The sequence below is a fragment of the Callithrix jacchus genome, chromosome 6 (assembly GCF_049354715.1).
Source record: "Callithrix jacchus isolate 240 chromosome 6, calJac240_pri, whole genome shotgun sequence".
NCBI lineage: Eukaryota > Metazoa > Chordata > Mammalia > Primates > Cebidae > Callithrix > Callithrix jacchus.
This window is the reverse complement of record NC_133507.1, coordinates 48,499,376-49,076,091: the sequence shown is the minus strand read 5'-3', so window position 1 is coordinate 49,076,091 and position 576,716 is coordinate 48,499,376. Positions and strand designations below refer to the sequence as shown.

The 576,716-nt window shown below is 36.5% G+C and overlaps 1 protein-coding gene, 2 long non-coding RNA genes and 1 pseudogene across 9 annotated transcripts; 1 reads left to right on the top strand and 3 right to left on the bottom strand.

Annotated features, from left to right (window-relative positions):
- Positions 1 to 4,799: 4,799 nt before the first annotated feature.
- Positions 4,800 to 66,241, bottom strand: CWC22 (CWC22 spliceosome associated protein). Of its 2 annotated transcripts, none has more exons than XM_078329091.1 (20): positions 66,031 to 66,241; positions 52,013 to 52,151; positions 47,240 to 47,304; positions 45,093 to 45,203; positions 39,876 to 40,121; positions 36,730 to 36,858; positions 31,876 to 32,044; positions 31,435 to 31,488; positions 29,471 to 29,606; positions 29,171 to 29,377; positions 29,023 to 29,085; positions 24,679 to 24,783; positions 23,319 to 23,400; positions 17,986 to 18,046; positions 15,675 to 15,752; positions 14,990 to 15,142; positions 13,285 to 13,412; positions 11,613 to 11,714; positions 11,299 to 11,519; positions 4,800 to 6,470 (listed from the first exon to the last, which is right to left on the bottom strand). In XM_078329091.1, the coding sequence occupies exons 2-20, from the start codon at positions 52,037 to 52,039 to the stop codon at positions 5,887 to 5,889; spliced, it is 2,721 nt and encodes a 906-aa protein (XP_078185217.1). In that variant the 5' UTR covers positions 52,040 to 52,151; positions 66,031 to 66,241; the 3' UTR covers positions 4,800 to 5,886. The 2 variants fall into 2 exon arrangements, with proteins under 2 accessions (XP_078185217.1, XP_078185218.1); XM_078329092.1 differs by having other exon boundaries at positions 65,224 to 66,067.
- A 121,041-nt stretch (positions 66,242 to 187,282) lies between these two features.
- On the bottom strand, positions 187,283 to 205,872 carry LOC144576751 (uncharacterized). Its single transcript, XR_013519218.1, has 3 exons — positions 205,602 to 205,872; positions 188,613 to 188,795; positions 187,283 to 187,474 (listed from the first exon to the last, which is right to left on the bottom strand). It is a non-coding gene; the product is annotated as an uncharacterized LOC144576751 (long non-coding RNA).
- A 3,053-nt stretch (positions 205,873 to 208,925) lies between these two features.
- Positions 208,926 to 519,787, top strand: LOC118154541 (uncharacterized). Of its 6 annotated transcripts, none has more exons than XR_013519318.1 (9): positions 208,926 to 209,175; positions 222,923 to 223,101; positions 270,444 to 270,544; positions 296,694 to 296,806; positions 299,684 to 299,855; positions 307,161 to 307,240; positions 364,057 to 364,191; positions 514,803 to 514,898; positions 516,794 to 519,787. It is a non-coding gene; the product is annotated as an uncharacterized LOC118154541 (long non-coding RNA). The 6 variants fall into 6 exon arrangements; XR_013519316.1 differs by having other exon boundaries at positions 222,918 to 223,101; XR_013519317.1 differs by lacking the exon at positions 307,161 to 307,240 and having other exon boundaries at positions 222,918 to 223,101.
- A 12,795-nt stretch (positions 519,788 to 532,582) lies between these two features.
- On the bottom strand, positions 532,583 to 533,534 carry LOC100390380 (carbonic anhydrase 5B, mitochondrial pseudogene; annotated as a pseudogene).
- Positions 533,535 to 576,716: the final 43,182 nt, after the last annotated feature.

Here is a 576,716-nt window from a genome sequence, read left to right as displayed (position 1 = left end):
TGATGAAAATGATTTCAATTCACAATGCATTAAGTACTGATTAAAAGGCCTTTTAACACATGGGGTTTGAATTGCAGCTTTATGAGTAGCAAGGTAGATGTGCTGAGTTTCGAAAGATTTGGATAAGCAAACAGAAAATGCTATTTCAAGTGAAGGGTACACTGGAGGCAGACATCCAGAGATAAGAAAGAACAGTGTTTTTCGGGACAGTAAGTAACCAGCCCTGTCCAGCAGGGTTTGTGCAGCAAGGCAATCAGCAAAAAACATTTTCACTTGTCAAGTGGGATCATGTGGCTGAGAGTCCTGTCTCTGCCACATCTGGCTGGGTAACCACCAGTGTGCAAGCTGTAAAACTGGGATATCTCTTACCTTACAGTTGTTCCTGTAAAAATTAGACACTGACATGCCTGTCACATCGTCGTGCTTAAAGGATGGCAGCTCCTACAGCAAACATTAAGGCAAGACAGGTTGAAATTGAACTTCAAAAAAAACAATAAAGTAACAGGGTGGAAATTTACATTTATCCTATAGGCTGGAAGAGTCACTGCTTCAACATATAAGGCAGTGACAGGATGAAAATAATGCTTTCAATTAATCTGATTCTAGGTGGATGATACGTAAGAGGTCACTGCATTGTTCTCTCAGCTTTTCTGAATGGCAAACATTTTTCAAAGTATTAGTTTTTATTGTTTTAGAACTTGATTATTTTCTGCTTCCTCCTGCAATAATTTAGGCTCAACTGAAGTCTCTGTTGCTCATGTCTGTGTCCTCAGCAACTAGCAGGGTACCTGACACACTGCAGAGATGACCAATAAACTACTGTCTAACAGTTCAAACAGAAAAGAGAAAGTAAAAAGGGCCAGAACTATGGTGACAGCAGTTCGAGTGGGAAGATACAGCATGCCAAAGTTTTTCCAAAGAAATTTGGTGATTTGGACATAGAATAGCAATAAAAACCCCGGTGATGGGAGATTGCTGGAATCAATTGCACTACATTAAAAAATATGCAGATTTGAGGAAAAATGAATCGTATTTTCCATCCCTGGATTACAGGGAGGAAGTAGGCCAATTTAGTGCAGAACTAAAACTTGACAAAAGTTTTAGAGCAATTTAGCTAGTGGGGATTGCTGAGGTTAGCAAAGTAAAAGGTTTTTCAAGAAAAATGAAGGACCTCATCCTCCCACTCTATGAGAAGCAGAAACTGAAAAATGACCTTCTTTGTATTACAAATAGTGCCATTCCAAAATTAAGTAATAGTTTTTAAGAGTCTAGAGTGGAGTCACAAATTAGCGACAGTAGTTTACCTGTAGATTACTTTGAACAGCTTAATTCTGGCCTGTTTAATAATTGTCAACATTTAAAAATCAGAAGCTACATAAAAATTCTGATTCTTTAATTCTTTCAAACATCAGGCAGATGGTCAACCTTGTCTTCGTTTTTACAGGTAGAACTGGATGAAGCTGAGTAAATGCTGCTGCTTTAAATGACTCCGATTCACTACCCAATTTGTCTCATTTGTGATATTCACCTGGCCCCTGTAGGTACTGAAGTTTGTGAATCCTGGTCTAGGGCATTATGTCAGCTTTAATGACAATGGTAAGAATAAAATCAGTAACAGCAATAATAGCAGACTGAGCACTTAGTGGCAGGCTCTGCTCTAAGTGTGCCAGAGATCACCCACCATTTGAGGGAGGTGCTATAATTGTACCATCGTACAGGTGAAAAGACTAAGAGGTTCAAAGATCTGCCTAAATGTAAACAGCCAGAAAGTGGTAATGGTGAGATGAGAAATCCAGTCAGACTTAATTTGCACTTGCCAAATAGTATTCAAATTTAATGGTACTAAGTTACTCAATATGAAATCTGGGTCTTTTCCTAAAAGCAAATACCTACCTTCACTTCAGCCACAGGAACTTGCGCTCTTTTCTGCAGTATATACACGAACATGCACACCTGGGTAGTTATCTCATTGCTTCTTCTACCTGTGTCTATGATAATCTGAGATGAACTCAATAGTCTAGTTTCTCACCATAAATCATGAACTTTAGGTGGCCGGATGAGAATGTGGGAGTGGTAAGACTTTTCTTCATTTTTATGTCTAGTAAACATAAAATGCATAGAAACAACTAATCAACTGAAGAAACTTAAGTTCTAATTGGAGATATGCAACAGCCTCAGGTTTTTAATGAGATTTAGCAACATGTGGGTGAGTATAAATGGAAGTTGTAGACCATATTCAAGGCTCAGGGGATACAAGAGATGAGAGTCAGAAACACCATTTGGAGATGTTTCAGTGAGTGTTTCAAAGTGTACAATGTGAAAAATGTCCATGTTAAGGGAACAGGTTTCCAAGATGTCACAGTGGGCACTCTGAGTTCTCTGCTAAAGTATCAGTGGGTGTTAAAGTTTGCTTGGCTGAAGAAACATTGTGAAATATACAGGGAACAGAATGAAGGAACTTGAAAGATCAGACAGAAAGGACATTTGACTACATTGGAAAAAGGGAGAATTGGATTGGAAAACAAAAGCATCAGGGTTCTGAAAAAAAAAATCTATGGGAAGATTTAATCTGCTAATATATGAATATTTTTGTGGGGAGGGATACATAAAAGTTACACCAAAATGAAAATGGTGTAAACAAAGTAACTCAAGAATAAAAACTGCACTCATAACTAGCATGGATAACCAAAACCTTTGTTTCTGGAAACACATTTGAGAAATGTGAAGTAGCAGTGTAAGATGCAGGAAGCAGATTGCTTAAGCTAAAAGGATATGGACATCTGGGAAACAGGTACTATGATAGAAATGATGGATAATTACTGTGTCACACCTTGACTCCAGAAAAATCAATTCATTTTGCTGTGTTGGTATTTTAACACACATTTTTTAAAACTACAAATGGCATTACAGATGGAATGAAGCAATCATAATGAACCAGTTGATGAGCCTGAATTTTCTTTCAAATCTTTGCTGTATGCTGTGAAAAAACTGTTGAATGCACATTCTGTGTTACATGCTACTCTAGGTCCTTTGACTTCATTATTTCATATAATTTTCACTACAACTGTGTAAGGTAGACACAAGTATTTTTAAGATGAATCAGAAGGTCAGAAAAGTGAAATAACTTGCCTAAGTTCACACACCTGCTAGGAGACACAGCTGATTCTCAAATCCTCTCTGAGTTTAATTCATCCTCCAGTTATGCTTTGGAATGAAGATTGGAGTTAAATCCTGTTACTTACCAACTTTGTGGCCTGAGCCTAATTAGTCTCCTTGGACTTCAGTCTCCTCTTCTGTGATGTGGGAAGACAATACCAATTCTCATGGGGTTGTTTTGAAAGAATTAAATTCATTGATTTGTTCATTTATCTATTCAAATGACAGATCATCGAATGAGGGAAGTAAAGAAATGCATGAGCGGGGACTGGTAACTGATTATAACGAAGTCAATGGATCGGAAGGTTTGCTGAGGTGAAAGGACTTCTAGAATAACAGTACTAAAGCAGGTGAAGTCGATGGGCAGTTGCCAAAGTATGATGCTTCATGGAGGGATTTCAGAGATGGTGGTATGATTTGAAAGTCAACCTAAAGGGATGACAATGGGAGCAGGTAGCTAGGGATATAGAATTAGAACTTTGGAAGCAAGGAAATTGAGAGGCTGAAAAGGAATGGGCATGCAAAATATCTAGAACACAGTTGATTCTTAAAAAATGCTAACTCTAAAAATAGTGTAAAAATATAGAAACAGCAAACATAGGCAACATGTTTCTTGTTTACACATTAAATAGATGAAGGTGAAAAGTCTGCCTGAGTAGCAGACAGTACATGTGAATACATCACAGTTGATGCTGTAGAAATGCATTCTGAAGGCAGAACAAGATAGTTCCTCAATCCATCTTCTAGTCTCTACTTCTGATATGACTCACTTAAAATACTTCTGCTAGAGGGAGTTAGGCATTAATTGCTTGTAGAAGAGAATATAAAGTAGTGAGGAGCACACACACACAGAAGACAAAACACAAATTAAGTAGAATAGGAAATGTTAACAAAAATTTCCAGGCTATTTGCTATCAAAAAACATTTGTATCTCAGCTATTCCTTCTGCCTATAAGGTTCTTCCCAAGAAATCCACGTCTCAAGTACTCACTCTGTTCAGGTATCTGGGCAAACATCACCTCATCAGAGAACTGCTCTGACCTTCTATACCCCCTGTCCCCCAATCACTCAGTCTTTCTCTGCTTTACTTCATAGCACTTATCACTTCTAGATATGTCACATATTTATTTATTGTCTTTACCATCTCCTTCCCCTGAACTATAAGCCCCAAAGTGTAGAAACTCTGTTTACAGTTTTATTTCTAGTACCTAAAACAAACCTGAGCAAATAGTAAAAGCTTAATACATATTAATAACATTAAAAAAGAATCTAACTACTCTAAGGTCTTAAGTACTTAATAAAAAGAATGGGTTCCCATATTTACATGTAAAAGTCATGAACTAAGGTTTAAGTGAAAAAAGTAATTTAAAATTCCTAGTCTACTACTTTTTCCTTTTTACCACTCCCGAAGATGAGGGTTCAAGTAAAAAAATAATTTCCCTTAGGGCTTATGGCCCACATGTTTGTTAAATCCAATCTCCTCAGCTTGCAGTTCTGTGGAATGCACTATGTCTATGATAGTCCCCTTCCGATGATAGCAAATTTTAACCACCACAAAGGGAGAAAAATACTAAAAAGAATTATCTAAGTTATCTCATTCAAATGAACGCTTTTTGTGAGTTGGTGGGGAGAAGGCGAGGATATTTAATTACATAAATTTTATTGTTACTTATAGTCAAGTTAAACAACAAAAATAGGAAACATTTTGAATCAGCATATGCCCAAAAACTAAACATTAAAATAGTGGCCTCAGTATTCCTGAAACCAAACATTGGCTAAAACAAACTATATGCACCTTTAAGGTGAGCAAGCACAAGTCTACATTTAGCAAGTAAGGTCAAATGTTTGCCAGCAAGTCTAAGATCTCAGAGGCAATATTTATTTCAAAAGTAATAAATAATATGGTCATATTAATTAATCGGTGACAGTTACAATGATGGAACCCTTAAAGTTCGTATAAAAAAACAAATTACAGTTAGGCTGCTTGCATATCTCACAACCGTTAAGTTTTCCAATGATCTATTAATCAAAATTAAAAATTAAATACATATTAATTCATCAACAGTGACAAAACTTCAAGGCCGAGAAAAATGTACTAATCACAAAGAATTTCATTTAAATGATATCAAGCAGTCCAGAGAGAAGAAATGTTGCCTGTGGGAGTAGTCCTAATTATAAATAACTGTGTATTGGTTTAAAGACTAACATACACCTAGCTTTACCAACACTTGTGAACAAATTACACATTACTTACTTTGTTCAAAGCCTAATATGAAAACTGTAATAAATCCTTTGGTTTAAAAAAGTGACCACTTGAAAAAGATTCATGACATCTCATTAGCAAAGCAAAAATGTTAAACTGAGAAGGTTCACCTGTTTCGGTCTTCAGTTAGAAATAAAAAAGCACTAATAATTCACTATAACAGCTTCTTAAACAATTCAAAAAAAATTTTGTCAATTAAAAAAAATGACTGAATCAATGAGCAATTTGATAATTTTATTCATAAAATATAAGTGAGACTTACATCCATTTCTGGTGAATCTTCTCAAATAATTTTATGTGTAGGGCCTTGAGATGTATCAATTATAAAACATGAAAACATTTTTAAAATTTACAAATACAAACCATTAGTTTATACAAGAATTCTCTATAAAGTTTGTCAATCAAAGTAAAAAATAATATGCTTCAACTGAATATAAGGCATGTCCAGTTTGTGTCGTTTTGTAGAATTATTTTTGTTTAGTTGGAGACTTTTCTCTCCGCCGGTCCTGATTTTTCTTTGATTCTCTGGATTGTTCAGAGTATCTGTTAGATTTTTCCCATCGCCTCTCGGCACCATTCTGATATCTATCTTCATCACTTCTTGAGCCAGAGTGTTTTCTATTCGTTTCCCTTGACTTTGATCTATCTTTTCTTCTAAAATTTTCACCATCCTTATTTCGGTGTCTATGCTTCTCATTTTCAGAAAAAGAACTTCTGTCTCCTCTCTTCTTTTTGGGGTCACCATGCTTACTTTCCAAATCTATATGCATTTCTTGGTCTATGTCATTCACAACTCTATTGTAGTTATTTCGTTCAGAAGGAACACCTTTGTCTGATGTGTACTTTGTCATAGGATCTCTCCAATTTGAATCTCTTGAATTTTGATCTCTGTGTTTTTCTGATCTTCTTTCTCTCTCAGTCCTTATTTCCTGGTGCCTTTGTTCTTGCCTTCTTTCTTTGTGTTTCCTATCATTTGTTTGCTGGTTTCTGATCAATTTATCTACTTCTTTACTTCTGGTCTTCCCATGTCCCTTCTTTCTTACATCATTAGCTGCATATGTAAAATAAAAGACAGTTAGCTTTTATTTCAATCTTAATTTCATAATTACAACAATCACATTTACAGATACACTGTAGGTTTACTAACTCAGATAAACTGGACGCAAAGCCAAATTGATTGAATAGAAGGTCTGATGACACAGGGTCTTAACAAATGCTTAATTTTTAAGAATATAGGACATCTCAGGTCAGGCACAGCAGATCACGACTGTAATCCCAGCACTTTTGGAAGCAGGGACAGTGGGGAGGTGGACTGCTTGAGCCCAGAAGTTCCAGACCAGCCTGGGTAATGAAGTGAAACCCCTTCTCTACAAAATCTCAAAAATTAGCCAGGTGTGGTGGCATGCGCTTATAGTCCCAGCCACTCAGGAGACTGAGGTGAGAGGATCAACTGAGCCCAGGAGGCAAAAGTTGAGTGATCCATGTATGCACTGCACTCCAGCCTGGGTAACAAAGTGGGACTCTGCCAAAAAAAAAAAAGGGAAGGAAGGGGAAGAAGGAGGGAAGGAGGAAAGTCAAGGAAGAAGAAAGGAGAGGGAATATATAATATCTCAACATTAGTTACCAAAGTACTGTTTTGATCTTTAGATTCAAGACAGTAAAAAGAAATTTTATAGCAAATGTAAAAATTTTTAGAAAATGACTCGAATAGTACATTTCCACTTAACAAATTTAATCAAAAAATTGAAATTCCGTCTGATGTGTGTTATTTATAGGAATATTATGTCAGATGTGGTACCTAATCGAAATACAATGATAACACAAATTAGCAATCACTTCCTAAACATAGGAGGAGTAGAACAACTGGGTTTGCTTAACAGTATGAATATATACTTCTCAATGAAAGGCCTCTTCCTGCCAAAACAATAGTTCTCCTCTCTGATACTTGCAGAGAGACACTAAATGCACCAACAAGAGCAGATATGTTAAGATTTACAGTCATAGGCTTTATTAGAGCCACAAATGCTTAGTTTCTGAAGAAACTCTTCTAAAAAGACCTCAAATAATTTAATTTTGCTGATATAATCCCAACTATAAATACGAAATGATTATACTGAAATAACTTACCACTTTAAGCAACAAAACAAATTTAATCAGTTTATCCGTTACTTAATTTGGGTGCATAAATCAAAAATGCTAAGATAATAAAAATGTCTGTCGAATTCTTACATATGCAGGAAAGAGAAAAATATGATAGAAAAGTGCCTCTTGTCACCCTAATTCTACCTAAATCTCTCTGTACCAATCTGTATTTCTTCTGCTACATGCCTACCCTTGGCACATGGTACAGTCAGTTGGTCTGCCACTAAGGACCTATTTCTCTGGTTCCTATCAAACAGCTCAGCTGAGCTGCAGCTACCCAAGCAGAAACCATCTGGCTCTGTGCTAAACCAACGTCCCCCTGACTCTATTGTACACTACTCTCAGGCTTTCCTGGTATAAAAACCCACCCACATAACAATAGGTAGTCTCTTCTCCCTTTGCTATGTCTGTTTTACAATTTCCTAATTTTGGGGCAGTTCATACTGGTCTTATGCTATTTAATATTTCATTAATAAAACAAAGTTATCTACTGAAATAGTATAAGAAGGCAAATTAATTTTAAATCAGCAAGCTTCCTTATTGAAGAAATTCATGCTGTGTTATCATCTGTTCTCAAAATGGATACCATGAAAAAAACAAATTCTGCAGAATATAAAAATTGTGAATGTTAAATGAACAACGTTTGTACACTTAAATACAAGAATTAAAGTTCCTATAAGCAAATAATCTTTCTCTGATAATATAAAAAACAGACAACCCCAGAATTCTGAATGTCACACAATATGTAAAACACTTTGAAATATAACAAGCTATGGAACAAAGGTGCAAAGATTAGCCTTTCAATTTCAGGCGAGGGAAGAAAGTGCTGATGCCACATTGGATGAAATATTGCATCAAAACAGAACAAAATGAGAAATGACATGCATGTAGGGTAAGCAACAATCCCTTACTTGGACCAAGATACTGTAATGAAAGAAAACAGAGCTGACATTGTGTAAAACAACACAGATCTTTTCAGAAACTATGAACCGGAACCAAACTTTGAAAACATCTTTTACTACAGTATTTCCACTTTAATACAGGATAGAGAAGACTGTGGAAAACCTGTGCTCCTGCTGAAAATAACTAGAAATGCCAGATAAAATTTTTAAATGTTTCATTGAAAAACGTTGAAAAGTACACAGAAATCAAATGAAAGGCACTCCTAATTGCCAAAGCTGAGATGATTTGAACAAAATAAATGACAGTACTAAACTTTAACCCACAGGATAAGATAAATAACCATGTGTCTATATTGATATATACAGTTGACTAAATAAATAAATGAGACAAGAGGGATAATGTTTTCTTACGGAAGAAATTCAATTACTTGATGTAGAAGAAAACAAATAAAAAATCACCATTAGGAAAACACCATAGTAAAAATAAGTGTTGCAGACAAGATCCAAAATGGATGTTAAAATTAGTGAGTAAAAAGCTGGAGGAGAAAGAGATTTGCATACTATCAAGTTATCTCCCTATAAGATATTTTCACAGAAAAAAATAGTTTCCCTGAAGACATCCAGTGGACACCACGTTTTTCAAGTGATCAAGTCTGTCACCCAAAATAAAATTATGAACCCCTTGATAAGATGCACTAAGAACAACATATTGTTTCCACTGTACTCTTGCCAAAAATGTCTAACCTCATTCTAATAATGAGAAAACATCAGACGAAACTCCATACTGAGGGACGGGTTACAAAATAAGTGACCAGAGGACTTCAACAGTGTCAAGGCTATTAAGAACAGAAAAAGCTTGAGAGGCACTTTCATACAATGCAGAAAATTGAGAATACAATTAAATGTAAGGAGAATCCTAAAATAAGAAAAAGGACGTAAGTGGAAAAACTGGTTTTCAAATCCTATCTGTAGTCTACTCAATAATGCCTTTCCAATGTTAATTTCCTTGTTTGATAAATGAACCATGATCATGTAAGATGCTACCATTAGGGGAAGTTGGATGAGGAGTACATGGAAATTCTCTGTACTGTTTTTGCTACTTTCCTAAGTCTAAAATTAGTTCAAAATAAAAGGTTACAGTTACAAAGTAAAAAATATAAAGGCATCAGAGAGATAGTGGAAAAATAAGGACTAGAGGGGTCAAGATGTAGGAGAAGGCAGAAGCATTGAGAAGTAAGCTGATGTTCTACAGCCACTTTCTCCCTGGGAGCATCTGCTGATTCAGGGACGCTGGTGAGGGACAGAAGGACACCAAAGCTCTGGTAGCCTTGTAGGGCTAGAGAGACAAGAATAGGACTGGTTATTTGCCATACATATATGTGCAAAAGATATCATTATCTAGAATACGTAAAGAACACTTACAAATATAAAGAGAATGCAACTTAATTAGAAAAAGTCGAAGGCTGAGCGAGGTGGCTCACGCCTGTAATCCCAGCACTTTGAGAAGCTGAGGCCAGTGGATTACGAGGTCAGGAGTTCAAGACCAGCCTGGACAACATGGTGAAACCCCGTCTCTACTAAAAATACAAAAATTAGCCAGGCACGGTGGTGGGCACCTATAACCCTAGCTACTTGGGATTCAAGAAGAATCACTTGAATCCAGGAGGCAGAGGTTGCAGTGAGCTGAGATTGCACTACTGCACTCTAGCCTGGGTGACAGAGCAAGACTCCCTCTCAAAAAAAAAAGTAGTAAAATATTTGATAACTTGACCAAAAAAATCCAAATGGCCAATAATGTATAAAATAGTGTTTAACTTCATTAGCTGCAATGCAAATTAAATCTAAAACCACAATGCAGTACCATTGCACATCCATCCGAATGGCTAAAATGAAAATAGATGGCCAATTTGAAGTATTAATAAGGATGAGAACTACATAAACTCTTATACACAGCTGGTGGTTGTGTAAGTTGGAATAACCAGTTGGAAAACTGACAGTATTTACTAAAGCTAAATATATGCAAATCTTATGACAGAGTGACTCCACCTATAGGTACATACCCAGTAGAAATGTGAATAAATAAAGTCATCAAAAGATACATACAAGAATATACATGGAAATACCACTTATAAATCTAGTCTGTTGAGTAAAAATGATAAATATTGTGGTATTCATATAGTAGAAAACTACACAGCAATATGAATGAACTAACCATACCTAAATGCAGGAATGCAGCTAAATCTCACAAACATAACGGTAAAAATATACGCCAGAAATAAAAAGGAGTCCATAATACATGATACTAAGGTTAAAAACATGCAAAATTAATTTATGAAATTACAAATCAGAATACAGAGAACTTCTGGGGTACCAGGATATCTTGATCTGTGTGCTAGCTATACGTATGTGTTCCCTCTATAAACATTCATATGGCATCTGAGGTCCACACTGAATGTTTGATATGTCAATTACAAACATAAAGCTTTAATATTAAAAGTAAAAATTCAAATCTTCTTTAAAATAAAAACATCAGGATAGCTTCTATAAACTAGATTACAAACATTATGAATGGTATTTCAGTCATAACTCAAATAAGTATTTTCCAATGAAATATTTTCATTTCTATAATGAGGATATCAAAAGGTAATCCCAGCATTATAAATGTTGTACTACACCACAGACTGCAACAATGATAGACAGAACCATTTGTATTAATTGTGGCTTTTAAACAACTGATCTCTAAAATAAGCAATCTAATCATTTTCTTCCTTCATAAATATCAGCAATATATTTATTAAAAAAAGAGCAAGCCAAATTACAAAAGAGCATCAATACCTGAGGCAGAGCTATGACTACCGATAGATGCAGAATCGCTCTCTTCACTGGAAGATTCTGAACTGCTACCACTGCTGTCAGACTCGGAGTCAGAGGAGTCAGACTCTGAAGAGGAGGACGCTGAAGAGGAAGAGGATGGGGAGGATTTATTTTGCTCAACATCTGGTTTCTGTGCCACAACGACCTTTGGTGTATTTTTGAGATGCTCACGTAGTTCATCCCTAATTTAAAATATAATCTGTTAGATTCTATTTCAAAGACAATTCTGAGTTAATTTTACAATCTGAAAATAAAATTCTGAGAATAATCCTTACGTTAAACCTCCAAGACCTATAGAAGTAAAGAAGTTGATGGCAAATCGAGTGTTTCTTGGATTATCTCGGGGTAATAAACCTTCAAAGAATGGCTGTAGGGTTCTAAAAACAAAAATAAATAAAAAAAAGAAAACAGATTGCTTAAAGATAAAAATGCAAAATTCCTTACACAGTCATTTTTCACATTTTTCATATATTAAATTACTAAATGAATTACAACCAAGTAACTAGTTGATGTCATTTATTAGGTTAGGCTATGTGCTATCTAAATGAAATGAGTAGGGTCAAATAATAATTTACCGAACTTGATTTCTGTCATTATACAATGGAGGAGGTTTTTAAAAAACTTTTCTATACACATACAGAAAAGATAAATATATATACACACACACACATATATATATATACATGTGTGTGAATATATGTATAATGTATATATAAACACACATGCACGCATATATAGTGAGTATATGTACAAAAAAATTTTAAAAACCTCCTCTGTTTACGTACATGCACACACACACATACATAGAACTGTACAAAGTACAGGGGGAGAGGTGGAAGTAGTCAACAAAAGGGAGAAATCAAGGATGAAGACCATATAATTACAATATCTATGAAGTGAGACAACCAGAAAGACACTAACAATACAAGGTGGTTTTGGACATTTGGTTTTCAGCACCACACTGAATCACAACTCAAGTGGAGTCAGGAAAAACTTTCTGACAGGAAAAGGTAAAATATAAGAAGAATGATTAAGAGTTTGCCAGACAGATCAAGAAAAGAGGAAAATGCCAGCAGTGGAAATAGAAGTAAGGAAACATGAAAGAGACAGATGTGTTTAACAAGCTTGGCAATGTGGCTGGAGTGCAGCTTGCTGAAGAGAGAGAAGATGAGCCTGGTCAAGTAGATAGGGGCCAAATGAGTAAATACATGAAGCCACGAGAAGTGGATGGAATGGCCCTCAGGCAGTGTGTGCAACTCAGGAACACTGAAGAGGCAGGCTGAAGAAGAGACTGAGAGAGGAACTGACAGAAAGTGAGGAGCCAAGTGAGCAGGTGGTCAAATGTGTAAGTGAGTCACAGAAGTGAAGGGGCATGCAGATTGAGAAAGATAATTGGAAAAAAAAAAAAGAGGGAAAGATGACTGAATATGGCAGGTGGTCACTGAGAAATCTGAAAGGATGATTTCAGTAGTGTCAATGGAAGCCAACCTAAATAGGAAATAAGAAAGGTGAGAGAGGATTATATACTAGTCCTGAAATAAGACTCTATTTCCATGTAATAATTTGAACTATTATTAATAGATGCCATATATACTCAAAACTGTCCACTGATAATATTAGTTACCATTTGAAGGCTTAATATTAGGGTAAAAAGAAAATAAAATTATAAATATCACTGGAGAATTCAAGTGAGCATGTAAAAATAATTCTTTTCTAAGAAAATTTGAAAAATGCACTAATTTGAACTCCACTTAAACTAAAAACCGCCACTAAAAGTTGCATGTTGTCCTGTGCAACATAACATTAGATCCAAAGTAGTGATTAAGGAATGAAGAAAGTCCCAGGGGGCTCAGCTCTTGTTTTACAATCTTGGATAGGCTTATGTCTGCTATAATGAGAGAAGACCTGAGGTCAACAAGAATGAAAAGTGCTTAATGAGAAACTTACTCATCCTTTAATCTTGCATTAAGTTTAGGAAGACCCATGTATTCACATAGTTCCTGAAAAAATATTTTCACAAAAATTCTACTGGATGATGTAGTGGTTTCCTCACTCAGTTTTATACATTCAAGAACCTGAAAATTAAAATTTAAAAAGACAATTATATTTTAATTTGTAAAAGACTGACCAATATCTGTAGGTTTAAGTGTTTCTCAAAATTACTATTTTTTCCCAACTGCAACCCTAGTTCTCTCTGAATATCTCTCCTTAGGCTGACATAAAAATTTAAAACTACTTCTCTATATTAACTTTAAAAATGTTAAGATGCTACAGAAATAGATTTCATTCTCTGTTTCGGGTAATGCGCTTGTTATAGCAAAGAAGATATCCTCTCTTAAGTGGATAATGGTAAAGATTACTAGCTATTAAAACTTACTCATCAAAATGTGGTGTATATGAGGGTGTGGGGTAAAATGCCACTTAGCACATTAGGCTACAATTCTGTATAGCACATATATGATTAAAAAAAAGTATGATGGTTTATTCTGAATATTAAGACTGTGGCTTAAAAAGTGAAATGTCTAAAGAAATATTTTTAGGGCAAATAAAAATAATAGTAACCTCCAGTTTTTATGAGTTATGTGTTCCAGGAGCCCATTAGTTAGTTAATTGTTTAAAATTCTGATTTCATTTTCTTAAAGAGGGAACAAAAAGAAGTAAAAAATTATTACAATTAGCCACCTGGGTTAGATTACAAATGCCTATTAAGGTAGCTGGACATACTTACTACTTAAAATAGTATAAAAATCTATCCAATGTTTGTTAAGTTTGAGATATTGCCTCATTTTACCATTAGTAGGATGGCATTCTACAAGATGATCCTGTTCTTTCCTCCTGGATGTAATTTCTTCTCTTTCTTTCTTTTTAATTCCTTTAGCAACTTTGCTTTTCTTAGGATCTATGACTTTTTGTTTGTATCACTGCTATGGGCATATCTTACCTCTGCTCTTATGTTAACCCCCTTGAAAGGAGGGATCGTATTTAATTCACTCATACCCAGTACCTCTCTCAAATGACTGGATATATAAATGGTGGCTAAATAACAGCGGTTGAATAGCAGCTGTAAAATAAATGCCACCTTACTTAATGCCTTTCAAATTTCAATCCAGTGCACATTTCCCCATCAAGAATATATCTCTCTTTGTTCTATGACCCTAGGATATCTTCTCTATGGCTTACTCAAATTCAGTATCTGCTGAAAAGGACATATCCTTCTAGGACAATCATTTTCCTTGAACCTAACAAGAGGATCCATGAAGAGTTATTCCCTCAGGAATCAAGGGAGAGTAATTCAGAGATACATTTACCACCAAAATAGTGGCATATGTAGATATAAGCGTGCATGCATGTGTATGTAGACAGAGAAGATGAAAATCTGCAGTATTTTTCCTGAAGACACTCCTAGCCATCACTATTGAAACATCAGCATGTTTGGACTGTTAATATAATATAAAGATAGTATTATTTGTTAATTATTTACCTAGCTTTCTGATTCCATATTACATAAAGATAATCTCAAAGACAGGAGTTCTACATATTTAATTTTAAAGCACATTTCATAATAGGATAAATATGGCTAGCTTATACTAAAATCTATTTGAGAATAATAGGGAATTAGGTAAGAAGTATAAATATTGACCCATGTACTTACACTCCATGGAAGTGAATCAGTGTATAAAAGGTGAGCAAACATCTTAGCAACATTTCTCAATTTGTTTGTTTCCAAGCGATGGATGGTATCGTACTGTTCTTTGAATATACTCTCAAAGGATTCCATGTACTCTTTTTTTAGCATGCAAAATCGCTAATAAATAAAAAATCAGTACATTAAAAACTGAATGTTAATACAATTATGAGCATATTAAATCCTAAATTTATTGAATCAAAACTTAAAAAATGTATATGGTTTCTAATTACCTGAGATTTACATGCTAAAACAAAATTATACATGTAGCCGATCATATGTGGGTAGAGCTTAGATTTTAAAAAAACATTTTAGATCATGCTTTAATTGTGTTGTCTGAACGCGTACTTGACTTTCGAAACTGCTTTGAGATTTTGAAAAGATAGTATTTAACTGTCTTCTATTGGGAAATTGTTACAAAGCATGGAGAGTTCCAAAAAGCTCTGGAAAAGTGATATACAAAATTAAAGCACTGCAAAAATGAATCAGAAAAGAAGGAAGGTGAAGAGAGCAGGAAACCTAAGGAAGGAGAGAATAATTTACTTTTAGCAAAAATATTAATATGTTGTTATATGAGACCTGACCATAAAGCAGAAATCATTAATTTACAATATTCATTCTAAGAATTCCCTTAGTAGAGGCCGGAACTCACCCCAGCTAATAAGCCAAAAAATTTTTCATACGTCCTCTGCTGGGCACAGCAATCAAGTATCATGTTGCAGAGTTCTTTCTATTTGTGAAAAAAAATAAATTAATGAGTCAAAACACAAAGAGACTAAATATTGTATGATAATTTACTGATATGATAGTGACTGCCTGCATTTTTAAAAGTTTAAAACTTCAAAAACTTTGTAAGTAAAATAAAAACCTCAATCTATGTTAAGCTCATAATTTTTTAAAGCCTTGGGTCCGGATGACAGCTTCCATGGTCATTTATGCTAATTATATTAATTATAAAATTCTAAATTCATGATAAGTATGAACCACATCAAGAAAACCTAGAATATGAAACAGACATATGAGGGAGAGATTTAATACACTGCATTCTTGAAGGATTCTATGCAGAATTCTTTTAAATAGAAGAGTCACCAAAACATCTAACAATTCAGTTACATTTCTCCCAAGGATATAAACTCAATTGCTAAGGAATATATTTAGTATGGAAAAGGCAGACCATTATGAGTCTTTACAGAGGTTTAAGTGGGTACAACTTCAACGTTAACATAAATGACCCTTTGGTTGATAAAGAAACATTAAAAAAAAAACCTCTGCGGCTGAATCTTCTCACCTCAAAATAAATGTTATTCATATAGACCTATCTATATGGATCTATACAAATAAATGGAATCATTCCATAACTACTAGTAAATTGTTCCAATTACCTATTCAGGTTCCATGTAAACCTCTCTGAAAATTCTCTTAAACTAATGGATAAATTCACAGTCAAGAAATATTATCATCACAGATGATTTTGACATAACAAATTATTTTTAAATATTATATGAATTCCTGACATTATTCTAATGAGATAGGTATTGATGACAGTAATGTCATGGATGAAAAAACTCAAGCAACATAAGGTGAATGGAGACAAAATGAAAAAAGAGTTCATATGGGTCTCTGTCAAAACTACTTCTTCTGTGGCTGTGATGTGAAAAGAGCCATTGACAATGTACCAATAAATAAGTCTTGCTACATTCCAATAAAACTTTATTCATAAAATCAGGCAGCAGGCCTCTGCCACAGGTTGCCAATCTCTATAACACATCATTTTTAAAGACTTAGGACAAAGAATTTATATCTAACAGTAACTTAGATCAGATAATCAAGACCTAGAAGAACCAGAAACTGAACAGCCCATCAGAGCTGATACATTCACTCTAGCGTCTGTGCCAGGTCTACCACAAGTAAAGAAAAGTGAGAAAAACAAAATCACCAAAGCTTTGGCTCAGGTTCTAAGGATGTATTATCTAGATGGGAAGGAAGCAATATATATAGTATACATTAAAAAAAAAAAAAAAGAGGAAAAAGCAACTTTATCTACTTAATCTGATCTTCATTATCCTTGGCATTAGGGTTCTGATACTTTGAGAAGTGAAGTATACCAAGCTGTAAGATAGTGAGTCCCATGGGGCCAAGATGGAGCTATCTTGTGAAATGCCTAACACATAGTATCTGCTGAATAAATTTTCATTTAAGGAATTATTGAATGAAGCATAGGCATGGTGGCTCACACCTGTAATTCCAGTGCTTTGGGAGGCCGAGGTGGGCAGACCACCTGAGGCCAGGAATTGGAGACCAGCCTGGCCAACATGGTGAAATCCTGTCTCTATTAAAAATACAAAAATTAGCCGGGCGTGGTAGTAGGCACCTATAATCCCAGTTACTTGGGAGGCTGAGGCAGGAGAATTGCTTGAACCTGGGAGGCAGAGATTGAGTCTCAAAAATAAAAAAATAAAAGAAAAATGAAAAAATTACATTATGATGCTTTTTATGAATTTTGTTTGTTTGTTTTAGCTCATCAGCTATTGTTAATGTTAGTGCATTTTATGTGTGGCCCAAGACAATTCTTCTTCCAATGTGGCCCAGAGAAGCCAAAAGTTTGGATACCCCTATAGTGCATCAAGAAGATGGACCACATAATCCATTAAAGAACAAATTTCTGATTATATTTAAGTCACAATTTGATTTATAGGCAATAACTCAGAAATTCTATGTAAAGTGCAGTGTTTCAGAGACTATCTTTTTACCATATCCCGTTCGAGCAGAAAATTTAATTCACTGGAGTGAGTAGCACAACTGAAACACTGCAGTTATTCTAAAATGATACAAAACCTACATTTAAAAAATTAGTATTTAGCATTGAGGTATTGCTTCAATTCACAATATTTACTCATTAACAGCCTTAACCATTTTAAAAATCAATATATACATTTCCTAATGGAAAAGAAGTATTAACATACTGTTTGGCTTTCAGGAAACTCCATTTTCAGCAATTTGTGAGCACATTCTTCAAAATCTAAACTGTGGAAATGATCACAATAGGTTAAAAGCTTGCAATATAGACTGTACGAACAAGAAACTTAGTTTAATAACATAAGTAACCTTTTTTAACTGTAATTTCATATTGTTGTACTGTGGTATATGAAGAAAATATAGCTCTTGACAGAGAACGAAGTGCCAATATATGCAACATGGATGAATCCTTGAATTATGCTAAGTGAAAGAATCCAGACACAGACTACATATAGTATGATCCCATTTACATAAAATGTTCAGAAGAGACAAATCTATGGACACAGAAAGTAGATAAAATGAGTAGGAAGTGACTGCTAATAGGCTCAGGATTTAGTTTAGAGTAATAAAAATGTTCCGGCATTGTATAATGATGATCATTGTACAACTCTGTGAATATACTAAAACTACTTCCAGTCATGCATCACTTAGTAACAGGGTTATCTTCTGAGAAATGCATTCTTAAGAAATTTAATATGCGAACATCATAGAGTGCATTTACCCGATCCTAGATGGTACAACCTAATTTACCTAGGCTATATGCTATGGCTGTTGCCCCTAGGCTAGAAACCTATCCAGCATGTTACCGTATTTCTGAATATTGTAGGAAACTGCAACACAATGGTAAGTATTTGCGTATATAAATACACCTAAACATAGAAAAGGTATAGTGAAAGTACAGTATTATAATTTTATGAGACTACCATTGCCTATGTGGTCCATTGTTGACTGAACAGTTGTTATATGGCTGTGAATGTACACTTTAAAAGGGTGAATATCATAGCATGTGAATAAAACATCAATCTTAAAGGCAAAAATAAAAATAAAAGAGTTATATGCACTGAATTATATTATTCCCTCAAACCAACCATCCTCAAGCTATAACTCATCAGATAGAAGGGTTTCTAATCTATATGATTTTCTTCATTTTAAAGTGAAGAAACAAAACACACGATGTGTAAGTTTCTCTCATATCTGCCATCATATACGCTTATCTAAAGTTTTCCCACTACAAACTGGCACTCAAGTATGATGGCAGTAAATTCTTCTTTTTTTTTTTTTTTTGAGACGAAGTTTTGCTCGTTACCCAGGCTGGAGTGCAATGGCACAATCTCACTGCAACCTCCGCCTCCTGGGTTCAGGCAATTCTCCTGGATGGCAGTAAATTCTTAAGTGTTAGCAATATCTTTTCCTTCAAGCACTGAAGGATAATAACCATACATAAAGAATTTATTAACTGTTCTGACTTGATAATTCCATATTACAGAACAAGTCTAAGTACTCTAAATCTGGGTAACTAGGTCCCAGATCTCATGAAGTATTTCCCAATGCTCAAGGTTTTCAAGAGACCTAGCTGTTCTGTTCTACATTTAGTTGTTGTTAAGTAAATCTAAGACAGAAAAAATCAACTCTGTTCAAAAGCTTAGATAAAACAACAGTTAGGATGGTTAACAATGAGGACAAAGAAATAAAGTCTTTAAAATGTTAATACTTCTTTAAAATAAATAATTATAACTAAAATTTTTAAGAAATGCATTCCTATTCACAAATGTACACCTAAATTAGAAAGAACCGGAGGTAAAAACACCTATAGGCTACTATATTGATTTAGGTTTATACATAGGATTTCAGAAGGATTTACAGACGATCTAATTAGATCCTCTTTTTATAGATGAGAAAAATGAGACTCAGGTATTTTGTGTTTGAAACTTGCTCCTGGCCACATAGTCCTGGAAGTAGAACTTGAACACAGGAATATTTATACTTCCTCACTCAATATTTCAGAAGAAAAGGCTATAATTAATATTTAATTTGATAAGTCATATCTTGAAATGTATATTATATGTTTAGAGGAACTAGGAAAAGTCGTAATTAAAACAGGAGTAAACATAGGTCAAGTTTCTCTGCTTACATTAAAATCTCAGTGTGGAAGAGTAAATGATACATTACTCTATCATAACTCTACCTACTTTTACTAAAGATTGCAAATTTCTTTCATTTTTCTATACTGCTTCCAAGAGGTAAAAGATGTTCCAAGAGCTCAGCATGACGTTAGTGCTTACTCACTACTTTTGCAAGTTAGCTTGGTTCATCCTAAACACATCCTACCACATACAAAAACAGTAAATAAAAAAAACTTGCAAGAAAAAAATGCCCAGTATTCATCTGAACAGATTTTAAAATATCATCAGCATAGTTCACCTAAGAGAATTGGCAAACTCAATTTGTTAGTTGCTTTATTGATTGATAAATAATGCTACTACATTGGCATTTCTGTGGAATGCCCACACCTTTATTTTTGATAACACGGCATAAAATCACTAATTGAAATATGGTGATTATGGACTTAGTTTTGCAGTTCATCTGTATTTCTCAGCTTCTATTACTTAAAAGGTTTCCTAAGCACAACAGGGTAATAATCCAGGATGATACAAGGCATTGAAATAAAGAAAAAAACCTACCAGGAAAGGGATTAGATAACAGAGAATATTAAACAGTATCTAACGTTAAGATTAAAATACTAAACGGTAACCGATAAACTTTAATAATACAGCAAAACAAAAAACATTTAAAACAGATGTGACTTCTTTTCTACCTTTTTAAAAAAACAAAATTAGTACTGAGATAAAATCCTGAAATTTCTGAAAAACAGTCAAGTAGTTGATGAAGAAATGTTACTACTTTCCTTTTATCTAGTAAGTGAAGTATCAGGGAGAAAGCTAGCTATAAGACAGTTTGTTGTTCTTGTTCTTGTTTTATTTTGAAAGTACTTAATGACTCCCTACACCAAGATAGTTTTTAGGCTGTACTAATTACGAATATTAAATGAATTAAATTTTGTTGATATTTTACTTCTCATCTTAGATTGCTAAACCAAATGAGTCTCAGGTTTAACACAAATAAATAGCGATTGAGGGGAGGGTAAAGAAAAAAGAAGACATTTACTGAATTACTGTTTTGTTCACATGATGGTTTACAAAGTGGTTTTGTTGATGTGTCCAATTTCAGAAACTTTGAACAGGTGAGGACATGGAAGTCCATCTCCCTCTCATTTAGTTACAACTTCAAAAAGGTAAAATCAGACTGGAATGTCATTTAAATGCAAGAACAAACAGGAATGCTTTATCTTTAACAGCCAAGGCAATTGTGTAGTTTAATGTTTCATGCATATAAAAAATGGGTAATTTAGGGGGCCATACCAGAAGGAAGATAAGACTACTGGTGGTAACAGTCAACAAAAACAAATTAAAAAAATAAAATTTTCACACAGTTCAGTTGCCAGAACTAAGTTTTTGTTCACAAGATTTTCAAGTAGACTGTTTAAGATGCCCTTATCGCCACCTGGCTTGATGATTACATCCTATTCTTGATTTTTAGCCTGGTATATAATAAACAAAAAGCTTTTGAAAAATACAAAAACTGAAGATAAACACTAAAGTATCTGTTAGTCCAGCCTCATGTCAAAATAATCACTACTGATATGTTAACATATTATTTCTAGAATCCATCTATTTTTACAGTTAGGAAAATACTACAAGCACAATTCTATATAGTTATATAGTTTTTATCCCACCTAAGATTACATCAGACTGTTTGCTCATTTAAAACAATTCTCTATTAACCTAATTTTCAGTGGTGGCATAGACTGAACATTTTGATTGTGGTGAAAAATAAGATTGTCTCCATTTTTGCTTTTGCAACAAACAATTCTGTATATAATTATGTGTCCACATTTATATGTTTAGGAAATACAGAAATGAAAAACAAGGGTCAAATAGCATAAACAGTAAGCCCCTGATTCACATTACATAGCAGGGTGACTATAGCAAATAACAACGTAGCTAGATTTGAATGTTGTCATCATAAAATGATGAAGCTTTAAAGAGAGAAATAAGGTAAGTACCCTGATATGATTATACAATGTATATATGTCTTGAAACATCACCCTTAGGCTATAAATATGTACAACTATTATGTGTAAATTATAAATAAAAATTAACTAATTAAAATTAGTAATATTTAGAAAAATAACAAAAAATCCCCACAGAAAATCAACACATAAGACAGGAGTTACTGCTACTAGGGACTGATACCACTATGTAATAGTGGCTATTACTTGTGTTTTAATGCTTTAATTTTTCAAGTCTTTTGTGTGATTCAGAGATTATCAAGGTTACATTTCTTTTAAATAATTATTCAAAGAGCTCCACTGGAACTCTTCAAAGTTAATGTTAACTGCAACACTAACACAGTAAATCTGCTGCTCACAACTGATTACTGTTGGATTTCTGAAAAAGGAAAAACAAATGAAAGGTCAAACTTTACCTCTGACAAAATATTTATCATCTTTCACTTTAAGTTTATATGAAAAAATATTTAATACTTTTTTATGTGAAGAGAAAACCAGTAAGGATGAAGCCAAAAAAATTCCCAACCCATGTTTTGCAGTTTAACATTCCTGTATTTGAAGATAAACCTAAAGCCAAAAATTGTTCAGACTGAAAACAGATGACTCCTACTTATGAATCATTATTGCTATTACATCATACTAAATGGAAATATACTAGTAATGAAACAAAACTGAGGAAACATTTCTCCTCCAGTGTAAAATGTAAACACTGTGCCCATTAAATCAATAGGTTGATTCGCATATAAAGTAACAGATGGACTGAGATTTAACATCCTCATTTATTTCTCTTCAAAACCAAATTCACAGCCTTCAAAGGGAATAGGTTTTGTTTTCAGGACATCATATCACACTACTTCTTACTTAGCATTACTTCAAAGAGTCCTCAAAACCTTCCTACGTTTAATTCCTGTTTCTGTTTATATTCATTTACATCTGCAGAGCAAATCACTGTCTAACAGTCATCACAACAGTGCTTCTCTGCCTAGAACCAGAACTAGAAACCAAATTTTACAAATGTTAAATATTAAATTTTCATTATACAATTCAATACTCTGCTATCTTATAAAACAGAATTATTTTCAGGTTTTTATTAGTGGCACTTAACTATAAGAAATGATATAGCTAAAATACCATTTAATTATGTAACACAATTCGACCTTCCAATTAAGTAAAGACAATTTGTCTGTAAAGTAAAGAACCAACAGAAGGGAACTATGAGCTTGGGCATGGGATGGGAGAGAGAGGTAGGCAGTCTAAGAATTAGAAATGGTGTGCAGTTTTCTGTTATGAGATCCCAAAATGTATCTCTGATATCCTTACCCATCCCTTATCAAAAAAAAATAAAGGAACAACTAAGAGATGATCTCTTACCTTGACTGAATAGCAAGATAAATTGTACGACGAAATGAGACCAGATTAATTTCTGTTTTGTCATGAATAGTCACTTTTTGTCCTGAAAGAAACATAACAAAATTACAACACTGCAAAAATAAATGTGAAGAAGCTAAAATGTATCGCTGTATTTTCTTCATAAATCTATTTAGAATCAATATGAATTTAATAATACCTTTTTTTAACTGTGCAAATTAGTATTTACAGAATTAAAGGTAGCTATTTCAAGTCTTTTGCTGTATCGTAAATGTTAGCTCAAAGAAGTTCAGAACCAAGCCAAGAAAACTATTTTTTTTTCTCTGTCATCTGCTCATTTAGACACTATGAAAGGCTGCACTCATCCTGTTGTTTGGTAAAATATTATTTCTAAAGTTATAAACAATATTGACACTTTAGAAGCACCTATAACTCAGAGGTAAAAATTGAGCTTCAGAGAACACTGGATCATCATAACAGGTTGAATGAGTCCAACATAAATATGTGTATTTGTCAAAATTTTCTCTTATTTAATGCATAAAAACTTTCCTTATAAATATGTAATAGCTTTTATTTGAATAGTATTTTCATATAAAACAAGGTAATTCTAAAGGAAAATGTAGTACATAGATGATTTCAATTAAAAAATTAGAAAAAATTAAATCTATTTTTACAAAATATGTTATAGAAGAACAATTGTACTATAAGACAGAAGTATATATTATACCCTAAAAGGCAAAGATAAACTTTTAATATCTTCATACACGTAATACATGTGAATAATGAACACTTTATGTATGTTCTGATATATTAACTGTGCCTTAACCAAAGTAAAGTTCTGAGCTTATTTCTGTGAAATAATGTAATCAAAGCTGAAGAGGAAAAACATATTACTTCTGTGCAAATACAGCTTTTGGCCTCCCCACTCTATTTTGCCAAAATGAATGGCAAATATCCAGTCACTCTCATTTGTCACATTCCTGCCAGGGCTACATAAATCACATGCACTCAGTATGAATACATGTTTTCATAGTCTATAATATAAGCAAAGGCATAATATACTAAATTAAAATTGTGCTGATGCTAAAAAAAGAATCTGTTAAATACTTTTTGAGCAGTTTCTCAACCTTGGCAACACTGGAATTTTGGGCTAGATCATATCTTGTTGCTGAAATTTTGGGCTGAATCACATCTTGTCCTGTGGTTTGGAGGCTGTTTAACAGCAGCCCTAGTCTTCACCCACTAGATGCCATCAGCATCCCTCCTCGCTCTCCCCAACAAGAACTACTGTTTTAGAAGTAATACTACAATTAATTTAATTTTAGAGTATCTTATATATTATTTGAATATGCTACATGTTTACCTTCTTCATCTTCTTCTCCCTCTTCCTCTTCTTCTTCCTCTTCCTCTTCACTACTCCCAGCATCTTGGTCTGTATTTGAGTCACTGTCTCCCTCATCAAGAATTTCTGTAAAGTACAAAGTTTAGGGAAAAAATAATGTGCAAGTCAGATGTATGTATTTCATTCTAAGAAGATAATTCCCAGTCCCAGTTCATTGAAATCCACGGTGGTATAACAGTTTACCAGCCAACAAAGATAACCACCAAGCCTTGTGTTATTACCTAGGTGGTGAAAAAGGATTACAACTGATATGACTAGAGAGAGCCATATGTAACATTCTTTTGCCACATAAAAAGTGGCCATGAAACAAGGAGATGAGAAAAACAACAACAAAAAAAGTAGATGACGGTTTTTGAAAAGAGCAAGAGCACTGGGAAAATATTAAGAATAGAAGCTAGCATATGGGAGTCAAAATATTGTTTTATCATCAGAAAGAAGTTCGTCCATTATAAAAAAAATTAAGGCTAGATACAGAAAACAAGAATGTACTAAGAAAGACAAAGGGAGAGAAAATAATTGCATAATTTAGTGTTCACGTGAAATAAACAGTAATGAGATTTTTATTAACATGTATAACTACTAATTGAACATTAAAATAAATCCAAAGACTTTTCATACATAAAACAGAGACAGAAGTTTAAAAGCCTTTAAGACAACTGGTAAGACAAGCACTGTACTGGATTATCACTTTTAAAAATACAAATGATATATTCAGAACTGGATGAAAACAGTGATATATATGAGACTACATAAGGCCAGTCTTTACGCTAAAAGCAAACAAATGACAAAAACTAAAATTATATTTTGTCCAGCTGTGCTCTGTTAGCCTGGTAAAAGATTCTGCAAACCTGACCAACTCTTTACTTTTGCATTTCTATTATAATCAGAGAGCTTTTAATACAAAGTTCTGGAATAAATTAATTTTAAGAAAAATTCTAATTTCTTCATATTTAACTAAGCAGTATAAATCCGGAGACACATAATGAAAGTAAGCAGAGAACTTCATATTATGAGAAACAAATCATTTTGTAAAAATGAAGAGGAGCCATTCAGCCCTTATCTGACATACAAATTTCAAGAATATTTCTAACAAAAGTGAATTCAAGAGATAATCTAAAGTATCTAGTTTATTACTATGCAACATGGCTTAGACAGACTTTTAAAAGAAGAAACTATTTAGTATTCAATAGTAGGAAGACAAGCACTCCTGCTGTTTTCCCAAATGCTGTTAAGATCTAAAACACAAGTACACCTGGGTCAGTCTAAAGTGCTAATTATTAAAGCTGTGCCCTCTTCCTGCTGGGGCCATTTTTTTCCAACTCTAGAAAAATGTTTTAGAAAACAATGAAGGTCAAATAAATTGTCTAATCATTTACATCATCCTCTTCTCAGCTCTTCACTTTAGAATCTACTTATTAAAATCACTCAGACAAGGACAATTGGATTTCATTAACTGAATAAAGTAGTGGTTTCAAAGCATGATCTAGGAGTCCAAGGAGGATCTGAGGTGTCTCAGGTGCTCTGTGAGGTCAAAACGATTTTCATAATAATAACAAGACAGTATCTGCCTTTTAACTGTGCTGACATCTGTGATGATGATCCAAAAGCAACGGGGTTTAAAACTGCTGTAATCCAAGCACTAACTGAGGCACCAAACTTCACTAGTAGTCACTGTATTCTTTACTACCACCCTCTTGAAGTAGAAAGCCAGTTTCATCTGAGAATGTCCTTGATGAAGAAGTAAAACATAACTACTTTTATTAAATCTCAGCCCTGAATATAATCTGAGTGATGAAATATAAAATTCATATATATAGCACTTCTGTTAAAGACAGATATACAATGGTGACAGTTATGTCAAGGAAAACCACTTGTGTGACTGTTTGCTTTGCAAGGTGAGTTAGCTATTTTTTTCATTTTCACTTGAAAGAACTGGCCAACTAACTATAGTTGTTAGATACTTGGCCAACAATTTCTCAAATGCAAACAAACTGAGACTGTCACTTCAGGGAAAACAATTCATGATATCTGCGACGATGATAACAGAGTATTCAAGAATTTTGAAAAACTTATATCCATTCCTGTGAGCTTAAGAGCTCCCTAATACTTAGATTTTTTGGACTAAATTATAACAGAAAAAAGGCATCTGGCAGGTTGCAGTGAAAAGCTCCTAGGAAATTAGCAATATTATTAAATGCACAATCTAGATATTGTACCAACATGTTAATCTGATTTTCATAATATTAAGGTTAACATTTTAAAAATGCATAACTCAGTGAATTAGTATTTTCTAAAAAACTAATTCAACATTACAAAATCCTACACGAGTAAAAGATGTATTTAAAGTGACAGGCAAATGCATTCTAATGTAACACTATCAAAGTTCATTGATATTGTTTCAGAATTCACACTGCAATTAATCTTAAAACTACCAGTTGTTAAATGTTGGCATTTATCTGCAAAGGCTATTAAAATACTGCTCCCTTTTTCTACCTACCTACCTACCTCCCTATCTGAGGCTAGATTTTCATCATGTATGTCAATTAAAACAACCTACTGCAGTAGATTGAATGTAGAAACAGATATGAGGGTCCAGCTGCTTTCCATCAGGCCAAACAGTAAACTCCACAAATAAAAGTTTATAAAATATAGATATAATACAAAATATATAAAACATCATTCTCACCAAATTTGTTTTGTAAATAATGATTTTCATAAAAATATGTAATTTATGTTAACATATACTAGGTTTGCCATTATTTTGAAATAATAAATTCTTTTATATTGCTTTAACTTTTAATAAAGTGAGTATCAATAGATATAACCCACATAAGTAGTTCTTTGGAGTTGTCAATAATTTTCAAGAGTATAAAGGGATCCTGAGACCAAAGAATTTGAGAACTGCTGTAATAAAAGAAAGTACTACTTTCCAGGCATTGGTCAATTGCCTAGACACTAAAGAAATGAATAGAGAATTCTCAAGTTTAAGAAAGAAAGAAATCAAATCAGGTGTATTTAAGAATTTCACAAAAAACATGTGGCATCTTTCAGTGAGACTGCAGGAAAAGAGGTTCATAAGAAGGCAAAATGGATCTATGGAGTTCTCTATTTGGAAACGAAAATATAACAGAAAAAAGGAATCTAGCAGATTACAGTGAGAAGCTCCTAGGAAATTAGCATCTAAGAAGAGAAACCCATTTACTATATCAGATTTTAAGGATAATGTATAGGAATGGAAGATTTCTCCCACTTTTCCTTTTCCTTTCAACCTTCCACTTCTAAGCACTACTGAACAATGGAATGCAGACAGTGACAGAGTAGGTCTCTACTTCCTCTGTGTATGAGACTACATAAGGCTGGTCTCTATGTTACAAGCAAACAAATGACAAAAACTAAAGTTATATTTTGTCCAATTGTGCTCTGTTAGCCTGATAAAAGATTCTGCAAAGCTGACCAACATTTACGTTTAGAGAGCTTTTAATACAAACTTTTGGGGTTTAATACAAAGATAAATATTTATTGCTTTCACAGCATTAAATACTTCTCCAGTAAATTACAATTCAAGAGAAATAAGCCCATAAAATTATTATGAAAGTAGGCCAGAGTGTCAGCTTTAGGAGGAAACTAATGCAAATGTGAAAATTATAACATTAATTAATAACAGCTATCATTGTCTGTGATAATACACAACAATGTATTGTATATATCCTTCTATAGAAAGGTAACATTTAGTCTTCCATCAAATAAGTAACTTGCTACAGGTCACTCAGCTAGTAATGTCAAAGACAAATTACAAATCAAAACCTGTCCAAAATTAGCGCTTACCATATATAGCAATGATGTACAAATGCAAGTGATTAATTTATCAGGCACCAATACTATGATTCACCTTACTACAAGGATATCAACCTGACATTAAGAAACAATGTAAGTATAGCACTTTACAGGAAAGTATACCACTTAATTGAATATTAAACTGGGTGGCAAAGACAGTAAGTGGTACAGAAGTTAAATAAAGGTCACTACTAACCTATGAATATTTCTTAAGATGGGTGAGACTTAAGGGTTTAGAGGGGAAGAAGAGAGGAACAATGGGGTAAATAATTCAGAATGAAGTAAAAAACCATGGGCAAGTACCAGGAAAAATAAAATGCCCAAGGAAACAGCTAAGAGAATAACTTTACAAGAGCAGAGATTTCATTAGGTGGGGATCACTGATCTCTAAATATTTCCTATCATTATTATGTAACTACTTAAATTGCTTTTACTTATCCAAAAGAAATTATTTTATAAAATTCTACATACCTTTCTTAATAGCTTTGTACTTCTCTTCATTCTCCATAAAATTAGGATCCATCTTGAAAACATCTTAAAAAAAAATTAAAAGTTAATGTTTATTTTCTGTTTACATTTCTTGGTGCTCCACTTTCTACCTACCATGCCCCAGACTTACTAAGAACATCTTCCGGATTATAGTCATCCTCCAAAGGGAGCATATGGGTGAATTGATCATCTTCTTCCACCAAATCAAGACCTTCTAGGATAATGGGGTGGTCCTTGAATCCATCTTTCCGTACAGCAAACATCACTTCAATCATATATTGAACTCTTTTGTCAATTTCAGACTCATGCAGAATATTTCGAAGGCGTTCAAATATAGCTAAAGGTAAACAAAGAAAAGACAATAAAATAAGCAGTAAATATTATAATACTCAAACAAAAACTTAACATCAAACTAAGAATGTACTCTTACCATTGATTCCTCTTGGTGACACTTGTGTTAATTTGAGGCCACATTCCTTGAGAAAACCAATAGCTACTTCAACACTATCATCTGTTGGTATTTCCAAGAGCAAAGTGAGCATCTCTAAGCACAAAACTTCGTGTGCCTTAAATAGAATACGTATATATGAAAGAAAAAAAATGCTTTTACATACATTAAAATATTGTTTATAATTTCTAAAAATTAGTAAATCTTGTTTAAAATAATTATATTGCACATATGACAGGCAAAGTTGTATACAGCAAATAGAAATACTACAAACATGGATAGAATTTTTCTATTACTTTTATTATCAATCTATTAAAAATTTTCAGACTGTTCCAATAATCTTAATTTTTTTATGCTGAACACAACTATCTGAATTATCTTCAGAAGAAATATTCTGACCCATTCTGTATGGAAAGTGTCATAGATGAAATATGTTAAAATCATATACTACTTTCTAATAAGAATTATTTTCATAATTACTATATAATAGTAATATGATTTATAATACCCTTCTACATGAGTACACTTCTTTGTATACATTTCCCAATTCATTCTATCAGCAACTCTATTAGACACAAAGAGTCCTTCATTTACATGAATACTAATTTTGTCACAAAATATCTTAATAACTTCCAGAACACAACAGTTTGGAATATTCTATCTTTTAAAAAAAAATAATAAATCAAACTATTTCCACCGGCCACATTAAAAAACTGACATTTATAAACAATGGCAGGAAGAGTGGGAATAAAATTCTACTGAGAAACTTTGGTATGAGAAGAAAAAGAACTACAAAGGATGTTTACAACACCATACATATGCCTTTCTAAAGTCAGATGGTGATTTGAAATGGGGAGGAAAGAAGTCTAAATCTCAACTCAGGAGTCTATCTTCTTCCAATTGTGCACATCAAAGACATCCATTGCTTCTTTTTATAAGGGGAGGAGGGGTGTCAAACAGTCTTACATCAGTGACAAGAAAAAAACTGCCCTGTACCAGAGTTGGGAAGATGCAAAAAATTTGTCATATTGAGTGTTTTATGACAAAACCAAAAATCTCTAGTCCAAGCGTAATACACAATTAAAAATGAAAATATATCTCTGTGGTTATAGATGTGAAATTAAGTTTCCATGGTCTTAAGTAGCAAGTTATCATTGTAATAATACAATGACTAATTAGGTTAGAATTGAGAAGATTTTCAAGAGTGAAAGAATTTTCACATAAATAAGAACCACAACATTTAATGTTAGTGAAATAAGATTAAGTGTGACTTAAAAATTCTTCCTGTTATAAGTGTGACTATAAAATTCTTCCTGTTATACATGATATTAAATTGCAAATGATAATATATAACTGAAGGAAACTTCTGAGTGCAAGAACAATTTTACCACTTTAAAGGTTAAACAGAAACTAAATCAAAACCATCAAATAATGTGTGAATATAAAATAAACACAAATAGAATAATAGCATGATAAAATTGTCTGCATTTGAAACAGATTAAAATTGATCAACTATATTCTATAAAGTGATTCTAAAAATATATGACTATTCCTATGTGGTTGCAAAGAATAGAGGCTTTTGTAGAATGTTAGATATTTATTAGGTTCTCATGAATACCAGGTATAGGGAATGAAGTGGAGGAGACACCAACTTTATTATTTTATAAAAATGGAATAGTTTTTCAAAGGAATGGTTTGTAGTCAAGTAACCATGTACAGTATTAAGTCAGATTAATTTGATAAAATAGCTAAAAGTGCTTTGATTAACAACAAAGTGTTATGTTAAAGAACATGAAATACATTATACTTTTAAAATGAAAATATCATCCAACATACTTATCCCAAAAACTATAAAGTAAAACAAAAATAGAGTTATCAGTGGAGTGGCATCAACCCTGTGGTCTAATGCCACTGAATGGGACAAAGTTTTGAGGATAATTACCTACCACATTTTGGTTAATAAGATGTGCCACAAATTTTGAAGCAGTCAGACAAAGTTGCTGAAAAATGAAGGTAAAGAGAAAGTTAATCCATAAATTAAACCTGATATTCATTTGTTTATAGAATCTATGGCCTAAACATAATCTATTTAAAACATGTAATACAAAAGTATAATTTTTATATTATAAGAAAATTATAAGATAAAATAACACATGAAAGACTATCACTTTTGGTTAGTTATAATTCTACAGTTTAGCCATCATTTTTGTGGCTCATGATTAGTGGTCAGGTATATTTAACAGAACAGAAGAAGTTCTCAAGAAAGACAGTTTTTAAAGAGTATGATATATGTAGCTGTGTCAAAACTAACCTTGCTTACTTTTGTTGATACTGGTTTATTAGTCTGTTCTTATGTATAATTCTACTTACAAGCCATTCATATATACCTTATCATTTCTTCGGTAGCCTTTTCGAAAATTAAGAATTAACCTCTTGAGGATCAATTCTCCAATCTGTGGAAATTTTGAGTTGATAATTGCCACTAATGCTGCATAAACATGGGTGAAGATTGGAGACGCACTCTGTGCTTGCAGAACAGATCTGGACAGCAGTCCTCTGTTTAAAAAATAAGAAAGGAGTCAAAAGTAATCACCAAATTAATTACATGAAACAAAAACTATTAAAATACAGTAAGAGTTCTCTATAAATAATCATAAAATCGAAATCAGAACTAAATGGAAAGAGTTCATCTTACTAATAAAAATTGTTTTTCAGAAAACAAAATGTGAATTTGTGATTTTGTAAAATAGAATAAAGATTTTACTGCAATTTATCTTCAAAATTTTTCTCTCTATATATAATTCCTCTTATCCCCATCTGTTTGTTATATGTAATTATGAATTTGAGGTTAAGGTTCATATAAATAATTTGTTTAACACTTTCAAAAAAGTAAACAAAAACAGACCTGCTTCAAAAGTTAGACAATACAAAGCTTCTACTACAGGTCCATCATTTTTTTTAAAATTAATTTTGTTATTAAAGACAAATTTGACATTAAATCTTTAAGTCTAATTTTAGTAGAATAAAATGAAGATCTGGAATACTCCTATGAGAAATAAAGACACAATTAAAAGCAATGCTAGATTAATGCTAAAACAATGACAGGAAATGAAAAGGTATCTACTTGTAACTGATTTTGAAAATGGTCATGTTTTTATAGGCATTTGATGAGAAAGGGGAAAAAGGCAAATCAGGCAAACTGAAGTTATTTTTAGCAATGTAATGACAAGTAATTATTGGACTGCCAAAAGTCAGAAAAAAAAGTCTTAATGGTAGGTTTAGATATGACAACTGAATCACTAGAGTAGAAAATGAGAAAAAGGATGCAGCTTATAAATTATAATATCTTTAGCAATCCATAACTCTTCTAACTCTACTTTTTTTCCTAAGTAAAATGGAGAGCCCTCTGCCTACTTTTAAGGATAATGGCTATCTCTTGATCAACTTTCTGTATCTCTACAACTTGCTACATCTACTTTATACCCCAACCTTTTTTGGTGAGGTTAAGTGGCTGTCTCTTGATCAACTTTCTGTACCTCTACAACTTGCTACATCTACTTTATACCCCAACCTTTTTTGGTAAGGTTAAGGAGAGACAGGGTCTCACTCTGTCACCCAGGCTGGTGTGCAGTGGCATGATCTTGGCTCACAGTAAGCTCCACCTCCCAGGCTCAAGCGATCCTCCCATCTCATCCTCTGGAGTAGCTAAGACTACTGCATGCCACCACACCCAGCTACTGTTTGTATTTTTGGTAGAGATGGGGTTTCACAATGTTGCCTAGGCTGGTCTCAAACTCCTGGACTCAACTGATCCACTTGCCTCAGGCTCCCAAAGTGCTAAGATTACAGATGTTGAACGACCATGCCTGGCTACTATATTCCCTATTTTTTAAAAGAATCATAGTCATGTAAAATGACATGAGAAAACAGCCCATAGATTTTAAAATAATAAATAGAAAATGGGGTACTTATATTTTTTGACCCTTTTAAGTATCACCAATTGCTTAAAGCCACATATTATAGAATATGGTGATTCCCTTCTGCTTTTCTGAAATTTATTGCTCATCTTTCCCATTTCTCTCACATTATCCCTCCACCCTCATTAGAAATTAAATTGGAATAAAGGTCATATATGACGAGCTCATAGCTAATAACACTCAACAGTGACAAGTTGAAAGCTTTTCCTCTAAGATAAGGAATAACAAAAGGGTGCCTACTCTTTCCAATTCCATTCAACATAGTACGGTAAGACCTAGCCAGAGCCATTAGGCAAGAGAAAGAAATAAAAGGAATCCAAATAAAAAATAGAGAAGTCTCTTTGCTGTAAATGGGATCTTAATATAGAAAATCCTGAAGACTTAACCAAAAAAATTGTTAGAACTAATAAACTAATTCAGTAAAGGTGCAGACACAAAATCAACATACAAAAATCAGTAGTGCTTCCATATGCTTACAATGAACTATCTGAAAAAGAAATCAAGAAAATATTCCATTTATAATAGTTATGGAAAAAAGAAAACCTATGAAAGGTCTATACACCAAAAACCACAAATTACTGATGCAAAACTGGAAGAACATGCATGACATCCCATGTCCATGGATTGAAATAATACTATTGAAATGTCCATAAAACTCAAAGCAACATACAGATTCGACTCAATCTCTCAAAATTCCAATTACAGTTTTCACAGAAATAGAAAAAACAATCCTAAAACTCACATGGAACCACAAAAGACTCCAAATAGCCACAGCAATCTTGAACAAAAAGAACAAAGCTGGAGGCATCACACTACCTGACCTAGAATCTGCTACGAAAGTTATAGTAATCCAAACAGCATGATAGTAGTATAAAAAGAGGCACATAGAGCTGCAGAGAACAAATAAACCAGAGACAAATCCAGCCATTTGCAGTCAATTGATTTTCAACAAAGCGGCTAAGAAGACACAATAGGGAAAAGACAGTATCTTCAATAAATGGTGTCAGGCCACATGTTCTCACTCATAAGTAGGTGTTGAACAATGAGAACACATGAACACAGGGAGAGGAACATCACACACTGGGGTCTGTTGGGGGGTGGGGGCCTAGGGGAGGGATAGTAGCGGGATTGGGGAGGGATAACATTAGGAGAAATACCTAATCTCGGTGACAGGGGTATGAAGGCAGCAAACCACATGGCATGTGTATACCTATGTAACAATCCTGCAAGATCTGCACATACACACCAGAACTTAAAGTAAAATAAAAATAAATAAATAAATTGTGTGAATATCCAGATGCAGAAAAATGAAAATAGATCTTAGTCCCACACCATATACAAACATCCACGCAAAATAGATTAAAGACTTAAACCATAAGACCTGAAATTGTGAAACTACTCTAAGTTTCTAACAGGAAAACAAGGAGGAAAAGCTCCCAGACACTGGTATTGTTAATGATTTTTTTGGAGATGACCCCTAAAGCACAGGTGACAAAACAAAAAGAGACACATGCAATTACATAAAACTAGAAAGCTTCTGCACAGTACAGGAAAATATCAACAGAGTGAAGAGACAACCTACAGAATGGGAAAAAACATTTGCAAACCATGTATCTGCTAAGAGGTTAATATCCAAAATAAATTAGGAATTCAACCCAATAGTAAGAAAACAAATAACCCAATCTAAAAAATGAGCAAATGACAAAAACAGACATTTTTCAAACGATGTACAAATAGCCTATATATATATATATTAAAAAAATGCTCAATATTACCAATTATCTTAAAGAAATGTAAACTAAAACCACAATGAAACATCTCACACCTGTTACAATGGCTGTAATAAAAAAGATGAAATATAACAACTTGCCAAGGAAGGACATGGAGAAAAGAGAACCCTTGTACGCTGTTGGTAGAAATGTAAATTATACAGCCATTATGCAAATAGTATAAAGGCTCCTTAAAATACTAAAACAAAACTACCAGCCAGGTGTGGTGGCTCACACCTGTCATACCAGCACTTTGGAAAGCCAAGGGGGGAGGACTGCTTGAGCCCAGGAGTATAAGACTAGCCTGGGCAAGATGCCAAGACCTTATTCTCTACACAATTTTTAAAAATTAGCCTGGCGTGGTGGTGACTGCTTGCAGTCCCAGCTACTCAGGATGCTGAGGTGGGAGAATTCCTTGAGCCCAGAAATTCAAGGGGGCAGTGGGCTTATGTCCATGCACTGTACTCTGGCATTGCAATAAACCAATACCCTCATCTCTAAAGTTAATCAGTACAAAAATTTTTTTTCAATTATAACTACCGTTTGATCCAGCAATCCCACTATTGGGTAGATATTGAAAGGAAATGAAATCATTATGTTGAAGAGGTATGTGCACTTCCACATTTATTGCAGCATTAGTCACAACAGTCAAAATATGTTAACAACAAAAGTGTGAATAAATGGATAAAGAAAATGTATACATACATAATGGAATACTATTCAACCATAAAGGAAATCCCGTCATTTGCGAAAACACAGATGAACCTGGAGAACATTATACTAAGTGACATAAGCCAGGCACGGAAAAGCCAAATAATGCGTGATCTCACTAATATGCGAAATCTAAAAAAAAAACTCAACTCATATAATCAGAGTATAAAATGATGGTTACCAGAGGCTGAGGGTTGGGGGAACTGAGATGCTGGTCAGTGGACACAAAATTTCAGTTAGACAGGAGGAGTAAGTTCCAGAGATCCATTCTACAATATTTTGACCATAGTTAACAACCATATATTACATACTTGAAAGCTGAAAATAGAGTAGATTTTAAGTGTTCTCACCACAAAAAATGACAGGTATGAGAATACATATGTTAAACAGCTTGATTTAGCCATTCTACAGAGTAACATATATCAAAACATCATGATGTATACCACAAACATATACAATTTTAAAAAATAAAAAATTAAATTAGTTTGAGGTAGTATATTTTAATATTCATTATTCCTCTTGAGTTTAAATTACTGGAGGCATTAAGTAAATGTCCACAAAAACAATTATGTGAAATCAAAGCTTCTCAAAAACCAAAAATACCATACAACCTCTAACAGCAAGGTACCAGTTATTTCTTAGCCTATATTTTTAAAAGCACTGCATTTTAAATATTCTCAACAACTTTTGAAATGAAGTAGCACAATAAATCTATTATTATTCATGTAGATAAATTCCTTTGAAAAAGTTACTTAGTACTACAAATAAAATAGCTGATACTTACCTTCCTCTAACTATATTTTCTTGAAGAAGCTCTTGAATTATAATACTTATATTGGAAATGTTGACTTTGTTGATAAGGCCATTAATTGACTTCTTTAGGGCCTCCCAACTCATCCTCTGATATGCTAAGCTAAATAGAAGTGATTTTAATAAAGATTAAAACTTTTTCAACAATACAATAATAAGAAGCTATAAGAACATAAGTTACTTAGTATTCCTTACTTTTTAACATTATTTTCAAGAAATGACTCCCAAGTACAGTAAAATATATGATGCCTATCAGAATAAACAGATTATATCCTAAACCATATTTGATTTTCTGTACATATGCTTAAGTACACACCACTTGCCTTTAGTAACACAATAAGATTATGTAAGTTTATATAAGAATAACATTTTGTTCTTACGCCTATGTACATTTATTAGTCAAATTCATTACATGCTTATTTTACATATAATGCTTGATTTAAACTTGTCTTTAAGGGAAACCTTTAAAATAAATGCAATTTAAAAAATTAAATTATAACATAAAATACCCAAATATAAGCCACACAAAAAATTTGTTATGTCCCTTCTCATAAAAGCATGACAGAGACAAAATTAAATGTTTTAAACCACAAAGAAATGTTAACTACAGGAAAAGGGAGTCCCATGAAATCATGTTCTAAGTCCTTTAAAAACAATCTCTTTGTTGATGTAGTAGTCCTACAGCTATACCAGTTGAATGCTAGACAGCTATACTGTTTTTTACTTGATTTGGGGGAAATTGTTTGGCCTCACTGAGTTTCTTTAGGTTGAATTGGATAACGTCTAAGATGTTTCAATGCTCTACAGTTCTATGGGTTTTGTAACTGCTTTTCTGTGGAATGTGATTTCAGCTTCAGGAAATCTTAACCTTTTTTCTTCCATACACATTTCTCTCCGCAAGTCTGGTGAAGCCAGTAGACTTTTGGGAATAATATATACAATAAGCGGATTAAAAAGGATACTAATCATATGGAAATTCAGTTTTTGAAACACAAAACAAAAGTTTGCCACAATATTCTATATGCTTCATAAAACATTAAATAAAAAAAACCGGGAGAATGCTTAATTACTACTTAAATTTCTAAGTAGCATGGCCATAATCCATATTATGAAATATCTGTAACAGACTGTCAATACTCTGATCTATTGCCTACATTCTCAAGAGAAAAAAATTGCTAAATTTTAGAGAATAGAAAAAATAACAATCCATTTATTTCCCTAAACACATTCATGGACTGATGGTTTGAATTCTATCCATGGACCTCTTGAAGGCTTTTAGGTTAAGAATCCCTGTTCTGGAGTGGTACAATAAGGCAGGCCGGTGAGAGCAGTTCCTGGTGGGAACGAGGATTGTACTGCTAACTCTGTTTAGAATTGCCAGCACAGTGCATATAAAAAGCAGACTGACTTTGCAGTTAATTTTTATTTTGTTTCTAAATTCTCTATAAATTATGTACCCCTTACTGCCTGTACTCAAGGTTGACTATTCCACTGTTTCATAATTCCAACCCTTTGGTATCCCACTATCTCTAGAGAAAGAAGATATATAGCTTAACAACTAGCCTGATTAATATGATGTTGCTCATATATAATCACAACCTATCTTATTAAACTAATCAAAAAGCTACATCAGCTACAGACTTCAACTGTTTATGACATTATCTTAAAGGAATGTGCTTTAAATTGCATGTATTGCTGACTCTCTCCTGTCTGCTTTATTTAAAAGGAAGCAAGACTTGGACTGACAAAGTTGCTAGTCTTTTACAGTTAGGATTGCTTTGGACTGGACGGGAGAAACTGAATAGTTTTCAGTAATACTGCCTTGTGCATAAGCAAAATGCTTACATGATAATGAAGGTCCTACTAACCACAGAGGCCATCTCTAAATTCCTTTTCAACCTAACACTTCAAATATCACTACCAAGTGCTAAAATATGACACATAGAGAAAAACTTATTGGTTTTGAATTTAATGGCATCAAATACCCCTTTCTGGTTCTTAAATTCTGTTTTAATTTATTTTAAATCTTCATAGCTTCTTTTAGATAAATGACATTTCTACTTCAAGCTAATCCTTGAAACAAATTTAGATTTAACTTATATAAGGTTCTCAAGCACTTTTCAAATTGCCATTAAAACACCCATGAAAAGATGTGGAAATATTCCTGTCTGGCTTACCTTGCATCTGTTTCTCTTAAGTTATAACTATTAATATCTTCTATCCAATCTTTTAACTAGTCACCTGACAACCGAATAAACATTTCAATCTGGGACCATACCTTCCCTAGTTATCAACTCATCTTATTAGAGAAAATGTCTCAAAAACTTAGCTGCACTTTAGTAAATAGCTCCTCACCATCCCAATTATTCTGAAAAGGGAAGGAAGAGTGTTTTGAGTGTGACTGTTTATATATAAATTTTGTTTGCCTTAGAGTAGCAAAAAAGTATAGTCTAAGATATCAGGGTCTAAAGAAAATATACAAAAAGAGAAAATTGCCAACTTCAGTTTTATAGATGAGTATAGAGGTTGGCAAACTACATCCATGAGTCAAATGCAGCTGACCACCTGCTTTTGTAAATAATGCCGTATTGGAACACAGACACACTTAAAATTTTTTACACAATACCTACAACTGTTTTCACATTTCAATGGCAGAAATGAGTAGCAACAACAGAGACAAAATGACTCATAGATGTAAAATATTTACTATCTGGGCTTTTACAGAAAAAGTTTATTGACTCCTGGTTTACAATAGGAAAGGTCCATTTTAGAACTAAAATGCCAATACTACTCTTTCCTACAAAAAACAGATGTTATCAGTAGGAATGCATCCGTGAAATTATGAAAGGAACAATAGTTTGAAAATACTATAAAAAGGGTAAGCAATCTTTTGCTCAAACTTTTTAATTCATTCATGCAAAAAAATAAGTTATGAGCTACTATAAGGGCAAGTAAGTAGTGTGTGGCTTTCCAATGGAGCTATGAAGTAGGTCTCTAATTTGAGGTCTCTATCACTGTACACTAATGTAAATTCTCAAGAACCAGAGTTAATTAAACCATAGTTGACTTATTTTTCAACGACAATATCATGGCCTTATATACTTATTGATATTAACATGCCTGTTTTTGTCTGTAATTTGTTCTTGCATCATCCTGAGCTTTGCAGGAGGAATATATGCTCCACCAGTGCGAGTAAGAAGAGGATCCAGCTCATCTTTCTTTTTCTTTGTAGCAGGTTCATCCTGAGCAGAGGAACTCTGAGTTATTGATGCTTCCGGGTTTCTCCTCCCAGGAGATGGCGATTTCCGGGACCTTTTCCGATCCATATCTCTTTCTCTTTCTCTGCGTTTTTCTCGCTCCCTGCTTCTGTAATATTAATTTTTTTAAGAGCACAAAAGACAATATAAAATACACTCAACAATTAAGTACACAAAAATGAGTGAAACTTAAGTGGGCCCCACAAATCCAGACTAGGAAAAGTGGTTTAGAATCACAGTGAGAAAGCACTTCCCAGAGAAAATGCAACAAACTAGGTCCTGAAGGCTTGAAAGGATTTAGACTGGAGGCAAGTCGGGAGGAGGAAGGGGAGAAGAAGTATGGCATTCTGCAACTAGTAGATGAAGGAATAACCACTGACAGTCTGAGCAGGGGTGTTAAGGTAAGAATGAGTAGCACAGTCAGGAAACAAAGAATTATGTGTGATGGTAGTTGGAAAGATGAGTTAAAAATCTTAAAACAGGCCGGGCACAGTGGCTCACGCCTGTATTCCCAGCACTTTGGGAGGCCAAGGCGGGTGGATCACGAGGTCAAGAGATCGAGACCATCCTGGTCAACATGCTGAAACCCTGTCTCTACTAAAAATACAAAAAATTAGCTGGGCATGGTGGCGCGTGCCTGTAATCCCAGCTACTCAGGAGGCTGAGGCAGGAGAATTGGCTGAAGCCAGGAGGAGGAGGAGGTTGCGGTGAGCCAAGATCATGCCATTGCACTCCAGCCTGGGTAACAAGAGCGAAACTCCGTCTCAAAAAAAAAAAAAAATCTTAAAACATATGCAAAAGACTTCAAGGTTTTTCTGCTGGAGCTGATGGGGAATCATTAAAAGTTTCTGAGTAGGAGAGTGGCATGAAAAGAATGTTTTAAGAGGAAAAATTAGCCTGTGGTATACATGACAAATTGTATAAAAAAAGAAGAAACCAAGAGTTAATCTCCAATAGTGGTTACTTTAGTTATAAGACTGCTACAGAAAATATATTTGAAATTGTTTCTTGATAGAACTAATATTTTTTATTAGAAATCTCAGAATATTGGAAGCTTCTGTTTATTTGAGACAATGTAGGGGGAAATTTTTTTTCTAGCCACAATTAAGTCTTCCTTCCCAACTAACATACCTGATTATCCTTTCTTAAGACTTTTAAAACAGTCAAGGTACAGTTCTCTGAAACCATCAAGAACTAACAGGAAAAAGCAAATCCCTGCTTTTTGCGATCTTTCCCAAAAGAAAGCTTTATCCACTGAGCTGCTTTTTAAATATATTGCCGTGGAAACTCAGATTATTCTGTTCATGTTTTGGGTAACCATGAGTTACATATAATACAGTAAATAAAGTAAGTTTCACATTATCACTGCATTACCAGGAAAAACTATGAGACAGATTTTAGCTAAATCTAAGGGGTATGTTTGAGACGGTCTTTTTAAATATATAGTAATAAAACCTACATGGAGATTGAAAAGCAGTCACCCTCCCAGGCAGCTGTGAAGGAACAGTTTTGTTTGTTTACTTTTAAGTTCAGGAGTACAAGTGCAGGTTTATTACACAGGTGAACTTGTGTCATGTGGGTTTGTTGTATAGACTATTTTATCACCCAAGTATTAAGCTTAGTACTCATTAGTTGTTTTTATTGATCTTCTTCCTCCTCTCACTCTCCACTCTCCATAAGGCCCCAGTGTGTGTTGTTCTCCTCCATGTATTCATGGGTTCTCATAATTTAGCTCCCACTTATAAACAAGAACGTGTAGTATTTGGTTTTCACTTCCTGTGTTAGTTTTTTAAGGATTATGGCCTCCAGCTCCAACCACGTCCCTGCAAAGGACATAATCTCATTCTTTTTTATGACTACATATTTTTCCGTGGTGTACAAGTACCATATTTTCTTTATCTAGTCTATCACTGATGGGCATTTATGTAGATTCCACGTCTTTGCTATTGTGAATAGTGCTGCAATGAATATACACATGCATGTGTCTTTATAATAGAATTACTTCTATTCTTTTGGGTATATACCCAGTAATGAGATTGTTGGGTTGAATTACAGTTTTGAAATTGAGATATAAGAGACTTAAATGACTCCTAGAGAGGACAATCAGTATACACCAAGAGTCAGCAACAGAAGGGAGAAAGAGTGATTTCAAATATAAGCCTCTGGTAGTCACAAAGGCAGATACTCTAAATTCTCTGAACTAATTTGCAACTGAGTTACTTCTTATGAATACACATGTTCCAAAAGAGTAGCTACAGAAGGAATTTCCTGACATTGGTTATGATTCTTCTGAGAAACACCAAGTAAGAGAGCTAGCTGGCTGATAAAATCAGATTCTTTTCATTAGTGTGTTTGTTCCTTTATAATGCAGAAATAACAAAATATTCTGAGAGTCAACATTTTTGGACTGTTAGCCTTTATGTTCTACGTAGTAACTAGCCTGTTTACTTCACAGTGTGACTGTGTGGATCACATGAGACTTCATTTTCATACACTAGACCTAACAGAGTTATACTGAATTAGTACAGTCAGGGATTGTGAAAAAGACATGGGCTTTGGAGTCAGAACTGGGTTCAAATTCCAGTTTTAATATCTACCAGATGTTTAAATGAAACCTCAGGTAGGTTACTTAATAAACTCAATGCCATTTCCTTATTTGTAAACTGGAAAAAAATAGTATCTCCTTTCTAAGAGCTTTTACAGTATTTGGGAAAATATGCAAAAAAGCTTAGCTTACCAATTATGGCTATAGCAGTTGTTCTCATTAAGGTGTCATTAAGGTGACAGCAGACAAGCCTGGATTTTGAAGGTTAATGTAATCTGACATTTTAGGATTAAGTATATATTAGAAAATGATGAGAAGGAAATTTTTGGCTGTAAATATCAAAGAATGTGCTTAGCTCCAAACTGCAGAGGAATTTGGTCAAAATTCCTGGGGGTTATAAAACTGGTAGTAAAGGGGTGGATAATACCTGAGAAACATCAAAAAAATTAGTGAACAATAAAACATGAGAGTCAGGTTTTGGAAACTAGATGACTAAAGAACACAAGAAAATCAGGAGAAAGCTGGTTTTATGAAAACAATGATAAAGGCAAAAAAATATGTCTTTTAAGGGACAATGAAATGGTTGTTTCAGAGACAAATCATAGTTCCTTTATCAAATACTAAAATAATGTTAGCTTTTTAAGATTAATTTGAAATACATTCAGTATCAACCGCATTGTTCAACAACAGTTTATCTGAACTCTTACATTGTTTTCTATATAAAGTGACTGCCTCTGGTTCACTGCTTTTCACTACTCAAACTGATATGTTCAAGAAACTAATACTTTAAAAGTTATCATTTTCTTAGTATCTACTATGTTCAGACATGGTAGTAGGACAGACATTATTTTTAAACCTAAACAACCAGACAAGATTCATGTTATCATCCTCATCTTATAGATGTGGAAACTGAGGCTCAGAAGAAATTTGTTAGGAAACTACCAAATTTCAGTAACTAGTAACTAACACTTGAACTCTAATCTGCATGAATATGGAATCTCTTCTCTTTCTATTATGCAACACTGCCTCATTAAAAAGGCTAAAAAACAGACATTCCAAAGTCAATTTCAAATGACCTGGAAATTGTCTACATCACTACTTCTCTCCTAAGCAAAGATACATGCAAGTTAAGGAAATATTACCCATATAGTGACTTCTGTTTTATGTACTTGTGAGTATTCTCATCTGCAGAATTCTAGTTAACATCTCTTCCCTATACTGAGCATCTCAAGTATCTACCCACCTATTTTCTTTGGAACTACCATTACTTCCACCTGGAAATTCTCTCCCCACATGTACTAAGTAACTTTTTATTCCATTACACTTTCTCCTGAGCAAATACAGAGGCCCTGTAGTGAAGTTTTAAAGGGAATTTTTAAAAACACCAACATCTTTCTAACACAGCAGTCATCCCTCATCTGTGGTTTCACTCTCTGAGGCTTCAGCTACCAGTGGTTAACCATAGTCCAAAAATAAGTGACTGCAGTTCAATAAGATATTCTGAGAGGAGACCACGTTCATGTAACTTTTATTAGAGTATATTCTTGTAATTGTTCTATTCTAGTATTACTGTTGTTAATCTTTTACTATGCCTAATTTATAAATTAAACTTTATCATAAGTATATATTTATAGGAAAAAACATTATAGATATATATGGTTTAGGTATTATCCAGTTTCAGGCATCAACTGGGGGTCCTGGAACACATTCCCCACAGATAAGTGGGGACTAATGTATTCTCATTGTAAAAACTATTTTAATTTCTACAAAGGAGAAAAAGAATTGAAATTAAGTACAGATCAATAAAAAGAGGGTTATAATAGTCTAGTTCTAATAGTTCTAATAGTCTAGTGTTCAGTGAAATCTGAATGGCACTTAATGTCTGACTCTTCTTAATATTACCCCTGAGAGTTTCCAAACACTCTCATTCCAATATTTCTTGCTTTGGAGAAGAGTTTATCTGCCTTCCATTTGGTTTCCTTGCCCATTTCTCAACCAAGTAAATCTTTTAAGTCTTGTTAGCCAGAGTAACAGGTGGGTAACCAAGTTCTCTAAGGCTCAAGTAAAGTAGAAAAAAACTACAAATTGGAAACTTTAGTCTCAATGTCCCTCTGTTATTATGTAGGAAAATAAATTTAGCCCACTCTATATCATACAATATAAATTTCTTTCATTTAGTAAAGAATCTCAAAAAAATCACATAAGCTGACTACTTTTGCAGTACAATATAATGAATGAGCTAGGGCTTTAGAGTCAGACAGACTTGGGCTTGGCACTATTGCATTTCAAAACATGAACAAATTACTAAACTTCTCTAGGCCTCAGTTTCTTCAGCTGTAAAGCAGACATGACAGTATCTACTTCACATATTTACTGCCATAAGAAGTTAATTCACATGAAGTCCTTATTAGAAAGCCTGGCACCTAAGAACATCCAATAAATGTTATTACTATTATTTTTGTTTTTATTATAATATAGCATAAAGAAAGTTTAAACAAATATGATTTTCTACAGTTAGAAATTCCCAGCACTAACCGTGGCTCCATGCTACTATCATAAGAATGTCCTCTTCTTGAATGCTCATAGTCTGATCTGCTGTAATCAAAGTGATCTCTATCCTGGGGGGATCGCTCTTGTTCTGCATATCTAACATAAAATAAGAAAACCAAGTTGTAAGTTAAAAATAACTATGTTATAAATAGGAAAGTCATATATTGGTAATGATAAAGCAGCTCTACGACTGAACAACATCTTATCAAACTGTTCTTAACAGCTCATTTTGCTAACACCCCTTGTTTCAATCAGAATTACAAAAGCTTTCAGCTTGTACACAGCAAAACGACTCCTAGAATTCACCTAACAGAACTTACTTGGTTAGTGAATTATGCTGATTCATTTTTTCCTCAGTAGGAGACAAATATCTGGATATCACATACAGTTCGCATGAAAAAGGCTATCCTGCAAATGACTCCTTTTGCTTAGTTGGCTCATTTATCGAAACACTGAATGTATGAGACCACTGTCATTGGTTGGCCTCCATAGGATCTGTTTAGCTTGACACCAAAAGACCATATTCATCAGCTGTTAATCTTGAAAATGCATTATTGGACATCAATGAGAATTGGCTGAAATTATTAGCAAACAAGGATGGATAGCATTGAGTCAGTTATATGAATCTTAAAAGTGAGGGCCAGGCGTGGTGACTCATGCCTGTAATACCAGCACTTTGGGAGGCCAAGGCGGGTTGATCAGGAGGTCAAGAGATCGAGACCATCCTGGCCAAAATGGTGAAACCTCATCTCTACTAAAAATACAAAAATTAGCTGGGCATGGTGGCACTCGCCTGTAGTCCCAGCTACTTGGAAGGCTGAGGCAGGAGAATCACTTGAACCCAGGAGGCAGAGGTTGCAGTGAGCCGAGATGGCACCACTGCACTCCAGCCAGGGGACAGAGTGAGTGAAAGTCCGTCTCAAGGGGAAAAAAAAAAGTGAATAAAATCAAAGAATCTTAAGAGAAGTTAAATATATACATAATAGATATATAGTACCATAATCTGTATTTTATATACACATCTACAATTAAGTTATACACACATATACCCATGTGTGTATGTGTCTGTGTGTAGAAAGATATATACGTATCTTAATATATAGGGAGTGGCGACCGGTGAAAAGTAGTAAGTAATCATGAACCAGGGCAATTAACTTGATGTACGCAAAGCAAAGTTTTTAGAGATATTTAGCAGAGTAGAATAAGAAAGTACATATGGAGTAAGGAAGATTACACAACTGAAAGCAAGTTTGAAGGATGCTTCTTCCTTCATAAATTATTTTTAATTGGCATAAAAAATTATTTTTTACAGTCATTATATTTAATAGACCACATGCTTAATGGTCTTTCAATGATCAAAATGAAATAACTGTAGTCCTAATGTGAATTCATAATATACATTAATGGTAACATTTTTTGGAACACTGATCTTAACATAATTATAATATGATATAATCCAGCAGTCCTCAACCTTTTTGTGGAAGACAATTTTACCACAGATGGTGAGGGGGTGGGGGGATGGTTTCAGGATGAAACTGCTCCACCTCAGGCATTAGTTAGATTCTTATAAGGAGAGCAGAACCTAGATCCCTCACATGCACAGCTCACAATAGGGTTTGTGCTCCTATGAGAATCCAACGATGCAGCTCATTTGACAGGAGGTGGAGCTCAGACCAAAATACTGGCAGGCCTGTTGCTCACCTCTTGCTGTGCGGTCTGGTCCCTGGATCTGGGGTTGGGGATCCCTGATATAATCTATATAAAAATATTTTAAAAACAATACAGAGCTATGTAAATGTAAGGGACAATATTACCAGTAGTAAAGTAGCACTTCTAAATAGTGTCATTTCAACTCAGTTTTCCACTATATACTTTCATTCCATTAGTATTTGAGACATTAAAAATTATTCCTTTCCACATAAAAATTACATAATATCTGGAATTATTTACTAGACACTCCTAAAAGAGTCATTTAAGAATGATTCCTCCATCAAGTCCATCCAAGTAATACTGGTTATAAAACCATTAGAAAGACGTTATCCACCCTAAAATTGGAAATCTAAGAGCGAAATTATTACATAAAACTTACTATAAAAACTTACATTGCATTTAGAGCATATAAAACTATTTACCTGTCTTCTGGGGAGGAGTTCCTCTGATATGAATTAAGGTTTTCCCTTCTGTCATGACCAGAAGGCTTTAAAAGAGGAAAAAGGAAAAAACATTTCAAAAATTATTTATGTTAAAAAAAAAAAAAAACAGGCTGAAATACATGTCTCAGAAAATTGGAAGTACATCAGATTATTACATCAGAACATTTTTTAAATCATTAAGAAGAATTCATGTTACCTAAACAGTCTATAAGATAAAACAAAAATTTCAGACCATCCCAGATGGGCCTGTCTGTGGCAGGCACCTATTTTCATTATGGACCAAATACTTATTTTTTCTGTTATTTTTTTTTAAATTTCTTTTTATTTTTATTTCAACAGTTTTTGGGGGAACAGGTGGTATTTGGTTACATGGATAAGTTCTTTGGTACTGATTTCTGAGATTATGGTGTACCCATAACATGAATAGTGTACACTGTACCCCAATGTATAGTCTTTTATCCCTCACGACCACCCCCCACCCTCCCTGACCCTTTCCCCTGACTCCTTAAAGACAATTATATCATTCTTATGCCTTTGCTGGACCAAATACGTCTTTCTAGCCAAAAAAAATTAAAGTAGAAAAAGATAATTCTCAAATTATCAATGACATCTAGTTTATATTTTATTTCTATGTAAGAGTTACAATTTTTATTTTTTACTCTTATTTTTGAGGCAGGGTCCCGTTATGTTGCCCAGGCTGGAGTGCAGTGGCACAATTATGGCTCACTGCAGACTCAATCACCCAGGCTCAAGTGATCCTCTCGCCTTGATACTGTACTTACCTCATCTCTCCTTTGGCTTATGAAAACCACAACTTTAGTACAGGGTAAAATAAACAGCTGGAAAAAACTGACTCTAACATGTTTATAAAAATTCATTTTTGTATTCAACAAACATCATTTGAGTGTCTGATATATTATACTACGGTAGGCACTACAGAATCAAACAACGTTACTTTTAAGGTATAAGTCCTACTCAAATTCTTTGAAAAACAATCAGGATACATATAAGTAACTTCATGTAACACGAGACTGACATGAGACAGAGATATGAACCATCCAGTTTGGGACTATGTCCTAATTTAAAAATCTAAATACATTAAGGAACCAAAATGTTTACCTCTGCCTATAGGTAAAATTTGTTATATAACTGATTTACATTCAAATATTAACAAGCCTTTTTTTAAGAATTAAAATAATATTAATTAACCATATTGAAAAGAAAATAGCATTTAACATACCTTAATCTTGAAATCTAAGATAAACTAAATCAAACGAGTAAATGTTCTACAAACTTGCATGCTTGCCTCTTTAATTAAAAAAATACATATTTTAAAATAGAAAATTGTTCTGAGTAGAAATGTAAGATCCAACTTCCTCTGATTTTATGACTATCTAATTAACAGCAGTTTGAGTCTAACATGATCACAAGTATACTGCAAAACAGTTTCATTAAATATTGAACCCTTTGAACAGTATTCACTAACTAATCCACATAGATGAATAAGCATGTAATCAAAATTGATAATTTAAAGTAACTGTAGTTTAGCTGTTACTTTGCACTAAATTCAACCACCTTAAAATTCTGTTTCTAGTATAAGAAAGTTTTAAAAATTATTTCACTTAGTAACAGTGAAATAGAGTTGTTCAATGTATAAGATACAGGTTTCTATAAAACTTCACATAAAGATCTTAGATCAGACACAGAGCACAAGATTCACTCAATTCAATGGTAACATAAAATACAATATTTATATGATCATGTATTGTAAGACATAGTCCTTCCAGTGTAGACATTCTGAAGGATACAATAGATAAGAAAGGTCAAGGAGCTTATGATCTTGTAGGAGAGGCTTATAAAGATTTCCACAATTAAACACATTAGACTGTAAGTTCCCAAGAATGAGAGAAAGTAGAGAGAGAGGGAGAGAAAGAGAGAGAGAACAGGAGGAGGAAGAAGGGGAGGAGGGGAGAATACAGGGGAGGAGACAGAGAACAATAAAACTGCAAGACCTCCTTTCTCTTTACAAGGCAAAGAAATTATTTTGATTACATTAAGGAGAAGGCCTCAATTCTGTGCTAATGATTTTTAACATCTGTTGTGAGCAAGAGGAAGAGACCAAAAATATTGAAGTCGTGAATAAGAAAGATTTCGTAAATATGATCAAGTAACAAGTGACTGGCACACATAGTAAGTGCTAACAGGAGATCTTGAGTAGGAAATAATCACTGTGGCACAGGGTGCTAAAGGATGAAAGTGGGAAAATGGGGCTTGAATTTGGCTTTGGTAGATGAATAGAATTTCACCGAGTTAAAAATTACTTTTGGGTATGATTCAAATAATAAGAACCCGAATTTCCCTATTTCTTTTATCACAGACTTTAGATTGTAAGCCAGTACAGTAGCTGAAAATACTATACAGTCAGAATTACCTTTAAAATTTTTCTAAACTGTTCATGAAGTAGAACAAATATGATGATATCATGCAATCAATCATAGTCTACAACAACACAGAGACAGCATTATGAGGAGACAAGGGAAACAAGAAGCGTGAATCCAGAGGCTTTCAGGATCCACTGGACTTGAAGAGAAGGAGGGAGGAAAGGCTGGAAGAGGTGGGGAGCTTGCTAAGGAAGCTATCATAAAGTTCAAGGGACAAACAGGGGATTCTCAGTTGAAGCATTATGAACCTAACATGTGAGTCCTCAGAACATCAAGGAAAGAGCTGAGTGTCACCTAAAGTAAGAATGAGCATCAACCCAGCTAGTGGACCTGTTGTGGCTAACACAAAGGAGAGAAATGGAAGCAGACCAAAGAGTTGGCTGGGAAAGCCAAGCCACTAAGTGTGAAGGGCATGCTAAATGAAGTCACTCACTCCCAGGCTGGGGGGGAAAACGCCACAGGAGACCCATCAGGACCACATGAGGGAAGCATGGAGAAGCAGAGGCTAAAAGGAACTGAAAGAGGATTCTGAGAAAGGCTATACATTTCTCCCTTTGAGTGAAAGGCCTTAATCTAAAGATCTGAGTGCTCTTGTCTAACACGGCTCTGTCAAGAGCCAGTTTTGCACAAGGTCTCCTTTCTTTTATTATGACCCCGGCTCCTAACACAGAATCTGCCCCCTACTGGGTCTTCAACAAATTAACTGTTTAAGTAACAATGGACCAATGAGTACAAGTCACAAAAGGGCTGATTTAAGAACAATATACAAGGGTTACTGACAGATGGAATTACCTTAAGAAACTGTGAGCCCCATGCCAAAAGAGATACACACTAAGCAGAGGCTGGATGTCCACCTACCAGAGAGGTGGGTGAGTGTCTTCTCACACTTGACAGAGGCTGGAAAAGATGGCAGCAGAGGCTGTCTTACTCTACAAGTTTATCAGTTCAGCTTAATAAGCCCCTACCACAGAGCTTACTGTCAAGGAGCTTGCAATCTACTGCTTCTCTTTAAAGAAGGAACTTTAGGGTTACACAGCTGGTAAAGGAGAGGAAGGGAGGACTGCCTACAGTTATAATCAAATAAAAATACAGTTCCCCCTTTATTGACTCCATGGCCCAAAAAGTGATGGCTTGGTTGTAAATCCATGCAGTTGAAAAGAAAAGGAAGTTGAGTAGTTTGCTCACCTGACAAGTTCACTCACAGGCAAAACAATTTTGAAAGCAGAGGGAATTACTGGTCCCTGTTACTGCCCTGACCTCACCTCCTATAATCCTCCCCTTCTGATACCTGCCCCACTCACTCGAGATTCTTTGCCTTGGCATTTGCTGTTCCTGCCAAGCACACTCTTTCCCCAGATATCGGCATAGTTAACTCTCACATCTTCAAGTCTCTACTCAAATGGGTATCTTTTCAATGGGCCCTACTAACCCCTCTATTAAAAACTGCAACCCCTCAATGTTGAAGCCCCCTACCCAAATTCTATTTCTTTAATTCTATTTCTTTTCTCCATAGCACAAGTCTATTACTTAACATTCTAACATAATATATAACTTACTTATGTTGAAGCCCCCTACCCGAATTCTATTTCTTTTCTCCATAGCACAAGTCTATTACTTAACATTCTAACATAATATATAAGTTACTTACATTGAAGCCCCCTACCCGAATTCTATTTCTTTTCTCTATAGCACAAGTCTATTACTTAACATTCTAACATAATATATAACTTACTTATCAAGTTTATAATTTAGTCTCCTCCCGACAACAACTATAATGTAAACTCCAAACAAGGATTTGTTTTATTCACTACTTTGTTCAAAGTTCTCATAACAATCATTAGAACTCAATATGCATTTGTTGAATAAATGAACATACACTATCTAAAGTACAGCACAGAATAAAGAGCCCATCTATTCATAAGAAATATGCAACAAAAGGCTCACATTATAAACAGGCAGAAATTTCCCTGCTCTGTTTGATCACTCACATGATTTATGCAGGCACTGATGCATGCACGTGTACACACACACACACACACACACCCCTGCATGTTCTCTCAACTGCCCTCTTGCACACTATTGCTTCCATATAGCTAAGAATCTACATTTAAAGTTTAAGTTGGATGTATTAGGTTGGTGCAAAAGTAATTGCGGTTTTTAAAACTGCGAAAACTGCAATTACTTCTGCACCAAGCTAAGTGCCACCCTACTGTCTGGCTCTACTGTCCTAATTACGTAAATGCATTTATATTTAAAGAATAGGTAATCGACTATAAGCTTACATCCTCTATTTTAAGTTTTGAACACTTACTTTTATCTGTGCCACACTACTTTTCATTTCTGTTGCTGGTTGGTCCAATAAATCAAAGACTCCTCCAACTGGTTCAAATAGCAAGTCCCCAACGCTCTGAATTCCTTGACAGTTTACTTTTTCTGTCTGCAAATATCACCTATAAAATATACCAAAGAAAGCTCTGTTAACACCAATGAAGTGTGTAAAATGATGACATTTCTTCTACACAATGGGCATTTAACCCTCTTATTTGTCTTAATCTATAAACAAATATAATAACTAAATAAAAATTTTAAAAATCCTTAAGTAGTTACACATAATAATGTATACCTAACATATACTGGCAGAAAAAAAAAAATCCGTGAATGAGAGAACAAGCAGAAGGTTATATTCTAAGGACGAAGAGGAACAAAAGTTAATTTAAAAAGAGATGTCCTATAACTTTTTTATTAAAAATGTTCTCACAGTGAGGGAGATATACACCTACATCATAAGATAGTATTGGGATATTATTTTTAAAAAATTGAGAAATCAATGATAGAAGAGAAACTATATAAACTCAGTATAAAAATCCAATGTTTCTATATAGAGTAAGAATGAAATGCCCTATATCCTTGCAATAATAATCATTAAGAAATAAACATAATCCACATAGAAATTGAAGGTGCTAAACTACAATAATTATGTTTCAATGTGAACCATTAATGGCACAAGGCTTCAGATATATACACATGAGATATGAGAACTAAGTATCTGGCTCAGAATAACCTAGTCATCAGCATTAAACCTAAAATCTTTAGTTATCTTTTAATATTCTCCTAAGTAAATTTTAGTAATTTCTGCAAGGTGTTAAATTGATACTTATGTTCACAAAGAACTTCCATTTGAGTATTTTATTGGAAGTACATATCTCTATGGTTTATAGTTTAAGGCAATAAAATTCCAAAAATAAAATAGAAAAAAAACCATATAAGGATTAAAACACATAGAGATTGCAGAGAAAGCAATGTACTTAGTACCAAAATAACTGAATACAAGTAGAAAAAAATTAATTTCAGTGTTAGAAAGGGTATAACAGATTATCTGGTCCAATTCCTTCCTTTTAAAGAGAACACTGAAAGCCAGATAAGCTATTCCAATTATAAATTATAATACCAGTTAGACTTACAACTAGAAACCTATCATAAGGACACCCTGTTAAGTATTCCTCTCACTAGAACACATACAGAAATAGTCTTTACACTACAAAGTGATACAGAGCTGCTATCATTTGATGCAGACAGGGATGTTTACAAATTACTAAGTCAAGTAAGGTTTCTAGTACAATGGTTGGCATGGTGTCAAGGTTAAAGGCAAACTTACCAATCTATAAAATATAACTACAATCTAAAGCACATCACTGCTTATGTATGAAGCCTACAGTTAAGTAAACAAATGTGTGTAACTTTACATAATATGCTGATTAACAGGCTCTTTCTTCAATTAGTTATTATTGCAGTAGTTTGGAAAGCTCAGCCTTGTTTTTAGCTGGCAAGTTCTCCCCAAATCTTTCCTTTATACAAAGTTTTAAAGATTACTCTGGTCCTAAACCTAATGCCATATAACAGACCAGTCTATCTAGGACCTTACCAGGCCCACAACTATGATATTATTGTTTGAACTCAGTTTCAGAGGTTTTCCTACTGGATGCTATACCTTAGATAAATAATTGAGAAAATCCAGAATAAGTTGTGAAAAACATTTCATAAAATCAGACTCTGACAGTAGCAGAGAGGAGAGGCATGCCCCTCTACCTTAAACAGTCTATTCTGTTATCACGCAAGAGTTATTATCTTAATAACTCTATATTATCCAAAGCAAAATAATAAATGTGTCTCAAAGGGGAAAGAGAGGTTAGAGACTAGAAAGTTTCATACATATAATAATTACACTATTTTCCTGTAAGAACTTAAATAACAAGGGTGTTTTGGTTCCCAGTGCAACTGGGTAGCCTGTGAGGCACCCCTGAACAAAGTTTTTAAAAGGGTAACTGAACTTCCACTTCTGAAATGGCTAGAAAGTTCCTACTGAACCCAATCCTTTCACAGACAACAACCATAAACTCTTGACAAAACACACAACAACCACCTGAAGGCACTGGAGAATCAACAAAAACAGGCTGAGTCTAAGGAGAGTAGATGCCCTGGAGAAAGGAGCAACCTGAGTGAGTTATCCCATTTAATGCAGCCTTAGTCTGAAGGCAAGCTGCAGTCTGTACCATGCAAGGGTGGCTAAAACTGATGAAAAGCTGCTGCCATTCTCATTTGAAGAACAGGAGGACAGAGTCTGAGGCAACCACAGCTGCTGGAAACTGAGGGGGAATCCAGGAGGGGAGAGAGTGAGTGAAGGGAAACCCCATATGCTGGGTATAAATTGTTCCCACATCTCTAACTACCTCTGAACCAACACACATACAAGACAGATTCCTGCCAACTGAACTAAGATTTGAACTGCTGCTCAAGAGACTAGAGTTTGCAATTTAAGTCCAACCAAGTTAACTGCCTAAAAAGTCACCACTCCTTAGAGGAATGTAAGGAAACCAAAGTCTCTGTAACATAAAAATAACAACAACCAGGAGACAATTAAAAATAACATTTAAAAACTGTGGTCCAATCTTAAGGGAAAACACAATCAAAACAGATCAATGCTGAGATGACCCAGATCCTGGAATGAGCATGTAAGATTTTTAAAGCATGGTTTTTAAAACATATGGAAAAATGCAAAGGAAAATATGCCTGGGAAATTTCAGCCAAGAGAAATGATAAAATAGAACCAAACAGAAATTCTAAAACTGAAAAATACATAAAATAAAAAATTCACTGAATATGCTCAACAGTAGAATGATTAATGGTTAATAATAAAACTAATGAAAGCCAAAGATAAAGAGAAAAATCCTGAGAGCAGCAAAAGAAAAAAACAGCATATTATATACAGAAAATAACAATTCAAACTACTGCTGACTTCTCATCAGAAACTAAATAGACCACGTTCTCACACATATGCAGAAGCTAAAAAAGTGGATCTCATGAAGATAAAGTAGACTGGTGGTTATCAGAGGCCAGAAACAGGAGTGGGATGTAGAGGATGAAGGGAAAAAAGGAACACAAATGTACGTATTACCACTGAATTGTACACTTAAACATGGTAAGGCTAGTAAATTATATATATAAATTTTTTAAATTCATATATGTATATATATATAAACTTGAAAAAGAAACTATAGAGACTGGAAAATGGTGAAACAATTTTTAAAAGTGTTAAAAGATAAAAACCAGCAAAAACAATCTTTAAAGAAAGAAGGAAGACATTTACTGATTAAACAAACAAAATAACTAAGAGAAATTAAGATAATTTATCACCAGCAGACCTGCACTAGGAAACAAAACAAACAAAACAAAACAAAACAAAAACGCTAAAATAAGTTCTTCAAGCTAAAGGGAAATGAAACTAGATGGAAACTTTTTCAGAAAGAAATGAAGAATACTGGAAATGACGAAAGACTTTCTCCGGAAATACGAAAGACTCTGTTTTATTTTAATTTATCTAAAATACATAGGACTCTTACAGCAAAAAAATATGTCTTGAGGGATTATAATATATGTAGCTGGAGTGTGTATATATATATATATATATGGTATATAGAATTAGCAGTCAAAATGGAGCTACACTATGCAAGGTTTCTACATCTTTTGTGAGGTGATACAATATTGACTCTAAGTACATGACAAGTTAAGGATATATATACTGTTCCCTACAGTGATGACTAAAAAAAAATGTACAAAGTATAGTGTAAAAGCCTACAAGTTAAAATAGAATTTTTAAAAATATTTAAAACAGAAGCTACCCCTCTCTCACCTCAGGATGAGATCCCTATAGGGATAAAACCGTTAGCTGGATTCAACAAGCTGACTCTGTTGAAACCAAATTGCATGACTCTTTCCAAAGGTCCTGCTTTTATGGCTATAAAGGTATAGAGAGCCATAAAATTCAAAACTTTACTCAACTTACTTTTGCTCAAAGATATTGGTATTTTTTCCCTACCTCTGCTAGCACAACCATTTATCATTTCTAATATATCCTTTATTACCTTTAAACCCAGTATTATGCATACATACATCTGTTCCCCAACAAATAATACAGCACTTCCATTATTTGCCCAGCATCTTTCTAGGCATTGGATAGGCAACAATGAACTACCCTAACAAAATCTCCTATTCACATGAAGTTTACATTCCAGGTATAAAGCAAATCTCTAATAAGGAAAACACTAAGCCACTCAAACAAGGTGACAGGTTGGGCTTTTTTCCTACATGTCAGTTTTAAATCACTACTTAACAGTGTATAACTATAGTTTGATATCACTATATTAAAAACAACCTGAATCATGGACACACGCATAAGAGGAGAATTACTTCTACATATATTGGGGCCCACCTCGGACTTATGAATCAGAAAATGGGCAGAAAGTGTAAGGAAAAGACCTGTGCATACCTGCTTTCTGAAAGTATTCCCAAGGTAATTCTAACATCCAACTTTTCCCTGAGACTCCTCAGCTTTTCAATTCTACATAAGAAACTTTGGTTCTTAATTTGTTCTCAAATCATGAACCACTTAGCCAGAATATGGAGACCCCACAACCTACCTACTTTACAGTGAAGAACTTAGTCATAAATCAATTGGAAAGGGACACAGAAATTCCAAATGTATTAATTCTTAATAATTCACAGGTAAGAAGTGCTTTTTAAACCTGAGAAATTCTGGGCACGATTTATAATCACTTACACAATCTTATTCAATCTTCATAATTACCCTGCTCTGGTGCTTTTTTTTAAAGCCATGTTTTCCAATGGACAACTGAAGTACAGCAAATTCAAGCAATCTGTCCACATGAATTACACCTAGTAAATGGCAGAAGCTAAGATTCAAAGTCAGGTTTATCTGATCTCAAAGCCACACAGTATCGTGTCCCAATGAAAACACCAACACTAATGAATTGAAGTCAAAATGGTACATTATAAAATGTAAACAAGTACACACTCTCCTATCCAGAAAATTATCCTAGCCTAAATTGATCTATTTGCTCAAAGTTCCAGACAGCAAAGACTGTGATTTAATAGAACAAAGGGCTACTTCTTTTCAAACAGTCACAGTAATTTTAAGGATTCCTTTATTTAATTAGCATACCTAGAATTCATTGTGGCCAGACATACTACGAGAAAAAAAAAATCACTTGACTCTATTGCACAGATTTGGCATTTTCCTTTGCTTGTCCCCTGGGGTCTTAAACCCAGTTCCTCTTCCCAACCTACTTACCCATTTTAAAACTAGCAATTTCTGTGCATTTTATTTCAAATTACCTTAATATTTAAATTTAATGAGTTTTCTTTCTGATTGGTATCATCTTTCCCCTTCACCCTTCATCAGCAAATAATTTCTGACAATAAAGTACAATCTGTCACATTTCCATGTCTCAAAATGGAAGTGTGAAAATGACAACACCGTAAAATAGACTATCACAGCTCTAACAAAAAAAGGAACAGTACTGTCATTGTCCAGATTTATAGAGAATATGCCTCTTCTGAAATTCTGAGTTCAACATATGCATGCTAACGCTCAGAGTAATTGGAAATTCCTGAAATGAGAGCGATTTATCTAGAGTTTATAGCTCTCTCTGCTCTTCTAAGCATCGCTATGTGAATTTTATGGCGAATTATTAAATTTCCTTCCCCTTCTCACAAGAAAGCAACTCAACAAAACCACACCTGCTCTCCTGAAGGAGGATATTTTCCAATAGCTGATATAGTACTCATGAGAGCACTATTAAAAAAATGAGAGTTTCTTTCTTTCTGTTTCATCAGGCATTAGAAAGCAAACCATTTAGTAGCATTTATAAGAAGTACTTCAGACTGTTAACTAGAAGCTATAAAATTGTGAATTCTGCAATTATCTCAAAATTTAAGAAAACGAGAAAATATTCAACTAATGGCTGAAATGCACTGCTTTCCACATGACTTCCGTAGCAAAACACTTCTACACTGTCACTTCGGTGTTCTCAGACCAAGTTAGAGGAACTTGCTGCAGCATACTATCAGAACATTGCTAATGGAGGGAATCAACAGTGCATTTCCTTTAGTTGGCTCCTCTGGCTTCTAAATAGTAACAGGTTTGGTAAATCTCAAACATTATAACAGAGTTCAAATTTAAAATATATATATATATTTAAATATATATATACAAATTTAAAATATAATATATATATTATATATATTTTAAATTTAAAATATATATATATTTAAATATATATATACAAATTTAAAATATATTTTAAATATAGATATACAAATTTATATATTTATAAATTATATATATTTTTTATATTTATAATTATATTATAATTATATATATATATATATATATATATATATATATTTGGGTTATATATATATATAACCCAAAACGTAAGTGGCAATATTACACAATAAAAAATAAAAACTGTCTTAAAATTATTCTGAATGCCAAAATATAATAGGAGGGAGATAACCGGATTCTCAGAAAATCCCCCAACAAGAGCCAAGCCCCCAAGGAACGGATTTTCCTTCTCAGGAAACAAATAGAAGTAACAGATTGGCTTCACTCTTGAACAATATAAAACAAGATTGCTATGTACTTTCCGTATCTGTACTGAGGGAAAATTTGTTTAGGAAAATCATTTCTTGCTATTTTTTTCTTTTTTCAAAAATATTTAGATATTAGTGAAAAACGTGCTCCATGATATACCACATAAGGTAAGACAAAAAATACATAATTTGATGTCAACATAGAATCACAATTTCAAGAAAATAAAAGGGTCAAAATACTCCTGTCTCTTCCTAGAAAAGTCACCAGTACAGGTTGACAATCCTTTATCTGCAATTCTAAAATCTGAAAAGCTCTGAAAATACAAAGATTTTTCTTAAGCATGTGGCAACTCACTTGAAAGCAAAATGTACTGACTTGACACTGAATGTGACTTGACACAATGCAGAAATATTAGTGTTTGATTAGAGGATGTTGCTCCAGGCCCCAAATGGGGGATTACTTAATATGCAGTACAGGAGCTGCATTTTTCTAAAATCTACAAGATTCTGAAGTCAAAATACTCTGGCTCCAAGAATTACAAGTAAAGAGTTTCAGAGCTCTACTCCCTGGTTTGCTTCCTAGTCACTGCAGATGCCAGATGTGCTCTCTGACTCATAATCATTTGAATGACTAGTTCCCAGGTTCAAGTACAGGGCTAGAAGTTCCGCAGGTGATTCTGGACATTGTTTTTTTGGAAAAGATAAGTAACATAAAAGCATTTGACTGGTCTGCAACTCTGTGTGGCGAGTAGACAGCCCAAATTTTGAGACACTTCAAGACAGTAAGACGGAGGGGTGAAAAAAAAAGATGTTTTAAAGGATCCAATGATATCCATTTCAATCAGGCAAGAAAAAGAAATAAAGGGTATTCGAATAGGAAAGGAGGAAGCCAAACTGTCTCTATTTGCAGACGACATGATAGTATATCTAGAAGACCCCATCGTCTCAGCCCAAAATCTCCTGAAACTGATAAACAACTTCAGCAAAGTCTCAGGATAAAAAATCAATGTGCAAAAATCACAAGCATTCCTATACACCAATAGCAGACTTAAAGAGAGCCAAATCAAGAATGAACTGCCATTCACAATTGCTACAAAGAGAATAAAATACCTAGGAATACAACTAACAAAGAACGTAAAAGACCTCTTCAAGGAGAACTACAAACCACTGCTCAACGAAATAAGAGGACACAAACAGATGAGAAACATTCCATGTTCATGGTTAGGAAGAATCAATATCGTGAAAATGACCATACTGCCCAAAGTAATTTACAGATTCAACGCTATCCCCATCAAGCTACCAATGACCTTCTTCGCAAAACTGGAAAAAAACACCTTAAACTTCATATGGAACCAAAAGAGAGCCTGCAGAGCCAAGTCAATTCTAAGCAAAAAGAACACAGCGGGAGGCATCACACTACTGAACTTCAAACTATACTACAAGGCTACAGTAATCAAAACAGCATGGTACTGGTACCAAAACAGAGATATAGACCAATGGAACACAACAGAGGCATCGGAGGCAACACAACATATCTACAACCATACAATCTTCGATAAACCTGACAAAAACAAGCAATGGGGCAAGGAGTCCCTGTTTAATAAATGGTGTTGGGAAAACTGGCTAGCCATGTGCAGAAAGCAGAAACTGGACCCCTTCCTGAAACCTTACACTAAAATTAACTCCAGATGGATTAAAGACTTAAACATAACACCTGGCACCATAAAAACCCTAGAACAAAATCTAGGCAAAATCATTCAGGACATAGGAGTAGGCAAGGACTTCATGAACAAAACACCAACAGCATTGGCAACAAAAGCCAAAATAGACAAATGGGACCTAATCAAACTCCACAGCTTCTGCACGGCAAAAGAAACAGTCACTAGAGTGGATCGGCAACCAACAGAATGGAAAAAAATTTTTGCAATCTACCCATCTGACAAAGGGCTGATATCCAGAATTTACAAAGAACTCAAACAGATTTACAAGAAAAAAACAAACAAGCCCATTCAATAATGGGCAAAGGATATGAACAGACACTTTACAAAAGAAGACATACAAGAGGCCAACAAACGTGAAAAAATGCTCATCATCACTGGCCATTAGAGAAATGCAAATCAAAACTACATTGAGATACCATCTCACGCCAGTTAGAATGGCGATCATTAAAAAATCTGGAGTCAGCAGATGCTGGAGAGGATGTGGAGAAATAGGAACACTTTAACACTGCTGGTGGGAGTGTAAACTAGTTCAATCATTGTGGAAGACAGTGTAGCGATTCCTCAAGGACCTAGAAACAGAAATTCCATTTGACCCAGCAATCTCATTACTGGGTATATATCCAAAGGACTATAAATCGTTCTACTGTAAGGACACATGCACACGAATGTTCATTGCAGCACTGTTTACAATAGCAAAGACCTGGAACCAACCCAAATGCCCATCGATGATAGACTGGACTGGGAAAATGTGGCACACATACACCATGGAATATTATGCAGCCATCAAAAACGATGAGTTCATGTCCTTTGTAGGGACATGTATGGATCTGGAGAACATCATTCTCAGCAAACTGACACAAGAACAGAAAATGAAATACCACATATTCTCACTCATAGGCGGGTGATGAACAATGAGAACACATGGACACAGGGAGGGGAACACTACACACTGGGGTCTGTTGGGGGGAACAGGGGAGGGACAATGAGGGGGGAGTTGGGGAGGGATAGCATGGGGAGAAATGCCAGATGTGGGTAAAGGGGAGGAAGGCGGGAAATCACACTGCCACATGTGTACCTATGCAACTATCTTGCATGTTCTGCACATTTACCCCAAAACCTAAAATGGAATAAAAAAAATTATAAAACAAAATCTTAAATTTCAAACTTGTACCGTAACCCTCAACACTCTACTTAATATATGCCTGTGGTAAAAATAGCTCTTGTGCTTTTAATCACTCACTGAATGCTTCCTTCTTCACTTTTTAAGTTTGTATTTGTGCACAAGAGTCTATCTTTGTGAGGTTACAACAATTGAAGAATTTTGTACAGGAAAACAAGACCAAAAAAGTGATGAGGCTAGAGTCATAGCTGATATTTACATTCAGTGACTGAGGAAAGCTGGGTGCAGTGGCATGGGCCTATAGTCCCAACCTCAGCAACACAATGAGATCCCATCCGCCAAAAAATAGTAAAAGAAGAAAAACTAAAAGTGCTTACAGAGAAAATAAGGACGTATGAAACTAAGAGAAACAAAGTATGGTTGTGGTCTTTACTTAAGGCAGTGCCTATGTATAGTCAGGAGATACATAATTACACAGCACACAAAGCACTGAGGACTCTGTCCTAGGGTAAAGAAGAAACCTCTAAAAATGTCTAAGAGCTACAACAATGTTACAAACAAAATACAACTGAAAAAGAGGGTTGGGGACACACAGAAAGAAGTAGGTCTTAAACCTGAGTCTTGAAAGACAAGTAGAAATTATCCATATAGAAAGGGGAAAGAGGTCATTCAGTAAATGACAGATAAGCATGTGTAAAGAGACAGAGAATTAGGGGATTCCAGGGTGTATGTGAATAAGAAGGAAGATGCAAGACTCATTAAGCTCCACTACGAAAGGCTCTGTATGAATACACTGAATCTTCAAGGTTCTTGGTCACTGTTACATATCCAGAACGTAGGACAGTGTCTGCTACTTAGTAAGTTCCAACTCTAAAATTAAATAAAAAATAGGGAGTGTATATTTCTGCTGATTACTCCTATTTTTTTTCCTACAAAGAACTCCCTATAATGCCATTTTGTCAACTTACTCATCAAGGAATACAACAGCAGCCTTGTCTCACCTTTTAACTCCTACTTCTTGGAAATACTAAGATTTCCAAGTTCTAGTGCATCAAGACAGCACTATCAGATGCCTCCTCCTATTAGTCTTCATTCCATGTTAACCTGGGGAGCAGCTTGAAAACACTTACTCATTGAGTGGGATGAAAAAAATACTAGTTCCTTTGCAGGCACTGCAAGAGGAAATCCAACCCTGAAGGTGCAGTTCTTTCAACTTACAAAATCAAGCCTAATTACTGAATATGCCATATGCCTTCATCATACATTCAAACCATTCTCTCCCACCCCAAATCTGCTCCTCAGCTTGCCTAATTAAGTATATGGGCAAATACATTCTGCCAATTTTCATGGCACAGCTTTGAAAGTCACCTTTCTGATTATTTAATTAGAAAGCCACTTAGTAAACCACATTCTGGTTTAAAGAAAACTTGGAGGTGTTGGCCTCCATAGAGAAATTTAGCCCCTAGACATGTAAGCACTGCATTCTACTACAGAGGCTCCTGTAGCCAGGTCTAAAATAAAGCTATCCTGACAACTATTTCAGGAAGGACTCACAAGGTAGCTTTTCAGGTGGAAGTGCTGAACTCTGTCTAGCTCCACCCATTTATAAGTTAGACTGAGAGACAGATTAAACATGAGTCACCAGTGAGTTCCTCCTTCCCACCAGCTAACCCATTCTCCAGAAGTTAATATGTCCCAAGGCCAAGGCAGCCCATACCCTGATTTTGGTATCTGTTCTCTGGGAAAGACTTACTAACTTGACTATATATAGTAAAGCCTTGCTTTAATCCATGCTTAGAGTTTGCACTTTGTTATAGGCATTCAAATGTCTCTTCCAATGTCCACTGGGGAATGTATATACTGAGAAAAAGTATAAGTCTGGGAGTTTGCTAAAACTAGTATGCTCTGTGGCTTAATTGTTCTACCATCTTCCCATGTTCGGATAAACAGAAAAGCAGGGAAATTCAACAAGGAAGCCTTCAAAGTTATCAGTGGGATCAGATGTATTACCAATAGCCACTACTTTCTTGAACTAGCTCCAGGTACCATGAACAAATGATGACCAAGTCAGGGATATGACAGGTAGTACAAAATTCCATCTAAATACAGGTGGACAATAAATTGAAAATATTATTCAAGTTAAGGCATGGGCATATGAAATATAAAATGTGTCACTGTGTTGTCTTTTGGGTGGTCTCAGGTACAAGCCACTGTAGGTCGCTCAACAATGTACGAGCACTGGGAAGGAAAGCTAACTTCTTTTTTTTTTCTTGAGACAAAGTCTCATTTTGTCCTCTAAGCTACAGGGCAGTGGAGTGATGTCAGCTCACTGCAACCTCTGCCTCCAGGGTTCGAGTGATTCTTGTGCCTCAGCCTGCCTAGTAACTGGGGCTACAAGCTAATACTTTTTGTATTTTTAGTGGAGATGGGGTTTCACCATGTTGACCAGGCTGGTCTCTAACTTCTGACCTCAAGTGATCCACCCTCCTCAGCCTCCCAAAGTGCTGGGAATACAGGTGTGAGTCATCGCGCCCCACCAGGAGTGTTAACTTCTAAAAATTCAGCAGCTGGGAAAGCTAACAGAGCTAAGAAAGCTGGCTTACAAAAAACAATTAAGTAGTCTAGGAAGTGTCAGAACTTCAAAAAGTGAGTGAAGATAACCTATCCAAAGCATAATAATAAATACTAGCTGGCCACGGATCAAATACTTTGGAGCAAGGAGGGCATCAAACCTGATTCTGAGGGCAGGGGAAGGACTAACCATAGTATGTCCCTAAAGGATGGGCTAAATCACAAGTTCTCAAACTAACTGGCATGAGAATCACTGAAATGCTTTGGAAAAACAAACAAACAAAAATAAAATCGTTGGGCCTCCATTTCCACGTTTCTGATTCAACAGAACTGGGGTGAAGCCCAGTAATTTGCATTGCTAACAAGCTTCAAGGAGATGATGCTGCTGATTCAGAACACATTTTTGGAAGCACGAGACCAGGATATTAGATCAAAGTTCTTGGCCTTTAACTTATAACCAAGACAGTCTCAGAGCCGCAGTCAACTGAGTTGGGAAAGACTCCATAAAAGTGACATGGACACTTAAAACTGGAAGGACATTTAAGGTGGAAAGGCAACATTCAGAACCAGAGAACAAGAATAGAGGCACAGAGAGAACTCATCAACTATATCATCGTAGTAATTTACAATAATATAAAGCGAACACAGTGTATCCGGCACTGTGCTGAGTGCCTCATCAGCATTAGTTTTCTTTAAACTCCAAAAAAGACAATCCAATGAGGCAGATGAGGTAATAACACAATACCTGCCTCATTGGATTGTTTTCAGATGATGAAGCTGACACTAAAGACCTTAGATAACTTGCTTCATGTGACAGACCTAATAATTGCTGAATAAAATTGAAATATTTGGTCTATCAGGCCCAACACAAGTGAGTTTCCTCCTCCTACTGATACTGCCTGTTACAATGCTTATCCTGGTCAAAACCACACTTTGAATGCAAATTTTCAATCTGCCCTTCCATAGTAGGATAATTTATGTTAACTTGAATTTCCAAGCAATCCTAAATACAGGTAAGAGTTAGGTTAACTGATCTGCTGAGGACAAAGTTTGCTTGTTTATCTATTTGGAGTCTCTGCACACTTAAAAATGCAAAAAAAACGCTTAGCGAATTCTTGCATCTAAAATAGCCTTTCTCCAAATCCTGCCTTCTCCACTTACCTCAAAAGAATTGTGAAGATTAAGTAGAAACAGGTACCGCGGTTTCTGCAGTTAAACTCAGTGAAATTAACTATTATATTTCCATTACATAATGCTGCACTGTAGGACCCAAGGCTCGTTAGAGAGGTGGAGCCTGGAAAGCCAAGTTTGGCAGTTACTACCTCACTAGAGCTGGATAAAGTATGACAGATAGATGAAGAGAACACAGGAGAAATGAAGCGTCTTCGAGACTAAACGCTAGAACTTATCAGTATTTACAGGACAAATAAATGAAGAAGAAACCACTAATGAAATTTCACACAAATAGTCAAAAGGATTTAAGGCCGGAAAAGACATAAGAGTGCAAGCACTTCAACTTTTAATCAACTACAGCTCATTAATCCCACTCCCTTGGCGCGGGGATCTGGGCACTAGTAAAGGGGCTTTCCCAAGCCCAACTGACTCCAGAGGCTCTAAGTACAAAACACACTGTACACGAAACAACAGCACCAGGATTGGTGCAGGACTTCAGATAGCTCCAAGAACCTCACAAGGAAGGTCGGCCGGTCTGCGCAGGCAGTGAGTGAGTTAACACAGCCCATTCCCTCACCACCGGCTCGGACTCCTCGGCCCCAGCCGCTCTCACACCCCCCTCGCGGGCCAGTGCCCGGCGGAAAGAGAGCCACGCGCACTCCAATGATGCTCACAGCTGTACCAGTGAGCCCGCACCCACTCCTGGGCCTCTTTCACTTCCCACCCGATCCAGCGACCCGCCACCCCCTCTCCGGTTCGCTGCCTGCGGGGACTCCACCGACTTCAGATAATTACCTAGAGCTCCACCGCGCCGCCATTACACCGGACGTACGTCACTTCCTTTTCCCGACCACCGACAGTAGGAAGAATGCGGATAGTGAAATACATAAAAACTTGAGGCTCAATCGGCTTGACACGTTATCCTTTTAATTTATTTCAAATAGCATATCATAATACCAGAGTCAAAGTGGTCGACCCAGGCACACTGTCTTCTTATCAAAATGGCGACAAAAAAGAGAAGTTGACATGACCTACAAAGTCCGAAATCCAGCGCCTAAGTTGACGGAAATGACGAAAGCGGAATTGTAGTTTAGCATGGAATGGCGCGGTGTAAGATGGGAATTGTAGTTCATACAGTTGGGCGCCTACGAGTAACATCCAAGGTGCTCACTGGCAGCCTAATAGTGTTTAGAGTCTAGCCGAATTTACTTTAATCTAAAACTATTTCTCTGCATTTAGGGGACATTTTTTTTAAAGCAGTCAGTTGTCACTTTTCCGTGAAAATATTAAGAGATTTTCCTGAGACTTTATAATAGAGTTTGACCAAGAGCCTAATAAGCAAAAATGTTACCAAATATTAAGTGCCTAATAAATTCCAAGACGTCCAGACCAAGAGAATGGGAGAATATTACATCATACATAGAGTAAATAATGAGGAAAAACTAATTCTGTAGAGAAGACGTTGCCTCTCTTTTAGGTTAAGGTACCAACTGGTATGAGCTGAGAGTAAGGAGACTGCCTGGCTGAGTGGGAAGCAGTTTGTACAGAGTGCAGAACTTGGGCATTGAACAAACTGTTTCTTTAAACTTCACTTTTCGCTAGTAACAAAACCTAAAACTTCAACTACTTGCTCTTTTGGAAACTCTCTTCCTCAAACAAGAATATCTTTATATTTTCAAACCTTTCATAAACCAGGCCTGGTTTTTCCACACACTTCTCTATTACAATTTTAGAGTGCTGTGCTTCCGCTCCTTTCTGGAGGCAGAGTGTGATGATTAAGAATAAAAACACTGCAGTTGGACCACATATGTTTGAGTCATGAGTTCTTTGATTATTTATGGATCACTGGGGCAAATAACTTCACATTCTGTGCCCATTACCTGATTTGTTAAATGGAAATACTAATATTACCCACCCATTAAGTAGTTTTTAGAATTGAATTAGTTGATTCACATAATGCATTTAAGATAATTGCTGGTATACAATAGTGTTAACTGTTTTATTTCATATTTAAGATATTTGGCCATTGTTCATGGCGCATTTTGGTGTACCAATACAGAGCACAGGAGACGGATCTGGAGATGAACATTTGTATTCATATATTTAAAAATCCACAATACTACCTGTGATGGTTAATTCTGAATTTCAACTTGATTGGATTGAAGGATGTAAAATATTGATCCTGGGTGTGTCTGTGAGTGTGTTGCCAGAGAAGATTAACATTTGAGTCAGTGGACTGGGAAAGACAGACCCAGCCTTAATCTAGTGGGCACAATCTAATCAGCTGCCAACAAATATAAAGCAGGCAGTAAAACATGAAAAGGTGAGACTAGGCGAGACTGGCCTAGCCTCCCAGTATACATCTTTCTCCCATGCTGGATGCTTCCTACCCTCAAACATTGGACTTCAGTTGTGAGATTCAGACTGGCTCTCCTAGCTTCACAAGCTTGCAGACAGCCTATTGTGGGACCTTGTGACCATGTAAGTTAATACTTAATAAACTCCCCTTTATATATATAATTAGTTCTGTCCCTCTAGGGAACCCTGATGAATACACTACCTCTACAACGATTAACAGAAATAGAAAAGATTGAGCAGAGAACTAGATGGAGCTGGAAAAGAATAGATTTGTCAGTTGGGTCCTTCAGGAAGCAGACACTGAGAAAGAATTATGAATGAAAAAGGTGAAAGGAAAAGGGAGGAAATAGTATTGGGCAGGGTAGCTCCATAATAAAGATGAAGAGGCCTACATTGGGATAAAATTTCTAGGCCCTTGTACCAGTTATTTTCAGTCATTGGCTAGAGCCACCTTAAGAGGAGTGTGGCCTCAACTGAAAACCCCAGGTAGATGTGAAGATGTGAACAGTTAAAGGCTGTCATCTAACCACACTGCTTGCAGCTAGGCTACAAGTAAGTCCTTTCCTGAAGAGGCATCTGAGCAGCATGTCTCTGTGCCTGTCACGGTGCACCCATTACACCATGTGGATTCAGTCTCCATACACATTTTGGGAGCAGCTTTTACAGGGTTCTAGTGCATATTTCTTCCTGAAAAAGAAACTTAGAAGTGGGAAGTTGGTGAGACAAACTACAGTCCCCATCTTTGGGTCCTGAGTCCATTTCCTCTCTTCTCTACTATCCATTCTAAATTTCCCTTGCTGTCCGCTACCATCTCTACTTCTCTCTGTGGTCATACTGGTGATATAAAACTCCAATTCCTGGGAAGTCTGAGCACCTGGTAGTGATCATCTTCTCAGGTAGGTGTTGCTACATTTTTTCATTAATGGTCATTATAGGGTAAAGAATTACCAAGAGATGCCCAAGTGCATCACCTAAGTATCACCCATATTCTTACTTGTTCCCATTGTATAACAGCAAACCTGTCTCCTCCTGCTGTTTGGATTTAGCTACCTCTGATGAAGCATTGATTCCTTTCTTGCCTACTGGTTCCTAAACTCTAGAAGTTCCATGTTCCCAGCCACCTGCTAAGCTTAGTTCCGTGGGACACTGTGTTGCCTAGCAAGAATATACCACCTTTGGGGATTAAGACCTGTAATTTCACAGAGCTCAGAGTTGCAGGAACTCTATGTCCCCCAGCAGGTCATTGGGAAAAATGGTAAGTTGGGTTATATTCCTGTTTTCATCCCTTGTTTCTTGGACCCAAGTATTGTTCCTATTAGGGGCCCTGCATTCTGAGAGACAGTACCTCATTCTTATAGAATATTGTCTTCTAGCTGGTACTTCAACTGAACCTTCAGTAGGCCATTCCAGTGCTCTATTTGGCCACCAGCTTCTGGGCATGCAGCATGTGATACAGCCAATGGAACCCATGGTCACAGGCACCTCTTGCACCACCTTTGCTATGAAGCAAGTCCTGCTTGGATGCTTCGTTGTATTATATCCCATACCTGTGGATCAAGCATTGTGGAAGTCTCCAGATACTGGTGCTGGATGAGTCTTGGTGAGCATAAAATGCTAATGCATACTCCAAATAATTATTCCCATAAAATTGAACTGCTAGAACGGAAAGATCTCAATATAGTATAGCCTACTTACCACCAAGTGTCTACTTGGTGTCAAATCAAGGATCAGTTTCACAGGTCAAGCTTTCAGATGAGGTAGTAAGTAGGTAGATCAGCTGTGGTAAGTGGATTTTGTGCTGATGCACCTGTGCATATATTCCATTTTTGCCACCCTGGCCATTTTGTTCTTGTACCAATTGTGCCAGCACTGAGGTGGCCACTAATAAAGACAAGTTGACATCAACAAACTGAGTAATTTTTCTACATTTTTAAGTGCTTACTTAATAGATCATACCTTCTTGTGAACATTGATGTGTGCAAAAATATCTTCACACTGTTTGCCCACACTAATATGTACATCCACATTCCTCTAAGACCCTCAGAACTCTTTGTCTGCGATCTTCTAACCTCATTCTTTTCAGGCCTCTGACCAGCCAGCCGGGATGCTTGTCATTTCCTGTAAGTATATTTATATTCTAACCTCAGGCCATCTGTTCTTCTACAGAAAGTGGATGACAAGGTGCACCATCCAAGCTTTGTCCATTAGGAAGACTGTTTCTCTCCACTGTCTTCAAGGCTATTCTTTAAGGCGATTGTAATATAAGCTGCTGCCCAATTTCAGCTTTCATCCACATACTTGGGCAACCCATTCATAAACTAAGTTCAGCCATTTTTTTTTTCTTTCTTCAGCTTCTTGTTCAAGACCACACTTCTGCCCCATATGGTTACCAATATGAACTGAGGGACAAGTATTGATGCAACTATAATGATGATATCAGAATGTATGCTATCTGTTCCTATAGATTGATTGTGGTCTTCTTTGGGCTTCATCCCAAATGTAATTCTTTCATCTTATGATGGATTACAGCTGAGCTGCCCAGAACTTATAACATGGTGTATTCAACAAGGCACATTCTTTTTTTTTTTTTTTTTTTTTGAGATGGAGTCTCACTCTGTTTCCTAGGCTGGAGTCAAGGCACACTTTGTTTTGTGTCACTTAGTGTCCCACAGTCAAGCATTTTCTCTTTCCCAATAGCATTACAAGGGCCATTTTTCAAAAGACTTGTAGACCTTCATCTAGAAAACAGGCACCTTAACTGTAATTTTCCCACTGAGATTTCTATAAACTCCATACTGCATCTTTTTCCACCACTGACACTTCTAGCATCATAGGATCTGCCAAATCATATAGTGCAGTGTCAAGGCTATTTTCACTACAGCTCAGTCCTGCTATAAAACTCTTTCCTGTGCCAGGTTGCAAAGTTGGCAGCTTTTTATGTCACCTGCTATATGAATGAGAAAAATATTTCTAGATGTAGAGTATGTTGCTTACAGAACTCAAAGCAGCTTCCTAGGCATTGCCCTTTTTCCTTTTTTGAATTGGATGTAAGATATTGCAGTTCGTCTTTTATTTTGAAGGGGATATTCTAGCACACATCTGAATACTGGGCCCTTAACATCTTTAATAAAGAACCAGGTCCCTTTCTGATTCGTCCAAGGGTTCATTTCTTACTCCCTGGGACCCAAACCTCAAGCATGCTAGTAACCTCTTGCTAAACCTGTTTGATCAGAATGATATCATTGATATAATGAATCAATATAATATTCTACAGGATTTCCAAATGATTCCTATCTTTTTGGACTATGAGTGTGAATAGGAAAGTTAATATAGCCCAGGGGAAAAGTTTCCATGTATATTGACATTTTATTTCATATGGACATGAACTATTTATTTCATACCAACATGAACTATTTCAAATTGTCTTGCTTGATCAGGAGAGAAAAGAATGAATTCTCCAAACCAATAGCACGGACCGTATACCTGGAGCCATATTATCCTGCTTTATTAATGATACTATGCTTGGCAGGACAACTGCAACTGGGGGGGTGTTACTTTGTTAAACTTTTGGTAGTTTACAATCATTCTTCTATTACAATTCATCTAGTTTCTGCAGAGGCCAGACTGTTGAATTAAATGGAGATGTGATGGGAACTATCAACCCTGAATCTTTTTCATTTTTATGGGTATCATTAATTTGCACTATTTCCTAGGCACATTATATTGTTTTAGATGTTGTCTCTTGGATAAGAGAGGCAGTTTTAAAGACTTCTTCTTAGCCTTCCCCACTATGGTTGCTCTTACTCCATAGGCCAAGAACAATACATGGAAGTTGCTCCCACTATGAAATATGTCAATCCCAATTATTCACTTGAAGACTAGGTAAATAAATGTCCACTGGGTTGGTTTGTGAAACCAGTGGATTCATTGTGAGCAGATTCCGGACAGACTCATGGACATGACTCATGACCTCCATATGCTTCTGTTCCAACAGAAGAGCCATGATGTTGCTTCAGATCTTTAGATATCAGTGTTACTTCTGATCCTGTATGCTATAGTTCCCAGAAGTGTGGGTATTCCCTTTCCCAATGAACAGTCATTCAAGTAAGTGGAAATGGATCTCTTTGGGGAAGAACCAGGGGAATCATTGCATGTCATACTTGAAATGATATCACAGGATATTTCTTCCTGAGACCCAGCCAAGTCTCAATACCTTGAAACCTGGCACAGATTCAGTAAGTGGGCAAGATATTGTGATTTTTTTATCAGTGTGACCACCGTCAACCTCCTGTTCATACATTCTTTTCTTTCATTGCATATATCAAGCAGCGTCCTCATTGGAGGCCCATATATTTTGCACCTAGTGACACTATGTTTTATTAACCATCTTCACAATTCCCTCTTCGCTGTTGCTCTGACATCGTTGGTCACAACAATAATTGTGACCTACTCCACCCCCAACATTGGGGATTAAATTTTACCTCAACCTCTCTTGCTCTTGGGCCCCATGATCTCCATTGGTACTAAGGAGCCAAGTTCTATGACAGCCTCTCCTACAGTCAGCCCTGACCTGTAGAGAAAAGCCAGCACTGGATGTCTTGGTGATGTTGGTGCCCCACTTACTAGTAAATTCCTAATGACTTTGCGGAATGATGTGTCCTCATGGTGTCCTGTGAAAAATAATTTTCTGGTAGACTTTCTGATCTCATATCCGCTCCAGCATGTCTGCTTTCCTGGGCTTCTTACTGCCTTCCTCCATTGTCTGCTATGGCAATCTAGGCATTTCAGTTTTTCTCAGCATAGGCCATCACTTTCTCCAGGTGTCTAGAGGTACCCTAGCAGGAAATTTGCTCTACCTCCTTGGATCCTTTCCAGGGAATTTAATTATATCTCAACAGAGTACCTTAATGTGAAAGAGTATTTCTTTGTCTAGTATTATGTTCTAGTGCTATATACCAGTGAAGTATTTTAGCAGTTGGGCTACTATATTGTGCCAGGGATTAATTGTGCCCATATGCTACCTATGGTGGGCTATCTATTTTCACAGGTATTACTTACATTCTCAGAATGTAATCTGAGAGCCCTACAGAAACAACTGTATTAGGTACTCTGAACTATGGGTATTTTTGTCATTCTGGCAATGAGGGGTCCAGTGTCAAAGTCTCAACTTATCCCTTGTTTTTTGAATCATTTCTGGAACTGTATCAGTTGGATCCTCTGAGAAGCAGACACAGAGATAGAAACAGGAGTATAAAAGATGTATTAGAAAGTAATACCTGTGAAAAGAAAAGACAGGAAGCAAGATTGAGCAGAAAAACTCAGCAGATCATGATGCAAATCTGACAGGTCTTTGAAAGTTCAACAGAGAGGTTCAGAGCAAGGATTGCCTATTACAAGAGTCTTGCATTGGGGGAAATTTTAGGTCATTTAATATAGTTTGGATATTTGTCCTTTCCAAATGTCAGGTTGAAATGTGACCCCCACCCTCCAACCCATGTTGAAGGTGGGGCCTGATGGGAAGTGTTTGGGTTACAGCAGCAGATCCCCAATGAATACCTTTTTTCCCTCCCCACAGAAATGAGTGAGTTCTTGCTCTATTAGTTCATGTGACAGCTGATTGTTAAAAATGGAATGTGCCCCCTCCCCCCTCTCTTGCTCTATCTCTTGCCATGTAACCCACCTGCTCCCAATTAGCTTTCTATGAGTGAAAGCTTCCTGAAGCCTCACAAGAAGTCAAATAGATGCTGGTCTCATGCTTACACTGCCTGCAGAACTGTGAGCCAAATAAACTTCTTCCTCTTCTTCCTTTTTTTTCCAGAAATTATCCAGTTTCAGGTTTCTTGTCATAGTAATACAAAACAGACTACTGCACCATTATACCACATTCTTTCTTGGTCCTTGGCTGGGATGACCCCAAGAAGAGTATGACCTGGGCTCAGAGGCAGATCTGAAGGAGTTAACAGCTGGAGGCTACAAGTCTGAATATCGGAAGGGTGCATTTCTATGTCTGCCATAATAGGTATCAGCATAAGGAGATACTGGAAGGAATTAGATTTGTTTGGTATGCTCCATATTTTTAAATTTGCTCAACACTATTATAAGAGTTGCATGGGAAGAACTGTCAAATCTAAAGAGATTCGCAGCCTCCCCTAGGATCAGTTAATCTAAAAGTTTCAGAGATTGTAGATTTTTAAGGGAAGCCTCCAGAGAGTTATCACTGCCCTCACTGTTTATATTAAGTTCTCACTTTATAGGAAGATGATTAAAAATGTATGAAATGGCTAATGGGAAATTTTATTCCCATTCATTCTGATATTATTGATATTATAATCAATTGATCACAGCTATTCAGCCTCATTCTTAAGCAGATTTCTGTTTCCCTCTGAAGTTTGCCTCAAAACCCTAGTTTAGGCAACAGGCTAGTCTTTGTTTCTCCAAAGAATATAATCTGAGAGCCCTACAGAAAAGACTGTATTAGGTACTCTGAACTATGCGTATTTCAAAGAATAGAGTCTTGAGCATAATGTTCCAAGATAAGATTGCTTAGAAAAATTTCAGGCTATACCAATGGACCAAGTCAGGATTTCCAGAATCCCTTTCGTTCAGAAACCATTATACTTCATCAAATCCAACTGCTTGATCCAAGGTCCAGTGGAATGAGTTAATTACAGCACATTTAAGCGAATGAGAGAAATTGTAATGTGGTTTATTCAGAATATATTTTTGGTATTAATTTTATATTCTATTTTTTCAGAGATACATAACAGATTCTTTTTTTTCTGAAGCTATCTTAAATCCTCAGTTTAGTAGACTCTTCCTTTGGGGTTTGATTTTCACTGACATGTAAGAATTGAGAAAGAACTATTTTTACCAAGTCTCTTTACTTTTTCATAGCAATATAATTTTTGCATAGGATAAATAAGAATATGTCTTCATTTTTACCAGGGTATAGCTGGACAAATCGATTGTGCAATGAGAGTATATTTGAAGTGTTACATTTGAAAATAATTTTTATTTAAGTATGTATCAACAAGAATTGACTTTATATGTGGAGACCAGCTCATAAGTGACACCAGCTGTTGTCTTTACAGGGAAAGCCAGTACGCTGAGTAATGACCATTTCCTTGGAGACCAGAGCACCCAGGGTAATTGAACCGATCAAAGAACCCTACTAATTCCTTTTCCTATAACATTCAGATGCTACCTTGGAGAGGAGGTGGGAAAGGATGGATTGGACATGCTAGAAGGTTTACCAAAATACCTCAGAATCAATTAGGGTTTTTTTTGTTGTTGTTGTTATTTAGGGGGGAGGGCAGTACTTACCTTCAAGGTGGTGTTTGGAAATGTATACGGTCAGTTAAGGTTGCCCCCATTGCCAGAAGAGGCAGCTGCTGGCATTTTGTCGGGGAAGGAAGTTGGGTAAGGGAGACAGTAGGGGTGCTAAGTTTCTGTGCAGTTCTAGGAAGAAATGTCCCACCCAGCATGCCCCTTGGGTTATCATAAGGAATATGGAAATGTGCTGTTAAATCTTACAGTCCACTGGATCTATTGAAATGACTTAATTGATTTCTTTTCCTCCCCTTTGTACAACCCAGGGGGTGGAGCTCTTGAGGAAGATAAGATTTGTTTAAACAAAATAAAGAATTACCTTTGCATCCCAGATCCAATTTGTAATGTGACTGGTCCTGTTAATTATAGATATATTTAAAAGCACAATTAATCCAAATGCAAAATAGTTATAGACATATTTTCAATGCTGGAAATATAGATTTCTAGAAGGAACAAAACATACTCATTAATTGATTTTATTAAGATACGTTTTTTTACAGGGTGCCTAAATTTCAGAGGATTATGTTAGTCACACTGAAAAGCTAAAGTGTTGACTCACTGATTTGTCATTTAATTCATATCATATGTTGAATGTTTTAACGAGTCTCCAGTACTTATGCAACCCACATGTAATAACTTAAAAGTGCTCTTGGAACGATTTCTGACAATTTCTACAAAAACACTTTAATTGAGGTAGGCAACAGCTTTTAACTGCCATAGGACGATGTTTTGATATGAGAGGTGGGTGGGAATAAAAACAACAAAGAAACTCACTAAAAAGGTTCTCTTGCTCCACCCCTAGCTCACCCCCCACCTGTGTTTTTCTTTCTGATGCTGTTTCCAAAAAAATGTCCTTCTCAGACCAATGTTAATATTTCCAGAAAGTCAATAGTGCCTTCTTCTGTAAGTGAAAGCAGAAGCAGGAGAAAACAGTTTACAGGAGAGGGAAGGTAGACATGAAGAGGAAGATAGATTTAAGGGTAGATAAGAGCAAAATGGAGTATGAAAGCAGTGACAAAAAAAGAAAGTGGAGTATGGAAACAAACGAAATGTAAGAATTGATATTTCTGTGTCACAATCCAACAGGAATGATCAATAACGATCTTGTGATGCAATCCAACAGGAATGATCAATAATGATCTTTGTTTAGTACCTCAGAGTTGATTGTGGTATATGCTGCATACTAGACTCTTGGTACGACCTGGGCCCCGGGCAGCAGAAGCAGCACACTAGGTCTGGCGGTAAATGTTGGTATCTGTGAGGGAAGCCCAGGGGACCGATCCCCAGTAGAACATGGTGGTTATAACATGGTGTACAAAGCCAGATTATCTAAGTTTAAATTTATCAACTGTATTAGTTATTGGTTGCTACACAACACATCAAAACAACATTTATTATCTCACAGTTCCTGTAGGGCAGGAATCGAGGTAGAGCTTAGCTGGGTCCACTGGCCCGCCCTTGGCCTCTCACAGGCTGCAGTTAAGGTGTGGGCCAGGTCTTCAGTCACCTCAATGTTCAACAGGGAGGAGATTGCCTCTGCTGTGGTCTGTATGTGTCCTCACAAAATTCATATAATGACATCCTAACTAACCCCCAAGGTGATGATATTAGGAGGTAGGGTCTTTTGAGAGGTGATTAGGTCATGAGGGCCAAGCCCTCAAGAATAGAATTAGTGACCCTGTAAAAGAGGCCCGAAGCAGCTTGTTTGCCTCTTCTACCACGTAAAGATGCAGCAAGAAGGTGCCATCTATGAGGAACAGACATTCACCAGCCAACAAATCAGCTGTTGCCTTGATCTTATACTTACCAGTTTCCAGAACTGTGCAAAACACATGTTATTGCTTATAAACTGCCCTGTTGATGAAATTTTTGTTTTATCAGCCCAAACAAACCAAGACAGCTTTCAAGTTCACTCATGTGCTCGTTGGCGGGGTTCAGGTTCTTGCTGGCTGTTGCCCTGGGACATTGGCTCCATGCCACTGATGTGGACCTCACCCTAGGACAGCTCACAACATAGCAGCTGGCTTCCATCAGGGTGAACAAGTGAGAAAGGGCATAGCCTAATTTCAAAGGGACATCCCATTATTTTGCCATATTACATTTGTTAGAATCAAGTCACTAGGGTCAGCCAATGTTCAAGGGTAGGGAATAACCCATGGGCATGAATATAGTCAGCCCACTATATTCACTGGTTCTCTCTCTGTGGATTCAACCAACTGTAAATAAAAAATATTCTTAATAAAACAAAATAACAATGCAACAATAAAAAACAATGTAGGTGGGCATAATGGCTCATGCCTGTAATCCCAGCACTTTTGGAGGCCAAGGTGAATGGATCTCATGAGGCCACCCTCTTTCCCCCTGGATATTACAAACCATATCACAGCGGGGTGTACACCCCACACAATATGGGGAGTAATATCACCCTCTCCCACCCGGGTTTTACAAATTATACCACAGCGGGGTGTACACACAGGGTGTTTACTCTATTAAGAGTAATATTATTTTCCTTCCTGGATATTACAAGCAATATCAAGGGGGTATACACCCATGCGATAGTGGGGGTAATATCATCTCCTCTCCCTCCCTGTATAATAGAAAAACTATCATAGGGGGGCATGTACATCCCTTGCGATATTGGGAGTAATAACATCCTTTCCCCCATGGATATTAGGAACTATATCACATGGGGGGGTGTACACCCCCTTTGATTTTGGGGGTAATATGCTCTTTCCCCCTAGATATTAGGACCGATATCACAAGAGGGGTGTACACCTCCTGCAATATTGTGAATAATATTATCCTATCCCTTCCTGTATATAAGAAACAATATTACAGGTGGGATTTACATCACCTGTGAAATTGGAAGCAAAATCATCCTCTCCCTTCCTGGACATTAGGAACAATATCACAGCAGTGGTGCACATGCCCTGGGATATTGAGAGTACTATTGTCCTTTCGCTTCCTGGAAATTAAGAAGTGAAAGGATAATTAGGAAGTGAATGGAAACAAATAAAATGGTAAGAATTGATATTTCTGAGTCACAATCCAACAGGAATGATCAATAATGATCTTGTGGTGCAAGCAAGAAGACAGGAATCTTTGTTTAGTACCTCAGAGGTGATTGTGGTACATGCTGCGTGCTAGACTCCCGGTCCTACCTGGGCCTCTGAGAAGCAGAGGCAGCACACTAGGCCTGGCTGTAAATGTTGGTCTCTGTGAGGGAAGCCAAGGAGACCGATCCTCAGTAGAACATGGTGGTTATAACCTGGTGTGCAAAGCCAGATTATCTGAGTTTAAATTTATCAACTGCATTAGTTGATATCATCCTCTCCCTCCTGGATATTAGGAATAATACCACAGTGAATTAGTGAATAATACACCTTGTGCAATATTGGGAGTAATATCATCCTTTCCCTCACTAAATATTAGGAATAATATCACGGGGGGGGTATACACCCTGTGTGATATTGGGAGTAATATCATATTCTCAAGCCCTGGATTTAGAATCAATATTACATGGGGGATGTATAGCTGCTGCAACGTTGGGAGTAACGTCATCTTCTCCCTCCCTTGATGTTAGGAATAATATCCCAGTGGGCGTATAAACACTCTGTGATATTGGGGGTAATACCCTCTTCCCCCCGCCCTGGATATTAGGAACAATATCACAGTGGGAGTGTATATCCCCTGCAATATTGGAAGTAATAGCATACGGACAATAAATATGAGGAACAATGTCACGGTGAGTGTGTACACCCCCTGCAATATTGGGAGTAATATCGTCTTGTCAATCCCTGGATTTAGAAACAATATCACAGGGGTTGTACACCTGGTACAATATTGGGAATAATATCATCCTTTTCCCCTCTGGGTATTAGGAACAATATCACTGGGGAGGTGTACACCCTCAGCAATATTGGAAGCAATATTATCCTCTTTTGCTCTGGATATTAGAAAAAATATCACAGTGGGTGTGTACATTTCCTGCAATATTGGGAGTAATATCATCCTCTCCCCCACTGGATGTTAGGAACAACATCACAGGAGGGGTATACAGCCCCTACAATATTGGGAGTAATATCATGTTTTTACCCCTGGATATTAGGAACAATATCATAAGGGAGGTGTACACCCCCTGCAATATTAAAAGTAATATTATCTTCTCCTCACCTAAATATTGAAACCAATATCATGGGGGGTTGTACACCCCCCGAGATATTGGGAGTAATGTCATCCTCTCCCTCCCTGGATATTAGGAACAATATCACAAGGGAGGTGGACAGTTCCTGCAATATTGGGGATAATATCCTCTCCCCTCCTTGGTATTAGGAGCTATATCACAGGGGAGGTGTTCACCCCCTGCAATATTGGATGTGGTGTCATAACTTCCCCCCTGGATATTAAAAACAATATCACAGAAGGTGTGTAGACCCCCGATGATACTGTAAGCAATGTCATCCTCTTCTTCCCTGGATATTAGGAACAACATTACAGGGAAGGTGTACACCCCCTGCGATACTGCGATATTGGGAGTAATATCTTTCTTCCTCACCAACTGGATATTAGGAATAATATCACATGGGAGGTGAACACCCCCTATGATAATGGGAATTATATTATACTCTCCCTCCCTAAATATTGGGAGCAATATCACAGAGGGGTGTGCACTTCCTGCGATATTGAAAGTGATGTCATCCTCTTTCCCATGAATGTAAGGTACAACATCATATGGGTTGTGTACAGTACCTGCGAAATTGGGAGTAATATCATCCTCTTTCCCTCTGGATATTAGAGACAATATTACAGAGGAGGTGTACACCCACTGCAGTATTGAAAGTAATATCCTCCCCCCACGTGGATATTAGGAATAACATATCAGGGGGTTGTACATCCCCTGTGATATTGGGAATAATATTATACCCCCCTTGATATTATAAACAATATCATGGGGGGTGTGCACTTCCTGCAATATTGGGAATTATATCACTGTCTCCTTTCCTGTATATTATGAACAATATCACAAAAGGGTTGTGCACCCCGTGCGGTATTGGGTGTAATATTATCCTCTTCCCCTCACCGCCGGATATTAAGAGCCAGATCACAGGGGAGTGTACACAATGCAATATGGCAATATGGGGAGTAATGTCACTCCCACCCCTCCTGCATATTATGAACCAGATTACAGGGGGTGTACACTTTCCACCATATGGGGAATAATATCACCCTCTCCCCTCCTGGATATTAGGAACAATATCACAGTGGGGTGTACATCCCCTGTGATATTGGGAGTAATGTCATCCTGACATCTCTGGATACTAGATACATGGAGGGTGTCTGCCCCCTGTGATATTGGCTGTAACAAAATCCTTTCCCTCCCTGCATATTAGAAACAATATCTCAGGGGGAGTATACATTGCCTATGATATTGGGAGTAATATCATCCTCTCTCCCTTGGGATATTAGGGACAATATTACACCCCATGCAATATTGAGGGTAATATCATCCTCTCCCTCCTTAGATATTAGGAAAAAATCACAGAGGGTTGTACACCTGCTATGATATTTGGAGTAATATTATCCTTTGACCCCTTGTATATTAAGAAATATATCACTAAGAGGGTGTACACCCCCTGTGATATTGGGAGTAATATCATTCTCTCCACTCTCAGAAATTAAAAAGAAATCACAGCAGGGTGTACACCTCCTGCGATATTGGGAGTAATATCATCCTGCATCCACCTGGATATTAGGAACAATAGGATGGTAGGGGTGTACACCTCTGGCAATATTCTGTGTGATATTATCCTCTTTACCCCTGGATATTAGGAACAGTATCACAGGGTGGGTGTACACACCCTACAATATTGAAAGTAATATCATTCTCTCCCCCCTGGAGATTAGGAACAATAGCACAGGGGAGCTGTACACCCCACGTGATATTGGCAGTATATCATCTTCTCCCTTCCTGGATATTAGGAACAATATATCAGGTTGGGTGTACACCTTCTGTGATATTGGGAGTAATATCAGCCTGACCCCTTTGGATACTAGGACCAATATTACAGGGGAGGTGTACACCCCCTGTGATTTTGGAAGTAATATCATCTTCTCCCCTCCAGACATTAGGAACAATATCACAGGAGGGGTGTCCACCCCCTGCGATATTGGGAGTAATTTCATCCTCTCTCTCATGGATATTCGGAACAATATCACAGGAGGGGTGTACACCCCCTGAGATACTGGAAGTAATATCATTCTCTCTCTTCCTGGATATTAGGAACAATATCATAGGTGGGGTGTACAGTCCCTGCGATATTGGGAGTAGTGTCATCTTGCCCCCTACTGGATATTAGGACCAATATCACAGAGGGGTGTGTTCACTCCTTGCAATATTGGGTGTAACAAAATCCTCTCCCCCGCTTCATATTTGGAGCAATATCTTAAGAAAGTGTACACCCACTGTGCTATAGGTAGTAATATTATCCTATCCACCCCTGAAAATTAGGAACAATATCACAGTGGAGGTGTACACCCGCTGCAATACTGGGAGTAATATCATCCTTTGTGTTCTGGATACTGGGAATAATGTAACAGAGGGGGTTACACCTTTAGCAATATTGAAAGTAACATCCTCTCACTCCTTGGATATTAAAAAAATAACCACAGGTGGTTTTACAACCGCTGCAATATTGGGAGTAATATCATCCTTTGATTCCCTGGATATTAGGAACTACATCACTGGGGAGTATACACCCCCTGCGATATGGAAAGTAATATTAGTCTCTTCTCCTTGGATATTAGGAATAAAATCACAGGGGAGGTGTACAACCTCTGCACTATTGGAAGTGATATCCTCTGTCCCCTGGATATTAGGACCAATATCATGGAATAGGTGTACCTTCACTGAGATATAGAGAGTAATGTCATTCTCTCACCCCATGGATATTAGGAACAATATTCCAGGGGGGTGTACACACCCTGTGATATTAGAAGTAATATCATTTTCTCTCCTCCCCTCTCAAAATTAGGAATGATATCACAGGGTGGGAGTACACACCCTGCAATAGTGGGAGTAATGTCATCCTTTCTCTCTTTGGATATTAGGGGCAATTATTAATCGATGTTATTCATAATATCCAAGGGAGATGCTGCTCCTAATATCACACAGGGTGTACTCCCAGTTATATTATTCATAATATCCTACTGAGATGTTACTCTTAATGTCACAGTAGGTGTATACCCTTTGAAATTATTCGAAATATTCTAGGAAAATGTTACTCCTAATTCCAAGGTAGATATTACAAAGGATTGTACACCTGCCCCCTGATATGAGAAGTAATGTCACTTTCCTCCCACCTGGATATTACGAACCATATCACAGTGGGATGTACACCCTCTGCGATATGAGGAGTCATATCACCCTCTCCCCCACTGGATATTACCAACCACCTCGAATGGGGGTGTGCATGCCTTCCTCCCCCACGATGTGGGGAGTAATACCGACCTCCTTCCTGGATATTGTGAACCACCTCACGGGGTGGCAGATGTACACCTGCCTGTAATCCCAGCTACTGGGAAGACCAAGGTGGTAGGATTACTTGGGCCCAGAAGGTCCAGGCTGCAGTGAGCCATGATTATGCCACTGAACTTCAGCCTAGGCTACAGAGTGAGAACCTACCTCAAAAGAAAAAAGAAAGAAAGAGAGAGAGAGAGAGAAAGAAAGAAAAATTTAAAACCAATATAGTAAATAACTATTTACAAAGCATTAACATTATATTAGGTATGAAAAGTAATCTAGAGACTATTTAAAGAATATGGGAAGACGTGGGTAGGTTGTATGCAAATAGATGCCATTTTGTATTAAGCATGCATGGATTTTGGTATCCGTGGTTATCCTGGAACCAGTCCTCCATGGATAACGAGGAGTGACTGTACTGGGAGGTCATCCCAGAGACTGCTTTATCACAGCAGCTAGGTGATACAATCTACCAAGCTTTAGTTTCCTTAACTCTGAAAAGAGGATAAATAATAACATTTATAACACTAAACAATATAATAGACAACATTAGAGTTAAGGATGAATTAAGGTAATGGATATAAAATGCTGAGCATGGTGCCTTGCACAGAATATTTTGGAAATATTTACCAGTTTTTCTTTCTAGGGATTTCCTTTTCCTTTCCTTTATGCAAACGATTAGTTTCCTTAGTTCATTCCTCAGGAGAAAGATATGGCAGAACAGGAAGCTGACAGCCTACTGATCTTTCTTTTTGGAAGATACTGATCTTCCAAAAAGATACTGATCTTCCAAAAGCTTAGAACCTTATGGAAACAGGAAGTCTTGGGTAGAGACCAAATATTTGGAGAAAGTAGTTGGGAAGGAAGAGGTCTCAGGAAAAAAGAGTGGATGAATGCTGAAATTTCTCCTGCGTCAATCAGGCATACATATGAAAAGGGTTTTGTTTTCTGCTTCTCTTGAAGCAATTAGGTGACACTAACAGACAATTGAGTAAACCATGCAGCAAGGGAAAATGGCCATACCGTAACATGAAGATGGAAAGTATCTATATCCTCATGCAGTCTTGCAGAATGGATTCTAGAAACCTTGGATTAAGTCAGAATGAAAAAGTCCTGAAAAAGCATTAATAGAAATTTTGCTACCTGGTTTAGGTTTGGATTGAATTGAGATTTAATATCACTTGGTAGTATTTTTAAAGTCCTATATCTGTAATCAGTAAATTAGTTAATATTGTGTTGGAACACTACAAGTTTTCAATCAGACAAACAAAGCTGCATTAGTAAAAATGCTGAACTAAAAGCCAGTGTTCAATATAGTTGGGCATTTGAGGATAAAAAGAAGTGAGGCACATTACTTATATTTATGTTTTGATCTTTAAGTAAGAATTATTACCCAGCTCGGGTCATAGTAAGAGGCACCATGAGGAATATGAAATTTAGGAAATTGTTCTCTTTCTTCAAATTTTCTGCCTAGTTGAGAGTTTTTGTGATTTGAAGGGTCTGAGTTGACATAGAGTGCCTTTTGTCTGATTTCCCTCCTGACTTCTGAAAAATCCATATGGAATAGGTATTTATTCCACAAACTTGTTCTAAGAGGCAGGATGTTATGGTGGTTGAGGTTACTGATCCTGAGGCAAGGCTGCCAGAATATGTACCTTGGTTCTGTGACTTACTGCCTTGATCAGGTTATTAGCATCTTTTTTTTTTTTTTTTTTTTTTTGAGACGGAGTTTCGCTCTTGTTACCAAGGCTGGAGTGCAATGGCACGATCTCGGCTCACCGCAACCTCCGCCTCCTGGGTTCAGGCAATTCTCCTGCCTTAGCCTCCTGAGTAGCTGGGATTACAGGCACGCGCCACCATGCCCAGCTAATTTTTTGTATCTTTAGTAGAGACGGGGTTTCACCATGTTGACCAGGATGGTCTCGATCTGTTGACCTCGTGATCCACCCGCCTCGGCCTCCCAAAGTGCTGGGATTACAGGCTTGAGCCACCGCGCCCGGCCTAGCATCTTTTACCTGTTTTTCTACCTACAAGCAGGAATAATAATATTCCCTAGATTACATGAGCTAATCTGTGAAAATATTTAGAACATGTTAGTTGAAAAATGTCTTGCTCAATAAACATGAGCATACTATTTTTAGCTGGTTCTTGCTCACTTTTCTCCACAAAATGTTTCTGACTTTTCTAGTCACCTATTATCATCTTACAAACACTTCATCTGGTTGCGGTTTGCTTTCGGCTTGAGTTATGCCTCAAGGATTGTCATGGCTCCTAGTCCTTAATTGCTTTAGCACAGCTGTAGCATTTTATAAAAACTTTGCTCAAGCTTATTATGAGATGATATATGCATAGATAAGCAAATATGAGACTACAATTCAAAAAATGAAAACCTAAAACAAAGCATTAAGTGTCATTTCTCCTAGAGTTCGGTAGTCATGCCCTTCCAAAGAGATGACCTAGCAGGCCATCCCTGTCCTTTCTTTTGCTTTGCTGCCATGATCCAGGGCTTGGTCTATTTTCTCTCAGGGTCCGGGCCCCCACCCCAACCCCAAACCGCGCAATATCATAGTTTCTACAGATATAACACTTGTTCATAAAGAAAATAGGACAGATTTCTTACTCCTTGTCTCAAGTATTTCCATTCCCAGTTTCTCCTTTTGCTTTGTACAACCTGAAAGCCCAGCAAAATGCATTTTTACTAAATAGCTGACTTTCCTCAGATATAAATATTCTGCCACACATAGAACAAGAAACACAAATTTCAATCTGATTTCACTTATACTGAACTCTATCCAACAAACCCTCATTGTAGTCTGTATCACAATTCCTGGATTTATATTTCAGGGCAGAAAAAGGTGAGGAAGATAATGTGTCAAATCCATATCCCAATAAGTTTTATTCTGTATTGAGTCCAAGTCTCCTGTTATAAGGAGACAACTGATAACTGTTATCTGAAGACAAGTATCAGTTACCACGTCTTTTCATAATAGCCTGCACTCCTAAGTAAACACCTCCACTTTCCCTAACACATTGAATAGACTAGGAAAATCACTATTTAATTCTACCAGCCTATGAGCTCTAGGTAAGTTGGAATTTATTGTTTTGCCAGAAGCAAAGCATTTCTTGAACATTTTCTTAGATTCTCCATTTGTTTTGTTAGGAATGGTACTCCCATTCCAGAATAAGGAGCATGATGCTGGGGTTACATTTGGGAGCTTCCATTCAGTATGATTGATTTGTAGTGCAGAATCAGCTCTGTTAGAGTCATATAATATCAATGTAGTAAACCAAAGGTCTTCTAGCATTGCAGCAAAGACTGCCAGTGGAATGGCACTGGAGAAGTGAAAGTGGCCCCACGGAGATGGAATGGCATTTGAACTAACGTCTTCAGTCTGATGGGATGGAATCCCTGGATCCCATCCTCTCTCAGCTTAAGAAGGAAACAGCCTTCCTTCTATAACTTTTGTCCTGAGCAAGCAGGATTTGAGCCTGTGGAATCCAAGCATCCTAAATAAAGATGAGAAGAATAGTATCACTGAAGAGCAAGAAAGTCAAAGGAGGAAGCTTCTAAAGCTGGGGAAAAAGAACAATTTTTACAGATTAACGTCAAATTTAACAAATAAAAGTATAGGGCACTCAGTTACATTTTAACTTTGGGTAAACAACAAAAATGTTTAGTATGCCTCATACAATATTTGAAACATGTTTATACTAAAAAAATATTTATCTGAAATCTCAATTTAATTGGGCATTCTGTATTTAATCTGGCAATCCTACTATAATGAAAACTGGGCGATCTACCCGCAAACTAGTTTTACTCATAATAATTTAGGGGTTCTTAGCGGGGATGCCTTCCATATGGCTAGAAGCTGAAGGGTTCAAAGGGAACAATTACATCAATTTTGATACCTCAGTTCTTGTTTGCCTATAGCATGGGGATGGTGAGGTTGAGGAAGCAGTTTGAATACAGTGCCTGTGTATGCAAGTGATGAAAGTGGGAGAGTGTGGAAAGACACATTTTACACTTTTTTAAGTGATTAAGGTTACAATGATCTGATTTGTATAATTACTATATTCTTTATGTCCTCCAACAACCATGTTTGATCTGTGTGACACAGTGGTTGGGACCATAGCTTGAGACAGAAGTAGATGCTAGTTCCAAGCTGATACAACTGCATTCTCCTGTTAACTTGGCATTGGGCTGGAGAAAAAACTAAATAGTCTTGGAGGAACCTGCAAACTTGGGGACAGTGAGATGGTCATTCTCTACAGGTTATATAGACAACATAAAAAGCCAATATTTAGAGGAAGCAGAAAAATTAGTCGTGCAAAAAGGAATAGAGACAAAATATTACATACTGCCAGGGGTTATAGGGGATGTGGGGACCAGAGAGAGTCAGACAGAGGCTTAGTTCTTTATGACTTTCTAGATTTAATTTTATTTGTCTTTCCATGTTTCCTTATGGTAAGTTCCCTCTTTGTATTAGATAGGGAACAGGCTAAGAAATTGTAACAAAGAGATGGAAAGAGCACAGTGGTTTACTTCCCTTTCACGTTAAAACTTACTGGTCCAGGCTGGTGGGGTGTCGGTGCTCCAGGAAGTTATTCAGGATTTCAAGTTCTTCTGCCTGTTGTTCTCTTCCACCAGGGCTCATGACCACGCCCCAACTCCAAGTCTGATAATTCTTTAAAAGGACTCATAGAACTTAGCAAAAGGTTTTTTCATTACCAGTTTCTTACAAAGTGTACATATAATTCTGAATTAGCCAAATGAAAAAGTTGCATTAAAATGAGGTATAGGGGTGGGGGTGGCTGTGTGTAAAGCTTCCATCCCCTCTCTTGGCACCCCACCTTCCTAGCATCTTGCCGTGTCTCACCATCTTGGAAGCTCTCTGAACCCTGTTATTTAGGGGTTTTTATAGAGGCTTTGTTACATAGGCATGATTAATAAATCATTCGCCATTGGTGATTAACTCAATCTCCAGTTCATGTCCTCTCCTTACAGGTTTTAGATGGAACTGAAAATTCCATTTCTAATCCAGGATTGGTCTTCCTGGACACCAGCGGAATCCTGAAGCTATCCAGGGCCTTCTCTTTAAGTCATGTCCTTAGCATACAAAAGACACACTCTTCACTCCAGATAGTCCAAGAACTGGGGACAAAGACGAAATGTCTTCCTAGGATACCACAATAGGATAAAGAGAAAAATCTTACAAGTACAGAATAGAAAAATCAGCTTACCCTCAAGGAACAAGAATCAAAGCTGCCACTTTTCTGCAGGACTAAATAACAGAAGGCAAAAGGTAATGAATTCAGGTCATAAGACTTTTATGAAGAAATGTTATGATGCCCAAAATATATATCTATTCAAGTTGTATTATTGAATGAAGATTAGAAAAAGGGATTTACAGACCCAGATTTTATGAAATAAGTGCAAAATTTTCAGTATCCACACTCTAGGATTACACTTATATGTCTGTTTTTCCTGCTTTCTATTAAAAAGAGCATGCACATTCCAAATAGTTGATTTTCTTCATACTTGTGCACATTTATAACATGTATGAAATTATATATTCCAAAAATAAGAATAAGACTTTTGAGAAAATAGCCAAAGTAATAACATGCATTATAAACAAATTGATTGACTATTTTAATTGGAACTTATCCATTATTGCTTTTTTTTATGGATTCTGAAATTATTTTATTCCAATTTTTAAATAAACATTTTCAGGTTTACAGAAAGTTATAAGACTAATACAACAAATTATTACATGCTTTTAAAGAAGATTTTTCAAAATTAACATTTTACCACATTTGCTTTCTCTTCTCTCTTTGTGTCTCCACGTGCACTTGTATAAACGTGTGGACACACATCTGAATCATCTGAGAGGAAGCTCTAAAAATGATTTCTACTTATGCTTAAATACTGTGTTAGTCTATTCTTGCATTGCTATCAAGAACTACCTGAGACTGGGTAATTTACAAAGAAGAGAGATTTAATTGACTCGTGCTTCTGCAGGTTGTACAGGAAGCATGGCTGAGGAAACCTCAGGAAACTTACAGTCATGGTGGAAGGCAAAGGGGAAGCAGGCACATCATAAGTGGTCAGAGAAGGAGGAAGAGTGAATGGGGAGGTGCTACACACTTTTAAACAACCACATCTTGTAGAAACTGACTCGCTATCATAAGAACAGCAAGGGGTAAATCTGCCTCCATAATCCAATCACCTCCTCCCAGGCCCCTTCTCCAACATTGGGGATTACAAATTAGACCTGAGTTTTGAGTAGGGCCACAAATCCAAACCAAATAAAATGCTTTAAAATAAATACCTTCTCTTACAAAACCACAGGACAGTTAACAAAATCAGGAAACTAACACTGACCAAACATTACCATCTAATCTACAGACTTGCAAATTTTTACATTTCTCAGTAACATCCTTTTTTATTTCTTAGTAACATCCTTTGTAGTGAAGGAAATCCTAGATCACAGGTTGCATTCTGTTGTCATATCTCTTTTGCCTCCTTTAAAAAAAATTTTGTGGGTACATAGTAGGTGTATATGTTTCAGGGGTATATGAGATGTTTTGGTATAGGCATGATGTGTGTAATAATCACATAATGAAAAATTGTGTACCTATCCCCTTGAGCATTTATCCTTTGTGTTACAAACTATCCTATTATTCTTAGTTATTTGAAAATGAACAATTAAATTATTATTGACTATAGTTACTCTCCTGTGCTGCCAAATGCTACATCTTATGCCTCCTATTTTTTTGTCCCCATTAACCATCCAGTCACCACCCTGTTCATTATCCTTCTCATCCTCTGGTAACCAGCCTTCTATTCTGTATCTCCATTAATTCAATTGTTTTGATTTGCATATCTAACAAATAAGTGAGTACATGTGGTATTTGTCTTTCTGTGCCTAGCTTATTTCACTTAACATAACGACCTCTAGTTCCATCCATGTTGTTGCAAATGACAGAATCTCATTCTCCTTTTTTATGTATGAATAGTACTTCATTATGTATAAGTACATTTTCTTTAGTCATTCATCTGTTGATGGACACTGAAGTTGCTTCCAAATGTTGACTGTTTTGAACAGTGCTGCAACAAACGTGGGAGTACAGATTGTTCTTCTCTATACTGATTTCCTTTCTTTTGGTTATATACCTAGTAGTGGGATTGTTGAATCAAATGATAGCTCTGTTTTTAGTTTTTTGAGGAATCTCCAAACTGTTCTCCACAGTGGTTGTACTAATTTACATTCCCCCCAACAGTGTATGAGGGTTCCCTTTTCTCCATATCCTTGCAAGCATTTGTTATTGCCTAACTTTTGGATAAAAGCCATTTTAACTGGGATGAAGTTACATATCTTTGTAGCTTTGATTTGCATTTCTCTGATGATCAGTGATGAGGGCTTTTTCATATGCCTGTTTGCCAGTTATATGTCTTTTTAGAAATGTTTATTCAGATCTTTTGTCCATTTTTTAATACAACTTTTAGAGTTTTTCCTTTAGAATGGTTTGAGCTTCTTATATATTCTGGTTATTAATCCCTGTCAAATGTGTAGTCTGCAAATATTTGCTCTCATTTTGTGGGTTGTCTCTTAATATGGCAATTGTTTCCTTTGTGGTGCAGAAGCGTTTTAACTGAATCTGATCCCATTTGTCCATTTTGGCTTTGGTTGCCGAAAATGTCCTGGAGAGGTTCCTCAATGTTTTTGTGTGGTAGTTTCATAGTTTGAGATCTTAGATTTAAGTCTTTCATCCATTTTGATTTGATTTTTATATAAGGTGAGAGATAGGAATCATGTTTTATTCTTCTGCATATGGATATCTAGTTTTCCCAGCATCATTTGTTGATGACACTGTCTTTTTTCTAATGTATGTTCTTGGTACCTTCATTAAAAATAAGTTTACTGTAGATGTGTGGATTTGTTTCTTGGTCTTCTGTGCTATTTCATTGCTCTATGTGTCCATTTGTATGCCTATATCACACTGTTTTGGTTACTATACCTTTGTAGTGTAATTTGAAGTCAGGTAATGTTATTCTTCCAGTTTTGTTCTGTATACTTAGGATAGCTTTGGCTATTCTGGGCCTTTTGTGACTCTGTATAAATTTTAGGATTGGTTTTTCCTTTTATCTGAAGAATGTCACTGATATTTTCATAGGGATTGCATTGTATCTGTAGGTTGCTTTGGGTAGTATGGACATTTTAGCAATATAAATTTTTCCCATCCAGGAACATGAAATATCTTTCCATTATTCAGTATCTTCTTCAAATTCTTTGATCAGTGTTTTATAGGTTTCATTGTAGAGATCTTTCACGTCTTCAATTAAGTTAATTTCTAGGTACTTAATTTTATTTGTGGCTATTATAAACAGGATTGCTTTTTTGATTGTTTTTCAGATTGTCCACTGTTGGCATATAGAAATGCTACTATTCTGTTGTCATTGTTGCTTCTGTAGCCTGCAACTTTACTGAACTTGTTTATCAGTTCTAATAGTTTTTTTTTTGTGGAGTTTTAAACTTTTTCCAAATATAAGATCTTAGCAACTACAAACAAGGATAATTTGGCTTCTTATTTTCCAATTTGAATGCCCCTGTTCTAGCTAAGATTTCCAGTACTACATAGAATGACAGTGGTTGAAGTGGGCATCCTTGTCATGTTCCAGATCTAGGAAGAAGAGCTTTCAGTTTTCCCCCATTTAATATAATACTAGCTTTGGGTCTGTCATATATGGCTTTTATTAAGTTGAAGTATGCTTTTCCTATACCCAGTTTTTTAAGGGTTTTTATTATGGAGGGATGTTGAATGTTATCAAATTTATTTTTTAGCATCAGTTGAAATGATCATATGGTTTTTGTCCTTCATTGTGTTATGATGTATCACATTGATTTATGAGGGAATAATGAACCATCCTTGCATCCCTGAAATAAATTCCACTTGGTCATGATAAATGATCTTTCTAATGTATTGCTAAATTTGGTTTGCTAGTATTTTGTTGAAAAATTTTGCATCAATATTAATCAGAGATACTGGCCTGTAGCTTTTTTCTTCCCTTCTCCTCCCTTCCCTCCCCTCCCCTCCCCTCCCCTTCCATTCCTTTCCCTCCCCTCCTCTCTCCCCCATCTCCTCCCCTCCCTCTCCTCCCTTCCCCTCCCCTCCCTCCTTTCTCTTTCTTTCTTTCTTTCTTTTCCTTCCTTCCTTCCTTTTTCTTTCTTTCTTTCTCTCTTTCTTCTTCTTTTCTTTCTTCTTTCTTTCTCTTTGTCTGATTTTGCTATCAGGGTAATATTGGCCTCACAGAATGAATTTGGAAGTATTTCTTCCTCATCTGTTTTTTTAAAACAGTTTGAGTAGGATTTATGTTAGTTCTTCTTTAAATGTTTGGAAGACTTCAGCAGTGAAGTTATAAGGTCCCAGGTTCTTCTTTATTGGGAGAATTTTTATTATGCCTTTAATTTCGTTACTTGTCTGCTCAGGTGTTCTAGCCTGTGGGTGATGGGATGGTAAACAGTGTAAGTTTCTATTTTGCTATCTTGCCTTGCTCTAGCCTCCTTTAATTTCAAGCAGTTCCTCCATCTCTTTTCCTTTTTGTCTTTCATCGTATTGACATTTCTGAAGAATACACACCAGTTATTCTATAGAATGCCTTTTAACTTAAATTTGTCTGGTGTTTTGTCATGATTAGATTCAGGTTATGTATGCATTTTTGTTAGGAATACCACAAAAGTGATGAGCTGTTTCCACACTGCATTATATCAGGGGGCAATGAGGCCAATTTCATTGGAGGTAGTTTTATTATAAAATAAATATTGACTAAACTGAGCAATCTACTCATTAACATAGTTGATTTGCTCTGGTGCAAGTTTTTTTTTAATTTTATTGTTGGTGGGTAACAAATAATTCATGAACTGGCATTTTGAGTAGCACTTTTACAATAAACATTTTTTTAGTTATATTTTCAATGTCGATTTACCAACTTGTCCTCTTCACAACAGTCTTTAATTTTTATTTGGGAATTGCACCTTTATCTGGGGACACTGACTCCATCTATCACTCTACCAGAGGAGCCTGTGATCAAGACTAGACCAGTAAAAGCATTGCATTCCTCTGGATACTTGTTTTAGTCATGGGATGTGACCAAACAAGTCCAATCACAACAAACCTTGGGATTTGGATGGAAACGCTGACAGAGATGGTATTTTCTTGTGAACAATATGGTAGAAATGTGAAGTCTAGAATTGCTGCAGCCACTGTTACTCTGGGATCAACCTGAGAACAAAGGCCCATGAAGGAAGGAACAGTTGAACACACTGAAGGGAGCAGAAACACTGTTAGCCTTAGGAGTGTGGAGATGAACTTTGACCTGTAGCATGCTGCTAAACTGTCTAGCAGCAGTTCCAAACCAAGCTTTGTACTATTCACTATGGGAAGAAACATTGGTTGTGTGGACGGCTGGGCTGCTGTCACCAGCATTTAGTTCCTAAGGCCAGGGGTGGTAAACATTTTGTGATGTAAAGCATTATTATGAATAATAAAGAATTACTTCAGAAAAAAAAGTCAATAACATTCTTCCTCATTGAGAAACACTTTAAACTTTTTAGATTTAGGTTGAAATTTTGAATTAATTTGGGCTGGACTCAGTGGTTCACATTTGTAATCCTAGCACTTTGGGAGGCTGAGGCAGGAGGTTACTGGAACCCAGGAATTCAAGGCCGTAGTGAGTCATGATCATGCCACTACATTCCAGCCTGGGTGACAGAGACCTTGTCTGTAAGAAACAAATGAACTAACAAGCAAAAAACAGCCAAATGTGGTATTGACCAATAGATCAATGGAAAAGAATAGAGAACCCAGAAATAAACCCTGATTATGTAGTTAATGATCTTCAACTAGGGTGCCTACACTACTTGGTGGGAAAAGGAGTTTTTTCAACAACTGGTGTTGGAAAAACTGGATATCCACATGCAAAAGAATGAAGGTAGACCCCTCTTTTATACTACATACAAAAATTAAAAATGGTTTGCAGACCTAAATGTAAAATCCCAAGCTATAAAACTTTTATAAGAAAATGTAGGGAAAAACCTTCATAATGTAACATTGGATTTGGCAATGATTTGTTGGATATGCCCCACCCACCCCAAAACACAGACAACAAAAGCAAAACTAGGCAGATAGTACCATATCAAACTTAAAAACTTTTGTGCATCAAACCACAGAACAACTGAGTAAAAAGGCAACTGGCAAAATGGGAGAAAATGTTTGCAAGTTCCTATACCTATTAAGAGGTTAATATCCAGAATATATAAAGAACTCACATAAGGCAGTCTGAAAGTTAAATACTACACCAAGAAGCAAGGAATGAACAGAAATATACTTTTTATTATGAGCAAAATTGAGGAACTATTGCTTATTTATTGTCAGATGTACACCAGTGATTGTCCTGCTCTCAAAAGTTTCTTCTCAATTTATACAGGGAGCTATACTGGAATGATTTCATTAGGTATCATACAGGGTTGGAGAGTGGGAGGGAGTAGAGAGGGCATATAGGTAGACTACCAGTAGTCTGCCTCTGGTGTTTAGAACAAACAGAGAATAAATCTGCCTAGTTACTAGGAAGCAAACAACATTACCTGACCGGTTCAATGATGCCGTCACTGCTATTGTCATTTTATATTGAGATTTCAGAATTTCAAAATAGGAAAGTTTTTTGATTACTTACAATTGTTAGGTGTATTCTTGGTCTTCCTTATTAAGAGACAGGTAAATTTATTATTCCATGTTTTTATAGATGAGGGAACTGAGGTTCAAAGAGTTAGGCAACTTGTTCAAGATCACACAACCAAGTAAATGAAAGATAAGGGGTTTAGATCCCTTACCTCTCTTAGCTTTCTATCTTTATGATTGGCCAAATTAAAAATACTAAATCAGCTACCATTTTACCTTGCGGAAGAATAATTTTCTATACCATGCCTAATTTCACTTCAGTAATCCATAGAATGTTCCTTTAATTCATTTTTTCTTGACACAAAGATATTTGCATGAAAAGGAGGTTCTTAGCAGCTTATCTGCTCACATTTTCCTTGTTCCTAATATGCAAGTACAAACGTCAATGTATAAAAGATACCAAATAAAGAATTACTGATTAGAACCTGGTAGAGAAAGCAAGAGCTAAAAGTCCTTGGAAACCAAACCGTGAGTTAAGAGGAACGGCATTGAAATCAGTAAGGCTTTTTTACTGGCAAACAGGATCTGAGCATGTGCCTTTGGGGAACAGAATGGTAAAAGTAGAGACATTTTAAGACTTTGTTAGTTCCTAACACTTACTTTTGGAAATCCTGCCTCACATTATATCAAACTCACTTAAATGTGCCCACATGCCACATTAAATGCAATATCTGTGCAGTGAACAGAATGTAAATGCTTTTTATAGTTTTGTTTTTGAAATTGTTTAATTTATGGTTAGTTCCAATTTCTAAAGAATCGTTATGCTTACTGGGGAATTATTTTGAAATGAGACAATTTAACCTGCAGATTTCTCTCCAGGGTAATGAAATTGTCACTAATATTAAATTTAATGATTAATGAAAGAAACATAACATTCCTTTAGTAGGTATATATATTGCTTTGTATTTGAAACCAGTAACTTTAAAAAATAGAGCACTGTTTTTAAAAAGCAGCTTTATTGAGATAGTGTCATTCACATACCACACCACTTACTCATTTAAAGTGTACAATTCAGTGGTTTTTATTAGATTCACAGATATATAAGATCATCATGACAGTCAATTTTAGGACATTTTCATCATCTTAGAAAGAAACCTCCTGTGCTTTGGCTATTATTGCTTTCTCTACCCTCTCTCCAGCCCTAGGCAACCACTAATCTACTTTCTATCTCTTGGATTTTCCAATTCCAGACATTTCATATGAATGAAATAATTTAATATGTGATATTTTGTGACTGATTTCTTTTACTTAGCATAATGTGTTCAAGATTCATACATGTTATTAGCATGTATTATGTCATTCAACTTATGGTTGAATGATGCTCCATTGTATGGATATATCATATTTTACTTGTCTATTCATAAGTTGATGGACATTTGAGTTGTTTCTGCCTTTTGGCTACTGTGTACACTGCTGCATGAACATCTTTGTTCAGCCATTTGAATACCTGTTTTCAATTCTTTGGAGCATATACAAGGAGTGGACTTGCTATGTGATATAATAACTATGTTTAAATGTTTGAGAAAATGCTAGCTCTTTTCTAAAGTATCTGCACAATTTTACATTCTTACCAGTACTATATGAAGGGTCTGATTTTTCCACATCCTTGTCAATCAATGCTTCTTATATTTGGCACTTGATTCTAACTTCCTAGTGAATACAAAATGGTGTCTCATTGTGGTTTCTACTTGCATTTCCCTGATGAGTAGTTGTTGAGCAGCTTTTCAAGTGCCTTTTGGCCACTTGTACATCTTCCTTGGAGAAATATCTGTTCCAATCTTTTGCCATTTAAATTGAGCTATTTGTCATTTTATTATTGAGTTGTAAAAGTCCACTGCATATTTGGTCTACAAGTCCCTTATCAGGTATATAATTTGCAAATAGTTTTTCACATCCTGTGGTTTGTCTTTTCATTTTCTCAATTAGAAACAAATGTTTCTAATTTTAATGAAGTCTACTTTATTTTTCCTTTTGTTGCTTATGCTTTTGATGTCATATTCCAAGAATCTTTTCCGAGGTCATGAGATTTACTCTTTGGTTTCTTCTAATGGCTTTGTGGTTTTAGCTCCTATATTTAGGTCTTCATTTTGAGTTAGTTTTTGCATATGGTGTGAGGAAAGGGTCCAGCCTCATTGTTTTATGTGTAGCTGTCTAGTAGTAAATCCAGCACTCTCTTTTGAAAACACGTTAAATGGTCCTGGCATCCTTGTTGAAAATCAGTTGACCATAGATGCGTGATTTTATTTCTGAACTCTCAATTCTATTCCATTCATGTGTATGTCTGTCTTTTTGCCAGTGTCACCCCATGTTGATTAACATTGCTTGGTAGTAAGTTTTGAAACTGGGATGTGTGAGAGTTCCTACTTTGTTCTTTTTCAAGATTCTTTTGTCTATTCTGGATTCTATGCAATTCCACCTGAATTTTAAAATTGATCTGTCAATTTCTACAAAAATGTCATCTGGGACTATTATGCAGATTGTGTTAAAAGTTGGTAGATCAATTTGGGGAGTACTTACTTACTTACTACCAAGCAATGTTAATCAACACAGTGTGACACTGGTCAAAGGACAGACATACACATGAATGGAACAGAATTGAGAACTCAGAAATAAAATAAAATCATGCATCTATGGCTGAATCCGTGATTGTAGGCCTTTTTCCATTTAGTTATGTCTTCTTTAGTTTATGGGTTTCAAAGTATAAGTTTTGCACTTATTTTGCTAAATTTATCCCTAAGTATTTAATTATTTTGATGCATTATGAATGGAATTGTATTCTTATTCTCATTTCTGGATGGTTCATTGTCAGTGTGTAGAAATAATATTGATTTTTGTATATTGATCTCATATCCTACAACATTGCTGAACTAACTCTTCAGTTCTAATTTTCTAGCAGATTTCTTAAGGCTTTCTGTATACAGCATCATGTCATCTGTGAATAGAGATAGTTTTACTTTTGCTTTCCAATCTGGATGCATTTTGTTTCTTTTTCTTGACTAAATATCTTTACTAGAACCTCTGCTACAGTGTTCAATAAAAATGGTAAAACAAATACGTATGTCTTATTCTTGATTTTGATATTATGATATAATAAGAAATATATATTGGTCTCTGCCCCTGGTTTCCGACATAGAGCTCCAAAACCCTTGTAAGTAAGGGTGTTAGGAATACCTTTTGTTCTAATATTTGGTCTTTGACTACAGTTCTTGATACAGAGTTCCTAAGACCTTTGCAATTTCCTGAGTGATAGGAGCATGATATGGTTGGAATGATGGTCTCCCCTCCAAAATTCATGTTGACACTGAATCCCCAATGTGACAGTATTAACAGGTGTAACCTTAGGAAGATGATTAAATCATAAGGGATCCACCTTTATAAATGGGATTAGCATCCTTATTAAAGGTTCTCCTATCCTTCTGCCATGAGAGGAGGACCCAGTGTTTGTCCCCATTTTTGCCTTCTTTCTTTTCTTCTCTTTTTTGCTGTTCTACTTTCTTCTATTTGAGGATGCAGCAAGAAGACCCTCATCAGACACCAAATGATGGTGCCTTGATCTTGGACTTACCAACTTTCATAACTGTGGGAAATAAATTTCTGTTTTTTACAAATTATCTGTGATATTCTTATTTTATTTGTGCTGTGATTATTGCAGCACAAATAAACTAAGGGTGTCTAACACAGAGCTCCTACATTTCTTGGAATGACCTGAGGGTAATAACATCTTTTGTTCTAAGAAGGAAACTCTTACTGGTCTCCTTGACAGCCTCATTATGAGGGCTGGTTGCCAGAGAAATCAACCTTATGATTATAGAGTTGGAACTTTCAGTCTCATTCCTCAGCCTCTTGGGAGGGAAGTGGAGCTGAAGTTTGAGTTGACCACCTATGGCCAATAATTTAATCAAGCATACTGTGTCAGATGCCCTGAGTTTATTTGTGCTTCAATAATTGAGTCTCTATAAAAAAAACCCAAAGAACAGTGCATAGAGAGCTTCTGTATTGCTGAACACACAGAGGTTCCAGGAATGAGGTGTGCCTAAAGGGGCCATGAAAGCTCTGCATGCTCTCCTGACCCCCATCCCTTGACATATGCATCTCTTCATCTGGTCATTCATCTGCATTCTTTGTAATATCATTTATAACAAATGTAAACCTAAGTGTATACCTTGTAAACCTAAATAAGTGTTTCCCTGAGTTCTGTGAGCCTTCCTAGCAAAGTAATCAGATCTAAATTGGGAGTTTTTAGGAAGCTTAATTTTTAGCCAGTCAGTCAAAATAGGTGACAGCTTATTACTTGCAATTGACACCTGGTGGTGGGGAGCAGCTAGACAGTGTCAAAATTAAGATAAATTATAGAACACTCAGTTGGAGTTCATTGGAGGATTTGTTATTGGGGAGAAAAGCCTTAACCACTTTGATGACCAGAGTATTGTACTCTGTGGTGAGTTGTGTGAGTCGGATGAAACTTTTTAGTTTTTATCTCTTATACTGATTTTAGGGGGAAGACATCTAGTATTTTGACATTATGTACAATGTTAGCTATATAATTTTTATAGATGCCCTTTATAGAGTTGAGGAAGTTTCCTTCTATTTCTTGTTTGCTGAATGTCTTTTCATGAAAATGTATTGGGTTTTATAAAATGCTTTTCTACATTTATTGAGATGACTGTGATTTTGAAAAGTTTTCTGATACGATGCATTAACTTCATTGATTTTTCAGATGTTAAGCTAACTTATCAATCCCATGTGTATAATTTTTAATATGTTACTGGATTTAGTATACTGGCATTTTGTTGAGGATATTTGTATCCATATTCATAAGATATTTAAGTCTGTGGGATTGTTTTTCCCCTATGATGTCTTTGTCTGATTTTGGTATCAGAGTAATACTGGCCTCATAAAGTGAGTTGGGAGGTATTCCTCTTTTTCTACTTTTTGGAAGTGTTTGTAAGGAATTAGTATTAATTCATTATGTGTTTGGTTCACCAGTGAAGCCATATGGATCTTGGCTTTCCTTTGTGGGTAGTTTTTTGACTAGTAATACACTGTCTTCACTTGTAATAGGTCTATTCAGACTGTATCTTTTTGAGTCAGTTTCAGTAGTTTATGTCTTCCTAGGAATTTGTCCATTTCATTTAAGTAATCTAAATTATTGGCATATAATTGTTCATAGTATTCCTTCAGAACACTTTTTAATTTCTGTAAGGCCAGTAGTAATAGCTCCTCTTTCACTTCTGATTCTAGTAATCTTTGTCTTTTTTTCTGGATTTATCCATCTAAAGATTTTTAATGTCACGAATTTTTCCTTAGTTTTTGTATCCTCATTTTCCTAATTTTTACTCTAGTCTTCATTATTTCCTTTCTCTGCTTGCTTTAAATTTATTTTGCTCTTGTTTTTCCAGATAAAAGTAGCTACTCGTTTTATCTAAGTAAAATAGATAACTTACTATTAAATAGATAACTTAGAGCTAGATAACTTATATAAATAGAAAGCTTATATAACTTATAGCTACCTCTTATAAGTTCAGCTATGTTATGTCTTCATTTTCATTTATCTCAAAATATTTTCTTATTTATCTTTTGATTTTTTTCTTGACCCATTTGCTATTCGGGAGCATGTTGTTTAATTTCTACATATTTGTGATTTTCCCAATTTTTATACTGTTATTGATATCTACTGTCATTCTGTTTTGATTGGAAAATATACTTTTAATTATTTCTAGCTTTGAACTTTTTTTTTTTGAGATTTATCTTATGGCCTGTTCTGGATAACCTTCCATGTACACTTGAGAAAAATGTATATTCTGCTGCTGCTGGGTGAAGTGTTGTATAGTTATCTATCGAGTCTAGCTGGTATGTAGTGTCATTCTAGTCTTCTGTTTTCTTATTAATCTGTATGGTTGTTCAATTCTGAGTATTAAAGTCTTTATCAAATTGTCTATTTTTTTCTTTTATATCCATCAGTTAATAACTCTTTTATATTCTCACTTATCTTAGGTCCTTACATATCACAGGTCATGGGCACTATGACTGTGCTGTCTAATGGAAAAATGGTGCAAGCTAGAAGGTCCCCACTGGCAAGGTCTGAATGTTTCAACAGATATAAAGCTATTTTGAGAAAATTATTGCTGCTGAAACTTCTGGATTTCCAGTGATCTAATTTATAATCCAGTGATCAAAGGGGAGCCCAGAATTCTGGCTGCAAGAAGAAGGGAAAGTAAAAGGTTTTTTTTAGCTTACTAGATGCTAAAAACCAGAAGACATTTTATTTATGAGCCAGGGAAAAGAAGAAAGATTTATTGCTTAGGTATGATGTGTGGAAGCAACAAAATAAAAAACAACAAGAAATAATTACAGAACAATGTAATTTATTGCTAGGGGAAAGAACTGGGTAACCACTCAAAGGTCTTATTTGCTTTTGTCAAACCCATATACCCTCTAGTCACTATTTCTGTACTTAGACTCTCAGGAGACACAATAATGAAAACACTCCTGGTCAATTGCACTCTTTGTTTCTAAACAGGGTTTCTATGCTGAATCTTTTCTTTTCTACTTTTTTTTTGCCAGGTGAGTTAGATATAAATACCCTTTTTACAATAATTCTATAAATTACCTTAACAGTCAGGTCTGGGCATCCCCATACTTGGCTCTCCTCAGCTACCTATAGTCAGGGTTGTCCTGAAACAAAAGGCTGGATTATCAAATGTTTACCAGGAGAGAAACAAAAGTTTGGGATGTAATGTCACAGTTCTATAATCCTTTAATTCAATTGATAAAACATTCCATCTACTTGTATTGGGAAAAGAAGTGAGTTCAAGTGATGATTTCCTGGTGGTCTCGCTGTATAGTCTTTGTGAGCATAAGCTTTGTGTCTTGACCCATGACTGAATCTTTGCTTCTGTCATTTGAAAATGGGGTTCTGCTGAAGACTGCTTGGTCACCAACTTGGCAAAGTTCTTGGAGACTGACTCATGATGGCGCGGTGGGAACAACCCAGGATTGAAGCTCTTGGCGAACGCGCAGAGGGTGAGTCAAGGCCGCATTTCCAGACTAATCTTTGTTGTCCACAGAATGGGGAAATTCCCAGATATAAAAGAGACGTGGGATGCCAGCGCAGTGGTTTAGGCTGGCGCTGCAGCACAGTGGCACTCCACAGCGCTCCACACAAAGTGCACTGGTCCGGGTTTTTGAACCAGCAATCTGAGACTTGAGAGGGCAGATTGGCATATCCATCTGATTGAATGGGACTTGGACAGTGAGCCAGGCCAGGAGATTCCAGGGAAACGGCGTTTGGGCCAGGGCAGTGGGACAAACAAAACAGCAATTTCAAATGCTCTGGATGGAGTTTCACTGCGGGCACAGCTGAACCCAGGATGGTGCAGCTCGGTGGGGGGGGGGTGTTTGCCATTACCGAGGCAACCCACCCCTACTGAGGTACACTCCCATTGCTGATGCAGCTTGCCATTGCCGAGGCAACCTGCCACAACAGAGAGACTCTGCCACAGGGCGTAGTGCGTGGCAGCAGGGTGGAGACCGCAGCAGCAGGGCAGAGCCTGCAGCAACAGGGTGGACCTCACACCAGCAGGGCAGAGCCTCAACAGGCAAATAGTGACTAGACTGCCTCCTAGCTGGGCAGGACAGTGCAACAAACACTCATAAAGAAAACCCCAACCCCCCAAGACAGAGCATCCGAGAAAAAAAGGTTTCTTTTTTAATGAGTTCTGCTGCAGCAGAATTAAATGTAGCAGCCTAACAGCCCTGAATGAACAACAGAGCTCACAGATCAGCCCTTGAGCTCCTATAAAGTACAGACTGTCTCCTCAAGCAGCTCCCTGACCCCTCTATATCCAGAAGACTGAAATTTGGCAGGCATCATTCTGGGACAAAGATAGCAGAAAAACAAACTGGTAGCATCCCTCACTGTTCCACAGCTGCTATAGGTGCACCCCAGACAAGCAGGGCCTGGAGTGGACCTCAGCAGTCTTACAGTGGAGGGGCTAGACTGGTAGAAGGAAAACCAAGTAACAGAAATACTTCATCATCAACAATCTGGGCATCCACTCAGAGACCCAATCAAAAAGTCAGCAACTACACAGACGACAGGTGGATAAATCCACAAAGATGGGAAGAAACCAGCGCAAAAAAAAGGAAAACACCTGAAACCAGAACACCATGACTCCTAGACAGGACCAAAACTCCTCACCAGCAAGGGAACAAAGCTGGACAGAGAATGACTGTGACAAAATGACGGAATTAGACTTCAGAAGGTGGATAATGAGAAACTTTTGTGAGCTAAATGAACATGTTTTAAATCAATGCAAAGAAACTAAGAACCTTGAAAAGAGATTTGAAAAAAGATTCGAGGAAATGATAACAAGAATGGATAACTTAGAGAGGAATATGAATGAATTGAAGGAGCTGAAAAACACAATATGAGAACTTCGCGAAGCATGCACAAGTTTCAACAGCCAAACTGACCAAGCAGAAGAAAGAATATCAGAAGTCGAAGATCAACTCAATGAAATAAAACGAGAAACCAAGATTAGAGAAAAAAGCACAAAAAGGAATGAACAAAGTCTCCAAGAAATGTGGGACTATGTGAAGAGACCTAACCTACATTTGATAGGTGTACCAGAATGTGATGAAGAGAATGAATCCGAGCTGGAAAATACTCTTCAGGATATTATCAAGGAAAATTTCCCCCACCTAGCAAGGCAGGCCAACACTCAAGTGCAGTAAATACAGAGAACACCACAAAGATATTCCGCAAGAAGAGCAACCCCAAGGCACATAACCGTCAGATTCACCAGGGTTGAAATAAAGGAGAAAATACTAAGGGCAGCCAGAGAGAAAGGTCGGGTCACCCACAAAGGGAAGCCCATAAGACTCACAGCAGATCTCTTGGCAGAAACTCTACAAGTCAGAAGAGAGTGGGGGCCAATATTCAACATCCTTAAAGAAAAGAAATTTGAACCCAGAATTTCATATCCAGCCAAACTGAGCTTCAGAAGTGAAGGAAAAATAAAATCCTTTGCGAACAAGCAACGCAAGTACTCAGAGATTTTGTCACCACCAGGCCTGCTTTACAACAGCTCCTGAAAGAGGCACTACACATAGAAAGGAACAACCAGTACCAGCCATTCCAAAATCACACTAAATGCTAAAGAGCATCAACATAATGAAGAATCTACATCAACGAATGGGCAAAACAACCAGCTAGCATCAAAATGGCAGTATCAATTTCACACATAACAATATTAATCCTAAATGTAAATGGACTAAATGCACCAATCAAAAGACACAGACTGGCAAATTGGATCAAAAACCAAAACTAATCAGTGTGCTGTATCCAGGAAACCCATCTCACATGCAAGGATACACAAAGGCTCAAAATAAAGGGATGGAGGAGGATTTACCAAGCAAACGGAGAGCAAAAAAAAAGCAGGAGTTGCAATTCTCATCACTGATAAAATAGACTTTAAAGCAACAAAGATCAAAAGAGACAAAGAAGGCCATTACATAATGGTAAAAGGATCGATACAACAAGAAGAGCTAACAATCCTAAACATATATGGACCCAATACAGGAGCACCCAGATACATAAGGCAAGTTCTTAATGACTTACAAAGAGATTTAGACTCCCACAGAATAATAGTGGGAGACTTTAACACTCCACTGTCAATACTAGACAGATCAACCAGACAGAAAATCAACAAGGATATCCAGGGCTTGAACTCAGACCTGGAACAAGCAAACTTGATAGACATTTACAGAACTCTCCACCCCAAATCCACAGAATATACATTCTTCTCAGCACCACATCACACCAACTCTAAAATTGACCATATAATTGGAAGTAAAGCACTCCTCAGCAAATGCAAATCAACTGAAATCATAACAAACAGTCTCTTAGACCATAGTGCAATCAAGTTAGAACTCAGAATTCAGAAACCAACCCAGAACTGCACAGCTTCATGGAAACTGAACAACTGGCTCTTCAATGTTGACTGGATAAACAATGAAATGAAGGCAGAAATAAAGAAGTTCTTCGAAACCAAGGAGAATGAAGACACAACATGCCAGAATCTCTGGGACACATTTAAAGCAGTCTCTAGAGGAAAATATATAGCAATAAGTGCCCATATGAGGAGAATGGAGAGATCCAAAATTGACACCTTATCGTCAAAATTGAAAGAGCTAGAGGAGCAAGAAAAAAAACTCAAAACCTAGCAGAAGACAAGAAATAACTAAGATCAGAGCTGAACTGAAGGAGATAGAGACACGAAAAACCTTTCAAAAAATCAATAAATCCAAGAGCTGGTTTTTTGAAAAGGTCAACAAAATAGACAAACCACTAGCCAGATTGATAAAAAAGAAAAGAGAACAACCAGATAGATGCTATAAAAAATGATAAAGGGGAAATCACCACAGATTCCACAGAAATTCAAACCATCATCAGAGAATATTACAAACAACTCTATGCACATAAACTAGTAAACCAGGAAGAAATGGATAAATTCCTGGACTCCTGTGTCCTCCCAAGCCTAAACCAGGAGGAAGCTGAAACTATGAATAGACCAATAACAAGGTCAGAAGTTGAGGCAGCAATTAACAGCCTACCACACAAAAAAAGCCCAGGTCCAGATGGGTTCACAGTCGAATTTTACAGAAATTCAAACCATCATCAGAGAATATTACAAACAACTCTATGCACATAAACTAGTAAACCTGGAAGAAATGGATAAATTCCTGGACTCCTGTGTCCTCCCAAGCCTAAACCAGGAGGAAGCTGAAACTATGAATAGACCAATAACAAGGTCAGAAGTTGAGGCAGCAATTAAGAGCCTACCACACAAAAAAAGCCCAGGTAGAGATGGGTTCAAAGCCGAATTCTACCAGACACACAAAAAGGAGCTGGTACTATTCCTTCTGAAACTATTCCAAATAATCCAAAAAGAGGGAATCCTTCCTAAATCATTCTATGAGACCAACATCATCCTGATACCAAAACCCGGCAGAGACCCAACAAGAAAAGAAAACTTCAGGCCAATATCCATGATGAACATAGATGCAAAAATCTTCAATAAAATATTGGCAAGCCAATTGCAACAGCAAATCAAAAAACTTACCCGTCATGATCAAGTAGGATTCATCCCAGGGATGCAAGGCTGGTTCAACATATGCAAGTCTATAAACATAATTCACCACATAAACAGAACCAAAAACAAAAACCACATGATTATCTCAATTGATGCAGAGAAGGCATTCAACGAAATTCAACAGCCCTTTATGCTAAAACCCTCAATAAACTCGGTATCAATGGAACGTATCTCAAAGTAATAAAAGCTATTTACGACAAACCAACAGCCAATATCATACTGAATGGGCAAAAACTGGAAGCATTCCCTTTGAAATCTGGCACTAGACAAGGATGCCCTCTTTCACCACTCCTATTCAATATAGTACTGGAAGTTCTAGCCAGAGCAATCAGGCAAGAAAAAGGAATAAAGGGCATTCAAATAGGAAAGGTGGAAGCCAAATTGTCTCTATTTGCAGACGACATGATAGTATGCCTAGAAGACCCCATCGCCTCAGCCCAAAAACTCCTGAAACTGATAAGCAACTTCAGCAAAGTCTCAGGATATAAAATCAATGTGCAAAAATCACAAGCATTCCTCTACACCAATCACAGACTTAAAGAAAGCCAAATCAAGAACAAACTGCCATTCACAATTGCTATAAACAGAATAAAATACCTAGGAATACAACTCACAAGGAACGTAAGGGACCTCTTCAAGGAGAACTACAAACCACTGCTCAACGAAATCAGAGAGGACACAAACAGATGGAGAAACATTCCATGTTCATGGTTAGGAAGAATTAATATCACGATAATGGCTATACTGCCCAAAGTAATTTACAGAATCAACGCTATCCCCATCAAGCTACCATTGACTTTCTTCACAGAACTGGAAAAAACCACCATGAACTTCATATGGAACCAAAAGAGAGCAGAAACTGGACCCCTTCCTGACACCTTACACTAAAATTAACTCCAGATGGATTAAAGACTTAAACATAAGACCTGGCACCATAAAAACCCTAGAAGGAAATCTAGGCAAAACCATCCAGGACATAGGAGTAGGCAAGGACTTCATGAACAAAACACCAAAAGCATTGGCAACAAAAGCCAAAATAGACAAATGGGACCTAATGAAACTCCACAGCTTCTGCACGGCAAAAGAAACAGTCACTAGAGTGAATCGTCAACCAACAGAATGGGAAAAATTTTTGCAGTTTACCCATCTGACAAAGGGCTGATATCCAGAATTTACAAAGAACTCAAACAGATTTACAGGAAAAAAACAAACAAGCCCATTCAAAAATGGGCAAAGGATATGAACAGACACTTTACAAAGGAAGACATGTATGAGGCCAACAATCATATGAAAAAATGCTCATCATCACTGGTCATCAGAGAGATGCAAATCAAAACCACATTGAGATACCATCTCATGCCAGTTAGAATGGCGATCATTAAAAAATCTGGAGACAACAGATGCTGGAGAGGATGTGGAGAAAAAGGAACACTTTTACACTGTTGGTGGGAGTGTAAATTAGTTCAACCATTGTGGAAGACAGTGTGGCGATTCCTCAAGGCCTTAGAAATAGAAATTCCATTTGACCCAGCAATCCCATTACTGGGTATATATCCAAAGGACCATAAATCGTTCTACTATAAGGACACATGCATATGAATGTTCATTGCAGCACTGTTTACAATAGCAAAGACCTGGAACCAACCCAAATGCCCATTGATGATAGACTGGATTGGGAAAATGTGGCACATATACGCCATGGAATATTATGCAGCAATCAGAAGTGATGAGTTCGTGTCATTTGTAGGGACATGGATGAATCTGGAGAACATCATTCTCAGCAAACTGACACAAAAACAGAAAATGAAATACCGCATGTTCTCACTCATAGGCGGGTGATGAAAAATGAGAACACATGGACACAGGGAGGGGAGTACTAAACAGTGGGGTCTATTGGGGGGAAAAGGGGAGGGCCAGCGGTTGGGGGGAGGTGGGGAGGGATAGCCTAGGGAGAAATGCCAAATGTGGGTGAAGGAAAGAAAGGAAGCAAAACACACTGCCGTGTGTGTACCTATGCAACTGTCTTGCATGTTCTGCACATGTACCCCAAAACCTAAAATACAATAAAAAATTAAAAAAAATTCTTGTGGAAAAATACTGTGGATCTTATGAACTTGTTTTTAATATATTTGTGTTTAATAATAGAATCATGGAGTTTAAGTTAAAGTTAAGACTTTAACTTGCTAGTAATAAAAAATTTTAAACAAAAAAAATCTAAAAACAATAGAATATATGGTAAGTCTTAATTAGAAGTGAATGTGAAGTAAGAACCTCAGTAATGAAGGCCTGTTTGAGGGGGGCTAACTGGATGAGGACATTATACAGGAGAACTCAGCCCACCAGGATACATTAAGAGAGATTTGAGTGCTGAGGAGTCTTCACCAAGAGACAAAGCAGAGAGTAGATGTTATTTGCAGGGGGCCAAAAAACCTGTTGTTTTTTCATAAACTTGCTTACAGACAACTCTGCCCTGTTGATTTCAAACTGAACATCACATTTTCTGGATCTTAGGACATATAAAAGTCAAAATATTATATTAGCTAGTTAATTTTTAAATAACATCATTTTTTACTTTGGGACACTTTCTCAGATTGCATCATGCATGACAGTAAGTAATGGTAGACATTTATTGCTTATAATGATCCAAATGAGTGTTCATGTGCTCCCCGTGCTGTTCCCCAGGGTTATGCAGAGTAAATCTTTGGGAATACAGGGATTCTATGGAACATTCACTTTGAGTTGCTTGTACAGCTAACTGGTTTGAGAAATAAGTCTTTAGAAACCTAGCAATCTTTAGAGACACTTTTAATTATCTGACTATTGCAAGAATTCTAGGAGGGAGTATCCTTTGGGGAACTCTAATTTCCCTTAGAATCATAATAGAGATGGTATTGATTGTAAAAAGTAAAATTAATACCCAAAGATCTGTTTCTCAAGGCCCAAATGCTCCTAGAATATGTTGTTCCACTCCTTGAGAACAAACAAATTAAAGACCAGTCTTCCGGGTTTTGTCCCCAGAGTCTGAGACCACATTAAGCATGATGAAGTTAAAGATCTTGTGATTTATAGATAAGAAAACTGAGTATTAGCCAGGTTAAGAGACTAGCCTGAGGTCTCAAAATGGCACAACTCAGGGTTTTTGACTGGACTACAGTTTTCTTTCCACTATGTTATGACTATTAACACTTTATTATTTTATGTTTTATTTATTTTTTAAAAATAGCTGTGGCCAAGGGAATTTCCCTACCATAACATATGTAGTCTGATTCAAGTCAAATGAATGAAGTCTTAGGAAAATTTCCCAATAGAAAAGGGAGAGAGAGAAGAAAAGAAAAGAAAAAAAAAAGTAGATTCAATATTATATATCAAAGACTTATTTACAATAAAGAACCAATAGATATCACACAGTTGTTTTATTAAATAAATATATTAGGTTGTTTCGTTAAACATATTAGGTTGCCATTAAAAGTAATGGCAAAATCTACAATTGCTTTTGCACCAATCTAAATAGATTTAATTTAAAGATCTACTGGGACTTACTGGAAAAAAGTTGTTGCCTATCATTGGCTTAAAAAGAGCCCTCTCTTTTTAATAAAGGCCATCTAAATCATAAAGAGGAAGTCAAATTGTAGCTCGTTGCTGATTATATGATTGTTTACCTAGAAAACCCTAACGACTCCTCCAGAAAGCTTCTAGAACTGGTAAAAGAATTCAGCAAAATTTCTGCATACAAAATTAATGTACAGAAATGAGTAGCTCTTCTATACACCAGCAGTGACCAAGATGAGAATCAAATCAAGCACTCAACCCCTTTTACAATAGCTGCAATACAATTAAATTAATACTTAGGAATATACCTAACCTAGGAGGTGAAAGACCTCTACAAGGAAAATTTAAAAACACAGCTGAAAGAAATCATAGATGACACAAACAAAACACATCCCATGCTTATAGATGAGTGGAGTAATATTGTGAAAATGACTATACTGCCAAAAGCAATCTACAAATTCTCTGCAATTCCCATCAAAATACCACCATGATTTCTCACAGAATTAGAAAACAATGATTCTAAAATTCATATGGAAGCAAAAAAGAGCTCACATAACCAAAGCAAGACTAAGCAAAAAGAACATATCTGGAAGCATCACAATACTTGATTTCAAACTATACTATAAGGCCATAGTAACCAAAACAGCATGGTATTGATACAAAAATAGGCACATAGACCAATGGAACAGAATAGAAAACCCAGAAATAAATCCAAATGCTTACAGCCAACTGATCTTCCACAAAGCCAAAAATTAAAAAAAACACATAAAGTGGGGAAAGAACATCCCATTAAACAAATGATGCTGGAATAATTGGCAAACCACATGTAGGAGAATGAAACCAGATCTTCATCTCTCAGATTATAGAAAACTTAACTCAAGAATATTAATATAGGTTGAGCATTCCTAATTTGAAAATTCAAAATCTGAAATGCTTCAAAATCCAATACTTTTTGAGTGCCAACTGCCTATCCTCCTGCAGCTACAATATATCTTTTCTGCACATGCCCAGATTTCTCTATATAAGCGGGATGAAAAGACAAAGGGTGATAAAATGTTATGTGCTCAGGCAAGACACACTGATGTCCTACATGGGGCCAAGACCTACATGTATTACTCACTGTGTTTTTTTTCTCTGCTCTGTGGTTTAAAGATACTGTTGAAAACGTCAAAAGGCCTATATACCACCCACAGGGTAGTGCAAATGTTTCAAAATCTAAGAAAAACCAAAATCTGAAACACTTCTGGTCCAAAGCATTTTAGGTAGAGGATATTCAACCTGTAATAGCCAACACTTATTGATTGCATACACCATTAGATGAAGTAGGCTATCTAATCATCTTTATTTCACAGATGAATCTGAGACATAGAAAGATCCATGATTTGTTTAAGGTCATACAGCTATGAGTGATAAAGCTGGATGTGAATGAATCTAGATCATCTGAGTCTAAAGCTCCATATTCTGAGGAACTATGAGTTATGATAACTTTATTCATGTTTATTGTCTATTTGGAGTTCTTTTTCTTAAAGGATCTATTCATATACTTTGCTCTTTGTTTTATTTACATAACAGCTTGATGAAATTTTATTGCTTAAGTCATAGTGATACTTCTTGATTGTGTTTCCAATGCCTTGGACTTGTAGCATGTCGAAAGACCAACTTATAGTGCATCAACATGAAATGGCTTTCATAATATTTAGACATTTTCTAGCTTATGCAATTATTGTGTTGTAAACTATTAGAAATTACTTCATATATTTTGTGTTTTCATAATGGAGAAAATTCTGTGTCTTCAATCTCTATGTTCCTAAATAGTAATTTAGAAAATACTTATGAGATTTTAAAAATGAATATTTAGTGGTTAGGTCTACTTAAGATATTCTTAAATAAAACACTTAAAAACCCACAATTTTATTTTTTCCAAGGATATGTAGTTGCTGTGAATATTTTAATCTTTGAGGATATTGCATAATTTTAACTGGCAGAAAACATAAATGTACCAACCAAGTTAAAAATTATGAAGAGTAGCTTCCAAGAAAAATTGTCAAGCTCAGATGTTGACTTCCTTTATCCTGTTGATATAGTAAAGGTCATTGGTTCCAGTTAATATGACCTGGTTAGTTTTACAGAAATGAATGTTAAAGGCTAACCCCTGCCCTGTCTTTCTCTCCACTTTCTTGGACTGATTTGTTTACTGGTTAGCATAGTTTTTCCCTTTGGCTGTTTTCACTGTTAAATTGGGTTTTCAAAGGAATACGGAAAAATTGTCTGCTACTGCAGTAACATAAACTAGCCAGAATAACACACACACACACACACACACAGACACACACACATGCACACACAGACACACACATGCACACACACACAGACACACACAGACACACACACACACACACACACACACACACACTTGCATAGCCTTCTGTCTGAAGCCAGATGAATATTTCAAATGTTATTCTCAGTTGTTTGAGTCTAGAATTATATGACAACAGAAACTGCTATTAAGACAGGAAATAAGAGAGGAAACCTTTGCTAAAGTAGTGGCTAATTATGTAATTAAGTAGTGGAACATTACTTTGGAAATGCTTAGTTAACATCTCTGCTATGATGTTTGCAGACTGTGTGTCATAAATACAGGTGAGACCATGAAACATTTTCTTGGCTGACATAGGCAACACTAGACTTCAGCCCAAACAGTTGATGTATCTCTCGTTCATAAGAATAGATACAAATATTGTCCCTCAGTTCAGGTCTATACCTTCCTTTTCTCTACATCAGCCCAGGCTATTCTTTGACCTGTGACTTTCCTATCTCTAGTTTTCTCACAATTGTCTCTTCCATTGTTCATTCTCTCCATGTCTTTTCAGGTAGGTTCCATGGAGACAGGAGGGGAACGGTTGAGGAGAGGTGGGGGAGAGTAAGTCTGTAAGCGACTGAGGCACCTGCTTCTTTTCCTGCACTTATCTTCTCTCTACCTCGGGGTAGTTTCAGAGTATTTATTATCACCTCTCTACAAGTCTCCCTTTTTCTTGTTCGGCTTCCTAATTACAGACTATGCCTCATCTGCTCTTATGAAATGCTTAGGGATTCTTCAGAACGTGAGGCAAGTTTTACTACATAAACCTTCCATTATCATTTGCATCATTATTATCTTTGCTGCTAGAGTGGAAGCAGAGGAAAGAAAAAAACAAAACACTGGATAAATACTAAGCATTTTTAAGACACATTGTACCTTTAATTACTCAAACTGTGAGAAAAACCATAAAAATAGTTTCATGCTTGCCTGAAGACCAGGAGAATACGGCAAATGCTGTGAGACTAAATTTCTCATTTGACCTGGGAAAAGCTTTAGATAGAAGCAAAAGATGTGGAACTAAATGTAGAAGTAGACTGACCAATTCTTGAGGCTTTTAGGAGGTGATAGGGTACGGTCCAATATGGTAACTTCATTTATCATCACTCCCAGGAGCCCCTGATTTCAGTTCCCAAGATCTCCATCAAGCCACCACATTCTGCTGGAAGCCCTCCCTAGCCCATGAGACCTGCATCAGGTGCCTGGATCTAAGTGTAGGAGAAGGTCCTAGAGAGAAAATTGATGAGCAACAGCTTATTTTATTCTGTTGATATGTTTCATTTGGCCAATATGATGTCTTTTTCTTTGTTTTATTATTTTGAAGGATTTTAGTTGTGGAATATGCACCCTTCAGTTTACCATTCTCCCTACCACTCTCTAGTACTGAATACATTACAGTGTCAGTTATTTATGTTGGCTGCCCAATATTGAAGACATTTATGATTCTGATTACAATTCCATAGCTGAAAAAGCAGTATAGAGAGGCACATTCTTACTTCCTCCCTGGGTTTATGTAGAATGGGGTCTTTTGTAACCCTATATTGAGGAAGAGGGGAAAGGGCTGTTCTCTGATACCCCATAAGTGTTGTTTTATTGTTTCATTTGCCTTTCTTCTTTTTCTTCTTCTTTATTTTTTAGTTTAAATAGAGATGGGATTTTGCTGTGTTGCCCAAGCTGTTCTCAAACTCCTGGGTACAAGCAATTCTCCCTCCTCAGCCTCCAAGCTTGCTGGGACTATAGGTGCATGCTACTGTGCCCAATTTAGTTTTATTTCTAATTTAGTTTTTCTTAAACTTACCAGCTATAGGTAGGTACATAGACTATATTCTCAACCATGATGTCTGTCTTCTTTCACACTCAAGCCTACATTTTGCTATACTAACAAAGTGTTCATGTTGAAATGATGAATACATTTCCCAATACAAATGTATGTATTTTTATGAACTTTCTTTTGAATAATCAACAACAAAATAGAGCAATATAAATTCTCACACACCCATATATTTCTGACATCATTCTTCTTCTTTAGCAAAAACAGTTCAACTGAGAAGAACTCATTTGTTGAAATTTGTAGTTTTAGATTGTTTACCTTTCAGTAAAAGATAATATTTGTTAATTGGGGTTCAAATACATACTTTTTCCTTAATATATTACCTATACTTTTAAAGTAGTAAACAGAAAATATTACTATAAGGAATTTAAATCTTAACCTCATTTGTATTGTAACTGACAATATAATCTATTTTCTTTTTACTGCTGGCTATTAACTGGTAGATTTTGTGGATAGTGTGACTGTTTGGCTAACAAACAAAAATTGAAAAATAAGAAAAGAACTTATAAAATTCTAAAAAGTGTAAGAGGAAGTCTTTCTTCTTTCCTGATAGTTTCCCTGAAAATCAATAAAGCAGTGTGCTGTCATAACTTCATTTCCAGGGAGAAGTGAGAGAGCATTAGACACAGTTTGTAGAACCATATGATCCGGCAATCCCACTTCTGCATATATGTTCAAAAGAATTGAAATCAGTATCTCAAAGAGATGCCTTCACTCTCATGTTCATTGCAGTATTATTCATAATAGCCAAGAAATGGAAGTAACCTAAGTGTTGACAGATAAATCAATAAGGAAAATGTGCCATGTATACACACACAGACACACACACACACACACACACCCACAATTATTATTCAGCCTGAAAAAGAAGAAAATTCTGCTATTTGCAACAATATAGATAAACCTAGAAGACATACTAACTGAAATAAGCCAGACACAGAAAGATAAATACTGCCTGACCGCACTTATATGTGGAATATTAAAAACTTGAACTTAATAGAAACAGAGAGTAGAGTGGTGGTTTCTGGAACCTTGGAGTTGGGGAAAATGGGGAGATTTTAGTTGAAGGGTATAAACTTTCATTTATAAGATGAATAAGTTCAGAGATCTAATGTACAGCATGGGTCTACAATTAATAATAATGCATTATAGGTAATACAGATGGCCTGGCAAGATGGCCAAATAGGAGCAGCTTCAGTCTCTAGCTCCCAGCAAGATCAATGCAGAAGGTGAATAATTTCTGCATTTCCAACTGAGGTACTGGGCTCATCTCATTGGGACTGATTAAACAGTGGGTGCGGACCATGGAGGGTGAGTCGAAGGAGGATGGGGTGTCTCCTTGCCCAGGAAGTGCAAGGGGTTGGGGAACTTTCTCCCCTAGCCAAGGGAAGCCCTGAGAAACTGTGCTTGGGGGATGGTGCCTTGTGGCCCAGATACTACAATTTTTCCATGGTCTTCACAACCCACAGACCAAGAGACTCCCTTGGGTGCCTACACCACCAGGGCCCTGTGTTTTAAGCACAAAACTGGGTGGTTGTTTGGGCAGACACTGAGCTAGCTGCAGAAGTTTTTTTTTTAATACCCTGGTGGCACCTGGATTGCCAGTGACACAGAACTATTCAGTTCCCTGGAAAGGGGGGCTGAAGCTGGGGAGTAAATTGCTCTAGTTCAGCAGATCCTATCCCCATGAAGTCCAGCAAGCTAAGATCCACTGGCTTGAAATTCTCGCTGCCAGCACCGCAGTATGAAGTCGACCTGGGACACTTGAGGTTGGTGGGGGGAGGGGCATCTTCCATTACTGAGGCTTGAGTAGGTGATTTTCCCTTCACAGTGTAAACAAAGCCACTGGGAAGTTTGAACTGGGTGGAGCCCACCACAGCTCTGCCAAGCCTCTGTAGCCAGACTGCCTCTCTAGATTCCTCTTCTCTGGGCAGGGCATCTCTGAAAGAAATGCAGCCAGCCCAGTCAGGGGTCTATAGATAAAACTCCCACCTCCCTGGGACAGAGCACTGGGGGAAGGGGTGGCTGTGGGTTCAGCTTCAGCAAACTTAAACATTCCTGCTGGCCAGCTCTGAAGAAACCAGCAGATTTCCCAGCACAGTCCTCGAGCTCTGCTAAGAGATAGACTGTCTCCTCAAGTGGGTCTCTGACCCCCTTGCCTCCTGACTGGGAGATACCTCCCAGCAGGGGTAAACACATACCTCATACATGAGAGCTCTGGCTGCCATCTGGTGGGTGCTTCTAGAGGAAGGAACAGGCAGAAATATTTGCTGTTCTGCAGCTTCTGCTGGTGATACCCAGGCAAACAGAGTCTGGAGTGGACCTCGAGCAAACGGCAGATCTGCTACAGAGAGGCATGACTGTTAGAAAAATACTTAACAAATCGAAAGGACTAGCATCATTATCAACAAAAAGAATATCCACACAGAAACCCCATCCAAAGGTCAACAACATCAAAAACCAGAGGTAGATAAATCTACAAAGATGAAGAAAAATCAGGGCAAAAAGACTGAGAATTCCAAAAAACCAGAGTGCCTCTTCTCCTCCAAAGGATAACAACTCCTCACCCACAAGGGAACAAAACTGGACAGAGAATTAGTTTGATGAATTGACAGAAGCTGGCTTTTGAAGGTGAATAATAACAAACTCCTCTGAGTTAAAGGAACATGTTCTAACCCAATGCAAGGAAGCTAAGAACCTAGAAGAAAAGATTAGAGGAATTGCTAACTAGAATAACCATTTAGAGAAGTTCATAAATGACCTGATGGAGCTGAAAAACATAGTGCAAGGACTTTGTGAAACATACAGAAGTATTAATAGCTGAATCAATCAAGTGGAAGAAAGTTTATAGAGATTGAAGAACAACTTAATGAAATAAAGTGTGAAGACAAGAATAGAGAAAAATGAATAAAACGGAATGAACAAAGCCTTCAAAAAGTTTTGTCTTTGAAAAGACAAAACTTGTGTTTGACTGGTTTACCTGAAAGTGATGGGGAGAATGGAAACAAGTTGGAAAGCACTCTTCAGCATATTATCCAGAACTTTCCCAATCTGACAAGACAGGACAACATTCAAATTTCAGAAATACAGAGAACACCACCAAGATACTCTTTGAGAAGAGCAAACCCAAGACACATAATCATCAGATTCACCAAAGTTGAAATAAAGGAAGAATTGTTAAGGGCAGCCAGAGAGAAAGGTCTGGTTACCCACAAAGGGAAGCTCATTGGACTAACAGCAGATCACTCTGCAGAAACCTTACAAACCAGAAGAGTGGGGATAATATTCAATATTCTGAAAGAAAAGAATTTTCAAACCAGAATTTCATATCCTGCCAAACTAAGCTTCATAAGCAAATGAGAAATAAAATCCTTTACAGACAAGCAAATGCTGAGAGATTTTGTCACCACTAGGCCTGCCTTACAAGGCCTCTTGAAGGAAACACTAAATATGAAAAAGAAAAACCAGTACCAGCCACTGAAAAAACATAACAAATTGTAAATGCCTTCAACACTATGAAGAAACTGAGGCCACGAACGGGCAAAATAACCAGGTAGTGTCATAATGACAGGATAAAATTCACACATAATAATATTAACCTTAAATGTAAATGGCTAAATCCCCCAATTAAAAGACACAGACTGGCAAATTGGATAAAGAATCAAGACCCATTGGTGTGCTGTATTCAGGAGACCCATCTCACATGCAAAGACACACAGGATCAAAATAAATGAATGGAGGAATATTTACCAAGCAAATGAAAAGCAAATAAAAAAGAAAAGCAGAAGTTGCAATCCTAGTCTCTGATAAAACAAATTTTAAACCAAAGATCAAAAAAGATAAAGAAGGGCATGACATAAAGGTAAAGGAATTAATATATATTAATTAAATATATATTAAGAATAGTTAGCTCTTCTTGTTGTATTAACTCAGATTCATAAAGAAAGTTCTTAGAGACCTACAAAGACACTTAGACTCCCATACAATAATAGTGGGAGACTTTAACACCCCACTGTCAATATTAGACAGATCAATGAGACAGAAAATTAACAAGCATATTCAGGATTTGAACTCAGCTCTGGACCAAGTGAACCTAATAGAAATCTATAGAACTCTCCACCCCAAATAAGCAGAATATAAATTCTTCTCAGCACCACGTTGCACCTATTCTAAAATCGACCACATAATTGGAAGTAAAACACTCCCCAGCAAATGCAAAAGAATGGAAATCATAAAAAACAGTCCCTCAGACCACAGTGCAATCAAATTACAACTCAGGATTAAGAAACTCACTCAAAACTGCCCAACTACATAGACACTGAACAACCTGCTTCTGAATGACTACAGGTTAAATAATAAAATTAAGACAGAAATAAATAAGTTATTTGAAACCAGTGAAATCAATGACATGACATACCAGAATCTCTGGGACACAGCTAAAGCACTGTGTAGAGGGAAATTTATAGCATTAAATGCTCACAAGAGAAAGCAGGAAAGATCCAAACTGATGCCCAAACATCACAATTAAAATAACTAGAGAAGCAAGAGCAAACAAATTCAAAATCTACCAGAAGACGATAAATAACTAAGATCAGAGCAGAAATGAAGGAGATAGAGATACCAAAAACCCTTCAAAAAATCAAATCCAGGAGGTGGTGTTTTGAAAAGATTGACAAAATAGATAGACCAGTAGCCAGACTAATAAAGAAGAAAAGAGAAGAATCAAATAGACACTGTAAAAAATGATAAAGAGGATATCACCACTGATCCCATAGAAATACAAACTACCATCAGAGGATACTATAAACACCTCTACACAAATAAACTAGAAAATCTAGAAGAAATGGATAAATTCCTGGACACATACACCCTTTCAAGACTAAATCTTCAATAAGTTGAATCCCTGAATAGACCAATAACAACTTTTGAAATTGAGGCAGTAATAGACTACCAACCAAAGAAAGCCCAGGACCAGACAGATTTACAACCGAATTCTACCAGAGGTGAAAAAACAAACAAACAAACAACAACAACAACAACAACAACAAAAGCTGGTCCCATTCCTTCTGGAACCATTCCAAACAATAGAAAAAGAGGGACTCCTCCTTAACTATTTTATGAGGCTAGCATCATCCTTATACCAAATCTGGCAGAGACACAACAAAAAAGAAAATTGCAGGCCAATATTCCTGATATACATTGATGTGAAAATCCTCAATAAAATACTGGCAAACTAAATCCAGCAGCATGTCGAAAAGCTTACCTGCCACTATCAAGTTGGCTTCATCCCTGGGATGCAAGGCTGGTTCAACATATATGAATTAATAAACATAATCCATTGCATAAATGGAACCAAAGACAAAAAACACATGATTATCTCAACAGATGCATAAAAGGCCTTTGACAAAATTCAACACCCCTTCATGCTAAAAACTCTCAATAAACTAGTTTTGATAGAATGTATCTCAAAATAATAAGAGCTATGAGCTACCCATAACCAATATAATACTGAATGGGCAAAAGCTGGAAGCATTCCCTTTGAAAACCAGCACAAGACAAGGATGTCCTCTCTCATCACACTTATTCAACATAGTATTGGAAGTTCTGGTCAGAGCAATCAGGCAAGAGAAAGAAATAAAGGATATTAAAATAGGAAGAGAGCAAGTCAAACTGTTTCTGTTTGTAGATGACATGATTGAATATTTAGAAAACCCCATCTTCTTAACCCCAAATTTTCTTAAGCTGATAAGCAACTTCAGCAAAGTCTCAGGATACAAAATCAATGTTCAACAATCACAAGCATTCCTACACTCCAATAATAGACAGAGAGCCAAATAATCAGTGAACTCCCATTTACAATTGCTGCAAAGAGAATAAAATACCTAGGAATACAACTTACAAGGGAAGTGAAGAATCTCTTCAAGGAGAACTATAAACTACTGCTCAAGGAAATCAAAGAGGTCACAAATGGAAAAACATTCCATGCTCATGGATAGGAAGAATCAATATCATGAAAATGGCCATACTACTGAAAGTAATTTATAGATTCAATGCTCTCCCCATCAAGCTACCTTTGACTTTCTTCACAGAATTAGAAAAAACTACATTAAATATCATATGGAACCCAAAAAAGCCCATAGAGCCAAGACAATCCTTAGCAAAAAGAACAAGCTGGAGGCATCACGCTACTTGACTTCAAACTATACTACAAGTCTGCAACAACAGCACAGTACTGTTACCAACACAGATACATAGACCAATGTAACAGAACAGAGTCCTCAGAAACAATGCCTCATATCCACAACCATCTGTTTTTTGACGAACCTGACAAAAATAAGCAATGGGGAAAGAATTCCATATTTAATAAATGGTGTTGGGAAAACTGGCTAGCCATAAGCAGAAAACTGAAACCGGACCCCTTCCTTATATCTTATAAATAAATTAACTCAAGATGAATTAAATATTTAAACATAAGACTTAAAACCATAAAAACCCTCAAAAAAAAAACCCAGGCAATACCATTCAGACATAGGCATGGGCAAAGACTTCATGACTAAAATACGGAAAGCAATTGCAACAAAAGCCAAAATTGACAAATGAGACCTAATTAAACTAAAGAGCTTCTGCACAGCAAAAAAAAACTATCATCAGAGTAAACAGGCAACCTACAGAATGGGAGAAAATTTTTGCAATCTATCCATCTGACAAAGGGCTAATGTCTAGAATCTATAAATAGCTTAAACAAATTTACGGGAAATAAACGACCACATCAAAAAGTGGGCAAAGAATATGAACAGACACTTCTCAAAAGAAGACATTTATGTAGGGGAGGGATAGCATTAGGAGAAATACCCAATGTAGTTAACGATTATTAAACAGCTCACAATTATTAAACAGGACAGCCCTAACGCTAGACTAGAATTCAAAGGAGGAAATTGAGCCAAATCTTCTAGCCTGGGCTAACCCGGCAGGGATTTGAAGAGTATGTGCTACCTGGAGGGCAAACTGTAGCTAAAGGTTTATGCTGATCACCTACAATACTTTTGGCAGCAAACCAAGTTTATGATAATCAAGGAGATTCTTTTAGCACTTTATGTCCTGGTTATACTTGTCTTGGAAAATCCTGAGCTGAAACCTGTAGATAAAGAAATTCAGAGACTGCAATTCAGTATGGCTGAAGATGAGAAGAGTTGATGGTGCTTGTACATTTTATTTCTGGATATGTACTTGGATTCAGTTGCATAGAAGGTATGGAAGTAGCTCTATCCCTTACATAAAAGGCTGCACATTAAGCCACTTGATGTAGAAATGATATGGTGAGCCCTGCTGTCCTCCTTAGTTGAAGGACAGGTTAGACCTCATTAAATGATGCTGTTTCCCAGCAGATTCTCTGTTAACCCAATTCTTAGGCATGATCTGTTTATTTCTCTTCTAAGTAAGTGGCTGAGATTGTGCTTTAAAGAGAACGTATATATCATTTGGTATTCATTTCTTCCTCTCAATGACTGACATCATCAGACCTATCACCTGAGCATGGTCTGACTCAGTATGTCATCTGGCATATCCACACCTGCCGCACTACAGCCCTGTTCTCTCACGCATGTAAGTCCAAGAAACATGTGGTCTAAATGCAGCCATGCAAACAGTTTCCTGTTCATTCGAATAACATCTGTGAGATTTGCATGGATTAACATTCAGATGACAGAAATTTAGTTTTTATTCAAATAAAGAAATAAGGGCTAGTTCATTTTAACCATAGGTCAGTGGAAGATTCACATCTCATTGGAACTAATCAGTGTCCATTATTTTACCAAAGGTTTTTCATCTAGCCTTACAATACATTTAAGCCAGGGTCCTGGTATCTTTATAAAGAAAATATCACAGGGTGTGTAACTAACACTATGTTTCTTATTATTTAGAGATTGCACTGAACTAGTTAAAAAGGTCCTCAACTGTTCCCTCCACTCACTGCACTGGGAAAATCTACTTTTGGAATATCTAGGTTTGTCTTAACTCATGCCATACCTACTTTATTCTTCAGGAGAATGGGGCATAAGAGTCTGTGGAGGCTAGAAGGACAGTCATCTTTCAAGGATCGATTTTGGCCAGTCAGTAACTATTCCATGCTCTGTAACCTGAGGGAGACTGAGAACACTGTTGGGAGGAGGTGGTGGGAGTCATGATACAGAACATGAGGTGCTTGTAAATCTCATCTTTTCTGAGAGCTGATGGCCTTGTCTCCACATTACAGTGGATGCCCTGCAGGGAGCTGCCTATCCGCAAGTGCAGACCTAGAGACAGTTGACAGAGCACCAGTCACAAAGTGGCTTTGTATAAGTTTCTTATTTATGTAGCATAAGCTGGGTAGTCTTAGAGAGTGAGAAATCACTTTCTTATTACTGTAAATGCTGAGTCATAAATATAAGCTGCGACATAACCCTGAAGTTCTTCAAGTCTTTTCCAGGCTCTGCCTAGAAAAAATATGTGGGATAGAGCAGGTTAGTGTTCAATGTCTTCCTGTTCTTTGTTTCTACTCCCAGTTTCCACTCCCCCTCACATATCCTGAACCACATGTCTTTTTTCTTCCTTATCTCCATCACAGCCTATATCTTGCTTTTTAAAAGTCAGAATCATTTTTGTATCAAGTTAAAAAAATAACTAATTGTTGAATTTTTGCTTCTAGTTAAGGTAAAGTAACAGAGACTTGATTTATCATTACATCTGAAATAAACAAAAATTTGGAAAAATATGAAATAATGTTTTTCAAGACATCAGATGATAAAAGACATTAATTTCTGAGAAACAGGAAACAAACGAGGTGAGCCCTACAGTTGCCCTAATATACTGCCTTGAGAGAGTGTCTAGGTCATGACATGCTGGGAAGTGGAACCCAGGAATAGGCTGGCAGAATGCTGAATTGAGGAATGAGAATGCTTTTGGTTACCTCTGTGACTGAGGATGCTGTAGACATCTAGTGGACAGCAGTTTTCTGGGATAGACTTGAATAAATAAAGAATTTTTCTAGCTGAATTGTGCAGGTGCCACTGGTAAGAAACACTGATAGATGCTCGCTGCTGAGAATGCCAAGGAGGGCTAGCAAATGTCTGAGATTCCACACTTTGATGACACCGTGACACTGAGGACAGAACAAGTCCCAGAAACATGAGCAGCATACATATTTAGAGAAGAAAATATTCCAATATCGTACATAATTTGACCAGTCTAAAGGCTTCAGGGGGATTTTTCTTTGTTGACGATATTGTAAAAACCCATGACCTCAGAGCACCCTTTTGTTATTAATACATTCTGGTTTCTTTTAAATTTTAATTTTATGCTGGCATTGCCTTTTCTGAACAGGCATCTTTAAATAAAGAAACATACGGTTTTAACGTGGCTTCATGAACCAGGAGTCACATTCCTGCAGATGAAATGGCACTCCAGGCAAAGTGCAGGCTGCCCTCCTTGAAACATTTTAATCATTAATAATGAAACATTTTAATCATTAATTATAATGATTAAAATTATAAACACTTTGCTCTCTTGGTGACAAATAGAGAAAAGAAATTCTTCCTATTTTATGACCATATTAATTATGGAAGCAAACAAACCCCTCAGTTGTACTGGAAAAATAAAGCTTTAATTTCAAATAATAAGATAAACTTGTCTTACAACTTAGTAGCATAGATTGAAATCGATACTTGTATATTAACAGATTCAACATGTCAATATTTTGATGTATTCAACAAAATCACTTTTGTAAATAGATTGGCCTTACTGAGTAGAGTTGAAGATAACTCTTGGCAAGTAAGCACATCACCTTCTTCCCTTGATCAATGCTTCTTGAGTGTGTTCTGCAGAGAGGACTGTGCTCTGGAGGACAATGTGAACTACCCTGCCTCTGAGCTTTATGCCCTTTGAGTTGCTTTCAGTTCATGAAAGTAAAGTTGCAGGAACTGGAGAGGCTGATACTCAAGTGGGTTTCATGTAGAAAGAGTATAGGGCCTGAAATTTTCTTTTTTAGTTGTGTCTTTGCCAGGTTTTGGTATCAGGATGTTGTTGGTCTCATAAAATGAGTTAGGGAGGATTCCCTCTTTTTGTGTTGTTTGGAATAGTTTCAGAAGGAATGGTACCAGCTCCTCTTTGTACCTCTGGTAGAATTCAGCTGTGAACCTATCTGGTCCTAGACTTCTTTTGGTTGGTAGGCTATTAATTTCTGCCTCAATTTCAGACCTTGTTATTGGTATATTCAGGAATTCAACTTCTTCCTGGTTTAGTCTTGGGAGTGTGTAAGTGTCCAGGAATGTGTCCATTTCTTCTAGATTTGCTGGTTTATTTGTATAGAGGCATTTTTAGTGATCTCTGTAGTTTGTATTTCTGGGATCAGTGGTGATCTCCTCTTTATCATTTTTTATTGCATCTATTTGAGATTTTTCTTTTTTGTTTCTTTTTTAGTCTGGCTAACAGTCTATTTATTTTGTTGATCTTTTCAAAAAAACCAGCTCCTGAAGGTAGGGCCTTCAGGAGCTAATTAGATGGAGCCGTCATGAATGAGATTAGTGCTTTTACAAAGGTAACTGAGCAAACTTCCTCATTCTTTTTTTTACCATGTGAGGGCCCTCTCCAGAATCTGACCATACTGGCACCCTGATCTCAGACTTGTAGCCTCCATAACTGTAAGAAATAGATTTCTGTTGTTTATAAGTCATCGAGTCTATGGTACTTTGTTACAAAATCCTAAACTGACTAAGACATATGCCTCAAGTCTTCTCCTCAAGCCTTTCTCTCCAGCTAGGTTGCTTGGGCTTCCTTAAAGCATGGCAACATGCTTCTAAGAGTGTAAAAGTGGAAGTCGTAGGTTTCTTAAAGCCTGGGCAAAGCATCATTTCCATTGCATTCTATTGGTCAAATAAAGTCACAAGTTTATCCCAATGCCAAAGGGAGAATAAACAAATTCTACCTGTTGATTAAGGGAGCAAAGTAACACATCCTGGGAGGGAAGAATTGATGGCGGCTGTCTTTGGGGCTACCTTACAGAGTCATGTGGGTCTACATCCAGGTGTCTGATGATGAGCTGGGACCCATAATGGCTAGCAGAATCAGCAAGAAAAACAGCAGCACATGGAACAGAAGAGAGGGCAGGACAAGATGAAACTCACTGTAACCTCTGTATCTGCCCATCATTGCAAATAACCATTGTGAGCTTCAAAGATGAATAGCTGCTTCACTTCCACTTCTAAAATCCCATGCAAATACCTCACTTGGCCAATTCTAATCTGGGAACATGGTTTTAGCTTAACTAAGTTAAAAATAGAAAGGTCCAGCACACTATTGAAGAAAATGACATCTCTCTCCATTCATTCAAATGTCCTTTTATACCATTTAGCAGTGTTTTATAGTTTTGTTCATATAACTTTTTTTATTTTATTCGCATATGTTTAGAAAGGTTTTGTTGTCTTTATTGCTTTTGTGAATGGCATTTTTGTTGATTGATAGGTAGTGCCATTCAAAATGTATATTTATAACTAAGCAGGTTATTGAAATATTTAATTATCATGACCTTTTCATCAATAAAATTGTATTTTCGAGGCAGACAATCATGTGTAGACATTGAGAATTTCAATTTCTTCTTTGAAAAGTGTATCATTTAGGTTTCTCTAAGTCTAGATACACTGGTTAGCATTGCCAAATAAGTCCTCTCCTTAAGATTCATACTTTATATGGCTCTACCTATCTCAAGAACACAAAAGAATAAATTTATTGAAAAGCTTATGAGCGCCACTGCCACTTGAGATTTACACTCAACGCTGATTTAGTATTATCTGTGAACTTAAATGCCTATGTCTTAGCTCATTTTGTGCCAGAGAATACCTGAAACTGGGTATTTTGTAAAAAAACAGAAGCCTGGGTAATTTATGAAGAAAAGAGTTTTATTCGTCTTACAGTTCTACAAGTTGTGAAATGCAAGAAGTAAGGCACTGGCATCTGCTCAGCTTCTGGTGAGGGTCTCATGCTGTTTCCACTCATGGCAGGGAGTAGTCATGTACAGAGAGATCACCTGGAGACAGAAAGCAAGAGAGGGAAACCAAGGCTCATTACACTTAGATGAGAGTACACAAAATGGGCTTGGCACTGAATTCATCTATGTCTAGATGCTTATACCTCTGAAAAATTGACAGGGAGGGAAAATCTTGTAAAGTGGTTGGTTGCAGTTGTGTAGCGATAAAGAATTATGGCAAAGAATCTTGGGCTAAGGATGTCTTCAAAGAGTACTTCAAATGCAAGAAGTGAACAAATAAAAAATTGACTCATATTTTTAAAAAAGAATAAACTGAGGAAGCCAAACTATTTTTTTCTTTTTTACTGTGCTTTAGGTTTCAGGGTACATGTGCAGAACATGCAGGATTGTTGCATAGGTACACACATGGCAATGTGGTTTGCTGCCTCCATCCCCCTGTCACCTACATCTGGCATTTCTCCTCATGTTATCCCTCCCCGACCTCCCCACCACCCTGCTGTCCCTCCCTCCCCCCTCAACAGACCCCAGTGTGTGATGCTCCCCTCCTTGTGTCCATGTGTTCTCATTGTTCAACATCCACCTATGAGTGAGAACATGTGGTGTTTGATTTTCTGTTCATGTGTCACTTTGCTGAGAATGATGGTTTTCAGATTCATCCATGTCCCTATGAAGAACATGAGCTCATCATTTTTTATGGCTGCATAGTATTCCATGGTATATATGAGCCACATTTTCCTTGTCCAGTCTATCATCAATTGGCATTTGGGTTGGTTCCACGTCTTTGCTATCATGAACAGTGCCACTATAACATACGTGTGCATGTGTCTTTATAGTAGAACAATTTATAATCCTTTGGATATATATCCAGTAATGGGATTACTGGGTAAAATGAAATTTCTATTTCTAGGTCCTTGAGGAATCACCACACTGTCTTCCACAATGGTTGAACTAGTTTACACTCCCACCAAATAGAAAAGTGTTCCTATTTCTCCACGTCCTCTCCAGCATCTGTTTCCAGATTTTTTTAATGATTGAAATTCTAATTGCCATGAGATAGTATCTCAATGTGGTTTTGATTTGCATTTCTCTAATAATCAGTGATGATGAGCATTTTTTTCATATGTTTGTTGGCTTCATATATGTCTTCTTTTGGAAAAGTGTTCATATACTTACCCACTTTTGAATGGGCTTCTTTTTTTTCTTGTAAATCTGTTTTAGTTCTTTGTAGATTCTGGATATTAGCCCTTTGTCAGATGGGTAGATTGCAAACATTTTTTCCCATTCTGTTGGTTGCTGATTCACTCTAATGACTGTTTCTTTTGCTGTGCAGAAGCTGTGGAGTTTGATTAGATCCCATTTGTCTATTTTGGCTTTCGTTGCCAATGCAGAAGGCAAAGAGAAGCAAGTCATATCTTACATGGTTGGCAGTGGGCAAAGAGAGAGTTTGTGCAGGGGAACTCCCATTTTTAATACTGTCAGATCTCATGAGACTCATTCACTGTCATGAGAACAGCCAGGAAAGATCTGCTCCCATAATTCAATCACCTTCCACCAGGTTCCTCCCATAACACGTGGGAATTGTGGGAGTTACAATTCAAAATGAAATTTGGGAGGTCGTATCTACTCCACATCAGAAGGGCATAACCTATTCATGAGGGATTCAAACAACTCCCACTAGGCCCCACCTCTCAACACTGCCACACTGGGATTTGAATTTCATCATGAATTTTGGTGAGAACAAACCACATCCAAATCACAGTAGCCCACTTTCTAATTAACACCATTAGCAGAGAAATGCTTATCCCAACTCCTGCCTGATGGCCTTGAAACAAAAGTCAAAAACAAGTTTGAGAATGATGCCACTGCTGACATTGAATGGACACTGCTTTGGAATGAAAGTAGGCTTTGAACAATGTAAGTTCTTGCTCATAGGACGTACACATTCATTAACAAAAAAAATCTTTCCGTCATTATAACACAAATGTAATTGCATTTTGCGTACTGAATTTTTATTTATCAGTACCACTAATAAATCACTGAGCATCTATCTTCTTGCTTCTCCATGTTTTCTCATTCACAGTTCTGGATATACTTAAGAATTATCACAATGTTTGCTACATTTGCTGATGGCAGCTGAGGGACATTTTATAATATTATATAATTCATAATACTCTAAGTTATGTATGTGCATAGATCTAGATATAATGTGAAAACTAATATGATTCTTTACATCTGCTATTGCTTTAAAATAGTGAATATTGCAATTTAAATGCTATGAATGGCAATGATGAAAATAAATATTTTCTAGTATTAAAGATAATTTGTGATATGTGATACATTGGAATGTTTCAACATAATGTAGAGAATTTGTGGACATTTCTGAATCCAAACATTGTTTTAAGATTTTTATTGAGATCCAAATTGCACTGAAATTTCTCCAAATAGAAATTGCTGAAAAAAAAAAACTAAGATCTATGGTGACTCAAGGAAGGTTGTCTAATTTGGTATTGCTGCCAATAGAATACAAATTATATGAAAGTACTAAACCTAATGCAATTAGTAATTCACTAAAATAAAGAAAATAAATTTTTAGAATAAATCTGTAACTTATGAATCGTATATATTTTTATTACTCATTTAAATGTTATATTTTATCAATAGAATACCTAGATAGCTGTATTAATAATTAAGCTCAACTGTCTTTGGTATTTTGATGACTTTTAAGTTATATAAAGTCATTGGTTTACACATAGTTTTTATTTTTTGTCACCCGGGCTGGTAAGTAGATGGGACCCCAACATAGGTTCTAGACTATGGATGCCCCTGTGAGTCACTTTTAATAGATAAACTATAACATTGTGTTAAAAAGCACCCTAAGACGGTGACCTCACTTACTTGGAGTGGTATATTTGTCAAGCTATGGCATAGAATATATTTCAAATAGCATCGTTTTGGATTTATTTGTAACTTCTAATTATTTAGTCATATGGTCTATAGGCCTCATTTTGTTCTCTCATTTTAATACCCACAAAGGTTAAAGGAAAGCCTGGCCAAAACCAAATTAAATAAAGAAGTCATAATCGTTTAATTCCTGTTTTGTTCCTTAATTTGACAGAAATACTGTTATGATTTTACAATTTTATCTTGGTACTGGTCTTCCTACGACTTGAATTTGTTATTTGATTAATTTTTTAGTCATCAGAATTATTTCTTTGAGTAAATCTTTTAAAAATAGTTTGTAATTATTATACTTTCCATTATTACAAAATATCTGGGAATCTTTTTGTTGTCCTCACATATGATCTCTTGAGAATCTATTGAATTCTTGTTTCATTATCTTTTTCCCTAAAACATTTTAATTGCTTTTATATTTGATGAGGAGATATTAATACCAATTTGATTTTTTTCTATTTCATTCAATTCATTCAACAATTACTTATTTTTAGCCTATTATGTATTGTATAGTGTAGTTAACTAATCTCTCCTTCTTAGAGTCTTGTGATTTTGATTGTCAAAATCTATTTTTTAACTTACTCTGTTTATCGCATTATTCTTATGCGTTTAAAAATAATTCCTCCAGATGATCTCATTCATGTTCATGGTATTTCTACAGTGTGCAATCTGCTTTTTACTGTCACCATAATATTTGTAATTCAGCTCTTTCCTTTCATGTAAAAGCAGCATTTCCTAATAGTAGACTGTTCTCCTATAATAGATGAAATATACTCTTAAATGTCTTTGGGAATATTAATTGATGTTTTAATTATCATTGGAGAATAGTTGCTTTATTCCTCATCCATTCATTCAATGAATGTTTACGAATACGTATTTTATGTCAAGTATTGCTCTAGGGACTGGGGATATGTCAGTGAGCTAAAGATATTTTTAAATCCCTGCCCTGAGGAGCTTATATTCCAATAGGGAAAAAAACATGATGAGCCATAAACATAATTTTTTGAGGGTTCCATGATCACTCAATAAATTTGAGGACTTGCTGGAAGACTCACAGGAGACAGAGGCAATTCTACAGCTATGGATTCACATCAGGATCTGCAAGAAGAAAAGACAACAGTCAGAATCTGTAGGAGTCCAGCCACAGCCTCCCAACATTCACTCCCCCAGGGGATGCCTAGTGGGAGGAGTAGAATAGGTGGGAGGTACATGGTGTCACAAAGAACCCACTTCCTGCTGTAGCAATGAAATGCAGCAACACATATTCATTGGCATTGTTTCTTCCCTGAAAATCCCACTTGAGACTCAGAGTTCAGAGTTTTTATTAGGGGCTTGTAATGTAGGCATTCTTTGCCTCTGTAACCAGCCACAGTTATTGAGATTCCAGACTCCCTGAAGGAGAGTAGGTGTTCACCATAAATCACATTGTTTTTATAAATCGCCTAGGCAAACAGAGTTCAGTGCCTCAGGCTCACAAAGCAGCCTTGTCAGTTAGTAAAACAGAGGGCATTCAAAAATTCAAGTTCCTTGTCTCAGCCAAGGGTTAGCCCCCACCAAGCAGGACCTTCTGAAGGACAATATCGGATCTTCCATGTCAACTGTTTCCTGAACAATAACAAATATTTAAATATTACAGTTTAATATAATATGATAAACACCATGAAGCGACAAAGCAGGGTAAGGGGGGGTTGGAGGTACCAGGTGGGGAGGCAGTGGAGATTATAATTTTAAATAGCTTTTCAAGGAATGCTTCTTTGAGAAGTCGTTATTTGAACAAAGGCATGGAGGAGACGAGGCAGTGGACCATGTGGATAGCTGCAGAAAGAGCTTTCTACCAAGGAACTGTGGTAGGAAATATATATACTGTGTTCAAAGGGAAGCAAGGAAAACAATGTCCTGGAACACTGAGAGAGTGTGAAGGAGATATTAGGAGATGTGGTCAAAAAGGCAATGCTTTGATTTTCTTTTTTTTTTTTTTTTGAGACGGAGTTTCACTCTTGTTACCCAGGCTGGAGTGCAATGGCGCGATCTTGGCTCACCGCAACCTCACCTCCTGGGCTCAGGCAATTCTCCTGCCTCAGCCTCCTGAGTAGCTGGGATTACAGGCACGCGCCACCATGCCCAGCTAAGTTTTTGTATTTTTAGTAGAGACGGGGTTTCGCCATGTTGACAAGGATGGTCTCGATCTCTTGACCTTGTGATCCACCCGCCTCGGCCTCCCAAAGTGCTAGATTACAGGCGTGAGCCACCGTGTGCGGCCTGATTTTCATTTAATGAAGCTTTTTATATGCTAGTGTTTGTTTTGCTTATCCTTACACGGAGATGTCTATTAGTGGGAATTACAATTGGTTCTACTGAGATTGTGTGAGTTTCTAATGAAATTCTACATTTTTAAACTTTTTATTTTGATGAATTAAAGATTTTCTTGCCTAGACGGGGGGGGGGTTGTATAAGATTGGGGGCTGTTTAGAGCCAGAGGCAGTAACATAATGCATTTCTTAATTATTATGGCAAATGAGATCTCTTTCATTGCATTCCCCAAGTGAGACTCCCAGAACTCCTTGTGCTGACTCCCATTGCTCTCTCTGGAATTGAAGAAGGGCTGATCTTTGCCCCTCAAAACTGCCCTAGGACCAGTCCTCAAGTCAAGCTCCTGAGCTAAGAGATTGGAGATCCAGTTGCCTGAGTAAAACAGATCTTGTCAGAGAACGAGTGTCAGATTTCTGCTTATTATGTGTGCCAGTCTGGAGTGAACTAGGGCAGTGCCCTCTTTCTCTCATTGGCAACACTGCCCTCATTTGGAGTCTTTTATGGCAATTCCCTTTTGAATTTGAAGATTTGCATTTTAAGATGGCTTTTTCAGTCTAGGGCTAGACCATAGGTGACAATCTCCAGAAAAGGGATATATCTAGGAACCTCCTTCAATAGATGGGTGTAATTCAATATATTGGGAAGTCCTCTAAGGTGGAATCCTCTCTCACCTGGAGGGTGTAGTATAACTACATGCCTACGGTGGTACAGGGGGAAAGAGCATGAATTTGTCCTCTCTGTTCTAGACCTATTAAAAAGCACGACTACAATTGCAGTTGTAGTCACTGTTAAGAGCAAACATAGGAATTCTCTGAGAACCAGAAAAGAACCTATTGTGGTGGTCCTCAAATGATACCACACAACCGTTACATATAATGCCCAAGTTGTGTATAGCACCAGCAGCAGCACCAAGGGGGTTTTTGTAGTTCAAAAAGCCTTGATTTCATATAACAGGACTCCATCACCCAGTAATTGGGAAAGAGATCCAAGAGTCCCTGCAACCACTAAGAAACAGCACAGGGCTCAGAGAGGCAGTTTACAGTGATATGCAAGAGATCTAGAAGGAAATGTTAAAAATTAGTAGTAAGGCCGAGATTTGTTCTAGTTATCTGTAGTTAGAAAGCACTTGGGAAAAATTTGGGTTAGAAAGAGAACATTCCTGGGGACAGATGTTTATGGTAACCTAAATAAGTGTGTATGTCTTATGTAATTATCTGCACATGTCCTAACCTACAAGCCCCTTAAGGGCTGGGACCCTGTGTTACCTTTGGTTTCAGCCAGGGCCTCTGCGTGCACTCAATAGATATTTGTTGAATGGTAAAGCTCTTATCAGCGAATCCCATGGCTTTTAAAGTTTGAATTAATCGCTTGATTCAGGCATTTTTTTCCACATAGAGAGTTCAGAAATATGTTATGGAAAGATTGTTGCTCCCAGGTCAGTCTTTTTAGTCACATCAATAAATAGCATAGCACCATTATTTTAAATGTGAAGTCCCTCATCAGAAATTTCTGGAAAGTAATGTATTCCTTGCTGGAAAGTTATATGTGTTAAATGAGATAATTCACAGTTTTGGCACTTTGCTAAAACATAATAAATGTTAGTTTCCTTTTATCCTTTCAAACATGACAACTTAAGAAAAATACAGCATAATCTACAAGATGAGAATAAGGTAATAAAATTCAAAATGGCTTGAAGTTTATTAAAGTCAATTACTCTTTCCTAGAATATTCTTTCATTTTTTTTGTTTGTTTAAATGTAGTTCAAATGAAGCTAAGAATCAATCTAAGCTTTTTCAATTAATTTTGGCACAAATAGAGCTAGTTTGCTCATAATATCCTTACTCTCTGGGATCCTGTTTTCTAGTTTAGTTTATGGCTCTGGAAAAAAGCTTTATGGTCGAATCTAATGTGTCTTTTAAGAACTAATAGAAAACATGGATTTCAGAGAAGAATTCTGTGGACAGTTTGACTGTTAGTTCTGCATTACTCTTAAAAAGACACCAATACCTATGCAAATCTTTAAGATAATTAAAATGTTGACCATTTCCTAACATTTGTAGGATTAACAGAAAATTATACCGGTAATAAAATAAAGTTCTTTTTGCCTTTATGTCATAGACAACATGCTTACTTCTTCTTTAATTTACAGCTAGGAAAATATAACATAAGCTGAGTGGCAAAATTTCCACGGATATTAGTCAGCCTCTGAAAAAACATCCTTAGCTCTTACAGCTATCACATAGGACTAATTTTTATGGAGGTAGCTCCTGATTTGTATATGTACCAAACAACAGTAAGTGAATTATTGAGAATATAGATAAGAAAGGTTACTCAGCTTTAATGAAGCTGGTTGTCCTATACTTACAGGTTTCTCAATGGTAGTTCTATTATGGGAAAAAAGGCCAAAGTAAATTCATAAATCAGAAACTGTGAAGTCTACTGCGATGATTTGCTACTTCATATACAGAGTAGTAAATATTAAATATCTTGATATTTCATTAAATAATTATTTCCTGGATTTTTCTCTAATCCCTAGAATTTATTTCAACTCTGAAATTTCAGCAGTTTTGAAACTTAGTATGAAAATAATAGTTTTTTGGTTTGCTTGCTTTTGGATAAGCCTCTGGCAACATCTGAAACCAGAACAGAAATATGGCAGAAATAACTGACTTCATGTGTAAAAATCTGAAAAGACTGAAGATGCTGAAAGCTGAAAAATGTATTAAAAGAAGGAAGTATTTCCTTCAGTTTCTAGAAATGTCTAGTTTGAAATCATAGACTTTAAAAATAATTTTAATACTCATGATAAATGTAAAACATATAATTTAATGTGGAATTGATATTCTGTTAGAATAGCTGAAGACCACAGGCAAAAACTGGAAGCATTCTTTCTGAGAACTGGAATGAGACAAGGATGCCCACTTTTATCACTCTTATTCAACATAGTACTGGAAGCCTTAGCCAGGGCAATCAGGCAAGAGAAAGGAATAAAAGATATCCAAATAGGAAAATAAGAAGTCAAGCTATCTTTTCTCTCTGACGATATGATTCTATGCCTGGAAAACCCTAAAGACTCCACCAAGGAACTCCTGGAACAAATAAACAACTTTAATAAAGTTTTGGGATACAAAATCAATGTACAAAAATCAGTAGCATTTCTACACACCAATAATTTTTAATCTGAGAGCCAAATCAAGAAAGCAATCTTATTTACAATAGCCACACCTACACACACACAAAAAAGCAACTCTAGGAATATATTTAACCAAGGGGATGAAAGATCTCTACAAGGAGAACTGCAAAACCTGTTGAAAGAAATCATAGATGATACAAAGAGTGGACAAACATTCCATGCTCATAAATTAGAAGAATCAAAATTATTAAAATGGCCATCCTGCCCAAAGCAATCTGTAGATTCAATGCTATTCCTATCAAACTACCAACATAATTTTTTTACAGAACTAGAAAAAACTATTCCCAACGTTCATATGGAACCAAAAAGGAGCTAGAATATTGAAAGCAATTCTAAGCAAAAAAAAAGCAAAGGTATCACATTACCTGACTTAAAACTATACTATCAGGTTACAGTAACCAAAACAGCATGATATTGGTACAAAAACAGACACATAGACCAATGGAACAGAATGGAAATCTCAGAAATAAAGCTGCATACCTACAACCATCTGATCTTTGACAAAGCTGACAAAAATAAGCAATGGGGAAAGGACTCCCTATTCAATAAATGGTGCTGGGATATCTGGCTAGCCATATGCAGAAGAATTACACTGAACCCCTACCTGTCACTATATTCAATAATTTTGAATTATTGAATTAAATAACATGGATTAAATATTTAAATGTAAGAGTTCAATCTACAAGAATCATAAAAGAAAACCTAGGATACACCATTCAGGACATTGGACTTGGGAAATAATCTATGACTAAATCCTCAAAAGCAATTGCAACCAAAACAAAAATTGACAAGTGAGATCTAATTAGATGAAAGAACTACTGTACAGCAAAAGAAACTATCAACAGCGTTAATAGACAACCTACAGAACAGGAAAGAATATTTGCAAACTATGCATCTGACAGAGGTCTATATGCAGAATCTATAAGAAATGTAAACAACTCAACAAACAAAAATCAAATAAACCCATTAAAAATGGGCAAAAGACTGAACTTCTTAAAACAAGACATACAAGTGGCCAATGCACATGTGAAAAGACTGTTCCATATCACTACATCAGAGAAAGGCAAATCAAAGCCACAATGAGATACCGTATCACACTAGTCAGAATGGCTATTATTAAAAAGTCAAAAAATAACACGTGCTGGTGAGACTGAAGAAAAGGCAATGATTATACACTGTTGGTGGGAATGTAAATTAGTTTAGCCACTGTGGAAAGCAGTGTAGAGATTTTCTCAAAGAGCTTAAAACCAAAATACCATTTGATCCAGCAATCCCATTATTGGGATCTAAAAGAAAATAAATCATTCTACCAAAAAGACACACACACACACACCACACACACACACACACACATGCTCTCTCTCTCTCTCTCTCTCTCACACATACTTATATGTTCATTGTAGCATTATTTACAAGAGCAAAGACATGGAATCTACCTAGATGTCCATCGATGGTGGATTGGATAAAGAAAATGTGGTACACACACACCATCGAATACTATGCTGCCACAAAAAATAAAGAAATCGTGTGCTTAGCAAAAATGTGGATACAGCTGGAGGACGTTATTCTAAGTGAATTAATGCAGGAGCAGAAAACCAAATAATGCATGCTCTCGTAAGTGGGAGCTAAACATTGTATACTCACGGACATAAAGATAAACAATAGACACTTGGAACTACTAGATGGGGAAAGGAGGAGGAGAAGCATCAAAAAGCTAACTATTTGATACTATCAATTCTCAGTACCTGGATAATGGGATCAATCATACCCCAAACATCAGCATCACACAATATGCCCAAATAACAAGCCTGCACATGTACCCCGAATCTAAAATAAAAGTTAAAATCATAAAAAAGAATATTCAAAGGCCTCTTAGATTTCTGTAAATTTTAATGAAAATGTCAGCAATTGCAGTCAGAATATCTTTATAGCACATGCAATTTCTGTTATGTTATGAAGCTTCTCAAAGCCATCACATTACTTAAGTCACAGCGGAGGGATTGGAGCCAGCCAAAGTCAGAGTTGTGAAGTTCTACTGCTTAGAACTTCTATATTTGTTTCTCCGTTTACTTTCCTGATGGCAGTACACCCACACTCTTTATCTAATTATATGCATATAATGCTCATATGTAGCCCTCTATATCAAAACCTATTTGCAGATAAGAGAGAGCCATACATTGATTTAAACAAACTGGTGATTTATTGTGTGCCTTTGACAGAGATATTAAAAAGCAAGTTTTCTTTGCTGCATGTGGTGATCACAGAAGGGAGATATCTAAACTTATAAGACCTTAAACTTTGCATCAATCTGATGGTTGCTTTCATAATATTACCATGAATTGTTGAACCAAAGAAAGACCTTGTACATTAGCTAGTTTAGTTCCTTTGTTTATGGAGGTGAACGTGGTGGGCAGTTGGTCAGTGTGGGTGTAGAGGACCCTAAGACCCCAAAATGATGCACTTCTTCCAGCCTCAGAGGTGTAGTAGCGGTGGAGGATTGGAATTCAGGCTACCTAAACACTAGTTCAGAATTCAGTCTCGTGATAAGTAGTTTAACATGTATTTAAATGCACAGGCTCTGGAAGTAGACCTTCTAGGTTTAATTTTGACTCCATCCATCCCTTGCTATTTATTTAATTTGTGCCTCAGTACCAGCATCTATCTCACAGTCTTGGTGAGAATACATGAGCTAAATGAAGTTAAGATAGCCTAGCATAGGCTCAACACGTTGGCTCACACCTGTAATCCCAGCACTTTGGGAGGCCGGGGCATGCCAATCACAAGGTCAGGAGTTCAAGACCATCCTGGCTAGCACGGTGAAACCCATCTCTACTAAAAAAAATACAAAAATTAGCCTGGTGTGGTGGCATGTGCCTGTAGTACCAGGTACTCGGGAGGCTGAGGCAGGAGAATAGCTTGAACCCAGGAGGTGGAGGTTGCAGTGAGCCGAGATTGCCCCATTGCACTGCAGCCTGGTGACAGAGCAAGACTATGTCTCAAAAAAAAAAAAAAAAAAAAAGCCTAGCATAGTGAGAACTTTATAGATGTTAATGACACCAAATTGCCTTAAGGAGGCTGGTCTGCTTTGCTATTTGACCTATATTTAGAATCCTTTCAGCTATAGTAGTTTCAGCTCATGCTGTAGTGTCATGTATTCGACTTTTTTAGGCCATTAGTGAGGTTATTCTCATTGGCCTATGACTTGACCCATGAATAAAATTCCATTAGGGTTGCCATAAAAAGAAGTATTGAGCTATATATCTTTGGTACTTGTGTATAGTAAACTGAAGTTCCTATAAGTCAGTGCTTTAAGCATGGGGTGAGGAGTTCTTTGCAAAGATTCCTTCTGCCTGTTTCTGGGGAAACAATCTTTTCGTCTACTGATATTTCCCAAATGGACTTTATTAGCATGTTGAAGTAACACTTTATTCTTTTACAGCTATTGATTGCTACTGCTGTTGAAGCAACAACATGCTCCTTAACCTGCTTCTAGCATGAAGACCAGCTTCTAACCTGCTTCTAGCCTGCTTCTAGCACGGCAGGGTGGGGCCAGAACTATGTATTTGTCTTTTCTGTTCTGGGTAACAAAATTTCATCTCTAGAGCTGTGTTAACCCATGAACCTCTGGTTTTAGGAATTGTTTGTGTTTCCAGAAATGTAAGACTGTGACTTTTTTCCATAGCTGTGAGTTACAGTTGAACATGAAGGCTAAATTATTTTAATCTTGACATCATTAAAAGGTATTCCTCACTACCCCAGTAAATTGCATTATTCTGTGAGGGAGAAATTTTTTAGAGAAATACTGTCCTCTTGTGGTATAATGTGGTACACCATTGGATAAGGGTTAATTAAAGAAATGTTTGTAAATTCTCAATTCTTGGCAAGCATAGAAAATACCACTTAGAAAGAACTTTAAATAATGTATATTGTGTGCAGTACTTTTTTCACATGTTAACAAGTAATAACAGAAAAATGACAGGATGCCTACTTCTTTTATCTAGCATTACAGGAAGCAGCATTAAATACTGCCTTTAAAAAGGTTATGCTCTATCTCTGGTGAAACTTCTTTGTGTTTTATTTTGGTCTTTCCACACCAGTTTACCTGGAAGAACTGCTACTACTCATATTAACTGATTTGCTAGAGTGCTTTACATATGACAAGGAATTTTGCACATGTGACCTCATTTGGTCCTCAAATCAACGGTGGGAGGAGAGGTACGATTATTTTTCTCACTTTATAAAGAAAAAAAACAACATAAGGAAATTTGAATAACAATCCAAATTAATATAATTAGAAAGTATTATTAGTAAAAGCACAAAATGGTTAAATAATGTAGCAAAACTCATACAATTATGATCTTCTGACCCTAAATGCTTTCTACTGTGTAGCACTGACTTAAGACACACAAAAGTCAGATAGCAGTCATACTGCTCATACTGGGGCTAACTAGAATTTTGGGGCATGAACTAGAATTTTCAAATTATTGATTATTCAAACTAAGTGAGGTTCTATTTCATTTTCATAGCTCTGTATACTAAATGTATCTCTTTGTTTTAGAAACAGAATCAGATTTTTCTTTATGTCATTTGGTAACTTTAATTTGTGGTTACTTAGTATCATGAAGCAATGCTAAAAAAATAAATGAGCTTGATTATATTTGTAATTGGAAGTATATTTTACAATTCACAGTAATCGTTTGAGCTGAAGAAGTTACCCAGAGGAAAATGTATTTATAAAATATGATGAAATAATATGTAAATGTTATTTAGCTAAAAGTTTTTGTTTTGCTTGAAAAATGAATAAACTTCCAGTTAAAAATTTTAAGCAATAATGAAAAAGAAAATAAAAGGTTAAGAATATTTCTCTGTGCTCAAATTCCATTTTCCTACCCAGAAGTAAACACTGTTAACAATGTCATGAAAATGTCTCCGGTGTATTTTCTATTTACCTACATATATTTGCATAGATATGTATAAAGATATTAGTTTTTGAGGTTATATATAGGATTTGTTTATAAAATTTTGTTTACTGATTTTTTTCACTTAAAAATGTATTGGAGCTATTTCCATATAAATCCATATAGCTCTTTCTTACACATTTTTTAACTACTGCAATGCAACTCATGGTAAGCATGACTGTAATTTAATTATTGCATTCTTTGTAGTCCTTTAGAATGCTTCTTACTTTTCACCGTTGCAAATAATACAGGAATGACTCCTTTCTACATGTCCCTAGAGCACATGCATTACTGTTTTTCTAGAATAGATATCTGAAATTGGAATCACTTTGTCAAAATGTATGTACATTTTAAGGTTTGATAGATACTGTTAACTCTAAAAAGCCGTTAGAAATTTATATTTTGACAAAGCATTCAGAAGAGTATTATTTCCCCAGCATCCTCCTAAAAGCTAAATCTTAATAGTTTATAATATTTAATATCTACAATTTAATATTTAATATTAATTATAATTTTTGCCAGTTAGTTGGGTGAAAATTTTTGTCATTATAATTTTATGTTTTCCTGATTAGTTGTGAAGTTCAGAATCTGAACATCTATTTGCCATTTATATTTTCTTCTCCGAAAATTGCTTGTTCATTTCTTTGTTCTTCTATATATTGAATTTTTTCTTGTCTTTTTTTGTTAGTCTATAAGAATTCTTTCAATATTTAGGATTTTAACTTTTTGTATTTTATATATTGTAAATACGTTCTTAGGCTACTTTTTTTTTAATGTTTGTGAGATCCTTTTTTGAACAAACGTTACATTTTAAAAAAATATTCAAATATGTTAATCTTCCTTTTTACAAAAGCTGTGTTTTTGTCTTTCTTAGGAAGATTTTCCCCATTTCATGATTATAAAATTAATATTTTTATACTTTATGGTTTCATTTGCTTTTTGTCTTCCCAAATGAATGGCTAATGGTCTCATGTTTATTAAGTAGCTTACCTTTTCCACACTGATTTGAAGATGGTACTAGTATTTCAAGATCTAAATTACCACATAATAGTTTTTAGATGTGTTATTTAAATTCGGTATATATCTTTTCATTTCCGTTCTTTGTACAATTAAATATCTATTGTAAAGAAAACATTAGTTGTCTACTTCATATTATGCTAAAAAAACAAGTTTCAGATATAATAGGGAGGTAAATATAAGAGTGGTATGATCTATCTTCACACTTTTTATTAGAATCTTTCTTAGACATCTTACTTTTATTCTACTGCCAGTGGGACCTATTTTCTATATTATTTTATAATTGATCATTGCTAATATGTTAGACATCTATTGATGTTTACAGTTTAATCTTTATGGGTTCCCTACAGAATTTTCTTCTTAGTTTTTATTATTTCTTGCTTGATTATCTAAAATTAATCAATTCTTCCATAAACAATGGTATTTGCCTCTTCTTGGCAATATGTTTTTTTCTCTTGACTCATTACATTGGGGACTTCTAATACATCTTGTAAAGCAGTGTTGCTAGAAATATTACTGATAGTTATCATTAAATTTCAAGAGGCGGCCGGGCGCGGTGTCTCACGCCTGTAATCAATCCCAGCACTTTGGGAGGCCGAGGCGGGTGGATCACGAGGCTCAAGAGATCGAGACCATCCTGGTCAACATGGGGAAACCCTGTCTCCACTGAAAATACAAAAAATCAGCGGGCATGGTGGCGCACGCCTGTAATCCCAGCTACTCGGGAGGCTGAGGCAGGAGAATTGCCTGAACCTAGGAGGTGGAGGTTGCGGTGAGCCGAGATCGCGCCATTGCACTCCAGCCTGGGTAACAAGAGCGAAATTCCGTCTCAAAAACAAAACAAAACAAAACAAAAAATTTCAAGAGGCAGGTGGATCACCTGAGGTCAGGAGTTCGAGACTAGCCTGGCCATCATAGTGAAACCCTGTCTCTACTAAAAATATGAAAAATTAGCTGGATGAGGTGGTGGGCACCTGTAATCTCAGCTACTCAGGAGGTTGAGGCAGAAGAATTGCTTGAACCTGGGGGTCGGAGGTTGCAGTGAGCTGAGACGGCACCACTGCATTCCAGCCTGGGTGATAGCCAAGACTCTGTCTGAAAAAAAAAAAAAGTTTTCTAAAAAAGACTTCATTTTGTTTAGGGCTTTTCATTTATATTTTACCTAATTTTATTTTGTTTTTTTGAATCAGTGTCTTGTTTTGTTGCTCCAGGCTGGTGATGCACAGTAGCACAATCACAGTTCACTGAAGCCTTGATCTTCTGGGCTCAAGTGATCTTCCTGCCTTAGGCTCCTGAGTAGCTGGGACAACAGACACACACCACCATCCTTCCTTCCTTCCTTCCTTCCTTCCTTCCTTCCTTCCTTCCTTCCTTCCTTCCTTCCTTCCTTCCTTCCTTCCTCTTTCTCTCTCTCTCTTTCTTTCTTTCTTTCTTTCTTTCTTTCTTTCTTTCTTTCTTTCTTTCTTTCTTTCTTTCTTTCTTTCTTTGTATGTGTCTAGCTTTTTTTAATTGCATTTTAGGTTTTGGGGTACAAGTGAAGACCATGCAAAATTGTTGCATAGGTACACACATGGCAGTGTGATTTGCTGCCTTCTTATTTTTATTTTTATTGGGGTCTGACTTTGTTCCTCAGGCTGGTTTCAAACACTGGACCTTGAGCAAACCTTCTGCCTCAGCACACCAAAGTGCTGGAATTACAGATGTGAGTATATTTTACTTAGAAAATCTTTAACAATTTTTATTAAGCTTTTTCTAGACATATATGGTTCCATTTTTTGATGCTTTAATTTGATAATATAATTATTTACATTAATAATTTGGCTTGGCTACCTTGAACCACCCTAACATTTCTGGGATGAAACTCAAATGGTCAAGACAGATTTTTTAAACCCTGCACTTTGATTTGATTTGCCAGTAATTTGATTATCAATTTTGCACCTATATACTTAAGTTAGCTTCCTTCTTTTGAGCTATCTTTGAGCATCATCATAGAATTGTGAAATATCTTAAAGAATGCTTTAAAAAATTTTTATTTATTTTATACCCAGGAAAAGTAAGTTTACTTACATAGAAATTGTTTCTTGAAGATTTGATAAAACTATCTGAGCCTTCTTCCTTCTTACGAGGAAGACAATTGAACATCGTTGCAGTTTTTCTAAGATTATTGACATATTCAGAATTTTTTTCATTAGATTGGAATAATTTTGACAATACATGGGTTTATACAGAAATTTTTTCAAGCTAAAATGACCAGATTTAACTGTTGGTACACTGTATTTTATTACTATTACAAATACATTTTTCATGTCTACAGTTTTATTTTCTTTTGTATTAATATTATGTGTTAATGTTTTTATCCTTTTATTTTGATCCCACGGGTAAGGATTATTTTATTTTATTCAGCTTTTTAAAATGTGACTTTTGGCACAGATGTCATTATCATGTCTATTTCTGCTTTTATTTTTATTAATTCATTTCTTTACTTTTTTAGAACTTGTTTTGTTATTTGTTATTATTAGCTTTTAAGATTTTAATTTAATTTTATTTATTTTTCATTTTCTTGATTTGCAACAAGAACAACTGAGGCTAAATATCTTCCTCAGATTATTGGTTTGATTTATATCCCCCAAGTTTTGATATGCAGCTTTCTCATTTTGCATTTATTTTTAATTGATTTATGATTTCTATTTCTTTCCTTCTTCTCTCTCCCTCTCCGCTCCCTCTCCTTTTCCCTCTCTTCTTCCTTTATTTCATTAATCTGTCCATCCTCCCTCCCGTCATTCTCTTGCCTTTCCTCCCTCCCTCCTTTCCTCCCTTTTTCTTCCTTCCATTGTTTTTAGCTTATTAGGGGGTATATTTGGGATCAACACCAGCAGAAGGGAAGGAAAGAAAGCAGAAAGGTAGAGGGAGAAGTGAAGCTACAATGTATGGTCTTGGCTGTCCCCACTGGAGCAAAAATGGTCTACTAGAGTTGTTCCAAGTTTGGCCAAAATGACTGGGCCGTTATATTCGTGCCTTGATCAATCATCACATGTGGGCTGTTCTTTGATCTTGAGCAGAGTTCCTGCTTAACTTGAGGCACTCTCTGAAGGGGCTGATAAATTAAAGCTGTTGGCTGACAGTTGTTTAGTAACCAGCCCTTCCTTGAAAGGGACTCAGGGTGCCTCGCCATGTCTATCACAGTTTAAAACATGCTTAGCACTTGTTTTGCTTACCATTTACTCCTATGAGACTCCTTCTTCTGGAGTAATTTTTCTTCTTGAAATACATCCTTTAAAATTTCCTTTAGTAAAGGTACATTTAATCAAATATATGTTTTATGTCACCTTCATACTTAAAAGATAGATTGGCTGGGTACAAAAGTCTGAATAAGTTTTTTGTGTTTTCTCTTCTCACATATTGAAGATATGATTTCATTATCTTCTTACTTTCATTGCTACTGTTTAGAAATTCTGGGCCGGGGTGGGGGGGGTGGCTCACGCCTGTAATCCCAGCACTTTGGGAGGCCAAGATGGGTGGATCACAAGGTCAGGAGTTCAAGACCAGCCTGACCAACATGGTGAAACCCCATTTATATTAAAAAGACAAAATATTAGCTGGGCATGGTGGTGTGTGCCTATAATACCAGCTACTCAGGAGGCTGAGGGAGGAGAATCGCTTGAACCAGGGAGGCAGATGTTGCAGTGAGCCAAGATTGCACCACTGCACTCCAGCCTGGGCTACAGGATGAGACTCCATCAAATGAAAGAAAGAGAAGGGCGGGGGGGGGGGAGAGAGAGAGAGAGAGAGAGAGAAACAGAGAGAGAAACAGAAACAAACAAATAAAGAAATTCTGGTCACTTTGCCATTTCTTCTTAGCTAACCTATTTTTTCCTGGTTGCTTTTAAGATGTTTTTGTCTTTGGTATTTTACTGTTTCACTCTAATGTGTCAAGAAAATTAACATTTCCTCTTATTTATCCTGATGACATTTATCCCTCCTGTATTTGCATTTTCTCCATGATGACAATTTCCAGACATATGTATAAATGAAACATATCTACATATGTTTTATCCTATCACTTATGTCTTTCTATTTCTTTTCTGTCTCTATGGCTCTCTCTTTTTCTCTGTATATTTCTTTCTTAGTAATTATGTATGTGTTTATGTTTTAAACTTCTATTTTAGGTTCAGGAATACATGTGAAGGTTTGTTACACATGTAGACTTGTGTTACTGGGGTTCATTGTACAGACTATTTCATCATTCAGGTATTAAGCCCAGTATGTACCCAATAGTTATCTTTCTGCTTCCCTCCCTCCCCCAACCCTCCACCCTCCCGTAGACCCCCATATCTGTTGTTTCCTTCTTTGTGTTCATAATTCTCATCATTTAGCTCCCACTTATAAGTGAGAGCATGCAGTATTTGGTTTTTCTGTTCCAGTGTTAGTTTGCTAAAGATAATGGCCTCCAGCTCCATCCATGTTCCCCCAAAAGACATATCTTATTCTTTTTTATGGCCACATAGTATTCCGTGGTTTATATATACCACATTTTCTTTATTAATTCTGTCATTGATGAGCATTAAGGTTGATTCAATGATTTGTTATTGTGAATAGTGCTGTAATCAACAGTCACATGCATATGTCTTTATGGTAGAATGATTTCTATTCCTCTGGGTATAAACCCAGTAATGGGATTGCTGCGTTGAATGGTAGTTCTGCTTTTATCTTTTTGAGGAATTGCCATACTGCTTTCCAAGACAGCTGAACTAGTTTACACTCCTACCAACAGCATATAAGTCTTCTCTTTTTTTCTGCAAACTTGCCAGCAGCTGTGACTATTTTTGCTTTTTAGTAATAGCTATTTTGACTGGTGCGAAGTGGTGTCTCATTGTGGTTTTGTTTGCATTGCATTAATTTGTCTGTTCATGTCTTTTGCCCATTTTTTAATGGGCTTGTTTATTTTTCTCTTGTAAATTTGTTTAAGTTTCTTAAAGATGCTGGGTATTAGACCTTTGTGGGATGCATAATTTAAAAATATTTTCTCCCATTCTATAGGTTGTCTGTTTACTCTGATGATAGTTTCTTTTGCTGTGCAGAACTCATACATTTAATTAGATTTCATTTGTCAATTTTTGCTTTTGTTGTGATTGCTTTTTGTCATAAAATCTTTGCCCATTTCTATGTGCAGGATGATATTGCCTAGGTTGTCTTACAGGATTTGTATAATTTTGGGTTTTACATTTAAGTCTTTAATCTATCTTAAGTTGATTTTGGTATATGTTATAAGGAAGGCATTCAGCTTCAATCTTCTGTATATGGCTAACCAGTTAACCCAGAACCATTTATTGAATAGAGCATCTTTTCTCCATTGCTTATTTTTGTCAGTTTTATCAAAGGTCAGATGGTTGTAGGTGGGTAGCCTTATTTCTGGGCTCTCTATTCTATTCCATTGGTCTATGTGCCTGGTTTTTTGGGTTTTTTTTTCTTTTTTCTGCTGCTTTTTTTGTTTGTTTGTTTTTTTACCACTACCTTGCTGTTTTGCTTACTGTAGCACCTAGCTTATTCTTTTTGCTTAGAATTGCATTGACTTTTTAGACTCTTTTTTGGCTTCTCTATTAATTTTAAAATAGTTTTTTCTAATTCTGTGAAGACTGTCATTGGCAGTTTGATAGGAATAGCATTGAATCTGTAAATTGCTGTGAAGACTGTCATTGGCAGTTTGACAGGAATAGCATTGATCATCTACTGATAATTCAGTATGGCCATTTTCATGATATTGATTCTTCATATCCATGAGCATGGGATATTTTTCCATTTGTTTGTGTCTTCTCTGATTTCTTTGAGCAGTGTTTTGAAATTCTCATTGTAGAGATCTTTCACCTCCCTGGTGAGCTGAATTCCTATGTATTTTATCCTTTTTGTGGCCATTATAGATGGGATTGCTTTTTCAATTTGGCTTTCAGCTTGGCTGTTGGTAAACCTTACATTTGATATAGCTCATATCTCTAAAAAATTGCATATAATAATAAAATTCACTCTTCTATACACTTCACCAGCTTCAGCAATTGCTTATAATTTTTTACTCATTTGCATTATCATGAGTACTTTTCTCTATATGTGTGTACATATGTGTTTGTGTGTATTTCAGTTAGTGTACTACATACTACATTTTTCCAAAGTTTAGTAACATTAATAATTGTTGGTTATACAGGGTCAATGGGACAGAAATATGGGTAGAGCAAGTGGGCATACTTCTGTCTGCCCCATAATGTCTGCAAGACTCAAAATTTCGACTCAAAAGTTCCCCAGTCCCCTGCAGGTTTGCTTACTCACATGTCTGCCAGTTGATGTTGGCTGAAGGCTGGTAACAATTCAGTTTCTGTCCATGTGGAACTTCCCATGTCATTCTCTGTTTATCTAATGAATGAATATATTCACCTTGAATTTATTTGTATCATCTTATTTTATGTTTTTCCATTTCCTGCTTCCTTACTTTCCTTCTTATTTGCTTGCCTTTTGTGGATTGACTGTGTTTTAATTACATCTGTTAGAAAAACTTCCTCTGGCTGTTTGAAAGTTACATGCTCCATTTATCTTCTTTTAGAGGTTACCCTAAAGTTTTTTGAACACACATAAGATGAGTGCATAAGCTCATGGTTCTCTAACGTTGTCTAAAGGTAATCTGAAGAGGAACATAAACACTTTTTCTGTCCTCTTTCCTCTCCTACTTCTATTGCTGTTAAGATCATCTACAATTAGAGGCCGGGCATGGTAGCTCACGCCTGTAATCCCAGCACTTTGGGAGGCCAAGGCAAGCGGATCATGAATCAGGAATTTGAGACCAGCCTGACAAATATGGTGAACTCTTGTCTCTAAAAAAAAAAAAAAAAAATTAGCCAGTTATTGTGGCACATGCCTGTAATCCCAGCTACTCTTAAGGCTGAGGCAGGAGAATTGTTTGAACCCAGGAGGTGGAGATGGCGGTGAGCTGAGATTATGCCATTGCACTCTAGCCTGGGCAACAAGAGTGAAACTCCCTTTCAAAAAAATATTATCTACAATCATAGACCAGATTATTCACAATTCCATTTGCCTTGTTATATTAAAATATTTGTTTTGTCTAGATTAAGTACATATATTCCAAACAATTTTAGAAGGATTGATAAAATAGACAAACAGCCTAAAAACCAAAATGGAGTTCTCAGAAGTCATCTCTGAGCCTGGATGCCCTAATAAATGGGTGTCTGACATGGTAGAAAGCCTGAGAATAAAGCAGGAACTTTGACTTTTCACAGTTGCCAGAGTCAATGTCTCATTGCTGCAGCCTTTTGTTTTCCTGTCAAATATCTCTTTGTCTCTTCAGTAGTGTATACAATCTTAGAATTGCCTTTGTAAAAACCAATAACACTTATATTGCTATATTCTCTGCTAGGCATGGTTTATTTCATAGATTTCATATTTTAGAGAGAGAAGCATTTATAAACCTTTGATTTAAGGCAGAAATTATACCATAGATGGAAAATAAAAGTTATATTAGTAACAAGGTGCTAGAAGCTCATTTCGCTTACTTCTGTATCCTCAATGTTAAGAACATTTCTTAAAATTTATCCATGTTAGTTTTCTTATATGTAATAGAGGAAATAAAACACCCTACCTCTGATAGTTGTTATATACAAATAATGTTAAGCACAGAGTATAGCACAGAGTACATCCTCAATAAATGGTTGTTGTTTTTACTCCATCTCTTATTCTAGTATTGTTTCTTTCTTCTCATGAAGGTTTTAGGGTTATTTACGGTCCACACATTGATAATTGCTTGAGAGTCCAGCTGCTGAGAGAACATTGGCCTGGGATATGTGTGTATATAGATAATTCTCAAACCCTTGATGTAGCGATGAGGTTTTCGTCTATAGTGCAATAATTTAAAAATTATAGAATCATGGAAGAGACCATGAATTTAGGAGAGTGACAGCACAAATATTAGAGATTTAGCTTCTCCTCTTAAATTTCAGTAATTTTAATGTTAATGCTCAGTAATTTAAATGTCAAATTTATGGTTTTTGGCATCTACAACTAATAATTACATTATTGTGTGATAATTCTTTAAATTGACCTTAATTTAACTGATTTATTTTGTTACTTTAACTTAATAATACTTCTAAAATTATATGCATGGCATGCCAGATAAATATAAATACATATGTATATATGTAAACAGACTTATATAAACATGTTCAGAAACATTAATATATAAACATATCTTTATAGTAGCTATAACATTTTTCATTTTACTGGTTAGAAATTAAATGTATAGAATGTATAACCAGTAAAATAAAAACTTTTCATTTGTGTATCATCTAAAATTATATTACAGCATATGTTATGAGTGCTATTCTTGTTTTGGGACGATGCATCCTCATGAGTAGAGCGCTCACTGTCTCCACTTTCTCTGATTTGTTACACGCTTAAGTATCCAATTAAACTAGCTAACTCCTTCCCTCCCTTCTTTCTCACCTGCAGTTCATCCCAACTCCCACATATTTATTTATCTACAATTTAGAGCCCTGTCCTTGCCGGATGGCAGGTACACGACAAGTAATGGGTAAATAATGAACTTATGCTTTTCTAAAACAATTTCAAGCATCTAATTCTATTTAATTTGACATTCCCATTTTTATTTACACTTTAGCCAGTACTTTAAAATATGGCAAATATGTAGAGATTAAAATTATGCCATGTACATAGTATACTCAACTTATCTGAAAATTATATATTTTTAAACACAACAAAATCCAATGACATTATTATTTTTTATAATTGAGGATGTTAATACTCAATGACATGAAGTAATTTATGAGAGACCTAAGATGAATTTGTCCTAGACCTTAATTTTGATTGAACCTAGGCAATTTGACTACTAAATCAATTACAAAATACTTGTAGATATTTCCCAACCACGAGCTTGGATATTAGGAAGGTTATTATCTGTCGTTCATTGTTCGCTCCCCCTTCCTTTCTCTCTCCAACACAATTTCTCCTCCATGTATTCGTACAAATACCATACTCTGTGTTCTCCATTCCTCTTGGGACTTGAGCTAAAGACTATTTCTGTAATTACCCAACATAATTTGCAATAGGTAACAAAATATGTTATGACTCATTTTTCTAATTTAAGGTTATACTGCATTTGCATATTTTATGTTTAATAAAAAGTAATATACTTTATATTTGTATTATATATTGCAAAAGCATAGCATACTTTGTTCATATTGATTATAGTGAGCAAGTTTGGATTTCATAATCAAATAAGGATTGCCTTAAGACCTCAAGAAATAAATATTCATTGGCTTTGTATTCGAAAGCTCTTTTATATAAGCTGATTTATATCTGGCAAAAGATAGAAAGTTCTGATTGAAAAGCAATCAGATGAGAGCAGTATGCCCTTAGTAATACTGTGTAATCTGTTAAGCTGTTCCCAGCTTAACCCCATTGAGGCCAGTGGATGGAAATGCTATTCCCCTTGGAAGAGATGAGCTGTAATTTATTCTAACGCCAAGGACAAATTTGCACTGTGGCTTCCAGTATACAGAATTTCACAAGAGGAGACATATTTGTTAAAATATGTGAAACACCTTCATTCCTTTCATTGGTTAACCAGATAGTCTTTTGGTTTTTACAAAGGGCTTGAACTTCTGTGAAAATTTTATGGCTTAAGACTTTTCTCCAGAGTATTTATGATAGATGAACAAAACAAATTATTTCTGAAAGTAAGAATGAGAAATACCCTCTGCAAAATGGAAGTTTATCTTTCATATCCAGTGCCTCATTTTATGTTTACCTGCTTTTGTTGCAGGCATAGATATGGATTTTCCCTCTACTTTTTCATCCCACACATCCCTGTGTATGCTAGTGTGCTCACACATACCACTACCGCTCTCTCCCTCTCTTCTACTTGCATAGTTTTTGGTCTATTGGTTATTGGTCTTTGATTTAGGTCCCTTCTGGCCCGAAATCTACCATTTAAGACATTTGTGATTACAACTAGTAACAGATACACTTATGTGTACATGCTCACCTTCTCTGCTGTTACTTTTGTTCTGCATAATTTTACAGTCCTATCAACGATGGAAGATAGATCTGTTTACTCCTCATTCTCATCAACATTTGCTGGTGTTAGTCTTTTTGATTGTGGTCATTCTAGTGAGTGTGTAGTATCTCTTAGGTTTTAATTTATATTTTCCTGACGACTAATCAGTCTCTCAGATATCTTCCTTGTTACGTTTCTGTTTAAGTCTTTTTTCTATGTTTATATCATATTTTTTGTTCTTTGTTAGATACATGTAATTCAAACATTTTTTTCAAGGCTGTGGCCATTGTACTCTTTTTCTTAGCAAGTCCAGTGAAAAATAGAAATTTTAAATTTTGATGAAGTATAATTGATCATTATTTTCTTTTATGGATAATGTTTTCCATAATCTAAAAAATATTGTCCGTCCCAAGCTTGTGGAGGATATGCAATATTGTCATTTAGAAAATTTATTGTTTTAGTTTTTATATTTAGATCTATGTGCCATAACAATTTAATCATAAATGATATGAAATAGGTGATGGCTCTTTTTTTTCCATATGTATATCTATTTGTTCCAGCATCATTTAGTGAAAAGGTTCTACTTTTCCTTTATTGAAAATCAGTTGAGCATATAAGTATGGGAATATTTTACTCTATTTGGGTATTTGCTTAACCTTATGTCAAAAACACACTGTCTCGATTACTGTAGCTTTGAAATCAAGCTTTCAGTAGTCTTGAAACCAAAGAGTAGGAATCCTCTATTTGTCAGGATGGTTCTGTTTTATGATACAGTACAAAAGACCCATATACACTTAAAAAGAATATGTATTCTTTATTTGTTGGTTATCATTTAGGTCAAATTGATGGTGTTTTTCAAACTTACTTTTATCTTTACTATATTTTTGGTCTATTTTAAAAAATCAATGATTGATAGAGGAGTATTTATCATTTTCTTTTAGTCACTCTAGTAGTATGTAGTGTTATTCTATCAAGGTTTCATTTTGCATTTCCATAAGGACTAACAATGCTGAACATCTATTCATGTGCACGTTGGCCATTTTTCTTCTGTACCACTGTTTCAAAGAAAAGTTTTGTGTTTTTGAATAAGAAGAACCTGGCAGCCTCAATTTTCTCTTTTCTTTCTGTCAGTATTTTAGCGTCCTTCCTTCCTTAGCAGACGGCATATTAAAATGATGCCACCAAAGCAGAAATAAAAAAAAAAAAAGGAAGCTCTATGCGAATACAGAATTAATTCATAAAGCCTGGGGTGGGGAAGTTAACCTCGTACACAAGATCCTTCTGATTAATAGATGGCTGTAGATCCTGTAGTGCCCAGGAGGTTGGATCTTATTATACCAGGTGTAAAACTATCACTGCTTCAGCTGCATCTTTACAGAATTTAGGTCTTAAAGTCTGACATTCTCTTAAAATGAAGTCTGTGAATGCTCATATTTTTAGCAAAAAGGTATGAAATGAGTTTTTATATTATAAAGAGTGCTTTATATTATTTTTAAAATATTGTTTCTTCAGGCAGTATGTTATTCCCTGTGAGATTTTTTTTTATTTGAAGATGTTAGATACGTTTAAAAAGGTTTATAAGATGCTGTTGTAACAGCGTAAATCAGAACTTCTGGGATGTATTTTCCATTTTCACATGTCTAGTTCTCATCAAATAACATTGTGTGACAATATAGTTTTCTAATATTTCCTATTATCAGACTTAAATTCACATAAACACAAAAGACATAAAAATAAAATTCCATGAAATTTTAAGCTCTCCTTGTAGAGACATTTCTCTCTATATATTTATTTTCTTGCAATATATACATGTGTTAACTTACTAAGTAACCTTAGGCAAGTAGACCTAATATATAGGCTTGAGTTCTGTTTCTTAAAAAATGAAGTATAATGGTATTAATCTAGTTCAAATTTCTGGTGACAGTAAGATAATAGTATGAAATTTTCATGTAAGAATGTTTGCAGCTGAGACAAAGATGGGTCTCTCATAGAGTTTTATGAGGCATCTACCCCTGAGATTTTTCCAGGTGTATTGAAAATTCAGTTATAAATATCCAAAAAAAATTTAAAGACCCTGAAATAGGTACCCAGTCTCAGCCCTGATTTTCACTGGAGTTCACGAGCTTTTTGAGAATGAACTTAGATCTTGGCCATGAAAAAGAACCAGATACCTGCGGATATGTCTGATGAGAGGAGAGGCTGTGCGAACAGAAGCCAACGTAAGTGGAGGGAAGGAAACCCCTGAAGGAAAAATTGTGCCATCTAGGTTTAAGGAGTTTGGATGGGAGGGTCACAAGTTATGAGGTTCAGAGATTTAGGAAGAAGCCACAGTTCAGGATCCATTAGAAAGCTCCTCTTGAACCCTTCCCTACTCCAAGGCCTCTTTGGGCTTCACCGAAAACTCAAAGAGAGAGAATTATGTTCTCAGTGGCCCTCTGGAAGAACTGGATGTTAGAGAAGAAGTGACTTAGAGAGACTAGACGATGTGCTGCAAATGGGGCTCTATCAGCCCCTGTGGAGAAGAGCTAGAGGAGGGGACACGCAGGACAAAGTTTGGGTGAAGGCCATACCAAGAGTAACCATATTCATTTGCTGGGGCTGCCATAAGAACGTATCACAGACTGGGTGGCTTATACAATAGAAATTTATTTTCTTACAGTTTTGAAAGCTAGAAGTCCAGGATCAAGGTGTTGGCAAGGTCGGTTTCTCCTGAGGCCTCACTCCTTGGTTTGTAGGTAGCTGTCCTCTCCCTGCTTCTTTCTTTCCTTCATGCTTGTCTGTATTGTAATCACCTTTTGTCATAAGGAAACCATTCATATTGGATTAGGGCCCAGCCTTAGGACTTCATTTTACCTTAATGAGTCTTCAAAGGCTCTAGCTTCAAATACAGTCATTGCAACATAACAATCTTTTGGTCAACGATGGGCCACTTATGTGATGGTGGTCGCATAAGATTATAAAGGAGCTGAAAAATTTCTATTGCCTAGTGACATTGTGGCCATCATAACTCAACAAATTTATCACATATTTCTGGTTATGCTGGTGTAACCAAACTTACTGTACTGCTGTTGTTTAAAATTATAATACATACAAGTAGGTACAGTACATAATACTTGATAATGTTAATAAATGGTGATAACTGGTTTATGTATTTACTATATTATGCTTCTTATTATTTTAGCTTATACTCCTATTTATATGAAAAAACACAAGTGTAAAACAATCTCAGGCAGGTCTTTCCATAGTTACTTCAGAAGAAGGTGTTACCATCATGGGAGACGACAGCGCCACTCACATTATTGTCCCTGAAGACCTCGCAGTGGGATAAGAAGTGGAAGGGCTGGGTCTGCCCAAATGGTGAAAAAAAAAAAAAAAGAAGTGGAAGAGGAAGACAGTGATATTGGTGGTCCTGACCCTGTACAGGCCTAGGCTAATGTGTGTGTTTGTGTGTTGGTTTTTAACAAAAAAGTTTAAAAGGTAAAAAAAAAAAAATTAATAGAAAAATGCTTATGGAATAAGGATATAAGGCAAGAAAATATTTTTGTATGGCCATACAGTATGTTTGTGTTTTAAACCAAGTATTTTTACAGAAGTTTGTAAAGTAAAAAATTTACAAAAAGCTAAGGTTAATTTATTCTTGAAGAAAGTAAGTTAAATAAATTAAGCATAGCCTAAGTGTCCAACGTTTATAAAGTTTACCATAGGGTACAGTAATGTCCGAGGCCTCCATATTCATGCACCACTTACTCACTAACTCACCCAGAGCCACTTCTAGTCTTGTAAGCTCTATTCACGGAGCTGTTCAGTGCCCTGTAGAGATGTACCATTTTTAAATATTTTATATCATATTTTTGTTGTACTTTTTCTGTTTAGATACAGAAATGCTTATCATTGTGCTACAATACTTACTGTATTCAGTATAGTAACATGCTGTACATGCTTGTAGCCTGGGAGCAATAGACTACACTATTGAGCCTAGGTGTGTAGTAGGGGTTACCATCTAGGTTTGTATAAGTACACTCCAGGATGTTCACATGGTGATGAAATCATATATTGGTTCCTTTCTCAGAATGTATCCCCATCGTTAAGTGATGCATGCCTGGACAGTCACTTTCTGAGATACTGAAGGACAGAACTTCAACAAATAAATTTGGGGTAGACATTGTTTAGCCCATAATGGTGAACTCGGTGTGACACCCGCAGCCGTATTAAATGGCCAGAGTGTTAGACTGGCAGCAATGTTCAGAGCTTAGCAACAGCAGGAGCAGTTGGACAGTGGGAATTCATAGCCTATAAGGACTTCCCTGCAATTTTCCTGGAAAGATATAAGAAGGAGGGTGATGGCCCTGCCACTTGGCAGATGGGGCAAATGATCCAACTTAGAGGAAAACTGTGAAAGTGATCCTTCTAAAGATCTGTAATGGATGGGTTCTAAAGTTGTTTAGGTTACTTACAAATGCCAGTTACAAAATTATGTAGATAACACATAATATAATGTCTTAGAATAAATGCAACTGAATGTCAATGAAATTTAAAATTCAAATTAATTAAACATTATTTCTGTTTGCATTAGTTCTGAGTTGGAAGTATCCTTAGAAATTTTATAAAATTTTCATAAGTGTTTCATATACGTCATTTCCTTTTAAGATGTCTGCGTGGAAGGCAAAGCAGCATTCTGAGTATTAAACAAAGACACAGAATCTGAAATTAGTTAGAATGACCTTACTTTGTCCTAAAACCCGGAAACCAGAGTTGAGACTTAAAGCAGAATGTTTTGACACATCACAGCAGAGAAATACATAGGTAGAATGAACAAAATATGAGGGAAAATGATCACAGATGACTACAGAGTACTAGCTAGACATTAAAGAATTTTAGAATAATCCTGTTTATTACATCCAGAAAATGAAAGGTTAGCAATTTTGGTGAAACTTGTTAATATGCTTTTTATAAAATTTCCATATGAATGTGGTGTTGATACGCACTAGAAGATGTTTTCTTCCCTCCCTTCCAATTCAGGTTAGCAGGAAATGTATATCATTGAGAGGTAGTTTTGAACTCTTCTGTTTGTGGGCTTTTTTATTTGCATGGATTTTTTCCCAGTACTTTGAGAGATCTGGTAAGTGGTGCCACACAAATAAGGTGAGTGTTGCCTAATGGTTCCATGCAGAGATGACTGGCAGAGATGCTTAGTTGGCCTTCTGTGTCTGTGGGTTCTGTATTCACAGATCCAGTAGGTTATGGATCAAAAATATTCAGAAAAATGTACATATTTTCAAGTGCCTCAGTATTTCTTTCTGTCCCTTTAGTTTTGTTTTGCCCAAGGTGCTTAACTCACTCATAACTGATGGATACCTTGTGTAATGCTTTGTGAGTCACACTCACCAGGTAGTTTAGACGAAACACCTCATTCTGCAGTGGCTTTGTTATGTTCTGGGAAATGCAGGCATTTCTGACCAAGCTTCCTCAAGAGCAGGATAAAGAGTCTACTCCAGGTATAAGCAAAATTATTTAGGAGGCCAGTAATGAGCCTAGTCCTGAACCTTCACATAGTAAGTGAGACCCTGGAACTATTACCAAGCCGTTTGATTTACAGACACTTGAATATACATATAAATTATACATAAATTTCACATATTTATTTGTTCATCAAGTATTCAGTGAGTGCCTAGTAAGCGTTGCCCTAGATTTTTTTTTCTCTATAGGTTTATTTTAAATCTCTGCCTCTATGGGTAATATCTGGTATCTAGACGTCTGAATAAAAACCTAACATAACCTTATAATTTTATTTAACTGAGCGTTTGAAGATCCTTGGAGTCAGAAAGCATTAGATTAATCCTGAAAGTGGGCAGACTAATATAGCCATCTTACAAACTTAAACAAAAGTGTACAAATCAGATGTGTACATAAGCCTTAATCTATTCACATTGCTACAATAAATGTCATAGACTGGATGGTTATAAACACCATTCATCCATTTCTCACATTTTTGGAGGCCAAGAAGTCCAAGATCAAGGTATCAATAGATTTTATGTGTGTTGAGAGCCTGCTTTCCAGATCGTCTTTTTTGTTTTTTTGTTTTTGTTTTTGTTCACATGAGGGGAAGGGCAGGGGCTCTCTCTGAGGTCTCTTTTATAAGGACACTATGTCCATTCACGAGAGCTCCATCCTAATGACCTACTCACCTTCCAAAGGCCCCACCTCCAAATAATCTTTCACAGAGTTTTTGAGTGGACCTACTTAATTACTACTCACAGCAAAAAATAAAACTTTGCCAGCACCTAGAAGCACCCGGCCCTGTTCTAATCGTTAATCATTCTGCAAAGATAACCACTATTCTTTGTGTATTCTCATTACCGTATAGCGCACAGTGTTATGTTGTATGAATATACCATAATTTCTCTCTTCAGTGTTGATAGGCATTTGAGTTGTTTTGTTTTTTGGCTACTGTGAATATTGTAACAACAAGCATTCTTTGTATATCTTTTGGTGAATATATGTGTGCATTTCTATTGGTCATATGTACCTAGGAGTCATGTTTATGTTCATCTTTGGTAAAGATTACCATGTTTCAAAGTGATTATATCAACTTTTACTCCTCCCAGCAGTATGATCCGTATCTTCATTAAAATCTCAATATTTTCTGCCATTTAAAATTTTAGACATTTTGGTGGGTTTGTAATGTTATTCCACTGTGGTTTAATTTCATTTTCCTGATAATTAATAAAGTTGAGCATTACTGTTTTTTAGCTTTTAGGTTCAGGGGTACATGTGCAGGTTTATTATGTCACAGGGCTTTGCTGTACAGAGTATTTTGTTCCCTAGGTAATAAGAATAATACCTGATAGGTAATTTTTTGGTCATCACTCTCCTCTTGTCTTCCACCCTCAAGTAAGTAGGTTCTGCTATCTGTTCCATTCTTTGTATCCACATGTACTCATTTTTTAGCTCCACTTATAAGTGAGAAACACATTATTTGATTTTCAGTTCCTGTGTTAGTTCGCCTAGGGTAATGGCCTCCAGCTGTATCCATGCTGTTACAAAGAAAATGATGTTATTCTTTTTTTTTTTTTTTTTTTGAGATGGAGTTTCCCTCTTGTTACCCAGGCTGGAGTGCAATGGCGCGATCTCGGCTCACTGCAACCTCCGTCTCCTGAGTTCAAGCAATTCTCCTACCTCAGCCTCCCAAGTAGCTGGGACTACAGGCACGCATCACCATGCCCAGCTAATTTTTGTATTTTTAGTAGAGACGGGGTTTCACCTTGTTGACCAAGATGGTCTCGATCTCTTGACCTCGTGATCCACCTGCCTCAGCCTCCCAAAGTGCTGGGGATGTCATTCTTTTTTATGGCTGCATAGTATTCCATTATGAATATGTACCACTGTTGATAGGTATTTAGGTTGATTCCATGTCTTTGCTATTGTGAATAGTACTGTGATGAACATACATGTGCATGTGTCTTTGTGGTAGAATGATTTCTATTTCTTTGGGTATATACCCAATAATGGGATTGCTAGGTTTAACAGTAATTCTGTTTTAAGTTATTTGAGAAATCACCAAACTGCTTTCCACAATGACTGAATTAATTTAGATCCCCACCAGCAGTGTATAAATGTCCCCTTTTCTTCACAACCTTGCCAGTATTTTGAGTTAATAGTAGACATTCTGACTGGTGTGAGATGGTATCTCACTGGGGTTTTGATTTCCATTTCTCTAATGGTTAGTGATGTAGAGCATTTTTTCATATGCTTGTTAACCACATATATGTCTTCTTTGGGGAAGTGTCTTTATATCTTTTGCCTACTTTTTAATAGAGTTGCTTGTTTCTCATAAATTTGTTTAAGTTCCTTATAGTTTCTGGATCTTAGACCTTTGTTAGATGCACAGTTTGTAATCATTTTCTCCCATCTTGTAGGTTGTCTATATATGCTATAGTTTATTTTGCTATGCAGAAGTTCTTTAGTTTAATTAGGGTAGCAATTCTAATTTCAGACAAAGCAGTCTTTAAACAAAAAAAAATCAAAAAAGACAAAGAAGGCCATTACATAATAGTAAAGGGCTCAATTCAACAAGAGGATCTAACTATCCTAAATAAATAAACACCCAACACAGAAGCACCCAGATTCATAAAGCAAGTTCCTAGAGACCTATGAAAAGACTCAGATAACCACACAATAGTACTGGGAGACTTTACTGCCCCACTGACAGTATTAGACAGATCACTGAGGCAGAAAATTAACAAAGGTATTTGGGACTGAAAAGCAACCCTTGACCAAATGGACCTAAGAGACATCCTCAGAGCCCTTCACCTCAAAACAACAGAATATATATTCTTCTCATCTGCATGTGGCACATACTCTAAAATCGACCACACAATCAGACATAAAACAATCCTCAGCAAATTAAAACAAAACAAAACACAAGATCATATCAGCCACACTCTCCAACCACAGTGTAATAAAAATGGAAATCGATGCTAACAAAATCACTCAAAACCACACAATTACATGGAAATTAAACAACTTGCTCCTGAATGATTTCTGGGTAAATAATGAAATTAGGGCATAAATCAAGAATTTTTTTGAAACTGATAAGAAAAAAGATACAACATACCAAAATCTTTAGGACATAGCCAAAGCAGTGTTGAGAGAGAAGTTTATAACATTAAATGCCCACATCAAAATGTTAGAAAGATCTCAAATTAGCAACATAACATCAGAATTATGGAAACTAGAGAAACAGGAGCAAAGCAACCCCAAGGCTAGCAGAAGACAAGAAATAACCAAAATCAGAGCTGAACTGAAGGAAACTGAGACATGGAAAACCATACAAAGAAAAGGATCAATGAATCCAGGAGCTGGTTCTTTGAAAGAATTGATAAGATAGATAGACTGTTAGTTAGACTAATAAAGCAAAAGAGAGAGAAGATTTAGATCAACACAGTCAGAAGTAAGAAAAAGGGGCTACTACCTCCGATCCCATGGAAATACTAAAAAACCCTCTGAGACTATTATGAACACTTTTATGCTAACAAGCCAGAAAACCTAGAAAAAAGGGTTAAATTTCTGGAGACATATAACCTCCCAAGATTGAATCAGGAAGAGACTGAATTCCTGAAAAGATCAATAATGAGTTCTGAAATGAAATCAGTAATAAAAAGCCTGCCAACCAGAAAAAGCCCCAGACAAATTCATAGCCAAATTCTACGAGATGTTTAAGGAAGAGCTGGTATGATTCCTACTGAAAGCATTTCAAAAAAATTGAGGAGAAAGGATTCATTCTATGAGTTCAGGATCATTCTGATACCAAAACCTGGCAGAGACATTAAAAAAAAAAAGACAACTTCAAGCCAATATTCTTAATAACATAGATGCAAAAATACTCAATAAAATACTAGCAAACAGAATCCAGCAGCACATCAAAAAGCTAGTTTGCTATGATCAAGTAGGCTTTATCCCTGGGATACAAGGTTGGTTCAACATAGGAAAATTAATAAATGTGATTTGCTACATAAAGATAACTATAAACAAAAACTGTGTGATCATCTCAATAGATGCAGAAATGGTTTTTGGTAAAATTCAACATCGCTTCGTGTTAAAAACTCAAAACAAACTAGGTATTGAAGGACCATACCTCAAAATCGTAAGAGCTACTTATGACAAACCCACAGCCAACATCATACTGAATGGGCAAAAGCTGGAAGCATTCCTCTTGAGAACTGAAACTAGATAAAGATGCCCACTCTTACCACTCCTTTAACATAGTACTGGAAGTCTTAGCTAGAGCAATCAGGCAAGAGAAATAAATAAAATACATACAAATAGGAAGAGAGGAAGTTAAACAATACTGTTTGCAGATGTCATGATTTTATACCTAGAAAGTCTAATAGTCTCTTCCCCGAAGCTACTTGATCTGATAAACAACATCAGCAAAATTTCAGGATATAAGAACAAGTAAAGAAATCAGCAGCAGTCCTACACACCAACAACACCCAAGCTGAGAGCCAAATCAGGAACACAGTCCCATTCACAATTGCCACACAAAAAAATAAAATAGCTGTGAATACAGATAACCAAGGAAGTGAAAGATCCCTATATTGAGAATTACAAAACACTGCTCAAAGAAATCAGAGATGACACAAACAGATGGAAAACATTCCATGCTCCTGAATAGGAAGAACCAATATTGTTAATATGGCCATACTGCCCAGAGCAATTTACAGATTCACTGCTATTCCTATGAAACTATCAATTACATTCTTCATAGAACTGGGAAATCTCTTTAAAAATTCATGTAGAAACCAAAAAACAGAGCCCGAATAGCCAAGGCAATCCTGAGCAACAACAATGAAATGAAACAAAAACAACCCACAAAGCTGGAGGCCTCATGTTGGCCCATTTCAAACTATTCTACCTACCACCCTCTGATCCTTGACAAATATGACACATAGGAACAAAGGGTAACAGATTCCTTATTCAATAAATGGTGCTGGGACAACTGTCTAGCCATATGTGGAAGATTGAAGGTGGTCTCCTTCCTTACACCATATACAATAATCAACTCAAAATTGATTAAAAAGTTAAATGTGAAACATAAGTTTATAAGGACCCTGGAAGATAATCTTGGAAATATTATTCTGGACATAGGACCTGGCAAAGATTTCGTGACGAAGACACCAAAAGCAAGTGGAACAAAACCAAAAATTGACTTTTTAAAAATGTTTATTGGCAATTTAAATACCTCTTTAATAAAGTTTTTTGTTCTATTTTATTTTACATGAGTTATCTTTGTATCATTAATTTGAATTAATTGATACAGATACAGATATAGATACTGGTATAGATTCATACTTTGGATACAAGTTCTTTGTTAGAAATATACATGGCAATTATCTTTAACACTTTGTGGTTTGCTTTTTTGTTCTCTTTTTTGTGCATTAAATTGAATGGAAGTCATACATTTTAATGTATACAACTCTATTCTTCATTTTATAGTTATGGGTAGCATTTTTGAGTCCTGTTTAGGAAACTGGCTATCCCAAGTTCATGATGAATTTCTCTCATGCTTTATTCCAGGAGTTCTATAGTTTCTTTTTCACATTTAAATCTAGAATCCAGTTGTAATAAATTTTTGGATGTGGTATGAGCTAGTCATCAAGATTCATTTTTTAAAAAAATACAGATGTCAAATTGTCCACGCATCATTAATTGGAAAGACCATTCTTTCCTCACAATCATGTAGTCACAAATTGAGTGAAGGTTTATATTCTCCTGGTTCTGGACACGCTATTCTGTACATAAGTCTATTTCTCTATTTTTGCACCAACTTTGCATTGACTTAATTAATATTTAGATACACTCTATCTCTATTACATAATTTTTAAGAATATCTTTATTCCTTAATTTTAAGAATTTGGAAATTTTCTCTAACTTTAGATATATCTTGATATCTGAGAAGGTCTCTGGCTGTTTCATTCTTTCTCAAGTTTATCTCAGTCATATTTGATCTTTTAATGTCCATATAAACTTGAGAGTCTACTTGTCAATTTCTCTAAAAATAGTTCTATGATTTTAATTGTTATTGCCTTGAATTTGTGGAGTAATTTGGAGACAGTTGATTTATTTTTAACATTGAGCATTCTAGTAGAGAAACAATATATTTCTTCATTGACTTAGGCCTTTGACATTTTTCCCAATAATGTATAAATTTCAGAAAAGAGATCGTGCACGAAATGTCCCCAACTTATTCCTAGATATTTAATATTTTGCTGCTATATATAATAGTTTCATTTTAAATTTTTATTTATTTTTTTGTTTTCTGTTGGGACATAGAAAAATACAATTGTTTAAAATATTGACCTTATATCCTTGGCTTTGAAAATTTTATTTATTTATTAATTCTCATTGTTGGTAGACATTCTTGTATTTCCAAAGTTCACAATCAGTGTATTCAAACACAGTTCTTCATTTCCAATTGCCTATTATTCTTTTCTATTGCATTTTATAGAATTTCCAGGATAAAAGTACAATAGAAGTGGTGATTAAAACATATTTTTCTCACTCTTGATCTTAGAGAAAAATCTGTCAATAATTAACTAATAGGTACAATGTTTGCTGTAATGTTGTTGGAGAGACATATTAATACAAATGTTTTTATACATTTATTGAGATGCTTATATGATTCTATCAAATGTTTTTATACATTTATTGAGTTGCTTATATGATTCTTTTCCTTTATTTTATATTATGGAGAATTACAGATTTTTATTTTTTAAAAAAACTTTATTTTAGGCTTGGAAGTACATGTGCAGTTTGTTATATAGGCAAACTCATGCTATGAGGGTTTGTTCTACAGGTTATTAAGTCTCTCAGGTACTAAGGCTAGTACCCAATAGTTACCTTTTCTGCTCTTCTCCCTACTTTCACCCCTTACCTCAAGTAGGCCCCAGTTTCTGTTGTTCCCTTCTTTGTGTTCATGAGTTATCATCCTTTAGCTCCCACTTTTAAGTGAGAAGACATGATATTTTGTTTCCTCTTCCTGCATTACTTTGCTAAGGATAATAGCCTCCAGCTCCATCCATGTTCCTGCAAAAGATATGATTTCATTCTTTTTTATGGTTGTATAACATTCCATGGTATATATGTACCACATTTTCTTTATCCAGTCTGTCATTTATTAGCATTTAGGTTGATTTCATGTCTTTGCTACTGTAAACAGTGCTGCAATGAACATTCATGTGCATGTGTCTTTATGGCAGAATAATATATATTTCTGTTGGTATATACCCAATAATGGGATTGCTGGATTGAATAGTAGTTCTGTTTTTAGCTTTTTGGGAATTGGCCATACTGCTTTACACAATGGTTGAACTAATTTACACTCCCAGCAATGGTGTATTATTGCAAGCTCTTCTTTGTAACCTCACCAGCATCTGTTATATTTTGACTTTCAAATAATAGCCATTGTTACTGGTGTGAAGTGGTATCTCATTGTGGGTTTATTTGCATTTCTCTAGTGATCAGTGAATATTAAACTTTTTTCACATGCTTGTTGGCTACATGTATGTATTTTTTTAAAAAGTGTCATTCATATTCTTTGCACACTTTTCTATGGGATTATTTTTTTCTTGTAAATTTGCTTAAGTCCCTTAAAGATGCTGGATAGTAGAACTTTGTTGGGTGCATAGCTGTAAAAATATTTTCTCCCATTCTGTAGGTTGCCTGTTCAATCTGTTGATAGTTTCTTCAGCTGTGCAGAAGCCCCTAAATTTGATTAGATTCTATTTGTCAATCTTTGCTTTTTAGGGGTTTGCTTTTGTCATATTTTTTATGAAATCTTTGCCCATTCCTATGTCCAGGATGGTATTGCCTAGGTTGTCGTCTTCTAGGGTTTGTGTAGTTTTGGGTTTTACATTTACGTCTTTAATCCATCTTGAGTTGATTTTTGCATATGGTGACAGGTAGGGGTGGTCCAGTTCAAATTTGTATGTGGCTAACCAGTTATCCAGCATCATTTATTGAGTAGGGAGTCCTTTCCTTCTTGCTTGTTTTTGTCAGTTTGTAAAAGATCAGATGGTAGATACCCATTTGATCTTCGAGTGTTAAACTAACCTTGCTTTTCTGGAATAATTCCGGATACCGTGATATGATTTCTTTTTACATATTGCTGTGTTAGTTTTGCTAATATTTTATTTAAGAATTTTGCATTCAAGATCCAAGTTCATGAGAGAAGTTAACTTATGATTTTTCTGGATTGTAATACTCATCACGTTTTGCTTTACACTGACCTCATAAAATGTATTGAGAATTGTTTCATCTTTTTCTAAGTTCTGGAGGAGTTTGTATTTTTATAACTTTGATGTTGTTTTTTCCTTTGAATGTTTGTCTTTGATAACCTCATCTAAACCTATAGATTTATTTGTGTGAAAACTTAAAGTTACAGACCTAATATCTTTAAAAATAGAATATTTATATTTTGCATTTTTTGCTACATTAAGATTTTCTAGAAATTATCTACTTCATTTAAAATTTCAAATTTATTGGCATAGTTTTCCATAAAATTCTCTTATCTTTTTCTATACCTGTAGGATATATGGTAGTGTCCTCCTTTTCATTTATGCTATTCATATTTTAAGCCTTCTCAGTAGGTTTTTCATTGGTTTTGCTATGTGTGTATAGATTTATTATTCATTTTAAAGAATTAACTTTTAGCTTTTTAATTTTCTCTATTTTGGTTAATTCTTCATCTAAATAATTTTCTGCTCTTACACTTTTTTAAACTTTCTTATCATTTCTACATTTCTGGGTTTAATTTGCTGTTATTTTTTAGCTTCTTGAGAAGATATTTAGATCATTACATTTTGGTAGTTCTTTTCTAAAATATTCATGTAAGACTATATGTTTCTTTCTAGGATAGTTTTAGCTGTATTCTATTAAATTTTATATTTCCTCTTTTCCTAATTATTTAATAGAAAATATTTTCTGATTTTCACTGTTTGTTCTTTGATTCATGTACTATAGAAGTCTTTTCCTTAATTTGTAAGAATTTGGAGATTTTTTTCAAAATTTTTCTAAAAAATGTGTGGCTCACCAGAGACACTTTATTCCGATTGGTTTTGCAAACATTTTGTACTAGTGGCTTTCGCTAACTTTAGGGAAGCTGAACTGGATGAGGACTGCGAGTTTTGGTATTCCTTGAGAACTGTTCTGCTCATTCCCCAACAGCATGCTTATCAAAAATAATGTCTGTGCCATGCATTTTACCCAAAATATAATGCCATGAATTTAGCCATGTGATCAGGATATTCTTAGATCACGAAGAATAAATATAAAAAACATTTGCTTGAGCAGCATGCTAGCAGCAGTGAACAGTGACGTGAGTGTGGAAGATTTTCAAAATGAGTTTAACATGAAGGGTGTCCTCTATGCTGTTGTCAATATTTGGAACACAGTGACTATAGACACAGTTGTGCATACCTGGCACTACCTCTGGCTTGAGACTATGTTCAGTCATGATGATGAACAAAGTGGTAACTTTAAAGGATTCTGGTGTCTGACTTTCTTACATTTGCAAGAAATAAACCTTCAGAGTCTGTTAGCTGAGAGAGGTGAATACCAAAGATGTTTTAAACCTTGATAATGAGGCTTTCATAGTTCATTTATTAACTGATGGTGAAATAGGGGAAATGTTTCTGAATCAAGATGATTATGATAATAGGGATGATGATGATGTTAACATTACCAAAAATGCCCATGGATGACATAGTGAAAATGTATGATGGGCTTATTGAGGGCCTAGAGTAAGAGACTTCAAAGACAGAAGCCGTTGTTGATGAGGTAAGATGACTCTGGAAGAAACATTTTTTAAAAGCCATCCAGAAGAATTCAGAATTCCTCCTTATCCCTAGAGGACCCACTTTCTGGTCTCTCAACTGCTTCTGTTGCTTCTTCTCACCTAAAAATAAAATAGAGCATATAGTAAACTTTTCTTTAAAACTCAGCATCATAGGTGGAGACTGAAAGCTGGTTGTTATTTGTTGTTGCTGTTGCTTAACGGCTGATACAGGGATTCTGGTGATGCTACTGTGCTGCCTAGTTACCTTGGTGACATTATTTTTTTCCACTGTGTTAATGGTATGTCATATTTTTTACTGTTACATACTTATGTGTGAAGAAGAGTTAAAAAACAATTCTCATTGATAGCATACAAATTCAGAGTTAGTAATGATGGTGATGCCAAACAATCACAGATTGTCCACATGAGTGGCTGAGACAGTGACAACTTTGCTTTCTGATCATTCAATGTACACAAACTTTGTTTCATGCACAAAATTATTTAAAATATTGTATCAAATGACCTTCAGGCTATGTGTATATGTATATATAAAATGTAAATAAATTTTGTGTTTAGACTTTGGTTTCATTTCAAAATATTTTATTATCTATAGGCAAATATTTCAAAATCTGAAAGAAGATCCAAAATCTGGAAAAAAAATTCCAAAATCTGAAACACTTCTGGTCCCAAGTATTTTGAATAAGAATCACTCAACCTGTTTGTTAGGCCAAGTCTGTCAGGTCTTTACTGATTTTTTGCAGGGGTACACTTTAAAAAAACACATGCACATTTGTTTCATATATTTAAAATACATTATTTAGTGCAAATAAACTTAGAACCACAATTGTTCCTAATCGATAGATTACCTAGTATTATAAAACATAAAATATTGCTTTTTATCTCTAGGAATACTTCTTGTCTTCAAGTCTGTTGTTTTGTATTAGAAGAGCTACAGTAACTTACTGTTGGTTCACGTTCGCATATTTTCATCCTTTTCTTCAGCCTCTCTGTGTTCCTATGTTTAAAGTGTGTCTCTTGTAATTAGCATTATAGTTTTTTTTAATCCAGTCTGATAATATTAATATTTTAGTTGGACTGATTAGTCAATTTGTACTTTTTGTGATTACTGATTCGAGTTTTGTATCTACCATCTTATCATTTATCTTATAATTTACTTGATTGTAATTTTGATTGTTTTTCTTTTATTAAACCTTTATTTGGATCAATAAAAAATTTTAAATGTATTCTCTTTTCTTCCAACTAGTTTTTTATTTTATTTTTTATTTTTTGAGACAGAGTTTTGTTCTTGTCACCAGGCTGGAGTGCACTGGTGCGATCTTGGCTCACTGCAGCGTCTACCTCCTGATTCAAGAGATTCTCCTGCCTCAGCCTTCTGAGTAGCTGGGATTATAGGCACCTGCCATCATGCCTGGCTGATTTTTGTATTTTTAGTAGAGATGGAATTTCGCCATGTTGGCCAGGCTGGTGTCGAACTCCTGACTTCAAGTGATCAACCCACCTCGGCATTCCAAAATGCTGGGTTTGCAGATGAGAGCCATCGCGCCTAGCCTTCAACTACCTTTCTAGTTATATATCCTTCAAAATAATTCTTTCAGTGGTAACCTTTGTGATTTAAACATGCATTCATTACTTAATAGAGTCAAATACAAATTTGTATTTTTTTTACTTTCCAGACATGTAACATACTTAGCGCACTACAATTACTCCCTCTACTTTGGCCATTTATGTTATTTTGGTCAGCCATTGAAACTCTACACATATGCAAACCTTTATAAGACATTGTTATTAGTATTGTTTAGTAACATTAACATTTATTTAGGTTTTTCCTCATACTTGCTATTTGTAGTGTTTTACATTTCTTTCTTTCTATAGTAATATTACCAAAAGCTTTGGTGGCTTCTCCACTTCTTATCAGGGTTTTTTTCTCTGCTAGGAATTCTAGTCTCTATTCTTGAAAGCTCTAATTTCTAACTGACAAATAAAAGGAAAAATAAACTAACAGAATATTGGTATACCCATCTGCGGTTCCTTTCTGTTCATGACCTTGTCCCTCAATCATTGTCACAGTAGTACTCTAATTTTTATTGTTATTTTTTGTTTTTTATCTATTTCTTGTTCTCAGAAGGAGTCTTTTGCAAACTATTTGTTATTATAGAGGGGGGAAATATTCTCGCATACTTAAAAATCTTCCAAATTGACAGAGACAAATGATAAATGAAGCACATAAATAATTCTAATTTAGAATATAGTCCAGGCATGATTTTCTCAGTCATGTGTTGGTTCGTTCAAAGGTATACTAGATGCTTACTCTTGCCAGGTAATATTCTATGGCAGGTAAGTTTTGATTAATAAGAACACAGGGTCTCCTGAGTTTATGTTCTTTTGGAGTGGGATTTAGCTGAAGAACGACATAGATTACATATATATATATATATATATATATATATATATATACACACACACACACATATATATATACTTTATTATATATATTTATTCTCTTACTCATACCATCAATTATCTATTAATTAGTTATCTCATTAATATCCCATTAATTATCTATTAATGAATCTACAATGGGGTTAATTAATAGATAATTATCTATCAGATAATCTAACAGATACTCTAATTATCTAATAGATAATAATTGATTATCTATTAATGGAATAATTAAAAGAATAATAAATACTACAAAAAACTAAAACAGGGAAATTTTATATAGAGAGACTGGGAGGCAGTGGAATTGAGCTACCGTAGACTGAGTACGCTCCGTGGTCAAAGACATCTCTGTAGAGGTCATAGTTCAGTTGAGAACTAAATGAAAAATAACTGGACTTATATAGACTTAGTGACAGAACATTCCTGAGGCAAGGAATTGCAAGTGACTCCTAAGATGGAAATGGTTTAGGCATGTTCATACAGAAATCTCGAGTGGCTTAAACATAGAGGATGAAGGGACAAATGATGTGAGATGCGATCAGACATATACACAAGACTCTGATTAGGGGGTTAAGTTTGTTCAAATGCAATGGAAATCCACTAGAGGGTTTAAAGTAAAGAGATGTTATGAATTATGTTTTAAAAGATCATTATGGCTGTGGTGTTGAGAATGGTTTTCAGGGCCTGGAGAGGAAGTAGGAAGGCCAGGTAAGGGTAGATCAAGTAGTTACTGTTAAACATGGTAGACTGGACACGTATTTACCTTGGTTCTCTCCCATCATTCCACTAAAATGACAGAGAGGGGATGAGCTCAGAAAGAAAAAAGGAACTAGGAATGGGAGGTAATAATAACTGCCTTATACACATTGAGCAGGAAAATGGAGGTTTATTATCTAGAGAGCTTTGGGACATCTGACTCAGTTCAGGTAGATGGGTGTCATCTTGAAGAACAGTGAGATTAAATCAAAGTATTCCTATTGAATATAAAAGCTTCTAGCTCCCTCCCTTCCTCCACTTAGCTGAGATTGCTCCTCAGGGTTATGTTTTCCAGGCAGGAGATTGGAGCATTCATTTCTGAGGCTTCTCAACAGTTTAAGATTTTGTGTCTATTAGACTTTAGTGAGAAGCACCACTTAACATCTCCTTATGCTATTTTATCAATTCAAAGAATTTACTGGGTGACCTGAGAACATTGAAACCATGCAGAGGTTTTGGTAATGGTCATGTCAGCTATCCCCTTACTTTGATCCTCGCTTAAGACTGAGTTTTAATGAGATTCCCTTGTTTTAAAACTTTCTTAATTTTATCTTTTAATTTTATATTTGAAAATCAGTTCTCTCTTGTAACCTAACATGTTTTCCAATTTCTGAACTAATTTTCTGTCATCCTTTTCATTCCTACTTGCAGGCTGAATAATTTTTTTTTCTGATCTCATCTATTTCACCATCAAGCATTACCCACAGAAATCTATCACAGAATTTAGTTCTATTTTTCTACCTCTACATTTGGAAATATGAGACCATTAAATAACATAATCCTTCTCCAAGTCCATAGTTTATACCAAATATTTTGCCACTAAAAAGCATGAATCACCATCTTCCCTGCCTCCAATATTAGTTTCTTCACTCCGTGCTGTCTCAACACTGAGCCAGTGTTACATGTTTGATGTTTGTTGTTATGGCAGTGCCCCACTGTGGTGCCAGTGATTGAAATGGTCAGGATAGCATAACTTATGCTGTCATAACAAACAACCCCCAAATCTGGGTGCCTAAATAAAACTAACTTTTTTTGCTTACTCAAGCAATATCTATGCAAGTCCAGGTGTCTCTCCAGCTATTCTCTATGTATTGGTTCAGTATTCCAAGCTGCCTTGATTTTCATGTCAATACATACTTCCACCATCACTATAATAAGGAAGAAAAAAACTGGAGATTTGAGCACTACATTTAAATACTTCCATCTAGAAATGACAAGGTTAATTTTTTAAATTATTTTCCTGAAATAAGACTTATGGCCATGTTAACGTCAAGGTGTAGGGAAGTGCAGTCTGTCCTTGTGTGTGCAAGAGGAGAACCAGATACTAACATAGTAGCATGCACGACAGAACACACTGCATCTCCTAAATAAGAAAAGGATACATCCCCAACCTCTGCCTTTTTAGAGACGGTGTCTCCATATGTTGCTCCGGCTGGTCTCCATCTCTTACAACTCCTGGGCTTAAGTGATCCTTTTGCTTCAGCCTTCCAAGTAGCTAGGACCACAGGCACACACCACTGCATCTGGCTAGGGATGCTTTCCTTCAAATAAGACGTAAGATAAACTTTAGGAATAAAAAAACTCTTGAAAACAATTGCTAACGGAAATGTTAAAAAATCTTTAGAAGTGTCGGAAAAATTGAGAAAGGTCCAGAAAATAGAGCAAAAGTAAATACAGACAGGAGTTTGGGAATTTGTATGTTCGGACAAACTGTCAATGGAGTGTGAAGATTTTTTTTAAAAAAGGTATTTCTGAAGGCAAAGTCTCAAATGTTGGCCTATGAGGCATACTTCCTTAGAAATTAACTAGGGAATTTTCATCACCATAAAGGAGTAAACCAGAAAGTTGACATGGGATCCAGGAAACAAGGATTCAGACATTGATAAGACACCAAGGGAATTCCCAGGATGAAAGGGATAGGAACCCAAAGGATCACAGACACAGGTGTTTGCTGGCCCAGAGGACAACTAGTCTGGAGAGAAATGAATAAAATGCTCCAGTTAATATCTGCCCAAGAAAGACAACAAAGACACACAGAGATTACCTGATATGTTTCTGTCTGTAAGGGAATTTTACATTTTGGGCTGTGGGTTTAAAGTTGAATTAATGAAAAGATATTTTACCTTTTCTGAAAAATGTTTTAAAAAGGAAGCATTTAATTTACCATTGTATGAAGACTAAAATCTCTGATCAATCTCTTGCCTAAATTTTAAAGTCAAGACAAATCAGCAAAATATCTATTATGAAAAAGTAATTCTTAAGATTGTATCTGTGATTAAAATATCAAGGTTCTGGATGAGAGAGAAGGGGGCATGTGGAAGACCATATTTTGATTCTACATTGGTCTTAATGGTACCCTAGAATTTTTTTAAATGCCAGAATATGTTGTCTTATGAAATGAAAATAAAACTTCTTTGATAATCATTTGTATGTTGTTTAATGAGAATCAGTGCAAGAAATGAAACCTATGTTCTTGTCTATGTTCTAATATCAACCAACTCTATTTCCTAACACATCTGAGCCTTGTTTTTTTGTATTTTTTTTTCAGACGGGCTGTTTAGTAATACAAATGCTGTCATTGCTACCTCATATGCAGACCATGTACTTCCTAATCCGTATTATGTTGAAGGGTCTGCAGCACTGTTATACTAAGAACCCGCTTGGTCGGGAGAGCCCCACCTAGGTGGGCTGAAGGTATTGAGAGGCAGACGTCCAGACAGCACAACAGAGTAGATCTGTCCTGGGGACCAACACCCCGAGAGCCCGAGGGGCTGACAGCTCTCCAGACTGAAGGCCCTGAGCAGAGATTCATCCACGTATTTGCTCTTTGATAGGCGATTCTTATTAACATGTTTTAAATATACACAAAGTGCAGGAATATACCAGGTAGGCAGCTGTTACCTGCCTACCACTGATTACAAACTAAAAGGTATCCTCCACAAAGAAGCCATGGGGGAAGGGTAAACTTCATGTTTCTCAACACTATTATATTGGAAAACAGTCAAGCTCAGTTTCTTCTGTTTACTTATTTTGGAATTGGTGGTCTGTGTTAGGAATGGTGTGACTACGATGTTTTCGTTCAGAATCTTGGAGTAAAATATTAAATCCTTTCAAAGAAAAAAATACCCTCTTATTCTTCACCTGCTCGTCAAGCTAGTATAGCTGACTTCCATTCCTCTTTTGTATGAAGGTTGCAATAGTGAGTAAGAAAGATCTAAGGCCACTCGATTTCTAAACATGGCTGTGCTGTGGTTATGTTTCCTTTAAGTAGAAAATCAATATATTCTGGTTGAATGCGTCTCACAACAAAGATACTAGAGTGATGATACGTATAAGATGTACTACAGTTCTCAAACAATTTATAATCTCTGTATGAGTAGAGATAAGTATGCATAAAAAATAACCAACAATAAGAAACGTGTTGGAGACAATAACAGTTTAATGGATTCACATGCAGGAGCAATTGCGGGGAGGTAGTATGGTTAGGAAAAGCTTCCTGGAATGGAGCTGAATATATTTTGATAGATTTACATAAGTGATAGGCAATATCAGAGATGGAGGGTAGGGAAGAGATGGCATGAAGAAAGACCAGTGGCGGTAATGGGAACAATAATAGTGGTAATAAAACCTCAATAATAATGATAATAAAGAATTTAATAACTGTTAGCTGATCAGAACGCTTTCCCTACTCCTAGCTCCATGACTATGAGCCCTCGAGTGCAGGATCAGCTAGCAGAAGATTAGGACAGTTTTGTGGTGATAAGCATCTTTCAAGCCACAAGAATCAATCATCGCCCTAAGACAGACCTCTTTGAGAGAGAAAAGCTTTCACAAAGATTTTACGGCATCCCAAATTTCAACTATCCCAATATTTACAGATCCTTTTTCTTCTCAACACATCAGCAATGTCACCCATATCCTTATGACAAAGAGCATGTAGTGTAGGAATGGAGGGAATATTATCAGGAGGACTTATACCCTTCAACCCTGGTCTGGGAGGTTTCTGATCTTACCTTGCCAGTCTTCCACTTTTGATCTTCAACAGTGAAGAATCCTGGCAGCATGGCACAGAGCTTTAAAACTTTGACTGTGGTGTCAGACTGAGATCAAACCCTGACTCACCACTCATCAGCCATGTGACCTTGAGCAAGTTACTCAATTGCTCTAAGCTTCGTTTTCTTTACATTTGCAAAGGGATAATGATGTTTACCTCATTGTTTCTGGATGATTGAATGAGATAATCCACATATAGCACTTAACACCATGTTAAGAATATGGAAATATGGTATATATGTTTATTATTATTGTTGACTATTATTTACTTGGTAACTTTTTGCTGCTTTATTTATAGCACTACTAGGAGGGCTATCAATCAGTCTGGGGGGTGGACATATTTAGAAAAATATGTATTCTATTACATAAAAAAAGAAACACTAAGTAGTTGATCAAAGTCATCTTATTTTAAGTGTTGGAAAATATTAGGATGACATGTCCTTCATTTCTTATACTTCTTTATAATTAAACCACTAAAAACAATAATAATAGATAACATTTACTGATCACTCGCCATGTGCCAGGCATTGGGCTGGAACTTTATAGGCAAAATTTCACTTAGGAGGTAGGGCTGGTACTATCCTCATTATTGTTTCATCACCTCCCTTTTCTTTTTAACAGATAAGGAAACTCTTAAAAAGGGTGAGCAACTCAGCTTTAGCCACACTGACAGAAAGTACACAGACTGGAGATACATCCAGGAAGTGTGAGATCAAAGGCCTGTTTGCTGTACCTCACAGTTATGCTAAGGAGATGGTTCCTGAAGGAGCAGGTTCACATGGGAAAGTAGTGCAAGATAGGCCAGGTCATTTGAGGCCAAATTATAAGGAGTTTTAAGTGCAAAGGAACTCTATAAAGTTGACCTGGATCACTCTTCAAAAAATATTAATCTGCTTGTGTGCTTGGGATATTGTCACATGGAACACATGTCTCACTGCCTGCTGATATGCTTAAGTCAGCCAGATGGTCAGCAAAGCACTTGGCATAGTGCCAATGTCCACAGCAAACACTATACAGATAGTAGTTGTTTTCCTTCATATACTGCCTTATTATACTGTGTATTTATCTGACCTCCATTTGACAGACTTGCCAGATTAACCAATGCTATTTGCCTTGCAATACATTTTGACTGATACTCATGAAATGCCATGACTGCCAATGCAGGTCAGCTCTCACCAGGTGCTAGTGTGGTTAGGAAAAGCTGCCTGGGATGGGACTGAGTGTATTTTGATAGATTTATTTAACTGATAGGAAATATCAGGGACTGAAGGTAGGGAAGAGAAGGCATTAAGAAAGACCAAGGGTGGTATTGGGAACATTAATAGTAATAAAACTTCAATAATCATTATAATAAAAACCTTAATAATCGTTAGCTAATCAGAACCATCTTCCTACTCCTAGCTCCATGACTATGAGCCCTCAAGTGCAGGATCAGCTAGCAGAATATTAAGAAATGTTTATAGTTATAAGCATTTTTCAAGCCATGAGAATCAAGCATTTTCCTAAGACAGACCTCTCTCAGAGAGACAAGCTTTCACAAAAATTTTACAGCATCCCAAATTTCAGCTACTTTCCAAGATTCACAGATCTTTTCTCTTCCAATACATTAGTGCAGTCACCCATATCCTTATGACAAAAAGGACGTAGAGTAGGAATGGAGGGAACATTATCAGTAGCAATCGCAACCTTCAACCTTGGTCTGGGAGGTTTCTGATTTTAACTTGCAAGTCTTCCACTTTTGATCTTCGATAGTGAAGAATCCTGGCAGCACAGCCCAGAGCTTTAAAACTTTGGCTCTGGTATCAGACTAAGATCAAACCCTCACCCCTCACTCATCAGCCATATGATCTTTTTTTTTTTGAGACGGAGTTTCGCTCTTGTTACCCAGGCTGGAGTGCAATGGCGCGATCTCGGCTCACAGCAACCTCCGCCTCCTGGGTTCAGGCAATTCTCCTGCCTCAGCCTCCTGAGTAGCTGGGATTACAGGCACGCGCCACCGTGCCCAGCTAATTTTTTGTATTTTTAGTAGAGACGGGGTTTCACCATGTTGACGAGGATGGTCTCGATCTCTTGACCTGGTGATCCACCCGCCTCGCCTCCCAAAGTGCTGGGATTACAGGCTTGAGCCACCGCGCCCGGCCAGCCATATGATCTTGGGCAAGTTATTAAACTGCTCTAAGCTTCATTTTCTTTGCAGTTGAAAAAGGATAATCATGATGCTTACCTCATTGTTTCTGGGTAATTGAATGAGATAGTCCATATATAGCACTTAATACAGTGTTAAGAACATGGAAATATGATATCAATGCTTATTATTGTTGACTATTGTTTATTTGGTAAAATTTTGCTGCTTCATTTTAGCCTCCAAAATCCAGGTGCTCGGATGTGTTACGTGGTTACTGTCAACTAGTCTTGCTTGTTTCCAAACCCATCAGTCAGTTGTACTTGTTATTTTCATCGTGTCATCTAAGTAAATTGTTATAGAAACCAATGACACATGAATGTGGAAAGAAAGAGATACTTTGAATGCTGTAGATATGCTTCATAAAGAGAAGTCATTTACAAAATTATGTCAAGTTAGTTGTGGGCAAGAAATATAAAAGATAAAAAATTCTTATAAAACTCTAGAAAGACTGTATTCTGATTTCTTCCTGGGGAAACCCCCCTAAAATACTAATTGCATCTTAAGAGTATTTTGTAATATGATATGGAACTTGGGTAAATGTGGAATTAATCCTCCTATAAAAAAGAAAGACAGGGTAACTTAGCATATAATTTACTTAATAAATATAAAAGCATATAAGTAACTTTTTTGTTATTTTTGTTTACTTAAAAATGCTATAACGTATCTCTTAAATATCCGAGTTTGGTTTACATTTGCAAAAATAGGAAATAAGCGATGAAATATTTTGCTTTTATTTATGATGGTCACCTTTTTATAAAGTATCTTAGTCAGCTCCTGAAGGAGATGAGGGCCCTGTGGTTGTTACAGAGACTTCTATTTAATGCGTGGTTTCAAATGTAGAACTTTTCTTCAGAAACTATCAATTATTTATGCAGTATCAAGCTTTTAAAACCCTGTTTATGGCAGGTTGGGATTTTGCCCAATCTCAGTTGAAAAGCCTAAATTATTTATCTTGTATTCCTTCAATGTATCATACATTCTGAGGCCCAGGAAATGTTAAATACATTTTATTTTCTTCTCTGCTGTGCTGAGGTGGGGGAGGTTAAGCTCTTAGACATTCTTAGAACAGTCCTTGGTCTCTGTCTTCCTCTATGTGGTAGGTTTTTTTTTTTTTTTTTTTTTTTACTTTCATATTATGCCTTTTCTTTCATATGACATTTTCACTTTATTGAACTTCTCTTTCTCAGAACCCTTTAGCTCCCATTAATTATCTTTACTAAATTTCCATACATTGTAACTTCAGTTACAAATAAAAGAATGTCTTTGCAAATAAAGAATTTGGTTGTTTTTAGATCTCAATATCTTCCAGGAACATAAATAATAAATCACTCTCATTTGATTTTACTGAAATGTGTGAATCATTAATGATAAAAACCAAGAGTTCAAGGTTTAATTAAATAGCTAAATTTTGAGCATTTATTTAAATTTAGTTTAATATATGAACTATGAGATAATGCAAATATAGGGTAGGCAGCTTTACCCCATGAATCCCAATCACCTAAAGCTACCAGATTCTGGTAAGTGTGGCATTTCTATTAATTTTGAAAACAGGTGTGTGGAAAAGAGAGAACATGTAAACAGTATTTAATTATTATAGCCAGCTTGTGAATTTTCACAGTCTCATTTCCTTAAGAAACTACAGAGTGGCAAGAATGAATAGTAAACATGCAAATATGAAATTCTTTTTTTTGTTTTTGTATTTTTTATTTTTGTACAAATATGAAATTCTTACATTCAATAGACTGTGTGTATCATGTTACTAGTAACATTTATTGTTTTCTATTATTTATTCAGCCAGTTTAGGTAATATTCCCATTGTGAACTTGGAATCTACTCATCAATAGCTCTCAGCAAATGTGACTGGGTGCAGGGCTGGGGGAATATGTGAATTAGGCATAGCCAATCAGATCCCCACTTTTCCCTGTCCTCAGTGATTAGTTCAGGGACACCTAGGTGATGCCGTCAGAGCCAAAAAAATGCCATGAGACTTTTTGGAGGCTTCTGGGATAGAGGGAAATTGTAGAGAGAAATTTTGGGAAGCTGAGATTATATAGGTTTCTGGAGTTGCACAAGTTCTCTCTTGCTTCTCGAAGGAAGGAGTCTGTCTACAAATAGAGCAGGCAATAGATTTTCTTTTGCTTGCAAGGAAAAATTTCTAATTAATAAAAATTATACACATAAAACAATAAGCCATATATATTGCAGTATGCCCACAGGATTCACTAATATAACAAGAACTTTTATTTATGGATTATTGATTAATAAACATGACAGTTATGTCCACTGCTAAACCCAAAGCAATTTCAATTACAAACATCTGTTCATTAAATGCAGACAGTAGTTTGCACCATGTTTGTATCACATTAAATTTAATACTAACATTTAAAATAATTTTTATTTAGAAATTTTGTGTGACTGGAGTTTAATTTTTCATTTATAATTATATTTATTAGCTCTCAATTTCATATTTATGAATGATTTGTATTAGTTCGGATATTGATGAAAAACTGTACATGCAGCACAGAGAAAATGATCATAAACACAAAATACTGTGTTAGGAATCCTGTGGATTTCCTGAAGTCAATATGTGGATAAGGGCCCTTATTCTACCAGAAAATGAGTCCTTGAAATTTTTGATTTCTGAGATTTTGTGGACGTTTTTTTATTAGCTATTATATGATAGATTTTTAGACATGTTCTAGACATGCTTGAGAATAATGTATATTCACTCTATATAGAATATTAAATTCTAAATAAGTCAATCTTATTAATAGAATTTAAGTTTAATAATTTGTAAATATCTGCTTTTTCATTTTTCTCTTGAACTCATGTTTACATATTTGATCATACTCAGTAATGATTTATAACTGTTATGTATTTCTTATTGCTTTAACCCATGTAAAAATAGACCATTAATACTTTTGAAGCTTTGAGTCTTTAATTTTATAATAATAATGTAGTCACTGCCTTCCTTTTTTTTCTTTGCTTCCACTTGACTAATACTTATCTGCCCACACTTTTAATGATATTTCTCTATCATATCATTTTAGAAATGTTCTTAACTATATATAGCTGAAATTTATTTTGAACTGAATAAGAGTATTTTCTTTTTACCTGAGGAAGAGGATTTGACCTATTTATTATTTTCTGAAATAAGTGATCCTCTTGATCTGTTTTTATGTCTCTGTTAACTTTTAAAAATCTCTTTGTGAGGACTATAATTTCCTTTTATAAAAAATCTACTGTAGTAGGTATACTCTTTTTCAAAACTTCATGTGTTGTTAGCTGTATTGGTATAACAAAGTACTTTAAAATAGAGTAGGTAAAACAAAGACAGTTATTTAACTAAGATTCAGTGGGTTAGTAATTTAGGGTGAGCTTCAATGGCTCAGTTGGAATCCTTCATGCACAGAGTAGGGTAGCTCTGCTTCTGGGGTTGGCTGGTTGTCAGCTGTGGAGGCAAAGAGACAGCTGAGCCAAAATTCATTGAGCAGGTTCATACTCAAGGTGACTTGGCAGAATTAAAAAGGAAGGGCAGCTAGCAAGTGGAAACATGGGTCATGTAGAACAATTTATTGAGAAGCCACTTTCAGGGATTCAAGCTGGGACTTAATCAAGGAACATTACTGCCTTTGAGTAGAAACATTTGCTTGGCTGGATTTCATAATGTCTATGGACCATGACTGTTATATGCCTTTAATCCTCCCACTTTTTTGAATGGGAGTGTTTGTTGTGGTTATTCTGCCCTGCCTCACTATTGTAGGTCGGGTATATGGGTGACAGACAACTTATTTCCATGTCAAGAGGAGCTACAACCAGACCAAATATAGACCACAAGATTCTGAACTTTGAGCCTAATACGGTGATTAGATTAGACTTTGGGATAACTCAGGAGGAGGTGAGTATATGTTGCCTGTGAGAGGGATGTGAATAATTAAGGCCAGATGTTAGACTGTGGCAGATTGTTTGCAATATTGGCTGCAATTATTCGCCTCGGTCTCCATGCCCCTTGGCAATGTAATTTTGCAGAATTTCCCACCAGGAGTTAGAGCTGTTTCCACACTGAAGTCTGGGCTGGCTTTGTGATTTGCTTTGACCAACGAAATGCGATGGAAGTGAAATCATGTTTCAGGCTTCAAACTTTGGAGGCCTTGCATGTTTCCAATTGCTCTCTTGGGAAATCCCCCATTGGCATATAAAAAAGTGTAGACTATCATACTGGAACATGGGAGACCACATGGAGCAAAGATGAGCTGTCCCAGCACAAGCCATCCTAAACTATTTAGTTCCCCAGCTCACCTGGCAGTTGGACTCAGATGCATTGGTGAGGCCAGATGTGAACAAAAGAACTGGCCTGCAAGCAAGTAAAAAAAAAAAAAAAAAAAAAAAAAAAGAACTGGCCTGCTGAACACAGTCCAAATCGCTTACCCACAGAATCATGAGCTAAATAAACAGTGGTTGTTTTGGCTCAGTAAGCTGTGGGGTGGTTTGTTACATAGTAAAAGTTAACTGACGAAATCTTTTACTGGTTCTCTTTCGCTTTTTCAAAAATATTCTAGGATGTAACATCTTCAAAAAATTCAATAAAAATGAAATCACTTTGAACTTCTTGCTATGAATGCTGAACTATTTACATACATTTACTTTTAGAGTCAGACTAAAGTTATCATATTTTTATTCTGATTTCATCCCACATACATAATGGATATCAGTGTTTCCTGCGCAGATCTATGTATCCCATTTTCTTACTAAATAAATACTTTATTACTCCTTGAGTGGAATACAGTTTATGGTTATATATAAAGAGAAGAGTTAATAGTTGTTTACTTTCATAGCCCTTTTATGTCTAAGCATGCCTTTCAGTGGCTTTTGTGTACAACTTTAGAACACAACCACTATTCTTCACTTCAAATAGAAGTTGCTTCACTTTTTTATGGCCACTATATTGGAGGAGAATAAATTTTATTTATTTTAAAAAGTATTGGCCGAGCGCAGTGGCTCATGCCTGTAATCCTGGCACTTTGGGAGGTCAAGGTGGGCAGATAATGAGGTCAAGAGATCGAGACCTTCCTGGCCAACATGGTGAAACTCTACTAATATACAAAAATTAGCCAGGTATCATGGCATGCACCTTTGGTCCCAGCTACTCGGGAGGCTGTAGTGGAAGAATCGCTTGAACCCAGGAGGCAGAGGTTGCAGTGAGCCAAGATTGCACCACTGCACTCCAGCCTGGTGACAGAGCAAGACTCTGTCTCAAAAAAAAAAAAAAAAAAAGCAATTCCATGTATTCTTCCTGAACATTTACAGGCTTTCCACCTTTATTCCTAAAATATTTTTTTCAGATGATTTCTAAGCATGGGTCTCCATTCATCAATGTCGCATACAACATCTTGACCCCTTTTGACTCAGATCATTTTTATAACAGGCTCAGATCATTTTTATACCTTACAAGCTTTCCTCGCTTCATTTATTGCTTTGGCTCTATTTGTTCTCATTTTCCCTTGCAAATACTTCTTTTCTTAAATTGCATAGCTTTTCTTTGTCTATCATTTTTGGAGTAATAATTTTTCAACTTTTGGGCACGTTCTTTGACAGCTTGTTTGGTGACTATTCTAAACTGGTGATGCAATTTTTAGTATATTATCTCACAGTCTCTGAGTCAGGAATCTAAGCATGGTTTAGCTAAGTCCTCCAACTCAAGATTTCTCATAAGGTTGTAATGAAGCTGTTGGCTAGACTCTCTTATCTGAACTCTCAATTGAAGGAATATCTGCTTCCAAGCTCACTCCCCTAGTTGTGAGGGTTCAATTCTTTGAGGGCTATTGGCCTGTCATGTGGGCAGCTCACTGAATGGCAGCTGTCTTCCCTTTGAACAAGTCAGAGAGCAATAGAGTGGATGCTTCAGATGAAGCCAAAGTTTCTTTGTAAACTAATCTAGGAAGTGACATCTCAACACTTTTGTTGTATCCTATTTGTTAGAAGTCAGTAAGTCTGGTCTATGATCAAATGGATGGGATTATACAAAGTGTTACAATAGCTGGGGCCAGGGATCACTGGAGTCCATGTCAGGGGCTGCCAACAGTGGGGATTGTGTTCAGTCTCACAATATTACCCAACCCCCTTCTTTTCGACTTCCCATATTTTGTCAGATACAGTCTTATCTCTAGGTTTTCTGTTGGGTACTATTAGGACTTTAAATAATATTCTCAAAACTATATTCTGTGGTCTTTCACCTTAAAACAGCTCATCTTTCCTCTATGCCATTTAATAGCAGGGTTCCCACACTTCATTCAGGTCTCTTTCTCTGCTTCCTCCTCCCAAACTATTGTCATAAATTTTCATGTGGACATTGCCAGGGCTCGTAGGGTTTATGTTCTCTTTCAGAATTAAAATTGTACCTTCCATGACTTGTTGATGGATTGATTCTGTGAAATAAAAATTAATATACAGATTGCTATACAATGAATATGTAAATATTATTCATTGCAGAATCAGCTCTGGAAATTTTACTATTTCTTTGATAATTTTCATTTCTCTATTTTTTACCATTGTTTGGATACTGGGTCTTTTGGAACTTTTAAAATATCTCTTAACTCTTATATTTTACCTTTTGGATTTTTGTGTTTTTGCTTTTTTGCTCTTTATTGTGGGAAATTTTCTTAAGTCTATCTTTTAGCCTTTCTCATATATTTCATCAATGTCTTTTAATTTGTGAGATATCTTTTATATTCTACAAACCTACACAAGTAGGTCAAATCTATTAAAGAGATGAGACAATACAGGCCTATGAAATTCTATGACTTAGTTTAATCAAATAATGGAAAAGACACAGGAAAAACCATGCACATTTTATGTCATGCCCTCTTTTATATGCCCGAATAATTCCATTAAAAATTAAAATATCAAGCTCACTTTTGTGTCCCTCAGGCACCATTTAGAGCTTTTTCCTATTTGCTTTTCTTTGTACATTGGCTTTAAATGATCACCTTCATGCTAATGACTACTTGATCAGTCTAAAGCGTTTGCCTTTATCTTCTAGTCTGACTCTAGTTTTGATTCCAACAACCTAAAGTATATTTTCTACCTCCTGTCTTGTTACTTCCAACTTGACATATGCCAAGCCAGACTAATCATCTGGCACCATCATTTGCCATGTCATACTACCTTGTGAATGCTACACTATTTTCAAACAGTACAAATTCAGATGCATAAAATGTAATATTATTTATTTTTGTATAATGAAATATAATTATATTTTTAACTCATACATTATTTCTTCTAATATTAGCAAAAATATAAATATATTTTTACCTCATGCATTATTTCTTCTAATAGTAGCAAAATAACCCCAATCATATCTAGGAAAACTCAACTGCTTTAATGATTTCATAATTATTATACTCAATCAAATTTAGTGATCTCTCAGTCACTTAGGTTTAACATTTATGTTACATATAAGTTATAGGTAATAACTATAAAATGTAGCTATATATACATATGTATATATTTATGTATCACTATATCATAATTGTATTTAATATTTCTAGTGCAGAAAAACAGTGTTGGTGAGGGGTCCTCATCATGGTCTTGATCTGTCTCATGCTGTTGTCAGCTGAGATATATAATTGTCCTGCCATCATCCTTGTCAACACAAATTCATACTTTGTTCAGATGTCTTTGCTCCCACCGCAGTGTGGAAACTGAGGGTTCAATATCACTTTTTGCTGCAATAATTCATCACCAAGTCTGACAGCTCTTTGGGCTACCAACTCTCTAAAATATCTCAAATAACTTCTGTAGCTCAAGGGCCTCTCTCCAGGACTGTCGAGATATAGAACCACCATTAAGATCTGTGTCTCTGAGATAGCACAAACCTCAATGCCATGTGGTAGGCAGAAAGGAGTCCATTCATCACTCTATCATTGAATCTCTAGGGATAAGGGAGGGTGGTACATTCTTCTGGCTCTTTTAGATTCGTAAGCTTTAGGGATGTGGAGGAGACAGAGACAGTGTTCAAAGTACTTACTATAAGCATCTAAGCCATCTCGTTCCTGCCTTTCTTCTTTTCCAGGGAGATTTGCATTGTTAGGGGGAGGGGACGGTGGTGGAGGAGCAAGCAAACTTGAACAGAAAAAGCACAAAGCTTTAACAATTTTTGTTTTTGGGAAATCTTCTGTGTTATATGCACAATGCAGCTTTATTGTTATTATTCATTTATTTAAAGCAAAGGATTTGAGATTTTTTTACTCCTATCCCTTTTTGACATCCCAAATGGATTAATGCCTGCATCATGTCTCCCAGCCCAACTGAAGGTAGGTCCAGGGGTTGATGTGCATGAAAAGAAACACATCAGTTAATACTTTACATCACCTACTAAGTTTTGACTTTACTTCCTTCCTCTCTTGGATGCTATATCCAATATCCAAGACCTCTCTTTTCTTTAAAATATATTTTCCTATTTGTCTCTTCCTTTCAATTCTAAAAGCTACTGCTCTAGTCCCATAGCAAAAGAGTTACCAAAAAGGTGTCTTTTCAGACCTCCTTGACTCCAGTCTCTTGCAATTTGAATCCATCTTCTATATTGTTAATGGAGTTCTTTTCCTTAAACATTGCTTTTATCATTTTAGTCCTCCACTAAAAAAACCTATAATGGTTTCCCACTGGGTCAAGTTCAAAAAAATTTGTTTGACTGGGTAATTCACTATAATATGGATGTACTTTATCTTTAAAGCCTTATTTCTACTAGTCTCAGCAAGACATTTTCTAGTTGATTTTCTTTACTAGTTGTGCTAATTTCTGCCTTAGAACTTATGTAGTATCATCTCTTGACAGTAATGTTGGCCCCTTTTATTTCTTATTACGCCAATTCTTACCGTCTTTCAAAACCCAGTTCAAGTCTCATCCGCAACCTGATGTCTCTTACCAGGGATGCAATTCAGTGATTTCTCTTGCCTTAAATTGGTTCTACCCAAACTTCCCTGCCGATTAGAATCACCTGGAGGTGGGGAATGGCCTTACAAAATTTGAATGCCCAGGTTTCACCGAAGGCCAAATAAGTCAGAGCGCTGAGTGGTAGAATCTAGGCATCAGTATCCTTTAAAGATCCTTAGATGATTTCAGTGGGTAGAAAAGTTTGGTCACTACTGCTTTTTTTCCTGATAATGTGCTTCAGCTGTGCTGAGTGGTAGACTCTAGGCATCAGTACACTTTAAAGATCCTTAGATGATTTCAATGGGCAGCAATTGGTCACGACTGCTTTTTTTTTGTGATAATGTGCTTCAGCTGTGCCATGACTTTGCAGTTGGTTATACTTGGTCTAGTATTGGTATCCAGTTCTTTTCAGTAGTCATCTAAAGGCAATATACCAGTATAAAGAAGACAAGTTTTATGCTGATTGATGTAGAGACTGTTGGTGCTCCACCCAGATTCCCTTATTACTCTACTATGATCTGGTTTTTACTAACAACTTCTGACACCAAATGTGTGGGACTCCTTCCCCCCGCATCAACAAAGTTTCTGACTCTCTCCACACTGACTTGCTGTTCTACAGGTTAACTTAATTTTGCCATTACCCAGAATTAGTGCAGACTCCGCAGATGAGGAGCTGACTCCCACAGCCCCCACTTCAGATGCCAGTTGCAAGTCCAGCGCTTACCCTACTTCTCACTGACCAGCTATAAGTCCGGTGTTCTCATGACCCCTTTTCAGTTTGAATAGTTTGCTGAAATGGCCCACAGAACTCAGAGAAGCTCCTTTCTTACTCTTACTGGTGTATTAGAAAGTATATTGTAAAGGATACAGAGGAACCATCAAATGGAAAAGATGCACTGGGCAAAGCATGGAAAGAGAGGGTGGAGCACTTCCAGGTCCTTTCTGGGCATGCCATGCTTCAGCACCTTGATGTATTATTCACCAACCTGGAAGCTCTCTGAACTCCATGTTCACTGTTTTTCGGGAGGTTCCATTGTTGTATTACAATGGCATCACGGAGTCTCCAGCCCCTAATTCCTTCCCAGAGGTCAGGGGGTGGGGCCAATATCACTTGAGAGGTTCCTCACTATCGGCTTTGACGCAGAAGCTATCTAGGGACCTATCAAGAGTTGCCGCACTAGCATAAACTCAGGTGTGATTGAAAGAGGTTTATTATGAATAATAAAGGACCCTCCTCTCACACCTACCACTCAGGAATTCCAAGAATTTTAGGAAGTCTATGCCAGGAACTGGGGACAAAGACTAAATATATATTTTTCTTATTATATAACAATATCGCAGTCTTTTACTCATTTGCTTGCCCCTCCTGCAGACTTGGCATGGTTTTGCTTCCAATGGCAAGCACCTGTGAACATTCTTTGCTGGCCCAACCTCAGCTCCTTAGCTAATAAATAATGTGTTTTGGAGCACGAAAGCCCAGTTCCTTTGCTTCCAGTTGGGACAAATTTCCTACAGGACACTTGGAGTTCCCTTCAGGACCAGGCTGAGGCTGTCCTCTATGGGACTTAGTCAGAAACACGCTATTGCTTGGCTTGCCTTCCTTTTCCGCTTTCCCTACTTCCTTACTCATTTCTCCTGAGAGCACCTTCTTAATCAATTACTTGCTCACGAATCTTCATCTCAGAGTCTGCCTCTGGGGAACCCAACCTAAGATACCTGCCTCTCTCTCAAAGCATAGTGCTGAGAACATATAACATTCAATGAAGATTTATTAATACAGGGATTCTTGAGATAAGTAGAAACACAATTTAATAAAATCCTAGTTGAAGGTACTGAAATAGAATATATTCAGAGGTTCCCCATAGCATTACATATACTTTCTTAAATGTAATTTTAAAATTCTGGACATTTTGACATCTCACTTGGGGTAGAAAATAATGGATGGGGTAAAATTATATTAATAATTATGAAAAATATTTGAGATACAGTTTGGGACCAAGGTATGTAGTATCAAGGCAATTGCTTGTTATTTTTATGCCATGATTGAACAACACATTGGGAGATCCTGCATTTAACCTCACATGATAAGATCTTAAGAGAAGCTTTTTTCTTTCTCTTGACCTGAAAATGGTGACAAGAACACAAAGATGAAAGCAAACAAGTGTTATGCGATTTTAGGAACCTTTCATTTCACTCCAAAGCTTAGATACATCTTCAAGGAAACTGGTGATTTGGGTACAAGAGAGAAAAACTTTGAGTATGAATCAACCAAGCTAGTTTTTCTGCTCCCAAAGACTGGAGTGCCATCTAGGCCTGCTAAGTCTCAGTCCCTTCCTCAAACTTCTGCCCTGCCATGTATCACTGGGGAGCTGAACTCTTCAGGTGTATTTTAGGTTGTATTTGGGTGAATAAAATAATGATTTTAGGTGTATTTCAGTATTTTAGGTTGTGCACATCAGCTGGCTTTCTGTCACTCTGGGCCAAGTGGAGACATTATTAGGACACCAGAACACACAAGAGAGGGATTTCTACCCCTCTTGCTATGCCTCAGATGATAGTAACTCCATCCTCTCTGCTCCCCAGTTCCCATTCCCACCAGCGAGACCTACCTGTGGCCTAGTGTCCACTAAGTAGCCCGGGACCCTGGACCTGTGAGTCCCTCCAGGTGAAGGTGGCAGTGGCTTTCTGCTACCATCAATTGAGGCTTCTTTTTTCCCTCTTGGATTATGATTAATAAAATTAGGCAGATTTGGGCTAGCAAAAGGGAAGCTACGGAGGGACAATTGCAAGGAGAAAGGAGCCCATAGTTCTCCACATGAAGTACTTATGGGGTGAGAAGCCTCCTACTCCTTTCTTATGAGATTGTGAGTGCCACGAAAAGGAGGGAGTCAGTATCCTATTTCCCGGCTGGCTATCTCCTTGATCAGCCGCTGCCTGAGTCAAGAGAAGAAGCTTGTGGAGAAAAAGAAAGAAAGAAGGTGGCTGCTGTGGAGCAGAGATGATTCTGCACCTGGAATGACAAGAATGTACAAATCTCCCAAAGGCTGAGTGGGCGTGGTGAAAGGCAGCTGCGGAACTTGAGTCCTCTTAGCAGTACTTCCACCTGAGTCCTGTTTACATGCTGTAGGAACTCTAGTGGAAAGACGCTAATGGGGGGAAGCTGCAGAGGGGCAGGGGAGACTGTGCTGGAGTTGAGTCTGTCGTATCAGGGAGACTCTTCAAGGCCCTCTGAACTTACACAGTATCCCCTAAGGTAAGCAGTATTTCGACACTGAGAGGACACCAACTGGTATTTGGTGTTTTCCAGACGAGCAGCAATACCCAGCAAAAAATTCTGCAACAAAAAGAATCAGATGAAGAGACTTTTGTTTCTTCTTCTCTGATATCACCTGAAGTCATTAAAGAAGCTAGATATTGGCCGGGCGCGGTGGCTCAAGCCTGTAATCCCAGCACTTTGGGAGGCCGAGGTGGGTGGATCACGAGAGATCGAGACCGTCCTGGTTAACATGGTGAAACCCCGTCTCTACTAAAAATACAAAAAATTAGCTGGGCACGGTGCACGTGCCTGTAATCCCAGCTACTCAGGAGGCTGAGGCAGGAGAATTGCCTGAACCCAGCGGGTGGAGGTTGTGGTGAGCCGAGATCGCGCCATTGCACTCCAGCCTGGGTAACAAGAGCGATACTCCGTCTTAAAAAAAAAAAAAAAGAAGCTAGATCTTGATACGGAGAAAGAGGAGGTTTTGTGCAACCAGGTTGGCTTCATGGTTTTAGAGTCATGGGAAGAGAGGCAGGCCAGAACCCTCTGGGTCATCTGTTTTACAAGCTCAGCTAGGTAAAGTGACGTGATTTATATAAACTATGAAAATAATCAGTTGTCAATGGAATCTACCTGAGATATCATTCAGGGGCAAAAAAGCAGAATTTGACCAATCATATGATTAGAAAAAGAAAACTCCTTATTAATATCCATTGAGTTCAAATTATTTAGTGACACAGGTACCCTTAAACTATCAGCTCACCCAGAACAGAGTTTTGCAGAAAGCGTTTTGTGGACCAGTAAAGCAGATTTTTAATATCTTGCTTTTTGTTTTCTCTTTCTGATCCCTTCTCAGAATCACCAGCAGCAACTTGCCAACTCTGTTTTCCTCCTTACTCTGTATCTTCCTGGACTCTACAGTAGAAAACAGAGAATTCAATTTGTTCAACTCTTTGAAATGTATGTGGTTATTTGAATCCTGTTCTAACAGAACATGAGCTTTGTTCCTGTATTTTCATATAATTGTTAATAAGTTGCCATGAGGAGGTTTGAGGCTGTGGCAGATAAACACAGCATGCAAACATAATATATTTCTATATAGTATGATCCTCCCACTTTTACTACGTAGTTTTACAAAACTATTGTGGAAAAGCTGTTTGTACATATTTCCTTGTGCATACAAGTTTTTCAACAATGCCTTTGCTCTGTTTTTATAGAACATATTGTATCTGGTTAAAAAAGTATCTTTCACATAGCCACATTTTTCCTGTTTTTGTTTGTCTGCATTGCACCTCAATTAGCAAATGGTGCAGCCTTCTCTCTCTGTCATAATAGTATAAACTACCTCCATTTTAGGCGATTTGATGTAAAACAAAAATCCCCAAATTCCACTAGATGGTGCTATGAGAATGCAAACTGTTTAATTTGTCTTGTCAGGGTATGTCTATCAAATCCTCAGTGGTTGCAGCTGGTTATTTTGGTTTGTGAAACAGGTCTACACCCCACCAAATTAGATGCACTGGGATGATTTAATATTTAGGTAAGAGACAATGCAGTGTTTCCCAGAAGTCCCTGAGGACCCCAGGCAAAACAATGATGAGGCATTTTTTGCCCAATCCTCATCCATACAACTTCTTACCTGGCGTTTTTGGTATGTGATTCCACAGATATCTAGGAACAACCCCAGATTGGCAACATCTCTTGATCCTGATCACTGCCACTGTCTATGGCTTCTTTACCCAGTGTTGTCTCCTTGACTGAGGAGGCTAATGGGTTTATAAGATTACTGTTAGCAATTAATTAATTTTTGATAATTTCACCAGTGGTTTTCAAAGTGTCATTCCCAGACCAGCAGTGTCAACTGAGAGCTTGTTACAATTGCAAGTTCTCAGACTTCAACCTGGAACCACTGAATTGGATGTTCTGGGAGTGGAGCCCAGCAATCTGCATTTTCACAAGCCTCCCCGAGGTGATCCTAAGGTGTAGGAAACTCGAGAACCAGTGTGTTAAATCCTTCCTGGTAAGAAAACTGCCTAATCCCATTTGGACTAACCTCAATTCAGAAAGCCCTGAAAGAACAACTTTGAAGGTGAACAGGTGGGTGAAGACATTTTTAAAGGTGTTGCCAGGTGCAGTGGCTCACTCCTGTAATCCCAGCACTTCAGGAGGCCGAGTCAGATGGATCAGTCGAGTCCGGGAGTTCAAGACCAGCCTGGGCAACATGCTGAACCCCTGTCTGTAAAAACAAACAAACAAAAAATTAGCTGGATGTGGTGGCACATGCCTATAGTCCCAACTATAACCTACTCAGGAGGCTGACGTAGGAGAACCCCTTGAGCCCAGGAGGTGGAGGCTTCAGTGAGCCGAGATGGTGCCACTGCATTCTTCCCTGGGCAACAGAATGAGACCCTGTCTCAAAAAGAAAAAAAAAAAAACTTTTTTTTTTAAGGCAAGCATTTGTTCTACTTGGACTACCCAGAGGGCTGCTCTGCTCTCCCTTTGGGCTCTGCCTGTCACTACAGGGCCTTCACTGCAGTGGAATAGTGAAGCCTGTGTCTAATGTAGGAGCGTATGATTAATCACTTGCCTTTTTTTGGAAGGAAGAGTGAGATGCCTAGGAAGGCAGCCAGATGGCAGCATCGTTCCTACACCATCTCTGCATTACTGAAAGGCAGTTTCTGGCCTTTTACTGTCAAAGAAAGGCGATCGCATAGCAGCGGTCGTTTATTGGCTAGGCTGTTTGTCTTTTTTCTCTACTGCAGCATGCATGAGTCAGAACCCACAGAGAGAACGAGAGAGGAACAACCCGTTGATTAATAGGTCAGAGAGCTACTATGTAAGACTGTGATCTCCTATTGCCCCTGTTTCATGGATCAAATGTGGGGGATGCTACAAAGATTCCACACTAGGTAGACATCTAATGAAGCTGGGGCGCCATCAATCAGTTCAAACAGGTGTCTGGAATAGCTCTGTCTTCTATCTTTTGATAAATGCTGAGTACCTGCACATACAATTTCCCTGGGAGCTTTTAAATCTCCGGTGCCTAGGCTGCACCTTAGACCAACCACGTCAGAATCAGGAGAGTGGCTTTAGGGCATCAGTACAGCTTTAAATCTTCCCAGGAGATGCTAATGAGCATGAAGGGCTGGGAACCATGATATTAAAGACATCGAGATTAAATTTGTGGCAAAGTTATTTCAATTGCGATACCTTGGTTGTTTCCTTATACCCTAGTTCAATTTCAACAGAGGAGTTTGTTGTTTTGGCCAGTGTTGGTATTGGCCAGTTTCAATATTAGCACTAGAGAGATTTTGTATGACAGAAGGGCATCATCTCCCCTCCAGCCCCCACCATTTCCTTCTCTCTTCCCCCTCCTCCTTCTCACTTTGTTTTGTGTTGTGTTGGAGGGGTGAGGACTGAAAATTTAAAACTGTGGCTACAAGATGGGCATATTACTGCTACTTAAAGAAAATATCTGACCAAAAATATACAGTCCATGTTCTGAGTTTAAAATGTTCTAAACTGCAAAAACCGTCTTTCTTTTTGCCTTTGGCCACATGTTCTTAGGTACCCTCAGGCAACAGTCCTTATTTTAAAGGATGTGATAGTAGGAATGTTACATCAGCCTTGCTGAAAAGCTGCGAATTTAATCTCATTAGCTCACGATGACTAGACAGAATGAAAACATTTGATCATAATTGCTTAGAAAACTCTGTAGAACTACTCACTAGAGTTGGATATTGCTCTATATACAAAACTCCTTTTGCAGGGAACGAGATGAGTTTCATGAAATTCTTTGTGTAAAGAGTTTCTTTATCCTGGAAAATCCTACATGTTTCCAAGTAAAATTCTTAATAAAAGGTAGAATAAAAGCTGGAGGGAAATATAGTTGTGACATGTGAAATATGAAAAATACTTTAACTTAGTGTAGAAGTTTAGGCTTAATTCTTTGCACCAAGGGGCGTCTAGAAACCATCTCCAGAAACTCCACTTTTGGTGATACACTGTTAATCCTTCTCTAGGTACCATCTTAGGAACTGTAAATGTTACTAAAATAAATAATTTGTGAGGTCCTTACCCCACAAAAGTTTAAGTTATCATCTGTGAATAAAGACTGGGTGAGAAAATTGGGAGCCTTGGGAGAAAGGAGCCAAGGAAATGAGCAAAACAGGCTGGAAAAAAAGGAGAGTTAATCAAAGAATAGGGAATCAGGGAGTTTTATTTTCCATTTTGACTTAAGGATATGTCAGGGCCAAAACTATACAAATTTTAAATTGGCTCAGTTAGAGAATCAATGCTCTTTTTCCAAGTGATTTTTCTTTAAGTGATACCTTGTTGACTTATGGGTGGCTTGGAGAATAAAAAAATAGGTATAGACTACTAAGGTGTCTTGGGTTTCAGACAAAGGTTTCCTAGATTCTGAGGATTTATTTCATTACTATAGATATCTCTAAGGCAGTATGACCTATAAATAATGTAGCTAATTTCCTACATATGGAGTGATAATAATTAGGAAGGAGTGAATTTTTGAAATTACAGTTTAGATTTAAAATACCCCACGCAGTCTCTCTAACAGATATTAAGCACTTCTATTTGTGAGAGATTAGCAAAGAGTTTGAGAAACCTGTTTTGTATTGGACCTAGTTTGTCCTTTAATTAGTAAATCTCAATTTTAGTGGCACTACAGGTTGAGTACTCCTTATTGGAAATGCTTGGAAGAGAAGTGTTTTGGGTTTTGAATTTTGAATACAGGCATATCTTGGAGATATTGCAGGTTCAGTTCCAGACCACTGCAATAAATCAAATACTGCAATAAAACGAGGCACACTGATTTTTGGTTTCCAAGCATATGTAAAAAGTTATGTTTACACTATAATATAGTCTAACTTTTTAGGCTACATTATGTAGTTATAATGTACAATAGCATTGCTTTTTTTTAAAGTACATATCTTAATTTTAAAATATTGTTAAGAAATGATAACAGTCACCTGACACTAGTGAGTTGTAATTCTTTTACTGGTAAAGAGTCTTCCCTGGATATTAATGGCTGCTGACTGATCAGTGTGGTGGCTGTTGAAGGTTGGGGTGGTTGTGGCAGTTAAAGAAAATAAGACAACAATAAGGTTTGCCGCGTGTCTGGATTCTTCCTTTCACCAGAGATTTCTTTGTGGCATTTGACATTCCTTGATAGCCTTTTATCCACAGAAAAACTTCTATCAAAATTATAGCCATTCTTCCTAAACTCTGCCATGGCATCATCAAGCAAATTTATGCAATATTCTAAATCCTTTGTTTTCATTTCACCAATGTTCACAGCATCTGCACCAAGAGTAAATACCATCTCAGGAAACCGCTTTCTTTGTTCATCTATAAGAAACAATTTCCCATCTTCTGAAATTTTTTTCATGAGATAACAGTAATTCAGTCATGTATTTAGTCTCCACTTATAATTTTAGTTCTCTCGCTATTTCTACCATCTGCACTTCCTCCACTGAATTCTTGAACCCCTCAAAGTCATCCATGAGGATTGGAATCCACTTATTCTAAACTGTTAATGTTGATATTTTCACCTCTCCCATGAATCACAAATGTTCTTAATGACACTAGAATGGTGAATCATTTCCAGAAGGTTTTCAGTTTACTTTGCCCAGATCCTTCAGAGGAATTCAGTGTCTATGTCAGCTTTAGCCTTACAAAATGTATTGCTTAATAATAGAACTTGAAAGTTGAAATTACTCCTTGATCCACAGGCTACAGAATGAACATTGTGTTAGCAGGCACGAAAACAACATTAATATATTTGTACATCTCCATCAGAGCGTTTGGGTGACCAGGTGCATTGTCAATGCAGTAGTACTTTGAAAGGAATCTTTTTTCCCTCTAAGCAGTAGTTCTCAACAATAGCACTTAAATATTCAGCAAATCATGCCATAAACAGATGTGCTGTCACCCAGGCTTTATTGTTTCATTTACAGAGCACAGGGAAAGTAGATTTAGCATATTTTTTAAGAACCCTAGTATTTTTGGAACGGTAAAGGACCATTGACTCCAATTAAAGTCACTAGCTGCATTACTACCTAACAAGAGAGTCAGCCTGTTCTTTGTAGCTTTGAAGCCAGGCATTGATTTCTCTTCCTTGTAATGAAAGTCCTAGATAGCATCTTCTTCCAATAGATGGCTGTTCCATCTGCATTGAAAATCTGTTGTTTAGTGTAGTCACTTTCATCAATAATCTTAGCTAGATCTTCTGGATAACTTGCTGTAGCTTCTACATCAGCAGTTGCTGCTTCACCGTGCACTTTTATGTAATGAAGATTGTTTCTTTCGTTAAACCTATGAACCAAACTCTGTTAGCTTCAAACTTTTTTCTGTAGTTTTGTCACCTCTCTCAAGTTTTGTAGAATTCAAGAGAAATAGGGCCTTGCTGTGGATTAGTCTTCGGCTTCAGGGAATGTTGTGAATATTCTGATCTTCTATCCAGACCACAACTTTCTCCATATCAGCAATAAGGCTGCTTTGCTTTCTTATCGTTTGAATGTTCACTGGAATGACACTTTTAATTTCCTTCCAGAACTTTTCCTTTGCATTCACAATTTGGTTAACTGTTTGACACAAGAGGTCTAGCTTTTGGCCCATCTCAGTTTTAGACACACCTTCCTTATTAAGCTTAATCATTTCTAGCTTTCTATTTAAAGTGAGAGACATATGACTCTTCCTTTTACTTGAAAATTTAGATGCCATATTAGGGTTACTCATTGGTCTAGTTTTGATATTGTTGTGTTTCAGGGAAAGGGAAGCTGAGGAGAGGGGGAGAGATAGGGGAATGGTGGTCAGACCGGTGGATTAGTCAGAACACAGTATTTATTGATTAAGTTTGCCACCTTATATAGGCATAGTTCATGAAACCCCAAGGCAATTATAATAGTAACATGAGAGATCTCTGGTCACGGATCAGCATAACAGATAAAACATTAATGAAAAAGTTTGAAATATTATGAGAATTACCAAAATGTGACACAGAAATGCATGAAGTGAGCACATGCTGTTGGAAAAATGGCACTCAAAGACTTGCTAGGCACAGAGTTGCGACAAACTTTCAATTTAAAAAAAATGCATTATCTGCAAAGCACAATAAAACAAACTACAATAGTATGAGGTTTGCTGTGTTTACATATACTTATTTGTCGAGTATCTCTAATCCAAATGTAGGAAATCCGAAATGTTCCTATAAGTATTTCCTTTGAGTATGACCTTTAAGTATCATGTCAGTGCTTAAAGTTTCAGATTTTAGAGCATTTTAGAGTTTTGATTTCTAGATTAGGGATGCTCAACCTGTATAAAAGTTTTAGGCATCCACCATTCTGTCTAATGATATCAACATATTTAATTAGTGGGAAGTCAGATAATTTGTTTCAATAGCTGCTTTTATTTTCTGTTGTTGATATGTTAAAATAGTTAAACACTTGCATTCATTTCATCCTATTAAAGGAACTCCATCAGGGAACAGTGAGGTAACATGTTTGATGACAGCAGGCTTAGTCACCCTGCTGTGAGAAAGAGATGAATGTTTTTTAATCTTACATCTATTGACTCTCTCCTTTTAAAATGTATACATCATTTCTGAAAGAAGCTATTGCAGACTATATTTTGTTAACAGTTTATCTTTTTCATATCTTCATTATTAAATCAAATGGTACATTTACTTACATGGTTGTGTGTAAAATAAAATTGCATGACATTCTTATTGTTTATAATTCCCATTTTGAAAGATCTAGTTATGCATTCTTAACATTTTATAAGTGCTTTCAATCTTTATACTAGTAGTTTTTATTTTTTTTTTCTTGGCTATCTGACTGCCAAATCCATCCTCATTTTAAACATTTTCTTGCTTATGTTTTGTGATTTATCTGCTATTTGTCAAAACAATTTTTAGAATGACATTTTCTAGTTTCCCATTAAAGCACAGCATGAAAAAGAATTAGATATAAAAGATCATACTGGTGAATATTTTTATTAGACAAAGTCATTGTGTGAAAATTCAGGATTTCAATAAAAGCAGTTTAAGAAAATCAATTATTTCATGAATTTAAGAAGGAGCAATATTTTTCTAAGACAATACTTTTTTGCAGCTTAGCATTTCCTTCAAAAACTTTGACTAAAATGTAATTTCTTTTAGATTAAGGCTAATTTCTTCTAGATTTTGAACTTGTGGATCATGATTAATTACTTTTCTCATGCTAGCCAGAACTATTCCACTATAGGCTATTTAATAATTTTTCTTGAATCTAGTATTTGATCATCTTCAGTGTCACAAGAACAACCTCCCTCGATAGTAGCTTATTCAAATAATTAATTTGCTCTTATTGTTTCATTGGTAGAAAAGGAGGATATTTGGCCACCCTGGTTATAAATACCCTAAATATTGGAAAATGACTCATTGATTCAGATAGACATTTTCCCCCTTTAAAAATCTCTGAAATTGGAATGTGTATTAGCATCAAAGACATCTTACACTTAATTTTCAGTGTTTTATTCTTTCTTAGTGATACATAGAGTAATGATGCATCATATAATCAATAGTGTCATTGATTTAAATGAAATATAACTAAATTAAATTTGAATTTAATAGTGATTCAACAGTGTATCTTACAAGATTAGAAAATGGTTTTTCTTTTATGGTAACTTGTACAGTCAAGATTATTGAGTCATTTTTACATACCCAAAGCCCAACATATCTTAAATGTAAGAAAATAGATAACAATATTTAGTAGAAATTTATCCCAGTTTAGAAACAATGTAGGCATGCTGCTCAGAATATTGTTCACTTCTGCCTCTCATCTAATTTATTTTGATCAAGGTTCTCAAGTTAATTGCTATTAGTTGAACTGTATTTTATATAAGTATAAGGTTATTTTGAGTTCTATTCCTAGAGGTCATTTAAAAAAATCATAAAACATTAAAACTGATTATGGAAATAAATAAGAAAATATTTTACATATAGGGTTTTACAGGTATGTGTTGGGTATATAAAAGCAATTTTGTTGGTGACTTTGGGCTAGTCATTTAATATGAAGTTAGGATAGTGACTGAAACATGATATTCACATAGCACATTTATATATGTGTGAAATTGGAGAGAAAATTTCTCTGTAAGGGTAGGTTACCTGATGCTTTTAAAAATATACATGATGAAGACTGAAGTCTTTATTTGCTGGTAAATATTCTTGTAGTATGCATAGGCATTTGCCATTATTCCAAAAACTCTAAAATTGCTTTCAAAATGAGAATAATTTATTTGGATTTTTCTTCTTGTTAAAACAATGTTTTTATGGATTCTTATAAAAACCTTTTATAATGAATGTTGAGAAGAGTAAATTTCTAGTGTGACTTCTTCGTGATTCTTTCTCTGCAATCCCAATAAGAAATTGCACTCTTATTTTCTGATAATCTCTATCAGCTTCTTATGTGTAGCTCTCATATGCAAAGATCATGGTGGTTATAATTGTTTGGTTAATTGACTCATTCAAGAATGCATTCTATGTGTCAGACATTCCTTAAGGCACTGAGGATACATCAGAGAACAAAAGAGATAAAAATTTCTGTCCTCCCGGAGTTTACTTTCTGGAAGAGGGAAGTCAACCCTAAACACATGAAGAATGTTAGAGCACTCTAGGTGCTATGCAGAAAATAAAACACAAGTAGGATAGAAAATGCTAAAAGAAAAAGGTTCTGTTGGGATGAAAAACATATTGTCCCTTACCATCTTTTAGGTTCAGTACCTGAGGTCTGTGAATTAAACTGATAAAAGATAGATCACCGGGAGAAAAATAAAAAACAGATTATGTATGTGTGCAGTGCACGTACATGTGGGAAAGCTCAGTGAGGAGTAACTTAATGGGGAGGTTAAAACTTGGGGCTTATATAGCATCTCAACATAGGATGATAAACTATGGAGAAGTGACTAGACATAGGAAAGGGGAGGTGTGTGCTCCGAGGGGCAGTAAATTGTGAGAAGGTAAATAAGTAAGTTTTGTTAAGTAGACTCAAGTTAGTGTCATCTCTAGTAATGAATCTTCTCTTTTTCATGAAAAAGGAGAAGGACATTTCACAAAGGAAAGTATATTTCCTGCTTTTAGCCAAAATGTAAAAAATGGTAGGGCAGGAAGCCCTTCCTTTATCTACTGTTTCTCAGTTGTCTTCAGTTCAAAATAATTCTTATGCCAAAGTGGCATATTTTGGGGTGGCATATACTAATGCCTTTCAGTTCCAATTGTAAACAGAGTACGTGGGCTAAACTTCATTGAGAAAGTAACCTTTAGGCAAAGACTTGAACATAGAAAGGATGTGAGAAGGTTCTGGGACAAGGGAACAGGAAGCACAGTGCAAAAGCTGAGATGGAAGAGGCCCCTAGTGCTCAGGGTGCAGAAGGGAAGTTAGATTTTATGTGAGCATTGGCTTTCTACCCTAAGAGAAATGGAAACATTATTAGAGGTTTTTAGCCAAGGAATGACATAATTGACCTTTTAAAATCATCGTTGGCAAATAACATCAGGTTTTACTTTACTTTAGCAGTTTTCTAGGACAATAAAAGTTGCATAAGCAGAGAGGCCATAGGTTAGACCTGCATTTTAGATTAAAACTTGCATAAAGAATTTCAGGTTGCAATGTTCTAGTCCTTGGGACACAAAATAGTCATGTCCATTAACAACCACCCTTCTTCAAAAACCATATTAAGCTTTTTGAGGAAAGTGACTAAGTTCTGTTTTTACTGTGGCCTCATACATTGTGTCTGTATGTGTGCATTGACTGGCCTTGTCTGTCTCTCTGCAGATTGACTCATGAGGGATGGAGGTCCTGTTCACCTGATGGAATGTGTGCCAAGGCTGAATCTCCATAGTCTGAATTTGGTTGTTAAATGACCCAACAAAATCATTTACCCCTATATTGGACCCTGTGCCATGTTCTGGGAGTACAGGAATAATTGACAAATGGCTCCTTCCTCAATAAGCTCATGACCTGCTGAGGAGATAAGAGGACCATATGTTGGGATTTTTGCTGTTTTTACTAGACAGGAAACAGAAATATATCTCTGTTCTATCAATTATTTTTCTTTTTTCAAGTACTTTATTTAAGATAATGTACTAGTAGGGTTTTTCTGAAGAAGCTGAGGAAATATCCTCTGCTAAATGTCTTCTCAGAAAGGTACTTAGGCTATTTAAACTGTTAAATATCTAAGTGACAAAATTAAATTACTTAACATGTATGTAGCCCTTTCTTTCCAAAGGCTACACATTTGCCGTGCACTCTAAAGTTGATACCCCTCACCATATTTCAGTGACTTCAAATCTGTATTTTATCTCTGAATAATCTCTTTGGTTTTTGGTTGAGTTCACTAAGAAATCAGTTTGTTTTCCAAATGTAAAAATAGAAAAAGCTCGAATTTCTGCTTAAGGTTATTTGGAAAAATATGCTTTTCAGTAATTAACCCTTCTATGAAGTGATTTCACAGCTATATGACTCTCTTCTATTCTACCTAGGGTAACACAACATTTTTGCCACCTGGTAGCCGTTTAGTGGCTTGCTGTCTGTCAGACTGGAATCATTAATCTAAGATCCACAAAACACACTGAGCTCATCAAAAACTATCAACCACATTTATCACACGGCGAGCAGTAATTAATACACTCACTGCACATCTCAGCGATGCCAAGTGGTAACCGTGCCCAGAGACAGAGTCATTTGGTGGGTGGTCTGAGGGTGGTATTCTTTTAGGATAAATTGAGACATATTGGTAAGAAACTTGCTGCCTATCTAAATAGGAAAACTGAAGACTCTGTGTGTCTAGCAGTATTGCTTTGAGCATGTCCCATGGTTGTGTGGATTTCCTTGATGTCCTCAGATAAAGCTAATTACCTTTGCTACAACAAGTACCTTTGATGTATTTCCCTTAAGCATTTTTTACAGAGATTTCTCACTAGGTACTTTCTCTTTCTCCTGCTAGTCTGTGAGTACCCAGAAGACTGAATATACGTTGTATTCATACTTCTAACTTTGAACTGGCACAGTTCCTGGAATCTGTTACTATCTCATTGCTGCCTATTAAATGAATGACTGACTATGCTGCACATGAATAGGCAATACATACAAATGGACTGGAATAAAGGTGTGGGCTTTTCAGGTGTAGGCTGATTGGTGTTATATTATATTATAGTATCCTGATTGCCTTGCCCTGTGTTGGCATAAAAAAGTGCTCAATAAATAAATGCTTATTGAATGTACTTCTTGACAAGGCTTCAGTAGGCTGCTCACTGCAGCCTCAACCTCTCAGGTTCAATCCATCCTCTCACCTTAGCCTCACCTTAGCCTCCTTAGTTCCCTCCTTAGCTGGGACTACAAGCATGTGCTGCTGCACCCTATTAATTTTTGTTTTGTTTTGTAGAGACAGGGTTTTGCCGTGTTGGTCAGGCTGGTCTCAAACTCCTGAGCTTGAAGCAATCCTCCAGCCTCAGCTTCCTAAAGTGCTGGGGTTACAGGCTGTGCCTGGCTCACCAAGTAGATTTTTAAAGGATATATTAATGTTAAAGTAAAAAGTATTCTGTAAGAGACTGGAAACTATTTTTAAAAAAAAGCACACAGAGATTCTTACTGTAGTGAAAATTTTTGTGTAGTCCCCCAAAGAAAAGCATCAGCAAAAGTCCCAGATGTATTTTCAGGGTTCTTTGCGGACTTCTGATCCAAAGGAATTAGAAAGGTTAGAAAATATGTCTCTTCTCTAAAAAAAAAAAAAGTAAAAAACACAAAACATTACACACAGTTAACTCTAAAAATGTGACTAAATGTTACAATCTCATTTGATAATAATGTCAAAGCAAAAATAAAACATATCCCTCTGTTTCCAACAAAACAATGTTTCTTTTTTATATTAAAGGACTTATGCTATATAAAGGGTTTTTGCTAATGGAATTAAATGAATCATATATTAAGTACTTGCTAATGAATGAATTAATTTATTAAATAACCTAATAGATTTTTCCATTTTTATTCCCAAAATGTGCTCTACAAAAGGAAACTTTAAAATTCCATTGCAATTTTACTGAGTTTGATTTTTAATAGAAAAAAATGTTGATTATATCAGCATTCCTGAAGCAGTGAGGGGCAGTGAGGATCGATGAAGATATGTTTAATTTATTCTGTCAATGTAAAGCATTCTAAAAGTTCTAAACAAAAATGATAACAACTGCGAAAATCAAATGAGGCAGATTTAGGCATTCAGGACTGGTCTTTCTAAACTAGCAGCTTGTGCCTTTCTGACCTACTGCTTTCCTCACTTGATATATTTATCAATTATTCATTTGTTTGGTTTCAGCCTGCCGCTCCATCCGATCACCCCATCATGTAGTCAGTGGGTTGGTGTCTCTGTAGAGCTCATGGTCTCCACTCCTTTTGCACATTTGTGAGGGGAGTGCTGCTAAAATGTACCCAATTTAGAAAGGCAAACCCTTCTCTACCCCATCCTTCCCACTTAGATTTGGTTTCAATTTTAGAATAAAAAGGCATCTGCAATAATTAAATTTAATAATTTAATCTCAGAATTAAAATACATATGTTCAAACCAGGTTATTAGTTAAGGTAGACCCTTTCATCAGTTTGAAACAGTCTTTCCTGGCTATCAATTTGACCACTTTTAACATTACTAAGCACTGAGTTCTGTTTCTCTGGACTTAAGATTTCCCCCTTGGTCTTACAACATAAAGCACCCATAATATGGGCCTATATTATTTATTCACCATGTTTAAGGAGTTATTTTTTTAAAGGGTGAAAATAACTGCACTTTAACTAATATAATCAAACATGGAAAGTAGTTATTTATACCTGTAGCTATGTCATATTAAGCATTTTTATGTCAGATAGCATATCATCTGTATTTGCCTAAAGAAAACATGATAGAGATACTTAGCATCTTTAATTAAAGGGAAGTAATTAAATAATTCCCATTCTGAGAAGATGCTTTATCATAACATCCATGTCTAAGAAATTTACCTAGATTCATTGTAAATAAAATTAAGAATGATTAAATGCACAGTTTATTTTTCAAGAATTTTGATGAATGGTCTTGGGAAACACAGTTCCTCTAGTCATATTTCAACTTCCTGCCATTTATTTTCTTGGATTGAAGCCTATCAATTTGAAATGTGTTGGCACTATTGCATGAAATGAAGTTTGGAGGATATTTCAGGAAGGAAACCTAAAATTCTGTAGGAAAAATTGAAAGGATTATATTGAGTAAAGTCTTGTAAACAGTAGTATTTAAACTGAACCAAAGACAATAGAATAAGAAAGTTAGAAGTTTGTGAAATTACTGTATAAAAGGCAGTAAGACGAGCTGAGCCATCAGAATTTGTCTCTAATAATATGTGAGTTAAATTAGGAAAGAATGGATACAGCTGGGCGTGGTGGCTCACACCTGTAATCCCAGCACTTTGGGAGGCCGAGGCTGGATGATCACCTGAGGTCAGGAGTTTGAGACGGGCCTGACCAACATGGTGAAATCCTGTCTCTACTAAAAATACAAAATTAACCAGGCCTGGTGGTGCATGCCAGCTACTTGGGAGGCTGAGGCAGGAGAATCGCTTGAACCCAGGAGGTGGAGGTTGCAGTGAGCTGAGATTGTGCCACTGCACTCCAGCCTGGGCAACAAGAGCAAAACTTCATCTCAAAAAAAATAAAAAAGAATACGTAAATGTATGGTTTTCTTCGAATTTCCTATATGAGGGGCATAAGATATTTTCATAACTGAGTTAGTACAATGTAGGTACATGATTAAAGTAAACTCTACCAGCATTAATGTGAAAATAAAAAACAATTCACTAGATGAATAGATAAGATAGAACCCATCTAGCCACAGGAGAATTTGGATATAAGCCATAGCTGAAATAAATTATCTGTTTTAAATGAAAATAACATCACTTATTCAGATCCCTCCCTTTAGTCAATATTGCCAGGGCTTTGGTTTCAAACTTCCTGTTGTGTTTCAAACAAGATACAGATGCATGGAAATAAGTTAAAATGCATAGTACAATGTTATGGCATGTTGTATATAGACAAATATTTATGCCATAACAATAAAAACATACTACATGGATATAGATTTTAAAAGTATATACACTTTTTGTCCATAGAATAAAACTTCTGAAGGATAGGACCACATTTTATAGGTCTTATCTAATAAGTAGAGTAAACCACTTAAAGTGGATTGTGAAAGAGTTAAAGAATAATAAATATTGAAAATGACTTTTCTGCAAGTACAGCAGCAATTTGAATGCCAGCTGCAGCTTTTGCAAAATAAACATGATCATTTGCCCCTTGTTGCAGAGTAGTTGTAGAAGGGGAAATTTTGAAAAGAGAATAAAAAAGGTCACGGAGAGAGGGTTTGTGTGTGTGAGATATGTGTGAATGTGTGTGTGTGTTTGTGTGTGTCTGTGTGTGTCTTAGGGGATGGTGGAGACTGGGAAGGGACCTTGACGAGAAGTAATATTTCCAGAGGTGCTTCCTCTGTCTGCTGCACTTTGTGTCTGAATTCTAAGGGTAGGCTACGTAATAACGTCTAACTTGCTAAAAAGAGAGGAGGAGATCAGTGGACACTCAAAGTCAAGAAAAACCCCAAAGGGGAAAACAGATTTAAAAGCACGAGGGATCAGTAGTATAGCTATTGGTGGTCAGAAAGATCAGGAAAATGGGGCCTGTCGTGTCATAAAAGCAAGAGCCATCTTGAGATTTGACTGCCCTTTTTGGCCTGTTTAAACCACTACAGCCTTTAGAAGCAACAGAAGAGTTCAGGTGACGTAGTCTTGGAGCGAGTAAAGAATGGGTGAAATGGCCCTCTCAGACCAGATGGATATTCTGCACAAAATGCAAATTGTCATGTATAAATCAAGAGTTTGATTTTTCTGACTGGTCAGGGAATTTCTCTCACACAACATTGTGGAAATACACATGAACACGGAAATGCAAAGAGACAGCAATAGATAAATGGTAAAAGAGCAGCTGTGGTAGCAACACTGATACCCAATACTCAGCCGTTTTATGACTGAGTAGTATTCCCTGGTTTATATGTGGCAGATTTTCTTAATCCACTTGTTGGTTGATGGACATTTAGGTTGGTTCCATATCTCTGCAGTTGCTAACTATGCTGCTACAAACACACACGTGTGTGTGTGTCTTTTTCATATAATGACTTCTTTTCCTTTAGGTAGATACTCAACAGTGGGATGGCTAGATCAAATGGTGTTTCTGCTTTTAGTTCTTTAGTTCTCAACTCAGCAGTTAAGTCAGGAGGTCTTATACCTTAGAAACTGAATTTATGAGAGTACAGATAAGATCTGAGAAACTTCACAGCTTGTTCTATTTAGAGCTTCTGCTCTATTAGTAGAAGACCACCTTGATGAAAGTAGACAAAATAAGGACAGAACCAGGCACTAGGACTTTGTGTGGATGACTGCTCATTAGAAGAGAATCCTACATGAGAAATATTAAATCCTACATAATTAATCCTACATTAATTATGTAAGTGTTTACATCAATCATTTTAGAAAATCACTGTACATAATCCTTTATAGCATTTTTTTCTTATGAAGTTTATTCTTTTAATCTCTTTCTCTCAAATTAACTGTTATCCTTTTCATTTCTAAAAATATATATATTTTTATTTTAATAAGTTTTGAGGTAAAAGTGGTTTTGGTTACATGGATACACTCTTTAGTGGTGATTTCTGATATTTTAGTGCACCCATCACTCGAGCAGTGTACACTATACCCAATTTGTAGTCTTTTATCCTCATTTACCAAGGAGCCTTCTCCCTGTCTGAGTCCCCAAAGTCCATGATGTCATTCTTATAATTTTATGTACTCATAGCTTAGCTCCCACTTAAAGTGAGAAAATATGATATTTGGTTTTCCATTCCTGAGTTACTTCATTTCGAATAACATCCTTCAGCTCCACCCATGTTGCTGAAAAAAGACATTATTTCATTCTTATGGCTGAGTAGTATTCCATGTTGTGTATATACCACATTTTCTTTATCCACTCATTGGTCTATGGGCACTTAGGCTGGTTCCATATTTAGAATGATGGTCTCCAGCTCCATCCAAGTCACTGCAAAAGACATTATTTCATTCCTTTTTATGGCTGGTAGATGCCAAGTAGTGAGATTGCTGGATCAAATGGTGTTTCTACTTTTAGTTTTTTAAGAAATCTCCATACTGTTTCCCCAGCAGTATAAAAGTGTTCCTTTATTTATTTATTTTTAATTTATTATTTGTTTTTTACTACAACTACACCAACATCTATTGTTTTTTGTTTTTTTAAGTTAAGGCCATTCTTGCAGGAGTAAGGTGGTATCTCATTGTGGTTTTAATTTGCATTTCCCTAATAATTAGTGGTATTGAGCATTTAAAAATGTTTGTTGGTTGTTTGTATATCCTCTTCTGAGAAATGCCTATTCATGTCTTTTGCCTACTTTTTGATGGAATTAGTAGTTTTTTTCTTTGCTGATTGGTTTGAGTCCTTTGTCAGTTGCATAGTTTGTGAATACTGTCTCCCACTTTGTGGGTTGTCTGTTTATACTCAGCCGATTATTTCTTTTGCTGTACAGAAGTTTTTTCATTTTAGTAGACCCATTTATTTATTTTTATTTTTGTTTCATTTGCCTAAGCAATGAATGAATTCTTTGCCGAAACCAATGGCCTAAGCCATTTTTTTTTTATTATATGAATATTTTAATGCAAAATGCTTACCACTTAAAATTAGCAAAGCTTCATTTAAATTAAAATTCCATTTAACTAAAGATGGTTAACCCCAAGAAATTGTACAGTAGTTCATTTCTGCTATATAATGCCAGTCCTATGCCATTCAATAAGAACTGCAACATTAGCTGTCACTTCCTCCATTGCTCTTTTGGACCCTAAGGGATGAGGGAGAGGGAACTCAGACACAAAACAAAATACAACCCAAATAAACTGTGCAGTGATTCCTAATAGTTATAAACCCAATTTGACTAAGTTGTCCAAATAGATGGGGAATAACTGCAGGTATTGTTCCAGAGCTGATAAGAGGTTTTGTTTTTACACCCTGGTAAGGTAAAATTCTGCACTAGGTGAGAAGTCACAGTTTAAGGATGCATGTTCTGTAAATAGTTACTACATATACACATTTACTGTCTGTAAACACTAGAAATATACATTAGACAGGGTACCCTCACAAGTCAGGTACATTTTAAAAAAGAGAAATGCCTATTCATGTCTTTTGCCTACTTTTTGATGGAATTAGTAGTTTTTTTCTTTGCTGATTGGTTTGAGTCCTTTGTCAGTTGCATAGTTTGTGAATACTGTCTCCCACTTTGTGGGTTGTCTGTTTATACTCAGCCGATTATTTCTTTTGCTGTACAGAAGTTTTTTCATTTTAGTAGACCCATTTATTTATTTTTATTTTTGTTTCATTTGCCTAAGCAATGAATGAATTATTTGCCGAAACCAATGGCCTAAGCCAATCCAGCTTCATTCTCCTACATTCATTCTTACCCATTTTTCCAGCACCATTTATTGAATAAGGTGTCCTTTCCCCAATTTATGTTTTTTTAATGCCCAAAGTTTGTTCTTTTTTCTATTATATTTAAATATTGTCCTCTAAATTTCGTTGGGAAACTACATTAAGTCATAAGGTAAACATATCTGAATCTTAGTGAATACAAACTGATCACATGACCTATTATCTATTCATTTATTCACTCAACCACTCATTCATCTATCCAGTCAGCATATTTTTATTTCAAACATACAGTGTACCTAACACCAGAATATAAGTAATAATAAGATATCCTGCCTGCCCTGAATCCATAAGTAAGAAATCCAATATTTATTGAACACAAAGAGACCAGTGTCTGAAGAGAAACCTGCGCAGAGTATTACCGGAACATGTTGGAGGGTTCTTGAGTTTGAATATTGAGACCTAAAGTTAATGTAGCTTAAAAGAAATCGTTTTTCTCATACCTCAGTTCTCGGCATGAAATTGCAGGGCTGGTATGTTGGCTCTTCCGCAGTATTGAGGCTCTAGTTTCCTTTCATCTGTTTTCTCTGCCATCACCAGTGTGTTGCTTAATTCACATAATCCACAATAGTTCTCACCATCATCCTCATTCTAGCCAGCAGGAAGGGGAAACTGGGCAAGTTGAAGGCACCCAGAATTCTCTTAATAAAATAGCTCAGCAGATTAACACCTTCTTTAAGCCCATATGCCACTGGCAAGGAGTTAGTTTTATGGCCATACCTAAGGGAAAAATAAGTGAGAAATAGAAACATACTATTTCTTTTTGGAGGCTATCTTTTTAGCTAAAAATAGAAAGTTGTACTGTCATGAGAAACAAGCAAATAATGGACTGGAAGGAAGGTAACTAACAATCTGTGCCAGAGAAGCTGTTTCAGTGTGTGAGTTAATAGTTGGTTCTTCAAGCATGGTTTGGAGTTTGCTAGGCCAACAAACATGGGAAAATAGTGTTCCAGGCAGAAGAACGAAGATGTTCATTGAGTCACTATGTACCTAGACCTGAAATTGTCTTCTGGTACACCACTTACGGCATACTTGTTACTCTTCAGAGGGCTAAATAGGGATCAGCCCTGACTTTGGATAAAATGGTCCTCAAACAGGAACTCTTCCTTTTTTTTGATAATGTGATCTTTCGTCAATGCTATAGGAGCAAAAATATTAAAGATACATGTTCGTGGTTTTTGACCCTCTCCCTACTCCCTAAAAGAGAGTTCTTTGCTATCACTGCCAGGTTCCTGGGCTGCTAATATGCTGACCTGAACACTAAGTAGAATTACAGTGTAAAGACTTCTGCTTACATAAGAAAATGGAGGTCAATAACGCAAAAAAAAAAAAAAAAAAAAAATGGCTAGATGTGCTTTTGGAAACACAAAGATGAAAAATTTAGGGAATAGACTGCCCTAATTCAAGGGACATAAGAGAAAAGTCTATCCAAAAAAGATTATAGCAAAAACTTCTCTGTATTATGTGTGGTAGTATTCCTGATTCCTCTTTCCATTGCCTCTTCAAGATACCTCTGTAATTTATGTCTTTTGGATGCAATACTGTGCTGAGATAAGATTTGAAGTTGTGGTAAGAGGACATCATTTTGTTTGAAGGAATTAGGATATTACTCTTGCTCAGGTACTTTTTTTTTAACTGTTAAAAATCAATAAGCTGAATAGATGGCTATCCACATAATGAAATCTTGGGTTCTAGAGAGAAAATCACATACCAAACTCTCTCCCCTGCCAAATTTCCTAGAATCTTTTTTTAATAAATTGTTCTACCTTTTGGATTAAGCGGTGACTGACTAATAATTTTTCAAAAAATGTCCCTAGTTTTAAAGTGACCTAATCTGCAACATTTTAGTGTAAATTAATATAAATTTAAATTATCTGATGAATGAAGAAGCTATTGCCTTAACACAGAGATGAGAAGACTCCTGACCAAAGATATTTGAAGTGTGGGGGGGTAAAATTATGGCAGTGATGAGATTAGGGTATCAAAGACAAGTTTCATCTATTCATTTTTTTTTTTTGCCTAAGACTAACTCAACCACAATAATTAAAAGTGCAAATTTAAAAAGCTGTTTCTTAAGGAATGCTTGCTTTAAAAATAACAGGCAATGTTTCTGACCAGAAAGACTATGTGTTTTTCTATGTAATAATACTTCTTACAGCAAAGTTTTTGTTTCTGGGATAAATAAAAGACATTTGCTATACTGTCTCTGGGTATAGTTTGGTATCAATTTTAAGTCTTTCGACAAACAAGAAAAAGGTTAGAAAGGAATTGTCTTTCTCCAAAAACCCATTTTTACAGGACAGATTTAAAAATTTATCCTGTTTGTCTAAATATGACAATTATTTATCAAACTTGGTAGACTTCAGAACTGTTTGATGGTCCTGTTTCATTTATTTTCTGTAAGCAATCCCTCATCTTCTTTTGACAGATAAATACAAACACCATTTACAGATTGACATAATTTTTCCCAGAGCAATCAACATTGAATTTAATAATTTCCATTAATTATTTTTTCCTTTTATTATTATTATTATTTTGGCCCTAATTCCAGAATATAATGGAACATGAAAGCAGGTTTTTGTGGCAAGCCCTAGTGGAGAAATACGTATAGTTCAAAGCCCTGGAGAGATGTCTAGTTTATAGAGCTCTTCCTTCCATTAACACTGCCTGACCTTCAGCATGGCCTCACTGAGTCCTCATGTGCCACAGATAACAGACTTCAGGGTGACTAACACTTCATAAGCCACGAATCTTCGATAGCAGAAAGCCCAAATTATCTTGTCACCATTTCCCACAAATGAAATAGAAGCCTAAGATAACGACAATGAATGTTTTCCACAAGATGGCAGTGGTCTTTGTACAAAGACCAGAAGCATAGCATTCACTGGGTCTGTTACCAACTGTGACAAAATTTTGCCCTTGTGAATGAAGTGCTTGTGGAGGCTGTTACATGATTGTTTTCTCTGCCATAGGCTTATTTCTCAGGAACAATTAGCCCTATTTTCATAGGAGAAAAAAATGCTGCATATATAATATAATGTCTTATATAATGTCTTTCTCTAAAGAGCCAAAAGTATTTTGCAGCTGTTATTTAATTAACCTCACGCTATGCCTCTGAGGCAAGAAAACAGAATTACTGTATATTCTATTTATCACAGTGAATTTAAATAATTTATTGTTATCATTTTTAATGGGAAATGATGGCACAGCGAATAAAAAGCATTTGTTGAGCTCCAGTCCATAGCCCTAATCATTAAGTCAGGCTAATTTTTTTGTAGGGTGTTGTTTATAAACTTAGAGAAAAGACCGTATTCAGCTTATTATTTTTTAGTTTCATTTAAAAATCAGCTAACAACATTTTAAATATATTTTAAAACCAAACTTTCAGAAGCATAACCATAATGAATAAAAATATATTACATGCTTCATCTCTCTCTTGAAGTTCAATGGTCCTTTTGTAGAGGCTTTAGGTAACTGAATTCTAGACTATCTAGAATATTTTATTTCTAGAAATAGAAAAGACTGGAAAAGAAATTCAGGTGTCGAGTATAGTATAAAAGTTAACCCACTTCTGGTAGTGTGAGTCTGTTTTTCTTCTTTTGAGATAAAAATCAGTGCAAATTTTTTCCCTTGGTTTTATCTTTTTGTTCATTGGGCCCACATAAGCACTTGCAATAGTTCAATAAAATGGAAAATTCAGCTGAAGCACTGAGTCAACAGATGCCACATTCCAAATTCCATGATGTAGAAAACTCCAGAGACTTTCCAGGGACAGCATGGGAGACTGGAGGATGGCTGCATGATTCATAACCCTTCCACTGGCATGGAGGGTACAAAAGGCTCATGGGCTCAATTTTGAAGGGCTGGTTTTGGGAGAGGGCTATTGGTGTACTGAGACTCTGACATTCTCCCATGGGGGATGAGGCACTTCTGCCATTCCTCAAGTCAAGAGAGAGGCGATTTAAGGAGAAGGCAAAAACTTAATATGGAGTTCTGATGGTTTGGTGAGCATCACAGGTGTGTGATTCCTACCTAGAAAATATTATGGACAAGAAAAGGGCTGGCAAGGTCCTTGACAGCCAGATTGTTTTCAAAGTAGCTGCATCCTTAAGACACTGTATCCCTGACAGTCCTTGTTAGCTTCTTAGTGTTTACCAGCTTATTAAATGTAAAGTGATATCTTATTTTTCGTTTTTAATTTCATGACCAATGAATGGAAGCACTAAGTGCTTATGAGCATTTTGATACTTTTTCTTTGAATCGCTTACTCATGTTCTTTGCCCATGTTTCACTGGGGTCACTATTTTTTTTCTATTCTTTGGCATAAGTTCTGGGTAGATTTTAGTGTGTATGTGTGTGTGTGTGCAGATAGCAGAATCTTTTGTAATTACCTGATGCTTTCAGAAACTGCATGTATATTATCCTGTCTGCCAGCTATTAATTTTGTCTGTGGTATCCTTTATTGAGTAGAAATTTTTAATTTGGATACCATAAAATTTATCTTTATGTTTAGTTTTGTTTTTTGTTTTTTGCAGTTTGATCTAAGAAGTTCTCTCCTACCTAGGATACAAGGATGTATATCCATCGTTTTTCTCCTGGAATTCAAATTAATTGCTTCTGATATAAGTTTATATTTATGCCAAGATACACAAGTTATTTTTGTCCCACTTAATTCTAGAAAATAATTAGATTATCTAAGATAAAATAATTATATAATAAAGCTACTACTATAAAAATAGATAGCTTTGAAATGTCAAAAACGGGAAATAATTTAAAACTAAGCTAGTATTTCACAACAGAAGGTCAGTGGGTCACTTGCAGCGTATTTATTTTGGATAGCCATTAAGAAGGCAGATTAAAGGCTATTGTTACAGACCTGCTTAATCAGAATCTCTTGCTGTAGACCCAGAAATCTTTATTCATCTTAATTCTTTATTCATCTTAATTCTGAATGTATACTAAAAACTGTTTAATACCAATAATCTAAGAGTACTAAGTTTGAGTTTTAAATTAAGGTGTAAGCTTTTAGACTGCAAAGACTGAGAAAAACATAGAATATAAATTCTAATTATGTGACATAAATAAATGTGTACATTGTTTAGGAGAAAAGAACTTTTTCATGGTTTAAATTCTCAAAAGATATATTTCTATCCATGCTAAACCTGTGTGAATCCCTTTGCAGCAGACCCTGAACAATATCAAGACAGTCTCTTTAAAAAGGTTTTTAAAGAATATCCAGTGATGTTTTTCATGTGACCTTTGGTTGTTTTAATCTTCAACAGAATCTGAGAGCAAAACATTCAAGTAACTGAATAAATACATCTTCACAAATGAGTTTGCATTTGCTTTTGCACTGTATGGAGGTTAAGAATGACTGGAGCAAACAGTCTTCTTTTGTGAGGAGTATTCTTGGTAAAGACACTTAGTCACCAATGGCTCCTACTCAGGGAGAGTTTGGTTTAAGTTTTTTATATTGAGATGTAATGTTAATACTAACATTTTAAAAAGCATTAATGTTCAGTTAAAGGTCACCTGGATTTTGCATAATAATGGGAATATGGAAAAAGCAAATTTTAGTTGCCTGCTGGAAGACTGTATTTTTCTAGGAATCCTGAGATGCTCTTTCTATTCCAAAGCTGTCCACCGATGAAAACCTAAGAAACCCACCATGTTGACCTTGTTGTTAGGTATCCTACTTAAGGCTGTCTTCTGATAACTTGTCAGAGTTAATATAATTTGCTTAGTAAATACTTTGCACCAGTGCAGTATACTTGGAATCATGGAATTTTAGCATTAGAAAAACCTCAAAATTTATCTAGATCAATCCTTCGTTTTGTATGAGAAAACTGACAACAAAAGAAGTAAAATAATATGTCTTAGATCATTTGTTTATTGGTAAAATTGTGACTGGAAGTCAGGCTTCTTAAAGCAAAATGAAAGAGAAACCTTAGAGACAAACGCAAGAGAAAATCGAGGACAGAGCTTTATTCTGAATAAAACCGCGTTTTGGACAATTCTTAGGTAGATTTTCTCCATGTTTGCCTAGTTACAGAAAAGGGCAGCGAGGAATTAAATAAGCACCTCAGATGCATATTTTTTAAAATTTATTTTGAGGTAATTTTCGGTTCACATATAGTAATGGTGCAGAGAAGCAATGCAGAGAGATCCTGTGTGCCCTTCATCTAGTTTCCTGCAATAGTAACGTAAACCCATAGTACAATATGACACCCAGGATATTGATATTGATGCAGCCAAACTGCAGGGTACTCCATCACCGTAAGAATCTCTTGTTCTTCACATAGATGACATGCTAATAAATGTTTTTCACCTAATTTTTTTGTCAGATTATGTCCAAGGTTAGTTCAGATTACTATTTCTTAAGGTTTCCATAGTAATTCCAGAAACACCCCTTCACTCCCCAGTCAGGTGAACTAAGGAAAAGAACCTTCCTTTCTGAGAGAGAATAAGCTTAGTCCTGTCTTTCATTTGTAGAGGGAACCTAGTTGGCAGTGAGTTCTAACTGGAGAAAGGAGTTAATGATTCCCAAGGTGGTTGTAACTTTCTCTTAATTTTTCTTAAAAGGTTACTAAAACAAGACTAGAAAGAAAAATATATATATGAATAAAAAACCATAAATATGACTATTAACCAACTGAAATCATTAAGAGTATTACAAAAATAAAGCCATCCTGAAGTGATATTGGTATTAAATTCTGAAACTTTGGTTAAAATGTAGATATTAAATAAATATTTAAGATGAATAATTTTAAGCATGTGATAAGAATATGGGGATTTGGATTTAATGAACACGATTTGAGTTAAAATTTCTGCAAATGTTTGACATCAGCAATTGCTGTATAGATCTGAAGCAAGCCATCTATGAAAGGAAGGCACGTGAAATCCTGAAAAACAGGGTGGAGCACCAAAGCAATTCTCGCTGATAACATTAAAACAATCTTCACTAGAATAATCTGGAAATATCATTTCTAGATGAATAAACATAAATGGAATTTCTATTAGGAGGAAATTTTTAATGCAGATATTTCAATTAAAAATTTCTGAGTGTCCATAACAAATACCTATCAGATATAAAAGTTACATCTAGAATCCCTTTTGAGTAAAAATAATGGAAATATCAGCAAAGTTTCTAATAGTAGTAATATCTCAGGGTAGCTTTTTCTGCTCATTAATTAAGGACATAGCAACAGACCAAAATTAGCAATTTCTAAATTAGACTTAGAGAAAAAGAGACCAGTTCTTATTTTTATGCAACAAGCAAATGAATAAACAAAATGTGATTCTAATAGATTCTGCTGGAAAGTACTCGGATTTACTTTGTCCAAGATAAGGCTGTCTTCTCACATTTCATCATTTATTGCTTGCTCCACTGCCTGACATCAAGGTTACTGGCAGCTTAATCCTAATTTCTAAAGCACCGTCAACATCCATTTCTTTTCCTTCAAAATAAAATTGAAGTTCTATGAAATGATTTGAAGTAATAAAAAATAGTTATCCATCATAAGACCAAATAAGAACAAAGAAATAATGTCTTCTCATCTCGTGCCGGCAGTCTTAGGATGACATAATTTTAATATTTGTCAAATTGCTATAAGCAGTAAAGAAATATCCAGGGAAGTCATTAGAATTGAAATCCAGCATAATGGAATAAATTTTCAACTAACAAAAGAGTTTGGCCAAAAAAAAAAAAGTATATTTCATAGGATGTAGTCTTTTGTAACTTTCTCACAAGCATAGCATTTTTTATTTTCTTGTTGACATAGTAGATATTTAAAATTCTACCCTCCAAGTACACATACCCACAAAGACTTTAATATTTTTTGTATTCACTACCCTTCCTTGTTATTGGTTAGGAAAGGGGGCTGAATGGTCAAAACTCATTAATAGCTTACAAAATAGTTATAGACAGTAAATTATAACCAAAAAAAAAAAAAAACCTGACAAATAGCTTGTGCAAGTTATAACAACTTCCTGTAGGGGCAAAATAGGGGCACTATTTATGTTGGTTAAGCAAATCCTGCATGTGTTAGATACTGGCCCATTCACCAGGACATTCGTTGGCTGGGACAATAGAGAACAGCAGGTAAGGTAGAGTTAGGAAGGCAGGTGAAACAGATGTATAACTATTATCCCCTGACACATGCTTGACAATCCGGTCCTTGAGAAGGTGAGCTTGCCCAGAAGATATCAGGATTTTCATTCTGATACACTTGACCTTTACATAAGCAGAAAATCAGCAAGAAGCCATGAGCAGTTTGCTTTTTCCCATTTAAAGAGGCTTGAAAGGAGTATGCTCAAGGTTACCCCATGCTTTACAACTTCTTTACTGATAAATTAGAACCTATATTTAAAAATCAAAACTTAGATTTCTCACCCATCCTTTATTCCTCAGGGTAAAGAGCTCCTGCAGGAAGACAATACAATCTGTTTTGCTGATGTGAATCACCTTGTTCTGTCTTAACATCGTGAGAGCTTGGGTGCTGCTCCTTGCAGGTGGACTGCCTGTTCAGTGGAAGTTACTAATGCTGGATCATTCTTTCTATTTATTAATAGAAAAACTAGGAGAATAATAGTAATAATTGGATAATTTTGTTTTGCCTTGAGAGAAAAGATAACATCACATTTAGGCTTACTTTCCCTTCATTAATTTTTTACAAATTTACTTTCTGAATTTGTACTCACATAAAATATACTCCTGTGTAATCCTACATTCCCTTAAAGACCATAAGTAGAAACCTTTAAAATTCTGCATCCATAGTTTAGGGACATGCATTATTTAAAGTTTTTTACCATCTCTTATGACTATGACTATTTTAACTTATTTCCATGGTAGCCATATATACTGAATATTAACCTGCAAACAATATAAATTGAGAAGATATATTTTACCTCTCTTTTTACCATATTGTTGTCTGGTTGATCAATGTAGGAAGAATAAAGCCAGGATTACAGATTCTCTGTAATCATTTGTATTTCATATCAAACACATAGATTTGAGAAATTAGGTACATTTTACAGCTTTTTCTAACTCATGTTTTTTGGTGGCTAAGAAATTGGTACTTTGAGGGTCGGAGGAAATTTTGAGGTAAAAGGTCACTTTTCTCAACAGTTTTCCCAAAGAGCAGTGTAATTTTACATGGGAGTTGCATGAGGATTATCAATTGCACAATGTAAATGGTTCTTATTGCACTTTCTGGTTATTCCAATTGGAGTATTAAAGATAGCCTTAAATTGGATCTTATATGACATGAATAACCAAGAGAGAGATCAGAGTTCTGGCAATAGATCTATTTCATTTATTAAAAGAGTGACAGCTGTAATCCTGCTTTCTTTGCAACTTTTATCCTATACAAAATTTGTTTGGCATTATGGAGGACTGAGTTAGAATATGATGGTTCAAACATAGGCACATCTTACCGTCACTTCATCATGCAGGGAAATGACAGCTTTATTCTTACTGAAGACCAATGGTTCTTCCCATTTTTTTGCAGAGCTCTTCCTACGCTCGTCAAGTAAGCCTGGGATCCACCTACTTTATCTGTTTCCATGTTTGATAGGAAAAACATTGCTCTTTCACTGCATAAGTATACTTTTGTTGTAATATTGGTTTGCCTTTGCATTGGAGCCAAGAGTCTGAATAATTCTGTATTTGAGCTGCAAGGCTTATAGGTCTTGAAACATATTTATTAGAAAGATATAATCCCAAAGCAATGTTGATAAAATATGCCTTGCCTCACACTGTAGGGTCAGCTGACAGTCCTGGGCAAATTTAACTGAAGAAAATAAACTAATTTATAATTGAAAGGCAAGAACAGGAGTGACTGCAAATCTTAAGTGGCTTAAACAAAGTAAATGCTGCCTGAAAAAATTAAATAAGTTATCTGAAAATAGTGGACAATCCAGCTATATAATTGTATGCAAACATACCAGAAAGTTGAAAGCCTGCCGGTTGTGTAGCAGCCAGAATTCATAGCAGGACACTGAATTTCAATTCCCAGTAAACTCTACTAGTGACTAATTTAACTTTATTATTGGATTTAATAATTTTAAAACTCCCTTAGTATAAGTAGCCTTTCATCAGATGACTAAAACATTTTTTAAAATATCATAATAGAATGACTCAAGCTTCTATTTTCACTTAGTGTGGGGAGTCTAAAATATCCCCTAAACAGATATTCATGTATTTCTAGGAGGTTCCAGATATGGGAGATGTCAGGAGGGAGTGTGTTTCTTTCTCCCAGGCACCTCTCTTTGGGATTTCTATAATACCTAATGTCTGATTGTTGTATTCATTCTTGAAACTACTGTTTGACTTCTACAAACTTTCCCAATGAAGAGACATGTGCCTCCCATATTCCTCAGTACAACACTTATGTAAATCACACTTTCATTGGACATTTAAAATCGTGATAGCAGCCTACAGCATAGCAAACAACAGAAGGAAACCTAAACCTCCTGTTCCTATAATTCCAGGCCATCTCTGTTTTGGGGATTCTTTCTATCTTTCCTTGACCCTTGCCTGATACCATGCTATTCGGGTAGCCTTTACTCTTCAGAACGTTCCTCCTAGGCATACTCAAAATTTTGCATAGGTCTTGAAATAAGTTTCAAAATTATAATATTCCATTAACATATCCTAGTTCAAATTCTAAGGCAGTCCTCGTTCTCCCACTAAGCAGAGAGAAACCCAAACACCTTTTCTTCTCTCTCTGTTGTACATACGTTATATACACATGAAAGTTATGAAATTACTTGTCATCCAACCATGACATCGTGAGGAAGGATTTACATTTTTGGTATATTCCTCGTGGCTTATCAAATTTTACATGCACCCCTGTCTGTTCCTTGTTAATAATTATTTCTGTATCTGTTATGTATACCTTACACAAGAGTAGTGATACTACCTTTGCAAATTCAAACTATTTTTGTCTGCATATGAATATCACTTTGTTGCCATTGATTGACATGTCAGATTATTTTAAATTTTATTTTAATGCAGAATTCCATGGTTAATAAGTACAGTTATCCTAAGAAATTTTAGATTTTTAGATTCTAGAAATTCTAGATTTTTAATTCTCAATGGAGCAGTGAAAATAGAATACTTTTTGTGCTGGTGGTAGTAAAAAGACTTTTTTTTAACTTTTATTTTAGGCCAGGAGTGCATGTGAAGTTTTATTATACAGGTAAACTCGTGTCACAGGGGTTTTGTGTACAGGTGATTTTGTCACCTAGGTACTAAGCCTAGTACCCAGTAGTTATTTTTTTTTCTCCTCCTCTCCCTCCTCCTACCCTCCATCTCAAGCTCTCAAGTAGGCCCCAGTGTCTGTCATTCCCCTCTTTGTGTCCATGAATTCTCATCATTTACCTCCCACTTACAAATGAGAATGTAAGGTATTTTGTTTTCTGTTCCTGTATTAGTTTGCTAAGGATAATAGCCTCCAGCTCTATCTGTGTTTCTGCAAAAGACATGATCTCATTCTTGTTCATGGCTGCATGGTATTCCATGGTGTGTATGTACCAGATTGTCTTTATTCAGTCTGTCATTGATGGATGTTCAGTTTGATTCCACATCTTTGCTATTGTGAGTATTGTTGTAATGAACATTTATATGCATGTGTCTTTATGTTAGAATGATTTATATTCTGGGTATAAACCCAGTAATGGGATTTCTGGGTAGAATGGTAGCTCTGTTGTAAGCTCTTTGAAGAATCGCCACACTGCTTTTTCCACAATGGTAGAAGTAATTTACACTCCCACCAACAGCGTTAAAGTGTTCGCTTAAGACTTGTTTTATTTATTATTTCTTTTTGTAAATTTTTTTTTGCTATAATCTGACATCTTTTAGGGAAAACAACCTTTATATCATTGCTTAATTTTTTTTTATATGTGTTTTTTGAAATTTTGGGGGGACTTAATGAAATAAGGAAGAGTTGTTGTTTATATTTATGAGTAGTAAAACACCAACTAAAAGCATTAATTAAAGCCTCCTTCATTTTATTCAAAAGTAACCAATATTTTGTTTTAAATAATTTATTGGTTTCATGGAGCTAGGAGAGACCTCAGTTTTCATCTAGTCTGTCAATTCACAATGTAGGAAACTAATTATCCATTTGTTTCTCTTTGTGTACATCAATCCTTTTTAAATAGTTTTCCCATATATCCCCAATCCTTTCTCGTGTATTTAAACTTTTCTCTCTTTATAAGATTGCTTTTCCTTTGAATATAAAGTCTCTGTCTCTCATGCATCGTTCCTTTCTGACCCTGACTCTGATATTTACTCCTGTCCTTTCTCTTGGCTTTCTTCTTTGAGGCAGTGTATGCATCTAAGTTAATGTTCAAAGAGGCTCAATTCATCCTGATACTTAACCCCATATTAAGATACTGTAATGTCACTCCTATTCCCAACTTTTAGTTTTTTTCCTGAATAGGAAACCTTGAGATTGTAGTTTGTCTTTTTGTATAGATTTTCTTTGGTTAATAAACTTCATTATATCAGAAACATTTAAGGATAGTAGGCTGTACTCTTCCAAACCTCAGCTGTTATCTTTAATGGGGTTTGTGCACTTCCCCCCACCGGCCGCCGACTACATTCTGTTGTATATTTGACTTTTTTATCAGACAACTTTAAGTAAAGCTTTATAATTGATCTAAAGTCTATGACTCAATTTAAGATAACCCTGAGTAGTAACTATAAATCTCTTGCTTGTTTAATGTTGTACCATATATCAATAACGATAATAACAGCTAATGCTGGTGATCTTGAACATGTCTTTAAATTAAATATTTAATGATTTGTCCCAGCTCTATCCTTCTCTGTTTGGATTAAACAAACAAACAAAAAATAGACTCAAGTCATACACAGAATCATAATACGGATTTTTTTTTTTCTGGTAAATCTAGACTATAGAGCTGCCACTACAGTCAAATTTCTTGACACCTGTCTTTACAGAAAGTATTTGAGGTGACCATCTAAGAATTGAACTTGACATTTGGCCAGATGTATGGGGAATCAACATGCTTTATACCCAAAGGAAGAAGTGGGTTTGACCTCTAGAAGGCAAGTCATGGACTATAACCTCAATGGGAGCAGGGGCAAGAAGGATGCTCTCCCTCTTGGGCACAGGATATTGCAAAAGGGGAGAGTTACTCTTGCTTTGTGTTTTTCTAAACTTTACCAGCCATGTAATCTTCCTCTCTAATGGGAGAGATATTGAGAGAGAAAACTGTGTTCTCAACATTTCTGAAAAGAAATTCAAATTTAATTTACAGAAACATCTGGAGAGGGAAAGATGGTCCCCACTTCATTGACTAATATTCAGTGAGCACTTATCATGCAGCAGACATTGTACAAAGTACTCCATCTTTATAGTGCAGTACAGAAGACTTAAAAAATGATCTAGCATTTCTTTCCCCTATATTCTGCTAATAACACTTTTCTTCCTTAGCAGAACTAATCTTATCTACTCCATAGAGTTCTAGTGGAAATTCCAAATATGTTCCTACTGGGGAAGATCTATAGCCCAAACTAGACCATCAATAGTTCCTCACTCCACTCCTAGGTGCAGTGATTTGTTCAAAAGGTGAATGTGTGCCCTGAGCATTTGGAATTTCAAATCATGTTATTTGCAAATAAAGTTAAATTTATCTCCTCCATTTTAATATTTACACCTTATTTTAGAAATTAAGCTAAAGAATTTATAGTCTAGCTAAAAATAGGCATTGGTTTTGAAGAATTATCAGAGAGGATAATTCTTTTCTTTGAAATATTAAAATGATAAATCATATTAAGAGATTTTTAAATATTCCTAATCAGAGCTTATCTCACAGCCAGACACATAGTAGGTATGATTAGCTAAAAACATGGATACATTGAATAAGGACTGCTAGACAATTTGGTGGATGTTTTACTTATTACATACGGAATAAGTGGCTGTGAAAGTGGTCTGTAAACCTATTCATGAGAACAGAAGATCTCGAACATTTTAGTCATAGATTTTGCAATTGCAAAGATACTGTGCTTTGTACCTGAAGATTGAATGTTTCTTTAGATTTTATGTAAGTACTTTATTTTATTTTACTTAATCATTAATGTCACTATTAATTAGCATAATTTAACATGTTAGGTTCCTAGAAATCTTTAATTCTTCTTTCTGATAATCTACCTGGGTTTTATTCTTTTACATAATTCCTATTGCTTTACTCTTCACTTGCAAGCCATTAAAATTACATAAACAAAGTACACTGGAGGCTTATTTGCCTTTAGCTGTTGCTTCTGCATTTTTAAGATCACTTTCCCTCTGTGGCCTTCTGTAAGTTTACAGGCTTACTAAAGACTTCATTTTAGCCAATTTACTAGAGACCTATTTTCCCTACAGGATAACTACAAATAAATATAAAATTATATTGGAAAATAAAATCATCTTAGTACACTTTGCATAGAACATTTTGTTTCAGACTCTTATGGTGTAGATGAACAAGATAATATTTTAATATTCTGGCATTCCTGTGATCCTTGGCAAGTGTCATCATTTTTATTTTGTGGAGGTGTGAAGAGGGACGAGAAGTAGATACCATTTGCCTTAAGTTATGTGGACTTTATCTTTACCTGAGTGAGACAGACACAAATGTCTGGCTCCTCTGCTCCCCGGATTGTCTTTATGATTTATGTCTACCTGAGGTATAATACTATACACAGTGCTTCCAGAGGTTATTCTCAGGTAAATGCCTGTGAAGCAAAAGCGTATTTGATCTATGTAGATTATTGTTATTGAGACTATGATGTTTCATTAATCATAATCTATTTGCATATAATCTTCAATGCTAAAATGTGCCATATAAATCAAGTCTATATCACACAAAGTAATTGTGCACAATTGCTTTGGATAATTTGATTTCTAACCAAATGGAACACTATGTCTGAATGACTTTGAGGTATAAGAAGTTTAGAAGCTGCAGTAATTAGTTAGTGTGTCCTATATCATATTAAAAGGTTCAATTAAAATCATATGAAAATAAATAGAACAGGAGTCACTATACTTACAAACCTAGGTCTCTCTTTACTTAATTACACTGCTAGACTCTCAAAACACTTTCAGAGAAGAAAAAAACAACTTTTGTGAACAAATCTGTCTTAGATTCCTGTCAGTCAATATTTTAACTTCAAAGAGATACTTTCTGTAATCATTGTATGATCTTTGCCTACATGAGCTAACTTCCTTCTTTCTTTTAAATAAGAAAATTCTCAGTTTATTTAGTCTTCTATGTAGTAAATAATATAGTGTTTTGGAAAGCACCTCATTGATTTTTTTGTGTGAGGTTGTTGGTTTCAACCTTGAATATAAGATTATCGTTGAAATTTAAGTGTTGAAATAGTCACTGTGAAGAATGTTGAGGACAATTAAAATTTAACTGAAATTCAGGATGAATTGATATTTACACAAGATATAAGCAATTCAGAGATACATCTAACACATGGCTTCTGTCCTGATTTTTTCCTTCGCCATATTGAAAACCAGTATTTGCAATAAGGCAACATTAATTTTTATTCAAAGACACAAAGCTCTTCTCCAAATCATAGCACCTCCAAGTTAAAAACAAAACCAAAAACCTCTTAAAATACTTTTCCTAAGGGTGCAAATCTTGGTTGGTTTTCTTTTTTTACTCCTCCTACTCTAACAGAATTATATTGTATGTAAAGGCGTCAAAAAATTTCCAGCTGTAAAAGTTTGGATGACTATAAAGTAATAAAATAGCAAATGAAAGATGAGACAAAATGAATTTTATATAAAATGGTTTAGCATCAGCTATGATAGCTGATATCTTGAAAATAATGGTTGGAGTAATGTTATATGATTTGTCTGCAAGTATGTGTGGCAATAAATTCAAGTGTAGAGTTATCCTCCAGTCATGTAAAATATTGAGCACAGCATATCATTTTAAAATGATGTGTAGTGCACTATGTAGAGAGCAAAATGACAATCTACAATAATACTTTCTGACCCCAGCTCTCCAGCAAAGCCACAGTTTAACTGGTTTATTGACAGGGTGGATTGTTATAGATTAAAGTGGTTCACAAAAGATGGCAGCTCCAATTCTTTTGTAATAGTACAACTGAGCTGTTCATGAAAACCCTTCATCCAAGCAGCTCAAAACATTACTAATCGGTGCTTTTATGCCTAACATTTATCAGATAACTTCTTATTTGCAAGGACTTTGAAATCTAAACTGGTATTCATCAATTATGTCTGTGAGATGTTCTTGCATATTTACGGTATTTAAAAGTGAGACACAAAGGCCTAGTGAGTCTCAATAAACTCTCCAAAGACATTCCATTAGACAACTTGTCCTCCAAGGCTCAACTCTGTCCTTGAACAATTGACTGATATTTTCATCTTGAGTAAAGCGGAACAAATTAAATGGCCTTTTCAGAACCACTTGACTTTGGGCAAGTTGCTTCACCACCATTTGTTTCTATCCTTACATGATTATAAATAAGAATATCACTAATTTTCATCATTTCACTTGCATTGCAAAAAGATTTATCTAATTCACATTCTATTTTGCTTTTCCAGAAAAGGTCTATATATATCAAATATAATTAAACATTTATTTTTTATTCCATCCCTTTGAAGAAAGGGTTTTATTTCATGTTTAGGGGATATTGTATTTTCTTAGAAACCCAAACCCTTTGAATATTTTTCATATGTTTCTGTGGAATATTTAGCAACTGAAATCTCCTTCATTTAAAGTGTCATGAACAACAGATGGTGCCCCTAAAAAGACTAGTTTCATATGCAAGTTATTTTGCAATAAAGCACTGTCCTTGAATTGTATTCAAAGTAAACTTAATGCTTATAAGTATGAATCAGAAAGCCAAATAAACCAGAAGACATAAATGGAAGATAATTAATGGTAATACATATAATTTCATTGTCATAAATATCAATCCTTGTCAGAACTACAGAGATGGAATTTTGACATTTTAAAGTAATCCCTTATCCGTACAGTTTAAGACTTTGAATGAAAGTTTCCTATGGGACTTCTCAAGGTGGATGCATTTTTGGGATCCTTGTGTGAATTTCCCTTAACTCTCGAATGCAGTTTCTCCACCTGCCTTTAAGCTTTTTAGCTTTCTGTGACCTTCATGGCATTTATCACACAGCTGGCATTTTGCTTGTGGGCCACTGAGTGCTACTACTGACCTGAGAATAGCTCAATTTATATCATCTTGCTATTTGATAATCTTATTTCTAGGAAACCTGGCCATCCCATTGGCTCTATGAATATGAAATAATTGTGATTTTAAATAGTTAACTCTGGTACTGAGGGACGTGAGAATTTACATATTTTAAATATCCTTACTGTAGATGACTTATTGGGATATGAAAATACCTGTATTTTGAGAATATTTATTCTCTTCAAGTTTATGGTGTTTTGTTTTCTCTAGTTCCCACATCTGGTTGGTTCTGCTTCTTCCTGGACATCTCCTAGGATGCTCAACACTGCTCCCTTCTAGGCTTCAACTCTACCTACTACAGGGAAGAAAAAAGGAGTGAAACTAAGTTTTGTCTGCTGTCTAAATCTCCCACCTTTAGCAAAGATCAGTGGCAGTGTATTACCAGGAGATATTTGTTTGAGGAATTGTGTAATAGTTAATTGTATGTGTCAGGTTGGAGGGTGTTTTTGGATAAGATTAATAGTTTAATCTGTGAACTTCGAGTAAAACAAATCTCACTTCATAGTGCAGGTGGGCCGTACACAATCAGCTGAATGTCCAAATAGAGCAAAAAGACCAAATTTCCTGAGCAAGAGAGAATTCTTCAGCAGATGCCCTTGGATTTTATTGCATCACCAGCTCTCTTGGGTCTCCAGCCTGTGGATACACACTACAGATTTGGGACTTGCCGGCCTCCATAATCACATGAGGTAATTTCTTACAATAAGTATCTTTCTTTATATATACATACACATTCTATCATTTCTGTTTGCTAATCCTGAGTAATATAAATTGATTCTCAGTTCAACACAGAATATGAGGGATCAAGAAATGTAGGTGAAGTGGAGAGTAGAAAAATAATATGGTGAGAAGATGTGGCTTCGCTCTAGACTTGCAACTAACCATTCTGAGTATCAGTGGTATTGAAGCTTATCCTATATCAAAATGAGGACATTCAATTAGATAAACTTAAATATTCTTGCCAGCCTTTACACAGGTGGCTACATGAATCCCTGGATGGTCTTGGCCTGAGAGAGGCCTGTAGCTTCTCTGGTACTTCCTCCATCACTGTATGGGAAAAATGTACACAATGGGGGCATTTGTCAAGTATGAAGGAATGAATGTTTATCATTAATGAATTAATTATTCATAAATAGACAGGAGACTCATTCATCTCCTACCATACTCAGTAAAAATCAAAGTGTTCAAGCAATTCATTTACAAAACAATCAAATTCTTATGATAAGTAATTTTGTGTCTATGTTAGATATTTTTTATTTTTATTTTTTTTATTTATTTTTTTTGCCAATCAGTTTGAGCTTATGAGGTTAGCCTTGAACTGATGACCTCGCCTTCGCGAGCGCCATGACCTCCGGCGGGAGCCACTTTGGACCCCGATATTTTTAAAATGTCATTAATGATGAGTTTAATAATTGAAAAAAATGACAGGAAAGTAAACCAACCTTCAAAAATAATGTACCCCAGGGATCTCAGTTATGACTCCCTGAGGCATCAAATAGAAAGTTAATGGGAGATACAGATGTAAATGCTGCTGTATCAGTGCCTTAAGCATTTCCTGTTTCCTGTTACTGGTTTTGCTGAATGGTCTTTTTAAATGATTTCTTTCTTTCCTTCCCCTCCCACCTTCCTTTTGAATTTTCCTTTTAAAATCCCTGTAATTAGTTTATCTCTGTTATCATGCTCATATCATTATAGATTCTTGTGTATTTGCTATGTGTGCCACTTTTCTAGAAACCAAGCAGTTTATGAAAAAGATGTAATTTATGAGAGTTTAAAGAACATGGAGAGCAAATATGAGGGTTATATAAGATTTATAAAGGCGTTCATGTTGATAAAATAGTACATGGTTTATCATGGTTATGTAAATGTTCATTACAATCAAATTCTAAATACTAAAAAATGCAGATATAGAAGCCATTGTTACATTTTAAGAACAATCATTAAATTGTCGTCATTCTGTCAGCTATAAACTGTGTGATTTGGTCTGAAGGAATGCAGCCTGGTGGTGCAAACTGGCGTAGGATGTTCTGTCTCAGTTCCTTTGTGTTGTTTTGAGCATTTGTGCCTACCGCAAGTGTGCAAAGCCCTGTCCCATGTAAGTGTCTTTTCCTGTTGAGAGCATGGATAGCCTCTGTGTTACCAGTAGTGGTCTGATGTAGTCTACTTGCCAGCTATGTCCCTGGCCTCCCCCCAGGGGATTGGTGTAGTCATCCATTATTAAATAGTGAGCTATACATCTTGCATCAATCCACGCTCCTCCATTTTGCAACATTCAAAACTAAGGAGACTTCTAAATTGGTCACTCGATCCATTCAGTAAAGGTTTTCCAGGAAGCTGATGATATTGATCTACAAAATGAGACAACTCCTTCACATTTCGCTCCCTGGTTTCCGTAGCTTTTTTTGCTTCCTCCCACCACCTTGACTATCTTGTTGGTGACCAGAGTCGCAGTATTTTCCACTATAATTTTTCCCTTTCGTAGTGGCTTTAACACTACAGGCTGTAGCTCAGATTGTCCCAAACCAAAGTTTGATGCAGTAACAGTATCTACCCCAACATTTTGCTTTATTTTGAACTTACTTATTACAAATAAAAGAAAAACTAAAGGACTGCATATTTAGCTTGTTTATCATTATTTTGCATTTCCTTACGTCTCCAGTGAGCAAACTACTTAGGAGTTGGGTCTATCATTTCTAAATTCTACTGGTAACTTTTACTTCTAGTAACTGATCATAGCATGGCTGCTGTCTCATACCCAAGGGGACTTGGTAGCTACCTAGGCATCAAAAGTTCATCTTTCTTTGCTTCCTCCTACTTCTCCCCAGCAATGCTTTCACCATGCTTTCATGATTCAATCGTTCTAGAGAATCCCGCTTCTGATGCTTACTGTATTATCACAATTGATGAAAAAAAGACATGTGATGAAATTCAACCTTCATTTATCATAAAATAAACTCCCAGCAAGCCAAAAAGGGAATTTCTCCAATTTGAGGACATCTGAAAAAAAAAAAAAAGCCACTCCCACTAGTCCACAATTAGCCTTATACTCAGCAGTTAAAGACTAAATGCATCTCCCTCAACATCAGGAAGAAGGTGAGAATGTTCTGATACTCCCCTGGAACATTTCTGATACTCTCTCTTTTTGGTTTTTAGAATTGTCGTTGGAAACTTTTTTAAAAAAACATATAACTTCCAACTCTTTGCTGAAATTCTCTATCTCTTCATGCATGTGGTCTACATTTCTCTCTGGATCTGTTGGCATTTTGATCACAGATAAATTGAAGATGATATCTAATAATTCCAACCTCTAAGCAATTCCTGGGTCTTCTTCTGTTGCTACTTTTCTACCTTGACCACGGGCCACAGTGTTATGCTTATTTATGTGTCACATAATGTTCGATTACATAGAGAACATTTTGCACAAAAGGATACTAGACACTGAAGTTAGTATTTACCTCCGAAGAAAAGCGTGCTACTTCTTTTGCCAGCTGCTGGAGGAGCACCTAAGTTAATGTGGTTATCTGTCGTTCTAGAGTTGTTCATTCAGTCATTCATTTATTCACCTTTCATTTGGTTCAGTTCACTATTGGCTTCAACATTTTGAAAGTGGGATCAGGACTTTCCCTTCAATAGTGTTCGGGATTATACATTGGCAAGGTTCCAAAAATTGTTTAGTGCTTTACAGGTGAACCACCAGATTTCCTAACTATCGGTGATCTCTCTCTTCTCTATATTTTGACTGCCAGCTTTTTGGGATGCTGGGGCTTTCTTTTTGTACCAGGTAAAGAACTATAGGAAAGTGTTGGCATGTGGGTGTAGATACACTTTGACTGGGGCTTCTTTGAATTCTAGTGTGTAATGCCATATGGTGGTTAAAAGTTTGTTAAAAGTTCTGTTCATTCCTCCTTCAACCCATCTGTGGTACATTTGTCCTCATTCCTATCATTATGCCAGAAACATAAGCAGCTGTGGTCTTTTTTTCTCCTATGAAAGGCTTGGCTCATTCATTTACTGAATTAATTTATTCAGATTTCTTTGTATCTTCAGATTCCTAATTGGCTTAAAATTTATGATGTTGCAACTTACTTGATTTGTTTTGGTTATTAGGGTAAGAGTTAAGGTCTCTTTTGACTTTTGTTATCCTGATCAAATGTATTTTACTAAATTATGCTGTTTTACCTTTCTGTCTAGAATTGAGTGCTTTGATTATTAAATTGTAATATTTCCTATCTAATAATGAAATAATTTAAAACTAGGTATTGGCATCTGAGTTAAACTGTGCCTATACCTCATACATTTTTAGAGCTCACACTTTCATTGTCATTAATTTATAATTTTTTCACTTAAAAATTTCTAAGTATTTTTAATTTAAGTTTTGATTGCAATTTTCCCCAGGAATACTTAAGAAAAGGTGTGTGTGTTTGTGTGTGTGCGTGCGTGCACATGTGTGTATGTTCAATTCCAGTTTTGTTACATTGTGATCAGAGACTATAGTCAGATATATTTCTGATTTGGGGGTGTCCTGGGTTCTCATGTTCTAACATTTAATAGCATTATGTTTCAGTCAGGGTACTAGAGGCATTTGGCATACAGGTAAGCTATTAGTACCTATTGAATGAATGAAGGAAAAGTTTTCTTCTGATAAATGTTAAATACTTTTGAAAACTGTGTGAATCTAAAGTTAGATCTATATTATTATTATTATTATTATTATTTTGACATGGTGTCTCACTCTGTCACCGAGCCTGGAGTGCAGTGGTGCCAGCTCAGCTCACTGCAACCTCTGCTTCCTGGTTCAAACAATTCTTCTACCTCAGCCTCCCAAGTAGCTGGGACTTCAGGTGGGCACCACCATACCAGGCACCACCTGGCTAATTTTTTGTATTTTTAGTAGAGACAGAGTTTCACCATGTTAGCCAGGATGGTTTCGATCTGCTGACTTGGTGATGCCTGCCTCAGCCTCCCAAAGGCATGAGCCACCACACCTGGCCAATATTTTTCTTTTCTCCTCTCCTCTCCTCTCCTCTCCTCTCCTCTCCTCTCCTCTCCTCTCCTCTCCTCTCCTCTCCTCTCCTCTCCCCTTCCCTCCACTCCCCTCCCCTCGCCTCCCCTCTCCATTCTCCCCTCCCCTCCCCTCCCCTGCACTTCCCTCCCCTCTCCTCCCCTCCCTTCTCCTCTTCTCTTTCTTTCCTTTTATTTGACAGAGTCTCACTATGTCACCCTCGTTGGAGAGTGCAGTGGTGTGATCTTGGCTCACTGCAACCTCCCCCCGCCCCAGGTTAAAGTGATTCTCCTGCCTCAGGCTCCCAAGTAGCTGGGATTACAGGTGCCTACCACCATGCCCAGCTAATTTTTGTATTTTTAGTAGAGACAGGGTTTTGCCAAGTTGGCCAGGCTGGTCTCAAACTCCAGACCTCATGTGATCCTCCCACCTCAGCCTCCCAAAGTGCTGGGATTACAGGTGTGAGCTGCCACGACTGGCCAGATCTATATTATCCACTTTAGAACTTCTATTGTTTTTCCTAATCGATCAAAGACTGAGGGAAGTGTGTTGTTTCCTACTGGTTTTTCTGTCATTTTTCTTCTTATGTTTTTTTTTTTTTAAAACATTACTTGTGTTTTCATTGCTCTTATTTAATACTTAATGGCTCATGCTAGTTATATTTTTTAATTATTCTTTTTTTTGGAAAAACGTTTTGTATGCTTAGTCTTTTAAACTTTTTTATGTCACTTTTTTCATTCATTCTTATGAATGAGGTCTGGTTGTATTTTGTTTAATGTTCACTACTGGAGACTTCATCTTTAACACTTTTTTTTTTATTCAGACAGAGTTTTGCTCTTGTCGCCCAGGGTGGAGTGCAGTGGTGCGATCTCGGCTCACTGCAAACTCTGCCTCCCGGGTTCAAGCGATTCTCCTTCCTCAGCCTCCCAAGTAGCTAGGATTGCAGGCTCGACACCACTCCCAGCTAATTTTGTATTTTTAGTACAGATGGGGTTTCACCATGTTGGCCAAGCTGGTCTCAAACTCCTGATCTCAGGTGATCCACTCGCCTCTGCCTCCAAAAGTGCTGGGATTACAGGCATGAGCCACTGCATCTGGCCAACATATTTTAATTTATTGCCATAACTGTATTTTGCCTAATACTTCCATATTGTTTTTATTTTCTATTTTTATTAATTCTTCCTCCTATCACTACTCTTTTTTCTCTCCTTTTTTCCTTCTTCTTCTGTTCCCTGTCACCCCATTCTTCCTCCTCCTCCTTTTCCATTTATCTATTGCCATATAGACAACTTTTCATTGCTGTTATCCTTGTTTCTCTTCAAATTATTTTCTAATTTTACATTGTTTTAAATTTACCCTTCAACTTTAAAAGATACTTGACCTTATATTTTTATAATTGCCTAAATAGCAGACGAATCACCGTTTCTTAACTGCTTAGCCATAAAATGGGAAATATGTGTCTAATTTGGCTATAAATTGTAATGGTCATTTTTTTTCTTTTCTTTTCTTTTTATTTTTTGAGATGGAGGTTTGCTTTGTCACCCAGAATAGAGTGCAGTGGCATGATCTCAGCTCACTGCAACCTCTGCCTTCCGTTTTTCAAGCGATTTTCCTACCTCAGCCTCCGAGTAGCTGGGAACACAGGCGCCTGCCATCACGCCTAATTTTTGTATTTTTAGTAGAGATAGGGTTTCACCATGTTGGCCAGGCTGGTCTGAACTCTTGACCTTGTGATAATCCTGCCTCAGCCTCCCAAAGTGCTGGGATCATAGGCGTGAGCCAGCACGCCTGGCCTGTAATGGTCATTTAATTTCCATAGTTCTTACTATTAGTGCCAGTATTTCCTGATTTCTGCTATTAGTTGGCCTGTAGTCCTAATTGCCAACATTGTTAAAATGCATCATTTCTGCATTTTCATAGCTATCTTCTTGTGAAACTGAGTAAGGCTGATTCACATCTTACCAGCTAGGTGCCATTTTGTGAATTTGTCTTCATTAAAGTTTCTAATGGTTGCTGAAAGAACATAGAAAACCTATTGATTTTTTCTTCTTTATCTTTTATTCAGCTAATTTACTGAACTCCCTTATTAATTCAACTGAGCTTTCAATTGATTCTCTATAATTTTCTGATTATACAAGTATATAATCTAGAAATAATGAAAATTTTATATGTAATTTTCCAGATTTAATGTTTCTAAATTATTTCTTCTGTCTTGTTTCACTGGTAAGTATGCTTTGACTATTGGTTCAAGATACACTATTGCTATAGCAATCACTACATTGTCTTTTTACATGCTCACAAGCTAACTGTATAATAATCAGTTCCTGAATATTTAGATTTTTGCCAAGTATCCACATCTGTAGCTTCCATATTCCTTCCATTTTTTTTTTAAGTTTTATTTATTTTTTTATTATACTTTAAGTTCTGGGGTGCATGTGCAGATTGTGTAGGATTGTTACATAGGTATACACATGCCATGGTGGTTTGTTGCATCCATCCCCCCATCATCTACATTAGGCATTTCTCCTAATGTTATTCCTCCCCAATTCTCCCACTTTCAGCTATCCCTCCCCTAGCTCCCCCAACCCTCCCAGCAGGCCCTGGTGTGTGTCCATGTGTTCTTATTTTTCAACACCCACTCATGAGTGAGAACCTGCAGTGTTTGGTTTTCTGTTCTTGTGTCTACTTGAACATAGTAATTTTGAGGCATCTGAATCCTCTATAGACATTTTTCCAAATCACTAACCTGGCTCAGATCATGTTTCTTCAAGTTAGAATTAACATGAACCTAGTGTTTTAAGTTTGATAGTAAGAGAGAGAGCATATACTTCTCTATCTCCAGACTTATGACATGTTTTATTTCTCTACCTGAAATGATTATCCCACCTTCTGTTCTATAGGTTGAAGCATACGAATTTGTCCTTAGAGGAAAAGGGGAATCTATGGAGACTCCTTCTTAACCTATTCATATGGGTTAATGTAATATAAGCAGTCTTAACACATAGGCTTTTAGGAACACATTTCTGTTTATTATGGGTGCAACTGACAAATGAGTAAATAGTGAAACCAGTACTAGTCTCAGGTCAGGATATTCCTTTGTGCTTGGCATCCTCCCTTGAATGGGATTGCCAGGTACTTAATATGATGGAAGCTACTCCAGTTGGATGATAGTTTGACAGCTACTGAGACCCAATTTCAAAAGGAAATCAAATAACCTATTAGGTTTGGGTTGTAGTACCTTAAGCAGTCACATGTGTGATTAGGGCTCAGATTTCTTACAGGTTCTACCTCCACCCTCCAATTCTCTTTATTGGTTATTACCACCAAGATTGTATTCTAGAGGCTGGGATTTAAGTCAGCATTCTTAAACCTAATTTTGTAGGTGTGATGTTTGTGCCTAGCCTTACCCTTCCTCATTAATAGGAACTAACAGACTAATGAAAGCCACTCTCTCACCAACCTGTTTTTTCATGTTGGCTAGAAGGAAAAGCAGTGTGATGCTATGAAGTCAGGAGATTTCTGTTCTCTAATTCTAACTCCATTCCTCATTTGTTTGGAATCTTTGACAAAAGTGGGCAAGAGATAAGATGGAATAATGAAGTTTGTTATAAAGGGATACCTGGGAAAATCAAGACAGAGTAAGTACAGCATTTAAGTGAGAATAAAAATGTAAGTGTCCAAATGGAGGAAAAATATGTCTTATTCTTTCCACAGATTACAGAGGCAAAATGAGTACCAAGGAATTTAGGTATTCAGGTATCTTCTGAGTCATCTGAGCTAAATAGCACTCAAAGCTAAATTCTTTACTTCTTTGTTGCTTATTTAATTTCCCAGAAATTAGAGTTAGAAACTTGGTATCTGCTACTTTGAACTTAACTTGAGGCTAGTCAATTAATTAAATGTTCTAGAACTTGGAGCAGAATTACTACCACTCTCCAAGTTCTCATGCAGTCCTGGAAAAAGAACAGTGAGCAAAGGGAAGTGCCTTAATTTTAGGAAGGCAAATCCCAAGTGAGAGCTAAAATAGGCATACTCTTGTAGCCTGAAAGCATAGGAAGAAAACAGTTTCCAAAGCTTGAGAGCTATCAAGACTAAAATTTCAAATATAAAAGAAAAAGATTCATATGGGTCAAAAGAGATGGAAGCAAATGTAGTGTTGCTGATCTCCACAGAGCCTTATGATGAGATTTAAATATTTATAAAGGGTAAAGGAGATGCATAACTAAGAACTAATGTAAAACTTCAATGTGGTCTTATAAGAAGGTTATTCTGCCAATAGCAGAATAAGCTGAAGTTTGAAAACAGGAAAGAGATTCAGTGGACAGAGACCATAGGGTTCAGTGTTTTTGATATGTTAGTAACTTCCATGCTGTTGATAAGAGTGATCCAGGGAATGTTAAAACCTCTTGATTATATGCAGTACCTCAAGGCTTCGCTCTAGCTCCCATTTCCCACTTTCCCAAACTTACTTCCTCTTCACTCTTTTTGTGGCATAGCTGGATTCTGTCATTCTAGTGTAAAACCTTAGACAAATGCTTTGAAAAAGAGTATCTTCTTTACTCAGAAAGTTTTTAAGAATTTTTAAATAAAAATTTCAATCATACAGAAAAGTAGAATTAACACATATATACCTACTACATCCATGTTGATATTGTTTCATCTTTATATATAGCAAGTTCTCAAGTGATTTAAAGTAAATTGCAGAAATCAATTTACCTAAGCACTGTAATATATATTTCTAAATTAACAAAGAACATTCTCCTACATAGACACAATGTATTAGTCTATTCTTACACTGCTATATACCTGAGATTGAATAATTTATAAACAAAAGAGGTTTAATTGACTCAGAGTTCTGTATGACTGGTGAGGACTCAGGAAAGTTAAATCATAACGGAAGGTGAAGGGGAAATAAGGTACTTCTTACATGGCAGCAGGAAAGAGAAACAGAAAGCTAGTGAATGGGGAGACTGCCACTTTTAAACCATCAGAACTCATGAGAATTCACTATCATGAGAACAGCATAAGGAAAACTGCCCCCATGATCCAATCACCTCCCACTAGCTCCATCTTTTGACACGTGGAGATTACAATTCCAGATGTGATTTGGGTGAGGACACAGAGACAAACCATATTATTCAACCCCTGACCCCTCTCAAATCTCATGTCCTTCTCACATTGCAAAATCAATCATGCCTTTCCAACAGTCTTTTGAAGTCTTAACTCATTATAGCATTAACTCAAAAGTCCAAGTTGAAAGACTTATTTGAGAGACAAAGCAGGTCCCCTCTGCCTATGAGCCCCGTAAAAGCAAAACCGAGTTACTTCTAAGATACAATGAGGGTACAGGCATTGGGTAAATATTCCCTTTACAAATGGGAGAAATTTGCCTAAACAAAGGTGCCACAGGCTCTATGCAATTCCAAAAACCATCAGGGCAGTAATTAAATCTTAAAGCTCTGAAAAATGATATCCTTTGACTCTATGTCTCACATGCAGAGCATGCTGATGCTGGGGGTGGGCTCCCAAGACCTTGTATCTGCAGCTTTTCCAGGTGCATGATGCAAGCTGTCACTGGATCTACCATTCTGGTATTTGGAGAATGGTGGCCCTCTTCTCCCAGTTGCACTATGCAGTGCCCCAATGGGAACTCTGTGTGAGTGTTCCAAGCCCACATTTTCCCTCTGCATTGCCTCAGTAGGGGTTCTCTGTAAGGGCTCCACCCCTCCAGCAGACTTCTGCTTGAACATCCAAGCATTTTAATACATTCTCTGAAATCTAGGTGGAGGCTCCCAAAGCTCACCTATTGTCTTCTGCACACATGTAAACCCAAAACCATGTGGAAACTGGCAAGGATTGGGGCTTGCACCATATAAAGCCACAAAGTGTAAGAAAATGTTTGCAAATGATATATCTGATACGAAATTGATATCCAGAAAATATAAAGAATCCAAACAAGTTAATAGCAAGATAGTAATCTGATTTTAAAATGGGCAAAATACCAGAATAGTTGTTTCTCAAAAGAAGACATGCAAATGGCTAACAGATATATAAAATCATGTTTAACATTACTAATCATCAGAGAAATGCAAATAAAAATTGAATTGAGATATGACTTCATGTCTATTAAACTGGCTGTTCTCAAAAATATAACAATTGTTAGTGAGGATTTAGAGAGAAGAGAACACTTGCACAATGTTGGTAGGAATTTAAATTAGTGCAGTCATTATGAAAAACAGTATGGAAGTTCCTCAAACAATTAAAAATAGAACTACCATAAGATCCAGCAATCTCACTAAGTGGCATGTATCCAAAGGAAATTAAATCTGTATGTTGAAAAGATACCCTCATTCCCATGTTTACTGAAGCACTATTCACAATAGCTAAGATATGGAATCAATATAAGTGTCCATTAGTAGTTGCATGGATAAGAAAATATAGTATATACACAATTAAATACTGTTCAGTCATAGAAAAAGAACAAAACCATGTCATTTGTGACAACATGGATGTACCCAGAGGTAATTATATTAAGTGAAACAAGCCAGGGACAGAAAGAGAAATACTGCATGATCTCACACATATTTGGAATATAAAAATGTTGATCTCTTAGAAGTAGAGAGTATAAGGGGGGTTACCAGAGCCTGGGAGAGTTGAGTGGGTGGGTTAAGGAGTTGTTGGTCAAAGAATACAAAATTGCAGGAGGAATAAGTTCAAGAGATTTATTGAACAGCATGATTACTCTAGTTAATAGTCATATATTTATAAAAAATGATAAGTGTATTTTAAGTGTACTTGTCACAAAAATGAGAAGTATGTGAGGTAATAAATATGTTAATTTGCTAGATTTAACCATTTTACAATGTATATGTACTTTGAAATGGTATGTTTTACATGATAAATACATTCAATTTAGGGAAAAGACTCCCTATTTAATAAATGGCATTTGGAAAACTGGCTAGCCATATGCAGAAAACTCAAACTGGACCCCTTTCCTACATCTTATACAAAAAATAACTAAAGATGGATTAAAAACTTACATGTAAATCCTAAAACCATAAAACCCCTAGAAGAAAACCTCGGCAATACCATTCAGGATATAGGCATAGGTAAAGACTTCATGACTAAAACACCAAAAGCAATGGCAACAAAAGCCAAAATTGAAAAATGGGATCTAATTAAACTAAAGAGTCTGCACAGCAAAATAAATTACCAACAGAGTGAACAGGCAGAAAAACTTTGCAATCTATACATCTGACAAAAGGATAATATCCAGAATCTGCAAAGAACTTAAACAAATTTACAAGAAAAAAATGAACAACCCCATCCAAAAGTGGGTAAAGGATATGAACAGACACTTTCAAAAGAAGACATTTATGCTGCCAACAAGCATATGAATAAAAGCTTTTCATCACCGGTCATCAGAAAAATAAAAATCACAATGAGATACCATCTCACGCCAGTTATAATGGCAATCATTAATAAGTCAGGAAACGATGCTGGAGAGGATGTGGAGAAATAGGAATGCTTTTACTCTGTTGGTGGGGCTGTGTGTAATTGTGGAAGGTAGCGTGGTGATTCCTCAAGGATCTAGAGCTAGAAATACCATTTGACCTAGCAATCCCATTACTGGGTATGTACCCAAAGGATTAGAAATTATTCTACTATAAAGAGACATGCACATGTATGTTTATTGCAGCACTGTTCACAAGAGCAAAGACTTGGAATCAACACAAATGCCTATCAATGATAGACTGGATAAAGGAAATGTGGCACATATACACCATGGAATACTATGTAGCCATAAAAAAGAATGAGTTCATGACCTTTGCAGGGATGTGGACGAAGCTAGAAACCATTATTCTCAGCAAACTAACACAAGAATAGAAAAGCAAACACCACATGTTCTCACTCAGAAGTGGGAGTTGAACAATGAGAACACATGGACATAGGGAGGGGAACATCACATACTGGGGCCTGTCAGGGGAGTGGGGGTAGTGGGGGGAGAGCATTAGGAGAAATACCTAATATAGATGATGGGTTGATTGGTGCAGCAAACCGCCATGGCATGTGTGTACCTATGTAACACACCTGCACGTTCTGTACATATATCCCAGACTTAAAGTATAATAAAAAGATTATGTCAATTTAAGAAATTTTTAGAAATTAAAACAGTTTTCATATTTTTAAAAAAGGACATTTTTCTACATGGTCACAATATCATAATCTTTTTGTTGTTGTTGTTCTTCCCTTTCCTCCTGCCACTTTGCCCCTACATTTACTTTTCCGGGACTCCAGGCTAATTTTCTTATAGAAAACCTCACATTTGTATTTTGTCAGATCTTTCCTCATGATATTCATGTTCTCATTGCTGAAAGTTAAATGTAAAAAGTTTGGTTAGACTTAGTTCAAACATATTCGACTAATATGCTTCAGAGGCAAGTCACCTTAGGAGACACTTGATGTCTTGCTATCCCACCTTGACACTGTGTTCTGGAACTCTCTTGGCTCCATGTTCGACAGCTTGAGGGTCATTTCTGCTCCTCCTCATCCATGCCTCAGCTCTTGGGCTTCTGGTTCCATGAGATAGTCAGACTCTATCCCTAGCCTGGGTAATTCCATCCATTCTTACAGACTTAACAATCACCCCTGAAAAGATGTTGAATGATTGATTTTCTATAGGAGATAAAATCAGCATGTCATTCAGAGTAGATTAAAGTCAGTCTATCTTACAGGTGAAAGACTCTGCATTTGTTGTATCTAAGCTGCTTTTCTTGTGTCATTTAACTTGTGATTGGATATGTCTATTAGAGGGGGAATTCAAACAGTAGTCATTAGTGCTATTCTTTATTGAGGCATCTATTTCCATAGCTAGACTAAAGAAAAATATATACAATCCGACTCCAATGTTCCAGCTTAATGAGTCTCTGGTTGAAATTGTAATTTGCAGTTGAGATACTTATCAACATTGATCCTCTGCTAGTGATAGCTAAAACAATAGAAACTGTTGCGAAGAACACCCATCTCTTTAATAATTTACAGTATGGCATTAAATAAATAAAAGAATAAAATGGAAAAGACGTTTCCAGCTTTATTCTCTATAAACTTTTACATCTGTGGCACAAACATTTATGAAAACTCTGTTAAACCCTCTGATCTGTAACTATTGAAAGTTATTATTATTGAAGATGTGTGTTTGCATTTGCAGCTTTACAGAATGGAAAAAGATGTGGCAGGACAAATATTTCAGGTAACAGAGGTATAAAACCAGAGAAAAAACTTTTTATATTTTTAAACATTTACTAAAATTTTCACAAACATTACTCTCAACATTATTAATTGGCTTTGTGTGGCTCTTTGTAGTTTATGCTAATAAGAATAACTCTATGTATTCTTTTAGTTCTCTTCTACTCTTAATTCTCATTTTGTCAAAATCACAGTTCGTAAATTTTTTTCTGGAAAAGGGTAGACAGTAAATATTTTAGGCAATGTGGGCCATGTGGTCTCTATTGCAACCGCTCCACTTATCCATTGTTGTGCTAAAGTAGCCATAGACAGTCTAGAAGTGAATTAGCATGACTGTGTTCCAATAAAACTTTGTAGACATTATAATTTTAATTAAAATTATTATATCATCAAGTATGATTTTTTTTAACAAAAGACTTAAAAATGTAAAAACGGGTCGGGTGTGGTGGCTCACGCCTGTAGTCCCTGCTACTCGGGAGGCTGAGGCAGGCGAATTGCTTGAACACGGGAGGCAGAGGTTGCAGTGAGCCGAGATTGCACCACTGCACTCCAGCCTGGCGCCTGTTGACAAAGCGAGACTCTGTCTCAAAAAAAAAAAAAAAAAAAAAAATGTAAAAAAGACAATGTCTTAGATCTCAGGCTGAGACATTTTGTTTTTTGTATTAAAACACAAAAAAGCAGTAATAGGGCAGATTTGGCTGCTGGAGTTTGGCCATTGCAGCTTGCCAACCCCTGGTCCAAATCATTTATTTTTAATTCTTCTCTATTTTTCTTTCTCCCTTTCTCTCTTTCTTCCTCTCATACACACATACAACTTTAAATCATTATTACGTATATCTTTCACATTTTTTTTTTTCTTTTTTGAGACAGAGTCTTGCTTAGTCACCCAGGCTGGATTGCAATAGTACGATCTCGGCTCACTGCAACCTCTGTCTCCCAGGTTCAAGAGATTCTCCTGCCCCAGCCTCCTAAGTGGCTGGGATTACAAGTGCCTGCCACTGTACCTGGCTAATTTTTGAATTTTTATTTTTTAGTAGAGATGGGGTTTTGCCGTCTTGGCCAGGCTGGTCTCGAACTCCTGACCTCATGATCCACCTGTGTTTGCCTCCCAAAGTGCTGGGATTACAGGCGTGAGCACCGCACTTGGCCATTTTTCGCAGATTTTTAAAACAATGGCAACTCATTAAGCTATTCATTTCCCCTTGGAAATACAAATACAACCTTGCAATATACAAGGAAATGAGAAATAAATGTAATTGCCACTAATATCTTTATTAAGACAATTTATACTGTTGCTGCTTTCATATGTAAATATTAATTATTAAGGTAAGACTCAAGGTTAAATCATGTTCCCTGTAAGGTTTTGCTACATGCTTGCTTACAAATTAGACTGCCTAAGTCAATTAATAAAATAAACAAGCACTGTTAGTTTAATTTTTCTTCTATCAATGTTGTCCACAATAATTAGTTAATCATAAAATCTCATCTGTACTTATCAGCAATGATCTAGACTATTTTAAATTTTATTAGACTAAGCGGCTCCTTAATAGGGGCAAATTTCAAACAGATACATTGACTCCAAATAACCACCCAGGTAATTTCTGTGGTAATTTACAACATATTCACAAATTCCTTGATACTTTTTCATTGAGATGTGAGTTTATGTTCCCTCCCCTTGAACATGGACCTATTAGTAAGTCACTCAGAACCAACACAGGCAACACTGTGATTTCCAAGGCTGAGTCAGAAAAGGCCATGCAGCTTTTGTGTGGTTCTTTCGGGACACTCATTCTGGGGGAATGGGTCACTGTGGGAGAAATTCAATTATTCTGAGCCTGCCATGCTGGAGGATCCAAGTGTGATTCCTCTGATTGACACCTGAAGTCCCAGTCAACTGCAAGTTCTAGCCTCCAAGACAACTGCAGCCGCAACCAGAATCTGACTGCAACCTCACCACATACTCCAAGTGAGAACTGTGTAGCTGAGTCTTCTCTGAATTCCTAACTCACATAATTGTAAGCGAAATAAAATGGTTGTTCTAGCTGCTTAATTTAGGAGTAATTTTTTTAAATGCTGTGATAGTAACTGGAACAATATCCTTAAAGTAGCAATGTAGCGATTTTAAGTCTGGACTTGGGAATTTCTATGCGAGTTTGAATCTCAGTTCTGTCATTGGAACTTCAGCAAGTTAACCACACCTCTAAGCTTCCTTTTCATCATTTGAAATTGGAGTAATAATAGGGTTGTGTGAGGATTAACCTAAAATATGGTTTTGGAGTATGCATGGGGGTATAGGAAGTACTCTATAAATATTAGCTGTGACTATTTAATACATAAACACAAGGCCAGTTTCATAGGTATGCACCTTATGCACGTGACTTCATGCTCAGACCTTAGTTTAAGGCTCTGCTGTTGCTGTTTTGAAATTCTAAATAATTTTTGAACACAGGGACTTGCACTTTCATTTTGCACTAGGTCTTGCAAATAATGCTGCTGATACCACGTGCATGTATATGTACATGTATGCATACACATGCACACGTTTACAACTATGAACTATTAAACAGTATCCTTAAGCTTTATAATATTCCTGACATCCAGCAATTCAGTTTCCAGAAATTAGAAGAAATCAAAGAGATCAACTAGGATGATCTCTCTTTTTTGGGGGTCAGGAATTCTAAAATGGCTTCCCTGGGTAGCTTGGTTTAGTATCTCTCATGAGATTACAATTCAAAGCAACAGAGACATCAGGCATCTGAAGGCTTAACGGGGCTGAAAGATCTTTTTGTGAGCTTACTTATGTGGTTGGTAGCAGATTTCGGCTCCTTATCACATGGGCTTCTTAAAGCATGGCAGCTGGCTGTCTTCAAGCAAGTGATCTCAGAGAGCCAGAATACACAATGTCCTTATGATCTATCCTTGGAAGTACATACTGACTGTATTCTATTGGTCATGCAGACCATCCTCATACTATGTAAAAGGGGGCTCCATAAAATTATAAATGCCGGGAAGCAAGATCACTGGAGGCCATCTTGGAGTCTGGCTACCACAGAAGTCATACTGAAAAAGAACGTTTTCATTAGTTTTGAGATCTCAAAGTCTTCGTAAAACACGATCGTACCCATTATGCCTGTCTTCATCTTTAAAATTTGGGGTGTCCAAATTAACTGAAAATAAGTTATTCAGATTTTAGAAAGTGATATAGTCAGCCTTTTTTATTTAAATGAGAAAAGTTCCATTGTTTTCTTCTCTATTCATGAGAAAGCAAACTATTAGAGAAGTAATTAATTTACTCATTCTTTTATTCTACAAATAATGAGTAAGAGTTCTTGGTAAATTGTAAATCCTGGGCTTGTTTCCCCAGAATCAGTATCTTATGGAACATCTTAAAGAAAGCTCTGCGAAACACCTTAACCAGTGTGTTCCAAGAAGGCCCTCATTTTCAAGGAAAATTTCCTAACGGCCCTGAAAGGGGGTGAGATTTTTACCAGCCAGACTTTCAGTCAAATTCTTGTTCTCATTACATGCCAGCTGTATGATTTTGAAAGGTTACCTAACCTTTTTGACACTTCTTTGCCACAACCATGAAATGGGAAAAATAATATCAAAATTGTAGCCTTGTTGTAAAGATTAAATGTGAAATCTAATAAACCCTCCACAAATATTGGTTCTGTTTCTCCATTAAGGAGATGCAGAAATGTGTTTCCAGGGATCAGAATGAAAATAATTAGAGAACTGTGGAAGCATAGGCCTTTATTAACAACAGATAACAGCCTGGAAACTCTCCTTGCTGTTAGAGAAAACTTGATTATAAAATAGTTTGCCAAGAGGGATATTGTCCTTTTGACCTGAAAGATCTTGCTGTTAAGTAGCTGCTTTGGGACAATTTCTTTGACACAGTAATAGTCTCTGGCCAATCATATCTAAGGATTGATTCAAATTTAACCAGAAGGATAATTGAATTTTGATCCTGGCTGCAATATTGGCTATCCCCTTGCCTCCAGTCTTCCATCTGCAAATCCATCCTCACTCTGCGTCAGTTTAATCTTCCCAGGACACCACTTATATGTACTCCATTCCTGAATGTAAAACCTTTAGATGCCTTCCACTGCATACAAGATTAAATCTAAATTATTTAATGAGTAATTAAATGGCTTCAATGGTCTGGACCCATTTTTTTTTGTCTGCTCCCTTATAGAAATTTTCTCTTCTAGTTGTCTCATTTTAATTTTTTCCTCCCATCCACCTTCTAAAAAAATTCATTTATTTATCAAAACCCAACTAATCTTAAACCGCTTCCTAAGTAGACTTTCATACAATCTCCCCTATGGATATTATGTCAGCACATCAGCCCAAGTGTGCCCATATTTATACAAATAACTAAGTGTAAAATACAGTATGATTCATACTACAAGCACAGCTGCTAGGGTAGGGGGAAGAGGGACAAAGCAGTTTCAGCCTGGAGTTTAAGAAAAGATTCCTATTGTAGTCAATATTTTAAAGAATCCTTAAAAAATGGCTTAGGATTTCTAAAGGATGAGGAGAGGCCAGTCTTGGTGGAAGAAATAGCATCTGAAGCAAATAAAAGTTTGGAAAATGTAAGGTATTCTGAAGGAGTGATGAAAAATTCCTTTTGAACAAAGTATAAAATACACATAGAAGTATTTTAGGTACTTGGTAGATTGGAACATGGCTGTACAGGACATAAATGCCAAGCTAAGATATTTGAACTTGAACTTTATTTTGAAAACATAAAACTGGCAGATTGCAATGATAAAATAAGAGGTATGGTACAGAGCAGTGAGGAGTCAGGGAGACTTCATTCTGAGATAATTTCAGTCAATTGGCAGAACTTAATTGGGGCTTATTTTAGAGTGCTTGGTAGAGAAATATAAAGGAAAGTACAGATGTGAAATAAAGGAACAGATGTGAAAAAATAATCAACATCAAATATCGAATGAATGGGTGAATAGAAGTATGGACTCCACACTTTGAGAAGGTATTGCGTGCTTGTTTTGAGTAAGGGCCTTGTATCAGACTGCCCGGGTTTGCACCTTGACTGCCACCAGGCTAAAAGAACTTGACAAGTTCTTTACACAGTGTGCCTCAATTTCCTCATCTATAAAATGGGATAAAAACATGAGAATTAACTGTGTCGAGGAGAAAAGGTAGTATCTTTTCCTCACCCATCGCAACATTCACAGCTGACACCTCTATATTAAAAGGCATATAAGGGAAAAAAATACAAATTTATTTAATGTAAGTTTTATGTGATACAGGAGCCTTCAGAAATGAAGACTCCAAACCCAGGGAAAATGACGAATTTTTATGGATGGTGCAGAAGTGTGATTGGATGCCAAAAGGGTGTGATCTAATGGTAGTAAATCAGGGGTAACTTAGCAAGGCCTATTGGTTCAGAGTCTTCTCGGCCTCCAGGTATAGAGCAGGACCCCACTAGAATAAGAGTCTTACGACCTCAGGCAAGGTAGGTCAAAGAGTTCTTTTTGACCTGCTTCTGGAAAAATAAGTGGGAGCAGGTCAGAGAGTGACCTTTCTACTTCTGTGGCTTTCTCAATTTTCTTCAGCAAAAAACACTCAGTATGCCAAGGTGCCATATTTTGGGGTATCATGTTCTGAGCCCTGACACATGGCAAATGCCATAAAATGCACAGAGCAATATCTGGCATGAATTAACTTCTATAAATGTTTACTGTTCTTATGTGGACTAAATAAGGAGGCTGCTTAATAGTTTGAGTAGTGAGAGCCTGCCATATAGCAGTGCAGTTTGTTGAAGAGAATGGGTAAGGAAGTCTTACACAGCTTCCATTATGTCTTGCTCATACTAGCAACATGGTAAATATGGTGTGATTTAATTATGCCTAAATATTTTTGGCCCAAATAATTTTTGCTTAAATAAAAATAGCATTTCTCCTTCAGTAGATAATTAAAATTACTAACAACATCTATAAAGTTTTCCAGGAGAAAGATTGTATAACATTTATTAAATGCTTACTGTGGGCCGAGTCTGTTGGATGTATCAAAAATTTATTATCACAACAACCATATGAAACAAGCATTTTTTAACAATTTTATTTTTATTTCAACAGCTTGAAATAAAAGTACAAGTGGTTTGGGGCTACGGGGATGAATTATATAGTGGTGAATTCTGAGACTTTAGTGAATGCCTCACCTTATACTATACATTGTACCCAATATGTACTTTTTTATCTCTCATCCACCTCCCAATATCTCCCTTCTGCATCTCCAAAGTCCATGAAATCACTCTGTGTGCCTTTGCATACTCATAGCTTAGCTCTCACTTATAAGTGAGAACATAAGTTATTTGGTGTTTCACTCCTGAGTTATTTCACTTAGAATAATGACCTCCAGTTCCATCCATGTTGCTGAAAAAGACATTATTTTGTTCTTATGGCTGAGTAGTACTCCATGGTGTATATACACATTTTCTTTATCCACTCATTGGTCTATGAGCACTTAGGTTGGTTCCATACCTTTGCAGTTGTGACTTGTGCTGCAATAAGCATACATGTCTCTGTGAGACAGACATTTTAAGATTACTTTTAAGGTTGTAGGATTAATGCTCAAGTGTTAAATTCATTCATTCTCCTTTCTCTGCCTGGAATGAGAACTTAATGGCAAAATTATGAATGCTTTTAATAAAACAACAACAGCAAAAAAGAAAAATGCCTATGAGTACTATTATTTAGTATTTTGTAGAGTGTAAAATAACATGATTAAATAAGAAACTAAAACACTGAAAAGAAGAAGGCAAACATTACTGTTTGCAGATGATGTGACTATAACATGAATCACATAAGAGAGTAGACATAAAAACTATTACATATCAGAAAATCCTGCAAGGTGGTCATATACAACAGTGGTATATGTAAATCAATAGTTTTTCAATCAACAAATATTAATAGGAACATACTGACAAAATATATAATGTGTAATGCTAATTTAAAAAATCATAAAATATCCAGAAATAAAACTAAGAAGTAAGTAGGGCAATACTAAGAACACAGTTAAATAATTTGAATGGAAATTAATAAAAAAGACTTGATATAGAAAGAAATACTTTTCTCTTTAACAAATATCAGTTTTTTAAGAGTATCAGTTGTTCAATATTAATCTATATAAATTTAGTGCACAGTCAATATCCAAATACTTCTGTTTTCTTTTTCTTGGAGAGGAAGAAGGGGGAAAATCTTGCCCAATGGATTTCTAAGTTTACTTTTAATAATACATATATAAGAACATGTAGTAATATTCTTACAACAATTGTAAATGAGGAGTGATAAACCGCTAAAATTATAAAAATAGATTATATTAGAAATGAAAATAGACAGATAAGGAAAATGAGAAATTGATGTAGGTATCTATTAGATTTAATGTTGTTTAAAAGTCATTAGGAGAAAATAATTTATATCAAATAATATTAGGACATCTGAATAGCCATTTAGACAAAAATAAAGTAGATCAACAACCTCATTTACCCTCAGACATGACGTTGTATTTGACACTTTTAACCCAATGTATGATTCAACCTAATTTTAATATATTATTTAAATTTAAATGTAAAAAGTAAAACAACAAAGTAGATTTATATTTATTTATAATTGAAAAGCATACAGATGTTTTCCAATAAGACACAAGCTCCAAAAGTTAGAAAAAGTTTGATTGATTTGACTATATAATGATATAAAATATTCTACAAATGTAAAAGAATAAAATTCCACTCTATAAAATAATGAGCTAAGAATTTACTTGCAGCACATATGACAAACTGATAATTTCTTTGATTTACAAGGGATTTGTACAAATCAATAATAGCAAAATGCACTATTCAGCAGAAAAATAAGCACAGGATATGGAGAAGCAATTTTAGGCAAGAAAAAAGGAGATCCAACAAACAAAGGGCCAATAATAATATAATTATATGCTCATTTTCATTCACAAAAAAACAGTAAAAACAACAATAATATACAATTTTCGCCAATAAATTTTTTGTTCCATAAATTTTAACTAGTGTACCTATTATAGTATGTATTTATTCACTTAGCAAATGCTTATCATCATTTGTTGAGTGCAATGCTGTGCTAAAATGCTGGGGGATATATAAAAATGAAAAAATTTGACTACAGATGAAGATGGGAGAAAGAATGAATAAAGGATACATCAAATAATGATATATTATTTTTATATACCACAAACTGGATGGTTTAAAATTATAGAAATGTATTGTCTCACAGTTCTGGAGGCCAGAATTCTGAGACCAAGATATTGACAAGATTGACTTCTTCTGAGAGTTCTGAGGGAGAATCTGATCCATGCTTCTGGTGGTTTGCTGGCACTTGTTGGCATTCCTTGGTTTGTAGAAACATCACCTCAATCTCCACCATCATCTTCACATCGTGTTCTCCCTCTGTGCATCTGGTGCATCTATCTTTGTATACAGATTTATCTTTATTATTACAACAAAGTCATGTTAGATTAGGGCCCATCCTAATGACCTCATATTAACTTGATCTATTTCCATTCACATTCACGCATAATGGGCATTTGGATTTCAACATTTTCAGGGGACATGATTCAACCCATAATAATTTTTTAAAAATTAAAAAAATTGGAGAATATTTGGTGAAGGAGGGAGTAAGCAGGTATTCTTATGCAAATGACAGGACTTACTTTTTTGAAGATGAGTAGGTAATATCTATGAAACCTCCATAAAATATCTATGAAACTTCAAATGCATGTATCATTTGTCCAGGCAATTTTGTTCTTAGGAAATTTTTCCTATAGATAATGCACATAAGATACATGGACAGTGTGTTTGTTACAACATTATTTATAAAAATAAAGAAGCAAAACTGGACATGCCTGAATGTCCATCAGTTGAGGAAACTAATCACAGCTTATCCACACCTGGAACACTGACTCTCTTTAAGAAATGAAATAGATCTATATTTACTCACTAGTAAAGATATCCAAGATATAGTAAGTAAAAAATGCAAGACATACAGTAATTTTTGGCATGATTCTTTTGGTATAAAAATTTTAAAATATTAATATACTGAATATGCCGATTATTTTCTCAAAGAATGTACAAGAAACTGATAACACTGCCTTTGTAGAAAGGGCTTAGAACTGGAGATGGAAAGGGAGATTTTTAATTTGATACCTTTCGCTAGTGCTTGAAATTTCTTATATTTGCATATATTATTCACTGTTTTTCTGGTTGTAATGTCAGGAGAGTTTGTGTGTGTTGTAGAATTATGAACTGCTTTATTTTAATTTTCATATTTTCTGTATAAAAAAGGACCTAGTGAATGTTAAATAAAAATGTGAAAGGACTTTTGCTATCATATGACATGAAATAAGAGTTTTTTGCTGGTTGAAACATTCCTATAGAGCCATATTCCTGAGGAGCATTTTACTCTTGCTCAATGAACTATATCCCATAGTTTTATGAACGTATGTACCACAACTATGATGTAACTTCATTGTTAAGTATTAAAACTACTGAGTATACATTGTTAATCATGAAAAAGTACTGTAAGTATAGAAAAGTACTGAGTAATCCCATAGTTTTATGACTGTATGTGCCATGACTATGATGTGACTTCATTGTTAAGTATTAAAAGTACTGAGTATACATTGTTAATCATGAAAAAGTACTGTAAGTATAGAAAAGTACTGAGTAATCTCATAGTTTTATGAATGTATGTGCCATGACTATGATGTGATTTCATTGTTAAGTATAGGAAAGTACTGAGTAAGAGGTAGGACTCTAGACAGCTTTAGAAGTTTAACTAGAAAAACTGCAGCTAGAAAGAGGTATGCCAGCCTGGGCAACACGGCAAAACCCCGTTTCTACGAAAATATACAAAAATTAGCCTGGTGTGGTAGTGCACACCTGTTGTCCCAGCTACATGAGATGCTGATATAGGTGAATGGCTTGAGACCAGAAGGTGTAGGTGGCAGTGAGCTACCACGCCTTGGCACTTCAGCTGGGTGACACAGGGAGAGACTCTGAGTGTTTTCTCTATTTTGACAGTGGAAAGGATGTTTTGAAGTATCTGTACATTTTGAATAGTTTCAAGATACTGTGCTAATCACCTCTGAAGAAAAATTACCTTGAGAATCCAAAATATAAGAAGTGTTTTGATGACTAGCCAAGAACCTACTCACAGGAACTAGAACAATCCTTTTACCCAGTTGATTTGCCTTTATCAGTATTCTCATAGGATACTGAGTTGAAAGCCACTTGTGCTCTGTGAAACCACCTGAGAGTTCTTTAGTTCACTGTGGGACTCTTAATGTAATATATGATTTCATCATTCATATCATTTCCCAGGCTAAGCTTACATCATCTGGCATTTAAAGGCTTTCTTAACTTTTTTTTTAACATAAAAAATTATAAAATTTTGGATTCATTTTTGGTTTGGATTTCATCCATTGCTAAAGGTAGGTACAATAACATTTTTTCTTCAACAACCAGGTTTTTCAAATCTGTCAAAATAGTTTTCTTGCACAGTGAGATTAATTCTGAGCCAGCCGCATGGTCCAAAGAGGCCTGCATATGTGAAATTTATGAAAGTACATTTCTTATAATATCAAGCACTTTTGCTGAATGTATAATTTAGATTCCTTAAAATAGGCCTATGGGAAAAGGACTTTCACACTTCTAAACATCTGTGAAGTGCTTAGGTAATGCAAGATGGTTAGAGAATAATAATGTTCTTTTCCATAAACAGGAGTTCTTATCATTGGTCAATCCTTTCATACTCCTGCATCATCATTTTTATTTTTATTAATGGCACCGCTATCCTTCAACTCATCTGTTTTGAAAACTTTCATCAACTTTGCCTTCCTTCCCCTCACCTCTAATAATAACAAGTTTTGGCTGGGCTTGGTGGCTCACGCCTGTAATGCCAGCACTTTGGAAGGCCAAGGCAGGAAGATCACTTGAGGTCAGGAGTTTGAGACCAGCCTGGCCAACATGGAGAAAACCTGTCTCTACTAAAAATACAATTAGCTGAGCGTGGTGGCATGTGCCTGTAGTCCCAGCTACTTGGGAGGCTGAGGCAGGAGAATTGCTTAAACCTGGGAGGCAGAGGCTGCAGTGAACTGAAATGGTGATATTGCATCCCAGGCTGGGTGATAGAGTGAGACTGTCTCAAAATAATAATAATAATAATAATAATAATAATAACGAGTGTTATAAATTTTACTCCCATGACATTTCTTAAAATTATTTCTCTCTAAAATTTGAGGGTACTCCATCAGTTTTTTTTTTCTTATAATGACAAGTCACCATTAAGCAGTAGATTCTTTGGCATAGGAACCAAGCAATGTGACTTACAGATATTACATTATTTAACCACCACAGCAATTATGTAAGATGTGCGTTATTACACCTATTCTCTCTAAAAAGGAAAATAAGCCGAAGTGTTGGTGTAACTTGTCCAAAGTCACACTGACACAGCTGAAAATTGGAGCTGGTGTTGGTTGATTGTGAAGCGCATATATTTTTAGTTCGTCATCCTGCATTATCTTTTTATATTCATCATCTGTTATCTTATAGTGTGTATATGTGTATATGTGTATGTGTGATTTCCCTTTGTAGCCTACAGATTCTTTTAGGATAAGGTCCATATATAACTACTGACATTTCTCCCTTTACTTCACTTAGGGCTCTGTATTTAGAAAGTACTCTGAAACATTTAGAAATAGTTTACAATCAAATGAATGTGTCACTTCTGAGACAAAATAGAGGTCTTTATCTTTCCCAACAATCTCTTTTGTAAGAATTAAGGTATATGGATAGATTTGTGAGCCTCCTTATTCTTTGAAAACATAAAAAGAATCTGTGAACACAATGTATTCATCTCTTTCAACATATGAAAATCAAATACATTTGCCTTGGCATTAAACATTTGAATTTGTATGTAAGATGTCAAAGTTACAGTTGATTGAATATGCTCACTGGCTTTTCAAATTTTCTCACGTATAAGCAGATGCAGAGAGGAACAAATGCATTCCCTAATGTATGGAAAACATCATTGGCTTACGTTAACAGAAAATTTTCTCTCTTAGCTCTGGGACATTTATAAGAGAATGAATGTTGTATTAGCTAAATAAAAGATAACATGCAATAAGTTTGTCTGTTTCTATAACAGTTTTTTGCTTCTTGATCTCAAACTTGTATTCTCAGGACTTATGTGGTGTCAAAACATGATGGGAATTACAAATCCAATGCAAGAATTACATAAAATATTATCACATCTCAAAAAATTGCTGTGAAAAAAAAGAGTAGATGTTTGCCATCCTTTTTGTATTTTAAAAATCAATCTGACAATAGCTATTAAAATGGAAAAGAGTAAGAGTTTAGAGTCATAAGACCTGAGTTTGGCTCTTGGCATTTCATTTGTTTGCCATAATCTGGGGAAAATAACAACTTCTTTAATTCTTAGTTATTTTATCTGGTGAACTGTGAGGATTAAAAACATGTAATGATTTTCGTAAACTACACAGCTATTGTTAGAGACATGTAACAAGTCTAAAGGTATTGTGGGGATACAAGAAATAGCTTATAGAATCAAACAAATTAAGGAACCACAAAATACCACAAAAATGTGTATCTGAGTATTAGCACAGCAGCGGGTGATATCTAGACCCATGCCAATAGATAAGTTAAGAATTAATAGGAAACTACCCAGGAGATCAACACAAATTAAGCATCTAATTAAAGAGTTTTAAGAGCAGTCATCAAACATTACTACATTTTCTGCCTTACCACTACTAGTACTGCTAGTGTTTATTTAGCCAGACACTGTCCTAAATCCTATGCCTTTTATCTAGTTTAATGCTCACAGCAATCCTTTATGATAAATGCTGATATTATCCTGCTTTCTTTTCACAGATGAGACACAGAGAGTTTAGCTCTCTCAAGGTTACACAGAGTAGCTTTAAGATATGTAAATATGTTGGTCAACATTTGGCTAATTAATATAATGTAATACTTTTATAATCAGATGGCATTTATAGTAAAATGAATAAACTTGCCTTTTAAAAATAAAATATTTGGGGAATTTTCATATTTGTTTCTTCACTTCCATTTGGGGGAAATTGTCATTAAGTTTAAAAATACTTTCTCACACACAATGTTATATATTATAAAATATTATTTGTATATTATATGTAATATATAAAAATGCAAATATAATCATGTCCTAATGATTTGTTTGGTTTTGTTCAGATGACATTTTTCCTTCCATCTCTTTCTTTCTCTTTCTTTCTTTCTCTCTCTTTCTCTTTCTTTCTTTCTTTCTATCTGTCTGTCTGTATGTCATTTTCCTATCGGTTTCCATTTTCCTATTCCCTTGGTTTCCAGACTTTTGGCTACTACAATGATGTGTTAAATATCCTGTTAATAAATCCTTATATGTTGTCATTATAATTTCTTTGAGAATGATATCCAGTTGTGAGATTACTAGATTGAATGGTAAAGGGAAGCCTTCTTAACCAAGATTAGAAACTAAGCCATTATAAAAAGAAAGGGACATTTTGACTGGATAAATGTATGCCTAGGGAATCATAAACAAAGTCATCTGATAATTGGTAGCCTTGGAAGAACCAGTTGTCACACAGAGAACAGAGCTAAATTAAAAATTAAGAAGGGAACAAGCGAACCAATAGAAAAATGTGAAAAGATATGAAGAGGTGACTCATGAGTGAGCAAATCCAAATTGCTGAAGATAAAGAAAGAAAAAAGAGGCACAGTGGCTCATGCCTGTAATCCCAACACTTTGGGAGGCCTAGATGGCAGAATTGCTTGAGGCCAAAAGTTCAAGACCAGCCTGGGTGACATAGTGAGACCCCATCTCTACAAAAATAAAAGTAAAAAACTTAACCAGACATGGAGGCACACACCTGTAGTCATAGCTACTCAGAAGGCTGATATAGGAGACTCGCTTGAGCCCAGGATGTCAAGGCTGTGGTAAGCCCTGACTGTGCCACTGCACTCCAGCCTGGGCAACGGAGCAAGACCTTGTCACCCCACCCCCCCAAAAAAAGAAAAATATAAGAAAAAATAAAAGCAAAACAAATATGATTCTCAAACTGGTAGTATGTAAATTATGGTAATGAAATATCATTATATACCTTTCAGGCAGATGAAAAAACTAACATCACTTTAAAGGTTAGGGAGATGAGTATTTATGGGTGTGGGTACTCTTACACATTGTTAGTGAAACTGTGAAAATAGCTATAAAGTATTTGAAAACCTGACAATGTCTGTTAAAATCTGCATCTTTGTTTTTCTCTGTCACCCAGGCTGGAGTGCAAGGGCGTAATCTGGGCTCACTGTAACCTCCACTGCTTGGGTTCAAGTGATTCTCCTGCCTCAGCCTCCTGAGTAGCTGGGACTATAGGTATATGTCACCACGCCTGGCTAATTTTTTGTATTTTTAGTAGAGTCAGGGTTTTATGTGTTAGCCAGGATAGTCTCAATCTCCTGACCTTGTGATTCACTCGCCTCAGCCTCCCAAAGTGCTGGGATTACAGGCGTGAGCCACCATGCCTGGCCTAAAACCTGCATCTTAACCAGAAATCAATTTGTAATTGCTGTAATTAACTTGAGTTTCAAGACCTGTCCTTTATTTCTAATATTGTTTCCTGCTACTCCAAAATTATTAGTTCTTTTCAGCTATTCTGGTCCTTCCTGTCATACTTGTGTTCATAATACATACCCTTCCATGGATCAGATTCTGTCTCCCAGTGCCCATTTTAAGAAAGAAAGAAGGAAGGAAGGAAAGGAGAAAGAAATGAAAGAAGAAGGAATTCTTAGAGGCATTCTTTTTTGAATTTCTAAGAATGACATACAATAAAGTACAGGTATATAAGTAAATATATGTGTATATATACATGTATATATATAAATATATGTATATATACATATATATGAAATATATAAATATAAAGTGTATATATATGTTTCTGAGGGAATTTTTAACATTAAAATACATTTATTGAACACAAGGGTTTAGATACATTAGAATTTCATCACTAAAAGTAGTTGAATCCCACCACTCATGGACTGCACTGCTCCCAACATGGTTTGAATGATGGTCTGCTTTGAGGCAGAGAAATAGTGTAGACAATCTCTAGGGTTCTTTTAGCCTCTTCTGTTACCATGCAGTCCTAGAGCCACGGGGCTATCTTCTCCACTTAGACTTTAAAGGACTAGAACCAGGTATCTAACTGTGGGGGGAAATGACAGTGGAACATTGTTGCAGATCCAATCAATCTTCTTTAGATTTGGTCAGTTATCATCCTTTCTTCAATCTATAAGTAACACTTTTACAGGTGGGGCTCCTGTACAGAAAATACATACTTAGAATGCCTTTTTTTTTTAATCCAGTAAGGGAATGCCAGTTGAAGAACTTCAAATATCTATATTTTTTCTTACTTGGAGCTAGACTACACTGAAAGTTAGGATTATAGGAACCTTCTTACTTTTTTTTTAATTGATACCTGTGTTTCTCATAAGAATAGCCTGAATATAAATATAACAATATCTTGAGTTTAATATCTTGAGATTTAAGAGAGGAGAAAGGCAAGTTATAAATATTAATATTAGTGTTCTTTTGGACACAGCTAGCCTACCAACTTAAACTGCTGTTATGAGCACAATATGGGTGACTGCCGGCCTTATTTACTCCCGATGGCTCTGTTCCTAGAGTCACAGTGAGCATATGTGAAAATAGCCAGATTTAATACAAACACAAATGTTTTCTCTAGCTGTACTCGAGACTTGTTATAGCAATCTTTGAAAAGTGAATTGTTTTGCCAAGAGAAGACTTAAACTGTAAACTGATAATTAATAATTCAGGCATGTTAGTTTTCTTTTAATCTTAGCTCTAAAACACTTCACATTTGATAACCAAGTAAGAGTTTCCTTAAAGAAAACAAATTAAGTTATGAATTTTGATGTTTTGAATTTGCCAGAGGCCTCTGAAGGTCTGTGCTTGAGCTAAGAGCCCAATCATTCACTTCCATGCTGACAATTCATGCCTGGAATTATGGCAAACAGCATAAACTCAGCTCTGAGAAATGGAACTAGGAGGACAAAGCACCTTTTATTTTTATTGCTTTTTGAAGACCTGCCATCACTGTTGACATCCTTATTGTGGTCATCACAAGATGCATTTATTCTGACTGCATCTTTGGTGGCCTCACCCATACACACAAGTTTAAACACGAATTTGTCTTCTCTGAGTTTAAATTCTGAACCATGTAATGGTTTTGTGGATTGGGTTTAATAAGCAGAGTTATGAATAAATAGTGGGGAAAATATTGTGTAAGGTGACTAATGAACAGAAAAAGGGAGAAAGACTGTTAAAATTAGAAAAAAAGATTAACTTCCATTTATGTCTTACTGAAGTTAAGAAGTGCTTTGTGCAAGAGATGAATTTTAGCAATATTCAAGATATCTAGAGCATGTTTAATATAATTTGTACTATGCTGAATTCAAATAATATATGTCATGTATTATATATCACATTTCTAGGATTTAAGTGTTATGTACTGTGAGTTTGTGAGCATGGTTAAAATGTATACTTTTCGTGTTTTTTAATATTGCTTTTGTCTTATGGAAGATCTAGTTCTAAAGTTTGTTACTCAATTCAGCTGACTTATCTTCCAATTTGAAATACCTATTATTAAGAAATAGAAACACTTGTATAGAAAGTGTCCCTTAGACCTAGAGGAAGTATAAAAGGGTTCAGAAATGTATCATTTGTAGATATGTTTAGAAGTCAAGTTACATTTTAGCAATGCTGTTTTTTTCTGTTAAATATAATTTTTGCACAGTAGTATTGTATAACGTTTTGGAAATACAAAAAGTACAAAGCAGCAAATTTAGAAAAAAATCATCTGGTTAACATGTTGATGCATTTTCCCCCATTTTAAAAAGGTGTATGATATGCTCAAATACATGTACACATGCTGTTAAAAGCTAAAACTGTACATAATACATTCTATAAATGGAAATCTTTAGAATAGGGATGTTAATGGACTTATATAACCAAAATCCTTTTTTCCCACTCCCCAAGATTTGGTAGCAGTCCTGCTGAAGCTGAGTCCTCATTCTACAGTTTCTTTCTTCTCACAGTAGTGCTCCTGTGGAAGTAAAGGATATTCAGTTACCAGAAGAGGACATCCTCTCTTAATTTAGGGCTATGTACATCCCATTTCCTCTTCCTGGACGCTCTCTTCCCTGACTTCCAAACTTTTCATTGTTCCCATTTATGTTCGTTTCCTACTGAGGCTGCTCCTGACCTCCTACCCCTGGATTAGGCCATCTCACTGTATGCTCCCATGGGACTTCACATTATCCACTCTTGAAATTTACCACACTAGATTGTAGCGGCCTGAGTGTCCGTATTTGCCACCAGACAGGAGCTCTGTGAAAGCAGAAATTGTATCTTTTCTGCTTTGCATTGTATACCCAGCATAAAGGTGGCACATATTAAGTGCTTAAAAAATATGTATTGAGTTAATCAATAAGCCAAAGCTTTTAGGTATCTCTTCCATCTTGTTGGAACTGACTTTTCTGCTCTGTAATAGCTACAAAAGACTTTCCTGTGTGAGGTTTATGTCTCTTAAATCACATATCTGCAGATAAGAAAACTTACTGAAATTCTTCTTGTTCTAGAAATCTTTTATTGTTAAATATTCTTATGTCATTATATAGCAGTTGCATTTGATTTAATCTCACTTGAAGATACCAAAAGCACTATGAATAAAAACTTTCATGAGAGATCATTTTGTTTTATATTATTACATTAAAGATTAATAAAAACCCTGAACTAGAAATATCAGGAAGTATTTTATGTCCTCTTAGCATTTTGAAATTTTGAAAAAGAGATCATTTATATTCCCAATGCCTAGCATATATTGGGGTCTTGAAAAACATTTCAAAGAAAGAATTAGGATAACACTCTTTAATATATTTGAAATAATATTTTGTGACTAACGTGTATTAAACTCTAGCTGAATGTAAAGTCATCTCTTAATTACTCCTGTCTCTGGGGGAAACCATTGGCATGGATAATTGGAAAATGGAGATACTTCCTCTGACAGAGGCTGACAGAGATGGGCGGAAAGAAACACTGTTCGCCAACTTCTCACATTGCTTCCTGGTTCCTGTTGTCCTTGTGAATGGATGATCTGGTTTGCCTAAATTAAGTGGATCATATGTGTGAACACATTACATAAGTTTGCCTTGAGTTTTCATTTTTCACTTGCTTTAAAATAGTATCCAAGCAGAAAATGTAAGCAAATGAATAAATGACTAGTAAAAATTGTAAGCACGGTGACAGAAAGACAATCAAGTTAAAATATGACGTTTGATTTCAATGTTAGGATTAGTAAAAGTTTAGGATAACATCATAGGCAGATTCTTCCATGCATTTTTTTAAACATCTCGGGTTACCTGGGGTTTAGACAGACTAATGTTTTGGAAAAATCAATTATTGTTGTCTAGTGGAATGAAGAACGTCAAGAGTCCTTCTATTCTAATATAGAAATGAATGCTTTTGACATTTAAATTTATATGTGTGTGCTAGAAAGTCTCCAAAGATAGACACTAATTTCTTCCTTTTATCTACATTTGTGTTGCATTATCATTCAAGAGGTAGAGCCTATTTCTGTTTCTCTTGAATTTGGGCTGACCTTGTGGCTTGCTTTGCCGAATACAATGCAGCTCAAATAATGCTATGCTGATCCTTGGCCTAGCCCTTTAGAGGGTTAGTAACTTCCACTTTCTTTCTTGAAGCCAGCTGCTATATAAAAGTCTGATTTTCCTGAGACCACCATGCTGTGAGGAGCTCTGAGCTAGGCATGTGGCATGGTCATGTGGAAGAGCAATGAAGTGCCAGACATGTGAGTTAAGTCTTCTGGGATCTTTCAGTCAAGGTTAGTCACCAGCTGAATGCATCTGAGTGAGTGACCCAGCCAATGACCATGTCTGTGGATATGGAATAGAACAAACTTTCTAGTTGTCTGACAGGCTTAGGAAAATGAATAAATCATTGTTCTAAGCCACTACGTTTTGACTGAATTGTTTTGCAGCAATGAATAATGAAGCAATATTCTAATTATTATTTTCCAATAATAATTTAAAAAATTTATCAACAAATTTATAGTATAGGTATACAAATACTATGTCTAAGTATATATAATACACACATATGCACATCAGTTTAGTGTATACAGTTGACTTTTAGCATAAGTTATGACTACTTATAAAAATGACCAATATTTACAGATTTCTGGATTATTTATTTTACTCATGTTATGATCAAAATTAACTTCTGATTTGCATTCATTTGTAATCTTTTCTCGGTGATTCAAACTAAGTGGATACATTAATTTTCAACAGGAAACACAAACAAAATGTCCAAATAGATGCATCTCAGAATAGAAATCTTTTGTGATTAGATGTGAAAAACTTCGTAAAAATACCTGAGTGAGACAAAACAAATGCATTTTGTGTTTTGAGATTAAAGTAAGATATGAGCGTAGTTGGACTTCAATAGAGAAAAAGTGGAAAGAATAAAGTTTAAGACACGGAGCTAAAGTTTTTAGCCTTCTCAACTAAGTAATGACTAGCTTCCAAAATCAGTAAAACATTACCATTTCTCCCCCAAATTTACGTACCCCAAATTAAATTTGAAAATGCAAATAGAGTAATAGGACTTTGTGCATTGATTTTGTTAGATAGCTTCAAGTCTTGACATAGCAGGAAACCTCGAGGGTTTCTAGGGGAACCCCTAGGTTATTGCTTGCTGAAATCTGAGTCTCTGGTGAAGATTCAGTAAGAAACAGATGTTACACTGGAACTTTGTTTCTTGAAGAATAACAGATGAGTAGAAAGAAGCTTTCAATCTGGCTGCAGAACGCAGGATGATCAGAATCCCAATCACTCAGTAGATGATAAAATGGAGCAGTGGAAGGATGAATTAAGATGACATACTGTGTTTTATCAATAAAAGTAATAGCAAGAGATATATTTCTCACAATTATTTAACCAAGAGAAAGCTCCCAAGAATGATACATTTTGCTTATAAAGAAGTGTGAAGTGGGATAGATCACACTGTCAATTTAATGGCTCGGTTTGCTGTGTTTCTATTAGCAGCAAGATTATTCTTTGTATTCATTCAAAATGAATGAAAACAGAGAAAAGTGATTCTGACTATAAATCTCTTTCTGCTGGAAACCTTTTGTCATCCTATGCTGTTCTTTTTCTTTAGGCTAAAACAGTTCAGAAAACTGAACAAATGACTCTTCGTACCAGAGAGTCTTTGGTGTTATTCTTATACCTGGACTTAAACATGTATTATATTTTCCTCTAGAAATTAAAAACTCAATTTCCATTTGGAATGAAGGTTGTGACATCTAATAGGCAATAACATAGCTCAGTTTAGGGTAATGTTAGTGACATTCAATATGCTATATTTTCTGTAAAGGAAAATTTTTAAAAATTATTATTCCCTTATAAGTGATGTCATGTATTCAATGCACTTACTGTACATAAGTACCACGATAAGAGCACAATCAATGCTTATTCATCAATAATCAATGAACAAATATATCACTCTGAGTATTGAATCTGTAATAGTATGTTTGCCTCACAGAAAATCAAATTGAAATTTTCTCCCTCCTATGAATATGAACTTCCTCCTAAACAGACGTAAAATAATATTCAAGGATAAATGGGAACAGTTTTTATTGCTGATGGTAATTTTTGTTTATATTCCTGCTGGTTGTTACTATAAAAACTGTATTCACTGTGTTACTCTGTACATAGTATGTCATGACAGAGAATATCGGGATGGCCCATTGTAAATCCCAGCACTGCCACTCACTGATTGTAGGAACTGGACAAATTATTTGACTTTGTGTGCCTAATTCCCTCATCTTTAAAACGGGGATAATCATAATATTTACTCTATAGATTTCTAAATGAGATTAAATAAACAAATATGTGTAAAACACTTAGGACAGGGACTGTCACTCCCTAATCAACATTAGTTCTTATCACAATATAAGTTGAACATCTCTAACTCAAAAATAAAGAATTCAAACTGCTTTAAACTCTGAAACTTTTTGAGTGAAACATGACAACAGAGTGGTAAATTTTATACCTGACCTCAGGTAATGAGTTGTAGTCAAAATTTTATTTTATACACAAATGTATTTAAAATATTATATAAAATTATTTTTGACCTATGTGAAACATAAATGAATTTCATAGTTAACTTGAGTCCAGTCCCCAAGATATCTCGTTATGTGCAGATGTTCCAAAATCTTTTAAAAAACCTCAAATGTAAAACATTTCTGGTCCCAAGCATTTTGTATAAGAGATAATCAACCTGTAGCAGATTCTGCAGGTAGTGAGGCAGGATGGAGATACCGAATTGCAGAGATGCAATTACAGAGATACAGTGCAAGGATTTCTTTAGACTGTACACTACTTTTTCTCTTTAAAATGGAGGGTAATTTTTATTTTTAAGACTGACATAAAGAGATCTCATGACCTAACTTTGGAACTACTCCATTCTTATGAGGAATTCTTCTGAGTGCTGGACTCCAATCTGACTTTATTATTAGAGAAGTGTGTCTATTGGATCATGCTTTTCCACCATTCAAGAGCACTGGTGATGTTCAACATTTTCTATGTAAATGATCTGATATCCAACCCCCCAACAGTCTTTGTAAAATTACCTTCAAAACCCATCACTTGCTCACTTGTAACCTCTGATCCAATTCTTGATTTTCATTTTAGTTCCAAGAGTGAAAGTATAAAACAATTTATCTACCAAATGAGAGATGTAACTTTAAACAAATTGAAAGGTGAATCTAGTTCTATCACTACACTGTTGAAGCCCCTTCAGTGAAATCCATTGGCTTGAGGTGGGGTTAAAACTCTTTGCAGGATTCATGAGCATGGTCTATGTTCTCCTTGGCTTCCCTCCTCATCGTTACACCCACAACCACATATAAAACATATGTCGACCATTACAAGTTTTTCCTAGCTCCTAGTATAGTTTACTTTTACTTTTATTTTATTTTTTTGAGATGAAGTCTTGCTCTGTCCCCAGGCTGGAGTGCAGTGGCATGATCTCCACTCACTGCAACCTCCGCTTCCTGGGTTCAGGTGATTCTTCTGCCTCAGCCATCCAAGTAGTTGGGACTACAGGTGCATGCCACCATGCCCAGCCAATTTTTTTTTTTTTTTTTAGTAGAGGCAGGGTTTCACCACATTTGCTAGGATGGTCTTAATCTCTAGACCTTGTGATCCGCCCACTTGGGCCTCCCAAAGTACTAGGATTACGGTGTGAGCCACCCAGCCCAGCCTTTTTTTTTTTGCTCCTAGTTTGCACCTTATTTCACTGTGGCCTCACTAATTGTTTAGGTAGCCTTGGCTGTAGGCATTGTTTTCTTCAAGATACTCTCTGACCCCTCAACCTGGGATACTTTCCTTTCCATGTGCACACATAGTTCATAGCCCCTGTTATGTCAGCCATCATACTTCTTGCAGTTGCATATTTACATACTGGTCTACCCTCTTGATGCTAAATGTTCTGCATGGTAGGGCTCATGTTTTATTTATCCAGTTTCATCCCTGACACCTAGCAGCTATACGGCACACAGTAGCCATTCCAAATACTGCTGAGTGACTCATCAAGTGAATACATCAACATAGGTTTTAATTCCCATAATCAGATAAGGGAAAGGCTATCTCTAAATTTGCAGAAAGGCTATCTCTAAATTTAAATAATACTTTAAATATTTTGACAAACATAAGAAAAGGAAAAAACTTTAATTAAAGGAATTAAGGGGCTTGCTCTCAGTTAGCTGCCAAGCTAGGAAAAATATCCCACAATCACTGAAATAAATTTTACTTCCATGTCATTACTGTAGACTGAGGAAGAATAATTTTCTGGGGTCCTCTTGGAGGAAATAAAATATACCTATATAACAATGTAAGTAGTGACCTAACAACATAAGTAATAAATTTTAAGCTTACCATAAATATTCCAAATGAGAAGTTGTCTTGAAACCAAGGACATATTAAAGACTTAATATAAATTATAGTTGTATATGCTACAAGTACATGCTCATTATACTATTTTATAATAATAATAGTTTTGTAATACCTTTTTATTAAATATTGATTATGGTTCTGAATAATTAACAATTTCAATAAAGCCTATTTTGTTTCAAAAAATACCTCTAATTCTTTCAAGAGATCTTTGCTGACTCTTTTTAAAGTGATCTATTTTAAAATTAGTTTTTTCTTTATCTTAACTGGATTCTAATATGTAACTGAATAATAGGCACCCACAGATAGCCTTGACTAACATGTAAACAGTTCTTACCAACTATGAACTTCAAGCGGCTCCATCTCCTGATTTATGACCTGCGTGTTCTTTAACCTTATGATAAATCTGATAGCCTGTCTTCAGATGAAATATTCATGAAGTTTCATAACATCCATTACCATTTTATGATTCTTTGTAGTTGGTATAACAACAATCCTTTCTAGCACTCTATTAATCAGGAAGCAACTTTGTAAATCACTAGCCCAAGTGTGTGAAACCACGTTTGCTGTGCTGCAGAACGTGCTCAAGCATAGGATAAATTCATGCTACCAGGGACTACTATTTACATCCTCCTTCTTGAACATGGTAATTCGCTTGGGAAAATTCCTGTCTGATCTCTTCCAGTTCTGAGTTTTCTGAATTTGACAACTTGAAGAAGAAATCTGAAAGCCTTGGATAAAAATGGTACTCCATGTAAAAAGTGCAAAATACATGCAGCACAAATCTTTTGTAGATTATTAGTAGATCACATTTCCTGGGCAGGCAGAAAATGATTTTGGGGGGCAAGCTAGACAGAGGAAAATGTAAACCTCTTCTCAAATGATTTTGCTTTCCTCTTTTAACCCAGTCTACTTCTCCAAATTTGCTTCTAGTGTATTAGGTATATTTGATCTTATTATAGTACTGGAAATTGACAAGATTTCAGGTTGGCAGTGCTATTTGTATGTGTGGATTATTACAATAATTACCTTTGAACAATCTTTAAAAGGTCAAAGGTATAGTTTCTGATTTAAAGGAACTATGTCTTTTTAGTTCCAAGAATAAAAAACTTTCACGCAATGTAATTGAAAAATATCCTAATAAAATGTCTAATATTTATCATATCAATATGTCATATCATATTATTAAACTTTGAAATTAAAAATTAAAAGACAGTAATTCTGATTATGCTGTTTTTTCTACCTTCCTTGGAATCAAGACTTAGTCATATTCAAAAAGGAGAATCATCAACCTAACTGGGCATATAGTGGATCTTTCAATAGGTTTTTCAGTCTGTCTTACTTGGGGTTGTTATATTTAGGAAAAATTTGAGTACAGAAATCTAGGTGAAAGGTTATGGTGATAGCGGAGGAAATTAAGAAATAACGGAGGTGTCAGACAATTTTTATCATGATGAGAAGTGTGCTAACAAAGAATCAGCAACTCCTTCATTGTATATGCTGTCTTTATCATGGGATAGTTTAGTTCAGAAACTAATGGGAATGCCATTTTAAACCTCTTAATTGCTAACTGTTTTTATATCTATCCCACTCAGAGGGTGCTACATGGAAGCCAGATGGCTGCAAATGTTATTCTGGTTTAGAAGCGTGGAGATTTTTGCATCACTGCCAAAGCCATTGTCAAAACGTCCTATATCAAAACAAAACAAAAAATAAAATGCTCTGTTTTCCAAACTTCTGAAAATTCCACAATAGCAGTAAAATACCAACCCCCCTGTAGGTTTTGGCAGTTAAAAGGAAAAATTATCCTTCCCGAAGCAGCTTGTTGTCTGAACTAACTGAGCAGTAGGACAGCCAAAAAAGGAACTGCATCATTGAGAAGCTCATGAATTTTCAAATAAGCAGCCTTTGGAATTCAGAACCGCTCCTAAGGGGCCAAGCCGAATGGGCTCTGCACAGAAATCAGCCACTCAGAGAATCGCTTCTATCTAGAGAGGAATTTGAAAATCCTAATAGAGAGGAAAAATCCTAATTGTGTTCACTGTCAAGCAAAGTGGAGGTGGCACCTATGCAAGTTTTGGGATCCAGTTAAGGTGTCTCCAAGATATTAGAAGCATTGGATCAAAGCCAGTTACACCTTGAATAATGGAAGGAAATATCACAATAAAGTAGGTGTGAATGATTTCAGCCAACACAAGGTGGGTACTGACCAGCAACAGAAATGTTACTAGTAATTTCACTGTATCTCAAATATAAGAAGGACACACTCTATTCTAAAATTATTTGAAAAGTGAATGTTATGTAGTTGAAAGTACATTTCAAACAAATGGATGTTGTTAATATACAAATTTCAGGATTAAATCCTTATCAATTCTATGATCCATTAAATCCAGGTGTTCCAGGCCCTCATCTAGAACCTAAACTATGTTCTGATCCTTTTCTTCATAATTAAGCCATTTTAATTTTATTTAAAATAAATTATCAGCTTAAAAGAAAAGGAGATTTTCCAGAGGGCGAGTTAGAAGGTTTGTTTGGCTCAAAACTTTGAGAGCAAAATAGCATTCTTATCACCTGATATTGAGAATACACAATATATTGAGGACTCATTACTGTTTTGGCATTGCTTCAGTGGTAGATCAGCCTCCTCTATGTATTATGTAGTTGTCTAAGTGTTGCTCACATATATTCTGCTTTCCACCTCTCCGAGTCCCATTTTTGACATCTCTGTGAGTTAGGAGTTTTGGAGCTTGTTTCTAGTTGAGTTCTCTAGAAGCAGAGAGTAAGATGGCATTTGGAAACAAAATGTTTTTAGGAGCCAGTATCTATGAAGGAAAGGAGTAGAAGTGGGATTGGGAGAGGGAGAAGTTGTTTTGTGATACCTGGCTGGCTACGTCTCAGCAAACCAGCTGGGAGCTCTGGAGCAAGCACTCTTCCTTAGAGGGTTTGTCACTGGGCCATTCCTGGAAGCATGTTGTCCTGTGGAAGGGTGTGACCATGGGCAGACAGCACTTCGCAGCTGAGGCAGACCCTGATGAGGCTGACAGTTGGGGGTGGTCTGTTGACAGCACTTGCCACATCTAATCAAGTATTTCCAAGAAGAAAGATCTGAGTGATACATCTCTGGACCTACTACATATGTCAGGATTTGGAAAATAAGCCAGGCATTAAGAAACAAGCTACAGGCATAAGTCTGCAAAGTCAAGCGACCCACCCAGAGAGCAAGGAGATTAGAAAACAAGGGCTACAAGGCATTGCTAGGAGACCAGAAAGCATGAGTCAAGAACATAGGCCCAAGCCCCAGACCAGAGCGCATTGCCAAGAAAATCTCCAGTGCAAGGAAGGAGTCTGACTAACTGACGTGAGCACCAAGCAATAAGGAAAAACTTGATACTGAGCTGAAGTGCAGGGAGAGAATTTTGGTATCACACCAAAATTCTAGTTTCCATGTTACTGCAGCTAATGGTGGGCAACTGATCTGAGAATGAAGGTGGGTCTGATTTCCTAGATGAAGGGAATTAGAAAATGCTTTCCAGGCCGGGCACGGTGGCTCACGCCTGTAATTCCAACATGGGAGGCTGAAGTGGGCAGATCACTTGAGGTTGGGAGTTCAAGACCAGCCTGATCAACACGGTAAAACACTTTGTCTACTAAAAATACAGAATTAGCTGGGTGCAGTGGTGCATGCCTGTAATCCCAGCTACTTGGGAGGCTGAGGCAAGAGAATTGCTTGAACCAGGGGGGTGGAGGTTGCAGTGAGACAAGATCTCACCATTGCACTCCAGCTTGAGCAATGAAGAAGTTCCACCTCAAAAAAAAAACAAAACAAACAAACAAACAAACAAAAAAAACAAACCTCTTCAAATTTTCAATTTGCTTGCTAACTCAAATTTGCTTGGAACTTTATAGCTTACCTTTAGTGTAGTTCTTCCATGAATCTTTGGGAAAAAAAAGTCTACGAATTTGAATTCAGAAAGGGCAGTTTTTGATTCTCTGGTGACTGAAAATTGCAATTACTTTGTTAATAATGTGATTTTTCTTCTTTCCAGAATACTACATTTGTTATCTTCAAAGAAATAATCTATAAACCAATTTACCATTAACTAATGTAATCAATTTTGAGTGTCTTCTACACATATGTCAGGCACTGTTCTAGGTAGTTGAATTAAATAAATAAAATGTAATAATAAGTAAGAAATTATACAAACAAACAAAAAGTAGATCAGGACTAAGAGTTGGAAGCATAACAAATACAGGGGAAAGATAGATTTCAGTTGTGATAGGATGCTTAAAGTGAGTCTCTGAGCTGTTGATATTTCAGATGTTGATATTCGAGCAGTCTTGAAGGCAGTAGTATTGATGGGCAAGTGGTCTCAGCAGAGGGATCTGCTAGTGCAAATTCCGTAACATACAGCATGCCCAGTGTAAGCAAGCGACAGTGGAGACTCTTGTGGTTGGAGCACAGTGAGAGGGTAGAGGGTAGGGAGTATTAGTGCAGTCAGGGGTGAATGGGTGAGGAAATGATGTAAAACTTGGACTGCGACCCGATGTTTTAACCCCAGCTCCATTGCAGCTTTTTGCTGAGGAAGTTCACCATCTGATGTGCTTACTATCCTGGCCACTCTTGGAAAATAAAATGGAGCATGGGGAAAACAAGGGCAGAGGGAGACGACCAGTTAAAAGCCTGGTTCAGTAATCCAGCTAAACAAGAAATTGCTTTTGATTGGAAAAATAAAAAGTCCATGTAACACTGTTGCTATTGCGCTCACAGGACTTAGCTCTAACACTTAATCTCAGCAAAGGAACTGCACGTTGAGAGAAATTGTCCATCATTTGGTAACCTTTGTTCTTTCAGGACTAAAAGGTGACATGAAATACCAGAGAGCATGTCTCTCTCTTTTGTGCTGCTCTGTGGCATTTCAGGATCTGAGACTATTCTAGTATTGAGGTTTACATACCATTACTCCCGGAATTCTGGCCAACGCTTCCGAGTGCAGCTTTTGTCCTCAGAAATGATTTTGAAGCTGAAATACTCAGTAGGACACAGGCCTTTTTTAGTCTTTTTTTTTTCTTTCTATAAAACAACACATTCATGAAGGCCAAATAACAGTTACTGCATCAGTAGAGAAGAAAGAAAGGGACGTATCATATTTAGAACAACGGTTGGGTGAAAGAATGCACTAAGTGTGGAGAAGTTTGACAGAAACAAAGAAAAAGTTAAAGGAAATGAAGCCTCCTGGGAGGGAACACAGAACACAACACATGTCAGTTCAGGGAATCAGTGACATGAACACTACTCTGTCTTGAAAAGTCAGGCGCCCTGCCCAGCATATGCTTCTCAAAGGCCAAAAGCTTAACATCTTTCACTCTTGGTGGATGGACATTCTGAAACCAGGTTTTGATTCTCAGACTCTTTCTTTCTGTGGAACTAAAAATTCTTAAACGTTTTTGATGAAGCTTCTCTAGATACCAATAGTGTTAAACTTTACCTTTTCTCACCTATTTAAAAGAGTACTATATTTGGTTGTCAAAGACCTTGTGGATAGTCCTTTAAAATGCTTTATTTTTTTTAATGGGCAAATGAATAATGTGTGTGGGGGGGTGGTGTTTTCCTCCTTAGCATAATATTATCTAAATTCTAGTAATTTTATATTCTTTAAACACAAAATTGTTTTCATAGGTCAAAATCTCAGTATCTGATAGGCAAGCAGAAAAGGCTGAGAAAAATCTTCTGTTAGCTTAGAGTTTTTTATCTGTTGTCAGACGCTACCTGCCATGTTTTCCATTAATCCACCTGACTTTTAGAAACCCTGCATGCCACAGGATACTAAAATTGCCATAGACACTGTAGACACCGAAACCATAACAGCTACTTAAAATTGGAAAATAGAAATGTAATAAATAGGAGCATTTTACCTCTACTGTTGGTTGATAAAGTCCATGTATAATAAGTTGCCCTATAAGGCAAATTCCTTCCAAGGCCACAGTTATATAAAATGCATGGAACAGAACACAGTTTGCCTGATTGTTTTCTTCGTTTTTTTTTTTAAATTCAAAACAGTGAGTGGATATTCTCAACCACAGCCTGTTGGGGAACTCCTGAAAATCTTAGGGGAAACACGAATGTTGCTGAAAAGTCAAGAAGAAAAGGCCTGCTGCTGGGCTGGGAGGGTGTGATAGCACTGATGGTAAGAGTCTATAGAGGACTAATCAATCTCCCCACTCATTTGTCCTACCATTTCCCTTTTAAGCCAGGAATAGCTTCAATTATATTATTGGACACAAAGTCTGGTGGTAAAGAAATCCCTGTGATGATCTCATCTTGATCCTTAAGTAATTGTATCTGCAAGACCCTACTCAAAATAAGGTCACATTCTGAGGTTCTGAGTGGATAAATTTTGGGGGGATACTATTTGAACCACTACACACACCATAGTAATAGAACAAAGAGTGGGAAACCCCTGACATGATTATCTCAGTTGATGCAGAAAAAGCATTTGAAAAAATCCAATATCTGTTAATGATTTTTAAAACAACAAACTAGAAACAGAAGACAACTTCTAAACTAAAGGGCATTAATGAAAAAAAAAAAAAGAAATCCCTGTGATGTAGCCATATTTGAGCACTTGTTGTGTGATCTGAACTTTAGTAAGCAAATTGAGATAGAAAAATGAACTGTAAGACTTGAAACCTTCCCTCAAGAAAGTTCCAATTATGTTTGGAGTAAAGACATACCCTCATGAAGTAGCTTTGAGCAATGAAACATAATATATCATTATATAAACATATATATGTATAAACATATAAGCATAATATATCATTCTAATATATGTGATAGACAATTTTCTGCAAGAAATTTGGAACTTTCATAAATAACCTCCAAAAAAAATGGGACATCATGTGCAGGGCTTAATACAAAGACATTGCTCTAATTACACCCTTAACATTAAATATGAATTGCACAAAATGAGATATTTATTCTTAATATGTTTTAATGGAAACAGCAATTTATGATGGAATATCAACATAAGAGGTTTTTGAAAATTAATAATGTGGGGATGCAATGATAGAAACCATTTCTTATGATTCCTTTGAATTAATAACATTAAAATAATATGAGTTCCAGATATGTTTTATTTGGACTACACAGTGTTAGATCTCATAGTGTTAGGGCATAATAGGCAAAGTAGTGAAGACATTTTAATTATTGGGAGATATCATATAGAAAGCCAGATTTCCAGCTTCTCTTGAAACATCAGAAGAGGTAGTTCCACCAGTTCAGCACTCTTACTTTTCAAGTTTTGTTTTTGTTGCAATTGTGCTTGGCATCTTGGTCATGAACTCTTTGTCTGTTTGTATGCCCAGAATGGTATCCTCTAGGTTGTCTTTCAGGGTTTTTATAGTTTTATGTTTTAAACTTAAGTCTTACATCCATTTTGAGTTGAATTTTCTAAATGGCATAAGGAAGGGGTCCAGTTTCAATCTTTTGCATATGGCTAGCCAGTTATCCCAGCATCACTTATTAAATAGACAGTTCTTTCTCTAGTGCTTGTTATTGTCCACTTTGTTAAAGATCTATTATTTTCACTGGTCTATGTGTCTGTTTCTATACCAGTACAATGCTGTTTTAATTACTGTAGCCCTGTACAATAGTTTGAAATTAGGTAATGTGATGCCTCCTGCTTTGTTCTTTTTGCTTAGGATCATCCTGTTATTTGGGCTCTTTTTTATTGCATATGAATTTTAAGATAGTGTTTTCTAGTTTTGTGAAGAATGACATTGGCAGTTTGACAGGAAGAGCATTGAATCTGTAAATTGCTAAGGGCAATATGGCCATTCTAATGATATTGATTCTTCCTATCCTTCAGCATGGAACGGTTTTCCATTTGTTTGTCCAGCACTATTTTGAGTAAAAATTGTGACAGCAGACTTCCTTATCTTATTTTCAGTTTCATGGAAAATGCATTCAGTCTTTCACAATTAAGAGGAATATTAGCTGTAGGCTTTTTGTAGATCTTTGTCAAGTGGAGAGAGTTTTCTTTATTCCTATTTTTCTGAGAGTTTTTTTATATCATGAACAAGTGTTGAATTTTATCAAATGCTTTTTCTGCATCATTTGATATGATCATGTGATTTTTCTTCTTTAGCCTGTTAACATGGTAGATGACGTTCATTGAATTTTTGAAGATTGAATCACTCTGGCAACCATAGAATAAACCACACGTGATCATAGTATAGGAGTCTTACTATGTGTTGCTTAATTTTATTTGCTAAAACGTTGTTACAGACTTGTATGTCTATAATTTGAGACATACTGGTCTGTGGTTTTTTTTGTTTGTTTGTTTGTTTGTACTGTGTTTGTCTGGCTTCAGTATCAGGGTAATGCTAGCTTCATAAAGTGAATTGGAAAGTTTCCTTCCCATTTCCTGGAAGAGATTTGTAGAATTGGTGTTATTTTTTTCTTTAAACATTTGGCAGAAATTTGTGAAACCATGTGGGCCTGAAATTTTCTTTTCTGGGAGTTTTTAAATTACAAATGTAATTTTCTCAGTATTATAGGACTATCTAAATTGTCTATTTCATATGTGGAAAGTCACAGTCATTTTTGTTTTTCAAGAAATTGATCAATTTTATCTAAGTTGTAGATATATAGAATTATTCATTGTAACTCTTTTTATCATTTTGATGTTTGCAGGTTCTGTAGTGACATCCCTGCTTCATTCCTATTATAAGTAATTTGTGTCTTGCCCGTATTTATTCTTGCTAGAAGTTTGAATATTTTCATATTATGTTTTGGGACCCTGGATATTATTTCAATCTGTTTTAGCTGTCTTCCTCTGACACTGCTCTGGCATGGAAAGAGAGGAGAAGACATGGGCTTTGTTACGGCCAACTGGAGGTAGATGTCTAGTTTACCCATTTGATCTCCATTGACACCCAATGTGAGGGTACCTTGTTACTGCTCAGTAAGGGTAAAATTTCTGGTTCCCCACGTGCTGTGCATAGTACTATGGTGAAGGTGGCCTCAAATCACTAGGCAATGATTAACATCTTAACTGTCTACTATGCCTTCACTGATACCACCCCAGTAGGTATATGGAGGGACACCTCATTACTTCTGGGTGATGGTAGAAATTCTGTCTCCCTATATGGTCTCCACCTATACTTTTGGGAGATTACTTCATTGCCAGCTGAAGAAAATAAAAGTCCCATCTGTCTATTTGGCCTTCTCTGGCACTGGTTTGGGGACATCTCATTCTAGTCTTATGAAGGTAAAATCTAAACTTCCCACTTGGCCTTTGCTACTGTGGTAGGAGGCCACAGTTTTTTCTATGGTGTTTCTCTGCAGTAGAATAGTTACTGTCTAAAATATTTCTGTCTCACGAGGCTGGCTATTTCTAGGTTATTTGGCTAAAGAGAGAAGGCACTTTTTGGGGCTCTTTTTTTATTTTTGACTGCATCCATAGGTATTTTCAGGTTGTTAGCTTCTTTAGCTACAAATCAGGGCTAAACAAGGCATGAAGAAAACCCAAGGAACTTACAACCATGTCATTTCTTGGGTCCTGAGATGGTCCTTGGCTGGTCAGCTTTCTTCTTTCCAACTTTTAGAGTCTCTGTATGTTTCTTTAAAACATATAATATCCAGGGTTTTTAGTTGTACTTAGCGGGAAGAAAGAAAAGTAGGTCTAATTCATGTTCTTGGAAGAAGTCTGTGCTCTACTTTTGATAGCTAAAATGTGCTGCATTACCTAATCCTCATCCATGTCTTAAAGAGAAGACTCAGAAATCTACAACAGATGGACCACATGGATGGTGACATTTTCATCAACCCGACAATACCATTTTCAGAACAATGCAGTCCAGGCTGGAGCAGTCATGGCTTGGCAGTCAACTCACCCTTATTGAGTGTCAGCTATGTTCCAGGCACTGTTTTAGGAACTGAGAATATAACAGGACTAGTTATCACAGATGATGTCCTCGTGCTGTTCCCAAGTTATTTGGAATTAGTGTCATGCATTCAATGTGAGTATATAGGGTGGAAGAACTCCTTCCTCCTCCCTGTACATAACATAGAAATTTCAGGTGTACTATCTCTTTTATTCATAGAGTTCAGACATCTGTAGTCACTCTGACTTGAAGTTCAAGCCCTCTGAGACTGCAAAGAGCAGCATCATCGGATCTATAATCTACTTAGAGTGAAAAAGAGTGAAATCTCATCAATATTCAGCTTACCAACTGTAGAGCCTATGCTCTTTTCTAGGGCACCTTCTATCTAGTCCCATCTGAGATAGAATGCCACCAACTGTCAGAAACCACCTTTTTCTTTGGAACACTGCCACATATTTCTAGAATGGTACCTCATAAATGCTGTCTTCTATCTGTTTCTTTCTAACAGGAAATAATAGAAATAGGAAATAATAGAAAATAGGAAATATTTGTAGATTCTAAGCAAAAAAAAAGTTAAATTAATAGGTGTTTCTACAGTGAATGAAAACAATAGTGCCTGCGATATTTTCATATAGCTTTATGAGTAAGGTAGTTTATATAATATTATACACACATGTTTCTTTCTAACAGATAGAAGATAGCATTCCAACCATTCCAACATCCCTTTGAATACTCTCAATATTCTATTCATTTATCCTTTTCAGAACCATATCTACAAGGAACATCATTTCCATGCCTACCCCAAGGGGTGTAGCCAGTGAAAGCAGTATCTCCTGGCAGTGGATTAATTGGGAGATGCATATAGGTAGGTACATAAGAAATGCACTTGAGAGCCTGGAAACTTTATGCACACCAACCCAATGTTCTGATCTAACATAGCCCTATAATACAACATTTTATCCCAGTTGGAGATAGCTGTCATGGGAAACAAGGAAAAGTAGATAGTATCAGATGCTATGTGAAAGGAGCTATGTTTTTAAACTGTTGGAAGTGCAACAGTATGATTTGGGCCCTTGCAGGAGGTCCTATGACAATGAAACACAATCTATGAGTCTCAGTCAGAGTCAGTGATATTTATATGTTCATAGAGGTGCACTGTTCATGACAGTAGCTACAAATGGTGATTTAAATTATTTATATTTAAATAAGATTCAGAAATTTAGTTCCTAGTTGAACTTGTTACATTTCAAGTGCCTAAAAGTCACCTGCGGATGGGCCACGGCATTGGAGGCTCAAGGGTAGAACTCTCCATTATCACAGAAAATTGTCTTGGATAGTATTTCTATAGACTGTTCTTGTTACTTCCTATTCTCTTGTTGTCTTGTAGGTCTTTGACTTTTGCTTTTCTTGGGTATAGTATGTCCTATTTTATTGTTTTCCTATTTAGCATAAGTAAGCCCCTACTTTCCTGAAGGCCTCGCCTGTTCCCCTTGATCCCTGCCTCTGCTCCGTCACTAACTTCAGTTTGAAAAGTTATTGTCAACTCTTGCTAAAGAACTGACCTCTGACCTCCTGCTTTGACTTTGGATTTGTTTCTTAGTACATAATAGTCTTAACTTGCTCACCTCTGAGCTAGAACACTGAGTGCCTAATTTGGTCTTAGCACCTGGTTTGTCCTTTCTAAGTAAGGTTACCTCAGAATTGTAGTTTATGGCTTTTCTGCTCTGGAAATGTGTACACTGTACTTAGTTCACTGGTTCTAACGTATTGTTTTTAATTCCTCAAGATCTACATTTGTGGGCAGTAATAAAATATTAGTGTGCTATAACCAAGGCTTAATCTTTAGATTGATTATTGTAAAAAAGTTTCCGGCCGGGCGTGGTGGCTCAAGCCTGTAATCCCAGCTCTTTGGGACGCTGAGGCAGGTGGATCACAAGGTCAGGAGATCGAGACCATCCTGGTCAACATGGTGAAACCCCGTCTCTACTAAAAATAAAAAAAATTAGCTGGGTATGGTGGCGCGTGCCTGTAATCCCAGCTACTCAGGAAGCTGAGGCAGGAGAATTGCCTGAACCCAGGAGGCGGAGGTTGTGATGAGCTGAGATGGCGCCATTGCACTCCAGCCTGGGTAACAAGAGCGAAACTCTGTCTCAAAAAAAAAAAAAGTTTCCAAAATGTAGTTAAAGCTAATAAAGAATACTCGTTAATATGGCAAGAGTAAAAGTGGAAGTAGGGGCTTACTTATGCTAATAGCTACTTTGAAAAAAGTTAGAACATAAATTTTAAATGATAAAATTTGTAAAACCTTTCATACTATATTTAAAGCAATAATACACACACTTTAAAAACCACTCTGCATGATTGGCTAAATATTAGTTGGCAGCATTTTCATCCACAGAAATATTTCTTAACTAATGTAGCAGCAAATTCAGCTTCACAAAACTTGAAAATAAAAAAAAAAAACCTAAATTTCTACAACTAATTCTTTTTAAAGAAAGATCAAGATGACTCTAGAGATTAATTATATACAACGATGTTAGGTTTTTTCCTTGACATTAACCTGTCATTTTAAGATGCTCTGAGAAGGATTGCTATGGGAGGAATCCTGCAATAAAGTGAATATAGAAGCAAAGGAGAACCAATTAAAGTAGGTACATTATTAGGAAATGTAATCAATCCTCAATTATCTAAGGACTCACCATTTCATTCATATGTTTCTTTATCTGTTAGGGAATTGTAGAAAAAGAGAATAAAGTGGAGGTTTAATCAACGATTAAAACCAGTCTAAAACCTAATTGTATCACTAAGTATGTTGCTTTTCACAAAGTGGGCACTTAATAAAACTTATGGAATTGTAGATAAGGGAAGGATAAATCACCAAAGATTAAAATCAGTCAGTGAATTTAAAAATGCCTTATTTATTGAAAGCATGGTACTAAGAATTCCATAGAAAATAGGAAATAATTTGTAGATTATAAGCACACACACAAAAAGCTAAATTAATAGGTATTTCTACAGTGAAAGAAAAACAATAGTGCCCCAGATATTTTCATATAGCTTTATGAGTGGGGTACTTTATATAATATTATACATATATGGTTGAGTTACTGAAGTTTAGAAATATACCTGGGAGCTACACTTGAAACATATTAAAAATTTTGATTTTTAATTAATAACTAATATTTTACAAGTCCATCAAGCAAAACCTAATTTAACATAAATTGCATTAAACATTAAGATTTTGTTTTCTTGAACCACAAAATGCTATTTCTCAGGATGTCATGTAAATATTTTTGTAAATAGTGGACTGTATCTTGTGTTCTACATGTTACACAGAAACTTGTGCATTTGAAAATGTGCATGTTGAAGCGGTGAAATTTAGTTAGTAGTTAATTGATTAATTTATTTTTATGAGACAGAGCCCCATTCTGTCACTCAGGATGGAATGCAGTGGTACAATCATGGCTCACTGTAGCCTTGACCTCCTAGACTCAAGCAATCCTCCCACCTCAGCCTCCTGAGTAGCTAAGACTGCACACATTTTCCAGCATGCCCAGCTAATTTGTTTTAAGTTTTATAGAGATGGGGGTCTCACTTTGTTGCCCAGGTTGGTCTTGAACTTCTGGCTTCAAGCAGTCCTCCTGCCCCAGCTCCCATAGTTCAGGGATTATAGGTGTGAGCCACTGTGTCCAATCTGATTATTAATTTAATTAAATGCTTTTCAAACAGGTTTTGTCAAATTCAAAAGCCAAAAACAAAGGCATTTTTTGTTTGTTTTATTCCCAGTGCCTGGAGGAGCAAAGGCATTTTTAATCACTTGTTTTTAATTTGCAGTAATCGAAAAATGAAATAAAATGTTTTACCTGTATTAGAAATAGCGATTTTTTTAATTGTACTTTAGGTTCTGGGGTACATATGCAGATCATGCAGAATTGTTGCATAGGTACACACATGGCAATGTGGTCTGCTGCCTCCATCCCCCGTCACCCACATCTGGCATTTCTCCCCATGTTATCCCTCTCTAACCCTCCCACTCTCCTGCTGTCCCTCCCTTGGCCACCCTCCAACAGACCCCAGTGTGTGATGCTCCTCTCCCTGTGTCTGTGTGTTCTCATTGTTCAATACCCAGCTATGAGTGAGAACATGTGGTGTGTGATTTTCTGTTCTTGTGTTAGTTTGATGAGAATTATCATTTCCAGTTTCATCCATTTCCCTACAAAGGACACAAACTCATTATTTTTTATGGCTGCATAGTATCCATGGTGTATATGTGCCACATTTTCCTTGTCCTGTCTATCATTGATGGGCATTTGGGTTGGTTCCAGGTCTTTGCTATTGTAAACAGTGCCACTATGAACATACATGTGCATGTGTCTTTATAATAGAATTATTGATAGTCCTTTGGGTATATACCCAGTAATAGGATTGCTGGATCAAATGGAATTTCTATCTCTAGGTTCTTGAGGAATCACCACACTGTCTTCCACAGTGTAAATGGTTGAACTAGTTTACACTCCCACCAACAGTGTAAAAGTGTTCCTATTTTTCCACATCCTCTCCAGCATCTGTTGTCTCCATATTTTTTAATGATCGCCATTCTAATTGGCATGAGGTGGTATCCCAATGTGGTTTTGATGTGCATTTCTCTAATAATCAGTGATGATAAGCATCTTTTCATATATTGTTGGCCTCATATATGTCTTCTTTTGAAAAGTGTCTGTTCATATCCTTCTCCCATTTTTGAATGAGTTTGTTTGTTTTTATCTTGTAAATCTGTTTTAGTTCTTTGTAGATTCTGGATATTAGCCCTTTGTCAGATGGGTAGATTGCAGAAATTTTTTCCAATTCTGTTGGTTACCAATTCACTCAAATCTAATGATTGTTTCTTTGGCTGTACAGAAGCTCTGGAGTTTAATTAGGTCCCATATGTCTATTTTGGCTTTTGTTGCCAATGCTTTTGGTATGTTTTAGTCATGAAGTCCTTGCCTATGCCTATATCCTGAATGATTTTGCCTAGGTTTTCTTCTAGGGTTTTTATGGTGTTAGGTCTTATGTTTAAATCTTTAATCCATCTGGAGTTAATTTTAGTGTAAGGTATCAGGAAGGGGTACAGTTTCTGCTTTCTGCACACTGCTAGCCAGTTTTCCCAACACCATTTATTAAACAGGGACTCCTTTCCCCATTGCTTGTTTTTGTCAGGTTTGCCAAAGATCAGATGGTTGTAGATGTGTGGCATTGCCTCCAGGGCCTCTGTTCTGTTCCATTGATTTATATCTCAGTTTTGGCGCCAGTACCATACTGTTTTGGTTACTGTAGTCCTGTAGTATAGTTTGAAACCAGGTAGCCTGATGCCTCCAGCTTTGTCCTTTTTGCTTAGGATTGTCTTGGCTATGCAGGCTCTTTTGTTTCCATATGAAGTTTAAGGTGTTTTTTCCAGTTCTGTGAAGAAGGTCATTGGTAGTTTGATGGGGAGAGCATTGAATCTATAAATTACTTTGGGCAGTATGGCCATTTTCATGATATTGATTCTTCCTAACTGTGAGCATGGAATGTTTCTCCATCTGTTTGTATCCTCTCTCATTTCTTTGAGCAGTGGTTTGTAGTTCTCCTTGAAGAGGTCCTTTACATCCTTTGTTAGTTGTATTCCTAGGTATTTCATTCTCTTTGTAGCAATTGTGAATGGAAGTTTGCTCATGATTTGGCTCTCTGTTAGTCTGTTATTGGTGTATAGAAATGCCTATGCTTTCTGCACATTGATTTGTATCCTGAGACTGCTGAAGTTGCTTATCAGTTTAAGGAGATTTTGGGCTGAGATGATAGGGTATTTAAATATACAATCATGTTGTCTGCAAATAGAGACAATTTGACTTCCTCCTTTTCTAGTGGAATACCATCTTTTCTTCTTGCCTAATTGCTTGACTTGAACTTCCAATACTATATTGAGCAGGAGTGGTGAGAGAGGGCATCCTTGACTAATGCCTGATTTCAAAGGGAATGCTTCCAGTTTTTGCCCATTCAGTATGATATTGGTTATAGGTTTGACATAAATTACTTTTATTGTTTTGAGATATGTTCCTTCGATACCTAGTTTATTGAGAGTTTTTAGGCTAAAGAGCTGTTGAATTTTGTCAAAGGCCTTCTCTGCAACTTTTGAGATGATCATGTGGTTTTTGTCTTTGGTTGTTTATGTGGCGTATTACGTTTGTAGACTTGTGTATGTTGAACCAGGCTTGCATCCCTGATGAAGCCCACTTGATTGTGATGCATAAACTTCTTGATATGCTGTTGCAATTGGTTTGCCAGTATTTTATTGAAGATTTTTGCATCTATGTTCATCATGGGTATTGGCCTAACTTTTTTGTTGTTGTTGTTGAGTTTCTGCCAAGTTTCGGTATCAGGATTATGTTGGTCTCATAAAATGATTTGGGAAGGATTTTCTCTTTTTGTATTGTTTGGAATAGTTTCAGAAGGAATGGTACGAGCTCCTCTTTTTATGTCTGGTAGAATTCAGCTGTGAACCCATCTGGACCTAGACTTTTTTTGGTTGGCAGTCTATTAATTGCTGCCTCAACTTCAGCCCTTGTTATTGGTCTATTCAAGGTTTCAGTTCTTCCTGGTTTAGGCTTGGGAGGGTGCAAATGTCCAGGAATTTGTCCCTTTCTTTGAGGTTTACTGGTTTATGTACATAGAGTTGTTTGTAGTAATCTCTGATTGTAGTCAGTATTTCTGTGGAATTGGTAGTGATATCCCCTTTTTCATTCTTTATTGCATTTATTTGATTCTTCTCCCTTTTCTTTTTTATTAATCTGGCTATCAGTCTGTCTATTTTGTTGATCTTTTCAAAAAACCAGCTCCTGGATTTATTGATTTTTTTGAAGGGTTTTCTGTGTCTCTATCTCCTTCATTTTTGATCTTAGTTATTTCTTGTCTTCTTCTGGCTTTTGAGTTTTTTTGATCTTGCTCCTCTAGCGTTTTCTTGTTTTTTTTTCTTTTTTTTTTTTTTAATTTTTTTAAAATTTTTTATTGGATTATAGGTTTTGGGGTACATGAGCAGAGCATGCAAGACAGTTGCGTAGGTACACACATGGCAGTGTGCTTTGCTTTTCTTCTCCCCTTCACCCACATTTGGCATTTCTCCCCAGGCTATCCCTCCCCACCTCCCCCTCCCACTGGCCCTCCCCTTTTCCCCCCAATAGACCCCAGTGTTTAGTACTCCCCTCCCTGTGTCCATGTGTTCTCATTTTTCATCACCCACCTATGAGTGAGAATATGTGGTGTTTCATTTTCTGTTCTTGTGTCAGTTTGCTGAGGATGATGTTTTCCAGATTCATCCATGTCCCTACAAACGACACAAACTCATCATTTCTGATTGCTGCATAATATTCCATGGTGTATATGTGCCACATTTTTCCAATCCAGTCTATTATCAATGGGCATTTGGGTTGCTTCCAGGTCTTTGCTATTGTAAACAGTGCTGCAATGAACATTCGTGTACATGTGTCCTTATAGTAGAACGATTTATAGTCTTTTGGATATATACCCAGTAATGGGATTGCTGGGTCAAATGGAATTTCTATTTCTAAGGCCTTGAGGAATCGCCACACTGTCTTCCACAATGGTTGAACTAATTTACACTCCCACCAACAGTGTAAAAGTGTTCCTTTTTCTCCACATCCTCTCCAGCATCTGTTGTCTCCAGATTTTTTAATGATCGCCATTCTAACTGGCGTGAGATGGTATCTCAATGTGGTTTTGATTTGCATCTCTCTGATGACCAGTGACGATGAGCATTTTTTCATATGATTGTTGGCCTCATATGTGTCTTCTTTCGTAAAGTATCTGTTCATATCCTTTGCCTACTTTTGAATGGGCTTGTTTGTTTTTTTCCTGTAAATCTGCTTGAGTTGTTTGTAAATTCTGGATATCAGCCCTTTGTCAGATGGGTAGACTGCGAAAATTTTTTCCCATTCTGTTGGTTGCCGATCCACTCTAGTGACTGTTTCTTTTGCCATGCAGAAGCTGTGGAGTTTCATTAGGTCCCATTTGTCTATTTTGGCTTTTGTTGCCAATGCTCTTGGTGTTTTGTTCATGAAGTCCTTGCCTACTCCTATGTCCTGGATAGTTTTGCCTAGATTTCCTTCTAGGGTTTTTATGGTGCCAGGTCTTATGTTTAAGTCTTTAATCCATCTGGAGTTAATTTTAGTGTAAGGTGTCAGGAAGGGGTCCAGTTTCTGCTTTCTGCACATGGCTAGCCAGTTTTCCCAACACCATTTGTTAAACATGGAATCCTTGCCCCATTGCTTGTTTTTGTCAGGTTTATCAAAGATTGTATAGTTGTATGTATGTTGTGTTGCCTCCGGTGCCTCTGTTTTGTTCCATTGGTCTATATCTCTGTTTTGGTACCAGTACCATGCTGTTTTGATTACTGTAGCCTTGTAGTATAGTTTGAAATCCGGTAGTGTGATGCCCCCCGCTGTGTTCTTTTTGCTTAGAATTGACTTGGCTATGCGGGCTCTCTTTTGGTTCCATATGAAGTTCATGGTGGTTTTTTCCAGTTCTGTGAAGAAAGTCAATGGTAGCTTGATGGGGATAGCGTTGATTCTGTAAATTACTTTGGGCAGTATAGCCATTTTCACGATATTAATTCTTCCTAACCATGAACATGGAATGTTTCTCCATCTGTTTGTGTCCTCTCTGATTTCGTTGAGCAGTGGTTTGTAGTTCTCCTTGAAGAGGTCCCTTACGTTCCTTGTGAGTTGTATTCCAAGGTATTTTATTCTTTTTGTAGCAATTGCGAATGGCAGTTCGCTCTTGATTTGGCTTTCTTTAAGTCTGTTATTGGTGTAGACAAATGCTTGTGATGTTTGCACATTGATTTTATATCCTGAGACTTTGCTGAAGTTGTTTATCAGTTTCAGGAGTTTTTGGGCTGAGGCGATGGGGTCTTCTAAGTATACTATCATGTCGTCTGCAAATAGAGACAATTTGGCTTCCACCTTTCCTATTTGAATACCCTTTATTACTTTTTCTTGCCTGATTGCTCTGGCTAGAACTTCCAGTACTATATTGAATAGGAGTGGTGAGAGAGGGCATCCTTGTCTAGTGCCAGATTTCAAAGGGAATGCTTCCAGTTTTTGCCCATTCAGTATGATATTGGCTGTTGGTTTGTCATAAATAGCTTTTATTACTTTGAGATACATTCCATCGATACCGAGTTTATTGAGGGTTTTTAGCATAAAGGGCTGTTGAATTTTGTCAAAAGCCTTCTCTGCATCAATTGAGATAATCATGTGGTTTTTGTTTTTGGTTCTGTTTATGTGGTGAATTACGTTGATAGACTTGCGTATGTTGAACCAGCCTTGCATCCCCGGGATGAATCCTACTTGATCATGATGAATAAGTTTTTTGATTTGCTGTTGCAATCGGCTTGCCAATATTTTATTGAAGATTTTTGCATCTATGTTCATCATGGATATTGGCCTGAAGTTTTCTTTTCTCGTTGGGTCTCTGCCGGGTTTTGGTATCAGGATGATGTTGGTCTCATAAAATGATTTGGGAAGGATTCCCTCTTTTTGGATTGTTTGAAATAGTTTTAGAAGGAATGGTACCAGCTCCTCCTTGTGTGTCTGGTAGAATTCGGCTGTGAACCCATCTGGACCTGGGCTTTTTTTGTGAGGTAGGCTCTTAATTGCTGCCTCAACTTCAGACCTTGTTATTGGTCTATTCATAGTTTCAGCTTCCTCCTGGTTTAGGCTTGGGAGGACACAGGAGTCCAGGAATTTATCCATTTCTTCCAGGTTTACTAGTTTATGTGCATAGAGTTGTTTGTAATATTCTCTGATGATGGTTTGAATTTCTGTGGAATCTGTGGTGATTTCCCCTTTATCATTTTTTATTGCATCTATTTGGTTGTTCTCTCTTTTATTTTTAATCAATCTGGCTAGTGGTCTGTCTATTTTGTTGATCTTTTCAAAAAACCAGCTCTTGGATTTATTGATTTTTTGAAGGGTTTTTCGTGTCTCAATCTCCTTCAGCTCAGCTCTGATCTTAGTAATTTCTTGTCTTCTGCTGGGTTTTGAGTTTTTTTGATCTTGCTCCTCTAGCTCTTTCAATTTTGACGATAGGGTGTCAATTTTGGATCTCTCCATTCTCCTCATATGGGCACTTATTGCTATATACTTTCCTCTAGAGACTGCTTTAAATGTGTCCCAGAGGTTCTGGCACGTTGTGTCTTCATTCTCATTGGTTTCGAAGAACTTCTTTATTTCTGCCTTCATTTCGTTGTTTACCCAGTCAACATTCAAGAGCCAGTTGTTCAGTTTCCATGAAGCTGTGCGGTTCTGGGTCGGTTTCTGAATTCTGAGTTCTAACTTGATTGCACTATGGTCTGAGAGGCTGTTTGTTATGATTTCAGTTGTTTTGCATTTGTTGAGCAGTGCTTTACTTCCAATTATGTGGTCCTCTAGCGTTTTCAACGTTGACTATAAGGTGTCCATTTTAGATCTTTCCTTGCTTCTCTGTTGGGCAGAAATTTCCCTCTAGACACTGCTTTAAATGTGTCCCAAAGATTCTGGTGTGTTGTGTCTTCATTCTCGTTGGTTTCAAAGAACATCTTTATTTTTGCCTTCATTTCATTGTTTATCCAGTCTGCATTCAGGAGGCAGTTGTTCAGTTTTCATGAAGTTGTGTGGTTCTGAGTTAGTTTCTTAATTCTGAGTTCTAATTTGATAGTCCTGTGGTCTGAGAGACTGTTTGTTATGATTTCCATTCTTTTGCATTTGTTAAGGAGTGATTTACTTCCAATTATGTGGTCAATTTTATAGCAGGTGTGATGCAGTGCTGAGAAGAATATATAGTCTATGGATTTGGGGTGGAGATTTCTGTAGATGTCTGTTAGATCCGCTTGGTCCAGATCTGAGTTCATGTCCTGGATATCCTAGTTAGCTTTTTGTCTTGTTGATCTGTCTAATATTGACAATGCAGTGTTAAAGTCTCCCACTATTATTGTGTGGGAGTCTAGGTTTCTTGGTAGGTCATTAAGAACTTGCTTTATGTACCTGGGTGCTCCTGTATTTGGTGCATATATATTTAGGATCATTAGCTCTTCTTGATGCATTGATCCTTTTACCATTATGTAATGTCTTTCTTTGTCTCTTTTGATCTTTGTTAGTTTAAAGTCCATTTTATCAGAGACTAGGATTGCAACTCCTGCTTTTCTTTGCTCTCCGTTTGCTTGATAAATCTTCCTCCATCCTTTTATTTTGAGCCTATATGGTCCTTGCATGTGAGATGGGTGTCCTGAATACAGCACACCGATGGGTCTTAATTTTTTATCCAATTTGCCAGTCTGTGTCTTTTGATTGGGGCATTTAGCCAATTTACATTTAAGGTTAATACTGTTATGTGTAAATTTGATCCTGCCTTATTGATTCCAGCTGGATGTTTTGCCCATTAGTTGACACAGTTTTTTTTCATTGTGTCAATTTTCTTTACCATTTGGTATGTTTTTGGAGTGGCTGGTACTGGTTGTTCCTTTCCTTGTTTAGTGTTTCTTTCAGGAGCTCTGTAAGGCAAGCCTGGTGGTGATGAAATCTCTCAGAAATTCCTTGTCCATAAGGGATTTTATTTCTATCTTCACTTATAAAGCTTAGTTTGGCTGGATATGAAATTCTAGGTTAAAAGTTCTTTGCTTTAAGGATGTTGAATATTGGCCCCCACTCTCTTCTGGCTTGTAGGGTTTTTATGGAGAGATTCGCTGTGAGTCTGATGGACTTCCCTTTGTGGGTAACCTGACCTTTCTCTCTGGCTGCCCTTAGCATTTTTTCCTTCATTTCAACCCTAGTGAATCTGACAATTATGTGCCTTGGGGTTGCTCTTCTTGAGGAATATCTTTGTTGTGTTCTCTGTATTTCCTGTACTTGAATGGTGGCCTGGCTTACTAGGTTGGGGAAGTTCTCCAGGATAATATCCTAAAGAGTGTTTTCCAGCTTGTATTCATTCTCTCTGTCACATTCAGGTACACCTATCAAACATATTAGGTCTTTTCACATAATCCCATATTTCTTGGAGGCTTTGTTCATTTCTTTTCATGCTTTCTTCTCTATTCTTGCCTTCTCATTTTACTTCATTGAGTTGATCTTCAATCTCTGATATCCTTTCTTCAGCTTGGTCGATTCGGCTATTGAAACTTGTGTATGCTTCACAAGTTTCTCGTGCTGTGTTTTTCAGCTCCATAAAGTCATTTATATTCTTCTCTAAGCTGTTTATTCTAGTTAGCATCTCATCTAACCCTTTTTCTAGGTTCTTAGTTTCTTTCCATTGGGTTAGCACTTGTTCTTTTAGCTCTGAGAAGTTTGTTATTACCCACCTTCTGAAGTCTGTTTCTGTCAATTCATCAGATTCATTCTCCATCCATCTTTGTTCCCTTGCTGGTGAAGAGTTTGATCCTTTGGAGGAGGAAAGGCATTCTGGTTTTTGTTTTCATCCTTTTTGCACTGGTTTCTTCCCATCTTAGTAGCTTTATCTACCTGTGGTCTTTGTAGTTGGTGACTTTCCAATGGGGGTCTCTGAGTGGACGTCATTTTTGTTGATGATGAAGTTATGTCTTTCTGTTTCCTAGTTTTCCTTCTAACAGTCAGACCACTCTGCTACAGGACTGCTGGAGATCCACTCCAGAGCCTGCTTCCCTCGGGATTACCTGCAGGAGCTGCAGAACAGTAAGGGTTGCTGCTGGTTTCTTCTGTTATCTTTGTCCCAGAAGGGTACCTGCCAGATGTCGGCCTGAGCTCTCCTTTATGAGGTGTCTCTTTGGGTATACTGCTTGAGGAGACAGTCTGTCCCTTATAGGAGCTCAAGTGCTGTGCTGGGAGCTCTGTCATTCTGTGCAGAGCTGCTGGGCAGGGACTTTTAAGTCTGAGAACTAATAACCACCTCTTTTCTTAGGTGCTCTGTCTTAGGAAGGTCAGCTTTTTTCATAAGTTTCTGTCATGCTGCTGCCTTTTATCATAGATGTCCTGCCCTGCACTGAGTAGTCTAGTCACAGTCTGCCAGCAGAGATGTTGCTGCACTGCCACAGGCTCTGACCAGCTGCTATATGAACTGCCTGAGTAGTGGCAGACTGCCTCGGTAGTGGTGGTCACCCTTCCCCTGCACTGAGATGGACCATCCTGGGTCCCACTGCACTTGCTGTGAAACTCTCAATCCAGAGTGTTTCAGATTGCTTGTTTTGTGGGGGTGGTACCTGCAAAGCCAGATTGCCTGGTTCCCCTGTCTCTGCCCCTCCCTTTTAGTTGAATGGGTGGCTCTGTTTCCCAGGTGTTCCAGGCACCAGTTGAAACGGCTGCCCAGATTTGTGTGAGTTTCTGTGTGCCAACGCGGCACCAGCTGAAACCACCATGCTGAAAACTCGTGGTGCTTTTTGGTCCAGGAATCTCCTGGTCTGTGGGCAGTGAAAATTTGTTTGGAAATGTGGTGGGCACTCCCTCTCTGCGTTGTTCTTGCTAGGAACTGTACTCTGGAGCTGTTCCTATTCAGCCATCTTGGCTCCTCCGAATTGGCAATGTTAATCAATAAATTGTTTTGGGAATTCCTTTTTTTTTGTATTTGGGCAAGCCCAATATACCACCATAAAAGTTTTCTATTTTTCTCATCTGAACTTTAAATATACAGTATACAGATGCTTAATTTATGATGGGATTACATCCTGATAAACCATCATCAGTTGAAAATATTACAAGTCAACAATGCATTTAATACACCTACCCTACTGAACATCATAGCTTAGCCTTACTTACCTTAAATGTGCTCTGAACACTTATATTAGCCTACAGTTGGGAAAATCCTCTAGCAATGTAGTCTGCTGTAGAGCATGATTTTTCATCATCATGATCCCATGGCCAACTGGCAACTGTGGTTCCTGCTACCCAGCATCATGAGAGGGTATCATACCCATGTCACTAGCCTGGGAAAAGATCAAAACTCAAAATTCAAAGTATGGTTCCTACTGAATCCACATGGCTTTCACACCATTAGAAGGTCAAAAAATTGTAAGCTAAACCATCATAAGTGGGGCCTATCTGTGTAGCCTAATACCTACACCTTACTTTTTAGTTTCTATTGTCCTTTTCAAAGGCAGAGGCAGATGTGTACTTTGGCAGGTTGCTTTTACTATCAAATTTCCCTTTTATTAGAATTGCCTTTCAAGTTGAATAAAAGAGCAAGACTCAACTGTATGCCATCTTCAAGAAATCCATCTCCTAGGCTTAAAGGAAAGAGATGGAGAAAAATCTACCACACAAATGGAAAACAGATAAAGCATGGTTGCTATTCAATTTCAGACAAAACAGACTTTCTTTTCTTTTTCTTTTTTTTTTTTTTGAGATAGAGTCTTGCTCTGTCACCAAGACTAAAGTACAGTGGCACAATCTTGGCTTACTACAATCTCCACCTCCTGGGTCCAAGCAATTCTCCTGTCTCAGCCTCCCGAGTAGGTGGAATTATAGGCATATACCACCATGCCTGGCTTATTTTTGCATTTTTAGTAGAAATGGGATTTCACCATGTTGGCTGGGCTGGTCTCGAACTCCTGAACTCAGGTCATCCACCCTCTTTGGCCTCCCAAAGTGCTGGGATTACAGGCGTGAGCCACTGTGCCCAACCAAACCAGACTTTAAACTGACAATGATCAGAAAAGACAAAGAAGGGCACTGCATAATGATAAAGTGTTCATTCAACAAGACCTAACTATCTTAAGTGTATATACAACCAACACAGGAGCCCCTAGATTGATAAAGCAAGTTATGAGAAACCCATGAAGAGATTTAGATAACCACACAGTAATAGTGGGAGACCTCAACACCCCACTGACTGTATTAGACAGATCATCGAGGCAGAAAACAATCAAATATATTTGGGACCTGAACTCAGCATTTGACTAAATGGACCTAACAGACATCTACAGAACTCTCCACTCAAAAACAACAGAATATATGTTTTTCTAATCTGCATATGGCACATACTCTAAAATATACCACACAATCAGCCATTAAACAATTGTTAGCAAATTCAGAAGAAAAAAAAGAAATAGTAATGATACTCTTGGACCACAGTGCAATAAAAATAGAAATTAATACTAAGAATATATTTCAAAATCATATAATTACATTGAAATTAAACAATCTGTTATTGAATACCTCTTACACAAAGAAATTAAGGCAGAAATCAAAATATTATTTGAAACTGATGAGAACAAAGATGCAACATACCAGAATCTCTGGGACACAGCTAAAGCAGTATTGAGAAAAATTGACAGTGCTACTAAATATTCACATCAAAAAGTTAGAAAGATCTCAATTTAACAACCTAACATGGTATTTGTAGGATCTAGAAAAAGAAGAGTAAATCCATCCCCAAAATAGCAGAAAACATGAAATAATCTAAATAAGAGCTAAACTTAATGAAATTAAGATGTGAAAACCAAACAAAAGATCAACAAATCCAGGAGTTTGTTTTTTGAAAGAATAAATAAGATTGATAGACCAGTTGCTAGAGTAATAAAGAAAAAAGAGAGAAGATTCAAATAAACACAATCAAAAATGACAAAGGGGACGTTAGTACTAACCATACAGGAATACAAAAACCCTCAGAGACTTTTATGAATGCCTCTATGCAAACATACTGGAAAAACTGGAAGAAATTGATAAATTCCTAGAAACATACAACCTCACAAGATTAAACCAAGAAAAATTGGAACCCAGAACAGACCAATGACTAGTTCTGAAATCGAATTAGTAATAAAACCTACCAACCAGAAAAAGCCCATCACCAGACAGATTCACAGCTGAATGTTACCAGATGTGTATAAAAGAGCTAGTACCATGCCTGCTTACACTATTCCCAAAATTGAGGAGGAGAGACTCCTCCTTAACTCATTCTATGAGCCCAAAATTATCCTGATATGAAAACCTGACAAAGATAAAAAAAATGAGGCCAATATCCTCGATGGATAGAGATGCAAAAAATCATAAAAAAAAAAAATCCAGCAAACCAAATTCAGCAGCACATCAAATGGCTAATCTACCATGACCAAGTAGTCTTTATTCTTGGGATGAAAGGTTGGTTCAATATACACAAATCAATAAATGTGATTCATCACAAAAATAGGACTTAAAAACCACATCATCACCACAATAGATGTAGAAAAGGCTTTTGATAAAACTTAACATTCCTTTATGTTAAAAACCTTCAACAAACCGGGCATTAAAGGAACATACCTTAAGAGCCATCTATGACAAACCCACAGCCAACATCATAGTGAATGGTCAAAAGCTGCAATGAGAAGACAAAGATGCCTTCTCTCACCACTACTATTCAACATAAAAAAGGAAGTTTTAGCCAGAGCAATCAGGCAAGGGAAAGAAATAAAAGCCATATGAATAGCGAAAAAGAAAGTCAAACCACTCCTACTTGCAGATGATATAATTCCATACCTAGAAAACTCCATGGTTTCTGCCCAAAAACCCATAGATCTGACAACTTCAGAAAAGTTTCAGGGTACAAAATCAATGTATAAAATTCAGTAGCATTTCTATACACCAACAAAATCCAAGCTGAGAGCCAAATCATGAATGCAATCCCATTCACTATAGCCAGAAAATGAATAAAATACCTAAGAATACAGCTAACTAGGGAGGTGAAAGATCTCCTCAGTGAGAATTACAAAACACTTCTGAAAGAAATCATGGATTATACCAACAAATGAAAAAACATTTCATACTCATGGATAAAAAGAATAAATATTGTTAAAATGGGCTGACAAAAACAATTTACAGATTCAATACTATTCTCATCAAATTATCAATAACATTCCTCACAAAATTAGAAAATACTATATTAAAATGCATATGGAACCGAAAAGGGTCCAAATAGCCAAAGCAATCCTAAGATCAAAGCTGGAGGCATTATATTACCTGACTTCAAACTATACTGCAAAGTATACAAGAGTATCATAACCAAAACAGCATGGTATGGGTACAAAAACAGACACATAGACCAATGGAAGAGAAAGGAGAGCCAAAAATAAAGCTACACACCTACAACCATGTGATCTTTGACAAAGTCAGCAAAAACAAGCAATGGAAAAAGGACTCCATATTCAATAATGGTGCTGGGATAATTGGATAGCCATATGCAGAAGATTGAAACTAAATCCCTTCTTATACTATATACAGAATTCAACATGTATTAAAGAATTAATTGTAAAAATTTAAAGTAGACAAACTCTAGAACATAGCTTAGAGAGTACCATTCTGGAATAGGCCCTGGCAAAAATTCCATGTTGAAGACTCAAAAAGCAATTGTAACAAAAACAAGAATTGATAAATGGGATCTACTTAAACTAAAGAGCTTTTGTACACAAAAGAAACTATCAAAAGATTAAATAGACAACCTAAAGAATGGGATAAAATAGTTGCAAACTATGCATCCAACAATATCCAGAATCTATAAGGAGCTTAAACAAATTAACAAGCAAAAATAAATCACATTAACAAGTGGGCAAAGGATGTGGACAGTTTTCAAAAGAAGACATACACATGGCCAACATTTTTTCAATCATATGAAAAAATGCCAAATATCACTTATCATTAGAGAACTGTGAATCAAAATCACAGTGAGATACCATCTTACACCAATCAGAACGACAGTCAGAAAATAACAAATTGAGGTTGTGGAGAAAAGTGAATGCTTAAAACTGCTGGTGGGAATGTAAATTAGTGAAGCCTTTGTGGAAAGCAGTTTGGTATTTTCTCAAATAAAACAGAACTACTTTTTGACCCAGTGATCTTGTTATTGGATATATATCCAAAGAAATATAAATCATTCTACCCTAAAGAAACAGGCATGTGTGTGTTCGTTGCAGCACTATCACAATAGCAAAAACATGTTATCAACCTAAATGCCCATCAATGGTAGCTGGATAAAGAAAATGTGGTACATATATAACTTGGAATACTACACAGACACAAAAAAAACCACAAGATCATGTCTTTGGAAGCAACGTGGATGCAGCTGGAGGTTACTACCCTAAACAAGCTAGCAAAGCAAGTGAATACCAAATGCCGTATGTCCTCACTCCACTAAGTGGGAGCTAAACATTGAGTACACATGGAGAGAAAGGAAGAAAGAAAGAACAGACTCTGAGCCTTATTTGAGGGTAGAGGGTGGGAGGAAGGTGAGGACTGGAAAACTACCTATTGTAAATGATGCTTTTTAGCTGAGTGATGAAATAATCTGTAACACAACTCCCATAACACACAATTTTTACATCGAACATACCTGCAAATGTACCTCCGAACCTAAAATAAAAGTTAACAAAAATAAAATAATAAAATTGCCTTTCAGTTGGAGCTGATGTTATCTTTGTTGTGAACACTCATCTCAGCAGCAAACAAGTCACAGCTGAGGCAACTGGGAATTTTGATCATGAGATGATAGTAGGTACTTAACAGCCTGAGATGAGAGCTGCAGTCAATTTGGCCACACTGGGCCATGTCCAAGTCTAGGATGCTGATCTGAGGGAGAGAGTAGAGACATGGGTGATTTATGGGAGACAAAGAGAGATCCTTTAGTGCCTGCCCTTCTGATTCCATTTCTGAGATTCTTGTGTTCTGGTTGTTCTTCACTTCTTGTCTTTGGATGCCTTTGGAATTTGCATGTTTTCCTTCATGTTAAGCCCTGTTTTCAATAAGCTAGACCTTGAGGATTTCTGTTTCTTACAATCAGATATACCCTTTCTAGAGCAGAGGTTTTTACATTTTCCTCTGAATAATTTTCTTGTGATATCTATTTCTTCAGTGTAACCTCTAGCTCTTATTTAATCAACTTGGATGGCATTGTTTTGTTTTTAACTTATACCACAACTCCAACTCTGATTATTTTCTTTACAATTAATAATCTTACCTTTTGGAGTTTTACACCATATTTGGTAATAATTTCTAAATTGTATAATATTCTTCAAATAATTTTTCCTTATATATATTATAAAACAACAAGCTTGAAGGCATTTTCTGATTTTGAAGCTTGTGTCATTTTAAAAATGTAGAGGTTCATAAAATATTTGCATTCATGAAAATTTGTAAAATATAGAAAAAATTTTTGCTGGGAAATACATATTTAAACAGCCAGTGCTTAAAGTTGTTTGAATATTTTTGGAGGTCTGTGAATGTAAGGAAGTGGCATAAATTAGTGGTTGAGCACATGGAATTGCATGTCAGAGAGCCGTGGATTTAGGTTTTCTTTCTTACTGTGTGATCTTGCGTAAATCACGTACTAATTTCCAACTTTACTTATTGTGTGATCTTGGGTAAATCACTAAATTCAAACTTTCTTATCTGTGAAATGGATATAACAGTAATGCTTTCCTTCTAAAATTATGAGAATTATATGGGGATCAGTATAGCTCTTAGCTATATTTTCTAATATAGTAAGTTAAAATAAAGTAAGTCTAACACATGCCTAGCACATAGTAAGTTCTTATTAATGTCAGCTTTTACTACTATTACTATTAGGAAGTAGTGGGTAATAGTGTTATTGATCTAATGAAGGTTCTGAGAACCAAAAGTTAAATAAGCTAAGTTTTATTATTTTCCAAGAAGCTTGCCAGTAGACTATGAGCTTCTAGAATGAATACTAAAGATTAGATTTACATTTTAATGTTTTCCTTAATTATGCTTTTTTCTTCCTTTTTAGGAAGTTTGATTACTATAATTAAATTAAATCAAATTAATGTAGTGATAGGTTTAGATTATAATTTTCCAACTAATGTAGTGAGATACTGTCAACCATTTCTTTTTCATTTCTAAGTGTTAATTTTTTTAAAGAAAAAATAATAACCATGTACTCATTATTTTAAAATTACCAGGAGTATACACACACACACACACACACACACACATATATATAATGGATATATACACACAAATATTTTTGTATAAAAGTAAAGAGGAAATACAACTACTGTAGTTTTAATTTTTGTAAATAGTCTTATTTTTCTGGGGAGAATTTGAAGCCCGATACGGAACTTTGCATAAGTAATGAGGAACCAAATGTTAATCTCCAAGACTCTAGGGGAAAATGTCTTCAGGACATGTCAGAAACCTTCATAGCAGCCTCTCTCATCACAGGCATGGCAGCCTAAGAGAGAAATATAGTTTTGTTGGCCAGGCCCAGAGTTCCCCTGATCTTTGCAGCCTCAGGACATGGTGCCATGTGTCCCAGCTGCTTCAGCTCCAGCAGTGGCTATAAAGAGCCAACATACAGCTCTGGCCATTGCTTAAGAGAGTGCAAACCCCAACCCTTGGAGGCTTACACATGGTGGTGGGCCTGTAGGTGCACAGAAGTCAAGAATTGAGGTTTTGAAAACTCCACTTAGATTTCAGAGGATGTATAGAAATGCTCGGATGTCCAGGCAGAATTTTGCTGCAGGAGTAGAGCCCTCATGGAGAACCTCTACTAAAGCAGTGTGGAAGGGAAGTGTGGGGTTGGATCCCCATATAGAGTCCCCACTGTCACATTTTCTGGTGAAGCTGTGAGAAGGGGGGCACTGTCCTCCAGACACCAGAATGGTAGATCTACCACATCTTGAATTGTGCACCTGGAAAAGGTGCAGGCACTCAGTGCCAACCTGTGAAAGCAGTTGGGAGAGAGGCTGTACCCTCCAAAGCCACAGTGGCAGAGCTTCCCAAGGCTGTGAGAGCCTACCTTTCACATCAGCATGCCTTGGATATGAGACATAGAGTCAAAGGAGATTATTTTGGAACTTTAAGGTTTAGTGACTACCCAATTGGAGATATTCCGTTTTTGGGAATGAAGATCTCTAAATTGCAGATCCCAAAGTTGTAGGGACAGGAAGCAAAAATTTTGCTATTGGATCATTAAGAGTAACAGGGAGAGAAGCTACTTCATTTTCTACTTCCTGCTTCCCTAAGCAATAAATCTTGACTAATGGGGAGAAAAAACCAGCATTATATGTTGGTCATTGGTTCAGAGCAAATGCTCTATGCTGAACAACATTATAGCACTCCATCAAGTATGACCATTCAGTTGGCGTTGTGTCTGAGTCTTAAACATTTTTTCCAGGAAACATGGTAGGATCAGTAAATTCAATGAGCAAAAAAACTAATTGTTGCTCTTCACTTACTGTAAAACAAGTTCCTTGGGCAGAAGCAAAGTTAAAGATACACATTTTAGTGAATAAAGCATTCTCTAAGTTTACAGATGGTTGTTTTTACTAAAGCCTTTGGGCGTAGAAGTATATGTTGCTGAGCTCATGAGTACCTTTTATTTTTACTGCTGTAACTACCTTATTAATGAGCTGGTACAGCAATGTCTCAAGTGGCTGAGGAAAGAGGCTGACTGACATCTAGAGAATGAGTAAGGTTGTCCACCTGGTTATTAAAATCTCTACTGCTGGAGGTCTTCAGTGAGCATTAATATGGGACACAAATGTCCTCACACTCTGTGTTCATTTTTTAGAGTTTGATTCATATGTTTCTTTTCTAGAACTACTTTTCACCAAATTCAATCATGTTTCTTCCAAGTCCCTGTCTATCTAACAATTGTCAGGCCTTGCTTAAGAATCAGCATAGCTCTGTATCTCTGGCCATCTCTTATTCTTATTAGGCAAAATAAAATTAAATTAAATTTAAAAAGGTGCATTTCTCAGAGTTACAGCTTCTGGGAGGATTGTCCCAGAGTAGGACTGTAATGGAATAACTCTCCACTTTTAGAAAGTGCCAACGTACTGTGTGGAGCCATTTGTAAACCATTGCCACATCTTTCTCTTCAGTCGACTGATTAAAGAAACTCACACAGCTGTGGGCTGGTACAGTAGTGGAAATGTAAGAGGAGCAATGGAAAGCTGAATTCCTTACTCATGCATCATATTTGTGCTTTTAGGAATTGCTGGTGTTGATGATGGAGTGCCTCTGTTCACTCCCAATTTTATGGGGTGGTTAAATCCAAAATTAGTTATTGATAGTCAATTTAATTTTCAAGATAATTTGGCAGTCCATTGTTAGTTATCTATTCTCTACTATAATCCTACATAGTCCAAATTCTATTTCTGAAAAAGTGAGTGATATCTACAAAGGATGGTGCAGTTTAGCTCCTAAATCTTAAAGTTCTATACTTAAAACAAAATATTTATCAGCTCTACAAAATTTCCATTATAAAGCATAAACTCTTCAATCACAGTTCTGCTGAATTATATGGCCTAAATGGCAGAACAGCTTACATGGAAAGCTGGACCTTTTGCACATTTTTCTCTTATTTGAGTTCCTCTCAAAGATAGCAGCCTTTTGGATTACTCAATAATTGAGTCAGAGTAGTATGCCCAAATGAGGCACACGTTGCCTTCAGAATCCAAAGAGGCCCACCAGGAGTAATTGCTTTCTTGATGTTGGGAAGGGCCAAATTTAGCAGCTTTCTTTTTACCTTGGAAAAGATATAATGCCATGGCTCTGACCATCGGACCCATAGAAACTTTTCTAAATTGTTTTGGAATATGAGTATCTTACCGAGGTGTTTAAGGCAATTACTGCTTTCTGCACACCAAATCTAATCAGCCTGGCATTATTAATGTAGACCATCAGCATGTCTTGTGTAGTGGAGAGATGATCAAAGAAGATTCCTGCAGAATGGATTATGACATAGTATGTCAGAGTTGATACAGATAGTTCTGAAGTCTATTTGTGGTGGTATATCAAACAAAAGCATTCACAGGATCAGTAGGATGATCCCAGGAACCCAGAAATGTATTGATTTGCATTAGTAAATAAATCACATATGGAACTGAAGTTACAGTAGTCATCATTACCAGTTTAAGTTTATAGTAATACACTGTCATTTTCCAGGATCCATCTCTTCAATACAAAAGCAAAATATGCAAGTTGAATAGACATGTGGTAGGAATCACCCTCTCTGCATCCTTCAAGTCCTTAATGTTGGCACTTATACCTAAAATACCCCAAGCAATGAAGAACTACCTTTAATAATTTGATTGGTAGAGGTAGTTCTAGAGGTTTCTAGTTAGTCTTCCTCACCATAATAGTCCTATTTCGTGAGTTAGAAAACCAATGTGGAGATTCTGCTAGTTGTTTATTATGTCTTTACTTATAATACATTCCAGAAGTAGGCAAAAAACTGTGGGTTGATTTTAGGGACATGTTGATGAGAAAGATGCTTTTCAAAACTTCATTAATGACTTTACCTCCATAAGCCTGTCTATACTATGGCTGACTAGTCGTCCACTATAGTGGTATTTTGGGTCTGTTGCCCTGGAACTACTCTTGGTACCAAGAATTATAGTAGTTAGCCTCAGTCAGGAAAGCAGAACCACTATGGGCATTATAGAATAAAGGATTTATAATTAGCTAAGAATTTGCACAATTGTAGGAAATGCTAGAGAAATAAGCGTGTAAAAGGAAGATTTGGGAATCAATGAAATATCACTAACCAGAACTTCTGAGGCACTGGCACAGGTGAATAAATTGGGGGTTGTCAGGGAATACATTTGCCCGCCAGTGTGAAGACAGTGAAGGAAAACTGCCGAAGCTGGAGAAGTCTATAGATAGCTGTTGCCTCTGTGTCTAGGGGTGGGTTGGATCTTATTGTTGATCAGAAAGACTGGCAGTAAGGGAAAAGAGCTGGACACGGAGTGAGGGTGAGCGAGAATAAGCTAGAATTTACTACATTTATGCATGTATCTCTCAGTGTGTGAAAGGCAAAAACAAGGTAGACTCTGACGATAGCTCTGCATCTGTCTCTCACTATCTCTAGCCAGGATAACTTTCAGAATATAATCAGTGCTCTCTCACTTTTGCTTTCCAAATCTTGTGAGAATTTCTTTTTTGGCCACCTCTGATAGGGAAGCTTAAGGGAAAGGGATTTGGGGAAACATTTTCAGATTGGTCAAGTTGACACAGAATAAAACCTCCACAGCCCTTGTGCAACCTTCCAGCTTCTTTTTATTTTTTATTCCTCCAGGGAGAGCACATAGACCACGTGTTGAAACAGTGGTATCATAAAATCAAAGTTTCTTTCTTTTTATTTTCGCTGAGTGACTGCAGAGAGGACACTTTCCTTGGAGAGTCATGCAAACTACCAAGAATTTGTGAGGGAAAGATAAACTTTTGTATTGTTAATCCATCTGAGTTCTGGGGGTTGTTACAGTCTTTTTGCCTATTCTAATGAATACACCCTTTTTCTCCCTTAAGGCAAGGGAAATCTTTGATTAAGCAAGATGGTTTTTGTTTGAAGGTTGAAAGGTAACTTTGGCAATCATAAAATCTCATGCATTTTGAATGTGGTTATTTGGGGTGAAGTGTTTTGGGGAGTGGATTATTTTTTTACTGTTTATCACAAGTAGAGGTGGCACATAGAAAACAGAATAAAAAGTCTGAGGGTTCATCTCTATTATGTTTTTGATTTCAGAGAGGAAAATGTTATGTTCTGTGAAAACTATGCCCCAGACTGAACTGAGGATCTCCAGCGTTATCCTTATGTTTGATGGCTTCTGATTCTGGACCTAGCTGAGTAAACTCTGTACTGTCCCAGTGCCATTTTGGCCATATTTTTCCTTTGTTTCTGATGGATTCTCCTTCACTTGCTCCAGTGATTTCTGCCTTCTTGCTCTAAATCTCTACTCCCTGAGTTCTTAACTGTGTCGTACATCCTTATGCGATAGAAAAGACTCTCACGTATGAATTTTATTTCAGTCATTATCTCCTTCTTGAATTCTACTCTCACGTCTCCAAGTTCTGTTTAAATGTGCACTGTCATTTCTGGCATTCCACTGCAACAAGAAATTCAATATCTTTGAGGCCAAGCTCATTTGCTTTTTTGATAAATTTGTTTCTATCTCATTTTTATTTTCCTGTTTTTCAGTGGGTTTTCTCTTTGTATAGTCAACCAAGCTAGAAACCTTTCTTTACCCTTTATAACCAGTAAGTCATATTCTATAACTTTTTCTTATTTATCTTTAGATCTTCAAATTTCTCTCATCCAGAGGCCATTTATAAGACAGGACAATATTTAGTAGCCAAAGAAGGTTATGAAATTACAGTTATAACAGAATTGTGATATACTTTAAGATAATGGAAGATTCATTCACAACTCAATAAAGACCTATTAATAATAAAATCCTATGGCCTTTTAGAATATTTTTATGTTTTAATGCCTTATGCATCCAATTTAAACTTATTCTAAAAAGTGAAATTTTACTATTTTATAACAGTGTTTGCCATTTTATCCTCAAACATATGTGATATTTTAAATATCCCCTATAAAAGTTATATGTACAAACAAGCAAATCAGACTTTAAGAATACTTGTTATAAAGAAATGTTAATGAATGAGCACACATCTCTTATTCAAAGAGAACATTTAAAGTTAGTTTAGACAAGTTTAAAAATCATTGATAACCAAGGAATCTTGATCTTGTTGAACAAACTTAGACAACTTATTAAGTGTGAAAAAAAATCAAATGGCAACTTTTATGTAACTTGTTTGTTTATTTCTGGAAAATAAAGGGTGAACTGTAACTTGATTTTGAAACAGTAATGCTGTAAGAATTTTCAGGACAGGGTAATATTTAGTAGCCAAAGATGGTTATGGAATTACAGTTATAAGAAAGTTATGATATACTTTAGGATATTGAAAGGTTTATTCACAACTCAATAAAGACCTACTAATGATAATGCCAACAGTGTTTCATTGAGTTCTACTCCTTTATGAATCCAGCCCCGGCTCAAAGAAATTCACTCTTAATGGTACATAAAACATGCTCCAGACAGTTGCTTATCGTTGTGAAGTTGACTTCAGAGGTGCTTATTTCAGGGACTTCTCCTCTGTTTCTTAAAAGGCTTGTTAGCTTATCAGCTCCATTAGAACCTGCTTCCTTAAGGTTGATGGACCTTAAGGAAGTTTCTGATATTTGGCCTTATGTTATGTCTGTTTTCTTGTTTTTCACAAGAGTAGCATCTACAATGATCAGATTCTTAAAGGGATCACTGTTCAGAGTTTGATATCTATATCTATTAATAGATTTCTTGCATTCATTTCTTTACAATCACTCTTTCTTTTTCTTTCTTTCCTACTTTCCTTTGCTTTTCCTTTTTTTTTTTCCTTTCTTTTTTTCTTTCTTTCATCCAGCTGTTAACACTGTGTGTCAACTTGATTGGGTTGAACGATACAAAGCATTGATCCTGGATGTCTCTGTAAGGGTGTTGCCAAGAGATTAACATTTGAGTCAGTGGCTGGGAAAGGCAGACCCACCCTTAATCTGGGTGGGCACAGTCAAATCAGCTGCCAGTGAATATAAAGCAGGCAGAAAAATGTGAAAAGGTGAGACTGGCTTAGCTTCCCAGCCTACATCTTTCTCCCATGCTGGATGCTCCCTGCCCTTGAACATTGACTCCAAGTTCTTCAGTTTTGGAACTCAAACTGACTGTCCTTGCTCCTCAGGCTAGAGATGGCTTATTGTGGGACCTTGTGACTGTGTGAATTAATACTTAATAAACTCATAAATGTATAATATATATATAATCTATTCCATTAGTTCTGTCCCTCTAGAGAATCCTGACTAACATAGATTTTTAGTACCAAGACTGGGGTGGTTTTAGAGGAACAGAATATTAAAGATGGAGTTCTTTCATTGGTTTTAATATGGAGTTGGCTGCTTAATATGATTAGACCCCAAAATGCTAAGGACTCTACTTCTAATAATATGGAGAACACTGATAGTCCTTGGCATGAACTGTTTAGAGAGATATGTAAAATAAATGCATTGACACTCCTGATTAATTGCTCATGAGAGGCAAGGAGTTTAGTGACTCTATACATAATATCTGTAACCATATGTGGAGAACCAAGAAATATAATTAAGCTGGTTGGTTGTTCCTATGTTCAGTGTACAATGTGATGAAAGAAAATGATGAACTCAAGGATTCTTTCTCCCAGCTTCAGAAGCAGATGCTGAGCCTCAAATCTGCTAGGATTGTCCTGAATGAGAGTCTTATCTCCTGCAGAGAAAGAGCTGAAATTGTTGAAAAACAGACACAAGTTCTTATCATGTGAGTGGCTGACCTGAAATGAAATGTGCATGCACAGCCTCATCAGATGTCTACTGTTAAAGTGAGGGCATTTATTGGAATAGAATGGGACCCTGACACTTGGTATGGAGATGTGAGGGAGGAGCCTGATGAAGCTGGGGAAACTGAGTTTGTGAACTCTGATGAAAGTTTTTTGCCATTAGGAACAGCTTCCTCATCCCCAGTAGTGGCCACATATCTTTTAAAACCATGCTGCCAGCCGTCTTTTCACCTTTGTCTGAGAAGATAAACCCTGCACTGCCTAAGGCAACAGTGATGGCCTCCCCTGAGACAGTTGCCAGGCAAAATAATGTTGATTCTTTTCAGAAGCCACCCCCAACACCCCTGTTTGCTTCTAGACCTATAACTAGACTAAAGTCACTGTGGGCCCCTAGAGATGAGGTTGAGAGTGTGATCAAGGAGGACCTGTGCTCCACTCAAAAAGAACTTCTTGAGTTTTCTAATTTATATAAACAGAAACCTGGAGAATAGTCTTTGGAATGGATGCTAAGGGTGTGGGATAATGGCAAAAGGTACATAGAGTTGGATCAGGCTGAATTTATTGATTTTGCTCCACTAAGTAGGAACCCTGCTTTTAATGTTTCAGCTTGAGGAGTTAAAAAACATGCTAATTGTCTATTTGCTTGCTCAGTCAAAATACAGATTAATGATGGCCCACTGTAAGTAAGCTGAAAATGCCTCATCTCCTTTGGTTTAATGTGGAAGAAGGGATCCAAAGGCTTAGGGAGATTGGGATAGTGGGGCGATTTAGTCACTTTAGACCTACTCATCCCAGCTGGGAGAATACAGAATATATGCCCTTATCAATGCCTTGTGAAATAGATTTGAGTGGAAGTACACTCAAGGCAGTCAGAACAAATATGACAGATACAGAGAAAGCATAAAATACTGCTGTGTGTTCAGGTAAATGCTTTCAAATTGATGGAGCAAAGAATTCATTTCTGCTTTGGCTGAAAACTCAAAACCAGTATTTCTAAAATTGAACTCATGAATTCTTCCTTAAAATTTTTCATCCTAATTATTCTTTCTTGAAAAATAAAATTGAAAATTAAATGAAAATCTGGATATCACCTTCCTTCTCTAATCTTCTACCTCTATTTAGTTAGTCAGCTTTGCTGCAGATTTTACCTACTTATTAGCTCTTAGTTCTCCCTTCCCTCTTCATTTTTTCCATCAAATTCTTCAGCCAGGTCTCATATCCTTATTCCTTCTTTCCTTCATTCATTCAATAAATATTTACTGGGTACCTATTAGTTTACCTACATTGCTAACACAGCAGTATTTCAGATCTATAAATTTGACCATGTCTCTCCTCATGTATTTTGAAGAAACCACCAAGACTAAGCTAACAGTTTGCTCTCCAAGCTAAAAAATTCCACTGAAATATTTTAAGCTGAACAGTAGTATGTCTCTATTTGCATTTTATAAAAACAATGAAATGACCAAAGATGGGGCCCTGGAGAACAACCCATTAAGGCGATATATGGTCGGAGTGGAGCTGGTGACAGATAGTGTAAAAGAGTGGAACAAAACACTGGAAGAGAATGGAGTAGCCAGAAGAGGATGGAGTTTTTAAAGGAGGAAGTTAATAAAAAGATTTTTATCACAGTAAATCCCACCAAGAGAGGGCAGGCTCTCACCAATATCTGTCGCTCTTTCTTCTTTTGGGACAGTGAGTGAGGTGATTGGAGAGGGCAGAAGTTCCCACTTAGGGGTTGAAGCTATAGAATGTGAGGAGTGTCAGAAAATAATTCCCTTACTCTTCCCAGCTTTTCATCTCATGACACCTTGGCTTGATACTTAAACCTATGGTAGACAGGAGAGAAAAGAAGCAGTTTGTAAGGTCAGTCCTGTATTCTGTGAAGTCACTACCTGTCACCATCCTCCATTCATTGTTACTCTCTTTGAATGATGGTAGGCAATTCATATTTTGTTCCTAGAATGATCTGAAATGGGTGAAAAGAAGACTTATTTAAAAATCTATTATTCTGAATTTTAAGTTTTTTTCTACTACATTTCATATCACAAATTATATTTATTCAAAATTTAGAAGGAATTACATATTCAGTCAAATTATAGTATTAAAATGCTCTAGATAGCACAATGCCAGCAGTGAAAACATGACCCAAATTTGCAATTTCAGTACACCTTCTAATTATCAAATTGCTAAGGAAAAATTAATACCCAGAATAAATTTGCTTCTAAATTAAATTCCTAAAGAATTAAAACTTAAATTTATCTTTCCATTATGTCTTATTATGCTGATTTTCAATTGGGTTGGAGTTTTAAGTCAATGGGGGTTCCTTCAGCAGCTGTAACCTTCAGTGTCTTATGCTGGGCTCCTTTAAAGAGGCTTAAGAATCAATAGGACACACTGGATCATCACAATACTTCTTGGTCACTCATATGATTGAGAAGTACAAAGTCTATAGGTGCCATAGCAGCAGTACTAGCAAAATAACATAACCAAAGTTTAGAACATAACACTATTCAGGCCCTTACCACAGATGTCAGCCAAGGATCATACATTTAGTGGCATATGGAGACTAGAAAAAAATAAAAAGATAGAGATATTTTTAGCTTTAACTTCTCTATGATAGTGGTCAGTTGGCTATCAATAGTTTCCACTCTATAAGTTCAAGATTTTTATAGCTGTATAAACAAAAATCCAATGAAAAGCAGCAGTGTGTCCCATATGCTTCTTCAGAATAAACTTTCATTTTTTACATTTTTAATTCCCTTTTTATTGGTTAATCTTTATGATTTTAATGTTATTGTCTCTACCATTTATCTTCCTCTTAACAGGACTTGACTTGTTTCCATTCTTGGTTTCTTTAGCAGCATGAAAGAAACAGAATGAAGGTGGACACAAGCAAAGCTCTGTCAGATTTCATCTACCATCAAAATCTCAACTTCTATAGATCAGAAGATGTTTGCTCTAGCCCAGTACTTCATATTCCAGGCTGAGATGCCTCCCAATAGTGCATACATGAAAATTCTGCTCCACCTGGTAAGAGTCTTTCCTGGTTCTAGTAATGATCTTATTCATTCTATGTAGGGCCAAATCCTAGAAGCTATAACAGTGCCTCTCCAGTTCAGGAAAAAAAAAACACATTGTATTTGCCCTTATGATCACACTATCACTTATTCCATTTGAAGGCTTTGAAAATGTCCATCATGACTGCCAAGTTGAATCCTTTTTTTCTGGTTAAAATCTTACTGTGGTTCTCAGCTCAAGCACACTACTCAAATTTTTGCATAAAGCTTCACTTGCTTACTATACTATCATATTTAGCTATAGAGCCTAAGCCTGTTGATATAAATCCATACTCATGTAGACTTCCAGAAAAAATAAAAGCTTCTGCTGACTTCAAGTTTCAAAGAACCAAGAAGTGATCACTTGTTAAAACTCTTCATTTCAGCTACGTTAAAAAGTTCAATAGATCCATGTAATATTTTGATCTAAAACTAAGTCTTGGAATTATTCTTATAGTTTTCCAGCTGATGCACCTTGTGTTGAGAATTTAGGATGACAACTGTACTTCTCCCTTAGTTTCAGGGATTCTGAAATGAAAAAATAGGAGTCAGATAAAGATCAAAATATCAGCATCACTTGTTGAAAAAGTAGATTAGAAAATCTTGGCCTATATTTGAGGCCAAAATGAGCTCCTTCTTATTTTCTCCCTGAGTTATACTACCCTTCCTACTAGGCGGCACAATGGCTGAAAATTATAGGTATCACTTTTCACACTGCCCTAGTGAAAAGTATTCAATAAAGCTTGCAAGCAGGCAACTATAAAAATAATAAAATCAGAAAGGGCATTTCACACAAAAACAGTGACCTTTATTTCATTAGCTCTGCTTATTATCAACAAAATGCTCATTAGTATTAGAAAGATTTGAGATCTGATGAGTGAAGACATTGGCAGTGTTTTCAGTCCCAATATTTCCAAAAGTATGAATATTATTATTTTCTTACCTGAACAGGCATATAAGAGGACAGAGAGGATGATTCCCCCCTGCAGAAGAGAGGACAATGTTAAATACCACACAGAAAAGTCAAAGGAAGGGTCAAGAAAGATGAGAATAGAAAACTGCTCAGAGAGTCTAGCATGGTAGACTTTATTGGTAATTTTAAAAATAGCAGTTTCTGTGAGTCATTGAGAATCAAGTGTACTTCAGAATCGCATAGAGGGCTTGCTAAAACACAAATTGCTGGGCTTCGCTTCTCAGAGTTTTTGATTCACTAGTTCTTCAAAAGGGAAAGTTGAACTTGCATTTTTAACTTTCCAGGGTGTATTAGTTTGTTTTCACACTGCTATAAAGACATACCTGAGACTGGGTAATTTATAAAGAAGGGTGGTTTTATTGACTCACAGTTCTGCATGGCTGGTGAGGCCTCAGGAAACTTACAATCATGACAGAAGGAGAAGAGGCAGATGAGAGATGGACGCAGGTGAGACAGCGAGCAAGAACAGGGAAAACTGCCTTATAAAACCATTAGATCTCATGAAAACTCACTCACTATCACAAGAACAGCATGGTGGAAAACACCCCCATGATCCAATTACCTTCTGGTTGGTCCCTCCCTCAACATGTGGGGATTATGGGGATTACAAATTGAGATGAGATTTGGGTGGAGACACAGAGCCAAACCATATCACCAGGTAATGTTGATGCTGTTGGTCTGGAACCACATTTGGAAAACCATTCCTATATAGTTTTGAGGGCAAAAGCCAACATGCAATTCTGGAGTAAATGGACTATGAGAAAGTAGAAAGGTATATTTACTATTTTTTCAAGGAACTTGGCTATGAAAAAAAGTATAGAGATAAATAAATGTTGGGACTAGAGGTTATATGGAGTTGATGGATTTCCATTAAGTTATGCAGGTATCTTTATTCTCATGACATTTACAGTAATTGAATTGGTTTTGTTGAACATTTACAACTGAACACTAGTACAACTGATCCTTTGTAGTGATTATGTGCTGGATGTCTTCTATTTGTCCCAGCAGATTCAACTCTCCATTTTTAACCGTGTTCTGTAAGCTCCCTTGTCATCTGGCCTGCTGTTGAGTTTGGCCAATGGTGATCACTGGCGGAGATCAGAGGGAAGGAGGAGGATGAGGTTGGAGTTATTATTCCTGACTTCCTCCTTGCCTGGTTGCCTTGAACTGGCTGTGTTCCATGACAAAAGACCATTGTTCCTCTGAAGGCTATTATTTCTAAAAGACTCTCTTCTTTCGGATTCTGATAACTGTTGTCTCCTTTAGTTCCTATTATTTGTATTCTTTCCATTCCCTAGCCAAACTTTGATTAATTGAATAGTCTTTTATCAGACATTCTTTGGATTATTCTATTTTGAGGATACCATTTAAGAAGCTGAATGATATGAAGGGCACACACAGGATGCATGGGTGTGTTACTGTTGCTATCTTGTAGATTTTCTTTTGAGTTACAACCCTTCCTCCACTTTCAGTCCATGTAATTCAGGTAGTAACGACGATCCTTCTCTAGATTCAGGAATGGGCATGTGGTATACTGTAGATTTCTTGTACAGTTCAGCTCAGAGAAGGGCATTTGATGTGATTTTATCCAGTGAAATTCAAACCGTAGGCTAGATATATATGAAAGACGTCCTTTCCTCCGTGATTGCTAAGCTGGTATTTTGTAAGCATGGATCTTCCCATGCGCTTTAACATTGCTTATGAGATCCTGCCCAGAAAAGAAGGCCTACGGAGGAAACAGAAATAACAAATGAAAAAACACAGATTTCTAATTATGTCTTTCAAAAACATAGATTCAGCTGAAAGTGGCTACTAAGTGTTAATATTTATTTTCATGTAATTTATAATAGAAATTGTTTTACTCATTTATTTCTATTTTCTTCCTTGTTCTCTGTGTGTGTTCCAATTTTCTACCTTTTGCCTGTCTATACAGCACTGTTTTGAACTTTCCCCAAATCTCCAGCTTCTTCTTAAATCTACCTTTCTAGACTCCAAAAATATATTTGTACCTACATGGTCCCTCTTGAGCATCTTTATAAAAACTGTATCAGAAATAAATTCCACCCTAAGGAAAAAGTTGATTTCAAAGACTTTGGTGATGGAGTAAAAAATACTGTATTTACAACCTTATCAATATATCTGAGGCTTTCAGATAGAAAAACTTAATTGTTGTCATTTTACATCTATGGACCCCAAACCATAAAACTACATGAAATTTTTACAGAATTACTTCAAAACTATCATTTGTTTATACCTTGTACTACAGCTGTGTTGGTTAATCTACCATATCTTGAACTAACAAGATAATAAGCTAAATCAGGCCATAAGACATTTGAGCTATAGAAATCTAAAAAAGCAGGAAGCAAAGTAAGAATATTACCTTGGGGATAACAGATAAAAATTAAGTGTTAAAATAGGCATAGGACTTTGATGCTTTCTGGATTTTGAAGCTAATCAGCATCATTCACTAAGTGCCAGAGAAATTTAAATATATATTCCAAGCTCTAGAATTTGATAACACCTTTAAATGTACTTTTCAACTCACTAAAAATGTATTTTTAAAATATATAAACCACTGCTGTTTGGAATGAAAGAATAATTCATTCATTTAAAGTGGCTTTAAAAAAAAGCCTTAGCTCATGTTTATCAAATCTGACAAATACTAAGAAAAATTGTTAATGAATAGATTTTTTTAAAAAAAAGAACAAAGGAGGAGAAAACAACAATCTAGTCCTGTACATCTGAAATATATTTTAGCATTTCAAGACGTAATTTTTAAAAATACCAGTTATTTATGCTGCCAAGTAAATGGAAAATCACTAGTAGCTTCTTGTCAAAGTGTGTGTTCCGTAATTAACAATTCCATTTGCAGATATTTATTAGCAACTGTTTCACAAGCTTTCACCCTTTTGTATTCTACACCACCCACATCATGGGGTTTCCCAAGGAGATGACAATGGCTACAGAAGCATTTTTCTACCCTCCCCTTCACCTTGTACCAAGCAGCTGATTTCAGCAACTGCTTGTGATCCCTGGCAGAGGTTAATCCATTCATGCTTTGTGACAGCTGGTTCCAGTGGCAAGTGTTTCCTTGGGCTGCTGGAAAAAGAAGAGGCTCCAGAGGTCTTCTAGATTTTCAACAGCTGTACAGGAGTGCAGAGTTCTGCTGGCTCCTGGTTTATAAGTCTACCATTCAGGAAACTCCGTCAGAACTCTAATTCAATTCTTACCCATAGCATTGTCACCTGTTCTGACAATAGACAGTTGTCAGGAAACTCAGTCAGCAAGTTCATACAGAAAATGTGCTTGGTTTAATACTGTCCCTTTGAAAAATGATGAGTTTGCTTACTGAGATTTCTGTGTAATTCAAAATGATGGGGAAGAATTATGTACAAAATCTACCTCCTTAGTCTAAGGGTCCTCATCCTTGGCTGTTCATTTGAATTACTGAGAGCATGAGGAAATATGGATGCCCAAACCCCATTCTCAGAGATTCTTACTTTGATGACTGAGATATCCTAGGCAACAGGATAGTCAGAAGCTTCCCAAGTGATTATCATGGCCGGCCAAAGTTGACAACCACTGCATTAGTCCAACTTGCTCTCTGGAATTGTTTTCAGAACTACCCTCCTGTCTTCTCAGTCAAATCCAGAACACCCTTCTTTGTCTCACCCAACTTTAGTTTTATACCTGTTTGGTTCATACCCACACACTGTTTTAAAATTGTAACCTGGCATTTCTACAATTTTATGCTTTTTTCTCTGCCCATTAGTACTTCAATTTCTAACCATGCTATGAAGACTTCATTCACTTCTTTTTCTTTTTGACAGCCGTTTACAAGCTAATAATTTCTAAAATCCAAAAATCAAAAGATTATACTATAATTCAGTCTTTCTTCCTCTTGTTCTTTCTCTTGATCTTTTTCCTGTATTATTTTCCTGCCCATTGTGGCTTGCCCTCTTTTAGATGGAAGGCTTCAAGGAGATGAAGAACTCAGACAAACACTGGCTTAGATACTACATTCATTTTAAGCTAATCTACTTTGGTATGTAATAATTCTCAGAAAAAAATGGAAAGGCTTAAGTAATTAAAAATGCCCTTCACTACAAGTATAGCAAGGAGAATGATCCCTGAGGATGCCTCATTCTCACCTGTAATTTAGAAAAATTAAGCAATGAAAAAAAAATGTCTGTGATCTTAAAGAAAATAGAATTTTCATAAACAAATACAGCTAGTAATTAGGAGTTGATAAAAAGTAATTAGTGAACAATGTTCTCTTTACTTTTCACTGCTCTCCTTGGACCCTGGAAATAAAGCTATAAGTAAATGAAACAAGAATTATTTCATTCCAATGTAAGTTTGACCTCTCATGTTTCTTTGCTCAATCATTAACAGTGGCTAGTGTTTCCTGAAAATGAGTCTTGGAAGATTTAACAGACATTATTTCTGTATTGCCAAAGTAACATGTAACTTACTTTAGGATAGTGAGAGCAAACACCTGTTTTCATCTTCACCCAACAACAAGGGGAAAAAAGATGACGATAAGTGCTTTTAGTGTTGAAATTATTTAGATCATATTTCTTTCTTTTTTTGAGACAGAGTTTCGCTCTTGTTACCCAGGCTGGGGTGCAATGGCGCGATCTCGGCTCACTGCAACCTCTGCCTCCTGGGTTCAGGCAATTCTCCTGCCTCAGCCTCCTGAGTAGCTGGGATTACAGGCACGCGCCACCAGGCCCAGCTAATTTTTTGTATTTTTAGTAGAGACGGGGTTTCACCATGTTGACCAAGATGGTCTCAATCTCTTGACCTTGTGATCCACCTGCCTCGGCCTCCCAAACTGCTGGGATTACAGGCTTGAGCCACTTCGATCATATTTCTACAAGTTTGTGTCTCAATATCATTTAACTCGCGACTTCATTGTGCTTCTGTAGGCAGAGCCACAGAACTTCCAAAATAAGCATTAATTATATACTAGGCAAGCTTCACAAGAATGTCCTATATAATTTAAATAAAATCCTCATGAGGTAGGGTGATTAACCAGATCTTGCAGATAAAGAAACGGAGTCTCAGAGATATTAATTTGTGTACTGTCACTCAAAGGAAAGCGACCTAGACATTCAAAGCTAGACCAACCTGAACCCAGATCATGAGAGATTTTCTGATTCAAGAATGAAATCTTGGATTCCTCATTTGAGATGGTACACCAAAGTGCTATACCTTTGTGCTTAAAGGGTTGTACTTTGGAGAGAAGACAAATAAGGATATGAATCCTGAGTTCACCAAATAATAGCTGCTATAAATCTGAGCTTTTTCATCTAAAGGATGATATTCTTGTTACCTGTTGTATGGTAGAATTCAACCCCTTGTGAGGATTCAAAAAACATCATAAAGAAAACACTCAGTTTGGCCTAGCAAAGGGTTAATATTCAAAAATGATAATAGTGTTATTATTTTTGATATTATTTTAGCATTTAGTGTGTAGAATAAGTTAACCATATTTTTGATATTTGAGTTGTTTGATAGTCTTACTTTGGGGCTTTACTCATTCATTATGCAGCGTATATTAATTTAGCACCTATGATGGGTCAGGCACTGTTCTTAAAGCTGAGAACACAGTGGTGAACGTACCAGATAGAAATATCTGTTCTCATGAATCTCACATTTGTGCAATAATTGTCTTGTCTTTCTATTAGCAAAGATTCAAATCACCATTAGAGAATTAGCTATTTAAAACAAAGTCAAGCTGATCTTTTTCATTCTATTTGATATAAAGTATTTCAAAGAGATTTCTTAATTTTAGCCGTAAAGTATGAATTTCAGGCATGAAAAGATTAAGTGTTGCTAACAGCTATCCCAAATTACCCCATTTAAATTTCTTTGGATTAGAAGAAGTACTAAAAATCAATTAGTACCATATAATGGGGCCTGCATAACTATTTTATTCATTCTCTGTATTTTTTACCTGAAATGATCATGTTTTAAAGGATGAAGTCAATTGATTAAGCATGGTACGTGTTCCTGAATATTAACAGCACATTGAAACACACCTAGTAGTTCAGCCAGGAGCAAGACAAAATGAAGGTTCTTGAAAGCCAACTGCAGTTGTTGATAGAACACAGATGAAGGTGACATACCAATTGTTTATTTTTCCATGATCAGAGCAGCAAAAGGCAGAAGGAAATTAGATGGATATAGATTAAAGTAAGGGACTAAAACCCTGAGGGTTAACATCTTCACATTTTTCTTGCTCTTTTTTTTTTGCTTTCTATTTATGTTTCTGTCTTTTTCTTTCTCCTGATGCTGCAGGACGGGTTGAGTGAAAAATCTCAGCTAGTCTAAAGAATACTGAGGATCCTTTAAAGAAGTTTGGGGAGAAATCCAGGCAGGTAAAATAAGATAACATTGTTCTATGTAAGTTGAAATTATTCAGTTCTTAGAAAGCTCTGAAAATTATTTCAAAATGTAAACTTGCTGTAACAATTTAAACAGCCCCTCAAACTGCCTCATCTTTTATGACTCTGTTCCATTGAAATCTTCTCTCCAACTTGTACACCACATTTTCTGGGTTCCCTTTTCTTAGCCTATACTTGTAAGCATAACCGTTTTCTATGGCTGCTAATATGTTGCTGACTGATTAGTTTTTTTTAAATCAATTACTAATGTAAAAGAATAATCAAAGTTGTGGGTATACTTTAAAGGATGATAAAGGCAAAGAGAACAACGCTTGTATTAATTAAAAGTTAATATTTTGTGCTTGAAAATGCACATGCAGTATAATTTTTATTTGCAATGACTGCAAGAATGGCATTAACCATTGGTTGTATTGATTGTGCTAGATATCTTCCATCAATTTGCATCTGCAAATCATCTCTTCCTCTTTCCCCTCATCTGCCATTCAGGACTCTTCTGTATGGACTACTCGCTTTCTGGCTTCTCTGTGGGGTTGGCCAATGAGGAGCCTCAATAGGAGATGGATAGGGTCAAGATGTTTATTATCCTGGCTCTTTCCTTACTCTTTCCTTATGGGGTTGCCTCAGGCTAGCCTTATCAAGACTTCAGTGGAGGGCCTGTCAACATAAGTTCGTTCTGTAGTGTTTTGGTAACTACTCTCTTCTCTTGCTCCTTCAGGCCTAGGGATAATGGCAAACCCTGCTGTTGAGTTTCCTCTACCATGCTTACACCTCTTTAAACAGACCATGTAGTTGCAGATTCATTCATTCCCTCCCCATTCTTGCCCTCTCTTGCCTTCTTCTTTGTATTCCTTTATAGGACATCTCCAGCTTTATTTCGGCATCCACCTTTCCCCTTTCCCCCATGAAAGGTGATGTGCACTATAGCCTTGCAGCATGTATCAGGATTAGTCTGGGAAATAATTTTAATCCTAATCTTTCCAATGATTGCTTTATACATGTTCATGTGACCTAGTTTTGGCCCATGAGGCCTGAGGAAAAGACAGCCATCAGAGAGTTTTTGGAGGGCTTTTTCTTCCTCTAGAACAGAGACTTGTTAGAAGAAAAATCTTCCTCTTCTAGGCTAGAAGCTTTTGTGTTTGTATGTGACTCCGCAAGCTGCAACTATCTTGCAACCACGAGGAAGACACCTCTGCCATAGAGGTGCTGAGCAGGAAGGTGCAGAGTGGCCAGGTCCATACTGATGTCTTTGCACCTCTGCACAGTTAGACTCAGAACCAGCGATCTTGTTATGTGCAATTGTGTGCCTGTTATTAACTGCATGGCTTAACAGTGAGTTTTCTGTCCTTTTACAGCTGAACGCATCCTGAAAAATTATTTTTTTAAGAAAGTGATCTAGAATAAATGTTTGACTTGACAAATATCACTTCAAGTTACACTTAAAAATTGAAGAAAGAGTAGGAAAAAAATCAGTGATTATAATTGGTATCTTAATTATGAATATACTCCTATGGCACAGACATAGGTAAGAAAAAAATATCTAATTCTAATTTCTTGGAAAATTATTTTAGACTAATAAGTGAACTTTTAACATGAAGACATTTCAGTCATTTTACAGTAACAGTAGAAATTATCCAGGAGTGTTGCTGTCAAAGGAAATCAAAGCTCATCTGGTGTCTTATCTATTTGTGCTGCTATAACAAAGCACTGCAAACTGGATGACTTATAAACAGACATTGACTTCTCACACTTCTGATGGTTGGAAGTCCAAGATCATGATGCCAGCATAGTTGGGCTCTGGTGAGGACTCTCTTTTAGGTTGCAGATGGCTGACTTCTTATTGTCTTCTCACATAGCAGAAGGAAAGGAAATGGGCTAGCTCTCTGACATCTTCCTATAAGAGCAGTAATCCCAACTATGAGGGTCTCATTCTTAAGACCTAATTACCTTCCAAAGGCCCCTCCTCCTAATACCATCACATTAAGGTTAACATATCAACTATGAATTTTGGTGATAAGAGTGGGGCCACAAATATTCAGTCCATTGCATTTGGTCTTAAAATGTTTCACTATATATATATCATTGATTTTAAAAGTAAGAATTGACATATTTTACATATAATTATTTCCATAGAAGGAAAAACGATTATGAGTTGCTCCTAACTGACAGACTTACAACCTCGGTTATGAAAACAATGATCGTCTTACTCTCTGGAGTACGCATGCTCTCTTTTATCTTGTCTAGAAGCCCTCTCATGTTCTCTTGACCCATCAGTTCTATCAGTCTTTCATGATCATCCTCAGGTCCTGCATGCCCCAAGAAACTTTTCCTGGTCCCTCAAGGGAACTTTCTTGTAAGATATAGCATGAATTCACTACTTTTATAGTTAAGGGCATTTAGACTAAGGGACCTAGAAGAATGTTCAGCTTTCTTACTAAAGGATGAAACCCAACATTTTTAAACTGGCCTAAATGTCTTTCTAAGATCTGGCACTACCAAGTTTACCAGCCTCAGCCTGTCTCACAGTGAGTGGTCTGGCCATTCACGCCTTCTTACAGCTCCTCAGACACCCTTCAGCTTTCACCCTGCTCTTTCCCTAGCTGGAGTGCTCTTCTCGGCATGCTTCCCTTCATCTTAAAAAATCCACCCTTGAGAAGTGTTAGTTTTCCCATTCTTTCTCTTCTAGTATCATGTGCTTTTTCTGGGAATACCTGCCACAGTTGTAATTTTGTGCATGTGATTATACTTGAAATGTCATCTTTGTTCCTTTGAGAATCTCCTTCTTTTGATATATTTGGGAAAAGGAGTTTTAACTCCAGGCCATTTTGAATTTGTCTGTATGGCACTGACTTCATCACATCAAGGGCTCATTTATACTCTCAGCAATGCCTGGGATAGTGTTTGTTTTATCTCCCCTTATGGGACTCTGGGCCACTGTCTTTTTTAGTTCTTGCTGCTAGCCTCAGTAGGAGGTGATGTGAGGGATGCCACAATTCCCTTTGTCAACCTTTAACCTAATTACCCACAATCTCACTAACAAAAGGCTGTCCATGTGTAATACACTTTACTGAGGAGTTAGGGATTAACAGAGGATATAACAGTATAGGAGAAAAATACCTTGAACCTAAATGTGAAATATCATTATTACAAATGCTCAAAGGAAGTAATTTCACATAGGGATCCTCCTTATGTGAAGGGGTCCTTCACATAAGGGCCCCAGAATTAAAGTTGCTTAGAGGCAACTTTAATTCTTAATCCTTTTTCCCAATCTCAAGTCTGCTCTAATTCATACCTTGAAGAGCAAGATCTTGTCTTCAGAATAGCCTGGGACATATTTTGATCCATTTATTTAACTACTTACTCAGAACTGCTGATCTAGGTTCATAATTCTTGCCTCTCTGTCTACAAGTTTTATCTAAAGGATGCAATTAACCACAGTAAAGCATTTCTTAAAATCTGAATTCTGTCTAACACAAGACTGTGGTGGCATTCTATAAAATCACTTAGAGTTTTTCATTTTAAGATAGCTAACCTTAGTAGACGTTCTACTCCTGTGAAATGAAGATATGTTTTATTTTTCTCTTAAATCTCTTGGTAAGAACTGTTGGAACATTTACACACATGCACATACCTTTTAGAGAAACAGTAATTTTCATAAACTGTACAGCTTATATTCGTATTAAGGAATAAAAACTGTTCTCTAAATCTAACTTAATCTGTGCAGTCTACCATCTCCTCAATGGAGATGAAAGTTCATGGAGCTAGAAGACACTTTTCCCTTATTTACCTTCCTGCTTTTATTAATATATCACACTTAGAAGCTTATCAATGTGAACCAAGGCCCATTATCATGCCTTTCCAAACAACAAAGCTGTCTACTCTTCAGGAAAAGCAAGGAAACATACAAGCTTTGCAACGACAGTTTTTCCTGTATTTTGTGTGAACTTAAATTCCTGAAAAGCGTGTTCTTTCCCATAGGCCTCTGTAATCCAGGTATTTATCTTTTCCCCTATCTAGAACATACCCTAATCAAGAGTGTGGGAGGGAGATGGTTATTTTATTTGCACATAGGATAAAACTACTTAATATATGTCTCCTGTGCAAAAATTTAAGCTCCTAAACCCATAAATGGTATCTGTCTTATTCGTGACTGAGCCCTTGTGGCTAGCACAGTAGCATGCATAAAGTACACCTTCAATAAGTCCATACGAGATGAAGAAACAGAGGAGTAAAGGAAAGAAGACTGGACTTAGGAGGGATATTAGAGATTCTTCTAAATGGGGGTATAGAGACACAGAGAGGTTAAGCAACTTGATTTACATCACACAGTAGTGAGTGGAAATATTCAAAGAGAAATATAGTTTTCATAGCCAACACCTATCTCACCACACTTTGACCAGAATGTTATCTAATTCACTGTCCCTGCAATGGTACATGGCAGTACTCTACCCCCAACAAGAGGCTTAGGAAGCCTACTCTGAGACCTATCTTTGGGAGAGTAAAGGGACATGTCAGTTTCACAGCACCTGAAAGGCAGGTACTAAGAGAGTCTGCCCCAGCATCCATCCACCATGTATTTATTGGAAGTGCATGTATTAACTACAAACATGCACCCGATGGTCATTTGAGGTAGGTTACTGAGGCACCTGTGACCTTGTACACGCTCAGACTGCATTCAGATATAAGATGAACACAGGCAGCCAATTATCAGCAGGTTGCAGGGAGAGAAAGCCAGGTTCTCAAGAAGCAGGACTAGAATTTAGGTCAGATTAGAGTGTGGGGAAGAGTCCTAGGAAGGGGAAACTTCAAGTATAGAGATGCCAAAAGAGAAGATGGTTGACAACGCCAAGGAATAGCAAGGAGCCAGCATAGATCAGGGGAGTGAACAAGTGGAATTAGCTTAGGATAGGCAAGGCTTATCTGCTTCTCTCCCGGGGCTTTGTAGACCATGGCAAAGTGATTCCATGGGCAATGGAGGCCTTTGAAGGGCCCCAGGCAAAGAAAAGCCATGATCTGATTTACATTTTAAAATTGTTCTGACCACAGTTTGAAGAAGGGGAGGTCACCAGGGGAAAGAGCAGAAGCAAGAGGACCACTGCAAGGTGATTGCAATGGACAAGGTCAGTCCTGATAGTGGGCTTGGGCTAGGGAGGTTACCATCTCCATTCATGTCACCCGTCTCGAACTGATTAGAAATATTCACTTTCTGCTCTGCATTCCATGTCCTTTTCGACATCCAGCCTTTTGATTCTATGTCTGTATGTCCTTTATCACCTACAAGATGACACGTTCCCTGTTGACTTCTGTATCCTATGTAGATTTCATTATAGTGCCTTGTTCAGAGCAGCAGTTAGTCAAATTTTATTTAAATATGAAGTAGCTATCTCAATAGACATTCTCACGTGACAAATGAGTTTCATGGTCAATTCATGGGAACTGACTACACTTTTCAGTTTTTGCCTGAACTTTATTTAAGTGTTTAAATGTAAATTTAACTTTAAAAGAGAACTGTGGCCCTTAGTGTTTTGTCTTATATTATAGCTATATGTGTGCTTAGCTTATTTCCCCTGCTAGATCATGAGCTACTTGAAGGCAAATTGCTGTCTTTTGTTCATCAATTTATACCTCAGTACACAGTGAGTATTCAACACGTATGTATTGAGTAGGTTAGATCTAGGAACATATTTTTTCGATATATGCTGGATGCAGTTAGGAATGGTTTGCTGCTCTCTTAGTGACTGGAACATAATCACATCCATGAAGCCAGAACATCTATTTGGTTACCTAATAAACCTCTCTGTTATTCTCACGGCCGTTACTAAAGAAGGGACACTGGCAGTGAGCATTGAAAATGTAAGGAAGATCTGTTACTGGAAGTTGCTTTTTTGCTTGCTTTTTTCATCCTTGCATGTCCACAGCTTACTTTCTTTTAGCTTTGATTCTTCCTAATGTGTCTGCTTGTTCCCTGTGTCAGTAATAATAAATTAAAAGTAACAGTAGCATGTTTTATCTGTGGTCTTGTTCACTGAAATAAGGTTCAGTAGATAAATAGAAAGACAATGGCAGGGGACAGGAGGGAAATAAACAGCTACTGTAGGCAAAGGCTGGACTGGAATAAAAGATTCAAAGTCCTCACGGATGTGAAAGAAAAAGGACAGAACCTAGGAGGAACAAATCTAAGAAGGGCTTTGGTCCTCCACCTACCCTCACCCAATTAACCTGATAGGGAGTCAAGGAGATGAGGAAGGCATTGAATGCAGAACTTATAGCTTGTAGTGAAGGCCAAGAATGAAGTACTCAGACAGTTCCAGCTGAGCTGGGTTACAGGGTAGCTCTAGAGAGGTACCAAGAGAGTCTGTTCTAGCATCCATCCACCAAGTATTTATTGAAAGTGCATGTGTTAACTACAAACATGCACCGGATGGTCATTTGAGGTAGGTTACTCAGGCACCTGTGACCTTGTACAAACCCAAACTGCATTCTCAGAAGGCTGTTTTCAGTGCTCCTTATCAAACCACACACTCCATTCCCTGTCCTGTTTTCAGGGTCAGGGAGCTTCAATCCCATGCACAAATAACATACACAGTGCCTCAGTATTTTTCTATACCACGACCTCAAATGCCATGTACATAAGCTTGAACGTGTGGCCGTGCTCCTTCCACATCTCCCCCTTTAATTCTTAGAGCGTGCTGGTCATCCAGTGCAAGGTAAGCTTCCATTGTTCTTCCTTGGTAGTAGATGCATCTGGTGGCAGCACAGAGCCACCTGAAGATGCCTAGCAAACAAATACAAAAAAGAATAAGTATAGCGGCCATCACCAAATGTGTATGTTTATCCTAGACAACCAAGAATTCAGGTTTAACCATTGAAAGTCTTCTTGTAATTGCTGAAGGGTACTTGTTTGTAATTGCTGCTACCATTCTTCAAGTTGTTTCTTTAATTCACACTTAAGTGGAAATTTGAGAAGACAAATGGTCATGATAAGACCCTTGCAAATGTGCTTTTCTAAATAACTGCAAGGTAGAATTTCCTTCCCAGCTCTGGGTTAAATTTTCAGGCAGCCACAATTCTGCATGCCATTTTGAAATAATGACATAGGTTATATTTAACGGTGTAACATTTTAATGAGACAAGCATGTAGCATACCAACTACTGGAAGAGACTTTAATATCATAAAAGGATTGATTCTGCCCTATGTTAGGAACACCTTGCCCAAACAAAAGTATATAGGGGTGCATAGTACAAATCAAGACTGTATCAGTAACATTATTCTGCAAAGAGAGGGCACAGTTGCCACCACGAGTAATGTACTCACCATGTGTAAGAACACTTTCAAAAAAGGAAGACCTGCTCTCCAAATGTGGGTATGAGCAGGACTTAAACTTGTTTCCCTTTCAGTTGTAATATTGGTCCTGAAAGCCCATACTCTAACCAGGTGATAGAACTATTGGAGGGATTTCTAAATCCGATAGTCTGATTTTATAGACATAAGATAACCATGGGGACCCCAATCAAGTAATGTGTCCTTATCAAACAGAGGCCCTCTGGACTGCCTCAAACTTATATCTCCAGTCCCTACTCAGATGGCATATAGGAAGATCAGGCACTTGTGTAGCTTCATTACAGTCCTCAGTAAGATTAGTATTAACAGCAGAAGGAAAGGTCAACTTTGAAAGCTTAGCATCCCTTTTGGGCTGATATAAAGATACTCCTGAGGAGTGATAGTAACACACTTATCATGTGCTATTGTAGAAAAACAAAGAGGGATTACTAGATGATAAAGTCAAGGGGTCATTAAGTTTAATCCATCTCAAATTTTCAATTAAGGGGTAAAACGGGGCATTTATCGACTTCTTGTCCAAGAAGTATCATTAGATGACAAAGACGGGTCAGCATCTTACCATGTAATAACTTAACGAGGGGATTTTAGAACATGACTCCAATAAACATGTTCTTGAACTGATCCCACTTGGCAAAGAACAAGAATTACCAGCCACCCTAACATCCATGTTTGTCTTACTTTCTCAGAAGTTTCCCCAATTACTACCAGATACATGAGAAACCAGTTCTCTGCAGCTGCAGGGGCTTCACGGCAGCAAGCTGAATAGTTGCTTGTCAATCTGTTTTCTTTGCTGTCCTCAGGTAGTCAGGTGCCTTTCGAGTCATCACTGTCATTCTCCAACAACAGGTCTTTCATCATCAGGAGGGGGTTGTTTTATGGTCTCCTGTTCTCAAGGAGAGATGCTCATATTCTGCCTTTTTGTTTATTAAGATATATTTGAAGAGTTTGATGACCTCATTTAACAATGACCTAACCTGTTGAGTTAGGGATGCTAGTTTTATGCTGTATGTGCCAAGTTTCAATGTATATGTAATTCAAGCACTGAGATAGTAAGGTCCATGACCAGTTTTTACAGTTTGTGGAAGGCCTAAAGTTACAATAGATTCAAACAGATGAGCAATTGCATCTTTAGTTTTTTTCTCCACTCTGGAGAGTAGCATGTATCAGACCTGTGTAAGTGTCCACAGTAACGTGGATAAATTTAAAACATCCAAAGTGTGGATACTGAATAACATCAGTTTGCCGTATAGTGTTAGGCACCAAACCTCATGGGTTGGCACCAAGCTCTAAGGAAAAAGGAGGGAGAGAATTCCATCGGCAATCAGGACAAGTTTTAATAATTATGTGAGCTTGAGCAAGCGTCAAATAAAATTGTTTAAGACTGCAAGCGTTTTGATGAAAAAAAGGCATGATCCGCTTGAACTCACAAGAAAGCAGAAGAATTTTGCAAACCACATTTGTGGTTGTACCAGAGCATCAGCTCGAGTGTTCCCTTTTTACAAGGGACCAGGTAGCCCAGAACGAGAGCAAATATGTATGATGCAAAGAAGGTGATGATGGTCACAGAGGTGCTCTTGCACTGTGAGAAACGAAGCTTGTAAAGATTTCTTAGTAATGCTTTTCACATGTGCAAGATTTAAATGAGTAATAGTATGTACCACATAAGCAGAATCACTAACTATATTTATATTTTGGTGAGAAAAAGTTTGTAAGGCCAATATTAGGGCATCTAACCCTACCTGTTGTGTAGTTTTAAAACATTTCTATATGTAATGTTGCTAATTTTGCATACTATTTTGCTACACTATAGCTGCTTTTTTCCAGTTTTTCTTGAACAATCTGTAAAGACAGTAGTGATGTGAAGCAAGGCTTAAAGACAACAATAGATACAAATTTAACAGGCACAGTTTGTAAAAAGTCCAGGAGCTTAGAGGCTGGCACATGGAAGCTGATAGTACCAATAAAGCCAGCCATTGCTACTTGCCAATCAAGATCACAAGCTAGGAGAGTATGAAATTGTTCCTTGCTTAATGGTAGGAAAAGAGTATCAGGGTTATATGTGGATAATTGGATGCAATGTTTGCGCCCCTTTATGAGAAGAGAAGTTATTAAATCTGTGATCTTTTGTATATGTTTAGAGTGATTATGAGACAAGCAAATAGCACATGAAATACAGAAATGGCAAAGGAGAAAGCCCACCTGTTAAACTAAGGCATGGAAGGGATGGATATTTGAAGTACTTTTCAGGCCTTAGAAAGTCATTAGAATATGACTACAAGTCATCAGGATAATAAACCTGCATTGAGTTAGCTTAAATATGCAAAAAAAAAATTTTTTTTTTAAGTCTTTAGGTGCTGGCCATTTTCCTGCGTTAGGCTTTAGCTGGAATGTCTTAGAAGTGAGCTTGGGAAAGTAGAGGTGTGGCCGATTTCTTCCCATCTGCTCTGGGCTCCTTAGACAGCCTGGCTTTCTAACAGCCTGCCACCTGTTGCTGCTCTTACCCTCAGAGGAAGGAAGGAAGACTACAAGTAGCAGCAAGAGGCCAGAGAATAAGTAGGTGGTAAAATGTGTGTATAAGGGTGAAGGCAAGAGGCAAGAGGCAAGAGGGCAACAGGCTGGGAGAAGATCACTCCCCTTATCTTCCAGGCCACCTATACCTGGAGCCAAACCTATTAACTAGGGTACTGAAAACATACTAGGCTTTTTATTAATTTTACCACACCCAAGCAGAGAGGCTCAGGGGAGGAGCAGACATGCAGCATAAGGTCTGCTTTGAAGTTTTAAACATTTTCTTAAAAAATGAAACAAACATTTTCCTTACTGCTGCATCTATCTTCTGAAGATGACAGCAGCTGGTAAAGCTCACCTACCCCAGCCTAGTTAACATTTTACATATGGCTATGGAAGATCAGCCCTTATTAGTGGGCTTCTCCCCCAGAGCTCTGTACTCTAGGCTGCTCCACACCCCTCTGCCCACCTTAGGGTTTCCCCTAAGGTTTCCCTGCCCTTTCCCCAGGGGGCCAGGAGACTAGGAATTGCTTGTCAACTGAAACATGTGAGGGGTGGCAGGGAGAGGCAGAAGTAGGTAAAGCAGAAATACAGCAATCAGCAGGCCACCTTCTGGGCACAATTACTAAGGCACATGATCATGGTGAGGAGGATTTTTAGGACTGGGCTGGAGCTGCCTGCAGCCACCCAGGGACTGTCTGTGCCTCTTGGCCTCTCCTCCATCACTGCAAACCCAGAAAGGGGCAACTTGCCTAGACTGCCAGTGACTAAACAGGCACTCCATGGCATGTTAGCAACTCTCCTGCCCCAGGTTTCTGTGGGCAGCAAGAAAGCCACAGTTTTCTGGGATAAAACCTAGGAGGCAGCATGCAACTTTCCTTTATACTTCAGGGAAACAGAAAAAAGACAAGGCCAGGAAGGCCAATGCTGGAAGTAGGAAGTGAGAACTTGCATGTTAGGAAGACAGTCATAATCAGCCACCTTCCTTCCCTCCTGGAGGCACTCCACCAGGGAAGTTTGTCAAGGACGTGTGGCCACACAATCATATAGGTGTTTATTGACGGAGGGAGATTGTACAAGAACTGTCCCTTGGATGGCCTCCAATCTCCCCAAGGGGGATGGGAGGTACTGTTTCCTGAACAGGGTCAACAGATGCAGGTTCCTTTAAGGGTGGAGGAAGGGAGGGCAATGGCTTTTCTACAAGGGGAGGAAAAGACTCCAGTCCATCCGTATCCTCACTAGAAAAAATCTCTTTCTTATTCCCTCCCCATATAAGGGAATGAAGTGGGGAGAGAAATCTCTCCCTATTGTTCTGGTTTCTGTTTTTCATTCTCCTTTAAATCTCCTGAATTTCTTTCAGGTGAAGAGGATGGGTGGTTATACTCACGGCAATCTGCCAGATAAAGAGGATACAACACAGAGCATACCAGTGCCCAGTGGTCAAAATAGCAACATTAATAAAATGACCTTGCTCATATCCTCTTTTCAGGCAGTGACTTACCCTCTCCCATAACTCTAAATCTAAGGTCCCTTGATCAGGAAACAAAAGGCATTTTTGCCAAATTAAGAGCATAATCTGTGTAGAGCTCCAGGGTCTACAGTGCGCTGGACAGCCTTAAGTACCTGTTGCACTATTTTAAAAAATACTTTCTGCTCTTTGATCATTTCTTGGCCCGTGATAACCAGCCCCTGATATTTTATGCATGGGGCCCATCCTTCTGATGGGAGTCAGGACTGTCCCTTACTGGGATTCCCCCAAAATTAATGAGCTCTCCTCCTTCACCCATAAATTCAAGGTGATCATGTTGGGAGCACCAGTTTCAGAGCTTATAGCTTGCAGTGAATGCCAAGAATGAAGTACTCAGACAGTTCCAGCTGAGCGGATTAAAAAAGGCATGATCAGCTTGAGCTCGCGTAAAAGCAGAATTCTGCAAACCACATTTGTGGTTGTACCAGAGCATTAGCTCGAGTGTTCCCTTTTTACAAGGGTACAGCAGGGGTGGTTCTTTCAAGAGAGTCTGCCCCAATATTCATCCACCAAGTATTTATTGAAGGGTCTTGTATTAACTACAAACATCCACTAGATGGTTATTTGAGGTGGGTTACTGAGGCACCTGTGACCTTGTACACACTCAGACTGCATTCTCAGGAGGCTGTTTTCAGCGCTCCTTATCACACCACACACTCCACTCCCTGTCCTGTTTTCAGGGTCAAGGAGCTTAATTCTCATGCACAAATAACATACACAGGGCATCAGCATTTTTCCATACCCCGATCTCAGATGCCATATACATAAGCTTGAATATGTTGCTGTGCACCCCCAACATTGAGCAGTTGATAGAATAAAACTGATAACTAACACTGGCTAATTGAGGTCCAGGGATTAGTCTCTGACTTTTCTTTCTTTCTTTCTTTCTTTTGAGAGGGAGTATCACTCTTGTTGCCCAGGCTGCAGTGCAAAGGTGTGATCTCAGCTCACTGCAACTGCCTCCCAGGTTTTAGCAATTCTCCTGCCTCAGCCTCCCTAGTAGCTGGGATTACCGGCACCTGCCACCATGCCTGGCTAATTTTTTTATTATTAGTAGAGATGGGGTTTCATCATGTTGGCCAGGCTGGTCTCGAATTCCTGTCCTCAGGTGATCTGACTGCCTTGGCCTCCCAAAGTGCTGAGCTTACAGGCTTGAGATATTGCACCTGGCCTACACACTTTTAATGCATGAAGTCATTTTAATCCTCACAACAAGTTTATGAAAGAGGTGCTATTATGTTTATTTTACAGATGAAGAAGCTAAGGAACAGAGGTAACTTACTAAGGGAACTTTCCTAAAGTCAAGAGAAATTGAGAGGAATTTCAAGACAGGTGGCCCAGAGCTATTTATATCCATGTAGAGACAGAAAAATCAATTATAGATTCCAGAAGAGTACCTGAAGATTTAGTTCCTCCTTCTGGATCTCTTCCTTGAACAAAGTCAGTTACTAAACATTGACAACATGCTATACTTTAAGTAGGAAAAGAAAACGTTTCTGGTTGCAGTATTTCTATTCGACTTCATAAATTATACAGCTCTTTTCTGAGGCAGCCTGCTTAAACATGTTGACTTACCCTTCTTGTAAAATGTTTATAGGTATGATTTGCTACAGGGAACTATTTTAAAGACTCCAGGCACTGTTGGGAACTATTAATACAGCTAACTATAAACTAGTTACTAGAGGTATGCAAATTAGAGTCTTCGAGGGTCAGGAAACACCACCAGAAACTAGAGGGGAGATAAGAAAGCAAGAAGAAAAATTCAAATATTTGAATAGAAAATTTGTCAGGATACAAGCACTTACATGGCAGCCTAAGAAAACCTTTCATGGGGTAGAACAAGAATTTATTATAGCTGAACTAGGCCAAATGCAAACACACTGTTGTCTTAAAAAAATTAAAAGGACTAACTCAAATATCAATGAAGGAAGACAAATATGCACACAGGGAAGGCGTACAATTCGGTCATGTTGGTATCCCTGCTCTGCAAAAGCTGTTAAGTCACAGATTTAACAAGCCAAGGTGAATCGGGACTCTAAATTCACACATACTCTAGAATGATACTACAATAGCTGTCCAAATGTTAAACATCATTTAAAGATGCAAACCAAAAAAAAAAAAAAAAAACCCTAGAGGAAAACTCTGTTCACTTCTTTAGCGTAATTAAAATGGAAATAACTCATTGATTAAAATGATAGCACTACTGGGATTAATGTAATACATGTCCATTGTTTGAAAAAAAACAGCATTTAAGATTGGTCTCGAGAGGAGGAGATGAGATTGAAACAAACATTTCTGGAGCTTAAGTGCTTACTATTTAAATAAGTATGATCAACCCTGTTCTAAATTTTGAAAAACCAAGAGATGTTAAAAAGAGGGAGAGAAAGGAAGGAGGGAAGGGAGACATTTTTTTGAGACCATAAAGTTGGCATATGATCGAGTCAGACTGACACACAGACTAGCATACTGTTATGCATCCCAAAATGATGTTTTGATCAATGAAGTACCACGTGTATGACATAAGATTATAATACCATATTTCTACTGTGCCTTTTCTATTTTTAGACACACAGATATCATTGCATTATGCCTACAGTATTCAGTACAGTAATATGCCATAAAGGGTAGTAGCCTAGGAGCAATTGGCTATCCATAGAGCCTAGGTGTGCGGCACACTATGACCATCTAGGTTTGTGTAAGTATACTTTATGATGTTTGTATACAAGAAAATCACCTACCAAAGCTTTTCTCAGAATTTATTCCTATCATTAAGTGGGGGGCATGACTGTAATTCTTTCTATTACATCACTCTCTTCTTTAATAAATGCTCAAATAGATTAAAGAAAAATCTGTTGAAATCCATGTTATTAACAGAGGTCAGACGTTCATAGATATGTAAGCTTTCAACTCAGCAATGAAAAAAACAGAGCATTTTTTCTACTGTTACCAATAATAGATACAGGCTGGCCTATTCTAGTGGATTGAGAAGATAATAAAAAGCAAACAGTAAATAACATTTTAATCACTTGTGATTACTTGGGGAACAAATTCTGTATAGGAATACCTCAGAGATATGGGTTCAGTTACAGACCACTGCAACAAAGCAAACATAATAAAGTGAGTCACACAAAGTCTTTAGTTTCCCTGTGCATATAAAAGTTTTATATTTATATTATATTGCAGTTCATTAAGTGAACAACAGCACTATGTGTAAAAAAAATACATACTTGAATTAAAAAAAAATGCTCACAATCATTTGAGCTCTCAGCAAGGTGAAATTGCACAGCTGACGGAATAAAGTTTCTTGTTGCTAGATGGTCTTGACTCAGTGTTGAAGGCTGCTGACCAATGAGGGTGGTGGTTGCTGAAGGTGGCCATGATAATTTCCTAAAATAAGAGAAGAGTGAAATTTGGTGTATCAATTGACTCCTCCTTTCATGAAAGATTTGTCTGTAGCATGTGATGCTGTTTGATAATATTTTACCCACAGTAGAACTTCTTTCAAAATTGAGTCAATCCTCTTAAACCCTGCCACTGCTTTGTCAGTTAATTAAACTACTGTTAATGTTGATATTGTTAATCTGTCCTATGAATCACAAGTGTTCTTAATGACATCTAGAATGATAAATCCTTTCCAGAAAGTTTTCAGTTCACTTTGTCCGGATCCATCACTATCTCTATCAGCTATAGCCTTACAAAATGTTTTTCCTAAATAATGAGACTTAAAAGTTACATATGCTCCTTGATCGAGGGGCTACAGAATGAATGTTGTGTTAGCAGGAATGAATAATATCCTTGTACATCTCCATCAGAGTTTTGGGTGACCAGGTGCATTGTCAATAAGCAGTAATACTTTGAAAGGTAATTTTTTTCCTCTAAGCAGTGGTTTTCAACAGTGCACTTAAAATATTCAGTAAAACATTCCATAAGAAGAAGTGCTGTCATCCAGGCTTTGTTATTTCATTTAGAGAGCACAGGCAGATTTAGCATAATTCTTAAGGGCCCTAATGAGGGATCAAGTTAAAAAAGGAATTCCCAGCTTCCCAGCCCACCCCCACCCTGCAGCAAAATGGGCTGGCTTGCTGACTCAGGGCCTCAAGCTCTTGGCCAATCCAAGAAGAGATTGAAAATAAACCACTCAGAGGGAGGATTGAAAACCAAACATCTCTCATTGGACAAAAAAGGGAGAGGGGTGGAGATAAGGAAAAGAATATAAACTCCAGCCTTAGGTGCTGGTAACAGTGCTCCTTCCAGCTCTCCTTTCTTTGTGTAGTAGCTGTATTCCTGTTCACTTTGTCTGTGAGTTCTATTTTAGCTGTAACACTGTGGTGCTAGGGTCTGCTTCATTTTTTTCAAAATAGTAGGCAAGGAATCTCAGGCATGAAGTCTAGTCACCCTAAGATTTTTTTTTGGGCAGTTGCGGGGAGGGTAAATAAGCTTTGATTCTAACTTAATCACTAGCTGTATTAGTCCCTAACAAGAGAGTTACCCTGTTCTTTGTAGGTTTGAAGTCAGGTATTGATTTCCCTTCTTTAGCCACGAAAGTCCTGGATAGTATCTTTTTCCAACGGGAAGTTACTTTGTGTAAACTGTTCTGTTTTGTTGCTTTGACCAATGACTTTGGCTTGAGCTTCTGGGTAACTTGTTGCAGTTTCTAGGTCGGTCTTTGCTGTTTCAAGTTGCACACTTGTGACATGGAGATGGTTTCTTTCCTTGAACCTCATGAATAAATCTCTGCTCACTTGAAACTTCTTTTCCATGGCTTTTTCACCCTTCATAGAAGAGGTATAGCCTCGCTGTGGATTAGGCTTTGGCTTGAGGGAATGTTGTGTCTGTTTTAGTCTTCCATCCAGATTACTCAAACTTTCTTCATATACTCAATAAGCCATTTTGTTTTCTTACAGTCATGTGTTCACTAGAGTAACACTGAATTTTTCTCCAGAACTTTTCCTTTGCATTCACAACAAAGCTGTTTGGTGCTAGAGGCCTAGCTTTTAGTCTTTTCCAATCCTCCACATGCCTTTTTCACTAAACTTAATTACTTTGAGCTTGATTAACCATGAGGGATGTTTGTCTTTCTTTCACTTGAATATTTAGAGGCCGTTATGGGTTATTAAGTGGCCTAATTTCAATGTTGTTGTATCTCGGAGAATAGGCCAGAGAAGAGGAAGAGGGGAACAGCACGTTGGTGGAACAGTCAGAACACATTTAAGGTTTCTATCTTATATGGGTATGGTCTTTGACACTCCAAAACAACTACAAAACTAACATTGAAGTTCGCTAATTATAGATCCAACATAACGGATAAAGAGTTTGAGATAACTGCAAAAATTACTAAAGTGTGATAGACATGAAGTGGGCCGCTGCTGTTGGAGAAATGATTCAAACAGACCTTCTGGAAGTAGGGTTGTCATAAACCTTCAATTTGTTAATATATGTCAACTGCTAAACAGTGAAGCACAAGGAGGTATAACTGTTTCTTATAATTGTTGAAAGTTTTTCAAAATCCCAGAGTTCAGCTCATTTGGCTCCTACGGTTGCTATAAACTTACTTGCAGGTGAAAATGTAGGTTGATTTCTTTTCTCTATTACATGCACTTGTACCTGTGCATCACAAGTGTTGTGTGGAGGGGGTATGAGTTGAATGGGGGTGGGGGTGGGGGTGGGGGTGGGAGGAATAAGAAGTTCTACCTCTTAAAGAACCTGTTGGAAAGTGGTGGTGAGTTGAATTTGTGGTCCTTCTCATTTGAAAATTGTTCTTCCCTCTGTCTGTAATTCTGCAGCTGGTTTCCAAATGTTTTTCTTCTATATCATCTTTGCATCTTTTGGGTGTTCTATAGGGGACCTCTCTGTGCATTTCCTTGGGCATATGGCTCTATTGAGACATTCCTCCTCCCACACCACTGAAGATTTTCTCTTTCCACCCCCAACTCCAAAGAGAGGAACCCAACCCCCATTGGCTTGGTGTCCTCTCATTTCAATACTCTCTTGAAGGTCTTAAGGCTTGGCAACCTTACATGGGACACTTGTACATAAACATAGCTTTTCTACTGAGTATTGGAAATGCCTTCCCACCAGAAGAGGGAAAGAATTTGATAACTTCAGTTATTATAATCACATTTTCATTTTACCGTGTTAGTAATTGAGTCAGTATTAGGCTTGAAAGAATATATGAAGCTTGGATAAATACGTTGATGAAAAATTCCCCATTATAGCCACCACTGGATTACACAAAACATGCTCTGAAAAGAGTTTTCCTGGTCATTCATGCCTGCTATCTCTCTAATCTGCTTATTAATCTTTGGACATGTTTTCTTTTCCCTCCTCTTTAGGACTTAATGGGTACTTTCAGAGAAAAGCAAAGCATAAAATAACATTCCAGTGGTTATGAAAGTCTCTGGTCTTGTTGTGACAGGTCTGGGCCTTTGGGTTCAAATAGAAAGGTGCAGTCTTATATAACTATACAAACTCTGCCCTTGAAATATTAGATATTGGGGATGAAAAGACAGTGAGCTAGAATTCAGAAATGCACTAATTCATCCTGTGCTGCTGCATTTTTGCCTGTCTATAGATTCTGATAATTACAGTCCTTAGCACCACCCTGACTGACACTTGAGATATATTGCTCTTCAGTTAACCAGCAACTGAGATTTAGTTTTGAATGTTATTTGTAAAAAGTATTGAATAGCGAATTCAAAGTTATCAAAAGCTTGACTAATTTTAAAGAAATTTTAGGGAGATCTGATGGATACAGGTTTGTCTCTTTTTCTAGATACTCCAAAATCTCTCTAGATGAAACCAGGTTACAGAAGAGCTAGGTACACACACTACTGCCGTGTTGTGGTTTTTCTATACAGTTGTTTGTTTCTAAATGACTTTATTTGGTTCTATTGACTTATAGATGATATGAGGAAAACATCCTTCTGAATATTAGTGCTAGAATTCTTAGAAGGTATTGAAAATTTAGTCCTCTTTGCAAGGACCCATGGAGAAACTTACTCTGTAATCGAGAGTAATCATCTTTGTAATTCCACTTGCAAGTGGTAAAACTGTCCCCTACCCCTCATTCGTGTGATAGCTTTTCAGCCTGTGCTTAGGGAGCCCTATAGGGCCTCTCTTGCTCCTTATAACACATGTTGCTACCTGTCTACTATACGAAGGCTGTCTTGGATGTAACCCCCAGAAGCTAACCTTGAGACAAGATTCAAGAACAAGTGATTTGTTAAAGAAGTCTTTGCAAAAAACTGGTGAAGGAGAGGGGAATGGAAGAAGCCAAGCAAATGTACAATTTTGGGAAAAGCAGGATCATTTTGGCTTGCTCCTGCAGGGAAGCTCTGGAATATAAATCAAGTCCTGTCGTTTTTCACTTGAAGCAAGGGAGCTCGGTTTTCATGCTCCTCTACCAGTCAAGGACTGGAAAAGGCGAGAATGAGAAGTCTCGGCAATGTCCAGCTTGGCCCAGTGGCTTTACTAGCTCAATGGGAAGTTCCTAAAGAGTAGTGCAGATGCCAACTCTTAAGCAAAAGCAAAAAAAAAAAAAGCTAGAAATGGGGCACCAGAAAGTGGTAAAGGAATCTCGGAGGATCCAGGCAGAACACTGAGAATATCTGCTTTGGGGAATATAAATAAAATTACCCATCTTCCCCTAAGAATATCAGGACCAATTGCATCATGTGTTACATTTGTCTCTTAAGTCACTGCTAGAAATTGTTTTAACCAGCATATTTTCTATGCATCTCCTAATATGACTCAAACTTATGTATGTAAGGTTAGCTGAGAAAATGGAGAGTAGACCCAAAGTCAGATAAGCAAGTTTTATTAACTTGCCAGGCTGCCCAGTAACAATAGAGGAAGCAGCCCCGAGATTACAAAATAAGGGATTTATATGGAGTGAGAGGAGGAGGGGCATAAGGGATTTTGAGGATGGAGACAATCTATCAGCTTGTAACGGGCACATAGTCTGTAAGCTTGTGACAGACTTATCCTGTGTCTTTTTGTGGTGGCAGTTTAAAAAATTCTATAGGTATGTATAAAACAGGAATTTACAAGTATGGATAACAAGCATTTGTTTTCCCTGTCCCTCCCCCAAGCTGCCCAGATGGCTATAATCGGGCTTTGCTTAATTGTAACACCTGGATAGGTGTTCAGGAATGCAGCTGCAGAGCAATCAGTGGAGGAAAGGAGTCAGCTTGCGAGGAGGGTTTTTTCTGAGGCAGCTTGTCCCTAACAGTATACTTTCCCAACCACTTCATGACTGTTCATTGTTCCTCTGGAACTTGACAAACATCCCTATATCTCCAACCTTATCCTTCACCACAGTCTTCTAATTTATAATTATTTCTCATAATGAAACCTGTTGCCCCTGAGTTCCAGTTTTTCTGAAGCCTTTACAAGGGTGGCTGTTCTTTCCCTTAGATGGAAGAGGGAGTAGAGGCTCCCCTGGCCCTATATGGTCAATTTTGGACCACATTTTCCATTTCCTCCTGGAAAAACCCCTGATTCTACAATGGCATGCTATTGGACTTGACCACCTTCAATTCCTCATTGTTGTAATTTTCTCCTCTTCTTGGTTCATTGGTTCTCAAACATGCCTACACTGAGTTTGTTTTTGAACTAATGCCTGGGTCCTAACTTTAGTGATTCTAGTGTGGGTAGCCTGGGCAGTAGGACTTAAAAAAGCTTCCCAAGTGAGTTTAACATGTACCAAGATTTCAGAGCCACTGTCCTAATCACTTACGCTCATTCGTCAAAGATGTTTAGCACCTGTTTCTCCCAGTAAATTGCCATAATTCTTGTTGATTTCAATACCCATGTTTATCAATTATTCTAAACTATATTATACTCAACACCTCCCATGATAGTTTTTCCTATACTATCTTGAAATTTCAGAGCTAATATCTATAGCATGTACAATATTTAAAAGTCAATATAATTACCTGACTGTAATGTGAGAAAAATAATGTATGAAATAGGCACTTTACTGTGTGACTGCTCAGTAAAGCTATACCAGAAGACATAAACAGCAATCTGCTTGCAAATATATTGCAGACTGATGTGGCCATATAGTGAATTAAAAGCCATGCCATCAGTAACATAATTTTCTGAAATCATAAATTACTTAGGTAAATTTCCAAATAAATTCATGCAACCTTTTGATTTACATGGTATTTGCATTTATGAAAAATACGTCTTAAAACTTTTAAACTATGCTTTGTATAATAGGTTCTGAGGTCAGATTAAAAACTGCAAAAATTTTTTGTTTTGCAAAAGAAATTTCTTTTTTTCTGCAAAAAAAAAATTTTTCCCCAATTAGGTGAATGCCCAGTGAGGCGAGGCCTTTCATAATCTTCGGGACATGGAGCAATTCTTTAATAATTGGGAGCATCCAGAATATAGAAGGACTTCTGGCATTCCTTATTTCTACCCACTAAATGCCAGTGGCACACTCCCAATTACTATGAGAACTAAAAAGAAAGCCCCACAAGTTACTAAAATACCTTGAATGGGGAGGAATTACCAAATTTAAAATCGCTGACATTGACTATTGAGAGCCCCTCTGGCCTCTCGGTTGCCAAATTTTCCTGATCCTACTCATTAGCCTGTCCGTTTTTGGATCCTTCTGCCTTTCATAACTTGTGTACTGGTCAGGCTCTTGGATATGGTCTGTTCTATACTCTCCTCCTGGAATCTTACCTAGTTATATCTAAAATGTGATATTTAAATACTATTAGAAAGTTGTTTCAGTAAGAGAATGAGGTGGTCAAGACAAGAGATACCCGTAGAGGTGAGATGAAAATGACAAATTCACAACACTTAGGTTTATGTCTTAGTCTTGACTTCTTTCCTCTTAAAACCTGTATACCTGCTTTTTTAACATCTCCATTTAGATATCTGGTAGGCATGCCAAAATTGTTTTGACTTTACTTCCTAAATCTGCTTCTTCCCCTAGACCTCTTCCTCTCAACAAATGAATTCATCACTCATTTACTCAAGATTAAAAACTCGGGGGTCTTCCTGAATGCCTTTCTTCACACCCCACATCTAATCCACGTGCAAGCCTTCTTTGTGACACATCTCTCGCCTCCATTGGTGTCACTCATGTCTTGGCTGCCACATTCTCTTACTGAAATAACGTCTTACATCTTTGTCTCTTGCAAGCCCCATAGGTCATTGTCCATACACAAGCTAGAGGGATTCTTTTAGTATGTAAATCAGATGATATCATGTTCATAATCTTCAGTTGCTTCCTGTCAACCAGAATGAAATTTATTTTATTCATGTCTCTATTCAAATGTCACATGCTCAAAGATGCTTTCACTGCAGAATCTAAACTGTCTTGTATTTGTTACCCTGTATTCCATACCTTAATTTTCTCCTATCATTTATTACTGTTATTACAGTATATGTTCATTTGTGTATTAACTGTTTCCTTCACTAGTATGCAAACTCCAAACGGCAAGCAAGAGTAGTTCAGCACTATACTGACAACTTTTATTTTTGCAGTTTAAAAATTTTTTCCAATTCTTATTTTAGATTCAGGGAGTACATGTGCAGATTTGTTAACTAGTTATATTTCATGAGGCTGAGGCTTGGGAGTATGAATGATCCTGTCACCCAGGTACTAAGCATAGTACCCAATAGTTTTCCAACCTTTCCCCCTCCCTTCCTCCCTCTTAGCACTCCCCAGTGTCTATTACCATATTTATGTCTGAGTACCCAATATTTAGTTTCCACTTTTAAGTGAGAACATGTGGTATCTGGTTTTCTGTTTCTGTGTTAATTTGCTTAAGATACTGACTTCCAGTTGCATCCATGTTGCTGCAAAGGACATTCTGTTTTTTTTTTTTTTTTTTTTTTTTTTTAATGGCTGTATTGCTCCACGGTCTACACGTACCACCTTTTCTTTAGCACACCATCAATAGGCACCTAGGTTGATTCCATGTCTGTGCTATGGTGAAAAGTGCTGTGATGAACATACGAGTACATCTTTTTGGTAGAAGAATTTTGCTTTTGGATGTAAACCCAGTAATGTGATTGCTGGGTAGTAGTTCTGTGTTTATGTTCAAGACACCTCCAAACTGCTTTCCACAGTGGCTGAACTAGTTTACATTTCTACCATCAGTGTGTAAGTGTACTTTCTCTGCAATCCTATCGGCATCTGTTTTTTGACTTTCTGATAACCATTCTTAATAATGTAAAATGCTACCTCGTTGTGGTTTTGATTTGCATTTGATTGGTGATGTGGAACATTTTTTAATATGTTGGTCATTTGTATGTCTTTTTTTTTAGTCTGTTCATGTATTTTGCCCATTTTCAATGGATTTGTCTTCTGCTTGTTCAATTGTTTAAGTTCCTTATAGAGTCTAGATACTAGATGTTTGTCAGATTAATAGTTTGTGAATATTATCTTCTCTGTAGGTTGGCCTGTTTGCTCTGTTGATGATTTCTTTGGCTGTGCAGAAGCTTTTTAGTTTAATTAGGTCCCATTTGACATTTTTTTATTGCTATTGCTTTTGAGGACTTACTCTTAAAGTCTTTTTCAAGACTGATGTATGGAATATTTCCTAGGTTTTCTTCTAGTTCTTAAATTTCTCTGCTTTATTTTTTGAAAAAAACCATACAGAGACATTTTGACATACATGTCTCTGACCTCATATTTAAGTTTGACCTTCAAAGGCAAATGAGGTGGTGGTTGTTTAGTTGAGGAAAGTCCAAGGGTTTGGTAGCTGTACAGGAACTGCTAGATATGTTTAGATATTTCCATATAGTTTAGGCAAGATTGGAGAGGAGGAAGAAAACTGCATGACTTTTTTTAACAATAGTAATTGTTTTGTGGTTTCTTTTTCATGGACTTGTTTGGGTCAGAGGTGATGCGGTGTGCTGGTTTAGGATATCAACCTTGGAGTCTGAATTGGTTCTTGGACTTGCAAGCTCTGATCTTGAGCAAGTTACTTAGCCTCTCTGCCTGTTTCTTCATCCGTAAAATGAAGGTAATAAGAGTATATCACGGAATTGTGAAGATTAAACAAATGAAAATATTAAAATGCTTGGAGTAATACTTGACATACAGTACATGCTTATGCGTGAGCTATATTATCCATAAAATAGCATCAGTTTTCCCTTCCAAATTGCCTTTATAAATACCACATACCTGAGAACATGTCTTATAAAATCATGCTACCTTATGCAATGTTAAATACTTTCATGTACATCAAGGAAAATGACAGGCCTTGGGGGTTGACTTTATAGCTGGAAGGTGTCCTTGATATCGCCTTCTAAACTCTTAGATTGAAGATTTAAATGTAAGACTTCAAATTCTATCTTGAGTTACTTTTTAATGTTTTTGAGACAAGGTCTTGCTGTGTCTCCCATACTGGAGTGCAGTGGCAGTCTTGGCTCACTGTAACATCAGCCTCCTGGGCTCAAATGATCCTGCCTCAGCCTTCAGGACTGCATCGCCATGCCTAGCTAATTTTTGTAGGGACAGGGTTTTGCCATGTTGCCCAGGCTAGTTGAATTCCTGTACTCAAGTGATCAGCCTGCCTCAGCCTCCCAAAGTGCTGGGATTAAAGGCATGAACCACTGCCCAGTCAAATTAATTTTTGTATGGGGTGAGAGGTTAAGGATCCAGTTTCATTCCTCGGCATGTGGCTCACTAGTTATCCCAGCACAATTTATTGAATAGGGTGGGAGGTCCCTTCCTCATTGCTTATTTTTGTCAACTTGGCCAAAGATCAGAAGGCTGTTGGTGTGCAGCTTTACTTCCCAGTTCTCTATTCTCTTCCATTGGTCTACACTTTTGCCTATACACTGTTTAGGTTACTATAGCCTTATAGTTTGAAGTCAGGTAGGGTGACGCCTCCAACTTTGTTTCTCATATAAGATTAAGATTGCTTTGGCTATCTAAGCTGTTTTTTTGTTCCATATGAATGTTGGACTAGTTTATCCAATCCCGTGAAAAATGACATTGGTAGTTTGAAAGGAAAAACATCGAGTCTGTGGATTTCTGTGGACAAGAGAGTCAGTTTAATACTGATTCTTACACTCCATGAGCATGTAATGCTTTCCATTTGTTTATGTAACCTATTTCTTTCAGAGGTGTTTTGTAGTCTGCTTTGTAAAGATCTTCCACCTTTTTGGCTAAACTTATAGGTTTGTGTGTGTCTAAATGTTTCCTAATTTGGTACTCAGGTTGAATGTTACTAGTGTTTAAAATGCTACTAATTTTTGTGTATTGACTTAATGTACTGAAACTTTACTGCTACTCATAAGTTCCAGTAGGCTTTTGATAAGATGGAATCTTTAGGTTTTCCAGGTATAGAATAATATCTGTGAGGAGAGATAGTTTGGGTTCTCTTCCTATTTGGATGCCTTTTATTTTTCTTAATGCTCTGTTAGCTTTTAAATATGTACTTTCAGCTTTTTCATATAGTACTCAATGGCTATTTGAGTAAGGGAGAAAATGCTATTTTTTTAAATTATAACTATGACTTGTGAAATAGACCTCATTTCCTTTCTGTGGGATGCCATCAAATATGCAGATAAATTTTTCACATCTCTTTCAAAGATACAGTACTTCATTTGTGTTTTTTGTTAACTTTTAATTTTCCTGTGTCCATTGTAGGTGTATATATTTGTGGAGTAAATGAGTATAGTAATACAGGCATGCAAAGTGTAATTACACCATTGTAAACGGGGTATTCATCTCAAGTGTTTATCCTTTGTGTTACAATCAAATTATACTTTCAGATATTTTAATGTACAGTTGTTTCAGACTATAGTAACCTTGTTCTCTCAAATACTAGGTTTTATTTTCAACGATTTTTTTGGTACCTATTAGCCATCCTCAACTTCCTCTACTCCCTCACTACCCTTCCCAGCCTCTGGTAATCATCCTTCTACTGTCTCCATGAATTCAGTTGTTTTTTATTTTCAGGTTTCACAAATAAAGCGAGAACATGTGATGTTTGTCTTTTCATGCCTGGATTATTTCACTTAATAAAATAACCTCCAGTTCCATCCATGTTGTTGGAAATGACAGGATCTCCTTCTTTTTTATGGCTGAATAATAATACTCCATTATGCATAAGTACCATATTTACTTTATCCATTCATTTATTGATGAACATTTAGATTGCTTCCATGTCTTAGGCATTGTGAACAGTGTTGCAGCAGACTTAGGAGTGCAGATGTCTTTCAACATACTGATTTATTTTCTTTTGGGTCTATAACCAGTAGAGAAATTGCTGGATTGTATGATAGCTCAATTTTTAGTTTTTTGAGTAATCGCCAAACTATTTTTTATAGTAAGCATACTAATCTACATTCCCACCAAGAGTGTATGTACAGGAGTTCCATCTTCTCCATATCCTCTGCAACATCTCACATTTTGCCTGTCTTTTGGATAAAGGCCATTTTAACTGGTGAGAGATATTACAGTTTTTATTTGTATTTCTGATAAATATTAATACTTTTTTCATATTTGTGATTTGTAACTCTTTAATGAGTTATTGAATTTCGTTTGCTAGTATTTTGTTAAGGAATTTTGCATGAATGTTCTTCAGGGATACTAGCCTGTAGTTTAATTTGGTTGATATGTCTTTGGTTTTTGTATCGTGGTAATACTGGCCTTTATAGAATGAGTTTGAAAGTATTTATTTCTTAAACTTTTTTTGGGACAATTTGAGTCAGATTGGTATTTTTTAAATGTTTGGTGGCAGTGAAGACATCAAATCCCAGGCTTTTCTTTACTGGAAGTATTTTTATGACAGCTTTGATTTCATTATTTCTGGTCTGCTCAGGTTATGGATTTCATGGTTGAATCTTGATAGGTTGTATGTTTCTATACATTTATTTACTGTAGATTTTCCAATATATTGGCAAAGAGTTGCTCCTCTTATTTTCAGTCTGTGTTATAGGTGACATGTTTATTTATTTATTTTTTTAGAGATGACAGATCTTTTAATCTTGTTTTTCATTCATTTAGCCACTCTGTCCCTTGACTGGAGGGTTTAGTTCATTTATATTCAATGTCATTGTTGAAAAGCAGTTATTCCTGCCGTTTTGTTTTGTGGTGGTTTTGTGATCTTTTCCTCCTTTTCATCCTCCCTCTCTTCCTTTTAGTGCGAGTATTTTCTCTGCTGGCATGATTTAATGTCTTGATTTTTATTTTTTGTATATCTGTCATGTTTTTTGACCTCACATTACCATGAGGCTTACAAATACAATCTTGGAATCCATTATTTTAAACCGATAAAAACTTAACACTGAGTGCAAACAAACTTACAAAAACTAATAACCCTACACTTCAGTTTCATCCCCATGCTTTTAAACATTTTGTTGTATTTGTCTTGTACTGTGTATGTCTTGAAAAGCTGTTTGAGTTATTTTTGATTGATTCATTATCTAGTCTTTCTGTATAAGATGAGTAGTTTCTATACCACAACTACAGAATCATGTCTGTATTTTTCTATTTGCCTATCACCAGTGACTTTTGTACCTTCATATGATTTCTTCTTGCTCATTAGCATTTTTATCTTTCAGATTGAAATTCCTCAGGTTTTGCTTGCCTAGAAGGTTTTAATTTTTCCTTCATGGTTGAAGAAATTTTTTTCTAGATATACTATTCTAGGGTCAAAGTGTGGTCTTTTTTTTTTTTTATTTTTTTTTTATTCAGCACTTTATATCATGCCACTCCTTGGCCTATAAGATTTCCACTGAAGTCTGTTACCAGATATATTGGAGCTACATTGTATATTCTTTTTTACTTGGTGCTTTTAGTATTGTTTCTTTATCCTTGACCTCTGGAAGTTCTATTAAACGCCTTGATGTATTCTTTGGGTTAAATCTGCTTGGTATCCTATAACCTGCCGGTATTTTTGTACTTAGATATTCATATATTTCTCTAGATTTGGAAGGTTCTCTGATATCCCTTTGAATAAACTTTCTACCCCTATCTCTTTCTCTAACTCCTCTTTAAGGCTAATAACACTTGGATTTGTCTTTTTGAGGTTATTTTTTTTAGATCTTGTAGACATGATTTATTCTATTTTTTTTCTGACTATATAATTTCAAACAACCTGCTTCAAGCTCACTAATTCATTTTTCAATTGTGCTATTGAGGCTCTGATACATTCATCACTATATCAGTTGCATTTTTCACTTACAATTTCTGCTTGATTCTTAATTTTAATCTTTGTTAAATTTATCTGATAGAATTCTAAATTCCTTCTATTGAATTTCCTTGATTCTGCAACACAGCTCTCATGAATACTGCCTGAAAGGTTACCAATCTGTTTCTCAGGGATTTGTTCCTGGTGCCTTATTCAGTTCATTTGGTGATTTCATGTTTTCCTGGTCTTGATGTTTATTTTGGGGCATTGAAGAGTTAGGTATTGTATTCTTCATAGTCTGGCCCTTTAAGTGGCTTGAGCCCCAAGTCCAGTAAATGCTGTGTTTTGCAATCTGTTAGAAGTACTGCCTTGGTGGTCCTGGATAAGATGTGGAAGAACTCTCTAGATTCTCAGGCAGTGAGTCTTTTCCCTCACTTTCCTCCAGATTCTCCATGCTGAGCCACCTGGAACTGTGGGTTTGGTGACGAAAGCACCCTTGTGGCTACCACCACTGGAACTGCACTGGGTCAGACCAGAAGGCTGCACAGTACTGGGTCTCACCTAAGACCCACTGTTACTGCTACCTGGCCACCACTTCATTCAGAGCTTTAGGGCTCTATGATGAGCAGGTGGTAAAGCCAGCCAGTTTTGTGTCCTTTCCTTCAGGGTAGTGAGCTTCCCTAGTTCCTGGGCAGGTCCAGAGATTGGAATAAAAAACCTTAGAAATTTACCTGATGTTCCATTCTACTGCAGCTAGGCTGGCACTCATACCACAACACAAATTCCTTCCTGCTCTTCTCTCCCCTATGCATAGGCAGAGGAGCCCTGTGGCCACCACTGCCACAAGCCCACAGGAAGTTCTACTAGGCCCTGATGTTTCCTTAAAGCCCAAAGCGTCTTTAGTCAGTTTGTGATGAATGCTGCCAGCCCTAGGACTTACCCCTTAGGGCAAGGGGCTGCTGTCTGGTTTGGGGAAGGTCCAGAAATTCTGTCCAAGAGGCTAGGCCTGGACTTGAGGACGCCAAGTCCCTGCTTGTTACTCTACCCCACTGTGTCTGAAGGGGCACCTAGGGTGCAAGACAGTCTCTTCCATTTTTCCCTTGCTTTTCTCAGTCTTCCACCATAGCCGCCACAGCTGGGCGTATGCTGGGTCACACCTGAAGTCAATGCATCTTAGATACCAAAGCCTCAGCTTGTTAAGGGCTATCTGGGTATCTTGTTTAAGGCCTAAGGGATCTTTAGTCAGTAGGTAATGAATCTTGCTAGGGATGTGTCTTCCTTTCAAGGCAGTGGGTTCCCTTTTGGCCAAGATTGTGTCGAGAAATGTTGTCCATGAGCTACAGCCTGGAATGGGGCGGGCCCTCACTACTCTTCCCAGTGTTTTTCTATTATGACTGAGCTGGTATCCAACATGCAAGACAAATTCTTGACACTCTGCTGTCTTCTCCTTAAGCAGAAGGGAGGAGTCTCTTTCGTTGCTGTGAGCTGCGCAACGTCAGGTTAGGGGAGGGAAAATGCAAGCACTCCGATAGCTGCCCTGGCTGATGTTTCTCTAGGTCACATACCATCCTAGTTCACTGACTGAGCCAAGCCTTTTAGCCCTAGGAGTTGCCTAGGAATTGTAGTGCTTGTCTGACTGAATTTTAATTTACCTAGGACCCCAGAGTACTTTGCTCATGGTAGTGAGGCTTGCAGAGAAACTCAAGTTCTGACCACTGGGACAGGTGATTTCCTTTTGCCTAGGTCTGGTCCAAATACTCCCTCCATTCACAGGCACTAGCTGAGCCCAGCACAGCTTTGTTCTCTGACAGAGCAGCACTGTGTTCAGTGTAAAGTCCCCCAGTCACTGCCTGCTCCCTTTCCCAAGGGAACAGACACTGCTATACCACTACTGTGGAGGGATGGGAGTAGTGACAAAGATTCAAGACTGTCTCTCCTACCTTCTTCAATGCCTCTTTCAGTGATACAAAGTTAAAACCAGGTAGTGTAATTGCTTATCTGATTTTCGGTTCTTGTGATGCTTTATGTGCAGATAGTTGTTAAAATTTGGTGTTCCTGCAAGGCGGCTACAAACAGTGTAGGCTTCTATTTTCCCATCTTGCGCTTCCACTGAGACCTTTAAAGCATCATTTTACTTATTAATCTTGGTTATCATATTTTTCCTAGTTTAATTTTTCACTTTACCTGATTTACTTAGAAAATTTAAATTTATCCTGATATATGCATTTTAGTAAATAGCCTTAATTCCTTTTTAAAATAAGGTATGCAGTAAATTAATACCTATAAATATTTAAAATAAGCTTCATGAGATAAAACAGGTAACTTGATAATAAATGTACTGGCACACTATTGGCACCAATGGTTTCCTTTCCATTCAATTCATTCACTTTGAACCAAGTTGCAAGGTTAATTTTCCTTAATCCTATCTGTTGGCCAGATGCAGTGGCTCACGCCTGTAATCCCAGCACTTTGGGAGGCCGAGACGGGTGGATCACGAGGTCAAGATATCAAGACTATCCTGGTCAACATGGTGAAAACCCCGTCTCTACTAAAGATACAAAAAATTAGCTGGGCACGGTGTCGCGTGCCTATAATCCCAGCTACTCAGGAGGCTGAGGCAGGAGAATTGCCTGAACCCAGGAGACGCAGGTTGCGGTGAGCCGAGATCGCGCCATTGCACTCCAGCCTGGGTAACAAGAGCGAAACTCCGTCTCAAAAAAAAAAAAAAAAAAATCCTTTCTGTTACATTTTTGTTGTCTCCAACTCCAAGTGCTTAAAATGTATTTGGCTCCTTTTCCCATCGAAATATATCCAGACACCCCGTCTCAGGCTGAGAATATGCTATACTCCAGGTTCATTTACATTAATGTTCATATCAAATGTGATTGGCTCTACAGGTTTTTGTGTTGAAGCATGGACTGAATCAATGTCACCTAAGCACAAGTGGACAGAAGTTTGTTTTCTTTATTCTAGAGGCAGTAACATGGTCAGGTGCAAGAAACTACTGAAAATGGTTTCACCCAGATGTTATAAGCCCAAATTCCACGTACAAACTTATACTGTGAAGTAAAGGAAGTGTTGGGTGGATCACTAGAGTTTAGTTTCGGAACGGCAATGATGAACTCCAACAAAATTCTTCTTGATAACCAAAGAGATAATTCATCTCAAATCTAGGTTTCATTACGTCAGTAGTAATGAAAATAAAATTGACATGTCATCATATAAAACTTCGAAGAGTTTTACCTCATATACATGCTATTTTTTAATAGCACACTTTCGAAGAAGTCAGGTCAGATATTAATTTCTATTGCATGATGTGAAGGTCCTAGGCCTTTTGGTACTTTGCTTTTTACTCCTCATCACTTCATAGTGTTCGTTCCATAAACCCTGGTTCAGCCCACAGACCTGACTGTGTCCTAACCCGTTGGCCTCCACATCATTGTTTATGCTGGAATACCAACCAAGTTCTGGTTTCCCCATTATATGAGGCATCACGGATTACTAACATTCAGTAATATTTCTATGGAATATAGCTTTTATTTGTGTGACTATTCAGGATTATGTAGTGCCTAAATTATAACCAAAGGCACTTTAGCTGCTGAAATTCTCTTCTAGCTAATGAAAAATCTGTTTTCATTAACTATTTCTTTTTAATCTGCTATATCTAGAAGACCATCTCTTCAGTTGTTGAGCCTTTGCAAGAGTTCTTACATATCTCTTAAGTTCCTTCAGAGACTCTGCAATCGGGTGCATATAGGAGTGCTCAATAAATACTTGATAAAAATATGTAAGTTACATGTTTAAAGTCAATTATGAAATGTTTTTCTGTTACTTTAAATGGTGTCTTTCTAAATTATACAAATGATTTTGCCATTTGGTAGTTCTCTACATTAAGAAACTTCTTTAAACATACTTATATTGCTATTTGAGCTGGTTTGTGTACAGATGTTGGAGACCCAATTTTGTTCGTATTTTTAGGAATAGCTGATGCCATGCTTCAGGTATTTGCATTTCCTTGCTGACATAAACGCCTTTATTTGACTCAAACATACTATTTCTTCTGAATCTACATGTAAATTCTCTGGTTCTTGATAATGTTTTAATGTTTGATCTTTAAAATAGAGATTGGTTAGATGTATTATGAGCTTCCCTGCCCTTTGAGAATCACTGTAAAACTTAAGTCCCAAACTTATAGCCAGAATGCTTTCTCTAATTGCTGAAAATTCTCAGCAAATTCCTCAAGACCCTCTCTGTATCTGCTCCTTTGAAATTTAAGAATATTGCCTTGTCACTCATGTGTGAAGCTCCAAGCCTTCGCTCTTTTTTTTTTTTTTTCAACATCCTCTAGTAGCGAGAATTTTGTGAATTTTATAGACAAATGAAAACATGGGGGCTCTCTGTGAAAGCTCATGACACATAACAACTCAGACTTCCCTTGCTTCAGCTGTTTTCTCTATTTTCTTTTCTTGCCCTTTCTCTTTCTTTAAAAAAAAAAATCAGTTCATGCCCTTGTCTCAAGCCAGTTTTACCTATAGGCAGGTCCTATTATCTCTTGTTTATTCCAAGCAAGTTTATTGTTGCATTTCCCTAACAAAGAGTTGCTCTCTAAGAATTTTTCTAACAGCTAAAATAGTTATACATAAACACACAATTTCCAAGCTGGCCAAATTCATTATGTCTAAAAAGCAAAGCTTGATAATACATGGGATTTGTAGGGAACCCAGAAGTGGAAAGCATTGTAAAAAGGCAAACGTTTAACAATAGGATGAAGACCATAAAATAGCCAGAATATTAACTAATTTAAGATCTTCTCTGCATTGTTAGTGTTCTCCAGGTTTCTACAGAGTGCTATATTTGCTGCAGTACTGTCTTCCACTGGGTATTTTAAAACTTAGAGATATGTGAAATTCATAAAGATTCTTCAATATCTTGTCATAAAGACCCGGAGGCACAGTGAAGTGACTTCTCTAAAGCCACACAGCTAATTTGAAATGTAACTTAGACTGGATTTGCAGTTTATGTCTGCCTGTCAGACTGGTAACTAGGTTATTGGGGAAAGTTGGTCATAAGCCCCTGAGCTGAACAAGTAAAAATATTTAAGTTCTCAATGATACAAATTCTGCTCTAATAGCTCCTCTAATAGCTGTGATCTTTAAAGACAAGGTTCCCCTTCAGAAATTTCTGCTAATGGAATTACATTTATGGCTTTACCATTTGATGCTCTCTGAATTACAAAAATCCAAAAATGTTGGGTCAGACTATCAGCCATGTGCTGGGAAGATAATAGTTTTAACTAGGTGGCTTACGTGGAATGAGAAAGCGAATATAAGAATGAGAAAATATTAGCATAAATATCTCACGAAAAAACCTGTGATATAACTTTCTCTTTTCTGTTTACAAACACTTAATATTGCTGTAAAATTATAACTATGTTGCAGTAAAGCAGTGATTGTCTTCATTGGGTGTGTCAATTGTTTTATAGGATTCTTCAATGGAGTTGCCTTGGGCTGTATTTCCCAAACTTGCTGGATCATTTTTTTCTTTAAATGGATGATTCTTACAATCTATCAACTCTTGAAAACACTGATCCAAAGATTTGTCTGTTAGTGTATGTTTTTTTTTTTTTTTCCTAATAAGAATTGTCTAGGGGAAGGGAGAGAACTTGGTAAAAATGTAGATTTGAGTCTCATCCCTAGGACTAATTGAGAAATTCTGGAATAGGGTTAGAGAATATTTCTAATAAGTTCCTCTGATAATTCTAAAGGAGGTGTTTAAAACCCACCCTTTCAGAAATACTAGTCTACAGACTATACCAAAGCAAATACTTAATATGTTTGCTTTGGATTTAAGTGTGTGTCTATAAATAAAACATTTCCCCAGAGACTTGCAATAAATCATTTGTTTGAATTTGTCTTTTCCAACTGCTTTAAAGGCATTAACCTAAAATGGTAACTTAATTCTTCCTTTAGCACATATTTTCCCACTATTTGATATTCAAATTATGATAGTAATGTATACTTACTGCAATTAAATACTACAAATGTATAGAAAAGTTAACTGTTACAGACCAGAGATACATCCTACTTACGTGCACCCTGGGTCACTTATTCCCAAGCCTCTGGGGTTAGCATTAATAGCCTGTTTCTATTCTATACCTTTCTCTTTGCTTGTTCAAATACATGCAAACATAAATGCCTGTATATGCAAAAAACTTGATTTTATATACTATCTCCTTGACATTCCCATATATCAGTAGATATATCTGTTTTATCAAATCTTTAATTTACACATTCACAGACTCGTACACTTCATGTGTATATTTGCACATAAGAGATAATCTCTTGGGAACCCTTTCTTAAAACGTATTTCCTTCCCCCTTTTTATTCTTTCATCTGTCCTACTTTCCAAGCTGTTTCCAACCTTACTGAATACCTAAAAACTTCATCTTTATTTTGTTTTCCTCTGTTCTTATAAAGACGTTATCTGTCCATTCATGTATCCACCTGTCTTCGATCACTTTTCTGCATCTTTTTACAATCCTTCAATAGTAGCTTGTAGAATCAAGTGGTATAAACCAATTCATTCCTTTTTAATTGTCGTGTAAATATTTCATAGTGAATATTCTGCCATTCCTCTTTATTGATGAGTATTTTATTTTCATTTTTTGACATGTACAAGGAATATTCTTACACTAGTCACTTTTATCATTATGGAATACATTCTTAGGAGCAGGATTGCCAAGAAAAAATAGATACTGTTTTACTGCTTTCCAAAAAGGTTGCAATAACTTAGATGTCTACCCTCCCATGGGTGTAGTATGTATTTTAAAATTTTTGCCATTCTAATAAATGTAGTGATATCTTATTGTTACTATAAGTTTATAAAATATAAATTAATGTAAGTTTAAGCTTTTTTTTCATGGTTCTTTGCCATTTAGATTAGCTCATTAGTGAGTTTATAAAATATAAATTAATGTAAGTTTAAGCCTCTTTTTCATGGTTTTTTGCCATTTAGATTAGCTTATTAGTGAATTATCTATATTCTTTGCTCATTTTTCTATGATCTTTCCCTTGGCAAAAGGGATCTTTGTATCTCATATTAATGATAATATATATTTTGGTATTTTTTCTATATAAAACATTGCTATATAGACTCTGTATAGAAATTTCCTACATAGATTGTTCTCAAATATGCCTCCTCCTCGCTTATTGCTTCAGGGTTTTTCTGTCTTGGTGAAGAGAGATTCCATATGCTTGTTTCATAAAGTTCTATGATTTTAATTTTTTAAACATTAAAGTCTTCTACTGGCATAATTTATTGTTGCTTATGTTATGAGGGAAAGACTTAATATTTTCTCGTGGGTTAAATAACTTGTATGCAGAATATAATCCTTCATTCTTCATCATATAGTAAATGAACTTATACATTGAAAGCCATATCTCTATATTCTATTGTAGTCTAATCTGTTTGTTCCCATGCCAATGCCATATTAATTTGATCACAGTGGTGTATTTTGATATTGAATATAATTCTAATTTCTTTCCTATCTTGGCTATTCTTGTGTATTCAACATAGTTTATTTTACTCAAATCTAGAAACATCCTTTTGGAATTCAAATTGGAATTGCACAAATTTACATGATACTTCTGAGACAACGTATTCTAAATTTTGAGTCATCAACTAAGACATTTTATTTTGCCATTTATCCCTACTGTTATCAGATCATTGATTAATTTTTAAAAGTAAGGTTTGTTGAAGTATAATTCATATACATCTTCATATACAATTAAATTAACCTTTTTAAAGGTATACTGATCAATGAATTATGATGAAACATCCAGTCATACATCTACTACCACAATCAAGACATAAGACCTATCCATCCCTCCTAAACATTCCTCCTCACCCTTTTCAATCAGTTCTTTTCTCATCCCACTTTTAGCTTCTGGCAATCATGGATCTCTTCTCTTTCAATTAGTTTTGTCTTTTCCAGAATGTCTGGTAAATAAAAGCATTCACCTTTTGCATTGCCTTTTTTCACTTAGCATAATGCATTTGAGATTTATCTGTAGAGTTGCATACATCAGGGGTTTTTTAATTACAGGATAACTATTACATTGAATACTCACTGATTTTTTTTTTTTTTTTTAACCAGGTAAGACATTTTGGTTCTTTTTCCAGTTTGTGGTGACTATGAATAAACTTGCTTTATATAGCCATATATAGGATTTTGTGTAGAAGTGTTTTCATTTCTCTTTTGTAAATAGGATTGCTTTATTGCGTGGGAAACCATGTTTAGCTTCATAAACATAAATTGTTTTCCGAAACAACTAACATTTCAGATCCACGTTAACAGTATACCGGTTTCAGTTGCTCTGTATCCTATCTAGCATGTGATATTGTTGGGATTTTAGTAACTGTTAAAGGTGTATAGTATCAGTGAGATTTTTTTTAAAGTTCTTGATGTGCCTTTTGTTGGATGGTAGAAGGTCTGGTTTATTTCTATTACTGTTATTGCTGTTTCACTCTTTTCTCATTTTTTTCTTTTTATTATAGTAAGAACATTCAACATGATACCTAACACCTGCCCTTTCAACACATCTACCCTTTAAATGTACAGTAGTTTTGTTGGGGTGTGTGTGTGTGTGTGTGTGTGTGTGTGTGTGTGTTTAATGGAGTCTTTGCTCTTGTTACACAGGCTGGAGTGATCTCGGCTTATTGCAACCTCCACCTTCCTGGTTCAAGCAATTCTCCTGTCTAAGCCTCCTGAATGGTGGGAATTATAGGAGCATGCCATCATGCCCAGCTAATTTGTCTGTTTTTAGGACAGACAGGGTTTCACCAGTTTGGCCAGACCTGTCTCAAACTCCTGACCTCGGTCAAACCACTTGCTTTGGCCTCCCAAAGTGCTGAAATTACATGTGTACACCACCATACCTGACCAGACAGTATTGTTTAATGTAAGAATAATGTACAGCAGATCTCTGGAACTTATTCATCTTATATAACTAGAACTTTATAGTGTCTTACTCTTGTTTTGCATTGCTGTAACAGAATGCCAGAGTCTATTTTTATAAAGAGGCTTTTTCAGTTCATCGTTTTGGAGGCTGGAAGTTCAATATTGGGTGGCCACATCTGGTTGGCTTTCAGTGATGGACTTTTGCTGAATTGAAATGTTTCAGAGAAACAGAAGAAGACCCAGGCATGTGCAAAAAGAGCAAAACAGAAGATGTAACATCGGTTTATATTTACCTGCTCTCATGGGAACTAATCTGTTTCCATAAGAACTAACCTAGACTCACAATAAAGAAGTTAATCCATCTTATCAGCCTAATGAACTCTTAAAGACACTATCTCCCAACACTGCCACATTGGGGACCAAGCTTCAACATGAGTTTTGGTGTGGACAAACCATATTCAAACCGTAGGAAATATCACCTCCCTTTTTTCACTTCCTACTGGCCCCTGACAAGCACCAATCTACTCTGCTTCTATGAGTTTGTGTATATTAGATATTTCATGTACGTGGTATTGGGTAGTATTTGTCCTTTGACTTATTTCACTTAGCATTATGTCTTCAAGGTTGTTCCATGTTGTCTCATATGGCAAGATTTTCTCCTTTTTCAAGGCTGAATACTTATTTTACATTGCATGTATAAATGACAATATTTTAATCCATTCATCTGTTGGACAGTTTTTGTTTCCTACATCTTAACTATTGTGATAATGCTGCAGTGAACATGGGAATGTAAGTAACTCTTTGATTTCAATTCTCCTTATTGCAATTCTTCTGCATACATAACCAGAAGTGAGATTAATGGATTATACAATAGTCCTATTTTCAGTTTTTGGTTTCAACTTTAATTTTATCACAGGTGTACACTACAGCACCCAGGTAACTTTTAATTTTTTATAAATATAGTGTCTCAGCATGTTGCGTAGGCTGGTCTTGAACTCCCGGGCTCAGGCAATCCACCTACCTCAGCCTCCCAAAGTGCTGAGATTATAGTAGTGAGCCACTGCACCCAGCCTGAATTTTTAATCATAACAATACTGACATGATATGGTATCCCATGGTGATTCTGGTTTGCATTTCACTGATAATTAGTAATGCAGAACATTTTTTATGTTCGTTGGCCATTTATGTCTTTCCAGAAGTGTCTGTTCATGTCTTTTACCTGTTTGTTAATGGAATTGTTTTGCTTGTTGAGTTAAATTTCTTACACATTCTGGATATTGGATTTTTGCTGGATATATAGTTTGTGAATATTTTCTGTCATTATGTAGCTCTCTTAATGGTTTATTTGGCAGTGAAGAGCTCCTTAGTTTAAGTAGGTCTCATTTATTATTTTGCTACTATTACTTCTGGGGACTTAATCATAAATGTGTACCCAAGTCTCACGTCCAGAATGGTATTTCCTGGATATTCTTCTAGGATTCTTATTGTTTGAAGACTTAAACTAAATATTTAATTCATCTTGAGCTTTTTTATGTAGTAAATAGAGGTAAATTTTATTCTTCTGCATATGGCTAGCCAGCTATTCCAGCACCACTTATTGAACAGGAACTTCTTTCCCCATTGCTTATTTTTGTCAACTTTGTTGACAGTCAGATGGCTGTAGGTGTGACTTTATTTCTGGGTTCACATTTCGTTCCCTTGGCCTATATGTCTTAATACAAGTACCATGCTCTTTTGTTTACTGTAGACTTATAGTTTGAAGTCTGGTAATATGAAGCCTCCAGCTTTGTTCTTTTTAAGATTGCTTGGGCTATTTGAGACCTTTGATTTCATACTAATATTAGAATAATTTTTCCTAATTCTATGAAAAAATGATATTGGTAGGTTAATAGAAATAATGCTGAATTCATTTGTGTGTGCCATATGGCGATTTTAACAATATTGATTCTACCAATCCATGAGCACAAACTGTTGTCCATTTGTTTCTATCTGATTTCTTTCAGCAGTGTTTTGAAGTTTTTCTCAGATCTTTCACCTCCTTAGTTATATGTATTCCTAGGCATTTTATTTTGTGGCTATCGTAAATGGGATTGTGTTTCTGATTTGGTTCTCAGATTGAACATTTTTGGTGTAGAGAAATGCTACTGAATTTTGTACACTGATTTGTGTGTGCGTGTGTCCTGAAACTTCCCTGCAGTCATTTCAGTTCCAGGAGCTTTATGGCATATCTTTAGGGTTTTCTAGGTATAGAATCATGTTGTCCATAAAGACAGATAGTTTGACTACTTTTAATATATGCCTTTTGTTTCTTTCTCTTGCCTGATTGCTTGGCCTAGCACTTTCAGTACTATGTTGAATAGAAGTAGTGAGAGTAGGTATCTTTGTGTTGTTTTCCAGTTCTCAAAGGAATGCTGTCGGTTTCAGGCCATTCAGTATGACGCTGGCTGTGAGTTTGTCATAGATCTTATTTTGAGGATAGTTCCTTTTGATAACTGGTTTCCTGAGAACTTTTATTATAAATGGATGTTGGATTTTATCAAACACTTTTAGCATTTTGAGATACTCATATGGTTTTTATTTTTAACTTTTATGTGGTAAATCATATTGATTGGTTTATGTATGTTGAGCAATGCCTCTTACATCCCAGCAATGGAGCTTATTTGATCATGGTGAATTAACTTTGATTTGCTGCTAGATTCACTTTGCTAGTATTTTGTTGAGGATTTTCATCTATGTTCATCAGCTATACTGGCCTGTAGTTTTCTTTTTTGTTGTCTTTGCCAGATTTTGGCATCAAGCTGATGCTGGCTTTGTAGAATGAGTTAGGAAGGAGTTCCTCCTCCTTGGATTTTTTTTTTTTTTAATAAATAGAATAGTTTCAGTTGAATTGGTACTAGCACTCCTTTGCACGCCTGGTAAAATTCAGCAGTGAATCCATCTGGTCTGGGACTTTTTACGGTTGGTAGGTTCTTTGTTATTGCTTCAGTTTTGGAACTTCAAGGGTTTAAAGTTTAAGGTTTCAATTTCTTCCCATTTCAATCTTAGGAGAGTATGTGTTTCCAAGAACTCATCCATTTTTCTCTAGAATTTCTAGTTTGTTTTAGTAAAGTTGTTTATAATAGTCTGAGGTTTTTGCATATTTGTGAGATCAGTTGTAATGTCACTTTTGTCATTTCTAATTGTGCTTATTTGAATCTTATTTTGTTAATCTAGCCAATATTCCATCAATGTTGATCCTTTCAAACAACCTACTTTTGGTTTCATTGATTCTTTTTACAGTTTTCTGGGTCTCCATTTCATTCTGTTCTACTGATTTTAATTACTTTTCTGCTTTGGAGTTATTTTCTCTGGTTCCTCTGTGTGATATTAGAGCATTAATTTGAGACCTTTCTAATTTTTCTGTGGTAGGTGTTTCACACTATAAAATTTCCTCTTAATATTTTTGCTACATCCTAGAAATTTTTTGTACATTGTGTCTGTTTCCATTTATTTCAAATTATTTGATTTCTGCCTTAATTTCATTGTTCACCCAAAGTCATTCAGGCGGAAGTTACTTTATTTCCTTGTAGTTGTGCGGTGTTGAGAGATCTTCTTGGTATTAATTTCTATGTTCCATGGTGTTCTGAGAGTATGGTTGGTATGATTTTACGTTTCTTTTTTTTTTTTTTTTTTTTTTATTAAATGAGACTCTTTATGGCTGAGCATGTAGTCAATACTGGTGTATGTTCCTTGTGTAGATGAGAATGTGTATTCTGTTGTTGATGGGTGGAGCATTCTGTAGATGTCTGTTAGTGCCAGTTTGTTAAGTATCAAATTTATGTTCAGAATTTTTGTTACTTTTCTGCCTTGATCTAATGCTGTCAGTGTGGTTTTGAAGTCCCCTACTATTATTGTATAGCTGCCTATGTCTAGAGTTACTTGTTTTTTGAATCCAGGTGTCAAATGTTGAGTAGATACATATTTAGGAAATATGAACAAGTTCTTCTTGCTGAATTGAATGTTTTATTTTTATGTAATGCCTTTTGTTCTCAAGGTAAAGTCTGTTTTATGTGAGAATATGGACAGCTACTTGTTTGTTTGCATGGCAGATCTTTAACACTTTGAGCCTATGGTTGTCATTATGTGTGAGATGTATCGGAGACAGATGTATGTTTTTTCATCCAACTTGTCACTCTGTGCCTTTTATGTGGGGCATTTAAACCACTCACATTCAAGGTTAATATTGACATGTAAGGTTTCGATCCTATTGCGAAGTCATTAACTGCTTGCTTTGTAGTTTCTTTTTTTTTCTTTTTTCGAGACTGACTTTCGCTCTTGTTACCCAGGCTGGAGTGCAATGGCGTGAGTGATCTCGGCTCACCACAACCTCCGCCTCCTGGGTTCAGACAATTCTCCTGCCTCAGCCTCCTGAGTAGCTGGGATTACAGGCATGTGCCACCATGCCCAGCTAATTTTTTTGTATTTTTAGTAGAGATGGGGTTTCACCATGTTGACCAGGATGGTCTCGATCTCTTGACCTCGTGATCCACCCGCCTCGGCCTCCCAAAGTGCTGGGATTACAGGCTTGAGCCACCGTGCCCGGCCTGTAGTTGTGTGGTTGGTTTATAGGATTTGTGGGCCCTGTACTTAAGCATGCTTCTGTGGTAGAAGATTCTGATACTTTGTTTCCATATTTAGAAGTCTTAAGGATCTCTCATAAGGCTGATTGGATGGTAACAGATTTCTTCAGCGTTGCTTTTCTGGAAAAGCTTTTATTTCTCCTTTGCTTATAAAGCTCAGTTTAATGGAATATGAAATTGTTCATTGCCATTTCTTTTCCTTAAGAATATTGAAAATAGTCCCCTAGTCTCTTGGTTTGTAAGGTTTCTGCCAAGAAGCCCACTGTTAGCCTGATGGAGTTCCCTTTATACATGTTCTGACCTTTTCCTTCAACTACCTTTTAAGATGATTTTTCTTTGGCATTGATCTTGGACAGTCTGGTGACTGTATTCCTTAGTGATGTTCATCTTGTATAGTATTTCACAGGCATTCTCTGGATTGTGTCTAGATGTCACCCTTTCTGGGAATATTAGGAAAATTTTCTTGAATTATATCTTCAAATATATTTTCCAGGTGGCTTCTTTTTCTCTTTCTCAGGAATACCAGTAATTCATAGGTCACTTTATATAATCTCATATTTCTCAAAGAATGTTCATTAAAATTTTATTTTTGTCTGACTGTATTAGGTCAAAAGCCTGTTTTAAGCTCTGAAACTTTTTCCTCTGCTTGGTTCAATCTATTACTAAAGTTTTCAATTGTATTTTGAAGTTCCTTAAGTGAAATTTTCAATTACAGAAGCTGATAGATTTCTTTTTAGGATGCTTATCCTTCATTTCCTGTCTTACTTTAGAGATTATTTTGTGTTGATCTTCAACCTCATCTTGGATCTCCTTAATCTTTCTTGCAATCCATGTTTTGAATTTGTCAGTTCTGATTTTCGATTTTGGTTAGGGGGACCACTGCTGGAGAGCTAGTGTGATTCTTTGGTGCTATCAGTACATTCAGATTTTTTTTTTTTTTTCATGATGCCCAAATTCTTGTGCTGGTTTCTTTCAATCTGAAAATGGTGGTGCTTCTAATCTTAGTAATTATTGTCTTACAGATTGAATTTTTTTTTCTTTGTTTTTCCCTTCCCCTACCCTTTCCTAGGGGTTATGGCCATAGAGAATGCTGGGTAGGGTTTTTGGCTTTGCTTCTATAGCCCTATGCACTAATACTGGCCTTTGCAGTTTGACCTATCAGTCAGTAGTAGATGCTTATAGGTAAGGCTTGCTGTGGTCAAATGTGGCTGGGTATACATTTTATCCTTGTTTACTGGCAGAAGCTCTCCAGTGTATTGGGCAATGTGCTGGTCTGTGGCATGCACAGGGATCTGAGCTCCCTGCTCCATGCTGAGGTAGAGGGGCTGAGGTGAATGAGGCTGGTCTGGGCAGATCTGCCTACAGGTTCTCTGATAACAGGCACAAGCAGCAGCCCTGAGGGAGAATTCAGTGGGTGGCCATTAAGTGCCCAGAAGTATGCCTAGGCATGGATCTGGAAACCCTCCTCAGCCTCAAGTTTTCTGCATGTGTTTGGAGGGAAACCTAAGCTCCTAAGCCAGGAGAGAAGGTGTTTCAGATACCTGGAAATCTGCCTGTGTGCAGAGCAAAGTGTTTCACCATACCACAATCTAGGCCCAGAAAGGGTGAGGCAGCTCAGGCAGCTGAACGAGAACTGGTGCTCCAAATACCTAGAAATCTGCCTAAGGGGGTAGAGTGGAGAAAGTTGTGCTGCACCACATTGTTAGCAGAGCGGGCTGGGGTACCCAGCAATGGCACACACAGACTGATTTCAGCACATAAAGCTGGACCTGGCAGCAAGTCTTTTGGCTCAGGGGCAACTTTACCTGTAGCTGCTCTCTTCCCACCCTAGGCTTGTGATGAGGGAGAGCACAATTCCAGTGACTGTTGAGGCAATTTCTCCAGTTCTGGTTGTAGCGGCCCCTAGCCCACTCTAAAGATGGCATTTCAATCTCTAGCCTGAGACTAAAATTCCTGTGCAGCCGCACTACCAGGTTTCCAAAGATTACTTTATATGCACCCAGATCAAAAATGATATCCTGCTCTCAGTCCCAGGTTTGAGAAAATGTCTGCAGTTTTTGCTGGTGTCTTTCTCATGGCATCTGCAAGACTGTCCTAAAATTAGCTTCAGGGCTTGGAGAAATAGTGCTCTCCTGGCTGGGTTGCTTGGATTCCCAGTGGAAAGGTGAGTCATAGAAGAAAGGTTTTCTTCCTTTCTTACATACTGGCGCTTCACTAATTTTCATCAGCTAGACACTGTAACACAGCCTATTTGCTGGCATTCTCCTCCCTGGGATCTGAAGTATCATTTACAATTCTGGTGGATCCAGTTTTCCTTCTTGAATAAAGCTCACAGAGTTAATCTTTATGAATTATCCTACTATTTCAAGTGGCTGAGGCATGCTAAAGGCTCCTAATCCACCATCTTGGAAAAACAAACCAACCTATTTTTTACTTTTGGAGTAACCTCCATACTGTTTTCCATAACAGCTTCACCATTTTATTCACTTCAACAGAGTACAGTGTTCCTTTTTTCTACGTTCTAAACAACACTGAAAAAGATTGTTCTAATAGGTGTGAAGTGATATTTCATTGTTTTAATTTGCATTTCCCTGATTAGTAATATTGAGCATCTTTACATGCCTGTTGGTTATTTGTATATCTTCTTTGAAGAAACGTCTATTCATGTTATTTGCCCAATTCAAATCACATTATTTTTTGCTATATCGACATATAAACTATGGATGTTAATCCCTTATCAGATGTGTGACTGGAAAATACTTCCTCCCATTCTGTAGGTTGTCTCTTCACTCTGTTGTGTGGAATCTTAGTTTGATGCAACTCCACTTGACTATTTTTGCTTTTGTTACCTATGTTTTTGTGGCATATCCAATAAATCATTGCTAAGACCAATGCCATGAAGAATTTTCTTTAACTTTCTTTCTAGGAATTTTGTACTTACAAGTTTTAAGCCTGTAATCTATTTTGAGTTGGTGTGTGTGTGTGTGTGGTGGGCCTGGATTCTGGTCTGCCTGATGGTTCTGAACTCCGGGTCAACTGGAATTGGCCTGGAGCCTGAGGCTGGCTGAAAGCCATGGGGACTGGCCTGGCTCTCATGGAGGCAGGCATGGAGCTTGGGTCCACAGAAGCAGTCCAGAAGCCTGGAACTACAGGGGCCTCCTAGGACTGGGATGGGACTGAAATCAAGGTTGACAGATGCCAGACTGGAGCCTGGGTCCATGGGTACAATGGGGCAGGCTTGGAGGCTGAGGGAGGCCTGGAGCTTGAGTCTAGAGGATAAGTCTTGGAGCCTTAAGTTATGGGAGTTGGCCTGGTGCCAGGTTTCACCGGGATATGCCTGGTGCTGGTATCTGGGGCAAAGGCAGGTGCATACTTCATTCTTCTCACATGCAGGGTATCTCTCTCCATGCTATGCCACCTGGGCTTAGAAGAAAGATCATATGAATAAGATGAAACTATACTTTCTGTCTTCTTCAATGCATCTTTTCTTATTTCTGTGATAAACTCAAGTTATATAATCTCTCACCTGAATTCTCTAGCTCTTGTAAAGGTATTTTGATGTTTAATAGTTCAAATTGAAGTTTCTTCAGGGAGACGGTGAAAAGTCCTAAGTCCTGCTAATATCACTCCCCCATAGCCCCCCCCCCTTATCTTTTTTATTTTTGTGGTATCCTTATTTTGTAATGATTCCTCTTTAATTTCTGATTTTCTTTCTAGTCTTAAACTTTTGTCAATTTTTTCATAAAGCCAACTTAGTTGTTTTTTTCCAGTTGTTTCTATTATCTACTTTATTTCTGCTCAAATCTCATTTCCTTCAGCTAACTTTGAGCCTATTTTATTTATCTTTAAGTTCTCAAGTTGTAAAAGTAGTTGTTTATTTGCAAGGCTTTCTCATGTTGGCATTTATTGCTATAAACTTCCATCTTATTACTGCTTTTGTGGCATACCATAAATTTTGGTATGCTGTCTTTTCTTTGGCTCAGAATATTTCTGAATTTCCCCTTTTCATTTATTCAATCCATTAGTTGTTCAGGAGTGCTGTTGAATTTCCACATATTTATGAATTTTTTCCAGTTTCCCCTCTGTTCCTAGTTTCATCCACTTGTGTTTGGAAAAGATACCTGGTATGATTTCAGTCTTAATATTGCTGAAATTGTTTGTTGACTTAACATGTGATCTATTCTCAAGTGCACATGAAAAATTAGAAGAATGTGCCTTCTGCTGTTAGGTCATATGTTCTGTATATATGTTAGGTTCATTTGGTCTGTTATTCAAGTCCATTCTTTACATATTGATTTTTTTTCTCCTGTCTGGATGTGTGGAGGCCACACAGCGACCTTTGTTACAAACCAAATAATATTTCACAAGGTTTTTGCAATATCAAGAAATACTTTTAAGGGCTATAATTTTGATTATATTCTTTCCATCAGGTAACTCCTTATGCAAGCTTTTAATTAGCAAATGTTGAATCAATATTAAGTAAAATCTCCCCCGTAAAAAATTAATTTTTCATTGAATTTACTTCATGTATTTTTTTCTCTATACATTGATGTATTTACAAATTATTTCCTTTTCATTAAATATTCTTTGAACATAAACATATTAAAAGTGTATACTTCAATTTGCTTCTACTTTCTGTTTTGTTTCTAGGACATATCTTACTAGAATATCACATGGTTTCAATCATTATAGAATTATCATGGGCCTTAATCTGGTATTTGCTTTATTTTTCTGATTTACCAATTTTTGAAATTAAAAAAATTTCAAGGTGTCTTGCTAAATCAGTGTTCTATCCATGAAAAAATAGTCTAGTTGACCAATTTTTTATGCCTGAATACCTGCAATATTTTTGTCTCCTTTGGACATAAATAAAAGGTCAACTAATTAATTCTCAAAGGATTTTAAATTCTTAGGCTAAAGATTATTTTAATCAACTTTTCTTTACAATATTTTATTACTGCAGCAAACTATTTTCAGACAAGTTAGAAAAAGCCTAATCTTTTATTCTTTGAAATTAATCCCAAGTAACTTTCTCTGTAGATATTTGTATAATTTTTTTTCTCTTTGACAATCAGGAATTTTACCAAAAGAAGTCCAGTAATGCCATTTTACTTACTTTCCATAGAATTCCCATAAATCAATTCCAGGTTGCAGATACCTGTCTATTTCTAAGGTTCTGAAAATATTTTTACTCCCTTATTTTTTCTCTCCCATAGAAACTTACTGCTAATTTGCATATCATATCCATTTTCTGCTTTCTCCTATAGTTGGCATTTTCCTTTATCCTTCCCTCTCCATTGGCATATGGCTTTTGGTTCCCTGCATCAACCATTTCAACATGTAAATGTATATTAGAATCACCTAGAGGACTTTTTATAACACACAATTTCAGGATGTATTATATCAACTGAATTAGACTCTGCAAAGGGAGTTTCCTATATTTGTGTATGACTCAGTCCAGGTGATTTTCATGCAGTTGGCTTGTTGACAAGAATTTGAGAACCAATATTCTAAATCATGTTTCCGGCCCACTTTAGTGTTGACTCTGCACTCCATTGCCTTCAATATAGATTTATTATTTCTTTGAATTTTATCTGCCTACTCTATTTTTGTCTTAGCTAGTATTCTTTCTTGTCATGTCAGTTTATCTTATTTCAAAGGGTCTATAAAACCAGATGAAATCGCATTTTCTTCCGTGTTCACAAGCATGCTTTTCTCCCAAATCTTAAGTAGATTTTCTTTCCATGCTATAAAACCTTTCCATAGGTTTCTTGAACTGGTAAAGATATAGCCAAGGTTAATACGCCATTTGCTGCCAGACTTTATTTCTCAGAATACATACTAAAACAAAAGTTACTCAGTCCCTAGTGAAATTTTTATTTTATAAATTATTTTACTAACTCTCCTTTGACATGGGGAAATGAGTTCTTTTCCTTTGATTACCCACTTTTTAATGCAAATAAATGACTTATTTCTGAATACTATGTAAGAAGAAAATCTCTTCCTCAAGGGAAGAGAATAGAGAACCCAGAAATAAAGCTGCACACCTACTGCCATCAGATTTTTGACAAAGTTGACAAAAATGAGCAATAGGGAAAGGACTCCCTACTCAAATAGTGCTGGGATTGCTGGATGGCTATATGCAGAAGATGAAACTGGACCTTTTACTACATGCAAAAATTTACTCAAGATGATGATAAATTTAAATGTAAGACCTCAAACTTATAAGAATCCTAAAAGGCAACCTTAGAAAGCACCATTCTAGACATAAGTCTTGGGAAAGAATTTATGAAGTCCTCAAAAACAACTGCAAAAAAAAAAAAAAATTGCCAAGTGAGACTGAATGAAACTGAAGAGCTTCTGCACTGCCACAGAAATTGTCAACAGAGTAAATAACATAGAGAATGTTGGATGCATAGTTTTCTGATATTTTCTCCCAAAGTTCTAATATCCAGAATCTAAGAATCTGAAATGACTGAACAGGCCAAAAGCAAGTAATTAAAGTGCAAAACTACATGAACAGACATTTCTCAGAACACATACAGGTGGCCAAAAAACAATGTTCCACATTGCCAATTATCAGAAAAATGCAAATAACACAAATGGAAACCACAATGAGATAATATCTCATACTAGTCAGAATGGCTGTTAAGGTAGAAAACAGATGGTGAGGCTGTGGATAAAAGGAACTCATAAATTGTAGTGGAAATGTAAACTAGTTCAACCACTGGGAAAAGCAGTTGGGAGACTTCTCAAAGCATTTAAAATGGAACTACCATTTGACCCAGCAATCCCTTACTAAGTATATGTCTGGGGAAAGAAAATTGTCCTACCAAGAAAACACATACCCTTGTAAGTTCATCACAGCAGTATTCCCAAGAGCAAAGAGATGGGATCAACTGAAGAGCCCATTAACATAGACTGGATAAAGAAACACCAAGGAATACTACACAGCCATGAACAAATGAAATTGTTCTTTGCAGCAACATAGATGCAGCTGGAGGCCACTATCTCAAGTCAATTAACATGGGAACAGAAAACCAAATACCATATGTTCCTACTTACACATGGGAGCAAAACACTGGGTAAACCTGAACTTAAAGATGGCAATAGACACTGGGGACTACTAGTGGACAGAGGGAGGGGATCCGGGGTTGAAAAACTATTAGGTAATTGGGTATTATGTTCCGTGCCTGGGTGTTCATTCAGTTGTACCCCAAACTTAAACATCATGCAATATACCCAGGTGACAAACCGACTTCCAAAATAAAAGTTGAAGTTATTGGAAAAAAAAGTTTCAGTCCCTTGTAGACACTGAGTATCCCAGAGCTTCCCTGGCTTTGCCCTTATCTATCACCAAGGATAGCCCAGGTTGTAGCTTATAGCCTATGCTCTTTACTCCAGGCCAATTTGCATTGCTAGATGTGTTTTCATTAATGGATGTAGGAAGGAAGTTATTGATAGATGGAGGCATGGAAGAATGAAACAATTCTGGCTGTCGTAGATAACATACCTTATATAGAAGGGAGCTTAGTAGTTTCAGGCCAATTTCTGTGATATTGGGGCTTCCTGAAAGTGAGTGGACACGTCTACGTAATTTCTCTCTAGCTATATTGTGGATTCAATGGTCTTGGGACCAGCACTATCTCTTAGAACTATGCCAGCCACACAACGTAACTAAAAATTTTCTAGCAGCCACATATACAATGCAATTGAAAACAAACGAAGTTAATTTTAATAATGTAACCCAACATATACAAAATTATTTAAACATGTAACCAACAATTATGAGGAATTTCACATTCTTTTCATTCGAAATTTTTGAAATCTGATGTATATTTTTCACTTAAAAAAAAAATCTTTACGTGAAACAGCCACGTTTCAAGTGCCCGCCAACATGTTGCCCTCGCACAGTCAGCTCTGGATGTTGATCACTTCATTCCACTCAACTATGGAATTGCAGAAGGGGAATTTCCTCCCAAAGTGTAGCAACATTTTTATAGGTAACTTTAGCTTCTACTGTGAGAAGTTTAGCTGTGTAAATTTAACACAGCTAGCAAGGATTACTCCCTGAGGGAGCCTGACATTTAAAATATTTCTTTATTAAATATAGAGTATTACCTAAATACAATACAACCTTCAATTAGTTGCCTTACTATAAAAAATCTGATTAAAAACTGCCCTATTTGGCTTTTGCTATAAAAAGATGCTCAATATTTATGCACCTTGTTGATTTTAAACTGACTTCAATAACATTTCTTGGAAATCCTTGAAACATAGGTTATTCCTTTCTCCCAAAAGTCCAAATATCCCCCTATCTTTGTGCTAACAGCTGAAAAATGGAAGCTTTTTATTCCAGAGCACCAGCTGCTTTAATATTAAACCTGATGAGTATACCCCTTATTCCCATGTTCGCTAATTTCTTCATCCAATCTATATTAATGGCCACTTAGGTTAATTCTATGTCTTTGCTCTTCTAAATAATGCTGTAATGAATGTTCAAGTTCATGCGTCTTCTTGGTGAGACGATTTAATACACACACACACACACACACACACACAGCACTAAGGGTAATTTTTAAATGATCATATTTGACACTGTATGAGCCCTTTAAATTTCCATCTTCTGGAATTGTCAAGCCTCTTAGGCTCTAAAACATCTTTATATTTCAAACAGAATTTAGCTGGATAATCCAGTCCTGGGAAGACAATCAGTGGCCATTATTTAAGGAAAAATGATAGTAAGTTTGGAGTATACTTCAGGCTATGATCTTTCTAATACTAGAAGCCATTGCCATACTTTACCTGATTAAATGTGAAGTGTTGGTAGATCCTTTCACATACAAACCCATTTTTTCCCACTGCTCTTTTTACTTCAACTTAGAATATTCTTAATAGGAAAGCTAAAAATGTTTCCGTAGAATACTCTTATAATGCCTGGCTCTTACAACATAACTGACAGTTTCGGGAATCTGTCTGGCCCAGAATGTAACAACCTGGGTCCTAATAAGATGTGACATGATACAAATTCTACTAGGACTAAGATGATGGGTTGCTGTGGCATGTGCTTAACTGGTGACTATTTCACTTGTAGCATAATGTTGAGGTTAAAAATCTCCAGAGTAAGCCGTTGAGCATAATTAACCACCTCTAAGGATAGCTAGTTGTTCTTTTCTCTGTTGTCAAAGTGATTATCCATGCTAAGGTGAAACAAAAATGAGTCAAAATAAATTTTTGCATCAACTAAATGATTTTTCCCTGGTGAAAGGAAAAAAGTTTGATTCCTCATTAATCCACAGGGTCTTCCAGACTCACCCTCTTTTTTTGATGGCTTTAGAAAGGCCACTGAGGACAAATGTGAACACAGTTTGGAGATAGTCCTCCTTCAAGATCTGTTTCCCAACAGAATTTTGTCCTTTCTAACCAGCTTGGACAGAATTTCTTCTTGTGCTTATTTCATATGTATGAAAACATTTCATAAAATGGTGTGAGCTCTGAAGCTGTGGATGTGGAATTAATTGGGGAGATTGTATGCTTATGATTATTGGTGTGCATTTTGTATTATATTTTAATGACCTAACAATAACTCAAATTATGGAATAGCAAACTTCTGAAAAACAGGCGGTTCCTAAAGAAACTTTTTAAGGAAAAATCTTATTTCACTAAGATGGACTACCATCTTAGATGAGGGACACAGTCATTACATATCTTAGACTACAGAATAACTGAGATAGAAGTATGGTTTGTATACAGAGCTGTTTAGGAACATTCTACAGGGTAGCTTTGTATTCAAGGCACCCATTTCCTGAGCGTGATTCAAGAGTAGAAAAGAATGCTTGCTCTGTTCAGTGTTCATAACATTAAATCTCACGGCAGCAAATATGTAAGGATGTGGAAGGTTCATGGCTGTGAGGAACATCAGAATTGGGATAAAATAATTTTATCACTCATCAGTAAGTACAATATTTTTAGGCTGTTTTCTTTTTTGTATAAAAGTGGTTATGGTTGTTATCTGCTGCAGAGAGATGTTGAGATCAAAAGAGTAAATGTGAGTGCTTCAACCATCTTACTAGATATATAGTAGGCCCTTTATAGATGCTAGTTTTTTTGCCCTATAGTCAAAAGAATGTTATTTATAAACTTCTATCAATCTATTTTAAAGTTATTTAAAAATTAAGATGGAGAAAATAGGATTATACTCTGAGTACAGTAACTCATAAAAGCATCTGACGAATTATGAGGGTATGTTATGCTAGCCTGTGACTGTTAAGCCATTTGGATGCCTGCCATGGAAAAGAAACACTTATGTTAAACAGAGCTCCATCTTCATTACTTAGGGACAAAGTAAAAGAAAATATAATGCTTTTGTTTAATCTTATTATAAAGTCTTCTAAAGTTCAAGTGTAAGGAAAAACTATAATACAGCATTTTCTGGTTTTAAAAGTAACTTTCTTTGATAGAAATCCCATTATATCTGTTAATTAGGGTTTGTAAATATGTAGTATAAATTTTGAGTGTTAGTGAAAATCTGATGGTACAAAGTTTTTATCTTCTCCTGGAGGCATCCATGAAGAATTCTTCTTAAGGGTGGTATACAAAAGTGAAGATAAAATAGAGTATATTTTACAGAAGAAAAGGTGTTTGATGCATAAATTGATGTGTGCTAGTAAATTCAATGTGGAACATTCTTTTCTTGATATAGTAGCAATTCAATTGTAAGCAGGTTAAATTTAGCATCCTCTTAAACCACTGTTTCTTGGCACTCTATCTGGATGATGAATACTTCGTTTCAGAAACTTATCTCAGGAATTTTATAGACTGGGAAGAGAAGGTTATTTTAGTTTTTAATACTGTGTTCGGATCTTATTTCCACTCAATTTAAAGAACTCTTTTGTATAACACCTTCTATTAGAGTGTTATTTAGAAATGTAAAGAATGAGTAAAAGTGAGAATGATTTCATTCTTAATACAAATGAATATTTTAAGCTTGTACACTTTCATTGGTGCCATCTGTAATTGAGAGGCACTTTGAAATGTCTTAGGAAGCTCAGCAACCTTTGGCAGCTTCTCATATTTCATCTGTCTTCACATACAACTATGACAGAAGTGGATTGGCACATTGCTAACAGAGTTCCCCGAAGACTTCTTGTTTAAGAGATTATTCATGCCTCATTCAACAATTTTTCTGATGATCAACTCCTATGGCTTTCTTCTAGTAATTGATTGTTGTATGTTTTTAATAGAATTTTGTTTCCCATTTTGTTTGTGTGTATGAATGCATGCATATTTCAAGGAATTCAAAGATTATATAAAAATCAGGAAAATGTTTGAAAAGCAATTTTGAATGCAGACTCTAGGGTAGAAAGATATTTTAGAACAAATGACCTACAAAGTTGCAACAACCTGAGGGGTACTATGCATTGGATATATTTGGGTATCTGGGTAATATGTTGGCTGCAGGTGTATATGAATAGATCTTTGTTAAACTCTGGAGGAAAAACATGCTGCTAGTAGGAGGCTTGTCAGTAACCCTTCAAATGCATTACTCACCTTGCAATCATCTAATGCCACAAGTGGTAGAGAAGCCAGATCGACTGACTCAACATTTATTCCATCCTTAATGTATTTTCTGTATAGCAGAGACTAGAAAGCTTAAAATACATTTCTCAGACCTCCTTTGGAGCAGACGCTCCAGATACAATTTAAATTCAATCAGATATACTCAGGAGAGGCTTGAATGCAGAGCAGGGTGAAGTGGGGAAAGGAAGGGTCTGGTGGGGTCATGCATTTTCCTGGTGCAGGACTTGAATCAGGAACCAGCAGTTCAGTAGCAGCTTCCTGATCCCTGGAGTCAAACTGGGTCACTGTCTTGATTCTCCAGTTTCCTAACAAGCCAAGGTAGTGGTTTCCTTGGTGAGCCAGTTTTGCAGTGATGACCTGGGAATTGTTCTTTGAGGCCCAGCCCAGATCAAATTTCTTCAGAACATCTAGCAATTTTGTAAGTACTTCATTCTCAGCATTAAATCACTTTGGTTCACAATAGTCACATTGTTTTCTGTCATCTGCAATTGAACATTGACACATGTCCTTGATAATTTTTTCTCTTTTTGTGACTTGTTTCCTAACCACATTTTTCCCTGAGTGTTTATTTTAATCACTACCTCCATTAAACATCTACTTAAGGCCAACATTAACAAAGATAATCCTGCCTCTATTCACTGCAGAAACATAGTTAATTGAAAGTTAATCTGAGATTCAGAGACAGTTGGCATGAGAACAATGTCACTTAGTTTTCTCAGACTTTCAGAGTTAATATCGCATATTATGAATAGTGATGTATTTATACTAATAGCCATTTATATAATGGCAATAGTTACATAAAACTTAGCAATTTAGGTAACTGTACTTTGTTATAGATGAAAATGCATTGAATTGTATAGGAACAAATGCCTTCTTAAAGGCTTAACAGTCTTTTCTGTTTTATAAACTCTGTTGCTGTTAAAAGATCATCCCCTGGTCCCTTTTAGCAAAAGGGAAAAGCTGCATTTGGGACTTTTTTTGCTGATATGTTTTTCTAATTTTGTATGTGTCCTTTTTAATCTATTCAGATATGGCAATGCACAAAAATAGATTTGTCTTTTTAAACTTTACATTTTATTTTTTAGAATAGTTCTAGATTTATAGAGAAATCTATGAAAATAGTACAGAGAATTCCTATATGTTCCCTCACTCAATTTCCCCTATTACTAACAGATATATATCTACCATATAGTTGTAAAAACTAGTTAATGAATATTAATACGTATTATTAACCAAAGTTTATACTTCACTCAGTTTTCCTTAGTTTTCACCTGATGTCTTTTTTTTGTTGTTGTTGCAGGTTCCATACAAGATACCAAATTACCTTTAGTTCTGTTTCCTTAGCTTTCTCTTAGAGATGAGTTTCTCAGATTTACTTTGTTTTTTGATGACCTTAAAAGTTTTGAAGAGTACGAGGTAGGTATCTTACAGTGTCCTTTAATTGAGTCTTTTTCGATGTTTTTCTCATAATTAGATTGAGGTCCTGGGTTTTTGCAAGAAAGACCACGAAGATATAAAGTGTGATTTTTTTTTTTTTTAACATCACATCAGAGGACAATATACTATCATGACTGATATGGTTTGTTTCTGTGTCCCCACCAAATCTTATCTTGAAAAGTAATCACCAGGTATTGAGGCAGATTTGGATCATGGGGGTGATTTGATCATTGGAGTGGTTTTCCCCATGCTGTTCTCTTGATAGTGAGTTTTCATGAAACCTGATGGTTTTATAAGCGCCTGGCATTTCCCCTGCTTACACTTCTCTCTCTCACCTGCCACTGTATAATACGTGCCTGCTTCCCCTTTTGCCATGATAATAAGTTTTCTGAGACTTCTCTAGCTGTATGGAACTAAATCTGTTTCCTTTGTAAATTACCCAGTCTTGGGCAGTTCCTTATAGCAGTGGGAAAATGAACAAATACAATGACGTATCACTGTTAATGTTGATCACCTGGATGAGGTGATTTGTAAGGATGCTCTACTGTAGAGTTCCTTTTTTATTTTTTGTACCCTTTCTGCATTAGATGGAAAGAAGTCATTATTTACAACCCACATTAAGGACTGGGAGGTTATGCTCCATCCATTTGAGAGTGGAGTATCTGTAAAAATTGTTCTGAAATCTTCTGCATTGGAGATTTCGTCTGTTGCCATTTATGTCAGTATATACTCAAAAGATATTCATTTTATTTTGGATCATAACCAATGCTACTTCATTTTGTTGTCCCTGCTATTCCAGCTTTGACCATTAAGAGCTCTTAGAGTTGACTCCTGTGTCCCTTTGACAAACCATCATCATGGTGTTTTTTGTTTTGGCACTTCCTTGCTTTCTGGTACTGCAAGATATTCTAACCTTATCTTGTGTTATTTATCCCTCTAGTCCTAGAATCTGCTTTTCCTTCCAGGAAACCTGGTTGATTTTAGTGAAGAACGGTGTTAGGAGTTTTAGATGTGTTTATTGCTTCTAGACCCTCTCAAGAACCAACAGAGCAGGAAAATGTGTGTATACTAACCTATGTATATACTCAGATCTACAAATATTTCTATGTGAAACCATCTGTGTCTATTTTAAGCTTAACTTGAGTTTACATTGATACCTCTGCCTCATATAATGCATTATCATATATATCATTCTAGCCTTATTTTGCTTGTCTGTAACTTCCCGCTTTAAGAGTGAGAAACCTGGCTCCCACCATCCACCACTTGTTTATTCAGTTCTAGTGTACCTATATAGTGGTATCAGAAGTCTTAATCTATACTTTCATGGGAAACAACTTTCTCAATTAAAATGCAGTGCCAATGTACAGTTTCTTTTTCTTTTAGTCTTATAAACTACTCTCATCTGCATGGATCCTTAAGTCAGCACCTTTGCCTCTTCTGTGAGGTAGTTTCTCACATTTATTATACAGTTAGACTGTTTTGTTCTGCATTCCATTCTGGGACTTCCCCAAACTTCGAAATAATTTTTAAAAAGCTGCCTACATTGTTTTTCTTTGTGCCATGAGGTCTATGGGTTTTCACAAGGTACAGTGTCACATACCCACAATCACAGTATTTTGCAGAGTAGTTTCACACTTGTAAAAGATTCCTGCATGTTTCACCTATTCAATCCTCACTCCCCTGAACACTTGACAACCACTGATCTTTTAGCATTACTGTAATTTTCTTTTCAAGAATGTGATATGATTGGAATAATGCAGTATGAATCCTTTTCAGATGTAGCAATATTAAGGTCCCTGTGTGTCTTTCTGTGGCTTGATAGCTCATTACTTTTTATTGATAAACTGTGGTACAGTCATACAGTAAATTATTTGCTCACTCACCTACCCATTGAAAGATACCTTGTTTGCTTTCAGTTTGATGATGAAAAAGCTGCTGTACATATTCACAGGCAGATTTTTATGTGAACATTAGGTTTTCAAATGAGTAAACACTTAGATGATTACTGGATTATATAATAAGGCTATGTGTAGCTTTGTTCTACCAAATTATCTTCCAAAGTGGCTATAAAAAATGTTAACTCTGCTTTTAGCTCTTTAAGGAATCTCCACAATGTTTTCCATAGTGGTTGTACTAGTCCACATTCCCACTAGTGCTGTAGAAGTGTTCCCCATTCACTGCATCCACGCCCATATCTATCAATTTTTGGTTTAACTATGGCCATTCTTGCAGGGGTAGGGTGGCATCTCACAGTGGTTTTGATTTGTATTTACCTAATCATTAGTGATGACCATTTTTTCCATGTTTGGTTGCCATTTGTATATCTTTGAGAATTGTCTATTCATGTCCTTAGCTCACTTTTTGATAGGATTTTTTTTCTTGCCAATTTTCATTGTAGATTCTAGATATTAGTCCTTTGCAAGATATATAGATTGGGAAGATTTTCTCCCACTCTGTGGGTTGTCTGTTTACTCTGCTGACTGTTCTTTTGTGGTGCAAAATCTCTTTAATTAAGTCCCAGCTATTTATCTTTGTTTTTATTGCATTTGCTTTTGGGTTTTTGGTCATGAAACCCTTGCCTAAGCCAATATTTAGAAGGTTTTTTTCCAATGTTCCAGACATTTTATAGCTGCAGGTCTTATATTTAAGTCCTTGATCCATCTTGAGTTGATTTTTTTTTTCTTTTTCTTTTTCTTTTTTTTATTAGGTGAGAGATAAGGATCCAGTTTTATTCTCTGGCCTGGTGTTTGCTTCAGCTCAAGAGTTCAAGACCAGCCTGGGCAACATGGTGAAACTCCATATCTCCCTCACCCCAGCAAAAAAAAGTTTACTCCTGCCAACGGTAAGTTTGTGTTCTACCTTCTCACTCATATTTGGTATTGTGAAGACTTGGATTCTAGCCATAGTAATAGGTGTGTATTTCACTGTTACTTTAATTTGCAATTCCATGGTGATGAAATTTTAATTTTTGCACTTCAAAAGTATTTTTGTATGTTGTGAAAAATATTTTTTCCCAGTCTGCGACTTGTCTTTTGATTCTCTTAAGTGTCTTTCATAGAGGAGAATTTTTAATTTCATTTTCTAATTTATCAAATCATTTTAATAGTTTTTTTTTTTTTTTGAGACGGAGTCTTACTCTGTCACCAGGCTGGAGTGCAGTGGTGCAATCTCAGCTCACTGCAACCTCCGCCTGGGTTCAAGTGATTCTTCCGCCTCAGCCTCCCGAGTAGCTGGGACCACTGCCACCACGCCCAGCTAATTTTTGTATTTTTAGTAGAGACGGGGTTTCACCATGGCCAGGATGGTCTCGACCTCTTGACCTCGTGATCTGCTGGCCTCGGCCTCCCAAAGTGAATAGATATTTTTAATATTGTCTAAAACACATCACCAAATCCAAGCCTGGATTTTTTTTGTTGTTGTTCTAGAAGTTTTATGGTATTATGTTGTACATTTATGTCTACGATCTATTTTGGCTGAAGTTTTGTAAAAGGTCTGTTTAGATGCATTTACTTGCATATAGATGTCTAATTATTCCAGCACTGTTGACGAGACTTTTCTCCATTGAATTGTCTTTGTTCCTTTTTCAAAGTTGAGTTGATTATAATGGTTTGGCTCTATTTCTGAACTCTTTGATTGCATTGACTTACGTGACTCTTTTTTTTTTTCACCAACACCACACTTGTTATAGCTTAATAAGTCTTAAAATCAGGTAGTGTCAATTCTCCAATTTTGTTCTTTATCAGTATTGCATTGGTTCTTTTGTGGTTTTGCCTTCCATATAATTTTTAGGATCGGTTTTCAAATTCACAAAACAGCATTCTATGATTTTGATAGACATTGAATTAAATCTTAACACTATTGAGTCTTCCAAATAATGAACATAGAATATCTTTTATTTCTTCAGTTTTATAGTTTTCTTCATGTAGGTCCTTTTATGTATTGTTAGGTTCATATGTACATAACTTTCTAGCAATTATAAATAACGTATTTCAGATTTCAATTCATTGCTGTTATGTAGGGAAGCAATGGACTTTTCTTATGAGCCTTGTATTTGCAACCTTGCTATAATTTCTTTTGTTGCTTGTCTTATTTCTTTTTTTCTTCTTAAATAACTCCTATCATTTACAATACAAACACTTCTTAATTCCAGGAGTCTTTTTTTTTTCTGGTGAATTCTATGGAATTTTTCATATAGATGATCATATCTTTAAACAAGACTGTTTTCTTCCTTCCCAGTCATGTGCCTTTTATTTCCTTTCTTGCCATATTTTACTAGCTAGGACTTCTAGTATACCGTTAAACTGAGGTGCTGAGAGAGGACATCTTTCCTTGTTCTCAATCTTAGGGGAAAATATTCATTTCTCACCATTAAGTATGATGTCAGCATAGTTTTTTTATAGATATTCTTAATCAAGTTGAAGTTCCTCTTTATTCCTAACTTGATCAAGAGAATGAATGTTAGATTTTTATGAAATGCTTTTTCTCCATTAATTCATATAATATGATTTTTCTTCTGAGGCCTGTATATGTGATTATATTAATTTTCAAATGTTGAACCAGCCTTGCATTCCTAGAATGAATCCACCTTGATCATGGTGTATAATTATTTTTTTCACATTGTTAGATTCAACTTGCTAGTATTTTGTTGCCAATTTTAATATCTCTGTCTATGAGGGTTATTCTGTAGCTTTCCTTTCCTGTAATATCTTTATCTGACTTTGGTATTAATGTAATGCTAGTCTCATAAAATGAGTTAGGAAGAGCTTCCTCTGCTTCTGTTTTCCGAAAGAGATTATGAAGGATTGATACTCATTCTTAAGCATCAACTTAAGATGGTTTTACTAACATCCTAACCTATTTTACCTAATTTTTGCTAGCATATTAGTAGAATGTACTAGTAAAAGTATCTTAACCTATTACTTTTGTACCACCTCGGCTGTGGAGTGCAGTGACAGGATCTCAGCTCACTTTAACCTCTGTCTCCAACATTCAAGTAGTTCTAGTGCCTCAGCCACATGAATAGTTGGGATTACAGGCTTGTTGCCACCATGCCAGGCTAATTGTTGTATTTTTAGTAGGGACAGGGTTTCATCATGTTGGCCAGGCTAGTCCTGAACTCCTGGCCTCAAGTGATTGGCCCATCTTGCCTCTCAAAGTGCTGGGATTACAGGCGTGAGCCACTGCTCCTGGCTCTATTGCTTTGTTTTTTGAAGTGTATTTATCATTGATTCAATGTCTTCAATATATATATAAGCCTATTCAGATTATTTTTCGTGTGAGTTTTTGTAGTATGTCTTTCAAGTAATTAGTTTTTTTTTCCACTTAAATTTGTAGGCATAGAAATTTTACTAGCTAGAACGTCTAATCACAGCATTTCTTTATTATCCCTTTAAAGTCAATGAGACTAGTCATTACAACTCCTTCATTTTTTATATTAGGAACTTGTGTTCTATCTTTTATTCGTTATCTTGACCACTAAAGGTTTATCAAATTTATTGGTCTTTTCTTAAAAATTTGCTTTTATTTTTCTCTATTTCCCTGTTTTTAATTTTATTTCCATTCTAATTCTTACTATTTTCTGCTTGTTAGGATTAAATTGTTTTTTTTCTCTAGTTTAAGGTTGGAAGGTCAGACGGTTGACTTCAGTTCTTTTGCCTCTTCTAATATACACAATTAATGCTGCGTATTTTCCTCAAACCTTATTTTCACTTCATACAAATTTAGGTGAGTTGTATTTTCATTTCCAGTTAGTTAAAAATATTTTAACTTCTTTTGAGAGTCTTTGACCCACCCATGTTCTATTTAGAAGTATGGATTTTTAAAAGGAAAAAAACTCGTTTTTTTTTTTTTAAACTAGTAGAGTCACTTAGTACTTATAATAATCTAATACATGGAAAATATAATACATGGATAGAAATGATTTTTATCTGAGACATCTAAATGTGTAACTGTATATTTCCTATCTGGGTCTCTTAGCATACCAGAAAGAAGACATAAGATATGTTAATATAGATAAAAATTTAACAAAATTGACCAGTCAGACCTGTCTTTATGAGTCCTATGGTAAACTATGGGTAAGATTCATATTCCCTAAGAGTTTATGTATCCAAATAATAAAACGATAAAAAATTAGTTTGAATGAAACATTTCAAACCATATGTTTTAGTAAATGACTAGTACTACTTCTTGGCGAGAATAGAAATCAGGTCAGTGTTTTAATCAAATAATATATTGGGCGAAGTAAAACATTTATGATTAATTGACCTTGTATGTCAGTAGACTTTGTAAAACATGTAAAATTTCCATTACTGAAAAAATACATTAATGCCACTGAAAAATAGCATGTTCTGAATTTCCCAAAGATAAGAAACTTGCCTGGTTCCAACATAATTTAACATGGGAAAGGAAATTATGTTCACCTCAGTTCTCACTGGATATATCACCAATGTAATTTTTTTAGATAAAGATGACAGCTTGGGAGAGCCTGATGACCTTCAAATAATTTACCCCGTTGGGAAAACTGCTGTTATGTGTTTGTTGCATGTAAATGCTGCAAGATACTGCCTGTCCCTAAGGCTACTCACCACTCAAGTGTAGCAATAGTGTTAGGACTCCTTGCCACACGTATCTGCAAACTGCACATCTTCCCCTCGGCGTATTTCGGTGATGAGTGCTCAGCTTGCCAAGGCTTTTGTTTCAGGCCCATTGGCGTAAATTTCCCATTTTATTAGCTATGGTCTCTTAGGAAGAGTATAACAGATAATGGGTCCTGATGTGGAAGTATCCCACATCCACTGTCATTGCTAGGCAGAGTGATTGCATGACATCGCAAGAGGGCAGTGATTTTTGCAGCAGGGAGAAACAGAAAAAGGACAAATGCTTTTATAGGACACAGAACTAATGGGAGAAACAGAGTAACACATTTTAAGTCTACTATAAACTTTCAAGCAGTTATAATTAGGGTTCACAAAGGAATTTTGGAAGAAAACACATGATTTTAGAATTTTTAAATAGAGAAATCAAAAATGAAAAATGACTACAAAGTTAGACTTCTGGAAGATTTGATAAAATATAAAATCTTCACGCTGTGTAAAAGTACAAAGAAGTAAAATTGACTATACTGATAAAAGACATGTAGAAGACCACATAAGCTACTAATATTTCTTTAAGGAGAAAACGGACCAAGATGAAATGTGTTGGTTAAAATTCTTCCTGTAAACAAGAGAATGCACTCTGTCTAGTTGAAGCAGAAAACTTTGTTTAAATGTATTTGGTAGTATCTCTGCAGTCTGGCTGGAAAGTTAGCATGGCTACTGAGATAAACATAACACCCTAGGAAAACCTTGGGGGCTTTCCTAGCAAAAATCGAATTGCCCTCAGCTCTGAAGACTTTTGCCATCCAGAACTGAGGCTCAGATTCTGAAGCTAGATAGGCAAGAATAATGCTCAAGCACAAAAGGGCTTCTATAGCACAAATGACATGACATCACTAGTTAGGACTGAAGGCAAAGGCTTTTCTACCCTACTGTGCCCCGAAAGCATGACAATACCTATTACTAGAATAAAAATCTTATCACTAGGCTTGCTGGAAGGTCAATTCACCGAGATGAATATTTTTTTTCTTCTAATTTGGGGAGTGGAAGTCACACTGCAGAAAATTACCAATATTCAGGGGTAATATTTCAAGATGTCAAGCAACTACAAACGACCAATATCCGGATACTGGAAGATATAATCCAAATATTAAAACTTGAGATGAAAAATAAGTTTTTTTAGATGGAAGGAGCTTGCCACATCTCAACATGAATGAATTAAAAAAAAAAAAACAGCAATCTTAGGAACATCATTTTCCTGGTTGGCTTCCAGTTATTATGCCTTCTAGATTAAGAAAGTGGGTGTGGGGATACTGTTTTTGGATTCATAAATACATCTCATTTTTTTTTTTTTTTTGAGACAGAGTTTTGCTCTTGTTACCCAGGCTGGAGTGCGATGGCGCGATCTCGGCTCACCGCAACCTCCGCCTCCTGGGTTCAGGCAATTCTCCTGTCTCAGCCTCCTGAGTAGCTGGGATTACAAGCACGCGCCACCGTGTCCAGCTAATTTTTTGTATTTTTAGTAGAGACGGGGTTTCACCATGTTGACCAGGATGGTCTCGATCTCTTGACCTCGTGATCTACCTGCCTCGGCCTCCCAAAGTGCTGGGATTACAGGCTTGAGCCACCACGCCCAGCCTAATACATCTCATTTTTTGTTCTTTTTTACTTCCATGTATGCTCTCTGACTTGTAGATTCTGAATCCCCACTTTCTGAATCAACTGCTTCTCTTTGCAGTGTCCTTGGCACATTTTCCAGACTCTAACGTCTGCTCTGCCTCAGTAGTGAGTATACAATCATTTTCCTTAGAAATTTATGAAAATCACTTCTGTTCTCCTGGTTCCATTTCTCGATCTTTTTTTCTGTTGTTGGTTTACACTATATTCTTTTATGAACATTTCAAATCCTTAGGAGGCAAGGGATATAAATCTGTTTTCCGACTACCATCGTAACCTGTAAATCTCCTGTAAGTTTTATAAAAATTATGTAATACTGGTAAAATCATACTATTAACAATCCAAGTGAAACCATTTACTATACTTTTCCTTACATTAAAAATTATAATCTGTATTTTTAAAGATAATGAGGCACATTGAGTAGAATGCTTAACACCTGTCACTTTTATGTAATCTCTCATTCAACATTTTATTCATTTTCTTCGTTCATTCTGCGGTCTAAAATGGAAAACAGCTGGCCACCTATAGGAAAAAGGATATGAAATAAATAAAATGTTTGTTTTGTAATTTTGATGGTTATATGCCCTAAAAGAGGTGCATGGGTCAAAGACGTTTCAATACATAATGCAGACACTGTGGAATAGGACCAGCCCAATGCCAATAGCATCTCTTCTGTCAGCTAATATGTTCAACTTGCTACAATACAAAATCATTTATGCCTGTGTTTGTCTTCTGTTTACTTTGGTGATGAAAGGATTCCTGCCTTATAGCTAAATATAGTACACCCAACACTGGACAAAGGAGATCAATGGCAGTTTTAGTCAATGTACTCACAGCCAGGGGAGGAGGACACTGTATACTACATAGGGCCACACAGGGGTTACCTTTGGGAACAGAGTGAACCAACCAGGAGTTGTGGCATGCAAGATTCTTAGTAACAATAGGGTGGAGTGTCCTTTTATTCCCATGGGATGATCACATTGGCTTCTTGGAATAATTCTGTAGGCTGGCAGGAAAGTGAAACTTGCTACTCAGGGATAAGCAGAAATTGTGCCTGGTCTGTTTAATAAGGAGTGTTATTTGGCTAGTTGGCTAGTAGAACTTATCCATGGGAGTAGAGTGGGGAGGAAACTTGCACTTGAGCCATTTGAAGCCCTCTTGATCTCACCATATGTCATGGTAACACATAGTATTGGATCTTAATTTGAGGCCTTGACCTACACTGGGTACCATATGTGAATAGTTTTTAGAGGAGAACATTGAGTCTGATATATGCTTGTTCACTTCCCCCAATTATTTAGACTTACCAGGATTGTTTTCTGCATAGGCATAGTCTGTACATTCTCGAGAAATCTACCATCTCTAGAGTTTGACCTGGTCAAGAAGTCTGGTTTTCTAAAATCTGTAGAAAATATTTTCTGGACTGAATGACTCAAATCAATATTGTCTGTAAATAAAACGTATCTGTTAGGTAGATTAAATGGTGCAAATAACCCATCCTGGCTACTCTCTGTTTAAATTGGAGCAGTTATATTCATGCTGATAAACTGAATTTTTGTTTCTCCTTACAGAGCTTATTGATAGAAATTCCACACACTTCCTTGGTTACTTACTGTATGCCTTAGTTATGTACTAATAAATTTTGAAGACCGTCTATTTCAAATCTTTAATTCGGAGTTCTGACTTTCAGGAGGAAGAAAGACTTGTTAGCTAAATCCAAAGTAATTTAAATAGTAATATTTGGTTTAAGTCTCAATCAACTATTTTAATAGAAACATTTCTGAATGACAGTTTGTTGAGGCCATGGAAAAATAAATTCAGCGTTAAGCTGAGTTAGAAACTATGATTCAAGAAGGGAAATCGACAAGAGGAAAACTGGCATAATGGTAAGAAAATTGCACTGTGAGTCAAGAGGCTTGTTTTGAGATTTGATTTTTGAGTACATTACTGAATCTTCTTGTCTTTTCCTCCATCTATAAAAAGAGAAATCTCCTAAGTATAATCTAACTCTGAAATTTTGTAATCTAAGAAATCTCTGTACAGTAACATTTCATAGTCATGTCAGAGGTAGCATTTTTATAGCACTCAGGACATGTGCATTCCATTAGGATATGTATCAGTTCTCTCTGCAACTCACACTTTGTTTATACAGAATCTTTTCCTAATCATTATCCCTCTTGGAAATGGAAGTCTAACAGGAGTGGCAAAGCATAAACAGACTAATAAATGTTTTAGTGGAGTGAACTTGTTAATTTTCAGAGAACACCATAAAGAAGTCATAAGACATTCCTCAGCTAAGAATACTGTCAGCCAGTGGCTAGGACATTACTCCCTGGTATTTTAGAAACTCTTTACTAAAAGATGAAAGAAAAAAAGTATTTTTGAAATAGCAGTGAATAGAAAATACACACAACATATTTTTGAAAGTTAAAAAGCAACCACAAGGCCGGGCGCGGTGGCTCAAGCCTGTAATCCCAGCACTTTGGGAGGCCGAGGCGGGTGGATCACGAGGTCAACAGATCGAGACCATCCTGGTCAACATGGTGAAACCCCGTCTCTACTAAAAATTACAAAAAGTTAGCTGGGCACGGTGGCGCGTGCCTGTAATCCCAGCTACTCAGGAGGCTGAGGCAGGAGAATTGCCTGAACCCAGGGGGCGGAGGTTGCGGTGAGCCGAGATTGCGCCATTGCACTCCAGCCTGGGTAACAACAGCGAAACTCCGTCTCAAAAAAAAAAAAAAAAAAAAAAAAAGCAACCACAAAAATAAAGGTTAACCAGCTAAGCAACTGCCTGGATCCAAAAATAATTTGAGTTTTATTAATACCACAACCATTGTATCCCCACAGATATATTTATTTTCCTTGAAATATTAATAATGGTAGCTAATTTTTATTGAGTAATTCAAAGTGTTTCATACATTTAATCTTCATAAATATTTCCTATTCCAACTCTATCTCTTCAACTTGGGGAACCCACCTCTACTCAGGTTATCCTTCCCTGTGCTGCAGCCTAAAAACTCATCAGGCAGTAATTGGGACAAATGGAGGGCTCATTTTTTTGTTTCTAATATTTTAGGCATCATTGTCCTAGTCTAAATAATATGTATATTTTATTTGAATTTTAGTTATTTCAGGTGCGAGATTAAATCATGTCTTTGTTATTCCATCTTGGTTGGATTTAAAAGTCCTAGTTAGTGTAAATTTTAAGAATTAAAAACTATGCATAGGCAATTAAGTTGTCAACTTTGTTTTTTTTATATATATATTTACTTTTTGAGGTCTCAGACACTATTCAAAAAATCTTAAACGTAGTCTGAATTTTATATGTATATGTGAAAACACTATCCAGATCAAGATAGATAACATATGTGTTACTGTAGAAGGTTCTTCCATGTTTCTTCCTCGTTTGTATTCGCCATCCTTGCACTATAGAGCAGCACTATTCTAACTTCCATTACCATAGGTTACTTTCACTGTTATTAAACTTCATGTGAAGGGAATTATATGTACACTTCTGTGCATGGCTTCTTTCATCATGTCTTTTTGAGATCCATCTATGTTTTTATCAGTAATTTATTCTCATTGCTGTATACTATCCTAGTGTATGAATATATCCTAATTTCAATCCATCTTCCTGTTGGTGGTTATTTGGGTTATTTCCAGTTTGGGATTTTGTGAATAAGTTTACTATGAATATTTTTGTGGCCATTATAATATCTTTTTCTAGGGGAACAAAGGAGCAAGAAAAGCTTTTCTCGAAATTAGTAGGTCATTCAAAATTTTAAGTATTTGCAAAATATTTCTGCACGTCTACATTACAATCAGCATTTTACATTGTACACAAAGATGACCCAAATCACTACATATTTTGAACTAATTCCTGAATGTTTTAAAATTTGTGCCTACTATAATTGTGATTCTAATATAATCTGAGTTAATAACATATTACCATCTTAATACTGTGGGCTAACCTTTGACAATCACTTATTAGGTACCATTACAACTAAGATACTTTCTTCACAACAATCTCAGTAAAAAATATTCACATGTAATTTGTGAATTGAGACTCTTATGTTGAGTTGTCCTAGATGGCATAACCAATAAAGTGAAGCCAAAATTTGAGTCCAGTTGGTCTGGCTTCAGAGCCTGATATTTAACAAAGCAGAATTACAAATAAGTGCCCACAGAAGAGGAATAGCTAACTTATATGTATTAGTTGAACTTTCCTTATTAGCTGATCCTATTACTATGATTTTTGCGTACTGAGTTCTTACAAGTCCAGAGCACACAACTCAAAATTTGTTTCAGCAATGGAGTATGTTAATAAAAAGTTTTTTTTTTTTTTTGAGGGAAAAAGAGAAAAAGAAGGGGAAAAAAAGAAAAAGAGGGAAAAAGGAATATTACTTCATTCCTAAAATGGGTTTCAATAATGGCCGATCAATATTTTGAGTGTTTAAAGTGGTTAATGCATATTTTATGTGTTTAAAATGGAGACCTCTATTGTGTTTATTTGTTCTGGCTCTGAGTTCAAGTCCTGGATATCGTTATCAATTTGTTGTCTCGTTGAATCTAAATCTCATTATGTGTCTTATGTATCTGGGTGTTAAGATCTCTTATTGTTGCATTAATCCTTTTACCCTTGCATCCTTGTAGCTTTGAAATCTATTTTATTAAGTGTGAGAATTGCAACTCCTGCTTGTTATTTATTTTTGCTCTTCATTTGGTTGGTGAGTTTTTTTCCATCCCCTTGTTTTGAGTCTTTGTATATCTTTAGATATATCGTTAGATTTTGTGGATAATGTATATTTTGTGTGTTTAAAATGGAGAGCTCTATTGAGTTTATTTGTTCTGAATCTTAGTTCCAGTCCCGGATATCGTTATCAATTTTCTGTCTCGTTGAATCTAAATCTCATTATGGGTCTTATGTATCTGGGTGTTAAGATCTCTTATTATTACATTAATCCTTTTACCCTTGTATCCTTGTAGCTTTGAAATCTATTTTGTCAAATGTGAAAATTGCAACTCCTGATTTTTATTTATTTATTTTTGCTCTCCATTTGGTTGGTACGTTTTTTTTTTCCCAACCCTTTATTTTGAGTCTATGTATATCTTTGGATATACCATTAGATTTTGTCTGTATCTTTTGATGGGGAGATTTGGTCGATTTAAATTTAGGGTTGCTGCCGTTTGATATTAACTGGCTATTTTGTCCTTTCATTGATAAAAATTCTTCTTTATGTTAATGCTCTTTACTTTTTGGTGTATTTTTAGAAAGGGTCATACTGGTTGTTCCTTTCTGTGTATAATGCTTCTTTTAGAAGTTCTTGTAAAGCAGACCTGGTGGTAATAAAATGTTTGAGTACTTGCTTGTTCCTAAAAGATTTTATTTTTCCTTCAAATGTAAAGCTTAAATTGGCAGGATATGAAATTCTGGGCTGAAAGTTCTGTTGATTAAGTATATTGAATATTGGCCCCCACTCTCTTCTAGCTTGTAGGGTTTCCGTTGAGAGATCTGTTGTAAGCCTAATAGGCTTACCTTTATGGGTAACTTGATCTTTCTCTCTGGCTGCCCTTAATATTTTCTCCTTCGTTTCGATCTTGGTGAATCTAACGATTATGTGCCTTGGGGTTGGTCTTCTTGAGGAATATCTTTGTGGTGTTCTCTGTATTGCCTGGGGTTGAATGGTGTCCTGCTTTGCTAAATTAGGAAAATTTTCCTGGATAATATCCTGGAGAGTATTTTCCAGCTTGAATTCATTCTCTCCGTCACATTCAGGTACACCAATCAAGCATATATTAGGTCTTTTCACATAGTCCCATATTGCTTGGAGACTTTGCTCATTCCTTTTTATCCTTTTTTCTCTATTCTTGTCTTGTCGTTTTGTTTCATTAAGTTGATCTTCGACCTCTGGTACCCTTTCTTCTGCTTGATCCATTCGGCTGTTTAAGCTTGTACATATTTCACTAAGTTCTCGTGTTGTATTTTTCAACTCCATAAGTTCATTTGTATTCCTCTCTATATTGTCTATTCTTTTCAACATTTCATCTAACCTTTTTTCCAAGTTCTTAGTTTCTTTACATTGGGTTAGAACAAGTTCCTTTAACTCCCAGAAGTTTCTTATCATCCACCTTTTAAAGCCTACTTCAGATAATGGAACACAGTCCTTTTCCATCAGGGCTTGTTCCATTACTGATGAGTCCTTTTCCATCAGGGCTTGTTCGGTTGCTGATGAGTCCTTTTCCATAAGGGCTTGTTCCGTTGCTGATGGGTTCTGATTTTGAGTGTACTCGGCCTTCTTAGGCTGTTTTTTTCCCTTCATTGTAGATGAACCACCTTTCTAATTAGGTTTCTGAGTCGACGTCCAACTTATTGATTCCCAGTGCTGGGATCCGAGCAACCCACTGTGGCAGCCTAAATAGCAGCGGTAAGACTGATGGTGCTCTTCTGCCCGGGAATCTCTGGTCTAGCTTCCCTCTTGAGTCCACAACAAGCGGCTGTGACTTCCCGGAGCTCCAAACTCCGGTCAGTAGGGGAAGCAGTCCCGTTGGCTCTGCATGAAGAGCTGCTGCGCCGAGAAGCCGGCAAAACCGCTGCGGCGGCCACAAGAGTCGCGCTGGCGACCCGTAGGGCTCCTCCACTGGGAATCGGCTGATCGGTGAGTGACGAAAATTCGTCTAAAAGTGTGGCATCGTCTCGTTCTCTGGGCTTTCACTGGGAGCTACAATCCTGAGCTGTTAGTGGGCGGCCATCTTGGATCGATCACCAATAAAAAGTTTTACACTTGTTCACACAGCGGTGATTTTTTTATAGTACAGAGGTTGTTGATATATTGATGCCAGTCTTACGATAGTTTTAATACATCTTCAATCTGGGTATGTCAATCTAAATCTTGATAACATCTTCATAATAAATTTCTCTTAACTAAATGACTTTAAGAAATTTTTTCTCAGACTCCCTTTAGTTTTATAAATATGATTAACTTTAGGTCATAAAATTAAAAGTTCTCTGTGAACACCATTTAGTTGTGGCTTTGTTCTGCCAATTTAATAATTACATTTTTACAATGATAATACAATCATGAAGGACAAATAGCAAGATGAGTAAACATTTTCCTGTGACAGTAGCAGCATGATAATTATAAAACTGGAAAATGAAGCTCTTAAGAATTGGGAAGCTCATTACTAGGATTGTAGTCACATATAGTTCAGAGGCCTTTATTTCAACAGCACCTGTTAGTCAAAATCCCTCTATCAGCATTTAAGCACGTGTTTTCCAAGGTTATTTCCAAGGGTAGGCCATTTAAATATTTTCTAGGGTAGGGCTTAGGTTACAAGGACCAAAACTGATATTGAAAAATAGACTCACATAAATAAATGCAATATAAGTTTCAATTTTAAGCCCAAAATATCTTAATAGTGCTGTGGATTGGTAAGGAAATTAATTTAATCGCTGATTATCTTATTGATCAATAACTAGAATTGAACATAGTTGGTTATGGATCAGAAGGTGAATTTAATAAGTGAATATAAGTTTAGAATACAATATTTTAGTTATAAGGACATTTTTTCCCAAAATGATAGAGAAGAGAGAGAAGACGTGATCAATAAGTTGGAGACGCCATGGAAAATCCTAGAAATTCAGGGGAGGGTGGTGTGAACTAGTGAACAGAAAGTCGAACTGAAGAATTAAAGACCCTAGATTTTGAGTACTTTGATCTCTCTCTTGTCTACCACAGTGTGGCCCCAGCATGTTGCATAACTCTTCCAGTGTCTGGTTTCCATAGCCACAAAAAGGAAGTTGTAGTAAGTGAGGCCTGAAGGCACTCTGTCTAACCCAGTGACTGATTTTCCTACCTTTTGGAAGTACAGTTCAAAGCTATTGTCATTGGGAGTCTGGGCATGTTCCTTTATCCCCAATCTGTGAGAATTACAGGCTTTTTTTTTAAAACATGTGGCTATAAAAAGACATGAGAATTATTTTAATTACAGCTTTGGATCCATTTATTAGCTTATTTCAACTACATGGTTGAAAACTGGTTGGCAGGGTCTTGGTCTTTGTCTGGCTCACCTGTAAATTACAGTTGCTAAACTTCTCTTAACTAATGGTCACTGAGTAAATTATTCCTGGGCATTATGTAAGAAGTCCATATTTAAGAATATATAAAATTAAAAAACTATTCTGTGTTAGTGAATCTGAGGTATGCTGAAATTAAGCTTTCTGTAGAAATTTTTTTTTTTTTGCTGCTTTTGATCAAAATAGCAGATAAAATTTATCCATCAATAGTCGATTCTCAATATTATATTCTATGGGCTAAGCGTATTTCTAGGAACACAAGCTTTTCAGTTGAGGCTTCAACCTAGTAAATTACGTGTGATAGTAGGGTTCATATAATTTGTAAAAATAAGTTTCAAATACCAAAACAAAAAATAGTCACTAGTTAGCTCTGACCTAAAATATAACACTCCTACCAGACAAGGTTTCTCTGAGGAGGCTACTGTGAGCTGAAATCTGAGTGAAAAGAGGTTAACTAAGGTGAAGATCTGAGTAAAGATTCCAAACAGGCCGGGCGCAGTGGCTCAAGCCTGTAATCCCAGCACTTTGGGAGGCCGAGATGGGTGGATCACGAGGTCAAGAGATCAAGACCATCCTGGTCAACATGGTGAAACCTCGTCTCTACTAAAAATACAAAAAATTAGCTGGGCATGGTGACGTGTGCCTGTAATCCCAGCTACTCAGGAGGCTGAGAGAGGAGAATTGCCTGAACCCAGGAGGCGGAGGTTGCAGTGAGCCAAGATTGCACCATTGCACTCCAGCCTGGGTAACGAGCGAAACTCAAAAAATAAAAGATTTCTGACCACACGATGCAGCAGTGTTAAGACCTTTAGGAAAGAGGAGGCTTAATATGTTTTCGGTTTGGAAAAAAAAAGTCTACAATTTAGTGAACACAAAGGGAACAAAGCTCTCTGAAGATGGCAACACCTCTTTTGAAGAGTTAAGAGAACTGGAGCATGCCTGCTGTGTGTTCATGCTATGAACTACAAATATACAAATCTGTGGTTTTTATTGAATGAAAAAGACCCAACTCATGTTCAGGATATAATATAATTTTAAAAATAGTTTACTCTTGCATGGATGAACAGCTAACAATTATGGCTTATAAAACATTTTCTCATATCTTACATATTTCTTAGACTTTTGAAGCAGTGTAATGGCATACCTGGTCAGAATTTTATGAATCTGGTTATTTGCCATGAATGTGCCATTATTTCTTTATGGCTGATTCTGGATTAAAGGGTAATTATTTTTGAGACTGGTTGTAAAAACCAAAGGCATCTGCTCGGAATCTGAAAGTACCCTTGTCAAAGGAAGTTACATGGGAATATTCCTCTTGGAAAATTTAAAATGATGTAGGCATAGGTATCTGAAGAATTGCACTGTTTAGTAAATCTATAGTGAAATAGTTATAAACTGAGAGTTCACATTACTGTAGAGCATGTTATTTTAACACATTTGGAGTAATATATAAACCTAGAAGCATAATAGCTTAGAAGCAAAGGTACTTTAGAGATTAGTCTATTAATTTCACATTTCACGAACTGTGTTCCATAGAAAATTCACTAGATATTAAGCATCTCTTTCTCTTTATGGCTCTGTCTCTCCTACCCACACCACATACTCATACATGCATGTACATAGTTGAAAATCAGGGTTTAAAAATAAGTTGTGGACTTCTCTTTCTGTAGGACTTCTCAGAACTCTAACATGATAATACACACAGTTAATTCCCAAGTCAAGGATATCATAACCAATTACCCTTTCCCGACCCTCAACTCATAGAATCGTGTATTAGGGTTCTCCAGAGGGAAAGAACTAATAGGATGTGTCTGTATATAAAAGAGAGCTTATTAGAGAAAATTGGCTCACAGGATTACATGGCGAAGTCCCATGATGGGCTCTTTGCAAACTGGGGAAGGGAGAAGCCGGTAGTGGCTCAGTCCAAGTCTAAAAGCACCAAAAGCAGGGAAGCCAACAGTATAGCCTTCAGTCTGCAGCAGAAGGTCTAAAAGTCTCCAGCAAACCACTGGTGAAAGTCTTGAAGTCCAAAGCCCCAAGGATCTGGAGTCTGATGTCCAAGGGTAAGAGGAACAGAAGGCAAAATTATGCCACCACCTTATCCCTGCTTTGTTCTAGCCATTTTGGTAGCAGATTAGAAGACACCCACCCACATTGACTTGAATGTCAATCTCCTCTGGCAACACCCTCAGACATACCCAGAAATAATATTTTACCAGCCATTCAGGCATCTTTCAATCAAGTTGATACCTGATATGAACCATCACAAATAGTTTTTATTATCTAATTTTACAAGCATTTCATGGAACATGAAAACTGGGCCACTCTTAACTTTCTACCAGATGCTGATATCTTCTCAAGCATCTTTTTGTGTGTGACTTTTTTTTTTTTTCTGAGATGGAGTTTCGCTGTTGTTACCTAGACTGGAGTGCAATGGCACAATCTCCACTCACCGTAACCTCCGCCTCCTGGGTTCAAGCAATTCTCCTGCCTCAGCCTCCCGAGTAGCTGGGACTACAGGCGCACACCACCATGCCCAGCTAATTTTTGTATTTTTAGTAGAGACAGGGTTTCACCTTGTTGACCAGGATGGTCTTGCTCTCTTGACCTCATGATCCACCTGCCTCAGCCTCCCAAAGTGCTGGGATTATAGGCGTGAGCCACCGCGCCTGGCTGTGTGTGACTATTTAACTTTGGTTTGAGTTATTCTAGTATTGGAGATCTTTCAACACCACATTTACATATTTTTTCAGTGTGACAAGCACTCACTATGTTAGTTCATCCTCATAATTATAACATTTGTAGAGTGCATCTTATTGCCAGAAATAGTTTTAATCACTTCATCAATTCATTGAATGCATATGACAAGTTTATAAGGAAAGGTACTGCTTTTGTCCTCACTTACAGTTAGGATAGCTTGGCACAGGAAAGTTAAACATCTTGACCAAGAACATAAAGCTAGTAAACAGAGGGGTTAGGATTCAAACACAGGCACTCTGGCTCGAGTTCAAGTTCTCACCAGCACACTAGAAAAAAGTTCTGATCTAGTCTAGAGCTATCTAAATTCTGTTTTCAGCAGTGAGCCCCACCTCAAATCTGTATTTCTTGTGACTTTTTTTCCTAAGTTTTATGTACCAGACCAGGTATTCTATATGACTGCATTATCATAGGATTTCTCAAAGACTTCACTCTTTCAAGTTAATCATCACCAGTTCCTTATTTTTTGTGAGACAGTCTCGTTCTGTTGCCCAGGCTGGAGTGCAGTCTTGCAATCTTGGCTCACTGTAACCTCCACCTCTCAGGTTCAAGTGGTTCTTGTGCCTCAGCCTCCTGAGTACGTGGGACTACAGGCACCCACCACCCTGCCCAGACAGTTTTTTTGCATTTTAATAGAGACAAGGTTTCCCCATGTTGGGTGGGCCAATCTCAAACTCCTGACCTCACGTGATCTGCCTGTCTCATTCTCCCAAAGTGCTGAGATTACAGGCATGAACCACCGTGCCTGGCCCCATATTTCAAGTTAATCACCTCTAAATCCATCTCCAAACTCTTCAATATGACATATTTACCCAACCTACTCCCTAGGCCGGTGTTCTTGTTTGACAGATTCTGATATTTTTGAATTAAATGCTTTAGAATCTGAGCTAATTACAGATACCGGCCCACTACATAATTAACTTGTAATAAAAAAATTTCAGGTTTCCTCACTTGTAAAAGTAGAATTATGATGTGGTTTGGATGTCCCCACTAAATCTCATATGGAGCTGAAATCTCCATTGTTGGAGGTAGGGCCTAGTGGGAGGTAATTGGATTATGAGGGTAGATTCTTCATGAGTGATATGATGGTTAACATTAATTGTCATCTTAATTGGATTGAAGGATGCCTAGGTAGCTGGTAAAGTTTCTGGGTGTGTCTGAGTGTTGCTGGAGAGGACTGTCATTTGAGTCAGTGGACTGGGAGAGGAAGACCCACCCTCAGTATGGGTAAGTACCATCCAGTCGGCTGCCAGCATGGCTAGAACAAAGCCTGCAGAAGAAGATGGAATAAGGCAGCTCGCTGAGTCTTCTGGGTTTTATTTTTGTCGTTACTGGTTGCTTTCTTCTGCTCCTCCTGCCCTTTGGACATCGGACTCTGGGTTCTCTGGCCTTTGGACTCTTGGACTTACACCAGCAGCTTGCTGGAGGCTCTCGGGCCTTCAGCCAGACTAAAGGCTGTATTGTTGGCTTCCCTGCTTTTGAGGCTTTTGCACTTGGACTGAGCCACTATTGACTTCTTCCTCAGCTTGCAAGTGGCCTATTGTGCGATTTCATCTTGTGGTTGTTTGAGCCAATTCTCCCTAAGCTCCCTTTCAAATATACACATATCCTGTTAGAATCCTGGAGAACCCTAATACAAATTGTTTAGCACCATCCTCTTGGTGCTGTTCTTGCGATAGAATTCTCACGAGATCTGGTTTAAAAGTGTGTAGCACCTCTCTGCTCTCTTGATCCTGCTCCCACCATGTGAGACACTTCTGCCCTTGTTTTGCCTTCCACCATGGGTAAAAACTTCCTAAGGCCGTCCCAGAAGCAGATGCCACCATGTTTCCCGTACAGCCTGAGGAACTGTGAGACAACTAAAGCTCACTTCTTATAAATTTCCCATTCTTAGGTATTTCTTACAGACTATAATATGTGTTTCATATATTGGCTGTGAAAATTGAATAAAGTGATACATATATAGGGCATATTTACTGGGCCCAGCATAAGAAGGACAAATTGATTCTGTTTTCCTTAGGTGATGCTATCTGGTCCACACATGTAGGCTCCTGGCCAGCCTGGATTTGTACTCTCCATCCATCCATTCTTTCCAGGTCAATGACTTTCCTGGAAGATGAACGTATTTCCTTATTTTATGCACGAAGATTTTCCCCTTATAGTGACTTCTGTCATCTTCTCTCCAAAAGATGGGGGCACAAATCCTGTATGTAGGCTGCATAGTGTTTCCCCTAAAGATGCCCATCTCATCCTCAGAATCTGTGAATGTTAATTATATGATAAAAGCACTTTGCATGTGATTAAAGTGATAGATGGGAAGATTATTGTGGATTATCTGGGTGGGACAAATGTAATCATAGAAGAAGGAAGTGAAGTTAGAGTCCAGGAGAAAAGCTAAGAATAGGAGAGAAAAAATTGGAGATGCACGTTGAAAATGGAGGAGAAGGGCTCACAAGCCAAGGAATGTGGACAGGCTCTGACAGTTGGAGTGGGCAAGGAGACAGATTGCACCCTAGAGCCTGCAGAAGAAATGCAGCCCTGTGAACACATTTTAAACCTCTTTCCTTCAGAAGTATGTACAATAGTAAAGTGTGTTGCTTTAATCCAGTAAGAGTGTAGTGATTTTTTACACTAGTAATAGGAAACTATCACAAAGTATGACCATGTGGTAATTAACCTAAACATGCTAAGGCTCAGTTTCCCGTCAGAGCTTTTGCGAAGTTTAGGTATAATGCATGGGAAAACCCTTTACAAAGATTCTAGAACATAATGAACACTTAAATGATAGCAGCAGTTATACAGGGGGCAGTGAGAATGTTCATCACTTTTACTGTTAGAGTCCATATTTAAGCCCAGTATCACCAAAAATTAGAGAGTAATCTTGTGCCTGGTTTGGTAGTCTTTATGTAGCATTATTCTGGATTCTGGTTTTATTTAAAAATGTTATGTTTCTGCTTAAACACAAAGTGTCCCATCTCAATTAAAACAATATTTGGACATATAGCATGGCTTACCAGGCCCTACTGAATGTGGCCTCTGCCTATAGCTCAAGTCACATGTCAGTCCTCTGGGTTCCGACCACTCTGGTCTTTCATTAGGGGTTTTTGTTTACTCCTCCTCCTTCCTGTAGTGTAGGATTGGGTCCTTATCTCCAAGTCAGCCCAAATATCACCTCATCAGAGCGACCTTCCCTGATATTATATCAGTTTGTTTCCCCACAACCATGAACTCTCTCATATTCTCATTTATTTTTCTTTATAATACTTAGCCTTATCTCAAATTGCAATATTTCTGCATGTAATTACATGTTTACTATCCATCTCCCCTTCTTTGGGTGTGGGATCCATGAATACAAAGACTTGTCTATCTTGTTCACTACTATGTGTTCACTGTACTTTGCTAGACATCTGGGGTATTCAGATATGAATAGAGCATGGGTAGTGCTTTCTGGTTCTTGGGTTGGTTCTAATCTATTGAATACCAAGGTACCTGATAATAGCCATTGGTCACCTCCCTATATATAGCTTGAGAGCAGCTCTCCCTTACTTTGGTGGTTGAGATCTCTCAGCATTAACTGAACATCTAATGTGACTCTTCTGTTTCTAAGTATTGGTTCTTCACTCTGGTTGATCATCAGTTTCTTAAGCCTTAGAACTTAAGGGCTAAAATTTCAGCTACCATGTTTGTGGTAGTATCTTTAACCAGTTGTTGACTGTTCACAACTCGTATGTCTTTCAGATATTCCACTTTAGATAAACTAGTTTAATTTTTATTCTCGTTGCTATATGGTGTACAATATTTATCTTATCACTGTCTATATTTGGGTATTATACTAATTCATATACATTGTAAGACTCTCATGACAATATTTTCCCAAACATACTCTTTTATCATTTTTGCTATTCTCATATGTTTTACTTTTACCTATTTTACAAATTATACTATATAATACATGATTGCTTTAGAGCGTTAATTTTTTTGTGGCAATTGATAATTTAAAATTTTTTAAAATTACCTTGTTTTTCATATTTAAGTCTCTATTACTTTGTGCAGATCCAAGTTTCTGACTGCTATTATATGCTCTGTTTGAAGAACATTTTAAAAAATTTATTTCAGTGCAAGTCTACTGGCAATGACATAGCTCTCAGAATGTGTTTCTGGTGTTCCTTTTTGCTTTTGATTCTCACTGCATTTAAAATTTTGGGTGAACAGGATTTTCTTTCAGTGGGTTAAAGATATTCCATTGCTTTTTGCTTTGCGTGATTTCTGGTAAGAAGTCTGCTTTAATTATTATCTTTGTTCTTTTACTGTTTTCTTCCCCCCGTGGCTGTCTTCAAGATTTTTCTTTCTCTGATTTTCTGCTGTTTGAACTATTGTGTGTGATGTATCTATGTGCTTTGTGGTATTTTTACTTGGTTTTAAATTTGGGTATTTATCTTGGGGTTTAGAAGTTCTTTGGATATGTTGTTGAGTGTGTTTCACAATTTAAGATTCTTAGTCTTTGTCTCTTCAACTATTTCTTCTATCTCCTTTCTCTTCTCCTTCTGTAACTCTAGTTACATATTAGGCCACTTGATCAAACTGGAAGTTTGAAGTTCTGTATATTTTGACTATTTTCCTCCCTTTTTGTCTCAGTGAGGATAATTTATATTGATCTATTTTCAGGTTTAATCATACTTTCTTAAGCCATGTTAAGTCTATTAAGCCTGCTGGAATAATGCTCTGATACGTTTCTCTTGTCTAGCATTTCCACTTGTTGTTTTCTAATAGTTCCCATGTCTCTGCTAAAATTCCTCATCTGCTTATGCATGATGTCTATCTTTTCCACTTGAACTTTTAACACAGTCAGTGACTTTATAGTCCCAATGTAATAATTTTAACCTCTAGGTCATCCAAGACTGGTTCTATTTATGTATTTCATATCTCTTAGCTATAGTTTTGTTCTTCTGCTTTGTATTTTTTACTTCAGTGTAAAACATCAAGTATAAAACAGTTGAAACAAGATAGTATTTACATTAGAAATAAATTCTATGAAAATTATATGGCAGTTTGAATTAATACAGAAGTTGTGCTAGACTTGGGTTTTATTTTGAGTGCATTATACACTTCTGATTCCTCTAGTTGTGGGCTATTATTTCTTGCAGTTAAGGTGAGGGCTGTGATGACAGAATATTCCGAGTCTGCACTAGGTTTTCAGCTATCAGTCATTCCCGCACACTTGTGTGGGTTTTTTCTACACGTTGTTGCCTCTCACCCAGTGAAGACTGCCAAAGATGGCAATCTATTTCTGTTGGCCTGGTTCAGCTTCAGGCTTCGTTTGGCTTTGTCTGTCTGAGCTTTGGGTTTGGGCTGTCTCAGCATTTTTGCTTCTCCTTCCCATTGCAGTGAAACCTGTCCTGGTTTCTGTGGTTAATCTAGAGTTCAATTTTCCTGCCTCCTCAAGTGTTAGCAGGCCATTCTTGCTTGGTACTGGAATAGGGTCCTTGGGACACAGTTGTTTTCTGCCTGTCTCCTAAGTGGAGAGATACATTTTCTACTGTAGCCTCCACCACAATTGGGTTTTTTTTTTTTGGTTGTTGTTTCTTAGAGACTATTGGTTTTGCTTTCTTCCTGGAGTCAAGATCTTTGCTTCATGTGAAAGAAGGAGACAGTCAGAGGAGCAGAGTTTCAGGAAATCCTCCCTCCTCCCTCACTAGCATCTAATTACCTCCAGGCCTGTTCTACCCAGGGGTTCTATCTTCAAACTCCTGCTCTGCCGTAGTCTTTCTCATGAGATCCCAGTGGAAGTTCAATGCGGGTTGAAAGGTGAGGATGCTTGCTAGTGAGTAAAACAAGGACTCAACTAAATCTGGAGCCCTCAGCAGACACAGCCCATATTGTCCAAAACTGGTGAATATTGTAATTGATTTCTTCTGACTTGCTTGTATGGTGACCAATTTTTCCTCCATGTTCTGTTACAAGTGAGCCACTCGGAATGTCCTGTCTCTTTGGAGAAACTTGTCTTACTTTGTAATTCAGCCAACTGTTGGCCTTATCAACTCTTTGGTCAACTAAAATCGTGATTTGTAGTTTTTATATTTTTCACATTGCTAAGGTTGGAGAAACACTCTTAAGAGCATTCTGCAGACTAAAGAGAAATGAGGAAAACCCAACCAGTTTTCTGTGGCTTTTTGTATCACAGGGTTACCAGCACAAAATACCTTCTTAAAAAGAGAACCATATGCATTAAATGATGACAACTAAGACTCCTGCCAAGGGGAAAAAGAAATGTTTTATTACAGAGTGTAATAATTTTAAGGGTAATTTAAAAAAATTTGGTTGTGATTATGATTTTTTAAAAGCACTCTTGTATATTTCCATATTTTAGATCAAAAATTTGTGTCCAGTATTGAGAGTCAAATTTAGGAAAAAATGTAAACAAGACTAAAGGTTAAGTGTCTAGTGGAGAATCATTGCAAGTTGAAAGGTAAGAGGTAAAGATAAATCTACATAACACAAGGAATAGATTTTTAAGTAATAATTTAAAAGCATTAGCCAGCAAAAGAGGCTTTTCTTTGACTAGGGAGGAATTAAATAAGGCAAAGACTGCAAATGAATACCACTTTTATTACAAAAGTACACAGAGATAAACTCATCCCTTGAGGAGTGTTCCCCAACTGTGTGAAGGGATTGAATGAAACAAAGGAGTCTTAATAATGAGTAATAATCAGCTCTTAGAGCTGACCTTTCCCACAAAATCCCCTAAGGGCTTAGTGCATGTTGAATATTATACCAATTTGAAATAGTAAAGAGGATTGTTAGGCATGGAAAGCATTTCAGGTATTGACAGGACCCATAAACTATAACAGAATTTTTAAAGGCTCTCCAGGGATTACAAAGCAAATGCCTTCAGGTATTGGGTAGGTAACGTAAATGAGGGAAGCTGTTCTGCTGTAAGACAAATAGAAACAGTGAGGTTTGAGGGACCTGTGTCAAGATTTTCAAATCTAAATTGCTTTAAAAATTGTTTCAGCCAAAGTAAATGTAGGCTCTAGGGTTCCCCCTCCCTGCCTACAACAGTGGCGTTTTGTCACTGTTTTAACTAAAACATTCAGTTTTGTAGCTTGCATCTATGTGTCTTACTATATCACATAGCCAACTCTTGTCTGACATATTTACTTGCCTGCTAGAAATTAAGTCTAAATCTTAAGATCTCCTTGGACTTTTTTTTTTTTTTTTGCAACTAAGAGTACTATGATGCCCAAAAAACTCTCCTAAACTTAATAAATTATGAAAACCTTACTGAGGTAGTACTTGTCAAATTGGAACATGGTCCATGAGCTAAACTTATCCACTCATACCAAGTTCTCTTATGCAAGGCTAACTTAGAGAGTCAAGAGGAAAGATAAGCGAAGTAAAGGTCAATCTTTTCTTTCTTGTTCTTTGGAAAACATATGCCCAAGTGGATGTGTTTTATTTAACAAGTGTTGTTTAACATGTTGTAGGAAGATAGAGATTATAACTGACTTACTGACTTGGAAGATAGCAAGGTGCATTTTTATCTGTAGAAAGAAAAGCAGATATACACTCACAAACAGAAAACCAACATTGAGTAGAAATGAGATATAGAGAAAATGTTTAAAAGTAAACAAACTGAGTTAATTCTATGGCCAGTAGAAATATAACATTTTGCGCTTTACTCTGGGAGTTAGATTTGGGTGGAGGTATGAGATTAAAATATGTGTTTATTTGAATCACAGTTCTGATGCTCATGAGAGAGGGGAAATACTTGTCTCATTTGTTATGACCAGTATCTGAGAAAGCAAAAACTGATAGGCTATTTTTTATTATCTACAGAGAAGATAAGATTGTTTTCTGAGACTTTCAGCGGCATGAATTTTTGTACTTCAGAAGTAAATAAGACAGTTGTAGAGTAGGGAAAACACTTTCTGATGTTTTTCTTGAGATCCATGAATACTAAGAATTATATGACTAATGAATTACTCTAATTTAGTTCTTGGGGTCTGAATTTATTTTTATAGTCATAAAAAGTAATTCTATTATTTGATATGGCTCATTTAAAAGTCCACTTCTTTGTACTTCTTTCGAAACTCCTCTCCAAATTCTTATAAGACTCTCCATTTGGTTTGGCTTTAACCTAACATTAGTTGAAGGTGCTTAAACACAAAATATATAAAAGCCCTCATGCTAGTAGCCCTTATAAAAACATAAAATGCAAGTAAACTTAATTATTTAGTACTAAAGAACTATGAGCATAACAAAATTTACCCAAAAATATAAATGGTGTTGCTTTCATAACATGAGACTTGTGGTTCAAAGGTGATGAGAGTGCTGAGTTTATCATAGTCCAGCACATTATACTACCATATACCTGGGCCAACTCAATTTGCCACAACTTTTCCCATTTCAAACTAACGTTATTCCAGAGCATTTCATAGAACCCTCAGGAACTGTTCGTAATCTACAGTTTAAAAAAGGCCCACAGATATGGTACTTGTTCAATGCTTTACACTAACTGGGACAATATTACACTAATTGGGACCTCGTGTATATAAGCAAAAAGAAAAAAAGAGGGAAAAGAATACATAAAGCATACATTTTTGTTTAACAAAGCAAACCTTAAAACATGGAAACACTTAAACTTCCATTTATTTAGTTTTTAATGTTGAATTTTTTCATGGGAGACAAACTATTGAAAGGATCTCCACCAGTCCCCTCCTTGCTAATTATCATTTTCTCTTGTAATTACCTTCAAGTTTTAGAGAATAGGTTTCGTGGGAAGCTGCCTAGAAGTCCTTTTCAGTCACTCAGTTCATGCTCCAGTGGGAAGTTGCAGGCAGCCATTTTGGTGCTGAATAAATCCATAGATAGACAGCAAGCTTTGAGGTAGGTGGGTGAATTCCAAGTCTATGCTAAGTGCTCAACCTGAGGAGGATTATCCAGGGTAACCACTTATAAATTTTGGGAGTTGGCAAGCACAGCACCTTGAGATATTGACTTAATTTACCTCTTTTATTTCTTAAGCCTAGAGTGTGATAGCCTGTTGGAGATTAAAGACAGTGTGTATTCCTAATTTATGCTTCCCAAGACTGTGGTGAAGGGATTACACATTAGCAGTTTTACTCTTTCATGATCACAGTGGAGTTTTCAGAAGGCACCCACCCAATGTTGAACTCTGGTTGTGTTCATGTGTTGAAACATTGTGTGTTCTGACCATTAAATCGGTCAGTTGTGCCTGATGCTGATTTTCACTTCTGTAGCTTTTGACTAAATTTCACTCAAGATAAAGTCTAGAAACCCCTAGGCTAAATTTCATTTCTTAAATAATGTTAAAATGACTTTCATAGTATAGAATACACTAGATTTCTTTTTCATGTTGCTGAAGATATTTGTTAAAAATTTATGGATATTTGACTGGCAGATAGGATGATTGCCTTGGCTCTTAAAATCTGTACATGCTTTGCCATCTGTTTAGAAGCCAAAATTATGCAATCTGTAATTTGGGATGAACTTAAGCATAGACATTTCCCTTCTACAGTATCCAACACAATCAAACTATTTTTACATGTTTAGCTTTTCATTTTTATCATGACTATTACGTTATCTTCTACTTATTAAGATGCAGTTGTTACAGTAGACTAAAAAGAAAAAAGACATTTTTTCAACTACAAAGCTATCAGAAGTGAGAATGTTCTGTTTTTTGTGGAATTTGGCACAGTGGTATTCACAGATAGACTTACATGTAACTTCTGAATGGCTTAAGAACATTCTCCTCTAATTATCTTTTAAGAAAAAAACTGGTTATCACTAAATAAATCCTATGGAGTAGTCTTTATTTTAAAATGTGTTGCCTCAGAATGGAAACAAAAATCTATAAACCTTAAATTCAGATGGCTTCTTGAATGGTGACTTATTTAACCACACCATGGACTATATAGATACCCAAACTAAACTGAATACAGTTACTAGAATATTTGTAAATATTGCTGTGCTATTGCTGTCTTCATCAAATATGGTTAGCCTTCTTTTTCTAAATTACCTTTTAAAGAAAAAAAGAAGCCGGCCAGGGCAGTGGCTCACACCTATAATCCCAGCAATTTGGGAGGCTGAGGCAGGCAGATCGCCTGAGGTCAGGAGTTCAATACCAGCCTGGCCAACATAGTGAAACCCCTATCTCTACTAAAACTTTATAAAATAAAAATAATCAGCTGGGCCTGGTGGCAGGTGCCTATAATCCCAGCTACTTGAGAGGCTGAGGCAGGAGAATCGCTTGGATCCAGGAGGGGGGGATGTTGCAGTGTCCCGAGAGATCCTGCCATTGCACTTCAGCCTAGGCAACAAGAGCAAAACTCCATTTCAAAACCAACTAACAAATGAAAGCCTAATCACTAGATTTGCTATGTCAAAAGTGACAAGTACTTGTCATATTATATCTGAAGATATCACTGAGTATAAACCCACCATACATGAAAATTTAATGAAAGTCCCTTAAGATGTGAAAGAGGAACAGTGATAAAAGTTCTTAGGCCGGGCGCGGTGGCTCAAGCCTGTAATCCTAGCACTTTGGGAGGCCGAGGCGGGTGGATCATGAGGTCAACAGATCAAGACCATCCTGGTCAACATGGTGAAACCCCGTCTCTACTTAAAAAAAAAAAAAATACAGAAAATTAGCTGGGCTGGTGGCGTGTGCCTGTAATCCCAGTTACTCGGGAGGCAGAGGCAGGAGTATTGTCTGAACCCAGGAGGCGGAGGTTGCGGTGAGCCAAGATCGCACCATTGCACTCCAGCCTAGGTAACAAGAGCGAAACTCCGTCTCAAAAAAAAAAAAAAAAAAAAAAAAGTTTTTGTTTATTTATCATACTTCAGACTTATTCTCAAGTGAAACTTAAAAAAAATTGCATTAATGAGCAAGAACCATATGGCTTGTGATGGAGATATTGCAAGAGTAGCATAAATCCAGCTGTCCATTTCCAGCACATAAGCATGTTTTATTTGCTGTTTCATTGTTTCTAGTAAAAGAATTTGCTTATGTGCTAAATACACACAAAATAGTTTTTTTATATGGCTGGTCATGAATATGCTATCATTACACATTTACAAAGCACCTTTCCTTTGAGTAATTCACATAATTTCTAACCAAATTATAAGGCCATTTATGTAAATATTTTGCATTCCTATTTAACATTGAAGCTTGCCATGTGTTCACATTCAAGGAGTCCCAAATTTATAGGAGGTCAGTTATGATGAAATGGATTTTATTTCATTTATTCAAACTGGAATTGGGGAGTGGAGTCAGAGGGAGATAAATAGGAAAGGAAATGTAGCATGCCAACTTCAATGCTGACTTCAATTTTAGGCCAGTCGTATGCAATAGATATATCTGTTGAAGAGGGGGCAAAAGAAAACTAGAAAAAATTTAAAAAACGTTTAAATGTTTAATTTTAAGGTATTCTGAGTCAATATGATAAATTAATGCAATGCCTTTCTTTTTAAAATCGTCAAATATTTCAACAGATTTTAAACCACCGTTTTTTGAGACAATCTTGTCTTGTCACCCAGGCTGGAGTGCAGTGGTATGTTGTTGATTCACTGCAACCTCTGCTTCCCAAGTTGAAGTGATTCTTCTGCCTCAGCCTACTGAGTAGCTGGGATTACAGGCACTTGCCACCATGCCTGGATAATTTTTTTTAATATCTTTAGTAGAGATGGGGTTTTGCCATGATGACCCCACTGGTCGCAAATTCCTGACCTCAGGTAATCCTACCACCTTGGCCTCCCAAAGTGCTGGGATTATAGGTGTGAGCCACCATGCCCAGCCTCAACTACCTTTTAAACCTTGGTATTACTACTATTGTTCCTTATCCTGCATACATGCAAAAATTATTTATTGAGGGCTACCATGTATCCAACACTTTATTAGATATTCAGATTTGCACTTACATCAGAACAAATGTTCAGAAGTCACAAATTCTCCTAGACTGAGTCAGATCATGATATAGGTATAGTTTGGTTTATAGGTTATTTTATAAACTTTTTTAGAATTAGATGCAATGTCTAAAATTTGAGACATTGCACAGAATAATCTAGATTAAAAGTTTTTAAAAGAAAATCAGAAGATTTGACAATACCGAGTTTAGATTTCTTCACATCAATATTTTTCTGGGTTACAATAGCCTTTGTCATTTTTAGAAAAGCATGCATTCTTTGTTATCTACCTCTCCTATCACTCTCTAACTGGAAATAGTTAAAAGCATCATGTTCAAGGAAACAGAGGATTAAGTTAGAAAAGTAAAGAACCAAATCTTGATGAATATTATAGAACATCTAATAGAATTTGGATTTAATTTTGTGGACAATAAAGTCTTTGAAAGACTCTAAATAAGGAAGTGAAGTAATTTGTTTTAGAAAACCAGTCTGAAAGTGCAATGAAAGATAGATGCATGACTTGAGACTGAAGAGAGACTAGTTTAAGAGCCTATTGCAATGATCTGTTGAGAAATCATGCTAGTTTGAATAGAAGGCCAAATGCACAGGATTTTATGATAAACTGTCTATGATGTGTAAGACAGATCAGAGTCTAGGATAAATGTCTTTTTTTTTTTTTTTTTTTTTTTTTTTTTTTTTTTTTTTGGTGAAACTAGGTGGTGGTATCATCAACCAAGCTGAAGAGTTGGAGGGGAAGATAAATTGGTTTTGAATGTTTTGTGGTTGAGGTTTTGGTGGGACATCCAGGAGGAAATAAAGTGTGGGCAGTTGAGTATATGACTCTGAAATAAATGGGAATGGAGGCCATCAATATATAACTTAGAATTCATACAGTAGTGGAGGACCAAAGCAAGAGGAAAGCCAAGTCAAAATTTTGTGGATCATAAGAGTTAAGATAGTGAAATAGAGCATTTTTAAAAGGAAAAATGCTTAAAAGGGCTAGAAGTCAGGTATGATCCAGTATCCCTTGGATTTTGTAGCTGAATGAGAATTGGTAAAGTAGAAGCCTGATAATCATGTGTATACAAGAATAAAAGAAAGCTGAGGAAAAAGTGAATTTAAAAAATCCTGTCCACCAGCCCAGGCAGATGTCATGCCTTTATCTTGGCATTGTGGGAAAACATTCTTCCCTAAGACTTTGTAACCATAGATCTGTCTTTCTACTGGTTTGGAGTTTTAATTGTACTACACACATAATTGAAGAACCCCACACTTGGACACTGACATAAAAAAAGTGGCCACAGCCTGATAAAACCTGTTGACATTGAGGTTGAGCAGAATCAAAGACAAAATTCTTCTGGATGATGTAACTTCAACCTGTAAGACTTACAGAATACTGTTAATCAAGATTCATCTAATGTATGTTTTCAATGCAAATCAAAAAACACATGTGGAAATAATCCACCATGAGTTGGAGTTAGCAACAGGATAAGCCAGTAAACTGCATAATGGAATTATTGAATTGGGACCATAAAATAAATGTTACTGGTAACTACAACATAAGAAAAGAACATGATACTATCAAAAGAGAATTGAGAATAAAAATAGAACTTCTAGAAACAGAAAACAGTCATTAACTTAATATATTCAGTGAATGGATTAATAGTAGAAAGATAGATCTAAGATAATGACTCAAAATGCAGCATATAGAGATAAGAAGGTAAATATGAAAAGGGCGTTAACAGCTATGTAGGATATAGGGAAGGTCCCAAATTTATTGAATTGGAGTTCTAAAAAGTGAGAACCAGGTAAAGGTGACTAAGAAATTTTTAGAATTAAGAAACATAAATCCTCAAATTCCAGAAGACCAGTAAATCCCAAATACAATAAATAATATAAAGTTCTTCCCTAAATTCTAATAAAAATGAAAAGAAAACAAAACATTTGGAGACAAAATTACCTACCATAGGAAAAAAATTAATCTGGCGGCAGTTCTCTCTAATGATCACATAAATCAGAAGATAATGTAATAATATATTTAACAGGTAGGTTAGAAAATGGCAATGTAGAGGGCAAGATAATAGAATAGGAGGCTCCATTTTTTGTCTTCCCTGCAAGGACACTGATTTAGTAACATTTACACAGTAAAACATCTTCATAAGAATAAAAAATGAGCTCACAGTACCTGATTTTAACTTCATATTGCTGAAAGAGGCACTGAAGAGATAGAAAAAAATAGTCTTGAGTTACAGAGGCCACCCCTTTCCCATCCCCTGGCAGTGACAGCATGATGCAGAGAGTGTTTCTGTGTGCTGGGGAGAGGGAGAGCACAGGAATTGAGGCATTAAATTCAGTGCTGTTTTGTTATAGCAGAAAACGAAACTGGACTAAACTTGGCTGATGCCTACCCATGGAGGAGGGAACATTTATAAATCAGCCCTAGCCAGAGAGTAATCACCAGTCCTAGCAGTCCAAACTTGAGTTCCCACAAGCCTTACCACCACCTAGTGGTCTGGACCTTAGATAAACTTGAAAGGCAGTGTAGGCCACAAGGACTGCAGCTCTAAGGCAAGTCCTAGTGATAAACTTGTCCCAGAGCCAGTGGACTTGGGGGGACATGACTTACTGATCACTACCTGGGATAGCCAAGGGAATGCTGGCGTTCTCTCTCCCCCAACCCCAGGTTGAACACCTCATGGCTTCAAAAGAGATCTTTCCTCTGCTGGAGGAGATAGGAGAATAGGGAGGATTTGGTCTTGAATCTTGGATACCAGCTGAGCTACAGCAGGATAGGGTACCATCAGAATCATGAGGCACCCTTTCCAGGCCCTAGAACCCAGATGACATTTCTAAACACACTGTGGGCCAGAAGGAAATCTCCTGTCTTGAAAGGAAGGACTCAGTCCTGGCAGGATTTATCTCCTGCTAACTTTAAGAGCCTTTAGTCCCTGAATAACAAGCAGCGATACCCAGGTACTATGTTGAGAGACTTGAGTGAGACTCTGAGACTTGCTGGCTTCAGGTTAGACTGAGCACACATTTCTAGCTGTGGTAGCTATAGGGCAAGACACATTCTACTTGAGAAAAGCAGAGGGAAAAGTTAAAGGAGTCTTTGTTTTGCACCTTAGGTACCAGCTCAGGCACAAAGTGGGTAAAGCACCAAATGGGCTCTTGGGGTCCTTGATTCCAGGGCTTGACTCTTGTATGGAATTTCTGGACCTTCCCTGGGACAGAGGGAAGCCTACTGCCCTGAAAGTTGCAGCATTCACCACAAACTGGACCTTAAGAGGAATGAATCACCAAGCTCACAGGTGTTTGAGGATACAAACCCCATGGTTGTGCTCTGCTTTAAAAGGTGTTATCTGCGATTCCTTGTGGAACAAACTTTCATCAGTCCAAAAGGCTTATATAGAAATAATTATTTTTGCTGCACTTTATGCAAATAGGCCAAATATAAGACTAAAGCGTATTTTGCAAACCAGTCCTATGATTTTTTAACAAAAACAACTTAGACAAACTATGTTTCAAAACTTATACATTTATCATTAAATTCTAAATTCAATAGTTTTCAAGTTTTCATATACATTGTAGACTAATGCCTGCTTGCTCTTGTGACCAACCAGCCATCCCTGGCTTTAGCTCAGAAAGAACAAAAGGGATGCGTAATGCAGAAATCTGGATCAAATTCTAGTTTTGAGCAATTATCCTGGTGATGAAATAGAGAATAAATGGAGTGGCCATCACCCAGAGGTTTCCTTTTTTGGGAATATAGGACCAAGGGAACTAACCAAAGCCAAGCACATGTGCCCAGATCCTAGCAAGCATATAACTATAACCACTAGTTATCTGAGTGTATCATAAGACATCCTTTTCTCTCCTTTGTTGAAGGAAGATTCAGTTCCAGTTTCACCTTAGCAGTCAGCTTATGATAAGGAGTCCATGCAAACTCCTGAGACACTTTATTTCAAACTCAATTCCAAGCTTTGGGTTGAAACCCTAGAAAGGAAAACTGGATCTGAGGGATCCAGAGGCAAATAACAGGTTATAAAAGGCACAGCAAAGGTGAGTGTGGCTAATTCTTTCCAACTGAGCCAACCCCAAGCTTCATGTTTCATGGGTAAAGGCCATGCTAATATCCATGGCATAAATGAAGTCTAGGGAACTCCAAGGCTTCTGACAGTTGAGACATTGCCCACCTCCTGTGGGAGTCTGGCCAGTAGACCCTGACTCCATGATGGATGAATGAATGTACTCTCACATTATTACAGTGTTTCAAGTGGGCTAGGGATGGCCCTTAGCTGCTTTCAGAGGGGAAGGAGAAATGCAACCAATCCACCAAGACCCTCTGACCATCCACACCTTTATTCATAACAGAGGTTCTAAGTTAACACACTTGTGGATAAAATTAACATGGTAAAGAGAATGGTTTTATGACTAGTAAAAGCTTTAGGTTCTGGGGCCCAGAGTAAATACTATTAACAGGTAATTCTTTAATCCTCCCTGGAGAGGCCATCCAGCACAAAATTTGCCTGAGTAAACAACAGTGGAGACGAAGGGGTGTGGGGTAAAGAGACAAACTGGGAAAAGCCTCTTACTGTCCCTATTTTCTCCCTAACTTAATGGACCAGCTGACTGTGTTTGGCCTGCCCCAACAAAACCTTTTGGCCTTCCAAAAGATTTGAGACTAATCTATAATTTTTCCCAATAGTTAATATCTTGCCAGCCACCCCAAGTGAATATTAACAAACAGGAGGTGGAATAGAGGCATAGGTGAGAACAGGTAATTCCTATTTTCCATGCTCTCCCTGCTTCATGGGTGCAAGCCACTTTGGCAGTCATGACGGGGCCTGCCAGGGTCACCAGGACTTGAGTATGCAAAGATGACAGAGGGAAAGAGCATGCTCTTTCCTCTTTACTTCACCTACCTTGGGTTTCTACTAGGAAGAGAAGGGAACCAGTGATACCTGCTATCCCCTTTCCAGACAGTAGCTATTCATCTTCAGTCGGTATCGTTTTCGAATGCATCATCCTGAACCTCTGGGACTCCTTTGAAAAATGCCTTATCTCTTTCTTTTTCCTCCTCTGTCCTCTCTTCATGGATAAGTGATTGTGTCTCTTTACTATGGGACACTCCTGTCAGATGCATCCTCCAAACTAGAAAGAGTTAATTTCCCAAACCTTACACTGATCGGATTAGGATTGAGCTGGGGGAAGAAAACTCAGACCCAACATGCAGCAAAAAGGGTCAAGGTGTTTTTTAATTTTTATTTTATTTTATTTTATTTTAACTAGTTGGGATTTTTGTCCTCCCTCTTCCTGTGAAAAATGCTGAAAGGACTTGGGAGTTTTGAGCTATCCTTACCCCTTTTCTTGTTTAGTTTTGATACATGTTTTATAATAAGCTGGCTTGTCTCTTCTTGCCCTCAGGCCATTGAACTCTAAACAGTCATGCAAGCTGAGCCTCTGATGATGACCCTTTCTGCTGGGAACCCTTAGACAGGCCTCTGAGTGAGCTCTGGCTGCCGTTTCCCCAAAACAGCACCCCCATCGGCAGGAAGCAGTTAAGATTGGCTTTCATCTTTATCCTTATTCCAAAGGCAGTGAGATACACTTTGTTGGATGGGGGAATGAGACAGCGGGTGAGAAGGAGTCCCTGGAAAAACTCTAACTTTCTCACTGGGGTTGAGCCCCAGGAATTTCACACAGTTTGCAATGGAGAAGAGCTTGGCCCCTCCTATAGTAGTGACTCTGGCCTTGGGAGAGTTCCTGTTTCCCATTTTTCTTCCTTTTCATCCAATTCAAACTTGTTACTGACCAAATTGTCTGCAAGCCTGAATTTTACTGGCTGTGGGTAAAAAACCCCATCTGTGCTGAACTTAAGGAAAAGTCCTACAACACAAGTACCTAGGAAGCTCTTTATCTGTGTCTCTCATCATACCGGGAACCTAATTCATTAAATAACTATTTGCTGTATTGAGTCCTTTTAATGTACATGTAGGCAAGCTCACATTCTTTATAAATGAAGAAAGTGTAGTAGTGTAGGAAAATACTAATGTCTCATGATCAGGCAAAGATGTGTGATAAATATGAGAGGAAAAACTCAGTGTTCATATCCGTAATATGAGCTATAGGCATTGAAACTAATAGATCAGAGTCCTTTTCTAAACTTTTGTGGATTTGACTGAAGTTTAAATTACACCAGTGTGTCTCTGGGGGCTCACAGCTTGGAGTAACAGAACTGAAGCTATGAAATTTTTGCCTTAGTAGACTTCCTTTCTTACATTACCTTTCAACAATAGTTTTGCTTTATGTAGTTAAAATTGCAATTGAAAACAATCTCTGAATTTCGTTAGGCTTTTGATGTACTTCTCTTAATAGATGTTCATATTTGTGTATAAATTTCTTATTCACCTACCTTGGCATATCCTTAGAGTTTAATACTGAAATATTTTTTCCTTTTTAATTGTTTATTTAAAATCCATCTACCCAGCACCCTTCTATTTCCCTTTCTTAACACTCTTGGGGTTATTGTTATTGCCTCAAAGTCTCCCTGCTTTCATGGCTCAATTTAATTATTTTTGTCTCCATCAATCCCATATACCACATTCCATTCACACAGATTCCTCACTCATAGATCCTATATTCCTAAAGTCTGAATCATGCTATTCAGTGCCAACAGTATAGTGTTTTATATAGCTCTCTACTTGCTGTAAAAAAAAAAATTGTTTTTATTCTTATATAAGTACCTGTAAAACTTATACTTAGTTTGTATCTCTCCCATTTTCAATCAAAGTAAGAAAAATGTGTGCAACAACATTCTTTTTAGCTGATTGATTATAAATTAGTTTACTTTTAAATAATACACACAAAATTTATCACTGGTCAGAATTGAAAGTAAATCGAGGGTGGTGGTGCTACCAGGAAATGAAATAAGTGCTGTTACTCCTTCATTATTATGGTGGATCAGATAAATCATAGCATTTATTCTGAAGGAAAAACAGTTGGTGATAATACAATCCAGAAAAACTACACTCTCTCACTTGTAAATGTTTCTATTTGTCATCTTTGTTATATTTACTAGTGTTCAATTTACCATTTATTTGTTAATAGTGAATTTTCTTTTGACCCCTCTATTGATGTAAGTTACAGTATTGATTTCTCCAAATAGCCTAATGGTCTCTTTGAATTACTGGCAAACTCTACTGATCTTGTCATATTCTGTTTATAAGCCTCTTTGTAATCAATCTTCCAGATACTCAGCAGTCAGAAAGATTGTTATCAATCTCAGTTTAAAAGTATTTATGCTATTTGATGCCTGAGTGTATAATGCCAGAAAGAAATTTAACTGAGTTGGGTGGAGGCAGTTCAATATTACTGTGTTCAAAAAGAGATTACTTGAAATACAATGAATATGAATGTGACAAGAGTAATCTGGGTTGAAAATCGGAGCACTAGCCAATTTCATAATAGAGTAATTGGAGAACTACAGATACACATTCAGGGCAGATCAATAATATTGCACAAAGAATACATTTCAATAACAATTTGTCAAACGTGGTGTTTATATTAAATCAAAAGCAGACAATGTTTTTATTATAGCATTAAAATTATAATTTCAAGGGATGACGGATTAAAGCTGTAATAATCAATTTTATGAGGTGTTGTATTTAGCAGATCAGGTAAAAGGTGGATTCTTAAGCTTTGTTATTTGAGCTATCCAGACTGAAAGTTCAGTGGCATGATCTCAGCTCACTGCAAACTCTGCTGCCCAGGTTCCAGCAATTCTCTTCCCTCAGCCTCCTGAGTAGCTGGGATTATAGGTGTGTGCTACCACATCTGGCTAATTTTTGTATTTTTAGTAGAGATGGAGTTTCAGCATTTTGGCCAGGCTGGTCCTGAACTCCTGACCTTATCTCAACCTCCCAAAGTGCAAAGATTACAGCTGTGAGCTACTGCTTCTGACTGAGTTTTTAAATTAGAGATCTTTCTGAGCTCCAGGTACAAACCTAAATAATTCAGACAAAGTTTGATTCTAGTACATAATATCAAATTATATCTATACCACTTAGAAAACATTCACATGAAAAGTCAATGGCTTTTAGAAAGGAGCATAATGACTAAACTGAAAATTGTCAACACAAGGTAACGTATTACTCAAATTTTCTTGACACTAATGTATTTTCTGCCTCTTGCTGTTGATACTTGGATCATATGTAAAATAATAAGGTCAAAACTAGAGCTGTTTTATGTCTGCCAAGATTTACATAACAGAAAATGTCTGTAATAATTTCCAATAGCAGCCCTACTTTGTGAATGAAACTGGAGGGAAAGCAAAAAAAAAAAAAAAAAAAAAAAAGAAACACTAACTGCCAGGTCTGTGTAGCACTCCACTAAGGAGAAGAACACACCTTTGGATGAATGCTGGCCTCTCGGCGGCCTCTTTGTAAGAACTAGATGCTCAGTCGAGGCAGTCTCTTAGGCTCTGCTCTCCAAGTTTTAATGCTTTATGCAGCTTCCTTTGTGGGTCATCCCATGAATTTAATGCCTGGATGTGAATTTAATCTCTGAAGTCAATTTTCTAGTAAAAAACATGCAATGATTCTTTTTTGAATAACAGTTATGTAAATAGGATAGTGTTATTTGCATGAAAGATGGTAAAAGCTAAATTATACATCAAGTGTTCTAGTGTGTGTCTTCCTTAGAATATTATTTTATTTAACACATAGACTAAATGATCACCGGGGACTTTGTTTCCTCTGGGTAGTTGTTGCTTGGAAAAGAGACATATGGCTGCATGCATTTAAATTCTTCATTAAAAATGTTTACAGGAAGGGAAAAGTAATGTACTTTAAAATGGCAAACATTATAGAGGGTTGCAAAATCGAGCTCCAAAGAGTTTTATATCATTACTACATAGAAATAAACATGCCTAAATAAGCTGTTTATACAAACTCCAAGTAACTCGCTTCCCTGAGTAAATATTTAGGCTGAAAGTGTTCCCCAAACATTTAGTTACTCTAATTTACATGGGATATAGGGAAAGAGTGTATTTAATCATGTTATTAAATAGAATTTTAAAGGAGAAAACATACTTTTTGGTGTATTATTATTTTAGTTGAAAAAAATGTAGATTATTTTACTTTTAGTTCTGCAGTTAAAAATAACTATATTGATTGTCAGGAATTAATTTAGTCTTGATTTAGTTTAATTTTCATTAATGTAGTCACAGCTGGCAGCACAGACAGTGTTCATTCTAAAATGGGTACTTTTGGCTGCTCTGTTCCTTCTACCATCTTCTCTCTGGTCCACTCCTTATACAAAGGTCAAAATAATAAGAAAACAAAGCTAGTTCAATAAGGTAGTTCAACAGCTTCTGGGGATACTAAGACCCCATCTAGATTTAAAAATGAATAAAATAATTTCACCTACAAAATAACAAAGAATGTTGGTTGAAATATCGACTAATTGAAGAGTGAGGCAGTATTTGAGGGGGAAAAAAACCTTTCAATATAGTGTTCTAGACACTATGTGAGATAAGCATTTGTTAGAAATACAGAGGACCGTGGGAGAAGGGAGTTCTAATCTGTTTAAAGATCTAAGTGGCCGTTGGTGACTCAACACTTAAAATCCGAGCTTTTTGAGAGGGTGAGGCAGGTGGATTGCTTGAGCTCAGGAGTTCAAGGCCAGCTTTGGCAACGTAGTGAAACTCTGTCTCTACTAAAAATACATATAAATTTATCAGATGTGATGTTGTGTGCCTGTAATCACAGCTACTTGGGAGACTGAGGAAGGAGGATCATTTGAGTCTGGGAGATGGAGGCTGCAGTGAGCCAAGATCACATCACTGTGCTCCAGCTTGAGCAACAGTGAGATCCCATCTCAAAAAAAAAAAAAAAAAACTAACTCATGTTCAAATTAGCAGTGGGGATTATTAATAGGTTTCATCCCTCTTGGAATTTATGGTTGAGCAATAATAGCAGATATCTCTTGTTAGTCAGCACTTAATAAAGGTTATACCAACAATTGAAATATAATTTTTCTACTTATGTTGCCTATTCATATGCTTTAAAGGTAATGGTAAGCCCATACCTTGCGGAAGACATGGTTTCTTTAGACTTCTTAAACTTACTAAATGTCAAATTTGTTTCAGTCCCCAGATACAGCTCAGTCAGTAGTTATGTCACCAGTTCTGTTGTAGTAGCTTTAGAATATAGATTAATGCCAATGGTGCCCCTGATACCTAAATCTCTCAATTGTTAAGCATGACCTTCAAGACAATCTATGATCTTAAAAAAAAAAAAAAAAACACTTTCTAATTTCAGTTCTGATTACTACCACTAGTTCTACAATCCTGTCAAGTTACTCAATATTTTTCATTCCTCTATTTTATCAGGAGGTTATATAAATTAACATACACCCTTCTTCTAAACAAGACACAATAAATTACCAATCAGCATATGAAAATATATCACCATCATAATTAAAGACATATTAAACATTAAGATTCCATTTTCACATCTCATGTTAAAAAATAACTTTCTATTTACAAGTGTTGACTAGAGCATGGGAAAAGTAGACATTCTTAAACAGAGTAAATGGGAATAATAAATGGGTATTTATTTAGTTAACCACCCTAGAAGCAGCTTTTTTATTTTTAAAATTATATAGTAAACTTTACTTTTTTGTGAGTAAAATTCTATGAACCTTAACTTGTACAGATTACCTAGAACTACCATTATATTCAGAAAATAAAACAAACACAAAACTATCATCCCAAAAATCTCCCTTACTATTTTATAGTAACTCTTTCCCTCATAAGTCCAGGCCACCTGCAGTAAGTTTTCCCTTACTGCAGATTTTTTCTTTCAAGAATGTCATATAAATAGAATCACATAGTATGTAAACTTTTGAGACAGGCTGCTTTCACTGAGCATAATGCCTTTGAGAGTCAACCAAGTTATGTATCACAATACCACTCAGCACTGGTTATCTTTTGAAAAGTTAAATATATTTTGATAATGTCCAGCTTGTTTTTTCATGTTTCATGCTTTCAGTATTCTAATACACTTTCATGTACTTCAATAAAGCAACATTTTTTTTTTCATTTTTTTCTAGAAGTTTTATAGTTCTAGATTTTACATTTAAATCTTTTATCTATTTTAAGTTTTGTGTATTGCATGAGGTAAATTATATTCTTTTCCCTTCCACTTGGATATTCAGTTTACTCAGAATCCTTTGTTCAAAAGACTTTTTTTTAATCCATCAATTTGCCTTGGCTCCTTTGCCAAAAAATCAGTTGACCATATGTATGAATACATTTCTTTACTCTCTCTATTCTGTTCCATTCATCTGTGGAACAGATCTATAGAATAGATCTTCCAAGATATCAAACTGTCTTAATTACTGTAGCTTTATAATAAGTCTTGAAATCAGATAGGTAAGTCCTCTACCTTTGCTCTTATACTCTAAAATTGCTTTTCATTACTCTTAAGAGTTTTAAGAACATGTCAGTCATTGTATTTTTCAGTTTTAAAATGTCTTTTTGGTTCTTTTTATAATTTATTTGCTGAGAATGCCTATCTTTTCATTCATTTCAAGTGTTTTCTTTATTTCATGGGGCTCAGTTATGATAGCTGCATGAGAGACTTAGACCTATAGTTCTAACATGTGAGTCATCTTGGGGTGTTATGTCTTGATTATTTTTCTTTTGAAATGTAGTTACATTTTATGCTTCTAGTTCTCATCAAGTGATTTTTGAATTGCATCCTGGACACTGGTACCAGAAATGGTCCTGAAAAGCAAACTATAATAATAAAATTCTGAATTTGGACAGCTTGCAGCCTGAGAGCAAAAGAACCATACTACTGATGAGAAGAAGAGTGCAAATGACGGCCCAGCAAGCAACAGCATCACAATTACTGACTCAACAGGGAGGTGGCAGTATTGAAATGAGGTATATAAGGAAGGTGAGGTAGTGACAAATGTTTTGAATTGACACTTAAAGAGTATGCAGACAGTGTTAAAAAGACTATGGAAACTTTAGTTAATAACGTTAATATTCTTGAAAGAAATTGATAGACTCAAGAAACACCTGTGAACTCGAGGAAAACTATAAATGTCAGAAAAACCTCGATTGTAAAGGTTAAGAGCACTTTATCTCTTGAAGCCAAGAGCAGCAAAGCTAAAAATTGGGCTCAGTGAATACATTCTGTAGCTGTCATGCCACTGCCAAGGCTCTGATAAAAAAAATTGAGATTCTGGAAACTGAGATAAGGACATTTATATGGATAAACCTAAGAATTGCTGCTATGTGAGGATCATATATTAAGAGGACTTCAGAGTCCAATCCACTTAGTAATGGGTCCAATGAGTCTGTGAAATCCTCCATGTGATATCTCACTTCCAAGCATTAGATAGAAAAACTTACATATCTGTCCTTGACCTAAGTAATAATAGCAGTTATGTAAGAAAGGTGGAGGGTAGCAACCTGTATTAGTCTATTCTCAAGATGCTAATAAAGACATACTTGAGACTGGGTAAGTTATAAAGAAAAGAGGTTTAATTTGACTCAGTTCCAAATGGCTGGGGAGGCCTCACAATTATGGTGGAATGTGAATGAGGAGCAAAGTCACGTCTAACATGGTGGGAGGCAAGAGGGCATGTTCTGGGAAATTCCCATTTATAACACCATCAGATCTCATGAGACTTATTCACTGCTATGAGAAAAGTATTGGGACACTACTCCCATGATTCAGTTATCTCTCCACCTGGCTCCACCCTTGACACATGGGGATTAGTACAATTCAAGGTGAGATTTGGGTGAGGACACAAACTATATCACACCCTAAAACGGATCCTTCTCCATACCCTCAATGTAGGTATTAAATTGGAAGCAAAACCTTAGTATCTAGGAGAGTTTTGAAGATTAGTGTCATCAACAAAGCTGTAAAAGACACAGATATGATTGTCCCAAGTATATCCACTTTTTTTTTTTTTTACAGTTTGGATGAATTATGGCAGGATTTAATAGATGACATGAAAACTTAACCAAATGATAGTTCCAACCGCAAATGCTATACTAGTTGTGCTATATTTATGGGAACAGATCAACATAGATTTTTAGCACTTGGTATGCCATTTTTTTAATCCTCACTAATACTCTCTAGGCCAGTGGCCCCCAACCTTTTTAGCACCAGGGATAAGTTTCATGGATGAAAATTTTTCTATGGACTAGTGGGGGTGGAGGATAAAACTGTTCCACCTTAGAGCAACCTTAGATCCCTCACATGCATAGTTCACAGTAGGATTCACACTCTTATGAAAATCTAAGAAACTAATGCCACCACTGATCTGACAGGAAGCAGAGTGCAGGCGGTAATTCTTGCTTCGCCACCACTCCCCTTTTGCTGTGCAGCCTGGTTCCTAACAGGCCATAGACCAGTACCAATCAGTAGCCCAGGGGACTTGGGACTCCTGCTCTAGAGGGTAAGACCAAGTTACACAACAGATGACCCAGACTCTCCTGACACATCTGTTGCACCAAGTCCTTTTCCTCAGTTAATATTTATGTCGACATGGGGGATTCCTTATTACAAAGCTGTGGGGAACCTCAGTTTTATTTTATAGATGTGTCATGTTTATATGCTGGAGCTAGACAAAATCAACTTCTGCCTCATCAAATCCACATACAGGAATGGCTCTTGAAGGACAATAGTGAAAGGAAATTTCTCTGATGGGAGGAACAGGGGATTTGATTATTTGCATTGAATGGAGGAGATATGACCCAAGGTAGATCTGCACAAACTCCAGGTCTATAAGAAAAAGCTTGTTTGGTTTCTCAGGAACTTGAAAGGACTGAAGCTGAAAGATTAAAGACAAGAAAATTTGTGTGGAGACACATAGCTGAATCTATGGAAGTGGGCACAAAATATGCAGAGTTTTGTGTCTCATGTTAATGTCCACCAGAAAGCATGTACTGCAAAAGAGGCATTTTATAACCATGTTGATAGATGATGTGTCTGTTGGATAGCCTCTTTGGCCACTTTCTCCTTGAGCTTATATAATGGGCCCATAGAGAAGGTGTTAATAGTAAGGAATGAGATTGAGTGGGCACAAGAACATGGACTCTGACGAAGGCTGGTCATCTATTGTTACTGCTTGTGCTCAACTTGCCATTTGCAGAAATTAATACTGAACTCTCAAGATGGCACAGTTCCCTAAGTAGATCAGGTTGATTACTTTGGGCTTGTTCTTTGTGTCGGAAATAATGATTTGCCCTTACTTAAATTGACATCTCCAGATTTGGATTTACCTTTTATTTCAGTACTGCCATTTGAGGGCTTATGGAATGCCAGATTTATTTATTTGGGATCCTGAATACCATAATTTTTGACTGAAAGACTAGTTTTGTAGTGGTGTCTATAAAAATGTGTGCATAGTCATAGAATCAACTTGTCCTACCACAGACATCATTCAGATGCTTTGAGCCGAATAGAGAAATGTAATTGTCTATCATAAGCTCAGCTATGACACCAGTGTGGGGTTAACATATTACAATGTTGGGTGGCAACCTCATAGGATACCATATATATACATTAATGGTGGATGATAGATGGCCCTGTTTCTACAATATACTAGTACAGGAACCCAAGGATAGGTGTATGGTCAACCTCTCTGATCATCTTTTGCAATACTCCTGCTTCTTGTCTTGAAGCTTTAGGTACATTTTGTATAGAAATCCTGATTCTTAGGATGGAGAAGGACTCTTCCACCAGAAGACACAGTAAATAATGAACTTGAAGCCTCAACTATCATGTGATCATTTTGGCCTTCTTATGTCAGCAGGTAAACTGGAAAAAAAGAGCTAACATTTTGGTTATTGGCTGGGTAATTGACCCTGATTACCATGAAGATTTAGTGGGGTTGCATTAAAATGGGAGAGAAAATAGTACACAAAAGAAAACTGGAGCCCAGGAGATTCATTAGGTGTCTCTTGGTGCTGATTTGCCCATTGATGACATAAACACACAATTGCACCGACCATGGCTAATAAGGGTGAATAGTCTAGTAGACTCTCCAATTTCTCAATGCTAAAAGCCTGAGTTGCCACAAGCAATCTAGACCTTATAGTACCAGCCAAGAGTGAGGCAAATTTAAAATGGAAATGATGTAAATCAAGCCCTCAGTACTGATTGCTGCAGAGACTGTCACTTATTCCACTAACTTTCCTGTAGCTGTTTTTGGTACAGTTTGCCGCTAACTACCACCCGAAATCTCTGACTTACATTAGTTTGCTCTGGTTACAAATAGTGCAAAGATTCTATTCCATACCTCACAATGTCTTGGTCCACCTTTTTTTTTTTTTCCTGGCCATTCCTATACTAACTACTTGATTACAGGTGGAGCCCGATAGCACCTCACCTGAGCTGCAACCTTTGTATCTTGCTTTCTGCTTTGAGGTTTCTGTAGTGATGGCTGGCACACTGGTAGGGGCTTGCTCAGTCATTCTGGTACATGCATACTTCAGAAGTCTTATTAAAAGGAAGGTAAGATGTCCTGGTGAACACTTGACCAATGGGAAATGACATTGAATAAATATATCCTTTTCCTGTATCTTAGACAACTTTGAAGTTAGTTATACAAAGTTTCTGGCAAGGTCTCCAGAAGACTTAAACTGCCAGTGCCCACAGCTGTTAACCAGTTGCATAACATCTTGAGGGTTGGCATCTTCTTTCCTCTTTCGTTCATTCAAGTCTTAATACCGTGGATCCCTAGGGACACTTTCCAGAATGAACTATTTATGTGAGGATGCCTGTCGTAGGTCCTATTTTCTTGGGGAAAAGTCAGGTAAACAAATTAGTTAAATTGGAACTTTAAGCTTAAACTATTGCTGATTATGAAGCCACTCTAGAGTTAAATCACTGTCCAGGTATAAGCACCTATCATTGTTGTTTTTATTTCTCATTGCAATAATTTTTAACTAGTGTGATTCAGAGCTCTGGTCTTCTGAGGTTCTTAAGAGTTACATATTAAAATACATTTCGGAAATGCTGAATATGTATATCTCTTAGAGGCTTTTAAAATGCATTGTCCTATTTGAGGTTATAATAAATCCTATAGCAAGTAATCCTATTTAATTTTTTTTTTTTTTTGAGACGGAGTCTCACTCTGTCACCAGGCTGGAGTGCAGTGGCGTGATCTCGGTGCATTGCAACTCTGCCTCCCGAGTTCAAGTAATTCTGCCTCAGCCTCCTGAATAGCTGGGACTATAGGTGCATGCCCCCACACCTGGCTAATTTTTGTATTTTTAGTAGATACAGGGTTTCATTTTCATCATGTTGGCCAGGATGGTCTCAATCTCTTGACCTCATGATCTGCCTGTTTCGGCCTCCCAAAGTCCTGGGAATACAGGAGTAAGCCACTGTGCCCGGCCGCTTGATGGCTTATTTCCCAAATTTATTTGACAAGCTCTGTTTTCACCTATTTAAAATCTCACAATTTGTAGTGCTCCCAGAGAAACATTTTGAAAATTTTTTTATTTTAGAGAAAGTCACAGAAGCATGGAGTATGTTGACTTAAGTCCTTGAGAAATAGTGTTTATTAGCAGCTTGAGGATCAATTTAGTCAGTTTGTCCAAATGTCAGTGGATTTCATATAATAATTAGGGAAGGAATTTTGTTTACCCTTTAAGAATCTGTTTGATTAAGAACTAAAAATAATCCTCATAAATAGATATTATAGTTTGGGGAGAAAATGTTTCCCTTTTTTTTTCTGGGCAATATCATCAATGAAAGCATGTAATATATGTATTTTTTAAATATGGGCAGGCATTTGTTACATAATTAAATATAAATATGTAAAGTACTAAACACAATGCCTGGCTCTTAGCAACTACTCAAATATTTACCATTTTTTAAAAACCATGACTATTATTGTATGTAAGTATACATATAATGTATGCATGTATATTTACTTGATGAGTATAATATAATAGTATGTATAATTTACTTGATGAGTTGGAGCAGGGGGTTTTCAACTCTGAATGTATATCGGGATCATTATTCATGATGCAAAACCAGAAACTTTAGAGTGGGATTTTTGTCATCTGCATTTTTGAAAAACTTCACTGACAAGAGCATAAATCTACAGCAAATCTGAGGTTAGCCTGGAAAAAAAAAGGCTAGTGATTTTTAAAACGTAAAGTCTTCCAGAATTAAGGGTCAACTCCAAATACATTAATTATACTCAACAAAGGTTAAGTTGTGGGGTTTGAATGGGTGAAGTCAGGACTTTTAGCAATATTTGATCCAGAGACAAAGGAAATGAGGCAATACAGCTTGAGAGAAACAAAATTCAGCTGTGAAAAAAGTGCTACTAATATTTTACCTGGTACTTAGCTATCTCTTTTTGGAATTTTACATTTAATCATACTGTTTACTGACAATATGCACATCTTACCTCTGCACGTAGAATCAAATGCAATATCTTCCATGTGGTATTTGTTTTGCTTAATATATTCCTGGAAGACATAACTCTCCAAGGTTGAAGAAAAAAGCTATACTGCAGATCCTGTTACAAAGAGAGGAAAAACAAACTGGCAAATATCTCTGGATGTTTTTGTCTTGCTTCTAACAATTTATTGTACAAGAATAATAACCAATTGGAAAATGTAATGGGAAAAATTAGTCCATTCACAATAATGACAATTACTGCAATATTTAAAACTTACCAAAAATGGCCAGGACCTTTGTAAAAATGATTGCAAACTTGGTTGAAGTGTACAAAAGAAAATATTTTTTGATAAAACGTCTCAATATTTTAAATACATAAATTATCCCAACGTTAATCTACATATTTAAGAACGTGCTATTCAAGACTAACTTTTTAAAAGAAAATATATTATGATTCAAAATTTCACCTGACAGAATAAATGTGTGAAAATAGCCTGGATAATACACAAAAAGAAAACAAAAACCATAATGCATGGTAGACACTACAGTTGTCTTGTTAGCAATCATTCACCCCTTTTCCATTGGGTACCAACAATAAAGTTTGGAAAATAAAACCAATCAAGGGAATATTGGCCTAGTTCCAAACTCCTTGTCAGTGCCTGGTCAGAAATGGGCCCATTATTCAGAGATGCTAAAAGACTTTCATTCTAGATGAACACCTTGAGCACCTGAATCAACCAATCCTAAAGCCCATCTATATCCACCAGAGATTACACAGGAAACAAACTACTGTGAACAGGGTTTTTCTGTTTGTTTTCTTTGAGATGGAGTGTCCCTCTGTTGCCCAGGCTGGAGTGCAATGGTGTGATCGCGGCTCACTGCAACCTCTGCCTCTTGGGTTCAAGTGATTCTCCTGCCTCAGCTTCCTGGGTAACCAGGATTACAGGCATCTGCCAACATGACTGGCTCATTTTTGTATTTTTAATAGAGATGGGGTTTCACCACACAGGGCAGGCTGGTCTCAAACTCCAGTTTTCTTCCTCGAATCTAAGAGGCTTTGACTAGAGTCAAAGTTATATTACATAACTTGTGAAGTTGGATCATAAAGAATGGTACAACTTCTATCTGCCTTTTTTGGGACACTCACTCTTAGAATGCAATTGCCACACTAAGTGGAAGCTTAAGCAATCCTACAAGTCATGCTTTAGCAGGGATTATCAGCCATTGAAAAATTACATGAATGTTTAGGCATGACATTCTCCTTTGACGTCAAGTGCATTCCTGCTACCTTGTTTAACCTGGACTCAGTGAATATGATTCATTGGAATCATGGAATAATGTAGCAAAGACAGAAACCTATGTGGTCTAATCTTAGAAATTACTAGACTTGAGGTATCACTGCAAAACAGATGCCAGAAACATGTTGGTTAGGCCCTCTCAAAGCAAGTCATTTTTACAAGGTAATGCTGACTTCCCACATTTCAAAATATTTCAAAACCATTTTTGGAATCAATACCCTGTAGCAATTTTCATTCTAAAGATTCTCCTTTTGTATGAATATAAAGAAATAGTTGAAGAAACAAGCCTAAAAATGAGAACTTTGTCCTATTTTCCAGTGTAGATATTTGTCCTAGGAGGTCTCATAAAATAACCTCATCTTTATATAAGCTCTTGGCATCTTGTAACTTGTTTTGACATTTTTATTTTGAACATTTCAACTTTTATTTTGGATATGGGGGTACATGTACTGGTTTGTTACATGGGAATATTGTGGTGATGCTGTTTGGTCTATGGATACCATTATCTAGGTAGTGAGCATAGTGAGCAGAGTACCCAGTAGATTGTTTTTCAACCCATCCTTCTCTCCACTCTAGCAGTCTACAGTGCTTATTTTTCCCATATCATATCTATCATGCCTATGAGTGTCAATGTTTAGCTTCTACTTTTAAGTGAGGATGTGGTTTTTGGTTTTACTTATTCACTCTGGAAAATTCTCTAGTTGATTCTAGGCAATTTTAGCATCTTTCAACCAAAGATACAATAAAGTTTCATATGTTCTGAAAAAAATTTTATATGAGAAGGGTTCTAAAATGACAGCAACAGATGGCCTTAGGGATGACTAATAAAATGTAACATGGTGGAGGACTTATATAGAAAATGTCTAGAAAAAGAAGAGGGTATAAATGTATGAACACAGTATGTCTAAAAAAAAATCAGTAAAACTTCTTTGAAAGGATTAATGAAATAAAACATCCATGACTTTCACAGCTTTACCCTAGGTGCATAGTGTGGATGGAGCATACCTGCAATTTAACATCTACTCTTATTTACAGATTTTTTGCTAATGTTTTAAACTAGTGTTCAGCAAAGTTTGGTGGAGCTAAATCTTAAAATTTAGAGACACTGAGTTTTACAAGTATAGGCAATTAGCATTTTTTAAATAATGAAAGTATCTTTTTTTGATAGCTTTTGGACTACCAGTGGTTTTGGTTAAACGGATGAATTATAAGGTGATGATTTCTGAGATTTTAGTGCACCTGTCAGTCCAGTCTCTCATTGCTCTAAGGAACTACCTGAGACTGGATAATTTATGAAGAAAAGAGGTCAAATTGACTCACAGTTCTGTGGATTATATAGGAAGGATGTCTGGGAAGGCCTCAGAAGACTTACAATTATGGCAGAAGGTGAAGGGGAAGCAGGCACATCTTCACATGGCAAAGGAGGTGAGGGAGAGGAGGTGCTACATGCTTTTTAACAATCAGATCTTGTGAAAACATTATCAGATCACTAGGGAGATGTTGCTAAGCCATAAGAAACCAGTCATGATCCAATCACCTTCCACCAGGACCCATTCCAACAATGGGGATTACAGTTCAACATGACATTTGGGTGGAGACAATGAGGCAAACCATATCACTCTGTTCCTGGTCTCTCCCAAGTCTCATGTTCTTCTCATATTTCAAAACCCAATAATGCCTTCTAAAAAATTTCTAAGCAACAAAGTCCCCTCAAAGCTTAACTCATTCTGTATTAACAGAAAAGTCAAAATACAAAATGTCATCTTTGAATAAAAATGAAAAAGCATGAAAAATGAAAGTCTCTTCCACCTTTGAGCCTGTATAATGAAAACGTTAGTTACTTCCAAGATACAATGGGGGTACAGGCATTGAGTAAACACTTCCATTCAAAAAGGGAGAAATTGCTGAAAACAAAGGGGTTACAGGCCCCATGAAAGTTTGAAACCCATCAGGGTAGTCATTAAATCTTAACCTCCAAAATAATCTCCTTTGACTCTATGTCTCACATTTGGCCACACTGATGCATGGGGTGGGTTCCCAAGGCCTTCAGTAGTGCCTTGTTGCTCTGCAGGTTACAGACTCCATGGCTACTTTACTGGCCAGCATTAAGGTACCTGTGTCTTTTCCAGGTGCATGTTACAAGCTATTGATGGATCCCCCATTCTAGGGTCTGGAGGATGGTGGCCTTCTTCTCACAGCCTCATTAGGCATTGTCCAATGGGGACTCTGGGTGGGGGCTCAAATCCCACATTTTCCCTCTGTACTGCCCTATTAGAGGTTCTTCATGAAGGCTCCATTCTTGTAGCAGACATCTGCCCAGACATCCAGGAGTTTCCATATATCCTCTGAAATCTAGTGAGAGGCTGCCAAGCCTCAACTGTTACCCTCTGAGTATCCAAAGGCTTCCACTGTGTGGAAGCTCAGGGGGCTTCTGGCTTACACCCTGTGGAGCAATGTCCTGAGACATATCCGGACCCTTTTAACCATCACTGGAGCTGAAACAGCTGAGACACAGGGAGCAGTGTCTGGAGGTTGCTCAGGGCACCAGGGCCTACCTGGCCCAGGAAACCATTCTTCCCTACTAGGCCTCAGGGCCTGTGATGGGAGGGTATGCCACAAAGTTCTCTGAAATGCCCTCAAGGCATTTAACCTATTGTCTTGGCTATTAACATTTGGCTCCTCTTTACTTAATGCAAATTTCTGCAGCCAGTTTGAATTCCTCCACAGAAAATGGCTTTTTCTTTTCTCCCACAATGTCAGGCTGCACATTTTCTAAACTTTTATGCTGTGCTCCCCTTTTCAATATGTTTCATTTCAGATGGTTTTTTTGCTCATGCATATAACCATCTGTGGGTAGAAGCTTCCAGGCCACCCCTTGAATGCTTTGTTGCTTAGAAATTTTTTCTGCCAGATAACACTAAATCATCGCTCTCAAGTTCAAAGTTCCACAGATCCCTAGAGCAGGGGCACAATGCTGCCAATTTCTTTGTTAACACATAGCAAGAGTGACCTTTAAATTTAGTTCCCAATAAATTCCTCATTTCCATCTGAGCGCACTTCAGCCTGGATTTCATTATCTGTATCACTATCAGCATTTGGGTGACAACAGTTGAACAAGTCTCTAGGAAGTTCCAAGCTTTTCCTTACCTTCCTATTATCTTCTGAGACCTTCAAATTGTTCCAACCTCTGCTTATTACCCAGTTCAAACATTGCTTCCACATTTTCAGGTATCTTTATAGCAATGCCCCACTTCTCTGGTACTAACTTTATATATTTGTTCATTCTTGCATTGCTGTAAGGACCTACCAGAGACTGAGTAATTTGTGAGAAAAAGGGGTTGAACTGATTGACAGTTCTGCAGGCTATAAAGGAAGCATTGTTAGGCCTTAGAAAACTTACTATTATGGTGGAAGGTAAAAGGGGGAGCAGGTACATCTTCACATGGTAGAGCAGAAGAGAGTGAAGGGAAAGACGCTACAACTTTTAAACAATATCTCATGAAAACTCTCCAGACAGAACAAGGGGTGGTACTAAACCATTAGAAACCATTCTCATAATCCATTCACCCTCCATGAGGCTGCATACCAACACTGGGGATTACAATTCAACATGAGATTTTGGTGAGGACACAGAGCAAAACTGTATTTGTCAACCAAGTGGTGTGCATTGTACCCAATATGTAGTTCTGTATCTTTCACTTCCCTCCAGTCCTCCCACTTCTGAGTCTCCAAAGTTCATTTTATCACTCTGTATGCTTTTGTGTGCTGGTAGCTTAGCTTCTACTTACAAATGAGAACGTACGGTATTGGGTTTTTCATTCCTGAGTTACTTCAGTTAGAATAATGGCCTCTACTTTCGTCAGATTACTGTATGAGACAAAATTTTATTCCTTTTATGGTTAAGTAGTACTCCATGATGTATATATACCACATTTTATTTATCTACTCATTGGTCAGTAAGCACTGTTTTGTTCTGTATCTTTGCTACTGAGACCAGCTTGGTTGTAGAGACCCCAACTAAGTTGGCACTGAGGGAATTAAACAGAAACAAAGATACAGTGCAGAAGTGGGATCAGGGTGGGACATCAGGGGGCTGACAGCATTTCCCTGCTGAAAGCCCAGAGCAGACTCTGACCCATGTATTTATGAACAAGTGATTATTTTTAATAAGCAGGTGCTCAAAGTTTCTTCATAGAATGAAGATGGACTAAACAGGCAGACAGTGCCTGTTCACTACTAAAACAGAAATAAGCTAGAAAACACTCTGTGAGCCAACAGTGGGGACAAGGTTATATATCCTGTGTTCTAGGAACTGGTTTAACTAGCGCATGACTGGTACATATTGCTTACTATTCTAGCAGTATTATGCCTAGGGATGGCTTGGTGTTCCTTGTCGTTGCCTCTCAGCAAACAGCATATACTCCATCACACACTGGTCAAGACCTTTTCCCATTACTTTGCAATTGTGAATTATACTGCAATAAGCATTCATGTGCATGTATATTTTTCATATGACTTTGTTTTCTTTGCGTACACACTAGTGTGTGCACACAGTAGTGGGACTGCTGGATCAAATGGTAGATCTACTGTTAGTTCTTTAGGAAATCTCCATACTGTTTTCCATAGAGGTTGTACTAATTTACTTCCCTTCCGCAGTTTATAAGTGTTCTCTTTTCACCACATCTACCCCAACAACTATTGTTTTTTGACTTTTTAATATTAGCCATTCTTGTAGGAGTAAGGTGGTATCTCATTGTGGTTTTAATTTATATTTACCTGATGATTAGTGATGTTGAACATTTTTTCATATACTTATTGATCATTTGTATATGTTCTTTTGAGAAATGCTTATTCATGTCCTTCTCTCAATTTTTAATGGGATTATCTGTTTTTATTTTCTTGGTTTGAGTTCCTTGTAGATTTTGTATAGTGGTCCTTTGTTGGATGCATATTTGCAAATATTGTTTTATTCTGTGGTTTGTTTACTCTGCTGATTATTTCCTTGGCAGTGCAGAAGATTTTTAGTTTAAGTCATTCTCACTTGTTTGTTTTGTTGCATTTTCTTTTGATGTTTTAGTCACACATTTTTTGCCTATGCCAATGTCCAGAAGAGTGTTTCCAAGGTTATCTTTTAGAATTTTTATGGTTTTAGGTCTTATGTTTAAATCTTTAATCCATCTTAAGTTGATTTTTGTATAAGCTGAGAGACAGAGACCTAATTTCATTCTTTTACATGTGGCTAACCAGTTTTCCCAGCACCATTTATTGAATAGGGTGTCCTTTCCCCAATTTGTTTTTGTATGCTTTGTTGAAGATCAGTTGGTCGTAAGTATTTGACTTTATTTCTCGGTTCCTTCATTCTGTTTCATTGGCCCATGTGCCTACTTTATGCCACTACCATGCTATTTTGGTAACTAGTCTTGTAGTATAATTTGAAGTCAGGCAATGTGATGCCTCCAGATTTGTTTATTTTACTTAGAATTGCTTTGGCTATTTTGGATCTTTTTTTGGTTCTACATGAATTTTAGGATTTTTTCCCCTAATTCTCTGGAAAATGATGATTGTATTTTGATTGAAATTGCATTGAATCTATAAGGTAGCTTTGGGTAGTATGATCATTTTTCTAATATTCATTCTTCTAATTCATGAGCATGAAATGTGTTTCCATTTGTTTTTTGTCACCCGTGATTTATTTCAGCATTTTGTTTTGTAGTTCTTCTTATAGAGATCTTTCACCTCCTTGGTTAAATATATTCCTAGATAATACTTTATTTTACTTTTACAGCTGTTGTAAAAGGGTTTGAGTTTTGATTTAATGCTCAGCTAAGTCATTGTGTATAGCAGTGCTAATGATCTGTGTACATTGATTTTGTATCCTGATTATTTTATCAAATTTAGGAGTCTTTTGGAGGAGTCTTTAGGGATTTCTAGGTATACAATCATATAATCAGTAAACAATAAAAGTGTGACTATCTCTTAAATTTGGATGCTTTTTCTGATTGCTCTGGCTAGGACTTCTGCTATTTTGAATAGAAGTGTGAAAGTGAGCATTCTTGTCTTGTTCTTGTTCTCAGGGGGATTGCTTTCAACTTTTCCCCATTTAGTGTAATTTTGGCTGCAAGTTTGCCATATATAGCTTTTCTGAGTTTATATCAGTTTCTTTTATGCCTAGTTTGTGAGAATTTTTATCATAAGGGGAAGCTAGATTTTATAGAATTTTTTCTGCGTCTATTGAGATAATTGTAAGTTTTTTATTTTTAATTCTTGTTTATGTAATGTATAGTGTTTGATTTACATATGTTAAACTATGCTAGCACACCTTGTATAACCTAGTATAAAATACACTTGAATGTGTTGTATTATCTCTTTGATGTGCTGTTGAATTTGGTTAGATAGTATTTTGAGGACATTTGCATCTATTTCATCAGAAATATTGATTTCTTTTTTTTTATTATGCCTTTTACTAGTTTTGGTATCAGGGTGATACTGGCTTCATAGAATGATTTATGAAAGATTTCATCTTTCTCCATCTTTTAAAATAATTCCAATAGGACTAGTATTAATTCTTCTTTGAATATCTGGTAGAATTCAGCTATTAATCCACCTGGGCCTTGGGCTTTTTATTGCTGGCAATTTTAAATTTCTGATTGTTACTTGTCTACTCAAGGTTTCTATTTCTTCCTGATTTAATCTGGGATATTTGTATGTTTTTCCGAATTTATTTCCTCTAGATTTTCTAGTTTGTGTGCATAAAGATGTTCATAGTATTCCAAAATGATCTTTTGTATTTTTGTGATGTTGGTTGTAATGTCTCCAGTTTCATTTCTGACTGAGCTTATTTGAATCTCACTGATATGTTGCACTCTTTTTATTTCAATTTCATTTAGTTCTGCTATGGTCTTTGTTACTTCTTTTCTTCTGCTAGCTTTGAGTTTGCTTTATCCTTATTTCTCTAGTTTTGTGACTTGACATTAGGTTGTCAGGTTATGATCTTTTAGAATTTTTGATATAGGCATTTCATGCTATTAACTTTCCTCTTAGCACTGATTTTACTGTATGTCCCAGATTTTGATAACATGTATCACTATTCATTTTAAAGAACTTTTAAATTTCCAACTTAATTTCAAAGATCCAAAGATCCTTTAGGATCAGATTATTTAATTTATGTATTTGAATAGTTTGAAAGATTCCTTTTGGAGGTGATTTCTAGTTTGTTCCCACTGTGGTCTGAGAAGGTACTTGATATAATTTTGACTTAATTTGAGATTTGTTTTGTGGACTACCATATGATCTGTTGTGGAGAATGCTCCACATGCTGATGAGAAAAATGTATATTCTTTGGTTCTTGGGTAGAATGTTCCGTAAATATTTGTTAGATCCATTCGTTTTAGAGTATAATTTATGTTCATTCTTTCTTTGTTGACCTTCTATCTCAATGATTTGTCTAATATTCTCAGAGTATTGAAGTCTCCCCTACTATTGTGTTGCTACCTCATTTCTCAGGTCTAGTAGTAATGGTTTTATGAATTTAGGAGCTCCGCTGTTAGGTTTATATAAATTTAGAATAATTTTTTTGTTGGATTAATCCTTTTATCATTGTATAATGACCTTCTTTGTCTTTTTATTTTCAACTCCTGTTGCTTTAATGTCTGCTTTATATGAGAATAGCTAGTTCTGTTCACTTTTGGTTTCCATTTGTGTAAAATATCTTTTTCCACCTCTTTACCTTGAATTTAAATAAATTCTTATGCATTAGGTGAGTCTCTTGAAAACAGCAGATTTTGGTTTGCAATTTTTTACCCGTTTTCCAAACTACATTTTGTAAGTGGAGCATTTAAGCCACTTACATTCATTGTTAATATTGAGATGTGAGGTATTGTTTTATTCATTACGTTTATTATTACCTGTATCCTTTGTTTTCTTGATTGTGTTATTTTGCAGGTACTGTGAGCTTTATGTTTTCAAGCAGTTCTATTTTGGTTCATATCAAGCTTTTGCTTTAAGATTTAGAATGTCTTTTAGTATTTCTTGTAGAGCAGGCCTAGTAATCACATATTTCCTCAGCATTGTTTGTGTAAAGATACCTTTATGTTTTGTAGAATGCAAATTCTTGGCAATTACTCTTTTAAGGAGGCTAAAGATAGGGTCTGAATTCCCTCTGGCTTGTAAGGTTTCTGCTGGGAAGTCTGCTGTTAGGCTTTCTTTTAGTAGGTTATCTGATGCTTTTGTCTTATTGTTATTAGAATTCTTTTCTTTATGTTAACATTAGATAGCCTGATGACTATAGGTCTTGGTTAAGTCTTTTTTGTGGTGAATTTCCCAAGAGAGATTCTTTGAGCTGCTTGTATTTGAATATATAAATCTCCACTAAGGCCAGGGAAGCTTTCCTCAATTATTCCCTCAAATAAGTTCCCAACTTTTTTATTTCTCTTCTCCCTCATGAACCCCAATTATTCTTAATTTTGGCCATTTTGCATAATCCCATATTTCTTGGAGATTTCGTTAATTTTTTTTTAATTCTTTTTATTTATGTTTGATTGGGTTAATTTGAAAGCCTTGTCTTTGAGTACTGGAATTCTTTCTTCTACTTGCTCTAGTTATCAAAACTTTCCACTGCATTTTACAAAAGTGTGGAAATGTTCCCTAAATGGGTCTTTTATTTTCAGAAGTTCTAATTTGTTTTTGAGATATCTATCTCTTTAGAAAAGTTTTATTCATATCCTGAATTGTTTTTAAATTTATGTTGCTTTTTCACCTTTCTGTGGTATTTCCTTGAGTACCTTAATAATCTTTGAATTATTTATCTGCTATTTCAAAGATTTGATCTTGGTTTAGATCCATTATTGGATAGCTAGTGTGATCTTTTGGGTGTGTTATTATAAGGCCTTGTTTTGTCATATTGTCAGAATCATTTTTCTGATAATTATTATAGAGGGTCTTTGTATGATGGCTTTCTGAGATGTTCATTGTAGTCCCAATGTGTATGGTGTGTGAGCAAGTTTACCGTTTCCTATGGGTTTGGAATGGCAGTGGTCTCTTGAAACATATGTAATTCCCTTGCGGTGTATACTTTTTTATTTATGTATTTTTTCCCCCAATACCTACTGGATTGAACAGTTCAGACTTCAGGCCAGTGAGAGGGGTTGTCCATGGGTAGAAACCAGTTGTGGCTAAAGCAGGTGTGTAGAATGCAGTGCCCAATGGAGGGCAGAAGTCCTAGCCTTGACAGAGGTGGCTGGAACTTGCAGTGAAATGCACTGAGGTCTTATCAGGAAGAAGTGTGGTAGCTACCTCCACTCCCCTGCTAGGCCAGCGTGAAAGCTATCCACCTCCCAGACATTTTTATCTCCGTGATCTACCTATTCAGATTAGACAAGCACCTCTTTTTATGTGCAGCAATGTTGATGTTCCAAGTAGAGGAATTGTGACTTTGTCTCATGTAGGCCTGACCCTGAAGAGTGCTCCTTTTGTGGGAATGCAGTCACCCTAAAGTTTTCCATAAGGCTGTTTATAGGTATACCCATGCCAAATCCTATGGAAGAAACTTCAGCTGTGTCTGCAGTGATGAATGAGTGGGAAAAGAAGTCCCCTTCTCCACATCCCTTCACAAGCACCAGAGTTGCCTGATTATTGAGGTACAGCTGCAGACTTTCCCTGCTGAGCCCAGCACTGCAAATGTGCCCTTGCTGAACAAAACTTTCCACCAGCAGAAAGGTCTGGGATTCAAGGCCCACTGACCAGAATCTTTTGTTCCATAGCATGTTCCCTTGATGTAATAGTTTTCCTTCCCCTAGGAGTAGGAGTCCATAGAACATGACTATTGTGAATGCTGTTTCTCCTCCGGGTCTAGCCACCCAGTGGAGCTGCCACACTCTAGGCTGGTGCTGGAAAATATCTGCAAGGGATGCAATGATGTGACCTGTCCTCAATTCTCCCAGCAGCAAAGTGCCAGCACTATTTGTGATGAGGGTGGCAAGCAAGTGATATGGATCTGTGAGATTTCTTGGTTATTGATATTCTTAGTCTGTTTTCTTCTTTGCTTTCTCAAATGCCAATTGTAGTATTAATGAACTGATCATGTGGACAAGCTCAGGACCTCCTGGTTAGCCAGGGTGGTAGAGGCAATGGTGATAAGTGAAGCCACACACGTTTTCTTCTTTGGTGCAGTGTTATTCTACCAGGAGGTCTTGTAGTGTACTGTGCTGGTTGGTCTGCAGCTAGGAGGTGGGACTTGGAAAAGAGCATCAGCTTCTATAATAGCAGTGAGATTTGTGCTTGCCAGTTTTAACTAAGGGAGGTACTCTGGTTTCTTAGGTAATGCATAGGGTCATAAAGTTCCCAAACATTTCTGTCCTGTGTGTTAAGCTGCCATGGCAGGTGGGGGCTGAGTGGGGACTCTATAAGGAAGGTCTGCACTTGGACTCTCTGTGTGGGGCAGGCAGCAGCCCCTGTGGAGGCCAGATGGCAGTTCTCTGGCTCCTGGGGTAATGTTCCAGGGAGGAATACAGCTACCTCTGCTGCACAGAAAACTTCACATGGGAAATGGGGAGGAGCAGGTAGTATTAAGCTCCACCCAGATCCCACCCATTTGACAAGGCAGATCTCACATCCAAAGTGTTCTAGCAGCAGCAAGCTAAGTTCCAGGCAGTCTGTGCTTAGAACTCAAAAGTGCCCCAGGCCATAAGCCTTTTCATGGAGAGAGCAACTATGGCTTTCAGACCATGCCTCTCCCAGTCTGCCTACAAAGTCAGGGTGCCCAGCTCCTGTGTTTGTGACTGCAGTGCGCTTCTCACTTGCCTTCCAGCTCTGGCCAAGGGAGTTCATCTCCACTCAGGGTTATATTGTGAAATTCATCTGGGAGTTTGTCAACCTGAAACCACTGCCTAAGTTAGTTGGCAGACTTCTGTGAGGTCCCCTGTGAGGCAGAATAAGGAATGGCTTCCCTTGGTCTATGTGGGAGACTGAGAATACAAGCATGCTGTATTTTCCTTTTGCTGCTCCTACTTCTATATTTATCACTGCTCCCTAAATCAGTTTCGTCATTGGGTATGGTTGAGGTCTTCCCCCATGGCCTGGATTTTCAGGTTTCCCCATGGGGGGGTGTATATTCTGGAGATAGTCTCTTCATCTCACACTCTAGGAACTTAGTTTTCCACCTGGCTTGTGGTATAGGCCACAGCCTGCTGCTTCCTTCAAAGGGTTTGTGGATTCTTTCAGATTTCCTTTTAAGTTTGTGTTGCTTCTTTGAAAGCAATTCACAGTGTGAATCTCTACATACTATTTTGTCTTTCCAAATGGGAGAGACATACTAACACTGCCTCCAATCCACCATCTTGGGGAAAAATAACATGCTATTTAGTATGCATAATGAGCAGTATCCCTTTGACTTGGCTCCTTTCTGCCTCATCCTGTTTACCAACATATGTAGGCAGTCTATTACTTATTTAGGGGCTTTCTAAAACTTTAATTATTCATTCTCTAATCTACAACACAACAGTTTTCTGAGCCCTCAGACCTTTGGCACCTCTGTGGCCCTGTGACATTTCAGATTTAGATTGATATAACAAACTGGTCTTGCAATTTTACTCCAGAGTACAGAGCTGTTTCTAGTCACTTCTCCCCATACATGCCACCAAATAGCTAAAGTAGTGATTGAAAAGTATATACCAGAAATGGCTTAATTGAATTGAAACTGAAGTGGTTGATAGAAAGCTATATGCCATAAATCATGCTTTATGCTGAATGTGCCTCATATACTCTCTGAAAAGAAATAGGAGTTCATTTATAAATAGAAATTAGCATATACAATAGAATACTATTCAACCATTAAAAAGTATAAAATTGTCATTCACAGCAATGTTGATGATCCTGGAGGACATTGTGTTATGTAAAATAAGGCAGGCACAGAAAGTTAAATATTATATGTTGACACACGTATGGAATCTAAAAATTTGTTCTAATAGAAGTAGAAAGAAAATAATGGTTACTAGAGGGTGAGAAAGGTGTGGTGGGGGACAAGGAGAAGGTGGTGAATGGATACAAAAGTATAGCTGAATAGAAGAAATGAGTTCCAGTGTTCTACAGCGTTGTAGGGTGACTATAGTTAACAGTAATTTATTGCGCCTTTTCAAATAGCTGGAAGAGAAGATTTTGAATATTCTCAACACAAAGAATAAACATTTGATGTGATGAATATGCCAATTACCCTGATTTGATCATTGCTCATTGTATACATGTACTGAAATATTACACTGTATCCCATAAATATGTACAATTATGTGTCAATTAAAAGTAATGATAGAAATAAAAATCAGGTCCACAAAATCTGTCATTTTTTCTACTGTGCCATATTTTATGAAATTTGTTTTGAAAACTGTCAGACTTTCAGAGAAGGTAGCATTATGTTATATTTGACCTAACCTTGCTTTTTTTTCTTGCTCCTTATTTTTTCCTAGAACTTAGCCCTTATTACTTCAGTGTAGATTTGCTAAGTCCTCTGGCAATATCTTATTTAATTAAAGTATTTTATAATACCTAAGAAATTAACAGTACTTCCACGTTGTCATTTAATATCTAGGCCATTCCAAATTTTCTCAGTGATCCCTAAATTTTTTTTTCTCACTTTTCAGCAGAGAAATAAAATTACTGAAGGAAAAACCACTTTCATCTGACTGATAACTTCTTATGTTGTGTAAATGGGATTCCTCTACTATCTCTCTTAGATGGCAGTGTCTCCATCTCATATAAACATGAGGTTATGTCATAGGTGAACAGAAGGTAGCCATAATGTGAGTCTGTTACCTTTTGTGCAGGAATGTCTCTGTGTATGTTAACTATCTCTATGTGGAGAAACTTGAAGAAATGACATACAGTGCATCCTCTGAGTACACAAAAGGGTCAAAGGATCTGATTTTTGTTCCTAGTGCTCTGGGCAAATTTGAACACTTATTTCAGATTTACCTTGACATAAGAAATTAGTTTTGCAATTCCTCTCTGCAGAGTTTGAATCTCAAACTGCCAAGAATAACCATTTTATGTCTTAAGGCATTTTAGATATTTGCTGCATCTTTCTTTATATAAATTGAGTAATACACAGCTTCTTCCTGTTGCTGATCACAGTATCTTTGAAGCTTATGCTATATTTTATTTGAATTATTTTTATATTTTACTTTTGAACTGTCTGTGTTCATTTGTTTTTCAAGTGCTTTTTTTTTTTTTTTTTGAAATTTTGGTGCATTTTGTTTGCTAGAATGGATTTCTGAAACCAAAAGAATGTTATTGTGTATACTTTTATGATGTGAGAATTTCTTTTAAAAACCTTTTACCAGGTATTAAAATTAAAAAAACAAGGAGAATAATGACTAATTTTAGAATAGGATCATTTGGAGAAATGTCAACAGGTTAACTTGCAGGGGAAACTAAATGGTGAGACTATTGGACTGTGAAAATAAAAGGAGAATATTTGACTGGGTTAGGGATTCAGGTATGACCTTACAGAATAGCCTGTCACTTTGGCAATGAAAAGACAGTCCAGTGACCCAAACTGGATTTTTTTTCTATTTTCTTAAGATTAATGGAGTTAATTTGTGATTTTCCTAAGAATTACTGTTTTTTTTTTTTTTTTTTGCATCTTTGGGGTAGGTGTGTGATTTCCAAATAGGTGCAGCAACTGAGATGAAAATAGAATTTTCTATTTTGAATATGGTAAGAAAATTAAGCATGAAACTCTCAAAGGCAGCAAATAATGGAAAATATAAGCCTGAAATATAATAATGTATGCTATATTTCAATGTAATATGATGAAACTAATAATATTTAAGCTGTGGCAAATGTATGCATTTCAACATATAGTATGAATGGATTGTTTATTCTTTAGTGCTGTTTGATATGCAAATCTGATCTTTAAAAATATGATTAATAATAAAATTCCATTAAGTGCTTCTAGGAAATAGTATATAATTTAGGTGAAAAGGGATATAGAAAAGCTGCTTAAGATCATGTAAGATCATCTGGGAACTGTAATTTGTCTTGTTATTCATGAGTTTTGGATTTTACAAGCCAAATAATGGAATCCAATTTTATTTTTAAAACTATATATACTATCCCACAACCTTTTAGGGGTGATATCATTCTTACTCTGTAGCATCAGCTTCTGAGAGACTTTACATCATTAGTAGAAATATTTAAAGTTTCTTTGCAAAACATAGACTCAGGTCTTTACAATTTTTTGTTCATCTGTTTGTTTTACTGGATAAGCAATTGTTGAACATCTCTTTCCTGAATAATGCCTTAAGAAACTTCTATTGTGAATAGAGCAAAGACTTGGAACCAACCCAAAGGCTCATCAATGATAGACTGGATAAAGAAATATGTGGCACATAAACACCATGGAGTACTATGCAGCCATAAAAAAGGACGTGGATAAAGCTGGAAACCAGCATTCTCACAAACTAACACAGGAACAGAAAACCAAACACCGCATGTTCTCACTCATAAGTGGGATTTGAACAATGAGAACATGTGGACACAGGGAGGTGAACATCACACACCAGGGCCTGTCAGTGGGTGGGGGCACAGGGGAGGGATAGCATTAGGAGAAATACATAATGTAGATGATGGGTTGATGAGTGCAGTAAACCACCATGGCACATGTATACGTATGTAACAAACCTGCATGTTCTACATCTGTATTGAGGGACTGTATTAAGGAAAACCAAGTCCACAAGGGGCTGGTTTCAAAGGCAGGAATTTCCTAGTGTCATACCTCCATCCACACCCCCGTCCAGGGACCAGAGGGGTTTCAAATATAAAGTTCTTTGTTTAACTTTCCTGCCCAGCGGGCTAGGTAGAAATTCCAGGTGAGCTCCTTTGTTCAAAAATCCCCCAAAAGCTCTGGGAAGAGGGCTTCTGTTGTGGGCCCAGGCAACCAATCTGGGATCAGAGTTGAAGATCAATCACTCCAGAGGAAGTTTGAAAGAACTCCTCTCATTGGACAAGAACTTGAATGGGGTGGGAGTAACTCCGTGGTTAAAATCCTGCTGCCCCTTACCTGTAGGGATTACCCTCTCTGGGATCCCCTCCAACAGCAGTGTGGGAGCTGTCTCTCCCTCCCTATGGGATAGCCCCTCTGGATTCCCCTTCCATGGCAGCATGGGAGCTCCCTCTCTTTTTGTCTCTCTCTGCCTAATTGTGCTCTGCTAAACTCTTCGTGTCCGACATTTATTTAAACGGTAAGCTCATCACAAGGCCAGGGCCCCTTCCCCATTTTTGGGTCAAGTGAGACCAAGATTCTGGGCACATCAGGCACATCGGAACAGGGAGGGAGCTGAGCCCCTGAGCCCTGTCATCCTGCAACCCTGTTACAGTATCACCCTACCCTGCCATTGCCATGCTTAGGCACTAAAAGTATGTGTTATATTCATGTGTAATACATAGTTTAAAATGCTTGCTGGTGGCATGGCTACAACCTAAAACTGTTAGAAATGCCTACTTCCATAATCCATCCCCCAGCAGATGGGTACTTCATCTAGCAGCTTTGCTTCTTCAGGTCGTTGATACCCTGTCTCATTTCTACTACGTTTTATCACTGAGCTCTCCACTCTGCTGAAATGCGTCTTCTATAGGCTCACTGCAGAGTTTAAAGGGGAAAAAGTCCCTCTGTGTCATGAAAGACTTTTCACGACGGTAATCTTTTGCTATCAGAGGTGAAATATCCAGGCTGTAGAGGTAGCAGCTTTTGCTGTGACTGCTGCTTAGATAGAAAGCTTAACCTCCTTGAATTGTTAGTCTTGTATCTGAGGTTTTAAATTTACTCAGCCTGGTGTTTGACCATTGCCTTACTACTTTTGACTTGACATGGCATAGTAAACTGCAATCCCTCTCTGGGAATGTTGCCGAAAGCCTGCTGAATAAGGCTTCTCAGGTTGAGCTTTCTTTTATTTACATTCCGAGACTAGTGTTCTCTCTATCCAAGCACCAAGCGTACTTTGTGTTAAAGATGGGAACCTTTGCTTTCTCTAATAACAGGTTTTAAATCAGGAGAAAGAGAACTTTAACTCAGTTGGCATGGAGGGCAGAATATATGGTGCAGTGAATAAACAACGACCGAGAAGGCGTTGTCAGACTAAAATACTCCCTGGGATTGTTTTTGATAAAATAATAATAATTACAGTGATGGCTGATGCTTGCCACTGAAAACCTGTAATTTCTAACAGCTGTGGCATGGCCATGACAGCTCCCAGCACTTATAAAATAAAATGTACATTTCCCTGAACTGAGATTGCCCATATATGTAAATTCTCTACTGACCGTGCCTTAGTGACTCACCTGAAACACCAGAAGATTTGCATGTTTTCAAAAGTTTTATGAGCTCTTACAAGATTTTGAAGCCAGTGGATTTTTTTAAGAATAAATTAATTAGTGGCCTTATCAGAATATAGCTTATTAGATAAAATTGCTTAAGGCATGGCTCAAATCACAGTTGCTGCAAACCTGATATTTCCTAAGTAGTTATTCAGTAGGCAGAAATTTGCCCTTGTTCTCAGTATTGGCAACAGCAGGGAACTCTATGGTAAGAGAGGAGTTGCATATGTGATTTTCATAGTAATCAACAAGGGTATCGCCAAATTTGCATTTGTAGTTTATCAAAGAGGAGAGAAAATACTCTGTAGTTCTGTTTTAGTATTTCAACAGATGTTACATGAGTTAACAACAGTTACTAAGTAAATACCTACTATGTACAAGGAAGGCACTGTGCTTAGTATTAGGGAGAGTAAATGAAGCAGGTACCTGCCATAAGAAATTTCTAATTAGGAAAGGAAGGTAGAAATAACTTTATAAAAGTTATTTAAAATAAGCACTTCAAGACTGGAATAAACACATAACTATAGGTATTTGGAGGTGACAATTTGCAGCTTGATGAGACAGAAAATGCTTCAAAAGGAAGTCAGAACTAATATAGTTGCAAGGGAATAGCTAGTTTCAAGCAAGAAATGTATTTTGTTCATATTTTTCCAGCAGCCATGTGGGTATTTAGGGTCAGGGCAGGGAGAGGACAGGACTTACATGGAAATAGAGAGGCATCTCTCAGAATCAGAAGATGTTTAGGTCAGACAAACCCATGAGTGGCCATTACAGACATGGTATTCAGCAGGTTCTTGATTTTATGAAGAAAGAAGGAAGGACAGAAGAAATTCTACACCAAGGAAAGGACATGAGATGATTCGAAGCAGGCATGACTCATTTGGCTAGGCAATACTGTGTATATTTTACATACTTCCTTTTTAGGACCGAATAAGAATTGGGGATAAGTGAATTTGTATCAGAATGCGATTATGTTCCTTTAATTCATATTTTTTTCACCAGAAGATTTTGACATTATTACATATATAAATGTAAGATTATATGCCAACCAACAAATTGGACTAAATCCTTCCTAAGTTGGTGTGAAATCATAAATACGTTTGAAAACAGTACTTCATGCTGATTTTTCATAAACCATTTGATACCCCTTCACAGCTTGGATGAAGCTGCTTTGCTCAACAGGGAGGTAGAAAAAATACACAATGTTGCGGCCTCTGTCCTGAGATAAACATAGTGGTTTGATTAAATGCCAGTTAGTTGTAAATGATAACCCACATAAACAGTGGGAAATCATTACACTTAAGCCGTGAATTCTAATTTAATTTTACGGCCTTTGGATAAAAATCCTCTAGGCCAGTCAGCAGAAGCTAAGGAATAGAGACTGAGCTGAATGTTGGAAGAATTGCAAATCTGTTAGGCCAGCTCTGAGGTGACCTAACCTGCAACAAGCAACTGGTTACCTGCATTCTTTCCCCTGTTCTTCAGATGGGGACATTTTATTGTTTGATCACTGAAAGATTCATATTACCAAATTCTTGTGTTTGATGTCCATGTGTTCCAGTTATGTATTTTACTAATGCATAAAAAAATCCGTAAAACTTACTACTACCTTTAAACAACCACCATTTCATTATATCTAACAATTTTCCATGTCATAAATTGCATCAGGGTTTGGTTGGGTGATTCTTCTGCTTCATAAGGTATCATCTGGGATTTCTTGGTGTGATATTCAGTTGGTATCTTGGCCAATCTAAGGGGAATAAGACAGCTTCATTTGCAAGCCTGGTGTTTTTGATGGTGACAGCTGTAATTCTGGGCTCAACTGGGCCTCTCTCTTTCCGCAAGTAGTTGTAGGAGCTCTTCATGTTGTTTGTCCAGCATCAAACTTCTTACATGGTAGCTCAAGTCTACAGGAGATCAAAGTGGAGGCTGCCAGTCTTGTTACAGGTTAGTTCAGCGATGGAATAACTGCTTTCACTCTAAAAATCCAAATAATCCTAGGGAAGAGCAAATTGATTTCACCTCTCAGTGAAAGGAATATCCAACGATTTGTGGCCCTCCTGAATCTACCATATCATGTACAAAACAACAAAGTCTTCTAGAAAAACGAGAAAAGTGAAAATTAAAAAACCAAAGTTAATATGTACATATAAAGATCAATAAACATTATTTTTCATCATCAAGCTATTTCTTCATGCAGTGCACTGCTGAACAAGTGCTATCTAGGGCAGATTACATTGTGTAAAAAAAAAAACCTTAACAAGTAGAGATCCTTATGGCTCTCTTTGAGGAAAACTTTGTCTATAGATCTAATACATAGCTAGTGCCTTGGCCTGCCCTTTTTTGACTACTGGCATTGTGCTTCTAAGAGTTTTCCTCCTCAACATTTTGTTTAAGGTGCACATCTTGGCTTTTATCAACACCAAATTATACAGCTTGTTTGTTGGATGTTGTACATGTGTATCCCAGGCAACAGATGTAACACAAAACACCTTATTGTCTTGACAGCACACACACACTAAGCATCATATTGCCTCTCCTAACCCTGTTAAGGTAGTCTAATTTGGCACTGACAGACAGTAAGTGCAATACCATGTAAAGATGCCTGTTGGCATTGGTTTGGTTTTGTAGTCAGAGAAGACAAAGAGATAATATTTTTCAGCATTTTGTTCTGGGATTGTTGATCTAATTTGGTCTACACAGGGCATTGTTTAAAGCTGCAAGTTGTGCTAAGGAGGCATCTGGAGCTGTTTGGCTGATACAACATTATTGTATATTAGAATGAGGCAAAATTAGCATAGCATTCAAGGGGTGCCAATACAGGTGTAATATTGATTGACTGCTACAGTATGTCACATAGCAACAAAATCCCACTAAATAAAACGTTACATAGGTGTGAATAGAAAATATTTTAGGGCATTTATTAGGTAGCCATGATATGATTGAATTTATTCAAGCACTTATAAAACTCAGTAAGATTTGTTTCCAAATATAAAACTCACCAAGGTTTGTTTCCACGTATTTTGGAAAGTTTGTGATCAGAGGAGGAAAGACAAAATGAGAAATGAAAGGCATTTTCTATAAATTAATTTTAGATTACTTTTCTTGTCTCTGTACTTGAACTCAATAAACATTTATTAACTTATCTCTGCATGTTTTTTTCTGTATTTATACATTCAACATTTATGGGGAACCTGCTACTAGACTGTTAAGAAGATACATCACTTTATGTATGTATGTATGTATGTATGTATGTATGTATGTATGTATGTATAATCACAATGGAGATAAATGCCATGTATAAGGTATGCTGAAGCTTCATATAAAAAATTCTCAATTTCAGGAGGGTTCACATGATAAAGAATTATTTATTTTTCCTGGTTGTTCCTTGTTAGGCAGCAATCTGGATAGCTTTTCATAAGGAGCAATGTAGGTACCTAGTTTTCTGTATCTTCTGGCTCAGTTCTCCTGATTTTCATGTTTTCTCTGTTTAGGTAGTATGTGGGAAAAGGCGGCTGGAGGGTTATGGATGAGAGGATTTTATGGGCTTGGCCTAGAAATGGTGCACCAAACTTCTGTTTACATTCTACTGTTCAGATCTCAGTCACATGGTCATACATGACTCCAAGGGAGGGCAGCTAATATAGTTTAGTTGTTGCTCCATAGGAAAAGGAAAATTATTAAACAGTCTTTAATTCATGCTTACAAATTAAAATAATACGATGCTTTCAGGATGTGATGGATAAAGAAAAACAGCACAAGACAAAATATGAGATTTACAGTTCTTGTGAAATATATAAATGAGATATTTTAAATGCAACACAATTTATATTTGAAAAAAAAAATAGACCATTAACGAATCTTTTGCTATCTCTGAATCTAATTCTTTCTTGTATGTAAAGAGTTAACATTGAAGCCAAGCATGGTGGCTCACGCCTGTAACCTCAGCATTTTGGGAGGCTGAGGTGGGAGGATTGCTTGAGCCCAGGAGTTTGAGACCAGTCTGGACAACATGGCAAGACTCCATCTCTACAAAAAAATTAAAAAAAAAAATTAGCAGAGTGAGGTGGTTCGTGCCTGCAGTCCCAACTGCTACTACTCAGGAGGCCGAGGTAGGTGGTTGGGAAGATCATTTGAGTTTGGGGAGGTTAAGGCTGCAGTGAGCCATGATTGCACCACTGCATGCCAGCTTAGGCAACAGAGCAAGAACTTGTCTCAAAAAAAAAAAAAAACCTTCCAGTTTAAAGTACTTGCTAAGGTAGTACGGCTAGTTAGTGTTACAGCTGGGTCACTTCTTATTGGAGAAGTTTGTAATACTCAGTCCTTACATTCACCCTTACCCCTATAACCTATTCTCATTTTCTGTCTACTGTCAGATAAGCCAATATTTGCAGTTAATAATGCTTGTTTCCAGTGCTGAACTTTCTTTGAAGGAATTCAATTAAAGGGACCTTGATTCACATTCAAATAACTACCCACAACTGTTAATAACTGTCCTCCAGAGAAACCCAAGCTAAAGAAGTCCATGCTTGAAGTCTGACCTTGCTTAATTGGTTTGGTGGTATAGGGCCAAAACTCTTCTAGAGAGGTAAAACTGATCCACACAAACATTGCAATTGTCTTTCTTGGGGGCTTGGCTGATGTGCCATCTGGCAATGGAAGCCAACTGAAACTTGGGCTCATTGTACATTCAAGTGCTGACTGTGGATGAAGCTTGAGCTGGCTACAAGGTTTGTCTTATACAGGAGAGAGTAGCAACTTGCATTGCATATATTTACATATTGATATTCAATGCTTTTGTATTAGAAAAACTGAAGTTTCTTCTTTTAGAGTCAGTTTCTGAGGTGAGAGGTAGAGAGAATTAGAGATGTAACTAGTAGGGTCTCCTAATCACAAAACAAATTGCAACCTATGCCTTGTCCGGTCATCTTTACGTTACTATGCTTTCTGAAAGAGATATGAATGACATGTACTGTGCAAATTAAGGGGTTGGAGAATTCAGAGTGTGTACACTTTTGATATGGGTAACTTTTAGGGAGGAGATAAAGATTAGGAAATGTCCCTAAAAATACAGTTTGCAGCTGCCCTGGTTTCTAATCTCGTAAGGGGCTCAGTAACACATAGACTTCTGGGTCACCTCCAGGTTAGTAAGACTCTTAGCTTTGAACTGAAATCTTGCATGTTAGTGAGAATTCTCTTTAGCTTAAAGGATGGCTACTGGCAAGGGATGAAAAAAAAACCCTGAAAACTGATATTGAAATGTAAATTACCAAATTGTTTTTTCTGTATTTCCTAAGTAATATGTCAGTTTATAAACTGAACATTTTCCTGGTCATCCTGGATTTGGATCTAATGAAAGGCTACTTCTATATATAGTCAAATCAAATATAAAATAATCCATTCCTGCTTCTTTCAGATAACTGGTCAAAAAGAATTGTTTGTAGTGATTGCTGTTTGCTAAGATCAGCTGTCATGGATCATGTTTAGCATGCCAGAGGTCTTATGAGAATCAGCTGTCAGGCATGGAATAGAATTGTACAGTTGCTAGAGGTCAAAGGAGAGCATTTTTTGTTCATGGAATTTTGACATTGTGTCAATGATAGTATAACTGGTTATATTTAACATAGTGAGGTTCCCAGGAAGTCTCACTAAGAATCCTAAGGCACTAAAATACCTCCAAATTATGAAAGATTTCTTTTGTGAGGCTAACTTTTCTCTTGACTACTATGAGATCCTGAGTAAGCATTTTCAATGATAAATTCGGATACAAGACTTTGTCAAGACTTTTAGGACTCTCATTTGAAACTCTGAATGACTTTATTGAAATTACCCAGGATTCTGCTTAGACACTAAGAGATAGCTAATACTGATTTTTTTTCCATTAATAACAACTCCTTTTTGAATCAATGCTCAATAAAGTACTGAGAATTGGGTGAGTTTAAAGAAATCCAAAGTCATAAATCTGTCAGTTGTGGCATACTATCAGCAGCGGTGAGTTGGATGGCAAGACTCACCTTAGTTTCTGTCCACTCAGGGGTCATAAACTGGCCATCTACAGGGATCATTTGATCTGTGAATATATTTAACTTAGAAGAAAGAACTCACTAAACTTTTTTACTCAGGTGAAGCCATTTAAAAATGTAATGATTTTACGTAAAAACCTAGAATCCGGTATTCTCATGAAAAATGAGAACATTAGCACATTTTCCTATGGCAGCAATCAGAAGTGGTAGCCCCTGTTGGTCAAGTATTCCCTAGCATGAACCTGCTTCAGGCATTTATATTACCTGCCTCTGAGTTTCTGCACCCTCCAAGATTGAGGCTCTTATGAAAATCACCTGTTCTTACCCTTTAACTCTCTAGTGCCCTTCACTTGGGATCCTTTCAAGATGACAGCTTACTCTGTGAGACACAGCAGAAACCACTTGACTACATTTTGTAAAGATATACATGCGTAAGACATGTACAAAGGCTGACAGTTGCACGCAAAATTTGTCCAGGCTTGTCAAGCTTAGAGATGTATCATTGTGTTCTGATAGGAATAAGGATTGAGGCTAATAAAATATGATGGGGAAATGTGAAATCATAAATTTGCTTAAATATGAATCCACAAATTTTGTTTCACAAATGCAAATCCCTAAATAGAAAAATCAGAAGAATACAAAATAGTAAAGACCTCATTTGGGAGTATTTTTATAAACACAAAGTTTTCATAAGTTCAATGTGTGTCAGTAGAGCAATGACTACTTTTAAAAATGCAAAATCAGGTGCATTAATAGAAGGAAAATGTAGAGATGAAAATTACAATATTCTGTACTTCACTTTGCTCAATCCTGGGTATTGAGGAATGTTTTCTCTGAAGTTTTTAAAAGGCACTGACCACAGAACTGCAAGAAATGTGAGAATAGGTGACTTTCATGAAGAAGGGTATAGGAATCAAGCTATAAGGAATGATTTAAGAAACCATATGTTTAAATCAGAAGAAAAAATGGAGAAAGGTAAAGAGCAATAGGCAGGCTCCTTAAATTTTGAAAGGGCTTTGACACAGCGTGGGATATATACTTATAACTCCAAAGACCAGAAAATGATGAAAGCTTGATTATTTTTAACATGTGGGAGAAGGTAAACTACAAATTGTTCAGATCAGTAACACTGACCACCGTGAATGGAGAAACAAGAACTCTATTAACAGATGGATTTTGAACACTTACTAAAGAAATAGAGATTGTGCTAGGAGTGGTGGCTCAAGCCTGTAATCCCAGCACTTTGGGAGGCCCAGGCATGCAGATCACCTGAGGTCAGGAGTTCCAGAGGAATCTGGCCAACATGGTGAAATCCTGTCTTTACTAAAAATACAAAAATTAGCCTGGTGTGGTGGTATGCACCTATAATTCTAGGTACTTGGGAGGCTGAGGCAAGAGAATTGCTTGAACCCGGGAGGTAGAGGGTTGCAGTGAGCCGAGATTGTGCCATTGCACTCGGGCCTGGGCAACAGACTCTGCCAGAGTAAGACTCTGTCTTTTAAAAAAGAAAAAAATCAAAGGGCCAATATGTACCCAAAGAACAAGTCATGACAGGGTAACTGTTTATTTTAGAATTTTAAAAATTCATAAATGTCAGGAAAACAAATAGAAAATATCTAAAATTATTTTGAATCCTATATTTAGAAAATAATTAACATATTTGCTTGTAAGCAAATTCCTTATGAGTTATGCCAATTGATATTTTTCTTTTTCATTCCACAATAAATCATAAATGCCCTCTACTCTGTGGTACATGTTCCTATAACTAAATATGTACTTAAATTATTTTAATATGCTATAGTATCTCATAATTAAAAATTTGTTATTGGAATTGGATATCTATACTATTTCTTTTACAGAATTCTGAAAAATGAGTAAATATATTATGTCACATTGTTTCTGTAGGATGTATTTCTAAAACCGGATGATAGTATCAAAGAATATGGTCTTTTAAAAAGGAACTGTGATATGTTATAAAATTTCCCTTCAAAAATGTTTCACAACTCATACTCCTACAAGCTGGTAATGACAGAGAAACTGTCCCAATGTCTATATTAAATTCAGTGTTACCACTACATTTTTTTCTCAGCTTGAATTTTTCTGTAAATATATTTTTCTTTGTCTATTAAAAGGTTATGTATTTTTCACATAATGTATTTTATATTTTTGGGGGAGTAATTATATTTTTATACATTTGATCCTTTTATGTGTGCATCTTTTGCCTATTGATTTATGAAAGCTTTGTTTTAATTTTATCTTGATATGGTTTGGATTTGTGTCCCTACCCAAATCTCTTGTGGAATTGTAATCACCATTGTTGGAGATGGGGCCAGGTAGGAGGTGACTGGATCATAGGCATGGATTTTCCCCTTGGTGCTGTGGTCATGATAGTGAGTTCTCATGAGATCTGGTTGTTTAAAAGTTTGTGGTATCTCCCCCACAGTTTTTCTCCTGCTCTGGCCATGTAAAATGTGTTTGTTTCCCCTTTACCTTCTGCCATGACTGAAAGTTTCCTGAGGCCTCCTCAGAAGCCATCATGATACTGTACAGGCTGTGCACCCATGAGCCAATTAAACCTCTTTGCTGTAGAAACTACCTGGTATCAGGTATTTCCTTGTAGCAGTGTGAGAACTGACTAATACACAGCGATTAACATATTTTGTTGCAAATATTTTTCTTGTTTGTCAATGAATGACATTTCAAACTGAGTTATATATACTATGTATATATGTATATATATAAAACTGAAAGGTCTGAGATTTTACCCAACTTGTAAACTAACAAGTTAGCCTGCCAGTTTCATGGATGCCAGCAGAAGACATATGACTTCTGAATTGGAGAAAATAATGGCTTATTATTCAAACATCAACAGTAGCCAGAATGCCAGTGTTTTCTTAAGCTGATTTTCAAAGCCCCAGTTCCCACAGGGCAGCATGTCAAGGGCCAGGTGATGCTTGCACCTGCTGTGGATTGTATTACAAGACAGTAACCCCAAACTTTCAAAATTTGAACATTTCATAATAGCAAGCAAATCAATCTAATAGTTGCCTTAGAGGAAGCCATTATCTTTATTATGTTGGTGAACAAACAAGCCTCTTATCTCTATTTCCCAAAACCATTGCTAAATAAACATCCTTGAAAAGATAATTCAGAACCAAAGCCTCTTAGTGCCTCTGCTCCCAAGCCATGCAGAGAAATGTGACAGACCCCTGGAGAATTGTTTTCTGACTGTACATGACATGCAAAATTTAAAAATTAGATAGCAAAATGTATTTTCTTCTTTTTTTTTTTGTTAGATTGAATAAGCTATTCTCCTTTTTGGCAGTCAATAAACTGCTCTTTGGGGGAATTCCCACATCAGTACTTTTCGAATGTTTCCACAAAGTATCAGAAGAGGTCTGCCTTGTGAGTGAATTTTGAAATCATTTTTTTCTTAAATATTAGGTAGATTTTTTCAATTCAAGAGAATATTTGTTTTAATGTGTGAATAATTTTCTCAAATCATTCATTTGGGAAGATGTGCTGCTTTTTTCACCCTTTAGCTTTGGAAATTTTGATACACCATAATATTATGGAACTCTTCAGATAAATACTAATGTGTATTAAGCACTAAATATGTGCCAGGAACTGTTCCAAGTACTTTACATATATTAGTTTACACTTCCCTCATAACAATTTGAAGTGGGTACTATTTTCACCTTGTTTCACAAATGTGAAACTGAACATCAAAAGTGACAAGAAAGTTGCTTAAATAACAGATTCTTAGTTTGAGAATTACAGTCACAGTTCATTCGAATTCAACATCTTTTTCCATTGTTTCATGGCCTTGAAAAAAAAATAGACACATTTAGGTACATAATTGGTCAGAGAGGTGATCATATGAAATGCTGACATTTTGTATGTCTTTAGCTCATTTAAGAGTCTAATAAATGCCTTAAATACACTATTTCATATAATTTCAGGAAGGAGGTTATTTTAAACAATACATTCAATATTAATAAATTTAGTGTGACTTAGAGCTATTTATATTGTTTAGTCATTTTCTATATTTTCATTTGCTCTTTAGTGCTTTAAGTTTTTGCAGCAGCTATTTTTTAATAATTTAATTTCACTTTTACACGTATATATAAAATGCCTAATGTGATAAAAGTAGAGCATATCTGGTTGAAGGAAATTGCATTACTGCTGATTTGGCCTTTCCTTCATCTTTCATGGGGAGCCAGAGAGAATCTGGTTCAGAAGTCGGGCTCTAGATTTGGGCAGCTGGGGTTCAAATCTTGGGAACACTTCAGGGTGATTTTAAAATTATGTAACAGCTGGTAATGCTGGATGTTGACTTGTCAGAATGGATATAGCCTGACACAATGTATGTAGCCACACCAGCATATAGTCAGCTCTGTCTCCACCACTGACTAGTAGTATGTATCTGTAAAATAAAGAATAGCAATAGTCATTATTCATAGGGGTTTTATGAGGATTAGATGTAATAATACATATAAAGCACTTATAACAATGGTAGAAAGTGGCATTCATCATTAGATACCGTCATTGTCATCATCATCATCATTTTGACTAATACTTGAGGAATTCCAGAATGTTACAATTAGAATGATAAAGTTTTCTGCTGAGAGAAGACAGGGAAGATCTTGTTAAATTTGTGAATGGGCAAAGTCTCTAAAGGATAGTATTTGGATGAAAAATTAGAGTACAGAAGGATCTTGAAAAAGGTAGCAAGACAAAGAAATTAATGACAATCAATAAAGATAAACATATAGTTTTGCATTTTGGTTAAGATATAAAAATGAAATCCCCACTTATAGAAAAAAGAAAAACAACCAAGAATTGAGAAAAGACTCCAGTGGAAAAAAATATGCTGGGATTTTAGCTGACCAATCCATAGAAATGGATTCAACTATGGATTCAACATTCAAACAATGTTGCCTTCAACTATGTTTAGTGTGATTTTCACCACAGTGGTCAGATTAATGCTGCTCTGAGAGACTGTATCACATCTGCAACGTATTGAATACCAGGCACCAGCTTGTAGCTAGAGTCACATAGATATATTGAGTTTGTTCAGAAAAATGTGACAACAAGGGTGAATTTAAAAGGGTCACAAAACCAGAAAAGATAGCCAGAAGTGTTTTTCCTGGCAAGGCAGAGGTCAAACGGGAGAGGTGATGGTGATTTTTAGACCCCTAGATGACTCTAGAATGGAAGCATTCACTGTGGCTCTGATAGGAAAGAATAGAACCAATCAGTGAAGGCCACACAAGAGCAGAAAACAGCTTTACATAAAACATGCTAAAAGTAGATCTGCCTTCTCATAAAAGAATGGTAATGGTTCTCTTTCAATAGAGGCATTAAGAGAAGGAACAGAACTTGGGAAAGGAATGTTATAAGGAAATTTTGTCATTGATCTAGAAGTTGATACACTCGATTTATTTTTCAAAATTTCTTAAAGCCACAACTTCAAGTTATGAGCCAAGTTGGTTGTAAAACATAAAGGGAAGAAAGTATGGAAGGAGAGAGTAACAGTAAGTTAGATATTCCAGAGAGATTTTGCCTCCTCAACATAAAGTATTTTCTAAGAACCACAATTGTAAAATAATAGAATAGGTTTTCTGAAGTATATTCTAGAGGCAGTAGCTGAATGATGTAAGCCACACGTCTTTGGCAAGTAATGGATACTGAGAAAGTTTTATAATGCTAAATAATTATCACCTGTCAGGAAGGTAGTTTGAATGATTCTTGAATTATTGGAAGATATACTAGATGAAGCCTAAATCTTCTAAGGTTTCATTATTTGGATTGTTTCTGTCTTTTGCCAACATATATTTTGTTTATTTTGCTTCATATTGAAGTCTCTCAATGTCCATCTGAGAAATGCCTTTATTTACTAAAACCAAATCAATATTGGTATGAACCAAACATGATTACTCTTCCAGAAGTTGCTTCTACCAAGCTGCTCAGTTTACTTTGATCTTATTACTAATCTATCTTAGTGATGTTTGATCAGTCTTAGAGGAGAGAGATGTTTCTTGTTTATCCCCAAATCTCATGAATGTGGACGATAAATAATAAAAGTATTCAGGCTTCATATATTCATCCAAAATTTAAAGCATGTTTGAACATACTTCTTTTTCCTTGAAATATGTAGATTAGAGCTTTTTAATTATAAAATAGTGTAATTACCAGTTATGTATTTGATTATTAGGCCATAGCATGTTTTAAATAACAGAAAATTTATTTAACATAAAAGTAACATGTTTAATTTATAAAACGAGGCAAAAACTGTACACATGAAGAGTAAAACTGAGATTATTGCTGTAACAAATTACCTCAAACTTGATGATTTAAAACAATACAAATTTATTTTTTCACAGTTACGGTGCTTAGAACTTCAAATGGTGTTAACAGGGTTGTGCTTCCCTGAAGGCTCTAGGAAAAAAAAAATCTTTGTTCCTAGCTTCCAGTAGCTCCCAGCAATCATTGGAATTATTTGTCTTGTAGCTAAATCATTACAGTCTCTCTCTGTCTAATACAGCCTTTAATTTTGTGTATCTTTGTGTCTCTGTGTGTCCTTTCCCCTTCTTATAAGGGTACCAGTTATTGAATTTAGGGCTCACTCTAAGTCAGTATGACATCATCTTAACTACCGACATGTGCAAAGATCCTATTGCCAAATAAGGTCATATTCTGTGTTTATAGGTAGACAAAGTTTGGGGGATGCTATGGATGGAATATTTTATATTTATGTTGAAATATAAAATATTCTAATATTTTATTTGTTGAAGATGGAATCCCCAATCTGATTTTATTTGGCATTAAGGTCTTTGGGAAATAATTAGAGCTGAATGAGATTAGAGTTCCCATGGTGAGATTATTACCCTTTTAAGGGGATGAAAAAACCAGAGCTCTCCTTTTCTGTACCATGTGAGGATACAACAGAAAGGTAGCCATTTAAAAACCAGGAAGGCCTGGCACGTTAAGCACATGTGTAATTCTAGCACTTCTGGAGGCCAAGGTGAGTGGATCACTTGAGCCCAGGAGTTTGTGACCAACCTGGGCAACATGGCAGGAGCCCATCTCTACAAAAAAAAAAAAAAATTAGCTGGGCATGGTGGTGCATGCCTGTGGTCCCAGCTACTCAGGGGGCTGAGATAGGAGGATTGCTTGAGCCCGGGAGGTTGAGATTGTGGTGAGCCAAGATTGTGCTGTTGCACTCCAGCCTGGGTGAACAGAGTGAGACCCTGTCTGGATGGATGGATGGATAGATAGATGCCAGGAAAAAGGTCCTCACCAGAGCTAATCTGCTGGCACCTTGACCTTTGGATTTCTTAAACTTCAGAACTCTGATTAGTAAATGTTTATTGTTTAAACTCCCCAGTATATGGTATTCAGTTTTAGCAGCTGTGGCGCTAAGACATAAATTGATGATTGAAGTGAGGTGCCGCTGTAACAAATATCTGAAAATGTGGAAGCGGCTTCGGGAACTGGGTAAGGTATAGAGGCTGGAAGAATTTTGAGGTGCATGCTACAAAAAGTCAATATTGCCCTGAAGGCACTGATAAAGGTTAATCTGGTGAGGACTCTGGTGAGGACTCAGAAATGAAGAGCTATAGAAGCAGCTTCCATCTTCTTAGTGAATATAGTCATGTATAAATATTAGGAGAAATATGAATGAGACAGGTCATTCTGATGAAGTTTCAGATAGAAATGAAGAATTAGCTATTGGACAATGGAGAAAAGTTTATTCTTGCTCTAAAGTGGCAAATAACTTGGCCAAATTGCATTCACATTCTAGCGGTTTTTTTTGGAAGGTACAGCTTGTGAGCAATAAAATTGGATATTTAGCTGAGATTTCTAAGCAAGTGTTGAAAGAACAGTTTGGTTTCTCATTTCTGCTCATAAAAAATGTGAGAAGAGAGAAATAAAAAAATGTCGGTCAAAAAGGAGGCAGAACTTAAATATTTGGAAAATTTTCAGCCTGTTCATATTTCAGAGAACATTAGGGATGTGGCTGACTTACCATTTGATAACGATATTAATATGAATATGAAGCTTGGACCTAATCAGTGTCTCAATGGAAGCTAGGAACAGAGATGAGACTATGCTAGCAGAAGCTCTGTCAACCAGGATTAAAGAAAATAGACAAACCAGGGTGAAACAAAGGTAGGCTGTCAAACTTCTTAGACCCTACAGAACCTGACCATAAAGGTATTCTGCTGTAAGCATGAGATATTTTTCAAGGCAAGAAAAGAACGATTCCAAAGGTAATTCAGAGATCATCAGGGGTTCCACTCCCACCCCAAGCCCAGACTGCATAGTCCTAGGGGTCAAGGTTACTTACTTTCATTTCAAAGGGTGGCACTACTGCCCATCAGAGCTATGTGGATAGAGCCTCCACCTTGGTTCCAACGGGCCAGGTGATGATTGCCATTCCATCAGATTCTAGGTTAGTGGGTCTGGAAGGCAGAGCAGCAAGCAAACAAAGGTTATTCTTTATACTTAGTATCTGATTGTTTTTTCTTTGCTAAATGTTGGACTTGCTTGGGAACTGTCCTCTCTTCTTTGATGTTTCTCCCATTTAGAATGTTTATCCTATGCCTCTTCCACAATTGTATTTTGGTTGCACATAATTTACCTTCTGGTTTCATAGGTTCACAGCTAGACAGAAATTTTGCTTCACGATGAATTGTACCTCGAGTCTTTTTCATATCTGGTTTTGATATTTGATGATATTTAAATGAAATTTTGAACTTGAGACTCAAGAGTTGATGTTGGAATGAGTTAAGGGTTTTGGGATGGTTTTGATAAAATGAATGTAGTTTGCATGTCAGGACATGAATTTTTGAAGGCCCTGGAAAAGTGCCACAAACTTAAAGTTTGTGTTTTCCCAGAATCCATTGGCTGAAGCCCTAACCTTAAATGTGATGGTATTTGGAGTTGAGGCCTTTGGAGGAAATTGGGTTTGAATGAGGTCATGGGATTGGTGTCCTTGTAAGTAAATGAAGAAACCATAACTCTCACTCTCTGTCATGTGAGGATACAATAAGAAGGTGGCCATCTTTAAGCCAGTAACAAGGACCCCCGTCAGACCAAAATCTTCTGGCACCTTGATTTTTGACTTCCAAATCTCTAGAATTATGAGAAATAAATATTTATTGTTTCAGCCATCAGATCTATGGTATTCTGTTATAAAGGCTCAAGCTGAGATGGGGGTACGCTATGCAACCTACTACACCTAAAATTGCATTTTGTTAATATATCTTTGCATTTTTTGTGGTAAAATATAGCATTAAATTCGCCATCTTATAACCATTTTTAACTGTGCAGTTTAGTGGTATCAAGTACACTTACATTATTGTGTAATATCACCACCATCCTTGTCCAGAACTGTTTGCATTTCACAAAACCAAAACTTTATAGTCATTAAAGTAATAGCTCTTCATTTCACCTTCTCAGCCCATGGAAGCCATTCTACTTTCTGTCTATAATTTTGACTATTTTAGAAACTTCATATACATGGAATTACACATCATTTGTCTTTTTATGACCAGATTATTTCACTTAGCATAATGTCCTCCAGGCTCACTGATGTTGTAGCATATGTCGGGCTTTCCATGCTTTTTAAGGCTGAAAAATTCCATTGTGTGTGTGCGTGTATATATATATGTGTATGTATATGTGTGTGTGTATATATATATATATATATATATATATATATATATACACACACACACAGCCATCCATATATATGGGTTCTGCCTCCAGATTGAACCAGCCATTAATCAAAAATATTTTTAAAATAACACAATCAAAATAACACATAAAAATACAGTATAACTATGTAGCATTTACATTTATTAATATCATAAGTCATCTAGTGATGATTTAAAATATACAGAAGCTATGCATAGGTTATATGCAAATACTGCCATTTTATAAAAGGGACTTGAGCATTCAGATTTTGGCATCTATGGGGGTTCTTAGAATCAATCCCTTGTGAATATTGAGAGAAGTCTGTACCTCATTTTCTTTATCTGTTGATGGACACAAGTTGTTGCCATGTTTTAGCTATTGTGAATAATACTGCTATGAACATGGGTATACAAATACCTGTTCATACTTTAATATACATCTTTTCTATTTTTATTTTGTTGATACCTGTTATGAAGTTGGGAGGATGCACATGGGTGTGCAGGTTGATGAACATGCTATTTGGAACTTGCTTACTTCATTCCGTATTGTGAATATTTTTCCGTTGCAATAATTAATTTCCTACCCTTTTTATTTTTAGTGTGCTAAACTAATTCAACCAGTACTCTATTGATGAATACATTGCTGCTGTTCCCCCTCTGTTTTGCTACTATAAGTAAGGCTTCATTGTACATGGATCCTTGTATATATCAATGTTGGTTTCATTATATGAAATTCTTTGCTAGAAATGAAATTGCTTAGTCTAAGGGTATCTTATTAAGATTTTTAATATACAGTGCATTCACTTCATACCATTTGATATGTTGCATGGCAGATAAGTAGACTGAGTAAAGTTATGCCTTTTTGAAATGGATCTGTTTAGTCCTAGGAGATATTTTATTAAACTTTTAGCATATCACTTATGTATTCATATTTAATATTATATAGATGCTATGGGTAGGTTATGTTCCAGGTTGGATTTTGAAATAAGGCAATTTAAGGCAAATATTGAACATGACTGATGGGAATTCGTGCTTCTCTTTAATCTTGTCTAACCCCATTGATTTTTCACATGTTGTCTTTTGTCTTCATTGCTATAATGGAAGTACCTAAAGAGATTCAGGGGAACAGTTATTAGCAGGTAGGGAGCATGATGTAATGGAAGTATCTAAAGAGATTCAGGGGAACAGAGTTATTAGCAGGTAGGGAGCATGATGTACCTAAGGTTTTAAGGCTTCCTTTCCATTCTGATTACAAAACTAGATTAACTAGATATGTTGCCAATAATTCTAAAAATGGATCAAAATCATTACTTATATTTAACAATAAACATTGTTGAAGATTGTCTCTGGGAAAATTGAAACTTTTTGAAACTAAATATTGTGTGTGGGTTGCTTTTCTAATAGAAGCATTTGTATCTATGTTGTTGGGGGCCATAAACTTAGTTGCTTAGAGGGGTAGTTAATATAAATCAGCAGAGCTGAGAAGTAGAAAGGACCACAAACCCTAAAAGCAATGAACTTAAAACAATGTTGTTGGTATGCCCCACCATCTTAAATAACATGCTTTTTTCATCTCTACTGATATTTTTTTGATGTGTGTGAAAAATGGGCCTGAGTTTGCCAGATTGTGTGGTGGTGTTTTGTTTTGTCTTTTTGTGAAAGAAAAGCCAGATATCTAGTTATTGGTGTGAAATATTCCAGTTTTTAAACATAGAAAACAAATGAAAATGATTTAAAAATAACAGCAATTTTTTTTTTTTTTTAGTTTTTTATTGGATTTTAGGTTTTGGGGTACATGATCAGAGCATGCAAGACAGTTGCGTAGGTACACACATGGCAGTGTGCTTTGCTTTTCTTCTCCCCTTCACCCACATTTGGCATTTCTCCCCAGGGTATCCCTCCCCACCTTCCCCTCCCACTGGCCCTCCTCTTTTCCCCCCAATAGACGCCAGTGTTTAGTACTCCCCTTTCTGTGTCCATGTGTTCTCATTTTTCATCACCCACCTATGAGTGAGAATATGCGGTGTTTCATTTTCTGTTCTTGTGTCAGTTTGCTGAGGATGATGTTCTCCAGATTCATCCATGTCCCTACAAACGACACAAACTCATCATTTCTGATTGCTGCATAATATTCCATGGTGTATATGTGCCACATTTTTCCAATCCAGTCTATTATCAATGGGCATTTGGGTTGATTCCAGGTCTTTGCTATTGTAAACAGTGCTGCAATGAACATTCGTGTACATGTGTCCTTATAGTAGAACGATTTATAGTCTTTTGGATATATACCCAGTAATGGGATTGCTGGGTCAAATGGAATTTCTATTTCTAAGGCCTTGAGGAATCGCCACACTGTCTTCCACAACGGTTGAACTAATTTACACTCCCACCAACAGTGTAAAAGTGTTCCTTTTTCTCCACATCCTCTCCAGCATCTGTTGTCTCCAGATTTTTAAATGATCGCCATTCTAACTGGCGTGAGATGGTATCTCAATGTGGTTTTGATTTGCATCTCTCTGATGACCAGTGACGATGAGCATTTTTTCATATGATTGTTGGCCTCATATATGTCTTCTTTCGTAAAGTATCTGTTCATATCCTTTGCCCACTTTTGAATGGGTTTGTTTGTTTTTTTCCTATAAATCTGTTTAAGTTCTTTGTAAATTCTGGTTATCAGCCCTTTGTCAGATGGGTAAACTGAAAAAATTTTTTCCCATTCTGTTGGTTACCGATCCACTCTAGTGACTGTTTCTTTTGCCGTGCAGAAGCTGTGGAGTTTCATTAGGTCCCATTTGTCTATTTTGGCTTTTGTTGCCAATGCTTTTGGTGTTTTGTTCATGAAGTCCTTGCCTACTCCTATGTCCTGGATGGTTTTGCCTAGATTTCCTTCTAGGGTTTTTATGGTGCCAGGTCTTATGTTTAAGTCTTTAATCCATCTGGAGTTAATTTTAGTGTAAGGTGTCAGGAAGGGGTCCAGTTTCTGCTTTCTGCACATGGCTAGCCAGTTTTCCCAACACCATTTGTTAAACATGGAATCCTTGCCCCATTGCTTGTTTTTGTCAGGTTTATCAAAGATTGTATAGTTGTATGTATGTTGTGTTGCCTCCAGTGCCTCTGTTTTGTTCCATTGGTCTATATCTCTGTTTTGGTACCAGTACCATGCTGTTTTGATTACTCTAGCCTTGTAGTATAGTTTGAAATCCGGTAGTGTGATGCCCCCCGCTGTGTTCTTTTTGCTTAGAATTGACTTGGCTATGCGGGCTCTCTTTTGGTTCCATATGAAGTTCATGGTGGTTTTTTCCAGTTCTGTGAAGAAAGTCAATGGTAGCTTGATGGGGATAGCGTTGATTCTGTAAATTACTTTGGGCAGTATAGCCATTTTCACGATATTAATTCTTCCTAACCATGAACATGGAATGTTTCTCCATCTGTTTGTGTCCTCTCTGATTTCGTTGAGCAGTGGTTTGTAGTTCTCCTTGAAGAGGTCCCTTACGTTCCTTGTGAGTTGTATTCCAAGGTATTTTATTCTTTTTGTAGCAATTGCGAATGGCAGTTCGCTCTTGATTTGGCTTTCTTTAAGTCTGTTATTGGTGTAGACGAATGCTTGTGATTTTTGCACATTGATTTTATATCCTGGGACTTTGCTGAAGTTGTTTATCAGTTTCAGGAGTTTTTGGGCTGAGGCGATGGGGTCTTCTAGGTATACTATCATGTCATCTGCAAATAGAGACAATTTGGCTTCCACCTTTCCTATTTAAATACCCTTTATTTCTTTTTCTTGCCTGATTGCTCTGGCTAGAACTTCCAGTACTATATTGAATAGGAGTGGTGAGAGAGGGCATCCTTGTCTAGTACCAGATTTCAAAGGGAATGCTTCCAGTTTTTGCCCATTCAGTATGATATTGGCTGTTGGTTTGTCATAGATAGCTTTTATTACTTTGAGATACGTTCCATCGATACCGAGTTTATTGAGGGTTTTTAGCATAAAGGGCTGTTGAATTTTGTCAAATGCCTTCTCTGTGTCAATTGAGATAATCATGTGGTTTTTGTTTTTGGTTCTGTTTATGTGGTGAATTACGTTGATAGACTTGCGTATGTTGAACCAGCCTTGCATCCCTGGGATGAATCCTACTTGATCATGATGAATAAGTTTTTTGATTTGCTGTTGCAATGGGCTTGCCAATATTTTATTGAAGATTTTTGCATCTATGTTCATCATGGATATTGGCCTGAAGTTTTCTTTTCTCGTTGGGTCTCTGCCGGGTTTTGGTATCAGGATGATGTTGGTCTCATAAAATGATTTGGGAAGGATTCCCTCTTTTTGGATTGTTTGAAATAGTTTTAGAAGGAATGGTACCAGCTCCTCCTTGTGTGTCTGGTAGAATTCGGCTGTGAACCTGTCTGGACCTGGGCTTTTTTTGTGTGGTAGGCTCTTTATTGCTGCCTCAACTTCAGACCTTGTTATTGGTCTATTCATAGTTTCAGCTTCCTCCTGGTTTAGGCTTGGGAGGACACAGGAGTCCAGGAATTTATCCATTTCTTCCAGGTTTACTAGTTTATGCGCATAGAGTTGTTTGTAATATTCTCTGATGATGGTTTGAATTTCTGTGGAATCTGTGGTGATTTCCCCTTTATCATTTTTTATTGCATCTATTTGGTTGTTCTCTCTTTTATTTTTAATCAAACTGGCTAGTGGTCTGTCTATTTTGTTGATCTTTTCAAAAAACCAGCTCTTGGATTTATTGATTTTTTGAAGGGTTTTTCGTGTCTCAATCTCCTTCAGCTCAGCTCTGATCTTAGTAATTTCTTGTCTTCTGCTGGGTTTTGAGTTTTTTTGATCTTGCTCCTCTAGCTCTTTCAATTTTGACGATAGGGTGTCAATTTTGGATCTCTCCATTCTCCTCATATGGGCACTTATTGCTATATACTTTCCTCTAGAGACTGCTTTAAATGTGTCCCAGAGGTTCTGGCACGTTGTGTCTTCGTTCTCATTGGTTTCGAAGAACTTCTTTATTTCTGCCTTCATTTCATTGTTTACCCAGTCAACATTCAAGAGCCAGTTGTTCAGTTTCCATGAAGCTGTGCGGTTCTGGGTCGGTTTCTGAATTCTGAGTTCTAACTTGATTGCACTATGGTCTGAGAGGCTGTTTGTTATGATTTCAGTTGTTTTGCATTAGTTGAGCAGTGCTTTACTTCCAATTATGTGGTCAATTTTAGAGTAGGTGTGATGTGGTGCTGAGAAGAATGTGTATTCTGTGGATTTGGGGTGGAGAGTTCTGTAAATATCTATCAGGTTTGCTTGCTCCAGGTCTGAGTTCAAGCCCTGAATATCCTTGTTGATTTTCTGTCTGGTTGATCTGTCTAGTATTGACAGTGGAGTGTTAAAGTCTCCCACTATTATTGTGTGGGAGTCTAAGTCTCTTTGTAAGTCATTAAGAACTTGCCTTATGTATCTGGGTGCTCCTGCATTGGGTCCATATATGTTTAGGATCGTTAGCTCTTCTTGTTGTATTGATCCTTTTACCATTATGTAATGGCCTTGTTTGTCTCTTTTGATCTTTGTTGCTTTAAAGTCTATTTTATCAGAGATGAGAATTGCAACTCCTGCTTTTTTTTGCTTTCCATTAGCTTGGTAAATCTTCCTCCATCCCTTTATTTTGAGCCTTTGTGTATCCTTGCATGTGAGATGGGTTTCCTGGATACAGCACACTGATGGGTTTTGGATTTTTATCCAATTTGCCAGTCTGTGTCTTTTGATTGGTGCATTTAGTCCATTTACATTTAGGGTTAATATTGTTATGTGTGAATTTGATATTGCCATTTTGATGCTAAGTGGCTGTTTTGCCTGTTAGTTGTTGTAGATTCTTCATTATGTTGAAGCTCTTTAGCATTCAGTGTGATTTTGGAATGGCTGGTACTGATTGATCCTTTCTATGTGTAGTGCCTCTTTTAGGAGCTCTTGTAAAGCAGGCCTGGTGGTGACAAAATCTCTGAGTACTTGCTTGTTCGCAAAGGATTTTATTCTTCCTTCACTTCTGAAGCTCAGTTTGGCTGGATATGAAATTCTGGGTTGAAAGTTCTTTTCTTTAAGAATGTTGAATATTGGCCCCCACTCTCTTCTGGCTTGTAGTGTTTCTGCCGAGAGATCTGCTGTGAGTCTGATGGGCTTCCCTTTGTGGGTGACCCGACCTTTCTCTCTGGCTGCCCTTAGTATTCTCTCCTTTATTTCAACCCTGTTGAATCTGACGATTATGTGCCTTGGGGTTGCTCTTCTTGCGGAATATCTTTGTGGTGTTCTCTGTATTTCCTGCAATTGGGTGTTGGCCTGTCTTGCTAGGTGGGGGAAATTTTCCTGGATGATGTCCTGAAGAGTATTTTCCAGCTTGGATTCATTCTCTTCGTCCCCTTCTGGTACACCTATCAAACGTAGGTTAGGTCTTTTCACATAGTCCCACATTTCTTGGAGACTTTGTTCATTCCTTTTTGCGCTTTTTTCTCTGATCTTGGTTTCTCGTTTTATTTCGTTGAGTTGGTCTTCGACTTCAGATATTCTTTCCTCTGCTTGGTCAATTCGGCTATTGAAACTTGTGTTTGCTTCACGAAGTTCTCGTATTGTGTTTTTCAGCTCCTTTAATTCATTCATATTCCTCTCTAAGGTATCCATTCTTGTTATCATTTCCTCGAATCTTTTTTCAAATCTTTTTTCAAGGTTCTTAGTTTCTTTGCATTGATTTAATACATGATCTTTTAGCTCACAAAAGTTTCTCATTATCCATCTTCTGAAGTCTAATTCCGTCATTTCGTCACAGTCATTCTCCGTCCAGCTTTGTTCCCTTGCTGGTGAGGAGTTTTGTTCCTTTCTAGGAGGCGAGGTGTTCTGGTTTCGGATGTTTTCCTCCTTTTTGCGCTGGTTTCTTCCCATCTTTGTGGATTTGTCCGCTGGTCGTCTGCGTAGTTGCTGACTTTTCGATTGGGTCTCTGAGTGGACACCCAGAATGTTGATGATGAAGTATTTCTGTTGCTTGATTTTCCTTCTACCAGTCTAGCCCCTTTGCTGTACGACTGCTGAGGTCCGCTCCAGATCCTGCTTGTCTGGGGTGCACCTCTAGCAGCTGTGGCACAGCGAGGGATGCTACCAGTTTCTTTTTCTGCTATCTTTGTCCCAGGATGATGCCTGCCTAATGTCAGTCTTTTGGATATAGAGGGGTCAGGGAGCTGCTTGAGGAGACAGTTTGTACTTTATAGGGGTTTAATTGCTGAGCTGTGCACTCTGTTGTTCCTTCAGGGCTGTTAGGCTGCTATGTTTGATTCTGCTGCAACAGAGCTCATTAAAAAACCCTTTTTTTTTTTTCCCCCTCAAATGCTCTGTGTTGAGGGGTTTGGGCTTTATTTTTGGATGTTCGATGAGGTTTCCTGCCCAGCTAGAAGGCAGACTAGCCACTGTTTGGCTGCCGAGGCTCCGCCCTGCTGTTGTGTGATTCGCCCTGTTCCTGCAGGCTCTGCTGTGGTCTCCGCCACGCCCTGCGGTGGAGTCTCTTCATTGTAGCGTGTTGCCTCAGCAACGGCAGGCTGCGTCAGCAGTGGGCGTGTATCTCAGTAGGGACGGGTTGCCTCGGCAACGGCTGGCTGCGTCAGCAGTGGGCGTGTATCTCAGTTGGGGCGGGTTGCCTCGGCAACGGCTGGCTGTGTCAGCAGTGGGCGTGTATCTCAGTTGAGGCGGGTTGCCTGAGTAGTGGTGGACGCCCCTCCCCCACAGAGCATCTTGGGCCATCTGCTCGGGACAGTTTGAAATCGCGGTTTTGTTCGTCCCACTGGGTATCCCAAACGATCTGTCCCTACAATCCCCTGGGCTGGGCTACTGTCCAAGTCTCGTTCAGTCTCAAGTCCAGCCCTCTCAAGTCTCAGGTTACCGGTTCAACAAGGCACCCGGACAAGCGCGCCCTGTGGGGATTGCTGGGTAGGGCCGGCCGCCGCCGCCCCGGCTGCTGGCTTCGCCAGGCAGACCTACTGCCTGGTGTCCTGTGTCTTTTTTATACTTGGGAGTTTCCCTGTTCTGTGGGCAACAAAGATCAGTCTGGAAATGCAGCTCAGACTCACCGTTTGCGGATTCAACGCGAGCTCCAATCCTGGGTTGTTCTCACAGCGCCATCTTGAGTCCTCCTCCAACGGCAGTATTTTATAGGCTCAGAATAACATGTTTGTAGAGAAGATTTGCCTTCCCCAGATCAGCCTTTGACTTTTGGTCTAAATTTTGACTTACATGTATTAGTTTTCTTGTTTCTGCTAAGTTTATTGTTGTAATTTCATTTTTTTGATAGACAGATCTCAATTTGTCACCCCTTACCCTTAACCAAACCCAAGGGAATTTAGCATGGAGGAAAACCCCAAGATATTAATATTAAGAATATTGTGATATACTTTCCAAATATATGAACACACAGCTGTCAAACTTAAAATTGTAAGTCAAATCCCTTTTTTTTCACAATTAAGCAATTCTTTTGTTATGCAAGCATTTCAAAAAATCAAATGGAGAGTTTTACTCTTGCACATAAAAGCACACAATTTTACCTATTTGAAGAAGATAAGGGTCTAGGTTCGTTATTTAAGACATGGAAGAAATCAGGATATTGTAAATACAATTTATTTTATTTGCAAATAAAAATTTTGATGGGACATCTCTAGGGTACTTGATTTAAATTCTTGATTAGATATAAAAATGTCCTAATTTTAGTGTTTTAATTTTTAAAATAAAATTTCAGCTTATCAAACTCTCCTAAATACATCACATTTATAATATCCCATGTACAAATTGTTTCATAAAAACTTTCAGAAAGTGATCTAAAACACAATAAGGTCTGTGGCTTAGCCACTCATATTACAACTAGGAATCTTAATATTCATTATGGGTTATAAAGAAATAGGATGAAGTTGAAAATACTTTCTTAGAGTTGACACTAAAATAACTTTTAATTACTTATGCAATGCCTATTATATAATATGGATAAGAGCCTAAATATTAAGTAGTTAGTTAACACTTATGTGCAGCTAATCTAATTGGTTGTCTTCAGTGTGTATTTTGTCCATCAGAGTATTTATAGTCCAGTCTTCTCTCACTAGTCAATTGTCAAGTGAAACCAACCAGTGTATATCTGACTAAAACTGATTTTTTTTGTAATGACCAGTCATAGTTCTGATATTCCTTAGTATCTCTTCTTATTTCCTGGTTCAGTCAAAAGATACGAAGAGCTATTGATTAGAAAATGACTTGAGCTGCATCCTTGTAATGGAACAAGAGAAAATTTATAGGAAAATATTGACAGAAACAAGTGTCAGAACATTTACACTTCTGTTGTTCTCTCATACCACTGTTTTCCCAAAGACTGCCTGTGTGAAATAAAGAATTCATGAAGGAGGAAAATAAGAATAACCTATATAAATTTATAAATGTACTCCTCTGCATAAGTGATAATAACTATGTTCCAGACTTGGTTATGTTGAATAAAAGAATGGCAGTGTAATTTTTAATTTTAATTTTCTTTAATTCTTATTACTAACCGGTGACACATGTTAAATGATATAAGGGAGTATCTTTGGTTGACAAATTTTAAATACTTAACCTTGTAAAATATTTGTATTGGCCTGATAAAAATCAGTACAACTTTTTGTACTGATTACCAATATCTTCCTAATTAGGAAGGTACATGAACCTTACCAGGAAAGATCCATATGTGTGATGCTATCTTAGATAAATACTGGAAGTACTCAAATTTTGTAACAGTTCAGGGATCTATACAGCTACATAGAAGTGAATTGCTAATTCATGACAACAAAAAGTTGATTTTTCATCAGTTAGTAAAGAGTCAAATATATGCATTTTGAAATAGGCAGAAACTGAACTTGTGTTTCTGGATAGCAAGAAAATACCATTGTTTTGTAGGGCAGATTTGAAACTAAAGATGACTCATAGACTATTTCTCATGATAACAGCTTTATTGCAATACATTTCATATAGCAAAAAAAAAAATGTCCTATTGAAGTATACACTTCAGTACAACTACTGCCATTACATAATTTCAGAACACTTTATCACCCCCAAAAAGATATTCTGACATATTAACAATCATTGCCCAAATGGTTTCCTGCCAGACCCTGGTAATCATTCATGTGCTTTGTTTTTGTGAAATTGCCATTATGAGAATTTTATATAAATGAAATCATACAATATGTGCACTTTTCTGTCTGGCTTCTTTCATTTAGCATGTTTTTAAGGTTCATCCATTACTTTTACAAAGTAACTGCACTATGTCACAATGTTTATGGTAATGCATGGGGCTTTCAAGTTCTCACATCCTTGCCAACAATTGGTGTTCTCTATCTTTTGTATGTTTAGTCATCACAGTGAGTGTGAAGTTGCATATCATTGTGCTTCTTTTTGCATTTTCCAGATGACTAATGATATTGAACATTTTCATATGTTTATTGGCTGTATATCTTTGGAGAAATGTCTATTCAAATCATTTGCCTACCTTTTTACTGAGTTTTTAAAATTGTTTTAAAGAGGTATTTATATTTTGTGGATATAAATGCCTTATCAGACATATGATTTGTAACTTGTTTTTCTTTATGTGGGTTGTCTCCTCACTTTCTCGAGTCATTTGATGCATACAAACTTTTAATTTTGATGAAGATTTATTTATCTTTAGTTGCTTGACCTTTTTGTATTGTATATAAGAAAAAAATGCCTAATTTAGGATCACAAAAATTTACTTCTGTGTTTTTCTCTAAGAGTTTTGTAATTTTAACTCTTACATTTACAGTGACTGATTAATTTTTGTATGTGGTATGAAATAGAAGTTTACTTTGTGCGTGTGTGTGTGTGTGTGTGCGCGCACGCATGTCTGGGCCCATGCATGTGGATATCTAATTGTCGCAGAACCATTTGTTGAAAAGTCGATTCTTTCCCCCATCTTTTTCAAAAATAAGTTGATCATAATGTAAGGGTTTGTTTCTGGACTCCTGATTATCTTTCATTGATCTATATGTCTAGCTTTATGCCAGTACCATACTGTCTTGATTACTGTAGCTTTTGTAATTAGATTTTAAATCGGGCAGTGTAAGTCCTCCGACTTCATTCTTTACTTCAAGAATTTTGGCTGTGCTTGTTCCTTAAAGTTTTATATCAATGTTTCAATCAGATTATCGACTTTTACAGATAAGCCAGATGGACTTTTGATGAAGGTTATGCTGAATCTGTAGATATATTTGTGGAGTATTGCCATCTACATTCTGATTTATGAAAATAGTCTTCATTTTTGCAGTTCTTTAATTTTTGTCAAATATTTTATCTGCTGTTGAGATAATCTAATTTTTGTCCTTTATGAATATGGTTTATGATTAATTTTTTTCAAAAAAACTTAGGTTCAAAGGTACATGTGCAAGATTGTCTTATAGGTAACCTTGTGTCACAGGGGTTTATTGTACAGATTATTTTGTCACCCAGGTACTAAGGCCAGTACTCCACAGTTAATTTTTCTGATCCTATCCCTCCTGTCACCCTCCATTCTGAAGTAGACCCAAGTGTCTATTGTTTCCCTTGTTTTGTCCATTTGTTCTTATCATTTAGCTCCCATTTATAAGTGAGAACATGTAGTATTTGGTTTTCTGTTCTTGCATTAGTTTGCTAAGGATAATGGCCTTCACCTCCATCCATGTTCCTGCAAAGGAAATGATCTCATTCTGTTTTATGACTGTATAGTAGTCCATTGTGTATATGTATCACATTTTTTATCCAGCCTGTTATTGATAGGTATTTAAGCTGATTCTAAGTCTTTGATATTGTGAATAGTGTTGCAGTGAACATATAAATGCATGTGTTTTTATGGTACGATGATTTCTATTTCTTTGGGTATATACCAAGTAATGGACTTGCAGGGTTGAATGGTAGTTCTCTTTTTGGCTCTTTGATGAATTGCCACACTGCTTTCCACAATGGCTGAACAAATTGACACTCCCACCAACAGTGTATAATCATTCCTTTTTCTCTCTGCAACCTCACCAACATCTGTCATTTTTTGACTTAGTAAAAATTAGCTATTTCTACTGGTATAAAACTGGTATCTTGTGGTTTTGATTTCCATTTCTCTAATAATCAGTGATATTAAGCTTTTTTTCATATGCTCTTCGACTGCATATATGCCTTCTTTTGAAAAGTGTTCAAGTCCTTTGCTCACTTTTTAATGAGGTCATTTGTTTTTTGTTGTAAATTTAAGTTCTTTGTAGATGCTGAAGATTAGACCTTTGTCAGATGCATAGTTTGCAAATATTTTCTCCCATTCTGTAGGTTGTCTGCTAACTCTGTTGATGATTTTATATATGTACATATGTATATATGTATGTATTGCTGTGCAGGAGCTCTGGAGTTTAATTAGATCCCATTTGTCAATTTTTTGTCTTTGTTGCAATTGCTTTTGGCATCTCTGATTGGTTTTGGCTATTGTTAGTGTATAGTAGTGCCAGTGATTTTTGTACATTGATTTTTGTATTCTGACACCTTACTGAATTCATCGATCAGTCTGAGAGCCTTTTGGTAATGTCTTCAGCATTTTCAAGGTATAAATCTTATTCAATGAAGATAGTTTGAATTCTTTTTTTCCTATTGGGTGCCCTTTATTTCTTTCTCTTGCTTGATTGCTCTGGCCAGGACTTCCAATCCTATGTTGAATAGGAGTGGTGAGAGAGGGCACACTTGTCTTATGCCAGTTTTCAAGGGGAATGCTTCCAGGTTTTGCCCATTTAGAAGGATTTTGGCTGTGGATTTGTTATAGATGGTTCTTATTATTTTGATATGTTACTTCAATGCCTAGTTTGTTGAGAGTTTTTTTTTTTTTTTACATGACGTGATGTTGAATTTTTTGAAAGCCTTTTCTGCATATATTGGGATAATGTTGCTTTTGTCTTTAGTTCTGTTTATGTGATGAATCACATTTATTAATTTGCATATATTGAACAAAACTTCCATACCAGGAATAAATCCTACTTGATTGTGGTGGATTAGTTTCTTGATGTGCTGCTGGTTTCAGTTTGCAAGTATTTTGTTGAGGATATTTGCATCAATGTTCATCAGAGATTTTGGTCTGAAATTATCTTATTTGGAATTGTCTCAGTCAGATTTTTGTGTCAGGATGGTGTTGGTCCTATTGAATGAATTAAAAAGAAGTCTCTCCTCCTCCTCAATTTTTGGGAATGGTTTCAGTAGGGCTGGTAACACCTCTTCTTGGTACATCCCGTAGGATTCAAAGCTATGAATCTCTCTGGTCCTGTTTTGTTGTTGTTGTTTTTGGTAGAATATTTATTACTAATTCAATTTTAGACCTTGTTATTGGTCTGTTCAGGGAATCAATTTCTTCTTAGTTCAGTCCTGGGAGAAAGTATGTGTCCAGGAATTTATCTCTTCTAGGCTTTCTAGTTTGTGTGTATAGAGGTATTCATAGTAGTATCTTGTGGTTATTTCTATTTCTGTGGGGTCAGTGTTAACATCCACTTTGCCATTTCTAATTGCATTTGAGTCATTTTTCTCTTCTTTGTCATGCTAGCTAGTGGCTTATCTTACTAATTTTTTCAAAAACAAAACAGATTTGTTAAGCATCTGAATTTTTTTGTGTGTGTCTCAGTATCTTTCATTTCAGATCTGACTTGATTTTTTGTTTTCTGCTAAAATTGGGGTTGGTGGCACTTGATTCTCTAGTTCTTTCAGTTGTGAAATTAGGTTATTTGAGATCTTTCTAACTTTTTGATGTGAGTATTTAGTGCTATAATTCTCCTTTTAACACTGCCTTGGCTATGTTCCAAAAATTCTGGCATGTTGTATCTTTGTTCTTATTAGTTTCAAAGAACTTCTTGATTTCTGCCTTAATTTCATTATTTACCCAAAAGCAGATTGTTTAATTTCCTTGTAACTGCATGTTTTTGAGTGATGTTTTGAGTCTTGATTTCTATTTTTTATTATGCTGTCAGAGTGTGTTGGGTATAATTTCAGTTCTTCATTTAATGAGGATTGTTTTATGACTGTTTTTGTTGCTGATTTTAGAGTATGTGCCATGTGGCAATGAGAAGAATGTACTGTGTGTGTGTGTGTGTGTGTGTGTGTGTGTGTGTGTGTGTGTGTGTTTGGGGTGGAGAGTTCAGTAGAGGTCTATCAGATCTATTTGGTTCAATGTTGAATTAAGGTCCTGAGTATCTTTGTTAATTTTATGCCTCAATGATCTGTCTAAAATTGTCAGTGGAGCGTTGAAGTCTCCCACTACTATTGTGTGAGAATCTAAGTCCCTTTGTATGTTTCTAAGAACTTGCTTTAAGAATTGGGCTGTTCCCATGTTGAGTGCATATATATGTAGAATAGTTACATTTTCTTTTTGAATTGAACCCTTTATGTAATACACTTCTTTGTCTTTTTTGATCTTTGTTGGTTTAAAGTCTGTTTTATTTAAAATTAGGATTGCAATCCCTGCTTTGTTCTGACTTCCATTTGCTTGTTAAATTTTTCTCCATCCCTTTCTCTTGAGCCTATGGGTGTCATTGCATGTGAGATGGGTCTCATGAAGACAGCATACCATTGGGTCTTTTCTATCCAGCTTGCCACTTCATGCATTTTAAATGGGGACATATAGTCTTTTTATATTCAAGACTAGTATTGATACATGTGGATTTTATACTGTCATTGTGTGGTTAGCTGGTCATTATGCCAGTTTGTGTGGTTGCTTTACAGTGTCACTGTACTTAACGTGTGTTTTTGTATTGGCTGATAATCACCTTTCCTTTCCATATTTAGAGATATTTTCAATATCTCTTATAATGCAGGTCTGGTGGTAACAAACTCCCTTAGAATTTTGCTTATCTGGAAAGGATCTTATTTCTTCTTTGCTTAGGAAGCTTAATTTGACTGGATATGAAACTCTTGGTCAAAGATCCTTTTCTTAAACTCCTCTGGCTTGTAGGGTTTCTTTTGAGAGGTCTTCTGTTAGCCTGATGGGGATTCCTTTGTAGTTGACCCACTCTTTTTCTCTAGCTGCCTTGAACATTCTTTCATTTTGTCCTTGAAAAATCTGATGATTATGTGTCTTGGGGATGCTCTTCTCACGTAGAATCTTGCAGGGTTTCTCTGTATTTGCTGAATTTGACTATTTGTCTAAAGAGGTTGGGGAAGTTTTCATGGATGATATCCTAAAATATATTTTTCGAGATGTTTGCTTCCTCTCCATCATTTTCAACGATGCCAATGATTTGTAGAGTTGGTTGCTTTACATAATCCTGTATTTCTCGGAGGTTTTCTTTGTTTTCATTCAATTATTTTTAAAATTTTTGTCTGCCTTATTTCAGACGGCCAATTGTCAAGTTCTAAGATTGTTTCCTTAGCTCTTTCTATTTGGTTAATTCTATTTGGTTAATATTTGGTGAGAAATTTTTGTTTGTTTTTCAGCTCTATCAGATAAGTTAGATTATTTTTTTATATACCGGCTATATTAACTATCAGCTTCTATATCATTTTATTGTACTTTCTTGATTCATTGGATTGGGTTTTGTTCTGAATCTCAATGATCTTTGTTTCTATTCATATTCTGAATTACATTTGTGTAATCTCATCCAATTGATTAAGAACCCTTGTTGGAGAACTACTGGGGTCATATGGAGGACATAAGACACTCTGGCTATTTGAGTTGCCAGAGTTCTTGTGTTGGTTCTTTCTTATCTCTGCATGTGACTGTTCCTTTAAGTGCAGTGTAGATTGACAGTCAATAAGCATTGTCTTTTCTGAATGCTTTCACAGGGTCCAGGCTTTGTGCAGGGTCCTTATTTGCAGCTGACTTCTTGTCTTCAGTTTCACAGCAGGTATACTAGTGAGGTACTTCTGTTGTTGAAGTTCTGGGATGTGATCCACTAGGTGGTGCTTAGGTGTAGTGGTCTTCTGGTAGGCTCTTGCTCAGTCATTTGGCTCCCCTATATCTTTTCAAAGTTGCAGTTGTGCTCCCTCTCAGTTTTCCAAAAGCATAGGCTCCTCTACCACTTGAGTGCTCTAGAGGAGCTGTACATGGTGGCTTTGCATTACTAGGCTGTCTACCATAGCTCTCGGGTGATCTCAGGATTTATGTTTCCTCCCCATCTTGGAGACAGCAGAATAGAGGACTTTAGCAATGGTTGTGGCTGAGGGTCTTTTACTTGTCTCCTGGGGGCTCCACCCCAAAGTTGCAGGTCAGCAGTCACTCACTGCCATCAGCCCAGGATGCAGTATTTGTACCATGGACACAATCCAGGGATTCCTTGCCCTGTAATAAGCAGGATGAGACGGTGAGACCTGTGGGAGATACCCTGGTCTCCTCTTCATGGGTTGTTGGAGGTGTGGATAAGGCAATTATAATATTTCCTTCTTAAGTCCGAGGATAGCAGGGGTAGTACTACTGTAGAGGCAATGGCAGAGAGGCTTTCGGTTGCCCCTGGGTAACTCACCTCCGAGAAACATGGAACCACTGTTACTGGGAATGTTCAGCCAGTGAGGTGGGATGGCTGCATGGCTGGCATAACCTTGGAGCTCTGCTTATTGGGGATCAGGTGGACGAGGTCTTACTGGGAGGAAAGATTGGTCTTCTCTCCATACGGGGGCTGTCATTTGCTGTAAGTTCAAGTGTAGTTCTCGGGCTTATTGTTTCTTCCCCTACCAGAGGTAGCAGGGGCAGAACTGCTGGTGTGACAGTGGTAGAGGGGCTCTCCATTGTGTCTGGGAGCCTCTCCCCAGGGAAACTCCAGGCCACTACCAGTGCACAGGCTCAGCCATGGGTGGGGGCCCTACTTGGCAAAGAGTCGGGGTGGCGGGTTCCCAGGGAAGAGACACTAAACACTTCTCTCTATTGGCTACAAGGTGCCAGTGTAGTGACTAGGCCCTTTTTTTCTTCCCCAGCCTGAGAGCTGTTAGGAAATTACCACTGCAAGTTCAGTGGCAGAGGAGTCATGGTTGACTCTGGGATGTTCTTTTTGAAGAAATGGGCTGGAACTGATTGAAGTGATCATGTGGGAGCAGGGTGGTCATGCTGGATCCCAGGTCAGGCAGCCCTGCCCAGTGAAGAGAAGTGAGGACTGGTACCTGTGGGGAGAATGGTCTGGCCCCCTATACTGTGAAGTGGTTGCTCTGTGCTGGGGTCCAGACCAACCTCTGTTCTCCATGGACTCTCCAGAGCCTGGAGACAGCAAGAGTGAGGGCTGAGAGAGAGCAAAGATGGTAACCCTCCCTGCCCACTGGAAGCTCTGTCCCAGGGAGGTGCAGAGATGCTATTGGCTCGATAGCCCTAGGGGTGGGTGGCTGGAGACCCATGCGGTGAGTATCCACCCAACGAGAAGATAAGGGATAGGAAACCCATATATCAAACCGTCCAGCCACTTTTCCATATGGCTGCAGTATGCTAGGGGTCCACTCTAGTCCCTTGTCACCTCAGATTTTCTAGTATCTGAGGTTATCAGCAGCGAGGACTATGAAACAGCAAAAGTGGTGGGCTGCCCCTCTTTCTGAAAGCTGTATCCCAGGGAGTTATGGGCTGTTGCTGTCCTGAATGCACCTGCAGGAGGTGGCTGGAGACCCCATTTGGGAGATGCTTCCCAGTGAGGAGGAAAGCACCAGTAACCCACATAAAAAAGCAGTCTGGCCACTATTCTGTATGGCATCTGTGCTTTGCTGGGGATCCGCTCCGGCCCTTCCTCTTCTCAGACTTCCTAAAGCCTTAAGTTACCAATGGCTAAGCCTGCTTAAGAGCAAAAAAGGCAGTTGAAACTGTTGCTGGCTGAAAAACATCAGCAGGAGTAGCCAGAGACGTCAGTTGGGAGGTCCTGCTCAGTGAGAAGGAGTGAGATTTGGGACCTGAGTGAAAAAGCAGTCTGGCTGCTTTTCTTCTAAAGCAGCTGTGCTGTGCCGGAGGTCCACTTTAGGCCCTAGTTGCCTTAGACTCTCCAAAGCCTAAAGGCAAAAATGGCTAAAGATGCAAAACAGCAAAGATGGTGGCCTGCGCCTCCCTCAGGAAGCTCCATCCCAGGGAGGCTTGAAACCCACTGTTGACTGGAAAACAACAGTGGTGACTGGAGATCCTGGTTAGGAGATTCTTGCCAGTGAGAAAAAAAACGGGTCCAGGATCTGCATGAATAAGCCGTCTGGCTGCTTCTCTGTAGAGCTGCTGCACAGTAGCACCAGTGGGCCACTACAGTTCCTAGATACCTCATACTCCCTAGAGCCAAAAGGCAACAATGGCTAAGGCTGTTAAATAGCAAAGGGTGGCCCATCCCTTCCTCTGGGAACTCCATCTCGGGAGGTGTAACACTGCTACTAGTGGCTGCCTGGATTTCCAAGCTAGCGGGTCTTATCCTGCGAGGTGCCATGGAAGAGAAATGTGCAGACTGTTGCTGCCCAGCCCCCTGGATTTAGCTTTTTTCCAAGGGTTAGGCATGGGGGTTTAACCTCCAGCTTTGCCAGAGTTGCAGCTGCTTTTACCGAGAAGCTTAGTTATCTAAGGCTTCCAGGCTCAGTGTGTACCTGACTGGATGCTCTGCTGAGACTCCATTTAGGTTCTGCGTGTCAAACTCAATGCTCTGGTGGAGTGAATTCATGAGATCTCCTGACCCGAGGGTTGCAAATACCCATGGGAGAAGTGTGCGTCCCCATGGTCACTCACTCACTCACTGCTTCCCTTCCACGGCTCCCAGGGAAGGCCTAGGAGGTTGTCTTGCCTTGCTTTTCTTTGTTCTCCATGGGTCGGTTGGTTTCTCTGGTAAGTTCTGTTGCATGTTCCTGGATGTTTCAGTTGAAGGTCCTGTATTTACTCACCCCTTCTGTTTCTCTTTCTGAGAGATAAATGTCACTTGGTCATGGTATATAATTCTTCTTATATATTGATGGATTCAATTTGCTGGTGTTTTGTTGAGACCTGTTGCATCTAGTAGGTTGGTACAAAAGCAATTGCGATTTTTGCCATTGAAATGGCAAAACCCATTATTACTTTTGCACCAACAAAATATATTCATAAGAGGAATTTGTATATAGTTTTCTTGTGATGTCTTTATCTGATTTTGGTGTTGGGGAAGTAGTGGCTTCATAAAGTTCTCAGTTGAGTACTGTTTCCTCTTCTACTTTTTGAAGCAGTTTGTGATGAATTGCTTTTAATTCTTTGAATGTCTGGTAAATTTCAGCACTAAAACATCTGGGCCTGGCTCTACTTTATGGACTTTTAAGAGATATGTATTATTACTTATTTAATCTCATATTTGGATTTTATCTTTCATTTTGAGTGTTTCAGTAGGTTATGTCTTTCTAGGAATTCATTTCATTTAGATTATCTAATATGTTGGCATACAAATTTCCATCATATTTTTATCCTTTTTATGATATTTATGTCAGTAACATCCTCTTTCATTTATCGCTTTAGTAAATTGAGTGTTCTATTTTATTGGTGTATCTGACAATTTTGTTGATCTTTTCAAAGAAACAACTTTTGGTTTTGTTGACTTTGTTTTTCTATTTATTTCTGCTCTAATATTTTTTGTTTCTACATGTCTTTAATTTAATTTGTTCTGCTTTTATTAATTTAGATGCAAATTTAGGTTATTGATTTCACTTTTTTGGCAGTAAAGATGAATAGTGAATATTTCAATAGCTTTTGGGGTACAGGTGGTTTTGGTTACATAAATGAGTTATTTAGTAGTGATTTCTGAGATTTTAGTGCACCCATCTGAGCAATGTACTCTGTACCTAATATGTTATTCTTTATTCCTCACCCTCTCCCAACCTTCCCTCGAGTCCCCAGAGGCCATTGTATAACTCATATGCCTTTGCATTCTCATAGCTTAGCTCTAATTTATAAGTGAGAACATAATGATATTTGACTTTCTGTTCCTGAGTTATTTCACTTAGAATAATGGCCTCCAGATCCACCTAAGTTGCTTCAAAAGACATTGTTTTGTTCATTTTTATGACTGAGAAGTATTCCATGATATATATATATACACACACCCCATTTTCTTTATCCACTAGTTGACTGATAGACACTTAGGTTAGTTTTGTATATTGGAAATTGTGAACTGTGCTGCTATAAACATGCATGTGTATGTGTCTTTTTCAAATAGCGACTTATTTTCCTTTAAGTAGATACCCAGTAGTGGGATTGCTGGATTGAATGGTAGTTCTACTTTGAGTTCTTTAAGGAATCTCTCTACTGTTTTCCATAGTGGTTGTACTAATTTACATTCCCACCAGCAGTGTGAAAATATCCCCTTTTCACCACATCCATGCCGTCTATTATTTTTTGATTTTTTAAATTATGGCCATTCTTACAGGAGTAAGATGGTTTGAAATATTTTCAAATATTTATGAATTCTCCAAATTTTCTTTATTAATTGCTAATTACATTCGATTGTTGCTAGAAAACATACTTTGTTTTATTTTTGTGGATATATAGTAAGTGTATATATTTATGGGGCACATGAGATACTTTGATATAGGCATGTAATAAGCAATAATGACATCATAGACAATGAGGTGTCCATACTTGCATGCATTTATCCTTAGTGTTACAAAAATCCAATTATACTCTTTTAGTTATTTTTGTATGTACAATTGTTGATTATAGTCACCCTTTTGTGCTAATACTAGATCTTACTCATTCTTTATAGCTACATATTTTTGTACCCATTAACAATTCCCACTTTCCTCCCCCTCCCACTACTCTTCCCAGACACTTTGGTAACCATTCTTCTACTCCCTGTGTGAGTTCAAATGTTTGTTGTTTTGTGAGACAGTTTTACTCTGTCACCCAGGCTGGAGTGCAGTGGTATGATCTCAGCTCACTGCAACCTCCACCTCCCAGGTTCAAGCAATTCTCCTGTCTCAGCCTCCTGAGTAGCTGGGACTACAGGTACGTGCCACCATGCCTGGTTATTTTTTGTATTTTTAGTAGAGATGGGCTTTCACCATTAGCCAGTGTGGTCTTGATATCCTGACCTTGTGATCCACCCACCTCAGTCTCCCAAAGTGCTGGGATTACAGGGATATCCTGAAGCATTTCTTTAATGAATTATAAAAGGAGACAGAACATGGCTTTACCAGTATGATCCTGAAGATAAGGCACAATCAGAGGACTGGCTACCAAAATATGAAAGTTGTCCAGTCAAAGCAACAGTGAACTGGTCAAGAGCAAAGGTGACAGTTTTTCAGGATCCTCAAGGCATTTTGCTTGTTGACTTTTTAGAGGACCTAAGAATGAGAATGTCTGCTTATTATGAGGTGCTTTGAGAAAGTTAGGCAAAGCTTTACTTGAAAATCACCCAGAGAGTCCTTCACTATAATGTTCTTGCTCCTTCCTCTCATTAAAGGGCAATTTTGCAAAATTTTTGATGGCAGATCTTTAGTAATGCACCTTATAGTCCAGTCCTGATTTGGCTCCTCTGACTTTTTTTTTTGTTGTTGCTAATCTTAAAAATTATTTTTAAAGGACATACATTACTCTTCAGTTAATAATGTAAAAACTGCATTGGCCTGGTTAAATTTCTAGGACCCTCAGTTCTTTAAGGATGGACTAAATGGCTAGTATCATCACTTACAAAGTTGTCTCAACCTTGATATAACTCATGTTGAGAAATAGTTTTTATTTGTCTTAAAATTGCATTTCTTCATGAATTGTTAAAAGTCCCTCCTCATATTTATACTTCTTGGGAGAAGGAAAGGATTCAAATGTGTGATCATCTTCTTGTTAAAATTCTCAGCAACTCTAAATTTGTGATTTGAGGGAATTCCTCATGCTGCCTTGGTGGTAGCTAAGAACTCTGCTCTGTATCCATCTCTACTTCTTTATGGGAGTTTGTCATTTTCAGGAGTTAATGCAATGGTCATTAGAATCTTCTTGGGTGCTTGTCAACCACACAGACTTGTGGGATCAGCATGTAGATTCCAGTTTCTTGAATCTTTTTGTGATCTGGTGATTCTGCATTTGAAACACCCAAGGAATTCCAATGTAGGGGACCTAAGATCACTCTTTGGGCAACAGTGTTTTGAAACATATGGTTTAGTTTGCTATCTGCCTCCTACCCGAGCCCTGTGGATTTCATAGTTTTTCCAAAAAGAGATTACAAGAGAATAGATTGCTAAAAATCAGACATTTGCTAATAAACTAATCTTCACTACTGGCATCCCTTTTCCAGAGTTGAAGTGGAACCACAATAGTATAGAAATATTTTTCTGCAACTGTCAGGTTAACATTTATTAATTTTTTAATGTTAACTTTCTGGAGTTTGTATGTTTGTGCTCTTTGTAGCCTCGTTCCATTTGTAATTTGTTGTAATTTCTTTTCTTACAGTAAATAAATGTTCCTCTTTGTACCAAGTTAGATTTGTGATTTTATGTTCCTTTTCTAAAAGGCCTCCAAATGGTAGCTTTAGGTCTGACAAAACCTGTATCTGACTTTCAGTTATATTTTTGAGCAACTTTCTGTCTTAGTTTCTAGAGAAGGGAAAACTGTTTTCCTAACCCCTGAGTTGTGGTTGTCCTCCTGATAATAGCCAGCTTATGGAGCAGATCTGTGGGCCTGGGGAAGCTTCTGAAACAGCCATTTCCAACAGATTCTCCCAACCTCCACCTGCTCCAGGATCTGAATGCTACAGGAAATTATAAAATCTGCAGTAAGAATTGTGTGCATGCTTTTATTTATAGAAGGTTTACAGTGTATTTTTGGATATATTTATTTACTTTTCTTGACAAGATATTTTAAATGAGCCTGCAAAATACCACAAAATCAGTAAGGTATGGAACATACCTAGAATCCTGTTTCCTGTACTGTCGTGGTTATTCCCATCATCACACACAAAAGGGATACACTGCAGCTTTCAATAAATCTGCCATTTTCACTGGCAAAGTTTTACACACTTAACACATTATGCCAAGTAGATCTACTTCTCAGGTAGAGTGTGATATACATTTCTGGTGTAGAAATCAGTTACTATGAACCTTTTAGTCATATTCTGTCTCAGGAAGAATTCTAACTTTTAGGAATCTCTTAATATTTCATAGGCAAAATGAAGACTGCATGATTCTGCCTCACAGGACTGAGAAGTGCAAAAATACCCAGAAAGATTTTCACAGGAATAAGAGGATGCTTTTAATGTTGTATAACATTAGATTATCTTTCTTCCTGAATTCATTGCTTGCATTCTGGGTATGGCTGGGATGATGAAAATAAGATGGCAGTGAAGTAAAATACAGGAACAGGAAATTCATGGTTGACATTCAAACTCTCTAGTAAGTTATGTCCCTGACTGGTTCCTCCTCCTCTAATATTCTCCTACTTTTTCAAACAATGTAGTAATTCTGGGGCAGCATTTTGACTCTCCTTGGGTAAGAAGACTTTTCACAGCTTTGCCAACTGACATCAGTCACTTATTTCTTTCTTCACATTTCTGTGTTTTCTTTCCCTCCTCCCAAGGGAACTAGCTCTTCTTGATGTTCTTTGTTGTACACTTGGAGTTAATTATTTGTCGCTTGTACATACATGTCTTGAGATCTCAGGGAAGTCATCTACCCCTTAAAGAAGAGTCACTGAACGTTTTTACTTCGGTACATTGCACAGCATCTGCAATGTTAGCAGGGGGTCTGTAATCCACAGTGCTACTAGCAAAGCCGAGTAGCTGAATAAGATGGCAGATGCTTCTGATGCTTCTCTACTCTTCTTATAGAAGGGTAGAGAAAGAGGACATTAGGGAAGCAATATATATGAAATGGTCAAAAAAGTGGAGGAAAGATTGGATGCAAAAGTTAACATGATAATGCATAAATAAGTTGCCTTTCAAAAGATCCCAAGGTTGCAAGATACCCAGATAACTTGGTCATTGCTTTTCTCTCTGCACCTTTCCATTCTCATCATGTGATTTAGTTTTCTCAACAAGACCTATGCACAGCCTTTTTGCTTTCATATTTGCTACAAAGCCTTTTAAAGTCTGTTAACCTCTAAACTGATCTCCCAGTATGTTAGGGCCTCTTTAGACTACACTATGCACTTCTTTCAGATTAACTTTTCAAAATCACTTTCCTGTTCAGTCCATTCCCCTGCTAAAGATTTCTCCTCATTGACAACCACCTTAGAGCCTACACTGGGTTGGGAATACAAAGATGTCGGTGATATAGCTCTACTATTTTTCACTTAAATGCTTCACTTCCAATATACCTTTCAACCAAAACTGGATCGTTTCCAGATCCTTGTGATGTTCTGTCCCCAGGGCTTTGCCCCACTATCTGCCTGGAACTCTCTCTCTCTCTTTTTTTTTTTTTTTTTTAGATGGAGTTTTGCTCTTGTTACCCAGGCTGGAGTGCAATGGCGTGATCTCGGCTCACCGCAACCTCTGCCTCCTGGGTTCAGGCAATTCTCCTGCCTCAGCCTCCTGAGTAGCTGAGATTACAGGCACGCACCACCGTGCCCAGCTAATTTTTTGTACTTTTAGTAGAGACGGGGTTTCACCATGTTGACCAGGATGGTCTCAATCTGTTGACCTTGTGATCCACCCGCCTTGGCCTCCCAAAGTGCTGGGATTACAGACTGGAACTCTTTATTGTGCCTATTTTATAGACAAATTTCATCTTTCAGGCATCATTCTAAATGTTACTCTCTATAAAGTATTACTCCTTTAAATTCAGATAATCTGTTGCTTTCTCATGCCACTAAGCATATTCTATCTGGTATTGGAGATATCTCTGTACTTGTTTTTATTTCTATATGAGGTCTATAAACTCTGTAAGAGTATTATAACAATTTTTACTTGTTAGTAGCCAATGGTTTGCCTAATACTATGTGAATATTAATAATTACTTTTAAGCTAACTGAAACATGAGCTAAATGACAGGCAATTCAGAGAAAATAAGTCAATTTTACAAAATGCTGTTAAAACACAAATACATTCATCTGATACACATAGATAACATGTATGTACATATGTGCATATATACACATATGCATACGCACACATCTATATGTGTAAACAAGAAAGAAAACAGCAGGAACTGGGGTTTTCTGAAAACACTTCATCTCGATTTGTTTCATGCACATTCCTAAGTGTCATTCTCTGTATTCTGACACTTCTTCACTCTTGCCACCCTTCTTTGCCTTCCAAATTCATTTAGCACAGATTTCACCCTTATCAAGACTTGAGGGGTCCCAAGAGGGACCATGACAAAATGAACTGTGGTAGTATTCATCCCACCCTCATTCCCTGCACTCCCACAGCACTGAGGGAATTCTGCTGGATCTGGTGTAATTTTGGTACCCAGTGATACACTCAACAAAATGTCATTCATTTTGTACTAAAGTACAGCATTGTCCAAGTTCAAAAAGGGCAGGGGCTATTGAGTGTTTTTTTTCTGAGGAACTAATGCTGCATATTTAGCTGAGCTAATAAAGAAGCAGTATGGTCTAAAAAAGCAAAACGTTTATATTGCGATTGGCTTGAATCTTTTCTTCCACATCCTTTACCGGACAGAGAAGATTTACTGTGAAGCTGAAAATCTTCAGTTGATGTTTCAGGACCTCATATTTGTATGGACCCTGGGACAGGCCATAGCAATTTTGTGTTTGTAATTTTGTATACTTCCATTTTTAGCATTATGTTTTCCAACCCCTGTCAGGTTGTAGATGCTTCAAGCCTCACAAAACATAGACTTGCTCTCACAGTATGACTTTTCAAGCAGGGTCCTGCCATTGCTAATCCTTTGCATGAACAGCAGTTACATTGATAGAAAGGAGTTATAAACTTACAGGGTTTTTTTTTTTTGATTGGGCAAAAATCCCCATATACTTCTCTTTCTATGCCTTTTATTCCTCATTTTTCAGTACAAAAATACAAATAATAAAGGACATATATTTTTGTAAAATAGTAGTTAGACAATATCTATTTTCACTTCAACCAAGAGTAGAGCAATAACTCGTATCCAAAATGAGAGAAATTATTTTATGTTGTATATAACAGAAGAATAATATATCAGACCAAGGACCATAGGAAGAAACACAGACAAGGACAAAACATAAGCGCTATTATAAGTAGTGATTGTGAGAAAGTATCTACAATATACTAGATAAAAGGCAAATATCCCTAATAGCTGAGACACAGTTCCCTGGATTATTTGTGTTTCTGCACATCTTATAAATCATGAACATCCCTTTGTTCTGTACTATGTCTTCAAGAATATATGGATAGCAAACCACATTAGAAGATGTAGACAGTGTCTATCTCTGGAGCAAAAGGCAGGAATATTGACTGTCCATTATAAATACTTTGGGTTTCTTCCCTTTAGCACAACCCACTAGATGCATCTGCAGGTGTCATCTAGACCCATCTGCAACATCCCTGTAGGACTTGAAGGTGGAGAGAATTGGCCAAAACATACTGATGTGCTCATAATACTTCCTGTGTCCTGAGAAATAATGTCCTTTGTCTCTGAACCAGGAGTCTTGTGTCCTCTGCCTGCATCCATAAAACTATAGCAGACTGATTGTTAGGTTTTAAGTAGAGTAGTATTTCAGATCTTCACAGACTTTGACATGTATGTAGTGAGCTTGTGCAACTTAATAAAAACAAAGCCAAATAGAAAAGCAAACAAATATAAATATTTAGTAGAACACAAAAACGTGAACGTCTATAATATCTTTACATCTTTACTCATCAGGAGTTGTAAAATAATGTTAATATGTCATTTTGCATTCATCAAATTGACAAAAACTAAAAAAAAAGCAGTAAGAGCCAGATGTAGAGATGAGATGGAGAAACAGATACTTTGATGTATTGCTGATGGATGTGAAAAGTAATAAAACAGTTTAGAAAAGTTGTGTGTGTTTATATCTACTTGGCCAGCCATTCCACCTTTGAAATCTATCAAGAGGAATAAAACCCCAGTGACTGTCTCTGTCAGCCTCTCTCTATATGTACACACATATGTATGTATGTATGCAGGATCTTTAGATATAGGTAGCTTTCCCTTGTCTGAAATGGGATGCAAACAGAAGAAAGAAAATATTGGATCACTATGTATTAACTTGAAAGGATGCCCATGAACTGTTAAGTTAAAAAATTACAAATGGAATATAAAATGATTTTCTTCTTTTGAAAAAGAAACAGTATATACATTTGTGTATGGGTAACTTTATTGTGACCTATCAGAATGGGCAAGTATGGATTGAATATATCCAAAGGTGACTGCAAATTGACTTTCCTCTGGTGCCATGAAAGAGATTAATAGCTTAATAGATTAACAGTGAAGCTAGCATCTCAATCTCAATAGCAGCTTAGTCCAAGCTGCTGCTAGGCTTTGGAATCAAACAAACTGGAGTTCGTGTTTGAATTGGACAGCTGACTGGCTGAATGAACCTGGGCAAGTCATTTGGTCTTTGTGAGCCCCTGTTTCTTTATCTGTTAAAATGTAAATAACAATAGTATCTACCTCACATTTTTAACTTACAGTTCTGTCATAGCATCAATGATGGTGTTGGTAATAAAATTTACCACTTAAAGTGGATATTTTGTGTTTCTCTTCTTGTCTTTTTAAAATAGTAGATTGCTCACTTAGCTGCCTATAAAGGAATGATAATATCTCAGATTTTTTTTTACTATTTTTCTATACAAGCTCATCAAATACAATTGAACCAAGGCCTTGAGATGCCCAGAAAGCAGAAGTATGCACGTTGTTAGTGTTGGTAATCGTCAATGAAGATTAGAACTGGGGCCATTAGATGACTTAATAGGTATGAAGAAAACCTTTAGTAATACAGCTAAAGTATCATTAGCATGTTTACAGTTTATTATCTGAAATAGTGGCTGTATTTTACAAATGAAAAATTGTCCCATACCTTCCTCAAGTAAAAACTACAGTTTCCTGTCAAATAGTGTGAAACAAATCACCAAAAAATGTAAAAAGGCAGTTGTCCAAGTCTTTATTGCAAGAACATCAGAGAAACCAGCTGAGCTACTTACCATTTTCTTAAATTTCTCAACTATGGAGTGCTTCAGTGAAGGAGCTATTTATAAGTCTCATTTCTCCTTTAAATTCTTACCTTGTAGAAATCCAGCTTAAATTGGAGAAAAGCCCTAATTTTGTTCAGGATTGCATAGGCTGCCATCAAATCATGGTTTTGAATTAATCAGAAGTCTGATTACTCTCCCTGAAACTACACAAGTATTAATGGTTTTCTTGTCAGCATTTGATGATCCTTTCCTTTGGCTTGATAGTCTCTGGTGCTTTGTTCTTTCACATATATACAATTTTTAATCATCAGTTTAGGTAAGATGAGTATTTGTTTTCAAGTTGTAGCAGACAATGGAACTATTAATGTAACTTAAAATTAAAATCTGGAAAGTTGGCGTGCTAAAATATGAACATAAAGATGCTGGAATCTAGAAGCTCCATGTCTCAGGGTGTTGAAATTACTGTGGAAACCAAATGAAATCCTACAGAGCAAGGACTATGCTATAGAAAATGTCTCTATACTTCTAGGACCTACAGCAATACCTGGCATCCAGCCCCAGGGGAAGAAAAGGGAGGAGGGAGACACTTGACCAAAATGCAGCAAAGTGAGACATGAAGACATTCACTTCATGCTAGAAAGAAGCTGTGGATTCATTTAGGTGTCAGAGCTTCTATTAAAGCTTTTCTAAAGCCAACATACACATGATGCTTTATTTCCTCTAAGATAAAATGTCAGTTTCCGGGAATAGAATCATGCTGAATGCCCCTTTTGTCTTACCCTTCTCAATCCCTTGTCAAGCGACAACTTCAATAGTCATTGAAAGGAAAGGCACACGTGCACAGAGAGCTAGAACATTTCTTACAAAGTGTTAAGAAGGTCAGCAGAGATTTCAAGGTCATTTTTGCCTTCTGTTTATTAGGATTCTGAGGAGAAAGATGATTTATAAAATGCATTCCTTTTCCATAAAGTGATTGGTTTGGGGAGGATACCATCTAAGCATTCTGTGGAAAATATACATTAACAATTAAGGCTAACTTTTAGTCATTTTTAAAGATTTTCAAACACTATAAAATCGCAAAGTTTTTAATTCCAAAATAAACAATGTAATGGAAGTAATTTATTTTTTTAATACATGAGGCTATTTAAGAGGCCCGGGGGACCCAGAAATATTAAATGCTCTTTTCCAAATGGAAAGACAGACAGAGGAAGAACCAGTGGGCAGAGAAGTCGGTAAATGAAATGTCATGACATGGCAGTGAAGACCACAGCCTCAAGGGCAAGCCAACACTTAATTTATTTCCCTTCTCGGACAAATCCCTTCACCTCTCTGTGCCTTGATTTTCTCATTCATAAAATGTGCATAATTGTAACTTTCTCTCAAGGTTGTTTTGATTATTAGATGATTTAATTTATATAAAGCTGTCAGAAAGACATGTAACACACATTAAGCCTTTGCAGTTATAAAAAGACAGAAATATGTTGGAAATGAAGATGAATATGAAAATAGTAATTATTTGTTAAATGTGACAAGTTTACATTCTTGCCTCCAAGCTCCCAGAAACAAAAGACAGGATTCTTGTAGCTCTTTCATACAGTGAGTCCAAAAATGCACATAGGCAGCTGCTAGTATAGATTTAGAGATTTTAAGAGAAGGTACAGAATGCAGAAATCACAGCTGTTTCCAAGGAATGGATATTCCAGTTCCACAAATGGCTGGCCACCTCCAGCAGTTACTGTGCCTGTAGCAACTGTGGGCTCATTTTGAAAAGGAATGAAGTGGGCTGGTCACGGTGGCTCAAGTGTGTAATCCTAGTACTTTGGAAGGCCAAGGTAGGTGGATCACCTGAGGGTAAGGTATTCCAGACCAGCCTGAACAACATGATGAAACCCTGTCCTACTAAAAATACAAATGTTAGCTGCTTGTGGTGGCAGGCACCTGTAATCCTGGCTACTTGGGAGTATTAGGCAGGAGGATCTCTCAAACCTGGGAGGTAGAGGCTGCACTCCAGCCTGGGCAACAAGAGTGAAACTCTATCTTAAAAAAAAAAAAAATGAAGTGATTCTCAACCTGTGTTTTGTGGTGTTTGCTCCTCGTGACCCTGTCACATCTGTGCTTCCAAAGTTGCAAAGCCTACAGTATGTTGTTTTTCTTCAATCAGTAATGGGTTTACTTAACATCTGCCAGAGTAAAAGTTTCACTGAGCACACCCCATGTGTTGGCTGAGAGTCAGTTTCCAGCCAAAAGGCACAGTGAGCAGCTCTTTGGGAAGGTAAGTGTTGTTTGCACTTTGCCTTATGAGAGGAGCTCAGGGGGCAGATAGTATCAGGGCTGAAGGGAAGCATGGTGCTTTGTAAGGAAAAGACCTGTGAGACCCTGTTATTCAACAGTTGTGATTATTTGGATATCATTGACTAATACTGTCTGAAGATTTTTAATTTCCTCAAGTATTTTTCCCTTGTTTCCACATACTTTCAAAGAGTACCAGGAACCCAGAGTTCAGAATCACTAAAATGAGTGCTAATGGCTTCAAAGTCACCAATAATTTTTTTTTTTTTTTTTTTTGAGATGAAGTTTTGCTCTTATCCCCCAGCCTGGAGTGCAGAGTGTGATCTCGGCTCACTGCAACCTCTGCCTCCTGGATTCAAGTGATTCCTCTGCCTCACCTTTTGAGAAGCTGGGACTACAGGTGCATGCCATCACACCCAGCTAATTTTTGTAGTTTTAGTAGAAATGGGGTTTCACCAGATTGGCTAGGCTGGTCTCAAAGTCCTGACCTTGTGATCCACCTACCTTGGTCTCTCAAAGTGCTGGGAGTACACCATGCCCAGCCAATAATTTTTTACATATTTTTTAAATTTCAATAGGTTTTTAGGGAGCAGGTGGTGTCTGGTTAAATGCATAAGTTCTTTAGTGGTGATTTCTGAGATTTTGGTGCACGTATCATCCAAGCAGTATAACTTATACTCAATGTGTAGTCTTTTATCCCTCACCCTCCTCCTGCCCTTTCCCCGAAGTCCCCAAAGTCCAATGTATAATTCTTATGCCTTTGGGTCTTCATGGCTTAGCTCCCACTTGAGTGAGAGTATACAATAGTTGGTTTTCCATTCCTGGGTTACTTCGCTTCGAATAATGGTCTCCAATTCCATCCAGGTGGCTGTGAATGCCATTGTTTCATTCCTTTCTGTGGCTGAGTAGTAGTCCAGTGTATCACATTTTCTTTATCTACTTGTTGATTGATGAGCATTTGGGCTGGTTCCATATTTTTGCAATTGTAAATGGTGCTGCTGTAAACATGATGTGCAAGTATGTTTTTAGCATAATGACTTATTGTCTTCTGGGTAGATACCTAGTAGTAGAATTGCTGAATCAAATGGTAGAATTCCTTTTTTTGTGGTTTTGATTTGCATTTCCCTGATAGTTAGTGATGTTGAGCATTTTTCCATATGCTTTTGTCACCAATAAATTTTTGATATATGAATGTAGTCTTTTGCGTAGCAATTCAAATATGTATTTATTTTTAAAATTGTCAATGTAAACATAAGGTAAAGCCCTTTTTTTATTTTCTCTTTTGAAATACTTACAAAAGTGATTGAAGAAAGGAAAATAATCATAGATTATTTTGTTACCATAAAAGGGCAAAGATATTGGGATAAAGAAGTGGTGGGAAGATAAAGGGGTTTTCTACATTTTTTGGCTTTTGGCCTGAGTAATTGTTTGTTAGGAGATTAAAGGTTTTACAAAATGTGCCAATGGCTGGGTGCGGTGACTCATGCCTGTAATCCTAGCACTTTGGGAGGCTGATATGGGTGCATTGCTTGAGCTCAGGAGTTTGAGACCAGATGAGGTAACATGGCAAAACCCCATCTCTGTTAAAAATACAAATAATTTGCCTGGCATGGTGGCACATGCCTGTAATCCCAGCTACTCAGGAGGCTCAGGCAGGAAAATCACTTGAATTTGGGAGGCTGAGGTTGCAGTGAGCCTAGATAGCACAACTGAAGTCCAGCCTGGGTGAGAGACAGAGTGAGATTCTGTCCCCAAAGAAGAAAAAAATTAGTGCCAGTGCTGAGTGCTCAACTGGCACATTGTTATTAATTCCACTAAACAAGACTATGCTATTAATAGAAACTAATATTTCCATGTAGTGATATATTTTAAAAATATATGGCAGACATCCATTAATTGACAACACAGAGGTCTGGTATTTGCCATAATTTTGCCAAAAAAAAAAAAAACCTTAAATTGGACTAAACATAATTGTGGTTCTTTTCTTCAGTGAAAAGCTTAGTACTGAAATTTGGGTATGTTCCAGAATCTAAATTTCTGTTTTAGTCTGAACGATTCTACAAAGTAATTGGTCTATTTTGTTAATATAAAATATGACTGTATGAGTTACTTGAAATATATACATTGTATATGCATGCCTGAAAAGTTACAAAATGGCAAAAATAGTATGTTTTTGCTTTCAGAGCAGGAAACAATGAAATAGTAGGGGTGGGTGCTTGATGGGGTAGAAGCTTAATTAACTGTCAGAACAATCAGGTTTCACTCCTGATATAGAAACTTCGGTGGAAACTGAAGCACATTGTTGAACCTCATTAAGCTTCAGATTTCACATATGTAAATGGAATGCTAATATCTGACCCTATCATCCCAGAAAGTTTCTGTAAGGATCTTGTGATCTGATGTATGTGAACACACTATATAAATATATGGCAATATTCGTCAAAGTATGGTCTTATGGTGCCCTATTCTCTTCTTGATATAAACATTTCATTTTCCCTGTTTTAAAATTGTCTTTTTTATTACACAAGGAATAAATGAATATATTATCATCATAGAAATCCAAGCATTACCATAATATACATAAAAGAAAATGGAAGACCCCTGACTTGCCTGTCTCCAGATATTCCTTCCTCTTCAGTGGTATCTCTACAAACAATTTATTGAGTTTTCTTTCAGATATGTTCTAAGCATATATGTATGCATGAATATGAAGCATTTTATTTCATGTAATTGGGATCACAATGTTTATTTCTAACTCACAAATTTAGCTTGCTAAAACAGCACAAGTTCTTACCCTGCCTCTGTTTTCCACCTAGGAAAAGTGTGACACAATTAGCACTGCAGTTTTAGGTAGGGAACTGATGGCAGAAGAAAGGTTAAAGGAGTTGTGGGAAAGATGGGACAGGTTTTTGTATTGCAACAAGGACAAAACCCATATACAAATGAATCTGTTTCAGTTGTCATAGTCATGAAACCCCATCGTGTTAACAAATGGGAAATAACACTTCATGGCAGCCAATCTAAAATAATCTCTATGTGATGAGTACCACTGGCAGATCTGCCAAGATGCACAGATTCTCAGTGTGATCACATAGATTTCATTGGTCACAAACAGAGAAAAGAACATGATTGCACTGAAAATGATGACAGTGGTGCCAGCCCAGAAATCACAGCTCAGGCTACTGCACGATAGCAGACTATCACACCTGCCACTTGACAGGTGTGCTCTAAAATTTATGAAAAGCTTTTCTAGCCAAGCCATCAGGCTGCTAAAAAGAATAGTGAATGCCTTGAGCCTTGACATTTATTACAGCTTTTCTAGCATATCTGTCTTGTAGAGTGTGATTTGAAAAATGATATGTCTAACCATGATCTTAATAAGCTCATTTGTTCCAGGATCTCATTGTACTTGTGCTTGCCGATAGAAGAGGAGAGGGCCAGCAATACAAATAAAGGATGCTTCCTTGTGAAATGGCTGTACTTATTGCAATATGGAGACATTTCTGATGTTTAACATTGCCAGTTGCCATACATAAGAGAGGAATTATAGTGCTGCTTCAAGATGTTTCTTAATGGAAGCTCCAGTTCTTTAATAACCTTAATTTCAATCAACTTGCTACAAACACTGAAATTAAAGCATGCAGTAAATATTCTGGTGGAGACACAGTATAATTATATATATCATATTGTATATAATTATATACACAATATTGTATATATAATTATATACAATATTGTATATATAATTATATACAATATTACTAATATTAGTAAGTTATGTGGTTAGGCCTTGTGTGCCCACCAAAATCTTGAATTGTAATCCTCATAATCCCCATAATTGCAACACGTCAATGAGAGACCAGGTGGAGATAACTTAGTCACAGGAGTGGCTTCTCCCTTGCTGTTCTCCTGATAGTGAGCTCTTATGAGATCTGATGGTTTTATAAGGGATCTTGCTCCTTTGGTCAGCACTTCTTCTCCCTACCACCTTGTGAAGAAGATGCCTTGCTTCCCCTTTGCCTTTCACCATGACTATAAGTTTCCTGAGGCCTCCCCAGCCATCCTGAGCTCTACGTCAATTAAACCTCTTTCCTTTTTAAATTATCCAGTCTCAGGCAGTTCAGGCAGTTCTTTTTTTCAGTATGAAGATGGACTAGTACAGTGAGGGGGAAAAAACGTCTAATTATATTTAAAAGTAATTTTTTAATTTACTGTTCCTGTTTAAGAGACTAAAGATACTTTTATATATATTTATTATTGAAATACCCTTGGCTGACAAAGATGGGACAAATTCCCTGTTCATTCAGGAAAAGCAAAAAGAGGTCAAACAGATGCTTAAAACTAGCTTGCCCAGGCACCTGTACTACTATAGTTAGCAAACACATTTCACAATTTTTAGTGTACAGTACATTTTTCTGGATAAATATAAGCCTCAGCACTTACCACCAATACTATATAAATATAAGCCTCAGCACTTACTACCAATTATTTTTATAAATGTGCATGTCTATTAAGATCTAATATTTAAGCACAGTTAATAAATGATACTTTAAAAAGCATTATCAAGAAATGCAATATTTTTGTATTATGGAGGACCTAATACTGCATTTCTTCTCCTCACTTCTACTGAAAGAAATAATGAAAATCATCTCCTCTTATCTTTTCTATTTCTTTATTTTAGTTAATTCTTATATTCTTTTATGCCCATCTTTATGCCTCCCAATGTTGTTTGTTTTAAGCACCAGACCTGGTGAAAATAAACCAAGAACTCTAAAAAGACCCAATTAAGAAAAAAAAAAAAAACTATAAACAAAATTAGAATAATGATGTAGTGGCAGTAGTCTATTTGAAAATGAATTTTAAAATCTTAATGAAATGAACAATTTTCTAGAAAATGTTAATTACTATGATTAACTCAAGAAGTCATAAACTTGAGCAGAGCTACTGGCGCATTCATAATTTTGGAGAAAACTGAATATCAGAGAATTATGCTTAGGAACTAGATTCAATGAATAGACTCTTCTCAACACATATACATGTGGCCAACAAATAAATGAAAAATGTTCAACATCATTAATCATTAGAGAAATGCAAATCTAAACCATAATGGAATACCATCTCACACCACTCAGAATGGCTATTATTAAAGAGACAAAAAATAACAGATGATGGTGAGGTCGCAGAGAAAAACATTTACACACTATTGGTGAGAACGTAAATCAGTTTAGCCACTGTGGAAAACAGTTTGGAAATTTCTCAAAGACTTAAAATGAGCTACCATTTGACCCAGCAATCCCCCTACTAGGTATAGATTCAAAGGAAAATAACTTATTCTACTAAAAAGACACATGCACTCACATATTCATTTCAGCACTACTCACATTACCAAAGACAGAATCAACCTAAGTACCCATCAACGCAGATTGGACAAAAAAAAAAAATGTGTTACATATGTACCATGTGGTAATATTCGGCCACATAAAAGGATGAGATCGTATCTTCTGCAGTGAAATAGATGTAGCTGGAAGCCATTATACTATGCAAATTAATACAGGATCAAAAAACCAAATACCACCTAGTCTCACTTACAGGTGGGACTTGAGTAAACAAGATAAAAAAAAAAAGGGAGCAACAGACACCAGGGACTATTAGAGGAAAGAGGGTGACAGGGGTGGAAAGCTTTATAGACCTCTTGAAGTACAAGTTTGTCTTACAATTTAAAAAAATTACTAAAATAAGCTGCCTAAGTTGATTGAAATAGAAAATCTATTAATTTAATAGTTTGATATATTTCAAAGTCAATTTTTAAGTCCAGCTCAAATACTGCCTCCTTTAAGAAGACTTGATTTCTTTGGGTGAAAGTAAGCTCTACTTTGAACAGTCATATCACTAACTTTGATTTTTGTGTGGATCAAACCATTTACACTGTATCTTGTGTTTGTGTATACACTCTTTTACTTAGCTATTAGACCTAAATAGTAATTCTGTTGTATTAATTTCTTATCTCTCATAACATTCAGGACAGAGTAGCTTCCTTATAAATGCTTTCTAAATAGACAATCTAAAAATTAAACACATCCTACTTAAAGTTATAAATGATAGGATATGTATAAATAGAAAGTTATTTGTATAAGCATCTTTTTTGGCATCATTTAATAATTGAGCACATCAGTATATACCAGAGGGCAGAATGTGGCCTTTTGAGCCACTTTGTCATCATGATACTACTTCTTTGTTTATACATAAGAAAAGACTGGCATATTTTATTTCATGATAGGAGCTACAATATTATTGTTTTTTTTTCTTTCTATGATCAGAGAGTTTGTTAGTTTTTGCAGTAAGTGTTAAGTTGCCATCAATCTAAAGTAATGAGTTTTAAGATATTATTTGTAAGCCTCTTGGTAATCTCATACCAAAAAGCCTGCAACTGATACACAAAAAGTAAAAAGTAAGAAATTAGACACACCACCAGAGGAAATTACCTTCACCAAAAGGAAGACAGGAAGGAAAGAAACAAGAGTTAGGAAATAACCAGAAATCGAATGACTAAATGGCAGGAGTAAGTCCTTACTTATCAACAACATTGAATGTAAATGGACTAAACTCTCCAATCAAAAGACAGAGTAACTGAATGCATAATAAAACAAGACCCAATAATCTCACCCACAAGAAATGCATGTCACCTATAAAAACATATAAACTAAAAAGGGAAGGAAAACGATATTTCAGACAAATCAAAATGAAATAAGAGTATCTACACTTACTTTAGATGAAATAGATTTTAAGACAAAACCTGTGAAAATAGACAATGTCATTATATAATGGCAAAGTTGTTACTTTAGCATGAGGGTATAACAACTGTAAATATATATGCATTCAACATATGACCACACAGATATGTAAAACAAATATTAGCAGAGATAGAGATTTACCCCAATATAACAATAGCTTAAGACTTCAGCCTTCCATTTTCAGCATTTGGCAGATCATATGGGCTCTGGAAAATGGTGGCCCTCTTCTCACAGCTCCACTAGGCAGTGCCCCAGTGGGGACTCTTTGTGGGGCCTTTGACCCCACATTTTTCTTCCACATGGCCCTAGAAAAAGTTCTCTATGAGGACTTCACCCCTATGGCCAACTTTTTTCTCACCATCCAGGCATTTCCATACAACCACTGAAATCTAGAAGGAGGTTCCCAAATCATAATTCTTGACTTCTGTGTGTCCTCAGGATCAACACCACATGGAAGTTGCCAAGGCTTGGGGCTTTCACCCTCTGAACCCACAGCCCAAGCTATGTACCCCTGTGGCTGTGGCTGGGATGCAGAACACCAAGTCCTGAGGCTGCATGTGGCAGAAGTGCCCTGGACCCAGTTCAGGAGACCATTTATCCCTCCTAGATCTCCAGTCCTGTGAGAGGAGGCACTGCTGTGAAAGCCTCTGACATGCCCTGGAGACATTTTTCCCATTGTCTTGGCCATTCGCATTTGCCTCCTCATTACTTCTGCTTTAATTTCTACCCAGAAAATGGGTATTTCTTTTCTACTGCATTGTTAGGCTGCAAATTTTCCATAGTTTTAGGCTCTGACACCTCTTGAATGCTTTGCTGCTTAGAAATATCTCCTGTTGGATACCCCAAGTTATCTCTCTCAAGATCAAAGTTCCACAGATCTTTAGAGCAGGGCAAAATGCTGCCAGCCTTTTTGCTAAAGCATAATGAAAGTCACCTTTGCCATTTCACAACAAGTTCATCATATTCATCTGAGTCCACCTGAGCCTGGACATTATTGTCCATATCACTATTAGCATTTTGGTTAAAGCCATTCAACAAGTCTCCAGGAAGTTCCAAACTTTCCCACATTTTCTGACCTCTTCCTGTTACCCAGTTCTAATGTTGCTTCTACATTTTTGGGTATTTTTATAGCAGCTTCCCATTTCTGATACCAATTTACTGTATTAGTTTATTCTCACTCTGCTAATAAAAACGTGCCCAAGACTGGTAATTTATACAGGCAAGCTGTTTAATGGACTCAGTTTAGCATGGCTAGGGAGGCCTCAGTAAACTCGCAGTCATGGTAGAAGGGGAAGCACATGTCCTTTTTCACATGGAGACAACAAGGAGAAGTGGAAGGGGAAAGCTGAAGCAAGACAAAGTTTCTGAAGCAACGACTGTTTTATAAGTTCTTATAAAAAAGAACTTACAAGTTTCTATAAAAACCCTTTTACAACCCTTTTCTCTTTTCTCAGACAAGAGAAAGAAACAGCATCCAATTTGGGAAATCAAATTATCGTTGTTTGCAGATATGATCTTATATTTAGAAAAACCTACCAACTTTTTGACTTCACCAAAAAGTTATTAGAACTGATAAATTCAGTAATGTTACAGGATTAAAAAAAACCCAGCATATACAAAACAGTAGTATTTATGTATGCTGATAGTCAATCTGTACATTTCAAAATAGCTAAAATAGTATAATTGGAATGTTTATAACACAAAAATGCTTGAGGGGACAGATACCCTATTTATTCTGATATAATATGCATTGTATGCCCATATCAAAATAGCTCATGTATCCCATAAATATACACACCTATGTATACAGAAAAAATTTTAAACTAAAAATTAGAAATTGCAGTCAGTATAAATATGTCCAGAGATGAAATGTATATCAGAAGTCATGTAGGGCAGGTTTTAGGCTTCACTCGGGAAGGAATTCAAGACTAAGCCAGTGGTGGAAGGAAGCAGCTTTAATGAGCAACAGTGTTACAGCTCCATGGTTTCTGTGCAGAGCAGGGCAACCCCATAGGCAGTGCAAAGAGAATAGCAGTGTTGGGGCAGTTTTCAGTCATTCTTATACCGGCTATTAATGACATGCTAATGAAAGGGTGGGGTATTTAGAAATAGCTAGAAAATGGGCTGTGACTTCCAGGTGTTGCCAGGTAGTAAACTGTCATGGTGCTGGGGAATTATCTTATGCCAATGAACAGTGAGAGGTGTTTTCAGTACCTCTTCTCAGTTTTGGCCAGTCTTCAATCTGATCTGGAGACAAGGACCCTCTGCCTTAGAAGGCTTATAGTTAGTAATATTGTATATTCAAAATTTGCTGGATTATAGTTAGTAATATTGTATATTAAAAATTTGCTAAACACAGAAAAAGTATGGAAGATGATGGTTATGTTAATTTGCTTACTTGCAGTAGTTTTTCACTATAGTACATGATAGTTAAGCAAGAAAAGATTATTAGGGGAGTATATAAAAAAATGAAATCATTTTATGCTATAAGATAGCTTTTGATATTTATTTGGTCTTAATTACACTAAAATGGAATGCTAATCTAACCAAGAATTATAATGTAATAAATTGCATTCTGGTTGCAGGGGAAATATATGACTCAAGGAAAAATAATGGTGAAAAACAGATATCTTTATCAAACATACTAAACAAAAACAGTTTTTTAGTGGCAGCATAAGCTTATTTTTTTTAAATAGCTTAAGAATTGAAATACTCAGATTTCCCAGTAGTTGCCTCTATGGGGCAAAACTGGGGGTATAGAAGGGATTTCTTGGGACAGCTGTCTTTTATAATAAAACTTGGAGAAGTATTGATGATACATTTTAACATAACAAATATAAAAATTAATAACTAAATATTGTAAAAAAAATTGGCAAAGAGACACTGGACATGATTAAGTAGAAACTGTTAGTTGCTCCTATATATGTGCTATCCTCTTCCATGGTCACGGAATTTTTAGCTAAGCTCCTAATAGCCCAGAATAAAGATCATATTTGTCAGCCTTCCATGCCTGTAGGTATAGCCATGTGACATCACTGGCCAGTGAGATGTAAGCAGAAGTATCCCATGGTAGTTTCTTGAAGACTTCATAAAGAAGCAGGGTACACGTATCTTTGCTTTTTCTTCATCTTCATTCCTTCCTTAATCTTCATTCTTCTCTCCATCCTGCAGCGAGGAACATGATTGCTGCTCTCAGGCACCATAAAGTTAAGGGTATGCACATTTGAGAAATAAAAACAGAATGAGCCTGCTTCTTGACATAGGGGGACAGTCTATCTGCACTAGATGACTTATCTTTTAAAATACAATAGTTATATTGCTTTTTCTGATATTCATAGTTGAAGTCATTTTTGTTGAAGTATTTTGTAATACTAATATCATTAAACTTGTTATTTAAGATTTAAAAAATGAAAACAAGTATCAATCAAGACACACTAAGAAAGAGACTAAAACAGAAACATACAAAGCATAATAAAACAATGTAATTCTGGAGCTGGTAGAATCAGAAAGCTATTAGAAGAAAAAGCTTAAAAATGGTCAAAGGAAATACAAAACTGATTCAAATTGTATTTCAGATTACTAGGTAAGAGTATAAAAGGCTATCATAAAATTTGAATCTATAATATTTATATATTATATTTAACAAATGTATTGAACGAGTAAAAACTTTACTGGAACTGTGAGACTGAAAATCAACTTGGACAAGATAAGAAAATTTATAAGGCCAACAGTCCAGATACAGATAGTCAGCTCCAGAGTTGACAGGAGCTACTGTTTCTTCTAAATTGATGGAGCATCTGTAAAATGCCAAAGCAACATCCTTTTTGAGAGGCTACTGCTTTCTTACTGATGATGTCCCCTTACTGATGATAGCACAGCTGCTGTGCCTATTACTGGGCTACCTGGTGGCTAAGCCATCCTTGTCCTCAATCCCTAGTTAATCCAGCTTCTCCAATCCCATCTCACAGTCACCACTCCAGAACTGATCCTTGATTCCTCTACATCCTCCAGAGTTTCCAGAAGATATTTTTCTCCTCCCTCCTATGGAGAGCAGCATACCGTGGGTCCTAAGAAATGCCTTCTCTCACTCTGAGTCAATAAATCTGATTTTTTCAAACTATAGGCTTTGCTGTAGTCTTGGCTGATTAGATTTTAACAATATAACTATATATCTAATAGTTTATATAATGTTGGAACTACGTTTTAACTTTGTCACATCTTCCCTTAAAATAAATTCCAGATAGATTAAAACCTAAATATTCAATAAAACCATTAAAAAAAGACATGATTATAAATGTAAATGTAAATATTTTTGTCAGGATAATTTTTGTTTGTTTAATTAATTTATTTTTTGAGAGATAGGAGTTTCATTCTTGTTGCCCAGGCTGGAGTCCAATGGCGTGATCTTGGCTCACCACAACATCCGCCTCCTGGGTTCAAACGATTCTCCTGCCTCAGCTTTCCATGTAGGTAAGATTATAAGCATGTGCCGCCATGCCGGCTAATTTTGTATTTTTAGTAGAGACGGGGTTACTCCATGTTGGTCAGTCTGGCCTGGAACTCCCAACCTCAGGTAATCTGCCTGCCTTGGCCTTCCAAAGTGCTAGAATTATAGGCATGAGCCATATTGCCTGGCCCAGGATAGAATTTTTTTTAAAATTTTTTATTGCATTTTAGGTTTTGGGGTACATGTGCAGAACATGCAAGACAGTTGCATAGGTACACACATGGCAGTGTGTTTTGCTTCCTTTCTCCCCTTCACCCACATTTGGCACTTCTCCCCAGGCTATCCCTCCCCAGCTCCCCCCCCACTGGGCCTCCCCCTTTCCCCCCAATAGACCCCAGTGTTTAGTACTCCCCTCCCTGTGTCCATGTGTTCTCATTTTTCATCAAAAATCAAGACACCGATGGCTGAAACCACAGAGGAAAATGTTACTAGATTTAATTAAATAAATATTTTAAACATTTATACAGTGTGTTGGGGGAGAACAGAGTAAGGGAAATTAAAGGGCCATTGACAAATAGGAAAATATTTACAGCACATATGCTATAAAAAACTAACATGCTTAATAAATTATAAGACTTTACCAGTGAAGTTTTTTGAAAATCTTCTCTTTACTAGAAATATAAAGGATCAAGAATGAAAAATAAGATTCAAATAAAACAGAAAATTTTCAACTACGCTTACAAAGAGATGTAGATTAGAGTAGCATAATGTTCTCCCAAAAGATATTTTGAGGTGTTTACTCCTAGTACCTGTAAATGTGACATTGTTTTAAAATAGGGTTTTTCCAAGTGTAATCAAGTTGAGGTTACTAGGGTGGGCCCTAATCCAATGTGGCTCCTGTTTTCGGAGGAGGAAATTTTGGGCACAAAGACACACAGGGAGAATGCTACATAATGACAGGCAGAAATAGGAGTGATGCGTCTGCCAGCCAAGAGAAACTAAGAACTGATCACCACCAGAGCTCTGAAGAGGTGAAGGTGGTTGCTTTCTTAGCAATTTCAGAGGGAGCACGAGCCTGTTGACCCTTGATTATGTACATCTAGCTTCTATAATGGTGATATAATACATTTTTATTGGTTAATCTTTACTTTTTGAGAGTAAAAATAATTTGTTCTAACTTTTAAGTTCAGTGGTACATGTGCAGGTTTGTAAAATAGGTAAACATGTGTCAAAGGGGTTTGTTGTACAGATTATTTCCATCACCCAGGTATCAAGCCTACTACTCATTAGTTATTTTTCCTGATCCTCTTTCCTCCTCTCACCCTCTACCCTCTGATAAGCCCCAGTGTGTGTGATTTCCCTTTATGTGTCCATGTGTTCTCATCATTTAGCCCCACTTAGAAGTGAGAACATGTGTTGTTTTACGCTCCTGAGTTAGTTTGCTAAGCCACACCATTTGCTGTACTTTGTTATGGCAGTCCTAGGAACTCATACACATAGTATAAGGTACCACTTTTCAATTCTTAAATGAAGGTTAAGTTGATTTTCGTACATGGCTGAGGATATAGAAATTAGTCTAATATTTATCTGGAGCAATTTGGCATAAAAAGTTTATATATGCTGACCCTCCTTTCTCATTCCAAGAATTCATCCTAAAAATGAGTGGAAATGTAGGAAAAATATGTGATGAAAGGGTATGAAGAGTGTTTATAATAATGTAAAATTAGAGAATATCTAACATTAGCATTAGCATGGTTAAATTCAGTAGTCTACAAAACCAATCAAAATTCAAAAGATTTACACTTACTGGAATAAACTTTTAATACATTTTTGGTTAAAAAAAGCTATAGATGATCCCATCTATGAAACATTGAAAAGGACATAATATAATGTTAATAGTGCCTATTTTCTGCAAGATACAACACAATTTTTCTTTTTCTTTGCCTATATGCATTTTCTCAGGCTGTTAAATGACAAATATATACTTTTTCATTGCATGCCAATTTTGATTCGTTTTAACGAATGGAAACAATGGTTTAAATCATGCCTTTAGCATGAGTTTGATTTTTTTTTGCATTTCAGTTAAAAAAATTTTAGCTATGTTAATTATGTTTATGGACAGAATATTAAGATTAAAGTTAGCAAATAAACTTCACAAGGTATAATTCCAAAGGCAATTTTATATTGTCCCCTTGAGTCTCTTTAATCAATGGTGTTGGCCCCCTCTTGGCAACTGGATAGAAGGTCTTCTGATCACTCTCAGGTAATTGAAATCACACACATCTCACGTTCTCAATTCAGTAGCAAAAAAATGTCCAGTCCCAGATAAGAATCAAGCTTTGATTTAATTTAAAATGAAATCTTTTCCTTCCCCCTACTTGAAACCAGCAGCGGGCAGAACTTGAATTAATGAAAGCCCACTCTTTTTTGCCTCTTTTCTCCTTGCTGTGTTGTTTTCATTTTTTCCCTCAGGTTGCTAATGGGAGAAGTCTGGAAGGTGGAAGCACCAGAGAGGCAAGAGGCAGGGAATGGAAAAGTTATTACCTGACTTGTTCTCTCCTAAGACACTTGGTACTTGGTGTTTTGTGAACCTGGCAATTATTTTACTGACTGTAAAATAATTTTTTTGCTGACTGTTTCTAGGAAACATACTCTGGGTTTCCTCAGATACTCTCACTGCTAACATTTCCCTGCAACATCTGTCCGCTCCTCAAAATCTTTGCTGTTGAAGTCCCAACAACTCACATTTCTACGGGATTCTAGGCAAAATGATCTGTCTTACCTGCCACTTATGGATGGAGCATCTAATGTTTTCTTGCTCAGTTGCAGGGAGCAGCAGGGGGTTCATTTAATATTCTATCACATGTAGTTTTTATTTTCTAAGCCTGTGTAAGTTGATTATGAAGAGAGGGGAGTTCACAGCTAATGGCAGAGTGGCAAGCTTAGGAATCATTGTTGCTACCAATTATTAGAGAACATCCTAAATTATTTGCAGGTTTGAACGCATCAGCTTGTATTTTCCTTTAGGCTACCAAAAGAATTCTCAATAGACTTATCATTTACTTCATCCTTTCTCCAAATGCCATCCTCACTTCTTTTTCTTTTTTAAAATATTTTATTGCACTTTAGGTTCTCGGGTACATGTGCAGAACATGCAGGATTGTTGCATAGGTACATAAATGGCAATGTGGTTTACTGCCTCCATCCCCATCATGTATATCTGGCATTCTCCCCATGTTATCCCTCCCCAACTCCCTACCCACCACTGTTCCTCCCCTAGCCCCCCCAACAGACCCCAGTGTGTGACACTCCCCTCTCTATGTCCATGTGTTCTTATTGTTCTACCCCCACCTATGAATGAGAACATGTGGTGTTTTATTTTCCGTTCTTATGTCAGTTTTCTGAGAATGATAGTTTCCAGATTCATCCATGTCCCTACAAAGGACACAAACTCATCATTTTTTATGGCTGCATAGTATTCCATGGGGTATATGTGCCACATTTTCCCTGTCCAGTCTGTCATCAATGGGTGCTTAGGTTGGTTCCAGGTCTTTGCTATTTTAAATAGTGCCATAATGAACATATGTGTGCATTTGTCTTTATAATAGAATGATTTATAATCCTTTTGATATATACCCAGTAATGGGATTGCTGGGTCAAATGGAATTTCTATTTCTAGGTCCTTGAAGAATTGCCACACTGTCTTCCGCAATGGTTGAACTAATTTACACTCCCACCAGCAGTGTAAAAGTGTTCCTGTTTCTCCACATCCTCTCCAGCATATGCTGTCTTCAGATTTTTTAATGATCACCATTCTAACTGGCCTGAGATAATATCTCAATGTGGTTTTGATTTGCATTTCTCTAATGACCAGTGATGATGAGCATTTTTTCATGTTTCTTGGCCTCATATATGTCTTCTTTTGAAAAGTGTCTGTTATATCCTTTGCCCACTTTCGAATGGGTTTGTTTTTTTCTTGTAAATCTGTTTTATTTCTTTGTAGATTCTGGATATTAGCCTTTTGTCAGATGGGTAGATTGCAAAAATTTTTTCCCATTCTGTTGGTTGCCAGTTCACTCTAATGATTGTTTCTCTTGCTGTGCAGAAGCTCTGGAGCTTAATTAGATCCCATGTGTCTATTTTGGCTTTTGTTGCCAATGCTTTTGGTGTTATAGTCATGAAGTCCTTGCCTATGCCTATGTCCTAAATGGTTTTGCCTAGATTTTCTTCTAGGATTCTTTCTTTATCCTCAAATTGTAGACTCAGGGATGTCATAATCACTGGTTTATCTTAACTCTTTTAAAATTTCTTTTTCCCCACTGTTCTACAATAAACTTATATTTGCTTACTGAAAGTACTACATTGTCTTGAGAAATAACATCTTAACCTTCTTGGCAGGAAGGTATTAAAACAGTGGACAGAGATCTATGGAAAACATGCTCTCCTTTCAACGGGGGGATGTTCCCTAAAGGAAAGAAAAGAAGGCAGGTGATCACAGTCTAATCTTCTTGTTGAATGGACATTTGGCTAAACAGGCTAATGCTATTTGCTAGGAGAAAGAGAGATAATCTCTGAAATGCCATTAGCAGTATGTCCCTGATTTAGAATTACTTTACCTATAATAGATGGAACTCAGGATCTATGATCCATGGCTTTTTAGAGAATGTCACATAAGCTATAAAACCCTACTAAATATGATATGGAGACATATCATAGCTTAAACAGGTCCTGCTATTTAAGAAACTCAAAAGCCTCCTTTCCAGACCTTATCTATTTAGAGGTACATTTCACCACCTTGATGTCCTAGACCTTGTTCTGTTTCACCTGAGATCCATGAATCTTTTGTATTTTAGTTATTATGTATGATAAAGTTAAGACCTCTGAGCCATGTGAATCTGATTTGACAATTTGATGCTGTATGTTCATCTCTTCAACTTATTTTAAAAAGCTTCATCTTAGATTACTCTATATTAACAGCAATAAACTCTTTCCAGGAATTTTGTGCCTACTTCCAAAATATGGCATATTGGTATGTTTTTTACCTTGATTTCAACTTAGTCATGATCAGGATTATATTTCTATTTTGGGAAATATATCAATAGATAAAATTTTGCAATGAACTGATTACAAATGTTTCAAACACATAATTTATTTTTTACACCCATGGGTGTTATTTGGACAGTGAATAAACTGCCTTTAGTTTCTTAATTTGTTCATTCTTTTTATGTCATCTTCTTAAATTTCTAGAATCATTTTAACATTTTTCATTCTCCCTCTGTGATACTTGAATTTTGACATTCCTGATATTAAATCCTCTACACAAAGTTCTTAAGATTTTTTTATTCCATGTTTAGACTAGTCCAGATCTTGCTTCCTGTTCTTACTTGGGAAATCTATCTTTGCTGGTTGATGTCCAATGACTACTTCACTTTATTCTTATCTCATTACTCTTTGTCTCTTTTCCTGCCATTTTAAAATGCAAATAATTTGACTTTCTTTACTTAGGGTCTCCTCCAGAATCATCAGTGAGCTAACTTAATACAATTGGCACCAATATTACTAATATCAACCACAATGCTAAGTGTTTGAAGAATTGGCATTCATTTTTAGCTAGATCTAATTATAAACACAGGCCCACTAGATATGAAATAAAATCATTCACAAGGCACTGTTCTGGAAACTGGAGGGTAGAAAGATTGTATTATAATGGCTGTGGTGGGAATTGAAACGGGAAGGAAGATACTAACCATAGTATGAAGGCAAAGACAGAAACAAGAAATAGACACTGGTAGGAGATGAAGGGAAAATATTCCTTTTTGGTTGGAAAAATGCTGAATCTTTCATGAAGGAAGTGTAACTTGAGCACTTAGGCTTGACACATGGGTGGAGTCTAAGGATAGGAGAGAATAAGAGGACAGGGAGGAAAAAACATGTAGAAAACTGGCAGAAATATGTTAGAGAAAAATGCTGGATATTTACTTCACAAAGAGTTGTCATAAATAGTCACACGTATTGGTTCTTTTGAATCAGAAAAATAAAGTTTGATCATTCTGCAAATATGATTGTAATGTAAAGCAAAACTTCTCTGGGTATTTAAACAGTCATTGAGTCAGAGATTCCACCTTTGAGGCTTGAGCATAGCTGTGTTAGTGAAAGAGTGCAAATGCCCCTTGTAAACACAGTCAGCTCTTTGTCCTGCCCCTTTTCTGCTCCTTAACTGGCAGCTAACAGTTAATTTACACTTACCTAGAATTGACTAAGGTAAATAATGTATTCAATAGTATTTTCCTCTAAGGATCGTCTTTAACATGATCATAGGTCAAAAGTTTATAGATTCTTGAACATTTTATTCTTACTACTCAATACTAAACTAGGACATTATCAAAAGCTTCATCAATGAGACATCATCTACAGGCCAGTGTTAAGTGCTAAACTTCAGAAATATGTCTCTGCTAAAATGAGCAAAAGGAGCCAACAGATAGTAAAGGTCAGACAAATTTAGCACCATGATTTTTATAAACCATGTTTTGTAAAATGCAGGTAGAGATATTTCAGTATTATGATTTTTACTACTAAAACCCACACCATTTAATCTGGACCTTTGGGAAATTCTGTGTACTACAGAATCTGACCCCTTCTCCTCAGCCCTGCCAATATCGTCCTGGACAAGTCCCCATTATCTCTCACTTTGATCATTGCAGTAGCTCCGAACTTGCCTCCCTGCTTCTAATTTTGCCTCATGTTACTACTCATAACATCGACCAGAGTGATTCTACTGAAGCCTGAGATCCTGCCATGTCATCTATGCATAAAACCCTTCTAAATCTCTGTTCCCTCAGAGTAAAGCAAATGTGGCTGAAAGGTATACATCACCTGCCTCTCCTCCCCATTGCTTTTCAGAACCTATCCATTGTACTTTACCCTCCTTCACGCCTCAATGGCCACACTGGCCACCTTGCTATTTCTTACATGTGCCAGGTTGAATCTTGCCTCAGGGACTTTGCAATTGTTGGTTCTACCCTTGAGGGCTCTTCCCCAGGAGGAAGCCCAGATCAACTCAAGTCCCTTCTCAGTGAGGTCTTTTCTCAACACAGAATTTAAACATTCTACACATCCCCATCCCTCACCTACTCTTCATATCACTCTTCTGGTTTTATTTTTATTTTTAGAACTTTTTACTATTTAATTTACTAGTTTCATTATTGTTAAATTTACTGTTTCACTTTCTGTCTCTCTAAGTAGAATGAAGACTCCATGTAGACAGGGATTTATTTCTGTTTTGGTTACTGCTGTATCTCTCCAATGGCTAGAACAGTTCCTGGCACATTATAGATGCTAATTAATCTCTTGGATGAATGAATACATTAATTTTATTCATTTTAGAATCCCAGTTGGCATACATTTAATATGCTAAATTATGGATATAACATTTTAATTTTTTATTCATCCTACATCATGGAAAATTATTTATTCAAATATATATTTTTTTAAACTTCATGTAGTACAAGGTTTTCAATACACTTTGGTGTAAAAATGTTTCAGAGATGAAAACTATTTCTTAAAATTCAAAATCTTTTAAGGAAATTAAAATACAACAGAATTTTTCCACTTTGCCTCCTGACTTGAGTGTTGATGTTCTAGCAATTAGAAACTTCATTAGTGGCCATATGGCCAAATGATCTCATTATGGACCTTTGAATTAATTTGCATTTTTATTATGGTTCTGCTTCTAAATTGTATGTACTGTGTTCGATCATTTATATCCTTTTAGAAGAACTGGAAAATTGTTACTTTATTAAATAATACATATCTTTAGATGGAACATAAGTAGTATGTGCATTCCAAATTTAAAATTTTTAAATCACTAGCTTATTAACAAAAACAAAAGTAAAACCAAGTTATTCGTTTCATTTGATATGCCTGCTGACACTTTCCGTTCACTCTTCTGAGAAAACCTCTCATATGATAATATTGTTTGTTTAGTACATCAGTTTGGTAAAGTTAAAAAAAATCTGTAAGTTGGTTGTGTCTGTAGGTTGAATTAGTAAGAGTAGAATGTACTGCTTAATTCTGGAAAAGTCTGAGAACTTCTCCCCAAGTCCTCTAGCACCTCCATACACAAAAAATATTATAAGGCCAGGAGGTACCCTCCAACTTAAAAAGTAGAACAGGACCATTTATGGTATGGGAGAGAATGGTTTTTCCTGGCCTTTTAGTTTCTAGATCTGGCCAGGGGTGAGGAACTAGTGTATTATAAAAGCAGATATATTAGTCTGTTCTCATACCTGAGGCTGGGTAATTTATTAAGAGGTTTAATTGGCTCACGGTTTTGTGGGCTGTACAGGCTTTTGCTTCTGGGAGACCTCAGGAAACTTAACATCATGGTGGAAGGTGAAGGGGAAGCAGGCACATTCTTCACATGGCTAGCAGGAAAGAGAGAGTGAAAGGGGAGGGCTTAGACAGTTTCAAACAACCAGATATGGTTGAAACTCTATTATGAAAACAAAAGGGGAAAGTCCCTTTTAAAGGGGGATCTCCAAGGAATTCACTCACCTTCCAGCCGGCCTTTCCTTCAACACTGAAGATTACAACTGGACATGGGATTTGGGGAAGGGGGACACAGAGTCAAACCATATTAGAGGGCTTGGAGATTCCCAGCAGGAAAACAATCAGCCAGGTAGGAAATTAATAAAATACTCCCCTCTCCAAAGAATTTTACTATACTGTAAGAAAAACAGTTCAGTTCTCCATGAGAAGACACAGAGACAGACTTTGAAATACAAAAATAGGGCTCAATTCTTGTGAGACAAAAGAGGAAGCAGGGTTGGCCAGAGGAAAAAATTTGAGTGTGATGTATGCCTGACAATGCCTGGGCCAGCCTGTCGTGGAGCCTTGAGGTGAGCATTATCTGTCAGTGACCCATACCACAGTGAAGTGGCTGGGTCTTTCTAGCCAGGGCTTGCTCAGTCACAGATTTTGGGCTGTCCTAAAAAGATCATGATCTTGGGTGAAGCTTCCTCTCACGCCTTTTCTTGGATGACTCAGTTTGGGGAAACCAGGAAACACCTACACACACAATAGACACCTCAGATACACTTGCAGCCCCGGGTGATAGCTTCACTACAATCCCAGGACAGGACTTGAGTGAGAGACACCCAGCGATGCTATGTGCTATGACCCACAGATATTTGAGATACAATTCTTGTTTTAAGCTGCTAAAATTGGGGAATAATTTTTTAGCCACAATAGATAACTAATACAGCTGTGACAACCCCAAGGCAGCAAGTCCTTACTTGAAGGAGGATTGGGGTGGCACATCTTCCAATAATATGATAGACCATCTATCATAATCTACCTGTTTTGTCATTTGTATGTACTTCTACATATATGTTTGTGTAACAGCTCCTCCAGGATTTTGGTGGGCCACTTTTCCTTAGGGGAAATTGAAAAGAATGAGGTTAGCAGAACTAACTACAGTTGCTTTGCTGTAGTTGATCTTAGGACCAATATTGCTATTTACTTTATTTCTCCTATACTATTCATTTTAGATCCTTGCATCATCAGGCACTATGTCTGCTGGCCTTGGTAATGTATCTGGTAGCATTACACAGACTCTCATCCCCAAGAAGTCTGATCTATGGTTACCATGCCCTCCTCATGTCTGCATTGCTGGATCTGTCCATTTACACTTTCAGTTGGTCAAGTGAGTCACTCAACTGGATCATCTGAGTCTTACATGTATCTCTCACTGTCTTCATTGTATAATAGAAGTTCTAACCCTTAATGATTTATCTCTGCTACTCCTGCTGAGATGCTGACTCCCTTTTTGCCCCAAATCTCCAGATAACAGTCATAGTTTATAATTCTACAGGGCTTTTATGGTGTTCTCTGGTAAAATTGTTACCTTTTTATAGATCAGGGCCTTTATCTCTGGAAATCACAGTTTCAGGGACAGAAAGCACCAGGTTCTCCATGGATCTTTACTGTGGTACAGGGAGCCATTCCTGCTTCTATTTCTTGGTTCTGGGGCCTTTGCATTCTTATCCGACACAAAATGCTACATAAAAATCCTTTGATTCAGTGAAAATACTGCATCTCAGAAAATGGTACCCCATCTTCATAGAGCACTGCCTCTGATTTCGGGCTTTAGTTACTCATTCAGCAAGCCATGTCAAGGCTCTACTAGTGAATGTCATAGTTGTGGACCCACAATGGCACTTCCTATGTTGTAAATGGTCCTCTGGTCTGAGGAAATGTTAGGTTAGATTATATAGTGGTAGATCAGGCATTTCATAATTCCTCAACTAGAATGATGACTAAGGCTTTTGGGCAGGAAAAGCAGGCTCATGCCTGGAATACTTGTTAAATCTAGTCCTGTGAGTATAAATGAATGGAACTTCCATGAAGGATGTCACTTATATGATTGATTGGACTTTTTGAAGAATAGTGTTGCATCAAGGGCTCCACATTGATAGCTGGTGTTGGTAGGTTGGAAATTCAGTAGTTAAATTGGACTTCACAGGTGGGAGACCATGCGTTGGCACATGCATAATCTCCTTTTCTGCCACTGTGGTCTCTTAATTCATTTTTTCTCTTAGTCAACACTGGGGAGGTAAAACAGAGGTTGGTTGACACTAACTGCTTGAGTTATTTTGTGTACTTAATGGATTACTGTGTCTTCTGTGATTGATATTCCTTCATGAGAATTGACATATGGCATGTATATTCCCATTTCATGTTCATTCCCATATGCCCATCTCATAGAGACATCCCATGTAAATCCATCTGATAGACATCCCATATATCTAACACAGCCTCCTCATCTCCAAACTTTGTTTTTCTTCCATAATCCTGAAGAGTACTTTTCTTCTTCAGTGGGTCATACAAGATCCCCACTCAGCTATAAAAATCAGCTGAGGGAAGGAAGCAGTGGCTGATTCCAATCCTGTTTGTGCTTAGTCACTTTTGTATTATGATGGGATTCTCCTGGTTCTACAATAACTTAAGAATTGGTGGGTCTCGCCGGGCGCGGTGGCTCAAGCCTGTAATCCCAGCACTTTGGGAGGCCGAGGCGGGTGGATCACGAGGTCAACAGATCGAGACCATCCTGGTCAACATGGTGAAACCCCATCTCTACTAAAAATTACAAAAAATTAGCTGGGCACGGTGGCACGTGCCTGTAATCCCAGCTACTCAGGAGGCTGAGGCAGGAGAATTGCCTGAACCCAGGGGGCGGAGGTTGCGGTGAGCCGAGATTGCGCCATTGCACTCCAGCCTGGGTAACAAGAGCGAAACTCCGTCTCAAAAAAAAAAAAAAAAAAAACTTAAAAAGAATTGGTGGGTCTCACAGGACTCAACTAATGATGGACAGTTCTGGTCAAATGTTCACTTGGTGAATTTTCATCAGGCATTTCATTTTTACCACAGCTCAGTAGCCTGCCCAGAATTATTTTTCAAAAGGTATAATTGTGCACTGCAGATAACAAGACCTTGCCCTAAAACTTCAGGGGACCTACTTTGTAGTTCTTCACTGGGACTTACCATATGACATCTTTTCCCACCACTGATACCACCTACACCACAGAGTGGGCCAGATCATATGGGCCAAGTGTGAGGGTTGCCTGCACTGCATCCTGGACCAATTGTGGAGCTCTTTACTTCTCTGTACCCCGTTTAAGGTTGACAGTCTTTTATATTATCCTGAATATAGATGTGGAATGCACCAATTTCAGAGATGAAAAAGCCTACCAATGTAGTTGTTCTTTATCCATAGTAGGATGTACAAGCTGTGATACTTTGATTTGTTTCTCTGGAGAGGATGGCTTGTTACACTCCTAACCATTGAATCCCTAAACATTTTATGGTTGTGGTAGTCCATAAAATTTATTTCCTTCCCTTTAGAGCACATATGACTTTTTGAGGCCTCACATATATCAGCCACCTTTTGCTCATCTGGCCCAACCAATAAAAAGTTACTACTGAAATGGGTCAGTTGGTATTCTGCATGATATCTAAATGCTCCTACAAACATGACACAGGACCAGAGAATTAGGATAGTACTGTTGTTGGTTATGCATTTCTATGACCCTTCGGATATCATGTTGCATTAACTACCTCTGAATCTCTTCTCAGTCCAGGTTCTCTTGGGTGAAACCTGACCTGCCTAGTCATTACAATGATTACAATCCCTTGGTTTCTGGAAATTAAATGCTGCTACCTAATTTGTATGTTGTTCGAGTCCTGTTATCCTTGTTGCTGTCAAACCAATTTATGTAACAACATTTCTGTTGTCAACTTGACTTGAAAAGGAAAGCCACCATTAAACTTTTTGGTGATTCTGGTATACCTCTTATCACTACACTCCTGTGGCCTTGGCAAAAAAAGAAAAGTGGGTCTTCTCAGCCTTCCTACGGAATGTAATCATCTGGTGGTATTTTCCAACCTTATGTGATGTATTCATTCCCACTTCCCTTATGATGTATTCATACCCACTTCCCTTAGCCCTTGATTTCTTTTCTCTACTGTCTGCCATGACAATTCTGGCATTTCAACTTATCTTAGAATGGATCATCATTTTTCTATGGTTCTGGGAGCTATCCTAGTAGTGAATTCATGCTATAGTGGAATCTTTGCAGGGGTGCATCTGGAGAAAGAGTTCCAAAGTTAGTAAGTGCTTTCCTATCTAATTTAATATTTTAGTCTTCTTGATCAAACATCCTCAGAATCCACTTCTATGCAAATTCTCCTGGCTTCTATAAGTCCACATTGGCTAAGTATTACAACAGCTTTGGGGTTTTCCCAGCAAACACACATTTCCCCTACGCACACATAACAGGCTTCCTGTGGTTTTACATTTAATTTTGTTTGAAATAAAGTCACTAATACTGTTAGGTACTAGTCATGGTTCTCAACTTTCTCTTCCCTCTGCTGTGAGTGAAGAGAAATTATTATATTTATGTAACCAAAGAGGTTTACTGGCTTTCATGCCTGGATTTCAGTTGGCTGTCATTTATTCTTTGCTGTACAGTTTCTTTCTGTAGAACATCCATGGCACTTAGAAATAGTCACCCAATTCCATTGTCTTTTTTAAGTTAATTTATTTATTATACTTTAAGTTCTGGGGTACATGTGCAGATCATGCAGGTTTGTTACATAGGTATATACATGCCATGGTAGTGGTTTGCTGCATCCATAGCCCTGTCATCTACATTAGGTATTTCTCCTAATGCTATCCCTCCCCAGTCCCCCTACCCGTGCTGTTTCTCCCCTAGCCCCCCACCCCCCAGGCTCCAGTGTGTGATGTTCCCCTCCCTGTGTCCATGTGTTCTCATTGTTCAACACCCACTTATGAGTGAGAACATGTGGTGTTTGGTTTTCTGTTCTTGTGTCAGTTTGCTGAGAGTGATGGTTTCCAGTTTCATTTATGTCCCTGCCAAGAACATGAACTCATCTTTTTTTATGGCTGCATGGCATTCCATGGTGTATATGTGCCACATTTTCTTTATCCAGTCTGTCATTGATGGGCATTTGGGTTGGTTCTAAGTCTTTGCTATTGTGAACAGTGCCAAAATAAACATACATTTGCATGCATCTTTATAGTAGAATGATTTATAATCCTTTGGGTATATACCCAGTAATGAGATTGCTGGATCAAATGGTATTTCTAGTTCTAGATCCTTGAGGAATCACCACACTGTCTTCCATAATGGTTGAATTAATTTATATTCCCACCAACAGGGTAAAAGCTTTCCTATTTCTCCACATCCTCTCCAGCATCTGTTGTCGCCTGATTTTTTAATGATCACCATTCCAACTGGCATAAGGTGGTATCTCAATGTGGTTTTGATTTGCTTTTCTCTAATGACCAGTGATGATGAGCTTTTTAAAAATGTTGGCTGCATAAATGTCTTTTTTTGAAAAATGTTCATATCCTTTGCCCACTTTTTGATGGGATTGTTTTTTTCTTGTAAATTTAAGTACTCTGTGTATTCTGCATATTAGTCCTTTGTCTGATGGGTAGACTGCAAAAATTTTTTCCCATTCTGTTGGTTGCCAATTCACTCTATTGATAGTTTCTTTTGCTATGCAGAAGCTCTTAAGTTTAATTAGATCCCACTTGTCTATTTTGGCTTTTGTTGCCATTGCTTTTGGTGTTTTAGCCATGAAGTCCTTGCCCATGCCTATGTCCTGGATGGTATTGCCTAGCTTTTCTTCTATAGTTTTTATGGTGTTAGGCCTCATGTTTAAATCTTTAATCCATATAGAGTTAATTTTTGTATAAGGTGTAAGGAAGGGATCCAGTTTCAGCATTCTTCATATGGCTAGCCAGTTTTCCCAACAGCATTTATTAAATAAGAAATCCTTTCCCCATTTCTTGTTTTTTTTTTTTTTTGGGGGGGGTTGGTCAAAGATCAGATGGTTGTAGTTGTGTGGCATTCCTTCTGAGGCCTCTGTTCTGTTCCATTGGTCTATATCTCTGTTTTGGTACCAGTACCATGATGTTTTGATTATAGTAGCCTTGTAATATAGTTTGAACTCAGGTAGCGTGATGCTTCCAGCTTTGTGGTTTTTTTGTTTGTTTGTTTGTTTTGTTTTTGCTTAGGATTGCCTTGGCTATACAGGCTCCTTTTGGGTTCCTTATGAAGTTTAAGGTGTTTTTTTTTTTTCCAACTCTGTGAAGAAAGTCATTGGTAGCTTGATGGGGACAGCATTGAATTTATAAATTACTATGGGTAGTATGGCCATTTTCATGATATTCTTTCTAACCATGAGCATGGAATGTTTGTTGTCCTCTTATTTTCATTATCTTTATAGTTACTATTTCTTCCATATTTATCAAATACTCGATAGGCTGAGCCCAGTGTACCCCTTTCTACTGGTAAAACCTCCTAACCTCCAGTGGAAGTTTTAACAATGGATCTGCCACTTTATGCCACCAGCTTTGAAGTTTCATCCCAACCAGTGATGGGGCCTTCTTTATCATGTGGGTATGAGTGATCTAGCCCCAAAACGATCTTACTGCACACTTTCTCAGAGCACTCCTGAGCTCAGTTGTTACTCATAAGACACTAAGATGGAGTCCGAGATGCCATGTTTATTAGAGATCAACACCTATGACAAGGATGGGAAAGGGGCACTTTTGAAAAGAGGAAGGGACCAAACAGCAAAGCAGCTTGATGAAGTCTCCACCAACCCTGCAGAAAGTTTCATAGTGAATATTGTCCACATCAGACTTTCCTGTGTCAGGCAAAAATGGCCAGGCCTTTATACCCCTGCTTCACCAAGTGACTGGATATGGGTTGCACCCAAAAAGATTGACCTTTGGGCCAGGCAACTCTGCAGCTAAAGAATATCCTTAAAAAGCTACAAGATGGGCTATCTGTTGACTATACTTCTTGCAGTTGGGCAGTCTTTCCTCGAAGTGAGATCTGCATAGCACATTTCCATGTATACCACAGGTAGGCTGGACTCTTAACCAGAGCTCAATAGTCAGGTCTTAAGGGATGGTTGTTTAAACCCTGAATTTACTTCTATTCAGAAAACTTGGCACTGGGGCAATGGTTGTATTGTGGTAACAATGATTGCACTTATAAGCTTAAAGCATATAGTTTTAATATATGTTGTTTAAGCATGAAGTTCCCTTGACCTTGAATACTACCAGAACTTTAAAAGACTAAAGTTTAAATCACTTGTAATAAAAATTATGCTTACAAAAATTGTATTTGTCTTACAAAACCTGAATGGTTTCATGACAGTAATTACCTCTTCTTTTCCCTTCTCTCTCTTTTCCCTTCCAGTTGCCTTCTGGGTTCTTCTAGGTCTACTTAAGTATCACAAAACCTGCTTATAGAAAAATATACTGACCTAGGTATACATTATCATGGAAACACCAGACAAGTAGCCAAAGGCATAGGAGAAACTAGGATCTTTATGCTGGGGACAGCTTCTAATTAGCTAATTGGATTATTGTGATCTTTAGGAGAGTATGCATGACAGAAGCTTCAGCAAAAACCTCACACCTAATGAGCCCTCAGTATATTTAGTGGGGAATTAGTTGTAAGGGTTCCGGGGGAAAATCTGATTTAGTGTCTTAGCAATGTGTCTGGAGGTATTGAGGATTAAACAGTGTCAGAATGGGAAGAAAATATATAAACCTACCATAATTTTTATTCTAAGAAACACCTGTTCCTAATGTAGGCAGAGGGGTTAGAGGATGTGATGCATAAGAACACAGGATTTGAGCCATGTAAGGGTTTCAGGAAAAGTGTGAGGACTGTATCCCATGTACAGAACACTGATCACTCATACCCTTGTATAGAGCTGCTCTTGTATCCCATATTTCTAGGTCGACATAGCAGCAGATGGTCAGTAACCACAGTGGAAGATTTTCTTATTAAGGATTGTGCAAAATGACTCAGATCTGGCCAGCACCGGAAATACCGAATTCCCATTCCAATATGATTTGTGATCTAAAACTTTGCATAAGAATACCATCAACTGCTTCAACACTAAAGTAATAATTATTAATAGCTTTTTAGATAGATTGTTAAAGTACTCATCTTGTTGCATTGTACATATGATTTATTTTTGTCTTATCAAATATGACCTATATTTAATAAAATCTATTTCTCCTCCATTTCTGAAACCACAGATGCAATACTTGCATAATACAATGTCATGTAGCTTGTAGCTGCCAAGGGTCATAAATAATGCACCTTAGTAAAGCACTGTAATCAGGTTACTTGTTGTATATGGGCTGCTGCACACCAGTCTGACACCCCCCGCAGGCTATTTCTATTCAAGAGTTCAGCATACTGAAAATGAGATGCCAGGGTTTTCTTGGGCCTATCAGTAGGTCAAAGCTAGGATCTGTGGCCAAAAGTCATTCTTTATTATGAAAGTTTAATGGACACGTAAACAGATTAGATGGAAGAGAACATTGGTTGACAACCATATACATCACTTAAGAAATTAATATTAATTATAGTTAGGAAAGTTTTTCAAAAGAAGGATATTAAGTTATGTTTCAAGATTTGGAAAATAGTTTTGTTGGTCTACTGCCTAAAGATGGTGAGAAGAACTGGAACTCCATCTTGCTCTTGTTTGAATTCACAAAAATCCTTCAACAATAACTGCATTTCTGGTTGTGTTTATTATTTTCAGATAGGAGTTAATGATGGGCATTGGAGCATATACAATTCAAAATATAATCACAACATATTGAAGACAGACTTTATGAAATCAACTTCTCTGCTACTTTGAGGCTTACCTTAGAATCAACATAGTCATCAATGACAAGATTCATAGTTATTAAGTATGACTTTTTTGCCCCTTCATTTGATTACCTGGTTAACCCATTTGGGGTAGAAATAATTTGCTGAATGTAAAAGTGCCGTAACATTTTTGCAGATAATTTTTCTTTGAGAAAGAATGCTATACGTTTGCCTGAGATAAGCAACTTGTTTAAAAACTATAATATAAATATTATTTTGAGAGAAATTAACATTTGAAAAAGTTGAAGGATGAAAATTCACACTTATTTTCATAGTTTTTCAATTATCACATCTAAGCATTTATTAAGTAGATACATGAGAGGTTGTTAGATAAATATGCTTTACATGCTTTTCTAGTTTATTAGAAAGAATATTAATAATGACCACCAAATGTATTCCAGTGTTTACCATTCTAGTTAATCATTAGAAAATGTAATGAACTTTTGTATTTGTGTCTTTCTGGCTAGAACTTTAAAATATTAGCTTTATAAATGATGTGGTGGAAGCTCTGGATGATTTTGGAAGAAGAGTAATCAAGGTGCTGAATACTCTGGAATCCTTAAGACAATTTATGATTTTTCTTTTCTTAATTCATCTTCAGCCTATTACATTAGATAAAGTCTTCTGTCTTTCTCTAGCTTCTGCCCCAATTTGTTTTCATTTCTCTCTCTGTCGTTGTTGTCTTTCCTTTCCCTTTGGCTTCTACCTTGATCCCTACTCTGTTCCCAATCCTTTATCTCCTATGCCTTCTACCCTTTTTGGCCTCAGCCCTGCTCAAAAATTTTTACGATTAAATAGGCATCAGAAATGCTGAGAAATAGAATTGAGAGCATCTATTGCAGCCTGACTTTAAAATCAAACCAGCTTAACTTGGGAAAAAAAATTTTAAAGCATTTGTTTGTGCCAATGTACGTGCCATTTTTTTCCAGTTTTACTTCGCCTTGTTCAGAGGCAGTGGAAAATTGACACTGTTTTTATAAAAGGAAGTAGGAAATACTATTTCAAAATTTTCACTTGTTAGGTTTGTAAATTCAAGTTAGTTAAGTTTCTGTTGAAATGATGGCATAATCTTAAGAATACATTTCTTCTTTTAGAAGTGAGTATTTTATGATTCTCATGTGTAAAGGATACTAACTGCAAATAGTATTTATTTCTTACAATATATTAGTGTACTGCTCTATTATAAGCAAATTGAAAAAAAATTGTTTTAAACTATACCTCAGGTAAAAACCTTCATTCTCATAAGAACGACCTAAAGAAGCAATTCATTTTTTTTCCCTCTGTTACTTAAGGTAAATTCCTCAAAAGGTGACAGTAGGAGGTCACTTTCCAAAGATTTTATGACAGTTATTTAGAAACCTTGATATGCATAGAAAAGCTGTAAGTGATATTACAAATCAGAGAAGGTACAGCTAATTACAAAACAAATTAACAGTGTTGCCATAAAAATGTTACAGAGTCACACTATCGGTTGTTTTTTGTTTTTTTTTTACTTTAAAAGGTGAAAGTTTTGTTTGAAAAATATTTTGCTTCACAGACTGATAGTTTCATTTATTATGTTGTCTTCATAGACTGCATTTATAGATAGTATTTATAGACTGTAATGTGAATGAAGTAAAATGATGCCCCAATTGAGGGCTAACCTTTTTGAATGTGTATTACTTAATTCTTATTCTCAAAGTCACAACACTTTATCACTTACCCTACTGATATTTTATTAAATATTTACAATCATTATTTAAAAAACAGGTTTTCTTGTGTTGCATTTCTTTTTCATCTATAAAGCAAAGATTCATTTTGACCTGCTTTTCCTTCATTTGGATTCCATCACTTCAGGTCATGGTGTGACTGAGGAAGCTAGTTAAAGCTAGGTTCTCAAAGTAATTTTCAGATTCTTTGAAAACTACCGCCTCATCTGCCTGTTAGTGCAGTGTTCAAACCATATTTTGTATGATGGTCATTCAAAGTTGTAAGTTAAGCCAAGCTTGTGTAATAATGGCAAAAATTAATATAACATTGTTTTGAATCTATCACAATTAATAGAAATGTGAGACATGTTCACCATTCATTAACATATTTTTTCCTGTAGCATTATGCCTCAAAGGTCAGATTTGCATACATAAAAATGAAGAAGGCTGATTAAGGAATCTGTGATCTTTCAATCTTCTGGATTCTAAAATCAATCACAGCGATCTGGCAAATAACTATTTGGCAATGGGATCATTGGGCACTAGATAGTTTTCTATATGGAACATATTTGTCATGTTTATGAACACCTGTATCTCATGGCTGAAGGGATCTTGTCAATGTCACTACACAATGAAGGGAGGCAGACAAGGAGGAGCTAAGAAATTATATGTAAATTTACATATATACTAAATTTACATATAGTTTCTTAGTCATTACATGAACTCTATTCAGTATTTCCTCTGTCGGACAGTGGAGAAATATTTCCTTAATGTTTTTCAGTGTGGTTTCCAGGTCAATAGCATCAGCAGTGCCTAGGAACCTATTAGAACTTGGCTCCCACCCCAGACCTCTTGAATCAGAAGCTCTGGGGTGGGGCTTAGCAAACTGAACAAGCCTTCCTGATGATTCTGATGCTCACTGCAGTTTGGGAACCACTACTTTACTTTTTTTAAAATTTTTATTTATATATTTTTTGAGACGAGTGTCAACCTTGTTGCCCAGGCTGTAGTGCAATGGCGCAATCTCAGCTCACTGCAACCTCCACCCTCTAGGTTCAAGAGATTCTCGTGTCTCAACCTCCCGACTAGCTGAAATGACAGGTGCCCTCCACCATACCCAGCTAATGTTTGTATTTTGGTAGAGACGGGGTTTCACCATGTTGGCCAGGCTGGTCTGTAACTTTTGTCCTAAGGTAATCTGCCTGCCTCAGCCTCCCAAAGTGTTGGGTTATAGGCATGAGCCACCGTGCTAGCCAGGAACCACTACTTTAGTGTTCCTCGCAGCAGGAAGCTGAAAATACTAATGGTTGTTATGTAGGAATTTGATGAGAAAAGATTCTTTTAACTGGTGAATATTTCTATCTTATAATCCCAGGTTCAGAGGACAAATTCAGCGAGGCAGTATCTGGCTATGGAGCAGGCTAAAGTGGAGAACCTGGAGATGGATAGGTTAGAAGAAAGTAAGATAATGATTACAACAAAAGCAGGGTTCTGTGACAGAAGAATCCTTGCTGTTGTAGGCTACCACTGGAATCCCGTTTGTGTAGGTAAGGCAACACTCAGAGTACACAAATAGAATTAAAGTAGTCAGTTTTATAGCTCCTGTTCTGCATTTTCTTTAACATTTATAGGATTGCATTCACTTTAAAGCATTTTGAATTCAGATTAAAAATTAGCATGATAGTGAGGAAAGCTAGATGAGAAAATGAATGGATGGTGGAAGTGGGAGAAAAAATTATAGACAGTTTTTCCTCCCTCAAAATGGAATCAAATAGAAATTCCTTGACTATGGTCTGGAGTCTAGGTGCTGTTTAGTCCTAATTTCAGCCCTACCTAATTAAGTTACTTGTGCCTTTTAAAAATGGAGCAATTTACTGACCCAAAGACACCATGTAGTACAGTGAGAAGAACCTATTCTTTAGAAATGAAACAGGTCTGGGTTTAAATCCCACTTATTAGGTATTTGATATTTAGGCCAATTGCTCAAGAATCAGGTTTGTAATCTGTAAAACAGGGCTAATCTCGCTTACCTTTTAGGGTGGTGGTTCCCAAAGATGAGGATGGAGCATAACTTCCCTTAGAGGGAGTTTTTGGTAAACAGGATTGGATGAGGCCATGGCACTTTGGTGGGCAGGGAACAGGGGTGCTCAGCATCCCACCGTGAAGAACTATGCCCTGCAGTATTCTTTCCTGCACTCCTTTCTAATGACTCCAAGACATTCCCTAGATGAAAATCCTCTTTGTAATTACCTAAGCCTAGAATCTCTGTTTTACCTAAACATAGGTATGTTGCATGGTTTTAATATTATCATAACTATGAGGCAGTGGCTACTGGTGAGACTGGGTGCCAGTGTAAATCCACGAGTGGCTACTCACAGGCCAGGAAGTCTGTTTTTTGCCTGGAAATGCAGGTCCTGGCCAGCCTGAGGCCTGTTATGTGCCATGGCAACCTCTTTTTCAGAATGATGATGACAGCATTCTGGGAGTTTTGAACTCAGCCCCAGGACTGCAAGAAAAGGGGGAAAGAGGACTCAGTCTGACCTGGAAATGATGGGAAGCTTAGGAATTAGATTCAACACATAGCTTCCCGATACTCATTGAACAGACAGTATGTGGAAGGGCTTTGTTGCCTCTATTAGTCTTTTTCGGCCATCTAGTTGCCTGTAAAATTCCCTGGAGTGTTGCAGGTGTTATGGTCCTTTTGTTACCAGAATGGATTATTAAAGTAGAGGGTCTCAAGTCACTTTTTAGACCACAAGCAGAGTTATCATGTTTTGAGACGACTATGGTGGCCTGAAGTCTATACCATCATAACCAATACATCAGCGTAACACACTGGAGTGGTTCAATAAGAATTCTACCACTATTTCGGATTCCCACTCTGCTCCTGAGTTGTTACTGCTTCTCATGACTAGGATATCAGTAGTGCTATAGTCAATAAAATATTGAATCCCTAAACAAAAATTTAGAAACATTTCATGGACTATGATATCAGTAGTGATATAGTCAATAAAATAGTTGAATCTCTGAATAAAAATTTAGAAGACAGTTCATGGACTAGATGGCATCCCAAGATATGCTAGCGTTTATCCCATATGCTAATCCTAGGCACTATGAAATAATTTCATGAGAACTGATAATGTATCATGTGCAATAATAGACATATTTTAGGTCATTGTAAAAAAAATACACACACACACACACACACACACACACACCCAAATGAGTTGAAAGAACAGGTTAAACTCCTTATTTAAGATGAATTATGGCTGGGTGCAGTGGCTCAAACCTTTAATCCCAGCACTTTGGGAGGCCGAGGAGGGTGGATCAGGAGGTCAAGAGATCGAGACAATCCTGGTCAACATGGTGAAACCCCGTCTCTACTAAAAATACAAAAAATTATCTGGGCATGGTGGCACATGCCTGTAATCCCAGCTACTCAGGAGGCTGAGGCAGGAGAATTGCCTGAACCCAGGAGGCGCAGGTTGCGGTGAGCCGAGATTGCGCCATTGCACTCCAGCCTGGGTAACAAGAGCGAAACTCCGTCTCAAAAAAAAAGGAAGAATTATGTGAAAAGTAAATAACTTAGATTTCTTCAGATAATTGTAACTCATGCAGGTATTGTCAACTTGCTTTTAATGCTCACTGGCCAGAATAATGTGTAAAACATAAAGCAAGCATTTCAATAATTTTTGATGATAATAACAATGAAATTAGCTAGTCAAAGGCAGAGTGGTATAGAATGCTAAGTCATCACATCCTGAAATAATTGGCCGGTGAATAGTATTAATCAATATAAAACTTAGATATTTTTACTTACAACCCTTTAAAAACATAACAATGTTGAAGTCAGTATGACCTGAAAGGGTATCTGTTTCTTAGATATGCAGGCCCGAGATGGAAAAGATCCTATCCCAGAAGTCACTTGACCTCTGAGGTTTGTTTGACTAGAACACTTTGGAAAACTGAAATGCACACTGACATTTAAGAATCTATAGGCTTTCACAATTCTGTCAGTCCTGACATTATATATCTGTGAGGTAGAATTATTTCCTCCCCTCTGCTTTTTCAATGCTGCTTCAGTAGAAATGCAAGTCCTAGGACATTTCTTTAAAATATTCAGCTTTTTTTCCTTAAACTCTGGACTTGTCATACAAAATATGGTTTTTTTTCCCCTTGTAAATGTGTATTTTTCCTGAAAGCCAATTCTGTGTAAAGCTGCATTCTGGATCATACAATCTCTAGTTTGCTACAGGCTCAGAAAGGAATGGACATGATTCCTACTGGGATTCCAAGTCTTCATACTCATAATTGAAATATATACTGTGCATGGTGCCTTTGCCTTCAACATTAATACCCATCTGCTGAAATGGCAAGGTGCCTGCTCTCCAGTTGATTGGATGGATGCCCTGGAGCACAGGTGCCTGGCAATGACGGGTTTAGAGAAATCCCCAACATAACATTGTTCGTGACATTTCCTCTGCAGGACATCTCTCCTGGGTGTGTGTTATACAGAAGGCTCTTTCTTCCTGTCTGATGTCATGACGGCTGCTGTACATCTTCAGAAATTTCTGTTGATCATTAAAAGCGAAAGTCTCAGAACAAGGTGACATCTAAAAAGTGGAAACCATAATATTTTGATTCTTGAGGTCTAGTATAATTTTTGTAAGTGCTCTTTTTTGTGATGGAGTAGAGTAAGGCAGAGAAGATCTTAAATACCAATTTTTCAAGTCCAGGGTATTATTCTAGGTACTATTGATTCATTATTTGCATTGTATAGTCCATGAAAGTTGGCTATAGGAACCCAAAAGCCATGCTGTAGTAGTATACACATGATAATATGTTCTGAGGTGTATGTGTATGTCTGTGTTAGGATTTAAAGCAAATGGCCATCTTTTGCTTATTTCACTGTAAAAGCTATTGTGAGGGAAAAATCCATCTTTTTTATTAATCAATGTTACTTTTCTCCCCTGTGATTATTACTAATCAATTTCTCCAATTTCTTCATTGGAGTAGCTAGTTAATTCTATGTGTAATCCTTCAGGGGGTAGATGTGACAATCCAGAGAGAAAAGAAACCCCATGAGTCATCCTAACTTTGGTTTCCAAACATTTAATCCTTTAAAAGACGGAAGAGTTTTTAAAGATTATGCTAAAATTTGAGAGAAACACAGGAATGAGTGTGGAGTCTTCTCAGCTCATTTTTCAGTTTTGAAAATAATTCCCTTAGGTTCCATTAGGCAGAGACAGAGAAGAAAAAAATGAGATAGAGATGTGTTAATGAGCCTTAGAAGGAGCATTTCCTGTGTCTAAATCTTGGGCAAAACCCAGAGATGGTATACGGCCTCAAAGAGAAAATGACTGTGAGCTGAGCTTCCTATGGGTAACTGGGAGCCATAGAAAGCTTTGCAGAGATACGCACACCTCCAGCTTAACTGAGCTGAGGGTTATTTCAGCGTTAGCCCTTACCTTGTACCTAGATGATTAAAGAACTCAAGAACCTATGCCCTTCTCTCCTATCCCTTATTGCTTGGTCACATGAAAGCAGTCTGGAACTTTGATACAACCTTAGGAAAGAATAATAGAAAACTAAATTCGCTAAGTACCTTTATCTTGAGAGCTTTTGCAATTGATGTAGGTTGTTAATTATAAAATTATATTTGTAGTTCACCCAAGCATGAATGCTGAGATTTATATTGATTATACTATTTATACTGTGATTTATTCTAGAAAATAAAGACTAGTATAAAACTTTTATAATTTTTCTACCTCTGACTGTATTAAAGATACTGTTTATGTACCCCATCTGTTCCATGTCTGAATGAGGTACAGAACCTGCATTCTCTTCACTCGAAGCCTAACTCAGTGGCCTGGTATATTGCAGTTCAGTTCTCAAGTTATCAGGATTTTTTTAGCTCAGTATTTTGCAAAAATGGCAAAGATTTTTTGGTATTGAGTCAACACACTATAATAATAGTGTGTTGGGTCTAGTATGTATATATGCAATTATTTGCAAAATCTATATATTAGGTTGGTTGTCAGTGTCTACTTTCCAGTTCCTCTTTGGATGAAAAACTCATAACCTCAGATCTTCTCACACCTTTTCTGGTTAGGAGAGAATCCCCTTGAGTTCTATGTTTCTCTTGTGCCACAATGTCTGCATTTTGTTACAAGGTTCTTATGCCTGTGCATTTATCCTTTACACTCCCCCCAACCCACACAGTCACACAAAGGATAACTTTAAGCACAGAACGATTCTTGACAGATTTTTGCAAAAGACTTTACTTTCCCCAAAATACTTTGTGTGCATTCTCAGTGTGAATGGCTGCCTGATACTACCACTCTACTCTGCCCCTTGAATTTGAGTGTCTTTTTTCCTATACACCTATGTGTGCCTGCTGCCTGCTCAGCATTCTGAATGCACTATCGGTGCTTTGCACTGACTGGAGTGACAAGGATATTGTAAATGTCTTCTGTGGGCAAGAGTCATTTTACATGTAGGGTCTAAGATTAAAAAATATTTGTTTCCCATTATTTAGCACAAAGACACTAATGAGTTAATAAAATTTGACATTATTCTGCCACCTATTTACTCACTTTCTGTTTTTTAACTTCATGTCCAAAAGAAGATGGATATATTTGTGCCCATGAACCTGGAAAAACATGAGTAAAACCTAATTCTTGGCTGCAGATCCTTGCTCCCTTTACTTATCATTGTGTTACTAAGTGAGTCGGCCTCTACCTGAGACCATATTGTCAATACTTTTCAAAAGCTGAATTTATCCCAACTATGAAAAGAAATTACTAATGTGATAATAATTGTTGAAAAAATTTTAATTATCAAATAACTATAAGAATCCTAAATGGTATTTTGGGCCTCTTATTTTACTCCTTTCCAAATGTGAGAAAAATAGAAACATGGGAATAATCCTAAGGCACATATATACCATATAATCTAGTTGTGTAAAACCATATTTTAAAATACTCCTCTCTCTGTAATAAGAGACTTTTGGGAATAATTTTTATTGATTAACCTTTAGGTTAATTTGTTATTGTTAAATAACCAACCATGGCTTCGTTTCATATCTTTAACCTCTGATTCTTACAGTTGGTTAATTTTCAAAATAGCTAATTATTTGATAAATGCCAGATGATTTTTCCCAGTTCTCTTGTTCTCTAACAGTCAAACAACACTTGAATATACAGATCCCATAAAATATTTGTCTCCTTCTTTGGATCTTTAAGTAAAAAAAGAGTAATAGAACATAAGTATTGTCTCTTTTAATGTGATAAATGAGATATTTCCAAAATCTATATGACAGATAACATAACATCAAACATTGTATGTAGTGAATTAATTATATTTATACAAAGAAAAATATTAAGTCATATTGACAATATTTTTGGGTGAAAATCTGCCATTTTCACATGTAGACAGTGTAAGAAATTACATTTTTATCTACTCTTACTGTCAAAATTTAAAAAGAACTAGACTAAGAAAAATCTGTGTTTGGACAGTTTTATGCAACTAAAATGAAGCAGAAAAATAAGCTAATTATGTGGATAATTAAGCCTAAATCATCTTGCTTGAAATATATTGTTGTGGCAAATAATTGTTATAGTGGTTTTTGGTTTTGTTTACGTTTATTCTGCTAATGTAGATCTAGCCTTTATATGAATCTTAGGAAGCACAACAACAAAATAGAGTCAAAATACAGCAAAATAGAGTTAGATTTATAACATAAATTCAGCATCCTCTGTTTAGGCCAGACTGATACTGCACTGAAAGCCTGATAGAGATTCCATATTTATTTACTTCAGAGTGCTGAATCAAGCTCAATGAAAAGTGATTTGTAAATTGCTTATTCAGTGAACTTGAATAAATAGCTCACAAATTGATGTGTTACAAGAATTTCTTAACCAGCCCATTTCATTTGAAACCTGCTACAGCTTGTCAATTTCCTCCTCTGGATTATGTTGAACAGAAAATGTTGGAATAGAACAGGACATTCTACTTACCCACCAAGAAGGACAGTCTATTTCCAAAAGAGGAAAAAAATGTGACCATAGTTTTAAAACACCATTCTCTCCAGCTACCACTACTGCCCTAAGAACTAAGGAAAAGAGGCCTCTAACATAAACCCTGTGGTTTAGTGGGCCCAGATCTATGTTTACTGGGCAGCTCTTTACAGTCGGGTGTCCACAAGGTCAAGCAGATATGTCCACCAAGAGCTCATCTTCCCTCTTCCTAGGCCATTCTTCAAGTACTTGCAACCCCAACTCCACCTTCAAGACCTGCACAGGCTTTTGTTCCCACTCCCAAGCATAGGCCATCCTATGCCTGGGTCTGAGATGTAGTCAAGTGGGGGTAATTTTCAGGAGAGCTTGGAGAGACCTTGGACATTCAGGCTGGGGTGCCCTCGTGCAGGAGTGTGAGGTACCTCTTGGGACCAGAGAGAATCAATCACTGGCCAGACACAGAGGCCTGGGGCCAGCACTACAGTCTAGTGCACAATTCTGAGGAGTCCAAAAATTTCTAAGTGTGAGTGGCTGCTTCGTGCTACCTGGCCTTCCAGATTGCTACAAAGACATATTTTAAAAGGTAGGATGATAGACCTTTTATTTAACACTTTGTTCACTTGATTTATGACATTTAAATATTTAGAATTTATGTTTAAAATAATGTGTTTAAAAATATAATATTAGCATATGGGCCTCCATTTGCACTCTCATTTCAGGCCTTCCAATATTAAGGAAAAGCTTACCAGCTAGCCTCTGTCTCTCTACCCTCCACAACCTAACTTCTCATGGTTTTCTTATCTTGCTGCATTCCAGTTGCTCATTCCTTCCTTTCCTCACCTGAATTTGCTTGGGCACTTAAAACTTTAACACACTTCTTATTTATGCTTTTTACTTCCTTGTTGAAAAGTCTAGTGACCATGATGTTCAGTCCTGACTAGTCTTGTTCCCTTAGCAGTGTTCAACCCTGCTAACCACTTTCTCTTGTTTGAAACCCTCTTTGTTCTTGGTTTCTAGGGCACGGTGGTCATCTTATTTTCCCCAATACTTCTGTGACCACTCCTTCTGTCTGTCCATCCCTTATTCAATCCTCAGTTGTCATTCTGAGGGCCCCATATTTTCTAATTCAATGGCTTCTCTACATGCCATTTCATCAGGGTTGTGACTGATATCTCTATCAAAAAGAATCCCAATGTAATCTCTCTAGCTCAAACCTTTACTCTGAGCTCTAGGTCTATCCAACCACGTTTATAACATTTCCTTCTCATGTCTTATAGGTGCCTTGAAATGAATACGCCTAAACTGAACCGTTTATCTTATCTCCCAAACTTGGTAGTTCTTCTAATATTCACTAGAACCTCATAGTGTACAGTTATCCATTCAGCCTTGTAAACCACAAACAAAACTCATCTTTTACATCTTTGAACCCTAGCCTCTCCTCTATGTACAATGCATGGCCAAGTTCTCTTGGTTTTAGTGATTTTCAAATACATGTACTTGAGCCCCACATGAGACCTCGACTTAGCCACATCTAGTGTATGTCAACCTTTTACTTCCTCCGTACTAGCCCAGTCTTTCTTAATCTTTTAATCTCTGGGATTCCTTGAAATACTTTTCAAATATCAGAAAATCCTATATAATAATTATATCTACAGCTCATAATATGTTGCTGTGAACATAAATTGTACATAAAATAATGCATTAATGATTGTCAGTGCTTTTTGAGTAAAGAATGATTTTGTGTGTGTGTGGATGTGCTTATTTTGGCCAGTATATTATCCTACTGTCATATTGTTCTACCTCTCTACAAATGCTCTAACTCCAATGCAAGTCAGCATGTAGGTAAAGCAAACTCCAGCTTTTTCTTTATTTAATCTCCTTACATTTGATTTTAAAAGATATATCCAGGTATGCCTAAATGCCATACTATACATTTTTCCTATTTAAAATGCTAATGAAGGTTACTATGTGCTATATTGCACATACAAGAATAGTTATACTTTTTTTCTTATTAAAAGATAAAAGTGACCTTTTATCTAATTTTTCCTTAAACAGTTAAGTTAATCTTACTGTTTGAAATTATCATTCTTTCATTTTCACAAATTCAAATAAAATTTATAAGATAAACATAATAAGTTTCTTTTAAATAATTGGTTTGGGCCAAAATGGGATTTAATTTTTCTGAGAATAGGCGCTATAAATTTCATTTAAATAAATATTATAAACTGACTTTAATTAATGTTATTTCAACATGAAAATTCATTGGCAATATTGAATAGTAAGGCTATCCAAACCGTAAGGGAAAGAACTGTGAGGCTGGGCACAGTGGCTCATGCCTATAATTCCAGTACTTTGGGAGGCCAAGACGGGCAGATCACGAGGTCAAGAGATCAAGACTGTCCTGGCCAACATGGTGAAACCCCATCTCTACTAGAAATACAAAATTAGCTGGATGTGGAGTTATGCACCTGTAGTCCCAGCTACTCGGGAGCCTGAGACAGGAGAATCACTTGAACCTGGGAGACAGAGGTTGCAGTGAGCCAAGATCATGCCACTGCACTCCACTCCAGCCTGGCAACAGAGTGAGACTCCATTTAAAAAAAACTATGAATAAAAATATAGCTTAAGCACCATTTTATATAAGACTTTGAGAACATTTTCCTAGTGAACAATATATCAGCCACAAATACAAGCCTAGACTGTTAACAAAACATTTATACACATATATTAGTTTCTTGATCTCTGCTACAGTACTACACGTGCATAGACTAAAAGAATGGACATGAGCCCGCTTTTCATTTAATGGAAAACGTGCTTGCTTTTCATTTCAGAAATACTAAAAAACGATGCAGAGCAGCAGAGAAAGGGCCCTCACCTGGCCAGGTACTTGTGTTGAACAGCATGGAAAAAAATGGCAGTTTTGTTCTGTGATTATTCCAGGTGGATTTCAGTAAGACTAGAGACTGGCTGATAACCTTTCTCACTCTCAAATCCAAGCAGCATGGGAAACATTTCAAGGTTTTCTGTTGCAACATGATTGTTTCTAATGATTCTGTTTCTTTTAAAGCCAAACATCTTGTCACTTGACATCAAAACATTTTCTTCAGGACCTTGCAGAGACTTGTCCAACTGATTCATGAGATGAAAAATGTTTGCTAAGCAGGTTAGTTTCTGCAGCTATTCTTCATCATACAAGCACTTACTAAAATCTGGCCTCTGTGTTCTTTCTGCAAGTGTTCCTGCAATTTTGCCTTCAGTTCAAACTCCCTGCAGAGAACTCCTCCTCTATTAAGTACATGGCTTTCTGTAGGAAGCAAACTTACTTTGTCTTGGATCAGGTTTCTAAACATTACTGAGTGAACTGGTCTTGTTTAATAAAGCTAACCATTTTAATAGCATCACAAAAGACTTTTATTTTATGTTGAGGAGTTTCTGAAGATGCATCTTTCAGTAAAGAAGGCAATGAATATGCCAACATTGGGATTTTCATTTTTTTTCCACAATAGATGCATGGTGCCACCAGCATAGATGCCCACACAGTCCTTACAGACAGGCCTTTTGTTTCCACATATGATGGCACAACATTAAAGAGATCTTGGCATTTGGTGTTTGGGTAAGCCAGATACAGTAGAAAAAAATTTTCTTGGATTTCACCACCATTTAGAAATGACACAACTTCTACAAGACACATACTGATGAAATCTGTTGAGTCATCAGCTTGCATTGGGAAGATGTTCAGTTTATTACCCCAAAGTTCTTTAGCATCCTGTGACATGTCAACAATATGATTACTTAGCATACCATGTAATATAGAACTTTTTCAAATTCTCATATTGCAACTCTTCCTATCATTCGTCTCACTATATATTTCTATGCTGATATTATTAGGTTCTCATCAAGTACATAATTTTTTCATATTTTGGGCAATATATTTAATTACTAAATAACAAGCTTCCTGAGCCTTTTCACTAAATGTGACTTTTTTTTTAATAAAAGTTTCAATTTTATTATAAGATTCCAATCGCCATTTAAAATAACACCTTTGCCTGTAGAATGGCTTTTCAACTTTCCTGCAGCAAATGATGCAGGAAATGGTGTGACAATAATGTATTTGCACCATAGAATACAACTTGGATAACCAACCCATGTAAAATCCATTGAAAACTAATTTTTATTATAATGAAATTATTTTGCATTCCTTTTTATACTAGTACAGTGAAATGACTTAGAAGTTTATAATTCTTCTCACTAACCTTATCAGAATTATCCATAAGCCTAGGTCCAGAATCCTCCTCTACCGTCTCAACTTTGTGCTCAAAAATTAACTTAATGCAGTATCAGTTATTTTGGACAATGTAAACATTGATGAATCTTAAAATGACCTAATAACTGTCTTAGTTTGGGGCTCTTATCACAAATTATCATAGACTAGGTAGCTTGAACAACAAACATTTATTACTCATAGTTATGGAGTCTGGGAAATCCAAGATCAAGATACTGGCATATTAAGTGTCTGTCGAAGGCCTGCTTCCTGGTTTGCAGAAGACTATCTTCTTGTACTCACTCTCACATCGCAGAGAGCAGAAAGAGAAGAAAGCACTCTCCTTTCTCTTGCTGTAAGGGCACTAATTCCATCATGACTGTTTCATTCTCATGACCTAAGTATTTCCCAAAGGCCTCACTTTTTAATACCATCCTACTGGGGATTAAGGTTTGGATACATACATTTTTGAGAGAATAGAAGCATACAATTTATAGCAATAGCAAATGAAGGAAAAATCTCAAAAACATGAAAAATTCACAATGCAATTTAATTCTAATCTACATAATCTTTATTCTGCAACATTTTTAGCAACAGAAAAGCAGCATGACAAAAACTGAGTCATGACACAGAAAAATACCTTCTTTAGAATAAAACTTTCCCCACAGTTTTGTATTGCACAAATAGAGCTTAGTCACATTTAATAACCAATGATTGACAATAAGAGGTTGTTGTAGGCAATTTGCAAGGGAAATATTTGTTATCGATCCTTTTTTCCTCCCTTTTGTCTGGTACAGTGTTGACCTTTTGTCGTTGACCTCCCCATCAGAAGAACTGAGAATGCACTTGTCGAAATGAGCAGAGTCCTACCGCACACTGTCATACAGACCTGTAAGACTGTTGATGAAACTGCTGCTGGCCGTTCAGTAACAATCCATCACTGCAAGTGCCAACATTGCAGGGTATGGAAAGTTTAAACAAAAACCCCCTCCTCTTAGTTTTTTCCCTTATCTAGTACATCTTGTGGAATCCTAGAGTTTCACACCTACTTTAGTTACCATGACCTATTCATTTCCTGGAGTACATCCGTATTCTCCATTCATGCTCCTCACATTGTTATCCCTTCTGCTTAGATTGCTCCTGTACCATTGACTCCTTGTTATCCAACACTCCAAATTAGCACAGATTCCCCCATTATGCCCTTTTCACAGTCCTTCATACCACCATTCATAGCACTTCCCTCAATTGTACTCAAATAATATCAATGGTGGTTTAACATCTTTCTCTTTTACTTGGATGTAAATGACAAGGCCCATGTCTCTTGTATTAACTACTAAATTTCCACATACTATAATCAAGGCTTCAGAAATGATACTTACCTTTACTTTTGTTGCTTGTAATTTACAGGGGGGGATATATGAAATGAATGAACAAGCTGAAACCACAGGGCTTTAACAGGTGGTAGGCCTGAAAAATAGGGCAATGCAGTAAATTGCACAGCTGGTCCAAGATATTCTGTGAATAATCTGATGTGCATTATGCAACAGGAAAGCTAAGAAGACAGGGAAGAGGCCAAGAGGAATCCTTTTAGAACAATATCAAATTTTTTGTATTAAAAACTAAATCTTTGAGGGCATAAATTACAATACAGTTTTGGAAACCTAGAGTTCCAACTGCGTGAAACAAAGTACTCAAGTTTATGGCATGAAATTTCTAATGCTTTTGGTGAGGAGCAGAGTTTTTAAGGTGAATTTTTTTTCTCAACATCCTAGGAATAAAATGACCTACGAGCAGAGAGGTGATTGCCAATGCAAGGCCATTGATGCATAAAGGAGGACCTTGGTTCCATTGTGAACATGGGATGTATTCTGTGGTTGTGGATGTTGCATATTCCTTTTCTGGGGAGTATGGATTGAGAAAACAAGACAGAGGAAACGAATGGGCTCCTAGTTCCAATGCTGTGTGTGTATTTTATTTATATGATTACAGGAGGAGTTACTTTATTGCTTCCATGCAAAAGCATTCTCTGTAAGATAAAACTCCAAGCTAAGCAGTTATTAATTTCTTCCCAGAGACACTGCTAAATAGAAATATGAAACACTGCTTCTGTACTTTTCCTACCCCATGTCAAATTATGAAATAGATTTTGGAGGTAGAGACTGAATATGTGACTTCTAGATTTGTGATAAATAAAAAGTTTTTCCATTCAGTAGACCATAAAAAAGAATACTTATTTGGAGTTTAGATCAGGCTTTTGATTTTGGGTCAGTTTAAATTCTGTTCCCATGAATTCAGGCCAGTTTAAATTCTGTTCCCAGTTTTCCCCTTGACCTTAATAAAGGCATATAATAGTTGTCCTTTTTACTTTATAACATTGAAGTAAAAACAACCACCATTGAAAGAAAATGTGTTAAAAGAAATTTCTAATAAGACAGGTAAGACTTTAGACATAATTTCTATTTGTAGTGAATTTTTCAAGTAAGAAAATTATTATAAGAAGCATTATTACTGTATATTTCCTTTTAATCTATTCAAACTCAGCAAAAATTTCAGCAGCATCAAATGGAAATTATGGAAAGAATTAAAATATTATGGAAGGAATGACATCAGTAAGATAGCAGAAAATAAAGTTGGACTCTCGTTCACCCAATTCAACAATACATGTACAAATTTCCTTTGTGAGAAGTCCAGACTAGTTGAAAGGCTCTTGCACTCCTCTGCTGCCCTTTTGTACAGGGCAAAATCGGCCACCTTGAAACCAGTAGGAAAGTTCAACATATCATCTCACCACCATCCCTACTCTTGGCATAAGACCAGAAGATTAGAAGAAAACTTCTAGTTCCCTCCCAGCTTCTCTTTGGGGTGGAAAATAATTGGACTGCATATGCAAAGTCTCAAATTTTTCAGGGGCTTCCCTATGTACTGGCATTTATCTCTCTCTTGTCAAAGCACTTATAGGATATGGCATATTCTAAATGCTTGGGGGAAAATGAGAATAAAAATGTGAATTATCACACAGTCACCATAATTCATCCCCACAGGCTCAGCAAAGGGAAAGCATAAAGGCCATACATCAAAAGCCCACTGCTAGCATCATACTCAATGGTGAAAAGCTGAAAGCTTTTTCTTTAAGATAAGGAACAAGGTCAACTGCCCACTCTTGCTTTTATTCAACATAGTCCTAGAAGTCTTAGCCAGAGAAATTATGCAAGAAAAATAAATAAAAGGCATCCAAAGAATTAGGAAAAGAAGAAAATTATCTCTGTTTTCAAATAACATAATCTTACATGCAGTAAACCCTAAAATACTTAGGAATAGACTTAGCAGAGACAGTGAAAGACTTTTACACTAAAAGCTGTAAGATATTGATGAAAAAACTTAGACACAAATGAAAATAAATCCTGTGTTCTGGGACGAAAAGCCTTAATAGTATAAATGGCCATACTACACAGAGTAATCTCCAGAGTCAATGCAATCACTATTAAAATACCAATGACATTATTTACAGAAATATAAAAATCTAAAAATTTATTCAGAGCCATTAAGGACCTTGAATAGCAAAACAGTCTCAAGAAATAACACAGCTATAGATAACACACATTCTGATTTCAAAATATATTACAAAGCTCTAGTAACTTAAGAAGTATGATACTGGCATAGAGATAGATATTTAGAACAATGAAATAGAATAGAGAGTCCAGAAATAAATCCATGCATACACAGGCAATTGATCTTTGACAAAGGTACCAAGAATAGATGATGGGAAAAGGTTAGTTTCTTCAAAAAATGGTGTGGGGAAAACTACATATCCACATGCAGAAAAAAATATATAATCTCACACATTAATAAAAATCCACTCTTTAATAAAAATAGATTAAAGTCTCAAATATGTAAGGCTGAAACTATAAAACTCCTAGAGAAAAACACAGGGGAAAAGCCTCAGGACATTAGCCTTGGCAATAATTAATTGGATATGACATTAAAACCACAGGCAACAAAAGCAAAATTAGACAAGTGGAACTACATCAAACTAGAAAGCATCTGCACAGCAAAGGAAACAATCAGAGTGAAAAGGAAACTTATAGAATAGGAAAAAATATACAAACCACGTATCTTTAAGGAATTAATATCCAAAATATATACAAGGAACTCCTACAACCAAGTAGTAAAATGACAGAAACCCAAATAAAAATAATCATTTTAAATATGGGCTAAAGATTTGAATAGAAATTTCTCCAAAGGAGACATATAAATGGCCAACAGGTATATGGGGGGGAAAAAAAGCTCAGTATCACTAATAATCAAGGAAATGAAATACAAATCAAAACCACAATGACATTTCACTTCACACCATCAGAATGGCAATTTGAAAAAAAAAGCATTGGTGAGGATATGGGGAAATTTAAACTTTTATATACCATTGGTAGTAATGTAGAAGGATGCAGCCACTATGGAAAGTAATATGGAAATTCCTAAAAAAATGTAAATAGAACTACCATATGACATAGCAATCCCACTTTGGGGTGTATAGCCAAAAGAATTTAAGCCATTATCTTAAAGAGATACCTGCAGTGCCATGCTCATTGCAATATTATTCAAAATAGTCAAGATGCAAAAATAACCTAAAAGCCCACTGACCAGATGAGTAAGGAAAATATGGTATACAATAAAATATTACTCAACCTTAAAAAAAGAAATACTGCTATATGAGATGACATGGTTGAACCTTGAGAACACTGTGCTAAGTGAAATCAGCCAATCAAAGATGGGCAAATACCACATGATTCCCCTTATATAAGGTATCCCATGCAGTGAAACTCATAGAAGCAGAGAGTAGAATGATGGTTTTTGGGTGCTAGGGGTAGGAAAAAATGAAGAGTTGCTACTTAAAAGGTACAAAGTTCCAGTTGGGCAACATGAATAAGTTCCAATGATCTGAGATACAACATCCTGCCTAGAATTAGCAATACTGCTTTGTACACCAAAAAGTTTGAGAGTATATTTCATGTTAAATGTTTCTACTGCAATGAGAAAATAGAAATAAAAAGAATTGTGCCTCAAATGAAAAATTGAACTAGTGTATCCATCATAGGAAAAAAATTAAACTTTTTACTTCTCTAAAGCCTTAAATGACCTCTATAAAAATGTAACATTCATATTTCAACATGGAATTAACCAAAAATTGATCTTGGTGAAAAATACATGGCAGAAACATTCTACTACAAGAATGGTTCAGTCAATGTCAACCTGCTTGATTTTCAAATGCCTATAGCAGTCACTGCATGAATATCGGTGATTGGTTTTGACAGAGAAGACTCCCCAAATTCTAGTATTCAACTTTAGTATTTTGTTAGTTGTTTTGCATAGGCAGAGAATTTGGTTCCCCTCCAGATGCTTGCTTTTATTTCTTCAAGTATTTCTCATGGATATCAGCATTCTACAGTTTAGGCTTGTATTAGGAGAAAGCAAACGATACGTGACTCTGCCTAGAACAATTTAGTCTGTGAAACCACAGTTAGCCAGAGCAGAGATAGCCCATAACATTAACATTTCACAGAATAACTGTTCTCCTAACAAATATGTTTCACTGGGTTCATTTAATTAATCAAATATGTTTTAAGAATAATCATTAAAATAGCATTGAAGGAAGAAAGTGGTTCATTTATGTATGGCTATATTCAGCACAGAAGATTATGTTATGTAGGTAGAAGAAATTCTCCTTTAAACTTTCTCTAACTCCTTCCAGAAAATAAAGGAAAAGAAGCTGTTTTAATATTGTACAAAATAAAATTACTTCAGGTTTCACCTGATTTTTTTCAGCCCTTTATTGCTTTTTAAAATTTCAAGTTTCAAGACAGGTAAACATTTTAAGATACTAGACATGTCTGTTTTTCTATTGCTTGGGAAAAGAGAACAAGTAGTGGGTGAATTTTCAATACCTGTGTAAACATCTTGATGAATAAGAGATTCTTGTGGGACAATGAGAAACCACTTGATTTTTCCCGTTGTTCGCTGTTCAAACCTATTGCATGGGGTTAGTACTTAGCCTGCCCCTGATGAAATCTTGGACAAATCCATGGCATCCCAGTCACACACAGAATAATGAAAAGTCTCCCAGCCATTTCAAGGCATAGATCACCGTTTCATTCCCATAATTAATATATTCATTCAGGTATAATAATTAACACGTCAAATTTAGTATTAGGTTAGTTTTGTTTCTCCTTAGAGCTCCCAGGCTGGTGTGAAGTGGGAAATGAAGGAAAAGTCTTGGCAGGATTCTCTCTCCCAATCTAGAAACTCTATTCCATTTTCCATCTTTCTAACAGTTTCTGACCCTTCCAAGATTGGCATATGGATGAAATCAAAGGAGGTAAAATTAAGAAAGGCATAAAAATTTTCACTCAAAGCATTCAAAGTGTGTTCTTGAATTCAAGCTGTTGGGTGTCACCACTCTCTTGAGCACCACAGTCGTTTTCCTCATGTATCACTTTGGTGAGCTCCACAGAGGAGCGCCGTCTTCGACCATCTCTCACTAGTAGTAGCCTCGACAGAAGTAACATTTTTCTGGAACTGATTTCTTATATTGTCCCTAGAGCCCCCTCTGCCTCCAGAAGAGTACCTCCAACTTCCTTCTGGTCACGTTCTCTTACCGCTTAAGGGATGGTCTTAAAAAGGCTCGTGTTTTCTCTGTTGCAAGAGACCCATATTTGGTCCATAGGAAATATTCATCCCCTTTGCCCTAACAACATGAAATGCAGGCCAGACTCAGCACAGCCTTGTCCGCCTTCCTCCATTCCCAGGGCGCTTAGTTCATTACACTGTTAGGAACCTTGATTTTTTAGACGGTCACCTACTGTGTCACCTGAAGCACCTAAAACGAGTTTTAGGAAAATGCCTAAAACTCTCCTCATGGTGTCCAACAACCCCAATTTCCCAGGAATGAGGTGGGAAAGAGATCTCTGACTTCTCTCACTTGGGGAGGGAATCCCAGAGAACATGAACTCTCCACCCAAATCTTTTTCTATTCAACTTTTCTCTCAAACTCCCAAATCTTTTGTGCACTAAATGAGGATAAGAGATTAACAATCACAAAACTGTGTTTTGGCTACTCCTTTGAAGTCTGCATGTTTAGCTGTACCTAAACTGGAAAGTGATCTTTATTATGTCGAGGCTTCAGCCCCAGAATGGAGTGAAACAATCCATTTCAACATCCTGTCACATCTGGTTTTCATTAGAGATTATAGTTTAGCCTCTTGTGTAAATAGCCAACAGATTCTGGGAATTGTTTTATTTTCACTTTATTGTTTATGAAAGCCAAGGAGGAGTAGCTCAGCTCACCCCATCAGCACCATTTTAAAGACACTACAGTGATCTTTGGCTTTATCGGCCTTTGTTTTCTGGGGCTTGTCTTACTATTTCAGATATCCTTGTTTTTTTAATGTATATTTTTCTCTTTAGAAATCTTTGGCCCATTAAAGCCACATTTCAGTCAGCTTAATAAATATATAGGTTCTAGACATCATGCTTTCCAATTTACACTGGGATTTTGGTCCATTATTTTTTTGGTATACCTTCAATGACATCAACTTTCAGGGAATCCCCATATTGAGTCTGAAACACCTTCCCCCTCCCTCCCTTCTTTCCTTCCTTCCCTCTCTCCCTCCCTCCCTCTTTATTTCTCTTCTTCTCTTTCTCCCTCTCTTCCTCTCTCACTTCTTACCCTCATTTCTTTTTCTTTTTTTCATACCTATATGTATTGAGTATGTACTATGTCCTGGGCATAATCCTAAATTCTTAGTTCTCTTCCATTCTGTAAAAACAATACACCTTGCACACACACACATATCGCATCTTCATCTCATGTTTTCTTTCAATTGTCACCTATGTCTTCCCTTTTATTTTCTTATTTGCATTGTGTGCTTCGTATTTCCTTATCCTAAATTTTCCTCCTTCAATTTCTTTTGGGTTGTCTTTTTCTTTTGAGAAACATCAGATTTTGGCTGAGGAACAACCTGTTTCTTTCCAGCAAGGATCTTCTCAATGTGTGGTGGAGTTCATATATGGGTCCACGTGACCATGATCTCTGTTGGCAGAATAGATCGTGACCTGACATGAAGACTTCATTGACCTGACACATTCAGCGACCAGAGAATGCATTTCTAAATCCTTCAGTTCAGCATTATCCTCTGCATTTTTAGGCACAGGTAGCAAAGATTTGGCACTCTTTGAGTTAATGCCACCATTTCATCTTCACTCTTTAGCTTGGAGATGCCTGCCAGCTACACCATTGTATGGAATTAATATGACATTTAAGAACAAAACAAAACACTTCCTCAATTTATAACCCTCTCTGACTATTGGCATATCTCTCTGCCTTTTCACAGCCAAATTTCTCTTGACTCTTTCTAAAGCTTTACTTTATCTCTCATTATCTCACATTTACTCTTAAATACTTTCTATTTTAGCTTTTGTACTCACTCCTCTATTTAGATGGCTTCCTTGCCAAGGCACTTATTGCTAAATCCATGAGCTCTTTTAATTCTATATTCTATTTTACTTCTTAACAACATTTAGCACTACTGGTTTCTCCCTATTTGTAGAAAAAAAATCCTTTTGCCTTTCATTTTCCTTTCTTGTGCTCTCTTCTCCCATCTTGGTACTCTTTCCCAGTCTCCTGGATGCCTCTCTTACTCTGGTCATTTTTCAATATATGGGTTTTCTTGGGGTCCTTTCCACTGTTTCTCAGCCTTTATTCCCATTTTAAACTCTCTAACTATACAATTTCATTTCAAAACTTTGGTCATCATTTTTAAAACTCCCAAATCTAAATTCCTCGTAGATGGCTCTTCTGAGCTCTGGTATCTCCTAACCAGCTGCATTCTGGACATACGCACCCAATGGTAAAACTCTTCTATCTCGCAGTCTTGTTATTCCTCCTACATGTGACTGATCACTGAAAGATACCATCCCGTTTACCTGATCATGCAAGACAGAAATCTGGCTCTTTTTCTTTGTATACTTTCATCTAACCAAACCCCATATCTTATGAATTCTGCCTTTAAACTATTGCTCAAATCTCTGTACTTCTGCTAATAATACTCTTACTCTTGCCTTGGCCATCCTGAACTTCCTGGCTTCTGGAACAGCTTCTCAATGCATCTCCATGAATCCCATATAGCGTTTTCTTTAGACATGCTTCCTGTGGTAGCCAGAGTACTCTTATGAGGTCTGAAGAGTCTGCTAACTTCCACAGCTCTTCTGGGAATTACCTCCAATCACATAGCAGTGGGCCTCCAAGGCCCAATGTTTATTATAGGGCATCTCTCTTACTGATAACAAAAGATGCAAACAGGATAGACAGACACCTGGTCCAATCAGATTCTTTTTCTTGAGAATGTGGAATTAGCATTAACGATTGTTAGTTTTATTATTATTATTAGATACTTTAACTGGAAGAACTTTGCACATATGGGAGATAGGAGGCAGATTTGGTCATGTGCACAAGAAAGCATCTATATGCCAGAAGGAGCAGAAATAGAACCCCATTGCCTCAGACAGAGAGAGAAAGAGAGTCTAAGAAATGAGATCTGACTTTTCTGATGGTTTTAGAGTTCCTAGCCTCAGCCTCTCTTGAGGCTTAGCCAGTCTCTGTTTGCATGATTTATCCCTGAGTCTATAATTTCATGTAGTGGCTCTGAGCTCTCCAGCTGGTCTGCTGCAGATGTGTGCTGCGATATTGACCCCCATAGCCTTCAGGGCAGCTGGAGTCCCCAGGCTGCTTGCCTCCTGCCACAAGCAGCCTCATCTGTTTTCCCCGGGGTGCTGTATAAATATTATCATTTTCCATCTGTGCCAGGATATGGAAAAGGTTGAAAAACAGTATAATATATAGTTAATACATTTCTTCTTTTTGCTTTATTCAGCTCAATCATAACTCTGGTTCCCCCCTCACCCCCTGCCACACTGAGAGCTTTAACCAAGACATCTTTCAAAATGTAAATTTGAGCTGATTTTTCTCCTGTGTAAAACCATACAGTGTTTCTCTAATGTCTTTGGAGTTTAGTCCCAACTCCTTGCTGTAATATATAAAGACCCACATAGTCAGGCTCTCACCTCTTATTCTTTAGCCTCTCCTCTTCTCACCCTAACTGCATCTCTCTGAACTTCCAGACGGTACTACATTCAGTGAAATAGAATATGCCAGACTTCCTGTAATTGTGCATCTTTGCATTCACTAGAGGTACACTAAGCCTTGCTTTGCAACACTCTTTACTCCTCTTTCTCTCTTTCACTCTTTGCTTGGTTAATGCCTATTGATATTTAAATGAAACTTTCCATTCAAAGTTCCTAAACGGTAACCACACTGAATGGTGATTTTTCCATTTACTTACCTAATCTCTGTCTTGAAGGTGTAGTGAGTGTCTACCTTGTTTATTATAGTGCTTTCAAAATCTAACACTTGGGAGATGAACAATAAATACATACCATGGGAACAATACTTTCAATCCTTGTATATGTCCTTATTCAATCACTTATTTTATTCAGTTTTGAAACCATTCTAAGCATCCTCTTCAAGCCCTCTTCTCTCTTCTAGCACTCATACAATCTCCTTTCCCATCCAACTGAGGACTTGAAGTCATTATGTGCCTTCTTCCTCCACCCCTTACTGTTTCATACACAGTCAACTAATATATAACTGCAGTTTCCTACAGTCTCTGAGAATGAGGTACTTCACTTGCTTTTCACGAACAATTGGATTCCCACCTTCCTCAACCCATTCCATTCTTACAGTTTTTAGAATAGCCATTTTTCTGTCTCTATTTAAAAAAATTTTATTGACTCCTTTCCCTAGCTCATAAACATATCTAATTTTTCCATCTTAAAAATTTAATGAGCCCTTTTCTCCAGGAAGACTAAACTTTGTAGAATTTTTAAAGAAATTTCCCAATGCTTGCGTATTCATTCATTATGCCATTCCTTCTACATGAAATTAGTATCTCTTCCTCTCTGTTAAAATAAAATCTTTGCCATCAAGATCCATCTTTGGCTCCACTGTATTCGTGAAACATTTCTTGATACCTCAACTGAATATGGTCACTTTCTTATACCTGTCTTAAGTCATTTATTAGAATGTATTTTATGTTATAGTTATTTGTGTATTTATACAATACCTAACCCAATATAGATCCAACTTAACATTCCCAACACTATATTGTAAATATAGTGAAGGTAAATACTATGGGTTACTAATTTTTGTATTTTTACAGTATCTAGCACTAAGTAGAAAAGAAAACACAAAATAGCATTAATTTTTAATATTTATTGTTTACTGTGTTCCAGGCAACTTTCATGAATTTCATTCTATTTATGTGACAAACTGAAATTGTTACTATTATTATCCCATTATAAAAACAAGGTAAGGTGCAAAGATCATATATTTGTCATAACAAAGATGTGTTTGAATCTTGACTCTACCAACAACTGGTAGTAAGATCTTAAAAGTTACTTAACTTCTCTTAGTCTCATCTGTGGTGATGTCCTACGTAATAAGATTGTCGTACATTTTTAAGGAACTAATATTGTGTGCCTTGTACAAGCTACTTAACATAAATCCCTCCATTTTTTTCTTTTGAACATATAGATATTCAATGAATTTTTTTTGTTGTTGTTACTGTTTTTGAGATGGATTCTCGCTCTGTTGCCTAGGCTTGGAGTGCAGTGGCATGATCTGGGGTCACTGCAACCTCTGCCTTCTGGGTGCAAGCAATTCTCCTGCCTCAGCCTCTGGAGTAGTTGGGATTACAGGTGCACACCACCATGCCTGGCTAATTTTTGTATTTTTAGTAGAGATGGGGTTTCACCATGTTGGCCAGGCAGGTCTTGAACCCCTGACCTTAAGTGATCTGCTGGCCTCAGCCTCAGCGTCCCCAAGTGTTGGGATTACAGGCGTGAGCCACTGTGCCTGGCCTGAATGTATGTTAATGTAAGTTAAATGTTTCTACATCTGGGTACTAACACAGATAGGGTTGCAAAATATGTTGTTCCCATGTGGTTTCTAAATCGCTCATTTAGTCTTGAAATATGGTTGTACTGTGTGCTACCTCTGGCATTATATTGAATCTGGCTTGGAGATTCAGAATCAAGGAAGGAATGAAGTAGACGACATAATACTCTGCTTCATTATTTAAAAAAAAATCAAAAATTGAAAAAAGCCAAGAATAGAAACTAAAAACACCAAGTTCATATTTCTAATTTGACAATGTTTCTGTTAACTGTACTATGACAAATTATGTAAAATGTATTTGAGGAAAACAACCATTTGTTATGCTGATGAATCATGTGAATTAAGAGTTTAGGTAGGGAACAGAGGGGACTGCCTACCTCTCTTTCACAATACCTGGGGCCTCAGTTGGAAGGCCCAATGGCTGAAAACTAGAATCATCTGAAGGATCGCTTATCCTTGGTTGTTGTGACTAGCTATTGAATGGAGGGTTAGTTTCTCTCCATGTGGAACTTTCTGTATTGTTTTTCCACATGGGCTAGTGTGGACTTGCTGACCGGATGGTGACTGGCTGGGTTCCAAGAGTGGCTGAGGATGAAAGGGAGGAGACAGAGAATGAGGAAAAGGAAAGAGAAAGAAACAAGAGAGATTAATTAGACTTCACCTCTCGATTGAAGTGTTGATGTTACATCGTAAGAAGCATATGTAGGATATTTTGGTCTCTGAAAGACACACTGTCACAGAGTGTAACAAAAGGGATATATAGGTAACTGGCATTTCTGTAGTCCATTAGGAAGATTATTAACTGGATGTTTTAAGTTATAATTTTCAAGGCATAAAATGATAAAAATCAAGGTGATACCTTTGACCCATTTTTATCTCTAGGTTGACATTTTAATAACATATCTAATACTTGTTCTGAGTACAGTAAAAATGGTAAGATTTCATTTTAGAATGTAGGCAAAATGATGAAGGGGAAAAGGTTCTGTGCCTTTTGAATCATTTTGAATTAGGCACTTTAAAAATTATATTACCTTTTTTCCAGGGATGTCTCTATTCCCAATATTTTCTTTTCCAAGAATATATTTCCTTCTTCAGAATATTTCTAGCATTAAATGAAATAAAAGAACTGAAATGTTTTGCATTTGGCATTGAGTTTGACATTATTCTTCCTAACCCAAATATTGCTTTCTGGCTCTAAATTAAAGTGTCAAAGATCTTACCCTTAATCTTTCTAGACTGTCTGTCAGAGGACCAGAATAGAGAAACTGCGCTCAGGGTCACAAAGTCAGATTCTAATCTGGATAAGGAATCAGCCAAATTTGTACGTCAGAACCAAGCTCTCAGCTCTTTACTTTTTTCATCACTCCCTCCTTAAGAGTTTTTCCTTTTCATTTGGTGCCTTAAATATCTTTAAGAGTCTTTCATATTCCGGAATTAGAGTTACTATGCTATTAAAACACTTGTAGTAAGGTACCAAAAATTTACAAAAGAATTTAAGTAATATTTAAAAATTAATTCCATAAAGCAGATTTTGGTTAGAGTAGTGGTCGGGGCAATCACACATCCTGGAATGTGTGGATGGATGAAGATAAATGGAAGAAACATTGCAAAGTTATGTAATTTTGAGCGGAGAAATTGAGTTCTAGGAAGGAGGAAGAATAGCATCAGATCAACTAACCTGGAATTTAGAGTTCAAAAGTTTAAAGTCCTTGGCGTGAAAAATAGAGGTACATAGATCCTTAAATGACAGCCATTAACAGTTACAGGGTTTGGTCTGGGTGGGGCCAAGAGTTTTGAGCATTTCTCAGGTGCAACCTCAGAGATGAGGATATTGGTAACTGCATGTCTAGAATTCTTAAGTCTCTGTGATACAAGAAAATGAGGAGATTCTGGATGATTTATGACATACTTGTTATGAAATTAATTGCATGATGCTCAGGACATTTATCATCTTGCTTAACTAAAATGTTATGCTCTTTATATTTTCAAAACTGAACATGGTTCTATGATACAAGAATAACCCCTGAGCTTACATTTTAGACAGATGGGATGATCAATGAAATGTAGTAAGTATGTAGATGTAAAATAATGCACAAACTAATATAAAGAGATCAGAAAGATGGCCGGGCATGCTGGCTTACTCCTGTAATTCCAGCACTTTGGGAGGCTGAGGCAGGTGGATCATTTGAGGTCAGGAATTCGAGACTAGCCTAGCCAACATGGTGAAACCCAGTCTTTACTGAAAATACAAATCTTAGCCAGGTGTGACGGTGGGCACCTGTAAACCCAGCTATTCGGGAGACTGAGGCAGGAAAATCGCTTGAGCCCAGCAGGCAGGGGTTGTAGTGAGCAGAGACATGCCATTGCCTGGGTGACAAGAGAGAAACTCCATTTCAAAAAAAAAAAAAAAAAAAAAAAGGAAAAGATAATGTATGTGAAATGTTTTTAAAGTACTAAACAAATACAAATATAGTGGTAGTCTATATAATATTATTTGGAGGGCAGATTGGTTATGAGAAAGCAGTGGTGTTTGTAAGAAGGTATTGAATTATTCACAATAAGTCCTTTCTTGGTACAAGTTTCTGACTTCTAACTTTTTTTGCAAAGGAAATGTATACATTTTTAAAAGAACAAACAGATGTTAAGGGATTTATTTTCCATTTAACTCCCTATGTTGGTTTTCTGATTTAGTTTTCCACAGTTCCTTTGGTATACACCTTAATGAACTTTGCTCCTAATCAGCTTTTCACAGAGTATACAGGCAGGATTGGAGGGTATACGTATAATGAAAATGGTCTCTTTGTCCCATAGCAATAGGTAAGTAGATGTTAGACAATTATGAATTTAAAAACAATAATCATTCAATGTAGCACATCAAAGCAATTCTGAACAGAATTAATTACTGTTTGAGTATTTCATGTGTTTATCAAATGATTGAGGTTTTAAGTGATTACCTGTCTTGAGTATAGTTGTTTAGTAACCAAGCTAGGTTTAACAAATAATTTAAAAAATAAATCTATAAAATATCATCTTGACTCTTACGATGTGTATTGTTTCTATCCACCCTAACCCAGGCTGATTCACTTCTAACAACAGGAAAAGGTAATGAAGTAAAAGGAGCCCAGAATTTCAAAGCAGAATTCCCTGAATTTTATTCCCTCTGAGTTTCCTATTCTGTAACTAAGTAGCTATGAGAATTTAGACAGGCTGTAGAACTTTTCTGAGCCTAATTTTCATCACTAGAAATAAAAAAATCTGCTCTTGTTTTTTTATTTTTAACTTATGAAGTTTAGGAGAGGATCAAATAGTCTAGTATGAAAGTAAGAATATATTTTTATAAACAGAATCCCAGACTCTAACTCTTTAGATAGATTAGAGGCATTATCCTGACATGCAAATTCAAATTGATCCTATTTGACTTACCCAACTATTTCTCATTTTTCAATCAACTTCCAAATTTTTCACTTGCATTATAGGTTGCATTGAATTGAAGAAGAAATATAATATTCTTATTCAACAAATTTATATTGAGTGAGTTTATGTCCAGGGCAAATAGGTCTTACATGACTACTAGTAACAAAAAGATAAAGATTAATATAAATACTAAATATAAGATTATGTTTAACTCTGTACCTGATGGTCTTCATGCTTACTATGTACCTCTTTTTTTTAATTATAAAAAATGGCTTTATTGATATAGTATTATCTAATAAAGATAAACAGCAATTTTCATTTAACTGCTCTTCCAAGACCTTTGACAGACCTTACTCCCGTTTCCACTTTCACCTTTAGGAAAGTACAAGCAAAACACTTTTGAGGGCATAAAAACGCAAGTTTCTATTTAAGGTGTATCAACAGCCAGGGAAATCTGCTGTGCCCCTTTGAGGGTCATCTAAGGCACAGAGAAAGAAACTGCCTCAAGACAGTTTCTATTACCCTTTCAGGAATGATGGCCATGCAAACCAGGACATGGTTCAAAGTGAAAAAGAGTATGGTTAATAATCACACCAGAACACCAGATATAAGATGCAAGGAGGGCAAGTCAGGCATTCTGTATATTGCTTCTCTCTTCAATTTGGAAAACTCACTTCAATAGGGTTTTGCAATTATTGTTTTGCAAGACAGATAGGAGGAAAGCCTGTGTACTCAGGAAAATGCGTATCTCATGTGTTTACCCTTTTAAAGGTAACAATACTTTGAAACAGGTGAACTGCAGAAAGACTTCTTTTTACCATGTTTACCTTTTTAAGAATTTTATGCATTTCCTAGGGCATACATGCAAAAGCCTTCACATTTCCCCCTTTTAAAAGAGATATTTCTCAAACTTATACATGCACCTCCAACCCTATTTAATTTTTTCTCTATGAAATTAATTTTTTACTTTTAAAGTGCAAAATACAAATATAAAAATGGCCATCTTAATCACGTGAAGTACACAGTTCAGTAGTGTTTAGTATAATCACTGTGTTTCACAACAGAGCTCTAGAATTCTTGCAACCCAAGCTCTGTACCCACTAAATACAATTTTTAGTAAGCTGGTGTAATTAAAGTAAAAGCAAAGTACTGCCCACATGTGAATGTTTTAGGCGGTTGCTTGGCTGGTGGCCGGCTTGGGTTTCACTTGTACATTCAGCTCATCATCGTGCCGGAAAGTTGAATGGACAGTGCGATTCATCAGTGGCTGAAGAGGGTGGAAGTTGTCCACAATTCTTTTCTCTTTCTGCCCCTCAGAAATGAAAAGCAGGGTCCAAAATTGCTCCAGATGATCATGATCAACCTCTACTTGTTGCCTCTTAATGATCCAGGTGACAGAGTCGGAGAGGGATGGGGTAGTCAGAGACCCTGAGTAGGCCCAGTAATCCAGGCAGGTAGGTATCAGGCAGGAAGGGTCAAATGACCCCAATTCCACAAAGGTGTCCTTGTGCTTAATTGATAGCAAAGTATCCACTAATTTTTGTAGCTCTTTATGATGTTTGCCTAGCTTTACAAACACTCCTATCACAACCAAACCATTTTCTTCCAGTGCTGCATCCTCAAAGTTTCCAAATTCGATGCATTCCAATGCACTAAGTGCAGCTCTGGGAAGCCTTTGATATCCATGGTATGCTCAGAGCCCCAGGCATCGATGGCCTCCCAGCAAAAATGGAACTGCTTCAATCGGTAGTTGTGTTCCAGGGGTCCTTCCTTGATCACTGATTTATCTGTAGAATTTTCAAATTTCATAAGGAAAGAGGACCCGTTATTCCAGATGTGGCAGCAGGTAGCTGGGTCCTAAGAGACTGTGAGCAGTTTGAAACCCAGATCATAAACACTCCCTCTACCCAATGGTGATGGGTGACTTGTCGAGCACCCCCAGGAGCCAGGTTTATGCTCTCTCAGAGTGGAGGCAAGGCTCAATAAAATAAAACACACCTAAAATCTCACTGCCTGATCTCAGGGCTACAAGGCCTTGCTGGCATGAATCTCAGAATCTGGAACTTTCTCCACAGCATTTTGCCTGGAAGTGCTTGAAGAATGACCCTCAGGCTGTTCATCGCCACATCTTTAGCTTGAAATCTTGATCAGTTCCTAGTTAATGTGCAGAACCTAATAACCTACTGTATCCCTCTTAATAGACTTCTTTGATTTCATTTCATGCGATGACCTGAAAACAACAATAATGACACTAGCCATAAGAAGAAGGACACCCGTGCCTTGCCTCCTCCCTTTTACCTACTGATCTTGTAACCTTGGGCAATGTAACTTCTCTGGTTCTTAATTGACTCTAATGATAAAAATGACTACATGAATGTAGAAATTGAATCAGCTGACTTCACTAGCCCTGAGATCTATGATGATGATAATGTATTAATGATTTTAATCAATGGCTTGGGGGCTGTTGGAGTAAAAATTAACACTATGAAAATGTTTAATACCCTTCCATCAGCAACACTAAAATATCATCATGAGGTTATATTCTTCTGAGTGAAGCTAATTCATTTAACAAGAACTTATTAACCATCTACAATACTCTGAGTGTTCTCTGAGAAGATAAGAGTGGAAGGAGGATAGGAAAGGGAAGCAAAGATTAATAACTCATGATATCTGCTCCAGAGAGTGTTTTTAATTTAGAGAGCAAGTAGACACACTAACAAATAATTACAGAAGAGTGTGATAAATATGATAATTATCCTTTGTGCAGAGAACTATGGGAGTTAAGTGGAACACAGAGGGTTCTGAGATAGGTTGTAGACCCACATTATAAACTTTTAGGCACTTGATATTGCAGTACGGTAGAATGAGTGTGTTACCAGCCAGCACACCTAGGTTCTGTTTTTACCGGTTTTATTTTTTGCCGGTACTACCTGTTCAAAATGTAGCCTGGAGCAAATCACTTTAATCTCATCTGGAAAATTGTGGTAAGGCAGTTTCAAATTCTATTAAAGCTCTAAAGTCCAATAACTCTCTGGCAGACATGCTATCTTAGTCCATTTGTGCTACTGTTACAAAATACCACAGACTGGGTAATTTATAAAGAAGAGAAATTGATTTTCTCATAGTTCTGGAGGCTGGTAAGTCCACTATCAAGGCACTAGCAGGTTCAGTGTCTGGAGAGGGCTGCTCTCTGCTTTCAAGACGGTGCCTTGATGCTGCATCCTCCAGAGGGGAGGAACACTGCTCTCACATGGTGGAAGGCAGGGGCAAAAGAGACAAACTTTCTCCCTCAGTTACTTTTATAAGGGCACCTAATAGCATTCATGAAGTCTGAAGCCCTCACGATTTAACCCCCTCTTAAAGCCTCCACCTCTTACTACTAACATATTGATGTTAGTAAGAAAACCTACTTCCAGACTTGTTACCTGAGAAATAGGTGTATTCTGGTTTCTGCCACAAGTAGCTAAACTTAATACTACTAACATATTGGCCATTAACTCTTAATGCTTAAATTTTGCAAGATGCACATTCAAATCACAGCACGTCAAATGTCTATCTGATATTCACACTACCTTTCTTAAAAAACGTAATCTCAGTTGTATTTGGGGTTACATTATGCTCAGATAAAACACCTGGTTTGCCTGGGACTTTAGTTTCTAGGGGTGGCCATGAAAAAAGGAAACGCTTTGCTTTCCTGACAAATGCACTACATTGTACTTCCTTATTGCTGCCCAGAATACTGTAACAGTACAATGAATACAAATGCCACAGTTAGGATGGGAGGGTAGGGAACTCAATGAAACTTGAGTCCCTTACCAGCACTAGCTCAAGAAAACCTACTTCCAGACTTGTTACCTGAGAAATAGGTGTGTTCTGGTTTCTGCCACAAGTAGCTAAACTTAATACGAATGAATATAGATCCTAAGCTTTAATATTAAAAGATAGTCTTTTCTGAATTAAGCTGGGCTAAATTATAGTTCAGCATGACGTAGTTCTATGTATCAATATCTGAGTGTGTGTATGATGTATATATGAGGATGTGGGAATATACATGTGCATGTCATAGCTAGATACTATATAAATTGTTAGTCAATGACTTCCAGATTTATATTCTCATTCAGGGCTCCTCTTCTGACCTCTAAGCCAACTGCCATCCTAACATTTTTCATTGAATATCTTAAAGGTCTCTCTACATAAAAACCCAAACCAAACACATTAAAGCACACATGCACACCCCAAACCTAAATGTTCATCAATATTTGCTATTTTCAGATTGGCATTTCCATGCAATCATATACTTAAGCTGGACAACTGGTAGTTACCTGCGATACTCTCTGCTCCTACCCATGTTACAGCCAAAAATTTCTAACATTCTCCCAGTGTACTTGGTATTTAGTTTCTTTGTGATCAGTTTTCTTATTTGTAAAATTGACATAAAACTAATATCTACTACAAGATTATTTGATAGATTATATTAGTTAATATATTTAAAATATCAGAACAGTGCCTAACCATTTTGTGCCACTGTAACAGAAGACCTGAAACTGGATAATTTATAGTAAGCATAAATTTATTTCTGGAGGCTGGCAAGTACAATACCAGGGTGCCAGAATCTGGTGAGGGCCTTTCTGCTGTGTCTTAATGTGGCTGAAGGCATCACATGGAAGAATGGCCGAGAGAGGGTGAGAGAGAGAGCAAGTGGGAGATCCTACTCCCCTGTTTATGGTGTTAGTCACTTCATGAGAACGGAGCCTTTATGACCTAACCACCTCCTAAAGGTCCCATCTCCCGATACTATCAATGGGAATTTTAAAATTTTAACATGAGTTTGGAGGGAAACATCATTCAAACTATAGCACATGCTAAATGTTCAATAAATATTTTTTATTATTTTTGAAATAGAATTAATATGAGTCATAGCTGTGCTAAAATTATGCGACTTGATTTTAGGTAAATGAGTGTAGATATATAATTTTTATTTTAATTTGCTTCAATATTCACTTTGGGTGTGATGAAATAATCAGATCCTGTATCTGTACTTTGATTTACAGCTTGGAAGTAAGCAGAAAAATGAATCTAAACTTTAACTCATGCAACAAATATTTAGAAAGCACTTTTGATAGGCCAGGTACTCATTTTGGTATTAAGTATGTGGTAGTGAATGGAAAGTACTTATGCTAATAGAACTTTAAATTCTAGTCACATTCCTCATCAGTGAAATAAAATGACTAGGTTGGATTGGCAATAGGTGATATCTAATTCCTTACCACTGTAAGAATATGTGAGGCTATGGTTATGTGAAGTGTCATACTGTAATATGAGGAGGAAGACTCAAAACTGGAACATGTGGCCACAATTTGACATGCAGTAGAGGACCGAGACAGAGTTTTAACTGGCGCAAGAAGAATTAGGCTTTAAGAAAGAAGTTGAATTGGGAAGCATTATGTAGAACAAATTGAATTTAGGATTTTTATAGACAGAAATATCACTCACCCAAGGATAGGAAATGGTGATCACGGTGTGGCTGGAAGAGGTGAGAACATTTAACACTCTTGGAAACTATACAAAGATGTAGTTCATGGTATAACATGTGGGTGAAACAGGCAACCTTTCTAGATCTGGGATTGATTTAGTTTTTTTTTTTTTTTTATAAAGGCTATGTGGATATTTATGTATATAAATAGAAAGATGTGTATTATTAAATAACTTTCATGTTAGGAGCTCAAGAAGAAGGTGGCATTGAATCATGAGAATTAAGCATGAGATTATCTTTTTTATTCCTTGACCCAGGACCAGGTGGGAAGTCAAGAAACACCATCTATACTAGGACATAAATTGTACCTGGAAGCTGGCTCACCAAGCATTGGACTCAGTGTGTACCAAGTTACTATACATGGTCCCCTACGAAACACCTAGCCTTCCTGAACTATATTTCCTTGGGAAGACTGCCCAGGTTGCAACAGCAGTCCTATGGAAGCAACCACAGTATTGTTGTCAAGGTGGAAGCCACTCCTCTGACAGACGCTGCTTTCCTCAGATTTTTAGGACGAAGAAACCATCCCTGGGCCAGGCACAGTAGTTCACCCCTCTAATCCCAGCACTTTTGGAAGCTGAGGTGGGAGGATCACTTGAGGCCAGGACTTCAAGACTAACCTGGGTAACATAGAAAGACCCTGTCACTATGAAAAATAATTAAAATTAGCCAGTCATAGAGGTTCATGCCTGTAGTCCCAGCTAATAGTGAGACTGAGATGGGGGGGATCCTTGGTTCCAGGAATTTGAAGCTGCAGTGAGCCATGATCACACCACTGCACTCCAGCCTGGGTGACAGACCTCTCAATAGGTAGGTAGGTGGGTGGGTGGGGGGTGGATGGATGGATAGATGAAAAAGAAAGAAAATTAAAAGAAAAGCAAACTGTTTCTGAGGGGCTTAAAGCAATCAATAAGAATATTCTGAAGAGATAAACTAGAACCTCAGAATCATTAAATTTGAGGCCAGGCGCGGTGGCTCACGCCTGTAATCCAAGCACTTTGGGAGGCCGAGGCAGGTGGATCACGAGGTCAACAGATCGAGACCATCCTGGTCAACATGGTGAAACCCCGTCTCTACTAAAAATACAAAAAATTAGCTGGGCATGGTGGCACGTGCCTGTAATCCCAGCTACTCAGGAGGCTGAGGCAGGAGAATTGCCTGAACCCAGGAGGTGGAGGTTGCGGTGAGCTGAGATCGTGCCATTGCACTCCAGCCTGGGTAACAAGAGTGAAACTCAGTCTCAAAAAAAAAAAAATTTTTTGAATAAAAAGGAAATGACTTAATTATTTATCTTATGCTGATAAGTGGGACATACTGATCAAATTAGAATGGAGGTTTAATAGTAATAGTATAAAATTCTATGGGAAAGTAGGATCAAGCAATAGCAATATTAAGGTAATGTTGATAAAATATTTGGAATGGTAATTCACTCTTTGTGGAGTAAGAACTGCCACATATTTTAATAACTAATTTATTGTATGTTTTAGGGATATTTTATGTTTTGGATTCTGTCAATTTTCATCATATCCAGTGTGCCTTTTCAAATACTATACCATTTATTTAGAATTTTGTCAAATCTCACCACAGATCTGGCTGGCAAAAGCCCATTCTTTAAAAATCTGGCTCAGGTGTGACCTCTTTCAGGAGTCTTTCACAAATTATGCCAGAAAAAATTAAGCCTCTTTCTTCTTTATTACTTTGATAAATAATATGCTTTTTATCATTGGACTTGCTACACCGTATTTTACTAACTTTTCCTGTGAGTATAAGCTTTTCAGTTATGTTCATTTCAGAATCTTTGCTGCCAATCATAGTGCTCATAGAAGGTGTCTAATAAGTATTTGTTTAATGAATGAATAAAAATTCAACAGAAATATATTGATCACCAGTTACATACCAGCTCTAGAACACTAGCACTGTAGCTACAGTAGCAATTAATTGAAAGAGTTATGTTTCTCTCCATAGATCTTGTAGTCTCTCGAGCTGTCAGACAAATAAATGGCAATTACAGCCTGTTAGGATAAGCATATATCTAACTTACTTCTGAGGAAGCACATAAGATGAATGTGTCTCCTGTATCTAAATATTTGAAATTATATGTTTCTATCTTAAAAGTAATGATACATCAGAAAGCAATTAACATTAAAGGGAAAAATGGCTAGGACTATAAAAATTGATTATTAAGATTTGTTTTTAGTGTATTATTTGTTTATAACATTAAATAATATTTTGAATCCAAGTAAATAAAAATATGTCTTTTTCCATGTGAACTGGACTAATAATTCTTGGGCAATGTAAGACTCACAGAACCAAGATGTGATAGCGTATCATACGAACTCAAGATGTACCTTACTTTTTGTTCAGATACGGTTATTTAATAATTTTAAGGACTTTATTTTAGAAAAAATATGCACTTTTTAGGAATGTATTTTTAATTTAAACACTTTAGGAGTATAGTAAAGCTTTCTGGGCATATAATGTAACAGTCAGGAGGCTTCGACCACAGCCTTTCCTCCCAAAAAACTACCAAAAAATTGTACCTCACTTTACCTTAATTTTCTTATTTCCTTAAATACTTTTGGCATCACCAATTATATAAGCTGTTGCATAGAGAAATATTTCTTTCTTAGTCCATCAACAATTATATATACATTTTAAATTAGGTGTATGTAATATCTATTGTGTGTTTGTGTGTACCTCATATACTTCAGCACTTTTTGCTATGGGTGCATATAGAATATGACTAGAATTTTTTTTAGTTAAAATTACATCTGAGAACACTTCATAAGAGAAGCAATAAATATGTTGATTATTATTTTTAACTTAGTCTGCTTGATATGTGTGTGTGTGTGTATATATATATATACGTATATATATATATACACACACACACAATATATACACACACACACATATATATGTACAGCCTGCTTAATAAGGTATACTTCATGACTTGCAAATAGAAATTAAGCCATGAATTCCTACCTTGGCCAGTGTGTTTATCAGGAGGCTTTTCAGAGGTGAAAAACAATGTGGCTTAATATATATGTGTTTGCATTATTTCAGAATAAGTTATCAGAATTTACGTAGCCAAATTTTAATCATGATTATTGCAATTTCTAAGTGTTTTTTCTCATATTTGGAGTATATTCAAGATCATATTCAAAATTAGATTACGTATCATAAATAGGAAAAAGAATAATATGACAGGTTGATATTTTGATTCTAAATAATACAGCATAAACCAGTGAAATATGTTAACAGGAAAAAATTCTGAAAAGGATTTCAGTTTCTCAAGATTATCTTATTTGTTATTTGTTTCAATTGAAATTGTATCTTGTATAGGTGTGTTGACATGAATTCTAATTACTTTGTTGACTATAAAAGGAAATACTCAATTTAGATGAACAGTTTCCTGTTAAAAAGGTAAATGTAGAATAACAGATTGCAGATAACACGATCCCATAAGTAACTTACTTTTTTTCTCTTTTATTGTTTTATATAACAACTTATTGATAAAATGTAAATGAAGTAATAGAGTACCTGATGGTATTATATTATTTAGAAAATATTGAGCTCCTCTCACTGACAGAGACTACTGAAGAACCTGAATTGTGGTCATAAAGAAATATGGCTGATATTTTTTCTTTTTTTCACCTTAAAAAAATTCTATATATATAATGAGTACAAATGCAGGTTTTTTATATGCATGTAGTACATAGTGGTGAAGCTGAGGCTTTTAGTACACCCATCACCCAAACACAGCCCACCCTTAAACTCTCAAAGCAGCACCTTGAGGCTGAAGCCAGAGAGGGTGGGGCCCGACAAGCAGTATAAAAAGCTGCAGGGAGTATAGTTCTCTCATGCCTCTGTCTCAACAGCAACTCAACAGTCCTTTCCACAGCAGCATGGTAAGGACTCTCCCAAGGGTGCACAGGAATGCTTGGTACCCCCTCCCCTCTCTCTCCTTGGAGCAATGCAGCAGCAGCAACCAGGTCTGTAGATCCCCAGTATCTCTCTCTTGAAATGGCGATTGGCTGAGGCTACTCTAGTCTTGGATGGTTGTGAGATTCTATGTAGGTTCCCTTTCTGGAGAAACATCTCTGTGCAATCTTTTGGCAACTCTTTATGTCAGACCTAAGGCCCTAATGTAGCCAAGGTCATAAAAGCCATACCCTAGGTGTTTCTCTCTTACTGCTTTCCTGTGTACAGGAGATGTTGCAGCCTCTCAGTCAGTCCTCCGGTGAGCTGCTGCCTTGAACCATCTCCTTACCTCTGTTGTTTCCTGTCTCTTCTCTGGTGAATCCTAGCATTCTCTCCTAGCCCATCTGTTTGAAATGTATCTGCTTACTACTCTGGTTCCTTTCTGTGGAAGAGGCACATAGTACCTGTGTTTAATTAGCCATCCTCTGATTTTGTTGTTGTTGTTATTAAATCACTTAACCTAATGAAGAATCCTTATGTCACGGTACTCGAATGATTTCCATTGCTCAATTTTGAAATTCCAATTTTGAAACTGTTTTCAAAGCTATTTTTTTCTGGTAGTGTGTTTTTAGTTATTTCAATAGATAGTGACACCAACCATTTTTAATAGATAGCAGACTGTTTGAAAGTTAGCATTTTCATAAGGTACAGGACTGAAACCCTATAATACTGCATTAGAATAAGGCAATGCTGAAGCAGCACTACATTCATAAGACTAATCCTACTATTTCTCATCTAGAAGTAACTTTGTCATCAATATGTAGAGAAGTTTTGGTTTTAGAGACACGTAAAAGTCACTTAAGGCCAAAGCTGGTGACATTGGGGCTTAAACAAGCTAGAGATAACCATTTTAATTAAGAAAACAATAGAAATATAAAAATCTGACAATAATGAGATATTTTGTGTATCTCGTTAATTCCCAAATGGGATTTTAAAAGCACGTTGAGCTCTTGACCTTGATTGAGCCATATGAGAATCTTCAGGTACGTAGGAGGTGGAGGTGATATAATTCAAAATTGTAGTCTGTATTATAATGTAATTTTTGAAAATAGTACATCTGCATTATTGCCATAATAGAGAGTAAAGGTTGTTAATTCTTCTTGTCAAGTACAAATATTCAGTTATGAAATTATATGCTTCATTCTTTTTTTTTTTTTTTTCCCGAGACCAAGTCTCCCTCTGTCATGCAGTGCCAAAACCTCCACTCACTGCAACCTCTACCTCCCAGGTTGAAGTGATTCTCCTGCCTCAGCCTCCTAACTGGGACTACAGTGTGCACCACCGCTCCTGGCTAATATTTTGTATTTTTAGTAGACAAGTGGTTGCACCGTGTTATCCAGGCTTGTCCCCAACTCCTGTCCTTAGGCAATCCACTCGCCTTGGCCTTTCGAAGTGCTGAGAATACAAGCTTCATTCTTATATTTAATTGAGGGCCTAACATGTATTTATTAAATATTTATAATGTGTATTGAGCATATAAGATAAATTTAAGCTGCTTTTCACATTGTATGCCATAAATATAATAAATTATATTTTAGGTCAATCACAGATTTTCTTAAAAAATATTGAGACTACTTCTACTTCTGCTTCAGATATAGAAAATCTCAGGAAAGCATCATTCCGAAATTAAAAGTGAGAACATACTGGATAATCTACAAAATCATGTATTTTTAAAAGTTTATCTTTTAAAAGAGATAGAGGTTGTGATGGAAACTAAAAGATTGAAATTCAGAAAGCAATGAGCTCCTCCTAGGAAAGAAAAGACTCGTTGGATCCATCCTTGTTAGAGCAATGGGAGAGGGAGGCCGCTGCCATGGGTGTGAAAAAAGAAAAATTGACCTTGTGATGAGTTTTTAAAGGCTGAGTGTGAGCAGGCTTAATTACTTAAAAGACCCAGACGTCTTGGAGAAAATAAAAATATGCATAACTCTTTTCCAAGGGCCTTCACCTACTGCTCATGAGAGTAGAGAATGGAGAAACACACATTCTAAGGTGTAGGGATATCAGGCTTGCTTAAGTCTGAAGAAGAATTGAGAGAAACCCAGCATGCACTCCAAGCCATATGATGAGTACTAGATAGTGACTATCTGCATCTTGCATGGGGGCAGAAAAGAAAACTCTTCTGAGATGCAGGTGCATAGGGCCTGTTAATGGCTGATAAGAGCAGAAAACCTGAGACAAATTCTCCAGGCGCTCAACCTCCAAGCTCTTATAAAGGAAAGATTTGTTTCTGCCATCACGTCATTTGAAGGCTGAGTGAAATGAATCTATAAATCAACAATAGGAATCTAGACACATGTGTTCAACAGACTAAATTGACTCTAGTGGCCAGACAGAAGGAGACATGCAACCTTTTGGGGCATAAATATAATTTATGTCAGTCTCTGCTGTTCTTTAAACCACTATGTCTTATATTCAATTAAAATTTATGAGAAACATGTTGAAGCAAGAAAATGTGACCCATTATCAAAAGATGAAATAGTCAATAGTCCATAGAATCAAAACATCACTGATGTTGAAATTATTAAGCAGCATTTTAAAAATAACTGTGATAAGAATATGAAAAATTCTAGTGAAAAAGTTAGGTTGAAAGCAAAGGCTGAATAAATAATATGCCATGCAAACACTAAGCATAAAAAAGTATTTAAAAAGCTGGCAGGGGTGTATTAGTATAAGAGGAAGTAAATATCCAAAACAATAGTATTACAAGGAATAGCAAGGGACATTTTATAGTAAAAAAGGAATTAATTCATTAAGAACACTAAATGTCTACGGTCCTAGAGATATTAAACCTTTTTATCAATATATAATAAGGCTGTGTATTTTTAAAAATCACTAGCTGAGTGAAGTGGCTCATGCCTGTAATCTCAGCACTTTGGGAGGCCAAGGTGGGTGGATCATTCGAGGTCAAGATTTCAAGACCAGCCTGAACAACATGGTGAAAGCCCATCTCTACTAAAAATTCAAAAAAAAAAAAAAAAAAAAAGGTGGGTGTGGTGGTGGGTGCCTGTAATCTCAGTTTCTTGGGCGGTTGAGGCAGGAGAATCACTGGAACCTGGGTGGCAGAGGTTGCAGGGAGCTGAGATCACACCACTGTACTACAGCTTGGTCAATGTAGCAAGACTCCATCTCAAAAAAAGAAAAAAAATCAATAAAAATACAGAATGTTTGAGCAATACCACCTAATTGATACAGAAAACATTACATATAACAATAGTAGAAATGAATATAAAATATTCACCAAAATAGACCATATGCTGGCACATAAAACAAGTCTCAACAAATTTCAAAACATTTATAAAGTTTATATTTTCTTAACAGTATTATATAAAATATGAATAATATGTATAGAAAATATCCATATACTTGAAAATTAAATGTGATTTAAATTAAAAAGAAATAAAAAAGTAAACACCTTGAATTTAATATGATGTAAACACAATATATCAAAATTCAGCAATGCAGGTAAAGTAGCTCTTGGAGGAAAATATATAGCCTTATTATGTTAGATAAAAGGGAGAGGGGCAAAATTAAGACTATATATTTATTCCATAAGAAACTATGGAGGGAAAAAGGACAAATTAAATTCAAATAAGTATGACAAGCGAAAGTAAGAACAGAAATCTATGTAATAGAAACCAGACATACATTAGAAAAACTTAATTTAAATTTAAAATAATTGGGAAATTTGATAAATTCCTAGTAAGAACAGTGAAGGAAATGAGTAACACCTATCACTAATATAAAAAATGAAAAAGCAGACTTCAGATACTATAGACATTTCAATGACAATAAGTTTTATGTACAGTTTTATTCTAATTTGATCACTTAGAAGAAATTGATGAATTCTTTTAAACACATTTTAACATAATTGATATAAGAAATAAAAATTATGACTTTTAAGTTGAGGGTACATGTGCAGGTTTGCTACATAGGTAAACTTGTGTCATGGGTGTTTGTTGTATGGACGATTTCATCTCCAAGGTATTAAATAACACATTAGTTATTTTTCCTGATCATCTCCCTCCTCCCACCTTCACCTTCTAATAATCCCCAGTGTGTGTTATTCCCCTGTATGTGTCCATGTGTTCTCATCATTTAGCTCCCACTTATAAATGAGAACTTGTGTTATTTGGTTTTGTGTTCCTGTATTAGTTTGCTAAGAATAATGGCCTCCAACCATGTCCCTGCAAAGGACATGATTGTGTTTTGTTATGGCTGCACAGTATTCCATGGTGTATGCCTACCACATTTTGTTTTCAGTCTCTCATTGATGAACATTTAGGTTGATACCATGTCTTTGCTATTATGAATGGTGTTGCAATGAACATATATGCACATGTGTCTTTATAACAGAATGATTTAAAATCCCTTGGAAATATACCCAGTAATGGAATTGCTGGACTGATCTACAGTCAGAATGGCTATTATTAAAAAGTAAAAAAATAACAATTGTTGGCAAGGTTGTGGTGAAAAAGAATGCTTATACACTGTTGATGGGAGTACAAATTATTTCAACTATTGTGGAAGACATCGTAGCAATTTCTCAAAGACCCAAAATCTGGTTCTTTAAATAAATTAAATTCTTAATTTAAAACTTTTTCCAAAAGAAAGCCCTAGAACCCAATAGCTTTATTATGAAATTCTATCAATTTTAAGATAGAAATAATAGCAAATCTATACAAATTATTTCTGAGAAGATAATATTTCTTAACTTTTTATTACACCAGTATAACCAAATCCAAAATCAGGTAGAGAAATTGAAGAAAAGAAAATTACAGACTAATGTCCCTCATGATTAAAGACATGGAAAATAAGATATTAGCATGGACAATCTAGTAAGATATAAAAAGATAATATTATGGAATTCATTCCATAAATGACAAAATCTTTTAAAGTATGAATAAATTAAAGCTTTCTCAATCTTATGAAGGGCATTTAAGAAAAAACCTACAATTAACATTGTATGGAATAGTGAACTATTGAGTATCTTCTTCCCGAGATAGAAACAAGACAAGAATATCTGCCATTCCAACCTTTATTCAAGATCATACTGGATATGTGAGGCAAGAAAAAGAGCTAAAAGAAAACGTCAAAGAAGAAACGTAAGGTTTTGGCAGATGACAGAATGTAGGTGTAGAAAATCCTAAGAAATTTTTTGTAAAATGAATAATTAAACAATTAAACAAGTAGCCTTAACAATATTATAAACCAAAACAATGCACAAAAATCAATTGAATTTCTACATGCTCGTACTGAAAAACTTGAAAAAATTTTAAATAGCATTTACAATAACAATAAAAATATAAACTAAGAATGGATTTAAGAGATGTGTAAGTTCTTTTGGCTGAAAGATACAAGATATTACTGAAAGCAACTTTATAAGGCCTAAATAAATGGAAAGGTATGCCATGTTTCTGCTTGGAACATTCAATATTGCTAAAAGTCAGTTCTCCCCAACTGAGCTACAGAGTAAATGCAATCACAATCAAATTCTCAGACAGTTTTTTTTAATGGCTTTTTGCAAAGTTATAATATTTAAAAGAAAATGCAAAGGATCTAACATTGTCTGAAAATATTAAAAGGTAAGAACTAATTTGAAGAAGGTATACTACCTAGCTCCAAGATAATATAAATCTAAGTAATTTAGACTGTGAGGCATTGGCTAATGGTGGATAAATAGATTAATGAAGCAGAATAGGGAGTGATGAAATAGATTGGGAAAGGACCTGTGAATATTTTCTGGCATTGTGGAAATATGTTATGTCTTGATCAGGGTTTGGGTTGTTCCTTTCTATACATCTGTCAAAACTGATAGTGTAATTAAATCTGCTCTTCAACTGAATTACCCCTTAATATAAAAAAATAAGCTTTGGTCTTTCTAACAATTAGTATTGAATCTCAACACATGCATTCTTTTATATTTTTCATCTGTAACTTGAAGTAACAAATATCATACCTCAGCATGTTGGTAATGAGAACACTGTCAAAGATGAGTCATTTGAAGCCATTCTCTGATGTAGGGTATTATGATACAGTTATAGCAGAAATCAAATTACAAGTATTGAGTTTCAGACATACCTAAGTGTCTAGAACTTTCCACACATGAGTTTCAGACATACCTAAGTGTCTAGAACTTTCCACATCCACTAGTTAACACGCACATTTATTGATCTGCAAGTGAGAAAGTGTCAGCTTCTTGAAAATCTTTGCCAAAATAATGATGATTAATTCAAATCTAGATTCCTGTATGTACTGTATATTATGAAATAGAATAAAAACTTCTCAATATGATTTATGTTTATAAACATTGAGAAGTGAATATTATGTTACCTTATTTGAATAAACATCATAACCTATTTTTTATTCTTTTACTGACCAGAATTTTTTCCAGAAAGTTTAATTCATCATAGTACATGAGAGTAAATGGTGATAACACATACCAGCAATGTCTAAAGCCCATCAAAGTTTGTTTAATATAGTTCTCTTAATCCTAAGACAAAAATCACACCATTTAAGAAATTCTTGTGAAAACTTGCGTTCCCAGTACTTTGCCAAAATACTACTTGGAGAGGAGATTAAAATGATATTTTAGAATATTTGCTTACCCAAATATATAGTCAAGCTTAACAGAAGCTTAACTGAGAATATTAAATTCTCAGTTTCCCAAGGATCAAATTATTGTCCTCATTTCCTACTGGTCATCATAAAAGCAATTTATGCTTAAGCTTTACTTATGCCAATTTGTGCCTAAAACTATCATAGCAGGGGTGAAAAATGCTGTGTTTTAAACACCTGGATTTCTTCACTAAGGTTGAAACTACATCAACAGTCTTCATTTTGAATAAGCTAAAATGTGGCTGTAGCAAGATATAGAAGGGACAGTGATTAGAAGAAGGAATGTAATATTGGTCAAGCAACTCTGTTTTATGATTTTGGAGATGGATTGAATTATTCATCTCTGATCATTGATCTTCTAAAGTATGTTCCACCTGAAGGAACTATACACTGTTAATCTGTTAAATATTTTATCATTTTATTTTCCTTGTATGGATATGATTACTGGCCATGAAGTATTTTTGGTTCATACTGAGGATTCTAGCTTATAAGAGGAAATTATACTTGGCCAGATTTATGTGTTAATATTGTAATAGTCCCAATTTTGGTGCAACATGGCTTACACAAATTTTTTAATCTTCAAAAAGCAATCAATGGCCATTGGCATATCTAGCAGACCCATTTGAGGTTTCAAAAACATTGTTTCCATGTAGCTGATACCAACATATTCTTCTTCATGATGTACTTCAAACATTTATAACTAAATATAATTGTTGATAATGTAAATTAGTGATACAATGTTATTGTCAGTTTCTTAACTCAGTAAAGTTCACAAGACCCAGGATCTTGAACATAATTTGACTTAAAAATACTTTGTTTTGAAAAAAATATATATGACTGTTAAAATTAACCATGTTAAATTTTCAGATCATCTATATTCTGATTTTTTTTAACTGATTTGTGTAGTTGATTGGCTCACCGTATTTATTCACATTTTCCTATCAACTGATTTTCCGTGGGGAATTTACCTCACTGCCATTCTCCTTTAAGATTTTTAGGGTGAGCTTGCTGCTACCCCTATCACCATGGTAAAACATGGGTCCTGAAGGGCTCAGGCTTTTAAAAGAATGAACCCTGATAGCAATGTGGCAGATATTTGTGGAAACAACCTGTGGTAGCTGCGCTTGTCTTTTGACTCTAAGCAAAGAGCCTACCACTGGTCTAAGGACCACCATGTATAGCCTTAAGATGAAAATGTGTTCAACACCAAAGATAATAGAAAAACAGCGAGAGGCATCCTGTGAGTCAGCCCCACTACTGAGTTTTTCAAAAACTTTTCACCTTTGTAATTTTAATTTCAAGGACGTAATTACTTCCTTTTTCATAGCTGCATGCTTTTATTTCGTGGATATGTTATTCCTTTTATTAATATTACTCATTTTAAAGTTCTCTTCTACCTTTGGCATCCACATTTTCATTGATGAGTAGTTGGTTTGTTCAGAATGGTGTTGATTTTCCTCAGATTCTTGGTGCTCTTTAGTATACTCATATTGATAATGCTGTTAACTGCATACAATCATCCTAACATAAATGAAAACCTCTATTTCCCTGATAAAGAATGTCACAGAACATGCTGGCTCCAGTTCATGGGTATCAAAAATGTTGCTAGTTTTTGATGCCCAGAGAGTTTGCCCTCTTGGTAGTGCCTTGCTCATCTTGGTGATTGCCTGCTTTTCTTCTGATTCTCACTGTTAATTCTGAGAATGTATTTCAGCCAATGTCACTATTTTGAGAGCTCTAGTCATGGTTTTCTCTTGGCAAAGAGAAACATTAGAACCAGAAACTAAGATTGGGAAGACTAAAAAAATATTCTACAGTCTTTAAACTAATTATGATGTCTGCTGGCAGATGGCTCACTGCTTGATCTTGAGGTTACTCTTTGGTTCTTGTGGAAAATTCACTTTTGCAGAGATCCTCTCTTTCTCTTCAACGATGTTGGGTTTCATGGTTGATCTGTTACCTCTTATTTTTTACTCTCCAGGATTTTTTCCATTTTAGGTTTCTTGACAGCAGCATTTCTGTAATGCCACAGATTTATTCTTCTGTCATTTTAATGGATTTTGTCTAAAAAAGCAAGGTAAAGTCTTATGCTTAGCCATTGTAGAATGGAAAATCTTTCAGATAGTCTATTCACTACTATTATCATGAGTTATTTTTAGTATTCTTTTCTACTAGAAAAGTATGATCTTACATTCTAGTGATTTCTTACATCTATAAGAGAATTTTTAAAACATAATTACCTAGAAGTTTTACAACTTATTGCTAATAGGGTCTGAATCTCTTGATCAACTTCTTGCTTCTCAGTGACTTAAAATTAAAATTTCGTTGGGCATATTGGTATTCTCCCATGGGTTCAGTCTAGAGGCAATAGCAAGCTAAACAGTCATTTTCATGCTAACAGTGGTTGACAATCTTCTTTGCCTAAGGCTTTCTGGAATTTTAAATTGGGGGTCCAGGGAAGGAAGGGAATCAAAACTGGAAACTGTCAGGCCCACTCTCCACCTCTTTCTAAGTTACAGTGAAATATGGGGAGAAGATTATGGTACTGACTGTGAGTGTGGAAAAAAAGTGTGGATTTCTTCTCTTTTCACTCATGAATCATAACCTCCTCTCCGTTTAGTAGGTCTTAAGTGAGGGGTATATTTACTACCTTATTAAAAGGTGGACATTTATGCTCTGAGAAGTTACAACAGAAAATATTTTGTTTAAAAATAGATCATCTCAAGAGTGTGTCCATTTTAATTTCCTTCACCAATTAGGCTTTCTATCTCTTAGGATAAAAAGAAAGTAAATATTGCCTTACTGAAATTGGTGTAAGCTTTCATTTGTAGTCAGATGATTAACTACCTACATGACTAATACATGAAAAGTGGAAGACCTAAAGCTGTTCTAGCTATGTTAGAGCATTTCAGTTTATAAGAGAGAAAGAAGCAGAATAAACTGACATTGTGTAGTTACTGATTTCCGTGAATATCACTGTATAATAAGGACCAAGAGGCAAATGAAATCTATGTGCATTTATGCGTTCAGATTTATCTTCTTTCTCCTAACAGAGGCACTGCTTTTATGAGATGACCACTAGTTTTAACAATAAGCTGATCTAACTTGGAATATCATCCTATCTAATTTGTTAGTTTGCCATTGGGGAGAAGGTTAATTGAAGGTAGCGTTTTAGAAACATAATATTCCAATGTGGGATTTGTTTTACCAAGGTAAATTCACTATCATAATACACTGCTTCCCAAAACAGCAATATGAGAGCTCAAGGGTTTAGTGTGGTGTGAAGTCTTTCAGTTAGGAGGAATACAATTGAGATGATTCTTCTTTAATTATGTGATAATTTTCCAAAATTATACTATACCTGATGATATTTTTAAGGCAAAAGACATTGAAATTTGGTAATTGTGGCTAGTTTGGTCTAAGTTAAGGACAAGTATGCAGGTTTGATTCTTAGGTAGACATCTTAACTGATTACTGATTTATGACAACATATTGTCATCAAGCTGCAAATCAGTGCTCTCAGAAATGGGCTGATGATCACAAAGTGGTCCAGAAGAAGGTTTAATACTGATCTCATCAGTAAAAAATCACTAAAACCATGAGGTTTTAGTGAGGGTTTGGAAATACTGCAATATTTTGTTTTGCACCGGTCAGCATACTAAAATGAGTTCCATGGGGAAGGTTTACATATATATCCCATTTCCAAATTGTGACTTTAGAATTTTAGAAAAAATGAAATGAAGGCATGTGTCTTTAAAAAAATACTAAACTGGATATCAGTGGAGGTGGCTGGGCACTTAGCAATTTGTTTTTAATTTGTTTTGCAGCTTTAATTTATTCAACAGTTGATGCCCTCATCCAACTCTTAAATTTATTAATTCTGATCTTCTGGGAGAACTCACAGTTTTAGACCATTGGAAAAAAACTTGAGGATAAAACATAAGAAGTAAATTCAAATGGATACCATGACAGCTATTAGTATCTAATATGGATTGACAGAATTAAAGTATTCTCTGTTAGACAAGTTCTCATTGATTACTCCTCAAGGTCACTTGACGCTTCTGCTTAGGTAGACAGGTAAATAGAGATCTAAGTAACAATGACAACACGATTCAAACAAAAGTGGCACTTCTTTAAAAGAGAAGGTACAGAGCTCAGGATTATAATAATTAAGGTGAAAAAGATACGGAGACCTTGCAGCTACTGACAAAGGTAGGCATAGTCTGATTATTAACATACAGAGAGAAATTTCTTTCTCCTGTGGTGTTATGCAGAAGATTCTTTCGTTCATAAATATGTGTCTGAAATATATGGTCATGTGTCACCTAATGGTGGGGATGCATTCTGAGAAATGTGTTATTAGGTGATTTTGTTTTTGTGCAATCATCATAGACTGTATTTACACAAACTTGGGTGCTATAGCCTACTGCACACCTAAGCTGTAGTAAGGTATAGCCTGCTCCCAGGCTACACACCTATACAGCATGTTATTGTGCTGAATACTGTAGGCAATTGCAACACAATGGTAAGCATTTCTGTACCAAAACATAGCTAAACATGGAAGAGATACAGTAAAAATATGGTATAAAAATTTAAAAATTGTGCATCTGTATAGAGCACTTACCATGAACGGAGCTTGCAGGATTGGATGTTGCTCTGAGTGACTCAGTGTGAGTTGTGAGTGCCTAGGATGATGCTGTATGCTAATGTAGACTTTATAAACACTGTACATTTAGGCTACACCAAATTTATGTCGAAATTATTTCTTCAATAATAAACTCGGCTTACTGTAACTTTTTACTTTTTAAACTATAAATTTTTAAACTTTTTCAATCTTTTGTAACAATACTTAACTTAAAACAAAAACATATTATACAATTGTACCAAATTGCTTTTTTTTCTATTCTTGTTCTTTAAGCTTTTTTCCTTTTTTGTTTTAATTTTTTTTAACTTGTTAAATATTTTTGTGGAAAATGAAGGCACAAATACACACATTATCCTAAGCCCATACAGGGTAGGATATCAGAATTATCAAGATATCACTAAGCAGCAGAAATTTTTCAGCTCCCTTATAATCTTATGGGGCCACTGTTGCCTATGCATTCTGCTGTTGACCAGAATGTCGCTTTGCAGCACATGACTGCGTTTAAGTTTTAAAGTAAACCACAGCAACCCAGAAATAACGTGGCTCTTGCTAAGTTCATTTTCCCTTCCCATTTTTGTGGAAGTGCTTATGCTTATTACTAATTTCAATTATGTTTACTAGAGTATGTATTCTTTGTTATTTCAAAAATATTTTTCATATCTGTTTTTCTATTTTATTTTTGTGCCTACATAGTAGTTATATATATTTATGGGTTACATGAGATATTTTGATACAGGCATGCAATGTGTAACAATCACATCAGTGTAGATGGGGTATCCATCACCTCAAATATTTATCCTTTGTGTTACAAATAGTCCAACTCTACTTTTTTAGTTATTAGAAAGTATACAATTCATTTTTTTACTATAGTCACCCTGTTGTGCTGGCATATACTAGTTCTTATTCTTTGTATTTTTTTTTTTTTTTTGGTACCGATTATCCCCTCCTCCCCTCTCCCCTTCCCACTGTACTTCCCTGCCACTGGTAATCATGCTTCTACTCTCTATCTCCTTGAGTTCAATTATTTTAATTTGTAGCTTCCACAGATAAGTGAGAAAATGTAAAGTTTGTCTTTCTGTACCAGAGTTATTTTACTTAATGACCTCCAGTTAAATACCCACGTTGCTGCAAATGCCAGGATTTCATTCCTTTACTGGCTGAGTAGTAGTACACTGGTTGTGTATACATACCACAGTACCACATTTTCTTTATTCATTCATCTGTTGATGAACACTTAGGTTGCTCCAAATCTTGGCTATTATGAAAGTGCTTCAGTAAGCATGGGAGTGTAGATATCTTTTCAGTGTACTGACTTAATTTCATTTAAGTATATACCTAGTAGTGGGACTGCAGAATCTTATGGTAGCTCCATTTTTAGTTATTTGAGGAATCACCAAATGATTGTTTTTAGTGACAGTACTAATTTAGATTTCCACCAACGGTGTATGAGGATTCCCTTTACTCCACATCCTCACCAGCATTTGGTATTGTCTAACTTTTGGGTAAAAGCCATTTTAACTGGGGCAGTAATATCGTTGTAGCTTTCATTTGCATTTCTCTGATGATCAGTGATGTTGAGCACCTTTGCATATGCCTGTTTGCCATTTTTATGGCTTCTTTTGAGAAATGTCTACTCAGATCTTATGTCTATTTTAAAATTGTATTATTAGATCTTTTTCCTGTAGAGTTGTTCGAGTTTCTTATATATTCTGGTTATTCATCCCTTGTCAAATGGGTAGTTTGAAACTATTTTGTCCCATTCCGTAGGTTGCCTCTTCCTTTGTGTTGATTGTTTCCTTTGCTGTGCAGAAGCTTTGTTTTAAATGTACTTTTTTATTTATTTAACTTTAAAGGTCAGGGGTACATGTGCAGGTTTGTTACTTAGGTAAACTTATGTCATAGGGGTTTGTTGTACAAATTATTTCATCGGATATACTCTGTACAGAGTATATTAAGCCTAGTAGCCATTTTTCCTGATCCTCTTCTTCCTCCCACCCTTTAGATCTGACAGGCCCTTGTGTGTGGTGTTCTCCTCTATGTGTTCATGTGTACTCATTATTTAGCTCCCACCTACAAGTCAGATCATGCAGTATTCGGTTTTCTGTTCCTTTGTTAGTTTGCTAAGGATACCATGTCCCTGCAAAGGACATGATCTTTTTATGGCTGTATAGCAGTTTATGGTGTACACAGACAACCTACAGAAAGAGGAAATTCTTGCCAAGGATTTATCCAACAAAGGTCTAATATACAGCATCTATAAGAAAATTAAATTTACCCACACACACAAACACACAATCTTATTTAAAATGTGGGCAAAGTACATGAACAGATACTTTTCAAAAGAAGACATATATGCAGCCAACCATCATGAAAAATAAGGTCAACATCACAGATCAATATAGAAGTGTCAATCAAAACCACAATGAGATACCATCTCACAGCAGTCAATTTGGCTATTATTAAAAAGTCTAAAATTAACAGATGCTAATGAGGTTGTGGACAAAATGGAATGCTTACATATTGTTGGTGGGAGTGTAAATTAATTCCACCATTGAAGAAGGCAGTGTGGTGAATCCTCAAAGACCTAAAGACGGAAATATCATTCAACACAGCAATCTCGGTACTAGATATCTACCCAAAGGAATATGAATCATTCTTTTTTTTTTTTTTTTTTTTTTGAGACAGCATTTCACTCTTGTTGTCTAGGATGGAGTGTACTGGTGTGCTCACCACAACCTCCGCCTCCTGGGTTCAAGTAATTCTCCTGCCTCAGCCTCTTGAGTAGCTGGGATTACAGGTGCGTGCCACCATGCCCAGCTAATTTTTTGTGTTTTTAGTAGAGACAGGGCTTCAGCATGTTGACCAGCATGGTCTCGATCTCTTGACCTCATGATCTACCCACCTCTGCCTCCCAAAGTGCTGGGATTACAGGCGTGAGCCACCGCACCTGGCTGAATTGTTCTATTATAAAGACATGTGTACACGTGTGTTCACTGCAATGCTATTCACAATAGCAAAGACATGAAATCAACCCAAATGCCCATCAATGATAGACTGGGTAAAGAAAATGTGGTACATATACCCCATGGACTACTACACAGAAGCTTTTTAACTTGATGTAATTCCATTTGTCCCGTTTTGCTTTGGCTGCCTATGCTTGTGGGCTATTACTCAAGAAACCTTTACCCAGACTGATGTCCTGGAGAGTCTCCCCAATGCTTTTGTGTAGAGTTTCATAGTTTGAGGTCTTAGATTTGTCTTTAATTGGTTTAATTTTCTTTTTGTATATGGTGAAAGATCAGGGCCCAGTTTCATTCTTCTGCATATAGATATCCAGTTTTCCCAGTACCATTTATTGAAAAGACTGTCAATAAATGGTACTGGGAAAACTGGATATCTATAAAACTATTTATAAAACAGGTGTAAATATCCAGAATATATAAGGAACTCAAACATCTCAACAGAAAAAAATCAAAAAATGAGCAAATGATCAAAACAGGCACTTCTCAAAAGAAGACAAATGACCAGCAAATACATTTTAAAAGTGCTCAACATCAATAATCATCAGGGAAATGCAAATAAAAACCACAATGAGATATTATCTCACCCCAGATAGAATGGCTATTATAAAAAGACAAAAATTAACAAATGCTGGCCAGATTGCAGTGAAAGGGAACTCTTTCTTACACACTGTTGGTGGGAAAGTAAACTAGTATAGCCACTATGTAGTTTCCTTAGGAAACTTCAAATAGCGTTATCATATGATTGGGAGGCTGAGGCGGATGGATCATGAGGTCAAGAGATCGAGACCATCCTGGTCAACATGGTGAAACCCCATTTCTACTAAAAAGTTTTCTACTAAAAATACAAAAAATTAGCTGGGCATGGTGGCGTGTGCCTGTAATCCCAGCTACTTAGGAGGCTGAGGCAGGAGAATTGCCTAAACTCAGGAGGCGGAGGTTGTGGTGAGCCGAGATCATGCCATTGTACTCTAGCCTGGGTAACAAGAGTGAAACTCCGTCTCAAAAAAAAAAAAAAAAAAAAAGAATTATCAATGATCCAGCAATTATGCTACTGGATATTACCCAAAGGAAAATAAATCAGTATACCAAAGAGATATCTGAACCACCATGTTTACTGTAGCACTATTTACCTTAGCCAAGATATAGAATCAACCCAAGTGTCCAAAATGAAATTAATGGATAAAGAGTGTGTATATAGCCAATAAAATATTATTCAGCCATAAAAATGATATGCTGTCATTCATGGCAATATGGACAAGCCTGAAAGACATTATGTTAAGTGAAATAAGTCAGAAACAGAAAGTTAAAGACCATATATTTTCATTCACATGCAATAGCTAAAAAAGTTCATCTCACAGAAGTAAAGGGTAAAACTGATTACAAGAGACTAGGAAGGGTAGGCAGGAAGCAGGAAATGGAGATACATTTGTTAAAGGATACAACTTTACAGCTAGATAGGAAGAATAAATTCCAGTGTTCTCAAGCACTGTAGGATGATTATAATTAACATTAACATATCCTATATTTTCAGATAAAGCAAGGATACTGAATGTTTCCAACACAAAAGAATAAGTGTTTGAGATGATGGATATGTTAATTACCCTCATCTATTATTATATGCTGAATATATCAAAACATCACTATGTACCCCATAATGTATATAATTATTTGTCAAGTGTAAAAGTAAAATTTTTTAAAATGATTCTATTATAAGAGCTTTAGTGGTACTATGGGAAATAAGAGAGATGATTCCTGCATAAACTTTATTTGTAAGATTTTTTTCCCATTCTATTCTTAAATAATATTTTTAAGAATCGGATCACCTAAAAATGATAAAATACATAAAAGTAAGTTATAAAACACAGGAATGTGTAATATTACTAGAGTGTTGTGAATAAAAGACCATGACAATTTAGATATCAGAAATTATATTTTCAATTACAAGGAGTCAGGGATCCTTGAGCAGATGCCATTTGAACTGAAATTTGAAAAGGAGTCAAATTTAGCAAAATGGATATAAAGTATCTACTAATTCAGATGATGAGTACTACCTATGTGTTGTAAGATGTTCAAAAGGTCTTCTCATGTTATCCTGGAATTGCAGGTAAGTCCCAAAGTAAGTAAAAGAACTGGACGTTCTGAAGAAGCCCACCAACCAGACACTCCCTGAACACTGCAGCAGAACCAGTCATCTACCTTCATCACCACCCTGTGCCACTCTTCTTCTTTTTCACAGCCATATACAGGTAGAGGACTGCAAAGATACAAGGAGGATATTGGCTAGGAAGGAGGGGTGTTCTCCCTCCAAGATATGCAAGGAAATAGCTTTACAGGAAAATCACGCAGAGTTGAGAATATGTGCAGGAAAAGCCAATTGACTTTTTATCTCCTTGTTAGACGTATATGTAGGCAGAACATTTCTGATCTGCTCCTCTGTTCATGTAGTCTTAAAGAGAACTGGAAAGAGATAGCAGAGTTTAGAAAAAAACATGAGATACAGCCTATTGTCTTATGTTTGGCCATGAAAATTTCCCCTTCAGCAAGAAGCTACCAAGGCAGATGGAAGTCTTATCCAACAAGGCTGTTCATCATGCATGGGAATTCAGGCAGTAAGGGGCTGTGCGATCAACTATGGATGGCAAGAATTAAGGCAAGGGAGGGAGTAGAAGAGGTTTAGCCACAGCAAGATCTCCCATGGCAGTAAATTGTGCAATAGCAAGGCCCCTCCAAAGAACCTACACATGTACCCCATAAGAGAATCAACATTTCCATACCAGCCACACAGAAAACACTGATGCTCCGTCAGTGTTAGTCAAAGAACTAGCAACAACAAATAAGCAGCACCTGTGAATTCATTTAGTTAAGAAAAGAGATGTTTGTCCCTTTTCCATTTCCTCAAACCTCTCCCTAAACTAGGGAAGCTAAAAAGGAGACACAGAGAGACATAGTAAGATCAACCACATTCAATTCCCCATCCAAACTCCTCCAGTCAAGAGTCTAATTGATGGTGGGGAGGAGGAGAGCTTTGAGGTATATGAGAGATTGGATTTTTAAAATGGATTAGACTTGTTATTAATTAAAAGAAGCAGGAAAAGTTTGGCTTCTGTTCACACGTCCAGAGAAAGAAAAAGGGGAATTTGACATAATCATTTATTTAAAGCAACTGTATTTTTAAAATTCTATATTTTATTTCTCAACAAATCGAGATCCTTTCTTTTTTTTGTGAAAAGAAATGTACATAAAACCATATTTCTTTATAGTGAAAGTTAAAAAAAAGTGAAGTTGAGGAGGTAAAAAATGAAGTTAAGGAAAATTAATAGAAATTTCAAGCCAGATAATGCTGATGAAAAAGATGATTATATTAATAGCAGTAGTTAACTTTAACATTATATGTCAAGCCATGCTCTAAAAGCTGTACCTGTTGCTATGGTTTGAATATTTGTCCCCTCTAAATCTCATGTTGAAATCTGATCCCATGGAGGAGATGGGGCCTGGTGGGAGGTGTTTGGGTCATAGGGGCAGATCCCTCATGAATGAATTGGTGCCCTTTCTGTGGTAGTGAGTGACTTTTATGCTATTACAAGATCTGATTGTTAGAAAGAGCCTGGTACCTCCTCCTCCCCAACCCTCTCTCTCTCACTCCCTCTCTCACCATGTAACAAACTGGCTCTCCTTTTGCCTTCTGATATGAATGAAAGATTTTTGAGACCCCAGCAGATGCTCAGCAAATGTTAGCCATGGAAATTTGAACGTACAACCTATAGAACTTTGAGCCAAATGAACCTCTTTTCTTGATAAATTACCCAGCATCAGTTATTCCTTTATTTATAGCAAAGCAAAATAAATGAATACACTTGTATCATCTCATTTAATTCTTGAACCAGCTCAGAGGCATCTCAATCAAATGAGATCGATCCCATTTCACAGATGTGAAAACTGAGGCTCAAGGAGGTTAACTTGCTCCAGGACATAAATTTAGAAAGTGACAGAACTGTAACCAGGCATTCTGATCCCATAGCCATTGTTCTAAACTAATTTCTGCTGTCAATGAAGTCTGCTTTATGTTCACTACTTTTACTGAACTCTATACTACTTCAAAGATCTATCTTTAGTTTCACGGTCTTCACAAAACCACTTTTAATTCTCTATAATCAGTTTATCTTTGAATTTAAACTCCCTTTAAATTCTTACAATACATTCTAGATTAGGGATAATTTCGTTTACTTTCTTTGTACCCCTACCTTCATCCCAGACTTTCTTGTTCTTTCTGACCCTACACCTACCTTGAACATCATGAAACACATCATAAAGAGCATAGACAAGCTTAATTCACAGATGTTGACTGATTTTTCTTAACCTCTTATTTTGTAGGCTATAATAGAAATCTGACAGAAAAAGGCCTGTAAATTTCTGTAAGTTTCAATACTTTTCCTACTACCTATTCAATTAACACAATTTAAATACCATTTAGACGACAGCTAGTGCTCTCGTTTAAATCATTTAATACTTCTGTGAATCTATTTTTGAACTCATTTTATGTCTAATAATCATTCTATTCGAGTAGTAGTAAGCCATGTTGTATGACACCCTGGCTCTGCTGGAGAGCTGCTTCCTTTGAAAAACGGTTGACAAGTACCAAATTTATTCTGCGTAAATTGTTTTTATAGCAGCCTGATGTTCTTCAATCTTTTTGTAAATTGAACACTGGTAAGATACAATGTAAACTTCCTTGCAGCTGCATTGGATTTGCCATGCTGGCTTTCCACACTTGGAATTAGATTGATGTTTCATTTTACACAAAGGATATTTTAAATAGCACTGAGTACACCTCCATACTACTCACAAAGCATACTTCCTCATTATTTCAATATTTCTTCAGTTAAAAAAAAGGCAGACAGAAACTTGATTACTCCTTTGGGTTAGAAGAACAACTCATATTTTCAATGAGCCCTCATAACCACGGGTTTTCGCAGACTGTACTTCAAAATCCACAGTTATGACCGGGATCCCTGTGAGCTTGTTAGATGGTGGTTAACTGATAGAGTTGAAATATGAATCTTTAAAAGAAGACCCCAATTTATGGGTGTATTTTATCAAAATAAAATATGCTGAAGGAGGGAAATATATTCATGAAAATACTTTTTCTCTGAGATATTTTTCAAGCAGCAGTTTTTTAAGTCCAGTTCGCCAATTGTCATCAATTCGTCTTCTTAAGCACATAATTCAGTCTATTCAATGTTGTATTATGGCAGTGCTGATGAGCTCTTAATTCTCCCCTATTTGTTATAGCAAATGTAGCACTGACCTTAATAAAGCATGTATTAAGACAAAAATGTCAGTGCCATATTTTAAAAGACAGTTTGAAGTACAGAAGTTCCAAAGGTCAACATGATATTTGCAAGTGGGTCATTCAGACACGTATTAAGTTTTAAAAGAAAGTAAGTGAAAGCTGTTGAAAATTTGATCCATTTTTATTTTTTAAGCAGGATATGCAGGAACAACTAAAGTTTGGAAATTATAGAGATGTTCTGATTTTACTTTCACTGTCCTGAATCTCTTTAAATTTCCAAAATTACTTTCTCATGTAAATAGTTATTTAAAGTTGGAGAGTGGGAAATGTAGGCAGTCAAAAGTAAGGTAGGGAGAGGGGTTGGATGTTTGAGAAAAGCCCAATTGGCTTTAAATAGTTGTTATAAAAAAGAGAAAAGTTAACTAGAGACACTAAGGTAATTTAAAAATATTGAGGTGGCATTTGAAATAGATCATTATTAATTTATAAAAAATATATCTGCTCTCTTTGTAACAGTAAGGATGGAGACATTTTAAAATGCTTGTTTTAATGCTAGAGACAAAATAAATTAGAAAATACCAACTCTGCCATTTATTCTGGGCACAAATAGAATAGAATTGTTTGCTTATATTTCCCTATAGACTTAATACATTTCCCTAGGCAAAAATGGCAATTCATTCACTTTAAAAATGAATTTTGAATGTTGAAAAATCCTCTTAATGTATTTATAGTACATTGACATAAAGATATGTTTATTATCCTTATGGTATTTGTCAAATTATGTTTTTATTTGACCATATGCTTATCTGAGTTTAAATTCGCTGGTGCCAACAACATATATGAATTAGAAGCAACAAAATGCTTTAGTTCTTGTCAATTTGACCACTTTTTAAATGTACATACTCCAATATGTTGGAGTTGATTTGATTTGGAAAATTAACTTGTTGAAGATTAAATTCCTATCAAATTTGTATCTAGACATTTAATTCATAGCTCTAGCACACATAAAATCACAGCATAAAGCAAAATAAGAGAAACTAAACACAGTATCATGCATTTTAAAGCATTAAGATGCTTTAAAATTGACATTCATTATTCAGTTTCTGACAGGAAATAAGTCAAATTGGCAGGTCATATTTTAGTTCTGAGATGTTAATTTAACGATATTTAGCTCCATCTATGAAATAAAGATAATGTAACATTTAGTGAATTGTATATTTTTGTTATTTTTGCATTATATTCTTTGCAGAAAACACATGCTGAGCACATATATTTCAATTATAAATAAAAACATTGAAAAAACATAACCAATTTTCCATTATGTCATTAATTTTTACTTTTTAAAAGTGTGAAATTTAGCCAGCTTCAATTCTTTACATATATAATGTTAAGAAATTGATTGTGTTTTTAGAAAAGAGAAAGTCTATTTAAACCATGTTTATTATTCTTATAGGCAAGGTATCTCCTAGGGTAATTATTTTCTATTAATTTGATTGAGGAAATACACAAATATTTCTTGAGTAAATTAATTTTTGTTTAAATTTTTACTAATAATTTAGGTCCTTATCAGATTTAATGGTTTTCTAATTACTACTTCTCTGTGTGGTAACTTTATGGCATTATAAATACTATAGAATGTAAAATTTAGAAAATGTCATAGGTAATGTAATCCAATAAAAATTTGATAGCAGCCATAATTTAGCTATGTTTGCAGAGGGCTTGCATAGTTGTTAATCTATTGTTTAATGATCATAATTAGATTTCACAAAATAATTGGGATTCCTTAATGTTGAATTTAACTTTAGAGAACATCACACCACCAGAGAATGGTAGGAGGAGGTGCTGACAGTTTAATGGTCTCCTTTGGATAGTCACCAATAACTCATTATGTTTTTCTGGGGTCCACATATTGGCTGGGCTGAGTCACTTATTTTGAAACAAAATGAAGAGAAAATTTCTACAGTTGCTATTTCCTGTTTTTCTAATGCAGCTTGCTGCATTTATATAAACATGCTAGGATTGCTGTGGTTATTTGAAAGAATGACCTCCTCTGACAGGGATGTGGATTCCAGGCATATGGTAAGTGGCATAGTATTTAGATTTCATTTATAAAAACAGGGTAGGAGCTGAAGATTTGAGGAGACAGGAATGGGTCAGTACTTGAGGAAAAAGAAATGTTAACAACAGATATAACTTCATAAACTTGAAGTTATATCAGATACTAACCCTCCTCATTTTGAGGCCTGCTTGAGTCTGCCCATCTCAGGAATATTCAAAGTAACCATCAGCCCCTCCTGCTCACCACAGTGGTGCTGTACAAACCTGAATGCCAATACTCCTACAATCGGGATATGGAAATTTGCTTTCTTTGTGGAGGGCAATTTTAATTTATGCATATTTTTCTTAATTTTCCTCTGAAAACCCAAACACTTTTACATGTGAAAAAGTTCTAGAACACGTATAGAAGTGTATGGGTTTTCAGAGGAAAATTAAGAAAAATATGCATAAGCTAAAATTGTAGAAGTTCAACATGTGTAGAAGTTCTCTGCCAAAAATGTTTTTCCTGACCCACCTCATAGATCATTACCTTGTCCCAGACCCCTTCCAATTTCTTGTCCACCTAGGTTTTTCTTCTACTTTTGAGAAATTGTTGACATGTTTCCTTTTCTTTGCAGCATCTCCCCTCACCCCTCAGTTTCTGTTTTCTTCTCTATGTCACATCTCGCTGACCCTAACGGATATTAGGTCCTCTCACTTCGAGGTACCTTTCTGTGTAGAACTTCATTATAGCAGTTCACTTTGACTGATAACAGTTCATTTACTCAAACATTCTGCAGTTGCATCATGGGCTCCTAGATGGCAATAATTCTGCCTCATTTTCCTTTGTGTTCCCAGTGCTTATGATGTAACTACTATGGCTATTAATGCCTTTTCTGCATAAGGTGTTCCTGAGGTAGAAAATTGAGTTCCCTTGGTCATTCATTGAACCTCCTTGGGTATATGGCAAATATTTTTTTCCAGTCTTTCATTTGTCTTTTAATGACAGTTGTGTCTTTTGCTACACAGAAAATATTAGTCATCGTGAAGTCTAATATGTCAATATTTTTCATAATAGTTTTATTTTTTGCCTATGAATATGGTCCCTATGTAACAATGATAAAAATGTTTTTCTGTATTTCCTTTTAATACTTTCATCCTTTTTTTCTTTTTAATCTTGTTAAGAACTATACATTTAATCAATGGCCTTTTCCATTAAAGTACAATTGGAGAATTTTACAGTCATCACGGTTTGTCTCTTAATTGAGGAAGAGAAGCTTGAAACTCTGACATTATAGAAATAACTTCAGTTTTTCTGTGACTCAGAATTTCTGGAGGAATGGAACCTTAGTGAACTGATGAAGATATGTGACGTGGTACTGCTCCTGGAATTACGAAATGCTCCCAAAATGCAGGATTCTAGGGAGTATTTTTTTGGTTAATGGGACAAAGTTAGACTATAGAATGGTTTAGTTATTTTTATTTCTTAGTTTTAATGACTTTAGGTGTTATTGAAGTCTTATTCATTTAAAATTTATGATTTCTAATCACTGATGTTTTATATGACATAGTTTGCTAGGGCTGCTATAACAAAATACCATAGATTGGGAGCTTAAAAAACAAAAATGTATTTTATCATAATTCTGGAGGCTAGAAATTTGGGATTAAGATGTTGGCAAGGTTTGTATCTTCTGAGGTATCTCTGCCTGGCTTGGATGGCTGCTTTTTCTTTTTTTCTTCTCATTGTCTTCCCTCTCTGTGTTCAAATCTCCTCTTCTTATACGGACACCAGTCCTGTTGGATTAGAACCCACAGTAATAACCTCATTTTAACCTATCCCTTTAAAGACCCTATCTCTAAATAGTCACATTCTGGGGTACCAAGTGTTAGGACTTCAATATATAAATTTGGTGACATAACTCATACCATAACATAGGAATACAGTGACATATGTCTTATTATAAAGATGTGTTAAAAGTCAGTGACAAACCTTGAATCCGTGAACTTGCTAATATTATTAATTCTAACTTCATTTTGCTTTCCAGTGGTTTCCTGCTTAGCATTTCAGCTGCCTTCTCTGAGATGCTTAAGAATAGGGGAAATGTCCAGAGGGGAAAACCACTGAGAATTGGACTTGTTCTCTCTGTGCCTCCCATCTCACTGGATCTCAGCTCCTTTAATCGTAGGGCCTTGACCTCCTGACATTTGTCTCTCTAGTCTTGTGAGATGGTGCTCTGGTGGCATCTCTACCCTATCACTATGGCTTTCTGCCTGGATTCATAGTCCCTGAGTGAGAGCCAACATATACAAATAATTATAGGCAAAAAGTGACTCTCAAAATATTACTTCACGATTCTATGGTTCTCTTTTCTTTGATATCTTAATTTTTCAAGACTTGATTGCCTCAACAGCCCTGTGATGACTCAATATTTATATATGGAGTCAGTGGAGTCAGGATGTTGGTGACTTTTGATAGAAGTATTGTCTGCTTGAAGGTAGTCAATTCTAGCTTGAATTGTGTCTTGCATGAGAGATTCCATATGACCCTGGAAATTTGTGACCATTTAAAATATCGACCCTCAGTTAACCTAAAAACATAAACTTCCCAGTGTAAACAGAACATGAAACTAAGATAATTTCCCTAACTGGCAAGTTAAATGTCAGTTTGCATATATTATTCTTAAGAGATTTAGCTGTCAGCATCATTATAGAACATATGAGCATTTTATTCTATTTAAAAGGAAATGAAAAGTTCCTGTGCTTTTTCAACCAGGTAAGTAATTTAGTTTTTGGTACATACACTAAGAACAGAAAATACTAAAAAAAAGATTTCTTTTTGTGCAAATGAGAAAATGTCCAGAATGCAATTAAACCATTTAATTAAACATTATAATAATGTCCAGTAGCTTTAATAATGTGCAGTAGTTATAAGTGCTGTAAGGTTTTTAGAGCAGAATATTTACTACATCCAGCACATGTTTATTTACAAATCTCGGTCCTTTTATCATTACATGTCAGGTCCAATAAGATGAAAAACTATGCATATTATGATAAAAAGGTTTTGCAATTTAATGTTTAACATAACCTTTGTTGAGTCACAGAAGACACCAATTTTGTTTGCTTATTAATAGAAGTAACCAATCTTTTTTTTACTTGTTGTTGACATTGATTAATAACCACTATTAACACAATTGAATTTATATGTGAAACTAATTTTCCATGGATCATTTAGGACCTTGACCAGTCATCTTGCATAACTTTAAGATTAGTGATATTTATATTGGCAAATTAGTGAACATGAGTAGTATTGTTTTATCTTAGAAATCCTCTAGTCTATAGAAAGAATACCTGTTTCTATTATTTTCTTCTTAAAAATGGTTTTTATTCTACTTATGAATTTACTTCAGTTTGCTATTATTTTAAAGATGTATTAAAAGTCAGGAAAAGATGTATTTTATAATACATTAAAAGATGTATTATAAAACTTTAACGATGGAAATCCATAAGGATCAAACCTGACTACTTATATTAAAGTTGATTAAGCATGCAGGTTCTGGAATTAGAATCCCTATATTTCAATACTGATTCTACAACTTACTAGATTCTGACTCGTGCAAGTTACTGTGCTTTTCTGTATTTCAGTTATCGATCTGTAGAATGAAGATATATATATATATATATATATATATATATATATATATATATATACTGCTCCATACTACTTGAGGGATTATTTGAGGTACTACATTTAGGCAGTTAGAACTGTACCTAGTACATAGTAAGCAGGAGAATCAAAATTTCACTTGTATTCCAAAGATAATATCTAACATACTAGGATAGTCTAGAAAGTGCGATAAATTCACTGGAGAACTTTTGAGTTGGTTATGGAAGTGAGGCCCACTTATTTTGAGTTGGTATTAATTTGACCGAATATTGTATACTATAGTCAGTTCACTGAGCTACTATATTTTCTCTGGTCTTTTCTGTTCTTTTAAACACTCTGTCATTCTATCATTTATCCATACTCTTCCACTTAGCCTTCATCACCTGCTAATAATCCTAATTGTTTTTTATTTTCAAATAAAGCCAAGCAAATGACATTAGTATCATCTTAAATATTCTTTTAATTTTTTCTTTTTTTAACCACCAAACTTTGTGAAAATGTTGACTGCCCCTCCCTTCCTCCCACCCTCCCTCTCTCCCTCTCTCCACGCCCCACCCCGGCTCCCCACCCACAGGTTATGGCAAAAATCTTAAAGCTTGAAGAGCAGAAAATACATGAAACTGGCACATAATTAAAACACTGATAGTGCTGTATCAAAATAAGTGCACGTGTCATGGAGTAGAATGTACCAATTATGTGCAATTATGTGAATTTGTTAAGATAAATAAGAGTTTTCAAAAATGGAATGTAAGATGACTTAAGATTTCCTGTCAGATGTCCAGAAGAACATCAGATCTGTATAATGTTTGGTTCTCCTATTCTCAGTAGGTGTTACAACTAAAATTTTGATTCAGGGGATGACAACCTAATCTCTCTACTTTAAAATTTAATTTGAAACCTTTTTCTAACTGTTTCACGTGATGATGATTTTAACTTGATTTTTACATTTCTTTAGGAATTACAAAGTGGTGATTTATTTAGTTCAGTTATTTGCTCTGCATTTATTAGTCATAATTGTTATATACTTTGACTTTTGCCACTTAACAATATATCTAGGAGATCACCTGATACACAAAGATCTTCCTCATTCCTTTTCTATAACTGCATAATATTTTATTCTGGGAATGCACCATAGTTTAGTGAGTCAGGTCTCTGTTGAATTCATCAAATCATATTTACTTTTGCTATTATAAATAATGTCAAAATAAATAACCTTGGCCATAAGCCATTAAAAATCTAACAGTTTTGGGAAATATTTCTAGAAATGATAGGGGCAGGATCAAAGGATAAATGCATATTTTAGAAGATAAGAATTTGGCCCTCATGAATTATATCATCTTGCCTATTATCCCAATAATGTTTATATTATGGCTATATCAATAATATTCAGTGCTTAGCAAAATAACAATATGCATACACCACCTTTGTTGTAACTTCTTTTACTTTTTCTGAAATTAAAAATACCTTTCTAAATATTTTAAGTTATATTGTTTTCTAAAAGGCCAAGTTAAGCAATCAATCAGTTCTGTTTTAGTCCCATATCTTTCTGTTCCTGTACTAAAATCTATGCACAACTCTTGTCCTGAGGATATTCCTCACCATTTCCTGGAAAATATTGTTGGTTTTGCTATGTACTAACCCCTGCTCCTTAGATCCTAAAACGTTTATTTTTCTGGGTGGAATACATCCACCAGCTTCCTGAGAAAGGATTCACAGAAGTTAGACAATTTTTGAGCACCTACATTTATAAAAATGTCTTTATTTTACCCTTATACTTTATTATAGGTCAGAATTATTATAGAATTCTAGATCAGAAATCAATATTCCTTAGAGATTGAAGGTTTGTCTTTAATTCCCCTTTTCAAGATTGTTTTTGAGATATCTGAGGCCATGCTGGTTCCTGTGCCTTTATTGGTTTGGAAGAATATAGTCAGACCAGATGCTAGTTTAGTGAGGAGCAGGAAACAGAACAGAGAATTATAAGATTGTGACATATCAAGATTTTTTTTTTCTTTTTGAGATAGAGTTTCACTCTTGTCACCTAAGCTGGAGTGCAATGGTGCATTCTCAGCTTACTGCAAGCAATTCTCCTGCCTCAGCCTCCCAAGTTCAAGTGATTCTCCTGCCTCAGCCTCACAAGTACCTGGGATTACAGGCATATGCCACCATGCCTGGCTAATTTTTATTATTATAGTAGAGATTAGATTTCACCATGTTGGCCAGACTGGTCTCAAACTCCTAACCTCAGGTGATCTGCCTGCCTAGGCCTCCCAAAGTGCTGAGATTACAGGTGTGAACCACCATGCCTGGCCCACAGCAAGATTTCCTTCATATGGTTTAAGTTACTAATTATGGACTCTTGAGTGCTCATATGGCTCTATCTTAGCCCAATATTGCAGCATCAATGAGGCTGAACTTCTGAGCTCCTCTCACCAGATTACTCCTTAGTCCATGTGGGCCATCTTGACTACATAACTACTATTGTACCTCTGCAAAGAGCCAGGGAAACCATGTGGAGCAATGTTTGTTTACTTGAATCCTTGTCTTGCATATACCTTTGCACTGCTTGTTTATTGATTTGTTCAAGAGTTAAAATGAGAGTAGCTTTAAATAAATAGTCAATGTGCTTGCCAGTCTCTGAAGCTGTATCAATTCTTTGTGACCTGGCTTTCATTAACTTTTCTTACCTCCAGCATTCTAAAATTACAAACTACATCACCTTACCTCCACCTCAGGCCCCCACATGGCATATTTCAACTTGAGAACTCATATTCTTTAGTTCTGAAAGACTGTCTTGTAATCTTATATCATTCTTTGATAATTTATGCACTTTCAGTTTTCTGTTCTTTCTGGAACTAATTTCAGCCATATGTTAGTCTTCCTACTTTAATTCTCTAATTTATTCTTTTCTCATGTATTGTCTACAGGTTATTTTTTATTCAACAGTTTTGGAGATTTTGTTGACTTTATTTACCAAACCACTTATTAAAATTTTCAGTTTGGGTATAATGTTTTTCATTTTCCAATGCATTGTTTTTGTTCCTCGAGTTATTTTCTTATTTCCTGGATGCAACTTCCTATCCTACTTTAAAATAATTACTTAGAGGATTTTTCCAAAATGTTTCTTCTGTTGCCTCCCTTGTTTCTGTTTCCTATGAAAATGCCTTTGTTTGTTCTTTCTCTCTTATGTTCTAAACATTCCTTAATTATTTGGTTATTCTTGAGTATCAAATTTAAGAGTAAGTGATTAAGAAGATGATTAGAAGCTGTGTATGCATCGATGTGACTTATTTATTGGTGAGCTTTCAGCAATATGATTGTGTAAAGACACAAAAAAATTATTCCAAAACCTACAAATATCACTATCTGTAAGCTTGTTATCTAGACCTGACCAGTTTCTCTAGAACAGAATACTTCCATCTTTTGCCTGGTGAGTATTCTATTCTATTCTATTCTATTCTATTCTATTCTATTCTATTCTATTCTATTCATCTCTGCCTACATTCTTGGAGCTGAGTATAACAAAGAGACATAGAGTTTTCAAAACGCATATGTAGATTCTCATTTATTCCTACCATTACCAGGGCAGTGGCTTATCCTTGTTCTCTGCTGTGTCTGGTGTTTCTGAGTCTTGAGATTTTCCAATTATACTTTTGTAGATAATATTTAGTTGGTGCAAAAGTGATTGCCATTGAAAGTAATGGCAAAAACTGCAATTACTTTTGCACCAACCAATGCTTCTCCTGTTTCATCTGAAGGTAGAAAGAGGCTTTATCATGTGGCAGTTCAATGCACCTAGGGTGAAGTGTGGTACCTGTATTGAACAATGGCTTTTTATTTAACAGATTTTCAAAAAATCCCCCTGTTTTCACTCTATTTCCATGATAGTTGGTGCCTCTGATATCTGCGACTTTCTGGAATTCTGCGGGTAGAAATTAGTTTATCCCTCTTTGGTATTTATCTCAAAGATCTTTGAGGTGATAGCAATCCCTGCTTTGATAAGGCAGATTCCACTCATTTAGTTCACTTTCAATCCCCACTTAATTTGTTTAACTCTCTAGTCTACTTTTGACTATTGTCCTAGTCTTGTTGTTTCTGTGTGTTTATACATTTGAGTGAGAGGTCTGTGGACTGAAGAAGAGACAAACTGCATGTACTTTTTAACCATGTTAAACAATGAATTTATCTTCACATTATTTAACTTTATTTCTCACCATTGAATTACATGTTCATCTACTTTTTACATGTTTTGTCAACAAATATTTATTGTGTATACTGGTGCCAGAACTGTACAAAAATAGTCTGGATATGCTGTGAGTGAAAGAGATGTCATACTTATCTTCATGGTGTCTAATAAGAGATAGACCTTAACCAAATAATTTTAGAATTAAATAAAAAGGTCACAATTGAAAAGTGCTGCCTGTAACCGATAGTTCTCTTCATAAGATGATTTGAACGAGATCTGAAAAATAAATAGAAGTACATCAATTTGTGAATTAATTAATTATCAAGTGAATTAATTATGACATATAGTGGGAGGTAAGTAATCAAGATGACTCTTAGGTTTTGGATTTGCATAAAATAATATTGAAGACATCTCTTGAGAGAGGAAATAATAAGGGAAGGCCAAGTTCTGGGGAAAAGATTACAACTTCTTTTTATAAGGCAGTCTTACACTGGTTCATGAGATATCAAGTAGTTAACTGAAATATGGTCTGGAACTCTGAAAAGAGTTCCAGATTGAAGATCCAAATTAGTGTGCTATGTAGACAGTAATAAAGGCCATGGGCATGGATTCAATCACCCTCAAAGAGAGGAGAGAGAAGAGCAAATACATATAATATTCTATAAGAAAGGATCACCAGTAAAAACTTTACAATTCAGTAAAGATTAGCTCTATATAGGGATGAGCTCTATTTAAACTTCCAGCTTTTTCTATAGAGCCTGGCACATAGTAGAAGCATATGTGATTGAACTGAACAACAACAACAAAAAGAGAATGAAAATTCATTGTAAGGTTCTTTAAATTCATCATTCTCACTTCATTTACAAAACATTATCATCATTAACCTTGTTTTCCTATCCAAATCCTATCCACTATCTGCTATTCATTACATCAAATAGATTTTTTTTTTTTTTTTTTTTTTTTGAGATGAGGTCTTGCTCTGTCACCCAGGCTGGAGGGCAGTGACATGATCTTAGCTCACTGCATCCTCTGTGTCCTGGGCTCAAGCCCTCCTTCCATCTCAGCCACACCCTGAGTAGTAGGTCTGCAAGCACAGGCCACCATGCCTGGCTAATTTTTGTATTTTTTGCAGAGATGGGTTTTCTCCATGTTCCCCAGGTTGGTCTTGAGCTCCTGAGCTCTGGCAATCCCAAAGTACCAGCATTACAGGCATGAGTCACCACGCCTGGCAATCAAATAGCATAATTATTGTAGCATCCCCTGCTATATCATTTCCTAGAGATGATTACTTCCTCTTTAGACCATAGCACCTCATTAATATCTCAGTCATGACAGTACTTTCATTTTATTTCAGCAATATATGCACAGGTCTTATCTATTCTTCTATGACATAAGTTCCTTGAGGTTATTTTTGTACTTTGTGTTCCATACAACATCTGTCTAGCACAATGACTGACATTCAGTAGATGGCCACTACATGTTAATTTAATAGATCCATGAATGCATCACCATGCTCAGGCATCAGTCATGTAACAACCCACGTGCATCACTATTGCTAGGATATAACAAGGCTGTTATCCTGGGACCTGAGATTTTGCAAATGGGTTGTTGCATGACTGATGCATGATCTCTGTGGTCACATTACACATAGCCTATTATTAGTTTTAATAATAAAGAGTTTTAAGAAAGTAGGCTCATCCACTTGTATTTCAAAATGAATTTGTTCTTAAACACACCACAAGCCAACGTAGATTGTTGTTTCCTTTAAATTAGCAAGAAACATGAGAAGGAAAATAGACATTTAGAGTTATTATGCACAGTTGTGATATCCAGATTTCCAGATTGGTATTTTTCATCCTATTTTAAAGATATCCAAAGATGAATGTTTCTTAGCTTTATGTAGGCAATTAGGTGACACTAATCATCTTTATGTTTCGTAAACTCCTGATGTTGAAACTAATGTTTTTAATGTAATTGTCATCAGATCCATGACATATATTCAAAACTGTTTGTCAGCACCTTTTTTATGCTTTTCAATTATTTGAAGACAGTCATTATAATAAGTTGTCCCTAGTTTACTTTCTTAGAGATTACATAGTTTCAAATTTTCTCATTATATGCACCTTACTTTCTATGTCCTTACTTAATATGTCCTCTGCTGACCATTTCCAGTTTTGCATGTCCTTATTAATTTAAGAAACATTTTATTACAGTGCATTGAATAATTATCTAGCACCAGTATTATGTGTAATTTTCTTTAAAAATTTCCAAGAATACTCTATAATTAACATCATTAATTTGTAAATTTTAAAAGGCAAAATTTTCTTTGCTGACATGATTCGGTATTTTTTTTACTTCCTTATTCCTACACTGACATATTAGGGCTACAGTATTTGTCTTATAAAAACACGTTTTGAATTAAAAAAAAAAAACTTCGAACAGCAATTCATAATGGAAGTTAATGAAAATTATATTATTTTCCCTTAGCTATCAGCAACTAGTTTGGACATAGATTACTGGATTTATAATTAGATATAATTTGACTTAATTAGTTGGCTATAGCTCTTAATTATGGTATACCTTTTCCCGTTGTGGCTACTGTAGTCATAGCTTAGGATAAACACTGATGATCCCACTTATAGTGGGACTAAGTCTATCCCTTGGGTTATTTGTGTGAGAATGAGAATGGGATTTCAGAAGCGTGACAGACGCTCTAGGCATGAAATACTGTTTTGGCACAATTCCCTTCACTGCTTTTCAAAAATGGCAGTAAATTCCACCAAAAAAGAAAAACAACCAATGTTTATATGTATTATTATTATTATTATTTTTGGTGTGGTTTTCTACTGGGAGATTGTCCAGGAAAGATTTAGGCAAATATTTAAAACATTAATGAAGCCAGTTTTCACTAGAAGTGTCCTAGGATCTCAAATATTAAAAATAAGAATTACCTAAATTTGCCTTGCTGTGTAAATTAAGTCACACATACACTTGGAATCCCTTTGATAATTCCACGATGCTATGTCAACCATATCCTCAAAATCTACTCTTAAAAGGATTACTAAGAAATAATTTAAAACATTTGAAGCTAAAATAAAGCAATTTTGTGCAATGTTTCCTATGATAAAGTTGAAGTGATGTCATTTTCAATAAAGAAGTTTTCAAAGATGTTAGAGAAGAGTGGCCCTTAGCTGTCAAATACCCCCACATGTTAGATATGGGGGCAAAGATTCTATATGCCACAAAATGCTTTGGTGTTGGAAATAAAAAATATCAACATAAAATAAAATATATGGCAATCTGGTCCTTTTCTTAGTCCAGATTGTTCTTAATCCATTTTATAATAGCCAGTTACAGGTTACTCAAGGGACATGGATCATGCAAATCAGCTCATATTTCACTAAGTGACTGTTTCTCATGTGTGCTGAGCTATTATCTTCATTACAGTGCAGCACATGAATCCAACTCATCTGTACTACAATTGCTATAAATCAAACATTCATTTGTCATTATTTATTGCCAACTATAAAGAGTTTTAATAATATTTAGAGGACACCACAATAAAAACAATCATTTATTGTATCTGATTATAGGGTCACTCAAGGTTTTCAACAAAAGCCAATGTCCTTTCCTAATCTTTTAATATTCATAAGGTAACATCACTTGCAAATGGTATATTATGATTTATAAACATTTCCTGGCCAGAAATGTGAAAGCATCGTAATTCCTCCCAGATAGTACCTCCTCTGCAGGGTAACATGAGGTACTAGAGCCCTGTGTTCTAAACTAATCTTATTTGTTTGCTCTTGATTATGCCACTTAGACTCAATTCTCAACTATAAATTACAGAGAGCTTGTCAGAGTTCTTCTGCAAGGGAGGCACTGCATTATTATTTGAAAAAGTGATTGTGTTTTTTCCTGTCTGAACTTCAGTAATAATAGAAGTGGCATGTGTATGGCAGGTAGACAGCTTGGGATGCTAAAGCACAAAAAACTAGGTTCAAATTCTATTTCCATCAATTACTACATGTGTGACCTTTAACAAATGAGTTAATTTCTATAAGCATCTATCTTCTTTCATGTTAAATGGGGTGATACTTTGTCTGCCTAGGCAAGGAATCTCTGCAAGGATTATGTGAAAAGCACTGTGAGGTATAAAGCAATTCAACTATTAGTTAAAAACACAACCTCCTTGGGAAAAAGGTAGAGAGAATTTTCTCCCAGACACTCTTTGTACAATTGTTTTACAAAGACAAAGAAATACATTGCTTTGTAATTATCTAGAAGAATCACAGAATCTCAGGTATTTACATCAGCTGCATCTATCACCTTTAAATTTTCTCTACCACATTCCAGTCTTTGCTTGTGCACTTCCAATGATGCACAACTAATTGCCCCTGACAGTAGCACACTAAATTCGATAGTTCTAATTTAGTGCTAAAATCTGCTTTATTCTGGGACGGTCTCAACAACCCCAATGTCTTTTATTAGTAGCAGTGACATTTGAGGACAAGTGCTATGTCTTCTCTGAGTTTTGTCTTTTTTATATGTAATATTTCTAATTCCCTCAATAATTTATGAAACATGATTTCAATGTATCTGTATATCTGGATCAATGTATTCTAAGCAATAATCCAATTTGATTAAACTGAATTTAACTCTATTAAAAATATTGAATATATATAATGTGCCAAAGACATGTTAAGTGCCAGATACACAGAGCTGAATAAGGCACGAATGCTCTCAAGGAACTCCTACTCTAACCAAGCCAACTTTCACATTTATAATGACCTATAGTTCCACACAGTCAACTGAAATGTATTGTACACATGCTCTATGCCAAACTCTTTGCCAGGGGCTGAGACTCCAACAGTGAATGAGACAGGAATGGTTTCTGCCTTCATCAGACTCTACTTTTTGTGAGGAATATAGACAAAGAGTCATTTGTGAAAAAGTGTATTAGATAGATGCTATTATCTGAAGGTTTGTAACTCCCCCATCTCAGCAAAATTAGTTGAAACCTAATCATCAATGTGTTGGTATTGCAAGGTGGGGCCTTTGGAAGGTGATTAGGTCGTACAAGCACAGATACCATGAATGAAATTAGCGCCCTTATATAACAGGCCCCAGAGAGCTGCCTTGCCCTTTCTGCCACGTAGTGTTACATTGATGAGACAGCTGTTTAGGAACTGCGCCCTCACCAGACCACAAATAAGAAGATGCCTTGATTTTTAACTTCCCAGGCTCCAGGACCATGCAAAATAAATGTCTGTTGTTTATAAGCCACCCAGCTTATGATACTTGTCATAGCAGCCTGAACAGACTAAGATAGCAGGCAATGGAAAGCGTGTTTCAGAAAGAACGAACATTGTGTCTATGAAAGTGGGGACCCTTTCTATCTTGTTTGCACTTGCATTTTGAGTACCTGACGAAGTACTTAGAACACAGTATATATTCAATAAATACCTTGTATAGTGAAAGAAACAGCAAGCTGGTAAGAATTCCTAGAGCAAGTGACATAAGAAGGAAGTGAGGCTAGGTAAGTAGAAAGAGATCTGTGGCAGATATTGTGAGAGCCTTGCCTTTATCTCTTTAGTATATGCAGATCCAAATTCCAAACATCACAATTTCTCTTCTTTAGCCTGAGGACTTTAACAGGCAAATAGCATTGAAGCCACTTTACTTGCCTATGAAGCTGGCCAGAAGTGCTGAGAATTAACACACCTTGCCCACTTACCCCAACAGCAGTCTTCAACCAAAGACTGCTGAGTTGGTAAAGAAATACTCCAGTTCCCTTGCCCCTCGGATGGGACAATTCTGTGGTACAGGCTTTACAACATCTACCAGATTTTTCCTAAGTGGAATAATCTTCAGTTACCTTCAATGGTAACTACCTTAACAAGATACCCCTATTGGCTGACTTTACATCTCATCTGCAGTCTTTTAATCAGTGCTTCCTTTATTGACCAAATAAACTTATTTCAGAGTCTATTTCTTATTCTTATTTCAGATTAAAATTCTCATTTCAGAGTCAATTTCTGGAAAACCCATTCTGGGACCGTATAATGAAAATTATTTTAAGCCATATTAAAGAGACTAAAGCCTATCAAAATACAATATGTTAGTGCTATATTGGCAGTATAACTAAAATATTAAGAGAACTTTTTTCTATAGCATTTTCAGGAGCCTTGTTTCGCCTTGGCTGCGCTCTGGACGGAGCCTCACTCCCTGTGCCCTCCAGAGGCACATACGAGGAACACTAAAGGGGAATAAAAGCCCCACTTCCAGCATCCTTCTTTGCATATGCTTTATATTCCCAACT

Bases quoted from the DNA above. Each gene is read 5' to 3' on its own strand.
- CWC22 (XM_078329091.1), bottom strand. From the start codon at position 52,039: ATGAAAAGTAGTGTGGCACAGATAAAA. The intron at 29,378-29,470 runs GTAAGAGTACAT...GTTTACCTTTAG, and splicing joins GTCACCAAGAGGAATCAATG to CTATATTTGAACGCCTTCGA. The intron at 11,715-13,284 runs GTAAGTTTCTCA...TTTTGTTTTTAG, and splicing joins AATGCAAGATTAAAGGATGA to AACCCTACAGCCATTCTTTG.